The following is a 576,716-nucleotide window of genomic DNA, read 5'->3' as shown; positions in this document are numbered from 1 at the left end:
AATCTTGATATATCTGTCCTCTGCTGAAAATGAGTAACGCGGCTTCATGACAATTCAAGTGTCATCACACCATGTTAACAAGGCCTTTGTATCAGCATCAGGAGGAGATGTGTTGACACCTTGTTTACAACCATCCTCTGTGGACGTCAAGAACTGACTCTCCTTTCACTCACATCTACTTTACATTGGTGCAATTCCACTGGGTTTACAGGTACTTTTCCTTCATAGCCATCTGAGAAAATAATCAGATTTGGAATTTGCCAGTTCTTCTCATTCTGGAGTTGAAAGCTAGGTTAAGATCTCAGACTTGCATGATGTTTTGAATTATTTTCTGCAGAGTTGTTTTAAATGTAAAAGTGTAAACATAATAGTGTAGTTTTAAATGAAAGCAAAACAAATCAAAAACCTGCTTAAGTGTACAAGTGTAAGCATAGCAAAGCATATGCTTGATATTAATATGGACCAATTTTTTTCATCCCTGACTGCTTAAGGTTAACAATTTGGTCTGGCCTTCAAATATGGACTAGTTTTAAGTCCCTGATGTATCATTTTTAGACTGAGACTTGCAAGAAATTCAATTTTTTTCCTCAGTGTTAAAAATCTGTTCTGTTCTTAAAGTATTATCATATGGGTGAGGCACCTCTAGAAATAAGCAGCAAACATAGAGATTCGTCTGTATCTCTGATGTCACTGCCATCACAATCTCTGGCTTCAGAAGCTTCAGCACCCATCAAGACATCCCCACTACCTGATAACCACCTGCTTATGGTCTTTTACTCCTCAGCAGACTGGTGGTACTCAACTGCCTTAAATACCACTCCCACTCCAGCTTCTGGTGTTTCTTTCATTCCTCTTTCAGACATTGTGTTTTCCAGTCACAGAATCTATGAGTTCAATGCTGCAAGTGTCCTCCTCTCTCTCCTACACTGACGTTCCACTTTTCATAGAGGAATCATAGAATCATTTCAGTTGAAAGAGACCCTCAGGATCATCAAGTCCAACCATAACCTAACTCTAGCACTAAACCGTGTCCCTAAGAACCTCATCTAAACACCTTTTAAACACTTCCAGGGATGGTGACTCCACCACTTCCCTGGGCAGCCTGTTCCAATGCCTGACAACCCTTTCCATGAAGAATCTTTTTTGCTCCGCTCTTCTCACATATTCTCCATTCTTCTTTCACCAGGTCTGTTCATCTGTGCATCTTTTTTGCCTCCTCCTTTTTTACCACAGCCATCCATGTCATTGCTGCAGTATGGCTTTAGAGAGAAACTATAACACTCCCTGTTCCCTCACTCCTCCCCACAAGATTGTCTTGATTCTTTTAATGAAAAGAAATTAGAGGAAGGAAAGATGGGCAGCTGAACTGTAATCTCCACTAGTATGAGTTCATCGGCCTCATCTTTTCTGCACTGTAATGCCTCTATTATTCTCATCTGACTCATCTAAACTGTGCCTGCTAATATCTCCCACATCTTGCCAATCTCATCATCCCCTCGGTATGACCCCTGCTGTGGGTTTCCCTGCCCTTTCATTCCACCACAGAAAAACACTTTGATTTCATTGTCATCCCTCTCTTGCCTGTGTTTCAATTTGCCCCTTTTCTAATTGTTCTCCCCTTTCAGCATAGTAGAGAGGAAATGAAGTCTACTATCTCCTACTTTGGGAAAAAAAATGTGCCTTTCCACTTCTCCCTGCCCAGCCAGGAATGCCAAGTGAGGAATGTGCACAGCTCTTGCTGCAGCCTCCTACTCCTCTCCCGGCAGCTGCTGTACTGTGCTCAGCCCTTTCCCAGCTCCACTGCCAGCAGCCACTTTGCCAGGGACGGCTCCTCCGGCCCCTGGGACTGCCCGCTGCCCTCGGGCATCACAGCCGGCAATTCACTCTTGGCTCGGGGGACTGAAAAAATCTGCTTACCTATAAATATGTACACAGACACACGCTCACATATATAAACATGTGTATATATACTTCCATGTGTTCATATGTTTATCTATGTGTACACATATACACTTGTGCATGGAAACAACTGATACCCTTGTTCTCTCGTTTCCCTCCATAGAGCACGTTAGCACGTTTCTTTGATGTGCAGGCTTGGCACACCAGTTTTATCTGCCTGTTTCAAATCTTTACTGGAGGAAAAATATGTTTTTGTATGCAAATATGTACGTTTGCATCTTACAGACTTGGCTGTAGCTGATTTTTCCAAATCCTTTCCATGTCATGTGTCTCTCTCAGTCCTTACATTCTTTGAGGCAGGGCTTGGTTTTTCATACCTGTGGGCAGCCCAGAGAGGCTCCAAACCCTACTGGTGCTGGCAAAATATGTTTTGAAAATCAAATATTCCTAAAGGTATAGCCTTCAAGAAGAATTAATGCAGATGGCTTCTGGGGTCTAAGGCTTTTCAGAACATTCACTACTAGGTGGAAAGAAAAGCGCAGCTGAATATATTACAAGTGTGTTAAATGCAGCTTTAAAATTGTTGTGCTGTGGCCAACACACTGTAATTTTTCACAGGCGTTGGTTGCTGTGCTCTGGGAAAGAAGGAGGAGCACAGATGAGCATTTCTTTGTGCAGGAGGCTGGGTGTTTCTCTGCAGCTCTGTCCTCTAGGCTGCTCGCTCACAAGCTTGACTCCTTGCCTGAGGCTGGCAAGAGGCAATTCTCCTTCAGTTATGTTTCTTTCTTGCCTTTGCCCTCCCACATCTCTACAAATCCACTGAGGAGCCCCACCCCTGCATTCTCACCCTTCTTACTGTGACTATAAACAGCACCTTATTCTCTGCCAAATCAAGTTATCTGTGCAGGTCATTTTAACCTAACTTTTGTGCCAATCCCATTTTAATTCACCCAGAATACTGGCAACCTTTTCCTTTCCTTGGATTGCAGGAATGCTGCCCAAAAAGCATCTACTATTTCAGAAACAAGACATGAGTTAATGTTAGAAGCCACATCTCCGAAGGGGTGACTATGCTGGGGAAACTGCTTGTGTTTTTCCATTGGCTGCACAATCTTGAGCCTTGTTTCCACTGGATCTTAATCCACCAGCATCAAGTTTTCCATATAAAATCCCTTGTGTAGAAACAATTGGTATCAAGATCAGTATGCCTTTTCTTTGGCCAAAATCCCACAACAGACTAGGACTTGCCCAAGACAGCTTATTAGAAGCCTATACCAGGGGTCTTTAGCTACCAAAGCCAGAAGAAGAAGTAAACACCTATTTTAAAAAGACCAATTCAGCTCTCCTTGGTATAACCTAGAGCTTGCAGATATGACTCCATCATAACTGATGATTTCATGCATCTTCAAAAAAGCCCCACTGAATAAAATGACTCATTCCTGTTACCTCCATTGCAGCCTTGTCATCAGAAGAGGCATTCCCTTTTGGCAATGAAAGTCTACATGGTTGCAGTTTAATAACTGGGACATAGTTCTGCCCTCTTAAAACAGAACAAGTAGGGGAGCCCAGGGTAATAGGCAACTGTATAATTGACTTCCAAAGTAGCCCATGGAAGGCACAGAAATATGTATGTTTGAACATTTGCAGTTCAGGCTTGTACTGAATAGTGCACCTTGATCACACCATGGAGATGCTCTGCAGTTCTGCCCCTCTGTCCTTATCCATTCTTGTTCATCAGCAAGTTCATCCATTTGCATCTAACATCTCTATTTCAAATGGGCTGCCAGCCACGAGTGCCCTTTTGTTTGACTTTCCCTGCAAAGGTCCCCGTGACTCTGTTACAGCTGTCACACCACGAGCCCAAACCAGGTGGCTGCTAGCCTCTATTTTTTATATCCAGTCCACTGATGTAAATAATTAAAGGGAATCTGCTAATGAGAATCAGGGATAGTTCAAGCGAGCTTTCTGCCAATGCTTTTAAGGTTTCCAAACAATTAAGAGCCACACCTCGTGCCTATAGTTAACTTATACAATTAATTCTCCTTCGTCATTACCTACTCCACCTTTGTCACATGCTCCTCTTTTTTAAGGTCATTTTAAAGTCCTGAGGAAGGGAGAAAATGATAGCTTCTCACAGGTGTTTTTAGTAGCCAGTCTGGAGGAGGAGGTCCTGGTTATGAACAAGGCTTGTGGTCTTATAATGCAGGTCAGTCAGATAAAGCAGTACTGGTGATAATAAAGAACACTGTATCAGAGAGAGACAGTGGTGATATCTGGGTGATATTTTAGATGTTTCTGCTTTCAGGTTTCAGCAATCTTAAGGTCATAACATAAAGTCATGAAGGGAAATTGTGGTGAGAACTATAATAAAAGAATCTTTCCAGGATTCTTTATTGCATGGAGATTTCAAGGGTCAAAGAGGTGACACAGCCGTGCTTTGTACTGTGGACAGGAAAAACTGTATGTCCTCTGCAGAAAGCCCTTGCCATGGGGAAGGCCAGCAGAAACCATGCAGGTTGCCAGTGAAGAAGAAAAAGGGTTAGTTATGATAGCTGTACATTTGGATTTTTTCAGGCCTTAAATATGGAAAACCTTAGATGAGCTTTATTGTTGGACCTTGATAGGCTGCTTCAGATAGAAGCTGTCAGTCTGACTTCCTCTGAACTTGCTGCCTAGCCATATTGCACTCCATGAACTCTTGAAGTGTTTTATAGGTATATAATAAGTGGAGGAACCTCAGGTGTTATGTTTAGCTTCAGGACAGCTATCTGTGGCTCATAGTTCAAATGACTGATGCATGGTTATATTTCAGGTCTCAGCAACAAACAACAAAAAACTTAGCCACTGTTCAGATTAGAGGCCTGGGTATACTGTTGGATTACACTGCTACTGTTTTGGCAACATACTGAAGAAAGCAAAATTTAAGTGAAATTAAAAGACATTGCTTGTTCAACTAACTGATACAATTAACACTATTTGGAAAAATAAGGAACAGCAACTCACATTGGAATAGGAAAATGACAGGTTAGAAAGTACTTGGATGAATTAGATGTGATCAGATGGTGAAATCCACCCCAGAATAGTGAAGGAGTTGGCTGAGACAGCCTTAAAGCTGCTTTCAATTGTTCCAAAAGAATTGTGGAGGAGCAGCAAGCACCCACGAGATTGAAAGGGGGCAAGGCAAACACCCACTCAAAGGGGCAAGCAAGCTACTGAATTGTCAAGCTGGAAAAAATGAACAATCGGACTCTTTGTAACCATCTCAAAGAACACAAAGTGGTGAGTAGCAGCCGAGATGAATCGGAGCAAATCTGATCTAATCCAGTCCAAACAACCTAATTTCACATGAGGAAAAGAGGTCGGATTACTGCCGCTTCTCAAGCTGCTGTCAGCTGAGGCACGAAACATATGCTTGACTCACCCCATTTGCAAAGCACGCCTGTGTCTACAAGGAAATGTATTAATTGATATATTTTTCTTCACAATTTGTGGGAGGTAAAAAGGCACACAGAGAACATCTGTTCTGAATTTTTTTATTTACAGAACGGAAGATTTTCCATCACTTGCAGCACAGAGAAGAGGAACAACCCGATCTCCACATTCACTACTATAAAGAGAAGAATGGACAAGGAAATTCTCTTAATTTGCAATGAAGAAAAATCACATCATACAGAACAAAACTGCTTGATCTTAAAGGTAATTTAATGTCGGACTAGATTGTGCAATGGCCATCATCTGAGCTCTTTAAGAACTGATGAGACAAACACCTGCTAGGAATCATATGATTATTCCTCATCCTTCCTGTTTTACTTTCTGTGGTTTTCTGTGATTTAGAAGGACTTGTGGCCTCTTCTAGCACTGGTGAAACAAACAAACTTCCTCCATACGAGGACTAAAGTGCCTTGCAGTCTGAGAGAACTCTAACTACTGAAACAAACACAGCAGGCTATATATCCCAGCCCTCTTTCCTAGATTCAGCTCTGGTTCCAGCCAGTTTGACTTCTCAAGCTTTTTTGCTTTCACTTCTGTAGCATCTAAATCTGTGGCAACTGGCAGCCCCACACCATGCAGAACACTGTATTTAGGGCCATCCTCTGGTGTTTGTGTTACGATAAGGTAGAAGGAAGAGGGATTCAATGTGCTGGAACACCTGGGGGACGCAGCGCACCATCAGATAAGCACCAGCCTCTCTGGGTGCACCAGTATCCTCCATGCACATTCAGCAAACACTGCTTTGTAAAGCTCTCCCTGCCTGCTGTACAGGTGCTGCTGGCAGGACAGGGCAGCTCCCATTGGGCACCGAGCCCTGGGTGGAAGCTTGGTGTTCTCACCATGCACCTTCTGCATCAGCTTCTTTAGGTGTTTTGGTGGCCCAAGACAGCCAATAAACAACTGGTCCTGTAAAGAATATAGCCAAGACAGTTGCAGAGACCAAGTCAGCGATTTGTTTAGCCTGGTACTCATTCCCCTCCCCATTTATAAACTACTTCCCCCTCAAGGTTAGTGTATTTAGTGTTTTGGTTTTTATGGAGCAACAGGCTCAGCTGGAGGCAGGAACACAGGGGATGATACAAATCTCTGGGGGACAAGCATAACAGAGAAAAGTGTGTGGCAAAAAACTTGACCTTCTGTGTCTATCCTCTATGTTGCTGGGCAAATCTTTGTAAAATCAAATCCACTCTACAGTATTAGCTAGAAACAGTCTCTAGAGCTGAAGTGGTTGAGTGTCCCACAGGAAATTCCAGCTGAGAGCCATGCAACTTATTTCCTACTAATTTCAACTGGAAATCAGATTGTAAAACAAGTAATCCACTTAAAATTAGTCTTTTCAAATTGGTCTTTCAGCAGAAAATAATCGAAGCAAGAGTAATCCACAGAGACCAGCAAAGATTCCTGCAGAGCCCAGTGGAATTTCCATTAAAGAGATGACAACTGTCCTGAATTACCAGTCTCTGTCTTTGGCAGGGAGAAGCTCATTTTACCGGTACAGCCCTATCAATTACCAAACACATCGTTCAAAAATAGGGGTTAGTGACTGGTGTTTAGGTGAGAATTGGTGCTAAGGAAGCTGGATAGAAATGCTTTACAGAAGGGAAATTGAAAATACAGAACAGGTTGTGCCAAGGGGAAAACCTGACACAGGCAGTTCTGATCAGCAGCAGGCAGAAATAATGACTTGCAGAGAGGTGGGAGATGCTGAGGAGCACATTAATTTTCCATTGCTTGAAGTGTCCCTGCTAAAGGACAGCATTGATAACCCCTTCAGGCCCTTAGGTGTTCACAGGTAACAGTAAACTTTCTGAACTCATTCACTATCTTAAAGATCATCCTCTTCTTCTCTCTTTCTGTCTTTTAAATTGTTTTCAAAAGGTTTCCCTGAAGGGTGCTCAATCTATCAGTGTCATTTATGTTACCTACATGCAAAAACAGAGTGCAAACAGCTGCTTCCACTCGTGATATGTTCCTCTCTTCAGGCCTTCTGCTGGTGACCTCTACAGTACATGTGTTGAAATCTAAAATATTTATACACTGGGGTGACACGGTTCTTCTAATTAGTGCAAATGATGTTCCATGTCTCTCATAGCGTTTCCTCCGAGACAGCCTATGTGATCAGCTGTAGTAATAAATTTGTTCTCTCTCGCTTCTTCATTTTCTCTCTCCTCCTGCCATGCTTAAAGCTGGTTTTATTCTTGGCTGAAACCCCTTCCATTTAGCACTGTCACATTTCCTGAGTATCTTGGAGTAAAACTTGATCATGTTCCCTCCAGGGAACCAAGTAAGTGTCTTTATATTAAGAGTATGGCTAAAGTACAAGGAATAGTACACTACCCTGCAATCCTGTTAAGCTTGAAGCCATGCTATTAAGATTATTTAGGATGCCACACCTCAGATGTTGTTCCTCCAAATGATCTGTACAACAGTGTGTAGAACAGGTTGGAACTAAAAGCAACATAAACGATTGCATTAGGGCTCATGCTCTGGAAGAAACTCAAAGCTCTGCACCAATTAGGCATTTTGTGAGCTGGAGCTGGATCTTTCTCTCTGGCGGTGACTCAGAACCTGGCTGAACTCCATTGCTCCTGGCAGCCTGGAGATCTGCTCTACCTGGGCCCCTGCAAACTCTATGATCAACCCTTAATAAAATGAGAATTGGCTTAACACTGCCAGGTTTCACAGGTAATATTAAATTGTCATATAACTTTCCAGAAGGCCAAGAGAGAAAATAAGCAGATCTGAAATGGATGCCATTCCAGCTGCTCACTGAAAAGCGTTTAGTAACACTTTCCTTAACACTGTGTAAATATGAAAACCTTCTGCCAGTAACCCTTAGAGGGAGCTAAATATTATGCCCAGATGAGTAAATTGAGGCACAGAGGAGTGAGATCTCTGGAGGGGGCAATGCTGGAAGACAACTCAGCAGCCTTCCTCCAGCTACCTGCTCTGAGCACCCCATGTTCGTGGTTTACCCCCCAGGGGCCCTGCTGCGGCTTGGTGGGAGGGATGGGAGTGCCAGGTGGGATTTAGAGCAGCCTGATCCCCCAGACGCAACTTAGAACAGCTCTGTCACTATTTGTCCCCATGGCAGCAGCCTCTCGGTGCTGTGGACGGGCAGTGCTGGTGGCTGAGGTCTGTGGCAATGGGCTGGCATTGCACAGCTGTGAGACAGACGGGTTTTGCTGCTCCAGTTCAGCATCATAACAGCACAGAAGGTGCTGCTTTCTGCTTCTAGACCTTTCATTCTGCTGTGGAAGAGGCATATGGGTGATTTGGATGCTGATTTCTAAGCCAGACAACTTCAGCAAAGTCCGTTTTAAAGGCTGTAGTTGAACTGACTAGTTTTAGGTCAGCCAGAATTTTGTCTGTGGTCTCTTTTCTGTATGATTTGCCCAGGTTGAAGGTTTATCAGCAAATTCAGTCTTTTTTTTTGATCCTGTACTGGTATGTACCGATTGTGCCTTCATAAATTAGGACACATGCCATGTCAGGGTAGCAATGTATTTTTTCAGGACTAATGCATGGGCAATAATTAATCAGTTAGGTGGTATTAAAGTTTTCTTACAATTTTCTGTCTGCCTCATCTTTCCCATGGAGAGTTCTTCTGCTGTTCCTTTATTCCATTTTTTTCCCCACCACTTTACACATGTATCTTTCAACATTTGAATTTGGCCAGGCCAAGACGCGAGAGGGGGCACGGGGGTAGTGCCGCAGAGTCCCCCTCCACCCAGCCATACCAGGATGCTTCGCAGGGCACCAGCCAAGGTAAGACATCAGGGTCTGGCCGGGTCATCAGTGCTGCGGGTTTGCCCCGGAGCCCATCTGGCTGGTCCATCATCAGCCAGGCTAACACAGCTAATCCCCGTCAACTGCACCAGGGACAGCTGTCAGACGGTGGCAGCTTTTTGGTCACTGCCAGCTCAGGACAGATTTAAACTGGTGTCCTGTGGACAGCCTTGGATCTCGTCATAGCTCCTGTGAATGACTTTCCCTTTGTTCTGTTTTAATTTGGAGCTTATTCTGCTGGGTAGGTGGTACTGGTACTGGTTACAGCAAGGTCTCCTGAACCTGGAGAGCCAGGGAGGCTGAGCTAACCAGCCCCACGAGTTTTAATCAGAGTCCAGGGTTTGCACCAGTGCCTGTAAAATACAAACAAGAGGGTGTGTTCAGTAATTGCTCTGAACCACATCCCTGCTTATCGTAGTCCTGACTGCAAAGGTCACAAAGCATGCAGAAGAAGGCTACTTCTAATTATTATGCCAGTTAACAAAAAATCCCCTATGTGCAGTCATCCCCGCAGAAATGAAGGAAGGGAAATGTGCCTTGAAGAAAGCAGCAGCTTTGGGGGTTCATTTGACTTTGTGCACACATATATATGTGTCACATTTGGTGAAAAATGCTATTTCTTTCAGAATGGGTATTATTCACGAATATGGTTCCAGTTTAACTAGTTGCTCTCTACTAAAAAAAATGAAGGGAAATTTCCAGTAAGTCTAAGTACCTTACTTAGGCATCTTCAAAATGAAGAAAAGAAAAAAAAAAGAAAAAAGAAAAGTACTTAAGAGGAGGAATAAGAGACTGAAGAAAAAAGGAAGCAGCTGACCTAAAACTACTACATTTGTCAGATATTCTAAATTTGGCCCTCTGACTAAATGAATGCATCTTTCACACAGCCCCTTCTCATAGGAGGTGAAGTGTGATCTACCCATTCAGGGTGAATCTTTCACTTAAACCCCGCCTTATGCAGAAGTCTCTGCATTCCACAGGGATGAAAGTAGGCTAATCTTTGTCCTTTAGAGAGGCACTTGAAGCTATATCATTGAGGATTAAAATCTTCTGAGACTCTTGCCTCCAAGATGGACAGATGGCAACTCTGTGTAACAATAAAAACATCCTTACAAGATAAATGAAAGACAATTAGTCACCTCCTACGTATTGCAAGACCCTAATCCAGGCAGCAAGTGTTTGATGGGGATTTGAGAGTCATCATACAAGCTGCTTTTAAGCTAGACTTTTCTACTGCATATGGAGGGTAGAATTTAGGGCTGTGCAAATAACAGATTTTTTTTTTCGTTTTGCTTCTACAACTAAATGGCAAAATCAGAAATAAGAAATTACAATTTGGATCCAATTCTAGGTTTTCACTGAAACAAGACTAACAAAGCTAATTACAAATTCACAGCAGACCCCATGTATTTCATTTCACTTTCAGCCTTTCATGAAGCCACACCAATACATGGTCCCATTAAGAAAATACTGTTGATACTCCTCTCCTATTGCACCATTAGTGATTACAGTGTTAGCCCAGGATGCAGGATATCAATATTGAATTCCCTACTCTACCGAAGCAGTGCACTTTCTCTGGACAGGGCTCTTACTGTGCAGGTGTCCTGGAGCTTGCTCTGCTACTGTTAATCTATTTGTTTGTATTTCTAAGCAGATGCTGGAGTGTAGATGTCACCAAGCAGCCTTGCCAGGAGGATGGTCCTGGGGTGGCAAGGATGAGTGCTGGTCCCTCCTGAGGACAGGGCCACCAGGAACAGTGCCACATCCCTGAGAACAGAACAGAGTCCATGAAACCACAGCACCACAGCTGAGCACCTTCCAGCTCCGCTTGAGCTTTGAGCCAAAGCCTTCCTCTGAGGACAGGCTGAGAGAGTTGGGGTTGTTCAGCCTGGAGAAGAGAAGGCTCCGGAGAGATCTTATTGTGGCCTTTCGGTACTTAAAAGGGGCCTATAAGAAAGATGGGGACAGACTTTTTAGCAGGGCCTGTTGCGATAGGACAAGGGGTCATGGTTTTAGACCAAAAGAGGGGAGATTCAGGCTAGACATGAAGAAGAATAATGAGGGTGGTGAAACACTGTCCCAGGTTTCCCAGAGAGGTGGTAGATGCCCCATCCCTGGAAACATTCAAGGCCAGGCTGGAGGGAGCTCTGGGCAACCTGATCTAGTTGAAGATGTCCCTGGTCATTGCAGGGGGTTGGACTAGATGACCTTTGAAAGTCTCTTCCAACCTAAACAGTTCTATGATTCGATAATTCTATGATTCTACAACATAAGGAAATGCTGTCAGAAGTGCAGGGGCTTCTCCACCAGTGCACGTTTGCTTTCAGAGACAACATTATTCTGGCTGATATCTGCCTGAAAATGTAGCCTCTCACTCCACCAAGGGCCACTGTTTTGTTCCCCTGTAACATCCTCCCTTTGCCCTTCTTCAGCCCAGCCCGAAGCGCTGCTACCAAATTTGCTTCTGTTTCAAATTGCTCTGGCCACATCATACCTGTTAATTCCTTCAGACTGTCAGAGTCATCTGCATCAGGTTCATCAAGTCCCCATGATTTCTCTAACCCTCACTGCAGTTTACACCGCGCTTTTGTACCTGGTCCTCACAGCTCTAGTTCAGCCCCAAAAACCCTTCCTCGCTTTGCTCTTTGGGTTTTCTTTCATGCCACTCGCCAGGCCCTGCTCATGCTGCAGCTCCTGCTCACATCAGTCTTGTTCCCTTCCACAGTATGTGGCCTTGTTGCCTCCAGTATAGTCTCTCGGCACAGTTCAAGGGGCTTCTTCCACTGCTGCAGGAAGCCTTAAGACATTCATTCTCCAGAGGCTGATCCTTCTTGGGACTTGTCAGGTGCAGGGCAAGGCTGGCAGAAAAATTGCAATACGTGTTTCTTTCAGACCTCAACCCCATCTCACTGCATTCATCGGTGCAATGTTGTACTGACTCCTCATGCAAAATTAATGAGTGAGTGACTTCTCTCTGCATGTCTTCCCAGCTCCTGACTGTTCAGCCTGCAAACTGGCTGGGACTGGTGTTGTCTCCCATCATTTCTTAGCACAGAGCCTGGCACAAAGGGGCTCTGATCTCTGCAGATCTAAGCCCTGCTGTATCAATAGCTAATTAAAGTTTCTTCCATATTTAAGACCCTAATCATCCTTTTACTGACAGCACTGTGAAATCACAGTGACTGGAAATCAGACTCAATGATACTAAAAAATAACCGACCAGACTGAACGCATCAAACATTTTCTGACCTGTTTCGCTTTGTCTCCTTTATCTGAACTGCATGGGTGGAATTTAGCTCCTCTATTTTTAAACTGTTAACTCAGGCGTTGACCTCTTTACTGCAGTCACCCTAGGTTCCCTTTGCAGTCAAAGAAGAGATAGACACTTCTGGGGTGCAGCTTCCTTGGCCTACTTTTGGGGTCTACTTTAGGGCAAGATGAAAGGGACTGCAGAAATGCCTGTTTCTCTTCACTGACTGTAAAGGGAGTCTTGGTAGTTGTGCCATATGCCTACAATGTCAAACAAAACCAAACTTGAGTGCTCTGTGATGCCTTTTGTACACCACTGTGCACACGGTTAACTCTGAGTAAGTGTACTATTCATAGCATACATAAAATGTTATATGTTACATATGTTCTATATTTATATATATAAAATAGCAAGTCCATGCATTCATGTATGACTAGGAAGCTAATGAAACAGCTGTAGTTATCATTGCAACATTTTTCTTATGGTTTCCTAGTTGAGAACTCCACTTCAAACCAGTATTTATACCAGACTAGACTGTGCAGGGTATAGATTTGCCAGAACCTCAGCCTTGGTGATTCTTTGTATTTCTGACAGTGTCACTCCAGCACCAGCCACAAAGTCAGAGCTGCACCCCAGGGAGTCTGGCTTGGGATATTCCTTTAAGTCTTATCAGGGCTGCACAGCACCTTGCTGGGGTGGATGGTTGGAAATGGAACTACTGAGTACTTGTAGCGTATACCATGAAGTCATTCCTTACCTGGGCACAACTCACATTGAAACTTTTGGGTGTGAAGACTTCATGTGTCGTGTGAGAAGCCAGGCTGTCCCCACTCTTTGCCTTAGCTGACCAAAATGAGGTCTGGAAATTGGAATCTAAATGTGGGTCACTTGGTGCCAAGATTTGCAATATGTAAAGCCAATAACCCACCAGTGCCACTAGAGTTGTCTGATGGATGCTGTTAGCCACATGCTACACTACAGCCATCCAAAACTGGAATTGGCACTTACAGAAAAAGATGTTCTTAAAAAAGTACTAAAAATGGTACAGCCTCTGAACTAACCTTGCTTGTACATTTATTGCAGAAGAGGGTTTTTTGAGGGAGGCAGGCCACACACGCCTTCTTGTATATGCCTAAACAGTATCTCTGAAGAAAGATTTCATTTTCTGGTTCAAACCATTCTGGGAAGAAGAAATTATTTGACTTCTTTATTTTTTTACTTCAATGTGTACTTGAGAACTGGTAGCAGTCACAGTGGGGGACAGAGGATGATTGCTCAGATGAGGGGAGACATGCAGCTGTACATATAAACTAAATACATGTCCTAGGACCACATTCTGACATCACTAATTTGTTTAAGTTACCTACAAAATAATGTAAAGGAATGGAGAAGAATAAGCTGCTACTGCCACTTTTCAGCAGCAGTAAGTCATTCAGTCTTGAGCACAAATATTGCAGTAAAGCCTCTTGATACAAACACCATTTTGTGATAGACAATTCCGTTTATTTCCTTAAACTGGAATGCTAATTAAATCTGTCAGTGATTCTCCTGCCAAAGATCTGCTGCTACATCTGTGGGCAAAGCTGTACTTAAATACCCTTCAGAGCCAGCAGCATTTCATTGATTAGATTTATGAAGGGAATGAACCAGGAAAAATATATCCTGTTAGCTTCTCACCTAGGAAAACAGTTTGATAGGCAGATTCTTAAGTGGAACTGTCTTTTGATGATGGGTCTTACTTCCTGTATGGCAAATTAAAGTATTATGAATAATAATTTAATCTTTCCGTGTATCTCATTCCAATGATGCATGGCAAAATATTTTCCCTTTCTTCCTAAAAGGCATTGTAGCTGTTTTATGCTTGATGAAGCCTGCAGAAACTGCCCTGCTCTCCTTTATGTACTGCAATCCTGGCACTCTCATGGACCTTTAAAAGAAAATTGGCCCTGCTGTACTGCATTTCTTATAGAAAGTCGCAGAGCTCAGTGCTCTCTTAGAGCACTCACTGGAAATGAACCCAAACCATCCATCAATATCCCACTGCATTTAGGAAGAGGGGTGTTCTGCAGGAACAGAACTTTGTGGGTTTATCAGCATTTCCCCTTACGATACATCTGGCTTTATGTGTGGTCTGGGAAAGATGAATAGTCAGTACTTCTACCTGAATCATGGTGAAATACTGGACTGCAGCAGCGCCTGCGCTGAGGCAGTTCCCAGGCAGGTCTGTGGCTGGCTGAGCGCTGTCCTCAGCTGCACCGGCAGGTGCTGAGTAACCCTGCCTGCAGAGCTAATAACAAGAAGATATGTCACATCAGTGTCAGAGAATCATAGAAGCATAGAATGTCCAGAGTTGGAAGGGACCCACAAAGATTATTGAGTCCAACTCCTGTCCTCAACCTCGAAAAGCACACCATGTGTCTGAAGGCATTATCCAATTGCTTCTTGAACACTCTCAGACTTGGGGCCGTGACACTGCCCTGGGAAGCCTGTTTCAGTGCTCCACCACCCTCTGGGTAATGAACCTTTTCCTAATGTCCAACCTAAACCTCCCCCGGCACATCTTCCTGCCATTCCCTCGAGTCCTATCAGATAGATCCTTGGCCAAATGTGGATTTTAGCTCAAAAAGCCCTCAGTGAAAAACAGCGTGATAAATCTGATTTATAAGGATGGATATGTGCTAAGCATTATGTCTGTAAACAAGCAGGACCCAGATTAAACTGATTCAAGTCCATGGAAATTAGCAGAAATCTTTTCATGCAGTTCAGGGATGTGGAGTAGATCCTGTCTTCTCCCTGTGGCATCACACTGTGCCATGAAGCATCTTGCACAATGGCAAGGGACTGGGTAACTCCTCCCTGCCGTGCTGGATGAGAAAAGTGGCACAGGGCACCTGCACAAGGGCTCCTGTTCTGTGAACCAAACAGCTGCAGAAGCTTAAAGCAAGGCCTTCATCAGTGAGGATGTTGGACGTCCCAGCTGGTCTGGCCCCTGCTGGTATTGTGTAGGACCCCAGCATGTTCAAGAACGTGCTCGCTTTATAGTTACTGCACTAAGGCAGCATTTATGGGACTGGACTTGCATGTTCTCACTAAGCTATTTCTCTGTGTGTGTTTATAGACAGTTTACTCCCATCTGGGAGCTGGTTTAGTGGCATTACAGGGGCTTTCTGGCTTGCTCATGCACTGTCTGGCTTAAAACTGTGCAGGCAAAATACATACAACTGGAGACCAAGGCTGGCCAAGGCCCTGCAGTCAGCTTCTGTATTTAGGATCCCTGGGAAAATTGATATACCCTGGTAGTTCCCAGCACACCCAAGTGCCTGGCACACTCTGGCTGTCCTTCAGACCTGTCCTCCTGGGCCAGGCCCCCTCTCCCTGTGAGAGGGCAGTGGGGACTCCATGGCCACTGCAGTCCCCCTGTAGCCTCCAGTGTGGCTCAGGGAGCTGTGGGTGCTGCAGCTGATCTGGTGCTGGGGGAAGGCACATGAGCAGAAGCAAACCCAGCAATTCTGTGTGGCATCGTTTTGTCACTATTATAGCAGGCTGCGTGTTTGTATGTGAGCCCAGACAAGTGCTTCACAGAGCAGCGGGGAGGAGCGAGGCAATGTGGGGAGCTGGCTACTGCCAGCAGCCTGCCCTGAGAGATGGCTGATGCAGACACAAGCCCCCTGCTGCAACTTAAAAGGCTGTTGATATATAAATAAAAAGGTCTCATCTTTTAGGAGAACGAAGCATACTGTCAGGTCAAGCTATTTGGGACTCACAAGGAGGCAAAGCATCTCTACAGCAGCTCCAACTGATGCTCAGCTTCCTTGTCACTCTGGCTACTGAAGCATGGGGATTCCCAGCTATATTAGGTAAAATCCTCATGCTGAAAACCTATAGCAGGTGCTCTGAGGGCAGCTCTGGGGATTTCACACTGCACAAAGATCCTGACATCTTCCAGCATTAAGCCAGAATTATGGCCCCTTAATGACAGCTAAGGCAACACAGAATCTTCAGAGCAAAGATCTGCTTCAATAGCTGTTCTTTACCCAGCATCACATATGGGATCAATATGTGCCTGCCACAGCTCAATATTTTAAGAAGGACGAGATAGAGGCACAGAAGTTTGCATGTAATGTCTCCTCTCCCTGTACCATTCTTAGTCATAGGTTACTGGGTTATTCTAGCATCTGATGCATCCAGGGTAATCCACTGGAAATCAATTAGATCAGCTGGGAATGGGCATCCAGTGATGACAGATCGAGTTAATGGTCTTTATCGCTGGTTCAGTGACAAGGGTCTAATCCTGGTATTTTTGCACTGATGTGCAGAACGGAGCATGCATGTGAGAGCACAGAGACAGGCAAGGTAAGTGCAAACATGCTTTTAACTTCTCAAAGACCTGTACATATGAGTGGGCTGGTGCTGAAACAAATAACTTACCCTGTATTTCCAGTAGAAGGTCAGGACCCAGCAATCTATGTTTGTATCTTCCCCCACACCTCACTGATAATATTTCTGACTTACATATACCCATTTCCTCATCAGGGTACATACATTTTAATTATAGAGATATTCCAGCTTCAGTCTTGCCTCCAAATATATCAAGGCTTTTAACGTTATCACAAATATCTAAATACTGGTAACATCAGAGCTCAGTGCAGTCCTTCTCTGGGTTTTATGTTATTTAATGTTGTGTTAATTTAAATGTAATTTAAGCTAGATGTTTGGGTTTTTTTCTTCTTCAGCACTGCTATCTTTCTGAAGGTGATGCGCTAGAGAACTATAGTCTGTGTTTTCCCTTACAGCCTTCAAAGTCTGTTCCTCAAAGAGCAAGAGGTAAGTGTTTGAGTCATAACTGGGAATGTCTTGAATTTTGAATCTTTAATGGAAGTTAGGAAAAAGCTCCCAAAAACAGACATTCAAAGTCACAAGTCATCTTTTAACGACTTCATCATTTCCATGCCGCCTTACCTGTAATTTAACTTCACAGCTATTATCCATCCAAAAAATAGGCCTTTGCACATGAGTGTAAGAAATATCAGGAAGATTGCTGATATGGCAATGGCCATCAGGATCAGACCCTAATATTTCACATCAAATCCTATTAATATTGCGTTTATTAGGTCCCATATGCTCTGCTGATTCCAGCTTTATTTATAATATGTGGCTTATTTCTTAGGATTCGTTTTAGAACAGCAACTGGCTGCTCAACAAACAGTGCACTAAAGCAGCCCTGCCTTACAGCTAGAAGTGACGACTTCTGCTTGGATTGTGAAAAATATTTATCCAGCTCAATATCTAAGCAATTGAAGCTCTCCATGATGAAAGGTGTACTTCATAACAGGCCTCACGTATGCACAAAAGCATTTCCCGATCCACTGGTGCTAACCACTCCACAGCCACGGAGGAACCTGGGGTGGCAAAGATTGTCTGAAAGCGTTATCCAGTCTACTGCACTCACCAAAATATTTCTGCTCTGTGGGGCTTTTCGGCTGCAGTTGGGTGCATTTGGAAACCTCTTTCTGCCTTTTGCCATCTTTACCCCACAGCCGGGATGAGCCACAGCATCACACTGCGGTGGGTGTACAGCTCGGGTGGGAGCAGCCAGCACGTTGAGCCGGATGAGCAGGGAAGTGAGTGCATGAGGTTGCGAGCAGCCCCGGAGGGTGGTTTGGGCACAGGGGCCAGCTGTGGGGCCAAGGGCACCTCTGCCCCCCATGAAGAGCCCATGTGACCTCCTGCTGGACGCTGACACTGCACCCAGGTTGGCAGCATCCTTGCTTCAGTGCCCAGGGCCAGACCCCTCCCCAGTGACCCCTCCACGCTCCAAATCACATACTCATGAGCTATGTGCCCTCCAGCTCCCAGTTCTTTTTCTGAAGCCCTTGTAAAAGCCCATCCTAAAAATAAGTTGCCTGGCTTATGGATGCAGTGAGAAAGAGCGAGAACACAGTTATTAAACAAACACAGGCGAGGCATGAGAGCATACAAAGTGTTGGTTCATTTACACATCATCCAATTAGTGCATTTTGTCCTCTGCCATTTGCATCACAAGCCCAGGCAGCCGTTTAAATGCTGGAGTTTTTCCTTTATCTTTGTTGCTTCCAGGATAATTTTTCCTTCTGTTATCTGGTTGGACTCACTGTGGCTCTTCCGAGGTCAGGATGAGCGTGAACTGCTCGCGGTCCCATGACCGACTTTCTGCTCTGCCTGCAAGGTCCTGCAGCCAGCCCAGAGGGCTCCTGTCTGCACACCACACACGCTTCGGACTCATCTTTTCCTAAAATAGCTATCACCCTCATAAATAAGGATGCAGAAAATGCTAGAATCAAAATTAAGTCAGCCATGAAGCCACTGTTTCAAATAAAGTGAAATAAAATCAACTAGTTGGCATGACAAGGAGTGTCAGTTTGCAAGTCTATAAATTAATAAGAAATAATTTGAGTTGATCAAAAGATTTCTTGTTCTCTGTACATTGGGAATTCACAATACCCTTCTGCTTTAGCACAGAAATCAGCCCAAGAGGGCTCCCAGTCCAGCAGTTCCCTACCTGTATACACTTCTTCCTCCCCTTCATTCCCTAGCTTCTGCATCACTGGGTCTTTCTGTCTTCTGAGATTCCCTCTTTTTCCCTGCTATCTCCTTTTCTGTTTCTTCTTTTCAGAAACCATTTTCTCTTCCAAAGCACCTATGTGTTTTATTCCCAAGTCCAAATGCAGACATGTCCCAGAGACTGAGGATCATACCTGGAACGCCAATAGGTAAAATAATAGCAATAACCATAATATTAAGAAGAATAATTCTTATATTCAGTGAAAGATATTGAGAGCAAATGCCCAGGACAGTTGGCCAGTGAGGACCTTCAATACATGATGGAAGACCTGCAAGCACTGTGGCTTGTGGGCATCCCTGGGCATGGTGGGGTGATGTCCTGTGCATGTTTCTAGGGATGCAATGACAGAAGCACAGGAGGTAAATTGCTGTTGATTATATCTCCCACTGTCTGGCTTCAGCCAAAACAACATTCTTGCAGCAAAGCTGTAAAGTCATAGAGGTGAAGAAGGCAGGAAAGATCTTCTCAATCGCTCAGTCCCTGTCCTGGTGTGAGTACCAGGTTGCTTCTTGAGCCCACAGGTGAAGCCTCAATGAGTGGCTGCACGTGGTGCTCGCAGAGTGATGCTGCCCACCCGGCTGCTGCCCACCCAGCTGCTGCCCACCCAGCTGCTGCCCGCAGAGCTGCTGCCTGCACAGTTGCTGCCTGCCTGGCTGCTGCCCGCACAGTTGCTGCCTGCCTGAGCAGGCAGGCGCCCAGCACCGGCTCCAGCCGCACAGCGAAGCAGCTGCAGGGTTGAAGTGCAGCTGTCAAGTGTGGCTTTCTAGCAGGTGGCTCATTGCATTTCACCAACTGCTGAGCCTCGGGGATTTCCTAAAGCGGTTGTGCTGGGTGTCCGGGAGGGAGGGAGCTGAGCACCCCTTGCTACCTATGTAGGGTATCAAAATCTCTAATCTGCCATGGAAACACAAAGACTCCCAAAGGACTCCCTCTCTCCTGCCCTTAAAAAGCTTCATCTGTTGCTTGTTGTTTTTCTTAGGGTCCCAGCTAGACAACACAGGGCAAAATCCCAGCTGAAACTGGGCAAGTCTCTGGAAAAAAAATTCCCCAAATGACCCAAGGCAGGGGAAAAGTTGTACAAAGATGTGTTTCTTTTAAAATCTCATACTTTTTAAGGAAGGCTTATGGTTGTTTTTCAGGGGGAGTATTGCATGCATCTCAGTATGCTGAAGTAGACGTGTTCTTACAATATTGCCTTAAAGATGATGCTGAGACTCTTTTAAAGGTGTGTGTACCTACACATGGAAAGTTAAGTTTGACAGAATAACAAGAATGATAAATGAGGTGAATTTGCAAGTTTTCCTCCTTAATTCCCATTCCATTATCACCACTTTCTCCCTGTGCGGAGCTGCCTGTTTGGACTCTCACCTTAATTTGCAAGTGCAGTTTGAAAGACAACTGATTTCTGCATCAAACCTGTCAGGGACCTGTCGAGGCCTTATTGAAAGGGAATTGCTTGACACGGAGAGTGTATTTTCAAGTTTGACTTATTTACGGACTTCAAGGATTTAAAACAAAAATGATTAAAGTGTTCTATTACCATCTTGTTCAGGTGGTGACAAGGGAATTTAGAAAAGATTAAAATTGCACTAAGGGGTTTTATTATTTTACGCAAAGGACAGGCAAGTTAAATTGAATCACAAAGCACTGGTAGCTTAAAAAAAAAAAATAATAAATCAGCCTAATTTAAAAATCTTATAAATTATACATGTAATATGGTAATAGGGCCTAGTGAATCTGCTAACTTTTCATCCTCATAGAGCTAAAATGTTGATACACAAATGTTGCACAGAAAATCACATATTTGCAGTGGGATGTAACTGTGATTTAATTTACCAGCATTTTTTTTTCAATTATCTCTTTGCTTTCCTCCTCACAAGCCACAATGAACCTTTTCCCTTGCAGGGGGCTCCCCGCGGCAGGAGAGAGGCAGCATAGGGGGGAACTTGCTGGCACCTCACTGTCCTGCCAGCACCCAGGGCACTGTCTGTCATCTGTGAGGGACCACAAGCCTCACTACCTGATCCCATCCAGCCTCTTGCCTCACAGATGGTGGATTTGGTACCTTTTGGCACAGCTGCAAAGCACCCATGGGATGGCAGGCCTCCCACCCTCGTGGACTTCCTCAGGAGGGCTGCAACATCCAGAAACTTTGGTTCCTCCTGTTTCTCAAGTTGAATTGTCAAAAAATTCATTGCTGGAGTTGTGTGTATATGGAAACACGGGAGCTGACAAATGGAACCAAGAAAGAAACAGCAACAGGTTGCAATCCGAGGGAGGTGACATCTCCCTGTGCCACTGGGAGGTACTGAAAGGGGCTGAAAAGCAAGGGTGGTGGGTACACTGCCTGCATGGCTGATAGTCTCCACAGCTTTTAAAGGACTGCTTCTCATCCCCTTCCTTGCTGCCATTCCCTCTGGAGGCCAGGTGGCTTTACTAGATGAGCAGTCCCATGAGGGGTGAGGGTCTGGGGACACCCTGTACCAGGGGCTGGCAGCTTGGGGTGCGCTCTGGGGAGCTGTGCAGTGCCGCAGCCTGTGCCACAGCCTCGCTCATGTCAGGGGCATGAAAAGCAGTGTCTGTCCTATCCTGTCACCTTTCCTAAAACTCACACAATGCTAACAGCTGTGAGAGATCTCCCCACCCTCAAATTCAATTTAAACCAGTGGGAAGGTTAAAAAATTATTGTGGGGTGGGACTGAAGCACACTGGTGAAACATCACACAGCCAGTGTCCTTACAGAAGCCTGATTTCTTTAGGAAACTGGGCTAAAATTATAATTAACCAGGCAATGCTGCCAAGAGAGGCTGTGCCTGTGGGGCCTGGCCAGGCTGGATGCTGTCTGGAAGCCCTGAGGCTTTGTCATCACAGAGCTGACCCCTCCTTACACCCCTCCTCCCACAGTACACAGACACATGCGTGTGTGTGCACACAGTGCAGGGCCCGGTGTGGGGTGAGAGCAGCACCAGCTGCTGTGACACTGCTGTCACACGGCTGTCACAGTGCACTCACCTCCACGGGCTCAGGACTGGAGACATCACAGAGCTCCACAAACGGCAGCTTTTTGATGCATGGAAGGAACAAAAGAAAAAAGCAATTATAAAAGTGTGTTATGGTTTTCTTTGGGATTGTCCTTGTGGTGGAACAAATGCATTTCCCTTATCCAAAATGCAGTGGTTTATTTGTCGAGCACCCAGAAGGCAAATAGCTTGAGGGTGCAAAAAAGATGCAGCCCCTCCAGCCCAGTCAGAAGACCCTGTGCATTTTCTTACCTCTTGGAAAAAGATGTTGTCCCGCTGAAAGAGCAACTGTTTCCTGGGTGCAGAAAACCCTCAGAACACAAGTAACTATGAACCTGCATACTTTCCTTCTGGTCCTTCCATAGTATCTGCTTTGCAGCAGCCCTGCTCCGATGTGACCCCCCTGGGGGTGAGATGCCCATGGTGCTCCAGCCCACGGAAAGCATGGGCTCATCTGCTGCCCACACCAGTCTGCTAAAATGATCAGGCAGTGTCCCCAGGTTGTTGCTGTATTTTGTGTGACTTTGCTTTGCTTGTACAACAGAAATGGGTGCTGCAGTATGAAAGCACAAGCTGTTCCTCTCAGCTTCCCCCTCTCCTTTTTCTTTGATGTAAAGCAGTTTGCTCTTTGGAGCAGCCATGTTGTTGGGGAAAGGCTTCCTCCCGGTCTATCACCACTGGCACGTGGCATCTCCCTGGTGCAAACGAGATGCAGGTATAAATAGCAACAGTCTCCGTCAGCTGCCACACTGGGGGCTATCCCGAGGCTAAACCACTTCACAGCTGTCAGAATCCAACCCGTTGGCCGATGGTCCTTCTCTACAGACCTTTTTATTACCATTTTCACAGTTTCTTGCCTCTGCTCCCAGCAGGGTCTGCTCCAAACCTCCCCGTGAACCCCAGGGTGCCTGGACAAGGACTGGGCAGTGCTGGCACAAGAGCAAGGAGCTGTGAGCAGGTTGCTTCCCAAGCACACAGCCCACAGAAACCATTTGCAGTCTCAGCTGACCAGTATGGGACTGAGCTGATGATTATTGCGCTTGTCGAGGGGCTGATGAGCAGAGCAGATCGCAGGCGGGCAGCTTGAGTATTTACGCTTCATGACCCCATTGCCTATAAGCACAACTAGCCTCCTGAGGCTGATAGGCTAGATCTCTTTGTACCAAGCATTAATGAAAATATGTTTCATTACTATTGGAAAAGAAGGATTATGGATTTGCTAGGGCTTAATATCAGAAAGCTAAGGTTTAACTTTGCTCCCTTGACTAATATTTTATGCAGGAAAGCAAGCTATGACCTTGATACATAATGTCGCTGATACCTGAGGATCACAAAATCCCAAGGACAGTCACAGTGCAGGCATAAATATGTATATTGTATCAGCAGCAAGTGCAGATATTTTGATAAGACTTACAGGCTAAGGACTTCAATGTGGATTCCTGTGGCCAAAATTTAGACATGACAGACAGCTTCTGAGCCAGGAGCTCCAGGCCCCCTTCAAAATCAATGGGGAGAAGTGGGCACTTTTAGGGCACAATTCATCTGACTTGTATTAGACCTACTTTAGAATAACATGAGCCTGACAGGTGTCTGTTTGTCTGCTCTGACTGTAGAGGTGCTTTGGATAAATAGGCCAGCTACAGAGCCCACTGTAAATGTCTGACTTTGGTTACATTAATCCCATACCATGCGAACAAACAATTTGAGTCCTTATAGTCCAGGAGAGGAATGGAAGGCAGGAAGCAGGGTGAGATTCGTTAATGCTCCTCCAAGCTCTGCTGCTGTTAGTTTGTCCTGCTCAGGTTGGGTCAAGCACAAAAAGCTTGCAGTGCCCTTGAAAAGAGATGTTATCCAGCAGGAGGGAGAAAGAATGAGACATGCCATAAAGTCTCTGCCCTGTTTTTTGTCAACCCAAAATCCGCTCAGCCCAGGTAACTCTTCTGAGATTTCAAGTGCAGGCAGGAAAGTTGGGTCATGAACCTGGGTAGGTTCTTGCAGACTAACTTATGCCTTACTGTAGCAGCTGCTGTTCAAGGTCTTCCCACAGCTGGCTCCAGCACAGCCAGCATCCTTGGCTTTCTACAGCTCAGGCACGTCTTGAGCAATGATTATTTTCCCCCTTACACCCAGAGGCCTTATTCTTAAAATAGGCTTTTAAAAATAAATCTTTTTCTTGGTGTAACTGCTCCAGCCCAGCAGTTGTGGGCAGGTCTCGGCCCCCAGTCTCCCTATCTGAGGACAGATTCCCCCCTGCAGAATACCTGTAATTCAAGGATTTGATTTTTCCCAGTAGGGCATCATTTTTGTAAATGAAGTCTATTTGCGTAATGAAACATCAAGTAGTTCACACAGGGGTGCAGGGCAGTAATATAGGGAAAGAGCTCTCACATGAAATGCCATGCCAAGAAAGATTTAATTGTAGTTACTGTAAAATACAAAAAAAAGAGAAAAAAAAAAAAAAAGAAAACCTGAAGGAACAGTCTGTTTTCATTTCCCATCAATTTCACAACAGCAAGCCTACCTCAGTGCTCAATAAGATCCCGTTGGCACTAATTGGCACCCTTGCTGATGGGCCCGCATGGTGGAGATGAGATCTGAACAGCCTGCAGGGGCTGATCTGTTCCTGCACATCTGCGTGGGCAGGTGAGATGCAGGCAGCAAGATGAGGGCAGGTGAGACGCAGGCGGGCAAGATGCAGGCAGGTGAGACTCAGGCAGGCAAGATATAAGCAGGTGAAATGCAGGCAGGTGAGACACAGGCAGGCAAGATATAAGCAGGTGAGATGCGGGCAGGTGAGACACAGGCAGGCAAGATATAAGCAGGTGAGATGCGGGCAGGCGAGGCTCAGGCAGCCACTTGTGCCTGGTGCTTGGTGGCAGGCAATGGCCCCAGCCCCTGGCATCTTTCCAGACTTCTGCAAAAGAATTTCCTCAGATCTGAAGAAAACAAGTGTGTGCACAGCCATGCTGATATCAGATGAGGGATTCGCGCCAGGAATTTGACTGTAGTTAGCAATTCTAGTAGGTGTGCAGGGACACCTACTCCTTGGGTACAGCAAGCGTGTAGAGACCTGTATAGCTCGGAGCATACATTTCAGTGCTTTCTTCCATGGGGGTCTTAAGAAGCTTGTGAGTTCCTCCCTATTATTTTTACTAATAGCATCCAAGGTGATCACAGGCTTTTCCCATACTAACCTTTGTGCTGGTATTTTCCACATTTCTTACTTCCTATGAACCTCCCTTTCTCTCTTGCTGTTTGACACTGCATTTGCTTCTCTTGTCCCTAATGGAGTGTGGAGTTTTTCATGTGGAGGTCAAGTTTATTGCTGACTCTCAACTGAATCTTCAGCTAGGGCCACCCAGGTTCTTCACTTGGCCAGAGAACAAGCCAGTCCCTTCTCTATGCCATTTCTGTACCAAACGGCATCCTGTCCCAGGACGATGCCTAGTATGGATTCTTCACAAAGCAGCCATGGAATTTTAGGAAAAAATAACAAACTTATGAGATTTCCTATTTTATTTATTCTTATTTTTCAAACGGCACTTAACTGAGCAGAAGGGTCTGATACAACTTATACAGGCTTCCCCTATTACTTGTATTACATAGAAGCATGGGTTTCAGCTAGATGGCTCTCTGGCTGCAAGACTAGGGGCTGAGTTCGTACCTTAGACATTTAGATGTTCCCGTTCCCTTCAGTGGCAAGTACTTACTGTTTCTTGTGTATTTTGTCCATCCAAGGTATTTCCAGGGTGTTTTAAGATGCTTCCAGTAATCCACTAGGTACTGAGAGTAGACTAGATGTGTTTCCATTTGGTGTAGCAGCACTAGCTGCAAGTACTACACCAACACATAGCCCTCCAAGCCCAAATCCTAAAGGAGACTTCTCTGAAACTCACCAAGGGTTAAGACTGGGTTTTCTTCTCTTGACTTCTACAAGTTTTACATCATGCCCAGCTATATGGGTAATAAAACAGACTGAGCAGGATTTCAGTCCTACCATTAGCAGTGCAGCAGAAGTGGACAAGCAATGGCCAGGCTGCAGAGTCTTCCCTCTTGATTACTTTCTCAATTTTTTGTAGAGAATCAGCCACCTTTTGGACTATATCTCCCATTTCTGAGAAGATTTTTGAAGCTGGGGGATATATCTGTGAATGACAGAGAGCGAGATAAGGCTTGTATAAAGGAGTCACTGTTAAAGCTGAATGAAAACTTTCAGTCCAGGTTGACTTCCAACGGTAACCTCGGCTTTTGGAAGAAACAATATTATGCACATAGAAGCACTCTATCAGAAATGTAAAGCTGTTGCCAAATATTTCCCAGTCAAATCTAGGTTTAGTTTTGTCAAGAAAGAAAATGTTCCCATGGCTAAAAACTGTCTCTGCAGTAGCACTGTGCAATTGATGGAAATGCAGATTCATATATGAAGGATATCTTACAACAATACTGTAAGTAACTTTGTGAATGAGTCAGCAATAAAAATGCCCGAATTGTGACACAAGTTTCTTGCAGCAAGGCAGAGAGAGAAGAGCAAAATCTGATTGTCTACTGGTAAGTAAACATTTTATTTTTGTATGGAAATAAGCATTTCCATTCCTACTGACTATGTAAACAGAAGTGCTGATGACAGCTAGCTGGTTTCTACACTAAAGAGGCTTATTGGGAATGGACAGTTGGTAGAATAGGAAAATCACTTTTTATTCATTAATATTAGTCTGCAAGCTTAACATTTTAGGTGGTCAGAAGGGAAGAGCCCTTAGAAAGATGGCCTCAGCATCATAACAGTGAAAGACAGATTAAGAGGCAGACAATGAGATCTGATTTATTCTCTCTGTAGCTTAGTGTTAGCAACTCCTAACTAGTCTCAGCTCTGCCAGTGAGTTAGTTCATAGTCTTAAAAAGCCATTTCACTCCCAGGACTGGCAGAGGGCAGCCTGCATCCTGCTTGGCCACTTGGCAGGAGCTGGAGCATCCCAGATGTTTTCAGTGGCCTCAGAGAAAAGAAAGGAGCAGGCATGGGCCAGACCTTGGCTCTCCAATTCCCAGAGGACACTCAAGTCTTCAGCATTGGTGATGGCGTTTCCAGAGATGCCTCTCTCCCCTCTTCCCTCCCTTTGTATTTTCTCTTGGCAAGGTCTGCACTTGTTCCTGGCACAGGATGGGATGGAGCAAGAACGGATGTCCCTGCCCGAGCCCGGCCAGTGCAGCCCAGCACTGGCACTTGCTCCTGGGTCTCTTCCCAGCTCTGCTGCTCCATCCAGCTCCTCCACTCCCAGCCCTGCTCTGCAGTGGGAAGGTCTGTGCCATGTCCCCTCCTGAGCCTCAGAAACTGCTGGGAGTCCTCCGGGAGGTATCCATGCCCCCACATCAGATGCTGGTTCCCAGGAGATGGAGACTTGGTAAGGTTGTGGCCAAGGCTGGGTATTAAGTGCCTCTGAAAAGCTTTAACTTCCAATCTTTAGGCCTCCAGTTTTTTATACCTATGCTTTAGTTCAGGCATGGAGTGCTGGAAAAATATTAAATAAGCAATAATTGCTTCATAGGTATAATAGCCATGCTGGTAAATCACATTTTTCTTTAAAGTTGATAATAAACACATGAAATAAATAAAGGTAATCATGCATTACATGTCCCTGGCAGTAGATGATACCAAGCCTATTAAAACAGTATCAATCAGGCACTGAAAATGGTTTATATTTAGCACATCTCATTTTAGATTAAACAGACTCTGCTCTCAATTATCCAGTAATTACCTAGAGGCATGAAGGCATGTACACAAAGCTACAGCATAGTGACTGTGTGAGCACTGGCTTACTTTGCTGTTGGTAAACTTCATTTTGTCAGGATTAATTGGCGAGAACGCTGGTGATGAACACATGACAAGCACAACACTCAATAATGCTTTAATAAAGTGAGGGAAGCAAATGTTTTCCATCAAACCTCTTCAGCACAGGAAATGTGATTAATTAGGCACATTCATCTAATTACTGTATGAATTCTCAGGAGGTAAACCTACACTCCAAGGCAGATACACTGGATATGATTCCAGAGGCTAGATTCAATTTCTTTTTATGTGACTTTTTATGTAAACATTAAATAAGTTATTTTTTAAGGAGATACCTTAACCTTGATTGGTTTCCAGCACTGGATCAAAGCCGATCCTAATCACCAGTATTCATCAGACCTAACAACAGCTCTTCCTTCAGAATAACTGTGTGGGTTTTCTGTTATCTCCAGAGAGACTCGAGCGTTAGGAAAAATGCAACCACCAAAATGTTTGTTGGATGTTGGCTGCATCTTACAAGCCTTCAGCTTTCCTTTGCATTAGTAATGTTTGGGTCTGCAGGGCTGGAGCTGCTTTTTTAATTAGCATCAGCAAATAGAGGACACAAGGCTCCAAATTGTGTCAGTAAGACACTCGCTAGTGCCTGGGGATAAACCTTTTAAAAAATGTGAGCCATAATGTTGCTTCCCTTAATCTGGGCATGGCTACCTCCACCAGCAGCTGCAGGGGATGTTGAGCTCCCAGTGCTTTCCACAGCTGGTGAGGGAGCCCACGGGCAGGGCAGCTGCCGGAGCAGCGGTGGGTGCTGGTGGCATCCCCCCCATCCCGGCCACCACCGCCAGCCTGGCTCTGCCCTGGGGCTGCCTCCCAGCACTGCCCGCCAATGCTTCCAGCCTGCACCCAGCAAAACATGCTTCTGCAATGCAAATACTCATTTTGCCTGGGAGGGCAGAAGCCGCAACTGCAGGAACAGTTCAGCCAGGCGACCCAGGGGACTGTAACCTCTGACGAGACCTCCCCTTGTCCCAGCAGAGCAGAGAGCACATGTCCAGGGCCAAATTCCCTCCCCAGCTGCAGGGTACTCCCACCCGTGAGGTCACACAGAGGAAGGTTGAAGGGGCTGAGATGCACAGCACAGACAGGTACACAATCACAGCCGTGCCTTGTTGTGGATTTGTAAAGAAACACCACATATTTGGGGAAGTGAGGCTGGGGAGAGGGAGACCAAAGCTAACAGCAAGGGAAAATCCGTCTCAAACCCCCACCACTGCTATCAGCACCACTTCCGTTCCATCCCCCTCTCCCTTCCCCATGGGAAAACCCATGCCTGGTGCCTGTAAGCTTAAAAAGATCATTGCCGGGCTATAAATATCCAGCCATCAATTAACTGCATAAATTGCACAGTCCAGAGAGCTCTTCTTCTGCTCTGCTAAGGTAACCAGCATCAATATTGCTCAGCATTACAGGTCCTGCCATATTTGTCTTATTAAACCCAACAGCACCTTGATTTTTACCGATGTATTTGTTCTAGGGGTTTACAGCAGCCTAGTCCATAGTGCATTTAAAGTCAACAGAGAGACTCTTGCCTGACTTCTGTGGGCCTGGATCCCTTCCAAGGGAAATATTTTCCTACTTAAGTAACTCTGAAACAAGGCGATCACATTAAAAAAATATATATCCTACCCTGGAATGTTTCTTTTAAAAATATGTTGTCAACAACAGACAGCAAAGAAAGACTAGCACTGGGGATATATTTTTAATGTTGCTTCAATCAAATGCTTCAGAATAATGAAGTATTTGCAAAATAAACCTGTTTGCTTTCATGGCCTTTCTAGCTATGGCTGGACATGGAGGACGAGGACCACTGAGAAATTCTGGTCCAAAAGAAACAACTAAGGAAAGCAAGAGCTTTCTCAGGCTGGGGGAAGCCCCATGGTGTGATGCAGCCAGTACTTCTTACAGTCCTCTGTCACTGTATGAAGCATCTGCCGCATTGGTGTGGCCTAACTCATTGCAACACCAGCTCCCATCAAAGAGCTGGAGACCTTCCAGAGCATTTCAGTAAAGACATTGTATGCAGATGAATACAGGCAAGGAGGCATCCCCATGGCAGAAGGCAGGGCTCCACTTGGTCTTTTCTTGCTGACAGCAGCCCTGGGAGGCTACATTGCACCCAAAACAGCTCACTGTGGCGTTGCTAATGCACCACAGGTACAAAGAGCAGCAGCGCATGGATATACCTGTGGGTAGGTGGATATCTGAGAAGGCACCTGTAATCGTCCCTGCAATGTAATCAGAGCTCTGCCCTCTACTGAGTGTGTAATACCTCCTTGCATAATATTGGTGGGATAATTAGTGCCACTTCAGCAGGATGAGCCCAGACACACAGCACTGGAGCAGCTGGGTGACTCACCTGGGATGTCTTCTGGCTCCTGCTGGTGACAACCAGCCAGTGTGGTGGAGGAAACCCTTGCAGTGCTCACCAGGAGGGCAGGTCAAGCCCCAACTGAGGCACTAAGGGATGGACCAAGATTCAAGCAACATTGGTGAAACCTAAGACTACATAAGTATCACAAGATGATTAACTACTAGGATTATTGTTTGGGAAGACTATATGAGAGGTGCCACATGGGCACCGGAGAGCCTGCTATCATCTCTTGATTCTCAGGAAGAGGAGAAGTCTAGCATAAGCTTGCCCACCCTATTTCATAAATCAAACCTATATGCAGGTATTCCTCCAGTGTGGCTGACCTGGTGTCTGCCATCATTTTGTATGTTTGTTTTGGCTGTGACTTAGGAAACCAAAGTTCTGTGTGTCCTGCTGGGATATGCAAACCCACTGACATCTTTTGTCTAAAAATAAGCCAGAATTGCTGCTTACCTCTGTGTGCTATTTGCTGATTTTGGTTTCTAATCCGTGTCTGAAGGAGGTGGCATTTAATGCATGGCCAGGGCCTGCAAAGCAGTCTGACTGGACTTGTGCAATGTGATGCCTCAGATATAGATTAGAGTCAATTGTATGAGGCACCTGGAAGACAATTGTGAGGGAGGCAGCAATCAAATCCCCTCCAAAATGTACCTAAGGGACAGGTGAAGTTGTAGGACATGGCCTGCAAAGCCACATCTTTTTTTCCTAGGGTTTGAAAGGGCAATCCCAGAGTTCACCTTACTGACATACATTGATACACAAAGGGCCCACCTCTCCCAGCGTGCATTGATCAAGGTAACAGACCTGCTATTTTGAAAACCAGCACAGGAAAATAGTAATTTGTGATAGATCTTAGGCAGGCACCATCTGCCTAGGACACATCCCACATTCTTCCCCATCTTTCCAACCCTTCGTGGTCCCCAGGTGGGTACCTTGCTTACAAGAGCTGCCATTGAGTTAGGTCCTCATCATGGAAACCAAAGGAAAGATGGCATCACAGTCCAAGAAACTGGGTCTGTGTCCTGTTGAACACACGGGGGGGTGCAGCATGGAAATAATAGAACAAACACTGGAGGACTTGAAAACACCAGAAATAGTGGTTGCCCTTCCCAGCCCTGCCAGTCTCACTACAGGGGCATGAAGGAGATGCATGAGGAGATGCAGCCTTGGCTGCAGCCCTGGCAATATTTCTAAGGCAGGAGGTGACCTCCGAACTCAGCCAACAGAGAGCAATAGGTGTCCTGCAGCTGAGACCCAGAAAAAAAGTCTTTGGGAATGAAAGGAAAAGCCATGAGCAGGAACATGAGGATCTGCATAAAAAGTAAAAATGGAAGTTATCCACCCGGGTCCTGTTCCACTCTCCTTGCTCCTCCCTCATCTATATGGCTGAAAAGCCACATGTTGCTGGGAAGGGTGTGGGGCTGTGGTGGCAGGACATGGGCTAGATGTGGCAGCAGAAGGCTCCTTCCCTGGACTCCACTGAGCTCAGGTATGAGCAGAAAAAAGTCTGGAAAGCAGGCACTTCACATTCAAAACCCATCTTCACATTTATCCAACTTGCCTCATCTTCGCTATCTTCCCACATCTAATGGGACAGGTCAGTCCTTTACGCTGTAGAAAACATCCTACATGCAGTTGTGAAAGGATCCTCTCTTGTTTGTCCTTTTCCAGCTGTCACAGCTTCTGAAATAGACACCAGCATATGGGAAAATGCCATTTTGATGAGGGAGAATCATAGAGAGGAGAGCTGTGAACTGAAATCAAGTGTGGGATTTTGGAATAACTGGAATATCTGGACAAGGAAGGATTAGGAGATGCTTCTCATACCATTTCTAAGGTGACTAAAGCAGCAAGTTATTTCCACTGCATTGCTAAAGCATTACTTACAAAATATGTCCTATAATTTATATGCAGTGAGAAGTGGCTAGAAATGTGCATGTTTTCAGAGTGCTGGCCTGAATGAAAAATAAACAGTTTTTTGTTAAAAACAAGTCAGAGGTGTCTCACAATGTCTGAACCAGATTCATCCTAGAATTCACTGTGGGTGACCTAGGTTAGGGCGCACACCTGCTTTTTGTTCCCCTTTTGCATGATGCTGAGTACAACAGGCCCCAGCCCTGTGAGGGAAGATCTGAGCTACTGCAGGGGTATAAGAACTATATGGACCACAATTTGGCTAGATTTTGAAAAAGAAACCAGGGACACAATGCCTAAATCCAATGGCACTTTTGAGATCAATAGTCTATAACATTGACTCTTAAAGAATGAAAGTTAAAGGAAGGAGTTCATCTCAGCTGTAGTGCAAAGCTCACATTGCTTGAGGGGTCCTTTCCCAGTACAAAAAGTGAATAATCGTGTATTTCCCCATTATAGTCACACCGTGCATTTGTGGTTCAGGGGATCACAGATTTCTTCTCTAAATGTTGAACACTTCTCTCCCCAGGTTTTTGTCTGGGAGCATACACGCTACAAAACCCCTTCTTGTATCCATAATACTGATATAGAAGCGTGATTCAGGATACCAGGATCTGTGCAACATCCCACTCAGTAACAATAAAAAATGGATGCTGAATTAGAGAAGCTTGAAGTGGAAAAAGCATTTAATGGACATTAGGTAAAAACTGAACTCAGAGTAAGATGATAAGATGTACATAGGGTGAATTACTGTAAAATCCTGGGAATACTTCTGATCAAAAAGGAGACAACGATTTGTCAGGCTCCCTATACCCATACGTTCAGACGCGCAGTGATTCATTTCCAGTCCAGCAGTTCAAAGCCGAAGGTGTGCTAAGCTGGCTTCTTGACATTTGAGAACAGCAGCCGTCTTCAACACAGCGTGAGAAACAAGATTAGCCTTTCCAGATTAGAAGGAAAATATTAGTGAAGCACCAGAGGGTTCAGTGTGGGGTCTTTTTAATAGTGTCAGACTTGGACAATGATACTGAAAGCACAAGCTGCCAAGTCTAGAAGGCAGGATGGATGAAGTATTAATTTACTTACTGCTGTAGTGCCTCAGCTGATGGTGAAATACTGTTCAGGATAGACTGCTATAAAGGAAGGATTCTTGGAGCAAGGTTATAACACACAACAAGAGTACCTAAAAAAAGAAAAGAAGGATTTTAAATTGCCATATGGAAATTTCCAAAGCCTTCATCTCAGTACATGCAAGAAGAATAGGAAACATGGAACTGGGTGACTTGGCCAGAAGGAAAAAAGGGGACCTTAGTGCCTCACCAGGGACATACTACATAAGCAAAGAGTTTGATATCATTTGAAGACCTGCTAGTAATCAGAAGACAGATTTTCCTCATAGTTTGGGCATTTCCTACCGATTCAATATTTTTCTTTTTACCTACTGCCAAATCTTAGACTAAGTAAGGGCAGAATTCCTATGAGACCACAGAATTATGTGTGTGTATGAGTCACTAGCTCTGGAATTGCATTGATCTCTTCCTTTACTTTTTGCTTGAGTTATTTCATAAACAAAATCACCCAGCAGCAGATAGCTAGATAGCCTCCATGGTGTCATTTTAGGATATGTGCGTGGCCCAAGAATGGTGTTCTTATACTTTTCATCTAGTAATTTTAATTTGTTTGTTCAGCAGAGGATATCAGAAGCTGTAAGGTAGAGACTTAATCCAGAAAATGCTAATCCATCAGACCAGGGCCAAGCACTCTACACCATTTTGGTCTCAGGACTAGAGAGGGCTCAGTTTGAAAATCTGTGTTCCCAGCACTATTCACTGCATGAGGATATTACTGTCCCCACTCTGAGACATAGGCCTCCCCATGGAGAACCAGATCTCTATGTGGTGTGGATCAGCTGCGCTTCCTTCATTGTGATGGAGCTACACTATTTTAACATGAAATAAGAACATAGATTTGTACGTGACAATTCCATCTATTAAAGCTGAATTAGTAAACAAACAAAAAAAATCAAATACCTAAATACTTTTCATTTATTTGACTGTGGACATGAATAGCAATGCACAAGCTGCCTGGGAAGTCAGCTGTCCTCCCAGAAGATGAAGTAAATTGACATCATGCTGTGTCTTTGTGGTGTCTTCTTTGTTCAACCATATGGAAGGAGCACTTCTGGATTTGAAATAAGCTACAAGTAAGCTAAGCCCAAATGCTAACTAATCGCACACTGCCTCCGCACACCTATCTACAAACATTGACTGGTTTCGGGAAGCCACAGACCATGGTGCATACCAGTGGGCTCACAGGCCGCTGAAAGGGATGCTGAACACTGCCCATGCTCTGCGTGCCTTGTGCGGTCACTAACAGCGGACATGGGGTTCGCTATCTGAAATGTATTAATGAAAGGCAAAATAAGAGAAAAAAACCCCTCCTCTTGAGTGTTGCAATGAGAAACTGCTACCATCAGAAGCCAAAATAAGTCGTAGTGTGCAGGTATGTGCTGCATCCCTGAGCCCAAGTGAGCTGCCATCAATGTGTGCCTGCACAGAGCATGTCGCACAGCAGGTTCGGCTGGAGCTGACATCACCATTTCCCTCACAAACTGTCTTTCTGCAACTGCCTCATGCTGGGTTCTCCCGACTTGAAATCCAGGCTGCAAGAGGCAGTCAGTCCTTCTTGCCTGGCCGGGGTACGCAGACCCTGCGTGCTCAGGGACCGAGGGCATCAGCACCGGGCAGGGCAGGGGAACAGGTCTGAGGATATGTAGTTTTTCCTTTTTCTCCAGCTAGCAGAGCACTGGTGGTTCACACCATTGCAGCCTCTCTGGTTTTGTCCAGTTCCAGTTCCCATCGGCTCTGGGAGGTCAGGCTGCAGTGCTCTGGCTTCATCATGCCTGTAACTCATAGGAAACATAGATTTAATTGGTTTTGGCGAAATGACTCCAATATCAAGGCAGCTTTTGCAATCAGAGACTCCTTTCCCAGAATGCTTTCCAGCAATCAGTTTACAACAGCATCATTTATTGTCATCACTTAATGAAATATTAGCAAGGCTTTTGCCCCGGCAATAGGTCTGTCTGTACCAGCCCTCTCCTCCCCTGGGCAGCTGCCAGACACCACATTGCCTCGGCAGCTCTCCAGTTTCACTCCACTTGCTGCCGAGAGCTGCATCAGGTATTCAAGCCTCGCCTGCTGTGCTCACTTCTTAGGCTTTATACTTTGTGCTAGAGTGACTGACTGCTAAAATAAACCTGACAGAATTTTTTATTTTTATTTTTTTTCCCCCTGGAAGTGATTTCAGCAGAATTTCACCTATTGCCTCACAAATACAGTTAAATAAAAAAGCCTGGAGCCTTAATCCATCTGTTTGCTTTTTTGGCCAATATAGGCAGTAAAAGCAACTTCTTTTTTATTGTTATTTAGGTATCAAGATCAATTCTGATTTTTCTCTTTTAAAGATAAGTTTACATCCAAAATCCAAATAATCAAGTTACCTCCTGTTGTGGCAATAGTTGAGCTGCTCTGAATTTTTCTCTTCTCCCCAAACTTGGCTTTTTCCTTACTAGAGAATAACCCACGTGTCTCCTGGCCCCTGATAAGAAAGCAAGCTCTAAATCAACAGGTAGTAGTTAAGATAGGTGGCTCACTGATACCGTGACTTTCATGTTGTTTGTAATGACACTGACAGCCTTGACTTTCTGTGCTCTCCTCGCCAGGCCATAAAACAGCTGCAAGCCTGGAAAGCCAGGAGAGATAAGAGGCCAGTACAAACACAGCACCTGCCTGCAAGTTTCGATGGTGTCAGCTCTTGCAGTCATAGTCGTATTGCTCAAAGAAGTAGGAAAAAGCTGGGCAAAAACCTTCCTGACTATGTTTTCGCGTCTGGAAATATCCCTTGGTCATAACCACAATGTCCAAAAATGCCAATTCTGAATAAATTTCTTCTGAGAAGCAAACAAAAAAAAAAGCATTGCGATAACAGTACTGTGGGAACATAGCAGGCTGGAATATTTCAATCTGACATTTTCAAATACTTTGGAATTAAGAGGGCAACATATGGAAATCAATGCTATAATTGAAAAAGCTGCATTTCAGATTATATTGTACAATCCGGAACAATAAATACTCCCAAGTTTAATGTTACCAGAATCTCCAAAATTACTCTTTTATTACGGTTTTGATTTTAAAAATATATATATATATTGGAAAACAGCTCTAAAGCTGGTAGCCCATAACCTCTTTGCAAACAAACAAACAAAAAAACAAACAAACAAAAACCAACAACAACAAAAACTAGGAATACGTTTCTTTTTTATTACTTTTTATTAGTCTGCTTTCCCCTTGTATGTAAAATGTTATTATTTTCCATGCTCAAACAGCGCATTTAAAATGTGGGTTTTCACAAGGAAACTTAATTTTAGATGGAGACACAGTGTAAGAACAGGGGGGGTTTATCATTTTATTTACCTAGATTATTGAGCTAGAAAAATAAGGACACCTGAGGTAAAGGTACAGAATGAGAACATATTTGAAGTACAGCGGTTTCAAATCATCTCTAAATTACCTCCTCCTCATGGAATTTGCCTTTGTTTTCCAGTGCCTGGAGAAAAACCAAAATTCAATAACATGAATAAGTGGTAGAAAATAATAAAATGAACTCCAAAAAAAATGAACTACACTAACGTAACTTGTGTGTTAATAAATTTGTAGCCTGTCAAACCAAGAGTTTCATAGCAAAGCACCCTCCTCTGCATAAACTACCTTAGCCAGGGAGGGACACGTCTGCCTGTACCCCCAGGATGTCAGCACAGGCGCCTGCATTGATCCCAGCTGCAGCAGAACATCTGGGGAATAAAATCAGCATGCAGGAGCAAAACTGGTGCATAATCTTGTAATGGGGCTGAAAACTGATGAATGCCGCTGCATGTGACCAGGTCACCGATGGGGTGCTGTTACGCAGAAAGGGAGCCGTACTGCTTGCAAGTCCTGGTACAGAAGAGAATTTAGAAATTCTGGCATTTCTATGTCATTTTTCATCCCGCCTCCACCCCACCACTCCTCTGAGTTGCCACTCATGTGAGTTACCACTCGGTAAGGGAGGCAAGACAAAACACTGCACCTCCAGACGCACAGAAGGTCTGGCTGTCTGTGGGGCTATGCACCCCGGGATGCCTCAGTCTGCGTGTTCCCCCTTTTTAATGTCCTAACACAGCATAAATGGGGAAAACAAGACCCCTCTGGTTCTTATACACTGACAGCTCTTCCCTCCAAGACCCTCGTTCAGTGTTTTTCACTCATGGGAAGCAGGCAAGGAGGGAACCCAGCCTCTCTGGGCACCACTTGACACTAAAAAAGTACATTTGCAAATTTTCAAAATATTTCTGTACCAGAGCCCACCTCCATAACTAAAACCTAGTTGAAGAGATTTTATTCAAGATTCTAAGGGAACTAAAGCACTTACTTTTAGGCACAAAGCAATCCTGGGAAAATTCAGGTGACAGACCAAAAACCCCATGCAAACTTACAGTGACAAAATACAGGCTCTCTAATTTATCAGCCTGTACTCAAGTGGCTGCAGACAGCAAAAAATTACCTGCTTGCAGATGCTTCAGCAAGTAGGTAAGTGGCCACGTCAAGCCTTTACTGTGAAATGATCATCTAGAAAACCTGCTATCGTATCTATTTCTAGATCATACACAGTAAAAAAAAGTGTTAGAAAAAGAAAAAGCTGCAATGGTATTTCAACCTACCTCCATACAGTTAGGAAAATTACTAAATAAATGAGGGATTTATCAAATCTGCACCATCGGTCTGATCCCCCTGCCTGTGCTGCACACTCACTGTGACATTTTGGTCCACAATTGATCAGTTTTGCCTTATTGCTTAAGCACAGTTTTCTTGTCGCACGCTAACCTGTTATTTTCTCAGTAATTTCCTGTGTGTGGCTCAGTCACACTAAACCAAGCCGAAAGCAGACATTTGCTGCCACCACGGAGCACAAAGAGCATTTATGGCCACATGGAGGTCTTAGTGAGGTGGCTGTATCAGCGTAACAACTGAATAAGGCTTTTGAGGGGCAAAGTCTTGCAGAAAATCCTGCTGTGGTCTTCTTGAAGTTTTATCTTGTGAGGCTGTGGTTGCCCATGGTGGGTCTCCATGGGCGCTGCTGCAGGCCGTACTCCTCTCCACTCCACATGACACCCCTATGTGTGCTCCCACTTGCTGGTCTGGGCAACTGGGCTTCAGCTTTGGGGTGAACTACATTGACAGACATTGGTCGAAGCAATGTCAAAGCCAAGAGGTGGCCGTCTCAGTCCATTCTTGGAGCTAAAACCTTTTCTTCTTCTGTACAAGTGCTCATCACCATAACCCTTACAGATGCTTCCTCTGCACTTGGAAAATGGGATTGTTAGTGTGTTTGTGATGATCTACTTGCTAGTTTTGCTAGCAAAGCTCTCATCTTTTCTTCCCTTCAGATGATTCATCTTTCTTCTTTGCCAAGCATTAGCAACAGATTTTAACCTTCAAGGCCCTGCTAGCCAAGCTGCTGTGGAAGTTGTATGAACACCTATAGGCCATGACTCCTGCTGAAGTGAAGACACATCCTGGCATTCATTTCAGACACTTCCTAAGCAAAGGCTTCAAAGATGGCTTTCACAGTTAGTGGCTTTTCACAGTTAGGCTCCAAGGAGAAGGATGGAAATTCCCATTTCCACCCCCACTGCTGGCACATTCCATAATGTCTCCACTTCTCCTTGCAGCACCTGGGGACACTTGGAAAGTTGGCCACCTAAAAATAAACAGCATGAAATACCATGCTCCTTCTGGGCAACCAGATACTTAACACTGTTAAGGAACTTTATGTAAGAGCCCTCCCTTGGACTGATGTGCCAGAGCTGGCAATGGACTTCACATCCAGCAGTAGGTGATGGCAATGTGGACAGAAATAGTGGGCGGTCCAGGTTCAAGTCCCACACTCTTTCTGATGTGAAGTGGGGATCTGAACCACAGTTTCTCTGGGAAGTAGTCCAATAGCTCAGCCATTTGATTTTTATGAAGGATAGAATGTCCGTGGTAGTTGTTTCACTGCACATAAAAGAAATAATTCCATCTTAAGCTGTAAGCAAAGTTGAAAGGCTTTACAACTAGACATTTAATCCCCTCAGCTAGGATAGCACAGTGAAAGTCTTTGTCATCCTAGTTAGAAGTATGCACCACTAAATTGTCTGCGTATTTTGGAATGTGTGTAATCAACAAAAACAAGTCACTGCCATAATAAATAAATAAATAAATAAATAAATAAATAAATAAATGTGCAAAGATGTTAATAGGAAAATAAATAAATAAATGCAGTGCGTTTCCCCCTGTAAATTCAACATGAAAATGCTCTGTTGTTGCCAATGGCCAGCTAGAGCAATCCATCTGAGCATCATTTCAGCAGCCACATCTGAAATAGTCAGCAGCTCTGTGGAAGCCAAGAGGGACCATTCCGAAGATCTCAATGTTGTTTAGTGGTACTTCATTACTACAGTATTTGTTAGTAAATACGGTAAGGGGTAAAACTTGGAAAGTTCAAAAAACATGAATTTATTTGAATTACTCCCATAGATTATGTCCCTGCTTGTAGGACTCATTCTTCTCTGGTTTCAGCTGTCTATCAGAGGTGCCCAGGGACATCATTATGCCTTCCTTCTCAAAACAGCCTCTCTTAGGCTTATGGCAAAACCACTGCCCTTGACTTCTACTGCCAACGAGAGATCTCTGCCTGTCCCAGGTTAGACTCATGTTGTGCCTCCAGCAACACAGACTGGAAGGACTGATGCATGGTGGACTTCTGGAATGTGCAAAAAACACCCTACAGCCATTTTGGCCAGACTGGTTGGTTAATGAAGACTGATAGGCTGGAGAACCCAACTCACCTGCAAAGCCAGAGGAGGGGGCAGCAGGGGGGTGAAATATAGAATCATATTACAGAATGATAGAATGTCCTGAGTTGGAAGGGACCCACAAGAGTCGTTGAGTCCAACTCTTGTCCCTGCATAGGACAAGCCCAAAATTCACACCATATGTCTGAGGGTGTTGTCCAGTCTCTTCTTGAATACTCTCAGGCTTGGGGCCATGACCACATCCCTGGGGAGCCTGTTCCAGTGCTCCACCTCCCTCTGGGCAATATTGCCTTAGTGACTACTAGTGCCACCAAGGCAAATGCTGTTTCGAGTCCCCCAGTATTGCCCCTCCTGTTCCTAGACCAACCATAATCACAAGTCCCTTTGCAAAAAATAAACTTTAACAAGCAGTTATAGAAGCGTCGCAGCCTGAGTTAAAAGATGAGCAGTTTGTGTGTTGCTATTCCTGGCCAGGCGCATGATCATCTTGCAGACAGCTGGGCAGAGCTGGGCTCAACACCACTCAGCTTCTCAGCAGGGCCACCCCTGCCCTCTGCTCCCCGGCAGTGCAATGTTAGATATCCAGGCGTGCCACTTGTCATTTTGATGTCAGCCAGTTCAGCATTTCTTTCTAGCAATGTTAGCTTCTAGGGGAGAAGGATGGGGCAGGGAGAAACCTGCCTGTTTACCTTCAAATATGTCAGTCATTGCACATGAGCTGGAGTTTGCCAGCATGAATCATGTTCCCATATTCCTGGCAATATTAATGCAAATAAACATCTCAAAAGCAGAGCTTGAAAATAGGAGCAACGTTCAAAGTGCCTGTGTCGTGGGTTTGCTTGCTTCTTTTTCCCTTTTCTTTCTTTTTGATTTGAAAAACAAACAAAAACCCCCTGTATCTCTATAACTGATGTTCCCTAAAGGCAAAAGACACAGATAACCGTACCAGAAGGAATCTGCCTGCTGCAAGCCAGCGCGAGGCCTCCCCGACCATGAGCTGGTATTCACCATTGGCCCTCACAATTATTTTAGTTGCCTGTGCCCCCAGTGATGAGAGTTGGTGAAATTTTAAAAAGCAACACAGCAAATGTTTTCATTTAACCACATTTTTAATATCTCAGTGGAAAAGTTGTTTGTTTTGATAAGACCTAACATTTTTACCACACAAAACGTTAACAGTAAAACTGTTCAGACAATGTCCAGTTCTTCACAAAATATTTTTTCCAGTCCATAACTTTGGTTGGTTCTCCTGCAGTGGAAAGCAGTATATGTGTAAACAAAGCAGGTCAATAAGTTTGATCAAATCCTTTGTCCTTTATGGAAATAAGGATGGTCTATGGAAAACTACATCCTCCCAGTGGAAGGCATTTTTTGGCAGTCTGAAGCAGAAGACTGTGCCATAGAGAAATCACTGTCTGTTGGGAGACTGAGGAAATATTACAGAAGAAATAGCTAGGTGTTTTCCTCTCTGTACATGAAGATGTATCCCAGCATCACTGCTCCCAGCACCTGGGAACCACTGGTGAATATATCTTTGCTAGCCCAGCTGACATCCCATTACATGAGAAGAAATATTTTCAGAATCTGTTGGATTTGGTCCCACGGAAAATATTACCTATGTTTGAATGCACACTCATGTTTACTTATATATTTTAGGCAGCAAATTGTTCAAAGCTACAAAAGCAACTGTAGAAAACTCCTCAAGATGAAGTCTGGTACCAGACTCCATCATCCTAATCCTTTTTGAAGTCCTCCAAATACCTGTCACAAGATAAGTAGTAATGTTTCCACAGCCAATTTATAAATAACGTATTTTGAACTCCCAGGTGTAAGGTCTAACTCTGCAAACAGAGAAGGAGCCCAGGCTCCTTCCCTGCACGGTTACTAACAGCTCACAGTTTTGGACAGGGTACTCTCTGGAATGTCCTTTCCCCATGCTAACCTATGAATAATAACATTTACCTACCCTACAAGCATGGCGACAGAGTCAAGACAGGATTTATTAAGCATTTCAAGGTCCTCGGAGAACAGGAATTACAGAACAACATGCTGATATGGTATCAGGCAGAACATTTATGGGGTTTTTTTTAGGATAACAAAACAAGTTGCTCAGTCTTATGGCAAAATTAAGAACTCAGCCGAGATGCTCAAAGCATGAAATCCAGCACATTTCTCTCCTAACAGAAGTCCCTTCATCAAAGGATCATAAAAGGATGAATCGCTTTAACCAGTCTCTGCGATAAGGCAATTGTTATGGGCTAAGAGCTTAACTCAGAATTTCCTCGGATTTGTGGGTTTAAGTTGGAATTGGAAATGCTTTTGGATGTGCCTGTGCAGAAACATGTGCATACTGGAGAGAAAAAGAAAATTTAGAGGGAGCTGCCTGTATCTGGCTGACAACCCAGCACACAGGGTATGTTGGAACTGATTCAGAGTCTTGTGCATTGTTTGTTTTGGATTAAAAGAGGGCAGAAAATATAAACTCCACTGAGACTGTGTTATGAGAGTCCATGGACAAGGGCTTGACTTTTGATGTACATATATTTGGCAGTCAGCACTGGAGATTTGTTTACAGGGTGTCATTTGAGGTTTGCTCTGATATAGCCCGCAGGGTACCTACTAGGGTTATTTTGCTTGGGGCTTGCTCTTTCCAGCAGCCTTCTTTAACTTTCTTCAACCACTCAGGAAAGATGTCCTAAAGGCAACTTATTCCTACTTTACACTGGGCTTGAACACTTTTGCTGTCTGTCCCTCCACTGCTCCCTCTTAAACCTTGCCTGATTAAGCAAATAAACAGGAGGCTTAAATATGCTCTTATGTGCACACATGCCAAAGAAAATATACATTAATTCACCCAAGGTCACACTGCCTTGTTCCTGGAGGGCCTGCAGACCCTCCTGAGGGACTGTGAGCTTTCTTTTGTCAAAGGTCCCTCGATTACTGTAACATGTTCACACTGGAGGAGAGGTTACAGGTATTATGTGATACTCCAGATATGCCTCAGATGATGTAAGGCAGAAAGGTTTAACTTGTGTAAAAAGGTTTAACTTCTGTCAGGTAAGGATCTAACTCCAGAATACAACCTGATGGACAAGGAATTTGAAAGAAATCTCAGATCAGATTTCAGTGCTTGTTCTGAGTGGCTTAGTCCTTTGTCTCAGTGTGAATTATTTCACTATTTCCACCTACAGCTTGTTATTAAATCAGTGAGTTCAAAATCTGCTTGTATTACACATCTGATGAATGTTTCTCATGGAGTTACATTTGCAGTTGTGTAGCGTGTAAGAAATCAGTTGTACTCAGTGTGAGATTCCAGTAAGAGCCAGTTGGACACATAACATCCATCAAAAAATGTCTTTGATCTCTGCTTGCTGAATCAGTGTTATGAGCCTTAAGGGACTAGAAAGATCCTCTACCAACTGAGACTCTCAGAGTCACAAATCCTTTGTAAGTAAAAGCTAAGCACTGTGTGATGATGACACTGTTCATCTTTCAGCCCCAGCATAAGTACTGCATGGAAAAGTCATTGATGTGTGACAGTGATTCTGTGGCTTTCCCACTGGAGACAGTATGGCCAGGGCTGGCCTTACCACATCAGTCACTACAAATTCCCTCAGGTTAAAAGGACCACGTCTCATAATCTGATGTGGCCATGCGTGCTACACAAAGCCTATCCTGTGACTTGCAACAAGAGATCGCTGGCCATGGGGTGAGAGAGAAATGAAGGCAAAACTTGAACTACAGAACCCTGAGCTGCTGGAAAGATAAGCCGCTTCCCTCTGTTCTCTCTTTCTCCCTGGCACAGGCTGCTCTGAATCCTTTTGTCTCGCAGTGTGGCTGGGCACAGGGCCTGCCCAGGTGGGAAACACCTACCTGGGATGTCTGCACGTTGTGGCTGTCTCCTGGGTGAGCGCCTGGACGCCCTGCAGCACATGAGACATGGGGCAGGTAGAAGGAATGATGGCAATGGGGAGTAGGGAGGAGCAGTTTGACCCCAGAGCACACGCACAAGAACCAGCTTGAGTGGCAGGAAAACAGAACATGACCTTACAGATAAAGCCTGCAGCATAATGCACAGGGAATTCAAGTGCTACTGTGAGCTAGTCTCAGATTTTGCATTCCCAGCTCTTCAAGTATCACAATGCTTTTAACATAGCTTAAGAATATTCAACAGCATATATACTAAATCATTTTCTACAAACTTGCACGTGCAATTTTTTTAACCAGCTTCTTCTGAGTATTCTATTCAAGTGCACAAGTGATCATTTTTAACCAACTCCTCTGATGGTTCTAACAACAATTATTCACATTTCTACAGCCTTTTTCACTTGGGCATGTCACTACTCAGTCCACAAAAGAAGGTGAAGAGCACTCCTGCTTATCAGGTCATGATGCTCATCAGGGAAAATGTGCCTGAGCTGATCTCAGTTCGGCAGAGACAGATCTAAAATTTGAGCAGATCTTATATCTATAAAGCTTTCAGTTACTGACTGAGTGAGAGATCATTTATCCAATGGAAAAAGGGATTAATTTATATTGATTGGCCTTTCCCTTCCACCATACACATTGTGTAACATTAAGGTACACTTATTCCACATCAGTAAGTCCCAGCCCTGCTTTAGTCTAAGTGCTCTCCCATTTAATTATTCAGGATGTCAGGATGGGCAACCATCTTAAAAAGAAAACTCAGAATGATCTACAAAGAAATGAATGGGTTTTCCTTTCCCCCAGCCCCCCCCAAAAAAGGAACCTTGATGCTATTTTTATTTGTAAAGATCTAATTCTAGCAATAGTAGCTCAGTTATTTCACTAGATAGACGTCTATGAAAGGAATCAGTGTCATCAACGTATAGGCTAATGATATTTTTTTCTTTAGTAATCAGTCTCACTTGCTGTAACTGAGGTTAAAAACAGAAGTGTGAGCTACATGTTATTTAATGTGTGAGAACGGAAGCAAAGGATGAACTGGAACAATAAATTAGTTGCTTGCTTAAAAAAATAACAGGGGAGGGAGATCAATATCTTCATCTCCTGGTCACATAATCCAGTGGTTGATTTAAACAAATTAAAGCAGACTGCTTTCTTTCTGTGCATTCAAGTAAAACAGAGTTTTCAGCCAGCAGATATTCAATTTTCCTGGCTAGTTTTTGGATGCTGGCCATGTGTGATTAGTGACCCATTTTCACTGCAATGCGATCAGCTATGTTTGTAGGACCCTGAATCAGCATATTTGTCCTTATTCCTGGCTCTGCCTGCCAGAGCACCGAGCCAGGCCCATTCTCCAAGCGTGCCACCCTGCCATCTCCATATAGATCTGTAGGAAAGGGCACTTGATCATAAAGGAGCTGTGCTGGTCTCTGCCAGGCCCGGATCACTGGAACCCACGGTGTACAAGATGCTGATGCTGCTGAACTTGAAATTTTCTTTATCTAATTAATAGGGCCTTGAAACAGAAGAAAACTGTGCTGTTTGTGGGAATTATAATCCTTCCTGGACTATGTTAGGGGAAAAAAACCCAAACAGAAGGAACAGAAGGATCCTGGGGCCATAGCTTTAGACCTGAAGCAGTTCTGGTCACAGACACCCGTGACAGACCCTTGCTTGTGGAAAACATGCATCACATCCCACAATTTGCCAGTACTTCATTAGATATCATTTCCTAATGCAATTCTGAGAATACGTCCAAATCTGCTGCTGCTGTTTGCCGCCAAGGCCCAGCAGAGTGTCTGTGCAAGTTTGCTGGTGCTACTTGGACTGAGCCATACTGGACTGATTGAAGCCTCAGAGGAAAATTTAAGCTGGAACAGACCTGCAGAGGTCTTCAGTTCCAGCTCCCCACTAAGAGCAGGGATAGCTGAGACTGGGTTGCTCAGTGGCCTCTCAGTTGAGTTTTGGTGACTCAGAATGAAGTACATCATGCCCAGGATCTGTTCTTCTGGGATGAAGCGCATTTGGTTTAGTATATTTAAAGACAGATTTGAAAAAAACCATTCTACACACAGGGTTGCAATGGAGATCAGAAGTCTGACTCTAGTTCCTTTCTACTTCACCCTGTGGCCGTCGGTGCCGGCAGCACCAGGCACTCAGCATTCAGGGAGGAGAGGAGCTGGTAGAAACAGGCAGCGGTCAAAATATTTCCCCGGTGAGCAGCCAAGATCAAGGGAAGAGAAGGAAATAAAGAAGACAGGTTTCCCTCCTCGCAGCCAGGAAAAGGAAATAAACCAGCAATGGCTCACATCCTGCCTTCATTTACCTCTTATCCTGTGGCTGTTGGCACAAAGAGATGCTTCATCAGGATTAGGTTACTGTTTGTTTCTCCACATAAACCCAGTGGACCACCTCTGGGATTAAGTGATGTAAGAAGGGCTTATGGTCTCCAGTGAAAATTATTGCTGCGCATCACCTGAAATGTCCTCACAGTGCTCGAAGAGACTGCGTCATTACCAGTAGCACTGGGATTTTGCCCCACGTGGCTGTGTGACGAGGGCCTCCCTGGTGATGGAGCCTCCATCCAGACCTTTGAGGAGAAAATAATTTGCTCCATCGGCAGAAGTCAAAACCAGCTCTGGTGAGTGTTGTATGCCTGATAGCCTCTTACTGAGATCCCGTGGTGAGTGAAAACCACTTACTTCCGTGAATTCCACCCAAAAAGGCATATAATTTTGGGACACTCATCTGTCTAACATGTTGTCTTCTTTTATTCTCCTCTGCAGTTCAGACTACCGTACTTCCCTCCTAACCTTTCTTCTCCACTGCCACCCCTGTGTGATCCCAAAAGGCCATTAAAATGCCAAAGATATGAGTGTGAAATGAAGCGGGCCGATGTCTCTGCCAGTACGACTTCATGGACGCCCATTGCCCAGGGAATTGAGCTATGTGAGGGAAGAATTTAAGATTTTAAGTCCGAGCTGTGTCTGTCCCATTAGTGCCACAGCCATGCTCTTTTTTGCTTTCACAGTGAATGACAAGTTGAAATGCCTGCCCTCGGGCATGTGACAATAACATGGGACACTACAGAAAGCCAAGCTTCTTCTGAAACAACAGGAATGATTTCATTAAGTTAAAATCTCCAGGACTCACTGAGGCAGACACAGTAGGTCGAATGGCAAAAGCCATTACACAGGGGACGTGCTGCAGACAGAAAATACAGCCAGAGCTGGGCTGGCAGTGAATACAGCATGGGTTAAAGCCTTTGTCATCTCCTGTGTCAGGTCACCTTCCTGCTGCCACAGACCTGGAGGAATGTCCTAGAGCCTCTGTATGCATTCTACAAATAGCTTTGCAGTGACTGATGTGCTCTGGCTTTCCTTCTGGAGAGAGAGCATCAGTGCGTTTTAGCCTTTTCTTTGTTGTTTGCTGCCTCCAACAGGATTACTGAGACATTTTCCTTCATCAGTGACAAAAGACCTGCAAGAATAAAGGCAGCTTGCCTTTGATGCTCTCGGAGGAGGGCAGAATGGTTCTGAGAAAGAGCAAAAAATATGCAGAGGAGTCAAAAGAAGTAATCTAGAAATTAACACAAAACCAAATTGAAAAGTATCTCTCTTCATGGTTATTAATTATTAAGAATACTATTGTTTAAAGTTTTATAAATAACAACTATACCGTTAAAAAAAGAAAAATTGCTTTTTTGAAAATAAGATTATACTTTCATTTCTCCAAACTCATTCCTGGAGGTTTTATCTCTCCAAAAGGGCAGAGGAAATAGGAGGAGGTTGCTGCGGGGTACCTCTCGATCTGAAATTTCATGTGGTATCTAAGCTGTTTCCATATCCTTACACACCTGCTAGCACAAGATCTTTGAACCCTGAGTGCAAAGTCTTAGTCGTAAGGTTCGCTAGGACTAATGAAACCTGAGCTTGAATCCAAAGTTTCAAGAAAGGTCAACTAGATTGCCGGGTGCTAGAAAAATATAAGTGTGCTGCTCGACTTGGAGGAGGGCATCTGCCAAACATAAGCTCAAATGTGAATGGCTTAACAAGCGTGTGCACTTGCACATGTGTGCACACATTCACACACACACACACACACACACACACACACACACACATATGAAAGGGGGAGACAGAGGCAAAGACCCTGGGCAGGGACATGGGATACCCATCATTTTCCTTGCAAGAGACAAGGCAAAGAGATAAAATTAAAGGGGATTTCTCAGAAGTGGAATATGAGCACCAGTACAGAGTGGTGCCTGGATAGATGAGGCCAGCTGCAAGCCTCAGCCTGAACCACAGCCATCCCTACCTCCCAGCAACACAGTTTCTTGGCCCATGAGACCCATCAGTCACGGCAATTATTTTCTTTCCAAAAAAAGTGTTATGTGAAGAAAAACAAAATCAGCAAAGGAATATGAAAGGACTTCTTCATTTCTGCATTTAACTCTGATTTTTCCATTGTGTAAGCAAGCTTGAACCTCGGGAGACGTACTGATCTCAATATTAAGGTGCCTGAGAGCTGTGTGTTTATACGAAGCTGTATTTAGATTAAAACTTTATGACCTCTTAACATACACTAGTCTAAAAATAACACTAAGCACATGTTTTTTATCACAGTTAAAGCTATTGCAACAAACTCTTTTCCATCCAACATCACACCCAGCTGCTTGGTGTTATGTTGCATAGTAACAATATTCAGCAAAAACAAAACCACTTTTGGTCAAATGAGATGGGGAATGAAGATTTGATAGTAGCCCCAAAAGCTCCAAGAAGTCCTTGAAGAAGGATACACAGCTGACGCTGTGGCATTTACCCTGCTGAGGGAGACACAGGAAAGAGGCAGGTGCAAACAAGAGACCGAGCCTTGCACCCTGATGCCCAGTCTGAGAAGGGGATGGGAACATCCTGTCCTGAGGATCAGCAAACATTTTTTTGGTCCTTGGTGCAAAGGAAAGACACCACAAGTCTGCACCCTGGTCCAGTCTGCTCCACTCAGCTGATGGAGTGAGGTAAAGACAAGTGCAGCAAGTGCCCTCCAGCCTGGCTGTGCTCTGATCCATCTTGGTGGGAGCTGGGAACCAGCCCTTATTTCAGGTTGTGTGCATGGAAGAAGGAGAAGGACATTAGTGAAGAGCAGAAGGAACAGGAGCAGGTTCTACCTCCATGAGCACATCTTACACAACTGAAGTAGCATGAAATTACACCAGCGAAATGAAGAATCAGTCTCCAGACACAAAAGCATCAAACTCTTCGAAACAGCATGTTTATGACCAGCCCTGATGGCTGGCCTGTCTTTTCAGCATGGCCCATCTTGTGCCGCTGAGTCTGGTCACCTCCAAACTTTCAAACTCAAAGGGATTGACTCAGAAGTCAGACACTCCAAAATATTTCCAGTGATGTGAACTTCAGCATCTGACCTACTTATTTGAAAACAAACCAACACTTATCTTCAGTTAATAGGAGCAGAAAAACACTGTTCTTCATGTCTTCCTGTTCAGCTTAGAGGCAACAGCACATGCATTTGACACTTTGTGAGTCAAGCAATAAAAATAAGGAGTTTATAAAGAAAATGCTGACACAAATGCTGGCAGTGCTCCTAGGCATGCCTATAACGTGTAAAGATCATGACATGTTACTGCAATTGAACCCACTCCAATGCAGGCAAGGCTGTTTATGCCCACATGTAAGACACATTCGTGAAATCTTTGTGCTACTAACAGCTTTGGAAAGGCTGCTGGCAATACGTTTGATTGTAGTCTAACCTAAGTTAGAAGCTAAATAGAAGCAAGTAGCTAAATGTTTGTGAGAATGCTGCGAAGGCAAAACTTCCATCATTAAGTCATAGGTGGTTTTATACCTTTGCTGCATTTCTGAACATCATTGGTGCTGCTCACAGTCCTCAAATAACCAGTTAGAAACCAGCAGGTGAAAGTCAAGTAGCATCCTCCTAGTTAGCGAAGAATTCTCCCTGCTCTCTATCAACACCGAGCTAAAATGCAATCCTCGAGGCACACTGCCTAGCACCCACACTGGTGTGCTCCTGGGAGATGTCCTCATTTTCGTGACCTGCCTGTTGCAGAAGAGTAGCTACCAGCATTAAAATGCATGAGTTTTGAAGGCAATAAGTATTATTCAATCAGATATAGATGGAGCTGCTGTTCTACTAAGTTGAGTACCAGGCTGCTTTGTGTCCCTCCCTGTGTCAGTGCAGCCAGGGTAGCACCATGTTTGCTATAGAAACAGCAAACCTCTACCTACAGGGAAGTGGTCACCATGGCCTCTGCATCAACACAGCATAAAGGAAGGCTGCTGGAGGAAGGAACAGCCAAGGCAGGTGCACACAGAGAATTTGCTTCAATCCTCGCTGGGTTTTGTGCGTGCCACATTAGCTGGCTATTTGTTTCGTCCTTCCCTCAGCACCTCTTCATCTCAGCTCCACTTTCTTCCTGGGCCTTCAGCTTGCTCCTCTTTGCCTCCATTAGTTTTCTTCCCATATTGCATATCTCTTTTGTCTACCTTCACCTTCCCAGAAAAAGTCAGGGAAATATCGTAGCCTTTGCTGCTGTGCTATGATCCAACTCACTTGGCTGCATCTCCCCACTGCTGCTCACAGCTTGTTATTGCAAGGGCCACGGGACAGGAACTGTCTGCTGCTCTCTGCTTTTACAGCGGGGTACATGCCCAGCTGTTCCTATTGTCACGCACAGAATAGGTTTTTACCAGTATTGGTGCTGGATTAGTGGCTTTGAAAATGTCATTCGTGACAGTCAGCTATTTTAGTTATTTTTTCTTGTCTTCCGTAGGAATTCCAGCCCACCCACCAAAGATTCAGTTTGTTGCGCAGCTTCCCACACCGACCAAAGGCAGTCACCGATTCCTGGGCTGCATGGGTGGAAGATGTGCTGGAAATCACACTCTCTCTTTGCACCTGATTTTGGTTTTTCTGAACAAGAAACTGCAGCTTTTGATCATTTCTATATGCATACAGAGAGGGCAGCACAATTCAATGAAAGGCCTCAAAGACACTCAGAAATCAGCTGCACCTGCTTAGGAGCTATTTCCACTTATATCTGCAAAGCTTTTGGTGTGATTTGGTCCTGTGTGCCATCACCTCCCAAGGGCTGAGCAGGCCCCAGGGGAGCGGAGGAGCTGGGATTTATGGGCGCAGAAACTGATGAGAACAGCCCTGGGGCCGGCTGCTGCCAGGGCTGGGCAGTGGGTACTGCCCATCTCACGCAGAGGCCAAGACTCCTGCTTCAGGACTAGCTGAAGGCAGATCAGGCTGGCTATAGAAATCCTCATGACATTCATGTATTGGTTTATTATTTGTTTTTCTCTCTGTGAATTCAGCTTTTGTTTTCCTAGGGCAGTGCATGGTACTGTCTCTTCCCTCCTACCTCTGGAAGCAGGTAACACTAAATTATCCAGAATCCATGTAAAACACTACCCTGTGTGATACTTTGTGAAATCAGCTGGAAGGAACAACCCTGCTTTGTCCTGTACCAAAGGGGCTGATGATCCCACCTGGAGTACTGTGTGCAGCTCTGGAGCCCTCAGTACAGGAAAGACATGGGCCTGTTGGAGAGGGTCCAGAGGAGGCCACCAGGATGATCAGAGGGCTGGAACAGCTCTCCTGTGAGGACAGGTTGAGAGTTGGGGTTGTTCAGCCTGGAGAAGAGAAGGCTCCGGGGACACCTTATTGTGGCCTTTCAGTACTTAGATGGGGTTTATAAGAAAGACAGGGACAGACATTTTAGCAGGTTCTGTTGTGATAGGACAAGGAGTAATGGTTTTAAACAAAAGGAGGAGAGATTCAGGCTGGACATGAGGAAGAATTTTTTTACAATGAGGGTGGTGAAACACTGTCCCAGGTTTCCCAGAGAGGTGGTAGATGCCCCATCGCTCGAAACATTCAAGGCCAGGATGGAAGAAGCTCTGAGCAACCTGATCTAGTTGAAGATGTCCCTGCTCATTGCAGGGGGCTTGGACTAGATGACCTTTTGAAGGTCCCTTCCAACCCAAACTGTTCTGTGATTCTCTGGAGAGGTGTCTCATTTTCTGTGTGCTGTTGCCTCAGCACCTCCTAACCTGTTCGACACCTCTCAGTCTTCCACAGACATGAAATACACCCTTGGTTAGCCCACGGGAGGAAGATTCCCACTTCCAAAATGCATCTTTGGGTCTCCTTTGTGCTCCATGCCAGAGGACTATGAACTCAAGTCAGGGGATAGTACAGGGCAAGGACCCTGCTACGAACCCCATGGTCTGCAGGGACAAAGAGAGCGGGGGGGAAAGCAATCCACAGGGGAGGAGAACAGGACCTTCCTCTGTCTGCTGGGGTCACCCCAAGGTTTAAAGAGCAAAGAGTTGTGTGGAGATTGGATGAAACCGTGCTTTCTGGGGACTGTTAAAACTAAAACTCTCCTGCTCTTTGGGTTGTTTTTTCTTCTTTCTCTCTTACTGGTGACTCAGACCCCATTGGCCCCATCCCAGTGCCACCCCAGCACTGTTCGCCACAGCTCAGTGAGCACTGGGAGTCATGCAGTGCAGCAGAGACCAGAGGCACAGCCTGGGGGCTTTTCTTACTGCAAGGCTGGTGATGGAGCGAGGCCCTTCATGCCTCTGGCTCTACAGGGCTGCAGAGAGGTGCCGTGGTATGAATGGTTGTAACAAAGAGCTGCAGGGTGCCGTGGACCACCACAGGGAACAGGGTGTTGTTCCCATAAGGGGTTTCAGCTGTGTGGTCATGTGGTCCAGTTCTTGGCAAGCCCCATTTGCTGTCCCCCAGATCCACAGTGTGATGCAAGTGTACAGCCCAACACAGTGGGTAGACGCCCTTGCCTGTGACCATCACATAGCTTAAATGGAAAACCTCTCACTGATGTAGGAGAGCAGAAAAATAGGAAGGGCTCTGTGTATTTGCTGTAATCTCCTAGCACCTTTTGCTCTCTACAAGAGGTGGAAGAGTTTTCCCCACTGAAGTCCAGGCACTTGCCCTTAAGTCAAGCCAAGGCGGTCAAAACATGAGGCAGAGGCCTAGGTATTAGCTACCTCCCTGCTCTTTAAACATAACAAGTATCATCTGCATGTTGAACATGCTTTCAAAGCAAGAGAGAAATTTCTCCAGTGCTGTTTTCTCCCTGATACAAAATTTAACTAACAAGGCTAGAAATTGAGACTTTGTGTGTCTCCTGTATTCCCAGGGCTCCCACGCTGAGGCTACAACAACATTTGAGAGGAGAATGTCCAACCTCTTATGGCCTACAGCAGCACCAGTTCAGCAGGGGACTCCAAAGGACAGACCCAATGAGGATGCTCCTGATTCATGCACCTTTGCCATGGCCAGACTACTCTCAAAGCAAACTAGGAGCACCTTTACAGGACATCTGACAGGGCAATGCTCATCTCTCACATCAAGGAGGAACCTGGCAAGGTCTTCTCAGCCTGGCTAGGACACACCTCCACCTTGCACCATTCACAGGGAGGTGGGCACACACACCCTGCAGAGAAGGTGATCCTTCACACATTCCATGCTCTATTGGAAAACTGGGGAGGCAACTTAGGGCTAGATCTCAAAACTAGGATTTGTCTATGCTGTTGGTCCACTTAGGGCTCCTGTGTTCCCATAGCTCCCAGCCCATACCCAGCAAGAGGGTGAGCACCGTCCTTCACAGCCCCAAGGATGACATGGAAGACGACAGGGGTCTCCACTCTTCCCTAGTGCCAGGGCTGCTGCCATGCCCATGGCCTTCCTCCACACTCTCTTCTTGATGCCCTTCAGACCCTTGAAGTCTCACACACAAGGTATCTTTCTCACTCCCCATCTGCTTATAATATGGACTTTCCCAAATGTCCGCAGGGCAGTGTCACACTGTTCCCTTAGATCCACGACCCAATATCTCATGCACCGCTGTCCAGTCCCACCTGCAATTCACCAGCTTGCTGAACCAGGCATGTGGAGTCCCAAAATTGGAAAGAAGCTGTCAGACTTGGAAAGCAGGTTATTTTCTAATCCTAAAAATGCCCCTGCTCAGCAGTGCCCGTAGGACCAGCTGTCCTGTGACCTCGGAGGTCAGTGGGGTGTTAGTAGGTTCCCAACTCATATTAGCTTCCCATCTGCAGCATGGACACCTCCCTGCTGAGAATCTCAGCTATGCCCATCAGCTCCTTTCACACCAGCCACAAACAGTCCCCTGGGGGGCAGAGATTTGCCATCGCTTGACCTGGTTTCTAACCACTGGTCTGCTTTTGAAACACTCCATAGATTTTATTTCCTGTGGAAACAACACCAGTTCTACTTCGTAAGACAGTACATGGCAGTGCAGTACTGTACCTACTCCTTCTAATTAAGACACGTATTCAGAAAGGAATTGAAGTGAATGAGAACAATAATTAACTGAGAAACAACCTGAGCTGTTCTCTGAATTCCCTACACACTGGGCTGAAATTGTGTTCTGGCTTCCTACAAAATTACATGGACCACATCAAAAGTAAACACTTAATCTAATATTCTAATTGTGTTTTTAGATAAACATCATAGTTATAAATCATTTTAATGAGTATATGAAAAAGAAGCAAATACCACATTAACTTTTCATTACCTTTTTAACATCCCCCGTGGATAACGCAATTCATTTACGGTTATAACAGTCCCCTCTACTATATGCTGTGGATACACAGAGGGATGAAATAGTGTAGCTTTGGGAACGGTTAAGGTGTTTTAGGAGAAGAAATGGCTATGACTCGTTGAAGCACTGCTTGTAAAAATAAAGGTTATGTATTGTAACAAAGAAGACTGGGACAAAACATGGATAATTCAATCCATTAATTAAAAACAAGAGTTTTCTTAATTGCTGCCCCCATATGGAAAAGGTTCTTAATCAAAGGAAAGGTGAACACTAGAAAACTCCAAGGGGAATCAACTTTTCTTGACAAGCTGTTAATCTAAAGAGTCTCCTGCTACAGTCACATAATCAAAATACATCAAAAAAATCACTGTTAAGGCAAACTAAGCATCCCAATGGGTGGTAACTTCTTAAGCAATAGTAATTCAGCTACTTTCAGAAGTGTAGCCATATACTTCAGTAAACAACAGAAACATCTTGGGAAAAATCATGATGTTCTGTAACTCAGCAGAATTTCAACATTGACTTCAAACGTGGTCAGACTTTGGGTGGTGTTTTCAGTCCTCTTTTTTAGGGAAAAGTCCCTCTTTAGATCATTTAGTTCATAGTAATAGCTTAAAAACGTAAAATTTCAGTTATCTGAGCAAAAGAAGCATGAAGCTTCTGTTTCTTTGAAACAATGTAAGCAAATATCCCATGAAGCCTTCCTCAAACAGTACATCTATTGCTTCTGATCTTACATAATTTCATTGTGTTTCACTCTAAAATTTATGTTGTATTATTTGTACAGGCAATAGGATTTCACACAGGCTTTGTGGTAGCTGAATCAAATAATGGTAATGGTGAAGAAAATAAACTCTTTCACTGTAGCCTAATTTATTACGCTTGACTGAAATGCTTTAAAGCCATCTCTGAGCCACACAGCCAGTAATTCTCTGCTTCATGGACAAGACATATTTTCCGAGACGTAAACTAAATTATTTATATAATGCGTAGAGCATATGAACCATCCATTACCTGATACCTCTGAAACAATAGGGTGGAAAGCAGCCAGCATTAATTGATCATCCAACTGTCCAGTTATTCTGTGTGGGCAATTTATGTCAGATGCTATATAATCACACTTTGAAACATTTTCCAGAAATAAATCTTCCCTATGGAGGGAGGCAGTTGTCTTTGGAAAAACTATTTATGCTCAGGCATTTGCCAGCTACAGCACTTGAGTAGGACATGAGCCAAGCTCTCGTCCCCACCAAACAGCAGGGCTGGTGTTCGCGTACAAACACACCTGATGGAAGGGCTGAGTTTATAGGGCACTGCATTATTTTTCTAAGACAGGTTTCTGGGAGGTGTCAGAGGTGGTTTGGCCCAGCTCAGAGGAATCAGTTATTAAAATTACAGCTAGTTTCCAAACCAGCAGTTTAAAAACCACCTTCAATGGGCTTCCCCGCTGTAGTTCCTGGCTCAGCAGGGCTTGGCAGGCAGCATGGCTTGTTGATCTGCTCACCAGATCTGGTGGTCACCAGCCGAACCAGACACCCCAGGAGAGAAGCAACTCCTGCTCCAGGGCAGAGCTAGCTTGGCACAAAGCCCGGGCCAAACAAAAGAGCAAGGGCAGCACAAACCTATGCACCAGCTCACCCAGGCGCTGGCCCTTAACTGAGTCACACCAGCTAGTCCATGGGGATATCTCATGTGTGAATGTCACCCAGGGCTTCTGGGCAAAATCAGCTCCAGCAACATCAATGCATCACTTTCCTTTCCTGGGTCATCACAGGCTATTTTATCCCGTGCAAATACAGTGATTAATCAAATAATCAAGTAAGAAGTTATTTTGGTCAATGCAAATGTTGAAAAGCTTTTTTAATTCCTCTGGTTAAGCCACCAGTTCTGAGAAACTTTCTGCTCTATCAGTTTTCTTGCCTCCTTTCAACTACGTGTACCACATGAATGTTCGGGAAAGCTTTCATTCCTATAACTCAACTTTCTACTCCACGAAAGCAAACAGATTTACTTCAAAGACAAGCTACCTCTTAAGGCTGGAGCCTTCATCTCATTTTTTTTTCATCTCAGAAGAAATCTTCCTTTGGAAAAGTCAGCCTTGGAGCATTCTTCAACCTACCAGGTGATGAAATGCTCTGCACAATGCAAACTGGGGCAACAGATCAACATTGTATGTTTTAATGGACACTTACAACACATCCACAAAACGTTTATGTTTTATCTGCTAGGATTTTAAATGTAATATTTTTTTAGTGGATACGGAAGAATGCAGAAGAATCTAATTTGTTACAACCTCCGTGTAGATCTTCAGGTAGCCTCAGCAGGAGTGCCTGCGGGACATACAGAAATGCTGTAATACATGAAAAATAATTGCCTTTCTTCATCTTTTCCTTGCTACTCAGCAAGACCCTGATAACAGGTCACCTTGATAAGCTGAACAATTCACAGCTAGACATTTGCAATGACAAACTCACCTTTCCACATGTGCTGCTAATCCCGCTTTCCCCACAAGAGTGAGCCTGGGTGGCACAGGTTCCCAACACAGACCTTTTGGGATGCTCCACCACATCCTACAAGGGCAGAGCCAGCTGGTGTGCATGGGCCCTGCTGCCCTGGGAGGGATTTCTTTCACTACCGATGCCTCCCACAGTTTCTCTATCCCTTCCTTCCATTTTCAAACCAGTCCATCTTTTCCTTTTTTCCTGCCTCTCTTTTTTCCTGTTTTCCTAATTCTTTCTGTGGCTACAGTTTTCATCTATTTCTGCATCTAAACTTTCATTCTGTTCACTTATTGCTTTATCCTCCTAAAAACACTCTCTGCCATGCACTACTGATCACCAGGAGAGGAGCTGGTGGTGGTAAGACCATCTTGCTCCTCTAAGATCTCTCCTCCATGGATCCTTCTTCCCAGTAAAGGTCATTTAAATCCTACAGGAAATGAAGATTATGGAGCTTATTAGTAAAATACAACAGTATCCCTTCTCCCTGTATGTTAACTTAGACAGAGGCTTCAATTTAGTAGAGGTTTTACTAAAGTGCAGGAAGACATCTACTTTTTCTGGATTTTCCAAGTAGAAAAGATTGCAGTACAGAAAATTACAGTCCCACAGCTCCAATGATACACAACACTTTAATATGGTTGTTAATAAGAAATGCCACTCAAATCAGTGGCTGGGGTCTGAAGAGGTTTGCAGTGAACATGAGATCAGACCTGTCCACACAGACATGTCCAAACACTTGAGCTCCCTTCTCCTCCTTGGCACACCACCAAATGCTCAGATTTCCTTACGAATTCACTGTGCGTGGAGCTCACCCTGGTGGCAGCCAATATTCTAGAGTTAATTCACTTCCCCTCCTCCTACCAACTCCATGCCAAACTACTTGTCAAGTCTTCTGGTGATATTTAAAAACAGAGGTGAAATACATACAACTGGTGACCCAGTATTTTTTTAACAGAAGAGATCAGACTCTGGTCTGAATGCTAATGGCAAATCATCAATTCAGTTGGTGTTTTCTCTTGCTATTGAAATATAAGTTGAGGCTCATGTGGCAATGGTGTAGACCAAGGAAAACCACAACCTGAACCCTCCCGGTTTGCACGAACAAGAACTGCAGCCAGTTTCCCACTAAGCAAACCCGACCAGCAGCCACCCTGGAACAGGAATCCTTAGCAAAAGGACTCAGCTGTCTGCTGGGTGCAGGGATGTTGCAGGTACAAGCCCAGCTTGCCAGCCAGACCCAGCGATCTGCAAGCCACGTTCAACACATGCTCTCACCAGCCCCAGCTCTGATAGGACAAAGTGCAGAGCTCATTAAATTGATTCTACGTGAGAGAAATACTACCATTTTCCAAAACAGCCATTGAATAGGTGGTGATCTGGACATCTCTGGGATCTTCTAAGTGGTTTGGTCTTGCAAGTGATGAAAAGGCACAGAGGTTTCAACTGAAAGCCAGGTCCTGTCTGTACCCAAAAGCAGATTCTGCACTTGAATTGACCTGCAAACATGGCGAGACCCTTCAGTGTCAGTGAGGAGGAGGGATGTGGGGATCCCTCTGCCATGCCTCTTCCTGGACATGGAAGGCAGATTGTGCACCTCCCCTCTACTTCCACTGTTGATACTGTGCATCCTCCTCTTGTCAGGGGCATAGGCACAAACCCAGAAGGCTCCCAAAGAAGAAACCTAAGTGCGTGTTCACCACAGCAACAACAAGAAAGGGGAAGAAGGGTTTGCCTTGCATTTCATTCCTTTGCCTAGAGTTTTCTTTTGATGTCAACTCACATGGTTACAGAGAGCACCGGAAAATCACAGAAAGGAGATGCCTAACTACATAACCTACATTTGATTGAAGATTCTTTCTAAATGTTATTTTCTTCACACTCCTTTCTACAGCAGAGGAATTTTCATACTTTAACAGGGCCTCCTTATCTTTGCAGGAGAGACCAACTATCTAACTAGCTAAATCTAGGGCCATTACAAAACAGGAAAATAACTGCTTGACTGCTCATCTCAGTGATAATTTACTCTCTAACTAAAGAGGCATATAGCTGCAAGATGGGAATTTATTTACAGTTCATGCCTGACCTTTTTAATGTCTGGTAAAATCATGTTATGGAACTGTTTGAAAATTTATTGTCCCCATTTAGCTGTGCTGACATTTTGTGATTATTGGCTCTGGAAAATCTACTGGCTCTGTCAGGCAGATGAAGTTCAGAAATTGCTTCCAGGGAACAACAAAGCTCTGATTTTTAGAGTGTTGAACACTAACAGATCCTTTTTATTGCATATTTTTAATATCCATAAAAAAATTAAAACAAGCTGCAAAGCAAAGCTGAAAAAGGAAAGGAGAAAAATACCCTTGATTAAATGCAAATCGGAATGGGGCTTCACTCCCAGCTGGCTGAAGTCGATGATAAAAAGCATCATTACTTCAAAGCAAGGATGATCACGTCCAGGGATGCTTCAAGACCAGCTCTGTGCCAGCTGGGACTGGTGGCAGGTGGAAAATAGCTCAGAGCGGTCCAGCTGGCAGCGGAGCGGCCGCGTGTGAGCCCCAGGCTCGTGGGGTGGCTGCAGGCACAGAGCCCCAGCAATCAGAGCTTGTGAAACTTTGTGCTCAGGCCACACAAGCAGTCCGCACACTCTCATGAAGGGGTGAGGATGGCCCCATGGGGGTCTTTAAATTGCCAATGGCGAATTATGCTTTTTGTACATGGCCCAGTAGGTGTTCCTCAGCAGGTATGTAGCACATGGCATTGATGAGGTTGGGCCACTGCATAAGTAAGACCTCTACAAAATTGTCAGTAGGTAGTGACTTGACATGGTGCTCAGGATGGTATTGAGAAAACCTTTGCCAAGATAATTCACTTGTGTCCACATACAGCAGCAAAACATCACTGCTTCTGTACTGATCACTCACAGTCTTTGTTAGAAAGTGTCATTTTTTTCCTGATCTCTCATTTCTCAGTTTTGACCTTCCCTTTTCAAACATTACCAACCTTTCTTTGCAAAATTTTCCTCCTCCCCCTTAAATTTTTCCACCTAATGCTAGAAAAAAGTTGCATTATATTTGTAGAAGCCATAATTTTTTGTACACCAGTAAAAAAACCAACTGCTCTGTCAAAGTGTTTTTAAAATTCAGAGTGATATTGAGTCATAAAACCCTTTCCATTGACTAGATGAAGCAGCAGACCTCAGCTCTTGAAATGCATGTGTTTGTGATGCATCAGTGTTTCTGAAGGACTTAGCTATGCAGGCTTGCAGCTGCTAGGGGCAAATGCATAGTTACCTAACCAGTTTACCACTGGAGGATGTGGGTTTTCCAATACACTTAGCTTGCTATAAAAGTCTGTATTGAAACCAGATAAAAATTCTTTCAGAATTGCAGCTACAAAGAAAACCAAGACATAAAGATATTAACAGCATGTCAAAGATCCCATTTTCAGACCCAGTTTGCTATCACAGTTGCAAACAAAACAAGACGGTACAGCAGAGACCGTGGCAGTACGTGACATGAAATATATAAAACTCTACACGTGAAAATGCTGAAAATTATGCTTTGCATTGCTATGACAGTTCTTAAACACTGTTATTTACAGCCAGCTAAGCACTGCAGTGATTTCATTGAAGTATAATGGTCTGTACAACCATTCTTCTAAATGTAGTGACTGATCTAACAGAATTATTTTATAAAGTGTATGGAGTCATTGCAGGCCCAATGGCCTCAACTCAGTTGTGTATCCAGGCCATTTACAAGCTGCTATGTTTAAAGTCATATCTTTCTTTCTTCAGGTTTTGAGGAACTCTGAATGACTCTTTAGTTACTTCTAATTTGATGCTGCTATGTGGGATAAGACACTATGAATCTCCCCTCAGAGAAGGCTGCATTTGACTGCTGTGATTTTGGTATTTTAATGACATTTTAATCATTCTCGTTATCACTCCTGAGCTCATATGGATTAGTAGAATTATTTCAGCATTTTAAACAGATAAGCATTCTTTGATAGTCAAAGATTATCCAGATAAAGCATATGAGCATCTCCTTACAATATACTGTGTAGTAGAATTCATGTAGGGTCTCAGTTGATTCTGTGTCTGGTCAAGGTCTGAGTCCAACTAATGGAAATGAGAAAATTGCCTGAGTGATCTTGGTGTTAGATGTTAACACATCTCTGAGCACACCAGTACTTCAACTGGAAATTGCCACAGAGATTTCTGCTTTCCCTGGGTGGGGAAGGCTGTGTGATTCAGCTTGGTGGCACCACAACAGTTCAGCAAGAGACCAAGAATATGCCCAAGAGCCACTCTTCAGCATGTGCTAAATAACCCAAAGAGAGTTCCCACTGTACTGCTGAAATGAAATGCCTAGATTAACCGGCTGCAGTCACCCAGCACATTTTAGTCGTGTGGGGTTTTGGTTTTGTTGTTTTTTGTTTGGTTTTGGATTTTTTTTTTTTTTGGTATGGTTTGTTTTTTTGGTCCCTGTTACCAGTCACCAGAGGTGCTTTGCAGAAGGCAGGTTTTGGAGAATGGTTTTGGCTGTACCAGTCTTTCCTTTCTGTCACTTTTGAGATAGACGTGATCACCTTTATTGATCTTCTAAGTGGGATATGCTGCTAGTTCACACTAGCTCAACTTTTTGAAAGAAAAGAAACACTGAGTGCAAAAGCAAATTAAAATCAATTAAAATTGCCCTTACTAGTATGTAGTCACCTTAACAGGAAGTTTGCTGGCAAAGGATGTGAGGTGGAAGTAACCACAACCCCAGTTTTGCAGTAAATGGCTCAAAGCAATTGCCCAGGTATGACTAGGAAAGGGTGTTGGGGGTGCCCTGAGGTGTCCCAGCTGGCACCAGTGGGCTGACAGATGTGCCACTGGGTCAGCAGGAGGCCCAGGATGCTTTGAGGTGACCTAAGGCAACCCATCCTTTCCTGCTCCTGTACATCCAGCATCACATCCACCCCCCTGTGTGGGTGGCTCTGGTGACAGTCACACTCTGATCCCTCTTGACTGTGACACAACCTCAAAATCACACTCTGCTGAAGTGCACTGCGGGGATGTTTCCATAACACAGAAGCATCTACAGTCTTTAGCACTGTTTCTGCCTTTTTTCCCCCGATCCAGCAAGTTACTGCAAGAGCTGGTACCTTACACCACCAAGCAGATTTTATTTGCCTATAGAAAATAAAAAGGCAAAGGCCACCCTCTACTGTAACAGCCATGGCGTGATTGAATTAAAATGCAACAGCAGCTAAATAATTATCACTTTACTCCATTAGTCCACATTCATAAAGCAGAGTTATCAGCACTCAGTGACTTCCAACAATTATTTTAAATGCTTTTTAAATGTGGTAATGGGGAAAATTTATGAAGTGTTTTAGAAAGCATCTTGCTTCTGAAGGACTTATTCATCAACTGTTCATTTATCCCTGTATTAACATTTGCAAGTCAGCTTTTAAGGAAATTTTACATATTTCCACTCATAATAAACAACATTTTAAAATATGAACTGCTAATGACAAAATGGTGTTTAGAAGGGAGAAGCATTTTGGGTAGCGATTCGAGAAAAACGCCTGCGTCAAAGCAGAAAGTGCACTCCCTTTTTCAGAGAAAATAGTAAAAAGATTTGACTTTTTAATGCTAGGGATGGATTCAAACACAGGTGGCCATGGGCAAGCAGACTTCTGTCCATTTATTAATAGTTATTCTCAAAACACCAGAACAATAAGAGTTTCTGATCTCTATATCCACAGAATCATAGAATGTCCCGAGTTCACAAGGATCATTGTGTTCAACTCCTGTCCCTGCACATGACAACCCCCCAGTTCACACCGTGTGTCTGAGGATGTTGTCCAGTCTTTTCTTGAACTTGGGGCTTGGGGCTGTGACACCCCCCTGGGGAGCCTGTTCCAGTGCTCCACCACCCTCTGGCTGAAGAACCTTTTCCTAATGTCCAACCTAAACCTCCCCTGGCACATCTTCCTGCCATTCTCTCAGGTTCTGTTGCTGGTCACTAAAGAGAAGAGTTTGGCACCTGCCCTTCCTCCGCCCCTTGTGAGGAAGCTGTAGCCACCATGATGAGGTCTCCCCTCAGGCTCCTCTTCTCCAGGCTGAACAAACCAAGTGACTTTAGCCTTAAGAGCTATACTGTGTTATTGCTGCTTTTAAAAACATCCCTTCCAATAGTCTGCTACATGTTAAGAGTATTGCAGTGATAACCAGCCCATAGGAGACAGAGTAGTAGGTTCCCCAGTCCCACGCATGAACATGGGAAAAGAAATAGAGTTTAATAGGAGAGTAAGGTCTGAGGTTGCCTGTGATGCATTGCTTACTATTGCTGCTTCTGGGCCAAGAAAGATTGGTGACAGCATTATGGCTTCTCTCTGCTGACTAGGGCATTAGAGGCAGGTTCTGACTGTTCAGGAAGGACTTCAGAATACGTTCAATGCCCAAGTATCTGAAAGAGCACACGCTGTGTTATTTGCTTATTCTCTCTGGTGAATATCCCTAATGAACCAGTGAACTGTTCAGAAATGCCCATAAATGAGAATGCATTAGAATAATAGCAGTTTTCCAGGCAGCACGAGTGAGTAGAAGACTCATCTCCAGCCATGCAGGGAGGGTGGAAGAACAAACATGGCAATACTAACTTTTAAGTCAATTCTAAGAGATTGTTTGACCAGTTTTTTTCTTGAAAAAGGCCAAAAGGAGGTGATAACTAGCAACTATGTACTGTAAGAGAGCTAAAAATGAATGCACAGGAACATTTACAGGTCCAAGTGACAAGATAGATATTCTCTGGAGCAGCTGAAGTTTACACACACAAAATCTCTACACTTCTTCAAAACTATTATAAGATAAAGTAATTGCAATACATTTTTATTGTGTGTTCTGTGTTCTGAGCCAAAGAACTGCCTTAAACCTGTGTCATTTAAAGAAGCAACATCAGTGACATTCACACAATACACAGCACAGCACCAAAACATTCATGGGGACAGAGGCTTAAGAAAGCTTCCAACGGTGCCGTATTGTGCACCTTATAAGCCACAGCCCTGCTCTTCCTTCCTGATGCAAGAAGGACGTAACACTAGCCTGTGCCCCAAATCAGCGACTGTCAAATAGCTCTACTGCTGCCAAAACCTGGCATCCTGCTAACAGGGAGGGTCACAGGAAGACTTGCAGAAGGGTCAGAGACAGCTGGCCCCCATAGCAAACAGACAACAGCCCAGCAGAAAGGAAAGCGTTTCAAGGAAGGTGACAGAGATGGCCTTTCCTTTCAATTGAAATCCTCCCAAGAGAATGAATAATAAACATTTGCTGCCCCTTCATCACTCTCTCACAGTAAAAAACATCACAGGGCAGTTCTCCTTTTTGCCTTGCTGCTAACCTGATGTTACCTGTGCATTCCACACAGTAAAAGTACAGTTACTTGAAGAACCAGGAAAGAAAAACAAAACAAAACAAAACATAGAACTCACACAGAATCACAGAATGGTTGGGGCTCAAAGGGGTCTCGAGTTCATCTAGTCCAACCCACCTAGAGCAGTTTGCACAGGAATGTGTCCAGGCAGGTTTTGAATGTCTCCAGAGCAGGAAACTCCACAACCTCTCTGGGCAGCCTGTTCCAGTGTTCTGGCACCCTCAAAGTAAAGAAGTTTCTCTTCATACTCAGGTGGAACTTCCTCTGTTTCCCTTTGTGCCCATTGCCCCTCACCCTGCCATTGGGCACCACTGAAAAGAGTCTGGCCCCATTGTCTTGACACCCACCATTAAGATATTTATAAGCACTGGTAAGATCCCCACTCCATTATCTCTTCTCCAGGCTAAACAAACACAGCTCTCTCAGCCTTCCCTTGTAAGAAAGAGGTTCCAGTCTCCTAATCATCTTTGTATCTCTCCACTGCTCTCTCTACAGTAATTCCTTGTCCTTCTTAAACTAGAGATCCCAGAAGTGGACACAATACTCCAGATGTGGCCTCATCAGGGCAGAGTAGAGGGGGAGGAGAACCTCCCTCGACCTGCTGGTCACACTTTTCTTAATGCACCCCAGGATATCGTTGGCCTTCTTGGCCACAAGGGCATATTGTTGACTCACAGTCAACCTGTTGTCAACCAGAACTCCCAAGTCCTTCTCTGCAGTGCTGCTTTCCAGCAGGTCTGCCCCCAACCTGTACTGGGTGCCTGGGGTTATTCCGCCCCAGGTGCAGGACCCTGCACTTGCCCTTGTTGAACATCATTAGGTTCCTCCTCTGCTCAGCTCTCCAGCCTGTCCAGGTCTCACTGAATGGCAGCACAGCCTTCTGGTGTATTAAATTCAAACTAATATGGTGTGATTCTCGCGAGGTATTAAGCAGCTAATACTAAGCAAAATGTTATGCGTACACAGAGTCACTGAGGAGTTGTAAACAGGCAGAGTTGAAATTCCAGCTTCACAATCAAGCACGGTGTCACTTTACAAAGTTGATTCATTCTGCACTGCTCACCACAAAAATTCCTGATTTTTACTTAATGACAAGCATGCACAGGCAATATTTTCCTTCATTCATTCTGTACATTGCACTCCCTTTAATTAACCAGTGCATGGAATAATGAATACGTGCACTTTGATAGTATAAAAATTAACAGAAATGGTATTGGCCAAGTAGACACGACGATAACATTCCCTAGTGTATTTTGACCTGCTCATGTTTGAGGGGCCTGTTCTAAATCACAGTGTCACAAAATTCAGTCTGTTACTTTCTCCTTCCCATCTGCAAAGGAGAGAACTGATAGGGAGTTAGGAATTAAGGGCAGGTGCTCTTACCAGAGCTTGAGCCCTACCCCACCGGTGAAGGACTCAGGTGTGTCTCACCTTGAACTGCCTTCATCCTTTATGTGTTATCTGTCATCAAACTGTCCTCAGGCAGGTAGAGGGAAGCAATAGCCACTCTTCCTTCCTCAACAGACAGCATACAAACATGTTTTAAACATCTATTGCACTTTATTTGAGCAGCAAAGCTAAGATGACAGATTTAATAAACTTCCCCCCCTCCCCCACTTGGTATTTTCATTTCAGCCAATACATTCCAAGATTTTATTTCAAAAGTGACAGAGGAATTTTTTAATCCAACTTCTACTCTGAGAAAATAAGGGGATGCTGGTTTGGCAACTTCAAGTCTTGTTTGTTCAGATTTTCTGACTCACATGCTAGTTTAATTCTACAAGCCAACACATCTCTAGCTGGGTCAATATACACTGCAGTATTGCATTACTGTAAGGTCAATGGAAACAATTCAACTACTTTTCATAAAATACAAAATTTGCACTTTTGAAAAAAAAAAAAACCACACTTTAATACAAAACATACTGCAACTGTCCTTAAATATAGTAATATACCCAAATGAGTTTTTCTTTATTCACAGTACATTTATATCTATTCTTTCTCTACTCCTAATGCATCAAAACTATTGATCAAAATCTCACAATACAACACCCAGGAGAACTTTCAACTCAGCTACTCTGAAGGTCTGGGCTCCAACATGGACTATTACTTGTGCACTACTAGTGTTGTTCATATCACAGTAGAAAACTTCAATTATATTCAGCCATTCTGTACATCTGCTGCAGTGCAGGACCCCTATGGCTTTGCCTACACTTGAATAAGCATCACCAATAGCTTTTGACTGGATGCAACATCTCAAGAAGCTGCTCAGCACCTATTGAAATACAGCAGTTTGGTCTGGGTCCCACTGAAAGCATTTTTGTCACCATTTTTCAGCAGAGATAAAAGCTGCATTCTCTGGTGATATTTTTCATGGCACCAATGCTTCATTCTTTGTGCAAAATGCACATCTAAAAATTGATGGATCCATTATGAAGGACTGGAGGAATAATACACAGTAATAAATCACTTATTCACAGCATAGAAGCAATCGTAACAGGCTGAAACCCAGCTAGAGGAATGTGACTAACTTCTGTGTAACTGAAAATTTAGAGGTATGGTGTTTAGAAGAGTGACTGTTGTAAGAATGTATCCTGTTTTACGGTGGAAAGCGATATGGATTTGGGCCAGTCTACACTTTTCTTTATCTGGCTGTTGTCAGCCCCATGTGCAAGCAACACAGTGCAATGCCAGCGTGGCCTCTGTGCCTGGCTGGTAAGAGGAAAATGGGGCATTATTTTAAGTAAAATGTGATTAAATCCCTGAAGTTAATCCAGTGTAGAAGGAACACCCTTCTGGCCAAACACAAACAAGAGGGTTGGAAACGATGTAAGAGTTTGTTTCTGCGAAGACCCAGTGACTACTTCAGTATTCATGAAGTACTCGCATTGGTCTGTATGCTAGTTATTACTTAAAATACAATTAATGAAGTTGTTTTGTGTAGTAAAGCAGCTGGCAGCTACCAGGAGCACTGCCAGAGCGTGGAAAGCCCTTCGGTTCTGCTTCAGGAGCCAGGCGTGCCTCAGCCAGCATCCCCAAGGACGCACACTTGTCACTGCTTCATCGGTAGGGACACAGCAGCAGCGAGCAACAACAACTCTCAGTGCAACAGCAGGAAAGAAAAAATGAAAAGAAACTGCAACACAGTGCTACCTTTAAATGTAATAGGAAGAGGGACACTCAGGGTGACAGAGCCTACACCTTGAAGATCTATTTGCACTCAGTATAAATCACTGCGACAAAAAGAAATGCCCTGATAGTGAATGCTGGCCTCGCCTCAAAAGTAAAGACCTGGACGGCTTTTAGTGATGGCTATAGCAAAAGAAGAATACCAATCTTTTTTTTCTTATGTCCTGCATTTTCATAGCTGCTTCCAGTTTTGTACACAAATACTCAAACCTCAATGCCATTTACCCCTAATTCTAAATCTTCCTGGTTTTGAGCGTTGTGTGCAAGCACATAGGTAGGCACTGGATCTGCCACTAGCTGGTCAGCGGACTGCTGGGGCAGATATTGGACACAGCACAGCAGAGCTGTGGAGACCAGGGCCCGTATCTCTGCCAGGTTGCTGGCACCAGCTGCAGGGCTGCTAATGACACATCCCATCCCAGAGATGACATTCTGTAGATATGAGTCTGTATCTTATTCTGTTATTTGTCTCTCGCTCTTATCTATCTCTGTTTTGAACTGTTCTTCTGTCCAAGAGTAATGAATACTCACAGGATAAGAGAGAGATCGCCCCTTCTGTTGGGGCATTTGGAGACGAAAGTTTGAGTCCCAGCTCCACTATATATCTGGTATTTATTATCTAAATAAGAGAATTAAACAAAGCAGAATATCTCTAATAAGGTACCTTGAGGGAGGCTCACCACAGACTAGCCTACAGTCTCATGTTTAGGCCACTGAAACTTAATTTCCTGGTCTGAGTCAAGCAAAGAACATAACCAGACTCAAGCTCTACAGGATTAAGGTAATGTGCTCACTACAGCCTGCACCCTCTTTTTTGGAAGTTAATAGAAATGTGAAGTGCTGTGGAAACATTAAAAACATTGTTATAATGCATGAAAATGTATGAACCCATAGAAAATAATTAAGAGTTACATTTCATTTTCACTCCTGATCACTCTCTAGAACTTCCGATGATTATTCTGGATTTTTAGCATTTTCCAGCAGAAACACTAAGACAGAAAAAATGTTCTAGTATTCCAAGAATCTTTGTGCAATAAACAGGTTGCCCAGGGAGGCTGTGGGATCCCACCTTCAGAGATTCTCAAAATTCAACTGGACACAGCCCTAGGGAAGCTGCCCAAGCTAACCCTGCTTTGGATAGCAGGTTTCTTTCCACAGACCTTGCTTTGCATCAGAAAAGTAGCAACAATAGAGAAAAAGTCAAAATGGAAAAGAATAACAACAAAACCTAAATCAAACAACAAGCATATTTTTTTCCTTATTAGCAAAAGCATTTCTGGAATGGAGTACACAAACACAGTCTTATTAACACCATTGATTACATGGAACTCCAAAGCCATAGACCCATGGTGGGGCAAGGCCACCTAAGATGCTGGCACAGATTTGGGGGCTTGCTAGGAAACTCTCTACAGACTTGATACTCCACTGTGCCCAAGCTCAGATTGAGTGGCCCTTTTTGGGCCCTCCAGAGAGAGTTATTCTTGACATCCTATTCCCAAATGATTTTATATGACTGTCACCAGTAGGGGGTCACTTCTTTGCTGGTGTTTCATGGCTAGCTTGTAATCTAGATCAATCAGAGAACACCTCGTCTCGCAGCTTCCCACAGCCACGTACCTGTATTTATTAAAGCCCTGAAAGCCGTTATCTGCGGCTCCATAACAGCCTCACACAATCTCACTGTTTCTCCTTCAGCTGCCTCTCTTCTGACAGTAACCCATTCCCAAATTCAGGGTAGTTCCTCCTTCTTAAAAGATAATCTTTATCGTCAAGTCGGCACTGCAGAGTTGATAAAGCGGCCCAGATCGTTACGGCTGAGCCAGATAACCTCTGCAGGGACAGAAAGGGGAACAATATTTTTGTTTCTAGCTTTCTCAGCTCCTATGACTATTCTGAGGCTAAAGTAAATTATTTATAAAGTGTGAGATAATATCAAAATATGAGTCTCAGAAGTAACTGAAATGATGGAGTCACAGAGGATGCCAGGTCCTTTTGGTATCCATTAATACCCATCTTGGGTATTAAGGGCTTCTGTGGTCACAGCGGCATATAATTTGTTTGAAGACCCACCAAAGTTAAACCAAAATAGATATATTAATGCTTGTCAATGTAAAATGAAGCTTAAAAGATTATTAAAATGTAGGATTTTTTTCCTACCTAGAAAAATGAACAGGATTATGCACAAGGTAGATCAGAGCAAATATGTTCTCAGTTTTCCCTTAGAATAAATATCAGCAAGGAACTGGATCTGAAGGGTCAGCCTAATCCCTCATACCCAGGAAACCACAATTTAGGCTGTAAAATCTGCAAATAAAGGCCGATTTTGGTCACAATGATGCAACATAACCTTTTTGCCATTAGAGAAGTAAACTTCTTTCAATGCAGGTCCTGCCAGTGAGGGTAACCACCAAGCAGCCGGCTTTTCCCATCCATTAGAGCAATGGTGAAGTTCCTGAGCGAAAGGAGCAAAGAGTCTGTAAACATGTAATCAAACCAGCCTTTGTGTTTCTTTCAGTTCCTACTTACATTGCATTCAACTGTTGCCGCTGGTTACATCAGTACGAACTGTTTCAAAATGAATTTCAGTTATTAGAAAATAATTTAAACTTCAAATAGATTTTCTTCCCATTGCTTTTTAATATTACATGAACATAATGAGGTTTTTTTCCATTGTCAGCTAGACACAGGGTTTTTTAAAATGAACAATTTATGCATATTCTAATATTTACCATATCATATTGGATCCCCACAATAAGAAGATACATTTGCAGCCTGAAAAACGCTCCTTATTGCCTGTTTGTGTATCTAAAATTACCCATTCAGTTATTAATAGTTGAGAACACTCAAGCATGGCACATTTATGACATTCCCTGTAGCTCTATATGCTTTGGTTCTTCTAGAAATATCACACACACGCTAATAAATACAGAATTGGTCTATAACAAGTATTGACCAGTTAACTAGTGCATATTTAGAAACAAATCTCTCTTCCTCTTTGGAATTCCTGAAGCCTCAAGATGGTCCAGTTGGTCCTTTCCAGTTCAGGTGTGTCAGAAGTACAGAGATGGTTCCCCCTCTTGCCCTGGTCATCTTCTGACAACGGGATGTTATTTAGAGCACCACTTTATGATTAAGAAAGATATATTGTTGCCAAAGTGGGGTTTTTTGTGGGGTTTTTTTGTTGTTTTGTTTTGTTAACCAGTATGGTTTCAACACCATTTTAGTTAGTCTTTTACTCAATAAGCTGTTCATACAAAAAAAAAAAGTCACTATCTTAGTAAATTCATTGTGATTTTGATGCGGTAAATCCAAGTCATTTCTGTAATGCAAAACTTGTAGTTGAAACCAGATTCTGGCAAAAATGGCAAATTCTGATAGCAGCTCAAACAAAGTGAACATTAGCATGTCCAGGCAATAGGACAACTTAAGACTGCATTTGTAATTTTAGTTTTGAAATGTAAATGAGTGCAATTTTTATTTTCCTTCTTTTCTTAGGTACATACCAAGCTCTAACAAATGTAGGCAAAACTACCATTTCCTGCAGCAGTTCTTCAGCTATAACACTTGGCCAGATTAGCGCCATGTTTTTTTACATTTAGACCCCCAGCAAGCACACAGAGCCCAGTTTCCATAAGCACGTAAATAAAATCATTCTTAGGCAACACCATATTCAGCAAATAAATTCCATTTCAGTTTCCTTTGGAAGCTCTTTTCAAGGGAGAGAAGTTGCTCCCTGCATTGTACATGGCAGGAGAAACAACCCAGTGAATGAGTCTTGATTTAGGTGAAAAATCAGAAAAACAAGGTGGATCAGAGACACCCTATCAGACAAGAAAAGTCTATTGATCTGCCATTAAAGCCTGGATGCTGCATACCTTTGCTGTGGAACATGAACGTAAAGGGTGAGTGTCATGAGGATGGAGCCAGGCTCTTCTCCGTGACAACCAATGATAGGACAAGGGGTAATGGGTACAAACTGGAACACAAGAGGTTCCACTTAAATTTGAGAAGAAACTTCCTCTCAGTGAGGGTGCCAGAACACTGGAACAGGCTGCCCAGGGAGGTTGTGGAGTCTCCTTCTCTGGAGACATTCAGAACCCACCTGGACACATTCCTGTGTGGCCTCATCTAGGTGTTCCTGCTCCAGCAGGGGGATTGGATTCGACTGGATGATCTTTCGCAGTCCCTTCCAATCCCTTACATTCTGTGATCCTGTGATTGTAAAGGAATACTAGGGCAAAGCACCAGTTCTGGGCTCAAAGAGACTGAGCCAGCATAAGGATGGCAAATTTGGACCCCCACAGAGCAAAAAGATCCATCTGCAGGGGAACAGTGAAGTAGATCTTGTATGAACAATGTTCAACTGAGCAGGAGGCCCCAGAGAACCTCCAAAGGAGGACAATGCATGTGAAGGCTGCTCTGAGCACCATGGATGAAATTGTTGAGGAGTACAGGCTTAGGCAAACAGTCTAAAATAAATAGCGAGGAGAGCTGGATGAGTTAGAAAGTCAGAACCTACTTCAGCTCACCAGACTAGTGCTCTGGGATGACTCCTCTTCTAAACTAAGATCTCCTTGACGGAGAAGGAAGAAACTCCTTCAGGCCATTGGGAAGCTAATGATGAATCTGTATGGGAAATATTGAAGCAGGCTCAGGACCACAGCTAGGAGCAGGAGTTGCAGTGTGATACCTGATACCTGGTTCCAATTCTTGCTGCTCTGCGCTTTTCTTTTTTAATTAACAAGACCCTAAGACAACAGGCCTTTACAACTCCACTACAATGTAGTGTACGTTGTACTGTCCTAAGACAGAACATGCTCCTCCGTGAGTCAGTAAAGGCATCCAGGAGACTTTCTGAACTTTTTTTGGGCTGGTGCTCATATGAGCTGTGGGGAACAGCAGCATTTGGTCCCCAGTCAAGCGTCGTGCCACAGCCAGCGCTGAGGAGAGGTTAACGTCCATGGGTAGGGAAAAAGCCCCGTTCTGAGGGCACCTGAGGGCCAGGATAAAGGCTAAAATTAAAAAACAAACAAACCACAACCCCCTGCAAAACTGAAAATGTGAAACTGCTTACAAGTGAGACAAAACAAGCTTCAGCCAGATGTCCAAATGATGCCACCTCACACGGCAGTGACTGAAAAGGACGGCAGGCTCCAAGGGTGCGTTTTGGTCTGTTTGTGCCCGCACTGCACTCGGAGGCTTTCTGACCACCTCTCCTGCTGCCAGCGATGGAAAGAAAGCCTCCAGCTCCACCCATGGTAGCTCAGTCACTGTGGTATGGTTGGACAGATAATTCAGAGCACTAATCACTCAATTTTTAGTGTTCAACACCAAGTACAGAGATTTACTGGAATGGTCTGGGTTTGTGATCTTTTCTGTTTCTTTTTTTTTTAATAGCAATCCAAACATCTGTATAATGTAATTTATTACAAACAAAATTATTCTTTGCTCTGGATGCTGTTGAATCCTATCCCAAATAGCATCTGATACAGCAGCAGTGTTTATTTTGGTACTTGTAGTGCTGTGACACAAGCCTAGGCCCAGGCCAGCCAAAACCACCTCACCAAGCCTGTGAGCTCCTAGTGATTTACACACACATGTCCAGGGGCAACTGCTGGGCAATTACATTCCCCAGTCATTCTTATAGGTGTGGTGCAGGTTGTGGTTCACTAGAATTGCATACAGTTTCTTCTATATTATCACAGTTTTCCTCCTTTCAGTCAAAGTGTTTCCAGAATGGAACCCCCAGTTCTGCAGCCTAACAGAATATTGCTGTTGGCATTGGGGGCTTCTTGGGGTCTGTTGTTTCTTTTATAGTCAAACTCTAAACAAACAAACCAACCAACCAACCTATTAAGGTTTTGTTGGTTAGCCCATTTAAATTAAAAAAAAGCTCTCAGTAACCATAGCAACTTAGAAGAGAAATATAAATTAAAAATGCACTTTTTTTTTTTTTAAACTCTAGATTTGGAAAGCAAACCAGTGCATTGCTAGCCAAACACCTCAATTCTAACACTTTCTGGTAAGAAATTAATGCACTAATTCAGAGGAAGGTAAACTCTGCTGACACGTCAATCTGCTCACCAGAACCTGACACCTTGCTTTGTGTTAAGGGTCACCATTCTCATTACAGCTGCTCACTGAAAGCTTGGGAAAAGCAACATCATTAGCAATGTAGAAAGAAAATACAGAATTATGCTATGCAATCTGCTTCTTCAGCCATGTAACTCAGCCAGTGGGATATAGCGGTTTATACCACTCCTTGCAGCAGGGTCAAGCCATCCAGACCACACCACCACCAAACACCTGGATGGAGGAGGAATATTGCTGTGGTGAGCACCCACCTGCACGAACTTCATGGTGTGGGTGTGAAGTTTAGAAATTATTCCAATCAAAAGATTGAAAACGAACTTTGAAGTGAGCCAGTGATAACAGAAAGCTTCGGTATCTCGTCAAGAAAAACAAAATTACAAGATCCATTTCAAATCCATTGTTCCAATCCATGCAATTTCTTGTCTGTGATGAAACCTTGCTGTTTTGTCTACCCTCATTTCTCTGGTATTTGTTAATGAGGTTACAGCGCCATCTCCTGGAAATCAATAATTTGCTGGAATTGCTCCTGAAACTTAATTTTCATTTCACTCTGCTCATAGAGCCAGATAATACTCCAGATTCTGCCATGACAATGCAACCAGGCGAAGTAAACGGATGAACAAACCCGCTATTAACCTTTTTTTCTTAGTAGACATACTGTAAACAGCTATAATGAACACAGGATAAGAACGGAGAAGTTGATTTTAGCTATACACTGTTTGGGTGCAATCATTTATGCTCAATTTTTAAGAGGCAGCAGCAGGTTCACAATTATAGAACCAGCACTGGGAGAGTACAGACCTGCTCAAACAGATCTGACCATTCACTGATCCAAAGAGACATTAAAGGGCTCCTGGTTCAGGTCAGAGGGTATAAAACCAGAGGTCCAAAAGGCTAATACTAAGATGAAATAACACTACCATCAATACATTACACATCATATTTAAGTCTGATTTCCTTTCAAAAGGGCTGAGACATTTATAGTAGTAAAATCACTTTCACATAAAAAATGCCCTTGTCAGAATTAATTTTACATATTTAAAATAAAATATTGCTACATGGTTTTATTTAGCACTTAGCATTCGAAAAATAGCAAACGATTGTCTTTTTTCAGATGATTGAAACAATTTCAATGATTTGAAACGATACTGTTTACTTGCATCTAAGATAAACTGTAGCTTCAAAAAAATTAAAACATTGGAAGATTGAAAAAAATATAGAAACTCAGCCATTCTTAGATACATGTCTACACATACATGCTGATATCTACTGGAGATTTTAGTGTGTTAAATTAGCCATTTAAAAGAACACAAAATGCAGCTACAGTATGTTAATATTCTTAATACTGCAGCTATATATAACAATAATACTCTTAGGCACTTTGTTATATTTGTGGTGCATTCTGAAAATTTCATTGTGTGGCATAAAGAATGTATTTTTCTTATCTGTGGTTACTACTGAATTTCTCTTGAAGAAACAGTGGTTGTTGCAAGAGAATTCACATTATTTGTGTATTATCCTATTGAATGGGATCGTACTCAATGTTCTTGTTACCACATCCAACTGTAGAGTTGTCACAACAAAAAAATACAGTTAGAGGATTAAAATACTCAGTTACGTAAAACAGCTTATTTCATTAAAAGGTTTCAAGGCTTGATATTTAAGGATCTTTCTGAAAAAAAAAAAAAAGCAAAACTAGGGAAAATCATAGTTATTTTTATGATCTAATCAATGTTATATAATAGTCGGGGCATCATGTCTCTCTGGAAGAATCTGCAACCACCACTATTTTATATTCACAAACTCCTACCAGACGGGTCAGTTGAGGCTACAGGGATACCTTGCACACAATGCAGCATCCTGCTTTTGAGCACAAAAACAACCTTCAGCACTGCGCAACATATTTACCAACACGTGACAGTGTATTTACTGGGACAACCAGGCAGAAACATTTGGATTTTTCTTTAACAAAGGCCATTGATGAGCAATGAAGACAGATTTCACTGAGAATCGACTCTTCTTCAGCCACACCATCAACCAGCTGTAAGAACAGATTTATCAAAGATGCTTCGGATGCCATTCTCAGATACTGTACTTTTAATAAATCTATTTCCACTACTATGCCAAAGAAATATCTGGTCTGCGAAATGGAGCACATTAACTATGACATCTTCATAGTCAAACATACCATCCTGTATGCAGTCCGACATTTCCTAAGGCTTCTCTGTTTCTGTTAACATTGGCTTTGTCAGAAATGCATTCTGTTTTTATTGCTATGGGCTGAACTCTGGATAAAACTACAGAAAAGTACACAAGATCTAATGAAGGCAAGCAAGACTGGGTTTTGCAGTGACATAAAGCAAACAAACATTCACAATAAAAGATGTCATGTGTTTACAATCCTGAAGTGCATGTGTTGGAACATTTCTCTTGTAAAAACACCGTACAGCAGCACAGAAACAAAATGGTGACATTTAAGGCTAACTTGGCAAATAAATACTTAAATTTTATATTATATTCTTTGCCTTTTCAAATAAATATCCACAGAGATTGCTTCTTGAGATGTTAAAGAATTAGCTGCAGTCTACAACAGTAGCTGGTCACTTGCTGAGAAGTCGTCTCCTTCAAAGCTGATTTAAACAGGCTGGTAAATCAGTCTGCAAATACCTTTTTTTAAGAATACACATTCTTGGTTTCAAATCGATTTTATCCACTAGACCACGTTAAAGCTCGATTAAAGGAGATGAACAAACAGTACATGTGCTCCCACCTGCTCTTCACCACTTCCGAAGGCAGGAGAGAGAAGAAACATCTGACTCAATTCCCATTGAATGTTTTAGCTGATCCTGGGAACTGTGCGTTGTGGTTTTTTGCTTTACTTCATTAGTTGACATAGCAGCATTTTTAAGTTTCCTTTGTTGGAAATAAATTTCCTTTATTGGAATGATTAGAAGTATTTATTCACTCTTAGTTTCAGCTATGAAATGCTGTCAGAGGAATTATTTTAAATTGTATTACTAGAGGTGAATTCTCCAAAAGAAGACCAGTGAAGCAAGCCAATTTTTAGGATGAACATTCCCCTTGAAAAAGTAATTGTGTACTTATTAAAATTACAATTAAAAATATATGTCAAAAGAGCATTGCAACCTTACCAGCAAACTGGATAAACCTGCAAATAAGCTTAACTCCACTATCTCAAATAAAATAAGCCCACTTACATCTACTCACTTACCTGTTGCAATGTGAATTGGAGTTGACATGACCAGATTTTTTTCTGCACCGTATCGTTCCCATCTTGCAACAGCGTATTTTGCTAAGCATAACAAATCACATCTGTATTGAGATAGCAGCCACTGGGTTGCTCTAAAACAGGTCTTATTCTCTTTAGTAATTCCTATAGGTTTCAAAATAATGTTTGTTCTCTCAACTGGAAGATGTGATCCCACAGAAACACAGAATTTTACCAGGTCTATTTGTTTAGCCATACTAGATGTTTTTTTTGTCTCTCGTGTGTACCCCAGGATAGTGAACAAATACTTCAACCAAAGAAAATTTGCTCTAGTCTGCAGTGTTCTTCTTGACCTCCTTCTATAGAAGTGGCTAAACCTGCCAATGGACCCTCTTCTTTCCCATTCTTCTATACGTTAAAAGATAAATGGGAAACAAATGCACGCGGTCAGTTGCTCAACTGTTTTCTGCACTCTTCCCAAACCATCCGTCAAACTCACCCTCCCTTAATCAAAGAGAACTTGGATAACTAGTATTTTGTTGATAGCTAAGCTATGAAAAGTCTTGGAGCAATAAATGCCTGATGACACCAGTATTAAGAAAAAAGAGACCAAATATTAACCATTTGCCAGACTGTAATATCATGGAGATTCACATTTGTATGTGACAGCCTGCCCTTGCCTTCCTTTTGGCTTTACGTTTCCTGAACCAGTCATGTTCAGCTGCCCAACAGACATGAAATCACTCATGAACAATCACATATATTCAAGATTTCTCAAAATTCTTTGGCCTTACATACCCCTTGATAATATCCAACTGTTTCAACCTGAATCAATCTATTCAAATCATTGAGGAAAAAAAAAAAATCACTGTCTCCATAGGTAAGTAACCTCTTCATTTTTCTTACAAAACTCTACATAGAATGGCTGAATACACAATGCTGAAAGCCACTCAACCACATTTCAAATTTAGACTTGTTTTTTTTAATCAAAATATTTAGAAGGGAAAATAATAATTTAAAAAATATGCTGCAGGAATCAAGTACCAACACCACTACAAATTACAGAATCATGGTTTTTCTTATTTTAAAAAGCTGGGAGTAAAAGAGAACTGAAAAAAACTGTCAACTTCTTAGAAAATTATATGCATCTAATGCTGTTGTATCTACATACATAGTCTCCAAAAATCAAAGCAGAACAGTGTGTAATCTTCCATGTCAAACAACTTTTTAATCGTTCGTATCTGCTACTTAGAGATACGGGTATTCTACCATTTCATTACAGCTTAATTCAACCCACTGTATATATGCCAAAATTGGTACCACGTAAGAAAGCAGCACAGTTTAGTGTTCTACTTTGGCTGCCCCCTGCCGAGGTACTAAAATCAACCATCTTGTCCATCTGCAGCTTCAGTTCCACATTTCTCATGTTGCTGATATGTTTTTTGTAAACAAGTCACAATTCAAAACAGAGACAGGGGTTTTCAGCCTACTGTCTTAGGAAAAACAAGAACTCAGTTCAACTCAGCCACTTAAACTTAGTATCTTTCTCCTAATAAAGACTCATTGGATCATCTCTGAATTTAGAAAAAAATATCGGCAAGTTGTTTGACTTTGAAAATGAACCACGATTATGGGAAATTCAGTATTTTTTTTTTAAATACTGGTCAATTTTTACCCTTCTGTTAACTGTGGCTGATATTTCAAAGTTTGTTATCTGTGTGAAGATAAGTAGCTGTGGAGGGAAAAGAATCAAAGTAGCTCCTCCTGTATGTGCCATCAATATGACAGAATCACAGAATGTTTGGGATTGGAAGGGACCTTGAAAGATCATCCAGTCCAATCCCCCTGCCAGAGCAGGAACATCTAGATGAGGTTACACAGGAAGGTGTCCAGAGAAGGAGACTCCACAACTGCCCTGGGCAGCCTGTTCCAGTGCTCTATCAAATATGAGAAGAAACTTCTTCTCAGTGAGGGTAAGTGGAACCTCTTGTGTTCCAGTTTGCACCCACTGCCCCTTGTCCTGTCATTGGTTGTCACTGAGAAAAGCCTGGCTCCATCCTCGTGACACTCACCCTTTATATATTTTTAAACATAAATGAGGTCACTCCTCAGTCTCCTCTTCTCCAAGCTAAAGAGCCCCAGCTCCCTCAGCCTTTCCTCATACAGGAGATGATCCACTCCATCATCTTTGTGGCAGAACTTTGCTCTTACAACACAAACCTTCCACTGGCAAGCTGGTCTAGAGCTGCAGATCATCTAATACACTGCCAGCATTAAGAAATAAAGGGGCAAGAGAAAAATTTACATGAAGACATCCTATTAGCTGTACTGTGCATGAAACATCATTTTATTTTGTCCTTAGGCATGTTTTCACATAAGGAAATTGTGTTATTTTTTAAACACTGGAAATTCCAGTGCATTTTAGGTATACCACATTTTCATTGCAGAGGGGAGTGGCTGAACTATGAACTTCCTCAAAAATGGCATTCAAGGTTGCATTTAAGCACAGCATTTCTCTGAGAAACCCCTCCATAAAATGGATACTACATACAATTAATGAAAGAATTGTCTTCATGTCATAGATACGGGAGATAAACCTGAGCCTTCTAGCAAATAAGCTTAGTAAGGACTAGATGAAAAGCATTCTAGAGGACTCGAGATTACAACATCAGGAATCCCCAGGATGGGTGGCACCGAAGTAAGAGCGATGAGATGATTAAGAGTCCAGTCCTTGTTCAGTTGAAGAGAAGGAAGGCTGGGGGTTGAACGGAAACTGCAGTTACATGTGCACAATTTTTATCTTTAAAAGAACATTGGGAAAGAGCGAACTGGGAACTTTTTCTACTAGAGGAGTATCTTTACTGCACTGAACCAAGTGACACAGCTTATTTCCTAAAGTCTGCAGCAGCCGTGTTGAACTGACTCCAAATTGTCAGGTGGGAGAAATATAAAGAGAATTTCTTCAAATAACAGAAAATACAGCGAGAATATAATTTTAAAACTTTAAATCCCTCAGAATAAGAGCATTTTCAGAATTATTATGTATTTTTGTGAAAAATACCTCTGGTTGGATTTTTTTTTAGGGAAGCAGCAGGCAATAGAAAGGAAACATTCAAGTTCTGGGATCACAGAAGTTCACAGCTTGCTAATTACTGGCTGTTTTTTTTCCTTCTGTAATTCCCATTTTTCAAAAATATGATCAAAGGCAGAACACAAAAGAAAGGAGAATTATTTTCAGTGAAAACATTCTCTCTCTAAGATTTCATTTTTGCTTTCTCAGTGCTACATTTCAGGTAACATCTGTCTTCCAGCCAGAGTCTGTGCGGTTCTCAGAAACACTCTTATTTCTTCTCTGGTTCAGGGCTATGTTCTAAACCACAATATACAGACTAAAATCAACAGGAACCCTTCCGCTTGTTTGGGGTGGGAGGTGGAGGACCCTTCTGAAAGCAGTTTTCTCCTCATCGAAGATTATGTGGAAACATTAAAGCCTCATGGGCTGGAAACAAAGCTAAAAAGTCTAACTCCCTACCCAGACAAAATTTTGCCTGATCCTCAAAAAAGCACCTCTGGCAGAAAACTTCCCTGCTTCACCAACACTGGTCATGGAAGATTAATTCACTTTGTTATTCTCAAGAACTCTGGTTTCCTTCTCCTCCCCTAAATTCAGACGCAATGAGAAATTATAAATGGATATTGATGAAAAAGGTCAGTTTTAGTGTAAGAGCTATAACTCTATATTGAAAAGCTCAATGTCACAATGTCTGCCTGTTCGTGTTCAACAGTGCAGCACACACATCTTTCCATCTCATAGCAAGGAGGAAACAAGGACAAAAAGAAAATAATAAACAGAGAAGTACTTTTCATTTGCCCCAAATTCATTTTAAGAACAGAAACAACAACCAAAAAAGTACTTTTAATCTGAAGTTTGGAGCAGCAGGGAAATAAAACTCAGACGCTGCAGGCTTAACTGCTTGGTATTCAGCAGAAACAGGTGACAATTCAGTCAGAATCACGATTAACAAAACCAAAACACCTCACACACCTTCAAGGCCACATGTTACTTCGCTTTCGACTTCATCTGAAGGGGAGGCGAGGAAGGGTAAGTATCTGTAAATATGAGAACAGCTGCTGCAGCACCACTACTAACCAGTCCACCAGAGCAGGGTGAACTTGCTCCTGACATCATTACTGAGTATCTCTGTAAAGCCAAATACAATAGTAGCAAATATGAACTTTTAATTCATATATCTAACTTGAGTTGATGAAATGTTAAAATAATCCTTCATTTGAGAAAAGCAATGCTGCTTGCATGCATTATGTACTGCTTTGTTCACCTCATAAAACTACAATCTGGAAGTAGTTCAACTCTTTCTGTTTTGTCAACTGCTATATTAGATGTAAAATTCTGAAGGAAAATTAGAAAAAACATCAGTTTACATGACTGAAGTGCAGCATTAAAGTACTTCTAGTTTTCAATTTATAATTTTCAAAAATATCTCCCTTGCAAGCATGGCAAGATTTATCATGGAGCATTAAATACTTTTGAGACAGAAAAAATATTTAAAGGCAAGAATCTATAATGCAAAGACTAGCCAACCATTTCTATGTTTTGTGCAAGCTTATTAGTTGGTCACAATTGCCTGTGTGCAAAATGATGAAAAGCACAAAAGGAAGTCCTAATCATACCAAAAAGCTTTAAGCGCAGCCTTTCAGAATTCTGGTTTTGTTTTAGTAAGAGCAATTTAATACTTTAGTTTCAGATATTTAGCATGTGAAGAACAGCTACAGGTATTCCTGATATCATCCTGATATCACACAACTACCTGAACCTAATTGCACTAAAAGCATAAATACACCAGATTCATTCAAATACTTGGATATACAGTGCGGAAAACAAAACAAAAAAAAAAAATCAGGCAATTAAGTGAAAAATCAGTGGAATTTGAACAGCTAACCTGGTTAAGATTTTATAAAACTAATAAATAATTTCAGCAATTACAGTGCAGTCACCACCTTTATAAGCCTGTCTTCCTGTGTCACTAAAATAACTGCTACTTGGAGGGAACCACACTCTCAGAATTTCTGTAATTTACAGGGAAGACTTAGTTCTTATGTTCCCATCTGCTTCATCAGTGGTCAAAGTGAAAACTACTCTCTTGGAAGAAAGCATTCACTATGTAATATAGCTCATCCTTCTGTTCTTAAGGTTGCTCCACTGTAATGTACTGTAAAACAAAGTGAAAATTATTTGCATCCACCACATTAGGCTTTATGGAAGCACATAAAGACACAAATCTCTCAACTACGAATACAAGTGTTCTGTTTACTTACCGTTGTCACCTACTCCATTTACATATTTTAGCCTCATATTTCATGTTTCTCATACCATTCTCACACCTAGCTTTGGGGCTGTAAAACATTTTAATGCACGCTGAAAACTGAACACAAAAGTTCTAAGATTAGTTTGACAACTAATTAGCACAACAGATTCTTAATTAGGAGGCCTGTATATTGCTGTAATTGAAGTAGATGAGTTATACAGCAAGATAAAATGCAGATAATTCACAGTGCTTTTTCTACCATATGGTTTCTCTCTAGAGTCATCTCATTCTTTTTCATGACATTTAGATATGTTGGTACATTTAATCTCATTTATTTCTACTTCCAGAAGACAATTGTTACATTAGTATGAAGACTTTGGAGACAGAGAAAGCTACAATTTCAAAAAATTCTACAGCATTAAAGTTGTTACTACTGAATGAGTTCGTAAATCTCTTCGTTCAGGTCCTTTTATTAAAGTAAAATGCACCAATATCTCCCCTACTTTTCCCAAGCTGCAGGTGTGTAAGGTGAAAAATTTGCCCCTGAACCCAAATGCTCACAGGAAACTGTCTCTGAGGTCATAAAAGCGTATGTTTGTTTAGTCACATAGCAGCTTATGCCACGAATCCATGTAACAGGTTTCCAAAATATCAAACTATTTAAAAAATACCAGTTAACTAGAGAAAAATCAAATTCAGATCTGACTAAAAATGACAACTAAGCAACTGTATTAACCTAGTAATGACGAGGCTCAATTTGAGGCAGCGGTTCCCATCCTTTGCTATTAAATTTCCAAATCCAGTTCATTGCGGCACTGCCGGTTATCACCCTCTCGTCCACTTTTAGACTACTTCAGCATATTCACGGCAGATTTTTTTCGTTTCTCTGTCTGCTTTCTCTCTCTCTCTCCAGCCTTAAGGCCATTCCCTATTTCCTCTCTGCTGCAAGCTGAATGACACTTGCAGCACTGCAATCTAGTTGTGGTTCCACGTGCCAGAAAACATTTTGACAGGCACAAACAAAGGCCTGGCAATATTTGTCTCAGTAACACCATATATCAGTGCCTTAACAAAAGCTGTTAGATGAAGAATAGGAGGTAGAAGCCACTGAAGAAACCTCATTTTCTATGTTTATAACAAAGTTTGACTCCAAAGTTCTGCAGCCACTAAGCAGCTATTGCTGTTCTCTGCTTATTTTACCTCCATCTCATCCTATTTCCCTCCAATCTTCTGGTTTGTCCACCTCAGTTCCAGGGTATCCAGCCTTTGAGTATGAAAAACCATGAAAACTGCAGGAGTTGTCACTTTTGCTGTAAGAACATCTGCAGGGTCATACTACTGGCATTTAAAAAAGCCAGGTCAAGACAACCAGCTTCCATTCACCCCTTCCTGTATGAACAGTCTGTATGTCATAATACCTGCAAACTGCACTGATCCAGTAGAACTTATTTTAAGTTGCATTACGAATAAACTACACATGCTGGTTTACAGACAATATATATTTGTAAACTTGCTCATGCAAAATTAGTGTGCACAACAGGGATATTTGTTTTCTAATCCCCACACCTTTAAAAATGACATTAATGTCTGCTTTTTTTTTTGAACTGTGCCCAAACTCTCTCTTTAATATAATAAATCTTACACAGAATTCATCTGCCAGCCAAACCAATTTATGAAGCTGAAACAAAAAAGAATAAAAAGTTATACAAAAACATGGTGCACCTGGATGCTTGATTCCCACCTCCCTCCCTTTTTTGTTTAAAAGTAGAAAGAGTGAATAAAAGCAAAAAAAAAAAATCATGGTCACAAAATTTCGACATTTTAATCCTAAACATTACAGGGCAAATGGATGTTGGAACCTATTTCCATACACCATGCGTCAACTTTAATTCCCAAATGTGGCCAAATCCACTAAAATAAGAGTGGTTAACTAACTCTGGATTATGGAATTACATTTCTGGAATAAATGCTAGAAAAGCAACAATGGGAAAAGCCAACTGTCTCCATAAAGGTAAATAAAGTGGAACAATGTGTAGATTAGATAGTTTTCCTGTTTCTTACTCATAACCTGTCAATTCAGTGCATCATATGGTTCAACATAATGGTCCCCATTTTGGACAAACATCTAACTAGTGTCCATTGATTCCAAGTTAGTGGATGATGAATCTTTCTGGATACTTTCAAAGATGGCTGCCAGCTCAGGGTTAGAGCTTATCTGGGACTGAAATTCACTCATTAATGGACTCTTCTCTGCTTCTGGAATGGTTAGAAGCGCTGCTACTGCCCTCATAGCAGATCGTTTCAGTTCATCTTGCTTCTCAAACTCCTGTTTCACTGAGTTCGCCTTTACCTGGGGGAAGATAATGAAAATGTTTGCAACTTTTGCTTAACCCTTCCTCTACACCGACCTTAAAAATTTACAGCTTCCAAAGACCTGTTTCCTTCCACACTACCACTTTGCACAGCTTTCAAAATGGCCTAAGCTCTAAACTGAAAAAAAAATAGAAGTACAAAACCTCTCCAAACATCTACTTTTTAGCAGACTTTTTACCAGCAGCTTACAAGTAGGACTGAAACTTGAATACTGCATGGTAAGCAGAAAAAGGTTGTAAGCTCCCAAGTCAATTACCAAATCAAAACAATTATAACAGCCAGCCTCCAGCTAGTAAGGTCAGTAAACAACATTAAAATGATATTACCACAATACTTCCAGCTTCTAGAGAATAGAGATGTTTTAAAAGTTGACCTTCATTAGAATAACTGCTTATCCTTCTGTAATAATTCTCAAAGCTGTTTCAGTGATACAAACTAATTATCATTAAAAGCGGACAAATTTCTTGATGGGAAATACAACAGATTACAGTAATGGAAAAGGTAAATCAGGCATCGAATGCCTGTCAGAGCATGCAGGTGCATCAAGACAAGAGCAGGAATGGAAGAAGACTGTGCCAAGACTCAAGAATCCTTTAATATAAATTAAGAAAGGAAAACCAAAACCACCGCTTTACACTGACTCCATCCTTTGTCACCCAAATGTTTCTCTGCAACAACGTAATCATTAGAAGTCTGAAAAACTCCCAGTATTCCAGTTTCAGTATTTATAATGAAATGAGACAAGTTACCCAAGTGGCAGCTAGATTTTTAATGAACGAAAGAAATGCATCAAATAAACAGAGGATTTTTAAAAAGAAGCTAACAAGTCTACTCTTCCATTTGTAATTTAAAGAAATTTAACACATATAAGGGCCCACAAATTTATATTGCCCTATTGCAGCTTATGAACTATCAGTCAGGAAATGCTGCAGAAACACACTTAGAATCTCTGAAGAATTAATCACACATGAGTTCATTTATACTTCTACAAGACAACACAAAAGAATTAAACTTAAAACAATACCTTAGTTGTACATGTAGCACGTAAAGGTTCAACAAGCCTATCCAGTCTCTGCAGCACCGCACTCGGACAAAGGGTGGACAACCTCACCAACATTAAAAAGGTTAACATCTAGGTTGAGACAAATACAATTCAACAATCAGTTATGCTCAGCACATATATGGAGAGAGATTTCCTACAACACAGTATAACCTCTTGAACAGCCACACTTCAAAGAAAATGGCAAATACAGTGAAGTACATAAGCATATTAAGTAATATTTTTACCATTTCAGTCTATTCACTATTTAAAATATTTTTACTAAGTCACTGCTTACCCAGAGAAAAATGACAGCTAACCTTAATATCATAGTGATCCTTCAGGCCATCTTCAACATGGTTTAAGAATTCAAATATATCTAGTCTATCCAAACAGCTATCCAAAAGGGTATACATGCACTCAAAAGCTGCTTTCCTTATGTCCAACCCATCGTCAACTGTATGCTTAAATGGTCCCATTTCCACCTGTCAGCAAACAAAAAACAAAGTTCAAAAGCAATATACCTAGAAAAACAAAGAACCTACTTGTGTATTTAGCACTGTTTTTCTTAATTAACATACCTCTCTGATTAATTCCTTTCTGACTTTTGTTTCATTGTAAAGATGAGGAAGAACAGTATCTAAGAGGTCCCTTATTAGCGATGGTTTATTGTGAGCAGCTGAATTAAATGTCACTAGGGCTACTCTCCTGACATTGAGATCTGGGTCTTCCAATGTTTTCAGAAAATCACCTGCAATCATGTACAAAAATAAAAATCAATCTACGAAGACCTTTTTAATTTGCTACTTTAAAAGTATCTTTGCTTAGTTTTAACCTTTCAAAAGAATATATTTAGCGCAGGACTTGTTCTGATGTAACATACCTGCTATTTTCGCATGATTACACAAACAAATCTATTTAATTATAATCATATCAAAAGTATTATATAACTGAGATATATGGTATTTCAGATAATGAAACAGAAGTAGAAAAACCACCACCAAAATAAATGGCTATCACTTAATGATATTTCAACTGTTTTGTAAAGGTACAGCATGGAAATCAATAAAAATCATTTGTAACACAGTCTTTCCTTTTCTCCATTACAGATCCATTCACACCTCTTATGAAAACTATCAGTATATTGATTTTTAAACCTGAAATTGGCATATATTGAGAATTCCTAAATTACCAGAAGACAAACCCATTTGGTATATATTAATGTAGCAACACCTCCCTCACACCACCCCATCAAAAACCTGGGCATTTTCAATTTAGGATGTCTATCGTTCTATAAAACAGCCTTGCAAAAATAAAGATCTGCAGCAAGAAATCACAGTTTCCCCCAATGTTTGTGAAGTTTTACTAGCAACTTCCAAGAGAGTAATTTTTGAAAGGAGAAAAACAAGGGCGTGAACATCAACATTACCCAGGTGTTTGTCTTCTGTGTACAAGTAACAAAACTAAAGATGACTGAGATTTGTTAACAACTAGATTCTTTGACTGGATAATCAATAACTATTTCTAGAAACCGAAGAGGTAAGGCAGCCTCAGTGGGAGGACAGCAGGGGAAAAACCCACAAGCACAGTCAATTCTTTAACATATTATTAAAAAATTGAAGCTTAGTGACTGACACCACTGGTCCATAAATAAAAACCTTTCACTCTATAAAACTGGATGTTTTCAAATTTTTTTTTTGCCTTACTAGTTTAAGTAGCATGTGCTTTTTTAAACAGATCTTTAAACCTGTTGCTGAGCCACTATAAAACATTCACCATAGCATGTTAAACAAATCTATAACACTTTGTCATACAAACGAAAAAAGATCAAAAAACCACAGCATTGCAAAACTCTTCATCATACTGTCGCTATAGTGAAAGCTCTGATTACCTTATCCCTGTAAAAATATACACGCTTCCAATAACTTACAGATCCCAAAGCGTTATACAATCCTAAGGACCTAAATTTACAATTTGCCACCTGGTAATACTCAGAATTCACATGTGCATGCATAGTTTAAATGACTGAATGTTAAATATTTCCAAGACCACCATTCTGGGTAAAGAAAGTACCTTACTACATCAAACTGATATAATTTGACAAGAGCATGGGAAAGGAAACCAGCTTTTGGGTACTGCCTTCCTAAAAGCCTCCTTTTACTCTTTGCCCATCACAGCTACAATACAGATCATTCTTATCACACAAGTTTACTGACGAGAATTCAAACAAGCTAGAATTATTAGGAAGAGTTGGCTAGTACAGAAACATTTTAAAACCCTTCTGAAAGCTTCTGTTAGCAGTTAATTCTGGTACCTGCAAAATATTTTTTATCAAAACACAACATTAAGTGCAAATCTATGACTTGAAAACATAGAAGCTGTTACTCAAGTAGAGAACTTACCTATGCAGTTCTTCAAGAGTGGGTCTATGGGTTGTGGATGATCAGAAATAGTGAACTTGACAGCAGTAACCACCGAACTTCGTGCATAGGAGGACCCTAAGATAAAACAGAAGCATAAATACGTAACATTAAAACAATACAACCACAGAATTTAAAATCCTGTTCTATTCAATTCTTTTTAACTTCTAATACTGTTAAGAACACTAAAGAAGAAATGTTACTTGTTACTAGCAAAGAAATGTTTTCTCCATAAATGTACTTGTGTTACATTTTAAACAGGGGAGAAGAGACCATAACATTTTTAACAAACATTTAAAATTATCTGCTCCAGAAAATTCAAATAATGAGCTTATTAGGATAGATTTTCTTTATTTCACTACATAGGCCTACAAAGCACTCTCTTCTTTTAGGCAAATACACATGAAGAAAATATGTCAATATTTTTGATATGAAAGTGATTAACGAATTATTCAAAATGATACTTCCTAATCTTTAAATATTCCAGAATTCTATCTGAAAATTAGGAATGCTTTAATTTACATCAAAATGTCAACATATTGCAACTAGTTTGTAAAGTAGTGCTGCCCCCTTGTCACCCACGCTCCTTCCCCTTTAAGTCTGTAACTCTTAGGTAAACACATCATTAATTGAAGTGCCACAGTCTGAAAGAGGAACATAAAATTAATTCACGTTATGTATGACTAACTTCTAATAAAAATGGAAACATCTAAGCTTCACATTGTTGGGGTGGAAGGAAACTGAAGCTTCAAGAGTATCACAAAACTTAAGCAAATAATTTGCAAAACTAGGTCCATTTATTGATAGCATAAGGCCGTTTGTAACAATATGTACCTGAGGTACTACTACTCACCCGATGCCAAGTATCCCTTGAGCCGTGGAAGCAGAGTCTCTGGGTCTATTAACGTAAGCTTGCCCAAGCACTCAGCAACAACATTCCTTGTACCCTCTTCTGCACATTCACAGTGTTTCAGGAGTAAGGCCCAGATGTTCTCAACATATGGTTTGAGACCAATGACTGATGCAGAGCTAATTATTTCTTTCAAGGAATGAAGAAGGAGGTATTGCCTCTTCGGCTGACTGGTTATTTCTTGTAAGACAAATGGCAGATACTCAGGAAGATTGCCAACACTAATACTGCCTAATGCATAAGATGCTGCCGATTTGACTTCTTCACTAGGAGAAGAGAAAGCTTCTAGTATTACAGACTTCAGCTCAATTTGTCCACTTAAGTCAATGTGATGCCCAACTTCCCCAAGAGAAAGCAAAGCCAAAAGCCGAATGGAATCCGTGGACCTGGAGTTCTTGACATCTTGAATGAACTGACCTACAACAGCTGGTCCTTCCTTAGGGCAGGCTCGAGTAAGTGCAGCAACACATTTGGCAATGGAATAGTAAGACTGCTTGTGAGTAAGTGCTGTGCTCTGTGAGTACACTGGACCCGTCAACATGCGCAGTAAATCCATATATCCTAAATTATTTGTACCAGTCACAACCAAAGCTTGGAAAAATTCTAGCATGGCACTAAGTGCTCCACCCTGAAGTAGAGGCGATCTCACCAGCCCAATAAGTTCATTGAGAATGGACCCACTAATCTTTGACAGGGAGGAAGGATATACTTTAGCCAGCGTTGTCAGAAAACTGATGGCCATCTGTGATACATGCATATCACTTTCACTAATAAGAGGTGGAAGCTCATCCAGGACAGCATCAATCATGGCAGCTGTCAAGCTGTCACTGTAATTCTTAATTAAAATATCTAGAGCAGAAAGAGTGCCCAGTTTCAAAGCTCGTTGGTTCTTTCTCAAAAAAGAAGCAAGAATGGGAACTCCTTCCCCAAGGATTGGTCTCAAATCTATCTTCAAAGGAGAACCAGCAATCAATGTCATGGCCTTCACTGTAGTCAAACGAGTGATCTCGTTCTTCAGTCTCTCTAGGAAGATCTGAAGTGTACTAGGTAGGTCTGTGCCTAGGCTGTCACCAAGGCTACAAATTATTTGACCCATGCAAGATATTGCCCTTTCTTTCACCTCCTGATCAATGTCAGCAGCCTTTAATCTCTTGATTGTACAAGTAAACAAATCTTTGATGTAAGGAGAAGCATCAAAGGAAGAAGGCTGGTCTAAAGGACGAATGACTTTCACAAGTTGTTGGGTAACCAAAAGTGCCTCTGATGTTATCTTGTAAAACAGGTCTCCAACACAAGCTACAACAGGAGGTACCAATGCTTGAACATGAGGATGGAAGACCTGAGGAGAATGATTGCAGAGGATCACGTACAAACAGGACAAAGCATCTATCTTCAGATTAGAAGAACTTGATTTGTCATTCAGAGAAAAAATTATTCCTGGAAGAAAAAAAAAAAAAAACGTATTTTCAGGATAGGTATTTATACTCTGTTAGAACACTTCAAAATCTCTGAAGGAAAGCAGCTCTACTCAGTTTGTTTTCCTGCTTCCAGCCTTTCTTGAATGCTCTCAAGCCCCTTTCACCATTTTGTTAATCAGTTTTCAAACTTCCTCTACACAGAGGACATGGGCCTTTGGATGGTTTGCAATGTATTTTCTTAATTATAATAGGATTCTGAACCTTTAACTTTTCCAAACTTACTTTTCCTTTATACTTCAAAATGCTACATTTTAGGTCCCAAAAGCTAAAATATGGACAATATTTCACTCTGAGATGAGAAAGAAGGCAGTTTGATCTTGCAATTAAGAAGCAAATTAACTCTTTTTTTCTAGATATAGAGGAAAAAAAAAAAAATCTCAGAGCCAACCCTTGTTTTCAAGATTAATGTAAATACCTTACTAAAATATTTATATGGATCTACAGAGTAGCTGATGATTTTGCCAGTTTCTTTAAATAGAAGCAACACTTCAAAGCTTTTGCAAAAAGCACAGACAAGATTTAAAGATTTCAAAACTTCATATCCAATTTACTAATAAATGTTTAAGTTAATAATACGTTTCTCATACCTGGTACAAGTACAGGAACATGTTGTGTTAGGGCTCCAGGCAATACATTCACTAACTCAGTTAGCATGTTAAAGCAACACTGACGAGTCTTCACACTTTTCTCCTTCATCTGTTTGTGCAAGGCTTTAACTATGTTGGGGACCTGTAATCATCAGACATCTGTTAATTGATTCAGTAGCTGACATTTCTTTCATCTGTGATCACTGGGGAGGTTATAAAAAAAAATGTGTGTCCCCACCCTCTCTTTCTGATTTCTCTACAGAACTAGGGAAGTTATAAACACAGGGAAATGAAGATTCAAAAGAACTGCTATCCAAAAAAATAAATAGTAATTTAACTTTAAAAGGTGAAAAGAAACAAAACAAAACTAGATTTGTATTAATAAAACTGGAGAGAGCAACAATTGAAAAGTCATCCAAATAATTCACTTCCTAAGTTTTTCAGCGCTACCCTTTTTATTCTGCAAACAAAATCCATTGCAGCAAATCAAGTTTTATCTCGATCATTATAGATTACGTCTTGCATTACGGAATGCACAAAAGAACTATTTTACTTTGGTAGTTTAGCTAAGCCACATAGGACATGCAACTTTTACAGGTGACAGCAAACAACTAAAGTCAGATAAGAACATTTGCATGAGTTCATAATTTCAGTTTCTAAGACTGCTGCACTCTTCTGGGCCAGTTTACCTGGCTTGCTCTCTATCTTAGTACTACGGTAACAAATTGTAGTGTGTGTGAAGAAAGCATGATATAGCATATTTCAAGAACTATCATTATGAACAGGGCACAACTTCAGTGCGTCTTCTCAAAAATAACAAAAATCTTGACAAATAACCTGACTCTGAAGCATTGTCAAAGGTGTCTCTCCTTGTTCCATTGCATCAGGATCACAAAGCCAACTTTGCACAGGTCGAGTTTGTTTTAAAAGAGAAAGATACGCATGAAAAACATCTGCTTTAACATTCTCTTCACGTTCTTTGAATCTGGCTATTAATGCAGGAGATACAGTTTTGTAGAATTCTGGAAGCATTTCATGTCGCGTGCTAACCACAGCATCCAGACATTTAGCAGCTGCACGCCTCACTTTCCAGCTCATGTCATCATCGTCACTATATTCATCGTCACTCCCTTAAAAAATAAATTATGCATATGTTCAAGTAGTCTAGACAATCAAAGCATCAAGTTTTACTTTAAACAGTTATTAATAATAAAAACACACTTAGGTTCTTTGTGTAAGGCACACCAAAGAAATAGGTTCAGAAGTATGTTAAAAACCACACACAAAAAACCTTCTAAACTACCTAAATCGTAAGGTTAACTATTTTCTCTGCCAATTTTTTCATGCTAGTCTTACACAGGTATTAATTTAAAATGCAAAAGGGACAAGGCAGTTCCCAGCACATTTACAGCCTGACTACTGATTTAAAGCATATTGCTCTTTATTCACAACACAAACAACAATGCAACAACAATTACTAGCTGATCAAGATTCAACAAATTGTTTTGTTTCTTTCTAGAAGCAAATCAAGCCATATCCTGCCCCTCAAAATGACAACAAAAAATATACAATAAACAATACAACTTGACTTTCTAAGCACTAAAGCAACAACTATACAGCTCATTCATTTTTAAAGTAATGAGAATGTTACGCTTTGGGTTCAGCTAACTTGTGCACCCAAGTTTTCACAAGTCTCACACGTGACAAGATATTGCAATCATATTAACACCACCTTACAGCTTTCAGTCTAAAACAGTATTATTTTCGTAGGATAAAAAATGAGTGTTTTGCAATTTTCAATCTATTCTGATTTTATGCATCAGGTAACAATACATTACAGTGGAAAGTAGTGATAAACCTTTCCTGTGCTGAATATGTATTTTCAATTCACTAGTTTGTGTTCTTCTCACTTTATTTATATCATCCTACATGATTCTGCCTTCTTCCACCTTTCAAGTATTTTAAAATATTTGTTTTGTACTTATGTTGACCATTAGAATATTTCTCTCCAGCAACACCCTATAGTTTTATTCCAAGAAGTTCATAAGTAATGTTTAAAACCAGTAGAAAAATGAATACAAAAGCATACAAGTCATTCAAATGCTGGTATTTAGTAGCAATACCATCCATATCAATTTTCTCTGATGACTGCAGGTTCACAAGCTCTTCCTCTCCCTTAAATCAAGAGAATATACCTTGATCGTCATCATCACCACCATCGGCATCCATTGCATTTTCATCTTCATCTTCATCATCATAATTGTAGTTAGGATCATAGGTAAGATATTTAAGACAAATGTTTATAATAGTAGATACATGAGGATAAACTTCTTTAGGACATCTGCATAATACAAAAATACAATCAATGGCAAATTACCTGGAGGAATTAAAATCTTTCTAAAAGACTTCTTGCCACATACTGTACTCTGGCCAAACCATTACAGAAATTCAAAAAGGAAGTTCAGAAAGAGCAAAGCTACTATAATATCACAGAATCATTTTGGTTGGAAGAGACCCTCAAGATCATCACGTCCAACCCTAACCTAAATCTAGCACTAAACTGTGTCCCTAAAAACCTCATCTATGTGTCTTTTAAACACCTCCAGGGATGGTGACTCCACCAGTTCCCTGGGCAGCCTGTTCCAATGCCTGACAACCCCTTCCATGAAGAAATGGGTCCTAATATCCAATCTGAACCTTCCCTGGCACAACTTGAGGCCATTTCCTCTTGTCCTATCGCTTGCTACTCAGGAGAAGAAACCAAAATCCTCCATGCTACAATGTGAGTGGATCTGACAGACTGGAAGGATGCACAGGACCAAGACATGCCTTCAGATATCGATTTTTTTGTCTTCACTATTGGACAACAAATACTATCAGAGTACTTCTCCCCTCCTGTTTGCATATGTAGCAATGGCACAGTAGAAAGTTTCTGAAGTACAGACATGACACACAGCCTAACAGTTAAAGTTACAAAATAGAGTGATAGGAACAGTTCCAGCTCAAAGCTTGCAAAAATATACCAAGGAGACTCTCTCTTGACAGCTTACAACCAAATGGCACACTATTAGATCTTAAGAAAATCTGAAATAGGTACTCAAGAATAACTTACCTCCTAACAAAGGATTCAAAGGCTTGAATGCAATATTCTCTTAGTTCATCATCATCTACGTTACAAAACTTTACAACCAAAGGAATTATTTTCTCAAGATATTCACCTGGTAAGAGAAAAAAATTAGCAAAGTAATTACTCTCATCTAAAAACTTCTACAGTTATGGATAATTTATATATTGTTCTTACCTATTCTGTGACCTGCTTGCCTACTGATAGCAGCAATACATTGTATATAGGTCCTAGTTGTTGACATGGAATCATTTTTAGACAGCTCTGTCAACAGATGTTCAATGAGGTCAACAAAAACCATATTGCCACAACTCATAACCAGGTGACCGAGAGCAATGATGGTTCTTTTCCTCACAGCAAGTCTGGGGCTAGTCAGCTGGGGGAGCAGACAGGTCAGAATTGAAGGATGGAAGTTAACAAGCAGTCCTCCTTGCCTTAAAACAGACAAAACACAAACTCAAACCAATTGAATCTAGATAACTTTGTTCACATACTGCACAACAATTCCCTTAAATATTCCCAAACCATCACCAAGATTCCAATTAAGTCTTTAAGCTTTTGGAACTTATAAAAACAAGTAATGAGTTTAAAATACAACCTCACAGCAACAAACATTAAAATAAGCTTAAAAATACAGTTCTCAGAAGATTAGACAAAGCAACTGATATATCACTCAACTTATCTTCAATACATTCACTTTTTTTCTTAATATATGAAGTTTCACCTATACTTAATACCTTATCATGTTATTTCACATAACTTAATTGAAATTTAACATTTGGAAAATTAAAGTTCAAGCTTTAAGGAGTATTTATGAACATTCATCAGTGTTTTGGAAGCAGGATGTTTACCTGCTCAGCATATCAGCCATGATATCCAGTGCCTCCAGTTGAACAGACACATCTTCCTGCTTGGCTATAGCACTAGTAAGACGCCCTGTGATCTTTTTGCAAACGTTAGCTGCTAATGCAGAACCTGAAAGTACAACAAAACCTCAACATCTTCATAATTTCAAATATACAGTTTTTAACACCAGCTGTCATGTTTGTGACTGTGGAAAACAACCTGATCTCAACATAAAGCAGCTTTTCCCACCCAACAAAACAAGCTTGAACAGCCAGTTTATTTGCTAATGTAACATACATTCTCCATTAGAGCTGCAAGACTACCTATGTAGAAACATACTGAGAAGGAAGGCTTCTTAATTGTCCCATAAGGTATATACAACAGAAAGGACACTGCTTTTGGCAGGGCAAGCAATGGTAAATGAAAGCCAAGACAACTCTAGTGCAATAAACAGAAGGTCTATAGGTAAAAATAAAGGAATAACTAAAAATGTAAGGGGAAGCACAGAAGTAGCTAGAGTCACCTCTAAAGAGCAGCTGTATAACGAAACAGCAAAACAAAATTATTTTGCACAAGAAATTACTTAAATAATAAGCACCTGAAATGCTGCCTAAACATTTGAGAAAGGAGAAAAAGAGGTATACCCAAAGTATTTTAAAATTCAAATAAATTTCTTCATCACAACTCCATAGTTCCCTCTTCCCCCAACTGTCTAATGCTGTTCAGGGTAATTATAAGAAGAGAAGAAACTCATGTCATAGTAGGAGCTACCCAATGGCTAGTGCTCATCTTCATTTCTATTAAGTTTTTTTTTTAAGCACACTTTGGGGATTTTGATGTGAAATTAATAACATTGCAACCTATATTAAATATAGTTCACATATTTATGGCTTATTCTTAACTATATGACTAAAAATAAATATAACAATTAGACAGTCAAAGGAGTTACCACAGAGGCTAAGAAAAAAGACAACAATCTACGTTTGAGTTGAGAGCAAGAGATAACACCTAAGTTCCTTTTGTATCAGGAGTACTAATTATACTGAAAGATTTTGCTGGTTTTGTTTGAGCTCTACCTCCACCGCAAAAATCTCCTTTTTTCGTGTGTAGGCAAAGAAAATAATAAAAGCCTAAACTGATTTACTGATTTACTTATTTCAAGTTTGCACATCTCACTACTGCTTGATACAAGCAAGACTTACATACACACTTTCAATAAAGGATGTTAAAATCAGAGCTTTTTTTTTTATTTTAAGAAACCGCAGTCTCTAAAAACTGCACTTCCAAAGCCTTTTTAATCATTTCTTTATTCTCATTCACATACTACACTATGGTATCTGAAAAGCACTTGAATAAAAAATTAATTCATCATTACCATCTCTTCTGGAGGAAAGAGTACTTTCATTTAAAACTGCAGGTAAGCATTTCAGTAATTTAGCAGGCAATTGTTAGAAACACAACGTACTTCCCAAAACACTTAACCAGAAACTGAGCCAAGAAATCGGATCATTAAAGAAAAATACCCAAGTTATGATCAATTTTAAAGTATGCTATCAATCAAAAAGCAAAATGAGATTTAGCTATTACTACAACCTAGAAATGTTCCACCAGACAATTATTAAAATAGGAGCTTTTCCACTAAATTTGTTATACTGAAGTTCATATACTATAAATTTGTTTTTCGCATTAATGCAATGCTCCAATAAAAAAAAGTGTTTAAACTAATAAAACACGGAAATACAGTCAGAGAAGAAGAAACTAAAAGGATATTTGTGCCATATATTTCTCCTCTGATTGAAATTAGTTCCAATGTTAAATGAACTGAATCCTCCTCACTAAAAGACCCAGCTTTTGCCTTTTTTCGTTTAATTAGAAATGAAATTATAAAACTACAGAGTCTTGAGTACAAAATGCCTTACCACTGGAAGCTGGGGGGAGTTCTCCAATCACAGTTTTAAGGCCAATGCTTGAAATGTCACGTAACTGTTCTTTATCTGAAAGCATGTTTGTACAGAGGGTATCTACAATGGTCTCCACTTGATACTCCTTCACTTTACTCACCAAAGGGCCAAGGCTGTATAAACAGAAGAAAAGTATTAAATCCACAATGTTAAATAAAATGCCTCATTTTACTTCAGTATTTTGCATCCACATCACAAACTTAAGGTTGGTTTTGGTAGCAATACAAAACAGAATTTTAAAATCCGAAAACTTTCATCTGGTTGGGTTGATAACCTATCTCCATAAATCTAGTAACAAAATACTGGTTTAGGACAGTTTTTTATCTAGTGATGGAAATGGGTTTTGCATGACTGTTCTGCTTCAGCCTCAAAACCAGAGTCTCTCTTACACCTTACTTAACACCAAGATTTATAATAAAAATCACCTACCCAGAACCATCAGTTCATCTGCTTGACCATCAGTGCCAGCTTAGTTCACAGACACGTAAGCAACCTTCTTACTTACTGCATCTTTATTCTACACAAAGCTTGGGTTCAACTCAATTTACACTCAGATACATTCTATAGCTTAAAGTGCCTTCCTTAATATAATAGGAGGCAAATAGTAAAATAAAAACCAATGACATGGCATGCCCTCCTTCAGGCAGACTCCAAGCACCTCTATACACACAGCACATACTAAAATTTCCTTTCTTTCCTAGAAATGTTTTTGGCCATTTCAATGGTTTTGAGGATCGTAACAATCTTGTACTAGTCAAATGCTCTCATTTGTTTAAAATACTAAAACCATAGATGTCCCAATAAAGTCTAGTTCATTGCTATGAGCTACAGCATTGTTCAGTCTTCCTAGCCCTATGATCAACTTTCAGCATCTCTCCTTTGCTAATGTTCTGTTCCAAAAGGGAAGTTACACAAAAAAAAACAAGCCTTATATCTCTATTTCCTTCCATTTGTCTACGAAAAACCTCTGTAAGAACTCGGAGAACTCACTCTTTCTCCTACTAACCCTCCCACTTCTCTCTCCAAATGTGTTAATCTAGTTTCTCTCTATTTTTAAAACATCTGCTTTCAGACAAAGCATCTCAGAAATGGGAAATTAATTTTGAAAGACTTTAAATTACCAAATCTTTTAAATCTAATTCAACTCCCTCAAATATACTACATTAACAACGAACACATCAAATTCTGATAAATGAGTATTGTAAGCTGTGTTATAGGCATTTCTACCATGTTCCATCAAAAAACAGTACAGTCAGCCTACACATACAGTAACTACTCTGAAAGCCATAGCTCCCTTGTTTTGTCAGCTTCTGTTCTCTGCATGTTGATCTTGCCAACTACTCTCTTTAATTCTCTCTGGTGATACCCATAATATTACTTTCCAATCAAGAAAACTTGCTTACTAATGAGACATCAGCACTAGGGGTGAGATGCAACATGAAGCTGAAGTTCTACCAAGCTCAGGTTCTGCACCAACCCTGACAGAAGTGAAGGCAGGAGAACAAGGACCTGTGTGCAACAGCCCCTAAGAGAAAACACAATGGCTTGAGGCAAGAATGACTACAGCAGCAGTAAGGACCATCTACAGAAAATGTGAGAATCATGAACTAGAAGTGTTGCCAACAACAGAACTAACAGACACACAGATGTATCTCCAGGAAACTACTATTATTTTCTCGTCCTTCTGAATTAAAGGGGTGACGGGTAGCATCTCCTACTGCAACTGCAGAGCCAAGCATTATGGATCAGAAGCCATAGGTGTTGCTGTGGCTTACAAGGAAGGGTCCAAATCTTGTATCTGTCCTTCAGCATTGTACACAATGTACACAGACAACCTCTCTACAAATCAGAACTATAAAACCAAAATATGTGGAAATCAATGTATGAGCCAATACAAAATAAAAAAGAGCACCTGAAAGTCAATCACAAACTGATTATGTTAAGACTACATTAGAATGTAATGCCTCCGTATAAACTTTCGTTTCTTCCATACTGAACTTTAATTCTCTATACATCTGCTTTTCATTAAAATGGATTCTAGCAAAGCTACATGAGACTAAAAGGATCTCTGTAGGATTAGTAAAGACTAATTTTTGAGAGCTGAAGTCAAACTGAAACCCTAGAGGAAAAAAAAATTAATTCGTTATCAAAATAAGACTAAAATCAAGAAAGCAAAATTTAAATTTTCAAATATACACCACTATTCACTACAAGTATGTCAGACTTTCGAGACTGAAATGATTTAAGACTGTATGGTCATGATCTTATTGAAACATCAGAAGTTTTACAAGCAGCTTAGTGATTACAGTGCGGGAAAGAAATATTTTCGTTTTATCCCATAAGATTTTGAAAGTTATTCTGAATTAAGAGGAAGTTTCATATTAAAATAAGCACAGGCATTAAGTCAACTGCACAGAACTCAGGGGGAAGGGAACAGGTGGGAAATCACGTATAGGTAAGCAGAAATTCTGTCCAAGCTAGCACAATACTAAGCTCTCAATTAAGACTATTATTCTGAAATAAGATAGTCCAAAATCCAAATGAAGTTGCGCCACTCAGATAAAAACTTGCTTTACACTTTATTACTTAGATCATCTAATTCCCATATTACTGTATTACAGAAACCCACAAGTGTTTTTAGATAGAAAAACCACTCTTGAGTCTTCACAATCTAAAGGATCGTTCCTTTCTCAATTTATATGTACTGAGAGACAAGCACACAATGTACAAGATAACAAGCAAAACAGTTTTTCTTGTTTTACTGGAAATGGCTGTGGAGTTTAACTCTCCAAGAAAACAGCTGGATCCTGGGTTCACTACCAACTAATAAAACTGTCAGCCAGGCAGCTGCAAGGGAAGGAGAGGCTTGAGGCTTTGGCATCCAACATAGAGGCACTGAAGTTAGTTTGGCAGCTTAGTACTTACTGTATTTGCTAAGAATGACAGCAAGGCAGCCCCACTTTTACTACCTTGCTGGTACTGGTGGGGAAAAAGGCAAACTCCTCCATTGCTTTAGCAGTGAAGATCAGAGGATGTGGAGCTTAATTTCAAAGTGTTGTTAACACAGAAATGTTATCTTGTATTAATTTTACTTGTTGACCTACACTTGCTTTTTATTATCTCACTGTTTTTTAATGTGACTTGGCACCTTGGACCATATTGAATTAACTTCTGAATATATAGTCGACCTTGACAATAAATTTGTTCATTTTGAACTAGTTGCTTCTGGACAGAGCTATTGTCCTTTCAAGTGGGCATAGGGAAAAAAAGGACTAACAGTCTGATCAAACACAGTTTAGAAGCACCTACATGGTAAATCCAAACCCACATTTTTCAAGTTCCTCTGAAACGCTGTGTTCTGTCTCAGAGCATCAAGTCTTCCATTTCTCCTGCCACAAAGGCTACTAAACTAAATTCAAAAGTTCCCCACACCTTTCACACTTCCTGCCTTAGAAGTCCTCTCAGTCATTCCAAAACCACCCCTCTCTACCAAATAGCTCACACCACAGGATAACTGTAGACTCTCAACAATTATTGTTCCACACACTATGGTCACTCACTTTCCCTGCTCCTGAAAAAAGACAGACAAGAAAGACAGTGTTCCAACAGCTCCCCTACACACAGCTATTGGGAGGAAGCTATGCTGGAGGACTTGGCTCAGATTCAGAAGACTACAAGCCAGTAAACCAGCTGGACTCAAAGGACCTTCATTCTTGGACAGCTAGCAGACATGGCTCTATACAGTAGGACAAAACCAAAATACATCTTTCACCCCCAAACCTCTTGTAGGTACCCCACTGCTGCTATCCTTCTTTCCCAGGTCCAAGAACTCACAGTGGCAATAGCTAATTATCATAAAAAATGCGAAAGGCAGCAGGCAAGTGCAAACTGAAGGAGGACACAGAGAAAGGAGGTATATCTATTATATAATATAAAGCAAGCCCTTTGCATTCAATATGATAGTAACCAGAGTAATGTTCAAAGTTTTGGCAATAATGGTCTGTCACCATCTTGGGCAAATTTATGAGCCTCTCTTTCAACGCTATACTCACAATGCCTCACATCACAAATTCAGACCAGTGTTTGCACTTGAGGCACAGCGTTTAGACTCACACTCAGGAATATGCAATTCCAAAGACAAAAATATCTACTGCGTTCCATGCCTTCCTTCACAAACTGTAACCTGCTTGGTTTCCTTCTCTCCTTAACCACCACCACCCTACTCAGGTGATAAAACCTGCTGAAAATAATGGCAATTTGCAAAGAAAAAAAAAAAAAAAAAAGCAAAGACAAAACATATTTACCAAAACCATGCACTGAAGTATGACATACAACTCAGTTTTTTAATGCACAGAACTTGGAACTAATTTGACATCCATCAAATTATGCCACAGACATCTGAAATAGATGCATTATGATCACCATAATGCCACAAATTCAAGATTGCAATTTACTCATTTTGCACAGTATTTTACAGCAACACACAGATATCTTAAAAATAACTACACAAAAACAACTTTGGTACATTTCTAGAAGATACTGCATCCAGATGATCTCAAGAGAACTGTTAATTGAGATGCTGGCTGGTATCTGACAAAAGGCATAAAAAGAAGCCCTTTAAGTGCACAGAAACGAGACATAATGGAATAGTTTATCACTTGCTTCAGCAGATACACTTACTCCTGCAGAAATGAAGAACTCTGACAGAGCACCATTTCCTAAAATCAGACAAACCTCAGGCCCTAATCTGGCCTAACTCTTTAATGTAGGAAAAGAGCACTGTACTGGAATCTTTAGATTCCAGGAAACCACCTCCACATCTACTCAACCCTGAGAGCAGGGATTTAGAGGACCATATCCACAACCTAATCTGGTCGTTTTACTGCTTCAATCATGTTAAATGAATACTGCAATCTTATTAAAATAACTCTTGGACACTGATACTGGTAAAGAGCTTTTACCTCCAACAGATAAATTCCTAATGAATTTGTACACAAGCATCTGCCAACACACCAAGAAGTATCTCCCAGACTCAAATACATCAAGCCATCCATGACTGCATTCCTAGCAGTTGAAACATTTTCTCCAGTTGCACAAAAAGCTCACAGTTTTCTCCACAACTTGACTTCACTCTTCAGCCAAGCTTCACAATGTTTCATTGACACATCACTAGCTTCTCTTCAAATACACACCACTGCCAGTGAGCAGCTACCCACAGCATTGTTGCACTCTTCTACTCTTGGTGCATAATAAATTGTTTTGCAAGTGACACAAGCACAAACCACCTAGAACAGAAACATTAAGATAAACTGGTCACAAATTATTCGCTAAGGTCAAAAGCTCATGCAGCTGCCTATGGAAATAAACAGCAACTATAACACGGTCTCCTTCAAGTTACATACATCTGAAAATAAAAATAGTATATATAGCTCCTTATTAGGAAGAGGAACACCAACTCATAAGCAATTATAGTCTCAAACTGGCATATTTCAATGGATATCAAATAAGCACATTTACTTACAGGAAAGAGTTAAAATTCACAAATGGAAAAAAGAAAATTATTCAAATCACCAGTATACAGTGATGTGCAGCACTGTTATTACCACAGTATCCAAAAGGCTTTAAAGCTGCTGAACCGGATCTGCCACACAACAGCCAGTGTGTGCATCATCCTGTTCACACTAATGACTCACACTCCCAGCATAAAGTTGGGTTCCCTGTATTGAACTACTGCCCAGAGTAGTCACTGATAAATGCAGACAAACTACAGGATCACAAGGGAAGAATAACTGCAAGCACTTACTTTAATCCCCCTTTTTTCATATATATATATATATATATATGTGTGTGTGTGTATATATATGTGGATAGGGATGTGTGTGCGCACACGCATTTGGGTTTTTACAGGTTTCGGGAAACATTTCACAGCAGCAAACAAGACAAATTCCTAAGTATTGGTTTAAATGTCAGAGTATCAAACCATAGATAACTGCTCAAAATGAGCAGCAGTTCATCCTTAAACTGTAATACTGAACATACTGCTGAAAGAATTAGTGTGTAATTTGGGCCAGCAGAACAGTCCATTCAATACAACATCTATGCTTAGACAAACCACACTGCTTGTCTAATCCAGATGCACATACTCTTGGATAGAGCTACAGGCAGTACCACTATTATCACCATACAGTGCACAGGGTGCCACGCTGGACTACACGAACAGCCTTAAGCTACGAATATGCTGTAAGAAAATCCAACAGCATTTTCTACATTGGTTGACTGTAGAACAGTCTGTGACTATCAGAGCAAAAACCTCCTCCTCCAGAAAAAATGCATTCAACAAGAATACATTTAAAATTTTACATGCTCTGAAGAAAAAAAAGGTGAACAACCTGCAGCTACTGACCTAGTTTATATCTACTGCCTGAAATAACAGAAGCTTGACGAGCACAGTGACCTCAAGAATCAAATCTTGAAAGAGTGATTCTCCTTCAAGAGATTCTTACCTGCTTAAGGAGTGGTCACAGTTCACAGTTTGCTGTTCACAGTGTTTCCATTGATCTACCTGTAGAGGAAACTCCCCTAACAAACTGCAAATCTCTCCTCCCTTCCTCAAGGAAAGAACTGTCTCAAACACAGATTTAGAGGTACATAGGGTTGTCTTAAAACCTTTTTCTATGAGAGAGGGAATCTATACTTAAATGGGTCAAGTGCCAGTTCGATGAAAGTTCCTGCTGAAAGTTCACCAGAGCATTTAAATTAATAAAGAGATCTAAACACAGTGTACACTTTCCTCAGCTGAAAGTGCCAGCAAATCTGTAACACAAATACACAAGAACAGCACTACAAAATATTTAAAAACCAAAACATCAAGAAAAATATGCTGGCTGAATTTAACTTCCCAATGAATCAGGCTTACACCCAGTGCTGTAGTAGATGGAAGACTTCAAATCAGCTTGAACTGCCTCAGAAAAACTATCGCTTAATAGTGCTCGACCTCTCCCATCCTTCATCCCCACTACTGTTTCAACCGATGCTCACCTGACTGCAAGACAGCGCTAAGCCAGAAGAAAACCGAGAATCCAAACCAGTCTACAACAAAACCAGATGAGCAACAGTGCAAGGAAAGGGACAAGGACGGCAAGAACAGCAGCGCAGATGCTGGCAATATAGTGAGTGTAAAACTGCCTTAAGAAGACTCCTTTAGGGTGGAGGGGGCTTTTTTGTCCCCAAAGCACATCTGCAAGTGATTGGGATGCCAAAAATAACCTGATACATTAAAGAATGCATGCATTCAAGATTAATGTCCACAATTTCTCAGAAAACTTTTCAATTATGTTTCTTGTCCTGTTACAGTAAATTTAACACTGTTCTTCAATGTTATTTGGATTTCTCAAAAAGATTGCAAACTTTAAATAGATCCTGTAATTTTAATTAAATCCAAGAACTTTATCAGTATGTCAAAGTAAACTTTAAAAATAGAAGAATGGTTAGTAACAAAAGAACATGGCACATTCACATGTGCACGTACACAGGCAGCCATCTATTTTCTCATTCTCTTCCTCTTACAATCTTTCTTAGATGTTTTAATATACATAGCATGTAATTTAGGTCCAAAATTCTAACACTGTTTCAAAGAATGTGTTATATAAGCTGTGCCTATGTGCATAAATCTAAACTTCAGGATAACTTTAGGATGCACATTAAATATGAACACTGCTTGTACACTGCAACATAACTTTTCCACAAAATGCTACTTCATACAAAGAAAATTCTAAGCCTGAGCCAAGTTTTATAATAATCTACTGTTCTGATTGAGTACAAGTAATCTGTTTCAAAGCCATAAAACTTAACTGTACCACAAGGAACTCTGACATTTCAGAAGGTTGAATTAAAAAGAAACATGATGCTTTGTGTTGTTTGCTAAAAAAAAGGGGGGGGGAAGACATTTTAACAACACTGTAAGCCTGGTGAGAGCAATGAAAAAGTAGCGACAATTATATTACTATACTGTCAATATTGAAGTTTTGCTTGAAACTTGCTATTCCTACTCTAGTTTCTCTGTGCAAGGTTTTGGTTACTGTCACTCAAAATATCTCAGACACTGAAGCAAGCACTGCTTCTAAGTACATAAGAAGGTTTTAATTTTCTGCTTTGTTAGTCTGATAGGGCAAACTGTAAAGAATAACAAGCTGAAGCAAAGTGTCCCAAGCTCTTCTGTAGCAATGTTATTTCGATCCAGGTCTGACGGAACATTTACCATAGATGGAATATTTAAAGAAAAAAAACCCTGAGCTGATGAACAAGAAACACTGTCAGGAATACTAGAAGCTTCTTAACAGAGAGGCTCTCCTTCAAGGGCATAAAAGGATTCAGAAAGGCCAAGAACAACAAAAGAAAAAAGTAATAATAATATAGTTTCACTTCAAAGGGTGCTCTGGAAACAACACACTACCTGTGAAGTTAAATAGTGGAAGAGAGCGCACTGAATCAACAGAAGCCTCTAAAACACAAGTAACTGTACCCTGACCCCATAAAACATCTACAGTTCCTGTAAAGCACGTAAAACCATTAACACAGTATTTTGAATGTTAGTGAAGAAGTAAGTTACATATTTGGCAACTAAGAACATATATTTACCATTTCATGTTTTTATTTGTGCTTGAAAACTACTACAATATTACAATTCTTCCCCTGCACATCATCTGCCTTCTCACAGTCACATATGAATGAGGCAACTACCAATGAATTATAATCTTTTAAAATCTATTTAGCATTCAAGAATTACCACCAAAGAACAACCATGTCATTCATATATTTTAAGCAAGGACTGCATGCACTATTTGTCACGTGAAACCCCAAATGTTAATCCACAATGTCAACAGAAGATAGTTCTGTAAGAAACCACAATCAAGGCAGGTAACCTACAAGTACAACGGTTCCTTTGTGGACATAAATTTCACAATTATTTTGTGTAACAGGGGTCCTTTAAGTTTTTCAACACTGCTTTATATTAAGCCATTAAACAATTCTTTACACCATAGGAAAAGTATACCTACCATTTGACAGCTAAGTTTTGCACTTCACCATTTTTATCTTCCAGTAATTTCAAAATCATCTTCACCACCTTTCTTTCACTGTCATCATCCAGTTTGATTGAATCTTTCTGTAGTTCTGTCATCAAGTCATTAGTAGCCATAAACCTGACAAAAGATAATAATATAATTATTTCTAAAAGGATACAGGTTATTCACAGTGCTCAAGATTCAAGATCCTCAGTTTCCACCATTTGTTATCAAATGAATCATATTTACCTTTGGATTACCGTTACCTGTTTTGTGATGCAAGTAGCATTTATTTTAGTTGTTGAATAAAAAAGAGACAATTTGTATTTAAAAATAATCCTAACTTTTAGTTAGGGGATCATCCTTCCCTCATGAAGACAGCTACACGCTTGACTTCCATAGTTTACATTCTATTCCAAATGATCTCTACAAAGTAAAACTGACACTTACATGGATTTTAAGTAGTCCTTTCATCAGCTATGCTGATGTTGTAAAAAAACAAGATTTTTTTTTCAAAAAGTAATCCCTGCTCCGAGTTTATTTTAAAACAACTTTTAAACAAGAATAAGGATGTACAGTTTCTCAAACATTTTCCCACAAAATTAACAAAAGCTAATAATTAATGGAGAAACATAAGTGAAGCTACATTTTATGTTGTTTTCATTTACTTCCCCTGTACAGACTACTTTCTTTGTAGTCCAGACAACGGCCAACAAATTTATCTAGCCCTTAATCTGGCATGCCACATTAAAAACCAAGATTAATTATTGAGAGATCAAGCAAATAAAATCATCTTTCATGTCAATTAATTTATTGTTCAATAACAGTCGTATCCCCAATACAAGAACACACCGAGAAATTACTTTCCAAAAATATTGCTTTTATGCCTTTTGTTTCTTTTCCTTCTGAAGTCTGTTTTCCAATCTGTTCTTCTTTTGTAACAGTCCTCTCTTCTCAGAAGTAACACAGATGTATTACTCAATTACAAATCCCATGGGCTTCAGTCCCAGTGCCAACCCTCCTTCAAAGCCCCAGACAAAAATGGTTTGTAATTAAACAGTTAAGGTTGACATTAGGATTTCAGGCACATCAGCATTAAGCAGACATCACTTACGCTCAGGTCATACTTGGAAGGTTTTCTCTACAGCCTGACATGCTAGATACTTCTTTTATTGCAAATGAAAGCCAAGACCCTGCATAATCTTAATATGCATCACAAACACCAGATGCCTGCCCTCATATAATGGACCTCAACTTGTCCTGTCTTTTAATTCCACTCTAATAGTCTCAAGGTGTTTCTAAGATAGGACCTCACTCATTTTTCATTCACTCCAACAGTCCCACTCAAACAAGTCTGTAATCTGACAGGAACCAGAAGGGCATATAAACAGATGATGAATGAAAAGACCATCAGCTTTTAAGAAGAGCAAGGAAAAAAGCTACTTTAAGTAAGGTAATGGACAGATAGGATGGGAATAAGGATATATACAAAGCCATACAGTACCAGAACATTTAAAACTGTCTCCGTGTTACTGCTATATTTACCTCCTTTTCTTAAACCTTCTTAATAACCTCCCTTCACTTCCTCAGTCAATAGCTCCCACTTCCTAGCCTTACCAATTCACATGCACTCATCACCTACTTGTGACAAGCTCCTAAACTAAGCAGAGCTTATGCATCCTCAGTGCATCAGCAGCTTCTGCACTGAACTCCAACTGAGGAGTCCTCCTGACAGACTCCACCATTAATAAAAAAAACCAACCCAAACCCCATTATCACGTAGGGTGGCCTCCCAACTTCAGTTTCAAGTAGCTGGTACTTAGAAACATTGGTTTGAGTAGTTTAGATGTGGCCTTTAGTCACAACTGCTTCCTCCTCAGGCACATCAAAGGTTACTTGGTGCAAAACAGCAGCATGTCAGCAGCTCCTCATATCTTACACTCAGAGTAGTCATTCTCCTCCGCCAGTGAGAACACTACTTCTCCCACAGCCATATAGTAAACTGCCACCTTATATTACTGCCCACTTCAGAATTTAAGTCTGAATTTCCGGACGATAAATGCTACAAACATTTGCATCAGATAAGTCAGTTTATCCCTAAAAAGGAGGATTAAAATTTACAATAAAATGCATCCTTGAACTGTGGTTTATACTCAGCTTCCTGATATCAACAAATCATCTACACTGTACCTCTTCAAATATAAATGATCTAAGAATAAATGCACTTACAACTACTAGTACTAAATACTATTTTACCTATTATGCCAATACATGATACACGTAAAGTTCCGTAAAATCTGTTATTGCATAACAGCCAGTTTGTAAAGGTGTATCATGAATCATTTTTATTGTAATGTCAGATATTTACCCATCCAAAGATTTTTTTTTAATACTTGAGAATTTCAAAGTTGTTCAAAGCTCCCAGAACATGTAAATTCTAAAGAGTGCTCTCCTAAAGCAACTACAAAAAAAGTTTTAACTACATGTAGCTGGGGAAAAAAGTGTTTGCTACAACTGCATTTGACAGATGTGACCTTTCCTTTTCAGGCAGAAAGTTTTAAACTCATCAAAATCGATATTTAGTCTCAAATTCATGAGAATTTTTTGTAAGCCATCCTCCCCATAAGCGTAAAATGCAAAGTTCCCTCAATCACATAAACAAATTAGCATAATAAAAAATTAAAAATCTTCCATAACATTTAGAGGAAAAACGTTTGAACTGATTTTTAGTACAGTCTAAATAAATATGGCAATTCTGGACTGTCTCTTTTTAGACTAACCAATATTTTTTTCTACGCCAAAATTTCTAGCCTAAATTCTCAAGGTAATATCATGCTACCAAAATCTAAAAGAAATCAATATAAAAAACCCCCATAAATTTATCATATCTGTGTCCAGTGCTACAACTGTTTGTCAAAAGCAAACAAGATTATTCAAAATCGAACTCTATTGTTGCTTAATCATCACCTCTATTTTCCTTCAGATTTTTATATATTAACAAAACACCTGTTTGGAGGTCAATGTGTTCTTTAACTATAAACTAAGCACTGTAATGCTGCGGCAAAGCATCAAAACCTAAGGGTATTTTATGCCTTTTCCCTGTCTGTATTAATGTACCCTCTATGACAAATAAAGGCTTCTAAGGTGAATTTCTGGTGGGACACAATACAAAGCAATGTAATTATTTTTAACATAACACTTCGCTAGAACTACTGTGTAAGTGTATAACCTCTGCTGTTTTTTACTCGCTTACTTGTACCATTTCATTTTCTGACACCCAAATGTTTGCAATTTATCTGCTATTAATTTATCACAAAGCAAGCAAATATTCCAATAAAAAGTAGTGTTCTTGTGAGAGATCCTAAGCTCAAAATTACTTATACCTGTCCCTGTAAGACTTAACTGCACTTCTCTCTGGATGCACAGACGTTTAGAGGCAGTACCAAATTGTGCGAGGAGTACAAGTCTACGAGAGTCTACGAGATGCAGCATCCATGAAGCATGTGCATTTAGTACGCCCAAGCCCGCTGTGCTGGGTGGTCCTCCCTGCGCCCATTTGCAAAATCACAGGATCCCTATTTTTTTAAGGTTAGGCAGGAACCCCAGGAGGTCATCTGGTCTACATCCCCTGCTCGAAGCAGGGTCAGCTACCGCAGCTTGCTCAGGGCTCCGTCCATTCGGCTTCTGAGCATCTGGCGAGGACGGAAATTGAACCCTTAACCTCCTGCCCGGCCTAACCCCACGCGGTCCAGCAACCTGACGGCCGCTCGGCTCCTCCCGGTTGCCTGCGATCTCTGCCCAACGACGCGTGGAGGCCGCGGCTTTTCGGGCACTGCCGTGTCCCGTCCTTCCCAAGCGGCGAGAAGCGGCGCCCCCCTCCCGGGAACTCTGTGCCCCGGGGAACAGCAGATTCGCGCCCAGCCCCGCAAGGGCGGCCTCTCCCACCGCGAGAGGCACCGCGGCGGGCACGGGCCGGGCCCTGCTGGGCGCCGCAGGCCTCCCCGCCGCCAGGCACCTGCGGCCGCCCTGTCAGCCGCGGCGCCAGGCCCGGAGCCGGCGCGGAGGCGGCCGTGGGGGGCAGGGCGGCGCGGGGCCCGGGGCCGGCGAGAGCGGCGGGGGGGAGGGGGTGGCGGGGCGGCGGAGGGCGCGGGGGGAGTGGCCGCGGCTCCCACCTGAAGTCCTTGTCGCTGGATGTCATCTTCTCCAGAAGGTTGGAGATGTGGTACGAGGCGCTCGCCATGTTGACGGACCTGGCCGGGGGAGGGGAGGGAGAGGAGGAGTGAAGGAGGAGGCGGCGTCTTCCCGGCCTCGCCGGCTCCACTTCGCCCGCTGCTGGGGACGGCGCTCGGCGAGGCGAGCCGGAGCCGAGGGCGGCGGGGAAGGCGGGCGGGCGGTCGCTCCGCCGCCTCCTGCGGCTGACACGGCGGGAGGGGCGGGGAGGCGGGCGGGCAGCCGCTCGCGCTCGGCGCCGGGTCAAAGGTCGGGAGGGGCCCCCTCGCGCTGCCGGCGCTCCTGATTGGCTCTGCGAGCGGGCGAGAGGTACCCGCGGGCCTGTGACGCCAGAGCGTACGTGGCGCAGAGCGTGCGCGGGAAGTTTAGGCCGCCGTTGGAGAGTGGCGGGAGGAAGGGGGAGGCGGCGGGGAGGTTGACGAGGACCACGATTCCCAGCGTGCATCGCGCCCGCGTCGCGCCCGTCGCTATTGGCGGTGCACGCCGGGGCGTGTAGTTTACGGGGACGGCGGGGCCTCCGCGGCGCGGTGCCCGCTGGGTTGTGGAGCCTCGTTTTGGTGCCAGGCCGGAGCGCCAATGAGTGGGACGTGGTGACTGTTGGTGTCCCAGAGGGTGGGACGCGACTGCGTTCGGCTCATCTTGAGGGATAGCGAGCTGAAAGGGAGTCACATAACCACAGAATATTTGGGATTGGAAGGGACGGCGAAAGATCATCCAGTCCAATCCCCCTGTTGGTGCAGGAACACCTTGGTGAGGTTACACAGGAATGTGCCCAGAGAAGGAGACTCCACAACCTCCCTGGGCAGCCTGTTCCAGTGTTCTGTCACCCTCACTGAGAAAAAGTTTCTTCTCACATCTAAGTGGAACCTCCTGTATTGCAGTTTGTACTCATTGCCCTTTGTCCTATCATTGGTTGTCACGGAGAAGAGCCGGGCTCCGTCCCTGTGACATTCACCTTTTACATATTTATAAACATTAATGAGGTCACCTCTCAGTCTCTTCCAAGCTAAAGAAACCTAAGTCTTCAACAATGCTCCGAGTGTCTGTCCGTTCCCTGTGCAGGGCACAGAATATGGTGCTTTTTTATTTGCACCATGGCCATTACAAACCCATGACCTACCTTGGTGTTACAGGGGCTGCAGCTTCTGTTCCAGGCTCTGTCATGTGTGTGCAGTGGATCCCATCATGGCTGAGTGTCCTCTGAAAATGTCTGACGGAAGCCAAAAGTGGTGATGTGGAAGTTAACTTTCTTGGTAGATAACGGCATGTTTCTGTGGCTCATGGTTGCATAAAGGAGCTTGAAAATGTGGTGTGAGTGTTTTCAGAGGTCTTGGAAGCCAAAGAGCACATTTTAGAGTTTTGTTTGTTTGTTTGTTTTGCTAACTTCATTACTGTTAATGTCATTACATTTCTGAGCTCAACCCATGATCTGTAGATGCATGGGCAGATGGTATGAAGTGGTAGGTGAACTGAAAAAATACTTCCAGATGTTATAATCTCCTTAAGATTCATATTAAAACACGAGAACGTTAAGTAGCCTTAATCCTTCTCAGTTAGATGTGTGTACAGCAAAACTCCTAAAGAAATGCTTTTTGATCCATTTATGTATGTATTAAAAAAATGTGAACTAAAAATAAACTTTTGTCATTTATTAGATGCAGCTTGCAGGCAGCCTTGCACAGCAGCTGGCGGAAAGCATGTGCACTTAACTCAGTTGGTAGAGAGAAATCGTATCTCGCTGCTGTAGCCTGTCACCCAGCCACAGTGTACAAACAACTGTTTTGGAAGATACCCCTGCTGTTAGTTGTCTGGCTGCTGTGTTGGAAAGAGCTTAATATGTACTGATCTCACTCCCTAGGGCGGTTTGGTGGTGCAGCAAAATGATGGACGGCAACGTGGTGTTGGATTGGTGAGGCCTGGTGTAGGGATGGAATAAGGAAGATGGGAGTAGTCAGGAGGAGGGGGGTGGGTGTCCCAAGGAGAAATGAGGGAACATCAGTATGGGTGGAGAAAATGCTGTGAGAGGAAACACTCAGAGGAGAGCTGGCCCATTGCTGCCTGATTTTCAAGTAGGTCATTCACTCCTTTGATTTGGGAATACTTAATTTAGAGGTTACCTTTAGAGGGAAATTCCTTCCTCCATTTTGCGTGAATTCTTGTGTTGGATATTCAGGGAAGCCAGCTGGCACAATACAGGTGAAGGCAGACTCAGCCTTGACTTGGTTGTGATAGCTGAAAATGGTTTATGACATCTGAATTGTATACCACACACAGAAAAATTGTGTAGCTCCCCTTTGAAGTACTGAGACATAAAAAGTTGAAGTATCAATGTGTGACATTGGGCACATTGATTCATATTTTGCCATGTGAACTTCAGCACTGTTCTAAATTATTTTGGTGACCGTGACTTTTGAGCATCTTACAGTTCCCAGGAACAATTTGTTTCTGAAATGTCAGTGTCACATTATCAGTTATCGCATACTATGGGGAAACCTTGTCTTTATTTACATTAATTATTTTGGTACTAAATAGGGATTGGGTGGTTATGGGGCGGTAAAAAATCATCCGTTCCAAAAATATTCTGCCCAGGTGTTTACCATGATGCATTTTATTGGATAAGCATGTTAGACCAAACAGATGATAGAAAATTCTCTATGGTAGGTCAGGTCTTTATGTTGATTGCTGTTGTGGAGGAAATCATTGCCAGTGGTCCCTGTAAGCAGATCCACTCAAGCTGGGATTTCATTTTTTAAATCCTTATGTTTCCAGTTAGGCACTAAACCAAGCTATTTCTCACTTTGAGAATCCTACATACATTCACTTATCATAAGAGTGTGTGTGAGAGAAAAAAAAAAAAAGTCACTTATACAGAACAATTCTGTCCTGGTCTGCTATACAACCTTGAACACTTTAAGAATTATTTTAAAATAATTTACCATCATCCTTCCCATGCTCGTTCTGTACCTCAGCAAGCTTACCCTGCCACTGTTAAACCTGGTTTCCTGTTGCTACCAGAAACACCAGCCGTCATGGAGGAAGTCAAAGATTTTTTGTTCAAGTACATTTATTACAATGGGGGTTCAGCTCTAGTAGATGCAGTGTTCCAGAGGAAGTTAGACACAGAGAGAAGCTAATTGAGATGAGATTTTTTCCAGCTGATAGCAAAGAACTTCACAGATGGAGTGGTACTCCTCATCTGTTCCCTGTAGACACGCATATTAGATGCTCTCAGGTTCATTCACAAAGGTAGCTGAAAGTTTAATTAAATACTGGAACCTGAAAGGATTTATCTTGCTTCACACTTGCCAATGTATTTCCCAAATGCTGAAGATGAAAGAAGAGCTGAGTTCATTTAGAGATGCGTTCGCAGCACTAGAACTTGAACCCGCACCAGTTTGCCCTTTCACGGGAGCTGTGAGCCCACTGATCAACAGAGGACATGGGGAATGTGCTGCATCTTCATCTACCAGCGTGGAAAGAGTTATACCACACAGCTTTACTCAGCTTAGGGGGAATCCTTTAGGATGACAAGTTTATCATATTTTACAGCTGGGTTTGGGGAAATAAAAGGAAAATTGCTGTTCTAAGTCAAAAGCTGCTCACTGCTGCAAGCAGATATTTGAGCCAGAGAACCTTACAGTCATGGTTTATCACTTTGATACATGACTGACTTTGTACATCTGAAGTTTTAATTTTTAAAAAGACGCCTTGAAAGGAAGTATTTACAAATTTATTGGCTGATTATATTATATTAACAAACAACAGATGGTGTCAAAAAACTGATCTAGATTTAAATATGAATGAAACAAAAAGGAATGGTATGGCAGTCTTAAAGCAAACAAATTGAAAAATCAACATAAATCTAGGCTAGACCAGTCATACACGTAAATGTGTCTTTCAAGGCATTAAGGTTATCGCTGTATTGCATTGTATAAAATATTATGTTCCAAGAGATAAAGGTGAGTTAGCTGTAGAACTAAAACCTTGGCTTTGGCATCTTAATCATAGCAATGCTCTTAAGGGTGGGGGATTTTTCCCTTCTTTTCTGTTTTCCTTATTTTAAAAGTTAGATGACATTTCATAGCAAATGATAGCAATTCCCAAAGTAGGGCACGTTTGGAGCTAAAAAAATCATCAGCTGCCTTTCACCTCATAAGCCAAAGTTTTAGTTAAGTTTTTCTTTCTAAAGCTGAAAAAAATTTAACATGCAAGTCAAGTTAGAATCCCAAACCATCTTTCCAAAAGCAGTCAGTGCTGCTGGGCTGATTCTCACTTAAGATTGTTTCATTTCTGGACAATAGAAGATACTGTTGGTCTCTTTTAGGGGAGATTTCTACACACTTACCAAGAAGAAGAAATAATATCTACAGCTGTGAACTGTCAGGCCTTTCCTTCCTAACCGAGATTATCTGCTTCTGTAAAGCAAGGTAAAGTGAAGCAAACTCTTTGGGTGTCTGATTCCATTACCTTGAAAAAGAGAAAGATCAAGAAAACAGTGCTGAAAATAATATATACATCTGATTAAGTAATGGACTGAAGCAACTGTCAAACGGGCTGAAATTGCCTCTCTAAAAGAACAGAGCTCAAACAGCACCCTCATCAAAGATTAAGTTTCACAAAACACAACATCTCGAAGAAAAAAATATAACAATCTTTTGATTAAAAGAAGAAAAGTGCTAAGAGAAATCTCCCTTCTGGTTGCAAAGCACTGTACAGCTTGTTGCAGTGTCTGTGGTCAAAACTTTTCAAATACATGCCACAACCACCCAAAAATAAATAAATAAATAAATAAATAAATAAATAAATAAATAAATAAATAAATAAATAAAAGAGTCTTTCAAATAAAATCTGATTTGAAATATGAGCCAGAAATTTGGTTTCAAAGATTTTTATCATTGTATTATTCTCATGACAAATGAACTCAGTATACAGGACGAGAGATTTATTTCTTCCTTACTACTTCTTCTGAAAATCAGTCCTCGTTGTTTTTCTTTTTGCTTGTCCGTTTGCATTTCCATTCCTTACTACAACTCTAAATTTGTAATTCCTTCAGAGCCAATTATGTGTCCCTTTATGTCAGCACACCCAGCTTTCTTCATATAATGATCTCAGCAATGCTTGTACTAGACACACTTGTCTCCAGTAAACTTGCAAGCAATTGTTTAATTGGAACTTCTTATATTGAGCTATACTGTTTCTCGTTTAGAAGTCCTAAAATTACAAATTATTCGATGTGGTGGGACTATTTAGTCTCATTAGAACCAGAGGTATCTGTGCTATGGATTTTCTTTATTCTAGATCACACATTTCAGAAAAGCCTTGACCATACTGATAATTTAAAAATTTCAATGCTAGTACATTGGCTAATTACAATGTGAGTCAATGTTTGTCAAAGCAGGCATAAGGGCATATCTGTTTCATTTCTTAGCATTTTAAAGCACTGCTGTTGTTTTGTTGATTCTTGCTTAAGCGTGCTTCATTTCAACCCAATAGAATGTGCTATCTCCTTCATTTACGATATTGTCAATAACAGCAAAGATGAAAAAATACAAATGTAATTATTCTTCCATGAATCAAGGCGAATCGAGAGGGCTAGAAGTGAATTGGAATGAATGAATCTATGGAATAGAGTGTAACGTTGCAGAGTCTCATTTCTTGGAGCAAAACTGACTCATCCATAGGATCGTCCAAGGTGAAGTGACTCAGTGACTCTCCTCTTGGAGCAGATGATGCCCATTGCCAGCCTACATCACTAGAGCAACAAACATGGTCCATTGCCTGTCAAGATGTGACTCTCTTGACTGCTACAGACTGACTCATGTTTTGGACTTTCTCATGCTCTGTGGGCATTTCACTGAAGGGCTGAATTAGTCTTTAACTTGCTGGAGCTTCATGGGTTCTTAATATGTGATGTATTATTTTCTTTTACATTTTTCTACTTGAGAAATAATAGTAATGACTCATTCCATACTGTCATCCACATTTTTACAGCAAAAGAATATAAAAACGTCCCCTGACAACCATACGCGCTCTACAGGTGAGGCTTCTCTTGGCATCTTTACATAGTTGACTGCAGTTTGTAGACCTGGCATGTAATACCTGTACTGTTCAGATCCTCCTGAGCAGGAACAGACACTTGCTGGTCTTTGTTGGAGGCTCTTCTGAGACTGAGAAGCCTTATATTTGAACAGCTCGAAAGTTCTTTGATATTTTTAGTGAACTGAAGTCTATTTAACACATAGCAAGTGGTTATTATCCACAAAATGTTGTCAGAGGAGTTCTAAGTTCAAGTTCTGATTGGAGCCTGTTTGCGTAGTTTCCTCTTGTTACTTATTTCTGCAAAGAGGACAAGGCGTAGCATGGTAACAGACTGGAGAACTGCTGCAAGGTTGCTGTTGCTGTTTGCACCCACAGAACTGCCGCTTCTCCCTTCAAAATCTTTTGAGTGCTTAGAATTGAATCTTTTAAAAGGACAGAAGTCAAGGTCCAACCCCCAGAACATATGAATCTGCTAACGTGTGAGAAAGCTACATACCTCCTCGTCCTCATTAGGGTATTGCCCAAACTTTGTTAACTCAGCCAAGCTCATTTGCATCATGATCATTTCCACATTCCCCTTGAGACGGGGCTGCTGAAGGGACTGGGGTCTCCAGGGTCCTGCCGTTTTCAGGCTGTCCTACACACAGGTGGTGGTACCAAAGAAGAGACACTGACTGATCTCTTCAGCTCCACACTGAAGGGCTTTGTGGGCGCCAACAACCACTTCAACAGAAACAATAATTTATTTTAATTGCAAATGCTCTGACCGTAACTTATTGAACCTTGGGGCCTAGTGTCTTTCAACGTGATTTTGCTTTTTGATGTAATTCATTAACTACATGTTTTTGTGCTAAAATTAGTTAACACAGAGTCATAGGTGTGAAAGTTGTTTAAATACATATTATTAGGCTATTCATATCATTCTAGGAGTAGTATGCATGTATTATAATAGCAGGGTATAGTCTAAGTTGAGGAGATACACAGACAGTGTGTGTTTGAAGATGTCAGAGCCACCATTAGAATTTTTAAACCCTCCGGCTATGTCCAATGTCTGTTCTTTTCATGATGAATATGTATAAAATTGAGTAAGACTGCCAAGTATTGGTGGCTCATTTGTGAATTTATGTATATGAATGGCAAATACAAAACAAAGTATCAAAAGAAGCAGGAATGCTGGCCAGGAATCTTATATATCTCATATGCATTATTCAAGCAGGAAAAGGCTCTTAAAAGAAAACATCTGCAATTAGTTATAATGCTTTTGAATTCATTACATGCCAGTAAGAAAAACATGCATCAAAAAGAATGTTTAAATTTCAGAACAATCTTAAGAAATGCCTCCTGTTGTTTCATTATTTCTTGGAGGGTTAATGATGCCAGTAGCTCTTACTGAGAGTCTTCGCATTTTTTAATAACTTCTATCACAAAAATCAACCCACGCTGCTACAGTCTGATACAGAGGAATGCCATTTCCAAAACAAAAATAGTTCTCCAAAACTTCTTAGTCTTTTCATGCATTGAAATGTTGAGTCCTATTACTTACATTAGAAACAACATCTCCTGCCTGTCACAGTCAAGGTGACCTATATGATTTTTAATTTTTTTACCACTTTTGTGATACTGCCAGTTTAAGGGCATAATTTTATCTCTGTATTCAGCTATAACGGCACCAGATCAGGGATTTGTTCTGTTATCATCTTGTAGAGGCCAAAATTAGTCATTTTTTGTAAGATTTTTGCGTTACTAGCCCATGTGTCAGAGAGCCTGGAACAAATACATTGTAGAAGCAATGTCATTTGGAAGGATGAGATACAGAGAGACAATTGTCTGCTCACATATCACAAGGTAAAGATGATTTTGTCTCTCGGTGATTGGTAAGAATATCCTCAAAGTCCGTTCTTACAGTGTTCCTGGGGGCACTGCTTTCTCTAGCAACAGAAAGAAATAAGCTCATTTCTTTGTTTTCTTGTACCTGATGCTGTCATTTATGCCAGTGCATACTCAGTGTGTAAAAGCTGATCTGATGACATTTTTCAGTCACTTTGTAAATAGTGGCTCTGTCTGCAACTGCAGTGGGCACAGGCAGAAGGAAGATGCAGTTCCGCAGCCTTATCCTCCATTGGGAGGTCATCGAAGTGTGCTGCCCAAACAGAACCTCTGTGAGAGCAGGAACTGGTGTCCATCCACTCTCCCTCAAAACCTGTGCTGCCAAGGAGCAGAAGAATAGATGGAGAAGCACCTACTGTAACCTGTCAACCGTGTGCACAGCTAAATTTGTTGTCCTTTCAAGATACAGGATGTTTTCCTTTCCACGTTTGCCTTTGTGAATAAACCACAGAGGCTCACTGCTCTCAGGTCCTTTTCTTGCGTTGCTGCCGTTCTTTGCTCTCTCGTCTGCTCTGCTTTTCTATGTGGTGTTAACAAGGTGATTCTATGAACCCAGCAAAGGCCAAGAACAGTGTGAGGTTTGTATTATGTTAAATTTACGCAGCATCGGCAGCTGAGGCTGGAAGAGAATTTTCATTATCCCTTAGCAGGGTATCATCTGAGGCATCTAGCTGAGATGCTGTGATACCATCATGGAGGAGTAGTTTGTACATGCTTCAAGGTCAGTTTGTAAATATAGCTATTTTATTGCAATGGAAATATCCAATTTTAGTCAACATTCAGGACTAAGACATTGCTAGAAGGGCAGGAATACCTATGGGAGTAATTTTTTCTGTTCAGAAGTATTTGTCCTCAAACTGATGCGAAGAGTTTTTGTTTCAATAAGCTAACTCCAAAATTACATTTCCTTCAGGTGACTCATCCTGTAGTGCAGTAGTGCAGTACCTGCAGGACAGGCAAAGGAACTTGGCAGTGGTCCATGGTATTTCAGACTTCTGGGAGAATGGTGAATTGGGGAACATGGTTGGGTTGTATGAGCCATCTTGGTTGATTCAGGTCTGGCTTAAGTACAACAAAGCACTTGAGCACATTGCTTAATTTTAAACCAGTCGGAGTATTCTTATGGCTTCACGTTAAACGTATGCTTACACACTTTTCTGGAGAAAAATGTTATTGTGAATTGCAGGTGTATCTAGCAAGAAGAAAACCTGTGGCATTGTTCTCTACATAAGGTCTGAGGCTCAGATCTTTCCTTAATTAGTGTGTTTATCTTACATGCTTCAGAGGTCAGAGAAAAAACATCATTCTTCAGTTTCCTTAATGAGGGCCCAGTTCATCAAAGTTCCTAGCTCAAGCTAGCACTGTATGACTTAAATGCCATTTTCAGCATCCAGCAGGATAAAACTCTGACATATTTGCAAAACCAAACAAAGCCTGGCATGGTGAATACAGTTCCAGAACCGTGGGAACTGTTCAAATGCAGCATTAAATCCATTTGATTCTCTTATTAGCAACCACCTGGATGTCCAAATAGGTAATACAGAACAAATGTGTTCCTTTGAGTGATTAGAAACTGAACGGAATGAAAATCCATTTTCACATCAATTGCTAAACACTGACCAAAGGAGCAAATATTATGCTGAACCATGTTCTAGCTGGGCAAGGGGGATATATATATATGTATATATACATATATATATCTTCCAAGATAAAGCATTGGGTCATGTATGATCTGCTGCTGGAAGACAGAAGGAAAAAGAGCCGCATGTCACAATTACTCCTACATTTCCCACCAAGTAAAATGTCTCCTGTAAAATTGCTCTGTTTGTAGCTTCTGCCTCGAGATAACTTTTGCACCTGCTGCTCAAAGATTAAACTACATCTGTTGAAACGAAACTGCCACTTGGGGTCACATGTGTTATCAAATGACATTTTTTGTTTGTTTGTGCAGCTAGGGCTACTCAGTTAGGAATTCTTTCTCTTCATTTTGAGCTTTGCTGTGGATCTTCATCATAAAATAATTTTTTGGGCCAAATGAAAATGCTGAGACTTCTAAGTTTTATAAAAAGAAAAAAGAGGGCATAATTTTCTCCTAGATTTTTCTACAATAATATATCTGTATTATTATTACTTTAGTTACATAAGTAATTCTTTGTGCATCCAAAAAACACTTAGGTACCCCAAGAAGTTGTAAATTCGCATTGTTAAATACTTTATTCTTTCACTGTCATTTCTTTTAAGTACTTTACTCCCTGCCATCCTCACCCCTTTTAATGGTATTGTTGTTAAAGTAATCTTTATGTCAAGCACCAATTCAGCATCCTTCTTGATGTCTGTAGAATATAGCATAAGAGCAGTAAGAAAGTAAGAACAGCAGCTAGTCCTGAAAAATAAGGTTTATACATGGAGGTATTCCCCAACATATGTCTTTTAGAATATTTGCAGAAAGTTTATAATGTGGAGATTTTTAATGTAAAGAAATTTGATGACGGCTATGGCTCTTTAACTTTGTATGGGTCTTATTCTAGAATAATTCCTTTATGGAAATAAGCTCAGTAACAATAAACATTAGTAAACTGCAGAATTATTTACATTCACGGATTTTTTTAATATGAAAAAGCTGACTAATCAGAGCCCTTGACAAAAAGGCAAAGGAGGAATGGCTGAATATACTCCTCTGCTTTTAACAAACTGATATGAATCACTCAGTCTCACAGTGTTGTCTCCTTAGTGATACTTTCTGTTTTGACAAGATCATTTACGCAAGCTGTCTCTCTTTTGGCACATAGAGTTGGTGACATATAGAGTCAAGTAAGCCCCAGCTTTTCATCCTTTTTCCCATCAGGGAGTAAAATTTCTGTGTAAACAGAATCAGGTGATGATTCAAAATGGAAACTAGTAATTCAATTTTATATGTTGTTAGACCTCACAGTCAGGGTATACATTCAGAGTTACTTCCAACTGAAATCCATCAAACTTGTTATCTCACTCGTGTATTTGCTTTGTTTTACCAACAGTTCTCAAGAAAATTTAATGCAAGAGGTTTAAAATGTATTTTTCATAATTCATATCTCATCTTAAGAGCCATCATCATTTATGCTCAATATAAATACCTAAAGAATAGAGTACACTTCTAGGAATGAGAGCAAAATACGGCTTCAGTGAAAAAAAAAAAATCTCTGGTTGGGTCATCAAATAGTGTAAGATTTTCCAGGGTATTTCTAGTGATGAGGGAATGCACATTAAGAGCAAAAGAAATGGGTGTTGCCCCAAGTGCCTCCTTGTTCCAAAGAGCCACCTTTTACAGTAGAAGGAGAAAAATGTAGCAACCATAATCTATAACAGAATGATGGAAGATGCAGTGAGAGTCATATTCCATTACATTTCATATTTCATTTTTCACCAAAGATCAACAAGTTCAACAACAGCTGAAATCAGATTTTTATAGACGGTTATTGTTTCAGCTGCCATTACTTTTTCATTATTTGCCACCAATGAATATTTTCAAGAAGCAGATCCTGTCTAACTTAGTTGTGCTCAACTGGTGCACTAAGACACACTTAGAAAGGAAATGCTGGAAGCTTATTTAATAAACAGTGATTTAAATGTGGGGAAAAGTTAAAGGAAATAATCAAACCAGTGTGCACTGAATTGCAACAGGAAATAGTTTCTTTTTGCTAGTAGGGCCACATGAAAATAAAGACTCAAACCAATGGATGTGCCTTTTGTCAGATTGATGCTGACAGAACTAAGGTTGCCAATATGTAAGCTCGAGTCACACTGTCTGCCAGTTGTGGTAGTTTTTCTCTTATCCAGAAAAAAATCTTGTGATTCCAGTAATAAAAACAATTTCACTCAAATGCTGCAGCTTAATTATTATCCCTTCAAACCAAACCCAAGGAGCTGATGGCACAGAAGATACGGGAATTATATGTCGCATCAGTGCAGAATGATCTAATTTGCTCTGATGCACAAGTCCTGAAGAAATATGCTGCTGAGTCAATCCAATCAGCCAGGGTTTATTCTTTTCCTGTTCTAGTTTAGAAAGAAAAAAAAAAAAATCTGAAAACTAAAGCTATGCCGTCCAGGGAATTACTTTATCACAAAATCAGTCACGAATGGCATGCAGAAATCTTTCAGGGAAAACAGACATTGAATCCATCCTGGTGGTGTTATCTTCATTTTAGAGCTTTAGTAATGATACTTCAGAGGAATTAATAATGAACCCACAAAAAGGGAGAAGTCTGGAAGTTTCACTTTAATTTCATACATGAGTTACAACAACAGCTCCCAGACTGAGGCTATCCTCAGTAGTAAGCAAACTTATGCCTAAAGAACTATATCAAGAAAATCTTCCTAACATAAATAGAGTGTACCAGAAGGTCTTCAGAGTTCATTTGGCCAAATGCAAAGGTACTGAAGTGTGTTGTCTGTTTCTGCTACTAATAATACAACCAAGTTTGAAGATCTAGAAGGCTCAGTGTGCTCACGATTGGCCATGGCCTCTTTTGCATCTAGAGCAGCAATTCATATTAAGTCAATACAAACAACAGTGGCTGAATTCTGTTGCCACATCTGCTCTTGGTACATTGGTCTCAGAGTTCCTGGTAAACACATCCAAAATGTCTTGCCATAATTGTCACCCTCCTAATCCTTGGAAAAAGAAATAATGTAAGTGGAGCAGGAAAGAACAAGATTCTCATTAGTTCTGTAGGTTTTTCCCCTTTGAGCAACAGATTTACACTGACAAGTTGGTCCAGGAATAGCAAAAGAAAGCTTCTAACACTTTCCACCTACAGCCTTTAGTACCAGCCTATTGCTTAGCCAAACTTGGTCAATTTTGTTTCAGTATTCTTCATGAAAATTAGAAAGGCATTTTCAGGTCTACATAGAACCACTAAATGACAGCCAAAAAACCAGCAAATAAGAAAATTAAAGCAAGAAATCATTTTTTTCCTCTCAAGAAAATAATTTTCAGATTTGCATTCTACTCTTTCTCTCCCAGTAATAATTTATTCTTCAGTCTTGTGCAACAGGTCATTAACCTGCTTAACAACCCTAAATCTAGATGTTTTCCCTTTAGAGAAATGTAGTGAAAATCAAGTCAGTGAAATACCAAATCTTCCTTCCACTTCATTTTCTTTGATAGCTTAAGGGAACACATGAACTAGGATTTTTCTCTCACAGTGGCAAACAGTAGTTTAGCTATTAACTACACGGGATCCAGATTAGGGACCCTTACTTTGTCTATGCACAGTCTTATTATCTGCTGAGTCTGATTATATTCTGATCAATATTATCTAATGACTGTGACCACAGGTGGGACATTTCAAGGATATTTCAACTGCCATTGCCACTTGACAGTAGTAGGCAGACAGTATTGCTGCAAAGTTATTTGTCTGTCTTGGTCTTTTTTTCCTAATTAGAAACAAGAGAAAAATCCTTGAGAGGATAATTAATTTTCTTCATCTCCCATGTTTTACCTGCAGCATAAACCATGTGATTGTTTAAGAGACATATAAAGAAAGCGAAAGCTAGAGCTACGCCTAAAAATGTAGTGACAGTTCAAAACCCCTCCTACGTTTTGCTTGTCTCTCATTTGAATTGGTGCTTTATTAGAAGTTACTGTTCTTAAGACATATTAAGATTTTCTATGTTTCCCTTGATGTGTTCAGTCTTGTTCTCACCTATATCAATGCTCTTTTCAAAGTCATAACCTGGAGGCAAAGGCCAAAACTTTTCTAGCTGTCGAAGCAAATGTATTACTTGCTTTGCTTGAAGTATTATAAAAACCCATCTCTCTGCCAGAGATGTTCACTGAGAGAGACATCAGCCAATATGGTGTTCCAGCATTAATTAAAGAGTTTGTCTGCCAGACATTCTTTAAGTCTGCTTTTTCTCATTTTATTTTTACTTTTTGGCATGTAACAGTATTTCCATACTTATTAAATCCTCACTGATAATTACGTGCAAAAGAGCAATTAGCAGCAGACAATTTAGTGGCAAAGAATTTATAATTTGAACTGTTTACCATTCAGAGATGACTGGAAGTGGTGGCAACTTGTTTCTAGCCCATTGGACTTCTTAGCTGTGAGAGTGATGAGGCCCTATAAATAGATTCAAAACTGCACCAAATGAAACTTCATGTCAGTGATATTGTTCCAGTGGAGCTTCCAGCTGAGGTGGCCATTTTTAAATCTCTGTTTTTGCAGTCTATATTAATCATACCTGTACAGTAGACAGTTACCTAAATGGCATGCAGTGTATCAGGTGTTTCTTAAAATCAAAACCTAATTTCACTGCTCATCACTGTGTGCTGAGTGACCTGTCCGTGTGCGGCATCCTGTTCTTACTAAAAAATAGCCCAAGTGTCCTGAGTTAGCATAAACGGTATTTCTTAGTGAGAGAAACCCAGTGGTGACTGAGATCTGTGGAGGTTTTCTGTGCTTGTTTTCTATACTTTTTTTAGTAGAAACTTTGTTATCTGCCCGCAGGAGCATATTTTCTGTGTTTCAAAAATAATATTGCCATTTCAAGCACAGTCACTAGGCCAGCAAAGGCAGAACTCTCATCCATCGGTTCATACCTGAAAGAAGGAAAAGATTTTATAATGAATACAAAGAGCTCATCCTGAATAAGAATACCTGTTCAAACACTTGTTCAGGGCAAGTATTTGAACACCTCTCTGATCATGGACTCAGCAGCAATCAGTCTTACTTTTTGACAGCCCTTTGGGCTTGAAATGTTTCAGTCCATTTATGTATGAACAAGAATAAACACAGGCACTACTGGTTTTGTAAGAATAATTATCAACTTCCTTTGCTGTTTCTGATATGCATCTGAGAAAAGATTTGAAAGTGGTGCTGAATTACCAAAAGGAAGGAGAATGCCTGGAAAAGAGAAGGCACCACCCCCCCCCGGGTTTGAGCCTTGATTTCTTTCCAATACTTCAGTCTGTTGCTTTTTTGCCTTGTTTACATTGCAGTTAAGCAAGATGACTTCTCCTGTGTAAACCTTGCTACCAATTGTCACTTTTTATGGTCAGCCATCCCACCAAAAGCTGCACAGAAAACTCAGCACATTTAAATCTAGTCATCTCAAAGAAATTTGGTACTAGTTTGTATAGTAGCACTAGGAAAGAGAAGACTAAGATAAGGACCCAAGTTCATAGATCCCTCTAAGAAGGGTAGCAGAATATAGTCATGACAATATTAATCCTCTCACTCTTTTAAAAAGCCACATACATCTTAGCTGTCTATGTCAACTTGAAGACTTGCAGTGGCATAGTGCCCTTTCAAACACAGGTTTAAGGCTCATACAAAAGGGAGTCTGCTATCTACTGATGAATATTTCCTTTCTGATGCACCTGCTATGTCTTTCCAACCAAGTATTGACCTAATCAAAACCCATTTAGCTTATGAGATCTAATGTGACTACAGCCTGGCAGGTATGGTTTGGAATATTTCAGAACTCGGCAGAAGAAAACATGTCCCCTTTTTATTATAAACGTCCGACCCTGAGCATGCGTTTTGATTCACCGGGAACAAGTACACCGATGTTTTTAATAGGAAAGCAGAGAGGATCGGTTTTGAGGCTGTGGTATTTTCTAGATTTATTTGCATAGGTAAGTACTTTTTTGCTCTAACTGACATAACAGGAAACTCTTGTTTGCTTTACCGTTTAAGTGTAATGAAAAACATCCTCCAGCATTTATCATGTGACTCTGTAATGAGCTTTCAAGCCAAAATCAGGGATCCTGGGAAATCTTTTTTATGGCTGTACTTGTTGCATGGAAGCCCTATAGATCATTGCCTACATTGTTCTTAGCAACGGTTTTATAGCACCAGAAGAGGTTGTAGCATCCACACCTATGATCTATTGCAGAATTATAACTGTGGACACTTGATTTGATTCCTCTGAAATCAATGTTCACTTTTAATTTACTAACCCAAAGTCAAAACAGATAAATCCAGCAAACCATTCAGATTAGTTTGTTTTAAAGAGAAAGGGTGTGTTTCTTTAATAAAAAAAATGACAGACAACTATGCAATAAGACAGTTAAAATATTTACAACTACACAGAGGCTAGCAAAGCATAGATGGTCAATATTACTTATTTATATTGTAATACAGCCTCCTGCTCTACAGGTTGGAAAGTCCTTTCTGGAGGAGATCCCTACTGCCTCCCCCTCAAAAAAAAATTCAATCTATGTATACAAAAAAGGCACAAAACTCCTCAAAATAATAAAGGATCATTCGGGCATTGAGATGTTATGACTTCTCTGTCCTGGTCTGGAAGAAAAAATAGTCTTTATGATAGATTGCAGGAGTCCAGCTGGTGGTGGGAGGGAAGCTAACAATCCTTTCCCCCTTTAGTGGGGAGATGTCTGTCGTTCCACGGAGCCCGGCTGCCTGCGCATTAATAACAAGGAACAGAAACCATTCAGTGATTGATACCAGCTTATGCTAAACAATGTCCCCTCCTGTTTCCAATAAACATGGCTGTTCAAATAGATTATAGTGTCTCAGAGCATTCACTTCCCCCCCAGCCTGCCTTAGATGTCCTTTAGCTGCTCCTTTGTGATGGTAATGAAACTAAACAGCATTTCAAAGCGGGCTTTGATTAGCATGATAACCGTGTAGTGGCTTGATGGCCAGCATGGAATGATTATCTAGCCTTCCAGCACCAACAGCTTCGAAGAAAAATTATGCAACCTGTTAAAATGTGTGTATGTAGATATACGTAAATGTGTATATACATATGTATGTGTATGTGTTTGCATTCACATAGTACATACAGGTATAACTCAGGTATCAATAAAATCTGACAAGGTCCACGTATTGATATTCCTCGTTAGAGCAGTGTTTTCTTGATGCACAGGCTAATTGCACCAATTTGCCACAATTTGCCTGGGTGGTGCATATGCATTTAAATAGGGGACAGGAGGTGGAATTGTAGCAGGGCTCAGTAATTACTCATCATGTAGAGCATCACCACATGCTGCTAGTCAAGCCACTGGGCATGGCTGGAGACGGGACATCTGGAAATGGCGTACAGCAGGAAGACTGCAGAAAACTCAGTGTAACAGTGTCAGCATGCACACCCAGGGCTGAAACTAAAATGCCGTGGCACCGCTAATATAGTCTTCCAAATCAGATCATGTAGGGCGAGACCTTCACTGCAGCAAAGAGTCGCATCTCCATCCAAATCAACAAAGATGCCTGAGTTTATGCTGAGAGCATGCCCCTTTCTCCCTTGTAGTATTTATTCCTTCCTTCTGAAAAATAACTGTAAGACGAAAGTTTATTTCTGGACTGTATTTATTTGACATGGGTCATGCTTTTATAATAAGAGGTTATAACCACACAATGTGATGGGATGAGCAGTAGCCCATTGGCTATTTCACAATAGTTAGACTTTATGATACATGACTGACTCCTCTGGTTTCATTTCTTTTTTAGTTTCAACTTTCAGTTTCCCCTTTTTAAATATTTGGAGCACAAACATGAAAAATTGCCTTAATTGAAATAGTGTTTCCTCTGGATTTCTTTTTCATAATGTTTGTACATATTTTGGCAGCCCTTCAGGATACTGCGTGTTAAGCAAATGTACGACAAGTGACATCTTGGTAGTCTGCAAATACTTAAATGCCAGAACATGGAGAAGCTTCATCTATATTACCAGTTTATGTATCTGCAATCCAAGCAGAAATTAAGAGATGAGTAGGTACATTGCAGAGGCAACACCAGATGAATTCAGCATCATGAAGCTGATCACTATGATAAAAAGCAGTGTGTCATCTCTGTAAATGTACTCAGCACTGGGGGCTGTGGTTACTACAGAATATCAAAAAGCCTTACAAAGAGGTTTATCTACTTTATCCCTAGAAATAGAAACAGCATGAATCCAATACACACTTTGCAAATGGTTTTTTATTTATTTCTTGTGTGACTGTTTTTACGAAATTCAGTAGCTGGGCATTAAAATAGCAGATATAATTCTGTAGATAAGTGTAAGTCCGGGTTCTTTGGGAAAAACAGTCTTAATCTCACAAAGGAAACAGTGGGAGTTTTTAACTCAGGAGTTAAGTCTAGCAGCTGTAACATACATGGTTTTAGGCAAATATTAGCTAAATACTCAAAAAAAGCCAAGAAAATATAAGGAGTTATTTGGAATAGAGAAGGAAACAGAGAGTAGCCTGATGCTGCGGTGTAAATGATGGATGCGGAGGGCCCTGGGTTAACAGCCATATGAGTACAGGGGGACTGAGTGGCTGGGGAGCAGCTCTGCGGGAAAGGCCTGGGGCTCCTGGCTGAGAGCAGACTTCAAACACGAGTCACCTACGTGCCATGACAGTGGGGAAGGCCAAGAGCATGCTCAGCTGTGTCAGTAGGAGCACCATGGCCAAGAGATTATTCCCATTCACTTGGCACTCATTGGAACACAGCTGGAATGCTGCATCCAGTTTTGTGCCCTACAGTACCAGAAAGACATCAATAAACTGGAGTGAGTTAGGCGGAGGACCACCATGATGGTCAGAGCTGGGTCACTTGCCCTTAAAGGAGATACTGAGGGACTGGGGTGTCTTCAGCCTGGGAAGGGGATGGCTGTGGGGGAACCTAATAGCAGTACCTACTAACCATTACTAACTAACTAGTACCTACCAGCCAGTACCGGTGCCTATAGTTTAGGTTACTGAGAAGCCACAAACAGGCTCATCCTGGCAGTGCATGGCAGGAGAACAAAGGACAATGGCCATAGAGTAATACAGAGCTGAAGTGGCAGATCTGACTGGGTATAAAGGAAAATATTTTCCTCATGAGGCTAATGAAATATTGGAACAAGGAGGTTGTGCAGTCTCTGCCCATGGGGGTTTTCAAGACCCAATTGAATAAAGCCCTGAGCAACTTGATCTGACCTCGTAGCTGACCCTACTGTGAGCAGGAGGTTGGACTCGAGACCTCCTGAGGTCCCTTCCAATTGGAATTGTCCAGTGATCCCGTGTTCCACACAACACATAGCTAAGCTATACAACTCCACTACAGGATGCTGCAGACACTGTAGGTTTCAGAAGCTGGACATGATCACCAAAGGGAAATGCACTGATGTTGTGGGTCTGAACCCCAAACACATGGAAGCTGGGAAGAAGAAATATTACTGTAGATTTGCTATGATCTCATATCCTGCCTTGGGCAGCAGCTTATGGCCACTGTCAGAGGCGGGTTACTGGGCTAGATGGACTGGGTGTTCATCTCCCAAACCATTGCAGCTCTTTTTGTGTTCTTATTTCTATAAAATATGCCACCAGTGTGAGCTACTGTTTCAAACCTAAAATTCTGCAGAGCTTTTAATTACAGGGAAATGCAGTTTTTAGAATGTCATCCCTACCCTTGGAAGGAATAGTAAAATAATGAGGCTTTTCAGAATTTTTTTTTCAGTCAATTTTCATAATGACAGTATTTGGGGGGAAATGGAAGATCATAATTTATTACCACAAAGTACCAGAAATTTTGTAAAGAAATGTATTTTTATTTATTTTTTTACTTTTTCAAAAGTTCAACAAGTTCATTGCAAACTGCCTTTCAAGGTCATCCATCTGAATCAATGATCTTCTTAGCTCCACCAGTTCTGATTTTTTGAATAAAGTTGTAATTACCAGCCTTTTAAGCACCAGCTGTTCCATTGAAAGATGATACTGGTGGTGTACTCAGTCCTGGTGGAAAAATATCTGTGAGCTGCTCTTCACTGAAGCCTCCTAGCTGATTGCAAGAAGCATTACGGTCACAGAATTAAAGGGGCCACAAACAGTTTTTAAATTTGCATTCCTTTATGGATACAGTTTCCTCTGTCCTTTTTTGAATTACTCTGTTCAAACATCCATTTGAACCTCCGCTGTACTCATCCCTCATAAAATAAGAAAAAAAATGAAAGTACAATATAATACAGTATAAGATGTAAAGGAATAAGATCTGTTACCTCCTCCACATGATGAGCCACGTGATATCAGCACAAAGAAACATAAATACTTTTGGGAAATGTTTCTCTTGTTATTTAGCAGCACCCATCATTTAGCAGTGTGTACTGTCTTATTCAACAGGAGGCCAAGGTTAACATTTAAGGTGAAAGTTACAATCTACATAGGGTAGGATACAGTGCCAGAGAGGAAATCAGTGATGAAAAGAGATGTTGAAGAAGTTCGTTTTGTTGCAGGATTTGCAGGAGAATTGAAAGGCTGATTGGCACAGGAAGTGGCATGGGAAAATAAAAGCAAGAGGTAGAATTTGTCTTGGCAGGAAAGTGGTGTTCTACTATTAGAAATGCCTGCAGGCCAAGAAGAAAAAAAATCCTGTGCTGGGATTTAACACAGATTTTCCAACTGCTATAAAGCTCAGACCCTACACCACATATCTTCCTAAAGCACATACAGTTTTAGCTGTACAGAACTTTTCTGTCATGTTCAGAGAAGGCAGAGACCGGTGCTTATTTGTCCTCTCAAACTGGGATTGTGGCAGCATCTGGTGCAGATGGGTGGGATGAGAGGAACAGTCGAGCTCCGAGTACGCCTGCCAACTGCTGCAGCCCTGCCTCCCCTTCCTTCCCTTGAAAGATTTTTTATTTACATGTTATGTTACAGTGTATTTTCATTTTTTTCTTTCTATTTTTGTAAGAAATGAGAACAGTGGTAGGTTAGCAACGTCTGAACAGCAACTCCTGCCAGGTCAGGACTACCAGAGGGCACTCAGGCCTGAGGATGCAGGAGAGGGAACTTGCCGTGTCAGCCACAAAATCTGAAGCATTGCGGTAGTGCTGGCTGATTAGGCATTGCTATATTTTTCTCTATTAATTACATGGCTTTTTCTCTCTCCAAAGCCAGGAAAATGTCCACACTGTCAGAAGTCTTTACATGGAAGGACACTCATCCCTCTGCAGTGTGCTATCAGGAATTGCAATGTCTGGCAAGTCCCTGCTCTCTGTAAAACCTTCCCCTTACACAACGGACCTTAAGCGATCCTCCTGTATTCAGTGCTCCTGCCAGTCAGACATTAACTCATAAGGTCCCAGTTCAAGAAGGCCTTTATGCACATAATGTCGTATCTCTTTCTCTAGTCATTGCACTCAACATGCAATCACAGAATCAGAATAATTATCCCTAAACTTGGCCCGAAGAAGTCAGTCAGAGATAAGCAAGTACCTGGAGTTAAAAGGCAATACACAAGGAACAGTGAAGGAACGAGGTATTCTATTGTAATTTTTCTTCTTTTTTAAGCAGAAATGAATACAGGATAAAAGCGATCTGTGTATGTTTTGCTGGGAAATACTGGTGCAATTGAATGGAGCTAACGAGGTTATTTCTTTTGTGACACTCCTGTCTATCCCTGATTGCAGATATTTGCCATGGAAATTATATTTTGTTGCTTTTGTATACAGCACCTTTTGCCACAGTAGTTCTTGATCTTATGCAGGATCTTTAGGCATTCCTACAGGACAGGTAATAACAACTGGTAACAAGTACGGAGGACTCCTGTTACTCATCATTAAGGTATTTCTGAAAAGCACTGAGAGGAAATTCAGAATGACCACATGAATAAATAAAAGACATACAAGCTACAGAGCTCAAAGTATTTCATTTAAGATAATATAAAAGACTGAGACTACATCTTTCTTTTCAGATATACTAATTTTGTCACTTCTTTGTTAGTTCTCCTTGCTTCAGACTGTATCATTGGGGACTATATCATGATAACTGAGGTTGAATGGAGAGTCTCTTATTTTGAGATATGTAACTAGGGCCCCGCATCTCCAGAAAGAGCTGCTACAAATAGTCTGAGCACTTCCAGTTCCTGTTTCTGCTCTGTGCCTGGCTTCTGCTAGCCAACATGAGGTCAATTCATCTTAATATTTCATTGAATTGGGGTGCTAGCAATGCATCAAAGATGATGGCTTAATGAAATGCAACAGTGAGAAATAGTCATGGCATTTGAAGGCTATGAAATAAAAAATGAATGCTTACATGGAAAAGGAAGTCTGATATTTTTTCTTCTGAAAGTCGGAGGCTGCATCTCTCGAGTAGGCGAAATGCACAATATACATTTGGTGTTACATGAATTTTAGAGCTGGTGACAGACATGCAATCCCAGTCAGTTGGCAGGGACTCGCAGAGCAGGCAGAGGCTGCTGCAACCAAGTAAGCTTTCATATGCTGCCTTGCCTCAAAGCCAATCTGGAAGCGGGCAGAAAATACCATGGCAGATTCTTGACTTCACAGCCATGTTGGTGGGGTTTCCATCAAATATGGAATGCTGGCATTTTTTGTATGGACTCTGGGCTGAGACCACCCTACTCATCCCATATAGGTCACAAGGTGGTCTTTCAGGACTAGCAGTCCCTGAACACTAGTGACGAACACCTGGCGTTGGAAGCAGGGGGAGCTCAAGGTGAAGGATCTCTATATGCCACTATGTATGCTCTAGGCTATTCGTTTTTTTGTCAGAGCACAAAGGTACAGAAAAATAAAGATCCCAAATTGACAATGGATGTTCCATTAATTCCTGATAACAATGCTATATTTTTTCCTTATTAAGTTATGATTTGTTTGTTGGAGTACTTTTTTTATTTTTTCTTTTCCCTGTGACATTTTAATCTTAGAGAAACAAAAGCTGTTCTTCTTGCCTTTTATGACAAAAGGTGACTACAAGAGTACTAGATTTTAATTATTTTTCCTTGAACAGATTTCATACTTTTTCCCCCTCTGTTCTGTTGGTCATTTGATATCCAAGTGCATTTATCTCTGGAGGTAGCTCTCCCAGAGATCCTGAAGAACTCTTTTCCTCCAGGGTCTTAATTTATATATTACTTACAGATGCAATACACAAAGACCATTCTCAAATGCAATCTCTTAAGCCTGTGGAACGACTGATCAAGCTGTTGGCTCAATTTGCTATCTGATCATTTAGTTGATAAGGTGAATCTTGATTCAGTCAGATTTTCCATGGTGTATCGATCGTGATGGAAGCTGAATACTGTATTTTCTCACCCTGAGATAAACAGGGAAAGTATCAGCACCACTAGGCATCTATTTTGGTAGGGAGTTTAAGCTCTGAAGCTGGGTTTTTATCAGCTATTAATATCCATGAAAAATAACTGCATATCAGAATGACGGCATTTATACTCACTCTGCCATTGTGTAAATAGCTTTGTGAAGTGCACAGGAGCTATGAGTTAACTCCAGTGTGTCTCATACCAGTGACCCGCTAAGTCAGTGTGTTTTACTGGTAAATGATTTTTCATGAGATGATTGCCTACAAATGACTAACAAGTGAAACACTCGGAACTAATAATAGAAATGTGCAGTAGAACTGCAGAATCACATTTTGACTTCTTCCTTTTAAAATGAATTTGATTTCATCTGGACCAATTCATTCCTCATTAGTAAGAAGACAATAGGAAAATTACTTTAGAGGAACATAAAAGCAAAACAAAAAAAAAAAAGAGCAAAAGGGAGCTAAATATAAAATATATCCTTGGATAAGGTTATAGCTGATCTCTTAATAGGAAGGATGTGAGGCAATTTCTAAGTTCCCTTCAACTCATCAGAACTGAATGGTAATCAAATGAAAAATGGCTTCCATATTAATATACCATTATTCTCCCTTAATATACAATGTACCATCAATTACTGAAAATGCCATTGAAATTGTGCATTAAATACACTACTTGGCATGACTTTTGGAGAATATTTTTTGTCATACTTCCCTAGTTTACATATTATTCTTTCCCTTCTTGAAGAAGTTTACAAATGACCAGGAATCCTACAGAACACACACTCTTTGCTTAATTTTTCACATTTTATTAGAAAATATCAGGAAACATATGGTTCATTGCAGATCCAAGTTCCTTTTGAGAACAAAAATATTGTCCTTTTTTTAAAAAATAAAAAATACAACTTTCTGGAAGTTTTTTATTAATTGTAATAATTGAAAAACTAGTTCTGTTACTGTTGTAAAGATAAATAGAATTCTTTAATGGTAAAAGAAACAATGATTAATTTTAAATGTTCTCACTGAAAAATGAAAGAACCTAAACAAATATAGTATTCAATCCATTGGCGATGTGGATCCTAATAAAGTTTAGATGTAATCACCTTCTGCCATTTCCTCTTCTCCTACCTTCTACAAGTACGGCATTATAAAAATAAAAAACAAAGCAAAGCAAACAAACAAAACCCCCCCACAAAAAAAAGCCAGCTTGCCTTTTCCTATAGGTATCAACTTCAGGAAATCAAAGATGTGGTTATGCAGTCTGAATTTCCGGAAACTACTGACCACTCTAAAAACCTCTGACCTTCTTCCTTAGTAGATTTGGCATCTTCATTCTTTGTGACTTCTAATCTGAATGACTGTTATGTGCTATTAAATCTATCAAAGTTGGAATTGTTGCCCGTAGCTTTCCCGCACTGCGTCTCTAAGCTACCTAAAATGATGCTCCTGCCAACCTCATGCGTATTTGGTTTTGTATACCTAGGTGGCCAGTTTTCTTAGATGCATCTGTATTAAGAAATTCTTATTAATTTAAAGGAAGCCATAAAATGGCAAAACTCGGTTAAAGAGCTGTACTACTGTTTGAATGCAAAAAATATTATTTTGCCTTTCTTATATCCAGTCTTCTGGTGTGACTATGTTCCAGCAAAGCCTCACCCAAATCTACACAGGACTAGTAGTTTATATTTTGAGCTTTTTACTGCTGGGAATGTAAGAAAAATTATCCTCTGTTATCATTTTTAGACCTTTGTGGAGTTCTCTGTACCAAATGGAAGGGAAGTCTCTTATCTGCTCAGAGACTGATGTGAGAAAAAGCAATATTGCCTGTGAATATATTATCTGGATAAAATACCTGCTTTTCAATAACGTGAGAAAAGGATGATAGTAGCCATGATATCCACATGCCAGTAAAGCTCTGCATTTTGCTGATATCTTTATTTACATACCAAGCAAAAAGATGAATCTTCCAGTTTCTAACAAAAATGTTGCTCTGAAGTGGCTGAGAACTGGGTTTGGCACATTTTTTTCCAACAGGCTCTTAAATTAGTCCCCAAGTCTTATGCGTGCTGGTTAGACTTACAAATACAGACTGCTTCATTTTCTGCTCTGGCTGCTTTCCACAATATTGGCTGGCTTGGGGAAGAGGAAGGAGGATGCTGACAATGCCTGTATTTTCTGTGAATCTCTTTTACTTATTGTAGCCTTTAGTTCATATGAATTTCAGCTCTGAGGCATTTGATTGTACAGCCGTCACATCACCGACAGTTTCTCCATCTGCCCCAAATCCTTTCCAGCTTCAACTCTATTTTAAGGTCTTGGTTGGACCACATCTCCTGGGTGGAAAGAAACAAAAATAAGTGTTTATTCACCAATGTTTTCTGAATTTAAACCAACGTAGCAGCTAAACCCTGCAGTTATCTGCTGGGGAAATAGTTGCCATGTTTATTTAGTTCAGAAAAGTCAAGCACCTTTCCCGTAATGGGGGCTTTAAGTGTTTCATAAATACGTGGTTCAGGATTTGTGCACTTAATCATTTTTTGTGCAGAAACGACTGAGGCTATTATTCACTTCAGAAAGAAGAAAACAAAATGTACATACCTATATATGGATGTGAACACATGAGTACTTGTTACAGGCAGCAGAGATCTAGTCAATGTAGGCAGGCACCGCGGGAGCCTGGACACCATTTCAGCTGGACCACGCAGGGAGGCTTGAGTTACACCTCTACCTGAGGTGTAACTGAGGCATCCACACCATGATGGCAAACAGAAGGCAAGGACCAACAGGAGGCCCATGTCTTCCCACAGCAGCAGTGAAAGGCCAGAAGAAACGTGCTAGTGCACCTCAGATAGCACCTGTATGTAGCAGCTTCCTAGCGCTCTGCTCTGAAAGGAGCTGAATTTCCCTTTTGCAGGTCTCTGACTCCATGACTATCATGAGCTTAGGCACAAGGCTTACCTGTGGACACTTACATGTAGGCATCTACCCTAAGGTTTCATAACCTGGAGCTGAATTTCTCCATGAGATTCATCATGGGGCCATCACTTTTACCACTCTGTATCACACCAGGATTGCACCACCAGGCTCTGGAGAACTTCCAGAATAGCTGTCATAATAGGACACTACATTCAATAGGAAAACTAGAAATATGCAGTCAAGGAGTTTGGTTGTGAAATGTGCAGATTTAGAGCATCCTGAGCACATGTGTTTCAATACAGTTGGGCCTTAAGGCAGCCGAGTACACACAGGACATGGGCAAATGTACACAGACAGGGCACTGGCTGATGTAAGTTAGAGCCTCTCTAAGGCAAATTAGTCCTAAATGTCTGGTGGGACAGATTAACCACTTTTGACTTTGCAGGGCTGGATTCCATATCACTCCTTGGACCTTGCACCAAATACAGATTGCATGATCCAAGGACTGGACCATTGCTCTTGAGTGAACGTTATCTAGATAAAGGGCACACCGCTGCCTAACTTGTCCAATGATTAGGAAAACCATAAATTAAAATAAATTAAAAAATAAATTAAATTAAATAAATAAATTTAGAAATAAATTAAAAATAAACTCTGTCACCCGATATATTTAAAAGTGGATATCCTAAATTGAAAAGCATTTGAAAGTATACCTTCAATAACATTAAAAAATATATTTACATTTCCCTTTCACACAACTCACTGTTAGAGAAGTTGGTAAGAAATAGCAGCAAGGCTCATCTTGTAATAAGACTAAGACTTCTGGCCATATTTGCACCGTCACCCATAGACATCCAGACTGGCTTTGCTGGAGTTAACCTCGTGAAGAAATACAGAAGTCTGTTGTGCAGAAACACACGGAAGCCATTCAGATCTGGAAATGTGTAGCTGCATTGGCATGGCATTGCTCTGAGCTAATTTGCACTACAAACGCATCTGAACTGGCCTGAGAAATTTGGTCTTCACGTCTAAGCATAAAGAGATAGAGGCATTTCAGATGTGAGGCATCTCTCTTTTCTTCAGCTCATCTGAGTCAGACTCTGTTTAATAATACATATATTCAAGACAGACTTCATTGCTCTAGTGCCAAACTGTACAAACTTTAACATGCTCTCTAGTTGTTAAGGTCATTTTTAGACACAGATGTTTGCCCCTACTCTAATGTCTGGATATACAAAAGACTCATGAAATCACATTCACTCTTAACTATTTATTTCATTAGTGTTTTAAACAAAATTTCTTTGCCACATCCAGATTTCTTCTCCTATTGTTAACTGATACAGTGCTGTATTCAGGAGGGCTTTATCTCTTGACAAAGACATGCAGGTTTTAAAATTCCTTATGTTGTGTAGCAGACTTAACTGATGTGGTCCATTTATTCCCCCTCCAGCACATTATCTCCAGTATGTAAAATGAATTATTACCTCTTCTCCAGTGTAACAGCACATTATGCTTAACAGAATACCCAAGACTTTTAGTCTATGTTCCCACAAAATGTTCTTCCATGATGTCTGGGTGTCACTAATTATACTTACTTCACTAACTGGTCATTCGTATTGTTCTAACAGTATTAAAATTACATATTAACATAAAAACTTTATTGAATGGGTTCCCAAAGGGCATTACAATCTGAGGGTGAAACTCATTCCCATGCAGCTCATTTGCCAGCCAAGAGAATACAGATATTACGTGTGATTTATTGATGCATGCCCAGCTGTTCAGTGTCTGCTGAGGAGATTTTCATCCTGATTGCATAAACTGGGTAAAACCTTGCTGCTCTCTCACAGGAGTCCCATCAAATTTAAAAAGCACTAATTAAGTCTGTTAAGCATGTAAAGCTCATAGCATTTATGTGAGAATCACTTTGCCCAGCCCTAAAGTTGCAACCACTTCTGACATAAAATACAGCTGCTATTTAATATCTCAAAAATTCTATAGGAAGTTAAAGATGAGGTGTGAAAAATACCACATTCCTATGAAACTGCAGAGGTGTAGTAGACAAGAAGCATATAAATATCTGTTCTGAAATTAAGACTCTATTTTGCTAATTTGTAGCAAATCTATACAGGTCTCTTCTAAACACTTGCTGTGATCTGTTTCCCTAAGTGAGTCAGAAGGGAGACTCACGCCTACTGAATCATCAGCTGTGTTTCCAACAGCATATGGGATTTCCCCCTTAAGTACCAGTGCAGCCCAATCCTACTTAGGTTGTGATAGCTGATTATATCACAGCTTGAGGCTCACACAATAATTGCTATCAACTTAATTATTTTACCTTATAATAAACACACTACCACCTTTCCACTATCTCTCTCCCACTATTCAGTTCTTATCTTCCCAGTTAGATGTCAGAACCTTCCTAAAGCTACCCAGCACTGGAAAAAAAAGGCCATGAAACTCCCACTCTTGCCTATTCTTTCAGTTTTCCGGTTTTGAAGGAGACGAAGCAGTGTTGGTAAACACACGGCTACTGTTAGGTTAATACCCTTGTTTTGATGGTATTGCTAAAGTGGCTTAGAAGCACTTTTCCCAGTGTTTCCACTTAGTGCAGCTATCACCACAGCTATTGCTTATCTGTAAATATATTAATCACATAATTGCACCTATTCAATTAGCAGATTCATACATGTGTTTTGCAGAAGTCACTAAGTATTTGGAAAGGGTGGACCTTACCTGAACCACTTATAGCTATCCTTCTCTCTGCTTCATCTGCCTACCTGTCTGCTATGTAGTTCTTGATTTGTCTCTTTCTCCCATGCTCCTTTTTCCTTACCCCCTACCCACCAATGTTGTCCCAAATGGCAGGTCTTTTAGTGGCTTCTCTCTTTTAAACTAACAAAAACTCAAGGAAGAAAAGGTTGGAACAGGATTCTGTTTTCGGAGATACCTGGCAAACTGGAAACCATTAACAGTGCAAGGCACATTAAGCCTAAATTGCATGTTGAGATCCTGATTTTTGGTGGTGAGGCACTGGAACAGGCTGCCCAGAGAAACTGTGGATGCCCTATCCCTGGTAGTGTCCAAGATCAGGTTTGACAGGGCTTTGAGTACCCTGGTCTAGTTGAAGATATCCCTGCCCATGGCAGGGGGCTTGGACTAGATGATCTTGGAAGGTCTCTTCTGACCCAAAACATACTGTGATTCTCTGATTTGTGCAGCAGCACAGCACTGAATTTTACACTGACACTACTTGCTGAAAAAAAATACTTTATTTCCTTCAGTCTCACATACACATTTATAAATTCATAGTAGAAACTGAAAATGCTAGAAACTGAAAGCGATCACCTGCCCCTGCTATTTACTTGCACCATAGAGTAGCACTGGGATATCCTGACTATGGGGCTTAGAACTTCTTGAAGAGAAGAGCCACTGGCAGAGTCTGGGCAGTGGGATGTGTCCCTAAACTGCAGGAGCAGTGATCTGTAACGATGAGCCACATGTGGGAGCAGGAGCAGGCTTTCTCATTTCTACAAATGCCAAACTGTCAAGAAGGGTCCAGCTTTGCCCAGGGTAAGACCATCCCTTTTTCCACTTGCACTTATCCTACAGGCTTGGGGATGAATGGCAAACAAAGGCAGATAAGGGCCAGGGTAGGAGTATAGACAGTGAAGAATCATTTTACTCCTGTTGAAGACTTTTGCCACATTTACATTACAAGAGAAACTCCAGCTCTGGGCACATCTGCAATTGCTATGAGCTAGCATCCCACCTAGGTAAGTATTGGAGACCACACAGCAATTTTGATCTGGTTACCTTTTAAAGGCAGGGTATCATGGCAAGGTGGCCATTCTGGATATTTGGGATCTATCTTAAGACTTTTCTATCACTTGCCATTGAACGTTCCCTGTTTGCAGGACAGTGCAGCCATGTGCCCTATGAGTCTGTCCAGTTTCTCTCAGTAATTATGTCTGAAAATGTCAAGCATTCTTCTGAATACTTTCATCAGCAAAATTACTCAGGCTAAAAGTCACTTCATCTTTTGAATTATATGCACATATGTGCATATATGAAATCAGGAGGAAGACAGTGAGAGCCAAACTGTCTGCATTCAGATATTAATTTCTTCTATGCCTCCTTCTTATGGAATCCATTTTGCTAACCATGATCTACCCTTTTAAATCCACGCAGACTCTCATGAGTCACTTTGTACTTGTCAACATGTTCCATCTTGTTGCTGACCAGTGATACAAAACCTTCCTCCATATCAATGTCAGACAGAGAAAAAAATCCTCATTTTCATCCCTTGGATATCTGCATTTTTGAGAAGGATTTTATTAGCCCATTTTGGGTTCTTATTTTTACTCCTCTTTTAGACCATCATTTTGAACAATCTTGCCTTTTTAATGCTCATTCCAACGGAGTCGTATAAATATTTTATCTTAAATGTATTCCAGCAGAAGCAGAATGAACATTAACTGTCTATAAGGGTTAACCCATTAGTGAAAAGGATGCCTGATAAATTGAAAGTGTGGCTCTTAGCCAAGAGGGATCAGTATATTCTGAGCATTCATTTTCTGCCTTAGGAGTGGCAAATCATGTTGCCTGTATCAGATGTGATACAGCTCCTGAAAGAAGCAACCTCAGAGGCAAATTCATACTTTGCTATTCAGAGAACTATCCACTGACTGTATATGTGAATTAAGGGCATGCCTTACTTACAAAGTTATCTTGTATCTGAAATTGTAAATTGTAACTGGGAAACAAAAAGAAACCATAAACAACTTCAAAACAAGTCAGATTCCATTTTCAAAATATTATGTGGTATGCATATTAATGTAAATTTTTTAGGAGGTATTTATTCAGCTAACATATTAAGCACCCTTTGTCATATTTTAAACATTTTCAGCCATATTTTTGTTCTGAGTACTATTAATAGAATCAGTAATGAAGACAGTAGTCAGATGCCTTGATGGAGGTGTTAATCCAAAAGCATCTCTATAGCCTCAGTACACCTAAAAAAAGAACTGCAAATCAAGATATCTGGAAGTGAACCTGTCATAGAACAATATATATTTTAAGAATAACTAAACAGCAGTTAACCTTCCTGTTTTAAAAGAAATATTCTACACTTCTTGCTTTACAAACACATTTTTCTTTATAATCTCTCTTGCGTAATTCTCTACGTGCAAACTTTATTCTAATTTGGCAACACTGTATTTAATTTCCATTGTGTTTGATTTACATCGGTGTAAACACCTGCAAGGAAGAGAGAGCTGGGCTTTGACAAATCCAGGCTATACTGAGCCTATCATAAAATTCTTTCCAAAGAAAAGAATATGCAGAGCCCCAGTGCTAGTATTGCTTTGATGTACAGGAGTTCATGACAGATCATGCTGCTCGTGGGCTACAGCCACAGAGGGCTACGGAGAAGGTTCTGGGGGGTCTTTGTTTCCTTCTGGTGGATTATACAGAAAGCAAAACACACCTCCTGGGCATGGTGAACATCTGTGCACTTGCTGCACACTTCACCCAGTCACGTTGAATAAAACCTTCACCGAGTCCTGCACAATGTGGGGACCCATCACCAGTGCCTCCCATCCACCAGCATTGGTTTTAGCATCAGAGCCGGGCGTATGGGAAGAGAGGGGTTTGTGCACTAGGACTGGGAAGATTACAGTAGCCTTCCTCAACTTTCTCTGCCTCCTCCTCTTCCTCCATTCTCAGCTCACGAAGTGCCTTTTGCCAGCACCCAGGCAGCCGAGGGCTGTTAGCAACAAGGCGAAGGACACCCGTCCCTCCCTGGGGCAGGCGAGGCTGAAGGGGACAGACATGGCCAGAGGTGGGGAAGTGCATCCTTGGAGAGAAGAGTGGATGGAGAAGGGAGGATGAGAGGAAGGAAAAGGCAGAATTAGAGCATTATACTCCCGAATGCTCTTTGACACTTTAGCACTCCACAACAAGCCCCTTTTCACTTACTTTTTAAAGGTATATTCCATAATGATTGAGAGGTGATTCTTATTAACCACATGACTTTGTCTTTCATGATAAAAGACACCACATTTGTTTGGCGTGTTGAATTGCTTCAATTTTCTCTATAAAATTACTTTGCGTATTCAGGTATTGCAGGACAAGCTCACACATGAATCTAGCAGGCTCTGAAACATCTAAACTCTGCATTCCAGAAATGCAACCTATTGTTCATTAAGGAAAAACCCAATGTATTTGAAAGAACATGGAAAATTCATGCGTGCATACAGCTACGGGGGATGTATTCATTTATATGTCTTTCATATATTTAAATTATATTTGTAGAAGAGACCTATCGTAGAATATATTTGTTTTTAAATACATGACAGGAATATTGTCAGTATTAATTTTCAAGATTTTCTAGTGGGTATTTCCTATTGTTCAAGAAATGCAGGGGAAACACATTTGTTGCCATTTTGCAAAACACAATATAATTTCCCAGTGAGTGTTCTTTATTTGCTCTGTTTTCCTTAAATTTTCTGGCATTGAGAGAAGTGTGTCAACAGCTTATGAGGAGCACGCTAGTAAAATTTATTTTCCCCAGTGTGATTATGTGCTCTTGGTATTTCAGCAACCTATGAAGAAACATCCTGTCTGACTGTCTTAGGAAAATTATCATTCCTATTGGCTTCCAGCTGTTCAATGACATTATATACCTATCCACAAACAAATTGTAACCACTTTGGGCTTATAATTCATTCATTCATTAGAACTTTAATAAAAACTTCTTGTTTTTCTTTCTCAGAGACTAGACAAGCCTTGCAAGTTTGGCAAATAGAAGAAAATAGCATGAAAGAGACTGTGCCACAGTATGGAAATCAAACCTCCAGAACTAAAATCCCAGCAGCAACAATTTTCCAAGATGTTTTACATATAGATCTTATTTTCTAATTTACCTTATTTTTTCATGTATTCCAAGAGTTGGAGCATTTTCTGCAGAATTTCTGGGCACTTGTGTTTCCTTTGCTATTTAAAACAGGACCCCAAAGTGGCCAGAAGTCCAAGGTGAGTCGACCTTCATCTCCTCTTGAAAGAGAACATGCAAATCCGCAAAAATGGCCTTCAGCTTTTAAATGAAGCATTTTGTTTGAACAGAAGCTGCAGCTGTAAACTCTTTTTCAAATATCAAGCTGTTGGCTAAGACAAAATGTTGGTTCAAGGATTTGTAAACAGTTTCCCTGTTTCGCCTGCCAAGTGCATTTTTGCCATGTGAGATTTTTCCTTCAGGCCAACTCTCTGTCCAGCAGAGGCTTCCTAGGCTGTAAGAAATCCCACAAAACCTCCTCCGGACCCTAGAAGAAGTCTTTCCCTTTTTAACCTGTAAGGCCTGGATCCTCCAGGGCTTCCTGATCCCACAAAGTTTTGTCAGGACTGCAAGCTCCATCCTTGCTGGCTGCCCTGTACCTGCTCACCCTTGAAGCTCCCCCTTCTCTGAGCGCTTTGCTGTCTTTAGGAAAGGGGAAACTCTTCTCCCTGCAAAAGGAGCAGCACACCCCAAAACCAGTGCGCTGCTGGCAGGACACAGCAAGCAGAGGCCTTCCTTGTCACCCAGCCACACCATGTTAAAAGGAGACTGTGAAAAAAGAAAGACAAGTGCCATCCATCACACCTTGAAACAAGCACAACCATGGCAGGAGAACAATCCAAATTGCACACATACTAGACAGGCAATTACTTTTTCCAGCTGCCTTTTGTTCAAAACCTGAATTTGCAACCAGTATAAACTACCACAAAGAAAATATGATGCACTTAGCAAAGAAAAAGATGGAGTAAGATGTAATCTGAACCCTTACCATACTGAATGTGCTTTACCATGGTAGACTGTTTACTTCTTTTCCTTTTGTGCAGTTGCAGTTCCCGTGTGAATTAGCAACTGCAGCCAGTGCTTTTACAGCAGCACCCTAAAGTTTCATTGTTTCAGTCAGGGTAAAGCAAATACAAGAGCTTCAGCTTGGCAAACCTCTGAAAATTTATAGTGAGCTTGTGTGCTCTGTTTTTAAACACGGGCAGCAATATCCTTTGGAAACATTCTATATTTAAATGCAGACAGTGATTATTTACTCACTGACCACAAATGCTCCATAAATGTCTAGGTACAGTAGCTGGTGTGCAGGAGTTGGACTGAGATGCTCGTGTTTGAAAACCCATGTCCAAATATCCCTGTCAGAGATCCACTGGGGAGAGAGGCAGTGGAAACGGAGTAATTCCTTGATGTGCGGTGCATGCTTTTCTGTAGGTTTTGATCCTGTGTGGAGCAAATCTGTTCTACAAATCACTGTCAGATATTCCTGGTGCTAGCTGCCACTGCGAGGGATGGTCACTTCCCTTACAACCTGGGCTGGGTTTGGTGTCCTCAACACTTGCCCAATTCAATGGGGACTAGACACAGCCAGCAAGCACAGGGAAGTGCTTGACCTCCTACAGTAGCAGTGTTGCTGTTATCTCACACTTTTAACAATAACTTCCACTGATTCCCTCTTTTTTTCTCTCAGGAGTGTGAGGGAGCTCTAGGTTTTCTCTTTTCAGACCCTGAAAAAGCATCTCAGAGTCTCAGTGGGCTGCGAGGAACAAGAAGGTGACACATAAGCACAGCAGGATCCTCTGCTTGGTGGCTGCTTCTCGCTTCTCCCGTGAATTTCCTTTTTTAAAGCTAAGAGCATGGCAGGGGCAGAGCTTACATGAGTGCTCACGTGAGTACAGGCACAGGTCTGAGGTACCTGTATTTGTGCCATAGCAAGCACCCTGAGAGTGTCATCAGCAATTCTACTCAATATAATTTGAGTTAAAAGACTGCCGTGCAAGTAAAGAGCATGCACTACCTATATGTATTGGGAGGTGTCTTGGAACATATTACAGGCCTTGTCAGGCCAGTTTTAGCTAATAGTTGGGTGTGAAAGCAATGACCCTAGCAGCTACAGGCTGCAGCAGCCCCGGGAGATGGGTCAGGAGCGTCAGCGCCATGGCCCATCCTGGACCCCTGCCTGCTGGGACCTGCTTGCTGGAGGCACGGCCCGTGGACAGCGGGTCAGAAGGGTCAGCAGTGGTGAAGGGCTGGCAGAAATGCTCCCCCAGGTGATCCCCTCCCTCAGAAGCTGTCGAGGGTTAAGATTGCGGGGTGACAATAAAACCCTGGCAGATGTATTGTTAACCTCCTCTCCCCCCCCACTTCCCTTTTTTGCCCCTCCTTCTCCCCACTTTCCACTCAGGACAGGCGATCGGGAGGGAAAGAAGGACAGAGAGAAGAGAGTTGAAAAAATTAACAATGTTTTACTAATGCTACTAATAAGAATAGAGAAAATAATACAAAATATACAAAACCCATCTTGAAAGTCTCAGCGACTGCAGAGCCAGCACCCAAAGTCCTGGATTGGACTCTGCAGCCAACCGGAGCTGGATTCAGTCTCTCACTAGGCCTCAGTTCGCAGGGACGACTAGCAAGATCCTCTCCTAATGTCTGCCATAAGCAGAAGGGAAAAAAGGGAAAGGCAAAGGGACGAGATCCTTGTGATCTCCCACTTTTATATGAAGTATTCACGTGAATGGAATGTTATACACAGTTGGTCAGTTTCTTAGTCACTTGTTTCTCGTCGCCCCTCTCGCGAGATGTCCATTCGTGCTTATCAATAAGTTTGCATTCCATTGCTAGTTTTACCAAAACATGTGTCTGGTTCTCCAGGAAAATGCAGCTAATATGAAGGCTTTAGCTGACAGGCAAAACCACTAAAAGAGAAACTTGTTTTTAACAAAACCAGGACAGAAGCCTTGTATGGTGAAGTGTAACACTGGATTTCTTTCAGGGGCCTCAGAGGCTATTGTTTTGATAAATCAGAACTGAGGTGTTTTGGCCCAGAAAACATCCAATGTAAACATCCGTTACATGCCATTGGAGAAGATTAAAACAATGCATTTGAATTGCTTATAATAGCTAATTTGTTGATCTACGCAAAGAGTTAGCTGCAATTTCTGAGCTGGTTCTATTAGACTTTATTTAATGAGACACTTTATTGTATTATGAAACTGCAGACCTCCTTGTTTGTGCAGTTTCAATTTCTTTACTTCGTTACTGAGACATTACCATCACACAGTTCTGGTGTCTGTAATCTGTTCTATGGGTCATAAATGGGCATCAAAAGATTGGGGTTTTTTTTTGAGTCAGTCTTTGTTGTTGTAAAAGCTTTGAGAGAGTTTTATAGTACTTTTGTACAGGAGCCTTATAGGAGAGAAAACAATGAATAGGCTGGAAAATAAAAAGCTCTTTCCCAAATAGCATAATATTGTGCTACCCTCAGGTTGTATCACAGTGAAAATTACTAGCTAGGGAGTTTTATTAAAATATTATTTGATATCAATCTGCTTATTATATGAGAGAAAATTCAAAGTGATGTGTTTGTATTGGCTGCCATAGAGGCACCATTTTCTCTGGCAGGTGTATATTGATTATCATTATCCTGCATTTCTTCATTTTCTAGACCAACCCTATTCAGCACCAGGATGGGTTTTCCTCCTCCTGCCAGTTCTCCAAGGGAACTGGGACCACCTGGGTCCTTCCAGAACTCAGTTTCCATTGATAAACAATCAAGTAGTTTCCCAACAGTTCAAGTTTCTTAAAAACACACTGCTATTTTAATGTTGCTGGTATTTTTCCCCTTAAATATTTAGATTCTGTCATGGTAACAGCTACTTTTAGTTCTAAATTTGTTTTCCCATCTTTCATTTCAAAAAAATGACAAAGTTTAAATTTATTCCCTTTAAATGTGAAATTCACTATTTTTAACTTTTAGTAACTATAAACAGTTACACTACTGGTTTGTGAACTGTCTTGCATTTCCTACACAAATTTAAATTATTATACTGATTGCTAGAAAGATGATTGCGATAACAACTGATAGTATTAATTATAAAATAAGGAATGAAGAAGCACGTGAACGTTCAAAATAAAAGCAAATGTACAGTAAGTACAACATATGCTGTAAGCTTTTTAGCAGAGGGATGACAATAAGAGGGGAAGCTGCAAAATTAGCATTCTCAGTACATATTTGGAAATCAAGAGGTAAGCAAAAAATAATAATATCATAAATGTGTAACATTCTGTCCAGTTAACTTCAGTAGGTTTACGTGGGCACAAACCTGATTAAATAACTGAATGTACAAATTCTTTCTATTAACAATTGAACATTGGATTGTCCAAGCCAGGGCTAAAGGACATTTAAGACCCTTAAATGTAACCCAGAACAAATGTACAGCAATTAATTGTTACTATTATTATTATTATTATTATTACTACTACTACTACTACTACTAAATCTGAATAGCGCTGGAAGTAAAATGCAGTGGATTCAAAAACAGGTACTTCCCAAGTGCAATTGGATGATGACTTACTTTGGCCAAGCTAAGAAAAGACTTAATTTCGCCATTGAAATCCAACTTCCCTTTTTGAGTGGTCTGATCAGCAAATGAATTACAGTTAAACAAATTTAAGAAAAATAGTATGTACAAGTCTTTTGCCTATATAAGCAAAACGCAGGATCTTAATGGTTTTTTATTCAAGGTGCTCCTCTATTCAAGTTCTAACTACCAATTCATTTTTATAAATCTTTATACAACTTGCGTGTATTTGTAAAGAAACAGGACAATCAATGTACCTATACAAAATATTGTGATTATTTTATTTTGTAAAGGAAAGAAATAGTCTTGTGACCTTTTTTTGCACTTTCTAAGTCTGAAAAAAACCCAGCAGTAATACCTAGTAATATGGAGACTTCACAGTAAACTTGAAACATGCTGCTAGTTTTAGCCGTCAAGTGGTGCTGTTTATGCAGGATTGTTAAGACAAAATATGTACTGATATTAGAAATGGATTGTGTTTTATTATCAAGAAAATACACCTTGCCATGGTCCAAAGTAGAAGCACACATAATAAACACAGAAAACATAGATAATTCATATCTGTTTATTCCATACCACACCTTTCCTTTTTTTTTTTTTAAGTAAGAGTATGGATCTCTAAATGTCGCTGTGACTATTTGTCGAGGGTTTAGATAGCAGGGTGACAATAAAACCCTGGCAGATGTATTGTTAACCCCTCCTCCCCCCCCACTTCCCCCTTTTGCCCCTCCCTCTCCCCACTTCCCACTAAGGACAGGCGATCGGGAGGGAAAGAAGGACAGAGAGAAGAGAGTTGGAAAAAATGAAAGATGTTTTACTAATGCTACTAATAAGAATAGAGAAAATAATACAAAATATACAAAACCCATCTTGAAAGTCTCAGCAACTGCAGAGCCGGCACCCAAAGTCCTGGATTGGACTCTGCAGCCAACCGGAGCTGGATTCAGTCTCTCACTAGGCCTCAGTTCGCAGGGACGACTAGCAAGGTCCTCTCCTAATGTTGGCCATAAGCAAAAGGGAAAAGGAAAAGGGAAAGGGACGAGATCCTCGTGATCTCTCACTTTTATATGAAGTATTCACGTGAATGGAATGTTATACACAGTTGGTCAGTTTCTTGGTCACTTGTTTCTTGTCGCCCCTCTCGCAAGATGTCCATCCATGCTTATCAATAAGTTTGCATTCCATTGCTAGTTTTACCAAAACATGTGTCTGGTTCTCCAGGAAAATGCAGCTAATATGAAGGCTTTAGCTGACAGGCAAAACCACTAAAAGAGAAACTTGTTTTTAACAAAACCAGGACACTATTGCTTTACACAGAACCTGCTGGATTGCCTGATCCAGGAAGCTCTTTTCACTCAATTGGTGGAACTAACCATATCATTCAAGTTACGGTTTGGTGTACATCCTTGTCTGGATTGGGGCTGTTAGCACTGGAAGATAGTGGTAATTAATACTAAATAGTATGTCTTCTTTGTAGAAAATTCATTAGAAAATATTTACTATACCTCTCTAATCTTAATGTTCTTTGGATATTTTGAACAATTTATGTAACAGTCTCTGCTGATGTAAAATGTAATTGTGGAGTGACTTCCTTTTCTGGTGCAAGGATTACCAACATTCTGTAAGATCATTACATTATCTCAAATACCTTAAGAAAAGCTTCTCTCTGATCAGCTCAATGTTCTGTATATTGTAGGAGATGCAGAGAATAGTATAATTTACATAAATTTGCATTAATGATACTGAATTTCTTTGAAAGACTAAATTTGATCTACATTTTAAAGAACAAAAAAGTGTGACCAACATTTTTCTGGTAGACTTCCTAGCTGAGCACCAGCTTCATGGCTGTTTCTTAAAGTAGGTAAAAAATAAAAACTTTTATTTAAGATTTGGGGTAAAACTTAAACATTGTAAATGCATCTTAACAGTAGAGGTCTGCTTCTTGAAAGGCGCTTGGAGCACCTCTACATTGCTACCTGCATTCACATTCCAGCTCACCTGCTTCTGCTGGCAAAATGTCAGTCAGGTCTTTCACACCCCTAGTGCAGAGCCTGCTCATAGTTTTTGAAGGCTATTGCTCCCCCATGCTACAGTTCAAAGGTTTGGCCTTAGAGGTGCTGGGGCATGTAGTATCTCAAAACTTGCATCCATTTTAGAAAATATATATTGGATTATTGTCTAAAACCGAGCCCATTTTTTCTGTTCCTCTGAAGTGTCCATGGCTTTAACTCAGTTCAAGCCTTACTTGAGGCACTCACTTCTAAGACTGAACACTGGTTGTTTCCCTTCCCTCCATCCTGGTGCGGTTCATTCCAGCTGCTCTCTGTGCTGACCAAGAGCTCACACAACAGGCAGATGTTCTGTGAGATGCTGGATCCTGCACAGATTAGCTCTTTGGGTGTAAGGTGTATCCAGGAGAGGCAGGTTCACATCAGCATGGAGACCTGAGGTGGCAAACAGTGGCTCCAGATCTTCCATCCCGGGAGGCAGATGCATTTTGTGAGCTTGCCCTAAGCTTCCAGGAATGAGGCACTTATGCCCTGCAGCAGAAACAGTTGCCCTATAGAGCTGGTTACCCTGAATTGCTGTAAGCCCATGACTGGTTCAGTACTGGCAAGTCATTATTTCTGGGCAAGTGAGGAAGTGTGAGACAATTGGTTGTAAGGCTTGTGTGTGGATAATGGGTATAACTAATGTGCCTGAAATAGCAGCTGGCTTCCCAATAACGGGCTTCCCAAGGTGTGTTGAGTGTCATTAATAATATTCATGTCTGCAGGTTGCTTGCCAGAAAAAGTAAGTAAATAGAATTATCAGAATTCAACACAGACAAGCAGAAAAACAAAATCTGCAGGAAAGGCACATGAAGGAAGCGTATCCACCCCGGGAATTTCAGGGGCCAAATTTATTTTGCACGGGCTATTCTCTAATACTATGTCTTCTGGAGACACCAGAGCAAACACCGACAGGCTGCTGAACAAGGAGTACAGGAGACCTAAAAACACAACTGGCACCCTCTAAACCTCTGTGCCCCCACCCAGCCAGCATGCCAAGAACAGGCAAAACAAGTGCCCCAGGAAAAACACCTTTGTAATTCTTATTTTTTCAAGGAAAGATTCTCACTTAATGTCTGGTCTCCCTCTCTCTTGTTTCCACTGTCCTTCCATGGAATCTGCTTTGTATCATGGAAAACCAAGGAAGAAAGAGGAAATATGTGACTTGTCCCCAAAACTGAAGCAAAATCCCATTTCACTATATGCAGTATTGTTGACAATAACAATGTCATTGGTCATAGTGAAATCAGAAATCATTCTATATAATGCCTGCATCAGTAACCACAATGAATGGCAGTTACCAGAGTCTGGATTTGATTCCTGCAGGTCCAGGTCTTCTTCAGTCTTTTTGCTAAGCCATCCTCATCCTGGGATGCCTCACAGCCAATTCTTTTATGCAGGCTGATCCTGAGCTTTTAACTCCCTGCATTGTTCCCAAAACTGCATTCCTTTTCTGCTGCAGGCTTTATCTCCTCCCTGTAAAACTCAGCTTGACTGTGTTGACAGCGATGCCTTACATTGAAAGCCTTTCCTATGCTGACCACAGAAATTAAGTAGAATTCTGGTGCCTTCCTCCAGGCAGGTGGTAGAGCGCTGAGTGGTGGGTATCACCCAGCTTGGTGCACATGAGCTGAACTGTACAAGAGGGTTGTGACCACCAGCACCAAGTCCACCTGAGGACCAGTCACTAGTAGTGTAACTCAGGGTTTGATACTGGGACCAATAGTATTTAACATATATAATGGTCTGGATGATGGGACAAAGTGCACCCTCAGCATATTTGTTGATGACACAAAACTGGAAGGAGTGGTGGATACACCAGATGGTTGTGCTCCATTCAGAGAGACCTCAACAGGCTGAAGAAATGGGCCAACAGGAATCTCCTGAAATTCAGCAAAGGGAAATGCAAAGTCCTGCAGGTGGGGAAGAGTATGGTTGGACTCAATGATCCTGAGGGTCTCTTCCAACCAAAATGATTCTATGATTCTATATGCTGCAGGCTGACCAGCTGTAAAGTGGCTTGATAGAAAGGGACCTTGGAGTCCTCATGGACATCAAGTTGACCATGAGTCAGCAATGTGCCCTTGTGGCAAAGGCCAACAGCCTCCTGGGCTGGATCAGGCAGAGCGTTGCCAGCAGGTCCAGGCAGGTGATCTCTCACCTCTGCCCAGCACTGGTGAGACACACCTGGAGTGCTGGGTCCAGTCCTGGGCTCCCCAGTGGAAGAAAAACATGGACATGGTGGAGCAGGTCTGAAAAAAGGCCACAAAGATGATTATGGACTTGGAGCACCTCACATGAGAGTGACAAACCTGGGGCTGTTCAGCCTAGAGAAGAGAAGGCTCAGGGGGTAATGTCATCCATGATTGGCAGGAGTAAAGAAGACAGAGCCAAACTCTTCACAGTGGTATCCAGTCAAAGGCCAAGAGGCAATGGGCACAAACTGAAATGCAGGAAATTCAGTTTATGCAGAAGAAATAATCTTTTTTAGTGTGAGGGTGGTGGAACACTGGCACAGGTTGCCTGGACAGGCTGTAGAGTCTCCATCCCTGGAGATACTCAAAGCCCAACTGGGCATGGTCCTGAGCAATGTGGTCTGGTTGACCCTGCTCTGAGCTGCAGGTTTGGACTAGGTCATCTCCAGAGGTACCTTCCAGCCTCAACTATTGTGTGGCTGATTGCTTCTCCTGGAACAAGACATATGGAAAAGGTTAAATGCAAAGCAGGTTGGCAAGGCCAGAGCTTACAACATAACATATCCTTCATTCTCATTGCCAGAGGTGGGAGTGCTTGCAGATGTCTGTATGAGAGGTCATTCATGGATTTTTGGTATTGTCAGTAATTTAGGAACATCGGCACATAGATATATTGGTTAGGGACTTAAGTTACATCAAAAATCATTAGGTACTTTTAGATACTTTCAAATGTTTTTCCTTATATCTGTTTTAGCCGCTTACTTATGGAGACACATTTTGCAAAGACAGGTTTTGAGTAATTCCAATTTTTTAAGTCTTTTTTCTAGTTAATGCTCTAATTTTATTTATACTTCAATATCAGCACAAAAAGGCAGCAACAAGTCAGACTATTTAATATTTGCATAATTTGCTTTTTTCATTATGTTGGTAATTGTGTACCCCTTTGCAACTGATTTACAAAACCAATTTTTGTGCAAACAAAACAGTTATAAGCGCTAATTAGAGTATTTTATTTTAGCAGCACACAAAAAACCCCACGATTTTGAACTTGGGTACCCACAAACACAACCCATAAAACTCCCACCTTCTCTTTTGTTTATTTGGAAGGCTGTATCTACTGAAGTGCCTATCTGTAATCACTTAGGTACCTACATTTCTGATACTCAGCACGCATGGAATTGCTGCCAACTTGCCCTGACTAAGTGTGTTTGTGTTTTATCTGACTCCTAAACCTGTTTGGGACTGAGAGACCAGGTAACTTGAGTCTTAACTTCCTGAAGGGCCCATTTCCACAGGCAGGCTCAGACGTCCTCCTCTCCTGCTGAAGTCTGCCAAGCTGTCAACATGGGACATTGATGGTGTCATAACCAGAGAGAGCAAAAAGGACTGTGTCTTCTGCACTGTCCTAAGGGAGATGCTCCCCAGGGAGGCAGACAACAAATGGCTACTGGTGTGCAGCAGGATGTCCTTCTATTTTTTCTTAAAATTTGTTAAGAAACATGCTAAAATGCATATGAAAAAAAACAATTGTTGGTATACTTCTTGTGTTTCATCTATGAACTTTTGGATCCGATGCTTAGCAATGTGACAAACAGCTTTCAAGATAAGGCATCTTTTTAATAAAAGGAAAATAAAGAAAGAGAATATGCAGGAGTGGTGTGTAGGGAAGATAATGCACATAGTGCATCTCTGATTTGCTCAGTGCTTAGTTCTGGCAAGATTGGTATCACTTTTTTAGATTGGTGTCTCTTTTTTAATGAAATCACATTCCATTTTAGTGTGACTCGTACACATTTATGTAACCCTCAGTAGGAATACCTCATGCTCAGGCATGCATTGGTGACCGGTCCATCTAAAAGGATCAGAACCTGCCCTTCCTTCCTCCCAGATGGCACAGACAAATCCTACAGAGCCACCAAGAGCAATGTGGTAGGCTCAAGCATTTTCCATCTGTTCAGAATGATATGAAAGTTTCCAGGGCTTGAATGGCCAGAAACCTGTAAAAGTTGTAACATCTTACTATTATCAAAGTTATTTTAGGTCATTTTGGATTTTTATTTGCAGGAGATATTCTTCTTGACACCTTCTAAAGCTCCTTTTAATCACAAATGTGTGTGCAAACATGGATAGTGAGTGTAAGTCACTGAGCAATAAAAGCAAAATGTAAAGACCTAAAAGCTGAGGAAAGAAATTGTAACTCAGAGGTAATTGTTGGCACAAATCTGCAGTTACTGAGAAACATTCCAGTCTTCCAGAACTGAACCCTCAGCCCCACCATCTGCATATTTCCCCTACCTAGCTTTTAGGGAATAAATAAGAACAGATGTTTTGTTTTGTTTTAATTAAACTCCTCTTTAGAACACTCACAGAATAAAACCTTTCATTGGGAATATTATACTTCTTTTGCTTTTGATTATAGGGTGTTGTAAACATGCTTCAGATGACCTCCATGGTGCAGCATCAAGTAAGAAGAAAGGGTGCTTCCTTGAAAATCAAGATTTGATTAATTTAAAATTCTCTGAGGGAAAAGGCTATAGACAGAAAAGAACTGGTAGGAAGTTTATATGCTGCCAGTGTGATATATTCACCATCAAATGCACATCTAAATCAGGTGACCACTTTCTTCCTTTACTAGCATTGGGATACGCAGAAGCAGTTGTTCAGCATAAAACAGCTCATGGGAGTAAGAGGATGCAATTAAATTAACTTGAGGCAGGCACCCATGCAAGCTTTTCCTGTAGTGCAGAAATGCAGCATTACAGACTGTCATTGCCTAAAAGGATTTATTTGTAAAATCTTGCATAAGACAGAGAGAAGCATACATATTGCACTAAGTGACACAAACATTATCAGCTATTTAATATGTAGTATACTTATTTCTGAGAAGCCAGCGATATTTAGAAAAAATAGGACTTATCCCTCATTTTGAAACACATTTCTGGAGCAAATCCAAACCAGCAGCTGGGATTTTATGACTCCTGCAGGACCCTGAAAAATCCATCGCTGAGTACTAAGGAATTTTTACTCACATTCAAAGTGATGGCACAGTTAAAAAAAACAAGCTAGAAAATGGCTTATTGTGGACTGAAGAGTAGGGCAATCTACTACTACATTCCTCCGACCTGCAATTTTGCAGAACTCCAGTGCTGGCAAAAAGACGACAGGAGGATCAGAACTGCAGTGTCAATGCTCAATGTTTGTATTTTTTTCATTCATGATGGAAAGAGTAGGAGTAAAAGCTGGCCATCAGAGATAGTAGGTACGATTTAGGACATGGATGACACACAATCATCTTAAGTTTTATTTCACTCTATAACACTTGAAAGCCCAGGTTTCTTTTAAGGAATGGCAGAGGTTAGGAGAGTAAGTGCCAAAGTAATTTTTTAAAAGTAGCTATATGGCTTCTAAACCACTTCATTGCCTTGAAACCTGTTTCCTGGCTGTGTATTCTCCAGCAGCTCCTGGGACAGTTTTCAGTACCTGCTCCTTGTGTGGGTGCCTCTGGGTCTTGTCCTTCTCTGTTTCCTATGAACCTGCTTCTGGCAGTGGTGTTGCTCTGCCTGCATGCCCCAAGGGCATCTTCTGGAAGCTTTGCCCCTTGAGCAAAGAATCTGGCTGGAGATCTTTATTTTATAATGCACACTCACATTTTGCTTTAGAAATACCAATTTAAAAAAGCCCCAACATTATTTAAGTAAAGGGACTACGAAAGCAAGGAGAATTTTAATATAAACATGTCCCATCTTGAAGAAAGGACACAAAACTGTGGTTCAGTGATGCAGGAAATCCAAATTTAGGACCCTCAATAACGAGACAAAAATATCAGTGATTCAAACCTGACATAAAGCCAGTCTGACACCTCTAACTTGGTAAAATATTCTTGGTTTGTTAATATCAGGCTGTTGTTTTTTGTTATAGGTCAGATATCACCTGTCCTCTCACAGACATCAAGAGAGTTGGCGGCACAAGCAACTCTTTATTGTATACCCTTAATTCAGCAGAAATCCAGGATATGCCTACTCCTCTTTCAAATCACTGGTACTGCTCTGTGACCCTGCCATGTGTGACTGCAGTGTTACTGATGATGTGACCACGGCCCAGGTGCAGTCAAGGAAAAGCCAGTAGCTCCAGTTTCATCAATGGGATTTTAATAAAGGGGTATCAAGACATACACTCTGCTTTCTGCACTGGCACCAAGTCAACGCAGAAAAATGCTGTGTCAGGAAACTGTCATTATGCTTACAGCAGAAATTAAACCCAGGAAACCCTTCAAATCTTCATTGGGTTGAAGGGTTCACGTGTAGTTGTTTGATAATGTAAAATCACATAAATTCTATAAATATGAGGCAATGACAGACAATACAAAAAAATACACACAACATAACTGTTAGGTAGGATGATGCTCATATAGCAGTCCAACCCTAGAAGTGCCCTAGGGGAAAAAAAATCACTTATATTACTCTCGTTATTTTAAAATAACATTCAAACCTGCCACTTTGAATTTTTATAGTGGGGGATTTTTTTTCTATAAAAAATGAAAGGAATATTTAATCACCACGGCATTAGTCTCCTGTTAGGACATGGCTGTGTCAGGAACAATTTTAGTAGTGAGATCTGAGGTCTTTTGGTCAAAAGGTCGTAAGGAAACGGCTGCAATGCTGACAGAAATTCGACCTGTCACAACCGGGTCCTGGACTCCTTATGGTGCAAATTCGGTTTATCTGATCAAGTGGCTGTCAGTGCCGTTCTCTGGGAGCTTGCCTGTATTTTAACTCTTTATTTCCCCGCTTTCGCACATGCGGGCGCAGGCAAGCACGCCGGTCGACCATCGCGAAGGGGACGAACTCGTTTTAACGCTGCGTCCGTGAAGCCGGAGCTGCCGGGCGAGGCGAAGGGCCGGGCGGGACGGTCGCACACGGCAGCAAACGCCGTACCCCGCATACCGGCCGCCCGGAGGGACCAAAGCTCGCATCCTTCCACAAGTGAGGAGACGGCCACCCCGGGCCGCGCGTTTCACGTCCCCGCAGCCGCTAACACGCGTGTCACAGCTGCTCCCACAGCCCCCCGTCCCTCTGTGCCCGCGGCGCGGACACGCCGGGGCGCGGAGCGGCTCCCCGCGGCCTGCGCCCGGTGCGGCGACACCGCGCCAGCCCCCGACCCGCACCTGGCGGCCGAGCGGCGGCAGCTCCGTCCCGCCCCGCCCCACCTGGCCCCGCCGTGCCCGGGTTGGGGCCGCCCGCGGGCCCTCCATTGTGCAGCCTGCGGCTCGGGCGGTCCCACCTACCGGCGGCGGGGAGGGCCGGGACCGGGCGCCCCTCCGCGCCACCCCCTCCCGCGATCCCCGCGCCCACCCCCCTCCTGTCCCCGGCTGAACCGGGGCGAGTCCGCCCCGCGCCCTCCCTCCCTCCCGTCCCCCAGGCTGGTGGAGCTCCGCCGCCTCCCCTCCCCCCCGTCCTCCCTCCTTCCCTCCCTCCCACCGCGCGGCCGCCGCCCCTCCGCCGCTGCCCGCCGGAGCCGCCGACTTCCCCCTGAGCGCGGGTTGCCGCCGCCTCGCCCTGCCATGAGCCGCCCGCCGCTGCAGCAGCGCTGAGCGGGGAGAGCGGAGCCATGCCGGGCTGGAAGAAGAACATCCCCATCTGCCTGCAAGCCGAGCCGGAACGAGGTGAGCGCGGAGCACCGGGGGCGGCAGCCACCGCGAGGGAAGGAGGGAGCGCGGTGGGCTGCCGAGCCGCCGGCTGCTCCCTCTCCTGCCCGCCGTCTCCAGGGCACGGTGGCAACCGCCCCGCGGGGGTCCGGGCGGGCCGCCCCGCGCCTTCCATCTTGCTCAGCCGCCGCGCAGGAGCGGGGGGCGTGTGGGGCGGCGGCGGCAGGAGGCCGGTACCCAGAGGCCGGTACCCAGAGGCTGGTACCCGGGGGCCGGCCCGGGTGGTACATGAGGACGGCCCCGCTGCCTCCGCGCCAGCGGCAAGTAACTTTACTCCGCGGTGCCACCGCCCGCGCTCCCCCGGGCCGGGGTCCTAAAGACGGGGGAGGCGGGCTCCGAAGTGACTTCGCGAAACTTCCCTACATGAGGCTTAGCCCCGGGGCCGCCACTCGTGGTGGCGTGGGGCGAGGTTGGACCCGTCCCCCGGCGGGGGGCGCCGGCTCGGCGGAGCCGCGAACTCCCTTTGAGAACCGGCAGCGATCGCGCCTTGGCGCCGAGCAGTGCCCGGAGGAGCTGCCCCGCCGGCCCCGCCATCGGCCCAGGAGTCGCCTCGGGTCCCTAAACCTCGGAGTAGGGGTCGGTTCTGGCGGCAGGCAGATAGTTTCTGGTCACTTTTCAAAATAAACAGTCTATTTATTGTAATAAAAAGGTAGAGGGCTTCCGTCATGGGAGGCTGGCATGTCATCGCCCTGTTAGCAGTCAAAGGAGAAAAGGCTGGTTCACCATTTGCACTTGGGAACTTTCAGGTGTGCCTGTCGTCTTGTATCTTTGATTTACAGGTCGTTAATGCCATGGTAGTGTATGGAGTCCTGAAGTAGGACGTTTGGTTTTGGTTGCTGTTGTGTTGGATAGATAGCTGGACTGCTAGGGACAAAAGTGCCCTGAGTATGAAAAAGGAGGAGGTTTTCTCTGTGGAAGAAGTATTTAATCCTTGCCTTGGAGGTAGAAGTCTGCTGCAGAACTGCTGCTGTGCTTCTGACTAAGAAATCCTGTCCCTAATGGGAAGTTCATTGCAAACATTTGACATAAATGTAGTTGCTGAAACGGGAGCAGGTATTTCAGTTGTGAAAAGCTAGATTTTGTCTTTCCTCTGAGTACCATCATTGCTAAAATCTATGGTCATATTTCTTTCTGTCAGGAGTCTGTGTAGTTGAGGAATTGCAGAAATAGGATGGATGACAGTTGTCAAAATATATCAGATGCTTTTACAGATGAGGAAACTTTAGAAAGGGTCTGATGTGGCTACGTCAGAAACTGGAAAGATTTTCTTATTTCATTCTACATAAAGGTTGTGTCATGAGCTGTAGCATGCAGGCTTGTCTTGATTTGAAGTAAACAATGGTAATGGTTTTGCTCTGATGGGTTTAATGCCAGTTCGAATACTGGTTTGTTAACAGCTCTGGTTTATTTCTGTTTTCTGTTTTATCTCTTTAATCTTCATTACAAAGTTAGATAGATTTATATGTTAATAGTCTTATCACTGATGCTTTTCTTTATTGTATTTCCACTGTGTAAATAAAAAAGCTCTTCTGTGCTTAAAGTAAATTATTACCTTCTAAAGTATGCTTTATTGCATATTACTCAAGTTTAGCTACTATTTTAGCAGGATTCCAGTTACTGGAACTTTTCAGCTTTAGACTCAGAAAAATATGAAACGGTCAAAATAGTTAATCAGTGTTGAATTTAATGGTCCTTGAGTATGAAGAATTGATGAAATAAAGCTTTCAAACTAGCCAGAAAAATGGCCAGTGCAGTAATGAAATGAAGGTGCATCTTCAGCTAATGTTGGAGTTTAGTGTGGTATTGAGTTAAAAGGCAATTACAGATACAGTTAAATTCTGGTTCAAAGCCAGTTGTGGTAACATCCCCCTCTGCTGTTTCTAGAAAATATTTCCATTCAGTTACTCTGCAGAACATTTTATGTACATTATGCTATCGGAAGACTTCGGTGAATGTAATACTGTTATTTTAAACTAACATTGCAGCTGGTAATTTCCTATGATTTAGATATGGAGTAGTATTGGATGTGAAATATTTAGCGACATAAATTGTATTTATGTCACAATGAAGCACACTCATATATAGGATATAAAATACCCATTTATTCCTCCATCCCAAATGCACGTGTACATTGGATAATAATACTTACGCAGAATATAAGAAACAACCTGTAATCTAATTGCTTAAACTAGTGTTTTCTGCTAGTGAGAGGAACTAGTCTTTATTCAACCACACAAACACCAGCAGGACTGCCTGATAGAGATTTTCCTGTACAACAACACAGAACTGCTTTTAATTTTGTGCAAAGTTTCTTGGTGGTGGATACTCCCAAAGCAGACTAAGATGAAACAAACAAAAAAATACCCCAACCTCCTCCCCCCCCCACAACAACAACAACAAAACGCAGAACAAAACCAAAAAATACTTCACCAAATTAACCAGAAAAGAAACCCCATCCACAAAGCAAAGCAAACCTCCAAAAACAAGAGAGTAGCTAAATAATCCTGTTCACCCATGTGCCTCCAGCTGGCTTTCCCCTTCAGTCTCAGCTATATTGTATCCACGGTCTGTACACCCCTTCTCTGTCATAATAAACAGTTACTGTGCAGCTTTAATTTCAAGTCTAGTTGTAGCAGCAGGTTTGAACTGGAAAAGAAGAGGTCACTGGAGGTGCTGGGAGAACTGGGAAGGCAAAGTGTTGAGCCACAGGTGCTTTGTAGTGACCATCTTTCCCCACACTTCTCCCCCTCAAACCTCACAGGCTTCTCTTTAGCCTCTCCTGGGGAGCTCTGCATCCTAAATATGCACCTATAGAGAGCTGATCAGGTCCCTGTGTCCTCAGCTGCGGAAAGGAGACAAGTTGTGGATGCTAAGACGTGAAGCTTGGGGGGGATTTGTTAGAGAGGGTGTGTGGAAATCTCGCTGCATCCCTGAGGCAGCACAAAAGGTTCACTGGGTATTGATACCATTGTATCAATGTACCCATGCAGCCTTTCTTTGGGGAGTGCTTCAAATGGTGGTTTCTCTCCCCTGATGCTCAGTTCAGGTAGTGTGTCGGGAACTGGACAGGGGAGCTACTGCAGCAGCGTGTTTCTAGTGCGAGGGGTCAACTCAAAAAACTATTTGTGGAGCTTCGTTGTTTTGAGTGAGGAGCTGTCAGGATATTGCAAATTGTGATATCCGTGTGCAGACGCACTGGGTTTGCTCCAAGCAGGGTTATTTTAGCTTACCGGTATCCTTGTTTTGCCCCTTCCTTGCGTCAGAGCCCCCCTTCTATGTTGAGTGCCTGCCTCAAAAAGTCCTTAGCTCAGCCCATCTTTATTGTTCCTGTAAGTCATGTGCTGAAATGGAGGTTGTCCAAAAACTCACCAAAACCAGAATTTTGCTAATGGAAATTGGCTGTTCTTACTGAAATGAAGTAGCAGAGATGTGGTCAATGCTGTTGACTCACCTTGGCAATAACTGGTACCCAAAGTGAAGGAAATGTTTAAAGCATCCGAGCACACTTGTGCACGTACGGTTTAGCATTTGTGAGGGCGCTTTGTTGTGGAGAAGATTCTCTTCCAAGGGGTGGCAATCAGTGCTATTTCAACAGGTATTTTTAGACGTCTTCGCTGTGGAAATCATGTGGAATACTTACATCAACTAAAAAATGATATTGTGCTGGTTTTTTAGAGACTAAAACCATATTTAAAATATGAAGTGGAAAGCTGCTTTTTTTTTGTGCATACTGCAGCACAGTTACTGGGTTTCTCCTGCCTCCTCTGTAATCCAGCAGGACCCTGCAGTGGCTGTGCCACTTCTGGCTTCCAGCACCACGATTATCACAAGGAGTCCCCTCCTTTAGAGGACAGGAATTATCTGTCGTGTTGAGTGGAAGGACTATAGCGTATGCCTGATGCAGTAAACCCTGTCATTTCAAAAATGACATGTGAAGACTTACTGAAGGCAGAGTCATTAAAATTCAGGACACATTTTCCAACTCCCCGATTTTCTGCCTAAGATACTAAATCAAATCTTGTTATGAACAACCTAAAACACTTTTTGAGGTGACATCTGAACAAATACTTTGAGAAGAAAAATGTTCTTGGGTTTAATTTTGTTTGATATCCCTTCCAATCAAGTTAAATGAAGGCATTTTATGGAACTCATGTTTCAGATTTATAGCTGATAAAATTTGACAGGAGTACAAAGAATAGTATTTGTATATCTTGTGTATTCACTATGGGACTGCTTGAGATGCATTAATGTAAATGGCTATTAAGAGTGCATCTAAGTATACTTTGGTCTTGATTTTATTTTTTTTTAAAGGTATTATGCCTTCCACAGTTGTTCTGCCTCTATGCTTAACACGGTAGGCCAGTTATGTGGAAGGAGAGACTGTATTTTGATTTTTGGTTCTTCCATCTGTTGTCACAGTTCTTGACAGTCACAGGGAATTAGGTGAACTTCAGGAAGCATTTTAAAGGAAACATTAGGAAATGTTACAAAACTCAGGACTCAAGGATTAAAAAAAATTAAGTATTTTGTGAATCCCACTTCAAATACATAACTAGCATGTTCTCATGGAAGATGTTCTAACAACAAGCATCTATCCCTGAGGTTACTGCCGCATGAGCTTGTCTGCTCATCTCAAGCTGGGACAGAATCAGTTTCTCAGACAAGAAGGAGATAGGGTGTATTGAACTTAGTGGGGTTATTGTGGTTTAGCAATTTACATCTGATCAAATGAGGCCACTTTAACAGAGGATGCACTTCATACTCTTTCCAGGTGCATTTTAAGAAATCAGCTTGTATTTTCCACGCAAAAGGCTGAGGATAATTCTTCATTGTCTTTAATCTCTACCCTAATAAGGCAGGAGGAATCTCTTCCCTGATTTTAAGTGGGTCCTTGGAAACTGAGGAAAGTAAGAGCTAGAGACCTAGTGCTTGCATTTAGCTTACTGATTTGTAAACTTTGGGATGTCAGGAAAGCTGGGGATTTGAAATCTTGTGCAAAGGCTTTCTGTTTTCTCACTAGTGTCACATGCCTCCTGAAAAGTTAAAGTATAAACCAAACGGCAGAAAACCTTTGAGGAGAGGATGTGTTTACAGTGGCAGCGCTAGGAACCAGGACTGGGTGTTGGGGGAGAACATATGGAATGGTGCTTGGAAGGTTATCTCTGCCCTAGTGAAAACATTGCCTAGACTTAGTGTGGAGTCCAGACAGATACCTGGTGAGTGAACAACAGGACATTTGGTCACTTACGCCATGCAAAACATGCTATAGTTGCTTAGTGAAGAAGTCATGAATAACAGCAGTAAGGACAACAATGGAAGGAAGAAGCGTCACCATATCTTAACTGCTGATGTAACACAAGAAGCTCATTTAACTAGCTGCCTTCTGGCCCTCCAGTGGCATCTACAAATATATGTAAAACTCAAACTGGAAATCTCTTAATAATAAAAGATACATTAATAGCAAAATACAAATTACAAATGGTATGTATTTTGTCCTTGTCAGGGCTTCTGCCTCTTTTCTCCTCGGTGTGACCGAACTGCATCTTGGTCCATTGGTCCTTCTCGATTTGCTAACCTGAACGCTGGTGAAGATGATTTGCTGGGTGGGATAAGATGACACTGTAAAGCTGGTTTTCATCAGCATGCAAAGGACACAGGCACTGTCTCAGTTTTTTCATTCTTTCTCTTAAAACCATTTGGGACCAGGAGGACTCTTAACATAGGGATGGAAAGGAGGCAACAATTGCTCCCTAGTGTCCTTTTAGCATGAAAGGAATTAAGAATAAGCAAAAAGCATCTACATCTCTTCCGATCTGCATAACCAAGTTAACAGCATTTTATGACCTGCAGTATTAAAATAATTCGATAAATGTTGCAGAACCTTCATGAAGATATGGTCTTCACTGATTGCTGGGAGATGATAGTCTACTGTGTTTGGGTCATGACAAAGGGTTTTTTCCCATATAGAAGGAAAATGTGGGATACTCGGTGGAAATAAACCGTTTCTGTTTTTGCAGACATAAACCAGTTTCCGCTATTGGTTGTCAAAAATTAAGTTAGATTTGCCAGCAATAAGAGATAACTTATTGATATGGCAACAAACACTGTAGTGTCCCTCAAAGAACAACAACACATAGAATTTGAAGCACTAAGGATATTTGTCACTGATGGGCACAGTTGCTTTTGCGGGTATCTGAGAGCTGTGAAGTGTATATAAGTTCTAAACACAAATTCTTGATCAGAGTTTCCTGTGCACTGAAACATTAGAGACTGACATAACCTGAAACACAGAAGCTTCATTGTTAGAGCCTTCAGTAATTTAGATGTAGACTACTTTTCTTGAATCTCAACACATGCCTATATCCCTTCTGTGGGTTGTTTTTAATGTGATTCAAAATGACCTGGGCTGCAGCTGCTCAAGGTTCTCCATGAAAAGCTGTCAAGACCCATGTTGTGCTCAAGTGGCTGCAGTAGGCAAGGCTTGATGGTGCATCTTCTCCACATTGCTCACGTCTGAGCCCTCTTTAATCACGCTGGTGTTTATGAAAAACGATGCACTAAGTCAGCAATTGTTTGTAAGGGTCTTATGATTTCAGCTGTGTAATTCTGTGTCATTTGAATGTTTTTTCTAAGCTGTTTGAATTTGTGCATGTTGAAATGTCAGAGTGCTGTCCGTCCTGGCTTACGCAGATAAATGTTAATGAGATGTGTCAGCATCCTATGTGGGTGGGGACAGGGTGATCACCTGCTCAGCCTTCCAATCTGGCAAAATTTAGTGTAAAATAGTAACATTTCTGTTGGATACAAGAAATCTTGACTCCTATATCACCCTGCTGATGCTTTCCTTGCTCTCCCTGCTGGCACAGGCTGTGCTGGGTGGCTGGGCAGCACAGACCAATCTGGCATGTCCTGTGGTACTGGGTGGCCAGGTTTTACAGTTCTTAATGAGGCTGATGATCTAACACTTTTTTTTGTTTGTTTTAAGTCATTATGAGTGCTAATTCTTCTTCCCACTGATTCTGCATCACAAGGTAGAAGCAATGTTGTTTGCCTTCTGTTGAAATATTTTAAAGAGAACACTAAGGAAAAAACAGGTAAGCAAGGGCTGACAACTTTGATACCAATACATATTTCACATGGAATTTTGTTGTCTTTTCTCTTTGGAAATTACCACAGGCATCAAGAAAGACAGGTGTGACTGACACAATCTCGATCTTTTTTCTGTGCCGTATTTAATTTATTGTTATCAGTGAAAATCGCCATTGAGAAGATTCTGCAACTGTTCAGGGAAACCTGCATAGAATATTTTAATAGTTTTACTGTCATTTTTATGTACTGGGATGCCAGACATTTAGCGTGTTCCATAGTAGTCTCACTTAAGTTTGACTTTTTTTTCTTCCTCAATATAACATAATATCCTTATTCCTTGAAATATAGTTAAAAATAGAAGTATAATGATTGCAGTTTAAAAAATAACTGTCAATGAAACTTACTCTTTTTTTTAACCAGTGGGATGAGACTGAATTTTTAATGCCACCACTTTGTTGGGTGCTAATTGAATATTGCATAACTGAATACAAACGTTTCCTTATTAGCAGACAGTATTTTGAACATTGTAAAGTATTGCCAGAATGTGCCTTCCCAGTAACTCTCTTTCCTAAGAAGGCAGGCACTGCATAAAATGGTTAGTTTTGCTTTGTGAGCCACACCGTGTAGTGCAGCACTTTGTTCCTGAAGCAGCTTCATGGTAGGTGAACGTACAGTGAGATGTGATCTTTCTGTACCACCATGTAAAGTGAATTAAAACCAACACGTTTGCATTTTACAAACAAAATGAAGAATGTGTCGGTGACTGGAGCATGTGTTTAACCGAGTCAGATCCAAGACAATTCCTCATGTTTCAAGCTTTTTGTTTTTATGGACCTCAATTAGCAAGATGTAGAAGTGATGCCAGCTTTTCTACAGCTGCCTGTGATGGAGAGCAGGTGTTCCACAGTCCAATGCTTGTTTGGCAGTTTAGCTCCTTCTACAAAAGGACAGTATTTGTAAGAACAAATGAAGAACAATAACTTGTGCTTTCTTTTTTTGGGGGTCAGGTATAATAATGGCTAATGTTGTGCCAGATCCTTTACCAAGGTCAAAAATGTCTGTGGGATAAATGTGTTCTGTGTAGGCAGCAACAAAGAAATGTTCATTGGGTCCTTTGGGTAGGGACTGCCAGTGGTTCAGAGCAACGGTGTTTGCGGGTGGGAGGCCTTATTGAAAGTTGCTATTAAACCAGGAGTAACACACCTGTGGACTATTTGGATTGTATTTCTTTTTTTCTGTTTGGATTATCATATCTGTGGATCAGACACTGTGTCCTTTGTAATGCTGTGGCAAAGAGGAGCTTCCCATGCTTCATTTTTCACTGCGATTAGGAGCTTCTCTTATATAAGCTCAGTAACGAGCTGGTGCTCGCAGGTGCTGCCTCTCACCTGAGAAGTTTTTTTGGCATCTGAGCAAAGCCAGGATAGTTCCAACGAGTGAATTGTGTCCATCTCCCTGCTGTACTCAGCATTCTCAAAATCTCTTCAAAGCACTGGTCACTGGCAGGATTTTGTCCTCGCTTGTGCCCACGCTCCTCATGACAGGGTTGGGACCTGAGACTGAGATGAGGCTGTTGTGGACTAAATGCACCATTTTACTACTCTGACAAAAATTTAATTTCAGGGGCATTTTCAGTGAAGTATTTGGGTTGTTTTTGTGTTAGGAATGGGTTATTTACACAGCAGCTGGGCAGAAAGTAGAGCTGTAGTCACACAGGAAATACTCTGGAGAGTGAAATTCACTGCCTGGTAAATGAATGCAGCTCTGCTGGATTCTGGAGGTTAATTCACTTGTGCCAGCAAATTTACTGAGCCCTTGTAACTGTTATTGGAGGCCGTTTCTTAGTCTTAAGATCTGAAAAGCTGGAGAAAACTATTGCCCCCAAAATACGTTGCCTCCTTCACATGTATCTGCCAGTTTTATTCTTTTGTATTTTTACATTTTCTAGTGGTTTTGTAAATATCACAATGCTTTTGAATGCGGTGAGAAGATTTGAGCCTGAGCCTTTCCAAAATACTTGATTTATTTGATAAAACTTCAAATTTTGTGAGGAATATACATGTAAATTACTTGGCTCTTTTTTGTAATACTAACCTTTCCCAAACCAAACAGATGGTATATAAGATGTAGACTTTGAGTAAACTGTGGTGTAAAAGGTTCTCTGTACATCATGATTCAGCAGGACCAAGGGCCTGTGTCTCCTCTCTTACAGAATCGTGTTTTGAAATTATAATTTGTGGTGCTTTTAACTTCACCTCTTTCTAGGACTGTTTGCGAAATGTGCAGGAGCCAGATAAACTTGCAGGATTTGCATGTCAAAAGTGAAGCAGTTTATTAAATGCTTTCAGGTGGGGTGTGGGCATCTGTATGGAGAGGGGAGAGAGAGAATGAAATGGATAATGTATAAGATAATTCAGTAGCTTTATACTTGTAGCTCTTGTGAGTCAATAACTTAATTCAAGAATGTTAGTAGTAGCCAAAAAAACCCAACACCCCTCTTACACCTCAAGCACCAACTGTTAAAACACGACTGGTGATTTTTGTGTGCTCACATTTACGTATTGGACAGACACATCTTGTAACTTAAATTTCACATTGTCTTGATGTGAATATTTCAAGGCTTTAGTATTCCAAAACTTTCCTGTCATTACACCTGCTGACAAAAACGATGCCCTAGCTCAGGCTTTTTGTGTGGTCTTGTATTTCATGTGTCTGTCCTGAGTCTGTCAGCCCAAAAGTTTTTGAAATTTCTTGTCTGCCTAAGATGTTGCTTTCACATGTCCACAGATGCAGGCGTGCACTGGTACCTATATTTATGTGTTTGTTTAAAAAAAAAAAATCATGAATGCTGCGTATTGTATTAGTACATCATTCTGCTTACACACATTTTAGTCATATTCATTGCTAAGTGTTTAAATATTTAGTGTGAACTGATTCTTGCTTTTCAGAACGCCTTAATATGAAAAGAGCCTTAATTTTCAGATGACTTGCCCTCTGTCATTAAATATAAATTTTTAAAACCAAAGAAAAAGAGGAAGGTTCAGCTGCTGGCTCTATATTCTATTTTGTGCTTTCATCAAAGGTCTGGGTAGTAGGTATGTAGTGCCTGAAGCCATATTGCTACACATATGTTTCTTTGCTGTAAAGTAATTCAAGTAATTTTAAAAAACACAACTTCTGAGAATTTTATGATGACCTCCTCAGGTAAGTGGCTTAAATACTAGAAACATCCTTGTAGCTGAGTTATGGAGTCCCAGGTCATCTGAAAAACTTGTCCTAATACTTTTCTTTCCCAGCTTATAATATACATCAGGCCAGTTTTGGTGTTTCTTTCCTCTTCTATCACTCCTTTCTTTATGAACTTCTCATGGTTGGCAGCATTTTTTCTGACCCTTTTTTGTAACTAGGCATATTTAGTTTATTTTTTTAACTGCAGAGAAAGAAGTTAGCATTAAAAAACCCCAACAGAATGACTGGCCTGTTCATTGAAACTGAGCTTCGTTGTGTAGGCTGATATTCTGAATGAAAGTGTTGAAAAGTAGCATTTAATTGACTTGTTTCAAGAGCAGCCATGTGGTGCTTAGATGCTGGCTGAGGTTAAACCACGACAGTTGCTTATCATTTCCTTAGTGCTAACTGCCTGTAATAATTACATGAAGTGTCTTTTTGTAATTCGTACAGTTTTGCTTTCAGTTATTAAAAAGAAATTCAGTATGTTTATGCAGAATTTCTAAATGTTCTAGTCGGCAAATTCTTGATTTTATGCAGTTATATGAACATAATTTTCTGGGGAGTTTATACTGAATCGTAGATTATTCCTATACAATTAGGATGCACAGGGTTGTAGTTACACACATTTAAGGGTTTGCAAGGTTAAAGGTAAGCATTTTCATGTTATTTAAAATATACCTTTCGTGGCATTCCATACTAGTAAAGTACAGTACACAGGGAGCACAAATGAAGGTCAGTTCCTGGAATTGTTCTGCTGTCATGGTTTGGGGCAGTATTCTTTAGACAGGACAATTTTTAGCATATTGCAATGAATCTGGGTGTTCAAGTTCAAACACATAAATTAACTTATTTACACCTAGTTTCCAGTTGATAATCAAATATTTATCATTTTGCCTCAATTGATGACACACTGAGGATTAAAAGAAAAATGAAAACTTGTAATGAACAGATATGTCAAAAAGGTCTATTTATCAGCAGAATGTGCACATGTAAGGCTTGAACCAGCAAACTGTCCTGCATGGAGTCTCTAATCCAGCAAAGCACTTAAAAATATGCACTTTTTTTGGATCAGATCATGACACTCAGTAGACTGTTAGGCTCTAACCATATGAATGAATAACGCACATAGGCCCAGTTCATTTGATACTTATCTTAAAAACATACCTAAGTCCAGACCACTGAAACCGTTGCTGCTTATGTACACAGATATTTGGGAATGAAAAATCCTTTTGAAGTCTGTATGCTTAAATTTAGGCTTATAACTTATATGCTTAAGTGGATCAAAGGATTATTCTAAAAATACACTGTTTGTTTTCTTTAATTAAAGATAATTCTTGTAATATCTGTGCTGATATCTGTTTTGTGGGGGAAAGAGCCAGTAAAAGTGGTTTAAAATATAATAAATTTTCTCGCTTTCTTTTTATTAAAAACCCTTTTTTCCCAGATAGCATGGAAAATATATTTTTCTTTGGTGGTATTATTTTGCTTATTCCTCACATTCTTTGTTGGAAGATAAGTTAAATGTATTTAACTGCAGGATGCTTTATATTCTTTTTTTTCTGGTGGAAAAACATTTTCATTTCCGCTCGTAGAAAAATGTCGCATCATGAATGAAAGTAATGCGCAAAAAACGTATACTGGGAGCTGGCAGTTTTATCACCAAAAGTGACACGTACCATTTACCCAAACAGGTCTGAGATCCCAGTGTGTTCTGAGTTGCCTGATTCATGATCACAAGAAGGCTGTTATGTATCATAGCAGGAGGAAAAATGTTTGCCGGAGTGAAGACATTGAGAATTACTTTTTTCCAAACTTATCTTTCATGTGGATCCTAAGAACCTCAAGCTTTTCCCCACTGCACATTTAACTGTAATAGCCCTAAAAATAGAAGTTATCACTGTACAAAATACGGCAGCATCTTGGTTGAAATCAATGAGAGTTTTCTGTTGAGGTTGTTGAAAACAGGATTTCATGTGGTTATCTGTGCTGTTGTCATTTGGGACAGCTGATATGTTGTCATTATTCTTTTGGAAAGTGGTATACTGCATTGGATGCAATGAGAGGATCACCTGTTGAGGAAGAGGGATTTAAACACAGTGGGGCTGTTACTGTGACTTGGCACTGAAAGGTGTTTGGAGGAAAAATAGCAGCAATGCTGTTTTTCTGCTTTGTATTTTAATTCCCAGGCAGTTGAAAATACATATACTTCTGGATAATCCTTACTACTTTGATTTTGTATTCCAGTCTCTCTCTTTTTGTGAACTTCCGATACATCTGTGCTTTGAAAATGCTTTGCAACCTGGCAGGTATTACTGAAATCTAAGCAATAATAGAAATATTAACATTTCCAAACAAAGTCATAAAATGCTCCCAGACAAATTTTAATGTTTTCTGCTTTGTCCAGCAGAAGAGAGAACTTTGATTTCATTAGTACTTTTCATCTTCAGCAGTGGTTTATAAACCTTAGCCTGCCACCTTTACTCTGAAGTACATATTAATTTGTGAAAAAGTTGAGACAGAGGTGTGGCTGGTGCAAGATCTCAGTACGTGTCTGCTTTGCAATTTGAACTCTTTCATGTCTGTTTTTTCAGTCAGTGGAACACCGTGCTCTGTAGTCTTTCCTGTGTGCAGGAACTGTACAAGATTTCTCTTCAATTGGTTAGAAAATATGACAAGGAGAAAAAGAGACACTTTTTTTTTTTTTCTGGGGCAAAAAGCTGTGGTTGTGTGAGTAAAGTGCATCAGATGAATTGCAAGTCTGCTTTCTCATCCTTAGAAGCAGGAAGCCAGTGTCAAATGGCAGCTCCATTTCTATGCTGTCATACGTGGAGTAAGCTGAATAATAATTAAAAAAATCTGAACAAAAACAATATGATTCTGCAATATGACACTGCTGTTAATCTCTTCTAGTGCTCTGTAGCTTTCCAGTCTGTTAAAAAAATAAAAATCCGTTAACAGAAAATGCTCATGTGTTTGCCTCTAAACAGATTTCAGTATTGCAATGGTAAGGAACACTGGTGTATAAGTCATTAAACTATGTGAATATTAATTTGCCTGTGCTAGTTTCCTGCTCTGCTGGTGCATCTCAATGTGTTTATTGAAGGTTTCCCTGAAAAAAAAAGTCCTTAAGGAAGATCTTTTGAACATTAATGTCCCGTCAGGGGAGAGAAGCATTATTTTCATAATGAAAATATCATTTTTCTCCTTCAAGTGAGGTGCTGCATAAAAGGTAGACAAGAATAAAAGCACTTTTGCTTATTTGATCTTCCAGGAGCAAGTTTATGATCTGCCGTTGCAGGGTTTGGGGGCTGGATAGTCTATGAGCCCAGCTGCACAGAAGAGAGAAGACAATTTTTTCCTTTGCATGTAAAACCAAGAATTTACATGTAATCTTGTAAAAAATCTACTCAGCTAACACTAAGATGTGAACACCAAAGTAAACAAGCATGTACAGAAGAACAGTACCAAGTTGGACTTGTCAGTGTTAGGTTTATGGTTGGACTCAATGATCTTAAGAGTTTTAGAGTCACAGAATTGTTTGGGTTGGAAAGGACCTTAAAGATTATCTAGTCCTAATCCCCCTGCCATGGGCAGGGACACCTTCCACTAGACCAGGTTGTTCAAAGCCCCATCCAACCTGGCCTTGAACACTACCAGGGATGGGACATCTGCAGCTTCTCTGGGCAGCCTGTTCCAGTGCCTCACTGCCCTCATGGTGAAGAATTTCTTCCTTCTATCCAAACTAAATCTACCCTTTTTCAGTTTAAAGCCGTTACCCCTTGTCCTGTCACTACATACCCTTGTAAAAAGTCCCTTTCCGGCTTCCTTGTAGGTCCCCTTTAGGTACTGGAAGGCTGCTATAAGGTCTCCCTGGAGCCTTCTCCTCTCCAGGCTGAACAAACCCAGCTCTCTCAGCCTGTCCTCATAGGGGATGTGCTCCAGCCCTCTGGAGCACATCTACGTGGCCTCCTCTGGACTTGCTCCAAGAGGTCCACATCCTTCTTATGTTGGGGGCCCCAGAGCTGGACATTCCAGGTGGGGCGTCATGAGAGCAGAGGGGGAGAAACAGCTCCCTTGGCCTGCTGGCCACGCTTCTTTGCATGCAGCGTAAGTTACGGTTGGCTTTCTGGACTACAAGTGCACATTGCTGGGTCATTTTGGGCTTTTCCAACCTAAATGATTCTGTGATTCTAAGTTCATCTTTAAGAGACCAATTTAGCTGGTAATCTTCACCCTTCCTCCTGATGTCCCAGTAATTTGGACTACAACAGAGAGAGTTTCTGAGATTGGTCTCCGGCACATTTATTTTTATGGCTGATTTTTTTTTTTCTTTCACCCCACCCCCCAAGACTCACACTTTCCTGAGCTTCTAGGGTTGTCTTTTTGATGGTGATGGACTTAAATACCGTGGCTGCTTCCCCAGTACTGTGTGACACAGAGCATTTACCATTGGTTTTCTGTCTGACATGAGCAGGTACTGCTCACTTTCCACATAACCACCTTTCCTTAAGCTATGGGCGTCATCTGGGACAGTAAAGAGAATAGTTTTTACATTAGCTTCTGCATTCAGCTATCAGCATCATGTTCTGCTTCTTACTAAACCTGGGTTTGGAATGTAGTTTTAATATGAGCGATCCTTTTTGTCGTATTTCAAGGTTGCAATGAATTAGGGAAGTTATGGAAAGAATTTGGATCTTCAAGGCAAAGACCCAGTGAAAAACACAGATAGGCAAACAGATAGAATATGTTTCCATGGAAGCCTTATTAAGTTGGCAATGGTGAGAACTCTGGACTGATTAATGTTTCGTCTTAAGATGTTTTAATATACAAAAAAAAAAAAAAATCAAAAAGACTAAAAATTCCAAGATGTTATACAGTAAATAGGGATTGTGCAATGGTGTTCTGACGTGTGAGCTAATATTTGCCCATTGAAGGAAATACTAACAAAATGTCACTTGACTAAAGAAAAGAACAGTTGAAAGGTCTAGTGGTTCCTTCATCTGCTTCTTTACATACAGTATAGGCTGTGTAAGCATCATTTGAAGTTCAAAACATGATTTGTTTTGAAAAAGTTTCTAATTTTTATTCATTAAAAGTCAAATTAGGATGTTTAAACTTACGAATAAGCAAAACTTCATGGGGTGAAATTGTTTGAAACTGTTTTAATTATGTCTCATGTCATTCTGCAAATGTTTTAATGTCTTTTATGGTGACGTGTTTAATAATCATAATCAAAATGTGTTTCTATATTTTATGATTTCTAGTTATAATAAAATTAAGTATTTCTTAAAAGGAAAAACAACAACAAAAGTTGTTTTTTTCCAGTGACCTAAGTAACATTGACTAAGCCTCCAGTATATCTAATATTTTGCATTTCCATTTGTCATATTAACCTTGATGTCTTCATGTTATTAGTCTTTTTTGAATAATTTCATAACAGTTTGTTGTTTCCTTTAACAGTTAATCATCAGCTATTTCAATGCTTTTTAAAAATTTTGATTGACTTTTTTTAACAGGAAAAAAAAAGAGTGAGAAAACAATGTTCAAACAGGAACACTCTGTCTTCCATGTTCATTGGGGCAGAGGTCCTTCTTGTCTGCTTTGCCTGCAACCACATCTATTGTTTCCTGATTTCACTGGATTTCACTGTAGCAGTGAAATGCAGGGTAACCTTCCTATTGTGGATGTTGGTTAGAAATTTATTATTGTCCTGAAATTTGAGAATTTGTATTACATTTGAAGCTTCTGTTTATATTTTATTGCTTACTATTATAAAGTGAGTATGCCTGTCATCTCTATAAATGCCTGATTTAATCCCGTAATCTGTTGTCTGAGTAGTATTGCATGGAAATGAAATTCACAGTCTAATTTTGCATTGTGTGAAGAGAGCCTTTATGTTATTGCTTGCTAATGCTGATGGATATTCTGGTTTTCTCAAATGGGAAAACAGAAGTTATCCACTGGGGTATGTCCTCAGCTTTATTTGTCTTTGTCACCGCTGTCCATGTTCTTTGTTGGAGAGGCCTGCTCTACTTAGGCTGCATGTTTAGCCTGGAGAAAAGGAAGCTGAGGGGAGAGGTTGTAGCATGGAGGGTGTTGGTCTCTTCTCCCAAGTAGCAAGTGATAGGACAAGAGGAAATGGCCTCATGTTGTACAAGGGGAGGTTTAGATTGGATATTAAGGAAAAAATTCTTCATGGAAAAGGTTGTCAGGCATTGGAACAGGCTGCCTGGGGAAGTGGTGGAGTCACCATCCCTGGAGGTGTTTGAAAGGCATTTAGGTTCTTAGGGACATGGTTTAGTGATAGAGTTAGGTTAGATTATGGTTGGACTCGATGATCCTGAGAGTCTCTTCCAACTGAAATGATTCTATGATTCTATGCTGGTCTCTCCTTCACACCTGCCTAGATGGTTGGTGTCTCTTCTGAAGTCAGGAGACTGGAGACTGGAGCCCAAGACTGAGGTCCAGGTCCAGGTGTACCTTTGCTGTGTACTTGCAGTTCTTGTTCCCTTTATTCACAAATCCATCCTTCTTGAATTTGGAGCCACTGTAGTTCCTTGAGGAGGGCTCCTCAATGGATTGTCCTTCGGTCTTCTGGCATTCTATTGCCCTTCTCTTTATTTTCCCCAAGTACCCTGACATTGCTCATGGTCTGCCCTTCTTTTGATTATCTTTTAATAATTCTTATGTGATCAGCAGACATTTTAAATCTTATCAGTCATCCCTCTTTCATGTTGGTCTTCAATGTCTTTCTGTATTTTTCTTTTTTTGGAAGATTACTTTTTCCTAGTTTAAGTACATTTCTAGTCTTTCCTGGTTCATATGAACTGGACATGGAGTTAAGGAGAGTCAGATCTTGTTCATGAACATTTTTTTAAATTCCATAAAGCACTGATAAGACTGATAATCTCTTTTTCTTTACCTCCCTACTGAGTTGCATATGTGTGAACCTTTTATAATAACTTATCTTCAAGATGAATGCTGTATTTTGGCCACTTAAGATTTTTCTTATTCTTTGGGCTAAATGTTTGATATTGCTTTCTGTGGGATGAAAAAAAATATATTAAAATATATTAATCACAGTCAGTTAACTTGACTTTTGAGAAGATGGTTTAGAAAAGGAGGTAGGAGAAGAGGGAAGCATTTCTGCCCGTGTATCAGAGAGCCTGGAAAACCTGGGGACCTCTGACTGAGACTGAGGGCTCTCTGCTTCCAGATTCTTTGCTGTTGAGTTGGAAGTTATTCCAGATAGAGCTACAACTCAACATCGGAATGACCAGATCCATATATAGTTTTTTCTGCAACGCTTTCTATATGTTGAAGTTTTATGGCTTTCTGTTTGTTTTTATTGAAACATTTCATTTTTGACTAATCAGTAATTTGTTGGAAAAATTTAAACTCTGATTTTAAGGATCAGTAATAAATAAAGTTAATATAACTGGCAAGATGTGGACTCACTGTTTGAACCCAGAAATGTAAGTTCAGCAGCACTGTAGAGAGACTGTAATGAAAAATACCATGTGATTGTATCGGAAAAGTATACATCATTAATGATAAGAGAGGTAACTTCTAGGAAGAAGACCAAGTATAAAAGGCCATTACTACTCTAGAAGCTGGAACAGTTGGTATTCTCACCTTGGTATTATCTGTGGTCATCTCGGTGGAGGTGATAGGTGATTTGACGTGTCTTGGAGTGACTTCTGGAGGAAGAGTGTGAACTGATCTGGTCGTCACGCTTTAAGCCAATCTGCATGTGTTGTGAGTGGTGGCAGCAAAAGTGTGTGCAGCTTTGACAATGCCAGTTTTTGTCTTGTCTTTAATGGGAGGACAACTGCTATGAAGAAGGCATGTGTTCAGTAGTGGACAGAACTGAGCTGCTCTGGCAGGGTTCCTGGTCCATGCGCTATTTTGGAGCAGCAGGGTTGGGAGTACTGTGGCAGCCATGGTATTAAAAGTTAAAAAAAAATATGAGTAATTATTTATGAAAATGAATAATAAATTGATATAGTAGCTTGTGTGTATTTTGATTGTACTCTGCAGCTGGCTTTCTCTCTGCCCTGGTTTGTAGCATGAAGGATCATGCTGGGCAGCGCTAGGCAGCAAGTTCTCTGGTTCAGCAACTTAATGGGCACCGATAGTTGTAGTTAGCACGCAGCAACAGGACTGATTTTCAGCGATAGCTACAAGCTTCCTGAACAATTTCAGCTGTTGATTTACTTGAGATGTCAGAAAGGTTTTTCCACTTGAGATTCTGGGCATGTGGTTTGTTATCCCAGGGTCTTCCCCTGGTTTCTCTGTCCTGCTTCCTAATAGCAAAGGGTCTTTGAATCGCTCCCGCTTTTCCATCTCACCTATGCTTTTTTTTTTCTTTCCCTGTCCCTCTTATCTTTTTTTCCATTTTCTGCTGTCTTTTATCCCTGTTTCTACAAGTCTTCTTTCTTACTGAATTACCTCTTAAGACATGCATTATAAATAAGTTGGACTGTAATGATGGTGAAGACAAGCTAAATAAGATGTATGTTTGGTGTTATCTGGGCATAACTTGCTATGTTTTCCTTCATCAGTAAAACATTAAATGAGTGTATGGGCAAACTCTTGCATCTACATAAAATAGAGCAAAAATGCTGAAGAGGAACTGAAAAGGTCAGTTTGTCTAGCATTATTCAGCCTGCAGTTCATGAATCACTGCTGGTCCATAAATTGCTATGAAATGGTCCTTGAAACAATTATAGAATGCCCCAGGCATGCACAGATGCTCCCACACGCTCAGCAGGGTTGTGTCCTAGTAAGTGGGCAGGCGTAGTTGGCAGTTGGCTCCCAGCTGCTGTCCAAACCTCATTAAAATGTTTATTGCTGTCCAGTTCTGAACTTAACAAAATTCTGTTGTTTTACCCAAATATTAGGTAACCCTGTTCTCAGCTTCCTATTATGCTGGTACAATAGTTAAACCTCGAGCTTTCTTGCTTGAGGAAGCCACTCTCTCTGCCTTGCAGTCCAGATCTCCTCCTGCACTGAGTTAGAGGCTGTTTATTGTGCCTGTCTGCTTGTAGAATAGCTTCACATTCCCTAGTCCCATAATCTCAGATTTTACAGTTTTCCTTTGTAGCCTTATACTTCATTTCAATCCATGCCTGGCTAATCATTTTTTCTTACCCGGTCTGACAATTGTTCTGTATTTGTTTGCTGTCAAGCTGCTGTTGGTGGTCATAATGATCACAGTATTGTGTGTGTTCTGACATCTACCTTCCCTATCTGAGTGTAAAGCTTTTGGCAGTAATCCTTAGAGGAAAAGTCCAGTTACGTCCTTCTAGCCTTGGAATACAGCATGCTTAATGAGATCAGGGCTAATACATTCTTAGTACCGTGCATTAGAAATCTGAGAAGTTAACATGCTAAATTATTTCTGAGCACATCCAAATACCTTGTTTTGTGATTGATTTTTGTACTGTGGTTAAATTTGGGTAATTTTCTGTGACACATCTGTGATGCAAATTTGAAGTCCTTACCCTAAAGAATGTGAATGGAAGGATGCATTAAAGAAAAGGCATTGGATATTTTGGAAAATATTAGTACTTCAGGTATATTCACGTGTATTTCAAGTATCATAAAATCTTTCAAACTATCTGACCCATTTGGTTGAAACAAGAACAGTAGGAGCAACAATCACCCAGAGGCAAATAATTAGCACAGATTTCAGTCCAGTTAAGATCTGGCAAAGAAACAGATACCTACAGAAGGTCTATTTTGTAAGTAGCAACTGTAATAATAGGTAGTAGTAATAATGAAAGAGTTGCAGGATAAAGTAGTTCCTGTAGAGTGGCTAGAAGCCGATTTTCGTTGTACTGAAGGAATATCATACAGAATGAGGTCAACTGGTACAAATCGACTGTCTATGCATTTTTTTTTTCCCTACATGATAAGGAATAGAAGTCAATCCCTCTCTTCCAAAAAGAGGAGGAATTCAACAGTATTAAAAAAGAAAACTGCCATGAACAAATCCAGGTATTCTTGCTGTTATCCTTTTGAGGAGAAAGACTTACCTAATGCAAAAAAACCCTTTCTGATAAAGGTCAAAAATGTATTTAAAATTTTTGATATCCAAAATGAGCAGGAGCTGATAAAGGGCCGTTCTAGTAAATATTTCCCCTTAGGACCCGCAAAGGAACCTGTCATTACTCTCCACTCTGCTTTGGGAGGAGATAATTAAAGTAGAATCGCAGAATGGAGCTTCTGAATAAAACAGGCAATGCGTGAAACATTACAGGTTTGAAGGAGAAAATCCATTGCATATTCATTTCCCCAAAGTACATGGAGCAGAGGCTTTGCTCACAAAAGAAACTGTAACATCAACTGCATGAACAGGGAAATTTGTTCTAGGAAATAAATAGATAAATAGTAGATCTCAGGAGAAATCACGTGGTATTAGCTACGATCCAGGTGTCCTTAGATTCTACGTGTTTTTTTTTCAGGGCTCTGAGCCTGAAAAGCACAGTCATGATGTACCAGAATTAACGCGTCTCAGTAGTAAGGGTATCATTCCACTGGGTTTTACAAATTGGTGCTTTGTAAATGTCTGTGCTTTTGGAGTTGTGTTTTCATGAGTGCTCTTGGACGTGTCAAGGTCACAGAAGGACTGGATTTTATGTCTTGGTCCCAGCAAGTAGCAGTGTCCACTGGCAGTGAACTTGCATCACCATGCGGGTTGGATCTTGGTATTGGCTTGACTGGGAAGTAAAACTTCTAACACCTTCAGCCTGTATTCAACAATGATTTGGGAGAGAGGTGGCAACCTAGTAGAGACTTTCTGACAGATTTCATACATATGGGAGGCTGAGTAGAGCAGAAAGGCACAAATTAATACATCTTTAAGGTAGTCGTTAAAATACTATATTTTATTTGACAGGCTGACACCTGGCGTGTGTGGGCTAGCAGTCAGCATGTACACAGCTCTGAACTGGCCTCAGCATGCACTACCTTGCTCTGTGGGGATGTTAAAAGGGACATGGAGATGAGCTTTAGGTGTTACAGGGCAGAAATGTGTCAGTAGTTGGGCAAGGAGCAGAGGGGAGCGTGTGAGATTTGAGGAAAGCATGGCTTCAGTGGGGTGGCGAACTCCTCTGGGAGTTTATCACAGGTCTCTGGTAGGAAAACGTCCTTCCTGTTTCAGTTTTGGTCTCTTTTCTTCTCTAAATTGTTTTTTAATTTAGCTGCTATGTAGAAACAAGGGGTGAATTCAGACCATTGTGTTGTAGTTATTGTGCATGCAAAATTTTACAAAGGGAGTAAAGTCAAACTTGCCTTGCAAAAAGGCAGTAGTCAGACTGCACTGAGTGCATGTGGTACAAACATTCCTCAGTTACTGTGTATATGTGGAGTATATATTACTGTTTATAGCCCGCTCCCTGCCCTGGTAGTCAGTGCAAAGATGAATAGTGATTGCATCCTGAGCAGTTAGTTAATGTCTTTTCTTCCAGTTGTTCAGGATGTGGCCAGTGCCTCTTTATTTAAATATTCTTCTCCAAATTCAGAATTACTAGTAGATTCTGTGGCCCTCAGTGCTGTGCTATCTGACTGCGTAGCAATGTTTTATGAGGCTAAGTAAAACTCTGATAATCCGCATTGTATTTGTGGCAAACCAAGGAACCGACAGCTTAAAATCAAAATTATCTGCTAATGTTTGCGGCCATTGCTAAGGCAATCTTCCACACTGCTTATCAGATGGCAGCATGAGGAAGAAGTTTGATTCACTGCTCCCCTTGGCCTCAGTTCCAGCTGCTTCCAGGCTTTGGCAGAGTGCAGGGAGTCCCTGGGCGTAGCTGGTTTCAGGCTTTGGGAAAAAGAGATGGAGATTTGATAGGACAGGGTCAGTCTTGCTTGAAACTGGGGTGCAGGGATTTTTTTGGGGGAAAATGAAGGGTTACCCTGAAAGTTGTGGTGCAGGATGACAGGGGGACCAGCATGTGGATACTCACTCTGGAGTCTTGCATCCTGTAGCCTTCAATCCTCTCCTTAGGGATGTTTGTGGTTTATACTGTCTCCTCTTCCAGCAGTTCCCATTCTGTGTGACAAGAGCATGTTCTTAATTTTGTTTTCTCACTGTAGCTCCTAACTAGCTCTCTTGTTTTTTTTTGTGTTTGTGGTGTGTGCTTTTTTTTTTTCTTCTTTCTCCACATTTCTCACCTAATTTGTTTGGCAGTTGGTTCCCAGTTTTCTGAGCTTCTGCTGCTGCAGCACTCTTGGACACCTTGTTCCATTCTGGGTGTTTTGGTTTTGTAGAGCACCTCTTGTCACATGGACAGAACAGGATCCACCATGACACTTTTTAGGTCCTCATCTGTTACCCCTGCTGAAGAACACATTTTCTGTCTTTATCCCTGTAGTCCCAGGCTGACAGGAATGGGTGGCCCATGCCAGGCTTGGTTTCCTTTGCCAGATTTATCTATGGTTGGTGGGTCCGTGGACAAGCTTCCCGAAAGCATCAACAAAATGGATGGACCCTGCAAAAATACTAGTTTTTAAACTCCATTAGAACTTTAATGTACCTATGCAAATCAAGAGCTGTGAGAGGTCTGTCTGATGTATCAGTCATTGCTGTGTAGGGTTTCTGAGGTTTCTGGAAAGTCTACCCAGTCTGTAGTTCAGAGATCTATCTGCTGGGCTTTAAGTCCCTGAACTAAAAAAGAAGCATCTAAAATTTTCAAAAGAAAACGTTGAAAAGAAATTTAAGGTCATATAAAGTGTTCCGTTTCCTTCAGAATGTCTATAAACAAATAAGAATACAAGGAATTTGTCATTTAAGTCTGAGTATGAAATCATGAAAAATTTCAGCTCACCAGTTGAAGTCCAGCAAAGCAAGAGGCACATAAAGGCAGTGTCAGTTTTAATCATTGTCACTGGTATCAACTAGAACAAATACAAATATAAATGTTCCAAGTGGAAAAGTTTTAGTCCCTAGCTAAGAGTTGGCTTTTCCTGCCACCCGAGGAGCTGATACTCACGACATCAGTTCTGGTTCCCAGAGGGAGAAATGAGGTTAAGAGTTGATGTGTCATTCCTCAGAAAATAAATGAGCAAGTAGGGTATTTCTTTTTAACGGAACTTGCAGAATGCTGGTTGCATAGGTCTTAGTGCGCTTGACAATATTTAGTATGAATTAAGTTCAAAGCTAGTGTACCTATTTGTTTTAAATAGTGCTTTTTTGGAAAATGATTCTTCGGGTTCTCTGGAAACTTATGGGTCTGTTGGGAAGTTGAAATAAAGAGCTTGGAAACTGATGAAACTTGGGGTAATGAAAATATTCATTTTTTTTTTCTGTAGTAGCCTTTTTCATCCTACCTATTATTTGAGCAAGTGAAAGTATTTGAGAATATAGCAAAGAAAAACTTTCCATGGTGCTCTTTACATGCACTGCTCTGATGCAGGGTGCTAAGGCAATCTCACCTCATGGAGGAAAAAACACACAGTGTGTAAGATTCTTCAGAAAAACTTGTTCGTTGTATTTATGTTTTGGATTCTAAACTCCGTATGAGGTGGCACATTTATTTCTCTTGGTTATTGCTTATTTTGTGCAACACATCATTTGATGAATAGATTTCTTTCAAAACTAGCATTCAGAAATTGGAGGAGTTGCAAAAAGAAAAGAGCTTCTTTTATAACTCTCACCTGTTTTTTGAAAAGCTGTAATTTTACCAAATTATTAGATGAACAAAACTAACAAATATAAAGAGACCATGCTGCTGTAAAAAACTGGTTTAGTGTTTATGAAAAGTGTAGTTACAAATATTTAGAAAGCCAAGCACTTTGAAAAACAGGGATGCCTGATGTCAGCCATGCACTGCTTTTGAAACATTGAAAACTAAAAGGTATAGTGGGTCAAAGGCTCAGCAGACGTTGTCTTAATTTCCTAATGATTTTTAAGCAATTTAAGCAATTTAATTTTAAGCATGTACTATGTGCTTAAATAAGAAACACTGTAAGCCTTGTCTGTCTTAAATTTTCTCTGAGTATTTTAAATGCGTTGTTCCACCTGCTGATATTGAGCACTATTACAATCCTGGGGGATAGCGCTGCTCTGGAATACAGCTAATTTAGACCATTGACAGGTATTTTTATGTGAGAGCTGGCTGCTGGCTTTAGCGTTTTGGCTGCCATCCTTGCTTACTGCTGGTAGTTTGAGACTAGACAAGCTGCAAACTCAGCTGGACTTGGGTTTGCATGTATAGACTGCAACTGGACTGCTGTAGTTTTAGAATGGCAGCCAACTGTTCAGCTTGTGCAGAGTTTTCAGAGCAAGTTGCTTGGCTGCATTAGGTTTTATTTTTGTAGTGGCTAAATGACAGATTCTGTTTCTAGCATTTAGATCTCTCCTTTGGGCAGGCTTTTTTCTATCATCCTCTTCCAAATCTTTGTATCTGTGCTTCTGCTGGGCTTGCCTGTCAGTCTCTGCTTCTGCTAGGATCTGCTTCTAAAATCAAAATTTTAATTCTTTACTTTTCCTTCAGGAAAAATAGATTTAATGAAATTAATATTTTTAACCAACTTTAAGTTTTGTAATTTCCGTTGTGCTATTAAAGACAATACCCTGCAATAATATCTTCCTAATTCTTCCCTGTCTATTGTAGTTTTTCCTCTTGCAATAAGGGAAAGACTAATAAAGTTGCTTCTCTGGTGGCTTTCATTTTAAGCAATTAAAGATAATCTGTATGTTGCTTAAAAAGAAAAATACAGATCTCAAGCTTCTAAACACAATTGTGCTCAGGTGGGTTTACTTCCAGTCATGCTTCTTTGTGACTGGTTTCAACTGCTAGCATGTGGCAAAAGTTTATTCAAAATATTTTGTAGAAATGAGAAGCAGAAACATCTAATTAATAGATGGTACCTTTAGATTTTAATCTGGGTACTGACTGGGTATGCTGAATTGGTTTTAGTTGTGGCCATGTAAATCACATTGTTGCTTTTACATATTGCTCTCTCACATAAAGAGAATGCATCTTCAGGTGACCTGGAAATAAGAGGTTTTGGTGGTATCTGCAAGAAGTGATGCCATTCTCCTGCTTTGCACGTAGGGTTCATCAGGAGCCCCATCTGAGAGTAAGATCTTATTAAAACACTCACTAGTGCTATACGCTGATAAGACTTATTCTTACATATTCTGAAATCAACTGCTTAGCATTTATGGAGACTGACCTAATCTCAGGGATAGAATGGTTCATTAATTCCTAGTTATTCCTATCATCACGGTTAATGCTGGAGACTGCAAAGGAAATATTTTAGTCTTTTAACACCACGGGTAGATTTCCCACTTCTGGACAATGCTTGGTCATTTTGTGTGTCTGGTTTTTATTGGTTGTTTATTTTTATTAAACTCATAATTCTGTTATTAAGTAAACTGTCAAGAATACAACTGGTTGAAGTTTTTATGCCAAAACTGCAAAATAAAATGGCATTTTGACTATGTAGACAAATATGTGTATGTGTGTGTAAAAATTATTAGCAAAAAAGAGCTGCTTCCCAGTTGCATTTTTTAGGTTGTTTTTTAAGCTGGAAACAAAATTCAATTGGAAATTCAGTCTCAGCAAGCTGTATCTGCATTTTAGGATGATATGACCATGCTGTGTCCTAAAGGAAGAACATTGTGCCAAGGCTTTCAGTGAGGTTTACTAGCTGAGTCTCAGAGCTATTTCCAGGGCTTCCTGTGCTCTGCTTTGGCCTTATGATTCCCACTTCTCTCCTATCCCCACCATGTATGTTGTAAAGCAGTGAGTATCTTCACTGCTCGTTTGGATTGAGTACACACTTCGTTGCCCACAGCCACCTGCAACAAAAATTTCTATTTTTCTCATGTCTCTTATTTTAACTTTTACAGATTACCGACTGTTTTTAACCGTCTGAGAAGAAAGTGCAGGTCTAGACAAGGGTGGGGTAAAGAGCACCTAAACCAGGTGGAATGTTGTTGAGACTCTTACATACTCCTTTTTCATGCTGAAAGTCCAATTTGTCCCTGCAGAAGAGTTACAGATTACCTGATCCTGGGTTTCTGTATGTCTGCAGTAGCGCACACTAATTCTGTTTCTCTGTCATCTGTGTTTATACTGGAGAGCTTTGGAAGACGGTTTGTCCCAGGGGTAGACTCAAAGTTTATGCACATAAAGAATCCTGCTTCTGTGGAGCTCTGGAAGATCTGGGCCTGTTCTTCAAGGTAATTTCTTACAGTCGTTCATCAGATCCTAAGCACGGTGAGCGTCCGTTTGTATCAGAGGGCTTATTTTCAGTTGGGATTTAGACAGAGTGTTTTGTTCTGCTTTTCTTTAAAAATCAATAAATAAATCAGATTTGGTTGGAATTTTATGCAGAGTATCCGTGTTTATCTTTTGTATTTTAGGTATATCTTAATGCTATTTTGTCTTTAGCTTTTGGAAGTGGGAATGGATTACATTTATTGAGGTCTCTTATTACGTATGCTCATTGCCTTCTCATGCACTAGAGCTCTTACGTGACCAGACTTGATGTCTTTTAATTGACAACTGTTGTCAATCAGTAGCCATTGTCTTGCAGGTTTGTTCTTTGAAATATTGTCATTACTGGCAGTGAGTTTGTGAGTGCATGTTTACTGATACTTTTTTTTTCCTTTATTGCTTATTTACTTCCAGGCATTTGAATTGTCTGACTTCACTGAACTTGAATTTGGGGTTGCTGATTCTGTGTCTTTGGTCTAGACTCTGTCCTTTTAAATAACAGTAACAAAGTGCTGTTGGTGATGAATGGGTTTCTGTCTCCAGTGTGGCTGAATAGTCTCTGCTGCTTCTGAAAGCTTTACCTGAAGTCGCTCAGTATAACTGTAAATTTTTAGATAATTGTTTGAAGTTTATATTTTGCTTTTTCCCTACACTGGAAACTGTTTAAAAATCAGCTGAATGAAATTCCATCTCTGCCTTCTCTGACATTGTGGTGCATGATTGGGATTTTAGGTGGTTCTTGGAAGAGATAGTTTGTGTCATCATGCTTGACTAAGGTGGATATGTTGTATGGGAAAAAGGAGCTGTGTCTCCCATAAGCATGTGTATGGTAGGAGGCACAGACTGGATTTCTGCTGTCACACAGGAGGTGAGGTTCAGGTGAGGCAGATGTTTTGGTGGAATTAATTTATCATGATTTTTGGTTTCACTGTCAGAGTCAGCTGCTATTCATTGAGCCATTTATAGAGTTAATTTTTACCTTGCTGTCCTGTAGAAGTTGTACTGCAAGGACTGCAGGCAACACTGAGGTTGAAAATCTGTCACTGGAGAACTCTAAGCTATTGCACATGTGATTGCTACTAAAGGGCTATAGGAGGACCCTCTGCTATGGGTGGGTGCAGGAGGATTCCCATGCATCCTTTCTTTGCTCTTCTTTATCAGCTAAACGTGTATAGCTAGACAAGGGGTGCTTTGGCTCCATGCTGCTCTTCCATCAACAGCAGCTCTGTCTAAACTGGCGTCCTTTTCCCATTTCTCATTTCTCAAGCTGCCTCTTTCCATTTCCCCAGAAAGGATGTTGGTTTCTCCTTGGTGTGGCAGTTCATGGGTTGGCCCTTTCTCCAGCCTTGGTCTCTGAAATGATCCAGGTAAAAAAAGGAACTGCTGCAGAACAATAAAATAGAAGAAGCTTCAAACAAATCTGTCTAGAGTATCCGCACTATGTGGATCTGTCCTCTGTATTATTAGTGTTTTTTATTTAAAAAAAAAAAAAAAAGAAGAAGAAAAAGAACAATGTAGGAATTTCTCATACTGAGTCAGACCTGGTGTCCATCTAACCCCACATCCTTTCTGACAGTGGTCAAAAGTGATGGGCTGGAGAAGACTGCCAGCAATAAGGTAATGAACCCCCGTCACTTCTTTCCCACCCTTCAGTGGTATGTGACTCAGGATATATTCCTGATACAGGGGTGATCTCTGGGTGGTCATTAACCCTTACTGCATTTTGCTTCCATAAATCTGTTGGGCCTTTCCCTTCAAGGCCGTAGGATTTTAGTGTCTGCAATATCTTGTGGTAGAGTCCCACGACTGAAATGCAGGCTGTGTGGAGAAGACTTTGATGTGCTTGTTTGGAACATGCTACTGTTTGCTCCCTAGCTCTTGTGCTACAAGAGGTATGACTGATTTCTCTTCGCCCCAGGCATGCCAAATGTGAATTTTATTGGCTACTGTCAGATCCTAGCTCCTTTGTCCGCTTTCCAGGTAGTGGGGTTTGACCTGTTTAATCATTTATTGTGTGGGGAAAGGAGCAGAACTGTAGACACTACTGAAGGTGCAGGCCCACAGTGGGTTTATTGTCAGTGTTAAGCTTGTCTCTATTGTTCTCTCCTCTGCATAACTCCTAATAACCTGCTGGTTTGTTTTGACTGCTAAGCATTTAGCTGATGGTTGCCTGAAAACATGTATTTTATGTTGGAGGAAAATAAATCATGCCAGGCCCGACAGCCCGAGAGAGGCGAGGCAGCTGCCGCTCCATGCCCCCAGGTCCAGCTGGTGGTGAGGCCGAAATGGATCCCCAGCAGGCATGGGTACGCACCACTTCTGCATACGGCCAGCAGGATAACGCAGGCAGATACAGCACTCAGCCATAGACATGTCTGAGCAGGTCTGTGAGTGAGAATAAGTGTATACATATGTATGAAGAGGATCATTCCAGCAGTTCAGGTGATGAGAGCTGCTCACCACCACTCATCTTGCTGGGCTCCACAGCTGGACGTTGGGGCTGAGGCTCTCCTGGGACAGATGGAGCGTTCCTCAGCAGGAGCCTTTGGTTTGGGGTCCCTCCTGCTGCTGTGCCTCTGCTCTAGGGGCTTTGTAGATGTGGGCTTTTGATGGGCCTGGAAGTAAACTGGATTCTTGTTTGTGCAGACAAAACAGGATTATAATTCTGAAATTATATGCCAAGTAGTAGTGGTCAGATCAGAGCCCATAATTTCACCTATGACAGTAGAATTTATTTTTTTCCCATGTGCGTGACCTTTCATAAATGTAACCTTTTTTCTTTCTGCAATCTGCCCATAGTTTTACTTTCCTGACTAATTTAAATGTTGTCAACGAATCTTGCACCTCACTATTCACCTTTTTTTAATCCTAGTTCTATTAAGAATATATTGAGTGGCATAGGTCTTAACACAGATCTGCAGAATTGCTGATGAGTTTCCTCTCAGAGCTGATCACTGCCCATTATTTCATATTTTTAAAAATTATGGTAAATTAGGTACTGTTTCAATTTATCAAGCACAGAAATTGTATATCTTTATTTTCGGGATTTTTGTCTGGCATAGTTTTAGGCTTGTCATTGGCAATGATACTTCTCTTATTTTCTTTTGGAACTCTCATACCTTTTTTGTCAAAATTTATGCATTTGACAGTTTTATTCCATCATTCATCATAATTTTGCCAACCCTTGTAATTTCCTGAGTTAGTCCTGTCTTCCCCTTAATGTAATGAGGTTCTTATGCACCTCTGTTAAGCAGTTGAAATATACTCAGCTTTTCTGACTTTTTTTAATAAATTCAATGCTTCTTTCCCTTTTCATGTCTTTTAAGACTCCTCTATAGGATCCAGCAGAATTAAGCATTTTGTTCCATCTCTATTCTTTTTCATTTGTAAGAAATACATTTCAAGTCAGTATTAACACAATTTCCCACTTGTTTTTGGCAAGTCTGAGGCTCCTCATTTGGTAAACTTTGAGTGTTGTTAATATTGTCTTTGATATTGGCCTTTGTTTTACTTAGGGACAAACCCACTGGTGTGGTACACTAACTGCAAGAAGGCATTGCTTTCTTTATTAGAAAGTTCTTATAGTAAGCTTCATAGCCATATGAACAAGTGAGTGATGTATTCTTCCTTATTTTCCTTAACCACAGTAATTTTTACCAAGTTTTTTCCTTTCTGTCAGTTTCTACAAGTATCTTTCTTGAGAAAAGCGAATGTAAAATGATTTTCAGTGCATTGTAATTTTCTCCTTTATAAGCATATCTGATTCTGACCTTTTTGCTGAATTATTTTTGCAAAGCTTGTTTTCTATTAAAGGTCTATTAAACTTTGCCTCCCTTGATCATTCCATATCACATGCATATCTCCAGTCGCTCCATTCCAACTGTTCCATCTCATTTTTCTTCACAGAATATTCACTATCAGTGTTTTTGCATTTCTATGTCTCTATCTGTGGCTTCTTTTCTTCCTGAAGTCCTGCAAACTCCGCTTTGGGAACAGCAGCAAGGCCATGAGTCGCCTCATGGGCTGATGCGCTACTGCAGGGGTTGGCACCAAACGCTTCGCTGGGTTAAAGTCCTTTGGACAAATAAACATTCCTATGGGAGATTTTTCTTTTTTCCTAACCCTGGGCTACTACCGATCAGTTCCTGCCTAGAGTTTTTGTTGTTGGGGATGGTGCTAGCATCGAGCTGGGGAGTTAACATGTTCTGGTATCGGGATCCTATAAAATTGTGCCCAGGGCTTTGGAAATAATTGCTGATTAAATTTAGTTTAGTGGTTCTATGAGGGTGGCTGAGTATCCGTCATTTTGTTCTGCTGACAAAAGCTTTGTAGCCCTCCGAATTTGGTTACTGAAGTTGCAGCGTGTGTCACTGAGGTGCTGCAACCGTGTGCTGGTTCACTTATTTCTAGCTGAGAGAGAAAAGTATGTACCCTGATGTGCTGTGCCTTTTTCTCCTTTTTTTTTCCTTTTCTTTTTTGGTAAGTCAAAATGTTTTTCAGAAGTGGATTGATTCGGATAAGCTCCTACAGAACTGGATGTACATTTACTACAGGCTCTCACAGGTGACTTCATGGGCACCTTTTTCCACCTTGCAGCTCATTCTGTAGGTAGTGTAGATTCTGTGAGTGAGCGTGGGGCTAAAGGGTCCTGATCTTCTGTCTCCTTATGTATTTAGTTAGAAACATGTGCTAGCATGACAGTTATTGCTTGGAAGCTTTAAGCAAGACCAGGCTCTCGCTGTGCTGAGCAGTGTCATACGTGCAAAAAGAGCCTGTTCTTACAGAGCAGGTTGAGAGTAAGCAAGAAGATTATTTACTCTTCCCTTTTTAAAGATAGATGATTGAAGCCAAGGGTGACTTCACACTATGTAACTTTAGACTGGGAGCCTGTGGGAGGGGAGAGAATTAAACTCAAGGATTCAACATAGAAGAGCAGGACCTAATTGTAAGCCCAAACTTACGTATTACTCCATTATTGGAAAAAAAATGTAAATAGTTAGAATAAGCTTTAAATGAAAGTTGAAGGTGTTAGTGAAATGTAAAAAGCAACAAAATACTAGATTTCATGCATCTCATTTCAGAAGTATCTTGAGTAGAATTAGCTGCAGCCATACTAAACATGTTCACCAAGCACGAACTCTTGTTATAGGCCAGCTTAGAGCTTGAGGTGATGTTTTCCGTCTCCAGGCTTGGTAGATGAACTCTGCTTTATTCACAGGGCAGTAAGACTGCAGCTGTGCAGGATACGGTATGATCTGTCTTGGGAAATTAGTCCACTCATCTCATCAGGAATTGATTCTGGCAAGTGACTGGTAAATGTTACGACACATTATTGTCTAATATATTCTCTCTCTCTCACTGTCTCTTGATATGTATGCGTGTAAAATACGCATGGTGATTTGTGTTTCTAAACATTCTGCAAGCTATTGGTATAATTCACAAAAAACAAACGAGCATCGGTTATCAAATTGAACTGATCCTTGCAGCAGTAAGTATTTAAGGAGGCAGCAACAATATGAATCACTTAACTGGAAAAAAAGAAAATATCTAGATGCAAATGGCATTTGGCAAATGAGTGGAAGTATAGCAATCTGAGCACAGTATAGACCAAGAACCAGCTCTTTTATTATTTTTAAAGTGTCTTGAGTTGTTCAGCTGCCACTCTCTTCTAAGATTTCGGAACATCCTAAATACTTAAATTTGTATTCACTGTTTTAGGATGTTGCCAAAAGCATTAAAAGAATTGGTGTCCTAAATTAATTAACTTTTGTTTGTTGAATCTTTAGTATGGAACACAAATGTCAGTTTTATTCAGACAGAAGGGAAAATTCATCTCCAGGCTATAACTGATTTTTACCCTGGCTTAACGAGTCATATATTTCCACTTGACCTGAAAGAGAATCTTTTTTTAAATGATTGCTTCAGGCCACATGTAACCTCATCATTTGCAGCTGTGCAATTTAATGGATTTAATGTAAACTACTTGAAGCTGTTTGATATGTTTGACCTAACCACAGGGGGAAAAAAAAAATAAAATTGCCTGGCCTTCAGTTAAAGTAAAATATGCAATAGAAGTCTGCAGATACGAAATAGTTTTAAATGGCAAAATCTGCCTTCCTTGCTACACGGCTGCCCCTTCTCTTGCTTTGAGCCCATCCTTGCCCACCCTCCTGCCTGGTGGCATCTTCCCTAAGGCAGAGCAGGGGAGCTGTGGGGCTGGTCCCGTGCCCGGCAGCCCCGCGGGGCTGAGCACACGCGCCCTGTCCCCCCAGAAACTCGTCATCAGGAGCACGCTCGCTGACACAGAATCACTGTCTTGGCTTTGCATTGTTTTTTTAAAGCATTGTGTAATCTTTAGCCATAGGGACGAAGCATGTCAAAAGTGAGAAGGCTGGGATTTGCTGTTCTTCTTGCTAGTTTTATTTCTTCCCTAGCAGCATCTCTGTCCAATCTGCTGACCTTGTTGGGTTTCCTTACGCCAGGTGGGGCTGCTTTGTAGGAGCTGGTGGAAGCCAGCACTGCTCTTGCCTGCCCTCATACCTGTGTTTTCCAACACTGATATTCTCAAATTAAGTCAACATATACACATAATTGGGTCACGTAACAGATTTATAGACTATTAGAAGGGGCTTTGTGAACACACAAGGTTTCAGGCAGACCCCAAATATTTAATAGTTGTTACCTATTGTCATTCAAAACCATAATAGTGACCTCAGCATTGTGAAAGCAGGCTAATTCTCAAAATAAATGGGTTTTGAACAATGGAATGTTTTGTTGAGATGAGGAAATATCAAGTCTTCATTAAGGTCTTGTAAATGGACGGAGTGGATTGATTCAGGGGTGCACTGGGGATTGATTGCCTTTGGGGCACGGTAGCTTCAGTACTTTGAATGTGTCCAATAAAATGCCACCACCATGCCTTCAAATCGTTGTGTACATGCTTTATAGGATATAGAGGGAGTGCCATAATGGAACTTAATGGCAGTGAGATGGAAATGGGAAGAGAAGAATGAGAGGTGGAGACAGCTCTGTATATTTGGCCTGAAGAATCACGCGATGAGTGTTGGGCTAGTCGTGTGCTTATTCGTCATGCAGCTTTGAATGTCTCATATACCCTGCTCATTATTCTGTCTCTCTGTCTTCATCCTTCTCTAGTATCTTTGGAATATCAGTCTGGAAGTGAAATGTTCTCCTCCACTGCCTGTGAAATTTTTCTCCAAAATCCATAACTCTGCTAGTGTGTTTTGTTTTGTTTTTTGCTGGACAGGCTTTTTTGCCTGTTGTTGTTTTTTTGTTTGTTTGTTTTGCGGATCTGGCGTCTTGTGATCTTAAATGCAAAAACCTATCATTTTATATCTTAGGAAAGGCTGTACTCAGAAGATTCCAAATCTTGGATTTAAAATACCGTAGCTTTTGTTTTCAGAAAAGCTGTTTTAGTCTCTTTTTAGAGGTTTAAAAAAGGTATTAGTTGCAATTTTTCTTTTATTGTGAATCCCGTAGTGTTGAACATATAGTAGAATGAAGTGCTGTACTTTACAGGTGGAAAGAGAAAATAAACAGCCCTGATAAAATATTGAAAGCTCTCTAAACCATTGCTCAAGTAGTTTTTCAGTAGAAGTATGTGAACCTCTAATCAGGACTCAGGTGAGATGAACTGCATATCTCATGTGAACACTGAGGTCACACCATCTCAGAAATGTCTGTGCTTGGTACCTCAGCACTTCAGCATTCATTCTCTGTGCTTTCTGAATCTGTAATTTTATAAAATATTTTCATTTTGTCCTGTAAGGATGATTCATTCTGCAGGAGTGAGTTGTACATATATATTATTCATTACTTTAAAGTGTTTGTTTAAATATTTTATTTTGTTAATAGTGCAACATGCTGAACTTGGAATTCTGTGCTTAGCTGCTGTCCTTCATGGGCTGAGCACCAGCAATGGAAGTTGTGGTACTTACTGCTGTGGGTTGGTTTTGATGAACTTTTAAGACTTTTGTGCGTTGCTTGGTTCCTTATCAGCTGGCAAGATTTCTAACCTTTTAAGCTGCTTTAGGAGAAGTCTGGATGATTTACATGTTGGAGCACTTGGGTTTTAATATTGCTATGGGAGCAATGAAACCCTAAACTGCTGAGTCAATATCCCCTTGCCAGAAAGGAGTATGGGTTGTGTAATGTAGAAATGTCATACATTTCTTCATATCTTATAATGTGAAGGAATGGAACGGTGTACTAACACAATTAATTTTCCTGCTTTATTTAGTACAGATTTTTGAGGAGTTAAAAATCCTGGATTTTTTTATTATTAAGAAATATCATTTAAAAAAATGGCAGCAACAATGCAGCAAAATATCCAAAGAAGGCATATCTTGTGTCACGATTCTCTTGCTTTCTTTCCTGTGTTTGCTTTCTCATTAATGGATTCACAGAAACTCAGTTTATTTGGATGAACTTTACCTTGTGTGATTTGAGATCCCTTTTTACTTGTAAGTAATTAAAATAAAACCTCAAACTGGAAGTCTGCAATACAGTGTCTCATCACGAAAGCCAACTAACTGTAAAAGCCAATAATGTTTGGAAAGTACGTTAAGCTCCCTGGGTTAAAGGTACCACAGAAATGCAAAGTATTAAGCCAGTAGTTTAATTATAAGATAAGAAATAATTGAAATTTGCCAACATGGTTGCATGTAAAAGAGAGTCTGGTGATTTGCTTTATAATATTTAGGTCAGTGAATTGAGATGTTTTTTCTAAATCTTTTATGAATATTCTGGCATTTAAGTGCATAGCTCGAAGGTGTCTACCTTTATTTGGCTGGCTGATACTACAGTTTAAAAATACCACATTTCAAGTAGGCAGAGAAGTACTGTATAGAAATCTTTGAAATAATCAACCTTCATCCTTCAAAATGACAGTTATTGTGCTATAGTAATTACAGAAGTACTGACTTTGCTTCAATTGATTTTTTTAATAGTATACTGCTTATTTAATACACACTGCCTCCAGAATTTTATTCTCCATTTGCTTTTGTGATTTACAATTTGTTGCAGATTTCTCTTGAGATATTTTTCCTTGCCTTGTGTATATCTATAGAAAACCCAAACTTTTATCGGGAGCACTAAATCCCACTTTATGGTACTTACTCCGTTGTCAGAATGATTCCTAATTTGAAATCAGTACTTTTATATGATGTTATATCCTGAAAACTTCTGTACTACTTCAATTTAAAAAAAAAAAAAAAGAAAAAAAAAGAAAAAAAAAAAAAGAGTAACCTGTAACAATTGAGTCATATTTTGCACTTTGAAATGTCAAAGATGGATGGCAATTCAATATTGTGGTAATTCCCTACCCAGCACACCAGTTTTGACTACAGGAACATGTATCTGGGCAGGAACAACCCCAGGTTCCAGTTTAAGTTGGGGAATGGCCTATTAGAGAGCAGTGAAGGGGAAAGGGACCTGGGGTCCTGGTGGACAGCAGGATGACCATGAGCCAGCACTGTGCCCTTGTGGCCAGGAAGGCCAATGGCATCCTGGGGTGTATTAGAAGGGGGGTGGTTAGTAGGTTGAGAGAGGTCCTCCTTCCCCTCTACTCTGCCCTGGTGAGACCACACCTGGAATATTGTGTCCATTTCTGGGCCCCTCAGTTCAAGAAGGACAGGGAACTGCTGGAGAGAGTCTGGTGCAGGGCTACAAAGATGATTAAGGGAGTGGAGCGCCTCCCGTGTGAGGAAAGGCTGAGGGAGCTGGGGCTCTTTAGCTTGGAGGAGACTAAGGGGTGACCTCATTAATGTTTATAAATATATAAAGGGTGAGTGTCACAAAGATGGAACCAGGCTCTTCTCCGTGACAACCAATTATAAGACAAGGGGCAGTGGGTAAAAACTGGAACACAGGAGGTTCCATTTAAATTTGAGAAGAAACTTCTTCGCAGTAAGGGTGACAGAGCACTGGAACAGCTGCCCAGAGAGGCTGTGGAGTCTCCTTCTCTGGAGATATTCAAACCTGCCTGGACACTTTCCTGTGTAGCCTCATCTAGGTGTTCCTGCTCCGGCAGGGGATTGGACTAGATGATCTTTTGAAATCTCTTCCATTCCCTAACATTCTGTGATGTCAGCTGGGTGCAGCTGGAGCATCCCAGCATTTTTTCCCAAGCTGCCGCCGTGGTCAGTAACGCTGTGAGGTGGAGGTGATGGTGGGGGACAGAAGGAGGGACTGGAGGCTGCAGTGTGTGCTCAGACACTCAGAGGGAATTCCCTCCCTGGCCCCCTGCGGCTTTTCTCCTCTTGCAGTCATGGCAACACTGTAGGACCAGCAAGCAGCTGTGTTTCCAGCCTGGAACTGTCTTCTGTGACTCTATCGATGAGAGTTAAAAACTAAATGGAGGCTCTGCCGCATTCTGCGTGCAGTGGGTCAGCATTTTAGTTGTGTTAATTAGTCCTTGCTAGAAGAAAGTGATAAAAGCTTTGAAATATTATTACCTCTTTTTTTTTTTTTTTTGTTCTTTCCACACAATAATTTTTTTTTTTTTTTTTTCCTGAAGAAGGAAATATCTTCCTTCTTCGCCTTCTCGTGTGATTTTTTTGTTGTTGTTGTTTTTCCCCTGAGCTGTTGTGGAGGAAGAGCCTTGTCCTGTGGGACACGGGCTGTGTCTCTTGCTGCAGCACTCAGTGTTTGCGAAGCTGTGCTGCATAAGCGTGGCTTCAAAAGGTGCCTTTGCCAGAAAGCTGCCAAGTCAAGAAGAGATACTATTCTCGGGCAGTATTTCCTCCTGCGATAAAAGCTGATCTCTAAAATTTTACAACCTTGAGCTCATAGGACGCAAAATTTTAGGCGGGACCTGAATTTGGCAAAAATGCTTCCTAGAAGTAAAAGACTTTCGTAATTAGTTACAGTAAGAGTTCCCTCGTTTAAAATTACAACCTGGACAGGAGATCCTAAATCCTAAAATTTCAATTTGAGAACCTGGAGGAGTTTTACTGTTTGAAAGATTTGCCTGTACAGCTGCAAGGATTGAAAGATAAATTTAATTTTGAAAAGGAGTATCCTTAAATCTTTGGAGTTTTGAGGAATTAAACAGATTTGCTGTGTTTTTCGGAATGTGAAAGCCTAGGACTGAAGGTCGCAATGTTGTTCAGTATCTTTGTAGCAAAAGGCTGTGGCTCCATTTTCACCAGTCATACTCTCATGTGGTTGTGCTGGGGACCATATGCCGCAAAGCCTTACAGACCTGTTGCAGTTCAGTGCCTCTCTTTTGGAGTAGAATGGCTAAAAGGACCATTAATTTTCTAAATTATGGTCTGCAGTGCAGGGTGTCCTCTGAGGGATGTGGAACAATTTGCCTCTGGCATCACACTACTTGTCCTGAGCTCTGGCTCTGAGCACTGATCACAGGTGTGCAATCCTGTCACTTCTTAATGAAATTTCTGCTGTGAAGTTAGGGGAAAGTCTGGATGTCCTTGGAAGGAGAAAGCCTTCCCAAAGAGAGCCAGCTCAGTTTGCTCCTGGCATCCCAGGAAGCCCCCGTAGCAGCACTGTTTCTTCTGTTCGTTTCTTATCACTCCGGCTTGGTCTTTTTTCTCAGCAACCCGTCCCCTTATCCTGTGTTTCATCCTGAATCCCAGAGGAAAAAAGAGCACTGCAGCCACCCTGCTTCTGTCCACACAAGCCCATTGCATTTATCAACCCCGTCCCCTCCCGTTCATTTCTGTGGCCTTCCGTCCCGTTCCTGCTGTACTGCAAAGCCCCTCCCCAGGGCAGAGGTGGTGGTTCGAGGCAGTGGTTCATGCCGGCAGCCAGATTTTCCGGCAGGGGTGCACAGGGATGCGGTAACACCATGAAAATTAAACCCTGCGACTCTTTAGCAAGGTGCATGGGAGCAGTCACCTGCGGCCAGGCAGCATAGGAGGTAAGGAGAAGAGGACACGGTATGTGTAATTCCTGAATACGGTGTCTATCAGTGGTTTGGTTTTTCCCTTATGTAATGGATTGAAAGTTTATCACAACCTAATCCTGCAAATTATTTCACTTTTCAGGTAGAGTCGAATGTAAGGATGTGGCTGAGGCCTACACTTCCAAGAGGAAATATACCAAACCTTAAAGTTCAAGATTTAGTCATGGTCAAAGTGTGAGTTGACAGTGAAGGCTTTTTTTAAGTGAACACAGTAACATTGCTTTGACTGTCTTCTGATTTCATTGTCACTCTCATGTTTTGCTTTGAATGACAAATCTTCCTTTTTTGTCTATGCATTTGAATTATCTGCTTAAATACTTGTTTTTTTCTTTAATTTTGAGGTGGCCCTGTGTCAGCTGGAATTCAGGTAGGAGCTCAGATTTTATTGCCTGCATATACAAATGAATACTATCATGCTTCATGGACCATGAAGTTTGGATTGTATCTAGTAAATGAGCAAATGGTTTTTATAAATAATTAGTCCTCTGCTTAATTACAGGACTAGGTTTTCCAGCACATTTGTCATGTGGTCTGCGTATATGGTGATTCTGTTTTTAATTGAATGTGGGAAATAATCAGCTTGCTTAAAAACTTTTGAGTCGATACTGCCGTATCAAACTGTAGCTGATGGATTTAATTTGCTCTTTACTGAATTATTGATTAAATGACTGAGAATTCCTTGAGAGAGAGGTAGTTACCTGGAAACTTACACTGCTGCTCTTCTTGAATGCACTGGTGAAAACGGATCTCTAAATATTACTGTTGTTTAATAGTTCACTTAGACGTAATAAACCCAGTTTAAATTTAATGTAACATGGTATTTCACTGTTTGTAATAGACACACTCTCTTTTGACTTTATGTTCAATTTACTTGCAAAGTAGTTTCTGCTTTTTTCAGAGTAGTGGAAAGCTAAAATGTAATGTGTTCGCTTATAGACGTTTCATCTCAAGTTTTTACATAATAAAAAAGGGCTTTTTTTCCACAAGATTTCATTAGGAGTTTTTGCTGAAAGACCTATAGACTAGCAAATGGCTCAGTCTCTTAAATACATTAGCATTTGTATAGATTTGCAGTGGTGTGTGTGTATGGCTAAAAAAGCAGAATTCAAGACCTTTCTTCCTTGAGGAAAGTTGCTGGTGCTGCCTGTGGCATCTGCTGTATATAAAACCTGCCATAAGTCCTCTTGCATCCCTCCGGAGGGAACCTGCAGGAATCGCTTTTTCACACCTTTCCCATCCTTCTCTGGTGCCGCTTACCACTACCACTCACCTTCTCCTGTCTTTTCTAAGTGATTGAGTGTAACTGTTACATCCCTTGTATGTATTTCACTCTCTCTTGTAATAATTTTTTTGTCTTTTGGATGATGGAGTCTTCTGGATATCTCTTTACATAAACCGGCTAAATCAAACCTTTAAAATTAGAATTAATAACTACATCTCCACCTGTTGTAATAAGCACTAAGATAGAGCTTTATTTTTCTTACAAGGCTCTGATCTCACTTAAAAGTGTGCTTTAAGAAGAAAATATTTTTTGCATGTCTTACTAGAATAAAAAAAATAAAAATGTAGTGCTGTTTTGTTAGTTAGTATTTCAGGTTTGGGTTTTTGCCCTCTACTGGTATTTTTGAAATTTGCTTTGGTAAAATTTGTCTGTATTCAGAAAATAAGCATATATGTACTTTTGTGAATTGGAACCCTAGTAAAGAAAAATGAAAATCACAAAAATGAAGTTAATATTTTGCATATGTATTGTTTGGATGAACTTGTGTTCTGATACTGATCTGGGTATCTCCCCCCACCCTTTTTTTTTTTTTCCTTTTATGAAAAATATTTATTAAAAGTACCTCCTTATATTTTTACCTCGTTGCAGTACTACTGTGGGGGTGTATATATATTTGTTTGCCAGATGTGTTACTGGTCTAATGTGCATTTGATCAAAAGGAAAAGAAAAACAGTTTCCCTGGAGGTGCTTTTCCCAGCAGTGATTTTACAGTTCACTTTCAACCTCTTTAGTCCTGAGTCTGCAGTTAGGTTGATGTGGTGATTTTGTGGGGACTGTTACCAAATCCTCAGAAATCACCACTTGAGGAGAGTGAGTTACAGCTCCTGTGGCTCTGGCCTGGGCTGGAAGGGAAGGAAAGGCCACGGTCCCTCTCCCCTGAATCACACAGAATCACAGAATGTTTAGGATTGGAAGGGACCTCGAAAGATCATCTAGTCCAATCCCCCTGCCAGAGCAGGAACACCTAGATGAGGTTACACAGGAATGTGTCCAGGTGGGTTCTGAATGTCTCCAGAGAAGGAGACTCCACAACCTCCCTGGGCAGCCTGTTCCAGTGTTCTGTTACCCTCATTGTGAAGAAGTTTCTTCTCAAATTTAAGTGGAACCTCCTGTGTTCCAGTTTGCACCCATTGCTCCTTGTCCTACCGTTGGTTGTCACTGAGAAGAGCCTGGCTCCATCCTTGTGACACTCACCATTTATATATTTGTAAACATTAATAAGGTCGTCCCTCAGTCTCCTCCAAGCTAAAGAGCCCCAGCTCCCTCAGCCTTTCCTCATAAGGGAGATGGTCCACTCCCTTAATCATCTTTGTGGCCCTGCACTGGACTCTCTCTAGCAGTTCCCTGTCCTTCTTGGCCTGAGAGGCCTCCCTGCTGCTGTGTCAGCCTCCCCTGTGCAAAACCTAATTGTTGTCACCACCCTTTTGGTAGATCCATGTGATTCTAGCAGATATCAGAAGGTACTGCCAGTTTTGGCTCTGCAAAGGTGCCTACTGTCGTTTGTTCCTCCTTTTTTAAACTTTCTTTTTTTACTTTCTCCAGTTCTTGGCTTCTGATAAATCGCTCTATTTCTACGACTAAGTCTGGCACTCTTTGACTGATTGCTTTCATCTTCAGTTTGTATCTCTGAGGAATGAATTTTGCTGGTCCATGCAGAGCTGGGGACAGTTCTCCAGGTGCTGGGATGTCTTTGTTGCCTTACAGAGCCTTCCTGCTGTTTGGGCTGTATCTTATCTTTCTTTATCTCCTTCACAGCGTTTTCCTTTTGGCATAAATTTTTTGAGTTGGGAAGAATATAAATAAACTGAAGTGCATATGGCATTTGTAAAAACAACACACTTGACCTCTTTTATTGTCTTGAAGCCTGGTGCAGTGTATGCTTTGAGGCAGCTAGTCCTTGGAGAGTGTCAAAAATACACCTTTAAGAATGAGACTTTTCCTTCATCTGTTTAGATGTTGTATTAAATCAAAGAAAGAAATCCCTCAGCAAATTTAGATTTTTTTTCTTTTTTAATTTAAATTTTACAGGCGCTCATTTTCTTCTCATCCAACCATGACCTTTTTCAGAAACTATATGATGAGCTATCATCACCCTGTTATTAAAATGCTGCATTAATGAAAATACAGGCAACAAAATAAAATAAAAAAGAGCAAGACAGCCTTCTGTTTTGTGGAATGTCTTGCAGCATGGAGTTGTTTGAGGACCCTAGGTTAGCGGTGTCCTGGCAGAAGTGTGGGTGGCCTCTTTTGTGCTCTATAACATGATGGCACTGGTGAAAAGCAGCCTGTGTTCTCTTGGCGAATCTGGGTAAGATGAGAATTAGGCTGCAGTACTCAGCTGTGACTGGAAAAGTGCTTCTGGTTCAGATTACATGGAATATTTTTTTCTTTCCTTGGTGCCATCCTTAGTACAAAGCTTCTCCCTATTACTTCCTGAGTACTGTCCATGTGCCACAGGCCCTTCTCCAGGACCAGTGATGGACTTTGACATTTCTGTGTGTGATTTTTCAAATATTTCAAGCATATGAGTCCTTGGACTTAATTTTTACCTGGTAGGTAAAGCTGATAAATGCATAGAAGCTGTTCCTGGCCTTACATATTATTCACTTTGTGAAAAAATGTACTATTTCCAGAAAAAAAGAATGTGGTGTCTTTACAGCTTTTATTCCATTTTTCTATGTGTCAGGTTTCTTAGAATTCTAGATCAAATTTCTTGTTTGCCTGCAAATTTAATGTGGCTTTTCTATATTAAGTGTGCTTCCCTCTCTACTCCACTACCCAAGATTAGTTTCTCTGTCTTCTTCACATCTTTTGGGAAAAGGAAAGCTAAGGCCTCCTTAGAATTCAACCTGGTGAGAGGGGTCAAGGACAACAGGAAGAGCTTTTTCAAATATATGGCAGATAAAACTAAGACCAGAGGCAATGTAGACCCACTGATGAACGAGGTGGCTGCCCTGATGACAGAAGATACGGAGAAGGCAGAGTTACTGAATGCCTTCTTTGTCTCTGTCTACTCTGCCGGAGGCTGTCCTGAGGAGCCCCGTACAGCTGAGGCCCCAGAGGAAGTCAGGACAATGGAGGAGTTTGCCTTGGTTGATGAGGACTGGGTTAGGGAGCAATTAAGCAAACTGGACATCAATAAATCCATGGGTCCGGATGGGGTGCACCCGCGGGTGCTGAGGGAGCTGGCTGACGTCATTGCTGGACCACTCTCCATCATCTTTGCCAAGTCTTGGGAAATGGGAGAGGTGCCTGAGGACTGGAGGAAAGCAAATGTCACTCCAGTCTTCAAAAAGGGCAAGAAGGAGGACACAGGTGACTATAGACCGGTCAGCCTCACCTCCATCCCTGGTGAAGTGATGAAACAATTTATTCTTGGTGCTGTCTCAGGGAATATCAAGGACAAGAGGGTCATTAGGGGCGGTCAACATGGCTTCACCAAGGGGAAGTCATGCTTGACCAACCTCATCGCCTTTTATGAGGACATAACGAGGTGGATAGATGATGGCAGAGCGGTGGATGTGGTCTACCTTGACTTCAGTAAAACATTTGACACAGTCTCCCACAGCATCCTTACAGCTAAACTGAGGGAGTGCGGTCTGGATGATCAGGTAGTGAGGTGGACTGTGAACTGACCAAAGGAGAGAAGCCAGAGAGTCATGGTCAATGGGTCAGAGTCCAGTTGGAGGTCTGTATCTAGTGGAGTACCTCAGGGGTCAGTACTGGGGCCGGTATTATTCAATATATTCATCAGTGATTTAGATGAGGGACTAGAGTGTACTATCAGCAAATTTGCTGATGACATCAAACTGGGAGGAGTGGCTCACATGCCACAAGGCTGTGCTGCCATCCAGCAGGACCTGGACAGGCTGGAGAGTTGGGCGGGGAGAAATTTAATGAAATGTAACAAGGGCAAGTGTAGAGTCCTGCATCTGGGTAGGAACAACCCCAAGTTCCAGTATAAGTTGGGGAATGACCTGTTGGAGAGCAGTGTAGGGGAAAGGGACCTGGGGATCCTGGTGGACAGCAGGACGACCATGAGCCACCACTGGGCCCTTGTGGCCAGGAAGGCCAGTGGCATCCTGGGGTGTATTAGAAGGGGGTGGTTAGTAGGTTGAGACAGGTTCTCCTCCCCCTCTACTCTGCCCTGGTGAGACCACATCTGGAATATTGTGTCCATTTCTGGGCCCCTCAGTTCAAGAAGGACAGTGAACTGTTGGAGAGAGTCCAGCACAGGGCATCAAAGATGGTTAAGGAAGTGGACCATCTCCCTTATGAGGAAGGGCTGAGGGAGCTTGATCTCTTTAGCTTGGAGGAGACTGAGGGGTGACCTTATTAATGTTTACAAATATATAAATGGTGAGTGTCATGAGGATGGAGCCAGGCTCTTCTCAGTGACAACCAGTGATAGGACAAGGGGTAATGGGTTCAAACTGGAACACAGTAGGTTCCATTTAAATTTGAGAAGAAACTTCTTCTCAGTGAGGGTGACAGAGCACTGGAAAATGCTGCCCAGGGAGGTTGTGGAGTCTCCTTCTCTGGAGACATTCAAAACCCACCTGGATGCCTTCCCATGTAACCTCATGTAGGTGTTCCTGCTCCGGCAGGGAGATTGGTCTAGATGATCTTTCGAGGTCCCTTCCAATCCCTAACTTTCTGTGATTCTGTGATTTTGTACATGTGCATCTTAACACCGTCAAGCAAATCTTGGCTTTGCTTCTGAGAGATTTCCAGTGCACTCTGTTTTGCCAGCTGCTGGAAACATTGGGGAAGAAACCTTGTCTCTATCTCATCACCCCATTTTTCAGTGCAGGATGAGGTTTTTAAGCCTGTCAAAATCTGTATGTAAGGACTTACTAACTGCCTCTTTCAATGATCCTGTCTATTAATGGCTAAAGGGCTCTTTAGTGAAAAAGCAAATGCACACGAGGTAAATGTAATAGCAATCATAAGGTATAACAGTTGAGTTTCTGAGCATCAAAAGTAATGAAGCTTGACTTCATTAATTGTCTGCTGGCTTGTGTGTTGCCCCTTGGTGACATCCTGTCTGGAGCAGAGCAAAAACTCCTCCCAGCCACATACTTAAAGCCTGTCCCTTGTACCAGAGGTGGCAGGCACAGCAACTGGTGACGCTGCCTTGTAGCTGGCAGCTGCCAAGCAGGGCTTAACAAGAGGTGCTGCAGGTCCTCCTTTGCTCTGTGGAGGCATTACTGAGTGATGCTTCCCAGCAACTGATTTTTGTTAAATTTGTAGGAGCATAATGATTTTGAAGGGTTTTCATCCCTCTTAAAATTTGGCTAGAATCAGCCAAGAGACTTAAAGAGTGAACAGGCAGATAATGGGATAAAATAAGCTGAATTTCCTTAGGAAAACATATGGATAATTTAAAAAGTTTTTTACATGAAGTTCTTAAATTGAGTAACTCAACTTACGCCAGTGACAGGAAAAGTTTGTAGTACTTGGAGATCCTAATTGTGGCTGTGGTGAAAAATAGTCCCTGACATGAATGTTCTACCTCCTAAGCAGGTATGATTTCATCCTTCTTGGTGGTTTTGTTGCTGGCCTAGAATAGCCAGTTATATGACTACTAGTGGGAATGCCCTACAATATGAGGGTAGAAAATTAGGTTACCTTTAATGGATGATGTATCGTAAAACAATCTGTATCCAGCCAAATATCATCTATCCTGTCAGTAAGAGGACATTGCTAATTTGTAGCATATCCCTGTGGCTAGTGTGTATTTGGGAGGTTTAACTGTACTTCATAATTAGATGGAAAACTTAACATTGGATGCATACATCAAACCTGATCAGCAGAGCTTTGGAAAGCATCAGAAACAGGCTGGAGTGGAAACCTTGAAGATTTGTGCAACTCAGGCTTCAGAGGGAGAGAAAGTCTTCCTGTAACATTTCTGTACTCTGTCTGATAGCCTGATAGAAAATGACATAACCTTCCTTTCATCAGCTAAAAGAAGTCAACCACAATGAAAATGTTTCCCTAGTGGAAGTTGTTTTGTGAAAACAGACTGACAATAAAAAAAATTACTTTCATGTATATTTATCCTCTACAATATCCTTGGTGTCCTGATTTGTTCAGTTCAGTAATCACAAGAATTGTTCTTTCTACTTTGGTACTCAGGGTCAAGTTACTTTACAAATATAAATTGCTTAGTTTCCGTATAGCTATTTTCTTACCTCTCTGCTAGGACATAGACTCATACCCCCCAAAAAATCCCCTGAACCGACCATCAAACCCAACCCTTGTATTAAGTAGCTGCATATTATTTAAAAGTTGTGGCATACAGATCTGTATCAGTCACTTTGCTTATTGAGGACTTTTGCATGTGATTTTATTTCCAAGCCCAAAATTTAATTTCCAAGCTCATGCCAGTTCACTCTTCTCAGCTAAAGATATGGCTACACAAGTAACTTCCCTTGGTGGATGCTACCCATGGCTTTATGGTATGTTAACTATACCTGTGTGAATAGATTTGTCCCATCTGGTAAATGCGGGGTAACCATCGTACTTCCCAGTGTAGTCTGTTAATACATATCATAGGTTGCAAATCATGCCCGAGTTTGTTCATACCAGGTTGTTTTCATAGCTGTAGCATCAGTATATTTTGGAGTGCCCATGCCCTGAGATGTGCGTGGTCTGTAGGTGCTCTGACAGTGTGGACAGGCTGCCATGTGAAGCCTGGCTTTTTGTTGAAGACTGCAGCTAGTATATGACACTTCATTCTGACCTTATATGCCTGTTGGGCAAGTCAGCCTCACTTGTTATTGCTTTCTTCCTTGAGGGCAAAGCAGTTTTCATCTCTTGGGACATGAAGTCAGCTTCTGGAGGCTTATGTTAACAGCCAAATTTGAATTACAGTTGAACAAAATAATGTGTTTATGAACTACAGAGAACAAATATAAAGGAAAAGCATTTTAAACTCAAAGCGCTTCTATCTTCTGGTTGGATAAAGTCACCATAGCAGTGTTGACGTACAAGCTTAGCATTCATTGACTTATAAGAATACTGGTTCATGTAGGATATGGTGTAAACTTAAGGTGCACTAGCTGTGTTAGCTACCTACACTAGCTTTTTTGGGTGTCCATCGTTGTACTGTGAGCGAAGGCTATGGATACTTACTTAAGGCAACAATGAAAGACAGAGCTGGAACAGTTAATGCTGTGCCAGCTGTACACAGATATTTGGACCATGACTTTTCAAACATCAGAAACAACGAGGCTGCTTATTGAAAGGATAGTGCTTGACAGAGAACATGAGAAAATTGCTCCTCATTTGCCTAAGGATAATTTCCTATGTTACTTGGGAACTATTTCTAGCTTTTTCAAGTGGTTGGCTGTGCAGCAGTTAAGCTGCTTGTGTCCATGCCACAGCACACTTGTCCCTGTTCCAGAGTGTCTGCCCACACTGGTCTGAATTAGCAGCTTCAAGAATATTTTTTTTTATGGGGAGAAGGGTATGATTTTGTTGTCATTGTTTGGTTTAGGTTTGTGTTTTGTTTTGTTTTTCTGGTATTGTTTAGCAGTAACATTGGATGACACTTGTATCACAGTATCACAGTATGTTTGGGATTGGAAGGGACCTCAAAAGATCATCTAGTCCAATCCCCCTGGTGGAGCAGGAACACCTAGGTGAGGTCGCACAGGAACATGTCCAGGCGGGTTTTGAATGTCTCCAGAGAAGGAGACTCCACAACTTCCCTGGGCAGCCTGTTCCATTGCTCTGTCACCCTTACTGAGAAGAAGTTTCTTCTCAAATTTAAGTGGAACCTCTTGTGTTCCAGCTTGATCCCATTACCCCTTGTCCTATCATTGTTTGCCACCGAGAAGAGCCTGGCTCCATCCCCATGGCACTCACCCTTTATATATTTATAAACATTAATAAGGTCCCCCCTTAGTCTCCTCTTCTCCAAACTAAAGAGACCCAGCTCCCTCAGCCTTTCTTCATAAGGCTTCTGTTTGTGCACAGTATCTCAGTTGTCATCTAATTCACCTATTTGTAGCTAGGGCATTTCAGAGAGGTCTGCCTTGCTTCAAACTTTATTTTCCATTTGGGTTGGGAGAAAGCTGTGGTTTATCATTTGGTTGGGCTTTAGGACACTGTGGAGCTTCGAGTTTGGCTGTGCCCTCAACCACAGGTGGAGTTCTGCAACGTCTCGCTGGGGCCATATGCACTTTGCCCTTTTGTAAAGCACACGCTGGTAGCTGGAAAGCATCTGTGGGCTCCTGCACCTCTCCTATAAGGCATTTAGTGCCCCAAGGTGTCGCTTGTGGAACTGCAAAAATAGACTGAAAAAATAAAGCCAAGTGTTTTGAGGAGTAGTTCACCTGCAGAATTTGTATTTTCATAGTTTTCTCCACCTGTGGTCTTACACTAAGCCATGTGTGATTTTGAAAATGTTAATCATATTAACTTTAAATAAATAGAAGCATAAGAGACTGTTTTTAAAACTTTTTTTTTTTTTTTCTGTATCTCAGAAATACAATTCTGATTGTTTTTGTAAAACTCTCAACAACATTTGATGAAGCAATTTCTTTAGGTTTGGGAAGTCTGAAGCAGTTTAAGGACAGTTAGTGATGAGCCAACAGCCATTCTGTGATTCTGTGATCTCTGTGTGGCCTTTCAGGTCACTTGGGCTGGAGATACAGCCCATGGATCTCAGTGTTTGGTCTGATGGTCTGGTAGCAGAACCACTTTTAGAAAGCTTTTACAAAATGACATAATTATAGGGAGATGTGGAGCTCCTCTGTATTGCATTCAGATGAGAGCTATTTGTTTGCAATATGCTGAAAGTAAAGAACAACGCTCGTTTTCTCACTGAGTAACGTGTACCCAGAGAAGAGGGGTGGGGGAGCATGAGAGCAGACTGTGGGATGGTATAAATTATCGTTCAGTTCTCCTTTGATGCTTTTTTATTAGTATTATTTCTGCATGTCATATATTAAATATATGGTAATTACATATTTGGAGATGAAATGTGTTTTAATATCCTGTTTGATGTTCTCTCTGAAAAAAAGAAAGAAGGTAATATTGTTAGTGTTTTGCTGATTTGGTTTCAGATCTAGGAGTTAGGGATATTGCTGTAGAATCAAAGGTAATAAATAGTGTAGACAACAATGAAACAAAATATTCAGGATTTTCATATAATCGCTTTCCTCTGGATGCTCCTTTTATTCAATAAAGCTGAACAGAAATGAAAAGGAGCCTAAAACTTGATTAGCTACTGCAACACTGTGGAGTCTAAGTTTATTATGGTATTTAAGGCTGTATCTCTGTTCAAGCATGTGAATGCAATGACACCACTTGGTGTTTGTAGTAGAGACGTAACATTTTGTTCAGTATTTTTGTTTTATTTTAAACAAGGTTTAATTTTCCATTAGATTATCTAATTTTCCCTTAGGCACAACTTTAGGGTGTGTTCAAAATTATTTCGAACTGAAAGAAACCCTGCTTTCCTGTGAACTTCAGAGGGATGAAGGTAGGATAACATGTCACATTTCGCAAAGTCGTTGCTTGTTTTATGACATCCAGGGACAATACATCTTCCCTGCTCTTCTGTTGTGCTTTACTGTGGTGCATACAGGCTCACACGTGGGGTCGGGCGTTTCTGGTGGTGTGACTGGCAAAGTCACTGATGCTCTGGCCGTGGGCAGGCTGGTCGCTGCACAGCTGGGCATCCATCCGCCGTCCCTGGGGAACGTGAAGCTTCTTCCTACCAGCTGCAGTGCAGAACTGCAGCTCAGCAGCTTTCTTTAGATAAATAAATAAACCCAAAATTTTCCTTCAGCCTCACCAAGATAGTATTTTCATGTTTCTAAGTGCAGCCTTAGAAGTTTTGGGAAAACCAGACATATGGGAGATGTAGCTATGCCTTCTGCATCTGCAAGGGGAGATGTAATTATTGCCAGCATCCCTGCATTGATGAGTGCCTAGGAACTTCTTACAATAAGTAATCTTGCCGAAGTTTGCAAGTTCTCCCTCTGTCTTTTTGTTTTCCTCTTAAAGTCTAATCACCATAAACACTTCTTTTTTTAATCTAAACTGTGCTCTCTTGTCAGGTGTATGTATAAATGTAAGGAGTGGGAACTTGTAAAGGGTTAGATATTTGTACCCCACTCAGTATTTTCCAGGATTCTTTCTCTGTTTTAAGACCTTTTGCTACTCTTTCTCTCAAAACCGTGCCTCTTTTCCCCTCATGTGTGCTTGGATCCTTTTTAAACTTAGTAGCGCTCTTTTTGCCATTTAACACGTTAATTGTTTGTGTATAGTAAGTGTGCCTGACTTCATTAGTCTTGTCTTTCTCCTGCAGTCTAGTACATAATTTTCAGTTTCACTGTCCCAATTATCACCTAAACTGGACAGGAAAATCCCTGCATTTCAGTGTTGTTGAGGCAGACCTGCGCTGGCCTGTTAAGTCTTGCATTACTGAAGACTGCATTCAGTTTTCTGTCTTAATGGTCGGAAAGCATCAGATGGCCTTACAGTAGTTCATTATTCTTTATAATACAGTAGCAAATATTTAGCTTCACTGAGAGGGCAAATGCTGGAATTAGTCAGATTTGAATACTATGCTTACAAACCTTAGTGAAGGTGAGATTTTTTTCTTACTTGTAATAAGGTGAGTGCAATTGTCAGATTTTTCACATCTAACTGTTTCGCTTTGTTTGTGTAGGTTTAATTTATGACCATGATGAGAGATACTTTGTGTTAAGTGAACAGTTAATAGTTAGTAAGTAAGTAGAAGAACATATAATAATTTGGGGAAAAATCAGTGTTTCAGTAGTAGTGAGCCTTGCATATAATCATTTACTGAATTGCACATATGTACAAGAGGTAAATATGTATCTAAATTCTTATCGCCTTGGGTAGGCAGGCACTAGAGAGCCCTCCTCAGAGTTTGGAGGGGGAGAAATACTGAATGCTGTTGATCAAAAATATTGATGCACTGCCTAAAATGGTCCTTTTGATGACTGGCTCAATAGTTCAGTGTTACAGTAGAGTATTTATCTGAAGGCAATTGAGAGCCTTTAGGTGATGCACCAGAGCTGCCAAGTGCATATGCGTCTCTTGTTTTCTCTCTGGAGTGGTAAAATATCAAAGACCAAAAAAACCCCAACACCTTTTTGCTCAAACAAACAAACAAAAACAAACAAACAAAATCCCACCAGAAAAAAACAAAAACCAACCATACAAAACCACCACCACCTCCACCACAACAAGATAATTCCATAGCTTTAAATGTAAATACTGGTTCTGTGTTGAAAAGTTAATTGACACTGTGTTTGCCTGGTGCTGAAAATTATCTTCCACAGATAAATGTAGAGTTACTGGTGTACATACAAAACCCTGAGTTAATCATTTTGGCAGACTTGTGTGTGCTGTGGTGTGTAAGAATAAAAAAGGCGGAGAAAACCAGAACTGAAATTCCTGCAGAAACTGCGTCTTCAGGTCTGGCCTGTGGCTGCTCTCACTTCTCACCATCTCCAACCCAGTGTCTGATCCATGTCCTGGGTTATTGGGTCAGCTTGGGGGCAGATTTCCCTCCTGCTGCTTTCTGTGCTTTGCTGGAAGGGCTTTACTCTAGAAGAGGGAAGCTCAGAGGCTTCCTTTTTTCAAGCGGACCTGGTGACTGCTGTCAGTCCCTGCTTGTGCTGCCTGGGAAGACGCACCGTCCTGCCTATGCCACTACCCATGGGGGGGCCTCCTGCTCCTGTCCAGAGACACCCTCCGCTGTTTGAAACCCCACCGGTGCTTGTGTTGCTTTGCCACCCCTGCTTCATAGTCCTCCGAATGAGGAGGAGGGAAGAGCCTGGGAAGTGACTCCCAGGTGGGCTGGTTGGAAGAGGGGACTTTACTGCAAATCCTCCCGGGGCATCTGAACAGCTGAGCCTGGGAGCTGTCCCTCTGTCTCCTGAGGCTCCCCAAAATAATAGTAGAGGGCTGTGCTACCCCAAGGGTTGCTGACAGAATTTGTTAGGCGAGCACAGGTCATCCAAGGGAGGAGGGAAAAGACTTTTGCTGTCTGTGGTGCAGGTTAGCAACTGGGCTCGAAAAAAGAAAGCCAGACATGGCCAGTGTAGTTCTATATATCTTCAGTTTTTCAAAGCTGATACTAACTACAGACAATCCTTTTACCATTATTTGCATATTTTAATATAGGAGCTTTGTTTATCTATGCTATTCTCTCTCCTATATTTTCCTCAAAGTTCTTGGCCAAACACCTCACCTCACACATAAAGAAATATGTGCTGAGAACAAGATTGGCATCTGTAAGACAGAGGGTATGCAAAAGTCTTGTGAGGCTCATCCAACCCTGGATTACACCATTTTGGTTTTGCAGATTGTTTTCTTGGCAATTTCTTATGAAGGGTCTTTTGTATTTGGTTTGTGCATAATTCTCATTAGTGGCAATGCAAGTGAAACGTGGGAGTGGACAGGAAACTGGTTCTCTGAACGAAGGAAGTCTATATACTTATGAGTACAGAAAGAAGTTAATGTGCTCAGCTTCATAATAATATACACAATGTATGTAAAGTATATGGATTTTTTTTTTTTTACGTTGGAGAAAAGCATTCTAAGTGAATAAAATATGCGTATTTGTCTCTGATAGTAAATTTCTTCAGATGACTTCTTTTTCTCTGAACTGAACTACAGTAGTTGATATCATTTGTTACCAAGTAATATGTTCTCCCTTGGTAGAAATCATATAATAAAATCTCAGATTGGGATAATTTGATACAAGTGAACCAGAAATAAATTAAACCTGACAAATCTGTCATAAACTGTAAGTTTTAATACAAGCTTAATCTAAGCTTTCATGACTTTGTCAAAACCAATAATGTATTCAGTGGCTCGCTCTGAAACTGGCTGTATCATGCTGCAGGACTGCAAAGGTTAACGGGTTTTTAAGACCCAGCTGTGAAGTTGCGTAAGTCTTAAAATGTCTTTAGCAGAAGGCATGTTTTTGATTGATTAACGAAAATGTGCTGTTTGTTTATTTTTGTTTGAAAATAATCCTCTTTTATCACTAATTTAATAATTCCTTTATTGAAATATGCTATTGAATATGTCAGTGATGACTGGATAGAATTTGGGCATGAAGCAAGTAACAACTGTATTCTGTTTCTGTCCCTCAGCTGTCTGTTGCACTCATTTCAATGTGTGGTGTGTTTTGTGCCTTGTATTTGAGTGGTCTTGCTAAAAGGTGGTAATCATCATACAGGTTTGGGAGCCCAAATGAATTCCCAAGATTTTCGTCAATCTTCGTTGATTTTTTGTCCCTACACGTGCTACTGTCAACTGTCTCCTCAGCGGCAGCACCATTGCTTTCTTCTCCCTGTGCACCTGTAAAAGTTATTTCTAATGAAATAAATTCAGTGTTGGTGCACCCTCCTAATAGATAAGGCAGAAACACATAATTTTTGCAGAATGAGACTTTCAACGTTGCACCAGAATTCTTGTTTCATAGATGGCATGCATACAGAATCAAAGGCATTTGTGACTTGACAGCATATAGGGACGCTGGGGTTATCACAGCTTTGTAGTAACCAGATTAACAGAACTATTTCTGTTAAAATAATGTTGTAGAATTGTAAAAGCGCTTCATAAGAACCTTTCTTCCTTAATACAATCTACTTGACTTCAGAGCGGATTGAGTGTAAAGAATAAACTGACCCAGTAAACAATTTTCTGGGTTTTTAAAATGAATTAATTTAGTCTTTTTACACTCTGAGCCACCTCAAAGCAGAAAAACGTTTTCCAAAGAGACCAAACAAGAAAAAGTCATGTCTCTTCATTACACAAGAACAATTATTTGCAGGACTACATGGGGGTGGTGGGCTGGTGGTAGTAATGGAATTTTTGCACCAGTCTAAGTAGATTTTATACAATTGTCTAATCACCATGAAAGTAGTGTTGGTACTTGGCTCTTTTACATGGGAAGAGTTTTTAAGGGAACTATGACTTAAATTCACAAGTTTTTTGTTTGTTTTATGAATGATGTCCAACTGCTAGCATGTTTGCATTAATATTAAAAAAGGTAAAAAAAATTGAAGCAGTAAAAATTAAACTTTTCTGCTAAAGTAGAAGGAAAGAAACACTCCAACTTTTCTTTTCATACTAAGAAAACTCTTGTGTGCCAGAGGCAGCAGTGTTCATTCATTTTTTTAAACAGCTTAACTTTCTAAACATTGAAGCAGCATGAAATTGGTAAATGTGCTTATAGTACACAGTGGTAATTATATCCTGTTGTCTTTGTGATGTAGCACTAACAATGGCCATCATGGTTCCAAAATGAGGCTGTTCTCCTTTGGAAAGCAACTCATATTATACAACTTTGAGATTTATCCATGGATATCGAGTAGATGCATGTTTTATAAGAAGACCGTAAGAGTTTTTCTCTGTCTCGCCCCCAATCATTCTGAAAAGTTTCACTTGTTAACAGTGATCCATTTGCTGAAAGTAAATCTGTAGCAGATGTAGCTACCTCTCTTTGCAAAGGTCACTTCAGCTCTGAGTAAGGTAGGTATATTTTTTCCCACAGTTTATATTTGACCTGAATCCATAATGTTTACTTTTTAAAAAACAAACAAAATCTGAAGATCCTCTTCCAAAATATTACTCCTAGCATATTAAAACAGTTACATACAATGCTTTTCTGGAGGTAACCATGACTTAGAGGTAGTATGACAAAGTGTAATTCCTTATTGATAGTGATAAAAATAAGTCCTTATTTAAAACAAAACCAGAAACCTTAAATGTGTTTTTCTTTTTCCTCTCTTTAAAGAAAAAAAATGCATATTAGAACCTTTGGTTGTAATCTCTGTCCTCTTTGTCTTGCTGCCTTCCACTTTGAGTGGGCCAAGCCCAACTGTACCTTCCTAGTTTAAGAGAGTTTTGATAGTTAGAGATGCGTCAATTTTCAAAAGAATTTTTTTGTGTGTCTGTTCTGCAGGACCAGGGATAAATTCTGGACTGTCTAGGGGGAAATTAAATTCTGATGGCCTTAAACACCTTTGTGTGCTTCTGTTTTAGGAGAAGGAGGATGTCAAGAGCAGTTGTGCCTGGGGGTTCAGTTCAAGTTTCCTGGGGTTGTCTGTCACCGTGCTTGAAGACTGTGTGCTCTGGCCCTGGATCAAGGATGCCTCCTAGCAGATTTTTGAGCACCTTTTTGTAAGATAGCCAGCATATGGTTGTTGAGTACAATATTCATGCTGGTTCACTCCTTGTACAATGGGTAAAGGGTCTGCCAGGATGTCATTACATTGTATTAGCTCAGTTGCTGGTGTGAAGGCTGAAACCAGCATGCAGGTCGCTCCTGACAGGTAGTATTTGTTGAAGTATCTTTTATGAAATCTTAAATGAGAATACTTCAGCTTGATAAATCTGCATATTTCTGGGTTGCTTGGTAGCTCAAAAAATATGAATGGTTGTATTTAATGTATTAATATATTCCATATGTGTTATATTTCATAACTGTTATTAATAGGGCATTGAGCTTGGGGAGCCCTGCTTATGTGTGCTCTTGTTGTGGATACTTCAATATTATATTATGTCATTTTGCTCATGTATTTCAGTCATGTGCCATGTGGGAGCTGCTGTAAAATATTTCACCCAAATTTGATGCACTGGTAGGGAATCAGGCAGGGCAGAGCTCTCTGGTCTGTGGGGCTTTGGCCACTTGAGGCTATGGAGAAAGGAAAGGTCTTGAGGCAAAGATGAGCAAGACCCTGAGGTTCTTTGGAAATGCTCTGCACTTCTTGAAATGTATTTCTTTGCTCAGCTATGAAACAACAAGAGCTTAAAGGGTTTAGGCTGGAATTTTTTTTGACCAAGACACTGTCTTCTTGGGCAGATGGAATCAAACCATTACAGCTGTAGGTTGTTTTTATTATTTTTTTTTTAATGCCAACCAGTCGTTCTTGGATAACATGAAGTCTTAGAGAAGCTTGTTTCAGAGTTAACTTGTGTGATGTCCTTTGCACCTCCCAGATCTCATCCTGTTTACCTCCCCATTTCCCTTCCCTCCTTGGCCATCTCTCCCCTACCTGCAGCCTGTCTTACTGTGGAAAGGTTGACTTGGAGCTGGTTGGGAGCTGCACGTTTGCTATGTGGTAGGACCAAAAGTAGTGTTACAGGAGAACCCAAGGACGGCTCCTTGAGCACTATGGGTATACTTTATGTTCACTAGGTGAGCAAAGACCTTAATCAAAATTTATTTACTATTTTTAAATTAGTGAAACTGATATATTAGTTTACATTAGCTGTTGACTTGACCAGCATCTTTTTTCTGAGGTGGAAAACACACTGTGACTGAAATCAAGAAACAGTGATGGAGGCAACAAGGCTGTAGCAATGAGGTTATGCAGAGCCTAAGACACAGTTTTGAGATTCATGAGGATAACCTGATAGCTGGTAACATTTTGTTGGTGTTTGTTTTTTTATCGTGAAACATAAAGTGAAACATGTCCTCCCTGCATGTTGAGGAGGAAAGGATGATATGGCATGGTATGTACCTGGTTTGGTTATTTTACTGCAGCCAGTGGAAAAAGTCCAGCGCTGAGAGTTTTAGAGGTAAGCTGCGTCTTTCTATGTATAAAAGAGCAGTGTGACACCTACTTGCTTTAAAAATGCAGACGCCAGTCCCAGTGTCAGTTTAAGAATAAAAAGCAGGACAGATGTTGCTTTTGGAATAAATTTGTAATAATTTTTTCTTAAGCACATAAATTTAGTCAGATTATTTGTGAAACAAACTGTAAAATTGATGTTTGTCAGACATCTGGCTTATGTTTAACTTTCAGTTTGCAGTTGGTATTTTATGCATGACAGAAAATAGGTGATCGTGATTGAGAGTCTTTCAAAAACATCAGCAAAAATTACATGTTTCTGAAACTCTAATGGTAAGGGGATGACTTATTTATCGTAATTGATGTCTTCTCCAACTCTTTAATTATCATCATTTCTAACACTTATTTTATGTTTTATTTCAGGCTTGTAAATCCGGTAATTCTAAGGTAGAAAGTTAAAATACTGAAGTGGAAGGAGATGGGAGTGGCAGTAGACTGCTTGATATTTGTCTTGTTTACCTGTCTGAGAGCTTGTGAAATTCAGTGAAAATGTTGCAGACATTAATTTTGTCACCTGCTTTGATTACAGAAGGTTTAATCAAATTCTTTCCAGTGTCTGTGTGCTTGCTGGCTGGCCTTGTGCTGGCCTCTTGAGGGGCTTGAGGTGATGGGTTCACTCTTGGTGTTTAACACTGTCAGCATGAATCATGGCAGCGGCAGCCCGTTACATTTCCTTAGCTGATGGTAGGGCTTTTTTTTTAATATAGATGAGGTTATACAGGTTGCTTATATAGTGTAGTGATTGGAATGTTTGTTCTGAAAGAAGGAACTCTCCTTCTTTCAGAACAAGCATTCGAATCGCTACAACTTCTGTCCAGCTCTGGACCCCTCAGTACAGGAAAGACATGGACCTGTTGGAGAGGGTCCAGAGGAGACCACAAAGATGATCAGTGGGCTGGAACAGCTCTGCTGTGAGGACAGGCTGAGAGGGTTGGGGTTGTTCAGCCTGGAGAAGGCTTCAGAGAGACATTATTGTTGCCTTTTGGTACTTGAAAGGGACCTGTAAGAAAGATGGGGATAGACTTTTTAGCAGGGCCTGTTGCAATAGGACAGGAGGTGATGGTTTTAAACTAAAAGAAGGGACATTCAGGCTAGACATAAGGAAGAATTTTTTTGTGATGAGGGTGGTAAAATACTGGCCCAGGTTGCCCAGAGGGGTGGTAGATGCCCCATCCCTGGAAACATTCAAGGCCAGGCTGGATGGGGCTCTGAGCAACCTGATCTAGTTGAAGATGTCCCTGCTCATTGCAGGGGGTTGGACTAGATGACCTTTGAAAGTCCCTTCGAACCCAAACTATTCTGTATTTTATGAACTTTGATTCAGTGACTTTGTCTACCCAAGGGGCTCACAAAAGAGTTTTTACACTAAAGTGAGGGGCTCAGTGGTAGCATGGTCATTCTTATCTCCCCATAGTAAAGCTGAGCAGGAAAAACTTACTCAAGATTCACAGAGCTGTAGAAAACGTGTGGAAGAGTGTAACTGGTCTAATCTAGTGTTTTAGAGAATTCTGCTGAAGGAGAATTGTCTTCAGGACTTCATTTATTTAAGTGGCAGTTGGGTGAATTGTGTAAAGAGTTTTGGGAATTGTGTCTCAGCCCCTCTTCATCACAGCGCTCCTATCACTAAGCTACAAATCACACCCTTTGTATTGTATCTTTGTGGCTCCATAAATCCTGTGTTCTTCAAAGTGGATCTGGAAGTGTGACACATGCCTCATCCTTGGTCTTCTTCTTTAGGCTTTTCTCCTTCCTGCCTGCTGCCTGCCCTCCCTCCCTCCCTCTGTAACTTGGTGGGCTCTCTTCTGGAACGCTTCTTTAATGAGTAGGGGATTGACCCATCACTTAGGAAGTGCTCTAATCCTTACACTGTTAAGAAAATGTATTTAAACATTTTAAATGTATTTAAAACAAAAACAGAATTTAAAAGAAAAGGAAAAAATAAAAGGGAAAAAAAAAAAGCCCAAGCCCCCAAAAGAGATTTGAGCACTTGACATCAGGAAAAATGTGGATTCCTGAGTCCCAGGTGTGTGTAGATGTCAGACCGAAGGTTGCAGGGAGACCATGTACCAGGGCACCCAACTCCTCTTGTACGCTGCTTGGGGAGCCTCAGCACGCACTGCAGGGCTGCAGATTTGCTGCTCCTGGAGCCAGGTTCTCAAATGTTTTAGACCTTCACAGTGTGTGGATCCAGTCCTCTAAGTCCTCTGTCATTAAATGGGAGCGGTCCCATTTCTTTCATTAGGTTTTTAAACAGGCTTGAGAGAGTCAGGTCTGATGAATGCCTTGACTTACCACAGCACGGCTGCACATGTATCTTTCCGGAAAGCTCACTCTGGAGAGTGAAGCAATCAATGCTCTTTAGAAGTTAATTATGGTCTGTCTTTATTCTGGTAAACCAGGATGTGAGGGTGATTGGCAGTTGGTTTTAATATTTTAGTAGAACCAACCCCTCAATTATCGAAGTTAACCACTGAATGGACTAATGCATGTGCTGTGTTTACATATTAATGCTTACACTAAAATTGTCACAGGTTTTCATTTTCATCTAACACCGCCCCCAAAAAAACAACCCAACCCAAAACAAACAAACAAAACCAAAACAAAACAAGAACACAAACAAAACATCACACACACACAAACCCCCAAACAAACAAAACAACTAACCAAAGAAGACAAACAAACAAACCCAGAAAACTTTGACGGTCGAATTTCTTTGGAAGGTTTTCTCTGATTTTAATGTCTGCTCTACTTGTATCTGCTGACAAGTGTCCCCAGGAAAAGAAGAGTGTTAGGAAATGTCTAACTGTGATGTTTCCACGATGTGACAAGAAATCAGAACCTATATGGACAGGGAGCCTCAGTGCAGCATGGGAGTCAAACAGACAGACACTAGAATCAGCTTTAGCACTGATGGAAAAGCAAAGAGTAAACTGTACACACCCACAAAAAAGAATATGGGCCAACCCTTTTTGCGTAACCTGTGGGGGATAGGAGCGGTCACTGTCCGAATATAATTTCATTGGACTTTCAGTCTCTTGGCTACTTGGCTCAGTGTGATTCTCAGCCAGTCTGAGAAAATTAATGTGAAATAGATGTCTGTAATCAGGGTGGCTTTGGTTGGATAGTCTGTTTCTTCATGCTTTGCCCATTATATGTGAAGGAACTTTTTAATTTTTTTTTTTTTTTTTAATTTTTAAAACTTTCCCCCTGGTCTCCTAGGTTAAGAAAGCAAATAATAGAATAAGCTCTTGGGTCCTTTACAACCCACAGCTTTAGACACCTTATTGCCTTCTCTGGAGTGACTTCCATGGCCAGTTACGTGATTTGGGTGGCTCTTGGGAAATCCAAAGTGGAATGTAGAAAGTAAAAATAATTGTTTCTGGATGATACATTGTAAATGCAAGCTAAACTCTACATTTGGGCAATAGTCATGATGCTTACCTGTCTTCATGTAAATTGTACTAATTCTAGTAATTGAAGTGGAATTTAGTCTTACAGCTAGGTCAGTTGTGTTGATAATGCATATCACAGCAACATCCATCAGTTTTGGCTCAAAATGAGAGTGCTGCTCTACTAATCAGAGTAAAAACATTCCCATTGCTGATTACAGGAGAAAACAGCTGACTGTGCAGAGGGCAAAACTGATGAAACAAGGATTTTATTTTTATTTTTATTTTTTTTTCATGAACAACCAGCTCTCTGTTCCCATGCCGGGCTGGCCTGGGTGGAGCACGAATGTGTCTTTACCCCAGAGTTGCACGTTGCCCTGTGCCACGCTGCTGCTTCGCTCTTCTCCCTGCTGCCTAAAGCTGTCCCATGTTTTCAGAAACTCCTGTTACTGTGCTTTGTTAAGGATGAAAACATGCTCTTACAGCACAGCTTGCATCATTCTGTATCGGTCTTACATAGGTTATTCCTTGCATTTTGGTTAATGTTGTGCTCAGTAGAGCAGGGTAGGCTGCCATCACATCTCAAAGCGATGATGTTTCCTGCTAGCTCTACTGCGAAAAACAAGAAAGGTCTTTGGGGAGCTAGGATTTAGCTTGTCTCGTCTTAGTCAGAAGATGCTAGTGGGTTATCAGTAATTCAAATGCCTTTTTTTCCACGCTGGTGTCTGACAGGATTGAAAATAGAAACTGTCAGCCTCCCGATTGTCAGATTATGTAAAACCATGAGCAAAACCAAAACAAAACAGGTATGATAGGATTATGTATGTGCATATATTTTGCTTGTGGATATTTTTGTAAGTTTTATGAAGGAAGAAGTTCGCTTTCAGCTTTAGTTCTTAGTGTTTTGGAGACTGAGCAGGGCAAATACCAACAGTCTTCCAAATGTAAACTTTTATTTTTGACGCCGTCACAGGTTAAAATAGTAATTTTTGAGACTGATCAATATACTTAATTAAATGCTTTTTAATTAAAATAAAATAGAGACCTTTGGCAAAATTGTTTGATTTACAAAGCAGGAAGATTTCCAGCCTGTTGCCCAAGTGAAAACTAGAAAAAATGTCTTCGGTTATCCCCTACTGGAAGAGTTTTTGGTTTTGGATCAACTCAGGTCTGTCTATACAAAATGTGTGTTAAAAGCAGTTCATCTTCTTAGAGTTCATCTTCTTTCCTATCTTAAAGATAGGAAGGTACAAATCCCTAGCACTGTTGCTACCCTTGGAAGGCTGGGGTTTCCAGGTTCCAGTCTAACAGAATGAAGAAATTTTTATGAAGCCTACAGGTCACTGCTATATGTGGTATTAATATACATCTGAACAACAACTCACTCTTTTTATAACTATCGGCTATCAGCCAGCAATACTTTCGTACTTGCAGCTTTGCTTTTGCTCTCAGGGACTCTGTTTAGAGTGATGAGTGATTTCCGTAGTGTACAAACCTGCTATTTCATCAGGCTTAAAATTCTTCCATTTCTATGTAGAAGGAGGTTTTATAAAGAAAAAAGATACAATGTTACTTTTCAGTGATTTATGTGTTGTCTTAAAACATACCTTCATATTAAAAACAATAGCTTTTTGAAAGTGAACTACAGTAAATAAAGTACATTTAAATACCACTTGTGAGTGTTATCAAAATGAAAGACTAAAAACAATCTGTGGGGTCCATTTCAAGTGTTAAAGTTGTACTTTGCTTACTTAAAAATACAAGCGACTGTTTTCTTGTTCACTCATCCATAAAACTGGGCAACCCTGTAACAAAAGTACACGTTAATAAACCCAGGTCACTACTTGGTATGCACTGTGTTATTGCCACTGATTTGGTGACAGATCTGATTTAGAAGTCTATTTTCCCATAGACTCTATTTTAGTAAATTTTATGGAAAAGAAAAAACTTTACACTTTGGGGACAAAATAGTTTTCACCAACAGTGAGCAGGTTTTCCTGGGAATAGGTGATGAAAATGAAAGCCTATGTGAATGAGTTTTATGTGGGAGCCCTACAGAGCTGAGCTGGCCAGTAATTCCATCCGAGACCCTGTCAGGCCCTGGAGCTGCATCGCAACCATCCTTTGCAGGTTTATATTCTTGCCTTAGAGACTGGACAGGCAGCCTTTATCTCCAGGGCCATCTGCAGCAAAAAGACACTCGACATCAACTTATCAAGAGGGTTTGTTTCTGAAGGCTATGCCTGAATGACAGACCAGGATGCCAGATTAATGCCAGCTGGGTTTCCCTGTGCTACTCTGGAAAGTGATTTCTGTTATAATTACATTTTGTCAGCGTGACTGAATAATTCCCCAAAGTTCATACCGATTTTGGCCTTAAAACTTGGAATTGTCTAATCAAAAGTTGTCATTCAAATACATTGGTAAAAGAAATAATCAGCTTGGTGTACTGAAATTGTTCTGGGGAGTTGATGTTTTTCTCTTAAAAAAAAAAATGAAAGCAAAACCAAGACAAACAAAAAATGACCAAACAAAAAAACCCCAAACAAAACCACCAAGAAACACAACCAAAAAAACCCCAAACAAAATGAAAAATGCTAAACTCAAAACCAACCCTCTGGTGTGTTAACAGAGATTTGATTTCTTTAGGTTTGATCATGGGGATTGTAATTTTTTTTTTTTCCCTTAGCAGTCCTCTTTCAAGCTAACAGATTTCAGTAGATAATATTGTGTGCAGTGAAGAATCATAAATCTTCCGCTTTGACTCTTTTATAACATCCTTGAGTAAGGGCTTATTAAGAGGAAAGAATCAAAGCAGTAGCTCAGCTCATGCAAATACAAGTTCCCTGAAAATGCTGTGTTGTCTCCCAAAGTTTTTTCTGTTCTTTATATAAACTCTTAATGTGTGTTTCCTGCTGCAGTTGCTAATGATCTGAACAGAATTAGTTGGCTATATCTCCCTTAATTTCAGTAGGGAGAAACGGATCATATAGGAGAAAAGGGGAAAAACAAAATACAGAATAAAAAGCAGATCTTGTGATTATCCTGTTTTTCTTTTCCCTCCCCCAAAGAACCAAGGAAGTTTCACATGAGAACCTCAAAAAATCATAATTCAGCTGTTGTTATGTCATGCAAGCTGAAGAGTTTTGGGGGATGTTTTGCAGTCATGCCTGAGTGGAAACAGTTATCACATAAGGTGCCATCTGAAACTGCTTGAGAGTTTTGCATTTATTATTAGTCTGCTCGCTGAATGAATGATGGAGATGTGGGATTAACCTACTGTGCAAAGGATCTGAGAAATGAACTTTCTAAATATACTGCCAACAGCAGATTCCTCTATTGCTTGAATTCAAGAAGTAATGTTGTTTCTTGATACCAGTGGTTAATTATTACATAGAAGCCACTAAGGAGGACAATTCAGATTGCTGAATTAATGTGTTACTTTTAGATGAATCTGTATTACAGGTTTTGCAGCGGTCACGCTATATAAGTGTGATTTTTCACAGTTTTAGAGTAGAGAGATTTTTGGCAAGTCAAGTTATTGATTGAAATAAATGGCTTTTTGCAAGAGCTTGGGAGGCAGGATGACCTGTTCATGCCCAAACCCCACTAGGGCTCAAGTAATCTTACAAGACCAACTACGCTCGGTTCTGTTTTCCTGTGAAAATGAGTGGGAACACAGAAGTAAAAACGAGGCTAAGAGAGAACATATATGAACTTTGCTGTTAAGGAATCGGTATTTATCACCTTCACCTTTGAAACTCTTATAAACTGACCTTGGCTGAAAGGAGGGGTGAGAGCAGCCGTCAGCTGAGCAGAATGTCGTGTACAGGGGATTTTTGTCTCTTGCCCGTGGGTGCTCTGCTGCAGCTGGGGGCTTTGGAGAAAGGTGGGGGGAAATCAGAGCCTGGAGAGTCACCTGTGAGTAATATATCTGTAACTATATTAGATAAATAAGAGTGATAGAAATAGGACATCATTATTATTATTTTAATCAAAACAGGGTTTTAACTAACAGAAACTTTGTATTCCGGGTAGAAACAGTAATGCTTTCTCAACAGATTTACTTAAGAAGTTGTCTTCTTAAATGAACTAAGATATATCAATTTATATATTTATTTTACAAAATCAGTTTAATTTTCAGATCATGCTTCTGAGGCCCAAAGGAGATATCAGGGCACAACTTTGTAAGTATATCTTCACTCTTCATTGTTTGCATTTATAGTTTGTTCTTTTTAGAGCACAGGAAGTACTCTGCATTTTCTGGAGTAGTAGTAGTTTCTGGTTGTCTTCAAAACTGGGACTTGTTTCCTGTTGTGGTTGACAATTGCCTGTGTAACTTCTGTGGATGCTGCCTGGAAAGAAGCATGGAACCTTTGCTTAGTGCTGAGACAATGTAAATTAAGACTTTCAAGACTTAACTGTGATGTTTTTTTCATCAGAATAATTTAGATTTATCTATTTTCCTTGTTTAACTCACAAATTAGCTATTTGAAATGTTTTGCTGCTCTAAAATTCTCTATATAGAGAACATTAATTTGCAAGCAGCATCAGTAATTTAGCAGAATACATTTCACGGTTGGCACGGCTGGTATGATTCCAGAGGAATATTTTTACCCTTCTATAGTTATTTCTCTGCATGTTCATTTTGTAATCGATGAAAATATCACAGCGGGCAAAACAGATACATTTCATATGATGGCAGCATCTTTTATCACTTCTGAATCTTTTTTTCCATGCTTGCTGCTATTGCTGTGTAGACTGGAGAACTCCAGGTTCCTTCTCCTTCCAAAAGGAGATGAGACTGGATGCAGTTGTTATTGCTGAGATAGTCAAGAGAGTTCAGCTGCAGTGTTATTAACCATCTGCAGCATTGTCTAACCCAAGCATTTGAAAAATCACAATGTAAAATTAATTTCATTGCTATTTGGAGTTTACCTTCCAGTTTCTGAGCATACTGTTCTCTGGCATTTTTGTGACCTGGGGCTGTAATGAGGCACTGTGTTAAAAACCTGGCTCTGTTTCCTTGGCTCTTAGCAGGAGTAAGTCATGGGGAGAGAGGTTTAGAAGTATTGTGAGACCTCAGGTACTTGTAATTTGTGCTTATACGAGTAAGTGACACCTAGAGGGTGTTTTTTTTCCTGTATTAGCAGCTCTTGCTAGCTAATCTTGTGGTCTCTCTAGCGGCAAAGGCTGAATTAATACATCTGTTCTCTAGGCTGAAGTGAACTTTTTAGCGACGTGAAAGGCAAGTCCGTTTAGGGTCTCCAAGGAAAGGTAAAATTCTCATTGGAAAAGGAGGGGAGACCTTGAGAGTCTGATTTGTTTGATAAGGGAAGGGCAGAGTAGGAATATCTACAGATAAGGCATCTCACTACATTAGTCATTTCAGTGCAAACTCTGATGAAGTAATTATGCTGAGATACATTATCCTGAAGATTTACTGTCAACATTTTGTTGGCTGTCTCCAACAATACACTTTTTTTCCCCCTTCCTATTTTACACTAAAATATAGATAAAATAATTGTAGAATCATAGAATTGTTTGGGTTGGAAGGGACCTTCAAAGGTCATCTAGTCCAACCCCCCTGCAATGAGCAGGGACATCTTCAACTAGATCAGGTTGCTCAGAGCCCCGTCCAGCCTGGCCTGGAATGTCTCCATGAATGGGGCATCTACCACCTCTCTGGGCAACCTGTGCCAGTGTTTTACTATCATTGTAAAAAATTTATTCTGTATATCTAGTCTAAATCTCCCTTTTTCAGTTTAAAACCATTATCATCAGGTGTTTATGATGGACATTGTAAGCTGGAACAAAGTGAATGCTGAAAATTGGCAGCTTTCTTACAGTCTGTGGAATCATTTTTGCTAATGAGGGAGTGCAGTTAAAAATGCATATTAATATTTAATTGAAGAAGATTCATGTAAACCACAGCTGTGACCATAAAAATAGTCTTTTTTTCTGAGAGAAGTAAAAGCAGTGGTTCCCTATGGTCTCATTTGATTTCTTTATTCAGCAGCCACCCATATGTTAGCATACATCTGTGTAGCCTTTTGTGTACTTGCAGAATAGAACATGCAGTGCTCAATCTTATTTTTGTATGAAATGCTAGCGACAAAATTTTATGTTGTAGAACTGCTTATGTTCAAAGTTTTTAAATAACCATCATGAGGTTTTCTTTTGTCATTTTGGTGGTTGGAAGAATTGTACACCAACAATTGTACAGCAGATGGCACTATGCTGTAACCGTAGAATGAGAGGTTGGGCAGAAAAAACCTGTTCAGTTAGAGTTGTGTACGGAATTCATATTTTCTTGTAAACCGTGATAAAAGATTAGGAGGCCAAAATGTTTTAAAGCAGAATTCTGCAAGCTTGTGTAGCATACGTGTCAAGTAAAGCTTTGGTTGTTCTTAAGTAATGGTGTTCAGTGCTGTTTCCAATGATCTTCTCAGCTTTCAATGAGGCTCTACTGCTAAATGCCCAAGAGCTCAGGTGTTACTGAAACAGAGTGAAACTGAAGTAAAGCAACACACACAGCTTTCTTCCACTGTACCACAACAGATCAAAGTGCATAGAAATTTAAACAAGAAAATTTCCCCAGGAGCTTCTTCCGCTGGGTAGGAATTGCCAGGACACAGCATCGAAAACTTACTGTAAATGTTAAAAACTACCTTTATTGTGCAGTTCTGAACTTTAGATTTTCTTTCCCTTCAACTGGTAAAAACAACCACAAAGATCACTTTGTAACATCCCCAGGTAACCCAATAGTATATACATCTATGTATTAATATTAGTTGTTGAAATACCCTACAACAATTTGTCAAATTTAACATAATGAGGATGTACACTATTTCGTTGCCTTGGGGTGTGACACCCGATAGGGCTAGACCATAATTTTTGCAGTAATTGTGACAGACTTACTAAAAATGTTTTCCATGTATTTTTTTTAAAAAAAAGACATTCAGTGAATGAAACTCATACAGAGAAAGGAATAATCTGAGCCGTGGCAAATTTTCAGATAATGGAATGGGCTGTGCCAGACCAGCCAAGGGAAAATAATAATACCATAATACCATTATCTGCTGAGAATCCCACTCCCTGTCTAATTCCCTTTGGTCTAAGAACTGTCCTAACAATATGTGGAAGAGAAATATCATCTTGTATGCCTCAAATCAGGTGAAAACTTCAATACCTCCTGAGAGAATTCAGAAAGGATTAAGAAGCCTGTAAAGACAACTCACTTGCTCCCCCTTACATATATCTATTGAAGAGGCTTGATAAACCTGGTTGCTTTTCACTGAGAGTAGTGAGAAATTACTCAGTGTCCCTGTGATTCTGTCACCTGATTGGAATTTGCCCCTTTAACTAAATGTATCCTTGACTACCTCTTGTAGTGAGTTGAGTTAATGGTGTTTTGTGATCCGTAGTGCTGGATGACTTGTGAAGGATCTGGAAGGCTTAGTGGCTGCAAGTTTTGTCATTCGTGCCTGAAAATTGGGAAAATTGGGTTACTGTTGTGTGCATCCAATACAAAAAGCAGAAATTAAAGTGTTTGGACATCTTAGGATGATTTCAATTTGATGCCATCTCAGTGTCTTTTCTCAAAGTAGAGTGTCTCTGCCAGCTTTGAGCTGTAGCCAGTGACCTCCTTGGAGCCAGGCTCTTCTTGGTGACAACCAATGATAGGACAAGGGGCAGTGGGTACAAACTGGAACACAGGAGGTTCCACTTAAATATGAGAGGAAACTTCTTTACTTTGAGAGTGACAGAGCACTGGAACAGGCTGCCCAGGGAGGTTGTGGAGTCTCCTTCTCTGCAGACATTCAAAACCTGCCTGGACACTTTCCTGTGTGACCTCATGTAGGTGTTCCTGCTATGGCAGGGGGATTGGACTGGATGATCCTTTGAGGTCACTTCCAATCCCTAACATTCTGTGATTCTGTGATTCTTCTGCTTCCTGAGGAGTCTAGGGCCAAGTAATGAACAGGTCTGGTCTTGGCAGGTAAAATTTGAAATGCGGATGAAGGTGTCACTGGCCTCCTCAGAACCCCAAGGAGAAATAGTCCGCCAGTTTGAACTCTGGTAAATTTACCAGTTCTTGTCCTTTTGGTTGGTCAGGAACATGCCTCATGGCTGTATCTCTGATTTAGGAGATGTGGAGGACTAAAATCCTTAGTGTACTTCATCGTGTCCTAGGTGGCTGTACTTCTTGAATTCACCTTAAAGTAGCATTTCTGACATTTTCATGTTTTTTATCAACCTTATTTAGCATTATAGGCAGAACTTTAAGTCAGTGGAAAGTGTTTGATTCTTGTATATTTAAATATATAGGAGCTAAAAAAGATACTTAAAGACCTGTTTGCTTTTGCCTTACTGTTATCAGAAGCAGAAATGTGTAGTGGGAATATGGCCAAGAATGTGGTGAATGTGAGGAATTAACTGTTTGTTATCAGTAATCATGGACTGGTGCAGATAAGGTTCTCTAAGCATGGCAAGTATTGTTTAAGAATGTTTTCTTGTATACATGTTAGTGTGCTGCTAAAGAGATTAAATCAGGCTGTATTTGCAGTGAGTTTAATGGTCTTCCTTGTTTAACTAAAGTGGTGTGTGATGTTAATCATGAAGCACTTCTGAGAACCCTCCATTAAAAACTGACAGCAATATACTTGGGTAACTTCTTATGTGTAAATCTATTAGTAAATTAATCAACTGCATGATCCTGAGAAAGGACACTAAAATGCTTTATTGGTTTGCTGTTCATTGCATTGATTATTTGGGGCTCTTCTGAATATATTTCTCTAATGTCTGCTGCTTGCCAATTCGTCATGGCAATAGTTAAATGACGTTTTCCTAGCTCAGCATTCTTGTCCAGACTGGATTTGTTGCCATAACTGAAGGTGATTCCTTTTACAAAGTGTACATAATTCTCTAGAGAAGAGAATGTACTGCTAGCACTGATGGTCTGCAGTATTTTAATAGTGAACTTACCTTCACTTATAATTACTTCTGGTTTAAAATATTGAATTAATTAACTTTTTAAACAAAAACATCATCTATATTAATCTAAACTTTAAGTTTTATTGATGATTAAGCAAACCATTGCAAACTGAAATCAGGTGGGTTTTGTATTCATTTGTACTTGGTATGTATTTTGGTTATAGCAGTAAGAACTTTGCAATAAGTAAAGAATTTTGAAGAAAAACTTTTTTCAGTTCTTTTTCATGTCTTAAAAAGAAGGACAGGGGAGAAAACTTGAAAATTCATTAAATGTTCCAGATAAAAGATACTTAATTGACTTTTTTCCCCATTTGAATCCAGAGAAGTTCTGATAGAGGAAAACCGAATCTTTGTCCCATGATGAGATTCTAGTCATACTATTTTTATTATTCGTGTCTGGTCTCCATAGGGTAAATGATAGGATGATGCTCTTGTCCTCTAGTAGTATTGAAATTGATTCATTGGATGTAAAGTAGTATTGATTTTGCCTTTGAATGTCCTAGATTATTTAAATAGAGGCTCTTTAGTGCATGTTTATGTATATGAGTAACAAAATATTTTTCAGCATTTTTTCTTAAAGATGTGCATTTGCGCTGCTGAATTGGTATCCAGAAACCCTGCCCTCAGCAAGTGCTGCACTTCTTTAGCCGGGGAGGCTGGTAACATGTAGAAGTTTGCACTGTATGAGATCTTTGGGTAACGGAAATTACTTGGGGAAAAGAAAAAGAGAATAAAAATTGAGGGTGGGGGGGGAAAGTACCTGTCAGCTGTCACTTGTTCAGCGGTTTTCTTCTAAGCCTCACAACATGTTTTCCTGAGGAACTAAATGGCGTGATTTTTGTAATTCCTCACAAGTCTGATGTAACTGTGCTGTACAAGGGTGCGAGACCCAGCTGTGGGGCATTAAAGGGTTTTGAGCAGCTGACCGTGACCTCTTGTGGGTCCCAAGGGCTCCCTGGATTTGTGGGAATCTCTGAAATGCAGAGTCGAGTCTCAGAGAAGGTGGCTTTCTTACAAGCCCTCTTCTGCATGCAATGTGTGAGGAGACAACTTCAACTGTTATTTTATTAATTACCTGAATTTCATTAAGAGTAGAGTTATTTTTTTCACACAAAGCAATCGATATTGAATGTCAAGTTAAAAATAGTAAATGTAATCACTTCTCTTAACCATTTAATAGAGACAGATCATTTATACTGATGTAACTTTTGTTTCTTTGTTCAGGGCTGTTCCTCTTTTGAAGTAGCAGTGATACATAATAAATTAGGTCAGTCACATAATTAATCGTCTGTGAACCAAGGCATAATTTTTTCAAGCAGGAAAACCATGCTGAAGGACTGACAACATCTCCTGCTTGGTCTGAGTAAAAAAAAAATAACAATATTTTAGTGAAGTCTCATTTTAAAAACTCCAAAGCCTTCTTGATTCCCCAATGTTGTGTTTTTCCCCCCAAAGATCTCAGTAAAACTTCAGTAGACATTTCAAAATAAAATGACTGTTCGGATGGAAGCTTTAGAGATGAAGTATATATTCTAGCACATAGTATGTAATGTATTATTTGAAATTATGGAGTGATTCAAACAAGTCTGGCTTACAACATCAGAACAGTTCTCTCTCCCACCTTCATTTTCTTTGTGACTTGAATTCAGGTTTTTGTGATTTGCATGACATTGATCCTTTCCTTGGGCAATGCACAATTTCATAATTCAAGTGTGACAGATGCTGTAACCATCACGCCAGCTGTCCCTGCAGATGCTCAAAAATCTACAGCTTCTCAAAGATGTGTGCATGTCCCTGGGGTAAACCATTTTTCCAAGAGGTAATGTATGAAGTATCTTAAAAGGGTCACTATGCTGGCAGTTCTGAGTGTGTAGAGCATGTAAAGCTGCTTTTCTTGACTAAAAGCACTTCTGTGTTTCACCCTATATGGCCCATAGCAAAAAAAAAAAAAAAAAAAGCTTTCAAATTCCCGGCAAAATAAAAAAACCTCTCATATCCATCTGTTATTAACTAAAGGAATGACGCTCTTAATAAATAAATAAATAAGGTGGCAAAATTTGCCAAGCAGGGCAGAAACTTCTGTTGAAAGCAGATGCTTACAGATTTGGTTTCCCTGTTCGTCAGCCTGCACAGCATTTACTTCATGTAGAAGAGATCCTGGATGAACTCTTCTGTCTGCCTGATGAAGGCTCGTCCCTGCCTGGATGTTTAATGGGACAACCTCTAAGCTCCACTGCAGTTCAGTTGGTGAAGTTTCCAGTTGAGCCTTGTGAGTTCAGATCATCTCTTTGGGCGGGTTTGGTGCTCATTCGTGATCCCGACCAAGGCGCGGGCACACTGAGCACCACGCTGTGTGCAGATTCTGCCATCTGACTGCATCTCCATCGCTGGGTGAATAAGGTGGGGTCTTGGCCCACGGAGGGTCTCCATTTCCACCCTTGCACCAAGGGCTTTGCCCACTCTCTGGGCTGCAGTGCTTGGAGCCTTTGAGGCAGAGCTGTTGCATCGTTGGTTGTTGGGAGCTCCTTGAGCAATTCATGGTTTATTAAAGAGGGCAAAAGACTTTTCAGTATATTGAAGAACACTTTGCATTTAGACTAGGTCTAATGACCTAATGGGCCTATGTTAATTGAACTGATTATTTTGTATGTACTCAACAAATGGTCTCCTTACCTTAAATCAACAATATCCAAAAAATGAGGAAGGCTTTAAAGCATTTGTTCTGTCATTAAACAATAACTTGATAAGTAATAGGCACCCTAAACTAGGAAGACAGGAATGCTAAACATCTGAATCCATAAACCGCACATTTACTGCTTCTCGTTCACGACAAAGACAGTGTCAGTCATAGGAATCAATTAATAAGGAATGCCTCTGGAGACTGAGGTTCCTCAGAACAAAGAATTGGAATAATTCATAGCTAGAATGATCCTTTTTTTCTCCTATACCCCTTCTTACTGTGAGGTTGAAAAGAAGTAAATACAAATTGTATCTAAATTGGTCCTATCTGAAGTGAAGATAATCACCATGGTTGAGGCTAAGCCTGTGTTGGTATGGCATCCCTTTCTGTGACTTAAGTTTCCTGGATCCCACTACTTCTCCTAGTAACTTGATCTTGCTATTGGCTCTTCTTGGTATATCCACTTTACTTCTGAGATCCTGTGAACAGCCAGAGGTCATATGTTCTGCTGTCTGCCATCCCTGTGGTATGGTGAATGTGGAAATTGGGGAGGTGATTTTACAGTCTGAGTAACTATCTGCCTGGAAACGCAAATGGAGAGAAAAGAGAGTTTATTTCTAACCAGCCCCAAAATTATAAAAAGGATTATTTTGGAGCCATAATTAGAAAATTAATTGCTTTTATGTTTTTCAAAGTGCCATGCATATTCCCAGCTATCTGTGCTTTACAAATGTAGAATTTTCATTTGGTCATTCTTGTAGCTGAAAAAAATTTATTAATCTAGGGGACAGTTAAAGGCACTGGTTATCAAAATCTGCTTCTCCTTCAAAAGCGTTTCTGGGTGATTAATTTCTTCAGGAAGACAGGTTTTCATTTTTTTTTCTCCTTGAGTGAATTCAGAATTCCAAAGGGGAGACAACACATGATGAAACTCATAGTTTAATGAGACTTAATGAACAGATTATAAAATATATGTATTTATGTGGAATGGGGGCAAAACTTGCCAGCGCCAGAGCATGGTCTTTAATAAGTAGGCCTTGGATGTTCTTTTGTACTTTATTAGTAAGCTATAGCTGTCAGGTGAATTTTTGCTCGTTATGTCAGGAGTAGACATTGATTCTAAATTTAGAAACAATTTCTTAAGAGTAGAAAAAAAAAAATTAGCTGATGAACAAAGGTTAAATTAAGAGCAATAAGTCACATCCTCTGAATGCCTTTCATCTTGAGACCAAGACAGATTAAAGTACTATTTTGAAAGATCATTGTGCCATAAGATAATAATTTTATTAATCGGACTTTGTACTTGTATTGGTTCTGCGGTTGGTGGTGAAAGCGAAGTAAAGTGAAGGTAGAAAAGGTATTTCCAAAAGAAAATACAATATAAAGAAAATGTTGTGTGAACCTGTAAATAGCTTGTGGCAAGAATGCTAAGACCCAAATCTAAGTCCCCAAAAGCCATGCTCTTTAGCATTTCATTCTGATGCATATAGACCAAAGGCCCACACCATGAAGTTTGCTTAGCTTAGTGGACCCATATTTTCCCTGAAGTTTTGTGTATGCTCTTATCAAAGGTGAACTTTAAAAATATATTTCAAATTATATAGTTCTTCCTGGAAAAAAGCAGTGTTTCATTGTAAATGGATACGAAATAAGCAGCTTTTGCGAATAAACACCTCAAATTTGCTTCAGTTGTTGCTAGTTCGGAGCAGCTGTTTGTGTGTCTAGGCAAAATCATTAAGATAATTCACCTTGATTTCCTGTACAACACATATTTTTTGGAGTTAGAGCATTTGATTCCATCATTACCATAGGACTTAATATATCTGCAATGATACACATCCACCATATGCTCTGAGCTGTGATCTACGGGCCTACGACCTTCTTGCTCCCTGTACTCATGGCTTCATAACACCGGGACTTGTGCTGCTGAGTTCAGGTAGAGGGTTGTTTTCTGTCCCAGGTGCTGGGCTGGAGGAAAAGAGGATTTGGAATCAGAGTAGAGCTGATGTTTGATCAAACGTGACCTGGGGTCCTGGTGGATGTCTGTCTGTTGTCGTAGCTGTGCTAATGAGGGGTGTCTTTTTGCAAATCAGATCTGCAAGTGGACTCTTTTGTCTCTGCTTACCTTCTCCATTAGGCTCAGCAGACAGGCTAAAGGCATTGAGTACCTCTGCAGTCAAACTAAGGACTTCTGAGTCCCTGCTCATTACCAGAGGTCAGGATATTCACCTTTTTGTGACCATTGCATTTCCTTGTTTTCACAGAATTCAGTGGTGTTCAAATAAAACATGGTGCAGTTGTGGTTTTTGGTTTGTGGGTTTTGGTTTTTGTTTTTGTTTGCTTTTGAGGTGCCTCCAGAAGCCATTGAACTAGCATCTCAGATGCAGTTGCCAGCACCACTGGTGTCAGTCGGCCACAGGAGAGGTGTAAGGTGGATTGAATTTACTTTTGCTGTATGAGACAAAGTTAGTCCTTTCAAAGACTGCCCTGAGCACCACTTCCAAAGGCCCCACATGTACCATATGCAGCATAACTGCCCAATTTCCAGGCTGCTACGGGTGAGGTAGCACCCATCTCCTCTACAACATCAAACCTACTTTCTCTCTAATAATAGATCTTACTTGCTTATTACTGGTGTTTATCAATTCCTGCTTGCTCAAAGAGCAAACTGGCAACAGATGTTGCTATTGAGAGTTAGATTTGTAGGAGAGAGTTTATTACTGATTAATATGATGTCTGTCTAATGGAGGAGCTTCTTGGTTGTAGTAAGTTTCTTTTCATGGTTTACTTTCATAATATAGGATCGTATTTCTGCACTAATCTTTATCTCATTACTGGAGTGTTGATGTTTGCTTGAATAATGGCTCATAAAGCATTAAAAATGTTTCTTAAGTCTTCTCTTTTGCTTTGCTCTGGGTACTTGTTCTATGACTGTAGCTAACCTTTAAATATATATTTAAGGTGGTGGGCAAGAAGTCAGCTTTCTTATTATTGCCACAGGAATAGAGAAAAAGCCCTTTGATTCCTCACTTGAATTCTGTGTGAAGGAAGAGAAGTGAAAAAAAAGACCAAACCAGGGCTGAACCTGTAAAGAGAAATGTATGTTTCTGTGTGTTTGACCTTTATGTCATGCAGTGGGCAATGGAAGTGATGTAATTGGGTTCCTTTAAAAATTCATAACATCACCTCCTGCAGCAGTAGTTTGTCAACTTCTCAAACCAATATGCCTTTTCTTATAAGCAGTCTTTGTGCCTCCTCATGAAACAAAAGCGATGCTTCAGGGAGGAGATACGTGGTCCATCTCTGAGGGCTTCCCTGTTTGAGGAGTCCTGCAGAGGCTGAACGTACAACTAAAATCAGGTTTTTGACAAACTGGTAACCTAGTGTCATGCCGCGTCTGTGTCATGTCCTTCAACTTGGATCCTCATCCTGGAGTTCTGAGTGTTTGTTAAGCAGATACCTGGTAACACTTCGCTCCCCACTAGATGGAAAGCACAGAGGAAAGCATTGTCCTGGGACACTACAGCAGGCTTCTGGCTGTCTTCAGGGAAAAAGCTGCTGCTGATCTGCTGAGAATCCTGCCAACAAAGCTGCATAATGCTTTCAACGTTAATTATATGAAGGCGGTACGTCTCAGAGGTTCAGTTCCATCACTGCTTTCCATGGCTTTCACCAAGGAGCCACCTCTGTATTTGCTGTTACTTCACTGCTGCCTTGGCGTTATTTACTTGCAAAATTTTCACTGGGATTTAAGACGTCAGTGCTCTGCATTCTCCTGTAAGCATGAGGGTGGCTTCTGCCCCCATATCTTTTGCATCTTTTAATTTAATTTGGCCAGTTCCTATGCTTTCCCCAAATGCACCTTCTTTCCTCCCTGCACGGGCAGCTCCCTCCAGTCCCTGAGCAGATGTACATTCTTCATCCTGGCTGGCAACCTGCCTCTGGACGTGGACATGTTCTTCCCCTTCCCTCTTTACCTTCCCTGTTTTATTTTTTTCCCTGCTCTCTGCTGATGATACGAGTGAAGAAAGTGCCTGAGTCCAGAAGGGCAGCAAGGGCCAGCCAAGCACCAGCTCCTGTCTGCTTGCAAAGGGCTTTTGCAGTGACGGGGCTTCTATTTATATTATTTGAGCCAGATGCTGCGACTTGCCCTGATGCCACACTTGCTTTTGGCAAGTGCAGGCCAGAGACGAAGAGGGTACAAACTGCTGAATGCTGATGGGCGAGGCGGCAGCAGGCCCCCAGAAATGCTCCAAATGACGATTCCTGTGACGGGGAAGATAAAGAAGACAATGAGTCGCACAAGCCCCTGCCTCCCCCACCACTGTCCACCACAGTGGGGTTGCAGGCGCGGTGTTGGTGGCGCCGTGTGGCTCCTCAGGCCTCGTGACTTCCCAGCGCTGACAAAATGGAACTTGGCAATCAGCTACTGATGATACTTGTGTCAGGTTCCTCACACGCGGTGTGTTTTACTGTTCCGAAGACACACCAGAGCGCACAGCTGGATCTCAAGGGGTGAATGGAGTTAAATTAGTAGGAAGAATGTGTTTGTTATACGGTGGTTTTGCTTATATGTAAGCAGAGGGCATGACACAGAATGCAATTAATGTGATGAAGGCAAGGCTGTCATTTTAATGACAGTCTGTGCTGCTTACAGATCCGTCCCCACCATCCCAGCCCCGTCTGCCATCTTTTCTGCATTCCTGAAGACCTCTGCTGGGCTCTGACCCTGGTTTTGGCGTAATCTCTGACTTACTTCTCGCATCTCTGTTGGTGTCTGGTTACCTTGAAAATTCATGTGATCCCCAGTAACATCTCCCAGTCAAACTGGCCAACAAAACACTTGAGGCTTATCTAGTAAGAACGCCACCAAAGCCAAGAAGACTTAAGACACAACTTGCTAAACCAGAGCAGGCCCAGGGAATCACTGCGTAGGTGACAGAAGGAAGATCTGAACCAAGCAGTGAGAAGCCCTGTCTTCAACTGTGTGGGTGCTATTTTGATGCATCATTGGATTTTTTCTGTGTATTTACAGGAAAGCAAATGTTTGCACATGTACTGGTGGAGTTTAAAGCTGTTGCGTTTATACCAAAACGAAATAACACCAGACATTCCAGTTAATTTATGTTTAATGAATTGTAACTGAACATTTGGGATTTAGGTGCAACCAGTAATGCTGTAATTTCCTTCTTAATAAAACTGTAGAAATATAGCATGTCCCCACTTTCTCAGAGGCTTTTAGAAACTAGATTTCTACCCAGAAGTCACCTTTTTTCATTTTAACTGCACGTTTCTTGGATCACTTTGAGCTGCAATTTTTTTCCATTTGGTTCTGGAGGTCATCACACTTGCACCCTTGGTATCTATAAAGGAATGAGGCTGGCATTATTAAAAACATGTTAGGGGGCTATGTAATTGTTAGCTGGTTTAGGTATCATCTTCCAAGACAATAATAGTAAGTGACAAGGCTATTTTCTTGCTAGAGCAAGTTCTTTCATGCTGTTAGGTGTGTCTTGTCCTTTTTTCCCTATTTCTTGAATGGTTCTCTTAGATTTTCCTTGTATCCTGTGTAAACTCAAAGGATTTATCAGAACGTTGTCTTTCAGATCAGAAAAAAACAGAGTTTCTACAAAATTTGAAAGCGTCTCCCATTACATATATATATATATATATATATATATATATTTTCATTATTTTTCCATGAGGTTGTTTGTTTGTTTGTTTTGCAGGGAGAGACTAGCATTGAGCTACTGAGTACCAGAAGATCAGTTATCAATATTGAAATGCTTATTTTGGGGCCCGGTGAACTTGAACAGAATCTGCTGGGACTGATGCAGTGTCCTGTGGGACTTCTCATTCAGAGACTTGGTGATCTGTTTCTTTATAGCTGGACTCACCTCTTGGCTTGAATAGACCTCCCTTGTGTTGTACGGTTTTGTGTTCAGTGTCATAACAAGCAATGATACTGATGTTATAATGGGAAATACTGTCGAAGGAATGAGGGGATGTGAAGCATTCAAACCGCAGCTCCCCATCTGTCTGCGACCATGATGTGTGGGTGCTCTTCAGTATTGAATTAAACTGAAGGAAAACACTTTGTTTAGAGAAGGAGGTAAAGACTGATGAATGCAAGATGAGTTTCTGCCTGTGGTCAGTGGAGGAAGACAGAGCGGTCTTGGTTCAGAGCAGACAAGGGGAAGCTCAGTGATGGAGCTGTTGCCTTTTATAAGTCTACGCAGAGGACACTAAATAACTGAAGTTACTCCTGCTAAATAAAGTTATTGTTTGTAAATATCGCCTAAATCTCACAGAATTAAACATTGTATTATTGGGAAAAAAAAAAATTGATGTGCAGTCTTGATTTCAAATGTTAAAATTAAATTTTTTATTGGATATTCTTTCTGATTTTTTTGTTTATTGGTCAGCTCTGATTTTTCTGTTTTGTACTCTCTCTTTCCCAAAAAGATGGGCTTTGTCTAAGTATCAGTATCTAAGGTAGTGTTCTATAGAGTGCAACAATCTAGTAGTTCGTTTTGAAGTCACTGCTTTGTAGTATTAATATTAACTCTGTATTTATTTTTAAGTCCAGAGTCCCGTTTACTAAAAAATGAACCTCCAGTGTGTATTTTTAGCTAATACATTCATGGATTCCACCTAAACAAGATGATGGTTAGAAGCTTTAGCTCTGTAAGAGAAACTGTGATTGGAATTTGTACAGTACTTTTTGCTTTTGGGAGTGAGTCTCCCCAACAGTGACAGAGACAGTAGCTTCTTGATCAAATACACATCTGAAATAGAGATTGCTGATTTTAAATTTGCTGAGATTGCTGTTTTAAATTTTTTGTCCGCTTCGTATGACTACTGATAGAGTGAGAAGATGTTTTAATTTACAGCCTGTATTTATTTTGACAGTAATTTAGGAAAGCACCTTTTAGTGGCTGTTGGTTTTGTTTTTAGTGTCTGATCTACTGGAGGTGACTCCATCAGCCAATTCGTTTAGTGCAAACCAACTCCAAACACTTAACTTAGGACATCATTTTGCATCTGTACATTGTTTTTCTTAAATTATTCCCTCTCATAATCAAACTGATTATTCTCTCATAATCAAATCTTTTGTCTTGATAATTGGGGTTGTATGTGGCCTTGCTGGCTGTGGGGCGATTGTAGTAGCCGCAGGCTCTGAAACCTGGACTGTAATTCTGTTTTTCAGGTCATCACATCTTCAGCTATTGCTTCAGACAGACATCTTTGCTATATACAGATTCCTAACCTGAAACTTCTGTCCCAAAATTCAAGATGCTTTTAATATAATCCTTTGCCTGTTCTTAGCCATCAAGAAAGTTGCAAAGAATCCCATTTTTTTAATCTCTTCTATTTTGGGGGCGTTGTTATATAAGCATCAAGGACAGGATGGATGTGCCCATGCAATAGAATTACAGTTAACAAGATGAAAAACATCGAATCATGCCTGAAAGCTTGAAATAGTCTGTGCAAAGATGAAAAATAGCAGTATAACTTTCAAACAAATATTTTTTCCTATACTATACCCTCTTTTCGCTGACAAGTTAATTCTTTCTGACAGACTTGGCAAGTGAGCAAGTATCTCCAAGGCAGACACTGAAGCTGCTTCATGAATTCATGTTATAGTTTCTCTGATATTGTTCTGCTCTGCTCAAATGGTATTTGTAGCTTTATTCACACCTTGTTTTAACATTTTTGTGAGTATCATTTTGTTACCTGGTCTAGACCAAGTCATGGGGTAGTGTTTCTCTTCATTATTGTTGTCACTTTGTCCTTGAAGAAATGCTTGCAGGACTTGGGCTCCCTGGCTTTGGGAATACTTAGCCAAGAATCTTACGCCAAAATTCAACCCTCTCACATTGCAATTTGATGATTAAAACAAACAAAAAAAAAATCAATACTTTATTTAGAGATGTGTAAAATATTCAGATTCCTAATAGTAAAAATACTGTGTTTCATTCTGTATTTACTTGGTTGATATTTATTTAGACTGTTTTGGCACACGGCTTTGCTCACAGAGTATGGTATTTGACTGAAAGTTTTAAATTGAAAGAGGTCAGATCCTTCACTGACCTCTGCCTGTGTTCACTTCTACCTTGTGCATCGTACCATTAAAGAGCTCTGGTCTGGGAGGGTGTTCAGCAGCAAAGCTAAAAGCGCAGGAATAATCTGTGCAAGATGCAAGTTCAGAACCTTTTTATCCAGTGCTGGTAGCACAGCATTATGTTTCCCATAGACAGCGTCATTGTGGGCATGCTAGTCCCCAGCTTCCCACCACCCCAGTGTTTCCATCCTCACCATCCTCTGAGAAGCCCTGCAGCCGATAAACAGGCGCAGTAACAGTGCAGCAGAGAATCATCGCCCTTTTCCTGACATAGCAGGGGACATAAATGTTCTCCTGGGGTGTATTAGACATGAAAAGCAGGACAAAAATGTAAGCAGGTAGGAGATGGAGAGAAAGTCTCAGTGATGGAGATTCCACCTTTCAAATTCCTTTTAGGTGTTTGTCACTCAGATCCTTTTCAAAGCCAAATAATTAAAAAACGTTCCAAGTACCTGTCTCAGCAGTGCATCCAGTTGGAAAGTTAAGCACGCCTGTATCACTCTGAGATGTGTTCAAAAGCGACATGTGCCTGAAAATGATTATTGAATAGTCAATCCTGGACTGAGGAAGCTCAGGCAGATTTAGTAACAGCCGCTCTTGTGTTAGGATCCCAGTCCTTCCCTCTGGGTGCTGCCTCCCTCCCCTGGTGTAGCTCAGCAGAGGTGCAGCTCTCCTGCCCCCTTGGCTCATGGTGGTCAGCACTGCTCCTGGTGACGCTGCGTTTACTCGTGTGAACGCCCTGCCGGTTTTACCACGAGTTGTTCTTATGGAGCAAGAGCTGGGGAAGAAAACAAAATTAATCTGCTTCAACGATGACAGTGAAAGCAACTTGAGAGATGTGCATTGGGCAGCCTTTACAGAGTTTTAGGAAGAAACAAGTCTACTCGAGAGGATGTGGAAATGGAGAATTTTGGGTCCTTTTTGCAAAGAGTAGGTTGAATTGCATATGTCAGCTGCAGTGGCAATGGAGAAAAAGAAGAAAAGATTAATTTAATATTGTAGGTTTCCTTCCAAAATAAGTACAGTCTAATGATGAAGAATGTAGTTTCAAGTGGCAGATGGCGACATTAAAGCTACAGCTGTGCCACCATTTCAGAATTTCTATAAGGCACACAAGAGGAGGAGACGGCTGCCATATAGCGTGGGTGCTAGACGCTTTGAGGAAAGCTTATTTTTAACCTGTATTTATTCCCTGACCTTGTTGACTGCGATGTCCTGGACAGATCTCCCTGCTCAGAAAGGCAGAGGCACAGAGGTGATGGGACAGGAGCCACCGAGGTGGGGTGGCAAGAGGGAGGGCAGAGCTGGGGCTGCTTGTCCTTGACCTCAGCACTGGCAGAAGCATCTCTGGAGTCAGGGAACCTGGTTTGGCAGGACTCAGGAGCTGCTGTCTTGTGCCGAGGTGAGATGGGATGCTCAGCAGCATCTCCCAGCTCCTGATGGGTTTTTATCAGCATGCTTAACCTTTAACTTGAAAAACAAAAGCACAGCTGCCTGTCACCCTGTTCTGAAAGTTTGCTGGCCTCAGCACTGAAGGAATCAGAAGACTCCGAGCTGGAGATGCAGTTTTCTTGGGCTTAAAACAACCACGATTACTATTTCAGAACCAATGTTCTCTTCTAATGAGTACATTTATTGCAATATCTGGAATATTTACCCAGGAATTAAAGTCTGACTGTGTAAATTTTGCTAGCTCATAAGAAAAATAAGCTTAGTTTGTGCTTCTTGAGTATGATCTACCATGATTCTTCTTGAGAGAAAAATACATGCAAAAATAAAGTTAAGGTAATTCGTAAAGGAGTGGGTTTATCTTTTTATTAAGATGTATGTCAATACACAGATGTGTGTGTGTGTGTATGTGTGTTTAAAATCTGAATATTTGGGTTAGGGAAAAACACTTGTATGGGATATGGTAGAAAGCAGAAATGCGAGGCAGTGGAGAGCTATAGGGAGGCAGCAGCACAACAGAAAGAGATGGGGGAGCTGGGGTGAGGTGAGCAGGGAGGAGGGGCAGGTGCTGAAGGAGGTGGCTGAGATGCTGTTTGGCTGGAAGAGTCTTCAGCTTCTTTCTTGCATAGAGGCAATGCGAGATGTTCAGCAGCTCTTCTCGGTTCCTGCTGTGTTCCTAGTGGCACGTTTAACCTCTCAGTGGGAAGAAAAGCAGTGGGCTATATGGTCATTGGAAACAGCATGTGCAACTACAAGAGTAAAACTGATTTTGGAACAGAAGAAAGATTGTTGAAGAATAAGGAAAAGGTAAGGATGGTTGAGGAAGTCTGGAGAATTGGAGAAATAAAAAAGGCAAGACCACAGGAGAGGTCATCTGTAGTCAAGTGAAAGACAGATGGGATGAACAGCACCCAGAAGCACAAACAGACCAATTTCATGCATGAAATGTTAAACAAAATTATTGGAATGGAGACTAGAAAGACAACTGGAGACTGACAATTCACATGATTGTTTCTAAACATTACAAACCCACATCTTTCAACACATACTTACTGTTCATATTCGAGTGTGTTTGTAACTAGTAGGGTTAACTTCTAATGCTTTATTTTTTAGCCTCTTGGCTCTTTTCCTTTTGAACACGCAGAATAGGTAGGCATTTATTTTGATGTTATTCAGAGCCTTTTATTGTTTTCCATGCAAAAGAATTTGATACTTTCTAGGTTGTTTAAAAGATACTGTTGAATGATTTTGAAGTAGCAAGTGTTTGAAGTCATTAGAATAGCACCGCAGACTATAAAAAATGATAGATCAAGATTCTTATGTCTGAGAAATGAGAACAACAATAACAAACCCTCTGATGTGTTTCTTGCCTCTGCATTGCAGAGCTCGCCACAAAGCAGCTCTGTCTGATGACACTTCTGGTTTTACATTTTGAGTATCTAGTAAGTGATCCAGGCAGTTTCGGGGATTTTCTAGGTGTAAGTAATCCACCCAAGTTTTACAGCTGTTAATTTAATCCCACTACTGTTTTCATGCCTCTCCTTGTCTAGTAACAAGTTTATCCCAGACAGGAGAACTCATGAATTAACAAAGATATATAACTGAAGTGTGTTAAATGTGGTGTTCAGAGGCAAAGTGGTATTAGCTTAATCCCGTTCCTAAGTCCGTGAATCAGAATCCTCTCTTGCATGTCTCTTAAATACTGTGTTTTATGAAATCAGGTTACACCATTTTTTCCAGCAGCAATTATTTTGAGTTTCTTGTTTGCTAAATTAATCTAGTCATTGGTATTACCCATTTGCCATATTCTGGAGAGCAAACTGGTTTCATTAGAATGAATAACATTAAAAATGAGGTTTTCTTTTTGTCAGATGCACAATAGTTTATTAATGTATAAAAATATATATATATATATAAAACCTCAACCAAACCCAACCACAAACAAACAAAAAACCCACAAAAACACAACAAAAACCCCAAACCAACAACAACAAACCAAACAAAAACCAAACCCACCCAAACAGCATTTATGTGAGAAGTATCATTATTGACAAAGACTGCTGTCTGATTGCGTGCATTGTTCTGTCAGTAACTAAATGTCATGTTCAGATAGCGCACAACAATGTTGTGACAATTTCTTCTTTTCACAGGAGATCTATAGTACAAAGAAAATCACCTCTGGAACTCTACACTTGCAAATAGTAGGTTCCCCTGTAAACTGAAGCATAAATTCCTTTTCTTGCAGGGAACCATTCATGCCAGAGAGAACCTCTGCCAAAATCTTGGTACTTATCCCAATTTGTCATGTTGGGAATAATTTCTTTTGTTCTCTGTGAACTTCTGAGGGTTATGTTGTTCTCTTGTACTGTTAGTTTAAATTATTTTAACAAGATGCCAGTTGGTTTTGAAGAGTAAAACTTTCGGTAATGATTGCTGAAAAAAGTATAATAAATGTAAAATAATAAAATGCTTCCCCCACCCCCTACTATTTAGGAATCTTAACACTTCTTTTTTTTACTTTTTTTTAATTGAGGTAATGAATTCATTGTTTATAGCAATGATGAAATCTTTGACTCAGATGTAGGGAAGCGAGAGGAAAATGACTCATTTTTAGTATATGTAGTTTCATTGAAGGCTTTTGAATTTTTATTCACATTGCACATGCATTTGTTCTTGTTTCCTAGGTAACATGTTTTACAAAAGCAAATTTTTAGCATGGTAGAAGTAAGAAAAGTTAATCTCAGATAAGTATGGAACTATCAAAATCTTACTAAATCTTAAGCTAGATTGTGTGTTTCAATCAATGGACTTTGCATGTCTTTAGACAAATATATGTATATAGGTTCTGGAGTATATAGGTATGTATATTTGTATATATGCATAATTGATAATTTCATTTAAATTGTACATACACACTTCTAAGTTTAACGATCGTACCAGTTTCTGCCTCTGTTCTCTGCGGGTGATATGTAAGGATGCATTTTATAAAGCTGAATCACCAGAAATAATGAGAATTACTGTAAAAAGATATATAGATATAGATATAGATATAGATAAAATAGATGTTTATATGCAGGTTGAGATTTCAGGCTTCTCAGAAGATGAGCATTCTATTTTTTCCTAGATATGTGAAAATAATATTTTTTGCCTGCCTATGAGGTGAACCTTCACAGTTTGGGAACTGTGCTGGAGTATTCAATTTAAATGGAATGGGAATATTGCAAGGCTTTTATAGGTTTAGTTGGGGGAAGGGCAATACTGCCTTTTATGAGAGTTACAAGAAAAAGTCTCAAAATAAAAAGAGACTGCTGGCCAGTATTTCACCTGGGAGTTATGTGTGTGGTTTTTTTTTTTTTCCTTAGACAAAATATGACAAAATATGACAAAATCTATGGACCTTGCAAGAAATATTAATTCTTTTAAGCTGACAAAATCAGTCACATTGAGTAACTGATATTTCTGTGGTCTCCCCTGCCACTAATGGATTAAATGTAAGTGGTTCCAAGCTCTTTCATTAGTATTTTCATGACACATTCGTGAAACAGCTTATTTGTAGTGAGGACAACGCATAACATCTGCACCTTAAAGGAAATCAGTGTTTGTTTTAAGTTTAAAGAAGTGTTTTTATTTTGCCTCTGAACATTCAAAACAATATAGAGATACAAAATAGGATGTGACAGAATTTTCTGACTTCGTAATGTCTTAAATTCTTTTGTTAGAAGGTATTAGCTTAAGGTTTAGTTCTCCTCCATGGACTGCATACATTGCCAGTAGCCACTAGACCCTGTGAGATACAGGAAATAGTTTTAGAAATTAGTTTTAGAAAGCTTATAGGTGATCAGCTGAAAGGTTTTTATTCCCTCCTTGAATCTTTTTGGAAGATGCATAGGTAAATTCCCAATGTGATATAACCAATCTCCCTTTATCTTTTGTGCCTCGAAGGCCTTGGAAGTTAAAAAGGGATTTCAAAGTTGCTTGGGATGACTGTGGACCGTGTATTCCTCTGTCACTACACACTGTCAGCCCCGTATTCAGCGGAGGTTCCAGCGTTGGCCCTGAGCAAAGTGCCTGTGAGCCTCTCTGGGAAATGCAGAGGGGATAAGGAAGTATTTGAAAATGTTATTTTATATGCTGACCATGGTAACCTTCTCCACTGTCATTTTTTTCCGCTTGTTCTTCCTGCAGTCTGGTATCTAAAATTAATTTTTGAGTTTATCAATATTAAATTTCTAAGTACGCAATATTGTATATTTATTCATGGTTATAACCTGTTAGCTAAAATAGATGAGGTAGTGTTCATGCAAAAAGGAGTAAACGCATGCGCGTATGTATGTATTTAGTGCCTTTTAGTCTTCAGGGTTGCAGAAACAAGAAAGCTGGAATGAACCTCTGGAGACTGTACAGTCAGTCTCTTAGCCTGAGGCACTATCTTTGTCATTCCTCCCAGACACTGTATCACAAAGAATTATAGAATATTTTAGGTAGCAAGGAACTTCTGGAGGTCATCTGGTCCAGCCCACTGTTCAAGGCAGGGCCACCTTTAAATTTGAGTCAGGTCGCTCAGGGCCTCTCTTCAGCTGAATTTTGAATAACTCTAAGGATGATAAGTTTCTCTGAGCAACATGCTCCAATGTTTTACCACCCTTATTATGAGTTTCCCCCACCTCCCTCTTCTATCTAATTGGAATAATTAGAGTTTCCCTTTCTGCAACTTATGTGTCCTTGCATGGTGAAGCTCTGAGAAGAGCCTGGCTCTCTCTTCGCCATAATCTTGAAAACAGCACTTAGATTCTCCCTTAATCGTTTTTCTAAAGATTAGAAACTAAACAAACTGAAGCCCCTCAGCCTCTCTCCATACATTGCATGCTCCATCCCTTGATCCTTGTGGTGGCCCTCCACCACGCTGGCTTCGATATATTTATCTTTTTCTCCACTGAGGAGCTCCAGATGGGATGAAACAAGTGCTGTATTGTGCTGATCACTTTTTCTGCTGCCTGTGCTTTTACTGATTCAGCCCAGTATGGAGTTGGTCTTCATTTCTACAAAGGTGCACTGCAGGCTAATGTTCAACATGATGTCCACCAGGACCCCCTGGTCCTTTTCTGAGCTGCTTCCCTTTCCAGCTGGTGCCTGTTGCGTGCGATTTCTCCATCTCAACTGCAGGACTTGGTATTTGCTTTAGTTGAATTACTTGGGGTTTGTGGCAGACCATCCCACACTTCACTGCCCTTATCTGCTGGATATTTTTACATTATGTTCAACATGAAGCTTCCAGACATCTCTGTAGATAGTGGAAAATAGATTTTCTTTCTTTTTCATGGCCTTTGACATTTCCGTACTGTTTATTCTATTTCCACCTCAGTCTTTTCTGCTTTTTGTTTCCTTTTTCTTTTTTTTTTTCAGGTTACATTTCACAGATCTTTAATCCATGCACACATTTTTTTTTTGGAACCGTAACATCTTAACTGTGGACAGAAACATCCAGTTAAGACCTTGCCACTGTAGAGGAGAGCAGAGAAACAACTTTTTTGTGTGATAAATATCTTCCTTCTGTATAAAGATCTTCTTTTCCATCCCTGTCTGTGCCTTCTTTTTTTTAAAGACTGAAGTTGACTTTTTCTGGTTGTCTCACATCTCCATGAGTTCTCAAAGATGACTGCTAATAGCTTTGAGACTTTTGAATTACCACAAGCCAAGCCATAGCTTCTGTAGTTGCAATACTGAGGAAAATCTACCTACACGCAAGTGTAGTGGAAGCAGTTACTGAGATTTTGTCCAGGACATCGGCAGTGGTCACTGATCTTACATGAAGGTACCATGGACTCTTTTAACGACCACAAATGACTGGTCCTTAGTTTTAGGTCCAGTTTTTAACTGATGGAAGAGTCTCAGTCATATTAACCATAATTGTGACTAGGCAAAATAAATTACTTCTGCTTGTGGTTAATGAATGTTGATGTGTCCGTTAAAAATAAATACACATAAGTTTGGAAGAAGGCCTGCATGTGGCTTGAATATTGAATTTTTTCACTTGCAGACAAGCCATTAACATAATTTAAACATTGCTCTGCATAAATTTTTAAGCAAATGTACAGAGGCATTAGCATAAACCCATTTCTAGAGAGCCCCCTGCAACTCTGTACTACCAATTTAATATTGTTTCAAATAATGTGACTTCATCTGCTGGAACATTCACTACGTACTAACTTGCTGAGAGTGTAAAAAACAAAAACAAAAAACCACCACCACCTTTAAAATGTTTTCCCTTGATGAATTTGTCAGTCCATGTTAACTCTTGATGTTGGTGATGCTGTAATATTTGGCTCTTTGAGCTCAGACTCTCCATCTAGGGGCAAAAGAGGGTGGATGAGTAAGAAGCGGAAAGAATTTGGCAGGATGAGGCAGTGGTTAAGCCATATACACCATTTCATATTTTCAAGGCGCTGCTATACTTGTTGCGACCCCATGAAGCACTGCAAAGCTTCGCTCAAAGTCAGTGGCACTCTACCCAGTGTGAAAACCATAGTTCAGCTCTAACATCTCAGTCCTGAGCTCATTTCTCACAGAAATATGGAATGTTTTTTCACCTCATATTAATATGTTGTGAATGGGTATGTATTTTTGTTTTCTTTTGTGTGGGTTTTTTTTTTTTCGCCCTCTGTTTAGAAATTCGGATTATGTGGGAAGGTAGCCCGCTCCATAGGTTTGCTTCCCATTGCTCAAAGGCTGTAGGACTCTGAACTCCAAATAGTTACTTGATGAACTGCACAGTATTGCCAGTGTAGGACTTTAGAATATTGTAGAAGGGGGAAAAATGGGAGAGGGTAAGTGCAAAGAGCTAGTAAGGGAGGGTCTGGCATTATTTGGAATTCAGTTGTGGACTTGAAGAATGTCTTTAGATTATCTAGTTTTCAAGATTTTCTCCTAAATTTTATATGCTTTGAACTTGTACTTGAACTTGAAATTCTCATTTACTTCTCGTTTACTTTAGTCCGGGAGGTGGTGTTAAAGCAGCTTATCAAATATTAGTAGGCACACAATGCCTTCAACAAGGTAGCTGTTGGCAAAATTTAGCCAAGTTAATATTCAGTGTTTTCCCTGTCACCTCTTGGATGTGGCATCAGAAGGGATTCTGGGAAAACTGGCTCCGTCGATAGACAGGAGACATCTTATTAAATCAAATTTAAATCCTCATTTAATAAAATTAATTGCAACTCATAATTTTTTATCTTTCCCTCAAGAGGTTATTAAATATACTACGTAAAATAAAAGACAGATTGCTCATAAATCATTAATGCATGAATTAGTATAGGATTTGATTTTAGCTCAACTATCATGCATGCTATTAAGGAGTATAGACTCGGCTTCCCAAACCAGACGATCAGTCTTTTTTCTAAAATTGGTGACAGAAATTCTTCCATTCTTATGTTCTTGTTAAAAAAAAATGGCACCATGACAGTCATCAGTTCTGTAATGCAGATACACTGTATTAAAGAGATGGTAACTTTCTAAAGGCCAGATCTGCAAGTGATTTTTCTCCCCCAGCTCTTTCAGGATTTATTTTTGCCATTACCTGCCAAGTCTTGGCTTATAAACTCCGGGCTCATGTGTAATTGTTGATGTCATCAAGAACATAAGAAGCAAAATAAAGGGTCTTCCCTCTCCCCCCTTGCATACATGCCATTTCCTTTAGGTTGTTGTAAAGGAACCCCTAAAGCTTGAATGCAGAATCTGACAAAAAACTCCTTGAAAGTGGATGAAAGTTTTTTTTCCACTGACTTCAGTAGATGATAGTGTTCCAAGAACTGATTTTTATAGGTAAGAGTAACCAAAAGAAAAAATGTGAACATATTGACCAAGAAAGCATCCGGTCCAAATATTGTACGTTTTATGTCTCAAACGAAACTACGGACAACTTAGATGGAAGCTATGACTGTGGGAATAAAAGGCACTATGAGTCAGTGTGGTGGGCAGCAATCTTACTCCGTTCCAATGAGCTTTTCTACTTGGGAACAGAGGCAGGAGGAGAACAAAGTGTGAGAGAGACTGTTCCCAGACATGGACGGGATGGCGCTTAATTTTATTGTCTGAAGATTCTGATTTCAGAATAGCTACATGAAATATGGGGAATCAGTTACTGGGATACAGGTTGGTGGGGTGGAGATGGCGGGTCTTTTAGAAGGGGATAATTTGGGACAAAAAAGAACACTCTTAGAAGCAACCAAGCAGTACTTCAAATTAACTTCTGTATGCTTTTTGATTTCTTTTTTTCTTGGAAGATGCAAAATGCTTAGTTTTCAACTTGCTTGTTTGTTTACAGTGGTTTACAACTCATTAAGAGATCCCAAGCCCTTTTCAGAGTTTTGCAATTCTTATTTGATTCATCTTTTTTTGGCAATTAGACTGAAATGAATTTTGTTATTTGAAAAAAAAAAATGACTTAATGTATTCACTGAGGTTTGAAGTGATAATGAGTTATGATGTCTTGTAATTGAATAGTATTTTTTAGCTAACTAAGTCATTAAAAACGTAGCAGTTATATATATTTGGTTATTTGTTTTGTATGGTGACTCTGGTGTAGTACATCAAATACAGCAGGCGTATCGGAAAATAATAGCTATTCCTTGAGTAAACAGCGTTGGAATTTTTCCTTTAATTTTCCCTTTAAAATACAGATCAGTGTAGACACAGATTATGTTAAAAAGACTGATGAACACAATTTTACATCTGCACACTAACAGTTCGTCATCCCTTCACACAAGGCAGTATATTTCTGCTGACTTCATAAAAAGAAAACTTACAGTAGCTTTGTCAATGTATTAGAATCTCCACAAAAATAGTGTATGGTTTACATTTTATATTTTGGCACTAAAAGTAATTCTGGGAGTACTAAAGAATGTTATCTTTATCTTCTATATTATCTCATCATTTTTAATTTAAAAAATCAGTTTTTCATGAAAGTTCAGACACATAGTTCATTAACGCACTTTTAGTGACTCTTACTGATGATGCAGTTTGTAAAGTTATTGTAAAGTGGTATTAGAGTAAATGTGACCTAACTGTGCAGTTCTGCAAAATCTGTAACAAAGTGACTAGCAAATTAAGCAACTTCATCCATCTGTGAAATATTTCAAGGTCAAACCTTTATTGGCTACAAGATTTCTAACTAAAAAGACAGAGGATGACAGTACGTACAGTTTGGTAATATTTGCTTACTGAGCGTGAAATGAAATTTAACAGTGCGGCATGTCTGCATTTGTAAATTTATTGTGGTTGTTTAGACTTCTTGGAAAATGAAATGTCAAACTATCACCCTCAGCTTCCAGAATGTGATCTTTAGGTCCAATGAAAAAGTTCACTTTTTTTTTTTCTTCTTTAAACCAGTGTGAGATTGTTTGCATTTCGCTTACATTTTTATTGAGTAAAGCAAAACTTGTGGCACAACTATGTCCGAAGTTGGGAAGTGGCAATACCAGTGCAGCTGTGAGCTTCTGATGTGGCAACTGTCATAGCGCTCACAGCCGCTGGGCAGCGTGGTCAGCTCAGTGGGACCGTGTGTGAAGTTTTGTTGATGGAGATCCTATATTATATAAGTACAAAAAGGCTGTGATCTCCACCTGAGTAGGCAGTGCATGGAATAATCCACAGGCAAGCCAATTCCAAGAGTAGAGGGTAAGACGGTGTCCTGGTTTTGTTAAAAAACAAGTTTCTCTTTTAGTGAATTTTGCCTGTCAGCTAAAGCCTTCATATTAGCTGCATTTTCCTGGAGAACCAGATACATGTTTTGGTAAACATAGCAATGGAATGCAAAGTTATTGATAAGCATGGATGGACATCTCGTGAGAGGCGCAACGAGAAACAGGTGACCAAGAAACTGACCAACTCTGTATAACATTCCATTCACGTGAATACTTCATATAAAAGTGGGAGATCATGAGGATCTCATCCCTTTTTTGCCCTTCTTCTTCTTTTTCCCTTTTGCTTATGGCTGACATTAGGGGAGGACCTTGCTAGTCGTCCCTGCGAACCGAGGCCTAGTGAGAGACTGAATCCAGCTCCGGTTGGCTGCAGAGTCCAATCCAGGACTTTGGGTGCCGGCTCTGCAGTTGCTGAGACTTTCAAGATTGGTTTTGTATATTTTGTATTATTTTATGTATTCTCTATAGAGTTGCTTTAGCACTTCTGAGCAAAATTTTAATGGTTGAGTAATAAAAACACCAGTATCTAACAAGTCAACTTGTAAAATATACATCCAGTCTGAATTTTCATCGTTTAGAATGAATGTTGTCTATAGTTATATACTGACCATCTAAAACAGTGAAATTTCTTCTCAGCTGGAATATATGCAATAAGTTATAAAACTCTTTTGGATTGTAAAGTTACTTCTGTCAGTTTTATTCACTGACTGATAATAATTTATCCAGTCTTATGTAAAAGTTCCTTAATTTTTTTCCTTTATCCTTTATTTAGTGTTGGCAAAACCCGCAGTCTTTGAGTCTCTTGGTCTCTTGAATCTTGAGGTGATTAATTATGAGCTGGGTCACTTCATGCACACGTTAGGAAATACAGAATTTACTCTTTGAGGAGTGTATTCATCTTCTGCAGCTTTCATAATTTAACCAACAGGAATGCTATGTGTTTCTTGATACACGCATTTTTTACTCAGGTGTCCAAATACATCATAGGGAGCAAAAACTCCAATAGCTGCAGTAGCAGATTCCTGGAACACAATCTGTAGGCCAAGAAAGAAACAACACCTGAAGATACAACTCTGGTTGAAGAGAACAGAGAAGAGAGAGTGAGGATGAAAATGTATTTTAAAAGGTGTGTTGAATGGATGTGTTAGGAGTGACTTCCTGAGAACACCTTGACAAGCATTTGTATTTACCAATGACAAAGAGGGCCACAAGACAGGAAAGAAGTAAATCCTGAAGTACAAAGCATCGTCACAGGGGAGTTTGAAAATTTAGGCTATTTTGTCTGTGCTAAGTGCTACAGAATATAAGTTCCAAATAATATTTTGTTCAGGAGCTACCAACTTCCAAAGAGGAGAAACTTCAATAATCCTATCTCTTCTGAAATATATGCAGAAGTCAATGATCTCATAGTCTTACAAACAAAAATATAAGTATTTGTTCTATCCTGTATCACTACCTTGTGAAAGGTGCAACAGTGAACAAAGCATCACTTTATATTTAGTCCCACAATTGTATATGGCAAAGCTGTTATTGTAAGAGTGTATTTCCAGCAGAAAATGGCAAAACTTGTGGCAGAAGTGGATGAGTTTCACAAGCCCCAGATGTAATGCATTCTTATCCCTGTGGTTTGCCACTTAACATTCAAACCCAGGAACACCTATCTCATGGAGGAGAACAGAGCAAACAATTTTGAAGTCTCTATATTTGCTTAATCTATATTTTCATTGTTAACTGTTTAGCAGCAGCGTGAAGCAGATTTTTTTCTTTTTTTCCTGGATGGAAGAAGGTGGACTTGCACTAGGAAACAAGTTACATTCTGAACTGCAGAACTTGCTCCATGCCCTTGGGATGGGGACAGAAGTCAAACCTCATCCATAAAGAGGTGTCAGCAGCTTTCATTTCCCAAACTGCTGTTTGGCATGAGGGAGATGAAATACCACACTAATGTTCAATGGGCCTTGCTATTGTACCGAGGGCTTGTGGATGGAGACTGTGACCCTTCAGTTCTATGGACATGTAATACTCGGGCCTCATTAACATGAGGTTAGATGTGAGGTTGTCCTTTTGCCTTTCAAGTCTATGTTGCTTTTACGTGGTATGCTTTGTATTTTCTGATTGTGTAAGGACAACGGGAATTACTTAAAACTCAGGATTTAAAAAGAAGGGACCAACTAGATGTGGAAGGTATTTAGAGAGAAGGAGAAGGGTTAATCCATCTGAACAACTGGATTCTTCATTGCCATCATGCTGGCCTGTGCCTCTAGGGCAGGGGACTCCAGATGGATGGTTTAATTTGCATATATATTTACATAGTCTTTAATCATAAATTCACATAATCACCATGGAGAATTTGTCTGTAGTTGTCTTTTCTTGACTATTGAGCAGAATTTTATTCTTGTCAGAGCTCACCTGCAATGAAATCTTTCTATTTACCACCGTATCTTGACCCTGATAAAACATACGAGGCTCAGGATACAAATCACTTTCTGTATGCCCGTGTTTCTTCCCAGAGGGACTTTTTCATTGCTCCAGTTTCCTAGTTGCAGTCTTCTCTGTCCCATTTCTTTCTTGTTGCCCATCTTTTATTATTTCTAACCACTCCTTCAATTTATTAAACAAATTACAAAAGTTTCTTTTTGCAATATTCTTTGATCAGAGAAATGCATAGTACATGACTGGTGGATGTTTTCAGTAATGAAACAGAACAAGGTTTTCACTGCTCCCAGATGGCTACTTCTATGAAGTATTAGTACAAAAGAGGTAGAGCACCCATGATGGTGCTGCTGGGGAGTACAGACATACCTCTGCACCAAAGAGTTTGTAATTCTGAATCTTTCATATGATATCTCTACAGAGATTGCATGTGGAGGTTGCATCCTTTGTGTTTTAAGATTAAACCTCTCTACACCCATGGAACTAGAGTGGGATAATCTATGGGAATACCTGTGTGTGTCTATACTTAGAGCTCATGGCTCAATGAGGCCATGGCCACAGGTGATGGTGAACTCTCAGCAAGTAGAGCAGGATGGATCTGTGGGAAGATGATCAGGAGGTTCTTCCACAACCATTTTTGCTAATCTCATGAGGTAAAAGAAACTAAATCCATTTAATGTCACATAATAAAAAGTCACTTGCATGAACTTTTACATGGAGAGATGATCAGTGATAGTTTCTCCCATAGCCTACCATAAATCTCACACAGTGCTTTCAGGTCTTCCACTCTCAATTAACTGTGAAATCACACCTACCTCAACATTGTTTGATGGCACCCTATACTTCATGTAGCCTATGGTATGCAGCCTAAGAAAATATTTTGATGCTTTTGTGTAAGAAATTCATTTAATGTATTTGCTAGGTATTTTTGTTCTGTTGAGCTGTAATTTAATTAATTATTAATCTTTCTTTCCAGTGCTCTGCATGCATTTTAATTATGGTTAGAATTGAAATGTGCATTTTTTGAAGACTCAAAAATTAGGGAAATATGTTTTTCTCTCAGTGAGGAGTAAAAACCATATCCATATTCCAAATGACTTCTCCATATGTATTTCATAGTTGATTTGAGTTATACTTTCTGCATAAAACAGACACAGTATGCAAAATCTTGGTAGCGTTCCCTCTAGCAATTTGCTACGTTTCTTTAGAAAGATGAAAACACCTTTAATTCAGACCTCTCAAAGAATTATGTTCTAGTTTTAGTATTGTAAAAATACTAGTCTATTGCTTCAGCCCTTGAGGGGTTTAAAATATGGTTAGAGTAGTACTCTGGTTAGCTTTTCTTGTAGAATGATTACTGGTGTCAAAAAACGTTAAGCAAACTCAAACTTTTTTTGTACGTATTTTACCTAAGCTGTATTTCCTTGGTGGTGGTCAAGTTAACATTTGTTTCTGCATATTTTTGTATTCTAATTAGTCACTTACTTAAAACCAAATAGGCTAGAAAGAGAAGAAGAAAAATAGTATGCATGCAAACTGTTTCAGCTGAATTGAAGGGAGAAGAGAAAAAAAAAAAAGCTTCTTTTCCCTGAAGCATACATTCTGCATGAAATTCAACTTGACAAGTGACCCTTTCAGAACAGTGCTACAAAGATTTCTGAGCATTCTCTATATACAAGAGGCAGCGCTCTTGTATTAAACCCACAAGCAGCCCTCCAGTTCTCTCTAAATGAATGTAGCCTCTTCCTCTATCCTTTGTGTTCTGCTTTATCCTCATTCGTTGCATTGGTGTTCACAGTTTTATGTGCGCACTTATATGAGAGAAAATACTGCAAAAAGCAAAACGATTGGGAATATTAATACAAAATTATATATATATCTGATAAAATACAATAAAGAAGTCCTCCAAGTATTTGCTGGCAGTTGCAAGACTGTCTTGAAAATGCCTATGTTCATTTGCAAAAAAAAAAAAGCCAGTTAGTTTACAACTAGGTGATAGAAAAGCCGAACTCCAGCTCTTAAGTCTTGCATTCTTTAATTCAGGAGCAGGAGGAAACAATGGTCTATGATTGTATGTGAGCAAAGATTAACAAGAATATTTGAATGACTTGTGAAACTGAGTGTAATGCATTAAAGTCAGAGCAAACTGATAATTTAACAATATATAAAAAGTATCAGGTCTTAAAAAGAACAGTAGTGGATAAGCAGTATCTTGTCACCATCCAGTTCTTATGCAGCAATATTCCAGAGAGAATGCACTGGTTATTCTACTTATTTTTTTCTTATTGCCAAATGAGAGGGATGTGCAGTGTAATATTTATTATGTCCCATGGTTTCGATGGTGTCTGCAGAAGTCTTTAAGAAGAGCACAGGGCTTGTGTTCAGAAGTGTTTCAGGCCAAGGGCTTTCAGATGGGAATGTGGTACCTCAGGGCGGTGATGGGCTCCTAGTTTCTCCTCACACAGTATTGACTTCGTACACGACACTGCTTCTGCATATATGGACCATGTGTTCTTGCAGTGCTTAATGGTTTGCAGATTACAGGCACTGGATAATTTTTAAATAGATAAGCTCACATTTTACACCAAGGTTTTTAGGGCAAATTTTGAGTGGAAAACTGCAGCCTTAACATGAGCAACTGTGGCATGTATACAAACATCTGCTCCTGGAAAACTAGGAGGTCAGGCAAGATGTTACTGTAACAGGAGTAACGGGAATAATTCCTTCATGTGTTACTGCTGGCTTCCAGAAATGACGACAGCAGTTTATCAAATAATCTCCCCCCAGTGAAAGACAGCCAGAGAAAACATGGTCTGCTCTTTCCTTTCAAGGTGTGCGTTATCTTTATGGTTATAGGGTCTTGAGGGAGGCAGGGAAAGAACTATTGTCTGCATTCACCCAACTTCCAAGAACTGTTTATGCTCATCTTAGTTTTTATATTGTGCCTTTAGAATTGTGTGTGGGTTTTTTCCCAAGAGAGTAACCTGAAGCAGGTAGGTCTCTGTGGCTGCTCTTGTGCACTCTCTTGCAAGGTGTTCTCCTTGTCCCAGCAGAAGTCTTTTATGGGCTGCCCAGAGATGCAGAGAGAGACACAGGAGGCTTTTTGCATCTGAAATGTTTTTATTTTAAACACTGAACCATGTTGATGAACAGGGTGCAAAATACCTGGTTAGAACTGTTAATATTTGGGGCCTGTTCCATTCTGTATTTATGGTACAAAACGTTATAGAGGTTTGCTGCATGCACAGGCTCTGGTTTCAAAGCATCATGTTTGCAAGCCCACTCAATTGGAAATCCTTGTTAAATATTTACTACCTTAGCGACTTATCCTTGGATACCAAAATGTTTTTCCTGCTGCTTTCCCCAAATACTGGAAAAAGTGCCGTAGAAAATAGATGTGTCCCCTGTGAAAGTTTACCTAGATAACTGCATAGCTAATTTTGTGCAAGTAAAATGTTAAATACAGATATTTTTCCTGATGAGAGACCTAATCTTTGTTATGGGTACAAAGGCAAGTTAAAGCTGAAATGCTGATATCTGTCTTCTAGATAATTATCCATGGCTGCAAAAGCATTTATGCTTCAGCTTAACTGTTTGAAAAGGACGGTGTCTTAACGGTGTATTTGTTTTATTGCCACAATGAAGTCTTTTGCAAGAAGTCACTGCCCTGACACAGATCCAGTTTGATGGAGCTTCTTCTCAACTTAAACAAATTAGTTATCAGAACAGAGAATGTAAATATGATCTAATTGGTGTCACTCGGCAAAATTTTTGTTATGCAAATCGTGCTGGAGACTGTGTGACAATCCTTGCTTCTTCTAAGGAAGCCACCTTGGAGATAGCAATAGAGAACTTGTTTTGATTGGAGTAGGCTTGTTCAGGGAGAAGGGATGAGCCAAAGAGCTTGAGACATATTTACATTGTGACTTCGGTTGTGGTGTTATAACACCAGAAAATTGATTCTTCAAATTCTAGTTCAGAGAGAGCTTCAGAATATCAACTGACACCTAATTTTATGCCCTCTGAGCATAATTATCCTATTCTCTTTGTCATTAAGGGATGAAGCTCACTGCCATCCCTGATGTTTTGCATTTTAAAAATTTGAAAGCCAATGTTTGTTTGTTTCTCCGCTCCTCCCATAAAATCAATATGCCTTCCTGGAACGGTGGTATGTGTCTATTATGTTTCTGCTTTTTTAATTCCTTTTCAAGCAGAAGGTTCCAAGAGCTGTGTTCATTTCCATGAAGGAATGAGTTGTTCACTGCAAAAAGCTGCAGAGGGGTCAATCCTGAGGAAGGAGGAAAGCAGTAGTGAGCATTTGGATTGGTTTTGTTTTCTTTTGTTTTGTTTTTTAACTACAGTATACTGTGTTTGTGAAACTGAATTCTCTGCTTATACCTTTGAAAGTAGGACTATGATAAAATATTTACAGGTATGGCATGAGGAGTAGCTAATGAATGTCTCTGGCGTTCTCAGGAAAGCAGTAGAGATAGCATGTAATGCATATGAAACCTAAGTTTTGTTCAGAAGTCTTTACTCTGACTGGTATTAATATGTAACAACATTGCCCTCAGTTAAGGTATTTCCTTCATTTTAAATTGCCCCAATACCTAAATATTTTAGGGAGGGCAAGATCCTATCAAAAGCTCAACATGTTGTTGCTTTAAAAAAATATATTAAAAAATGCTGAAATTGTTTGTCTCTGCTGTTTACATTAATGCAAAAGGAAACAGGTGTATAATTTCCATGCTGGCAAGATTGTCAGCTTGTGCGTTAGAAACTGTGGACAGCACCTGCTTCTGCATCTTTCACACCTTCGGTGTGGGAGACAGAGCCTGTCTTTGTAGACAGTAGTAGTTGGTGGGATACAGTGAAGAGCAGCAGAACCTGAACCCCCTGTGCTTATCTGACTTCTAGTGCCCTCTCCCCCCCAACCTCTGCTTACTTTACATATGGGATGGGTGAGAGGTGATACCTTGAGCACTGATCAATAACAGCATTTTGTGCAATTTTTTTTCTGCTTTACTACATTAGCTGTATATTTATGTGATACGTTGGGGCAATGCACTTCATGAGCGTGAGGAAGAGAAGGGAAGGTCCATTGCGCAAGGTGATGACGTGCTTTCCGAAGCTCATCATTCATGCAACTTTAGATCAGTTGTCCCTAGAAAGTGGTGAGGCAGTCGGTGTGCTACACCTGGTGCTTAATGTGCTAGGTGAGATCACCTGGTTACTCCCTTGTCTGCTGCTTTGTTGTGTTGGTCTTGTTATGGAAAGGACCAAAGCGTCCCTGGGCTGTGCTGAGGACCATGGAAGCCGCTTCTCCAGCAGAAGCCTCTGCTGCTGCAGCGGGGCTGGAGGAGGGCGATTGTACTTGATGAAAGCCAAATGTCTGCTTGATTTCAATTTTTCAGCTCTCATTTAGATGGCAGTTTAAAAGTGAGAAAGTCGTAACTTCTCTCTGTTTAAAAAGTTCAGTTTTGAATTGAACTTTATAATTTAACTTCAGGGAATGGTGATGGCTGAAAGACTTCAGTCTTCAAGATGAATGTTTCTGACACCTGCAGATAACTTTTTTCTCTACTTTGGGGAGAATGCTCTACAGGAGCAATTACAACATCAAACCAACGTTTTCCTCTCTGAAAAGAGAGGATGCTGCCTCTGCTGTGGGCTAAGTCTTTGTCTGGCTTTCATGTTTCATGATACTCATGTAATGTTTTTGCTGCTTGGTGGAAGAGCGCAGAAAAGACACATGAATTGAAACCTTCAGAACATACAGTGATCCGTTCTTAAAGATCCATGTAAAAAGTTTTATTGGCTTTTTAATTTTTGGTAATATGCTTGTAATATTCCCCTAAGGTCTTTACCCTTTGAAAGTTGAAAGCTGTGTGATAAAAAGAGACTTGTAATAAAACCCAACCTCCTTATAGAAGTTCCACTAAAAATATTTCTGGTAGTGCCCTCGGGGTGTTCATCAGCCAGTAACAGTGGCTGCATTTTCACAGTGGAAAAGCAAGGGCTGGTAAGGTCAAGGAGGATGAATCTGTATTCCTGTGAGGAGCTTGGTAGGTGCCTCAAGGGTTTTTTAAGCTTTTATGGATAAAATGGGTGTAGTTTTGTGACAATGTTGTTTTAAAATACCTGGGAAGCTGGAACTAGCCTAGAAGAGTTCCAGTGCCTGCTTTCAGCATGTATATCTTTTAAGACCCTCAGATCTAGCTGACCTCTGCTAGCAACTTTTACATGTTTCAAAACTAGAAAATCCCAGCTCAATTCTGGTCAATCTCTGCATACTTCTGTTGATAAAATGATGAATTGGACTCCTGGCTTTTCTGGCTTTTTTTTTTTTTTTTTTTACTTCTTTGATGCTTTTAAAAAAGGCTGCCCTGGTTTGCTCTTTGCAAAATGACTCACCAAAGTGTCTACATCACCAGAAACTAATCCCACCTCTGCCCGCTCTTCATTTTCCAGATGATGATCCTGTAAAATCTGCTTTACAGGAAGACCCTCTGACTTCCTTGTACTCATAGGTGCAAAATAGTATCTGCAAGCACAGGTGCAGGTGACCGTGTTCAGTGCATGGTCTGACTGAGGCAACTGATTGATCCCCGACTTGTGCCAGCGGATGGGAGAGGTCCTGCTGGACTAGAGACCTCACTCGGCTCGCAGGAGAACCCCACAGCCCTGTGATTGATGTCAAGGTGATAGGATCCAAGCTCGCACTGCTTTTGTTCTTGTGCGGGAGGGAAACTTCATCAGAAACACGGATGAAATTCCAGCCTTATCTTAGGGAATGCATGTTGGATTTGGGCATGCAGCAAGAGAAGAGGGCCAGCACCCTTCCAGGCTTTTTGCTCCTGTCATCCTGTGCAAAGTATAGTCTGCCATACCTTAAAGTTTTTAACACTGCTGGGATTTTAAATGAGTATTGGCGTGGCGTGCTCCTGATGTCGCTTCCTTTGTTTGCCTATTGCCATCAAGTCTGGCCAGCTCTATAGGAGACCTGTCTGTGGAGTGCCTTTAATGTTTAGATCTAGCAGTGATTAGAATACATTAATGCCCAGTGGGTATATGTGTCATTTTTTAACAGCTGCCGAGCTTTCTCCCTGCTGCTCCAATTAACACATTCAGCACACACTTGCCGGTGAGTGGGCTGTGTGTATGGATTAAACCACTTTGCTATTTATTCATCCAGCATATGTGATGCCAGAAATGGATCAGCGTGTTTCCTCTTCGTACAACAAATGAAATCAAACTGGCTCCTGAGCCTGTGCGTGGGTGAATATGAGGGCAGCGTTTAACTGGCGAATGAAAACCTGTTTTGCTTTGAGATGTGGTTCAGTCCATTGATTAACGACTATCCCCGCCTCCCAGCCCCTCTTCAAATGATGGAGACACAGGACAGGGGCTCTCACTGCTGGGCTTCCCCTCGCTGGCAGGCAGGTCTCTTCAACTTTGTCCTCTGCTCTTTAAAAACCACTTGAAATCCTGACTTTCTCCTTTCCTTCAATATTTTCCTCCTTTGTCTGTTTTCATGTTGAAATATTCCAGTCAGTAGATTTGTTAAAGTGTCCCCCCCACCCCCTTTTAAAATTTATTTTTTAAGGCCAAACAACATGCTTTCTAGTCACAGCTGAGATAAGGGAGGGGTTTTTTAACGGTGCTAGAGCGGCTGGTCAGAGGCTGCAGCTTTGCTCTGGTGCTGGCGGTTGATTCATGCTGGGACAGCTCTTTGTGAAGCTGAGAGCGAAGGGGGCTGCCGGCTGGTGCTGCTGAGCAAGGAGATGGAGCGCTTCTTGGGCTTCGTCAAGCAGATAAGACGATCGAGAAGAAGAAAAGGCAAAAAGTACCGGCCAGAGGAGGATTACCATGAGGGCTATGAGGATGTCTACTATTACGCTTCAGAGCATTTTCGAAGTAAGTGTTTTGCATAACCTCATTTTTCTTTGACTGTGATAAATGCTATGCTTTTAAGATAAAAAAACCCCAAACAACCTATTCCCCCTCCCTCATATGCAAACAATGTTGCTTGCTAGAATCTGAGCCTCATGCAGGTATTAAAACATCAGTTTCTGTTAGGGCTTTATCTGGCTGTGACTGCTTGATGAACAATACAAAGCAGCTGAAGTGGCACAGCCACTCTCAGAGTGAGCAGGGTCTGGCTGCAAACCCGGGTAAGATTTCAGGTGCAGCTGATTGTGTCTGACTGCTGGAAACCTTTTGTGAAAACACTCTGTGTTGAGAAGCGATAGGGTGGCCGTAGCCCTTGTATAATGCTTTTGGAAAGCTGCGTGGTGGATATTTTCAAAGCGCAGTGATCGCTCATTTGTAAGTTGGAGTTGATGGTTAATGTTTGTTGTGAGGCGGACTGTCCTAGTCCTCTGAGCTTCTGCTGTGACCCGCTCGTTTGAGTAGCAAGTAACTCAGGTGGGCTTCCTCCTTGCTGCAGGTCCAGGACCTCTGGTGAAGAATTAAGTGATGGGGTTTGTTTGCTTGCGCTCACGTGACAGCAGCAGCTCGCCCAAAACCAAAATAAGCCACCTGCTCGGAAGTCCCTGTGCAGACTGTGCTCTGTTCCCTGCAGCTGGTTGGGGTTTATCCTCTGTACCTGTCGGGTTTCGGAGGTGTGTGTCTGCCTTGGGCACCTCCAGGAGGGAGGAGGGGACATGCCCAGCGGTGCCAGTGGGGCTGGTGGGAGGGAAGCCACGCTCAGCTCCTGCCCCCGGGGTATCGTGCAGCGCTGTCAGGGTGAGGTGTTGGCAGGAGAACCAGTCATGCACAAAAATGACTTTTTAAAAAGGTCTCTGCTGTTCTGGCTGGTGGTTTGGGAGCTTTGGAGTGAAGTTGTGCCTTTTGTTGAGCAGTTGAAGTTTGATGCACTTTTTTTGTTGTTCTGTACGGTGCGAGTTGCTGTCAGTATCTTTTTGTGTCATTTGGCTTCATTTCCGTTTCGCTGAAATAAATTACAAGAACCTTACATTTGTTTTAAGACAAAGCAATGAATGTGATTGCGCTTTACAGCACCAGAGTGCTGCTGTCCTGTGGGAAATTAGGAAGCAGGAGATTTTTCCTGTTCGTTTTCTCCCAGTGCACCATGCTTGCCTGTCTCCAAAAATAAACTAATGCAGAGTGTTTGGTTGTTTACTGTTTTTTTCCTTAATACAGTTTTGGTTTCTTTCAATGTTAAAGAAAATTTACTATACTGATAATCTCATAATTCATCTGTGATGTTAAGACTGAGTTTTTGTAAGAAAAGACCTATTTGGGGGGCGGCAATGCAGTTGTAACAGGTGACATATTGCCATAAAGTTTTCTACACAAGAAATAGAAATTTTAAATCTGCTTAGGACTGAAAAATGCGCAAAATATATGTTAGTGAAAGCACGTAACTTTTTCTTGCTTTAATATGTAAATCAAAGGAATGTGTCAAAGCAGTATGTCAAAATATTTCCCTAGCTGATGGTTGTTGAAGGTTTTTTTTTGAATAAGAAAGCAAAACCCCACCAAAACTGTCACATGTAGTAAGGATTTCTCGAATGCTGATTAATAAATTATTAACTTTTGACTTAATGTGAGGCACTAAGATTGAGCCAAATATCTAATAGGTTTTTCCTTTTATTCTACTTGGAAAATGAAAGGATAGTACACACTTCAGCCTGTGGAGGTCATAAGTCTTTCAGGGTGGATGACTGTGTGCCAGATTTTGAAGTGGTGCTTAACAGCACTGATCAGAATACTCAGATTGAATGGTCAAAACAGTGCACAGTGCTGCGGAATTACATGTACAAGGAGTTTGCAGCTTCTTGCAGTTACTTAAACAAAACATGTCACAGGAGATTGAAGCAAAGGAGTGTTTATAGAGAAAGCACAAACACAGTTGCTCCTCAAGTGTTTCTTTTGCCTGGTCTTTACACGTGCTATATGTGTCAGTGTTTGGTTGGGTAGCTGTGGTAGCTACTTAAAGCAAAGTACAAAATGTGAGAAGATGCTGCTGGTGTTACTATAAATGCTTTCCTGAAATTGAATTTCATGTAATGGGGACAATGAAATGTTTCATATTTAATTTCATTATGATCTGGTGTTCTGCTGTTTACAGTGCAAATCAGGAGTAATTGCAGAGCCTTTAATAGCCATTCCTTCTGCATTTGTATGCTTAGAAGAATGCGTGCTTGAGAATAAGATGATATTTATTGGTTTGATTTTCACGGTATCAGAGCTAATGAAATCAAAGACACGTTGTTCATTTTACTGAACGGAGTTGGAGCTTTTTTATATTTAGTTTCCTCTCCCTGCATTGTTATCCACCCCTCCTCCATCGTCATTTATGAGTTATATATCCAATTAGCCAGTGCATTTGAAGATTGTCTGAGCCTATCACTTTATGAGCTTGTTACTCTCTCCCCCCCGCCTTGTAATATTGCTTAGAGTGTTGTATAGAGGCAGAATTAATAGGAAAAATGCAGAAACTACATTAGAACAACCAAACGATCAAACAGAAAGAAAACAAAGTTAAAAATAGAATAGGCCTGTGGGAATCACAGGAAAAAGGTGACTTTAGTTTGTCCTCAGCCCAGCTGTGCCTGGATGTTGGGATACTGTAGCTCCTGCTGTCAGGTATACTGCCTTCACTCCTTTGAAGCTTTGTCATGGAAGACCATGTTAGCTGTGATATTGGGACACAGCTACATGAAAGGAAGGTGCAGTAGTGCCTGAAGCTCCCTGGGTAAAAAAAAACCACCCCAGCTCCCGAGTCAGACATCTTTTGGCTTGGACATTTAATCCATTTGGATTCAGTTAAACGGATATCCTTTTTTTGACAGGCAACATCAGCTCTTTTATCTTTCTGGAGGGTCTCTTTCTGTGCTATGTAATGCTAGAATAACTGAAATATTAATTTTTGTACACAAACACATACTGACATTAGTAGTGCAGGCATCATACTCATTTTGTTGAGAGTTTGCAGTGTTGACCTAATGGATGATGAAATTGCTACCCAACCTACTCAGACAAGTTGGTGCTTATTGCACGAAAGTGCTTTAAAGAACATTATCTTGCACAGCTTTACGGCACTGCCATTGAACCTGTTCCTTTTAATAAGACTTTCCATGAAAAAGGCCTGTGTTATGCAGGGTGTTTTGAAAATATGGACCTGATTTGAAATCATTGTATCTCTGCAAGCACAGACTGCCCAGGAATGAAATTCTTACAGTCTGCACATTTACAAAAAGGTTACTAAAACTTGATAACTCATTAAACCTTTTGTAAATTTTTGTGCAATTGCAACATGTTGGGTCCATCTTTTTGAAACACCCCGTATTTTTGCCAAGACGGATGGTGAACATCAGGAATGCTGCGTGGCAGAACTGCCTGGAATGCTCCCCAAAATGATATAAGTCCTTTTGCTGAAGTCAAGGTGTTTTGCCAAGACCTTCAAGTTTCAGCCTTATCTTGAGTAGGAAGGTGTTTTTGGGATCCAGCCTGATTTGGTCACCTCTGACCAAAACAAACACAACCCTCCTCTTCCCCGAACCCCAATCTGATTTCAGTACTAAGTCTCTTATTTTGCAAAACACTTGGAAGGATTTGGGTTTGTTCCAACTGATTTTGGAACCTTGCAGGTTGTGTGAAATGTGGTTGTCATGATGTGCCCACACAAGTCCAGAGGGCATTGCTGTGAACACCCACTGTTAATTTTTGACATACTTATGTTACTTCTGGTTTCTGTCACCCATCCCATATTAAAAGAGATTCTGTTTTCATTGGTTCTTCTTATTCTATCGTTCCTCCCAATGTGATGTCAGCAGCATAGTCCATCGGCATCAAGATTTAATCTTCTTTGTTGATGCAATGAAAACGTTAAAGATTGATCCCAAAAAACATTGTTTAAAGAATTCTGCTAGTAAACTCCCACGAACCTGAGAAGTCCCATTTTTTTTAGCTCTGACTTTAAAATGTTCCATTTAGTCACACAGAGTCCCACAAATAATTTTCTTCTATACTTTGTGAAGTATTTGTTGTTTGACAAGACCGTTGATATTTTAGACAAAATAGTCTGCCATAGTGTATCTGCAGTAAAATCACGTATTGGTTTTCTTTCTGATGCCTTTTATTAATTCTTTCACGATTCTTTTGTGAGAGTCATCTAGTTCCTCAGTTTCAGCACATCAGCCTCTTTAAATTTGCCTCTAAAATACATGTGATGATCTTTCCATTCTTTCAATTGATTATCTCTCCTTCCCTATGTCATCATTGCAAAGTGAAGGTATTTGACTCCCAGCCTAACAAATAAGGCAGAAAGGAAAACCTGAAAGTTTTATATAAGTCCAAGTTGAAGATGTCCTCTTTGTTGACTGAAATCTGGCAATAATTAGTTAAAATGAATATATGAAATTCTGTTTGGGATGATGTCAGCAGAAAAACTCTGTTTGGGTGTTATTCTCCAACAAAAGTCAATGTTATGGTACAGAAACTCCCTCAGCTCCCAAAATCTTGCTGATAAATGTCTTTGCATTTCATAGCCTGGGTGGCTTTAAAGCTGTATTAAATATTGATAGAAGAAACTTGCTACTGAAATAGCACTAAGACAAAACACTGAGGAAAGTGATGTGCCTATGGCTTCTTAATGCTGCGGTCAAAAGCAGCATTGCTCTTGTCAAGATTTTCTCCATTTCATAAATTGGTACAAAGAGTTCTTGTTTGCTGCAGTCTCATATATTTGATTGGGGTTGTAAAAGAGTTAATGGTTTTATGAGTAATGTGGTGACAAGGGCATTGAATATCTCTAGCTTAGGTTGCAGAGATGTTAATTCATCTTAAGGGTGAGGAATGCAGGACAAGCGCTTTTCATTTTACAAGCAGTGTGTGTTGCCAGTCTCCAGTTTAAATGGATAGGTGGGTGGGGGGGGGGTGGGGTGTATTTCTCCTCCCATCCCAGATCTTATCAGTCAGTCCAGTAAAATCTCAGCTTTCATTGAAACTAAAGGTAATACGTTTGTTGCAGGCTACAATGAAAAAAGGCTTGGTAACCTGAGCAGAGAATATGGCAGGCCTTGAAAAGACAATGGTAATAATCTTTTTTTTTTAAAAACTAAAATTTATTAAAACTTCTTATTTCCTTCTCCTTAGAGACTGTCTCATGATTGTCAGACCCTGAAGGTTTTCATTAATGTATTAAAGTTCTTCAGTATTTCTATCTGTTTTCCATAAATAACTTTTTTTTTTTTTTCTGATGTCTGGATAACCCCAGCACCACAAGTCCAGAAAGAAAGGGATGTGATGCCCGTGGCCAGGGAGACTCTATTGTCATGGGGCCACCGTCCAATGTTGATTTGCAAGCCAGGCATGGTGACAAACAAGGTGATTGTATTTGAGCTTTACTGAGGGGACAGACAGTATCAACTTTCCCATTCAGAGATTTCTGAAGGAAACAAAAGTGGTAGCAAGTGACTGTCTCTGAATCCACTTCCAGGATAAAATTCCCCTGTGCGGGTGCCAATTATAATGTTTTCCATTTTGGAAAAAAATCAGGAACTCATTAGATAAAAGTGTTGTACGCTCATGCTGTTTTGGTTGCTTTTGTATTTTCATGTGTGTTAGATTCTGGATTTTTTTTTTTAAACAGTTGGTCATTGTATCAAGTGCAGGTTCGTATTTCTTGACAACCATCCACTTGCAGAGGGTCGCTTGACTTCTGATAAGAGCTGTGTGTGTTTTGGAGATGACCCCATTTATTTACATCTTGTTTGTTATGGTTGTTAGTGAATGTATCCTTTCGAGAAGAACCCAAAAACTGGAGAAATATTACATATTATTCTCATTTTACATATAGCAAACTAGTAGAAATGGGTTAGCTAGCAGCTCTTGAGCTTCCCATGAAATTATTTAGGCTTTCCCAGCCCGTAAGAAATATGCATATATTAAAATCTTATTTTACTCCTGTCTTGTTTTATCTTAGTTAAAAGCCTGTAAGTCTTGGGATGGGGCTTGTGTTTGCAAATGCTTAAGCTGTTTTGGATAGTGGCTTTGCCCACATTATATTGTTTACAAGATAATTAAAATGATGTTGTTATATGTGTACTAGCATGATACCCAGCATGACACCTGAGGCTGTGGGGTTCCCCATAGGAGCGGAGCAATGTTGTTCTTCTAGGCAGGTGTGCATGAGTTTTGGTGAGATGTTTTTGTAATCCATGAAACAGGCCACAGAATTTTATTTATTCCCCCCACCAGTGGTGCAATAGCTAATTTAAATTTGTTAGCAGGAGGTTTACTTTTTTAAATGACCCTTTGTAGCTCTTCTACAAGTGGCCCTTAGGCTCCTGGGGCAGCACACAGCACGGATGGTAAAACATTGTTTTAGAGTTACTGGAGGGAAACCTGCTAATTTATTTTAAGTCACTGAAACAATGAGACCTGAGTTATGTAATTCTTTGCATGAAGGATAAACACTTCTCTCTGGTAGCAATTATGAATGTACAATTGCTGTGCTACTTTTCTTTCATTTACTTTCTGGTCGTATTCTTTACTGTTTAATTAAAGATCTTGATTGTCTTTGCTCAAGAAATGGATTTCTTATAGGTCTCCATCCTCTTATAGTGGCTGCTGGTATGAGGTTGTACTTCCAGCGTATTAGAGTTTGACACCCTTTATATTTTAGGATGTCTAGAATAGATGATATTCAGGTTCAAACAATTAAGTTTAGAGAGACCTGGACTTTCTACTTCCTGAAATTATGTGTAAGTTCATGTTTTTAATCATGACTTTGCCAAGTGACATCATGAACATGTAGTGATGAGATTATTTTTTTTCCCCTTGGATATTGTGAAGTGAGTGAAACATCAGGATTTATGAACCTAAGGTTAGAGAGGTAAAAGAAGCTACTGAGGTGTTAGTTTTAATGTTGGACTCCAGTTCCAATGGAAAACTTAAAGCAATTAGTGGAATGAAGAAGAAAACAACAATATAAGTCCCTTGCTGATGAGATTATAAACATTTATTGACGGATTGCCGTGTTTTTTCAGTAGGGCTTGCCAGCAGCTGTAATTAATCATCAGCATGAATATAAACACCTGTTTACCACAGATAGTATTTTGTATAAGGCAGATTTGATAGTCTTCATCATGTGTGCAGAATTTACTAGGCAACTTTGTTTAATGTTTTTCAGTAGAAAAGAGCAGGGGTAGTGCTGTGGCTGGGCACAGGAGTCTGTGACGAGCAGACTGCTGATGACCTGGAACACTAACTATTTTTTTCAGAGGATTTTCTATAATAGTTTCCCTCTGAAACCCATGAAATTATACACAAACCAACATGCAAGACTATTGCAGTTTTAAGGGCATCTACCCATCTAGCATATTGTGTCCAGTTCTGGGCCCCTCAGTTCCAGAAGGACAGGGAACTGCTGGAGAGGGTCCAGCGTAGGGCAACAAAGATGATTAAGGGAGTGGAGCACCTCCCTTATGAAGAAAGGCTGAGGGAGCTGGGTCTCTTTAGTTTGGAGAAGAGGAGACTGAGGGGTGACCTTATTAATGTTTATAAATATATAAATGGTGAGTGCCATAAGGATGGAGCCAGGCGCTTCTCGGTGGCAAACAATGATAGGACAAGGGGTAATGGGATCAAGCTGGAACACAAGAGGTTCCACTTAAATTTGAGAAAAAACTTCTTCTCAGTGAGGGTGACAAAGCACTGGAACAGGCTGCCCAGGGAGGTTGTGGAGTCTCCTTCTCTGGAGACATTCAAAACCCTCCTGGACATGTTCCTGTGTGACCTCACCTAGGCGTTCCTGCTCCAGCAGGGGGATTGGACTAGATGATCTTTTGAGGTCCCTTCCAATCCCTAACATACTGTGATACTCAAAATTTAAAAGGAAGTAAAACTAACAGTGCCTGTAGAACCTCAGTGTGGCCTCTCTTTAATGAGTCCTTTATGAAGGACTGTTGTTCATTTTTGTGTGGCACTTGTGACAGTTTCAGCACGTGGCAGAGACTGCGCCGAGTCCTGGTGCAGCGTTGTGCCTGGACTTCCCACCAACCTTCCCCTCGGGGCTCAGCCCTCGATTCCCTGGCTTGAGAGCTTGAATTTGCAGATATCTGTCACAAGCTGCTGTAGCATGCCAGGGGAAGTATGGTATATGTGTGTGTGTGTGTATATATATATATATATATATATATATATATATATAAATGTTATATAAGCCTAACTAGTCTGAAAAACCAGCTGTAAGGCATCTCAGGCTGGAACCTTTAAATTGTTGCATACTTTTGATGATAATCTCTCTGTGCTCTAGTTCTCCACCTATGAAATGAGGTTAATGGTACCTCTCCTTCACTGTTACGCTATGAAAGTAAATGAGTGTTTGCTAAGCTGTCAAATGCTTTGGTGATGAGCACCATGGAAGAGCTCAGGAAGAAATTAATGCCTGTCCGGAGAGAAGGGCTTGAATGGTGTGTGGAAACTAAGGCATGGAATTACACTTTGAGCAATGAGGGGGGAAAAAAGGTCTTGAATAATTTTTTTTATTAGTTAAAATCATTTATTCTGGACAGTAAATGAGACAAGGTCTTGTGAAAAAGTAGGAGATCAGGTAATTAAAGATTGCATTATAATACATATGCGAAAGGAGGCCAAATTGAGACTTGCTAGGGATTCTTAAATCAGGCACTTGCAGCTTCCAGTTTGGTTTTTTTTTTTTAGTGGTGGGGGATGCGGTTTGCACGTAGTAGAGAATATGGAGCAGCAATTCCTTGGGTTTTAGCATGCAGTGGAAATTCTGTAACTGCAGGTTATTGGGATAATACTTGATATAAATGAACTGAAGTTGTCTTGTTATTAAAATGGTAGAAGTAAATTTTGGTGAGTGGCTACAAGACCTGATCGCACACGTGGCACTTCAGTGGATTTTCTAATATAGTCTGGGAACACTATGGGCAGCTGTGGAACAGAGGAGGGACAAATTGAATTTATTTTTCTGCTGTCCATGTGAAGTTTGAACAGATGATGAGAGACATTCAAGGAGAACTATCCTTGGAAAGGTGGCCAAGGGAAGAGCCAAACTGAAGAGGAGCATCAGAGTGCTAGAGAAGGTGTGAGATGTCACCACCCTGCAGGAGTCTATGGGGTCTGGAAGACCTGCTGGAGCAAGGAGTGAACCCTTCAGGTTTGCCCAACCTATTCTGTACTTGCTAAACATGAGCCTTACTGTAAGGCACATGGACACCACATCTTCTGCCTAAGCTTGACACTGGAGATAAACCAACAGAGACGATTTTCCAGGTGTTCAAAATCAGGCTTGTGTGTGTAGCCCTGGTGCTTGCAAAACCTGTGTGTATGTGCTTGGGTGTGGAGTTGAAGAGGGCAAAGAAGGTGGAAGAGAAGATACTTAGGGAACGGTGAGAAATTTCTTTGGAGATACACAAAACAGGACAAGACTGCAAACATCTTGATCTACCTATTGAAGTTAGATCAAACATCAAAGCTGGCTGTGCTCTGAGCAGGGGACTGGGGATAGAGGACTTCCAGAGAGCCCTTCCAACCTCAAATATTCCGTGATTTTATGAAAGGGAACGTTGGTTGGAGAAGAAAGGAGGACTACAGAAGGCAGAAAGGAGAAAAGGGTGATAAAAGACAGCTATGGGGGCAATACTTTTGAATGAAACTATGAAAGTGAAACCAAAAGTACACAAATACCATGTGAAGTATTAAATCAGTAAATTGTGTTTTCAAATTTATTCACAAATGCTTCCTTTGGGTATGTTTAACAAACTCTGTGGCTGCTCAGATCTGTTATTTTGATAACACTGTCCTGCTCCCAGAGGAGGAAACTCCTCGCTCAACAAATACACCTTGTTGCTATTCTGCCAGCTGGTAGCATTGCTATTAAAAAAAGAAAGGGGGGGAAAAAAAAGTATGCACAATGTATTACAAATAAATGCAGTAAAAAATGAATAGTACACAAATACATATTTTAAATACAGAATTATATTAGCTTTTACCCTTGCTTTCTGCAGGTTGGAGTAGAAAATGATGTAATGCTCTGGTGAGCTGTTACCTGTGCCCCATGTGTAGGAGCCCAGCTGAAGTTGTGTAGCCAACAGGGCCCTCTCAGAGATGAGTCACGGCAGGAGCTGCGGTGCCGGCTGGATTAGCACTGAGTGCTCAGAAATCAAAAGGGATGTTTGCCACGCTGTCTGATAGGGATGTCACATCTGACAGCCTGTTTTAGGGGAAACGAGAAGATGCCTGTGAAGTGAAGTTGGGAGGGAGCCTGAATCTCTGACAGAGTGCTGCCAGCAGCAGTGCTGGGGTCAGTTGTCAGTAAATACAAATACGTCTGGTGGCATTTACAGTTTTGGAAGCAGGAACACGGATTTTCTGTTGGGTGTTGGTAGAATTTTGCGTGGCTTGTCATGAAAATGCGATGTTGCCTCTCATTGCTAAAAGGAAACAGGAGTGACTTCTGTGAGCTCTCCAGGCCAGTGCTTATAACTGCCCATCAATAATTAAATGAAGTGGAGTGCAGCAAGACAGTGGAACCACCGGCTTTGTGAAATCCCTATGAATTTAGTGATGCTTTGGTTATCTCTGAAATGCTTCCTCTGTAACTTGACCCATGTTTCACCTGGACTCCCCAGAAGTTTTCCAGAGGAGTCATGCAGGAGTCCTCAGCACTTAGAAATCTGTTGCTCTTCACTTATGCCATAACCTGCCTGAAAAAAAGAAAGAAGTCTTCTTGAGCTTAGGGCATTAATGATCTGCTTACATTTTTCTTGGTATACTCTAAACATAATTACCAAAACAGAAGTATATTTAAACATGTGGTGGGTGTCGATAATGTTCCTCTGCTCCTCAGTCATCATGTACATCTTTGCTGGCTCACTCAGGCTGGGAGTAGCCAGCAGTGGCGGAGAGCACGAGGAAGAGGTTTGTGTACTGGAAAGAGTATGGCCCTCCCCTAAAATACTGCCGCTCCTGAGTGTGTCATGAGGGATGGAGAAAGCACTGAAAATTACCATTTTGTAACCAGGACTTGATTGGTGTGCTGCAATTCAGTGTTTGTGTTTTGTTCTTGGGTGGATAGAAAACAGTGCTCCTTTATAGTTTCTTTTTTTCTCTCCCTTCCCACCGCCCCACTTCTCTGAACTTGGACTCTGACAACGGGTCAGAACGGCTGTGGATTTTGTAGGGCAGATTGCGCAATGCAAATTGTTTCCAGAGACTGAACAAAACTGTTGAAGGCCATTCTAGTTGCAGCACAGAGTTGGTGGTTCTTTGTGCTGTAGAGATAATGGGGCTTTTTACAACCACATGTCCATTCACAGGAGGTTGTTTTCCTCCTCGTAGATAATGACAAAAGTTTATTAGCTGTTGGTTTAAGTGTCTTGCAAAAATGTAGTGCTGGTGGCATAATTACTCGAGAGTTACATGAGTGTGAGTAGAGAAGGCAGCCAAGGGAACACACTGCTCCATTGTATGAAAATAGCTTTAATATATGGAAAATGCTCAAACCTTATACATTTCTCAAAGTATTTCATCAAGGCAATTTTTTAAATTATGTGAAAGTATTTGCTTGGAACTAATTATCACATAGCTTCAGTGTGTTGGTATTTTACACACTGGTGGACTGTCAGTGGATCTACAGGTAAAGAAAATGTAGTTTTGGTCGGTGATCTCTTATTTTTTTTTTAACATGTCCTTTAAGTCTTGATGACTTGGTAAGTATGTCTTATGTGATCAATGGATGATAAGTAGCAGCAGCTGTATAGCTTACAGATATATATATATATATATACATATACACACACACACACTACCACTAAGTGATATGGGGACATGTATAAATAAGGAGAAAAATTTAACTTGATTTTGAGTAACCTACAGAAGGTAATTATTAAAACACTTATGATCACTTCTGCTCATTTTAACTGCTTCTCTAAACAGTTAAAATTGTTCCTGTAGTTACTGTTCATGTTTTCTTAGTAACAATTTATATCTTTTAAATACAGAACTAAATTAACCTTAAAAAAGAATCTGAGAAACCAGGAATATTTTAAAAATCTGTAATAGTTTAATAGGTGAATTGTCCTGATTTTTTAAAAATAATAATAATTATTATTATTTATTATTTATTATTATAGTAGTGATTGGAAATGATCAGTTGTCCTGGTTTTGTGATGGTGACATCGGTGCTTCCCAGAAGATCACTGGATGGTTTATCTGGTTTTAGGCTCCTAATTTCAGTGGTGGAATCTGGAAATTTTGTCTGTCTTTGAAGTCCAGTCTAATATAGTAACAAGTACCACAGCATGGAGGGAGAGGTTAGGTGATAATATCTAAATGAGAGAACACACATTTTGGTATTTCAGTATTACATTCAGCATACTGTGTACTGTGGCTTTTTTTTTTTTTCCTTTACTGATGTATATAGTTCTTTAATTCTTCAACGGGGCTTTGGGCAATTAAGTAACCCTGTTTTCTGCGTTGGATTGTTTTCCCAAAGTTGAAATTTCATTAATTTTCTGCATTACAAACCTGGAACCCTTTTCACATATCTCGAAGTCCTTTAAAATACTTTAAAAATGCAATTATGGTACACATGACCCCCTCAATTTGCAATCTAAGAAATATTTTTCTTGCAGTTCTGTCATAAAATCAAATAATATCACGAAGGGGAGGAAGGTAGCACATCCCATCTGCAGTCATTTACGCCCTCATGCAAGCGAGGGCTTTCTGGTCACATTCAGATTAGAAAGGATGGACACATGGGTGTGTGTCTTTATTAATAAAAAGCAGAAAGCTCCTGCATGTCTACAGCATGTGCTTTTCTTTTAAAAACCACAAATACTAGTATTTTGACTGACAGCTGCTCTTTCTACTAATTTATTTAAACAGAATTGTATGTGCTGCTCAGCAAACCAGGAGCATGGTTGGTTTTGATGTGACAGCATAGTCTGCAGCTCAAGATGTATATGACCTGCCTTTAGGCGTGACCTAAGGCCACTAGGGATGCCTTAACTTAAGACTAGGTCAAAAAAAAAAGTGCATAGGAAGCTGTCTGGGGAGGAAGCAGAGGAAGTGAAGTTCAAATAGCCTTTGTATCTGCAAATTCAGCTGTTCTATGCAGAGATTGTGGACTTGGGTTCTAATGGTTTTTTTTCCATGCATCTAAAAATGCATGGGGAGTATCAGTCTGCAGTGATTGCATTTTTCCTGGTCGGTGTTTATTTTATCAAGCAGATTTGTAGAGTTGACAGTGAGGTTTTTGTGAGGTGTTTTGTTTTTAGTTGTCTTGGCTGTGCCTTGCTGTGGGCCAGCCAAAGATTTGGTCCTGCAAATGCTGGGAATGTAGCTCCATTAGTGTGAGTAATCCCACTGGCGGAGGTTGGATATAAGGGTCTGTAGCAGTGAACACTAAAGAAGATAGTGTGTATGGATAGAATAAAAAAGTAATTCTAACAGTTTCTTCCAAATGATTGTTGTTTGTGTTGTGTTTCTGTACTCTGTTCCACTCACTGGAAGAGAGAAAAAGATATTTTGAGTGAGAGATCAGCATCCTCAGATTGTTTCCTCTAAGACAATTTATAAGCATGCGCAGTTTTATTTCATTTTGGTTCATGAGTGAAATTGTTCAGACTTCAGAAACAAAGCCAGTTGATTAGTTCTGCATTATTTCATTTCAATGCATGATTTCAACCTTGTTCATTAAAGCTGAAGTGGAAAACGTGGGTCTGAAGGACCGCTGTTGACAGGAACCACTAGCCTGGAGCACAGAATTCAATAATAATTGATTAATACAGTTTACTGCTGATTTATTTTCTTTGACAAAGCCAATTATTCTTGCCAATATCTTTTATACATGAGCCTTCACTTAGAATTGAAAATTTTAACCTGTAATAATAATATTTAAACGGTAATGCTGCTGGGAGGGAGGAGAGGAAAGGGGGGGGGGGGTGGAAGTGAGGCTTATTTAACACTGACCCTCAAATACTCTTCACTGAGCAAAAACTGAAGTAGATGGTTGTATTGTAGTAAATACTAAATGTGTTAAATTGCCTGTCAAGTACAGTGATATTTATTTATTTATGTTAATTGTTTTATTTATTGGAGGAAAATGGTTTCAGGTGTAGCTTTAGGGAAGACCTGACTGCTGCTGTTTACTGTATGAAATCCAATTACTTATTACACAATCCAGGCAAACAAATTTGCGCTTCCTTTGGTGTGGAGGGCAGCGGGGATGCTGAAGTTGTAGACTGAGTTTTGGACAGGAGATGAGCTTGTCTGTACACGTACATAGGAAATGCATGTGTGGGTAAGTGGCAGCTTGAGGTTTTTTTGGTAGGGTGTAAAAGACTGGAAGTGGCAAAAGGTTATCTCTGTGTTTGTATTGACTTCTCTGCTAGAGCAGCTCAGTGTTGTTTCTTCATATGTGTGAAAAGACAGACGTGAAAAACTTGTGACGAAGCAGACTTCTGAGGTGCAGTCACTGTGGAATAAATCATTTAAGTCTGGAGCTTTGGGTCACAGTGCAGAGAACAAAGATACAAAGCTTTGGTGTCTGTATCTGCAGCTAAGACTTGGGTTTAATGCAGAACTGAATGGCTGCCCTTACTATGTGAAGGTATTTGTGGTGTTTGGAGGGGCATGGGCACTCGTTCCTCTGGGCTCCTCCTTTGAGAGCAATTATTATGGAAAAAAAGAAGTTGATGTTGAAATTTCGACTCAAATGTGTGTGTGTATATGACTCGGGAATAATTACTTTTGAGCAGGAAATTCCTTCAAGAACAGCATGTACAAAATCCCCTTATGCTGCTTCTCAAGTGTAGATAAGCTGCATTTCCACGCAATGAGCCTGTTTGAATTGTTGAGGGGAAAAAAGTGGGCAACCTCTGTAACAGCCAGTTTTCCTGTATCCTCAAGGGCTACGACCACTTCAAAGATCTTTGGGTTTCTATCAGTAAGTTATTTCCCCAGCTCTGTATTTTTGCCATAGGGAATAAGAAAATAAATATTTAATGAACGTGAGGACATTCTTCTGTATTGCGTGTGTTGGGGACATGTCCCTCCCAGGCCTGTCCACCAGCAGGCTGCCAGTCTGTCCCCTTGGGCAGGTACTTCTGTGCTGCTTGTGATCTGATGGACAGCACTTGACATGTGGGGACACCGGCAATTTCTTTTACTAATGTTTGCTAATCGGTGGTGAATAGTAAAGCAAATCTTATCCTGTCATTCCTTGAAGAATGATTGAAGTGTAGGAGGACTTTTTTTAAAAATATTGATTTTATTTTAACCCTTTTTTGATTGCTTTTTTACTTTATCGACAGTCTATGTGTTACTGCTGTGGGAATGGGGAGCAGAGGTACTGGGTGAGGAGGTGACAGAGACAGGACAGTGTCCTTGCCCATTCCAGGACTATCTCGGCCCATTAGCAGGCATAAGTACTGTTTTCCTAGATGTACCTTAGCACCAAATCCGGCCTCAGGCCTTCTCCTTGGGTACATCAGATATAGACCTACTGAAGGCAAAATATTTTGTGTTTTCTGTGTGTGCTTTGGTTTATCTTGACATGCTGATGAATCTGAAGGCTAAGAACAGCTTTGTCTACATTGGATTTTATGTAGTGTGCAAATGGATGCAATAGATGGGCTTCTTCCCCCCCTCTGTGTATTGTTTTCTGTACAGAACAGTGTGTGTCAATCTCAAGATTGTGAGTCTGCTCTGGGGAAAAGGTTTCTGACTCTTGGATAACCTTTAACTCCGGGAGCCACCCAGAGATGCAGAATTAAAAAATTGTTTTTCAAGTATTCTAAGACCTAAAGCTGCCTAAAACCAACATGTCAGCATTTTTGTGTTGGAAAACTTGTTTTTATTAAGCCACCAGTGGAGCCAGCACTGTTACAGAAAATGAAGATTTGATGTCGCTTCCTCACTTTATTTAGTTTGAAACCAAGACGTCAAAAAATGTAGGGGAATGAGAGTTGTTTTACAAAAATTAAACTAACTGGCCCATGTACACCCTCAAGTAAGACTGATGAATGGTATAAAATTAAATAGCAGGTTTGTAGCACTACTGTAGCAGATATAAACAGTGTCCAGCAGAAGGCCAGAGCTTTCTTCTGATATCTCAGCCACATGCCATCTTGGTCTACTGAGGGACTGTGTTGGGCCAAGAATTAAACCTGAGCTTGAAGCTCAATATCCACATATATTGGTGTCACACTGATCTGCTGTGGTTCAGGTGGTGGTAGGGACTGGTGGGGCTTCTTGGCCTTGCTCCCAAAGAGGAGGCTGAAGGTTGTGTCCCAGCTGCTGTGGTGGCTGTGGGCCGGGGCCTGTCCTGCACTGACATGGCTTTATCTGCCCCTGCACAGCCCCAGTTCTCCTTTGTGTCCTCTCCCAAAAGCACCATTAACAAGTGGGCGTCAGTAATGAAGCAGTTCCTATTTTTAGCTTTTTTGGGTCAAATCAGGTCCTGCACTTACTGACCTAATCAGTACTTTCATGAGAACTAGGGAAGAGTGATTTTTAAAATGTTTGTACGCAAAATAAAGATTCTCTTTTTGTCAGCAAGATGTATTTACTCTTCGTTTACAGTTGTAAAATGCTCCTAGCTGTGAGTTTTTTCTTGTCTAATTAATGCTGGTTAGATATTGACTATTTGTATGAAATTACCTTTTTTTTTTTTTTTTTTTTTTTTTTTTTTTTTTTTTTTTAAGAGACACCTACTGAATTAAGGGAAACAAAAAGCTTTGCAATTATTGTTTTTTTACCTTAGGTATATTTGGTGGTTTGATTCACTAGCTTTTCCTGTACTGACCAATTGACTATCCTGAATTGTCTTTTCGAGCAAACTTCATGCTTCTTACTTTCAACTTTGAAAATGTCTGTACATACTGGATGAACTTAAATGTAGGTTCAGTGACTGCAAAGATGCTATTTTTGAAAATTTAAGGTCAGGCTATGTAGGCAATATAAAAAAAAAAGTGAATCCGTTGAGCAGGGAATGACTCTATTAGTTTTGGGGAAGCCAGTCTGGGGGTTAGTGGAATAAATGAAGTGTGTTTAGATGTCTTAAATAATGTAATTGTTTCCAGGCAACTAATGCCAACTGTTGAGAGTAAAGTTAATTTGCTAATGGGAACACTGGACCCTTTGAAAAGCCATTTCAAGCACCAAGTTCATTTCAGAGATTTAATAATTAATCAAAGTGACTATATTAAATGTCAGTGAATATATCCATGCATTGCTATCATACTTCTCTCTCAACATGAGTTTCCAGGCTCTTAATGATTAAAACAGTGAGATCTGTAATGTAATAATAATGCTGGTGCACTGGAAAGTGAGGTACCTCTTGAACATTCTTGCTGAAAAATTTTCAGTTTGGACTTGGTTATGAGTAGTGGTTATGAGGAGTCCTTTAAACAGGTTAACCTGTGCCCATGTCTTGCTTGGAGATTGCTTTTCTTCTTTTTAGAGTGGAACCCAAACATATAGGGCCAGATCTTCAGCTCTCATTGTCACTCCCCCATGGCTTCCCTTTGCCAGGCTAATGGAAGAGCAGGTGTTGCAAGGAAGATATCTGGGTTGTAGAGAGCTGCGTTTAGCATAGTGAGGTTGGCTGATAGAATTTGGCTTGGTGGTTTCTATGTGTTTCTTGCATATTAGCTGCATGGTTTCATGAGGTTGTTCAAGCTATGCTTGTGCTCTGGAAGAGCATGAAAATGATAAAAATTATTTTATTTATACACATGTCACAAGTGTGTGTTGATTGTTTGAGGCCTCAGACATGGTAATGCAAGAAATTTCTGATAGCTGCATCTGATACAAATAACCTTAACTTGGAGCCTGTAGCATGTCTTTCCATGACTGTGGTCATGGAGAAGAAGCAAATCTTTTGCACTGAGGTCTCTCTGTAGTTGTTTACTGTTGGTGGTAATCTTGTACTGCAGTCAATTACTCTGTGTGTGGGTGTACACATGCACACACTTGAGATATTTTAAGAAAAGTCTTCCAGCCTTCTGGGAAGAAAGAAATCACTCATTTCCTAAAAATCCACTTACATGCAGGACAGCGTGCTGTCTAGAGTCACTTGCAAGTGCTCTCTAGAGCAGCATTAAATCACTGAATGTTTGTTCCAGCTTCTTCATAAAACCCTGTGTTTGAGAGAGGCACACACTTGATGTGTTACGATAAAGCAATCGTGTTAGTAGTGAATATTTGCGTAATGCAGCTGGCTTATAGTCATGGAGTAGGCAGGTCAGAAAGGGCTCCGGAACATAGGGTTTGGTTGTGGGCTTCCTGCAAGCTTGTGGCTCACCCTGGTGCTTGACAGAAGATGTTCTGGGCAGCAAGGTTACGGTCTTGAGAGGATCCGTGTCGTAATGGGCTAAAGAAGGCTACTAACACTCTCAGTCAGTAGACAGCGTTGTTACCTTGAGCAACTCGAGCCCTTAAGGAAAGCTGCCAGGTTGTATTCATGTGTTATTTCCCATAGTTTCTCATGTCAGAGATGGCAGTTGCATCACACAGCTTGAAAAGTCAGAGGAGGGGGGGAGCGGGGGAAGAAAAAAAGAAACCAAAGTTCCAAATGATCAAAATTATCAGAAGTCCAGCATCAAAGAGACAATGGCCTTAAAAAAGCACATTATAATGCAGTAGGATACGTGGTGGCTGTGATTGTTTTCTGAGCTATGTTTTGGTATCTCAGAAGCTGTATGAAGTAGGTAAGAGGGGTTGTACTTACTTCTGCAAAGATCGTAGTTAAACCAATTAGTCAATATACTGAAGTAATGAAGTAATTCCTTTTACTGTACAGCTGGGTGTCTCTCATCTCCCTGTGAGTTTTGTTCATAATGTTGTTTTTTTGGGGCTTCACATAATTGCTATTTAAATCTAATATAATTACACGTTATATATATTTTTAGACATAGTTCAAATACAGAGGTGTGTTTTGTTCTGACTGTAGCACTGATCTCACCTTTCCCCCTTCTGAGGGAGCCAGTAGCTGCTCTTCCATCCCACGTGTGCTCAGCATCTGCTGGTAGATGGGCATGGACCACAGCTGGGCTGCTGTTGGCGAGCAGGATGAGCTTTGCCCAGGAGGCCCCTGGAGAAGGGGGCAGCTGGGACACAGCACCTGGTTGGATGTATACTCCTGGTGAGCCATGGATTCAGCATCCTTGTGCTACTTGAATGTATGGCAGGGCTCTGACAGTGTGCCCACTGTGAAGAACTATTTTATGGCCCAAGAAGTATGGAGAAACAGCACTCTTAAAGGTCAAAAACCTCACCACCAAACCAAAGCGAAACGTGGGGATTTATATTCAGATGCAGTGAAGTAACAGCGCTTTTCCTTGCATTCTCTGTGAAGTTCAACTCTTAAATACCTTGGGTCATAGTGATGGACACTGTAAGCAGGTTTGCAGAAATCAAAGCTTTTGGTGATAATGAGGAAATCTTGCTAGTTGGAGAGCTAATTTAACGAAAATTATTCAATAAAAGAGTAAAAAAAACCCAGGAAGTTGGTGTGTGTATATATCTCTCTAATTAAAAGGAGACTCTGGAGAGGTTTATTAAAATACAAACAATGCAGAGGGTGCTTGTAATGTCAGTGGGCAAGAATTAATAGAGTACAGTAGAGGCAGTTGTATGCTACGAAACCGTATTGTTTTATCACTGGAACTGCACTGTCACTTGAGGCTTTGAAAGTGCTTTGTGACTGTGGGAAATATTTTTCTTTACTGAGAAATGTCTCACCTCTGGATGTAGCAAGAAAGTGTATTAAAAAGATGCAATTAAAATGTTACAATGTGACTGTTTAACAAACCTAAAATGGAAATTACTGTGCTTTTTTTTTTTTTTTTTTAAAGCCTTACTCTGCTACAATTTCCCATAATGCTTAGACTCTCAAAATCTTTTTTCATTTTGTTCTGCTGAAATCTGGTGATAACATCCATGTTTGTACACATTTTTATGTTTGCACAAGGTTTTCAGAGTGGTAAAGCGGGGATTAAAATATCAAAGGTCATTGTTTAGTTCTGTTTTCTCTCATAATATTGACTTTATGTAGTTTTCTTTTATAAATACTTAATTAGTTGTCCTTTTTTTGGTCAACTTTTGCTGTAAAATTAGGAGTGAGTTAATACTGTTAAAAATAGAGAGAGGGGGGGAAAAAAAAAAAGTGGTTACATCCATTACAGCAGATGTAGGGGAGCAGGGTGAGCTTGGGTCTGTTTGCTCTTATTCACACAGCTGTACCCGGGTTTCCCTTGAAGTCTGACTCTTTCTTGCTACTTTTCCTTCTTACATGCATAAGGATATGCATTTTATGTATCTAGATATTATCAACACACATGTATATAAAATATATTAAAAGCATAAATACCTAAAAAAGCAGCATGTCCCTTTTCTCTCTGCGGAGAGGGAGCAGAAAGCACTGTGTTCTACTGAAGCGTGAAGCATCACGGAGGCATCGCTTGAGCCGTGAGTGCCAGGCTTGACAGTGGTTTTGCCTCGAGAACATGTCAGAGCGCCTTGAAACTCTTCTGTCAGGAAATCCTCTGGGATTGATTTCATTTCCTTGGGGCATTTTTTAACTTTGAGTCACCTTTGTCCCTGCTTCCCAAATTTCAGGTGTAGGAACCAAGAGGGGTTAATCAACCAGAGTTGATTAAGCTGCAGGAGAGCACAGAATTAACTTGTGGTCTTGAAAGAGCTTCATCCCCACAGCACATGGGAGCAGCCCCAGCTCCACGGGTCATGTTCTGCATTTGCCAGGTCAAACTGTGCAGTAAACCTGCAAACCAAAGTAAATTCCTACCCTGCTGCCCTTTTCTACTGACCGTAAGAAACTGACAGGCATCCTTTTTCTTCTCATCTCCTGAAAGATCTTCCTAAATGTTTACCTGATTTCATTCCAGCCCTGCTGAGCAGCAGTTTTAGAAATGGTCCGTATGGGAAAGATGTTTCCAGAGGGGGTTATTCCTTTGTGGTCTGTGCTTCTGGAAGCATAGCTGCTGTGGCCCAAAACTGCCTTTATGGGGAAGAAACCTGTCCCTACAAGTAAGTGGTGTGGATATGAGATGGATGTATGCACACAGGTGTACGCATGCAATGTTGGCATGTAAATATGAAACTGATTTTCAGTTCCCTAGACAGTTAAAATTGTTTTCCAAGTATGCCCCATAAAAGTTAGACACTGTGTTACTCTATCTTTGCTTTCAAGATTTTACCTCAGTCATGTATCCCAGTTGAAGCATAGCACTGGGTTCATATTGATCAGTGAATTGTTTTATAGGTTGTAGAGAGCAGTCTGATTTGGAGAACCAGTTCTTGTCAAAAGGCACATGCTTTTATTAGTTAAATTAGGAATAGTGGCACTGAACTTGTGTGATTGTAAAATGTAAATGCAGTTAGTGGAGACTAACACAGATAAATTCCTCTGCAGCTACAAGGTTTTTCTTGGTTTTTTTTTGTTTGCTTTCCCCACACCAAAGTCTTCAGATGTCACATCTGCCAAAGCCCCCATTTGTGCATGCTTGGAAGAACTGGATTCCCCCTTGAACATCCTTCTTCACTTTCAGAAACCTTTTCTTGTACTTGACCTGCTTTTCAGTGCTTTCCCCATCAGTAACAAACATCCTCCCAAACTTGCCAGCCTATGAGGAACAGCTAAATGACCATGACCACCCACTTTCAGACAGTCCATAGCTGGATATTGCAGAAAGTACCTCCCAGTAGTTCTTGCTGAATAATAAGTCTGTCTCTAAAAGTAGCAGTCATTTCCTATAGAAGTTGGTTTTAACAGTAGCACTTACAAAGGAAATGACTACAGTTGTCTTCAGACGGGGAGCTGTCGATAAGCTGCACGCTCAGCTCTGCTATTGAAGATGGTAAGATTTTGTAAGGGGAAAAGGTGAGGAAACTATCAGCTGAAATCTTTGTAACTTTTATTTTTGGGAAGTATTGCAATCCAGTGCTTTGACAAGATTTTGTGAGAAAAAGCTCAAATAGCTGTGGACTCTAAATCAAAATGAATTTTGACATTTTGAGTTGACACCAAGAAACAGAACAAATAGTATTGTAAACCAGACGCAAATGTCAAAGCATTTCCCAGGTATATTTTTGAAAGAACCTTATAATGTATTCACCTCCTAGTGTGATTGTTGGCCTGGAAACAGGGCTGGATCCTTTGCCCAGTTGAAGTTTGCCTGGTTTGTTAGCACAGGAAAGCTTCTTAAACAGAGCTCTCATCTAGTCTGTTGAAATGACCTTCATACTCTAGGTATATATGGGACTCCAGATGTTTTCATGCCATTTAACATTTGGTTAGCCAAATGGTGGATTAGTATGTGCTTGAAATCAGGAGATTTTGATTGAAATAGATGATCCCCAAACAAGAGTCTAATGGATGTTGTATGTTCCAGGATGCAGGAATGAGCCTGTGCTTTCCCTGTCACCTTCCTGTTTGAGGCTAAAAATGCACTGCAATGAGTCTGATATTGTCAAATGAAACTCCTTCTGGTTTGCTGTCCATGCACATTAAATTTCAGGACAATGCTATTGCAACCTAGTGGAATTTCAGCTTTTAAATTAATCCAGTAGAAAAAAAAATCCTCAAGGTATCCCCAGTAGAACTGTCTTAGCTGAATCCAAGCAACAAAGAAAGGTAAGATTATATGTAAACTTTAGGAGATAGTCAGTGTGATGTGACACTTAAGGTTATCTGTCAAAGACACCATAAAAATTATTATTGTGATAGAGCTGAAGTATGAAAGCATGTAAGCTTTTATCCAGTTGTAGCAGGACCCTTTTTAGTCAAAATATTCATTTGCTCGTGTGCTCTGAACCTTGCCTGCAAAGGTGGAGCGTCATGTGGGCTTCTACTCTGATGATTCCAGCTGGTGTGCTCATTCTAGTCATTGGGTGCAGTAGTGTTATATTGAAGAAATGTAGTCTACAGTCAGTTGGCAAATGATGAGATGTGGCAAGTTACATTGAAATCCACAGGGTTTCCGGTGTCGTATCCAAGCCTGTCCTAAAAAAGCATGAGCAATTTATGCTCTCTTCTATCTTTCCTAACAGTTAAGAAGGTCAGAGTGTTATGAGTATTTTTGGTGAGAAAGGGTCCAAACCTGTTTGTAAGCATCTCTGTCCAAAAGCCTGCCTTGGAAAAGGGGAATGTCCATGTACAGGTATTTTCTGCTCTGTTATCTTGGGTCATTTGAGCTAAAGCTGCAGGTGGAGAGAGGCCCTTGTCAGGACTCTGCCAGGCATCTCAGTGGTGGCTCACCAACTTCTCACAAACACTGCACCAAGAACATGACTCAGAAATGTTAAGCTGGAGAAGAAAATATCAGGAATGGAAATGCTCACTAAAACAAAAATGGTCTGTTTGAAATGCAGAGCAAAACATTTTTTCCTCATTCCCTTTAGACCAGTCATCCCTAGATAGTGTCTTGTAGTGTGTTGCCCATAATATCTAAATGTGTTACTTAAAAGAAAAAGGGTAGTAAATACTGAAAAATGAGGCTGATGAAGAAATACAACTATGATTTTGTGTATAGGATGTCACTTGTAACTTGTTGCTCAAAGGCGAGTGATAACAGGCAATATCAACCTTAGGGTACAGAATGTCTTATTTGTGATACAAATTAAAATCTGCTCTTCTGACTTTCACAGAAGGAGAAATGGGAAATAATTGGAACACCTGTTGATTCAGCTGCTGGAGCTACTTGCCAGTTCCCCAAAATGTTAAGTCCGGTTAGTACTTATTGCCTTGTATTTTTCTGAGAAGGAGGTCAAGCTACACCTGTCTTTATTTAACCGTATCCAGTTCTCACACGGTGCTGAAGCAATATCATGGCCCATTGTAGGTATTGGCTATGATTTGATTATGAATACTGAAGCATCTACCAGCATCACAAGGGTACTTTAAAAAATCACCAATTTAGCAAGTACTCCAAATGAAATATGTTTGGGATTAGTTTATCACTGGAGAAATTGCTTTATGCAGTTACAATGGCTATAGGCTGGGAAGGTGAGGAGAGGCTGTTGCTTTTCATGTGAGAGAGCAGCAGGGATGCGTGGAGCTCTGCCTTCAGAGAGATGATCAAACAGCTGAAAGCTTATGGATCAGTAGAGCACAGACCAATGTGGCTGACATTGTTATGGTTGTCTGCTACTGACTGCCCCATCAGGAAGAATCTGTGCGTGATGCCTTCTTCAAGCCTCATGTTTGCAGGACATGGTCATCAGGGGGACTTTAAACACCTTGATATCTACTGGAAGAGCAATACAGCACTGCACAAGTATAATCCAGGAGGTTTCTGGAGTGCACTGATGATCATTTCCTAACACAGGTGATCAATAATCTGATGAGAGGAGGTGCTTTCTTGGACCTCATGCTTACAAACAAGGAAGCACTGGCAAGGGCTGTGAAGGCTGGGGCAGTCTTGGATGCACTTTCCATGATCTGGTGGAATTCAGGATCCTGCAAGGAGGGAACAGGACAGATAGCTCGATCACAGCCCTGAACATCAGGAAAGCAGACTTGTTCCGGGATCTGCTTGGAAGAGTTCCTTGAAATGTGGTCCTGGAGAGAAGAGAGATAGTAGATTTTCAAGGATTACTTCCTCCAAGCTCAAGCATGGTCCATTGTGATGTGCAGGAAACCAAGGAAAGGTGATGGTAGGCCTACATGGATGAACAAGGGGCTAATGAGTAGGAGGATCCAGGAAACTACAGGCTGGTTAGCCTCACCTCAGTCAATGCAGCAAATAATCCTGGAGAGCATTTCCAAACATCTGATGAACAAGAAGGTGATTAGGGGCAGTCTGCATGGATTTAAGAAGCGGAAATCATGCCAGAGCAAGCTTGATAGCTTTCTACAATGACATGACAGCTGTATGGATGAGTGGAAAGCAGTGGATGTTCCTTATCTTGACTTCTGATGCTGTCCTCCATATCATACCCTCAGAGAAGCTATTGAACTATGGACTAGATAAACAGACTGTGAGCCGGACTGAAAATTGGCTGAACTGTTAGGTTTGGGGGATTGTAATCAGCAACACAGAGTCTAGCTGACGGCCAGTCACTAGTAGTGTACCCCAGGATTGATACTGGGACCAACACCCTTGAACATCTTTAATGACCTGAGCCGTGGGACAAAGTGCACCTTCAGCAAGTTTGCTGGTTATACAAAACTGGGAGGAGTGGTGAATACACCAGGTGGTTGTGTTCCATTCAGGGGGACTTTGGCAGGCTGGAGAAATGGGCAAACAGTAATCTCCTGAAGGTCAGCAAAGGTGTTCTAGTCTTGGTTGGGATAGAGTTAATTTTCTTTGTGGTAGCTAGTATGGGCTGTGTTTTGGATTTGTGCTGGAAACGTTGGTAACACAGGGATGTCTCAGTTAACTGCTGAGCAGTGCTTGCACAGAGTCAAGGCCTTTTCTGCTCCTCACCTCACCTGTGAGTAGGCTGGGGGTAGGCAAGAAGTCAAGAGGAGACGGAGCCAGGATACCTGACCCCAACTGACAGAAGAGATATTCCATCCCATATGACATCATGCTCAGAAATAAAATTAGAGGGAAAGTTGGCAGGGCGGCTGCTGCTCTGGGATGGGTGGGCATTGGTGGGTTGGTGATGAGCATTGTTTTCATTTGCATCACTTGTCTTTCTTGGGTTTTATTTCTCTCTTTGTTATTTTCCTTTTAATTACAATTTCTTAGTATTATTACTATTGTAATTTTTAATTTATTTCCATTATTAAACTGCTCTTATCTCAATCCGTGAGTTTTCTCACTTTTACCCTTCCAATTCCCACATTCTGCTGTGGGGAGAATGATGGAGTGGCTGTGTGGTGCTTATTTGCTGGCTGGGGTTAAACCATGACAAAAAGGAAATGGAAAGTCCCGCATGCATGAAGGAGTAACTGCATGCACCATTATATGCTGGGGACTGACCAGCTGGAAAGCAAAAAAGTCCTCTGGAAGTCCTGTTGGGCACCAAGTTGACCATGAGGCAGCAATATGCCCTTGTTGCAAAGGCCAACAACAGCCTCCTGGGCTGGATCAGGCAGAGCGTTGCCAGCAGGTCCAGGCAGGTGATCCTGGAGCGCTGGGTCCGGTCCTGGGATCCCCAGTGCACGAGAGACATGGACATAGTGGAGCAGGTCAAGCAAAGGGCTACTAAGATTGTGAAGGGGATGGAGCATCTCTCCTATGAGGAAAGGCAGAGAGAGCTGGGACCGTTCATCCTGGAGAAGAGAAGACTCAAGGTGATCTTATCAATTTATATAAATACCTGATAAAAGTGAATAAAGAAGATGGCTGGTCTCAGTGATGCCCAGTGGCAGAACAAAGGGCAATGGGAACAAATATGAGAAATTCCACTTAAAAATAAGAAAAATGTTTCACAAGTATAAAATGAGAGATTGCCACAATAAAATATTAACAAATACATAGTAAGTAGACGCCTTGACGGTATTGCTGAGTACCATTGTGCCTGTAACAATTTATAGAGTGCCTTGTCAAGGACAAGGAAGTTATTAATCATTGTAAGTAGCAAATTGATCTTGGTTTTACAGACCAACTGAAAATAAATGTTCAGCAGAAAATGAGTTGAAATTTTTTTTCATTTTGCTGTTGTGCCAGTTTCTGCTAAGAATGCTGTCATGATTTTGGCAGTGTTTGTCAAAAAAGAAATGATTACATCCTAAGTACTGTCTGGAAGAATATAAAATTCAGCAGTCTTGTGAGTGAAGTAAATGAAAGTATCTTGTGCTTGTGCGTGTTGCTAGCAGAAAAGGCATTCTAACATCCAGCCAAAAGTATTATTTTCAGTAGGCTTGTCTAATAAATGTCACATATTTACCTGCTATACCCTAATTATTATTTAGTTTTTATTTGTGGTGGTTATTTTTGTTTAACATGCTCCTTTTTATTAAATGGCATACATGTACTTTAAAATTATGATCGTGCCATAATATAGGTAGGAAGGTTGTAATATTTATGGGAAAGAGGAAATAATTCATAGCTCACGTGCAATAAAATGTAAAGAAGAAAGATTAATGTACCTCCATACCTACAGACTAAAAAGATTATTGTAGCAGTTTCTAAGCAAAGATGTACAGGAGTCCATGTCGTAAAGTGGTCTGTCATTTTCTAGTGTCTCAACTGCTTAATGCAAACTGTTATTGTGTCCATTCAGTAATAAAATCTTGTCTTGTCCAGCTGACAGTTTGGATGCAGATGAAAAACTCCTGGATATAGTATAAAATCAGTGAAAGTTAACATTTCTTGATGCTCTATTTTCCTGTATTGTGTTAGGTCTCGTCTTCGTGATACTAGATTTTTAATTATATTGCTTTGGTATATAGCTAATTTAGAAGCTTGTCTTCAGTTTTATCCTCAGGGTATGAACTCAAGTGAAAAGAATGAGAGTAAAAGAAGTTATTAGTTCAAAAAGTGTGTGATTGTAGTTCTTGATCTTATATTCCATCTTTGGAAGATAGATGAAATAGTGATGATAAAAATGACAAGTAATGCAATCAGAAGAATATAACCAAAGCAGGATTTTATATGCCACACTCTTCTTGGCTGAGATTGGGAGGGCATGACTTGTTTATTTCTTGAATGTGACTGCCCTATGTTTGAATCATAGTACAACATCAGGGGCTAGAGCATGCATAAATGCCAGCCTTAAGACCCTGTGGTGCACTGTTAGTAAATGCTTCAGAAAATGAAAACTGGGCATTTGTTGCAGTTTATAACCGGTTTCTGTGTTGTGACTCAGAAAAGCCATTTTCTGTTACCAGCCTCCGCTGCACATCTGCACCTTCATCTTGGCACAATGGGTATTTAGAGCTGAACGCAGCAGCTACCCGATGGCGCCGGAATTTGTCTTCCTAGGGAATGCAAGTGCCTGCTCCGCTACTTTATAATTTATGTCACTTGAATAGAAAGGGAAGACTTAGCAAGTTTTAGAGAAAAAATGGAAAACAAACCCTTTGGTAATCTGAGAGAATAATGTGTGCTTAGCAGCTGGCAATGTCATTTTTGATTTGTATGTAATTATTACTCATTTTTAGGTGGTGCTTATGTTCCTTGCTCCTGATGAGAAGATTCATTTGTACGCATCATTATTATCTCTTTTGACATGTGCATTAGTGACATTAATCTGTGTTTTATTTTCTGCAGCGGTAATAATGGGGTTGTCTTTCTCTAGCTTTATTATGTTGTCATGCTTTCCAAAGTTGTCCTGATAACACAAAGGAAAAGTATAGCGTAGGGATCCAGTGGGAACCAAGTAACGTTTAGCGTGGGGTGAGGCAGCTCCTCTCATCTTTCCTGCTTCCTCCTTGCCAAATTGTGATTTGCTTTCCTCACTGGTGGGCAGGCAGGCAAACACTCCTTTTTCAAGCTGTGCAATTGAAAAATACTTTATTAAATCTCTCCAGAAAGAGTGCAGCAATAGAAGGTTTATGTTCTTGATGGGAACATTTCAATCCTTTTTGGATTCTATTCTAGAAATGCACAAGATTGTTGGGGGCAGTTGAAGATTTATTCACTTTTAGCTGGGCTAAAATAGACTCATTACTTTCAAAATATGAGCTGATAGAATGACTTGCTCATCTGAAATCATCCAAATGGTGTTTTTTGGCAGTCTTATGATACTCTTTGCCTTATTACAAGATGCTAATTGGTCTTGTCAGGCTGCTGAGGAACCTTTGGGTCCCCTGGGCTGTGACAGATCCTGGCTAGCCCAGTGATGGGCATGTACTGTTTTCTTCTGTTGTCATCTTAGTTTCCTGCTTTTTCCTACACATGCTATACTTTGTGTATTGAGATCTTTCCTCTCTCTAGTCAGAAGTTATTTGGGGAATTTCTGTGAATAAATAATATGCAAACTTACACATCTGATTGTAATATTAATATAACAAAACCGATGAGGTGAAATGAAAATGAAGGATTGAAGTTTCGCCTGAGTATTTCTACTTCTCTGTTCATGTTCTTCATCCTCCTCCTGTTTTGATTAAATACTGTATTTGAGGAAGATGTTGCAGTATATGCACAGTAGCCATATAGCATAGATGCATCCATATTAAAAGATGAAGGATTAAAATTAGGGTTTTTTCTGTGCATTTCTAGCCTGCTTAGTATCTTTTCATTTTCCTTTTTGCCTCCATTGTAATACTTGGAATTTATTCCCCACCATATGAAGTCTCCATCTTTACACATTACTGAGTAGGAGTAATGGATATTTTGTGAGAAAATAAGAAATATTTTTCATGTTCTTTGCGATGTTGCTGGAAATTACCTATTGCCTACTGGAACTTAAAAAATGATGGCTCAAAGGCTGTGACTCTAAACTCTCATTGAGGTCTGAATGTTTTCCCTTTGTTTTAACAGCTAGAAGTCCATGGGTAGGGCTGAAGCAGGGAGGGAGAATCTGGCTCATACATGGTCTTAGATCATATTTTCGTCTCCTTTAAGAAAGGAAAGCCACACAATGGTGTTACTCTTGGTCTGCTCATTAGTATTTTCACATGACCTGGCAAGGAAAAGATGTTGCAGTTAGAATGTGATATACCTCTTTAGAATGTGATGTATTCTCCTTTTCACTGAAGAAATGGAAAATTTAAGTGATGTGTCAGTTTTCCCAGAGTTAAGTGACTCCTGAAAATACAGTCCAGTAGGCTATCTTTCTTGTTTTGACAAACTGCTTTTTGTTGTTCTCTAGTAAGGTTCCAAAAATCCTCCAGGCATGGCTATACTGAAAATTAAAGCATAATCTCATTGTTCTTTATTTGTTGCAGCATAGAGTGCAAATGTGAGAACACAGTTTCTTTTTTCTTTTCGTTTTCCCTTTTCTCAGACTGAACAAAAGCCTTTTATTTTGCAGGCATTTAATCTGCAAACAAATAAGTCTAATTACTTGTTCATCAATGTGTTAAACTATGCAGCACTCTTTAATGTGTCTGCAGTTCTGAATTTACATGACTGTTTTAAAGTTTTGGTAAACACCTCTTTAAGCTGTGACTGCTTAGAGTGGAGACACTGGGCTATATCCATTACAGAAAAACCCTATTGACACAGTAGTGGTATCTCCTTATGTTACTGTATAACCTCAGTTACTGGTGTCTTTGCTTGACAAAACTTATTACAGTCATCACTACCTTTACGTACACTTTATTGTTAAGTGTTTTGCTTTACTGGAACAATAACTGGATTTCTTGGAGGCATATGCAGTTTATGTTTAGTGGAATAACAGCTGTTTCTAAAAAAACTACTTCGTAGCTTTGTAGTGTGTGAAAGAATATACCATTGTCATTGTATAGAATGGATCCATCAAAACCTTCCCCTGCAAAAAACCTTTGACAACCAACTGCAAAGAAGAGCAGTAAGGCTCTGTGCTGTACGGAGAATTACAGATTATGACCTAAAATGCAGAAAATAATTTTATGTCCTCCAGATGAAAATATGGGGTTTGGTATGTGTACCTGGAAAGCTATTTTAAGCAATTGCTGTAAAGATCATTCCACGTGTGGGGTTTTTTGGTGTTGGGGTGTTTTGTTGTTGTTTTTTGTCTGTGTGTTTTTATGTTATTTTTTATATACAATGTGCTTTAATACTTTACAGAATCAATCATTCATCTCTCTGGGTTTTTTTGGGGGATTTTGGTAGGAAAAATGCTGTTGTTGTCAAAGATGACAGCAGACCATAATTATTTACCGTCATTGTCGGTGTGTACAAGCACTCAGGTACTGAAAACATGGTCAGAAATAAGAGATTATACTGGGGGGTTTTCTTCCTGAAAAGTAAAATGTATCAGTATACTGTCATGTGAGTGCAAGTAAAGCAATAAAAAAGAGAGTCATGTTGGGTAGCAAATAAAAACCAGGCAAAACACAAGTCAAAAACTCTCCTCTGAGGAAGAAGAAGGCGGGAAGTCTTGCAAGATAAATTTTCTATGGCCTAAAAGAATGTATGTAAGATCCTCAGGGAGAGGCCCTGTGCAGTTGGTCAACTGCTTGGAGAAGAGTGGTTGGGTGCATGTGTTGCATGGAGCTGGGTTGATGTGCACCCATGTGGGATGACTGCACAGTCCTGAGTGTGCTCAACATGTCACCTTAGACTGTATGTTGATGTGCAGGTATGTGTGTGAGAAAGCCTGGTCAGAAATACAGGTGGACATTGTTGTCTTTCCTTTTTCTGGTATGTTTCAGAGGAGGATGTATGTCCCAACAAGGCAAGGGCCCTCCAGCAATAAGCCCTGTGTATGTATTTAAAAGACAATTGCTGTGCTGAAGAGATCCTTAATATAGCCTGTGGCACAGGTGGTAAAAAACAAAAAGTGGATGACAAAGACCCACTCTTCTGATGGAGCTGTATGGTCTAAGGTTTTCAACTGTGCCTCTGGTACAATTCACAGATAACTGGTTTTGTGGTGAGGGGTGAATTTCCAACCATCACTGTGTGTTTTCATGAGGACAGACTGCAGATCTTATTATAGAACTGCTGTTGAAGGCTGTCCATGAACTCATCTATCATTAGCTATTATTGTACTGACTATCAATCTTTATAAAAATCTATTTTTATAGGAAAACTGTTGAACAAATTCTGGTAAAACCACTCAGGTATTCTGAGATTTCCATGACTAAGAGATTTGATGGGAGACAGAAGTCTAACTGATACAGTTTATGAACTAACTCTTCATAATGGTAATAGGAAATATGTCCTTTTTTTGATAAATATTTTATCCTAAGCAGTGTCTCTCCTTGCTGTAAAATCTACTGCCCAGCCCCTCAGCCTTCCCCAAGCATCATGAGAATCAGCGTTAACCAAAGATTCTCTGTGTCTTTGAAATTCAAGTCATGTGGGTTTTGGCAACTAGATTTAACATCACAGTTTTAGTCACTCAAAAGTAATAACCTGGACAGTATTTCTTCACCCAGATTTCTGCCTCCCTCTGTCTTTTGAATAAATACTTGTGAATAGTAACAATATTTTAATTATGTACCAATAATAAAGTAGAACCTCTCCTTGACACAGTATTCCCCTGTGCCCTATTTCTCCCATTGTTTATAATGAATGGCTGCCTCTTCCTCTCCGCCCTTGCTGACTAAGCTGTTGGCTCTGCTGTGCCTCTAATGGATTGCTTCTGCTGAAGGGCACGCTTCCCCCAGATGTCTCACAGGGGAGAATAAAGGGGTTGTTGTTGATAAGATAAACTTCCATGTGGTCAGTGATTCCTTTGTATGCACACACCTTCAGTTGTGCAACCCATAGGTGGCCCAAGTGGATCTGTGGACTCAATCTGGTTCATGAGGCAGTATCAGCCCATGATAATACAAGGTGACCAAGCCAAACAGCCATCGGGTAGTGTGAGCAGTGGCATAAGGGATGATCCAGCAGGTTCATGAAACATCCAGTGTTGCCCACTTTTCTGGCTATGTTACTTGTCTGAGCATACAGACTGAGTGGGAAAAGAGGGGGTGGGCAAGACTGGGGCTGACAGGAAAGCTCCTTTGAGAGGGGTGATCCAGCCTACGGGCAGAGAGCACCGTCTGGCCTTGGTTGGGTTCGCACCATGGGGAAAGCTGAAGAGTTTGAAGATGTGTATTAGAGTAGTTTCTCTGGTGGGAATTCATGCTGAAGTGAGGACATAGAGACCAGGGTGAAGGGCTGTGCCACTTTGGTGGAGGTTTGCAGTGCACTTTGACTGCTGTATCAGGATCTGGAGATGTGTGACTGGCCTGTTTTGGATCTGTGTTTGAGTTGAGAATCACCGTCACTCTCCAGCAGTCTGGGTGAGAGAAATATCTCCTGCATTAGGGAGCGCCAAGACACTATGGCTATGGTGTGTCTGAGGCATTGTCCAAGAAGACAATATGCAAGGCAAGGAAGGCACCATGACCTCCAGAAAAATTAAGGGGATATTTGAAAGACTGGGAGTTGTGTCTGTAAAAATAGCCCTGGTGTCTTAACTGCCCTGTCTCTACTTGTAAGCAGATGCCTATGGAGTAGCAAGAACAGTATACAAGCATAGGCAATACTCTGCTTTCCCAGTGTCAATTATTTTTTCTGCTTTAGAACCTCTGAAGAAGTGGATTTGTACTTAGTAAGCATCAACATATCTTTGTTTTACGGTCTCATCCATTCTTCTCTTGAAAAACTTTAAGTAACTACAGTGTCCTTTGGCAATGAGTTCCACAGATCTGCTGCTCGCTGGGTGAAAAGCTGCCCCCTGTTCTCCTTTTCTTTTTATTCTGCCTGTTTTGCTGTAGGTGGGGAAGGGTTTATACAGAGCATGAACCTGACTCTTGTTCTGTGTTGAGATCTCTCTAGAAGGTCAGTGGCCAGTCTGACCAGCTCTCAGCAGCTGGCTTTGATCCATCACTGATCCAGACCTAATAAACAAACTCCAGTGAATGTAGACTGGCTCTTTGCAGCCAAGCATTTCTTCACTGCATATCTTACCAGTGGTTTGTAGTATACAGAACTTTGCACTCTTCTAGACCTCCCATTACTTCAAATTAAAGACATCTTGATATGTTTGTTCGTCTGGCTGCAGACAAAAAAAAAAGGCTGATGCAGTTTCTATAGTTTCCCTTATGGTCCTGTAAAATTAATGATTTTTATAGAAAATACAAGGACGTAGCGTGGATGTTGCATTTAATGCTATCTTCAGACTTTTGGTAAATTTTAATGCACCTATATCCTCCTGCACAATTAATTTTTAGAACAAAATACACTAGTTGGTTGGGTGTTTCTAAAGATGAAATGGGGAGCAGTAGTTAAAAGGAAAGATCGCATTGATGGAGAAAGAAAATACTGAGCATGGGAAACCTCTCACTCTTTTGGCTAACTGGTCTCCTGGCTTAGAAGAGTCATCGTAGGGCTCTGCTGTGCATACAGCCAAGTTAGACATGGCTTTAACACAAGGCTTATTTTCCTGAAGCAGTTATAAAAAGCCCACAGTGATAAGGCATTTTCTTTTTTATTTTTTGTTTTTCAGCACAGTAGAAAGTCATTTAATCTAAGCAACTGAAAACAATTTTAGGCTTAGCAACATGTTGAGGCAAATGATAAAGTATTTAAAAGCCTCATTGTACTAAAGAATAACCATTCATAACAATTAAAGATACTAAAAAAAGCTTTCAGAGAGGCATAACAGAAGTTTAGCTTACAAAATTGATCATAAGTTGTGATTTTTTGGTTATATATAGTTTTACGCTGATGGTCTCACTGAAACTTCAAAAATACAAGGAAGATCAGATAATATTGAAGATGTTGGCACGTTTTTTTCTGGTTTGTTTTATTACTGCTCCTTTTCTAGCCTGGCATTTCAAGTACGAATTATACTGTGGTGTGTCTGTTCTTTGTTGTTTTCCACACTCACTATGATATAGACATCATAGGTTATTTTAGGTTTGAATAGCTCGTAACTCTTAATATAGTGTTCATGTTATTTGTTTATCCAAGATTAAAAAAACCAAAACAAAACAAAACAAAAACACCAACGGAAAATAACGTGATTCATTGAGTTCTGTAGCCACCAAATTCAGATTTGAAATACATGCGTTTGTTTTTATAGTTATGACAAGTGTCACGTTCATTGCACCAGGCCTGTGCTTGGCCCTGTAGCTTGCTTTTTGTACTACTTGATATCTCACTGTGCCAAAATGTGTTTATAAGTATTTTTACTGTTGTCTTAGATATCTATTTGTATACATATACTTTTATATTTGAAGGAATTCCCTGGTTTGGGGTCACCCCACAGCCATTGGCTAAGCTGTTCTGATTCATAATTGATGCTGTCTGGAAAAGCTCTCATGGTACATTGTTGTGTCCAGATAATAGCTTCTCTGCCTTGGCAAGTAAAAATACATGGAAATGCCCACATTTCAGAAAATAACTTAAGAAAACAAATATAAATCTTAGCATGTTTTATTCTGTACGTTTCTTCCATTTTTTGCTGTGTTTTCCACAGCATCTCTCCAATTCATGGTTTTTCTTGGTCCTATAGTGAACAGAAGCTTTTCCAGATCCTCCTTTTGGCATTGCTTATGCTTGCTAATTAAAGGTTCTGTTGCATGTTTTTTATTCATAGCAAGTAATCTTTATTAGCAGGCCAAAAGCTGGCATACATTTCACGATGACTGCTTTATCTCTGTAGCTGGTGAGTCCTTTCCGTGTGTCAATTCAGCCCAAGTTAAACTTGAGGTCACCCCAAGTTTTCATCTTTTTTCCCTTCCTTCCATTTTAAAGGGTTTGTTTAGTTTGAACAGATACTGCTTCAGTACAAATGGCATAAATGTACACTATATGTTTGTATATGATTTTTATATAAGACTATCCTGTAATATTAATAAAACTGTACATTTTCATAGTCTGATGTAATAATTCACAAAAATTTGATTGCTGTTCCAACCCCTTTTCTTCCTCAACCTCCCTTCATCTGGACTCTTACACACTTTGCTATTTTTTTTCATTTTATATGTCTGATTTTTTTAAACAACTTTTTAATTCAAGTTTGTGGTTTTCATTATTTTAAGGCTTGCAGTTTCCATAAATAGTTACAAAATGTTCCCAGTTACACTTACTGAACTCATACAGATTGCGACTTTACTTAGATTTATGATAATACATATTCACAGTTTTGAGGTTTTGATCCATTTTAATGGAATTATTAAAAAAGAATTGTTCTTGTTTACTCTTCACATAATGTGGCCCTTTCCCCCTCTTCTCTCACAGTTCCTTGCCATGTATTTGCTTTATTCAAAACTCATCTTCTTTTCCAGATATTCTGGTCACCTTGATGAGATTATTAAATTGAATTTTTTTCATATCCTGTCAGCTGAAAAAAAAAATAGTATTTTACTGGTTTTTATTTCGCTATCAGATTGGGAAAACTAACTAGGCATATTATGGTGGTTTTCAACACTCTAAAATTAGGGTTTTCATAGCAGACACTGCTGGAGATGGAATTCTATCTGTTTCTTCTTCAAGCCATCTAGTTTGGGGTTTTTTGGTATACCTGCATGTGTCTAAATTCTGCATCAGTTTTTCTGAGTGCTTGTTCTTTGTAAATAAAGCTTTAATTGAGTTTTTGTCTCCTCTCTTTTTTTTCAGAAGAGAACGTCCTTGATTTTTGCATCTTAACTTTAGGAAGCCACAGGGAGGAAAAAAAAAAAAGTATACAAACCAGATCCCCTAAAGAAATGGGTATTTGGTTAAGTTAGTTACACTCAATTACAAAAGTATGGAAACCTTAAATTTCTTTTAAAAAATATTTGCTGACTAATACACAAATTATTTAAAAAATGTGAGAAGATAACACTGGGTATATTCTTACAGGGATGTAGAAAGCTGGGAAAGTCTGCAGATAGAAATGTATGCCATCCAGAGCTCTAGAATAGTTTTTTCAATTGCATTTATTATTTCACTCACCAAATGCTTAAATTATTTATCTGCTTCTTGTTAGGAGGAAAAAAAAAAAAAGAAAGGTAGGAATGCAATATAAAGCCTTATTGTATTTAATTTCTGTACAGCAGTATCCATGATGTGATGGTTTGGCTGTCAATGAGGTTTTTTTGGTGTATTTGGGCCATGGACGAGCTCACACCAGAACTGTTTGATCATTTCCTCGTCCTTTTCTGCCCTTCTCTGTGTACCCATTTGCTGCCTCCTGTCTTGCCCAGTACTGTAGGCTCTTGGGGACATACCCCCCCACACTCTCTATGCTACACTGTTTTCTCAGTGTAATAGTTTTTGAAACATAATTTGGTTTCTTAGCTATTGTGGTTTGCAATCATCAGTGATTTGAAATGGTGGTAGGAGTATAGATCCATCAGGTGTACTCAGCTTCTAGGTGTGGCTTCCCAGAACTGACCATCATACGAATCCCATCGCTCTTTTCTGGGAAGTGATTTGGCAGAGCTCAGGGTACCCTGGATTGTGTGGGTCAGGCTGGGCGTCCGCTACCAGAACCTGCCCTTGCAGGTTGGTGAGGACCTCCTGACACTGTGGGCAAAGAGCCCACCAGAAATGCAGCTGCCGCGAGTGGGCCATGTCATTTTTCTAGACATAGTGTATCATTATGTCTTAGAGCTCTTCCTAAGTGATTTGCTAAGGGTCACACAGCTGAAGTGGATGCAGGAAGGGAGCTCAGCTCTGTATCAGCTGGGGAATCTTAGTCATTTGCCTTTAGCATACAGAAATAAGAGAAAATTAAAACAAACTTCAGGAATTGGAGAGAGGAGGATGAAACAAATCTAGGCTGATTGGTATAGAAGCAGTACATCTTGAGAGAAGAAATGCAGAAAGGATGTAAAAGATGCATAAGTGAGTGATGAGGATGTGACACACATTGCAGAGTCAGAATAGGCACAAAGTGAGAGAGCTTAGAGACCACACTGGCTGGGGCAGTCAGGGTTGTTTGAATTGCACCTCAGAAGCTCAGTATCTTTCTGCAGGGAGGGCAGTGCATTAGTAAAATCATAAAAAATGAAGAATAAACACACATTTTGTGTGTGCTGTAAGAACCCTTCATTTCAGGTGGCACTGTGCTATCTCCAGAGTCACATGAAAGCTGCTGTGCACCAGATTCTGAGCTGGATGATGACAATAAATACAGGCTAACTAAGATTTCGAAGTATATCCACAATCTGCATATTTCAGCAAATGTATGACTGGAGGAAAAATACTGTTTTTTCCTAAGATCTTACAGTATGAGAAGTTTTTCTTTATGATATGTGGCAATAGTTTCAATCTACGTGTTACTGGAATGGATCAGAGTGTATCCACCAAGTGTGCAAGGAAGCTGAAATAGACGGTGTGCTATGACTGTCAGGAATATGACAGGTAGCTGACCTGTTCTGGGACATTACGCCTAAGAATTATGTTTTCTTGTGTGTTTTGTGGTTATGTTTTGGGTGGTGGTTTATTGTTGTTGTTTTGTGAGGTTTGTTTGTTTTGTTAAGTAAAACAAACTAGACGATTTGTTTCTATAATCAATCCTTAGTGCTTAAAAATTAAATATTCAGCTGTTTGGTTATTTTAAGGTTGGCATAGACTTTCAGGTGAGCTCTGACCAACCTCTTCCATCATTCCTATGAGGGGATGCTATAAGAGTTGCGTTTCTACATCCTAACACTGCTAAGTTTTCCAAAAGAGAATTAAAAGTGGAACATGCCCAAAGAAAAGAAATGCTGACTTACAGGTGCAACATTTGCATTAATAATTGTTTAGTATTTTATAATGCAGTAGTGTCTAAAGCCGTGAACAGTTGGAGATCTCTGAGGCTTAGGAGCTTTACTGAGCTGAAACACTGGGGGCATTTAGCCTGCAGAAAAGGAGGGTGAGAGGAGACCTTAGGACTCTCTACAACTAGAGTAGCATGCTACTAAGTTGTAGCATAGAGGATAAGTAGCAAGTGACAGGACAAGAGCAAATGGCCTCAAGCTGCACCAGGGGAGGTTCACACTGGATATTAGGAAACATTTCTTTACGGAAAGGGTTGTCAGGCATTAGAACAGGCTGCCCAGGTTCTTAGTATCATGGTTTAGTGCCAGTGTTACATTAGTGGTTGGACTTGATGATCTTGAGGGTCTCTTCCAACCAAAATGATTCTATGATTCTATGCTGGGCTCAGTGACAGGGCTACTGCAACCTTTGCAGTGCTTTTTGTCCTCCATCCTCTCTGTGTTTCAAGAGAGATGGAGGGGAGCAACTCCTTTCCAATGGCTGCAGTAGAAGATACTTCCTTCTTGCCATTAATGCTCCAAGGGCTATTTTTGCCTCTGCATGCTGGTTTTCATTTGGCCATCATTACGAATGGGGAAGCATAGGATAGATTTAGGGAACAGGTCTGTGCAGTGTGAGATAGGATGGATTGAGAGAGAAAAACAGATGGGGAAAGAGAGTGTATATCAAAGGTAAGTGAACATGATGGAGAGAAGGGGAAAGAAACAAAATGAGAAATGCTTGCTGAATTTTCACAGGAAAAAATGTGGCATGAAAAGAAAGCAAGTGTGTAAAGGAATAATAATAAAATGTTAGATATGTTTTGTTACAAAAAGAAGAATTAAATCAGTTGCTGGTAAGAGTAACAGTAGCACACTACACTTAAATATAAGGCCTTGAACAGAGAAAATATGGGTTAAGTGTTCTAATTTTGTCATTTTTTATTATTACTATTTTGTTCAGACAAATAAATTATTTGACAGAAATGAAAAGCTTCTTTCAGGCTGAGACTTGTCTGCCAGTTTTTACCACAAACACATTTTTAGAGTTGGGTTATAAACTCCTGGAAATAGATAAAAATGAAAATACTGATACAACCTACAGTGTGGTAATGAGACTATGTCTCAAAAATAAATGAGAGGTTTTATTGCATTACATCTTAGGATCTTAGCCTATCATCCTTGGTTGTTGAATAATAATTTGCCATTCATATCAGTTCTATTCTTCCCTCCTCTTCCTCTTTTTTTCCCACCCTTCCTCCCAGCTCGAGAGGGCTTAACCAGCACTGCAAGCTTCTATTTTCTATGAGCATCCTTCAGTGCTCTTCATTATAATGGTGAAAGTGCTACAGTTCCCAGGCTAATTGCTCTTGAGCTGGCATGTAGGTCATCACCTCATCATTCTCTTTGTCTTCTGTCCAAAGAGCTGAAAACTGCACTTTGCTGTGCTGTGGCTTTCCAATGGCTGTTGAAGGTTTGTCACAAATCAGTGTCGACTTTGTGCACCTGCAGCATGGCTTTTTGCTCTTTGCCAGGCATTAAGTACCAGGTGGTCCCCTTGTAGGAATATTTTATGTAAGCAAAGCTTTTCTGTGTTTAGCTCTTTGCCTGCCTCATAAATTCAAGTTCAGGCAATAGGCAGCAGCTCCTGTAGCCCATCTGCTGGGAAGGGTCCTCAGAAATGCACCTTGGTGAAAGTGCTGAAGAGTTAAAATCATTGCTTAGATCAAATGAAAAAGATATTTGTATATGTTGTGCACTACAGCTCAGCTGAATCAGGGCATGTATAATTGAATATATATATTTTTTCTTCTATTTCAACTGCGTTCTCTCTTGCTTGAGAGGAAGCTGCATCTCTCTTCCCTCATTCAAGAGTCTGAGCATTCCGATGTCCCACACTTCTCAATGAATGAACTGAAACAATACAAAATTTCCTATTTGAACTGGCTTTTAACAGGTCAGTAATGTTATACTGACGTTTATTTGCTCTCCTACCACTAGAAGGGATTCGCAGGATGAGGTTTTCTTTGCCGCAGCGGTGTGATGCTGAGGCTGCGTGCAGGGTCTGTGCGTGCGAGGCTGCTGGGTCAGTTCTCCAGTCGTTTACACCAATTTCACGCAGCTCTAGCTCCACTCACCACATTTTCCCTGACTCTCACTGCCATCTGCAGAAAGACTATTAAGTTGGTTTTCTCATGATCTTGATACTGATTTAACAACAAAGATAGCACTGTGCTCAACCTATAACATTGCTTTTAAAATGTGAATGTTGTTTCTGTTTGGTGCCTGGTTTGTGCAGGCAGGGCCCTTCCAGGAGCACAGAGACATCAGCTGAAGTGCCTGGTTGGGGAGGTGGATGACGTGCTGATTCGGAGCCTACAGCTGCCTGTCCCCTCCCCACGGGAGGGCAGTGGCATTGCCACCACTGCCCTTCCCCAGGGAGGAATTGCTCCCACTCTGGAGCGGCTGGGTCCAGCTCCAGAGAAAATGAGCATCTCTCAGCCTCCCTGCCCACTGAGGTGTCTTTGTGGCATTGCCACAAAATGTCTTCATGATTTAGGAAGACAGAGTGCATAAGCAGCTGTGCCCAGTTGTAACGTGTTGGGCTTTTATTTTGGTTTACTTTAAACAACCGGAGTTTATGGTAAGACACAATCTACTACCATTAAAAACGTTTTTACATGACAAAAAGGGCTATTGGTGTGGGAAGGAGAGAAATGGAAGAGAGGAGCTTAGGTGGTCAGTGCTCAGGGCTTTCTAGGAAGGCAACCAAAGGTGTGGGCAAGAATGAAGAAAAAGCTAAAGGTGTAGGTGCTTTCAAGTCAGGAGCATCTGTTGGAATTTACTTCAGAGTACATAAGGAATTAGCTAAAGTGAATTTTGAATCATTACTGCTTTATTTTTAAGAGCTCGAGGAGAGACAGGGAGAAGGTCTGAGAGAAGTAGGAAGAGGCAGAGGTGGATGTGGTCTCTAACTGGGAAAGAGAAGTTAATGATAATTATAGACGAGGTGTTAAAAAAAAAAGGAATAAATTATTAAATATTTTTTCAGGTACTTAGAAAGTATCAAGGGAATATCCAAATGGATTTGTCAAGCTACTCCATTTTCCAATGTTGACAGAGTAACTGGGGTGCATCAAAATAAGTATGAGGGAGTTGGTTCTCCCCCTCTACTCTGCTCTCCTGAGGCCCCACCTGGAGTCCTACATCCAGCTCTGGGGCTCCCAACGTAAGAGGGTCATGAACCTGTTGGAGCAAGTCCAGAGGAGTCCATGAAGATGATCAGAGGGCTGGAGCACCTCTCCTAAGCAGACAGGCTGAGACAGTTGGGGTTGTTCTGCCCAGAGAAGGCTCCGGGGAGACCTTATAGCAGCCTTCCAGTACCTAAAGGGGACCTACAAGAAAGCTGGAGAGGGACTTTTTACAAAGGTATGTAGTGATGGGACAAGGAGTAATGGCTTTAAACTGTAAGCGGGTAGATGTAGTTTTGATAGAAGGAAGAAATTCTTCACCATGAGGGTGGTGGGATACTGGAACAGGCTGCCCTCAGAAGCTCTGGATGCCACATACCTGGTAGTGTTCAAGGCCAGGTTGGATGGGGCTCTGAACAACCTGGTCTAGTGTCCCTGCCAATGGCGGGGGGATTGAGACTAGATAATCTTAGAAGCCCCTTCCAACGCAAACCATTCTGTGATTCTATAACTGGCAGAAAGGCTGAGGATGAAGTATTAGATGTGATCCATTCTGACTTCAGTAAGGCTTTTGACACTATTTCACTTGACATTGTACTATGTAAATCAGGGAAGTACTCTAAATGAGATCTCTATAAAATGACTTCTGCAATGGTTGAAAGGCTGCAGAAAAGGTTTGGCTTACAATTACTTGATAGTCAAAGTGGTGGGTGTCAGTTTTCTGAAGGGCTCTGCCATGTGCTCTGTTCTCATCAATATTTCTTTTATGACTTGCATAATGAATTTGAAAATACTTATGAAAACTGTGGATGATACTCAACTGAAAGGGATTATGAACATTTTGAAGATGGGACGGGTTCACACTTTAAAATATTCTGGATAAATTAGGATAAGGGTCTGAAATTAGTAAGATTGTGTTCAGTTAAGTGTGGAAGCCACAGCTGGGAAGGAAAAATCAAATGTACAAATGTAAAACAGGAAATAATAATAAGCTAAGCAGCTGTGCTGCAGAACAGAATCCGTGTTCGTTTTTAGTGGATGACGAATTAAACAGCTTAGTGGTGTGATGCCATCGCAAAGAGCATGGGTCTTGCTGAGTTTTATAAAGACTGTATGCCCCAGGTAAAGACATTGTGATTGTTGTCTGTGGTATTTGGGTACCACACTAGGAAAGAAGTAGGCAAACTGAACACAGGAGCAGGAAGGAGGATTGTTTCAGAAAACATGATGTGAGACAGAGCTGAAAGAATTACAATTTTTACTTGAATTTAGGATTTTTTTTTTTCCCGGACTTATCAGTTCACCAAACATTCCACTCCTCCAATCAAATAATATGGCATTTGCAGATCCACTGGACTAGATCCAAGCAGTAGCAGAATTAACACCATCTGAAATTACATACTATGAAGCTGAACAAAACAAAAAAGTACTTCAAAGACCTGTACAGTTCATGGGAAAACTTTGGAGAGATTTGGGGTTTGACTGTTTAAATTCGTAATTCAACCCTGCTACTCCTACTACTTCTCCCCCACTGGAATTAATAGCACTGCACATAACCTTACTATTTAAACAACCCCTAATTAGGATGTCAGCTAGTGTTTGCCTTCCAGGCTCTCCCACAAGTTGATGCAGTGCTGCCTTTTCCACTTCTTGCAGGGGGGCTGGTCCCGGCCTTTGCCTTGCCAGTTATACTCCCTGCAGACACCTATTTCTTTCCAACTCCTCTTTTGGTATTTTTTCCCTCTTTTTAATAGGAAAACTTCCTAACTCAGATTCCCCAAAGCTGCCATCTTTTTCGTGTTCCTTAGAACAACATAGTCAGTGAGCAGTTCTCTACCAGGGATGCTCTTAGGTTGCCCTTGATGCACTTTCTTGGGCAACAGCGTTGCTTCTGTTCACTCTCTGGTTTGCTTTGGAAGACTTGGGCAACATCCACCAGAGCCATGGGCCACAGCTATGAGTGTAAGGTCAGCAAACTGCTTAATTGCTGATCAGCCTGTCAGATCAGCTCTGTTGCTACATAGACTATGGTGCCAGTGGAAAGTGTCCAGCTAACGTGTGCTTTTGATCCCATCTGCAATTCTGTGCCTTGCAGAGCAGCGTGGCAAGCACAGCAGCTTTGCACACCTCAGTTCTACTATGAGATGCATGGAAAACTGTCATCTGATAATTGTTGAGCCTTTGATGATTTTAATTGGCTACGGATTATGTAGCTTCCTGGGGGTTTTAATTCTGTTGGGTCTTGTGTCTCAGAAGATCTTCCTTTCTGAAACTGGAATGATGGTTTATCACTCGTAGAAACTTCTATATGGCATTAAAATGCATTGCAGTAGTTATTAATAAAGTGAAGAATGTACAGTGAAAAAAAGCTATAAATGCATCTAGCAAGAAAGAACTGGAGTGACTAGTGATTTAAAAATACAGGAGGAGAATTTATGTATCGTATAGTATCCAAGGAGCTTTTCCCTCAGTATTCCATATAAAATCTGTTCCATCAGAACTTACTCTTATTTGCAGAATTTCTGTTCCAAGCAATGCCTTGCTGTGTATGAAATACCTGTGGCACATTTTCTAGTCCTTAGTTGACTACAAACTAGTTGCAAACTATAGTAACAGTTATGTTCTGCAACAGAGCATAAGGCTGAATATTTTAAGTATCTTTTCCCTGGTGAAGTGCTTCTGAACCAGGTGTGACTGAAGTCACTGCAACTGTGCTTTCCAAAAAATAAGCATCCCTGTCATCTGCCAGAGCATTATGGTTTGGTTCAAAAACATGTTGATGCTGCTGATTCACACAGTCACACAGCAGTAAGAAATCTCCCGATACTGGGAGGGATGGAAGCCAAGAGTTCTCTCTTGCTCTGTGTAGTGTGCATGAGAGGTGAGGAGAAACCATATGGAAGACTTTTTTTTTTTATTATTATTTTTTTAATTTGCTTTAAGCAGCCCCTTTAACAGCACACAGCTTAGTTCTCTTTGTAATCTCTGGGCTGGTGGCAGGCTGCAGTTGCAGGGTGTGTTGTTGTTGGTGATGGGAGCAAGGTCCCACAGGAGCACCTGTACTCTGTGGGCGAGACTGGTTTGATGCTGCTTTCCTGGTAATGATGGCAGCTCATTTTGGGAGGTCAGCAGAGTTAGCAAGGAGGGGGAGCCAGGATCAACGGATGGTTGTCAAGCAGGGACTGTTGCGCTTTTCATGCAGGTGGCATTTGGCCACACACAAAACGAAAGCGGCAGGTGAGTTCCCTCACACAGCAGGTCTGCCTGCCAGGCTGTATAGTTCCCCTTGTTTTCACTCAGAAAAAAGGTTGTTTTCTTTTGAAGTGAACTTCTTGCAAATATTGGTAAACCAATGCTACATGCTGACAGTGTTGTTCACTCCAAGCCAGGGAGAGCTGTGCAGGAGAGCCCTCCACCTGCAGAGGGGTTAAGCATCCTTTCTCGTGCCCTGGAGAGTCTTGCTACAAACTGCGTAGGACAGGAGGGAGGGGGAAAGCCTGATGCCCACACCTAGAAAACAAAGGAACGTGATGGTATTTGAGACAAAAATGGAGAAATAATAAACACAGGTTCCCTGTGGTGCCATTTCGTGGTCCATTTCTGAATACAAGCTTATATTAAGTATCATTTGACCAATATATTCTGCTGCTTAAGCTGCCCTTGAGATGCTCGCTGTTTACCCATATAGTTTATTATAGCTAATGGCAATGCAGGTGTTTTTCTTAAAAACAAACAAAACAAAGCAAGCATGGCACATTGAGGATCTGATTTCTTCAGATTATCCTGTGCAAAGCTGAAGTCCCATTTTTGTATGAAGTAATTGCCTGAATCTGAGTCTTTATCCCAAATATTTAACTGAGAAGAATCTGTCCTTCAGCATCATAGCACAGGAACAGCTGAAGGTGTTGTAGATGAGGGTTGTCCACTGTACAGAACAAATACTTAGTGTTATAGCATTTCTTGGCATTCTTTGATGCAGGAGCCAAGTCAAGCACAGGCCTTGCTGAAGATCTTGCTGGTTTAGGACTGCTGTCTTTTAATCTTAAGGTTGAGACGAATATGCAGATTCTCCCCTTAGAAATCTCCTTCTTCTCTCTTCTGGCAGGCAGCCAGTCAGCTGCTCTTTGCTCCTCCAGAGGATGTATTAGTATTCTTTAAAGGTGAGTGACTTTGGTGTGATCACCTCTGGCTTTCTGTGCATCCCCTGGGAGAGGCCGTGGCTGCGAATGCAGCTGAGCAGAATCTCGGTGGAGATGCTGAACTTTTCCTGCTGGGGCTGTTCCAGTGCCAGCCGATGTGAAATGTGAAGCTTGAACTTTCAGACTCCAGTTCCTAGGGAGTACTTGTGCTGGGAAGGTCAAGCTGATGGACTGTCAGCTTTAGTCAGTCCCACAGGGAATGGCGTGGCCTGAAATGTTGAAAGTTCACTCCATACTGCCTTTGCACGACTTTGCTTTTTAATGCCAGAGTTTCATGCTGCATATAGCCAACTGTTTGAAAAGATAAACGAACTTGTTTTAAGGCCTCGTGGCCAAGTTGGCTACATCCCAGGGATTGCCTTGAGGTGTTTGTGGGGAGTGTCGTCAGCCGAATGTTTCATGTCAGCATCTCTTAAATTTACTCTTGGACTTTGACTCTTGGTTGTAGTCTCCTGGTGTTGCTTTCAAGGCTAATCCTTGCATACTGGTGAAAGATGACAGCTTTTGCCCTTTGTGTTTTTAAATTATTGGCATCTAATAATATAACCGAGTATAGTTTTTACTTACTAAATTACCTCCTTGAACTAAACTTAGATTAGGGATATTTCTTGGATTCAGATAACCTTGCCTCCACCTTCAGTCTCCCTCCCATTTGTCCCACTCCCCATGTTGCCTTTCTCTGATCATTAACAATCTTCCCTCTGCTCGGGGATGCTCGGAGCCCTCGGATATTTCAGTGCTGATGGGTCAAAATAAAAAGGGTTTATCTCCTTTGTGAGCAAGTGGACTTGTCAAATCCTGGGTAAAGCTATGTGAGAAACCATTTTGTACCATTAGTAAACAGAGCAAAGCATGGGTAATAATTCCATTTTCATTAGAGAGGATGGATTTCCTATGCTCTTTAACATGAGTAGAAAGAGGAAGGGAATTTTGGTATACTGTACTATTCTCCTGATTTTCAAATCAATGTTTGCATCTCTCCTCTCCCCCCCCAAACTACTCAGACTTAATTACATTCTTCGATTAGGAACATAGGATTTATTTGTGTTATCAGTTATAATTAAAATAAACTCCATGGTAATTACTGCCTGATATGCATTATCATTACATGTAAGTGTCAAACTCTTGCAGACAGCCTTACAGAGTCAATTAAAAATGATCTGCCTAAGATTAAATTCTTCAGACTTTTTCGTTTCCACAAATATGAATCATTTTGGCGCTATATTTCTTGCATGTAAAAGATAGCTGAGCTTGATGAGACAAGTTGTCATTTGTAATGTATGTTCTGTTTTGCCCACACTTTGTTTTTCATCACTCCTGTGTGTTCCTTACGCAAAGCTGCAGTGACATTTTGGAGCAGAGTTTTCATTGACTTTAGAAGATTAACATTTACTAGGCCACCTGTATTAAAAAATCACGTTTTTGAAATAGTAAACATATATGTAGTCAGTTTCTTTTTTTTTAAACTGCTAAGTATCCTCAGGTTTCAGAGTCACCATTACCCAATGATGTTCTCATCCTAGAGAGTGAGATGTTAATTGAAACGGCAGCACTGAGACAGTGCGGATGGCTGGAGGATGCTGCCCTCTGCCTACAGAATTTAGAAGTGTATTTTGCTCCTCTATGTTCAGCATTTAACCTGTATCTGTGCAAAAGTTGCATGCAGTTACCTTGGTATATCTTAGGAATTCCCTCCCATTATGAAATTTTCTTTGCAACATGTTTTAAAATCCCTCCTTTTAAAATTATTTGGATTGCTGCTGTATTGCTAAGACCGTAATGAAATATTACAGACAGGTTTTCTATGAGGAGAACCATCTTTGGTTACGATAAATCAGAGTTCCCCTTACACACCTGCGGTGTCTCTGTGTGTAGAAATTCAGGAGCACTTTATACTTTCTAAAAGAAATTTGCAAATAATCTCAGCATTGTAGCCAATACTCCCTTTCTCTCAAAAAAAGCACATTTGTGCCTGTAGAAGCCATTATGGATCATGCAGTGTGTGTCATGTTTGGCTAAATAATCACAATGTCAGCGCTTCTGCTTTTTATCTTTATATATAGACTTCTGGATAATAGGCATTGTATAAAATAAATTTCTTCTCTAATTTTTCTGATAAAGGCCTTTATGAAGAAGCATGTAGTGGTCAGAGAGTTTCTGGAACTAAAGTAGTAATCAAGCAAAAAACCCAAGACACTTAATCTTTTTTATCATTATTTAAATGGCGGTTGTAATGTCAGGCTTATGATTTGAAGAAGTTTCTAATATTCGCATCCACATGCTATTTTTATTGTGTGTGCAGATCATCAAGTGTACAGATAAATATTTGTGTGTTTAGGTATGTCAAACTAGTAGTTTGTTCTGTGTTTGTAATGATACTAGAGGGTTGTGGAGTTGTGTCAAGTGTATAATTATAGGGTGTTTCAAAAAGGTGGACCCAACATACTACTATTACAATTTTCAATCCTCTCTGCAAAAATGAAATAGCCCACATCCTCGTATGGTCAAACCAACATGTACAACATGTTGGGAGATGTCGCTCTGTTTAATGTACTTTGCAATGCAAATTTGCAATTTTTGGTAAATTTTTATCAGATTTGACCCCTGAGATGAAGTGTCTTTGGAACTATGGTTTAATGGCTGTGCTTGTGGGAACACCTGTCCCTGATAAAGTTTCTCACATGTTTACATCCCCACACATGCACAAACAGCTTCTTGGGCCCACTCTCACCTTGTTTGAAGCATAGAGAGGCTGCACTCCTTTGACTGTGGAAGTTTGATTGATTTTTCATTCAATAAACTTATGGGATCCTCTCTTTTTCATGCATTTGTCTTGAAGCAGCCAGGTACTGCATAGGAGTGCAAAGAGGGTTGGGAGTTGCAGGGCAGCTCCTCAAACAGCAGTAGCTCATAGCAACCTACCCTGAAGGCTCCCTGTCCTTTGTGGTTTCTGGCTGCTGTTTTGTGCCACTTCCCCTGTAGTGCTGTTGACACAACGGGTTGTTGTGTTTCTGGAGACCACGACAGGGCACCTGAGCAACCAGGTCTCCTATTGCCTGCATGCTGTGACTTGCGGTGCTAGAGGCTGAGTGCAGGGGGCAAGAGGGGATGGGAAACATTAAAAGAGGCTTTTATGCATGTAGTTTGCTTGTTCAACTTCCCTCCCCAAATTTTTCTAAATTTGCCTATAATGGGGCTTTGTTGGATGTTCATGTTTATGGAAGTAGTGTGAGCATTATTTTAGAGCAATATGACATTTCCACGAACTGTTGTGATGTCAGCCACAAAAAAACCCCAATAGATCAACAACTCACAGGTTTGAAATGAGAGGCAGGTTGCAAGATTTTTTTTGTTAGACAGTGAAGGCAAAGTAAGTAATAGACCTGTCTCTGTACTTCATCTAGTCAAAAGCATAGCAGGCTGATCGACCTCTCTCAGCTGGTTTTGGCTGGTCCCTCACATCCAAGGGCAAGTAGAGGCAGATTGTCAGGCTGGGGCGGCTTTGCAGCCCTTCAGGCTCACTCGTGCACATCCAGCCTCTTGCCTTTCAAGTTTTGGAGTAAAATGCAAGTTGTGATTTTCTTTTTTTAGATAATTCCATAAATATTTCAAGTGAAATGCAATGTACTATTTCATGAATCTTACATGATTTATTTTAAGGCTGGCTTTAATAAGAAAATCTGAAAGTTTGTATGGAGCAAAGAGTCCAGTTTAATTTCCATGAATGTTACTGTACAAACTACAATTAAAATGAAATCTGGATACTTATTCTAGGCTTGTCTGGATTTTGCTAGGAGCTGCTTAGTTTCTAAGTTACCTTGGTTGCAAATGTGCACTGGTCACAAGCACTGGGTAAGATTTGGCTCAATGTGCTGAGGTGCTCATGTTCTGGATTGTCTTTTGGAGCAATTTACTGCTTTTATGTCTTACCACCTTCCCCTGCCTTTCAAAGTGGCCTAATGAGCCTAAGACTCTCATTTTGTGCCCTGGTTAAAAGTTAGAAAGCCAGCAAAAGTGTATTTTTTAGGAGAGGAAAAGTGGCAGCTCTTGCCAGTAGAGGGAGTCGATGGACGCTGATCTGGGACTCCTGATCAGTGCCCAGGGAGTGCTTGTGTTTGTGTCTGGGTCCAGAGGTTTGTGGGCTCCACATGTGCCTATATACTCATACTTCCCTCATGCTGCAGAAATGTGTTTTCTATTCAGAAAATCCTGATAGGGATGTGTGCTTATGGATTTAAAAAAAAAAAAAAATAAAAAGCATCAGCGTTACCACGTTTCACTTTTAAATAAGGGGAGGCGAGTGTTTGAATAATTATCACCTTGTTGCAGATACATCAGGTAAGATGACTGTTTTCACCATTTTGCTGTAATGTTGATAATATCTAAGGATTTAACAAAATAAATAGTTTTTTAAACCATGCAAAAAACTCGAATTAAAAAAGAAAAGAAATCGTACCGGTTATGTTCTTTAAAAGCACATTGTCACAGTGAGCCTTGATGCCAAACTCCTGGTCCTTATAACTGCCTTTTCTAACAATTGTGCTAATTTTCTTTTCCCTAGTATTATTTGTGAATTTACTGGGCAGCCATTATTAATTACTGTTTTACAAGTATAAATGCTTGTAGTTCTGCCAGTTAAAATGACCTCTCTTGGTGTCACCATAGGTAAGGCAGATCAGCAGGTCATGACATTTAAGGGCAACAGCTTGTTCTTGCCATTGCCGCTGAGTTTGATGGTCTGTAGAGCAGCGGAGAAGCTGGTGCTGCAGCGCCAAGGAGGACCCAGAGTTTCGGCTGGGGGAGTGGAGGGTGGCAGTGGGCTGGAGGGGAGGGGTAGGGCCACAGTATGGGGTGGCCAGCTCTTAGTAATCCACCCTAGGGACTTCAGTGGGAAGATGACGGGGGTGGCAGTGAGGTGTCGCTATGATTCACATTCTGTGATTCTGTGACTTCAAATCTAGCAGTGCTGTCACAGGGAACACCATGTCCTAGGCTTACGGGAGGTAAGGCATGGCCCTGTCACAGGCCTTTGAGCCTGGGTGGGGAATCCATCCTGTGGAGTTGGTGGCCCAGTCCGCAGCAGGAGAGAAGCAAGGAGCTGGCTATGGCAGAGCCACCAAGGCGGTTTTGAGAGCCAGTTCACACCCAGAGAGGATTTGAAACATTTCCAGCCTTCTCTGTTTCCTTTTTCAAGCATGGAGCGATCTTGGGTTTTCAGTCTTGCCTTCTCAACAAACACGTGGCACAGAAGCCTCCAGACAGTTTTCCTCTGGTTCTCCTTCAACAAACTGAAAGTGAGGAGGAGGGAGAGACTTGGTGGAGGAGGAAAGCTGCATTTGAGCAACATCCAAAAGACACTGAGAAAAGAGCACTGTAAGAACCCCACTAACCAAACAAGTAGATGTTGCCCCAAAGTTGTTTGTGATGCGTGAAATAAAATACAGCTTCCATCCCTGAACGCTTGTTTCTTGCACCCTGCATGGAGTGAAGGAAGCTTCTGCATCGTCAGGGATTTCCATTTGTGGCAGGCTCACCGATGCTTTTATGTTGAGTGTATATACTGTAGCACATTGATAGCTAAAGGTATGAAGGGAAGCTTCTTTTTAATCTCTTACAAAATCAAATCCTTCTTTATGATAGTTGTTTAATAATCTAGAATAGCAGAGGAGTATGGGAAACAGCTCTTAACCTTGAAAATCAACCTGGAAAAAATGCTGTAAAGAGGATTTATATGGTGACAAATTTAACAATCCACTGAATCGCTTTTTCTCCTGAGATGTGAACTGTTATAGCTTTCCAATAGAGACATGGTGTAAAATACCAAAAATAGTATGTAGAAAAAACTTTCTTTGTGGTAAGTTTAAAAAGTAGTGGGAGACTTATTTTTGGTATAGTAAAGTTTTACAAGAGCGACTTTTACATAACTGTTTTTTGAGTTTCTCATTGGGTCTTCCTGAGTTGTTGTGTGTTGCTTTTTGTTTGGTCGTTTTTTTAAAGCTGGTTCATTATTGACTTAGCTCACGTGTTCTTCTCGCTCATGAATGAAACACCAAATGGTTCCCAAGCAGCTGGAGAAAGGAAAGATGGAGCTGTAGATTTTGTCACCCATGCCAGGAAGATGTTTTAAATATTATGTGAGGAATGGAATAAAAAGAGCAATTTTCTAAAACACAATAGCCTTTTGTGAAGTGTATATATTATGGGCCTTCTGTTTAATTCTTGGATGCCATTGATCAATGACATGGCCTTTCCTTGTTAACTAAATCATTTATTAGGTTTTTCAGAAGATGATTTCCTGTATCTAATGCTGCTCTGTGCTGAGATTTCAAGCAGGCTATTAATGTGCATCCTATTTCATATTTCCTTGCATTGTTATTGTAAGTTTTAATTGAAGCTGTCTTTTTTTTTTTTTTTTACACTAGTTCTTTCTGCTATTTTGCTGTAACTCATTTCCTTGCAATTAGATATATCCCATCCCCAAAATGCAATTTTCGTTTTTTTTTTTTTTTTTTTGGTAAATGCACTTCACAAATTTTACATGAGTCCTTTCATGGCACTTCTGCATTCAGTTATAAATAAGGATCAGAAAGCCATGCCCTCAAGGTGGGATTTTGCAGTGCTTGAAGCACTCAAGCAAGTACACTGTGGCTGGGACAGAGCTGGCATGGATTAAAAACAGGAGAACATTCTCCACAAGAGACTGAGGGTGAGTTGTGGGCCTCTGTCGTTCCTACTCATTGCTCACCATGAGAGCAGTGAAACTCAATAAGAAGAGGCGGAGGAAAAGCCTTTTTCTCTTTTGACAGTGTCCTTCTGTTTCTTGAATGTGACTGAAATGAGCTTGTTGGTGTGAGCACATTAAGTGGAAAGGGGTGTGGTACGAACCATCATTCAAATCCACAGCTAATGGCAGAGTGAGCTGCACCCTGGCTGTAGCTCTGCACCTTCTTGTGGGACTTTGTCCTTGGTCCTGCTTAGTGTGTGACTGTGCTTATCAGGCTGGGCTGATGAACTTGAAAAGGAGCCTGTCCACAAAACCCACTATTTTAAATGAAAGGCGAACACTTCAACGCTGACAGTATTTTTGAGTGAACAGAAAGTGGCTTTTTGTTAGTCAGGCATCATATAACTATACTAAATGTACCACTCTAGTAAAAACATAATGGGTATTGAAGGATGCGCTATGATATAACTGTTGGGCTGTTATTTATTTCCATGCTGAAGCTATTTAGTTCAGTTGTGATTTGTTTCTGATATCTGGGCATAAGTTTCCAAGCAGCCTTACTCAAAGGGTGTTGAGTTGCCTCTTAATTAGTATTGAACCTTCTGGGAAAGGACTGCTGACTCACTATATAACTCACTCTGCAACTGCTTTGTCATTTATCATACTCCACTAAGCAACTCTTAGATATTAGAAACCATCCATCAGTACCTCCCTCAGCTGGATCCAAACTGACAGCTTACGAATGAAAGCCTCCCAAAATCAAAGTCAATCTTCTGAGCTATTCAGTCCCTTGAAACAAATGTTTCACAAGGAATAAACTGAATATTAATGACTGTGATAAGAAAATAAACCTTTATAGTCCTCTCTGCCATTTTATCCTCTGTTTCTGTTCAGCCTGAGTGGGTAGTCTTCTCTTGGCTTGCAGCTCTCCATGGGCTTGAACTCCAGATTCCATGCAGCTATTTCAATATGGTCCTACCCTTCTTCTAGCTCCTTTTTAGCTTAAAGAGCGAAAACAGAGAATGAAGGCCTTTGGGCTCTGGATCCCACCAAGAACTACGAATTCTGGATGAGACATCTGTTGTACTTGTGCCATCTCAACACTGGGACCTATTGCATTACAGCTTTGCTTCTTAAACTCAGCTCTTTAAGGGAAAATATCTGTGAATGTTTATTCATACAGGCTTCCAAGTGTTATGTCAAAGAGCAGGGCCAGTAATTCTTACAAGAGCAAGTGGCAAGAGGAACTTGAGTTTACCTCTGTTTAGATCTTAAAGTGATAACTATCAATGTAGGATTTGTATCCAGACTTTATTAAAAAAAAAGTACGGTATTGATAGGGGACCCAAATGCTTTATTTAAAGGATTTTGTATTTTGCAGCTGAGGTTTATATGTGTGTTTATCAGAGCAAGTGAAAACTGATTAGGAAAGAACAGACAACATGAATATAAACAACAAACTTCAAAATTTGTGCAAGTTGTTTAGTTTTCTTCTCTGTTTTTGGTGATAAGATCTTGAAGTAGTAAATTCAATATTTCCAGCATTCCAAGTAGTCCTAATATCTGCCCCATCTTTGTGCAAAAGGCAGGGAAAAGATTTGTCTACACCTCACGTGCAGGCGCATCCCAAGTCTGTCAATTTAAAATGCCCAGGCAGAGGCCAGTGGGAAGAGCAGCCCCACGCACCCAGCAAAACGCTGTTACACGGGCACCACTCGGAGATGTCCCGAGTGAAGAATCCTTGGTCGTCACCTTTCCATAGATTAACAGACTTAAAATGCACAGCCTGAGATGAACAGGTCAGTGGAAAACCTGCTACCACTATGTGGGGGCAAGTGTGTAAATGTAGATGTCCCATCCCTGGGAGTGTTCAAGGCCAGGCTGGATGGGGCTTTGAGCAACCTGATCTAGTGGAAGGTGTCCCTGCCTATGGCAGGGGGTCGGAACTAGATGATCTTTAAGGTGCCTTCCAACCTAAACCATTATATGATTATTATTTTTAGGTGTTTCAAGTTTTGGTATTGTTGGGTTTTGGGTTTTTTTTCTCAGTTGTTTTGGAGAAAATTTAGCATGCTCACTGAAGCCTCATCTGAAAACGACATCAGTAGCCGTAGGCTTGTCTTCATGTCAATAAGACATGATTGGGCATAAAAAACCCATCTCTTTTGGGAGAATGCTGTGCTTCTAATTAAAAGAAAAAAATCAAGACAAGTTGTTATGGGAGGGAGTGCAGTGGGTACCTGAGTTAAGGAAGATGCTTTCTTTTTTGGAGGCTTTTCATGTCCAAGTGAATCCAAGCAGAGATCTCCTATTTATATATTTTTATGGTGTTTCTTTATAATAATACTGGCATTGTGCATCTCACCATCCTGCAGCCTCCCCTGTTTCCTCCCGTGTGCATTTGGTAGTACTGCAGGAGCCAACATCCCTGTTGCCGGAGCGCATTACCAGCAGAGCTCCTCAGACCTGGGACTCAAGCAGTGACAGCAATCGCTCCCTAAACATGGACTGCCTCTGTTGCATTTGCTCTGGGTAGAGCTTATCCCTTGCAAAAACCAACTTTTCTACTCACCAAACTCCCACTGGCTGAGTTCTTTATCCAACAGTCTGCACCATTAGGGGTTTTTCTCCATGACCTGGAAGGTGAGCCTCAGGTGTGGTAGGAAGATGTTGACATAAGCAGGTTTGAAGCCCCAGTTCTGGCCAAGTAAAGGATGAATCTTTAATGCCTTCTGCTTGAGCTGCATTGCGTTTTCATGCATCACGGAAAGTACTGCATTCAATCTTTATTTAGGTTTTCTTATCAGGTATGAAATGAGCTGATGGCAAAATCTGCAGTTACTTCAGATTTTTAAATGATGGAGATAGATGGCTGTAATCTTCTGTCATTTGACATGATTTTTACCCCTGCATTTTTGTGCCCTAGCAGAAATGATAGGAATTCAGATGGTAATGAGGTGGCATCCAGATGCACGGCACACACACGCGTACGCACAAAATATTGATTTAAATATATCCTGACAAGCTGGTCAGGCAGCAATCTGAAGGAAAGGGAACTTCTGAAGTGAAAGAGAAATAATGACAATAATGAAGAGGCAGAACATTGATTTTAATACGTAGCAGCAGTATGAAGATCTGAGGCTGATGAATCAGAAGAGGGAAGCTGGCACAGGAGCTGGCTGTGATTTGTTGCATACATCTGTTTCCATTTTTATCCATTAACAGCACTGTGAGCGTTCGGATGCAGCCGGGAGATCGGGAATAGGGAGCAGGGGGAGGGGAACTTGGGCTGTTAAAGCTTTGATAGGTGGTGAATTTATATCAGCTAGCTTTCTAATTTCCTGTTAAAACACCGCAGCCGCTTTCTCCTCGCCTTATTTTTAAAATAAATAAATAAATGGCACAGTTACCATCCCGTTTCCGCATTCCAGGCAGCAGCTTGGGAGCATTTCTATGACCTGAACAGTTTTATGGACCTTTCTGGTAAGGCAGCCGGTCTTGGAGGTTGGTGCAGTAGCATTAGCATATGCCTCTGTAAAATATTTCATCCTTTTGTGACTCCCTTTTGATCAATTAAGTTTATGTAGTTCTTTCCAAGTAAGTTCATAGAGAGAATCTGTACACAGCCTTCTCTTTGTGGTACCAAGTTTATTTTCATTGCCAAAGTGCAGCAGCTGGTGTGATGCAAACCTACACGTATGCTGGGGGGAAAAAAAAGTAATTATTTTAGAGCAATTGCTGTATGAGCTGATTTTCATAAAGCCTGTGGCACATGAAAAAATAAATTTAAGCATACAGTGTTGCAAACTTTCTGTCTTTGGCTGTGAACACACCAGTCTCTGGTATCTATAGATGCTGCCTGTTTGTGCTCGTCCAGGTAGAGTTTGAACTTAGATTTGAATGGAAAGCTAGTGACATGCTATGAAGATATGTTAATATGTGTACTTTTAAAAGAGGAAAAGGGGAAAAAAATGAAAAAAATAAGTACCTTTGGCCAGTGTCTTTGATTTAGCACCTCTTTCTATGAAATTTCAGTAATGAAATAAATATTGAATAAGCATTAAAGAGGGAGAGGGATTTCAGGCTTTGAAGGTAACGCAGCCGTAGTTAATAAGCAGTACAGATTTGTAAATAATAGTCTGCTGCAGTTTGGAGTATAACACAAAGTTAATGGAAGAAATCCTAGTGCTTGATGCAATCCTTCAGGATGTTTGTGGCTGTTTTTAAGTGTTTGGTGAATGTTAAATGCTCGTGATCTAATAGGGAAAGTACCTCAAAATGAGAGAGAACCTCTAGGAGTTGAGTCAATGATAACAAAGGCAGCAGTGACTTTACAACCTCGTTAACTGTTGATAAAATTAGCAGATGAAAGTAGATCAGGAGACTTATATAGTAATAAGAATGGAGGTGTGTTTAACTAATCTTTAAAACAATCAGCAATGTGTAGCATGCAGAAGAATACCGTATGAGTTGGCAAGTTAATGAATCTGTGGGGAAATAGTCCGGGCAATGATGATGTACTGTGACTGGAAAGCTGGGAAAGCAGTGTTACATAGAGGGACCAGCACATGTAGACAAATGGCTGTGGAGTTTGCTGTATTGCAACAGCCCTAACACCTGCAAGAAAGAGTTGCTAATACTGTCCTAAGAAAGGTCATGTCACAGGCACAGGGAAGTAACTGCTCCTACTTAAATCTCTGTTGGGCTACACCAAGACTCCTAAATTAAATTACGGCTGCTTCCTTTCTTGAAACATAAATGCAAACAGAAAGGGTTCAGTAAAAAGGAGCAGATGGATTTCAGGCCTGGGTTATGACAAAAGATAAAATTTTATGTATGTAGTGTATTTGTATCCAGTGGATAATTAGTAGAAAACCCCAGATACCTATGAAGAGAGGGGCAGCCCATCTGCCTCCCCTCCGAGCCCACGTTGCTTGTTCGGGGGTGATCGGACTGGCCCAGGCTGTAACTCCTCTCAAGCCCCTGAACCTCGCCCTAAAGCTTTTAACTCATCGGGAATTCAAGGTGACTTTGCTGTTTAAAAATATATGCAAATTCCAGGCAAAATTGCTAGTTGGTTACTGGAAATGTAATACAGAACTTGAAGTTTGATGTCTGGTGATAAGCTAATAATTCACACCTGACAATGCAAAAGAAATGTGTGAGGGAGTGTTTGTATGAAAAAGTCGGCGTATTAGAAAAATAATATTTATTACTAGTAATTGATAGTTTACAAGTTCTAGGTTTACAATCATATGGGAAGAATTTTTTCTTTGGAGCAAGTTACCCAGTCCTTTGTGGGGTTTTTTTTTTCAGTTACCATTTTAATTTTCTGAGAGAACCATTTTTTTGCTGACTGATGTATTTTAGTTTTCTATTGGGCTGTTCTTGAATACATTGTTTTGCCTCTGTATTTAGCTACTTCCAGTTTGTTATTGATTATTATTGTACATGATGTCCTGTTTACCTTACGAGATTGTAGGCTTTCTCTGTTTTGTTTTTCTTTTCTTTTTTTTTTTTTTTTTTGGGGGGGGGGGAGGGAAGAAGGAAAAACTCTGACAAATATCTATACAGACCTTTTAAGTGTTAATGTTATCTGACCAAGCTTTGAGCTTTTTTGAAGAGTATTTTACAAGGAGCTATTACAAGTGTGATGAATAGTAGCGGGACACCACTAAAGCACTAATGATCCATGGAGGAATGACACTAAAACAAGCTTCAAGTTATCAAGCTTGCCTAGGAATCTTTTCTTCATTTGTTTTGTTAACTGTTTCCTGACAGCAAAACATGATAGATCATTTCCTTTGAGTAATACATACTGTAGATGTTCTCTTTTCCTGATGTAGGTAACATGCGTTATGCTACTTTGCACCTGCAATTTTGTCATCTGTTGCTGTGGTTCCTGTCCTTTCTTTATAGCAGAAGGGAAGGGACGTGGGGGGGTGAGAACAGTGCACAAAAGCGTTTCCCTGCTCATGGAGTGTTGGCACTTCTATAATGTGGAGCATTTTTGGAGCATAATGAGGCAGTTTTTCTGACACATTAGGAATTATGATTGTAAAAAAAGATTTTTATATAAGCGTTAATAACATATTTGATAAAATGTGCTCTGTAGGTAGTCCCATCTTCTAATAACATTTGATTTGTATAAATGTCACAGTTATGCAAACCTGATTAGTATTTTAAGGATGAAAATAGCCTGAAGACTCTTCCAGTCCATTTTTCTATGGTGTCTATTTCTGTTATTCAGAGCAGTTGCTTAAAGTAGATACAGGCAGCAGGAGCCCATCACAGTCTCATCTTTTGCTTTGTATACTTTCTAAGGCAAGACAAGACAGATAGGATGTTTGGTTACCCCCTACGTAAGCAGGATGAGGCATCCAGCCTGTTATTGTTATAGCAAGTGCAATAATTGATGATTTGCTAAAACGCATATTCCAGAAGGGCACGCAGGCAGTGGCTCTTCAGGGAACCTATTTTATCCATCAGTAGATCATCATAACAGAAGGTGGTGATTAGTTTGAATTTTCCTGACTTTGACCATTAGTTCTTTTCTGTGCAGCTTTTCTTTTGCCTCCCTTGTCCATCAAGTGATGGAGAATCTCTTCAGCACTCAACAGGTCCTTCCTTTGATTGCTCTTACACACTGGGTAATCAAGTCTAAATTCTTCCAGTGAGATATTATGCTTGCTGAGTCTTTCACAACATGAGGTGTTTTTATTCCTCAAATCACTCTTGATACTCTTCTCTGCACCCTGTCCAGTTTTTCAACCTTTTTAAAACAAGTAAACAATGCAAAAAACGCAATGATAATTTCTTCTTGCGGAGATCAGCAAACTGGAAACTGCAAGGTTTGTACTACAAGCCTATGTTGGCACCAGGGTCTCATCACACCCTTCCTGTTACAGAATTGTCAACTTCATCCACAGCTTGCTCAGTCCCAACCTGGCTGCTTCCACTGTGGTACCCCCTCGTATGCCTGGTGTTACCATGTGGCATGGCTTGGATAGGGATAGGACAGCACTGTGCAAATTCAGGGAACAGAGCAGATTGTGAACATCCTAACATGTTAAATTAATAGCTCTATCCAACAATGTCATAATCAGGAGGGTCAGCTCCTGTTCAAACTGGAATGATTTTTTTTTTTCTTCTTTTCCCCTGTCCTGTATATTGCATTGTGTTTTTTTTCTCTAGATTTTCCATTATCTTTGCTTTTCGGGCTCACCAGTTCTCCCTCTGGGATGGAGTAGTCAGTGTGGCTTGGGAAGGTGCTGTGGTTTGCACTGGTTGGCTGGCTGTTCTTGAGTCGCAGGCAAGTGTACAATATGCGGCCCAATTTCAGTGTTAGAAACCTGCTCTGCTTTGGAAAAGCAGCTGCTGCCATGTTTTCCTGCTGCTTGCACACAGGTAGGAACACAACTGTATCAGGGAATCAGCGTTTCCCTTTGTCTTGTAAAGACTTGGAGTTATTGCCTGTTGAAACTCTGCTTGTACCATCCCTTGGTTTCTGCTGCATCTCTAGAGCTATAATCTTCCATTGCCATCCTTTTTTGATGGTAGCTTGAATATAAAGGCTTGCACAAGAAAACCTACTGAGTTAATTCCTAAAAATCTCCTGCAGGAGATTAAATGACCTTATGTTATGTTCTTCTCTCATCCCTCCAAATACACATTTTATTTTCTAGTGTGATATTCCGATTTCATGGATGCTAAATATGGAAACAAAGCAGTATAGCTAGAGAAGAGGTATAATTATTCCACTTCTATTCAAGTGGTTTCAGTGGAATCATAATCTTTGTTTTTAAATTAGAGTAAAAACAGCTGTTTTCTGCTAAGTGTAAGAGGTTGTCCCTGCTTCCAGTGTGGTAATTTTGAGGAAACGCTTAGCTTTGTTTTGTTAAAGACTCATGTAGCAATAGGAAGGTCATCATTTTGACTAATTGAAAAAAGCCTCTACAAAGTACAAAGCCTCACAGAAATTGTAATTACAGGAGTCTTTAACCATGTACTGCAGCATGTGGAAGCTACTTGTAAGACAGAGTCATCCTTTGGTTTTGAGATTACATTAAATCCCAGAGCCTGTAATTACATGCGTGTTGCTGGCAGGAGCCCACACGGCTGATGGTGCTCATTGAGCAGAGTCGTTACGTGTTGTTTCTCCCCATGAGATGCGCCAGCATCCTGGAAGGTGCGGGGCAGTTCGTGGTACCCGCTCCTTTCACTGCTGCTTGTACTGGGAGGGCAGATGGACTGCCCTGGTTGTGGTTTTATTTCGTCATGTTTTGAAAAATTACAGCTTCTTTACTAGTTGCTGGTTCAGAAGATACAAGGACAAGTTATTAGTAAGGGTTCTGGTAGAAAGCACTCTTCTCTGTGATTGTAAATAAACCAGAGAAAGGCTACAGACACATGTACATGCTAGAAACAGGGCAATATCCAAAATGGTTCATAAGCTTTTGGTTTCATGAAGAAACTTACTTCTGAATTAAATCTCAACTAGTTGTGGCTATGCTTGAAATTACCTTTGAGAGACCGCAATGTACTTGTGCTACTAAAAGTTTCTAAGTTTTGTAGTATTGTGATATCTTCATGTTTTGTAATTCTCTGAAGTCCCTAATTATTTTTAAACAACAATTTGCAGCTTGGAAACCTCGCGTAAAGCTGAACAACAACTGAAATTAGGTTAGGAATGAAAAGTCAGAGTTGTGCTACTTATCTCAAAGGTCTTTTGAGGACAGTTTCTCCACTAAGAAATATCTCTCAAACTTTCTATATCAATGTAGTTCACTGAAAAGGATACTTTTAATTTTTGCCAGTAATTCGTGTGGATTGAAATAAAGCATTTTTGTGGAGCTCTGGTGTGGGATTGCTGTGAAGGATAATGTGGGGAATGCTGTTCCTTACGTTATGGTAGAGGGTAGTGTGTATTGGGCAGTTCTTTTCACAAAGAAAACGTGTATGTATTCTGTTTCCTTTAATACTGCATTGTAAACTTCAAAAAACATCTGTCACAAAATCAGGCTTTTTTATTTTTTCTTTAATTAATTAAAATGTGATTCATTTGCTCTTCTGTAAAACATTTTAAGAAAAAGCTACCTTAGAGTGTAGCAATATTGACTGATTTTGCCACCAGTTATTTAATACCTTCTGATTCAAAAAGACTAACATTGCTTGGACCCAATAAATTAAGATATTTTCTTTCTATCCAGAAAGTCCCTGAATTATTTTTTACTCATCTCTTCTTAGGCAATGAAACTATAATATTTGTACAGTGCCACAGCAATCATGTTTTGGCATCCACTCAGATCTTTAACAGATTTATTCTCATCATCCTTTAAAACTTTGAGCACTCTCATATCCGTGATTTCCAACATGCCGCACCTTCTATGTGGAATGTTATTAAGCAATGGTCCTGGGAAGCCACCACACCTCTTAATGATTTTAATGACCTGTGAAACCTTCTGCTGCAAGGTCTGTGTGAAATGGTCTCATAGAGTTGCAAAGGTGGTTGATATAGCTAGAAAATAGGTGCTGTAGTTGATTTAATAAAAATGTAAATGTACAAAGACCTCCAAATTATGCAAAGCTGGCAAGTTGTCTGTGTTGATAATCTCAGCACTGGGGAACAACAGGGTGGTTTTATTGCACTTTCCTTTTTATTCTCTCTCCCTGTAGTGAAGGGGAATCTTTGTAATAAAACAGGATCCATTGCAAAATGCTGGTTTGCTTGAGCCTACTGCTGCATCAGAACAGAGCTCTTCTCTTTGGGATGAAAAATGTTCAAATTTTGGTTTGTTAAGATTGAGATTCTTGGTTTTATTGCTAGTTCTTGATTGATATAAGGACATACCAAATACAGTAGTAGAAATGCTTCCACTTTCACAACAGAAGTATCCATATGATCGTTTATTATTTTCAGAGCTAAATTAATTCTCTTTTTGCTCAAAAATCTGACTTTTGATTTGAATAATGTGGTAGGTACCAGCGGTATCTTTTTAAAAAGATGGAATGAAATATTCAGTTGTACAAAATCTTAACACATTCAGAGTTAATAATATTTCACTTCAGTTTTCGTACTTGGATGGATCTGCTAGATATCATTGTGTCTTCCTGACACATTAAACATTTTATATCTCTGTGTCTTTCTGATTGCCTCAATCTTTTATTGAGGCTGTAGTTTGAGTATGTTGCCGTCGTCATGGAACCCCATAGGTTGGCTTTCTTTCAAGGTCTAGGTCTTCGGTGTACACCGCTTTGAGCAAGTGAATAGTCTGTGGTGTATCCCCTTCATAGCGGTGACACAAAATTTGACCCATAAAGAAAAATAGGAGCATGCGACATCAAAAAAACAATTATAGTAGCTCACGTGGACAAATCTCCTGGTTGGTAAATGAGGGGAGAGAGGTGTACCTGGTCAGTGTGTGAAAGGAAATGTTTGATGCAGCATGTCAGTGGAATTTAACCAAGAAGTATCTTCTGAGTGTATATATTACTATGAAATGGAAGAGTGTGAATATTAGAGTTATGTTTTCTGGATTTAAAAATGTGTTTTTTGCAAACTTTCTATTTTTCCTCAGACACAATTTGATATTTTGCAGAATTTGTTTTCTTCATTGAACACTGCATTTTCACAGAAATTTCCTGATCATCATATCTAAATGTTACAGTGTATAAAGGTTATAACCTTCAATTTAATTTAGAGAAATTTCATTACATATTTTTTTTATCCTGTAGAGAAGTGTAATAGATCTTAACATTTTTGATTCATTTATTTCAGCTAATATGATCTGGTAAGATTAAGCAGAAGCTGGTGTTTAAAGAGGATACATATATTATACTGCTTGTCTTATCATATGGAAATATGAGCTTCTTTCATCTAGTGACCTTCTACTGAGTATTTATGAATATAAATTCAGTTGAGAAAATATTTGTGTGTTATATATATCGCAGAGTTTATAAATAACCTTTCAGACTCCTGAAGTAAAGAATGACTGCAGCAATAAAAGTGATACAAATACATGCTGCTGTCCAAAAGAATCAAAATGAAAAAGGAGATTTTTATAGATAAGCCCGGAGAAAATAGCAATAAAATATGTAGCTCTGTTAATTAATAAGGAATCAATGTAATTAGTAAAGACTTTAACCTGTGTTATATAGAATATAAATAAGCTTTTAGTATGTCTCACAGTTTTGGTCTCCTAATATTGCATTACCTAGTCTTCCCCTCAGCCTCCTTCCTTTATTTTTTGCCTCCTCTCCCATTTTTTCTCCTGAACAACCAGTTGAGTCCTGCAGAACTGAATAACTGATACCTCAGAAAACACTGGTTGGCTTTTGGGAAAGTTGAGACATTTAATAATAACAAATCACAAAATTTGTATTTTGAACAGTTAAGAATACCTGAGGTGTACTTAGATTGATTTCACAAGCAGGACTTTGGGTAAGAACAGTTCTGGAAATCCTGGTAATTGCTGCCCCGCAAGAAAAACAAACAAAAACCACACACAACACATGGGCATCATGAGTCAATATATTAGATTAGTTCCAATAACTGGATGACTTGAACTACCAAAAAAATAGGAAAAAATCTTGCAGTAAATACAATATATCATTACATTCAGTGCTGCACTTGAAGTATAAAGTCTTTGTCTTACTAGATCTTCTTGAGTAATTCAAATCTGCAGATGATCTCCTTTGACAAGGACAGAAAAATTGTCTGAAGAAACATAAGCAAAAAATAATCCTATTGATTTGGTTGGAAGAGGCTATAGCTGTGCTTCAGAGGCTGTTTATCATATGCATCAGTTATCTAGAAGAAGTAGTAAACAATACAATAAGCTTTTTGGTTTAAGGACCACCTCTTTTCCCTATTAGTAAAGCCTTATCTGACCAGGTGTTCAGCTATTTCCACACATATATATCACAGTTTCTGTATTGCTATTACAGTTTTATGCATTTATATATATTCTTATATAATCACATTGGGGCTCAGCACGTCCTTACAGAAAGGCTTTATTTTTCTCCTGTGTCTGAGCTCTATTTTTCACGACCTTCTAGCTCCATAAGCGTGCTTTCTTTTGCCTCCTCTACCACGGAGGCTGAACCAGGGTAAGCCATGGAGTCAGATCACAGAGACAAGTAGAAAACCATTTTTTCTCATGGTGTGGATGCAACTTCTTGCCGTTCTGCGCACAGCAGAAGTCCTTAAGGATGTCAAAATTGTGCTCTGAAAGAGAGAGCACAAAAGAAGACTCTCGAGTTGAGAGCTGCTCACCAGAAACATCTTCTTTCAAAGGGCAGGAGGAGAACTGCAGGCTATATGGCTCTGATGCTGCAGGGGATGGCAAGGTGTGTCTCCAAAGAGTTGGGAGTGGAGACCTGTCTGCCTGGTGTAGACAGAGCTGACCCCACACTGTGCAGTCTTGCTTGTCTGTATTGGCTTGGAAGAATCAAAGAACAAATATTACGGCAGCTAAAGATCATCTTGCAGAGTCTTATGGTTACCTTTGAGGTAAGGGGAGGTGTTCAGATGGGTGTCTCTGGACACGACAAGATGTGCAGCATCAAGGACAGGCATGTGGCAGACAAAACGACAGTAAGATGGATTCTGGATGCTGGTCTGCAGGAAGGGAGCAGCAAGTTCAGGGCGACTTTGGCATCTCAAACCTGAAAGAGCAGTGAGTGGCGGCTGAGTGCTGAAGCTGTAGCCTTCTGATAGTCTCTGGAACAGCTTTTCCAGTGCAGCACAGAGAAAGGAAATGGGATACAGGGTGGTATTTATTTGTGTTGTTGATGTCAAGTCTTGTTACCTGAGCAGGAGGTGACAAGAAAGAATGGTGGCAAATTTTCTCCTCAAGCACGTTGGCAGACAGACAGCTACTTACTCTTTTCTTGGTTTCATGTTTTTTTTTGCGGGACAAGAATACACACCTCCTCTCCCCCTCTGTGATAGTCCATGATTCTTCCATTTCCTTTCTGGACCACTGAATTACACTGGCTTAAACTTTCACATTCTTCCCCTGCTTTAACCCCTCGTTGCACACCCTGTCCATCCCTGCGTGGAGACCTGCAGTTATGGGGCTGGAGTGATCAGTCCAGGTGCATCTGCTTTTCTGCTGGTTGGATTTTACAGCCACTTGGAACAAGAGCAGCTACAAGAAGCGATAACAAGGTTGGTGAATAGATGACTTGATTACCCCTATCTGGTTTTAATGAAAATGAAATAAAATCAATTTTCACCAGGCATCTCTGGGCAATTGCAGTTGTGCTGATGGAACGTTTCACCTTGGCCTTGGAAACAGAGCTGTTGCTATAACCAATAAAACAAAAATAAGAAAAACAATTACTGTAATAGTGAGTTGGAATATGGGAAGTACGGAGCTGCTGATGCAGCGGGAGAGAGAAATGGCTCCAAGTGTGAAAGCTGCCTATACCTCCTCCTGGCTTTTGGTAGCTGACAGTGGAAGATGTGCACCCTAATGCTGGCCCATAACATTAAATACAGTGATGGATATAAGGTAGTAGAAAATAAACTGAGCAATTTTGTAATTGAAGCAAGTGAACGGGACAGAGTACATGAAGACAGTTTTAAATCTTATCACCCAAGTGAAGCGGAAGTCTTGACAAAGCATTATCTGCTGTTTTTAAAGGAGAGTATTTGATGCAGTGCTTGGTTTCTGTGCATTAATCTGACTTGACAAACTTTAGCTTAGTTTTGTTTGGTTTTTAGAATGGGTGTGGAGTTTTGTCTTTTTGTAAATTTTCAGGTCCATAGAGGTGGGCTGGAGCTCTCACTTAAGTGGTGTGCTCCACTTCATCTTTTTCTGAATGAATTGTCAAGGCAGGTACATTTTCTGTCTCAATAGCCATAAGAGGATGTAAAACTACTGGTGGGCTGAAGAAATCTTACAAATAGTGCAACGTTTGGTGAAATAAGTTCTCAGGGGCGCTAGAAGCTGCTCTCTTCTCTAGTGAGTGGAGAAAACCAGATTCACTGTATTTTCTATGCAGCATCATTTTATGTATTTTGGCATGATCAAGTGCTCGGTGGTCCTGCCCACACACAACAATCCATCACTTCCCTCCGACTCTCGCCCTCCCCTTGTGGTCTGTGCTTTAACAGCTGTAATATACTTGCCTGCAATTGTCAAAAAGCTTTCCTGGTGATAAAATCAGGCTTTTTCTTTTATTTTTTTTTTTTTTTCCTACAGATCCGTAAAATTAATTCTTTAATATGCTTTGATTAGAATATTTTCCATTTGGAACAGGCTCCTCCTCCCCCAGAAGTAGGATTCCTAGTATTTTTGCCCTATTTATCCAGAGGGAACTGTAAGGGAAAAGAAAGATGCGAGGGAACAGAGAGGAGAAAAATCGCGCCATGTGTTGAAACGTGGGGCCCTTTGCCTGGCACAGCAACCAGGGACTGTGAGCGGCTGGGAACGGCTCCCTCTAATATCTGCGTGTGCAGCTGGAGGCTTTCTAGCTTTTAAAGAAATCCTGCTTTTTAAGCCTTGCATCTCCCCGTGCAGGTGGTGGCGGTGGTGGTAGTGAATGACACAGCTGTGCTGGATGACACGGAGCTGATCTCTGCATCAGCCAAGAGGAATTGAGCTTTGTCACTCCCCGCCGGGGCTACCTTTCGCCTGGTATGTGCGGGAGGAGGAATTCAGAGGCTGCTGCTGCATTCACCCGAGCAGAGCCCTGAGCGCGCTGTGCCAGGGCAGGCAGGCAGCGAGAATGATAGCTGTCTCTTTTAAATGCCGCTGTCAAATCCTGAGGAGACTTGCTAAAGGTAACGTGCTTTCCTATTTATTCGTTCAGGGACTCCGTTGCAGCCTGATGTTTTTACTTTTAAATACAACTGTCCTTCCAATTTACTGTCAGGCAACAAAGAACTATGAATACAGCAAGGTGTAGGGGCTCTTTCAGTTAAAATCCTTACGTGTCCCATGCTGTGCTCCTGCTAGGAAAAAAGGTTCCTGTTTGGTTTTTTTGGGTTTTTTTTTTTTTTTTTGGTTTTTTTTTTTTTTAACGCTAGAAGGAGGATGTTTTTCTAAGTCAAGTGCTGAAGTTATTGTGAGATGTAATTGTTTTGTATTTCTGCTAACCACTCAGAGTCGTCCCTCCTGGGTCAGTGCATGCTCTGCCTTACTGGGAACAACTGACAGGGATATTCAGAACCTATATCCAGGATGAGTTTCTGTTGTTTAATGCCTTTTGTAAGCTATTTCTATCAATGCTTTGGATGCCAAAGACTCTTATGTGATAAAGGACAGATAGCAGCGTGTGTTTTTTCAGGGCTGCACTCAGATCTCGTGCTTGTGAAGTTAATTTGCCTGTTACGGCAATGTGCATTTTACGTACTGTAAATCTTTGTGGTCTTCGGTTTTATCATTCAGAACTTTAAAATACTACTTGCATCTCACTCTGAGTCCTGTGTGATTATTAAAACAGCTGTGTGGAAACCTGTCTGGGTAAGACACCTTTCCTCTTCAGAAATAAATATGTCTTAGTTTAAAAAACCCTTAATTTTAAAAAATTCTGTTACATAGAGAACGAAAAAATATCAAATGTAAAAAGGGGTGGTTGGGGATTTTGTAGTGGTTTTTGGTAGAAACTTCCAACATTATAGTAGCGTTATGTGACTGCAAATAAAGCTGCTTTTAGCTTGACTACTGTGAAACAGTTCATGGCCATTACTATGCAGCTGAAAACACATCCATATGTAAATGAAACTATTTGTATTAGCCAAGCTTGAAAAATCAGAAATATTTTATTAATCAGTATAGCTTCAAATCAGTTAGTGTTTTATTTTGTGAAGCATGAAAGAGTAAGATGCTAATACAATGAGGTCAGTAGTGCAAAAAGAGAAGAATATCACAATCAAACTTATATAATGCATTTTCCTGTTCTGTAGATTGCTTTATGAGGCTACGTTGTTCAAAACATATGCATTCAAATATTAATATTTATTAATCATCCCTTCCTCTGTAGATTTGCTTCTCTTTCTAATCTGTGCTGGGTAATGCCCGTTTTTCTTGTATGTGTAAAATGCTTCTATTTCGGTAGCTTTATTACACATCAGGTTGGAAGTTAACATTTTCTCTTTTCCTGGTTTTGAGTAGAAGAATCTTTTTGTCTGCTGATGTCTTTATAAGGCAGATCTGGGTGCTAATTTAGTTTCTCACTGATGAGAGTTGTTGCTCTACTTACATACAGTTTCCCTGGGAATAATCAATATTCTTATACATCATAGCCACCTTAATTCTTTCACACTTCTGTCATTCAACAGAACTCAGACTGGTGGGTTTTGTTTTTTTTTTTCCTTTGAAATAATCTTAGCTTCCTTTGAGACTACTCACTCCACCCTCTCCCTCCCAATAGGAACTGGCATGATACTATTGATTTTTTGCATTGGAGGAGTGTGCCTTATGCTTGTTTTACTATTAACAGTTCATAAAAAAATAAAAATAAACCAGTCTAGAGGTATATTCATATATTCTTTTGCAAACCTTACATGTGCCAGACCAGAGTTGCTGTCCTAATTGACAGGCTCCTGGATTTTCACCATTTAAAGTAAAACCATTGTTATTTTAACTAACTCTACTGTGTTCTTTGGTCTTGGCTTTTGCATCTCAGACACCAGTAATGGATTGCTCAACACAGTCAGACTAGCTGAGGTCAGGGTTGGACCTTGACGTTGTTAGTGTGAAGAGGACTCTTGCCACCAGCTGACAGTCTCCTGCTGCTGCATCAGCTGGGAGATCCCCTTCTCTCCTGGCTTGCGAGTCCCAGCATTTGGTGCTTTCATTGAATTCCTTTGCTCCAAAAGCAATTTTCCTTGCTGTAGTGCTTTCCCCCAGCCTGTCTCCACTAGGGTCTTTTCCTTCTGGGTTAATCCTGTACCTTTGTGCGGTTCCCCAAAACAATTTCTTTGCTATCTTTCAGGCCCTGCCATGGTGAAAGGAAATGAATATGCTGCACACTTGATTAGTGTCTTGTGTTTTTAATAAATGATACACATGCAGTTAATTGTACATGAAAAAGGGGAAATATCTGCTTTCCTTTATTTGTGAATGTCCTTTTTCATGCCTGTCTTGACAAAGTAAGCTTGTAACTTCATTTTTTGTTCTTTCAGATAAGGATGTAAGTGGAAATGTCTCATCTGGGCAGCTGGAGAATCTCCAAAAGCAATTCTCCCCAACAGGGAGATGTTCAGGCAATATTATGGTTTACAACAATTACACTCCCCTCTTCCTGTACTTCATCTTAATCTTTCAAAGCAAAAAGCAGGGCTGTGTCTCTTTGGATTGCTACACATGCTTAGTTTGTCATTTAAAAATCTCTGGCAGGAGAATCTTCAAGCATTGTGAGTGAATTTAAAGGCAAATATACCATGAAGTTGTGGGCATGCTCTCCAAAATGTGGTCAATGACCCACTGTTTCTCTTTCTTACCATATCTATGAGTTAGAGCCATCATTGTGGCAACCCATACTTCTGTCCTCAGCTCCAGGGCCAGCTCCAGATGGGAACGTTGGTTTCCATCTCTGGCGTTTGCCGTCAAATTTACACCAGTCATAGGACACAGGCACAATCATAGAATCGCAGAATGATTTGGCTTGGAAGGGACCTTCAAAGATCATCTAGTCCAACCTCTCTACCCCCTGGTCCTCCTTCACCACTGCCCCTGGCTCATGCACTCTTTCCGTACTATTCTGCTTCTCTGGGTGCAAGGGTCGCTGCGTCTGCCAAGGCTGCTGTACACCAAGTCTTCTTCCGTATTCCCACTGTAGCAACTACCCCCTCTTAGGTCAAAATGTGTAGCAAGCAGGAAGTGCACAATAATTATTCATGCAGGAAATTTGAAATACTATGACATTAATTCCCTTAATGTGTATTACACTTTATTTTGGAGGTCATTACATTTTCAGTAATTAAATTCCATGTTACCAAGCTTAGGTGAAGCTCCATACTTGTGTCTCTTAACAAGCAACCATGGAAGAAAAGTTTTACTTTATTTGATGATGCAGTTTGCAAGAAGTGGGCTGTGTGAGATTGTGCTGGCTTGATTGAACCGAGGTAATTTTCTATGAGGTTAGTTAATTTTCTTGTTGATAGTTAGCATGGTCTTTGTTTTGAATGTGGTTCAAGAATAAGATGGCATCCTGGGATAGAGTTGATATTTTTCTTCCAGTAAGTCTCCAGTGTTTGGGACTTAGCATGAAAGAATGTAAGGACGCTATGATGATGGTACTTACTTTGATAGAGAAGCCAATGTTGTCCCTCAGTTTCTCATATTCTGCAAGTAAGCAGGGAGGAGCAGATCCAGGACAGCTGGCTCAAGTAGGCCAACAGAAGTATTCCGTAGCATGAACATCGCATTCCATGTTTAAGTGGGGAGTTGCTCGGAACAGCCCTTTTTCCTCAATGGCTGCCATCCCTGTGGGGTTCCTGCTCCTGGGACCTGGTTCCAGAACCTTCCCTGTGCCCGGCTGTTGCTCTCCACACCTTTGCTGAACTCGCTGTACTCACAGTGTCTCCTTGCTGGGAGCACACATTCTAGTGGCTAAGTATTTGCTTTGTATCATTTTCTTTTTATTATTATTTTATTAAACCTGTTTTGTTTCAACCCAGGAGTCTTTCCTTCTCTTTCCCTTCCTTCTCTCCAGAGAAGGAAAGGTGAGGGAGCAACTGTTTTGCTGTTTAGCTGCCAGCCCAGCGCTGAATGGCAACGGAGACCATTGTCTCGTACGTGCTGAGACATGGTTTGAATTTAGATCTAGTCTATCTAGTGAAGAAACAAAAAGCCGTTCCTGTTTTCTACACCAGCGTGTTGTTTCCACGCTCTTTTTCAGTTACAAGTTCTTTTAATAGCAGTTAAAATGTTTATGGTGGATGGGAGTTGGTGATGTATGTACATGATTTTCTTCATGCATAAATCTCTCATGCTTTTACCTTGGAGCTGAAATATTGCTGGCTCAGTCTCTTTTTAGTTGTGATTATCTATATGTATTTCAGAGAGAGATACATATATGTATGTATATATATTTTAAGCAATGTTGAAGCAGTTCTGAAGAGATATTAGCTATCTTCCCTACCATATTAGCTACTAAAATTTGCCCTGAGAAGAGGTTTTTTAAATTTTTTATCTCTTTCCTATCCCAAAAGAGCAAGGTAAGCCAAAAGCTATATTAAGAATCTGAAGTAGTAGCCATTTTTATAGATCTCCCTGTGAGAAGTACTGGGCTCAGAGAGAATGGTAACTTATATTTGGATCAGTTAAATATAAGGAAATGCCGCATTTCAAGTTGTAAGCACAACCACAAATCTGCTCTTCATACAGCTACTTTCATTGTAGAGTGGTTTTTTTGTGCAGTGGAGAAACACTAGGATTTTTTTTTTCCCCAAAATCTATTTCTGTAAGACCTTGGGCACTGTGCAGTATGCTGTGCATACCAAAGAGTCTGTGGTAATCACTTACATTGAATGTACATGCTAAATCAAAATTGCATGATTTACAATAATTATGTTAAGTATAACAGTGTAGTCCAATCGCAAAGACTTGCTGAAATGTGTAAGCTGGTCAGGTTTACAGCTAAATTAACCACTTTATAGTTTAAAAATTGCCTTTCAAGCAGTGCGTTACAGAGCCTATGCTGTGGTTAATTTATGTATGGACATGTTCGTTTTTTTCCTTTATTAGCCCCAAGAATGGGTCCTTTACGAAGCTGTATCTACTGCATAAAGTTGCTTACAGAAATGTGTCTCTTTGTTAGAGGTAGGAATGCATTTTTTTAACATACCCAGGTCGGTGAAGTTATTCTGGATATTATTATAATGGAAACAGAATAAGAGCACTCTGATAAAGATGTCAAATGTTGCTACATAGCGCATAGCATAAGGAGCTGAGTGGCCTGCCTTTCACCCATCAAAGCTTTATAGTGGATTTTCAAGATAATTTATCACCTACTACACATACGGATCCTTTCTGCACACATAGATTTTTATGCTCCTGAGATGTTTCCAATACAGTGAGATAAAACAAGCCTAAAAAGCAGGATGGTGCACTCCAATTTACAAGATGATCAGTTATCTAAAAATTGGTTTGGAGCCTAAAGCATCAAAGGATGAATTCCGAATGTAGCTGCATGTAGGTTATGCTTTGCTTTGTACACAAGCAACTACAACAAGAGCAAACCTGGATTCTTTTTTTTTTTTTAAGTGTGAATTAAAAATGGTGTTAAGGACTTGACAACAAGGCTGTATACTATCTTATTACAAACATTGCAGTGTTCCACAGAATCAGGATTCCCTGGTTGTGACAGCAAGTTACCAGCCTGTACATTGTTTTAATAGTAATTTTAACCATGTGGTCTCTTTTTATCACTCAATTGCTTATAAACTTACTAGTTTCTAGTAATAGAACCAAGTCAACAGCTTGCTTTGAATGAAGTAAAACTCACAAGTAACGATATCTGTTGGGAATTTTGAGCATAGATAAGTTTCCCGTCTTCCTTAAACTACTTCTGAATATTCAGTAAACTCCCAGAAGTGCTGGCAAGTTCTGTAAATAGGCAGTCAGTGTGGATTTGCTGGCTTTGTGCATTTGATTGGGGTTTTGGAATTGTGCTTGGAGGTTTTTCGTACTCAACATGTATTTATCCAAGTTGTCCATGTCTCTAATTATTTTCCATTCTATTTCTAAAAGTTACTTCTGCGTTTCTTCTGACTTACTAAACAGACTGCACTGAAAGAATAAGGAGTGGAAGCAAAATCTGTAAAATCTCTTTTCTGGTATCATGTGGGAACTTCAAGGCCACCTCCAGCGCTGCAGCCCTTCCTCAACAACAGCCATTAGGACATACTTCATGAGAAGGCAGGAGAGAGAGACCACAGGGGAGAGCTGTAGACAAGTCTGTCACTAAAGGAAGTTTCGTGTTTGACATCACTCTTAGGATTCGTAATAAAGTGTAAAAAACAAAACAAAAGTATAAATTCCTGTTCCTTGGCACTTGGATTTTTGTTTGTTTGGGGTTTTTTTTGTGGGGGGTCGGAGAGAGAAAGTCTGGGCTACAGCCCTAGCATGTTTACTCCTTTTTCTGCATCATTGATTAACAGCAGTTACTGGAGTTGGCAGAGACTGTGGAGAGCAGAGCATAACCTTTTACCTTCTAGATTTTTCACCCATCCTGTCTCTTTTATTTCCACTTAAGAGCACCTTTAGCCAGGATTATTTCAAGATTGCTTTGAGATAGTGAGTGCATGAAGGAGAGGGAGAGAGATTAATTTTTGTTAAGAAGATGCTCCCTCTGTAATTGCTGTTTATGCTTTCCACCGTAGTGTATATGCGGAACTAAAGAAGCAGATTTATTATATTTGATGAGTATTAGTCATTTGCAATATTGTCTTTCTGTTCAAAAGATTTCTTTGAACGTATTGTTGTAAGAAGTAATGAAGGGAGGAGAAAAGGTTTTTCGCTTCTGCAGCAAGCCGATCACAGTTCACAAGTTCAGGCAATATTTCTTCACCGCTAATATATTCAGGAACTGGCAAACTGTTTATTAATTATTCAGGATGATCTAAAGTACAGCAGCATACTAACCAATCTGTGTGAAACTTTGATAGAAAAGAAAGACATAAAAGCACTTCCCAAATCAAGCGCGTACTATGTAAAGTAAGAGTGCTGCTGCAGCCCTTGATTGTCTGAGGATGAGCATGTGGCTGGAGTTCTGCAGAGAAATTATCTCTTTTTTAGATAAGGTGATGTGATTGCATGCAGGCTCCTGTAAGGTTTGCAGGAAAAACCACAAGCAGTCAAATAAAGAGACAGTAAGTGTCCATTAGCTATCTGATATCTATCAGATATTAGTAGCTGATATGGCAGCTCTGATATCTGCTGCACATGTAAGATGGAGCAAGTGTTTTTCCCAGCATGTTTGAATTTGCAGGAGCTGGGCGTGTTACAGAAGTTCTTGGCTAGTTCTTGCCGAACTTCTTGCACAGGAATTCAGCAAGTGTCTTGGACTTTGTGCCTTGTCCCGTGCTGCGTGGTAGGGATTGCACTACTTCTCTCAAAAGTATTGTGAGGAAAATTTTTAAAAAGTTAATTGTGTGGCTCTCTAAATATTAAAGCTTAATTGAAATTATGTAGAAAAAGTCTATTGGTAAGTGGTGCCAGTTTTAATATGAACGCAGGTGAGACATCTGAGCTGTAAATAATGAAATCCTTGGCTGGCTCATGGATGGGGCTTTGCACAAACGTCTTTCTGAGTGTCAGCATTGCTGCAGGATAGAAGAACATTGCAAATGTTTTATGAGTTCATTTTAAATGTCATTGTTCTTTCAGATAGTTCTGGCAGACATCAGGGGACAGAGACTCAAAAATACTGCAGCATTTTGTTCCTGTCAGAAACTCAGTCTGGATGAGTGTCCCAGAGCGCACGGAAGGGGTGAGACAGGCTGGAGCAGAGTGGGATAGGTCTGGGAGATTTTGCCAGTGTGCAAAACCATGCATCCATCCTTGTGCTCTCATGAGAGTGCTGGGTTTCCTTTTGCAACCAAATTAGCGCTCTATCTGTGCAAATCTGGTGCCTACCAGGAGTTTTTATTACTTGGAGTGAGGGATATCCATAGAGTTACATAAATGGAGGTGAAGCCTGATGAAACATAGAAAGTAGAAGAGTGGCGTGGAGTAGGAGAAAAGAGGTGGTAGTTGTTGGAGGCCTTTGTTTTGCAGTCAGCTGGTGGGACCCATGGCCCCAAGCACACTGGGGAGCTGTGAGTGCTCTGGTGGAGAGTGAAGGGAGCTGAGCTGCCATCAGGGGAATGGGTGGCAGGAATGGGAGATGTGGCACTGCCTAGAGCTCTGCAGAGCAAACGGAAAGGGGAGACTGGGTGAAAGAAAAGCAGTGAGGGGGATGTGAGAGAAGTTGGAGGTGAAGCAGATATGGCTTGTGGTGAGGGCACAGCCTTTGCTGCTGGAAAGGTGCGTGTGATGTGAGGAGAAACATAGTGCTGAGCTGCTGAGGGTTAAAACAGTAGGGATTAAAACCTGGTCATTGTATGACAATGTTCTATGCCATTGTCGAGGGTTAAGATTGCGGGGTGACAATAAAACCCTGGCAGATGTATTGTTAACCCCCTCTCTCCCCCCACTTCCCCCTTTTTGCCCCTCCCTCTCCCCCCTTCCCACTCAGGCCAGGCGATCGGGAGGGAAAGAAGGACAGAGAGAAGAGAGTTGGAAAAATTAAAGATGTTTTACTAATGCTACTAATAAGAATAGAGAAAATAATACAAAATATACAAAACCAATCTTGAAAGTCTCAGCAACTGCAGAGCCGGCCACCAAAGTCCTGGATTAGACTCTGCAACCAAGCGGAGCTGGATTCAGTCTCTCACTAGGCCTCAGTTCTCAGGGATGAATAGCGAGATCCTCTCCTAATGTCAGCCATGAGGAAAAAGGGACGAGATCCTCGTGATCTCCCACTTTTATATGAAGTATTCACGTGAATGGAATGTTATACACAGTTGGTCAGTTTCTTGGTCACTTGTTTCTCGTCGCCCCTCTCGCGAGATGTCCATCCATGCTTATCAATATGTTTGCATTCCATTGCTAGGTTTACCAAAACATGGGTCTGGTTCTCCAGGAAAATGCAGTTAATATGAAGGCTTTAGCTGACAGGCAAAATTCACTGAAAGAGAAACTTGTTTTTAGCAAAACCAGGACAGCCATATAAAGTTAAAGTTTACAGTTATTAATTAGTACTTGCCTAGAAATTTTAGAAACATACTGCAAGGTGAGGCGTCAGGTGGAAATGGGCTCTGGTTCCTCATGTGGCCAAGTGTGCTAGGGAAGGATGGCTTCACTCTCTCATGTGCTTTATAAATACTTAGTTTTGGTATCTCCTAAATCAGAGATACTCTGTGGAATAGAGATAAGTGCACATATGCGGTTTTAGGCAGATTTCTGCATTTTTACAGCTTAATCTGCCTCCCAGCATGACTCCAGGGAGTAGTGTCCCATCTGCATTTCAGTCTCTGCCACTGCAGGGATGCTGACATGTTCTTGCTGCTGGAGTCCTGCTGCAGGCACTGTGTCTGAGTGGGCAGGTCTCTCTGTCAGCATGGGCTACAGCACTTCTCCAAACAGCTGGAAGTAAATTGACAAAAGGTAACCTCATTTCTGCTGCTCTACCAGCGTTCCCTGTGGAAGTTTTGGCAGCCCGGGGGGAGGGCTGCTTGGCGACAGGCGAGAGGGGCCCATCCTGGCTGAAAACTATCCTGAAGGCCTGAGTTCATGTTTGTTGTATGCAAAAAGAAACTTTTTCATATCATTTTGTTTTTTTCCTCAAGGGAAAATCTAGTTGTTAACTTTGGAAATAATTAAAATATTTATTTTAAAATCTTATTCTTAGGAATATAAATGGATGAGGCCTTCTGCATCCTCTAATTGAGTTACCACGGTGTTACCACAGGCACCATGTTATTCCCTCACTCTTGTGAGTGTATGAAGTTTTAAAGATGCTCCTCCTTTTTGTCTTCATTCTTCTTTGGGGGGTTTGCTTTATAGCATCACTCCTCTAATATTTAGGGACGTTTTAAGACTCTGTCTTCAGCATATTCAGCCCTGGGTGAAGGTTAAAAGAAAGCTTCAGCCCAGAAAGTTGTTATTACAGAGGAAGGGGCAGTATTATATATGTTTCCAGTGCATCCTCTATATCTTATCTCTTGAACTGCTCATGTGTGGTTTTTATTAATGCTGTTAGGAATTATGTTTTCAGGAGAAAAGGAGGCTTCCATGAAAGTGTGTCGGGGCAGAAAAATTACTCCAGATTCGACTGATTATGAAGAGGCAAACACTAGGCATAATTTTGTAGGGAAAAACAGTGTTAGTGGAAATAGCATCTCATCTAACAGGCTTACTCTTCCTTAGCTTCTCAGTGGTGAATAGAGGAAGATGTGACTGAATTACCACAGTGCATTTGTAAATGTCACCAATAAAATACAGTTTAAATCCCCAGTACTCTCAAGGAAACATTTATGCTTTTAATGAACTGGAATTTGACAGCCTTGTCTGGCAGAAGAAATTGTCTCCAGCATTTGGATCTCTTTTTTGGGATTTCAGCATGTGTTGTGACGTGTCAGAGACCAGTGCAGCTTAGCGAAGATGGGCATGTTGTTCTCAGCTGTAGCACAAGCCAGTCATGAATAACAAAGATGAAATTTCCTGCCATGTTACGAGGCTTAAGATGATATATCATTGCCTTCTCCTCAGCAGTCAAAAGGAGGGCACCTTTTGAGTACCTAAGTTTTCCAGTGCCAGGGTGAATATTCTTTTTCCTTTAGTGGCATGCTTATATACATGTAGATAAATTTCTGTAGACCTAAGATATTTTGATATTGTGGCATCTGTGGGTCAGGACTCCATTTTACTGAACCTAGGCATAAAATTAGCACCGTTCTTACTCCATTAAGCTAAAAGCAGTTAGTAAGTGAGAGGAAGCATGACAACCTGAGCAAGTATGTAGTATGAGCAGTTCTTTTTTACTAGACATAAACAAAACCCTTGATAGTAAAAAGAAATTGCATACTTCAAAAAGAAACATAAACTTTGTAATTAATAGCTGTTTTCTCAAAGAATGAGAAGGAACAGATCAAAAATTGACTCTGTGTTAGGTTTCATTTTACTCCTTAAAAAAAAAAATGCAGAGAAGTAGAGTGTTGGTGAGAGAGTTCCTTGGGAAATTTAGCAGTCCAGAAGATTGTCTAGTTGCATCTCATCTCCATTTTCACTCTGGAGCTGTGTAACACAGTGATAAATGTGCCTGACAGCCACTTTTGTTATGGAGCTTCCAAGTCAGCAGGAGTCCTTCCAAATGCCAGCAGGAGCAAGTGGGAGGCAGGTTACGCCTTAGGAAGTGCTTGGGCTCCCTTTGTAGAAGAAGTCAGTTTGCTCTTCAATGCTGCTATTATGGACCATGTCAGGACGGTTCAGGCGAGGCCACCAAACCACCAGCAGCAGGAGTTCCTGCAAACACGAGCCCGAGAGCCACTTCTTATGCGCATATGCTATGTAATATTGAAGAGCAGCTGCTCTATGTTGGCTGACAGCTGCATTGAGGTAGTAACTTTAACCCCAGGGAGTAAGACTGACTTCTCTTTTGTTGCATCTGTGGCAGTAGCACACTGCAGAGATCTCTTTTGTTCAGCGTAACAGAAAATCTTCATCCAATTTTCACTTAGTCCCTACAGAAATGTAATTTTTCTGATCACAGTGTAAACTCTGCCTTTATTCTTCATGGGGTTCGCATCCTCACAGTTTACCCACATTGAGAGCTTGGAGTGGTTGGGCTGAGATGTGGTGCACTCAGTACTGAGCTTTGCAGCTGTCTTCAACATTTCAGATCTCAGTTTAGCTGCAAGTCATATGGTAGTTAACAGTTCTAGCCAAGTCAGTTTGACTTTCAATGTGTATTTCAGACCTGCTGGGTTGTTCCACACTACCATGTGTTCTGGTAGTGTGTTGTGTTGTTTTTTTTTTTGTTTCCCAGTTGTCAAAAGAAGTGCCTCTGTTTTTGCAGACAAATAACAGGGTAAAGGAGGTCACAAAGGCAGTGATGAATCCAGGCTGTTTCTTCTTCATGATTCCCCAACAGATTAGAAAGCTGACTTCCAAACTTTTCCTAATTTCTGCCATTGGACAGCAAGGGATGTTGGACCTTCTTGACTGGGCATTAGTCACACTGGCCACTTACCATTTGGAAGTGGTTTGCATGTTGTGTCTGTAGATGTGTTGCAGTTGCAGAACTCCAGCTCAGTGTGCTGAGGCACTAGTTCGATTTGTCGATGGTTCAAGTCATTTTGCTGCCCTGGGTAGCAAAAGAAAGGTGACTTAAGTGCATCTGTGGGACACCAAGTGTGTATAGGTAACTTTGAAGTTACTGTGACAGTGTCTTCTTTCTGCTACACTTACTTTAAAAATAGAGAATTTTATACTTGGTTATGTCAAGAAGAAAGAACTAGAAAAAAAAACAGGTATGTAAAAAGGAAAAATATATTAATACTTTTTTTTTTTTTGGGGGGGGGGTTTGTTTGTTTGGGGTTGGGTTTTGGTGGATTGGTTTGTTTGTTTGTTTTTTGGTGATTTTATGTTTGTTGAAACTATGGAGCCTGATAGCTACATGCTCAGTACCAATCAAAGAGCCTGGTCTCTGTGTGTGAATTTTTACTTCTTGCAATTTTAAATGTGGGTGGTGTGATGCTGATGGATAACTGCCTAATAAGAATTGAGGGCCAAAATTAACATTTCCAGTGTGTTGTCCCACTGAAGGTAGCACTCAACACTGCCATGTGTCCACTCACATGCTCATTCACTGCATGAGAAGTTTCTCTGCTTCGAGTATTACTCAGGAATTACTTGTGAGCCAAAAAACTACTGTCATGAGCTCCCCTCTCCATCCATTTAATCATAGTTAGTCATAGAGTAATGAAGTGACATTTCCTCTGATCTTTTCACAGCAAATGCTACTGTGTTACTGTAAAAAGGAAATAGCAGAGGGATGATATTGGAAAGAGGGAAGCTGGCTTGTATTTAGGGTGATTCCTCTTAATTTCCCTAGTCTGTCCCACGGTAACATTTTTGTGTACACATACCAAAAGAGATGAAGCTCGGTAACGTGTTTTTTAAATATTGTGATTTGGGGCATTTGAGTGATTTATGGTTAGCTGAAAGAATTTTCTGATTTTCTTTGTTGATGTGGTTTTCTACTTATTTTCTCAAGCTACACAATAATTATATCTTCAGTTGTTTTGTTGATTAAGATTTCACTACATGCCTGAGTTTGAGAATCAGAATATGATTTAATTTTACTGCTTTTACTGTGTTAGCATTTGATGATCATTGTGATTCATTGTGAAGAAAGAGGAAAAATGGTAATTTGAACTAAACCCATTATGTTACCTAACTGCTAACAAGATATCTTTCTATCTAATGTTTCGTATATCTACACCATTTGTCTTTGAGACATCTACTGCCATGATATCTGGAGGTTATGCCTTAACAGGTGGGAGACAGTAGAATATTCGATGATGTCAAAATATTTTGGTGAATAGCAAAAGAATAAAGGTAAATATTATTTTGAAGCAAACTTTACAATTAGCAAATATAGGTAAAAGTTGACTACAAAGCTGAAGGCATCATACCAAGTGACTCGCAAAGTTATCATCAACAGTTGATAAACCCTGATTGAAAATCTGTATATAATTCCACCAAAACTTAATGATGCAATGGCTAGTGACAGCAGGAAAATTATTTGCATGAGGTGAATGAGGTGAAAAAGGTCAGCTTTGGAAAGCTGCAGTAACTTAGGAAACTAAATCTAGAGTTAGAGATCTGAACAGTTTAACTGAGTTACACTATTTTGAGTTAAAATAGTTTATCCAAGGTCTATACAGAAATAATGTTAATCAGTGTGTGGCTTATGGACTGTTCATAGTCCATGCACTACTTTTGAGGGATTTGTGAATGAACTCAAGAAAAGCAAACTTCAGGTCAGCATTTCATTTTCACTGTTGTGGAAAATATCAAAGCATCTGAAAAACAGAAAAAATATAGAAAAAATAGAGTATATGTGTTTACATAAACATATATGTGTCTGTATATGCATGTATGTGGCCGCAGACATACAAAAGCTGTCATGTTACTGAAACCAGAGATAATAGCTAATGCAATAGTTCAAATCCCAGATAATTACAATAAAAGATGTGCACAATATAGGAAGGAATAATTCTAAATGTTTTTTTCCTTAAAAGAGTAGGATAAATTGAAAATCTAGACCAGTTGTGTTCTCTGCAACCAGTCACACTTGGATTATTTCATATCCGTATGCAAAAATTTTTAATGAATTTTTAATACCTAGATTTATCTATAGTTTATAAAAAGTTGTCATGTGAGGAAGAGTGTAGCAGGACACTTGAGCAATCAGTCTCACATTCGTTATTTTTCTTTGAGATCTCATGTTAGGAGAGTAAGGAAACAATGACCGTTCTTCTCATTTGGATTATATTAATAAAAAAAGCGTAGTAATAATTTAGAAGGTAACTTTACAATATGTAGCAAAAGATGAATAAAGTTGTGTTCATTCTATGAACATCTTAAGCACTTGGAAGATGATAGCTAATGTTCTTTCTTCAAGAGAATATTCTGGAAAACATCGCCACTACATATTTTATGAAGTGGATGTCTAAATTATGTATCTGGAAAATGCAGTCATTTATAAGAAAGAATCTCAGAATCTCATCTCTTCCTGAAAGTGTATGTGCGTGTGTATGCACCGTCAAGGGGTTTTTTATAAATTAGATTCTAAGATAAACAAAATCAGACTTACTATTTTGTTATCAACTGTGTCTTAAACAGGAAGAATGGCGAACAGGGATTGTGTGACTGAGAGAGAACGTGGCCACATTAAAGCATCTTCATCCTTGTTTGTGATCAGGGTGTCATCAAGATATTCAGGAACATTCTCGTGCAGGGAGCATGAAACTCATACCCACGTTATTATCTGTGCAGCTGAAATACAATGAACTTATGGTAATTTATTCTCTCTGCTGGTTTTCATTACAAGGGTTTTTATTCTTGGTAAGCCTTTCCTGCAGAAGGGAATAGTATTCCTGTAAATGTAGGTTTTGTGACATAAATCCATGGGGACTGTCTGTCTGATTTGGAGTTGCTAATGGATTCGGCGTATTACGGGAGCATTTGCTCATCTAATACCATCTCCTTGAATGGTGAACTACATTAAGGTTTTGTTCTTGGCCTCCTCTTCAGCTGCTCCTTTTGCAGTGTCTGTGCCAACAAGCACATGCAAATCTATTCCTCTTTCTGTTGCAGAACTTGATTTTGAAAGCATTCTGTGTAGTTTAAAAAAAAAAAAAAAAAAATTGGAGAACCGAAATTGTAGGTCCAAATGCTAGATACATTCCAGCCTCAGATACCAGATATAAGAAGAAGGAGATCGTGTGCCAAATCCTTTTAGTAAGGAAAAGCTGTCAAGCGTCTGATGGTGAAGCTTTTCCAGTGCTAGAGGTGTATGTATGCGATTATTATATTATATATGTGCTATCTGGAGCTACTCCATATTTGATCAGCAGCATGGCTCTGCTAGTTCCAGGACTGCTGGCTAATCTGAACCACTGCTTTTGAGAGGAAACAATGAAGTGCGGTGTCATGAGATGGGGGTCACTGGATTCAACTGGGGAGGAGCTCTCTGCACCACCGAAACCTCCTCTGCACTTACGGAGCTGAACCCTTGGGATGCTGTCAGTGTTCCCACTTTCCTCAGTCTCCCAACACAGGCGGTGCCCATGTGGGGGGTGTCTGTTCTCCTTGTGAGGGTTTTATTTATACGTGAGTACACCCATATAGGTGGGTCATCTCTGATACAAAGACTTGTTTTGATGGTTTAGGTAGTTGAAGCTACTGACTGCAGGTGCAAATTGTTTTCATGGTTGGGAATCCTAGCTTTGTTTCAGGGTTTTAGTTTTTCCCCTGGGATGGTGTTAGCATGGGACCTCTAGACAAAACCAGAATCATGTAATACTTATCTGTTGCCCATGGAATAGCATTTTACTATAATAGAAATCTCCGTGATTTAAACACTATGGCTTTTCAGGCCAAAACAGTAGTCCACTTGAAAAGGACAATAAGGCTCAAAGTAATTCAGTACTTACATGATCAGTGGTTGTTTCCTGCATTGGTTTTTAAATCCATCTCCTTTTTAGATGCCTCTCAACACTTTTATGTCTGTAGCGTTCTTTGCCAAAGCTGCCATCATAATGAAGGGGTTAAAGAAGAGAGACAAGCTCATCTGGCCCTGCTCTGCTACCTCTAAAGGGGCTGGTGAGGCTGAGAAATAGGTCTGAAGAGGACAAAAGCTGAGAGCACAATTGGTCTAAACCACCTGCCTCACTTGAAGCTCAGGAACCTGTACCTGGGTGTGGAAACTTGGGATGGGATGGCTTGTGAGGAAGGCAGATAAAGGCAAAGCCTGGTGGGATGAAAGCTTTTATCTGAAAGGGAGCTCAAACTCTTCTGCGGTGACTTGACAGAGGCAATTATATATGCCAGTGCAAATATATGCTGAAAACCGTGGTGGGAAACTTGGGGTGGAGTGACAGGACAAGCCATGAAACATATGAGAGAATAAAGTATCAACTGGAAGAGATAATCTGGGTGCAGAGAGAATAAGAAGAAATTCTCTGTAAACTGCAGGAGCACCTGAAATAGCTGGAAAATAAAGAAACAGTCCTTGCAGCATTGCAAAAAATAGAAAAAGGTCAAGGGACCATTGGAAGGCTACCTTTGAGGAGGTTGCTGTGGATGTGAGTGTACTAGCTTTGTACAAGTCCTCTTCAGGAGACGCTCAAATATCATATGAGACTACAACAAATAAACATAAATGACCTCCTGCATCACCAGAAGGGAAGCTGATTTGATACTAGAATACAAATGCTAAGAGTTTAAGCAAAACTGTTTTCCTGAGACACAGGTCTGGGCAAAGTTGACTGAAAGTTACAGGTCCAGAATGTGGAGAAAACCATGGACCAAATGTGCCCTGCAAGATCCTCTGACGGAAGTCTTGATCTGGGTCTGGATTGACTGAAACAGGAGAAAGAGCAGTGGGATTTCCAGTGGGCAGAGGGGCCAGGTGAGATTTGGAAGAGATTTTGAGTTGGTGATTTTCACCTGAAATGGAGCTGAACTTCATGAATGGGTTGACTGGAGAACCGTATCATTATTTGCAATGGAGACACAGACTGAGGATCGAGCAGCTACCTGACAGGTAATGTTGGGAGAGCATTTCTGCAGCTCCTGTCAAATCTGTCGCACTTGGGATAGGTCACAAATCATAGCTTGGAGTCTCGAAGAGTGGTCGTTGCTTGAGTATTTCTCTGGACGATCCCTAGATCTTTTCCAGCTGTAATGCTGCAGGAGCAGAATAATATAGACATGATGATTTATCACAGAGTCTTAGCTGGAGAAATGCATCGGCTTTTGTATAGTGTTCAGTAGTCTTAATTCTTTAAGTGATTATTGGTCACCTAAAGACCTTGTCCTAACGTCCTTATCCCAAGGACTAAAAAGCCTTTGGTCTTTTAATGCTTCTCTCTAGCATGTCATGTTATTGATAGTCACATCTATATCCAGGTGTGATTTATTAAGGCTTAATAAATTACTAGTGGATATTTTAACAAGTTTTCAATACAGAGGTACATTGATCAAGTGTCAGAAAAGTTCATTATAACAATAGTTTATAATGCTTTAAAACACTATTTTACTGATGTGCCAGGTATCTGTCAAATAGTTGTACTACTTTGCTGTTTTAGAAACTTAGTTAAAATGTTAATGACTTCAAAAACTACTGTAATTTGGTTTCTGCATTTATATTCTGGCAAATGATGGGTTGTTTCAGCCATTTCTCAAGTAATCATCTTAATACCACTGTAGGTACAGTATTCTCAGGAGTAGAAGGCACTGTGAAACAAATGCCATTCACACTTCTGCTGCCTCAGTGGGAAAATATTTTTATATCTATATATTTGTATAGATATATTTATATAAATTTTTTACTCTGTACAGATCAAGTGCTTTTCTGACTGAACTCTTAAACCATCAGTCTCCAAACCTTAGCAGTTATACTGTTTCATATATTTTTATTCAGAACATCTTCTAGCACTTCTAGGTAGCTGTATTTTGGGTTGTTAATGTTTTTACAAGGTGGTAGTTTGGGCTACCATTGAGAATTCATAGTCATTGCTTCATGCATTCAAGTTGTACAGAGTTCATCCTTCTGTTATGATCAGGTTTTTGGCTGAAGTCATACATTTTTGACTGCAAGTCTCTGATTAGAGAAAATTGGTAATTTCAGTTTTTGGACAGATCCATAGCTGTAGTTGTGATTTGCTACTGAGTTGACTGTGTTTTCTTTTCAAACTAGATTTTACAGATCCCTTGGTGGGGGGGAAGTTTTAATCAGTGTTACATCCTGTAATATGGTTTTTGGTTCGTTCCTGTTTTTAACAGTATTTTTAATTATGCCAAATATTGCTTGTTGCTGCACTCTACCCCACGTCAGTCATTTGACAGAGATCTGCCAGCATTTTGTAAGCTTTTAAACTTGGCACTTGTTTCCCTGTCTCTTCTCTGTGTCTGAGATCATCTCTGTCTAGTTTTGTAGGAGTTTTTTGGAGATTACCTGCTCTTTTATTACTTGAGGGAATCTTTTCAGAGTAAAATGTGTCCTGTAACTTATTTCGCAAACCCTAAAGTAATGTAATGGCAGTAATTAATTTATAATAGGAGTTTACTTTGATTTTTGTGTAGATGCCAGCATGTACAAAGGCCAGCATTTTGTCTCCTAGTTTGCTGTGCCGAAGATAACTCAAATTAGCAGACACTATTTTTATAGTGTAAAACTGGTTGGTATTTGTCCCCTAAGGCAAATGTGGTTTTGTATTGAAGAAGTTAAAAGGTGACAACTTCTCTGTACACCTCGTACTCATTTCTTCTCTATAGTAATTTTCTCCTTCTCAGAACAATCCTGACTTAAAGAGCAGGAGTGGCTCCTGTTTGCATATGCAAACTTTGAAGCCTTGTGTTTTGCACAAAATACAAGGAAAACATGATTAACAGCTGCAGTCTGGCCAAGTCCTCACTTCATCGTCAGCAGTTCCCATGGGCTCTGAGTGAATTTCCAGTCCCTTCTCATCCTCTCTCTAGGGATATTAGACAAACATAGGGATGCAACCCCAGCCTAGGGCAGGATCTGGTGAAAATCATTTGATGCTTATCCTTCTTATATTTTTTTTTTGTTAGAGCCTTATAAAGGCTAGGGTAGAAATATTACCATGCTTTGTGGTAGCTTTATTTTAAGCATGGGTGCTGCAATTTCACCTCAGGGCTTGAGTGTGAGGCTTCTGCCCATGGATTTACGTGCTCATAGGAAAGGAAGAATCTAATGAGGATGAGCAGCCTCGTGTTGCCTGACCCCACTGCTTGGGGGCCAAAAAAGGGTAAATAACCCCTGACCTTGCATCTGGGTCCTGGTGTTTCTCTAAGTGCGAGTAACCAAATGAGCTCCGCAGCAGCAGCGATAAGGAGAGAGACTTTGAGGGACAGATGTTCACTGAGAACACATCAGCATCCCCAGACTCCGGACTTTTGGTGAACCACTAGGAATTATGTCTTTATGCAGAAGTATATTTATCACTGAACTTGGTTTTGACCTCCTTTAAGTTGTGTCTTTTTGCTAGATATCTTATTTGTGGAAGATAAATTAAAAGTTTCAGGAATTAAAGTGTTGCTTCAGTTGTGAATAGCCATTCAATATGCATACGTTACACAGTATAAAATAATGTCATTTTCAAAATAATTCATGTTACATATATGAATTTCCAAGTTCCATGTTGACCTATATCATTCAGTAGAAGAGTGTTTCAAGTTGTATCTTTTCCCAAGCAGAGGATAGACCCAAAGTAATATTTAAAACTATTAATGCAGTGTTTTCCTAAATGCATTGTTAAGTGCTGGTTTGGTTGTCCAGTGCTTTTAGTCAAATTGTGATATAAGTGAACAGTTCTATTAAGCATTCAAATAATAGGTAATAGCTTTACATTACTGGGGGATATATGCAGTTGTTCTTGTGTTACCCCAAAACTTTAAACTCTGCGTTTCATTAATTTACTACCTGCTAAGTCTCTGCTCAGTGCATGGTTCCTATCATATGCTAATATTGTGAGATGTATGGTGTACTTAAGCCAAGAGTTGCAAGAACAGTGACTACAACTAAGAAATTATTGCAGTTATCTTTTTAAGGACAGACACGAAAAGGAACATAACTGAAAATCAGAATTATGGAAAATAAGTGCATTAAATTACACCATGTTAATGGTTTTACCATTTCTAAAAGGACATGTATGCAACTGTATCAGCTTAATAGAGCAGTGAAACAGTGCAATAGTTCCCTCTCCCTTTTGTACCTGTCACGTTGTGGTGCTACGATGGCTTCTCTCAGTTTGTCCATTTGTCTTTCATTTTTGTTTTTTTTTAATATAGTCAGAATGTGCAGCAAGTTCCTTCTTCAAAAGAACAAAGCTTTTATTTTTTTCTAGTTTTGAAGTAAGCTCAGCTTTTTTTATATGGTCTGATCCATAATATACAGAGGGGAAATACATCTGATGGATTATTCTTAAAGATGCATCCTGTCAAAGTGAAACACAAAATGTAGTACTGTGAACTGCTAGGACTCCTTTCTTTGAAATAGAAATAAATGAAAGCAATTGAAAAATAATGCCATATATATGTTTTGTGTACTTTTGTAAATAACTTCATAAAAAGAAGCAATTGTTCAGTAGTTTAAAACCTGCAAAATTACTTTCTTGGTGGAAAAACAACCTGATGGATGCTGGGTATGCTATTGCACTTTCTTCATGTACACATGAAAATGTATATTTTCACCTTGGATTGTATAGGAAACCTTTTCCTAGAGTTAAATTAGGTGTGAGAGCTGGTCATGATTAATCACCAGTTACTCACTGAAATAGTTTTGTTTCTTAGTGTTGAAAAACAGGATTCTGCAAGGAATCATACATAATGGGAAACATCAAGCACATTTTTATGAAATCTGAAAGACAGGAAGCATGTCACGTTAATGGATGCTTCAGTATTTTATTTAGAGGTTACAATGACCTTTCTTTCATTACCTTAAAAACAGGTAGTGAGGTGGAGAGAGAATCATAGAAGAATTTTGGTTGAAAGATGACTGGCAAGTCAAACTACCCAGAAAGTACCATGTCTGTGAGAGTTTTTAATGGACTCTCCCATCATTGTGTCGTGTAGATACCAAGTGTAAAGGAGAAATAATAAGCTGGGTGCAGGTGTAGTTTGATACCGGCTTCTATGAAAGGAACTGTTGTGTGTTTCTTAGCACCCTGAGAGCTATAAAATTTGTTAAAGGCAAAATGAGTCCCAAGAGCCATGAAAGAACCTTGAAAAACATATTTTATGCCCCCCTCAGCTTTAGCTTCAGAATGAACAACATAGTAGGTGAAGCACTAAGTGGATCAGTCTCTCTACCAGCCTGGATCTTGTAATAGAAATTGGCACTGGAAGACATTCCCTACTTCTGTGACTCCCAAGTTTGCAAGGACTCAATAAAAAAGTTACAAATATTCATTGTTTCTGTAGATGCACAAGTAGTGTGTGGGCACAGATTAAATACTGCATTCATTTTGAATTAAGTTATTAAACCATAAAATATAAAATTGTGATGTTTTGCTTGCTAATAGGTTTTACACCGGAATTTTTAATATGCCACAGATGGAGGAATGCTGTATGTAAGGCATTCAGGTGAAATTCTAATTGGGGGTTAAATAATTCCCAGCCTTATAAAGAAGCTAAATTCCTTGGGATGAGGAAAAAAATCAAAGATGGAGATGAAAGATTTAAAGCAAGACCACATTCTGTTTTATAGCTGGTTCTTAATGAGTTTTGCTTCATAAGTCTATGTTTTAATTATCTTCTGTATATTAGCATGAGCCATCCAGTATGTTTGCATGTGTTAATTCTTTCAAAAGTTGTTTTGATACAAATAATTTCACCTGAATTTGTGCACATTAATTAGCCTTGTAGGGTTTGATTCCCCAAGTATCTACATAATTCTTTGAAAAAACATAACCCAGTGAAAATACTGCCTCAACTTGCATCTTAATATAGATAGTAAAACTCATTGGAAAAATATCACATTAAAATGACTATTGAGAATGTTATTATTAAAGGATAAATTTCAGTTTTGTTTTGTTTTCAGATAAAGCATTTTGCTGTCATTCCCACTTTGTTTCTTTGGAATTATGGTGATAGTGTGACTCTGATAGCTGTGTTAACAACTGTGAAATGCAGGTCATTACGGAGATTAGGCTGGTAACCAGTTGCATCGTCATTGCCTGTCAGCCTTATGTGCTTGGTAAATTATGAAGTACTTCAAGAGAGGTAGCTGTATGTTTTAATATTTCTTGAAGACTTCTCAAGGAAATTGTAATAAGCTAAAGCTAACGTTTCTAATGCTGCAGTAGGGTTAGCAATTGGATAGAATATGTAACCATACAACTGTGGATTTCCATCGCCAGAAATGATAAATTATAGCAGTTGGAGTAGTTCTCATGCAAATGTAATTACTGGCAAGAAAAAGAAGCACTTCGTTATGCATTCTGCTGTTGTCTTTTCAATGGCTTTGCAGTATTATGCTTACACACTAATGTGACCATCTCTTGTATTTGTTAACGTGTGTACCATATTTATGTGGGTATTAAGACAGTGAACATGTACTTGCAGGCGAGACATTTGGATGGATATACACATACAAACACACAATGGTGTGCACATACATACTGCTTTGTGTTTCTGTGCATCCTGAGAGACAGGAAACTTGTTAAAGGCAAAATCGGTCCCCAGAGAATCAAATTATAGTGAAAGAACCTTGAAAAAATGTATTTTAGGATGCCTGTTATGCTCTGAGTTGCTGTTACAGAAGAATGTGCTGAGCTCTAGACCAGCGTTTGACATATGGCAAGTGTCTTATTTGTCAGCCCTCATCAATCCCTTTCCTACATCTGAGTATGTGCATCCAATCCAACTGCAGTAGCTCAGGCACTACTACATCTTTGGGTTCCTCCAGTAGAAAAAATACTAACGTATATAGATCATAGCAAGATTTGGCAAAAGTATTTAGTTTGAAATTGAGTAAATTCCTAATTAGGGGCTTTTGTAAATCATCCTTCAACTTGTTTTTAGCTTTCCCACTTTCTTGAAGCAAACTCCTTTTGAAACAGAATAGTAGGAATTTCACTCTACGTTTTATGAATTCAGGAGTTCTTTCCAGTAGAAGGTTCTGAAAACAAGTTTTGCACATCTCTTTCTTCTGCAGAACTTCAGGAGGATAGGATGTGACACACATCAGATTTTTTTTTCTTTTGTTTGAGATTGATGGTTCTCTGAATGCAAAAACAAGCGGTGGCATGTCCTATTTTAACAACATTGTAGTTTCTTCATCTATTGATTTTCAAGTCCCGTATAAGAATCTTCACATTTTTTTCTGGAGATTCAGAGTGCTCTAAAGGTTGGCTTCTAGGGAGAAATCTTCTTAGCAAGAACTATAGACCTTTGAGCCTGTGCTCTAAGTCTTTTTTACTGCAACTCTCTGGAAATTCTAGTGATAAAGGAAATGACAGTGATGAAACTTTTTCCATATTCTGTAGTATGTTTAATTAATAAATTCATTTTAACAGCTTTTAGGTATTTACTCGTACTTGAAGGAGTAACCTGAGGTATCTTTCCCTTCCTTATAAAATAATTTGGACTGAAAAATGTATATAGTAGGAATCCACAGCATGCGTAAGATTTAGAGATGCAACTGCTATTGTTTAATTAGCAGCTGTACATCTAAAATTTCTGAACAGTCTTTTAAAAATTTTCTTTCTGAAGGAACTACTGAAGCAAATATGATAAATGCTAGAGAAGATTTCTTAAACCATGAATACTACTACTTTTAATAAGAAGTATATGAAAGCCGGCAGGTGTAGTCTAACAGGGTTTTTCACTATTTAGAGGCATAAGTGGCCACAATACCTTTGATGTTACTTCTCTAATTTAGGGTTAGATCTGCACTTCAATACCGAGAAAGTAGGTGCATCTCTGCTATGCTTGACCCTGAATGAGAACACAGGCCTTATGTTATAATAGATTCCCGTATTCCCTACACAGCGTATGAGGAGAATTGACCGTCACAAGGTGAGATCTCAGCTGGACAAGGAACCACGAGCTTATCTGTTGTTCTCACACCGCTTGCATCTACCTTGAGTTAGCCAGTAGGTAATGCCAACAGTGAGGTGGGTCGGATGATTCTCTTGGGTCTGCAGGAATATGGTCTTTTCCACCTCAGCTCTATAGTCCATGTGTTCCTCTTTTGAAGGCACATGCCCATAACCTTTCTTTAAAAATTTGGGTGGAACAGGGAATGGAAGAAATCACTCTTTTTAAAAAAAATCTCTCTCTGCATGCCCCTGTGTGATAGTCCATTTTGCAAGTGTGTGGGGACTTAGGTTCCACTCTTTAGTAGTAGCAGATTCAAGCCTATACCTTCCACCTCCACATCACAAAAGAAGTCCCTGCGACACGCCGTTGCAAGCTTGGCTGTGACAGTACAGACTCTTTTTCTTCTCCCTGTGCACTGTGTACTGACAAAGTATTGGACAAACATGAGAGAAAGCAGAAGAGAAATTGTACCCTTGCAGCTTGCAGAAACTTGCCTTGCAGGGGAAGGTTTTATTTTGGCTTCTTGGCTTCTCCTTCTGGGAGTATTTCACTGTTCCACATGAAAGAGATTGCAGATAAAACCAAATTTGTGTCCTGTCTCTTGAGACACTGCCCTAAGAGCGGGTCAGGTTTTCTGTAGCATGCAGTTTGTCCAATCAATGACAAATGTTTTTTCTTAAAAGATCTACTTTAATTAAATTTCCAGGCAGGAAAAAAAAAATCCCTGAGTAAGCCCAAAGATACGGTAGACTTACTTAGCTAGAGAGATGCCCAGTTTCTGAGTTCTGATCAAATGCCTCCAGCATATTCATCTTATCAAAGAACAAGAGGCAGAAACTGTCCTTTTCAGGTATTCCTGGCCATCTCTTGACATGGAAGTTGTGGTTTGCTCTCTCTATGCAGTTTGTCATACATTTAGATGTAGGTGGCGACTGAGCAAGGAGTTTCAGGATCACATTATGAGAATCTGGAGACCTAAAGGCTGTTATGAAGTCTTGGTGTAGGCATTGTCACTCAGTCTATCCCTTAGGCTGTTTTCAATCTTATTGCTGATATTTCATGTTCTGTGGTACAATAAAAGTGAATGTGGTTTCTGTCGGCATTTGTCATTATAGGACATGGCAGGTGCAAACTGCATCTCTCAGAGGTTTGAAGTTTGTTGTTGTTTTTCTTCTTTCTAAATGTTGTGTGGAAATTTAGCTGCCAACATTCAGCTGTCTGGGATAAGGTATAATGGAAACTGTATCCTTGCCAATTTAAGAATCCCTGCAAGGCATTTCTGAGTATATATTTGCATAATGAAGCATAGAGATATTTCTAGGGAATGTTTTTGAAATAATTTTGCTGTAACGTAATACAGTTAATATTTATATACTGAATTTAAACCTTCCCTCTGCTACTCAGGATAGCATTTAAGTATATAAAACTTAACTTCATAGGCTTGCTTAAATTTCCCTGACTTGGGTATGTCTAAGTTTTCTTTGGAAATAATATCTATGTTGTTATACTTTTATGGTTCTGGTAGATTTTGAGATATTTCAGTGGAAAGGGGAACCTAGCTTTGTAGAAGCTTCTGTACCCTCTTTGCTCCACTACTTCTTAAGTGTTGGCCACTTAAGTTATGCTTAAACAGTTATAATTTTCACCATGCTATATTCTATTAATGCACAGTAATCTTAAGAGAAGTAAAACTCAAGTGTTCTGCCTCAGGAAAAAAAATAGTATTAAATTATATACCCTAACAATCAGAACTTTTCAATGGATGTGTTCCTGGGTGCGAAATTGTCTCATTGAATTCTTAGTATCCACAAACAGATGGAACAGTCAAAGACCATTAGAACAATCTTCTGAGTATTATTGGAAGAGCTGCTGGATGAATTCCCCAATGTAGGTGGGTCACCATAGGAGTCACAGAATCCAAAATGTGAATGTGTCACCTGGCTTTCCATTTTTAATGCAGAACCATTTACTGTGTGGACATTTCTGACCACGACTGTAATGGTGAATAGGAATAAGGTCAAAATACTGTAGTAAGCTCAAATCAGTGAAAAAGAAATATATGTATGCTTTATAAATTTATTTATTAAATACTTTTTTTAGTTAAAAAAATGTAGCTATCAGTTTTACAGCAATGCCAAATCAACAGAAGTTTTCTAAGGAACAGTAGTACTTTTGCATCTTTCAGAGTTAGCAAATGTCCTTCTTGTTGGATATAAATAAACTCTCAATTTCTGAAAGTATTAATCAGCCTATCCTTACACGTTTGCAAAGGCACTGAGTGCTTGCAGCTCATTTTATTGGGCATCACTGATACTTGGCATTTATGAAAAACAGCACCTTTGATGCACAAATTAGTAGCAGTCATTTCAAATTAGCCATCTGGGTATAACTACAGATGGTGAAAAATACCAACTTAGCCAACTATGGCATTTAAATGGTTGAGGTCAGATTCCTTGAAAACAGACATAGATGACAAACACCACTCACCTACTCATGTCACCCGTAGTAGCATCGGGCAGGATGTCACACTGACTCAGATTTGTAATGGGGTTGCAGGATATGGACTTTATGTTTTTTGGTGAAAAAAAAGGTATTTTGTTCTTTGTTCTCCAGTAGTTCATGTGTCGTGTGATTTCTTTGTTTCACTTAGGTTGAGAAAGGGATTATATCACTACTGAAAGTGATGCTCTAATAATCGTTTACAATACACTGGAATAATTGTAAGAGTTGTGCAAACTGCTTTGTACCTCTTCTAATTCCCACCGGCTTGATTAGCAACACATTCACTCCTGTATCAGTTGAAAAAGTGATAATTACCTCCGACTTCATGAATAAAGCCGGGAAAATTCTTTCTTGACAAGTCGTAAATTTGCTGAGAAGCAGAGTTAGATAAGGATCAGAAATATTTGCATTTTCAAGGATGATTATTGCCAGTAGTTTTGACTGAAGAAGAAAGATGATTTCCCCAGATGCTGCAGTGTCTTGTTTCAGCATTTTCAAAACTAGATCTTTACTCTTTTTTTCAAAGTATTTTGGAGCTTTTAATTTAAAAATTGATTTTTCCTTAAAGAAATAATATTTTTAAGATTTGAAGAGCTTGAAAATAAAAGGTAGCATTTTATTTTGGATTGAAGATGACATTTCTGGTTGACTCAGAATTAGGTTTATTATTCCTATTATTATTGCATTATTTTGCAGCAATATCTGTTTTATTTAAATTCAAACCCTCCCCTTTTAAAACTTTTTCCTTGGTTACTTTGAGTCTTCAAATCTGTCAACAGCCCAGCTCTCATCTAGAGTTTGTATGAAAAATCACTTGAAAGTTTCCAGCAAAATGCATATAATTTATGATTCACAATATGTACAATATCTCCACATAAAACAGACAATCCTGTCAGAATATTTTATGGGAATATTAAGTTTTACCAAACAGCTGGTTTATGTTGGCAGCTTTACAAACATGTTCTATTAAAGTCAGAACTGAGAGAAGATTCATCGCTTCCTCCAGTTTCCTGGAGGGAGCTGCAAACTCAGAACTGGTGGTCCCCATTGAAGTCCACTTTTTCAGAAGGTGTAGGCTCAGCCTTATGAGATTTGTTCCTTTTTCCCGCTGCATGATGGGCAGCTGAGCCAGTCCTGGGTTCAAGTGAAGTCTCTTGGTCTCTACAGTGTCATGGAAAATGAGAATCAGCCACATCCATTGTGAGTGAAAGCTGAAGTAATTACTCTGATCTGCTACAGATCAGTCTGTATCCATTCGGTCGAGTATTAATTCTGAAGGTTAAAGTGATTGCATTGAATATCAGTCTCAATTGTATCCCTTCTTATCAGAGAGCCTTTGAAAGAAATGGGACGGTTGGTTTAAACAGGTCCATGCAAGGGCCTGTGGGTGTAACTTCATGGTGGTGTTGAGCGGGTTTTCGATGCGGAGATGCTGAAGTGGTGCTGCCTGCTCTGCCCTCGGCGGAGCTTTTCCCGCCTGCCAGGGGATCCTCAGAGCCTCTGTGTGTGAGGCAGGGACAGCTTGCCTTGCTTCATCTCTGCACCGTTCCCACTGAAATTACCAGGCTTTATTCCATCTGTTCGATAAGGTGGACACAGTTTCTCTTCTGATAAGTAGAGGTGGTTGTGTACCTAGACAGCTCACGCAAAATGCTTCTAACCATGCTATATTAACTTTCCAATAAATAATTTTCTGTTTAACAGCCTCTGCACACAAAAGAGTTCAGATCTCTCTGGGGAACAGGCAAATGAAGCTGTTACAGGGTACAGTTCAGATATATTTTCCTGTGTATTCTATTTTTCTGTTGTCTCACATAACCATTTGTGCCTGCGTGTGCTTATCAGGGCAAGTATTCTGCAGCTGAGAACACATGAAAATCTTTAATTAAAAGAAAAAAGGTGCCATAGCATATCAATTGTGTATCTGCTGAATGACTGTGTGCCAGCTGTATGTGTTTAGGGAATGCTGCTGAGTGAGGTTGTGGGCAACACGATTTGTGTTCTTGCCCGTTTGTACTTTTCATCTGCCAGTTCACATCCCAGGATGCAAAACCCATGCTTCACATTCCAGATTCTCATTATTAATTTCAAGGTATGACTAGAAGGTAGTGCATCCTTGGGAAGTAACATGGATTGCTTACTTTTTGCAGTAAAGAGAAATGAAATGTAGTATTAATATTTTGTGATGTTCCTACAAGCACCAGGAAATTCCTACCCACCTACAGAAATAAATTTCCTGAAATAGAAATTGTTGTGCATCAAGCTTTAATGCACAGGCTTTCTCTACATGCTTCTTCCATGTATCTTTGTTGTGCATGGCTGGAGTTGGGTAACTTCAGACCACTTAATGCTGCTAGAAATTGAAATGGCTGAGAAACTCATTGTGCTGTGGCCTCTCCAAGAGCTGCACTTCGAAGCAGTTGTACCAGCAGTTGTTCAGTTCTATAGTGCAAGATAAATGTGCTCCTGCATACACAGCGGGTTGTGTTTGTATAACCATTAGTCATTTCCAAGCACTGGAGAAAGATGGAGCTTCTGCCTTGCCCTGCCTCTTCCTGAAGGCTGCAGGAGATGTTCACCTCCCTCCGCGTTGAGGGCAGGCTGAGGGAAATGGGTAGCACTGTATTTTCCCAGGGAACAAGAAAGTGTTCACTTGCATTTCCTGTTGACTAGACCCATGCTTTGTCCCTCCTCCCCAGGGATAATGGCCACTTCCCAGCTTGGCTTCTTACACCCCACTTCCCAGAGGTGAGACCTGCTTCTTCCAACCTCTCTCTGTCTGAGTTGGTCTTGGTCTCTTACTGTGGTCCTGGTTCTCCCTCCCCTATTTGTGGATTCATAGGGAAAGATGCTGGCAATTCATTAATGTATTATACAAGAATTACGCAGGCACTCATTCATGTCTCACAGCAGGCTGGCATAGCCTTGTGTCTGCCTGTACAGAGGTAAGCATGGCATGGGTAGTAAAATACAGCACCTATTTCTTTATCATCTCTGCCTTCCAGGACAGGCTGGAATGACTTTTGTGGTGGTAAAGGTCCTGTCCTTAATATGAACTGCTTTAGCATGGGTTTTCTCCCATCATTAGTTTGGAATTTTCTAAGGGTTTCTGGAGGGGCTTTGCAGAATCTCTGTCTGTGGTACTCTTTGTGCACCTAGTACTAGTTGTCTTTGCTCATTTGCGCTGCCCTTGAGTAGTGATGGTTACTTTTGTGTGCCTTTTGATTTCATGGGTCATACACAATGCGTATTGCTGGAACTGGCCACCTGATGCCAGTTCATCTTGCTGTTTGTCACTGTTTTCTGTGGTCATCTTCAATATACCAAAGACTTGGGGGGAAAAAAAAAGAATCTGCAGTGATCCTGTGATATGACTTGTGTCACACAAGCTTCTGATTTCCCTAAGCTAAGGAATTAATCCTAGTTAAATTTGAGCAGCCTGTAGATAAATATTGATCTTAATTTTTAAAAATGTTTAGTAATGGAAAACTGACATTCTTACAAAAATGTTATTGAAAATCAATATTAATGATCCAGAGACTTTTTTTGGCTTAGCTGTTGAATCAAAGTCATCCAGACCTGCTGATACTGGACTGCCTATGTTGCTAGCATTGTTTAACATAGTTATTGTTGGACTAGAAATAAACTGTTAGCATTATCATGATGTATTATGTTATCCAGCATTTTCTCAACTATAGAACATAAATATTATATTTACTACTCTTTTTTTTTTTTTTTTTTGCATTATACTTGGTCAGCCATATGACAATTGTGATTCTTTATCCTAAAATACTGCAGAGAGTTTTTTTTTTAAATTCTGCTTATAGGAGACCTTTTCTTGAATCATTTAAACTCTTACAGTAGTTCTCTATAGCTGATAGTTTGTGGTTTCAGTGCATCACCATCTACTTCCACTTTCTCCATATCAATGAAATAGAAGTGGCTCATAAACTAGTAACAGCATTTCTAGATGGTGATCCTGTGATCTCTTGGTGATCTCTTAACCTTCTCTCATTCACACATTCTTTCCAACAATATTTAATTACTCATTTTAATTACTTAATCATGCTTTTCTTCCCACCCCAATATTTTTTTTTTTATTATTATTATCAGCATCTACCACCCCTAACGCCCAGGTGTCTAGTCCTGATGCAGACATAATATCTTATCTTCCTGCTTTTAGGAATTTCAAATAAATTTGTTTCCCAAATCTTTATTTTTTTATTTTTTTTTCGTAGATTAATATTCTTTTGTTCTCTTAGCCATTCTCCTTTTTGGTATTAGTTTTATCATGCTACTATCATCCTGATTGACCTGTTTCTTGTAAGGTTGGTTCCCTTTCTGCTGAGTTGGAGGGCATCTGGGTTATCAGCCTTTCTCCTTAAGAAGACAAGCAATAGTCCTGCACAGGCAAACCCTTCTGCCTTTGAGGGTTGCTAACACATCTGTTCACTGGGTTAATCTTGGACCAAAGGGAAGCCTAATAACGTTTCAAGATCGATGGCTATTTGGGAGGATGTGCAATAGGGAACAGATGTTGCATTTGGATATTCTTCCCAGTGCTTCCCTGTGCAGCCGACATTTCCAGTTTATCCGAGTTGGGCCCACACCAGCTGGCTTTTGTCCAGATGTCAGTCATTTGTCTGTACAGGGGATGGAACCACTGGGCAATGATGAGAGGGGACATATCACAGCAGAGGTGGGAGTGGTGCTGGGAGGAAGCAGCTGGGTACAGGCACCTTGTCTTTGGCCATTGCTCTGTGGGCCTCAGTGGCCTCAATAATTTCATTCTAGTCAAAGACACAAATCTGCATGAACTGCAAACTTGAGAATATCTAGAAAAATCAGAGGTCAAATGCTACTTGAAATGGCTGACCACTGCATTTTGGACTCAGTGTACCCAGAATAGGCAGGCTGGAGCTCAGCTGTTAACTTTAGAAGCTTTGTTTTACACAAAACATGTTTGCTTCTGTAGCACAATTTTTTGAATGAAAGCAATAAGCACTGCTATGGAGGTCTGCATTGCTTGTCACTGGGCAGTAATTTCCAGCTGCCGTGAATTTTTATTGTAATTGCCTGATTGCTATAAATTCTGTGGCTCCACTTGCCATTGAGTGGTTTGTGAACTCTGTTAAAGAGAACCCCCACCAAAAGCATCTTAAGTCTGCCAGGCTTTCTTATCAAGCGAATAGTACTAGCAAATAATGCATTTCCATTTTCAATTTCAAGAAAATCTGCACTTTGTGCCGTTGACTGTGTAATACACCGATGAGATACCTCTCTGCTCGCTCTGAGCTGGTGAGGGCCTGAGTGTGGTGGGAGGTATGGCCTGCACCACAGGGTACAGACCCAGCCAGCTTGCTGCAAAGTTTGCTGTGCATTTCTTCACGGTCATGTTGTTTCCTCTCAGGTCTGAATTAACATTGGCTCTGGCAGCCTCTGGGCATTCACCATAGGCTGGAGCCTGCATCTCAAAAGAACATTGTGGTGTTTTAATTTCTTTGTGCTTCAGAGAAGGCAATCTGAATGACTTAATTTTTTTCATTTATACCAGTCTTTGCCTGCTGTATTCTGTAATAGGCCTTCCTTGCTTTAATTGTGAAGATCTGATGCTCCCTGAGGCTAAGGATCAGTACAGCCTTTGGGAACACACGTGTTGGCAATCCTCCTGTCAGCTTGAGGACTAAGTCTAGAGCAGGGGTGTCAAACTCATTTTCACTGGGGGCTACAGTTATACAGTCCTAAAATTGTATTTGGCTTTTTGAAGGCAACCGTGAGGCTGATGTGGCCCCCAGTGAAAGAGTTCGACACACCTGCTCTAGAGAGTGGCCACCTCCCTGGCAGGGAACTAAGTTGGATGACCCCAAGCCCTGTGGCTGGGGGACCAAGGAGGTGACCTGTGTCTGTATTTGCAACTTTACAGCACATGAAAAGACTGAATCTGCAGCTGTGGTGCTTGGGCTTGTGTTTTAAGTGCTGTATAGGACAAAGGGGCAGAGGAAGCCAAAAAAAGCATGAAGAGACTGTCTGTAACAGTGTGAGTAGCTGTAGGCTTCTCTTTCAATGTAGTTCAAGCTCTTGACGCCCTTCTGGGAGGACACACATAATTGCCTGCAGGATCGTTTCTCCTTTTTGCTGACTGTTCCCAGCAGCTGTGTCTGACAGCGGGGAAATGCTCCATGACAAGCAGAGCTGGGCCAGTGCTGGCCATCAGGCTGTGGTGGATTGAACCTTGATTAACTGAAGTTGTTCCTACAGGTTGCATTTCGTGAAGATTTCCACACAAGATTTAATTTCTCCATAGTAGCTTTCCCTCTATAAGTTCTTGATAAAGTCAGATTACTTGATAAATAGTTGATTAACTCAAATGAAAAAAATATTTATTTTACAGAACTCAGACTATTTTCCTTGCTCAATGATGTTGAAGAAAAAAGAAAATAAAAAGAAATGGTGGTGTTTTGTAAAACTCTAGTGACATATGCTATTTTGGGAGCATTTCTGAGGCCAACTAAAGTGAAGAGGTATTTTACCCAGGGACTTTATTGCTTCCACTACAAGTGTAGTGTCTCATAGCTCGAATTAACTCTGTAGTCCTTTCTTAGAGAAAAATGTGGATTTGAGCTGTGAGCATAGCTGTAGACTTTTTTAATTGCTAAAATGTGTTGGTTTCTTGTTTATTTGGCTTTTACTCCAGTACTGATACCACATTTTATTTCCTGAGTGTAGCCAGTTCATATAGAATGTTTTTTAAAAAGCTAAATCCCCAAAACCACAAATCTTACTGTTCACCGAGTAGCTAATATGAATGTTTTTTGTTTAGGTATAAGCTCACTGAATTTATATTGTAATGTTAGAGGTGATCTTAAGCAAAATCCTGTAGCTAGAACTTCAGAGAAGCAGCTGCTACGTTTAAAATAAGCACATGAAGCGTCATTAAAATAATGATAGTGGTTCACAGAGTTGCATTCTAAGTGCTAATCATCCTATCTTGTGGATGGGTTGACTGCTGTGCTTTACGCTATGGTGCTTCGTGGAGTTGGACGATTGGCCTAAATTAATCCGTAAAAGGCTGGAGGTGATAGAAATAGGAGCACAGATGTGGGTAATGTCTCACATCTGCCAAATATCTGCCTGCTGAACCCATCAGCTAAATTATAATTTCTTTTTCCATCCTTGATCTTTGCCAGTGTCACTGTTAGGTGTAAAGTATTATACTCTGTGGCGTGTCCTGAGGATTTTCAGTGTACTGGCTTGGATTGGCAGGGGAAGAAAAAATTACAATGGACTAGGGCTATTATAAGTCGTATGCGAAGCTAGAAAACTACCAGGCCTGGGGTTTTTTTTGGCAAGCTAAAATAGCAACATGAAGAAATGATGATTGACTAAGATTGTCCAGGGGAGCTGCAATTATAATTATAATCCATGATGGCTCTTCTCTGTTCATTTAGTCGAGATTTCATAAACAGACTCAGTCAAATGAGCACCCATACCTTTACAAATATGCACTACTCTTTATTGCTTATCCTCTCGCAAATTCATTGTTTTCCATAGTACACCAGAAAAGGCCAAAATTTGTGTGAGACTGAAGATTAATTGCGAAGAATGCATTAATAGTTAGGAACTCTTTAAATGTTAGAGTGAATTAGGGCAGAGAAGGGAAATTAAGGAAATGGAGGGTTTTTTAAATGGAAGTCCACTACAATAGTGGTATTTGTCTGTAGGTCACTCTTTATCTGCATGAACGGATTGCAGCCTCTCCTCTTCCAGGACTTTGATGCACTTTAATAGACCTCAGTCTATTTTAAAATGCATGTGAGCACACATCAGATAAAATCTTCAAAGAAAAGGATGGTAGCCCACGCATCTGGGAATTTAAAAATAGATAGTGTGTTTATACCAAAATGCTACGTGATCTTTCATGACCTTTCTATATTAAAGTGCTGTTATTTTGAAATTGGTATTGTTTTGTATCATAAATCTTTATGTTGAGAGTATTTATTTTTGTGAGCTTTATGAGAATAAATGTTACAGTATTTTTTTTTTTTAAATGAGACTAAAATGACGGATGTATGACTTTCAGTATCCATTTTTTGATTCTTACGTAGAAATTGTGTTTCAGACTTTTCACACAGCCATGTTTGCTGCAATCTGCCAGTGTAATCAGTGGGAACCCACTACAATAGTGGCCTGTTTTGTCATAGCTGTCTTTAGGAGCTTCTTATTGAGTTCCAAGTTTAGAAATGTGTTTAGAAATGACAGGGTATGATTCATGGTGGATTTTTGCATGCTTTTCCTTACATTATAAAACATGATACCACAGAGCCCCACAGAAAAATCTATTAATGGTGAGTACATGTCTTGATTTTTCACAGTGCACTTTGAGATCAAAAAGCCGTGCAAGTGCCTGAATAGCTGTAAAACCAGGGCATGTAATCCTACTTCAGGAAAGCAGCCCAAATCAGAAGAGCATCCAACTCATGTTTGAATTGAAAGCATCCTACTAATTTTAAAATCCCACTGCCTTTTTGTTGAGTTTTGATAGACATAAATGATCCCTTAAATTGACATGAGTTTCAGTGCAGGGGCTTAAATCGCTTTTACTATTGGTACAGTAGCCAATCTGACTGAACTGAAAATATCATTCTGGCAGTGTCAGTGAACAGAGTAATCCTTTTGTGTTTAACTTACTTGTTTTAACTTCTGATTTATGTTGAATAAATATTAGGCAATAGATTTAAATATCTATTAGGAAAGGATAATTGGAACATTTTATTCTTCATCATCATTTTTATTGAAAAGAGCATCATGAATTAACTTACATTGTTTGTATGAAACATTACATGTATATGGATCTTGGCATGAACTTGGGGAATAGACATTGTTTGATCTCTGTAGTCACTTTATTCAACTTTTAGTTAACTTTGTACATGCAAGTCTCAATAGACTTGTATTTTATATTGGAAGTGATGAGAGCAATACTGTCACTAATCCAGTCCCTGAAAATTCATGCCAGAAAGGAAAAATTGTACAGAACAGCGGTGGTTAAAGAAATAATTTCTGTATGGAGACTTTATGTTCAGTTTGTTTTCTCTTTTGGTTGTCATTGACCCTTTTATATTCTTTTTCTATCTATAAAATGCTACCAGTAACACTGTCATTGCTATCTGTGCTTCTCTGCTAAGTGGAATATTAAAGTATCTGAACCAAAAATTCTTACATGGTTGAAAAAGTATTAAGGATTTTGTTTCCTGAACTTCATACATTGTTTTCAGTTCCCACTCAGGTTCTTTGAGATGGTGATAAAAAATATATACAGCTTTTGCTAACTCCATTATTCATTTGCCTCTCACAGGAAGGAGCATTAGCCCAGAGGCAGAGGAGACAGCTCGGGAGGGGAAAGCAGCAAAGTATTAATTCCTGCTGTGATACTGATGTCCTGGTGTCTCTTCTCAAATCAGCTTCTCCAGTGTTTTCTAATTTGACCTATTGCGGTTTGGAGTAGAAACTCAAAGCTGAAGACTTCTGCATGATTTCAAATCAGGCTGCATCAGTTCTACTGTGTAATTAGCACAGGAGATAAAGTGTGTTAGAGGAGCTTGGGAGGGGATTGAGAAGGAGTTGGGAAGTGGGATTAGTCTCATCCTATTCATCCCTCCATACTGTTCCTTCCTTTCTTTTCCCTCTGCAACCTGATTAATCAGGTTTTCCTTTTCTCTCCCTCGTCTGACACACAGCATCCTATGCCTTGCATATATTTATTTTCTGTTATGTCTTCTGTCAGACTTCATCTCCTTTTTTTATTCCTTCTGTTCTGCATATGCTGTTACAATGTGATGCACCTAAAAAGGGGAGGAGTGTGGACACAAGCAGGCAGAATGAATACTGCTGTGGAAAATGCAAAAGCACAGATTTTACATCACTTGCCTGTAGTCTGACCAGTTACAGGAGTATGAGGCATGGGAACTGCTTTCACAGAGCTCTTCAGTGGAAGCCTCATTTGACAAAAAGAACAACGTTTTTATGATATGCTCAGAAATAGTATGGGTTCAGAAAGCCTCAGCTCAATACCACCAGCTCAGCTGCCCTACAACTCCCTCAAGGATAAGTCTCCTTTGGTTTATACATTGCATGGAAATGGCAGGTGACTGGCAGCTTTGAACACCCATAAACCTCGTACACAATGAGCTTATTATTATTTATTATCTTAAGGCAAGAAGACAAGAATAACAATGGAATTTTTGTGGAGCATAGTAGACAAGAGGGAAGTGTTAGCAAGATGTTTTATAAGCCTCACAAAGAATAATTTAAGTGACTCCTGTAATGTGTAGTGAAAGGCAGTTCTTTCTGCTGGAAGACCTCTTTTTGTGTGTTTTAATGCATTTATTTTTCAAAATGACTGGTGGGAATCCAGGTTATTTTTAAAATAAATCTGCCTAGACCTTTAACTTACAATAAGAAGTTTCCTCTCCCCCCCCCCTCCCCCCCCCCCAAGCAAGACTTTTGGACTAAATGGGTTCTATTTATTAATGTATTCATTTATTTATTGCAAGCTTTGCAGGGGCTTCTTGGATCCCCAGGAAGTCATCCTTCTATTCAGTGCTCGTGCAGCACGTTTATCACTGATTGTTGTTGTCAGCCTTTGCTTTCTGCTCTCTTCCGTCCACTACACCCTACCTTGCTGATGCTTCCATCCCCCAAGGTGCTGATGCACTCCCATGGGAGAAGCCAGGCCCCCTTCCCCTAGGGGTCTGCACCCCATCCCCATGCCCTCTTCTCAATGGGTGCACCAGGGAAGATGAAAGCACATGGGACAGGCATTGTCTGTCAGTGGAGTTAACAATATTTGTTCTGCAGTCAGCGGTTGTTGGCCTAACTCCTGTTAGGAATTGTTTCCAGAAGCATTTACATTTCTAGACAGCCAAAACCGGTGCTTATCTTCGAGCCTTTATGAGCCCTGGAAGGCAGAATGTGTTGGCTGTGAAGTGCAGAAATTCGCTTTTTCTTCAGCTGTCGGGGCAGCTGACTGTGCCTGTTAGTCTTAACGGCTCCATTATTTTTTGCTTAGATACTTAGTAGTGTTGTCCACTTTGACAGATTCCATAATTAGATTCCTGTGCAGAATAAAGGTGTCTTTTTTTTCTTAGGGACTTTTGAAGAGATGTGGTCTTTGGTCTTTCAGGGCTTGACAGACAACAGGTTAAAAGCCACTACATTAACCAGCAATCCTTATGGGTCTCAGTGGCTTGCTCTGCTGTTTTTGCGGTCTTAATGTGTTCAACTCTTTGACTTTACAGCCAAGTGCTTGTTCTGTGTAATACAGAAATCATAGCTTGGAATCATTGGCGTTTTTCTTTAGTTACCAGTTATGTCTTGAAATACCTTTAAGATCAAACTTCTGCTGTTATCTATCAGACATCCTGCCCTGGTTATTGATATACATCCTATACCCTGTGTTTTCTTGTTGATTTGGTCAATAAAATTCCAGCTGTGCATGCAGTTGTATCATCTGGTTGATAGGGGTGTTGATGCTGGCTATACGGATTCTTCCTGACATAGTTAATAAGATATTGTTGTCTTCTGGATTTAAAAACCTCAGCAAGTAGTTGAAAGCAGTTTGCTCAGTTGTTGCTTCAGAATTGCAGTTTTAGTATTTTGTAATTTCTTATCTTGAATGTTTCTCCCTTCCTTCCCAATGGCAGTTTACATTAATGTGTACTTTATTCTGCCCCAAGCTTACCTTTTAGGCACTTCATAAAATGAAGTGAAATAATGGTTTGCCCTGTTTGGCTTTGTTTTGTTTTGTTTTCAGGAGCTTAGTACAGATGTATTTCAGTGGCTGCATAGTGTGAAGATGTTCATATATTTAGCACTTGCCTGGGTGTAAAGTCTTGTACACTGCGTCTTATTAATTGCCGATATTCTATTCTGGCTCCTAAAATCAGCTTCGTTTCCCTCAGTCCTTCATTATAAAAACGTGGACAGGGCACAGACTGGCCATGATGGAGTGATCGGGACTCTGGCATTCGTCATGCTGTTGGTCTGCCAAAACCGGGTCTTGTTTGACCTTCAACATGGCAAGTCCGTGCAGTTTGTTTGAGCTTCTGCCTTAAATGTCATACTTCTGCAGAGTCTGTTATCTGATACTATGTCAGGTTGGTTCAAGCTATTTTAAATGTGTGAGATTTCCTTTTATTTTTAATTGCTTCCTACTGTCTGTTTTGAAATTATTTTACAAATTGAATAAACCTGTCATTAAAATTTAACACATGCATACAACACGCAGATTATTATGATGGATCTGAGCACGCTGGCAATGCACTGGTAATACAGAGAAAGATTTAGTAATTGCCTTACCATTACTGTAGCGTTTGGACAAAAATTCTAAGTAGAGTTTTCACACTATGGAAAAAAAAAAAAATCCATGTTTGTTCTTCCCACTGTTGTTGTCGGCAACTGTGCAGGTTGATACTGTCATCGTTTCTAGGGGCTTTAGAGCCAAAGACGTTGTAAATGTGCAGCTGCAAATTCCTAAAGGAGAAGGAGTCCTGGTTAAAAAGCCTGGGGAATTGGTGCATGGAAAGATTAAAAATTACTTGCCTGTCTACTTGGAGGTTATAGGAATGTAATTTTTATGAATGTCACACATACATCTGCATATGTTTCTTTGTTGTGTTTTCCATGGGATTACAAAAAGCTGATTCAGATGTGGCTAAGTTGCATGTACGCAAAGATGTGGGCAACAGTTCTAATAATTGCCATTTTTCAAAATTTGAAGAATGCTGCAGATTATCAATTGCTTGCCCTAAATAAGCTCTGAGATTTAGTACGACTTGGGAGGCAGGGAGGCACTGGCAAATAAAGAGCATTTGACAGGTTAAAAGGCTTGCTGTAAAGAACCAGGTGCACAGATGCTGTCTGGAGCACAGAAGGTGGCTTAGGCTTTATGTAAGCTTTAAGTAAAACAAATATGTATATATTGCTTGGCAACTTGACATCCCTTTTGTTCCTGTGCTTTGTTCCCACTGCTAAAAGTATGCAGCACTTTATTTCAAAAGACTTTTACGCTGCACTGTGTTCAAATTTGTCACAGCTTCCAAAAACAGTGAAGCTTTGCTGACAACTGAATTTAGTCAAACTTATTGCACGGTCTTTGTGGATATATAGAGTAAACTCTTCCAGGGTAGGGGCTGAAAGTAGGAGAGTATTTCACGAGGGCATGAGGAAGGTGACAGGTTTATAGCCTGACTCTTGCAAGAAGTGCATTCTGAAAGATCAGTTTTTTGCTAAGCCTGAGTTGTGCCAATTTGGACTAATGTGTGTCATTTGGACTATAAATAATCCGGGGCAATCCCACTGGCACGCCAATATAAATCCACTGGTACTGGTGTAACATTTATGCAGCTCCTAGTGGCAATGTTAGAATTGTTTTATGAATCAAATAGAGCTTGTTAGTGGGATTAAAAAGGATAACTATAATACTGTAAATTTATACAACATATTACTAACATGCAAAAGTATGCTTTAATCTTAATGTTCTCCACACCAGAGTTGCACTTGTGAAAATTTTTGGTTTGAAGAAATAATTTCACTCTTTATCAAGTGGATAACCCAGTACAAGATTACCGTATGTACCACCATGCTTCAGTGACAAATCAGTCAGTCCTTGTGGTAAGTCATGCCCAGGAAGAACTGGTAGGAACCTACCTTAAGGCAGTAAACACAGTAATCTGTGTGGTTTCTGGAATGAGCAGTACATGTGAGATGGTGTTTTTGTAAGATCTTCTGAAGAGAGGAAGAATGTTAATAGGAGTAATGGAGTGACAGTTAAAGCAAGGAAAGAAAATTGGAGACTGATGGAGGAAACTATTTTCCAGCTGTGAGATCTGATGCATCCTGTGGAGCAGCCTCCGAAGGAAAGCGATGGAGATGTCATCACTAGAGACACTTACAGACACAAGTAGGCTGAAAAATACATTATGTAATTCACTGCAAATAGCATTAGTACAGCAATGGAATGAAGGCAGGATAAATAACCTCATGAAAAAAATACCGTTCCTAACTTCTTTGAATGTAGTGTTGTGACTTGGCTTATTTTTCCTGAAGCAAACTGAACTCCTGTTTTCTAAACAGTTTAACATATTTTACTTGCTTTTTATGCAACTTGAGCGATGGTCTCACTGTCTCAGCTATTACCACTGTCATTGCTTTCCCTCAGCACATACACAACTGCTGCTTTCCCTGGCACGCAGTAGAGAAGATCTTGGTTGACACCCTCTCTTGCCCCAATCCCTGTCAACTGCAGTGACAGCAGCCTGGGCAAATGTTCCTGATCTGCTTTGTCTGCACAGGTAGAAGGTGGAAGGTGTCTACCCCATGGGTACTCCTAGAAGATCATTATCCATATACATATACTGATGGGAAGGGGAAATAGAGAATTTGATTTCCCCCAATAGAAAAATCAGAACTCTTTAAGATAATCTAACAGCAGTTTTAAACATCACTTCTACTTTTTAAGTTTCAGGCAGTTAGACTGAGGGGAAAACTTTTGCTAAGGTTGGGCTAAGAAATCACAGCAGTTTCCATGCAGAAAAAAGTTGCTGTTAACATCTGATACATTGGAGGTGCCCTGTAGGATATGGACAGCTCCAATGACCAGTATATGTATCTCCCTGTTGCATTTTATCCACAAATGTAATAGCAGATCATACCATATGCCATGTTTTGTTAATATACACTGAAATACTGCCCACTGGAAGCTGGTTGCCTTTTGTCCCAAGGAGACAGAGTGATGGGCAGCCCTGGCAGCGGGGAACAGATGGTGGTGCTTGAGGGCATTGTCCAGGAGCCATGGGTTATAGCGTGGCCCCTTTTCCCCCTAATCAGCTATTGCTCTCTTCCCAGCCCAGCAAAGTCCCATCTGGAAGGGCTAGCTGAACCACATTAAGGTAATTGTATTATTAAAGTAAACATGTATCCATAAAAGTGCTTTTCCATGAGGTGTGGAGTTAATGCCATCTGGTTTTCTGGCCCTCAGCTGCTGCCTTCACTCAGGTCTCACTCCTTTGCTCAGCTCCCTTCTCCAGGAGCCTTGTTGGAACTTCTGTTGTCTTCTTGACATTGGTCTTCCTCTGTCAAGTTTGGCTCAAATATTCATGAGGGATGCTGATTTAGCATTTAAACAATGTAACTGAATCTCTTCATTATTAGAACTTCATAAAGAGAAACAGTTTTCCATTTTTTTTTTTTCCAAAAAACCTTATGTATGGCCACATCACATAATGCCAGCATGCAGCAGTACATCAGAGCGATGTGATGTTCCTAAGCACACATTCAGGGAGGACAACAAAACCTTCCTGTGGACCAAGATGCAGCTTCTAATAAACCATGGATGTTCAGAACAAAACGTGTCACTTGAATATCTGGAAATGTTTCCTGTCAGTGAGGTCTGTGTCACTTAGGAGTTTCCCATCTTCTAGAATGAGGTTTTCTGCAGATGTTATGTGTACAGAAAAATCCCAAGCTGTCTCATAGAGGAAAACAGTTTACATCTTTAGTTTCTTTGAGCTGTTTCCCAGCTTCTTCAGTTTCTAGCTACTCTGGTTAAGCCTCACATGTTTCACTGAAGTGATGCCTGTGTTATTTCCAGAAATAATAAACAGAAGCTCAAGACAACAGAGTGAAACTCACTTTGAATCCTAAAATTATGTAATGATTCTGGTTTATGGCATTCGAGTTTAATCCCTTAACAAATCTTAGATGCTGTATAAACAAAAAGACATTTATCAGGTTTGAAGTAGTTTGTGGTTGGGTTATTATGTAAATAGGATTATTTCTTTATTAGATAATCCACTGAAGTGAACTTCACCATATGCTAATATCTCTCAGGACATGTTTTTAGCTTTCTGCAGATCCTGCATGTTTTATATCATCTTGGAAAGTTCTGAATTTTCCTGACCAAAATAGCTTTGGGAGTGGATCAGCATATTTAGCAATTTAGGAAACCAAGCATTTCCATTCAGATGCCTAAGCACAGGCTTAGCAAACTTGGAGGAAATTCAGATCATTTTGCAAATGGTCAAGCTTGCTGAAATATTGTAAATATCAATAGGACATGGATTCATGGTTATGCATAATTACAGTACCCTACTTCTCTTGCTTCTAGATTAAAACTGAGCTGCTACTGCAGTAAGTAACCGTATAATTCAGGAAAAAAAAAAAATTACATAAAGTATAATAAAATCAAGTAAATTTTCACTTTAGAGTGACGACATAGAGACAACATAGTTATTAATTAGGTGCTATACCTGTTAAAATTAAGTTTCTAAGAGGACAGTCTGCTAAATGTGGGAAAGGAAATCACTGGAGAAGCTATTCTAACTCATTCTTCTCCTGTTTTCTCCATGTCACACACAACAACAGATGTTACTTATGGAAGCATTTGAAACCCTGTTTTTTCAACAAAGACTGCTGGAGAGCACTGAACGCAGAGCTTCATAAGAAAGGATTAAGATTAAATACATTCATATTTGTCCTGCTTGGGAACCCACTTCATTAATGACTGCTTTACATGCAGCTCTTAGGAAATTTTAGAAATGTCTTAAGTGTTATTTTGAAGAGCAGCATTGCCATTTCAAAAATGAAATCTCATTGGAAGTGATTGAAGTCAGAGCCCCTAAAGGAACTAAAAAAACTGTTATTCCTCTGCACTGGTAGGAGAAATTAATGCTTCCTTTCATGGCTGGAGTTCCCCTAACAAGTCAGAAAGGGCGAGCATATGGGCAAAGCAAATTGTTGACATTTTGTTGTTTCGTGAAGCATATACATTCAAAATCTGTACATTATACATCTGCTGAAAGAACTTAGCCAATTTTATATCTTTTTCAACTGTTTATGGTCCATTACTCTCTTACGCAGCTGTGGTGACACTGTGGTAACCGTGAATGTTCCAGTATGTTAATTTTTCTATAGACTTTTGCAGTGTTTAAAAGCAGCTATTTTTAAAACATCATCCTTTCCTGGGAAAAATAGATTCTCTGAGATACTTTTCCACTACTGTTGTTTAATTACTAAGGATAAAAGTTACACAAGGCTAAAAACATTTCTGCCAAATCTTCCATCAACAGCCAAAGTAAAATTCCTACTGTTCTCTGCTTCCCAGCAAATTTCTTTGTAGTTATAAACTCAAGTGTATTCAATAATTGCATTTATTGTAAAACTTATCAGAGTTTCAGAACTTCCAGTGGCCTTTCTAACCTTCAGCTTTAAAAAAAGGTCAGAGTAGAAGTATTCTTGCTATGATTCAGTTATAGCTGTTGTAACTGTTAGAGCTATAAGTTGTGTTGGTATCTATCTACTGATCGTGACTGCTACTGGTTGCATTCATTGGACTATTGCATAAATATTCAAAGTTATTTAGTCAGTTCTTTTTCAGAATTACTTGGTCCTTAAGTTTAGGGAAAAGATTTGTCCGCTGTCTTTAATAGAAGTACTGTCAGCTGCAAGCTGTTGGGCAGTGTGATAACCAAGGTTCAACTCCCTTCTCAGTGTTTTTTCCATTCCCATTGCTGTAGATCAACCTGAAAATCACATTTTCCAGAATTTGCAACAGTTCAGAGAAAATGTTTGTGTGTTTTTACCAGAAACAAAGAACCAAAATTGAGGAGATGAGCTTATGTAGGGATCACAGACATTTTTCTAGGGTGGTCCTGATGACTTTGTAGTGGCTGGACTGCTGATGGTGTACAGAGGGGATCTTGAGTTCAGATTCCTTCTTTCTGATCCAGGGCAGGGCTTGGAACTGATTGTAGAGGAGGTAGCTTTAACCTGTTTTACTTTGCCTGACATACCTAAAACATTGATCAGTGTGAGCAAGAAAGACCGAAGGATTGTGTAGCTGGGAATTCGGGCACTTATCTATGAATGCGAGACCAGGGTTTGAGTCCGTGCTCCAGTAAACATTTCAGCTTTCTTACAGGAGAGAATGGAACATCTTTAACAGAAGTGTCTGAGTTCAGAAGAGAATAAGTTGCTACAGGGATGGTCTTAAAAGCTATACTGAGACTCTGTGTAAGCCTTCCTCAGCTTCAGAGCTGCTGTAAACCACAGACATCCCTGTGGAAGCCTCCAGCTGCAAGCTGGGGGAATAACCATGAATGCTATAGCTCAGAATTTACCAACTGTTGCCAGTCTGATGCTGTGCCAAAAATTATGCTTTTAGATAATACTATACTTTCTACCATTTAAAGTTAAGTTTCAGGGTATGGGAAGTATGAGAACCTATGGTGTTTGGTGCTTTACTAGCAGGATTCATGAAAGTTGGTTGCTTTTAGTGACAAATATTCGTCATTGTAAGATTCAAGGATGGTAATGTTCAGTAAATGGGATATTACAGATCCAGGAACAATACCTGTGACCTGATGCTTTTAATTTTTGAGAAACTATTGTTGTTGGGGATGTTCTTCTTTTAGCTGTAATCATCCTCTTGACAACACAGTGTACAGGTATATGATGCTCTGCTAGTCTGAGGTGTATGCTACCCCAAATGGTGTAAGCAACAACATGTGCAGTCATACTCTTCCCATATACTGAGACAGCTAGAGGCATAATGTGCCTCCTTGTAGAGTCTTGGGATTCACATTAGTTGGAAATCCTTCACAGTGAGAAACTTCGGAGGAATACCTCAGGTTTCACTTGCTTGGGTTCTGAATTCTACTTAGGAGCTACATGGTTAAACTTTTAAAAGGTTTAAATTCAGTTCTCCTTTGGCCAAAGAATGGCCTATCCTGTCACAAGATGTAATTAAGCTGTTGAAGAATGAGAATGGAAAACTGAAAGATGGAAATTTGCTGTTCTCTCTCATAATTCTTCCACATCCACTGTTGAAAAAATTTAATATATCTCACAAGCTCCTCTATATTAAAAAAAAAAAAAGTCCCTGTGTTTGAAATTCCTCAATTACAAATTTGATGCTACGTTATTTCCCCTGCTCCTGGAGGAATCAGGCTGTGCAGAAGAGAAGCAGGTACGAGTGGTGACATTGAGCTGAGAAGGAGCTGTTGTATGAGAGGGATAAGATATGACTGAAGGATCTTCGCTTGTCCTCTCCATGATGGAGGGCCAAAGGTGCAGCTGCTGACTTGTTCAGTAGCTGTTCTCAGTGGGACAAGAAGAGGCTTCCCCTTTGTATCTGACACGACACAGCTGTGCTTAGTCACCCTCTGGGGCCATTTGAGGCTGCACAGGTTTGGACACATTTACTGGGTTCAGCAGTTATCGCCTGGACATGCGGCAGCAGCGGTGAAGGAAATGTCCTCTAACCGGTCGTGGAGACTTGAAGCAGGGAGTGCTCTTAGGCTTCACCACATCTGTGAGCAAATCCATGTGTAAATAGATTTCACATCCACCTCAAGACAAACGCAAATGGTTCAGCAGCCATAAACCGCCTGATACATTGAATGCTTGGACTTGAGGAAATATCTTTAGGCTTTTCTTGTATTCGCCTCTTATGTGTCCCCAGTTGGTATTCTTCAAAGGATATTAAATTGAATATAGCAAATATCTAAAGACTTCATATGCTCATTTTGCTTGCACAGTACCAAGCACTTGATATATATCTGTACACATCGTGCAGTGTATCATCTTTGTAGGGTTACATTACTGTAGGGTTTTTTACAGTGTAAAGAGCCCTTAGTCTTGGACAGAGCGCCCCTGTGTAGTAAGAGCAACACACAATGGTGTAAATGGGTCACAGCATGGTCCCTAACTCGAAGAGTGAATAATTCAGTTACAGGATAAAGATGCCAGCAGGTTAAAAATAAGCAAGGAAGTGCAAAAAGCTGTTTATCTGCCTCACAGTCAATAGCTAAAGGCAATAAGCCTACAGTAATAGCTGTAAGCAGGAGTACTTGAATGGCCACTTGATCATTATCTTTGCAGTCTTTAATTAGAAGAGTCATGTGCAGAGCTTTGAAAGGATGTTGTGTGAGCTACTGTTACCAGTATTTAGGGCTGTCCCATGAGGACAAGTAAGAAGAGAAAACAGGAAGATCTTTTTGCTTTCCTGGTTAAGAATCTCAGTAATGTGCAAGATGTCACCTGTGAGATAATCACCATGTTCTGCCAGGAACAAGGTGAATTAACACACAGTGGGCATCTTGTTCACTGTTGCACATTCACAACTGCAAGAAACAAGCAGAGTGTGAATTTGGGGAGGAATGACCCCCACTTGTTAACAGTATAAGAGGATTCTTTTCTTGTAGTCAGTGAGTGAAGAGAGCTGCTGGCATAGCAGTCACCAGTATAAGACTTAATTGCTAGAAATTGTTTACCCTGGGCTGTCTAATCTCTTAGCCAGAGGAAATCAGAGGAAATAAAAAAAGCCAGTGATGTAATTAATGCAGCTGTAGGACCATATCCACAAGGCCATGCCGGTCCTGCTGTCCTGTGACTCCCCCAGCAGCGGCAGGAGATGCTGCACCCAACAGCGGGGTTGGCAGCACGTGTTGGCATCTTCTAGGTGAAGATGTGTCCATACTCAGGAATGGCACCATTTGGACTCTGAATTCTTTATGGACTGTGACTCATTCCCCACTGATGATGTGTTAATGTCAGGGACGTATCTAGGTGGGATTTATGCTTCTGAATATAGCCTGTTTCTCTCTCTGCGTTGTCTGTGTGGCTTCTTAAACACATCACATCTTTTCCTGCTTTTGAGCTGTTGTCTCCTATTGGGAAGAATGCTTCACACCCTTTTGCTCCTTTGCTTTCTCACGGTGTTGGCTTGCTGGGTTGGGTTTAATCTTCAAAAAGTCCGTCTGTGCTGTAGAGGAGGAAGCTGGTCATGCAAAACACTTAGACAAATCCTTCTAGGTAGTGCTATTGTGAGACATTTCTGCATGTTTTAACACCCTCCCTGCTAACTACAGAGTGAATAAGGACATCAGTAAATTATAACTTGATAATAAATTCTTGTGGCCACACATAACAAATTTACTAATACAAACAAACAGTTTTTTCCCTTTTTGACAGCATGAGTAGTGTCTGGCGTTTCAGGGCTATGAGGGATTCCTTGAGTCTGAAGAACAGTTGCTCTCTTCTTTAGCATGGCATCTATTTCTGCATCTGTCTCTTCTGTATATTACTTTTCAGTCTCAAATAAGCATCTCACTAAGGCTGTTAGCATTCTTTCTTGAGTTGGTTATATTTGTTTTCCTTTGCTTCTGGAAATCCTTTACCTTGATTTCTAGTTATGTTGCAGTGTGATTTTATTGTTAAATGGGCATTTAAAGATAATTCCTTCCTGTCCTGGGAACAGCTTCCCAATCCACCAATGATACAACAGCTCATTGTTCTTTCCCAATAATAATAGAGTGTATTTTGCATTAACAGGTTCAAAAGTTTATGAAGGAACCTTTTGTGCCTCTTTTTTGCTGTGAAAGTCTGTAGGCAGATTAAGAAATTTAACACGGTTACGTTCCTACAGTATCTAACCTGTATCAATATCTGATGAGTTTTTAATGCTAATATGCTTAAATTAAAATACTGGCTTACTTACATATGCAGCCTCAATTACCTTTCATATTTGCCAGTTGTTGTGTAGAAAATACTAGATTTTTTTTCCTCAGGTTCTCTTGTAAGTTGTTCAAACATAAACTACCCTTCTCTCGTTGGTGCCATTGATAAGAAAGGTTTGCAGGCTTGTCCTTTCTCCTGAACCTCAGGAAAACTGCAAGTACTCGCAGTGCAGTGCGATACTGGGGAAACCCTATTCCAGCAAGAGATCATAGCTGATTTACTCATTTGCTCAGTTACAAAGATTCAGTGAAAAGGGTCTGGTTGTAGAAATTCTTCTTTCCTTTTTGCCCTCTCCCTCTGATCGGATGAAAAGAATTCATATGTAATAAGTCTGACAAAGCAAGGACTGGTTTGTTCTGTAAATTGATAGATTTTTCATAGGTAGGGCTTACGTTAAATAGGACCCAAAAGTCATCACCATCCATCAGCTCCTGAGAAATCGTATTATGTTTCCTGCTGACTTTTTAATAGAAAAATGCGTGTCTCACACTATCTACTGTCATGTTCAGCACCTACAAACAAGTAATAACAGATGGGACGTGTAAGCCACATGTTATTGATGAGCTCTGGTTTTATGGTATTGGTATGAGTTAGCAAGGCTGTTGGGGGAGCCTTGTCCTGAGTTCAAGCTCAGTGGTGCCTCTTCTGTGAAAGTAAAAAGATAATTCTACTTCCTTCAGAAACTCTAGTTCACTTTTTTTTTCTTTTATTAGAGGATGTTTATCCTGCATATGCAACAATATTAGCTTTTTCACTTTCCTCAAATAGAAGAATAAAGGTTTACATGTCTACCTTTTTCTTAAATCACGTAGCTGGTTCTGTGTTAATATTTCTTCATGCTTCTGTATTTCCTGTAGCTGACAGCTTTATTTTCTAGGAGTTTGTACTAGCATACAGTATAGTCAAGCCTGTTATCTTTCTCCTTGTAACGATGTAGTCCTAAAGCAATGTGAGTTCATTTCACTGTAGAAAAAACAATTATGTTGGCTCTTGAGGTATTGTACCAATATATGTTCTTCATTACTTGCTGTGTTTTCATCAAGGTGCTTGGCTATACAGCAATCTTTTTTTTTTTAGTTTATTTAGTTTTTTGTTGCTACATCCACCTAACATCCACCTAACAGTAGCAGAGTTCATTGCAGAGGTTCTGGTTTTAAAAGCCAACCAGCTCTTCTATTCACTTCTTTCTGAGACCTGGTTTTAAATTAAATTATGCTGACCAAACTCTAAGCTCACTTGAATAAAAACAGACTGTTGTCTTTGATGCAGGTGTATAAAGGAGTTTGAGACTTTGCAAGACGTAAATAGCGTAATCAGCAAAGAAGACTTACAATGTTGAGAGTGTTAGCTGAAAAGAAAAACTGAATCTCCAAAAAATGTTCATATGGTTCTACTTGATCTGAGGATGCTATACTAGATAACATGGTCTTTGATTCCTTTACTCATTGATCTGTATCTAAGCACGTATTCATGCACGTACTGTAAATGCATTGGTCCTTTGCAACCTGAAGGAAAATATGCAAATTCAGTAATACTTTCAAGCATCTGAACACTCGATTAAATGATAAGCAAGACAGAAGCTTAATTTCTTCTGATTCCTTTCTTTTGATTGAAATAATAAAATGCATTCAATTATTTCTTATATTTTATTCACATTTCTTTCTTGACCTTGTAGCTTGTCCTTTTTAAAGCTACAATATAGTTGATTTTTTTTCCCTGCCGTCGTTCTGCTCTTACGGGGGATGTGGGAGTGACTCACTTTTTGCCTAATGCTGCCTTAATTGATGACTCATCTGCTCCTCTCACCATTCGTGGTCTCTTATGCACCGAGGCTGATCAGTAGGTGTTCCACGTAGCCTCCTATTTAGACACAGACTGTCACAGTGCCGTTCTTCAGGCATAAATGTGCCTGGCCTATTTGGCAACAGCTTTCTGATGTTTTCCCCAATCAATCATTATGACAGAAAAGGAACCACCCACTGGCAGATCCCAAAGGAAAAGGTGTTCATCTTTACAGCCAGAATATTCAAAAGCTTCTGGAAGCCTTTTACTCCTGAACAGGCTGGTACCTCTCTCGCTCCAGTCTTCGACATGTGAAGCTTCTTGACATGAGGAAAAGGAAAGTTTCTATGACTGTTAAAACCGAACAGGCCTTTGTATATCAAACCTGGCAGAAACTAAGCGTTAATCTCTAATTTGAGTTTTACCCCATTCTTTTCAGCTCTGCTGTTCAGAGTCTTTGTCATCAAATCTAAATGTGACATTGAACATTGAGTGAGCATTCAGAAATACCCATCCTTGTCTAGCTCATAGCACCTCTTGTGCTCTGCATTAATAGTTCACACAGTATTTGGGTTAAAATTATCTTGGTTTTAATATTATATTTAACAGTAACTGGAAGTATTGCTTGTTTCTGTTTAGATGAGAGTCCTTACACAAAATCTGCAAACCAGGCAAAGCCACCTGATGGAGCACTGTCTATGAGGAGACAGAGTATTCCAGGTAAGACTTGCTTTGCTTTTTATAACACCGAACTTGTTTGTGAACAGCAAGGTGATACTAATAAAAATTAAACTAGTTATAAAAAGCAAATGAATTACAGTTACTACCAAGCAGCTTTATAAGGAAGGTACCATGGGAGCCATAAGCACTTCCCATGGTTAGGTTACCTTGTGCTTTTGCTATGAAGAACATCCCTCTGTCTTTTGCGGCATATTTCAGACATTGCTCACAAGAACCTTTTCATCAGAGGCTTGTGTGTTTTCAGCCCCATGAAATCTGTTCTTTGATATCTGGTGTCGATGGTGTAAGGAGATTGGCTCATATTTTCCACTGCTGATCAGACAGGCTCAGAAATATTAATAACAGAGCAACACTCCGTCAGGGTTCTCATCTTCACGTGATTTTCTGCCATGCGTATGCACATCCTTGTCTTCTCTGTCATCCCGTCACACAAACCTGGACCAATGGTTAACATGTGATCTTCAAACCGATGTGTCTTTTAATTACTTCAAACAAGTCTGCAAAATGTGCCTGTGAAAAGAAAGGTTTAGATACATTATGCAGCTCTCTAACAGGATTTTCACCTCAAGTAGAATTTGAGGGATCTTTTAACGAAAACAAATGAATACTGACAAAGGTTGTACACAGGCAGAATAACTGATGTTGCCATTTTCACCTCAAGCATAGTAACCTCCGATTCAAAGGGAAGACTTATTGCAGTAGAAATCAGAAACTGTAAGGTCATGTCACCCACCTTCTAATGACTAATGTTAATATTCTCTGCACTCCATGGCCTTATTATTGAACAAAGTCACACATTCCACAGAAGGCTATGGGTACAGAGGATGGAGCTCAGACCTTTACCACTGCCAGGCTCAGATCTCATCCTAGTAACTGGTGTTTCTGAACAGACAAAGTACTTGCTTTGTGGATGTTTTAGATACATGTTGGTATGAGAGAGTTGGATTACTTACTCTTGTTCATAATGAACATTTTTGTCTGTTTAAAGCATCGTAGTGATTTACAGATCGTTATTTTTATGGTAGAATCATAAAGATCATAACCACTGTGAAATGACATGACTACAGTGTCCAGTGTGCAGTTATTGTTATGAGAAAGTCTTTAATTATACAAACACCAACCAGATTTATTTTTTTAAGTCAATACAAATCAAGAATCATTGTTCTTCAAAGTGAATTAAGACTTCTGTACGGGAACCTCTTTGGGTAATACTTTAGGTCATAGGTCACTAATATTTAGTGTACTAAATATCTACTTCGGAAAAAAGTATTTTGTATTTTTTCACTGTGAACTTAGTAGTTGTCATTTATGTTGTAGTTACTGTATATACAAAACACTTATGCCAAAGTCCTAATACAGACTGAAGTTCATGTTTTCAAATGACATTTTGTGAACTCTTGATGACTTTCAGTTTTGTTCTTTAAAGAGATGGTTTGATAGAAGTTGAAGCAGTGCAATTTTTCTTTAGATCATTTGATAAGATTAGGAATTTCAAGTGCTGAATAGTTGTCATGACCGTTTATTTTGAATTACAGAAAAAGTTGCTGCATATTCTGGAGTTTTTGAGATCATTGCAGATAAATCTTTCCTGTGTTTTGTGCTTGAGTCACAGTTTGTTCAGAGAGATAATACTGAGAAGTGTTTGGTGAGATGTACTCTGTTTCATTTCAGGTGTTCTGAAAAAACTGATCTAAGCTTATGTTCTTCGGTGTTCAGTGTAGTGAAGACATCTATCTTAACACATTGTTGCATCCCTAGAATTTAGGAGCCCCCAAAGATAAATGAGATTGAGCTGGTTTGATATTAAAAAAAAAAAAATTAAAACTTGTTCGTGTCCTGACAAATTCACATTCTAGCACAGTGGATATTGTAAATTTAGATACATAGACACCTTTGTAAAAGTAGGCAGTGTTTTGAGGAGTAACCTGAACATTTAGGAGTTGACTGAGATTTCTGAAAATAACCCGTAAACTTTTGTATCACTTGGACACTTAAAAAATTTGACTCCACATTTCCTGTGTAAGCTATAATAGCACCTTCTAAATAGCAGCTATTCTTACTTGTCTGTGGACAGTTTGTCCACATGATGGTTTAGTCTTGAGGTAGATGCAGACACATTCCAGCTAGTCAGCTTGGCAGTTGGGGTATACTCGTAGTATTAACCAGTAGCATTAACTGGTTTGAGACTGGAAGTAGTACAGCCACTTTTGCCTGGGGGCAGGATCTGGCTTCTGACAGTGTGTAGGTCAGCTCCAAATTGCTTTTGAATTGGAATATGCGATACAACGAACCTGGTAAATTCTTCTAGACCTTGATGGAGAGATGTCAGCTGGAGCTGCTGTCAGTCATCCTCACATAGAGAGCATACGCTGTATGGATAGTGTTCATTTCTATTCCCCCCAGACAGTATGGCTCATAAAACATCACATTCCTGAAGTGCTGTCTTTTCAAGCCTGATGCATGGCTGTGCCTTTGACAGTATAGCTGTCTCATCCGCTTGACGCTCAGTCGTTCTTGAGACACGGACGGCAGATGTCCTATTCCCAAGGAATGCTCTGGCCATTGAATCAGCCAAGAGCAAACTTCTGCTTTTTAGAAATTTAAATGATCTTATACTGAGCTTTGCACAGGTTCGAACAGTCTGTGGAAAAATATATATCCAGGATGCGTGATGTAAATCTTCCAGCGTGCTGTGGGATAGTGTCATTTCCCTGTGCCTGTTGAAAGTTCTTTTTCATGCCATTTGAATTCACTTTGAAGGATTCCAGTGCTCCTACATTTGGCCAGATATCAAAAAGAGGATATTTTGTTGCTGTGAGACCTGAAACTACTATACCAACTGTAAATCCCAAGAGGTTGTTTTTATCCTTCCATGTGAAACTGTATTGAAAGTGCAGTATTGACGAGCGATGACTGAATGCACACAAAAGTAATCTAATTCTATAGAGGTTACATGAAGCTCAGGCTTGGTTTATTTTACAGGAAAAAAAGTTGAAATAATCATTTTATAATTAAAGTCAAATGAGCACATACTGTGAAATCAGTGCACTGAGTTTAATTCCTTTCATCCCCAGAAGCAGGGAATGGATTAAGCATCTCTCTGGAGCAGAACTCGCTTGCTTAAGATGCAGAATGTATTATTCATGGGATGAGACTACATGTCATATTTATCATGTCTTCACATAGCATAAAATCAACAGGCAACCGATCCTTTCAAAGGGGTTTGCAGAATTGCTGAAATCATAGTTAATTCAAATTATATACATTAATATAATTACAGTTTGAAACCTGGACTTTATTTTGCAGATGCGTAGGTTCTATGTGCATGATTCTTAGAAACATTATTTAGCTTTACAGTTGGAACTTCTTAAATATAAATAGAGTTTAAAAGTCTGTCATTTAAAAATACTGTATTTGATACTCATTTGTTAGCTCCCCCCTTGAATCCCTAGGTTTTGATGGCTGTGTTTCCCATTGAGTTCCTGGGCTGAGGTTTTCTCCTGGCTTGCCGAGGCTCCGAAGCAAGGGGGAGCATTAGGTCAATAGTACTTGAGTCAAAAGTGTCATTCCTGTTGTTCCGTATTCCTACAGAAGCATTAAAAAAGGCATCAAATATTCCAGCAGTACTGATACAGCATTAAGAGCTGATGATGCTGTTGAAGAGGCACTTTGAAATCAAGGAGACTTTAACATACGCTTAAATGTTCTCAGTGCTGTCCTGAATAGGGATGTGCTGCATAGCTGCTCCCATGCTTTCCAGACTAAAAACCAATGACCTCTTATCTGTTTTAACAACATGGGGAAATCTGTCGATGCTAATACCATGCAAATAGTTCATTTATTTATTTGTCTATTTTCAATTCAGTCACTGAAAACTGGGGCAATAAAAGGGGTAACAAATGACCTGGCACAAGCATAAAAATAAATCGTCCCTGAAACAAACAAAAATAAGACACCCTAGCTTTGGGACTGATTAAAATACTTCATATATGTTGCAACAAAAATTTCATTTTTGTTTTACTCCAACTTTGTAAGTGCTTTTTATTGGTCTTAAAAGTTGTATCAACTCTCATTAAAAAAATAAGAGTAGACAAAACTGCCACAGATTTTGAAGAGCAGAAATGTTTCTGCTTCTTAATATTTTATTTTTGTTGGGAGAAATCATTAGTAAGTTTCAGTTAAATTCTGCAGATAGTTTTGGTTGGCTTGAAAGTCTTTTTTTTTTTTTTTTTTTTGAGGGAAAGACTAATTTGTACCTGATCTATTTGACATTTTAAAAAATCCATACTTTTTACTTCTTGCATCTACTGACTCAGACACCTACACTATGGGAGACTTCTAGAAATGTGAAATTTTATTGCCCAAAGGTAGTCTAGGGCTTAAAAAAACCTATAATGCAAACTGCAGTCTGGGACGGCTATTTGAATCATCAGAGATTTACTTTATCTGGGAGGATTGCAGCCATGTAGCTGTCGTTCTCCTAAGTAAATTCTCATTCAAAAAACCAGCGCCAAATATAAAGGAGACATAGTGGGAATAACTCCTCAAACAGAGGAATTTTCCTCTTCTCTGGGGCAGAACAATAACACTGACATGTGCGTTCTGCCCTGCTCAATACGACTAGCAAAGGGTACTTGCAGTCTTGTCCTTCATCATGTTGCCTTCAATCCACTGTTGGTTTACCCCCCACATAACCCTTGTGCTCCAGCTGTGCAGGTCCCTGGGACCCACAGGAGCCCTTACAGCTTCCCAAATCTCATTCCAGCCACCTTCAACTCCTCGGTGATACCTGATCTGCCGAATAGGCAAATTGTTGGTATTTATGGTGAGAGCAGATCCAAACCTGTATGGAGGAGAGCAGGAAAGACCAAAACTAGATGTTATAAACCATTCCCTTGACATTTTCTCCACCATAGGGAGCCTGTTGTTCTCTCTAACCATTATTATTATTATTTGTCATTTGCACGTTTTGTATGCCATTTCAGGGATGTACTAGCAGGTCAGTTGTGAAAATAGGTCACTCTGCTCTGAAGGAAAATTGTCAAGACTTTGAAGTCTGAAATTAAAGTGACCAGATTTTTCAGCTCCTTTGTACATGCATGAATACTTCAGTTTCTTTTCACACTACCTGATTCTTTGAAGCCTGCTATAATACAGGTTTCCTATTTCAGCGCGGTGTTTGATCTCAAAAACAGGGCTAGCCCGTCAAAGTGGAGGGAAAACAGAGTCAATGTACAGCCCTGAGCGCATCCTCTGCAGTGGCTCCAGCTCTGGTATTGCTGTCATTAGCAGTTTTACAGCCTCGTTTTGGGGAAGTTTGGTAACAGAATTTTAATGCAAAAATGAAATGTTAGACATAATTTTAGGGTAGGCTGAATTTCGAACTACTGAGCTAGGAGGGAGCACACGCAAATCAAAGAACCTTAAAATGCCTTGCAAGGATAATATTTACAGAGCTGACACTAAAAAAATAATTACCGTATGATGTAGTATCCTTAGTAATTGCTTAGGACACAAAATATACCTATGAGAAGTTATGAAATACCAAATTATTGTAATAAAAACAATAATTAATGTCCTAGGAATTTCCAGGCTCTGAAGTGTTTAAATACACAATGTACGTGTCACTACATAGCAGTTAAGGCAGTTTTCTTCTGATCATTGGCTCTGAACACATACAGGTGCTATTTAGCTGTTTACAAAAATGAAAAAGTACACTTCTTTTCCCCCTTCTTGACCCACAGCCTGCTGTGCAGCAAATGTTTGTATTCTGTCTCAGGCTGCACCAAATGTGGCTTTCCTGAGGGGTTTGTCTGCTGCCCACAACTAATGAATTTGAATGTAGGTCAGCTGGAAGCTGAAGAATTTTAAAGGCCGCTCTACTTTCTTCACTATGATTTTGGTTTTTTTTTGTAACATGCAAAAATGTTTATTTAATCCTGAAAACAAAAAGATATTGCTGTATGAAAACAAGCAAAAATTTTGAAGAAATAAGAAAATAACGGAGAGTTTAAAAATGTACATTATTCCAGGATCCAGTATAGGTTACAGTTAGAGACAGAACACGTGATCCAGTCACAATGTACTTGAGTTGCCGATATAAAATCATGTTAGCTGAATTTAACATTTGTGTGTGCTGCGCTACAGTTTGACTGAGGAAAAGGTGTGTATGGCATGCTATAATACTAGACTAGATAGAGTGCATTATTTTTCTTTTACAAGATGGTCTCAGAAATAAGGGAGAAATATAGAAAATAATATGGAGAGATAGGAGGCATTGAAAAAATCCACATGGATTAGAAAAATATATATACTTCTGAGGTGATTCAAGGATACAAGCTTCATTAAATGACACTGCTTAGGAAGGAAGGCGGCTCTCAGGTTACTGTTGTTGTAGCTCAGCTGTTAACATCTGAGCCAGGTTCACAGTGACTGACAGACGTGACAGACAGATGATCCATCCCTGGTGGGCAGATGTTTACCTATGTGCAAACACACCTCCAGAGCCAGTTTTGTTTTCCTTTGTGATTAATATGGCATTGGCAAGACAGTGAGTGTTGAAAACAGCTGTTCTCATGCTTGTGGTTGACTTGGTCCAGTTCCTTCAGACTCCTGTGTCAAGTAAAACCACAGAAGATGTAAACGGTCCGGTTATTTTTTGGCAGAGTGCTGCTAACTGCTGCAGCCCCCTTTGCATCATTCGCTACAGGGCAGCCACCTTTTCAAGGGGTGCTGCTTAGCTTGTGCAGCCTTGAGTCACCTTTTCCAGCCTCATCAAAAGAAACCTGCCTTGCCTTTGGCTTCAGCCTCCCTTAGGTTTTGTAAGCGCTCTGTTTGCACAGATGCTCTGCTTTTTTGCCATAATCCTTCATTCCCTACCAAAATATGAAATCATCTTCACTGGCTAACTGGTTTTGCAGATTAAGAGCATGATTTGCCCAAGGAAACCTGTCACAAAATCATCCTCTGCCTCTTTCATAGTTCTCATTGTGGAAAAAAGAATTCATTGCAGAAGTAAAACCTGAAAATAATATGTATGTCAGCAAATGCTGGGTTAGGAAGTTGAAGTGCGCTTCTACAAAAGCCCTTTTTCCCTCGATTTGCATTTGTCTCACAGACAGTTACTTTTACTGTGTACTTTTTAAATTCAGCACAAAATGCTCAGATTTGCCACTGAAGAGATTTTTAACATTTAGAAATCCATTAGCAATAACCTCTGCAGTCACAGTTATTGTGGTATCTATCTTGGGTGATTTCCTAGCAGAAGCAAGTGTTTTGACCTGTGAAATATAGATCACAGGCTAGTAAGCTTTTCTACACTTGAAATGTTTATTATATCTGCAAAGTCATTTGCTGATTTTCATGTTTGATGAGAAGCTGCAGTTGCCGTATCATTTACAGTCTTCCCTGTGTGTTTGTTTAACCTGCTGGAGGTTTATCAAATGGTCTGTGAAGCGTCTGCAGAGCTACATGTCTTTTCCTTCCCATCAACACTAGATATTCCTGAATTTGCTTTTACATATTTAGTACTGAAAGAAGTAAGATTTCTTCCTTGCTCTCCCTCGCTTCCACCAAAATAACTTTGTTGGAATGACTTCACGTATGTCATTCATGTAAACATTTCATACACAGATAAACCAAAAAGAAATTTGGCTCTTGTAGAAAATAAAAAAAGCCCATTAAGTTCTTACCTAAATGAGATTGCTGATGATGTATTTATACATTTTCTTTACAGATCTGCTACCATGCTAGTGTTTTTTAATACTGAAGAGGATTAAAATAGAGAATAATCTAATTTAATTCCTTTTATCATAAATGAGAAAGAAAATGCATTGAAGGCAATACTGTACATTAGGAACATGCACTTTTCAAATATCTGACGGATATGAGGTCCAAAAAGTTAAATATCTTTAAACCATTTTCACTTCTATATGAAAGCTGATTATGGGCACAGCCAATAGCAGGATTTGTTGCTGATAGTACCAAACGCCTTCATCTATGGGTATCTGGATTTAGTTGCATATAATTTTACCAAACTTCAGCCCTTCAAAATACAATGTATTAAATTATTCCAGCTGCAGATTTTACCAGCAAAATCAGTTATATGTAGTATGATGAGGGTGAAACCCCATGTAGTAAATATAACATCATTTCAAAAAAAGTCTCAGCTATTTAGCCCTTGCACACACATATTTTGGAGCAGAGATGGCAATTTTGAGTGAATTGTTCTGAATTCAGCAAATGTGCTTGCAGTGTGTATATGTGCATGTACTCCATTGGCCATTGGTTATTTTGAAGCACAGGTCCCTCATGCCTGCCTTTGCTGTCACTGGGACACCACAGGGTTTCTCAGTGGTGCTTAGAACCTGAAATAGGCTGCGAAGCATCAGTGAATCTCCTTGGGTTGCAAGTCCCATCTCCTGGTTGTTTTCCTGCACACCTTTGGCATGCTCTCTGAACTCCACAAAGGGAAGAACATCCCTGTGCTGGCTGGTTTCATTCATTTTAATCAAAGCGTTGGTGATGTGTGTTGAAAAATTTATTCTCCTTTAAAGGCTTCAGTTAGAAGAGGGAGCAGGCTGTAGAGGCCATGTGAGGAGAGAGAAACTAGGAAAAAGCGAACAAAGATGGTCGATAGTCAGCTTGAGAAGTATGGAGACCTAGTCTCTAAAAGAGAAGATGGACAGGCTGGGTGAATTTGGAAGAGGGAAGAAAGCCATATGCTCTTTAAAGTCATGGCAAGAAGTGACAAGCACAGGGAGGTCTGTAACCCTGTGAGTGTACCTGATCACAGTGCGTTCCTGGCTGAACACAAGACTCATCAATCCAAATAATCTCTGCTGACCACAAGAAGTTGTAAAACTCTTCTTTTGTGAAACTGGACTTTGACTGTCCCTTGTGGGGCAGAACAACCCTTTAAAGCTACCAGAGGTTCTTTGTTGTCTTAGGTAACTGTGAAGCTAAAGCTTGATATTGAGTTCTTGAAATCCACTGCCTTTCCATAGGATAGCACAGCTGGGTTTTGAGAGGGGAGGAAGGGGGGTGTCTTCAGAGAAATGGAAATTACATGAGAAGAAGATTCATGAGGATGCTCAGGTTCTCCAGTCTGTTCAGAATTGAGGAAATGTATTTAAAAAATTTCAAGCAATATCTTTTTCTCTTGGGTGGAAACCTGTTTGACAGTCTTATCTATACTGTCCTGTATTGGAGCAAAAATAACTGATTTCTTCATCATTCAATCAGACAATCCTCCATAATCCAGTATCACCAGAGAGGAGGAGTAAACAGTAAATGTGTAGATTCAGACTGAGTCAGTGGATTCAGAAAGGACTAAATGAATTAATTGGCAAGACATTAATATGTAAATATTACAAAGACTGGGGAGCGTGGTACCCTCTAATGTGACAGTACTGGACTTGACAAAGCAGGCAGGTTCTAGTTCTCTCCCTAAACAGGACCTCATTTTCTTACTTTCCAAGGGAGAGCAGGACTAGAAGGAGCATTAATCTGACCCAGCAGGGCATTGCTGTCTTTGAAATGTCCCACAGTGCTGTAGGCAGAAGCATACAAATAATACAGCAAAAGAAATCCAAGCATGTTCCTTTAAGGTCTGAGTAATTTGCTAACCTGAGAAGTTGAGGATAATTTTTTATCATTTGCCTACTTGGGTCTTTTTGCAGTTGATAGATTCTTTTTATTTTACAGCTATACATAATTAACTTTATTTTTTTAAATGAAGTTTCTGATATATTTTCCAACACCTCTTTAAAGGAATTATATGTATACCTTCCTTTTTTTTTTTTTTTTAATCTGCCATTCAGTTTCTGCAGTGATTTTAAATTCAGGGCATAGGAAATAATATATCATTTACCAAGAGAACAGCACACCAAAATATGCTATCCCAGATCTGGATAATATCTTGGCTCTTCTTTTCAGCTGTATCAGTGGGTCAAAGATACTAGTTCTGACTGTAAACCTTGACTTTCACATCAAAATCTATTTTTTTCTCTTTTTACAAAATTGCATTTCCATTTTGCCAATATAAAGTGGTATAAAGTGTTTCATGTGGATAAAGGGTTGTTTCTTTACTTGTTTGTTTAATAGCTTCTTTCATGCTGGTTAGAATCAAAAAGAGGGAAAGAGACTTCAGTTCTTGTGCGTGTTCCTCATCGCGTTCCTGGTATGTGGGCAGACAGATGCAAATTCTTGCTTCGTAGTATAGAAAAAAAGAGTTAGATATGACTGTTTTGTATAGGAGCTGTAAGACCACAAGTTAATTATAGCATCATTACAAACTAGTCGTTTGGTGTGGTAAGAAGAAAGAGCTCATCTTTTCAGGGTTTGCTGTTTTTATTGTGAATTTACATGGAGTTCATGGGCCAGAAGAGTCCTTGGTGTCCATCTAAACTAAACGTACAACTTCCCTGAATTTACTGATGTTTCAACTTGTATTTGAATTGTATTTCAGAGGGGCATTCAATCTATTTAAGGTTGCCAGTGATACAAAAACTATTGCAGCCTTTTTGTGGTTAATTAGCCTCACCGCTTTTATTTCTAGCCTGAGCAGTTGTGGTTTCAGCTTCATCTTATTTATGATGAAGAGTTGCTTTTCATAAAAATTCTCTTTGTCCCTTATAGGTACTTCATTACGAAATCACCATTTAATCCTCCCTTTTTTTAAAGCAAATTGTGCTTCTGGGGTCTTTTGCTCCCAGGTGTGTTTCTTTAACTTTTCTGTAAGCTCTTTTCTGACTCTCCTGCCCTCCGTTTGGTTAGTTATAATCTTGTTGAATTGTGTCACAAGAATAAGATAAAGTATCCAAGAGACGGTCACTACTTCACTAAATATAAATGTGTACTAAGTATTGTTGTGTAAAACTGCCATGTTTATGTATTCACGATTTGTATTAATTATTCTGACTAGTGAGGGTTTTGATCACCTGCCAGATTCTCAAATCCTTTTCTATCCAAATGAATTTCATAATTAATTTACTAGACACCTGTTGGTTTTGTTTGGTTGGTTGGTTGGTTTTTTGATATGTAGGTGCATACATCCGTTCATACCTCTTACATTAATGGAGCAAGAGACTTTATTTTTGTGGGTGATTTACAGGCTAGTAGAATGTAGATGCTTATCTTTTTTGTTTGTTGTCCTTGTCCAAACTGCAGATATCATTCTCATTTTGTGTCTGTGTGGTCTTCGGAATCCACTAATGTGTGATTAAGTGCATAAAGAAGGCTTTTCAGTAAAGTCTCACTTATTAACAACATGAAAAGAGTACAAAAAGCAAAGCAAGGAGAATTTTAATAGGTTAAAATAGCAACGAGGCCAAAATTGAGGTATCTCAATGTTGTATTCACAGAAAACATTGGCAGGACACTGTGAATATCAATCCAAGCAGGAATAAGTGCCGATCTTCAATGCTAATTGATTTTATCAGTGAAGCAAAACAAGCCCAACCTAACAGTTAATTCTGAGACAAGATCCTGTCAAGACCTTCTTCCCATATTAGATGACATTGTGACCCCAAATAGAAAAGGAGCATTGACCTCTGTGGTATTAAAAACCTAATGTCATAGAAAAATGAGGGACACAAGCTGCAGCTGAATTTTAGACATCACTGGCAAACTATGAGTGATCGTACCTGATAAGACAGTGTGAATATTGATCCCCAAAATATTGCTGCTCTAAACAAAAGTTAGAAGTAAAAATTGATAGAGATCGTATAGGGAAATCTTGCCAATAGACTAAGAGTGCAGCAAAATGGACCAAATCTATCAAGAATAATTAACACTGCAGTACAGTCAAAAATTAATAATAATTTCTAAATAAATTGCATGGAATATGTTTACATAGGAGTAAATGCATGTGCTTTTCCAAAAAGTTTTCAGATTGAGTTCTGGCTGAAAGATACATCATTAGTTTTGGAATGGAAAATTTAGGAAGTGTATTTGAAAGTCGTTACCAACTTGTAGCTACAAAACCAGATGCCTAGTGAGGAATTTCTGCAATTTTATGGTACCAAACTCTAATGAGACCGTTAAAATCTAAGAGCTTTATTCCTTACCCACTAACAAAAGGTAATGGTGCAATAGAGAGCATAAAGTGGATGGGAACATAATAAAAATCATGTAGCTCGGCTTACTTAATCCCACACCATACAAAATAATAGACAGGCTGTTTTAGTCAGTTTAGCTGAAGTGCTGGCCAGCTGGGATGATAGCTGGACATGACTGTAGTGTATGGTAAGATGAGCTTTTCATCATCTGAATTAAGGGTGTTGGGAGTCTCAGAGTAATTTTGACAAGTTATGGATACATTTTATAGTCCCAATTTTGTCTATGTACGAAGTTGGAGTACAGTCTAGAACACTTCATATGCTGATCCAGTGCACATTTTGATATATCCACTACCCTATAAAAATACTCATGGATCAGTAGTCAATACATGGCAAAGATGAGGAGATATCAGGGCATCATCTTGTATTTTTCTAATGCATTTATGATTTTAAATTAAACACTATAAATGCAAAACCATACCAAATATTCTTATCAGGTGGTAGCAGTTAGCATTAGGCTGGTACCTCTATCTCCATCATAAGTGCTGAGTCTTCCCTGGGGAAAAGCATGAATGCACAGACCTGTTATGGCCTGAAGATCACTTGCTCCAGACTTTGCTAAACCAAGAAGGGAAGGAAAATCCAGAGCACAGACTCTTCTTACAGGCATTCTGTAAGACGGATAAACTAGATGTTTCCTGGAAAATATTGCTGGTGAACCCGGGTTGGTTGGAAGTATGAATTTTGCAGTATTTTTAAATGAGCAAAACTTCAGGGTAGGCAAAGTGACGTCAGCACAAAAGTACTGTCCCTTTACTTTTGCTTGACAAATGGTCTAAATTTTATTGGCTTCTTTTTTTCCCCCATTATGACTTCATCTCTGTTGAGAGGGTTTGACATTATATCCACACTTACATAGTCATGTTGGGGACATTTTGTTAATGTAAATCTGCCCTTAGCAGAAAAGGGGTTTTGGGATGTGACTTGCAAGACATTTATGCAGAGCGAGCTTAGAAGAAAAAACCATTAAATAGTTGACCATGTTTTATAAATGCTGAGAAGAAATTAGGGCAAATGTGTTTTTTTGATAGTTTTGTTCAGCCAGAAATCACCTTTCCCATATATTTTCAGTCAAAAAAAAACTTGGAGGGGGTGACCTTCAGAATAAGCTAAATTTTGGAAATTAAGATTCTGTCTAGAAACATTTGCTGTTAGTGATTCTTCTGAATTTTCCAGGTTAGGTAAATAGCTCTGTGCAGTATTAGATACCATCAGCAGCCTCAGCTGATCTCCTTAGGAAATTCTAAATTGTGCCTGTGGATGGTGCTAATCTTTCTGGCCATTTTGATGAACTGTTTGTTGTGTACTTAGGAATAAAAGCAGATCTTACCATGCCAGATGTTCTTTGCTAGTGTAAATCTTAGCTCCATAAGGTACGTTCAAGCTGTACGATACAGTCTCATTAACAGTGCTAAGGTAAGTGATGTTATAAAAATGTCAGAAATTATAAACACATCTGCATGTCTGGCATATGCTGTTCTTTATATGTATGCCCAAACTATAGGACAGGCTGTAAGTTAGGAAAATATCAAGATGTTAAATTTGAGTATGTGATACAAGTTAAGGACTGGAGTGACATCCTTAGAAATCTCAGAGGTTACAGCTGCCAAATTTGAGTCTGTATTAATCATTAGATCTCTGGTCAGTTTATTTGCCAGGAATTAATGGATTAAAAGGAAGCACATGAAATAGTTTGTTGTTACTGTCAAAGTGTTAATCTGACATAGAAAAACAAAGGAGGGGATTAGGTTTTTATATTTCTAAGGTCTAAATGACAGTGTTCTTTTGTATTAAAGCGTCTGAAAATGGGAGTTAAGGAATCCAACTATTTCAGGTTGATGCATTTGGTGTCGTACTTGGGACAGGCAATGTATGATTTGTGCTGTTGTGATTGGTTTTGTCACGTGAGTAAGCCTATCACAATTTTTCAAAGCAATTTAACACCATAGTGATACAAAGAAAAAGAAGATTTGAGCACCGGTCTTTTCAGATGAAATGAATGCCAATTGCTGATGCTCGGTGCCTGATCTAGATGGAAATTTCCCAGTGACGCAGACCTTGGCTGAAAAGCATTGATTTATTAAACCTGGGATAGTTTATAAATGTAGTGACAAAGGAGAACTGAACTGCACATGAACCACTCTGCCCTGGGGTCTCCAGCCTTTCCAGGCTTCTGGGCACAGGGCACGATGTGCAGCTGGGAACAGCCCAGCGTAAGCAGCAGTGAAGCAAAAAGATACAGTTCACAGGGAGCAGAAGTTTTATTTCATTTCAAAACCACCACATGTTGGTATATCTAGAAAAAAAAAGTTTCAGAAGTTTTTATACCCAACTGGAACTATATTAAATGTAAAAAGATAATTTTCCCGTAGTTTTTCCTCTAGTTCTGGTTAGCAAATTGTACTGTAAATGATAATAGAATATCTCTGTGCTGAGGCCTCTGTATTGAGAGGTTCTTTAGCTGATTTTGTAAACTTAAAATTATTTAGAATTAAAATATTTCCTTAAAAACATGCCATATTTCCTTTAACAGCAGAGGAGAGGAGAAACAGGGACAGGCACATCTTGTGAGTTGTTTGTGAGGAGTCAGCAACCTGAAGAAGTGCTCACAAGCAGGCAGTTTATTTCTGTTTAAGAACAGCCTTGATTAAGTGACAGCTCTTTTTCACAGATAATCTTACTTTAAGTAAGCATTTTCAACAGGTGTGCTTTGAGTCGTGTTAGCAGTTTCCTCTGTTAGCATCCTTGTTGAGATTCTGTACATCGCATTTTGCTTGAAGTGAAAGATGTCATTGAAGCCTCTAGGTAGTACTGTTTAGCTGAATCTTTATTGGTTTCAGTCCATTTGAAGTTTTTAGCTATTTCTTCAATTCATAGAGATACTTACCTGTCTGTCTATGTCTTAACCTGGTCACTGAAAGGAGAGAAAGCCGTTGCAGTGAACATGATGAATGAGATGTGTGTTTGAAATAGACAAGTACCAGAATATATAGCTAACGTGTCTTCATATTTTTGGAGAGGCAGGCACGTGTAATCATCTTTGTTCTTTTTCACCTGAAGTTTCTGAAGGATAAGAGGAAATGTTGAAAGAAAAGCCAAAAAATTTTCCTATAAAACATGCATCACATGTTTGAGTTTGACAGAGGAAAGTCATTTTTTTCTTGAGGAAGGTAATAATGAGACAACTCCAGGATAATATAAGCCTCTTACATTGATGTCACATTCAGATTTTTGCTGAGAACTGCATGCAGCTTCTTGAAGTGACCTGAAGATGGAAAATGTTCCCGTTGTCTCACAGACTAATGCGTGCAATGTTACTAGGCGCTAATGTGATGCCATTTCAGTTTCTGTGCTAATTCTGTGGCATATGCTGGCAATTGAGATGACAAAAGAAATCACATAGGTATATTCTTGCAGTTGTGCATTTTACTGTTTTGCTGCAGTGATTTGCTCAGCAAGCTTGACTATCTAATAAGTTAGTTGATGCAAATGAATGCATCTGTCTTCATTCCTCTTTGCTATTAGTTCATTATGCATACATGAAACCTGAGGGAATAAGTACAGAGATTGATTAGAGAGTTATGGAGCACAGGTTAGCAGCTGAGAAATGCCTGAATTGTTCCTTTTCTTTTTTTTTCATTTATTATTTTTCCTGTTGGCAAACTTCTTTTACAGAAATAGTAAATCCTTGTGGATTTTAAAAGTTTATTGACAGCTAAAGGCATCACTGTTCCTGTGATTTTGCAAACTTTAATATAAGCCAATACTTTATTTTGTAGTTCTTTAACCCTGCTTTTCCTTTGTCTTTAACTCTATTTTTTCTTCATCCTGAATATTGAGTAAGTTAATGGTCCTTTTGTCACAGGTGTGGGGTTTTTTTTCTACTATAAACATCTAATAAAAACTTAAGTGCATCCTATTTGTCAGGTGTGGTTGCATATTAAATTGTCCCCTAAGCCATCCTTTTAACTTTAGTTTTACATGACTGAAGTATAGAAAAACAATGAGTCATTATCAGATCAGTTTTTAAAACATTCATAGCTATGCGTTCTTTCAGCCTATTTTTGGACTACCGTCTTCTAGATGTGGACGTTTCTGGTTTGTAGTTTCCTGCAAAGGTAGAGAGTAAGGAAACCATAAAGGTATCAGTGATCACTAAGCACAAAGGACAAAAAGTAAAACCTGTAGAAAGTATTCACTCTCGTTTCTCATTTTTTCCAATTCATTTTTTTCATTCATTTCCCATTTTTTCCAAGGATTGTCTAATCTTCCCCACAGAGACTTTGATAATAAACCCTTTTGTCATAGCAAATCTCCCTCATTACTACCAAGTAGAAAGATGGGGTGTACATATCACTCAGCTTTGTGTTCTACAAACAAAGAGGTATATGACCCCTGAAAATATAAAATATCTGCTCCTTAATCCAAGTACTAGGAAAAGTTCTACTGACTGTTACTATATTATTTTCTGATCCTTACTGCTTCAATTTTGCCATAATACTAGTCATAAAAAGGAAAACGGATATTTTGTATTAACTAAAATGTTAAATTGTATAGTAACTGTGGACCATGCCAGGCAACTCAAAGTATGTTTAGTAAAGATAAATGACAGCTCAAATGGAGAAATGGAAACTAATGGCACTATTGCTAAAATTTACCTGGTAGCTATAGGATGTTGAAACATCGGAAAGAGCTGCAAAACCTAAGCAATTCAGGCAGTTCTTAATCTAAAATGGAAAGAAGATTAAGAGGTGATTTGATCAGAGGTTACAGTTATGTATCTGCAGGGAGATCCTGAGTGTAATGGTGGTAGTATAATGAGATCTTGGGCTTGAAGCCTTGTCTACTCCAATTCAGATAGAAATTACCTGTGCATGTAGGAGATTTTCCATCACATGATGCTTTCAGAGCCGCGTTGGATATCTTTCTAAAAGCTAATCTGTAGCTGCAGATATCACTATATCATGTTTCTCTGCTTGTGTCACTCAGGAGATCGGGAAGAGAATTGTTCACGGTGATTCCTTCCTGCCTTGAAATGCACAGCCACAATCAGTCCTGTAATCAATCCTGCCCGATCCATTTTTGTAACTGTAGAAAGCAGAGAAACTGGAACTGTCAGGCCTCATTTCTGTGTCACCTCAGTACAAATAAGCACTAATTAGCAGGAGTTCTTCTGGTGCTAATTTCTCAGTAATGGAAATAGAGAGGAAGTTGGAAGTTAAACCATGAGAATGATGGGAAGAAGTTTTATAAATCAAAATACCACGTCAGTGTCAAAGCTCTGTGCTGTTCTGCGGAGCAGGGCTTCCACTAGCAAGGGAGGTGGGTTACCGAAGCCTTCATCCAGTTCAGGCAGAAATCTAGATAAGACTAATGTTGTCCTGGAGCTCTGTCCATTCGTCATTGGTAGTGCCTAACAGACATTTAGGGAAGCGCAGCTGGTGCACAGGCCATTTCTGAGTTTGACTTGGTTGCTTATAGCACAAAGCAAAATTTTCAAAAGGAGACACTTATTTTATGTGGGAGATACAAATTTGAGGTAACTATAGATGCTCTATAGAAGCTGTAACTCAAAAGTACCTTCTACCCATTCCCCATCCAAGCAATAAACTGACATTGTGTGGAAGCAAAGAGGTTTGAGGTCAGGAAAGCACCATATTGTCTGTTGAAATGGTTGTGAAGGTTGAGACTATGGAGTTGTTTCATCATTGTACTTATTTTGCTGTACCCTCCAATGTTGTTGCTTTAGAAAGCTCCACCTTGGCAGTTCAGTGAGCTCCTTTGGCCTTCACAAATGTTCAGAAATTTAACTACCACCATAGATAATGTGGAAGCAGAAAAATGTTTGAACCTGCTGAAACTGCTTAGAAGTGCCTCAAGGTGGAATGGGTCCTTATCCCAAGATAAGTAAGTTGATTATTCCAAATCCTCAAGGACACAGGTAGCGATCAATGGATAGGGTAGATACTCCCCGAAAAAATCCAAGGCCATCAGCTTCACAACTAGCTCAAGGAATAAATGTGCTTTAGCTACCCTACATCACTGAGTTTGTGATTCATACCACAACGTTATTCCAACCATGTGGAACCATATTCCAACAGTGGTATGTCAGGGATAAAATATCTTTTCTTTGTAGATGACAGTGAAAAAAAAAGTTTTGTTATTACGTTTCCACTAAATATGCATCTTCTTATTAAAGTATTCCTATTTACTGAAGCTAGATGTTTTAATGTGTTATAATTTTATTAATAATTTTTCATCTAATTGAATTTCTCTGCCAAGATTTGCTCAGGGACTACGAATAGTAATTATGTTATTTTTGACACTCAAACTTGAAATGTATCTTCCTTTCTAAAATCATTTTAATTAAAATATGTTGATTGTTCTTCAATATACTTGTAAGAATTCAAGCTCATAATTCGATTCTTTACCTCTAATGGGGATTATAAACCTGCAATGTTGTATGTTTTTAACTTCCTTCTAAACAGTTGTTCTGAATTGACCTTTATTGAGAAAAAATGAAGCATATGAGTGAAAAATGACAGATACCTTAAAGTAAGAACCCCTCTTAAACATTTCTCAGTGGCTGTGATATTTCCCTTCCCCAGCACTGGGCTCTCGCACACCGTCCAAAACTAGGTAGAATGGAAAAAAATGTTTTCACACATATCATCTTTCTTTTTGCATTAATTTTATTCCTTCGTGAGCCTTGCCACCAGCTGTCTCAAGAAGATATAGAGAGGCCTGATACTTTCAGTCCTTGATGTAGAGTGAAAAACAAACTACAGAGAGGAGAATTCAGAAGTGCTCACTGACAAAAAATCCCAGTAGTCCCAGCTGTTAGAAAAATTAGATGCCATCATCTATATTGAGATAACTCAAGTTGCTCTCATTGAATGCACAGTATCTATCAAAGTAACATTACAGGCAATTTCAGGCTGCTCATACTTGAGTATTGACATGCATTCTTGATTTTCTGTTTTTTTTTTGCATAATTGTGCCACCCAATTGTGGGCAAAAGCCAACTGAAAAAAAAAAATATTGAAAACTATATTTCATTCTGGAATTTCTGCAAGCAGGACTATCCTGAGGACCAAAAAAAATCTGTTATTCCCTTACTAGCACTTGTGTTACTTGGAGAAGCTTCTAGCCATGTGGCCATCCAGCTCCTACCTTAGCTTGCACATCTGCCACAGTTAGACTGGAGGAATCTCTCTGCTTCTTATACCACTGCTTCCATGGGCCGCTTTTCCCTCTCAGTTAAAGCAGCATTTTTGCATCCTCATACAGCACCGTCCCTTGTAAGACTGCTGTGCAGAAACCATTCTTATCACTGCTGTGTGAAGCTGCTTCTCTGTGAAAACTGATTTTATGCCATGCAATGCCGTTTTTGCGTTTTCTGACAAATGTTTTCTACGACTCCTGTCTGCGAGGGGTGGATTCAGACATGAGCGGGACGCTGGCTCTTGCACATGTGCCATTGCTGGCGTGGCTGTGCTGCCAATGGAACAGCACTGGGACAGTTTGTCAGAACTCCACTGTGGGATTGAAATGTTGCACCTTCGGAAGGTAATCATGGTTGAACTCTGGTCACCATGAAAAGTGAAACGCAGTTCTCCAAAAGCTGATTGTGAGTTTGTCGCACTCGCAAAGAATAGTTGTTTTTGTAGAAAGGGTCTTACTTGTATAGTCCTGCTAAACTTTTCACACCTGAAATGTAATTACTGAAGTTACTGTGGTGTGATTCAATAACTGTATCATATATCACATTTCTTCCAATACACTTCTGCTAAGTTGAAGTTATTAAGGATTAAGAGGCATTTTTTTGTCTGTTACTGGCTTTCAGTTGATGGTTATTTTATTTCAGTTTGGGATATTTATCTTTATTTCTAACCTTTTAGTGTATAAACAGAGTTTCAAATGTAATTCTTATGTTTGATGCTAAATTGAAGACCACTCCTGTTTTATGCCTCAGTTTTGATGTAGAGACAGTTGGCTGCCACGGTATCCATTTCTGTGCCTTAGAATATGAAAAATGTACCCAAAACCAAATAGCACAAGAACTAAGCTCTTGTTAGGTGAGAAACGAACCAACCCAGATGTGAGCTGTACTGCTGTTTTCAGTGAGTTATGTGATCACGTCCTATGTCTTGTGGCCTGTGGTTCACCATAAAATACCATTATTTGCTTTCCTATGTCATGCCTAGGCCAGGCAACAGTCGGACTTTTTCAAGTTTATAAGCGCTGGTTGAAGGTATTTATTTTTTTAGATAGTGTTTCTGCAATAGCAGAATCATCTTGTAGATGCTTTTATAGCTGGAAAGAGAAAAAAAAGGGTTATCTCATGCTGTGCACACCATCAGAATAGTTGTTGATGTAAACTGAATCTATTTTAGGCAGATGTTTGCAAGTGCCTGAACCTTACCCATCTCCCTTGCTTTCACTAGAAACGGTAAAACATTTCACCTGTGTATCATTATCCAAGTTATTAGAGTTATATCAGTCTAGCCAGCAACCCAAGGGAACCTGCATTGGCGTTGTTTTAAATTTACAGTCCATTTGGTAACTGCAGCGTGTTGTGTCTTGTGGATGTGCTGTGGTGCACCTCATACCAGTTTGACTTCTGTTGTGGGTGCTGAACTAGGACTGGGTTTGAGGATTGTCCCTCCACAGGCCGGAGGAGACAGCACAGAGTAGGTTAAGGTCAGCTCCATGTTTCCAGATCCTCTTCACCAATGTGTTTTTGTTTGCTTGTTTTTAATAAAAATGTAAGTGTTTTAGGAGTTAGTGACAGCCAGTCACAAAAAGGCAACGGTGAATGGAACATTGATCATCTCTTGACGTCCCTCTTGTCACACCCAGAGAAATACACCTACCCGCAGGACTTGGAACATTGAGTAGATGCAATCTCCCTGGTATAACAAACTGCTATCTGTTTCTTAAGAATTGACTTTATCTTTATGTGATTTCTTATTAAGCCCTGAGATGCCTACTGAAATGCAAAGCAAAATGTTTCCTCTGCAGAATTTTTGCTGACATACAGGGGAAATCCATATGAGAACAGCACTGATCGTATTATCAACAGACTTACCAATTACTTATTGATTATGTATGTCTTTTGGTCGGAAAAAATAACAGAAAGGGGTTTTTTACTTTTAGGTTAAGTTCTATTTACGCTCTGTCCCAACTGCACCAAACAAGCTCGTTCACTAGGTGGAGGATACAAGAACTTAACCTGATTGTGTAGATTTTAGTAATTTTCTTGGATTTTAAAATTAGATTTTCACAAAAGGGACGGAAAAATTCCCACTCAATATCTGGAATGAAGGCAAATATTTCTCAGTTTTACTTTAATATGTAAATTAAGGTATAAAATTGCAGGAATATAGGAAATAGATGATAAAACTTTTTATGAAGAGTTCTCTCAGCTTTCAAATGTTGTTCTGTGAAAAAATACCTTCTGTAGCTGAGTATTTCATTTTATTTTTGAAGAAGGGAATATATTCCACATTTAGAAATCTCATGAGTCAATTTATTTTCTATGCTTTTTATTCATTAAAGCATATTATTTACATTCATCAAAAAGCAGGAAATTATAAAAAGCCTGATCGTGTATAAAATTCTAGCAGCGTTATCGTGATACTACTTTCCTTGCAGAAAAATTAATTTGACATGGTGTTTCTTGAATTTTACTTTCCTGCAAGTTGTTCTGTTTATTCATTTTCTTACAGTAAGGTTTACCCAGTTTTGTGTTTGAGCACCTGCTTATCTTAGAAGTTTTCTTGTCCCATGTTATTATCCTTGTTGGCTGCCAGGTTGCAAGGCAGATCATAGTCTTGTTACACCAACTGATCCTGCTGCAAGTCAGGCACACACCACTACAATATTGCAGCAGTGGCCCTAAGAGGAGCATCCAGACCAGGAATTAAGAAAAAAACAACAGCGTAATGTTTTATTCCGAGTTCAGCTGTTCTGTGTGCTCCACCTTACAGAACCAGAGAGCTAAACTTTGGAGCAGAACCGTTCTTTTTCATCTCATGTGCGTGCACAAAGACATGTGTTTGCACTCCCCTTGCCAAGCCCATCTCCAGTATTCACCATGATCCCTGAGACTTGTGCTGGAGGTAGGTGGATCCCAGCAAAGCTGTCAAGCAGCTGGTGCAGCATGGACAAACCTGCCCAGGATGGTCTATCCCTGCAGCAGCAGGATGCAATGATGGTCCTGGGTGCAGATCCCACCGCCCAGAGCCCTCCCCAGTCTGAGGGAAGGCAGGACCTGTGGGAGCTGCATTTCACTGAGTGCAGCTGAGTGGTTAATGGTGGGAGGGGAAGAGGTTCTCAATCTGTTTCTCCAAGTGAAGTGTAAAATGGTATTGATTTGGGCTTTTTATAGACTTGAAACCATCTTTTCTCTCTACACAGTTTCATTTTAGAATAATTCATTTGGTTCATATCACAGAGCTGCACTGCAAGAGTGGTATTCTGATATTTGGTACTTCATAAACTGTTATGGAGTACGAAGATGTTTCTTAAGCTCGTGTTCTATATTCAGTTTACCACTAAGCAAAAGATTGTAAATTCAATTCCTGGTTTACTCATAAATTATAAGAAATCTGGAAATAACTTGCTTGCCTTCCCTTCTGATGCCAGCTATGCTAATGTTGTTAGCAATGTGGGAGTTCATGTAGGAAAGAGCAGGCCTCAGAGACTTCTCAATAATTAGGAGTTTGCTGGTTGGCCTAACTAATGAATTATGAGTGGTGATACTTTAAGAAGTTTGATTTTTAACCCACAAAGAGTAGTGTAGCTTTATGTTAACTAGAGAATAGAGACTGACCTTGCATTAGTTAGGGAAAGTGTGTACAGATGCAGTTGCTTGTTGGATTGGAAATGAATCATAGAATCATAGAATAGTTAGGGTTGGAAGGGACATTTAAACTGGGGTTGTTCAGATATTGGGCATTTTGATAGTACTCCATTGGGTTTATTCTGTAATAATAATGTCAAAACAGTGCAGATCAGTAAATAGGTAACGTATAGCATTATAAGAACAGTAATCATGTGTGATTTAAGAAGGCAAAGACGTAAAATGGAGAGACTGAGGTATCAAATGGGCCTGATTCAGAGCACTTCCAGTGATAACAGCCTCTTAGAAGCAAAACCAGCTTAAGTAGTTTCATTTCTTCCTGCTATGATTATTTTTTTTTTTAAAAAAAGGCTGCAAAATCTTTAAGAGGGACAGACCTAATGAAACTGTTGTGTACTCCTAGGTCACCTTAGTCAGCAATGAGCATTTCATACCAGAACTCCTTTTACAGCATTGGTGCCTATTTCCCTCCCACGTACCAAGGAGGAGTATTCAGAGGTCCCTGTTCTGTTGTCAGAGCCATATGGAAACTTGTCAGAGTAGATGGTAAGGAGGAGTGAGCCTAGTCATTAACTTCCATGGCAGTAGTTGCAGGGAACTATATAATCATTAGATAGCTCAAAGCACTGCATGGGTCATCTGTTCTACATGTCACTTCAGGCAACAGAGTATTTCCCAGCATTGGACTGCTAACTCAGAACCTATATAAAAGATCAAAACATGTTATGCTAAGGCAAAAGATTAGGCATGCACAGGGCATTGTTGATCCCCTGTATACACGTTCTAGCAAAGTATTTGTCAGGAAAAAAAATCTTAGATGGTTCTGAGAACCCAGTTGTACTCCTGAGAAGTACAAGGGAAGGATTCAGTTTGGGAGGTGGGAGAGAGGGGGGAGTTTTCCTTTCGACTCCAGATCTCAGAATCGAGTAAACCCTGAATAAACAAGTGTAACACATCAGCCAAGAACCTGAGGTTGCATCATGGGTGCAAAAGTACAGCATTTTTGGTTGCAGCAAGTACCATGACTAACTCTTGTAATCATTATGAGTAACTGCAGGTTTTTGTAAAACTGAAAGCAGCATTTTGTTCTCCTACAGCTATGCAACATGTCTTCATGCAGGTAATCACATCTGTTCTTTCTGAACTGTCAAAAAGGCCAGATGCGAGCAAACTTGTACAAGCTCAATAGCTTCCAAATGATGCCAAATGATGGTTTGATGTCAACCAGGTTGGAGAATGCATCAGGTAGCTGTGCTACTATCTGCTTTTGACTGCACAGAGGCACATTTTGAATAGTCCCACAGTCTCTTGTAATCTTATATTTTTACAAATACACCTTCCACTTCTTAAATACTCATTTCAACAACGCATGCTGCTGGCTGAATATACTGCAGAATTTTGTCTTACTAGAAGCTTTGTAAGCATAGGAGAATTCTTGCCCAAGCACTTAAGTCGTGCTCTATAACAGCAAAAACGTGAATAATTGTCGTGAGGTCATCATCAGCCAGAATGGAAAGAAGAGCCTGTCAGCCACCTAGAAAGGAGGAGGAACATTGCATAGGATGATGCTATGTCTGCGAAAGATTCAGCAGTTAACCCTATTAGAAGTGCTGCCAAGGTTTAGAGGATACTCCACCAGGGCTAGAGACAACCACTACCTCTGTGCTGCTCAGGTTTGGCAATTCTCATTCAGGGCAGTTGTTCTTCATCCTGAGGTCAAAATGTATCAGGTCATCTTCTCAGTCGTATGGAAATGACCAGAGAGATGGATGATCCTTCCAGGATGTCATCATTTTCTGGGTGGATCTTACAAGACTTTGTGTGTTTTTCCAGAATATATCAACGGCTGGTGGTTTTAATAGGTCTTCTCTGACTGGAAACACTGGACATGATGTATGGTTGCCTCGTGGCTTTCCAAACAGCTGCAGCCGTGCTGGAACTGTACATATGTCCATTGCTTTGTCCAGCTATGTGCAATAAGGACATCTCTTTTTGAGAGCTCAGGGCTTTCTGTTGCAGGTGACCTGCATTTGTTGAGGTCTGTGAGATTAGCTTGGCATTTTCCAATAATGCTAAATGGGCATACTCCAGGAGAGGGTGTCCCAGCCCAGGCAACATGGGAGGGAAATTTTATATACAACTATAACTATGAAAGCCCTTCACTTCCTTTATACCTGTTCTGCAGAGATTTCACAGAGTTACAGTGGAGATCTATTTGTGTAAGAATAAGGAATAAAGCTGTTAAGACCTGGTACATTCAATCTCCATCTGGATACTTGTTGTGTTCAATTGTTTTGATTAAATCTGACACCTACTAGTGGCCTCAAAGTGAGTTTGGATCTAAAATTTTCTAGTACCATCATATCATTGTGTCTTTTACCTTTCCATTTAGTTAATCAGTTGAAGTACTTTCTAAAATGTAGGGTTCAGAGGGAGAAAGCAGAAAATGTGAAAATACTCGTTTCTAAAAATGTGAAACAACTACCCTTAGTTGTAAGTGTTGCCAGACTTCGTATTTATTTGGTCTGTATAGTATACTAGCACATTGGTGTTGTTTTTAATAGCCTTTTACAGAACATATGTCTCAGGTTTATCTATATGCAGAGCCTTGCGGACAGAACTTGTGAATTGTAACATAAAGAATCTCCAGATGTACACGTTATTAACATACACAATGATTTTCTTGGGAAGTAGATGACATTTTAGAAAGGCAACATCTGTGTTATTGCTTAAATTTTAATAATGCAAATAATTTTCTTTCAACAGAGGAATTCAAGGGTTCAACAATAGTTGAACTAATGAAAAAAGAAGGCACCACCCTAGGGCTTACAGTATCGGGTGGAATCGACAAGGATGGGAAACCAAGAGTATCTAACCTTCGTCAAGGAGGAATCGCTGCTAGGTAACCACATCTCAAGCTACACAATGTGTTATAAGATGTGATTGCTTCAGGAATACGTATGGCATCAGAAAGGTCACTAACAAATATGTGACTAGATGGATCTATAATGGCAGCCCATCAGACCAGAGAGCTCAGAGAGAAACAGCAACAGCTGGTTTCCTGCTTCCCCCAAGGCTACTTTGACAAAAACTAGAAATACCAATGAGATATTTGAAAGTCATCCTACGATTAATTAAATTTCTTCTAAATCGTATCAATTTTATTTCTCTTTTTTTGTGTCCCTGAACAAAACCTTGAGAGAAACAGCATAAAATACTGAGGGGAAAAAGTAAAATTTAAAACATAACCATAATACTACCATAATTTAATTCAAAAAACACCCCTGTTCCTCAACTGGTTTTAAGATCAAAAAGAAGTCTAAAGTCATAGCTACCTTGCTTACTACTACAGTGAAAACCAAAAAGCTGTTATTCATGAGTGAAACGGGTCAAAAAATAAAAGTTAAGCTAAATCGTTTAAAGTAACTGAGCAGAACATACACTTTTGGGCTGTGGCCTATCCCCTGTAGCTGTGGTGTCAGCTGTGAAGGCAACTGTTTTCAAAAAAAATCAGTTTGGGATGCTTCCCAAAAAAAGAGAGAAAGAGACACAAAGAAGACGTTTGCCCAGTTCCTGTGCCCAGACCAGTCAAATCATCCAACTCCTTTATTGTACAGCTCTTTTTGTATCAGAAATTAATAATGTTACAATGTTATTTTTAATAAATTAGACTAGATTGAGATCTTAAAATGCCACTTTCTATTTCAAAGGTCAACTTGTTTTAATCTAGAGGAATGGAAAAACATTTCTTACCAGCACTATACAGTAATTTGAAGGATTCAGTTAGCCTGGGCCAGCAGATCTGTCTTTACAAAAGGAATATGTATTTTTTTCCTAGGAGTGACCAGCTGGATGTAGGTGACTACATAAAATCTGTGAATGGAATCAACCTGACCAAATTTCGCCATGATGAGATCATCAGCCTGCTCAAGAACGTTGGCGAGAGGGTTGTTTTAGAAGTGGAGTATGAGCTGCCTCCAGTCTGTAAGTAATAGAGCAACCTGAAACCCATGCAGAATAGCCAATGTGTTGTCAGCAGTGAGGTGGGTAAGCTTGGTGATCCGCATTTTGGGTAGTGGTTGGGTTTGGTTTTGTTTTGTTTTTTTCCTCTGGCTTATCATAGAATGTGGCAGCAGTGTGAAAGAACTGGCAGTACAGGGAGATGCTCTCAGAGATGCTCAGGTGTTTTAGGAGCATAAATCCAGCCAAGAGCAGAGCAGAGTTGTCAACCTCCTCTATTTTTTCATTTGTCTGTTTACAGTTTTGAATACTGGGAGTTAGATTACATAGATTCCAGGGCAAGAGAATCCTTCATGTTATAGTAGGACCTTCTGAGATAAGACCAGTGCCACTGCCTTGCCTTTCCTTCCCTTCCTGCTCTCCCAGATAAACGATTTACTTTAAGACTTTTCCATCTTTTCTTACATCACTTTTAGGCAACATCTCCTTTTTAGAGCAGATGACACAGTGGGGTGGGCTGTGGGATTACAGAAACCTGCAAGAATTGTGTGACTGAAACAAGGGCTTCTCACTGTCTTCAAAATACAAATTTATGTTGACACTGAAGTCACAGAGTGCTACTGAACGTTTTCCTCACCTCTCCTTTCGTCTTTCTTTTTGCGCTTATGCCTGTGACTGTGTGTCTGTAGGAAAAATTCTGTGGGAATTGAGGCTCTCAGATGTGAAGTGAAAGCCAGAGTAATGGTGAGGTAGAAACCTGGGACCTAAAGAGAAGGAGTGAGCAGCAAGTGGCTGCACCAGCCACACCTTTCAAAGAGTGTGTGCTCCTTCATGCTGCTTACTGGAGGGGAGAAGATATGGTTTGCTGGTGTTTGGGCAGAAAAACCTGCGGAGCCAGCTAGAAAGCTCTTGATTCCTTAAATAAAGACTTTCATTGCAATAGAAGCCAAAAAATCCATCACTCTCTTAGGTGCTCAGAAGGGGATGAACTCCCCACTGCTTTCTAGCAACTGGGGAGTTAGTCTAATCGCATATTCGGTTGCTTTTGTGACCTCCTCACAAACACCTCAATGTGTTTTGAATGTTCTCTGTTGATTAGTGTTCACTTGTGGTAAGAGAACTTCATGTTCACAAATGCAGTATTTCAGTTAATGAAGTCAGTGAGTTCAGAGTTATTTTGCTGGAGATGTAGGTGTTTCATGAGCATTAGTTGTTTTGCACTTATTCAAATTATTCAAATTATTATTTGTTTGGCACTTAATTTGCACTTCTGTTTTACCCACTTTCGGAATATGTGCCACTCTTGTTCACATGTCAAATTATAGTAGCAATCATATTTTTTTCTTTTAGTCCTTGGCATTCCTGACCCCTTCATAGAAGCATAGCTAATAAAACTGGAGATAATGAGCAGTCTGGTTGTTCCAATTAACTTCTAGTGAACAAGCTGGACACAGTGCCTTCACTATACACATAAGTTTTCCAGTAGGTCCTGTGGTGAAGTCCTGGCACCTCCTTCCCTGCCCCCATAATGAAATGCGACTGTTGTTCTCACAGTTGCCCCCTCAGAGAGACCCCTATAATGGTTTTGGAGTAGGGAAATGTCAGTACTTTAATAATGATGGATTAAATCTGGCTGAGCACTAGGAATCCCACTCTCCCTTCTGCTTCCTTCCCTGCCTGGCAGTACTCACAGCAGGAGTGTCCAGCTGCTGCTTTCAGCATGAGCCACCTCAACGTTTCAAATGGGAGTTTTGGTAGGAATGAAGGCAAGAGTTGTCTTCTCTTTCCCATAACTCAGTCCTTCTCAGGCAGTAAAACATTTCTAGCTGAAAAGGAACCAACCACGTGGACTTCAGTAACACAGTCCTGACGTTCAAGCTGTAGCAGGAATTATTGCCATGTAAACTAATGTTTTGGAGAGGGCGATCTTTCACCTGTTTTCCTAAGGAAATTACATTTATGTGATTTCACTGGGTTGTTCTGGTTCCCTGCAGTAACTTTTTTAACAGGGAATTGAAAAAACAAACAAAACCAGTACATTACAGCATGTTTCATGGAGAGTTTTTTTCCCCCTGTTTCGGTTTGGTTTGGGGTGGTGGGTTTTTGTTGTGGGGCTTTTTTGGTGTTTTTTGTTGGTTTGGTTTGGTTTTTGTTGGTTTGGTTTGGTTTTGGTTTGTCTGGGTTTTTTTGGGGTGTTTTGTTTTTTAATCTTTAGGTGTGTTGTGCTGTTTTCAGTATCTTACTGGAAGCTGGGAAGTGTGTGCACTCATAATTTTGCCCAGTGTCCTTTTCCCATTGGAAAGGGAGTTCTTACACCCTGCTGAAGTTTTGTCCTGCCAATGCTAAGAGTAAACTGGCTGTTGGTCTCCTAACAACAGTAGTTTCAAATTCTGTAAAGTGGATTATCATACCCAGATGCATTGGTTTGTGCATTGGGTTTCTCATTTCCAAACCCAGCTGTGCACCACTCCTCTAGGGCTCACAGAGGAAACACTGACTTGACTAGGAATCAAAGACTTTTTTACTTGCCAATGATGAGGAGACGTGTTACGTTTTGAAAAAGGAAAAAAATATTGTTATACAAAATACTTTTTTCATCTTAATCTAGCAATCTGAGATCAGAGATACACCCTAAAAATCTTGACTGTCTTGACTTCAAGCAACACAAATAGGTTATGTTGCTTACCCAACTCCATAGGTAGCTTTAAGAATTTGATGTGTCATTTTTGTGTCTTACAGTGTATTTCTATCTTTTCCGGCTCTCTTCTGTAGCTGTAAGAAAAGCAAAATTATACCACAATTTAACAGTAGGGCTCAAATTCCTCTTCTGTTAGATGAATCTTTTTCCAAACCATCAGCAATCTGCAAAAGATCTGGCCCAAAATTTTCTCAAAAGAGGATGAGTCTTATTTAATTACAGGTCTTTAGTCTTAGTGTTCTGTAATGCAATCTTTCCAGTTGTATGACCAGAAACATAATAGCTATCTTAAAGTGGAAAATATGCAAATCTGTGTGTATAATTAGAGAAATAATAGTAATTAAGTTTTGGAATTCTTTTCTTTTAGCTGTGCAAGGATCAGGTCTCATCTTTCGAACCGTGGAAGTTACTTTACATAAAGAGGGGAACACTTTTGGATTTGTAATAAGAGGTGAGTAATCATTAAATGTGAACCAACTATGCCAAGAACATGACAAACTTCATTTCACATAAAACCAGATTCTGTTACCACTGAGATCAGCAAGAAGATTGTAGGTCTTAAAAAAGATTCACGTACAGTATTTGTGTAAGTATGAAATCTGATTAAACATGCTGATCATCTGAATTGTACAACAAAAGTATTATCACTGACTTAGAGAACAGAAGAAAACATGCAGCGGTTAACTAATATACCCCAATAATGAATTATTAATTTCTTCAGGGAAAGCTGTTGTGTTTTGGGGTTTTTTATTTACTATACAAATTCCTTTGTGGCCACTCATTATTCTGAGTATATCTGAAGTATGTTGGTTTTTTTCCACATTGAGATGAGATTTGCAGAGTAGAGGTTCTAAGAAAATAATATACATTTATTAAAAATCACTCTGTAGCAATATAATAAATGTAGAAGTCTCATCTATACCATGCTGTAGGTTGATTTTATTTAAAGTAAAATTTAGTGGATGTTCACATTAATGGCCTGGTAATTTTTTGATCGTTTTAGTCCATCTGTAAGTGTGCACACTGCAAGATTTAGACTTCCATCTTGGAAATGAAAGAATAAAATGAAGTTGTGTTTTCTCTCACTTTTCCTTTTCTAGGTGGGGCACACGATGACAGAAATAAATCTCGTCCTGTTGTAATAACATGTGTTAGACCTGGAGGGCCTGCTGACAGGTACAATTCATCGTTCTCTGGAGTGCATGTGAAAGAGAAATGGCGAAAGGTGAATTATTTAGGATAGAAGTTAGGATTTGGCGTGAAGTAGATATATTCAAACCTTTTCCTTTGAAATTCATGGTTTATGCATTTAATTATAATAATAATAATAACAATAATAGGCAACCACAGAGGCTTAGCATATCACGGGGCATGTGAACTTTAATTTAGTAAGTTGTGTGTTTCAAGATCTTGCCATTAAACACTTCCAAAAATCAACTTAAAATAATTAGAATACATTAGAGCACATTTCTTTGCAGCCTTCAGGCAACTAGTGTAGTTCTTAATTATGCTTTTTATACTCTTAACACCACAGTCTTTTTCTCTTGCACATCAGAAAAATACTGTCATGTGTTTGGGTGTTGTTGTATTATTATTTTAAGATGTTTGTACATAACTGGTGTGTGTTCACAAGTAGCTTCACCTCAACAGCTTCTGAGTACAGATTTATGTTTTGGCCCAATGAACATATTTGCATGAAATACTATCTTGTATCTATATAAATAAAGAATATTAACTTTATTTATATTTATTAATTATATTTTCAAAAATGGCATTTGTGTCCTTAAATCATTCAAGAAACTTAAGGGGCAATTTATTTAAAGCAGGCTGATTTTCTGTAGCTTATATTGTTGTTTTTGACCTTGGAAACATGAATTCAAAAGCTAACATTTCAAGTGAGCTTTTGTTTTTTGTCTCGCCCTTTTTTCCCACCCTCATCCTCCTTGCTGCCTTGTTTTTCTCCTCAGTACTTGAGCTGACAACATTAGTATTTAATTTTCTATTATAACTCTGAGTGCGTTATGAGATACGCCTGGGAGGCAGTGTACATTTATAGCCAAATTATTTTTAGGTACAAAGAAAAATGCAATTACCTGAGTAAAGTATATTTTTGAAGAAGGTCTTTAAATGGACATTTATATTTTGCAATCTGTCTCTTCACCCATGTGTTTGCACCTTTTAAGAAAATATCGTGGGAGGAGGTGTTTATGTATGTATGAAAGAGGAGTTGTGTGGACAAGGCAGAAAGAAAGCATATGTTGAAGCAGAAGCTATGCTTAGTTGCAATTTAACATGACTTGATTATTTAGCTATGTGTTAAGCTGTTTTCCAGTCACTGAATTTCCAATTAAAGCCGTTTCCTTTCCTCTGTGCCCTCTGAACATTCTCACTGTCAAAGTAAACATTAAGTGTTAAGGCAAGAAGGATAGGTGTCAGAGAGGGTGTGAGAGAATTGCTTTGCATAAAAATGGCATTATCTCCAGATCAGTTTATCTTACATTAATAGAGATCATTCCTTTAATCTCCCTTCAGAGAGGGCACGATCAAACCCGGGGACAGGCTGCTGAGTGTTGATGGGATCCGGCTGCTGGGAACGACACACGCTGAAGCCATGGGCATTCTCAAACAATGCGGACAGGAGGCGACTCTGCTGGTGGAATACGATGTCTCGGTGATGGGTAGGTTGAGAAGCGGGGGCTTCAGTTCTGGGAACCGCCTGTGATGTTTTGCTGCCTGTTCTTGATGAGCTATTTCAGAAGTGATCGTGACCTGTTACGCTCCTACTAGCACTGCTATTCCCTTCCGCACCGTGTCATTAATCTTGGGTTCATAAGGAGGTGAGCGGTATTTTACTGTAATTTAGCATTCTGACATTTCATGGTTTGTAGAGTGAAACCGTAGTGTGGATTCTAGCAAAGTAACTTTTCCAGTGACTAGCTTGTAGTAAAGGTTAATGAAGTGTAAGCATTTCTCTGTCACTTGAAAGAGGGGTTTTACTTGCTCTTACAGGAATTCTTTTGCCTTTTGCCAGTACTGCTAGGTGGCCAAGACATTATTAAAAAGTCACAAAACTGCCACATAGAAAACAATGGTAAAGAGAAAATTTGTTAAGAAATGAAGAGGTGGCAAATTATGGTTTGAAAAATGAGCTTACGCTTTATACAAACTTCGATTGAACTCACTGAAGGGAGGTTTTTTGGGAAGTCAAGGAGAGCAGCTAATTTTTCATAACAGATTTGGAATTGAGTTATTTCCATTTGTTTTGGAAGGTGTCATCTCCCCTCCATTTTTTGCAAGATACAGAAAATTCATGGCAGCAAGAAATAGCAATACTCACCAGTCAGACTGAAATATTTCTTTTCTGTTTGGGGATCTTTCTGTTCTTTTCCTCCTTAGTTCTACAGTCAGATTTCTAGCCTGGCAGTACAGCAGCCCCATAGGAATTTGTGAAATAGCACTGTCAAACTTCAAAGCCTTGGGAAAGATTAATACTTAGAAGAATAATGTTAGATATTTGTTTGTTCTGGAACAGCCCTCATAGTTCTTCTCTGAGATACAGATTTTTCTATTTTTTTATTATAATATATATCTTTATTTACTTAACTGTCAAGAATGGAGTGGCAGGTTTGCATGGCATCTGGCAGGCCTGCTGGACTGGACATTCATGCAAGGTTCACATCCAGAAAGGTGGAGACAGCTCAGCATCTGGGCAGGAACCTCCCATGTAGAAAATGGAAATGCAGGTGATCTTGTCACCTGAAAAGGGCTACAAGGCTACAATTTAGTTGTTCTAATTTCTTTTTTTTTTTTTTTTTTTTTTGGAAGATGATGGATGACAAAACCCTATCTATCATCAAACCCAGATTCTTTATGCTCCACTTTGTCTAAGAGCAAGATCTCATTGAAAAAAAGAACCCCTGGCTTTAGACAGACAAAGTTCCAAGTGAAGCTTTCATTTCAGACAAAACTCCCATCCCCATTCTTCTGTGTAGCCCAGGGAGGGAATCAGCTGCAATTTCACTGAGAATCTTTTAGAAATCTTTGCAGGCTTGCGTGAGGACAAAACCACATGATGAGAAGCCTTGTTGTGCTCTAAATTGCAAGTTGTTCAAGGCAGGAACATTCTTTTCAGTGTTATCCGGATAGAGCTCATTGCAGGAGGATACAGATCATAGCTGGGAACTGCAGGGTCGTAACTGCACAGGCAGTACCTGCCTGTCTGTCTCCTCATGTCATTCTCTCTCTGAATAAACTCTGCTATCTCCCTTTTTTCCTCAGTAACAAATCCGGATTTATTGTTCCTGCCTTCCTGGCAATGAATGTGTTATCCTGGGGAAACTTAAGGAGGCAGAAGAACCTCAGACTTGTGTAGTCAGAAGGAAGGAAGGAAAAGGGAATTAACCAGTGGGAAAAGTCTGGAATGGCAGTCCTGCAGTGTCTGCGAGAAAAAAATAAGGAGGGATCCAGTAGGCTTTCTTTCTAATACATTATGATTTTGTGAGATCTTATCTAACCCTCAGTAGGTTTTGATTTTTTTCCAGTTTGCACACCCTGCATAGTTGTCTGGCTGTGGTGTGAAAAATTTTTGTTGGGAAGATTCCTTTGCATTTTGCAGTTATATTACAATCATGGCACAAAGGCTGAAAATCACTCATCCTAGAATCATTCAATAGCATCATAGAATCATCCTAATCCATTGATTCCTGTCCCAGGAAAACAGTGCTGATTTTTATCTTCAATTCTGCTCAGGAGCGGTGGAGTCAAAGTTGATAGTAACATGAAAGGGAGGATATGAGCCATGAAGAGAAATTTAAGAATTACAGAAATGTTACTCTGTTCCCCGACTTCTGTGTTACCCACAAGACAAGCTATTTGTAATGCCACCTCAGGGTTGATGTGAATATGAAAATAGGCTAAAACCAGAGGTAGAGCATTGGGTAAGTTTGCTTATCAATAACTGATGCTTGACACTAGTTTAGTAGTTTAGCCACCTGAGAGGAGGCAACATACCAAAAGTTATTTAGAAGTCTGGTACATTCTATAGGGTCCTCTCCCTGTATAAACTTTCAGTAGAATACTCCTAGAGATATAATTGTACCAGTACTTTCTTTAATATCTTCTCTTCTGTTAGCAGATTATTATGTCCTGTAAAGTGGCGTTCCATGTGGCCAGAACTGGAAAGAGCCATAAAATATATTCTGATAGCATGAAATTGGAACTTAATTTGAAAAGGTTACACTGGATGAAGAAAATAATCCTGAACTATTTTTCAGTTACAGTCTGTAGTGTGTAACTGACTTTTGGTACTCGTGCAAGCATAAGCTGTTTCAAAGGTGCTATATTTCTTAAACTTTAGTTCCTTCACCTGAAATGTTCAAGAGGTCATTTGAGAAGCTTGTACATTTTATTGGTTCTGGAACCTACACAAACTGAAGTAAAAAACAGCACCAGGGGGTTCTGTGCAGGGTGATCAAGTGTGTATGTGACGCAGGAGATGCGGCTAGTCCCACTGACCTCTCTGGGGTTACACTTGTGCTTTTGCATAAATATATGTCCTGAAGTATCCTGCTTAGCTGGGTCCTGGGAAATAAACTTGTCAATTCAGCTTGAAAGAGATGTTGTTAGCTTGTTGGTCTTTTGTTTGTTTGTTTCCTGCTGAAAATGTTTCCAGGTTGGTGTGTGGAGTGTTCTGCTGTATAGTTTGAAAGAGAATTTGAAGTAGTAGCAGTTTGGAAATACTAAAATAATCCCTGAAGAAAATAGGAAAACCTAATTTCTGAGAAAATATTTTATAACCTGGTAAAAGTTACATTTGAGATTGTAGAGGTAACGGTCTTCCAAATGTTGTTCTATTTCCAAAACACCTCCTCTATCATGAAGCAATGTGTTTGCTTATGCTACTTGTTGATTTTAATTGCATTTTTTTAATTTTGTGAGGCTTTAATAATGATGCACTTCAGAGTTTGCAGAGGAAATGCGTATGGTGACTTGCCCTACACACCGTGTGGAAGTAACATAAACATTGTGGGCTTTATCACTGGTCTTTCTAATCCTTACACCCGAAGTATTCAACCTTTATGATCATGTGGATCACGTATTTTCATCCCGTGGCGGGAGAGGTCTGAGTATTGCAGCTCCATATGTGCTATATGACTAAACCCGTGTCCCTCATGATGTGCAAGGGAAGGAGCAGAGGCGGGGTGGTAGCTGGCAGTGACTTGCTGACACCACCAAGATAATGTTGCAGCCTGAATCTTTTCCTGTGGCAACCAAACAGCAAGTATCAATTCCAAGCTATAAACTTAGGTTGGGAAAGCTAAAGTTCTCACTGTTTGTCAGAGGTTATGGGCTGGGCGAAGTGCCCTAACAAGCTGCTCACAGCTTAAACCCCATAGGTCAGGCATCCACAGGGTGAGAATGAGAATTAGAATGCAACACTAATAACAAGCTGCAAGCAGAGATTTACGCTGCCTCTGTCTAAAACAAGAAATAAAAGTTTATCACTACATTTATTTGGAAGCAGAGCAGATGCACTTTCCCTTCAGGTTTTCCAAAATCTGCCATGATGCTACTGGAGTCTCAGTAATTTGGGTTGCACCTGCTTGGGCAATCTTCCATATTTACTCCGAAGGGGAGCATACTGAACAGTTCAAAGGTAACGACTGCTTCGAGTTTAAATTCTGGCCCGTAATATTTTTATGTAACACTAGCTCATAAATTGCTTCTGTTGGGCTTTTGAGCAATCTTTTTATATCTTGGATGTTGTTGCTGGGGTAACCTTTGAATCAAGGATACTGTCGTTAAATAAAACTATCAGCTATTGCCAGGACTTTGGCACAAAAGTAAGCTTTTGTTAGCTATTTGTACCTGAGAGACACGACATACTTCTCTCTCATCTCTTCACTGGAAGTTTCTTTGTTCAAATCACTCTGTGGTCTTCAGGAATGAAGGAACATATTGCACATTCAAATTCCATATGTTTCTCTGGCTTCTTTAACAGTTCTGGCACTTATTTGAGCCAGAATACATTTGCTGGAATGTGGCACCCTGTAATTTTTCTCTGCAAAATAGATATGGCTAGCTTGTTTTTTAGTCCCAAACTACCAGAGTCACCCTGACATAGAACCAGTCAACTTTAGCTAGAGCAACACCCTTGGTTTTCTGAATTCGACATTTACCACGGATACAGCTTTCTAGAAAGGGAATTATTCATGCAATCATTTGCTAGTAAATCTGACAGCAGTTTAACAAGCACTGTCCAAGCCTTTTGCCTCTTTAAGCTCACCATTAAAAAGAAAAAAAGGCAGTAACAATTTTACGATAGTGAGTGCATGTAAAGAGATCTGCCTCACCCTTCAGTAATTCCGCCTGACAGAAAGAACACTGGGGAGAGAATGCTTGCATAGTTTAAACGTCAGGTGAAGTAATCTGTGATCCAGTGTAGACTCAGATATTTGTGCAAGACAAGAAATATAGGAGAGAAAAGAACTTATGGGCCGCCCTTAAGTTTCATAAAGCAGTATCACTCAAGCATATCCAGAGCTGTGGAGACCTTTAAGAGCTATCGAGTTTTACAAGACCAGGGAACAGGAGCTCCAGAGACTCCAAGGACAGACTCAAGATCCTCATAAACCTTATAAATGTCGCAAGACCTTCAAAGCTGAATCGAAGTCAGGAAACCTGTAGGATTCCACACTGCCTTTTTCTTGCTCTTTCTTTATAAACTTAAAATTAACATTTCCTTTGTCTTTTACAAGTCTTTGACAGACCAGATGGGTAGTCTACTCTAGCATTTGTCTGCAACTGCAGGTCTCCTGGCTGTCACAGAGCAACAGACTTAGATCCCTTGAAATTCTAAATGTGAACTAGTTACTTAAACCTTTAAAGAATGCTACGTCTCTTATGTTGCTTCAGAGGCAGATTGAATGAAAATTCATGTGCAAAGCAAAGGTCACAATAGCTGTTTTAGTTGAAGTATTACTCCAAGTACTGCTACACAAACACATACACAAATTATGCTAGAAGACAGTGTTGAAAGTCAAAAAGTTGAGTATGCCAGTTGGGAAATGTCAGGTTTGAGATTGTCTGCTCAGCCTCTGTCCAGCTAGGTGTGCATGTGAGACAGTCACAAGACCCACAGGAGAGATAATAACCTTTTCATGCAGCTCTTCATTTTGAATTTTCTTTCTGCCTTTGGTATGTGACCACAGGCTTACCAAAGGCACTGCCCAGATCCTTGTCTGAATGCTAAGTTATTAACTTCCTGGTGTTTTTTTTTTTCCTGAGGGCCTAATCCTGCCACAGTTTGAGTGCTTCAGGCAATATGCAGATCTCAAGCAGAGAACCTCAGTCTCCCAAGGTCATTCCAAATGTACTGACTCTCTCTTAGGCAGGAGATGACACAAACGCATCTCTCTCTAACTGTTCAAGAAATATCCACTCCCAGATGTGTCACTGGGTAAAATACGTGGAATTTTTTCTCTCCTGGAGGCCAGTGCACAATTCATGTCCGTGTTGTACAAACTGCACAGATATTTACATGTACATGCAAGAGCACGTTAGTCTCTCATCTCACTGTGCAAGTTCCTTGTCTATAAAAACCACTATCTGTGCTTTCTGCTGTCTGTGCCCAGCTGCCTGCATCAGGACATTTGGACAAACTGACAGTCAAGTGTGGTTGTGTACAATAAATAAGTTCTCCGTCTCTTGTGCTAGCTTGTTAGGATTTCATTTAGCAAAACACAGATGTGTTGGGATGCGACTTATCCTTGGCACCAAAAGATGCTTTTTCCTTCAGAGAAGCCTGAGTCTTGTGATGTTTTCTGCTGTCAGGTTTTCTGGCTTTCTGGACTGCTTTTTTACAATGGCAAGGGGGAGTTTATTCCTTTTAACCTTTCATCTCTCATGCTGCTATTAAATATGACATGCTGACTTCACTGAATCTCATCATGAGCCTATAAGGTGACTGATACCTACCAGCCAGGCATCAGTTCATGCTTGCTTATTTGCTTTAATCCACTCTATTTACCTGGCTTAAAAGGAAGACAATACCTGTTTAACACCTCTTGAGATAAAGGGGTAGCATGGAAACCTAAAGTAAATAGGCATTATGGTTAAAAATAAAATCCGTAATTTGGGACTGACAAATTTAAAACCCAGTTCTTGATCTATCAGTACTTTGTGTGATCAACAGGTACTGCTGCTGACTATTGACAGTGGAACAAGAAGATGCTTGCAAATAGTGACCAATGCAGTTTAAGTGTCCTTTTCAGCCTTTACAGAAATATGATCTGGTACTTCAAAGCAGCACTTGGGTGTCTCCTCCATGTTACGTGACCTTCTCTTTTTTGCAGTTCCCTATTCACACCTCACATGCCTGTCACATTCACTGCCAGCTCCCTCAAAACTTAGAGTGCTTTGTCCTATGATCAGGACACCTGTTTCACTATGAGGACTTCTGAGTAGTGAAAGAGGTGTGGAATGGGGCCTTGTAAGAAAATAGTATTTCCTTATGTAATGAATGGCATCGTTGTGTTGCATAAGCAGCTGTCAGTTTGTCATTTCTCAATATTTGTATGAGATTACATCCTTAACAGCATTGATGCATTCTTATGTACCATTACCTAGGTTTCACTGTGGGAAGAACTTTATATCTGACATTAAATCTGTACCCAAATAGTTCCTGAAAAGAGTGAGAACCATTAAGCCCACCAGTCTGCTCCCTGTGAGCTGGGTTATCAGACCACCTGTCCAGCACAGTACATACGTGCTTCCTGGGGACCAGAAAAGATTTGACAGACACATGTGACATTTGCTGACAGTGGAGAACTGTAAACTTTTAGTATCCCATGTTCCTTCCTGTCTGTTTCATGTAAGCATGATGCTTTTTTCCTCTGTTGGTTCTGATCCTGGTTCCTAGCTGTATTTTCTTTTTTTTCCCAGCAGCTGCTTGAATTTGCCTTTCCTTACTGACCTAGTTTGAGTCTTCTTTTCTAGAAGGTCCTAAATCCCCAACATGCTATTCCCTCCCCTTACAGCCCAGTTTTTACTTCTGCCAAGTAAGGTTTAGGTAATTAGGCTTAGATAATTTTCCAACACATTTTTCTCACACTGCTGATTTCCATCCATAAAGACTTTTTATAGTTTTCATGCTTGTCCTTCTTTAGCCCTTTGTCCTGTCCATGTCTCTTAGCAAGCCATTCCCAAGTTTCGTGTACTGCAGCCTCTTTTCAGATCAATCACCATCTCACTTCAGCTCCTTCCCTGAGTTCCTCCACTTCTTGCCCAAGAAGGTCCTACTCTGCCCTCCTGGCCCTTCTCTTGATTCTCTGTGGCAAGATCTGACAGATATTAAAGACACACAGGAAACATAAATTCTTAGTGTAAAGCCTACAGAATTTTCTGTGTGGGGTCAAAACAGTATGGTTTTGCCTAATGATGCTCTCAGACACAGCTGACCTGTTTCAGCTGAAATAACTAAGGGAGGGAAACAAATACAGCCCAAGAGAGGTAACCATCATAAAAACCAAAAAAAATCACACCAAGTGTTTGAACTGTGGCCAAGTTGTAAATTGTAAGCAATTAAAATCAAGATGTTTTAATGAGAAAAGTCTATGATTCCCAAGTATAGTTTGCCCTATAGATTTTTTTTTTTAACTTTATTTTCTCTGCCTAGTTATGATTTGTTGTTACATTCTGATAGCCATGTTGCTAGTAGATAATTACAGAATAGAGGAGTTGTCGTGTATTACAAGGATGTAATAAATCTTACAGATATTTATTTCTTTACAAACTTCTTGATCATCCCTAAAGAGATATAAGTGGAGTTTAGCTGAACCATATGAGTTACAAATGACTCTTCCAGGTCCAATTAACATTTCTCTCTAATGCCTTTGAAACCATGGCCTCATTAAAAGCAGCTTAATAAATATTGCTTTGTATATGAGAAAAAAACTGTAAAGGTGAAATGAGATGTCCCTGTAATAGAAAACTAAAAATACAATTTCATTGTCATAAATAACTGGAGAGGGTCGTGGGGGTTATTATCTTCCAAGTTCCCCTTCTCATATGAAAATATTCTATGTTTTACTTACCGGGTACCAAGAGTAATGGATGAATTTGTCTTCAAAGACTTGGCAGGAAAGTGAAACCTATACTTGTATGCAGCTAGACTACATAGTGTACAATTAAAAAAAATCAGCCTGAAATATCTAATGTATTTGATGATGGGCATTCATTAAAGTAGAGCCTTCCTAATCTATCTTCCTATCTCCTCACAAAGCATCTAGTCTGAATTTACTGGATGCTAATTCAAGGGTTTGGATCCTCAAATGGGGCAGCCTCCACCTATTAAAAATATGCTATTGTGCTTCTTTTAGTAAGTATTTAAAAACAAATGATGGAGGGAGGAGATGGCTGTAATAACTTCTGTCTGCCATCCAGGCTCCAAGCAGGTGGGGGGAAGGAGCAAATAACCCTCATATATATTTAGTAAAAGATGGGAAAAAAAGGTTGATCAAATCTTTGCACTTTGCATGAGGGCTATCCAGATGCAGAGTGAAAGAGAATGGCAATCTCTGCTACATGCTAATCCCTTTGGTCAGCTGGAAGTTAGTCAAGAGGTCTTTCAGTAAGTTGATTTAACTGCTGCTTGGGTTGCTGGTCAACAGCAGACTAACAAGGATAATGAAGTATGCTGATTTGTGCTGATCTGAAAAGAAAAGCAGGTGGCTGAAGTACTTAAATTCAGAGTGCAGGTGTGAAAGTATTACAAAGACGATGATAATTAAACTTCTTGGAGATTAAAGGATCTTCTGCATGTGCCATGCAATTCAATGCAAGAGAAACTCTATAATCAGAAAAAAATCCAATTAAAAAAGTCAGCCTTGGATTTGGTTTAGTGGCATTGCAGTCATCCAAGAGACTAAGAAATAAGGGACAGATTCGATTTTCTTTATATTACAGAGAACTTGGGCTGTAACCCCAGAAGCTGTCTTTAAAAGGCCCTATCTCTGAGGAAATAACAGCAGCAGCAAAGGCTCCGTTCCTGCCTCCGTTCCAGGGAGAGGAAAAGACTAAACGTCTCCCATGACTTTCCCCGAGGGAGGTGTTTAAAAAATCCAGAATGGAACTATTCCACCCACCTCACTTTTTTCATGGACATAACACACCCAAACTGCACCTGATGGGCTCGGCCAAGGGGAGAAAATCTGAGAATCCCTCAGATCATTTCCTGGAACACCTGTACTGGGTATAAACTAAGAGGTTAAATTGGGTTGCAGCAGGGCAGATTGTCGTCCTTTTATGCTGAAGTTCATTCATCATTTTACAGAACACTTTTACTGGAAAAGGATGTATTTTAAAACATGAATATTTGTTGCCTAAATCTGAACTGTCTCAGTTAATGGTGTTCTGGTGCAACACTGGTGTGAATGAGATCTGCAGCAGATGCTGCACCATCTAGTATTCATCACATAGGAGATGTGTACTGATCAGAGAAGACAGTACTATTCACAGTTCCTGTGAGCTGGAAAAGTACATAGGGGAAAAAAAATCAACATCTAAGCTGAACGAGTTTATCTTGAAATCAACAGTTACTCAAAGATAATTGCACCAGTGCCATGTGTTGAAACATGATTTTGTTACACAGTATTATACTTCCCATGGTGTTACTCAGCTATACAATGAGTGAAATGTTGTGTTCTCTATGCATTTGCTATTCAAACCACATTCCCGTACCGTAATTTAAAAAACTCATAATAACCTGTCTTTGTATATTTTTCCTAAATGTATGGTTACCATGCTTTGTTCATTTAAAGAGGTCATTTCATAGTGTATGAACTCAATATTTATCAGAGAGTTTTAGGAAGACAGTATTGATAAAAATTGCTCTGTGTGTTAGTCTATGTTCAGCCAAAAAAAAATCATTGGATTTTTCTTTTTTTAATCAATTAATTGGTGACTCACATTAGTAATGTTTGACCTTCTGTGAGTCTCATGATTTTAATTTGTAAGGAAACTGGCCGGAATATTCTGACAGCTGTTATGGATTAGCCTTGTTGGTATTTCAGTGTAGGTGCTGGAAGACCCCAACAAAATGACGTTTCTGTTATAATTGAACATGCATTCTAAATAAACCGAAGGCAAGCACCTGACTGCAGGTTTTATTTAAATCTCACCTGTTTTCATCTTGAGGGAGGAGAAGGGGGTAGGAGTGATTTTATGAAGAGTACTTATCTAGGCCAGTCACCAGTTTCATCTTCAGTTGCAATTCTGATGCCAGCAGAAAAGCCATGCCTCACTGCAGCCAAAAAAATGGTGCTGAGCCCCCGAAGAGATGAGTAATGAAGGATGTGACAGCTTCCCAAGGTTGCAGGTAAAGCTGTGGCAAACTGAGGTTTCTTCCTTTCTCTCATGTGCCTGCGGACATTTCTTCCCTGGCTGATAAAATTGCATTTTTAAATGCAGAACCCACACCAGTATAAAAGCATTTTCTTATAAACGAATCGTGTGGTGACCCAGGCCCTCAGGTTACCTGCATGAAATTGGAAGCAGAGTGGGGCTTTGCCAGTAGGAAAAATTGGCTGTAGGGCATCAGGGGCAATGAGGCTCTGGGGAGAACAGAGACAGGTGATGGGGGAACAGAGATGGGGATGCTAACGAGGAAGGAAGGACTTTCTAGGGTACAGTTTCCTATTGTATTACACACAAGCATATATAACCCATATTGCCTCTGAATTACAGAGTTGGTTTCACTTTTTATTCCTGGCAGATAATCCAAAGGTTATATACATGAAAAGATGATAATATGTACACCTTAAGGGAGAGCTTTGGGACTTGTTTCATGTTACTTAGGAAGTCCCTCAACACTTTCTTTAAGAAGTCGTAGTTGAGGGGTTTTTTTATCCTTTATTTTATATCCAAAAGCTATTGCTGATTCAGGTAATCCTGCCTGAGTTCTTAACTGAAATCTAAAGGCTTCAAGCAGCTTAAATTTAAAAAATAAAAATAAAAATAAACCCTGAACTGCAGACACACTGAGCCTGTTGTTTCCCCTCTGTCATTAGTATGACTTTGGCACAACATCCCCTGTATAGCTGCAAATAAAATCTAAACCAAACTCTCCCTGCAATTTCTCCTGCCATTTTTCAGCTCAGGGAGGCCAACAACTTATAACTAGCTGTTGTTACTCACATTTAACTTCCTCATTTTAAAACAAATTCTTAATTCAGGTGTCAAGTGCCCTGGAATTTATATTTACAGTTAACTGTATAGTTTTGTCTTGATTGTTGCATATGCTTTACTAGGTGATTCTCTCCATAGGATTTAGTAGTTTTTGCACATAGACGGAGCTGCACATAATCCCCAGCCACAGCGGCGCTGCAGTGCGCTGTCATCACAAGTGTTGAGGACGAGAACAAGAACTATTGATCCCTAGGTCAGCCATCAGGTGCTTTTCATGAAGTTAGCCAAGGCCTGGTCCAGGATGGTTTGACTCACTAGGAAAACTCTCATGAACTTCAGCTGGGATTTAAAGTAGGACCCAAATGAGAAAAATCTAGCTCTTGTCCTACCTTTAAAGAGCTTTGCCTGTAGGGACATAAACAGCAGAGCTGTGCTTCTTTGTCCCCCTCCTCAGTTCTCCCCAAATGGCCACCTTATTTATACCAACAAAATACATTCTGCCAGCATAGAAGTCTTCTAGTTTAAACACTGTTTGCACTGCTAAATCAATGTTTTATTTCATTGTTGGTGTTAGAGCATCTACTTTAGAGATTCAACAGCTAACTCAACTCTGAAGTGTAGAAAAGACCTGTATTACAAGGACCTAACTCTAAGCACATTATTTTTAAATAATAATGCTGTTTACAGTGTTTAATTGCATCCAGTTACCACTCAGTTCTCTCCTGTCTACTAATGAGAAAAGAACATAGTACCACAGAATTTAGGTTGGAAAACACCCTTAAGATCGTTGAGTTCAACTGTAAGCATGTCAGGCGCATTTTCTCTTCACCCCTTTGTGAAAATATTTCTTTTCTTGTACTTCAGCATTAGCATGGGGAAACGGTGTACATGAAATGTATTAAATTACCAGTTTTGTGATAAGTTTTATAGGTTATTCCTGTTTGGATCTAGATCACAGCAAAAGTCTCCACCCTCAACCATACTAGAGAAACTCCTAGGTGAGCACCCACCATGTATTTAATCTGATTTACTTTTTGGCTTTCACATAACAGACCAGATTTCAAATGTTAGCATTTGATGCTATAAGTCATGGTGAGACATTGGTGCTACTGGTCTGTCTCAGTGCATTCTGCCATTCTGTAGCTGGACAAGGAAATGTTGGAGAACTATCAGCTGCTGTGTTTAAACTAGAAAACAGCTGTGAAGAAGAAGCAAAGAGGAAAGGATGTGTTCTTTCTGTGATTCTTTGTGATTCCCTTGCAGGAGGAATGTCTTTCTTGAGACTTCTGTGAAGTGTCTTACAGTTAAACCCATGATTTTAAGAGCAGTGAAAACTTTAGCACTTTACAGTAAGGTTTTTCTTGTGACCCCCTTTGACCTTCCCCCAGGAACTGCCGAAGTCTGCATTTTTAAAACTTTTTTTTAAGCTTTTTCAGGCAAAATTGTTCTGCCGTTTCCAGGAATGTGTTTAGAGAAAGTTGTTTTGCCTATGGTGAAAAAGTTGGAGAATCTTTTCTTTGTGAATATGTGTCATTTTGAAGCACTGGAACAGAGACATGCAGTTCATTAGGTACTGGTTGAAGAAGAGAAAGTCCTTTTGAGGAAAGTCTCTTCTGCTTATTCCAGTGAAAATCCACCTAGGCTTGGCTCCGATATGGAAGTCTTTGAAAGGATCCAGCTCAGTGTGCTCAGGAGAAGCAACATTTTGCGACATCCTTTCCAAAAGCTTTTGTGTATATTGGGGAATGTTTTTTCTTATCTTTGCAAAGTTCCTTTCAGTTCAGCTCTTGAGGGATGGGTGATGCAAAAATTAAAGATGTCCATGCAGCCTTACTCAGATGGCTTGGAACATATGTGTTATGATATAGATTTTAATTGGTATGATTGCATATGAGTTTCTTTCATCAATGACCTGCTTTGTGGTGCTAAGGGATCTGGAAAACAGTCAAGTGAGAGAAATATTCCAAAAAATACCTTGTCTCATCTTGATGAAGATGCCTAAAATAGGGCAGGTGAAACACATTTTTAAATACCAGTTTTCTCTGTTGGTTGTAGAGAGAGTTTAAGCCTCCAGCTCAGGTGTAGCTACCCCAGGTCTGCTCTATGGATGCCTGCGTTTTGAACAAGTGATTCCCAGCACAGGTATCTCAGATCAGCTTCTCCAGTATAATGGATGCTTTCCACCTTCATTTCTTTGATCCTCATTTGTTTATCTATACAGTGGGGAAAATGCCACGCTTTTGCTCTAAAGGGTGGTTATAAGATAAAATCATTAATAAACATGTGCTGTAATGAATATTCAGGGCCTGCACCATACAATAGCTCTCCCTCACCACATATGCTCAGAGAAAGATGAGAACACTGTTTAGTAATTAGGCATGGGAAAAAAAGGGGAAAAGTGTTGCTAATCGTTAAATAGTCGTTGTCTACCTTGCACTTGAGGATCTTGAAGAAAGAAGAGTATGTGATTAATTAAAGAAGGGAGGTAAAAATAAGTTCATCCAGGCAATATTCATTCTGAGGCTCATAAAGTATGAAGTGCTTTGTGCCCACATGGTGACCATAATATTTTCCTTTTAACATCATTCTGTTTGTAAACAGACACTTCTGAGACGTTTTTTATGTGCATGTGTTTTTATAATGATTTGTATTGATTTTCTGCTGATTTTAATCAACTCTTAATTCACTTGGGTTTTTACAATTTGCATAAACACAGTCTTTCTGTTACAGTCAGCAGCGTTGAAAGGAATAGCCGCCTTCCGAGCACCATGACCTCTAATTTTTCAAGGGTTTTACAGCTTAGGTAAATTTGGGTGTATTTGCACTGGTAAAAAAAAAAAAAAAAAAAAAAAAACACCATGGAAAAGGCTTTACCACCATTTCTCCTTTACACAAATTCAGTAATTATTGAATTACAAAGCTTTGTACGTTATGAACACTGGAACATCTTCAAAAGGAAAAGAGTCATCAGACAGGGGCATGAGAGGACCTGGACCTGGAGTCCCTCCGAGCCTGGCAGCAGGAGCTGCTCTGGCAGGAGGTCAATGGCTTGTCCAGCGGCAAGAGAGGAGCCGCACAGGAGCCTTGCCAAGGGCGACCCTGGCCATGGGCTGCCTGCTGGGGCAGCAGATGAAAGGGTGTGCTTCACATCCCTGGGACTCCGTCAGCCATGGGGTGCTTGGGTTTCCAGAGGTTACTGCTTGGTTGGGATTTGGGGAGAAGAAACATGGGGAATTGTTTTTGCTGGAAATGTGTGCTGCAGAGGCGAAGGGATATTGAGACCTTCTTTAAATATGTGAATAGTCCCAGTAGTCCTGTTTCTGTATGTCTTTGAACAAGCACTGGGAAGGGAAAAGCTGGAAATGTATAGGCAACAGGTAAGCAATCCTGGATTATTTTTGCAGTGAGGGATCAAAGAGCTTATAGCTCTGTGTGACTTCTGTGTTGGGTTTGACAGCAATTTACCTAAATTGCTTTCTCTGTTTCTTTCAAATGTTTTTGCTGAACTGCTGCTCAGGCAATACCAAAGCAGAAAGAGAGGGCAGTTAATAAAATTGTTTCCTGACTCATTCTATGGAAGTTTTGTTTCATGAGTGGTTGGCACTGAAGGGCGAAATGTCCCGTGCAACCCCTGAGAGCTGCAAAACTCCCATTCCGCTACTCAGTGCATAAATATCAAGGTCAGATCTCAGCTTTGGCCTTTTGCACGGTAGCATTTTATAACATGGCTGTGCCAATGCACCAATTATTTATAAGGCAGCTGTGCTAGAGCACAGATTATTAAAAAGAGACCAAAGTTGTTTTGGGAAAAATGTGGTACTCATGGTATGAACTTGTAGTGTCAGAAATTCATATTATCTGTTGTGGACAGCAATGTAGAGTTTAATTTTTCTTCCGGTTTATACTCACCTAGTAGGCTTTGCAGACTAGTGTTTTCAGTTAGTCTGAAACCTCCTGCCTGTTCAACCAGACCAAGTCTATTGATTTCAACGTTAGCAGAAGCACACCCAAAGTCAGCTTTCCAAGGCAGATACTGCACTTAGCTTGTGTGCAGAGGTCTCTAACACATGCAAATAATAAATAATCATGAATGTATGAAACAGTATAGCTCAGTACAGAGGACCCTTGAGCAAGGTCTAGTCTTGCACCTCAAGTACACCAAGCAGCCCAGCCACGCCAAAGTGGGGCTGCGTTTGGGTCAGCCACGCTGGGGAGAACAGACGTGGCTGTCACAGACCTGTCACCTCACTCATGCGGCTCTGCTGCTTCCAGGGCTTCAGCTCCCACCGCTGTGGCGGGGAGTCAGGGACAGCTCAGGTGTCTCACTGCCACAGCGTTGATGTGTCCTTATCTGCCTTGATTGTGTCCACATCAGCACGTACCAAGATATCCAAACTGTCCAGGGCACACTTGCTCTGAAGATTTTGGGATTATCCAACGTGTCATTATTCTGGTAGAACTCTACGCAGCTGGGAACTGTCAGCTCGACACAAAGTTTGGGTGTTCACAGTGTTTGTTCCCATCTGACAAGTGCTGGCAGTGAGGGGCTTTGTGCTCTGTGGGCTTTTGAAGAGAATCCAGTCCCACTCTAATTGTTGGTGTTCCCATTAGATGGAAACTTAGGGTCGTTATGGCAAATAGGCATAATTTATGGGTACTGCAGTACTTTATATTCTCTATAGTAATGTGTGCTTACAGACATGCTTTTGAGACTGGCAGATGTAAAATTGGACACACCAGCTGTGCCTTAGTTTGCAGGCAGAGATGCAGATTGTCCTTATTTGTTCTATTTGTTGCGATTAGTCAGATGCAGAATGGTGCAAGGGCTGGAGTGTTTTGAAGAAATCAAGGTTCTTGTGTATTTTACTTCCTGTCCTACTTGCAAGAAAAAATATGTATCAGAAGCTCTTTTGTACATATGTATGTATCTGTCAGGTTGCCCAGAGAAGTTATGGATGCCTCATATTTGAAAGTGTTCAAGGTTTTAGATTGGATGGGGCTCTGAGCAGCCTGATCTAGTTGAAGATGTCCCTGCTCATTGCAGGGGGAATTGTACTAAGATGACCTTCAAAGGTCCCTTCCAACCCAAACTGTTCTATGATTCGATGTTTCTGTGATTCTACCTATGTTTTGTGCAATAGGGAAATAGTGTTTTGTTTTGCACAGTCTCAGAAAGAGGAGTTTCCATATTATTTGCGCTTTCTAATTTTGAGACATGGTTTTAAAAAATAATTATTTGTGAGTTATACCCAGTGTTATCTGAGTTTTCTATGTAGTATTCATTTCTCAGATAACAAAGGAAAGAAATTGCGGAGCCTAGACTTATTTAAAATGCATTCAGACTACCTTCAGAGAGGCAGAACCAGGATCTGCTCCATCCACTATGTCCCCTGTCTATTGTAAATTTAGCAACAGAGAAATCATGTTTTAAAATGACAGGGCACACAAAAATAAAGGTACGGATGAATGAAGAGATTGGGGTTTAATATAGCTTTTGAGGATGGGAGCGAACTTGTGAAAACGAAAGACGTCTGAGCATGAAACAGAGTTACTAGGAGGAAGGAGTGACCCAAGAATTGGGGAAAGTCTTTTAAGGTCTGAACATGAGAGAAAATCTGAGAAAGAAAGTCCACAAGTAGATTTTGAGTACATCCCCACCCATACTGGTGTGATCACTTTGAAGGTGGGGTGGTTCTTCAGCTGGTTACCAGGCGTTTCTGAGCTGAGAAGGATGCTGGGGCTAAGGCTGCAAAGTGTGAAATTAGGTAAAAGCAGCTCCTCAGCTTTCGATTTGAAGAACTTGGCATATAAATGAACTGAAGGAATTAGGCAAGAAGATGGAAATCAAAAGTCTCTGACAGTCAGTTGACAAGAATGTCAAATTGCTTGTGTATAGGAGAGGAGATAGGCGGCACATTAGTTTAGAAAATAATGTCTCCATTTTCCATTCTGAGGTTGAGAGGTCCCTCTGATTTCACTATCACTCATTCTGCTGGCATCCTCTTGAAATTATTCCTATTTTTCATTTTTGAAATGTGATCATTCTAAAGGTGAGAGGGTGTAAAATGCCATTGGTAGCTTTTTCTTTTTTTCCTTAGCAGCAATTTTGGAGTTTTCTGTCGACTCTGTGAGCTTTATTTCAATTAGTAGCCCAGCAGATCTAGTGCCATTCTCTTGCTGACAATAAGGGAAAAACGGCTACTTTTTTTTCAGTAATGTACTTGCCCCTCTAATTCTAGCTGAGCCGGGTAAAATTAGAACAATTGTTGCTCACTCTACAGCCTGCCTGAAACGCACAGATACGCCATAATCAAGCGAACACTAGAACCACGCATTTTATGGTAGGTTATAAGTTGTGCCTTGGAGGCTGCCACTGAGCCTTTGAATAAGAAAAATATTCAATTTTTAGGTAGTTGTTTTATTGTTAAAGAAACTACCACCCTCTCTTCCCGAATATTGCTTGCAAAGTATAATGCCAGCTTACTCCCTTCCAAAATATATTTTAGGGTAACCTCTCACATGTCATTAAGCTTATTAATATTTTCTGTATTCCAGCACTCAGGGGAGAATTAGAAACACTGTCAATGAGTTTTTGCTTTTCAGCCATCATTATCAGACCTTGCTAGCTGGCACTGATTCTGGTTTTCCCGTAAGATCTGATATAAAAAAGGTTACTCTGCTAAATGAAGCATGAACAAAGCCAGTGTGCAAACATTATCCAGTATTAGTAGAGCAGAATACCAAAGCCAGTGTCGTGCATCACCACCCTGTGTGTGGTTTATTTATGACCTTTACAGTCACAAAAGTATGAGAAATCAAATAATATTGCTCAGGCTGTGGGATAATGGCACTACCCAGCTGTAGGACATCTTAAATGTTGTTCCTGTGCCCTTTAGAGTCTGTAGAAATCTTATTCTTGCCTCTCTTCCTTGCTGCTGCTTTCCCTCTTGAAAACATTGACCCATGATCCCAATCTCAATTTCTTAATTGGATCATTTAAAAAAAATGTAATTAATATTATTTTTTTTCCCAAGGTGGAGATTAGGCATTTGTTGAGATTAAATTATCTTTGGAATACAACAAAAGGGTATTACATAAATAAGTGCCCCTCCTCTCTCCCACAAAACAAACAAACAAACAAAACAAAAAACAACCTATTAGTCAGCTCTCTGTGTCTGTAAGGGAGACTTAGCTAATCATCTAGTTGATGTTAAATGTGATTGAATGAAAATGCCCCTACAAATGAAATTTACAGTGTTAGCAAGATAGCCTAAAGAATATTCTAGGATGTGTCTGAAAAACAATGCCAAAAGTGGCTTTCTTCATCTCTCTGAAACTGTGATCTGGTGAACTACAAACCTGGGGAAAGAAAAGGAGGGGTGTTTGCGGAGGGGCACAGAGAGGAAGGAGAAAGGAGGAGAAAAGCTCCCCCATTCCCAGCAGACCTTTCTCTTGCACAGTAAAGTGCCATTTCTGGTTTTGGCTCATTTTGCTGGAGACAATGGCAAAGGCAGACAGTTTGGGGAGGCCGACCACCTATCGCTGGGGCAGTCTCAGGGAATCGTGAGCAGGGGAATAGTGGGGCCATGGTACAACAGAGGATTATAAGTCTCCCTGTCGCAGAGGGGGATACGATCTTGCCACTGGGCTGTGAGGACTTGGGACAACTTTATCAGTCTTGGCGGGCATTTTAATAGACACAAAGAATGTTTTTTCTGGGTTGGTCTTCATTTACAAAAAATAATCCTTAGGAATACAATAAGCAAACCACATGGAAGATGACAAGATTCATTAAGTGCAGTTTAAGATACTTTATGACAGTAATGAATAGTCTGTCGGTTAATGAAGAAAAGTGGACGTGAATGCACACAGAATCCCTGAGTGCTTTTCTGTTGCTCCACTGTTGACTGAGAAGTGCTGTAAAGGACCTTGCAAAATGGTCTGTATGGAAAGCATCACTGCTAAAGCCACAGGTCTTAGAAGCAAAATTCATCCAGCCTGTTAGAAGTTCTGCCTGGTCTTTTTATTGGTTACCTCAGCTCAGATTTGTGCAACTGGACATGGATTTTAAGTTCCCTGTAGGAAATGTACTAACTCTGATTTTTGCATTTCAGCAATCTAGCTTTTGAAAGAAATAGCAAATACTCAAAGCTTATGGTGATAAACCTATGGTATGTTTGACATCTGAAATTCTGAGCCATTTCTGTGAGGAAAAAAAAAAAAGGCTTTTAATGTTTCATCTTCTGCTACTTAATACAGAAAACGTGCTAATCCCTAATGCACTGATTGTGATTGGACTGACACAACTACACCTGCTGTGCATTCACCACCATCAGTTATTTAGTAAATACTCCCTTGAGACAGATATGGCAAATAAAGGCCCAGGTTTGGCTGCAGATGCTGGAACTGTTGTCATCCCGTTCTGTGCCTTACACACCAGACTCACCACTGCGGTTTCTATGTACCTTCCACTGGTGCATTGAGTGCTGACAGTGACGAGTTGGCTGTCTCAGCCTTTCAAGAGTATGAACTGACTGCAGTAGAGTGTTTTATTGAACCCTGTCTGTCACTTGCACTGGCTCATATACAATGAATATACACATCTCCCTGCATTCTGCTGTATTTTTGTTAAAGAAAGCAAGTTCAAGGAAATGATGGTGCATTTCTGCTTTTAAGGACTTGTGAGGGTCGTTCTATGAGAGCTTACTCACCAGGTTCTTGGGGGAACAATCAGTGACTGTCCCACTTACATGAGAGCTGTAGCATGTGTGATTGTTGAGCGGGTGCTGGAAAAGAATAATTGATTTTTGTTAATTTAAAAAAGAGCCCAGAGAGAATAGAGGAAACCAAGAGTAAAGTATAGGGTGTTGGAGAGTGATCAGGGCATTCAGACTGATTTCTTCAAAGTGATTTGTTGTATATGTTCTAACTTTTTGCTATGAAAGCAGTGTCAGAGCTTTTGTTTTTTTTCCAGTTCTTAACAATCTAACTTAACTTCACTACAATGCACCTTTGATCCAGCCAGCTACTGGTCTAGTCTTTGAATATTGGTACCAGAAATTGCGCTTTAGGGTTAAAAGAAGTTTTTCCTTTTAGGAGGATTATAGAAAGACGTCCAGGTGTCATATGACCGGAGCTTAATGAGGCTTGCTGCTCTGCAAATATAATCTGGGTGTCCCGTTTTTCTAATTAACATTATGCTTTCTCGACTAGTCTGACTATGAGGTGCATGGGTAGTGGGTATTAAAATTAGGGTTACAGAAAAAGATAGAGAGGGCAAAGAATGGGGTGTACTGAGAACTGAATGGACAAAAGAAAGCTCCTACCTGAGGGAGAGGTTGTTCTACTTGCTATCTGTAGGCTGCAAAGATTTTGTATGAAGGCAACAAAGAAAGACGTGAGGAGCAGGAGAACATGCTTTTTTGACCAAGAAAAATAATTTATGTGAAATCCTGCCTTCTAGTTTGGCAGAAGTGAGACACATTTATATCTGTGAATGCATTGCTACAGAAGTATTAAAACTTTTCATTTGGATAAAGGCAAGATTTGAGGAACTATGCATTTATTTACTGATCTGAACCAGCGCAGACTTGCTATATTCTTTTTTTCTTTTACTGCTTTCAGTCAGAGAATCACAACCCCAGAGAAGGCTACATGGATCTGCTATATACAATTTTGAGGTGAAAAAAATGTTAGCCTGTGGACACCTAATAGGGAAGAAGCTTTGCAAGAGGGAAGTTAGAGTGAGATAGAAAGGTATCCACTTGTTTGTCACTCAGATCGTTGCTAGAAGATACAGCAGCCTCCAGGCAAGATCAATAGCAGTCTTGTGGAGCTGTGTGTTTCAGCTGGTTTGGCTGGTTCTTTAAGGTCAAAATCTGTTTTGTAATCCTTCCTCCTTGTCTGGCTCTTTGAAGCTGCTCAGAGAAACCTATTTGTACCTTGTGTTGCCATGACTTCTGAAAAAAACATAAGAAAGCACCCAAAACCTTCCAGTTAGAGAAATGAGAAGATTCAGAGCACGAATAGTAGCAACAGAACTCAGTGTTCCTACAGGAACAAGCCCACAGTACAGCAGCACTTCCCAGCTTTAAGTACAAGAAGGCTTTGGGAAGCAAAAAAAAAAAATGCATCATAAACAGCTAAAGTTTGGTTTCCTGCGAATTTAGCAACATTATTGATTGGATGCTGTGACTCAATCTTTTCCCTCTTTAGGGCATTTATAGATACTGTGTCACATGTAGATCCTCTGCTGCCTAATTAGATCAGCTCGCTTTTTAGCTTCCCCACTGTGGGAATCCTAAAGAGGTTTTCTGTCCTCCACTGCTCACCAGTGGTTGAACTGGTCTCAACAAGCCATGAGGATAGGTAAGGTTTAGCAGATACATTCATTTACAAGGACATAAAGAAACACGTGTAAGGTGATCACTTTATCAGGCTAAAAAAAGTATTTTTTGAACTTGAAAAATCATTTGTGATCATCTTTTGACGTGAAGGAGGGTGGTGACACGGCTTATTTTATCCAAAACTTTTTATGTATCATATAGTATGTTTACACATCGTAAAAGCATGTTCAGAATAAACCCCCTTGTTGCCAGTGATTTAAGCTGTCAAATAAAAAAGGTATGCTGCTATCTAGCTGAAGAAATGTATTAGCATGCAGAGAGCAATGCTGCTTCCTCTGGGAGGTTTTAATCAAGCCTCTTGTACTGATTGAGATGTAGTGCTCAAAAGTGAGAAAAATGATTAACAAAATCAAAAATCTAAAGCATTTTTCACGCGAACATTCATCAGTATATCTCATGTAATTACCTAGCCAATAAATCAAGATAGTGTGTAAGTGCTTCAGTCACGGTGTAAATATCTTAATGACTGAAACATCTTCAAACATGAATAATTTATACCTGTATGATTCATTTTTCATATCCATCCTTTACTTCAACATGATAAACTAATCCTTCTCTGTGAGGGAATGTGTGCTTGATCATTGCCTTCTGATTTCCTTATGTTTATTTTCCACAGTTAGACACACTCCATTTCTTCTCTTCTGGTTCTGCTAATGTAGTTATCTTATTTATTCATCCTGTCTGCCTTGGTTTGCCTTCCCTGTGCATTTCAGCAGGCACCTGGGAAATAATGCCAGGGCATAAGCTGATCGTGCATTTCTCAAATAACTCTGGAGCAGCATCTTGAAAGATTTACTCATTCTCAACAGATACTTGCATTTAGTTTCCTCTCCTCAAGGCAATTGTTGCAGAAAGAACTTCCAATAGGCCAATAACAAGTTGAGCTTTACCATTTTCTGGATCGATGTGAGTTCAAACCTTTGTCACAGTACTGATGACAAATGTTGTTGGGAGTCTTTTTCCCATATGTTTGTAAATGTGAGCTTGTTTATAGTTCCAGACGCTACTGGAATATTCAATAAGAAAATAATTGTTTCTCAGCACAGGAATGGTAATTGGGAATTCCTGAATTCTGTTCCGCCCCACATGCTTGTTTGGCTGTATGCAAGTCATCGAATGCATCCTGCTTAGGCCCTTAACCAAGGCATCTAAGACAGGAATTTGATTGTCATAACCTCCTTCTTCAGTTACTAGAGAAAGACAGGTAGCTGCTGAGAATAGTTCATCCAACTTTAAAGCTATTTAGTGCCTGAAGCTCCAGGCAGAACTGCTTCTGGGTGAACTCTCTTCCTTTGGATCACAGTTTAAAGTTCAAATTTATGGAGCAGCTTATTTTGGTAGTGCCTGTGGAAATTCAGCCTTTAAAAAGTCAGTCCCAGTCAGGCAGAAAAATGAATCACCCAGAATTCACAGGCACTTTGAAAACTACCAGATCTCCCCTTCAAACTCTCAGGTTTCTAACTGGAAAAAAGACAACAGGAATATAAAAGTTGTTTCAAGTGGGGGTGGGCTGGAAAAGGAGTTCTATGATAATTAATTGATGCTTTACTGGTATTGTATGTTATTCCATCCAAGCATCTCTTTTCACTCCATATATTATAGGTTTCTAGATTCAGTTGACCTCTATTGCACTTAAGGAAGAGCACCTGAGCTGAGTGTTAGTTAATCAAGCTCTCATTCCGTTTCTTGTATCATCGTATATAGCTTGTTAGTTTTGTATGATAATACTCTCTTTCATAGTCTTTCTCTTCTGTATCACAATTACATTTTTTGACTAATTTTCTGGATTTAAGACTAAATGGAATATCTTGACATATGTCTTTTTTCCTCTGTAGTTTGAAGCCCAGCTGCACTTCTTTTACAGCTGTAGTCTTAGGGACTTCTGAGAGCCATCACAGTTGGACATATTCTTAGTATTCTTACAGCAGGTTTGAATACTCTGTGAACACAAATCTCTCCTCTTTGCTAACAGGACATTTGGTAACTTTACTCCAGTATGTCTTTGCTTATTCATTTTTCCTTATTCTGATTGTAAGCACCTCCAAAGGCTTCTGGTATCACTTTCCTTGTCTCTATCTTTTTATGTCCTTAAAGGACACCTTCACTTACTGTATCTTACTCCACTGAGATCAGTTGTTGACTGATGGTTATCAGTTATTAAGAATTCTCAGGCGGTCTCCAGAATGTACTTCACCCTTATGACTGCCTGCTTTGTTTTGGCATTTAGCAAGCAGCCTGCTGTCTTTTTTCCTTTGTTGCGTCTAGCACTTGTCTCTCCTGGGCATAGTTCCTCGCCACTGTCATCAGTCCTGGCTGTTGCTGCCTCCTGTTTTTCTGCTTTCTTCTTTCAGTGTTGGTCATTTACTGTCTGTGCCCTGTTGCAAGTCAGTACTTTATCCAGTGACAGGAAATTACAAGAATCTTCTGATCCTCCTCATATGCATTTTGCTTTAACTGCTACTATTTCTAGCTGTCATGCCTCCTGCACTTTCTCCATTTTCTCCTAATTTGTCCTTTCTTTTTTGTGAGGGATTTCTGGTAGACCCTTCCTTCACCTTCTTCATTTAATTATTGCAGCTCTTGTCCACAGACCTTCCTCTTCTTTTCTGAAAATTCATTTACCATACTTCTCTATCTTATTCACTTCAATTTATATTTTTTCAGAGGATTTTCTACTTTTTTATACATTCCGTTTCTTCAGCATACCTGTTTTAGATTCCAGGTGATTTTTAGCTTAGTTGTTGAAGACAGTGATTCACTAACACATTCTGGTTTCCTAGTCTTGTCCATCTCTGATTCTGACACACTCAGAAGCTTCGTGACATCCCGGATTCACAAACCTCCTCTTGCTTTTATGGGTTTCAACAATAAGAGCTGATTCTTGACACCTAGACTGATGCTATACCAGAATTTCTTTATGTGGCATGTTTTCTGGTTAGAGAAATAGAATAGCCATGGAGATTTTATGTGGGAAAATGTGGAAATGGCATAAGTACCACGCTGGTATAATACTGATCTTTTGTTGTCTGATTTTAACAGATTCAGTAGCAACAGCGTCTGGACCGCTGCTAGTTGAAGTTGCCAAAACTCCTGGTGCTGCTCTTGGGGTTGCACTATCTACCTCGATGTGCTGCAACAAGCAGGTCATTGTCATAGACAAAATCAAATCTGCGAGTATTGCAGACAGGTGAGTGTGACAGAGGGCTGGCACTGCAGGTTCATACATCCATTTTATTTCTACTTTTGTTTGGTTTGATTTAAGGAAACCCTTCCATTTTTGACGAATTTGACTGAACCAGATGCTCTCAAGGTTGCTAGGTCTTAAAATTAGCACTTTGTCAGATCGTTGTTCCATACTGCTGAGTTTAAGACTTCTAGGGCACCATTTACTTTAGTTTATTCACATTGTATTCAATGACGTAAGCCAGCCCTCCATGTAATGTGTGACTGTCTGCTTGCACTATGCAACACAGAAGCTTAGAGGTCTGCTCTGGCTATTAAATGCTGCAGCAGAGATTAGTATTTTAAAAAAAATAAATAACCCACTGGAATTCTTAAAGTAAGCATACAATATGGAACAGCTGTCAAGGGAAGTAAATTTCAGGGCTTTGCAACCTTGGAGTGTTCTTTTATTCTTGTGGCACAGGGAAATGGAACTCCTTATGTCTAGATTTTTTTTATTGATATTTTAGAATACGACCGAGGTATTAGGAAGACTGGCTTCTGTATTTTGGAGTTATTTTGCAGTAATTTTTCCACTTCACTTAATCCTTTAATTGAAACCATTGAAACCATTTAAACAAACACAAAAAAGAAAAAGATAGATATTTGACCCCAATGATCTAAGCCTCTGTTAACAGAGCTGTGGGATCTTTTCTGGGGTGCGTGCGTATGTGTGTGTATGTGTTTATACATATACAGTATATTTCTATATACATATCTCTATCTAAAAAATCCTTGAATATTACGTTTTGGCAGCAAATTCCTCCTGCATGTCCCCAGTCACCCTGCTTTGTAACCCCTCTCTGACAATGGTGCTTTTGGTAGCACCCACTTGTAGCAGTGAGTCTACAGCTCCTCTGTGGGCTTTTCCCTACAGTAGAAACTTTGAGAGTGACGGCCATTGATCCAGGGGTGTTCTCCAGTTCAATGGTGCAGGATGCTTTAATTTTCTCCCTCTGTTTTTTCCCATTTCGCAGGGGGTAACCAATTAAAGGAGCTGTCCACTTGACTGGTACGTCGGGATGCTGACTGCTGTGTTTGCATTTCTCCACTCATCCAGTAGCCAGTCTCTTGAGTGCAGCGAGATTTAGCAGATAGCCCCTTCCCCACCCCACTCCTCAAGTCACCATGCTAGCCCTGGTTTCATTATTTGTTTGACTACTGCATAATTTCATCATCATTTACAGCTTTTGTACTAATAAATGTTTGACCTATTAACTCAAAAAATGATGAACTGGGCGCTTGTGTGAGGGATACGTGACCAAGTTGAGTCTCCTTAAGCTCTTCTCATTTTATTCTGCTGCCATTCACACATATTTTTATAGTCAACTACCCCATTCCAGTTCTGTGAGTGATGTCTTGGCATATACTGTATTAACTGAATTGTTTTTAAGGTTTGTATTAATAGACGTAAAGTCTGACCAGTGACAATGCCTACAAAACACAAATCTCTCTCTCTCTCAAAAAAAAAAGAACACGCTCATAGTTTTCATGACCTGTTTGAAGGCAGTAAAACTCATGTTCCAACCAAAGAGCATACCTGATCATACCGAGTTTTTCCTCTTTTATGTAGATGTGGTGCATTACATGTGGGAGACCATATTCTGTCCATTGACGGCACCAGCATGGAGTACTGTACGCTGGCAGAAGCAACGCAATTTTTGGCTAATGCGGCAGATAATGTGAAACTTGAGATCCTTCCTCACCACCAGACACGACTAGCACTGAAAGGCCCAGAGCATGGTAAGAGAATCTGTAGCACCAAATACCCTTTTATTTTTCTGTCTTTTACTTTGCCTGCCCTTGCTGAGTGGTCAAGAAAGCTATTGCGGCAGTTATGTCTGTAAATGTTGTTTCAGCTCCCCAGGTTATGCTTCTGCAATTCTGAGAAGCTCTGTGTTTTCTCCACCTTAATGTACCCTCTGAGATTCCTATGGAGAGAGAGGGAAATGTTTAACTGAGAAATGGCTCTGCACACTTGTAGATGTACATAAAGACACCTGTTGACTCTACTGTTGCAGTCATTTCGGGGGGCAATAGGTGCTTCAGTAAATGAATCTCTGAATTGCTTCTTGAATTTAGAGGGGGGAGGAATGATGACAGTCAACTTGTTTTCAGCATATTGACTTGATAGTCTGTAATGACCACTTCACTAATAACACCTGTTTTCCCCTAAAATACCTCAAAAAAACCCCACGTGTTTCCTCTTGTTAATGGCTTTATTATTTATTGCCATCATCTTTTAATGTACTTCTGAGATTACTTCATGGGTTCATTGTCAGTGCTTATGAAAAAGGTTTGTTTGAAAACAGTTCCCTAGATCCTAGCCCTTTTTCACTGTGATATTTATTTCATGCCAACATGCTTGAAGAGAATGGCTTTCCATTTTCAAATCAAATTTATATGTAATGTCTTAGTATTTGAAGATGGGAGCTGCCTGTCTTGTCTTCTAACTAATCCCGAGAAAGTGACTAATTCACAGTATTCATAAATTCAGTCTAAAATACCACATATTGATGGACATCAAAGTAGTAATAAGGGTTATCAGATATACAGAGAACAGATACCTGTGTTGCAGCATGAACCAGTAGTACCATTTTCTGAGCCTGTGGTACTGTGCTTCTGCCTTCTTTAGACCAAGACAAGATTTCTGAAGCCTAAAAGTATCAGTGATGGTAAATGTTCTTGGACATCTCTAAAATCCAGGCTGTCCCTGGATAAGCAGTAATCTAGTCATTTTGTCAGAGTGGTGAATATTGAACTGGTAGCTGAGGAGACACTAGTTTCTTCTAGAACAAGGTGAATAAAAAGTAACCCTTGTGATACCGTGTTCTTCCATATTCAGCTGCACCTCTTGCCCCTTTCTACTTAAGCTGGTTATAGGGGCGAGGGAGCAGGGAGTGATACTACAGAAGCAGAATGAGATGAAGACCAAATTTTGCAATGTATTTCCATTCTTTTCAGTTATGACAGTATGTTGCAAAGAGACCTGTCATTAGTTTTGAAGCAAAGATGTCCAACAACCAATTTCTGGAACCTTTGAAGAGTGTTTCTTTTGGGAAGATGAGTACCAGGGACAAAGATTTGTGTAGATGATTGTATTAGTTGAAGCAGTCGGTTTCTTAACTAACATTTAAAATAAATTGATGCTGTTAATGTGCTGGTCACCGTGACCCAGTGTAAATGCTTAGAAAAAAGCAGTGCTCTTGCCATGCCAGGGTTAAGAAGTAGACATTACAAAATCATACCAAGGGGATCTACAAAAGCTATGTAAGAGCACCTTTTGGGGAGGAATCTCCCTAAGGTAATAAAGTTGCTTTCTTAAGTAAGGCGGAATAACTAGGATGTTTACAGCCCTTCCCATCCCCTCACCAGGTTGTGCTACTCAAATATCACAACCAATTCAAAATATAACATGCTTCAGGGAAGCCTGTTCCCTTGTGGAAACAACCTTTCATCAGGTGTGATATGCCCTGGATGCTGCAGAGTTTGAAAAGCTCCCTTTATGTGCCTGGGATAAGCTGAGTCATTAGGGCTGTATCCGTTGAGCTCAGTTACTGGTCTTATGGGAACGTGTTATGAATTTAAAATGGGCAGGAAAGTCAGTATATAAAATAAATTGAAATTTTAGCCCTAAAATAAAATGGAGAGCACTATTAAAAACCAGATTTTTTTTTTCAGGTATCTTTTCCTCTGTACTGTACTGGTAACATCCGTTTCTCTTGCTGCCCCATTAGTTTTATGTTCACTGTACACAACCCTGGTTGGAATAGCTCAAATTACCGCTAAATTACTATGGTTACACACAATAGGATTTTCTTTTACAGAACTTTTGTTGAATTGGGATTATCCTTCTACAAGCTGAGCAAACTGAATTTGTGTACGTTCCCACTTTGTAGGACATTTTTATCTCTACTCTCAGCTTGAAAATAAAACATTTTAAAAAAATCAAAGACTGCCGCATAATTCCCTGCTGGAAGCAGTCTTTTTGATTAAACAAGGCTTACAGCAACTTGGGAAAAAAAAAGAAAATCCACCTGGTCACATTGTTCTTAGAGATTTTAATTTTTACACCATAGTTGCAGTTTGGAAGTCTTGCTGTCTGTGTGCGTAATCGAGAGGCAGTTTCATCTGGGAAGATATGATGAGTCTGTAAGACACATATGGCCATACCAGACTACTGCTGCCATTTCTGGGACTTCTCTGGCTGACAGGAGAGTTTCCAAAGCCTCTGAAGTCGCTGGCCCTGGTGCCAGTGCATGAGCTACCCCGAGTGCTTCCCCTGGTGCTGGTGTCGCACCCCAGCCTCACTTCTGTTATCTTTTGGGAGCAGGGAGGGACAACACAGATTATTTTGATTCAAACATACGGCATGGCACAGCAGGGGTGCTCTCAGTGAGGGACACGGGCCCAAGGCACCCCGATTGAAGGCACAGGGTCAGGCCTGGCAGTGCCAGGGCCTCAAAGTCCCGACCACCGCACAAGGTTGCAGGGACATGGTGGACCTCTGTACCCTCCTTTTCCTTTCCCTGGTGTATACTGCTTGCTGTAGTGACAGACATTGCTTTTGAGTCAGAGGAGTGTTAATATATTCAGACAATTAACAGATCATTTCTCATGTAATGTGAAGTGAAACAGAAGGATAGTTTTTCTTCTGGCACTGCGCAGTGCTTGCTGCAGTGGCGACCCTTTTCCTTCTTGTTTTGTCTCGTGTGGCTAGAGGTGAACTCAAGGTGTGGGTCCAACCTAAACAGTCAATGTCTTTGGCTACTGTTAAAATTCAACATGGGGTTGAATGTGTCTGCAGCTATTATAGCTATAGCAGGTAGGAGAGAGACACAGGTAACAGCTCATGGGCCAGAGACCGTGACTTAAGTTCCATCGTACACATGAATCCCTCAGTGTTTTTAAGACAAAAATTCAGTGAATACTTCCCAGTTTGAAATGTTCAGCAAAGACACAGCTATGCTGAATTTAAAGATGGACTGTGTTTAATGAAGGGTGACTTCAATCATTTTCCTTTAATATTTGACACATTAACTGAAATGCTTCCCGTTCTCTTGGTAACTGCCCTTCACTTTCGGCATATCCCAGACTCTCCATACATAGAATCAGCAATCAAATGTGGTCTCAAATTTCATCCAGGAAAGGATCCTTTTAAAGTTTTGACGATCAAGTTAAAAAACAAACAAACAAAAATAAATCCCCAAAAAAACCAAACAAACAAAAAGGTCAAAAAACCACACACACACACACACAAAACTAAACAAAAGAACAAGCAAACCCCCACAAACGTTAAATTGCACATCCAAGTAATTAATAACAACTTTATTAACCAGGCTTCAGGATAGGATTTTTCTACTGCTGGCCCAGGGAGGTTGTTTACTGCACAGAATAGCATAATGCCAACAATAGATGGTGGCAAAATTAAAATATCAATGCAGTAAATCGAAATGACTGGCAAGGACACATCTCCATTCTAGGCAGTGCTATGTGTAGTATCTGGTTGGTCTTTTTGTATAGAGAATGCAAGCAGAAACTTATTAACCTGCAGTTAGTAGTCATATGTAATACCTTAGGATTTTCTAAGAAAGTCTGGAATCTTAACTGCTAAAGCCAGAGTGAGATTAGAAATTGATTCAGTACTAATCTTTTTAAAAACAAATACAAGAAAAGAAAAAAACCCCATCAGAAACATTTATTCTGAGAAAAAATACTCTTTCTGTTCTTCAAGTTAGCATCCCCCTGGTTAGAAGACAAGATCAGATTATTTATTATTTCACTTTATTTTATTTTATTTTCAATTTGTTTTTCATTTTTGGGCTTCTTTTTTTTTTTGTTTGTGCAATTCAGTTACTTTTCCCTCTTCTCTGGTCCTTTTGTTTTCTGATTTTCCATCATCCCTTCATGCGGGCAGTGAACGTTCAAAGAAGCAACAGGCAACTTACCTGGGATTCGTGTGCCAACAGCCACAGCAGCCTCCTCACCTACCACCATTATAACACCTATCACCCTGACCATTGCAGGATGCCAGCCCTGAAATTCCAGAAAGCGCCTCCTCAAAAAAGCCTTCGTAATGTTCCACGCTTTTTCCTGCTGACATATTCTCTTATCTTCTTTTTCTCCTCCTCCCTTCCCTCTTCTTTCACTCATACTTTTCCCATTTCAGGCACTAAAACCTTTTCAGTTTTATGGATGCTACACTTTTTCATAGCTCTGCCAAGGTTATTTCTGACATTTTACGCCTTTTCCATAACAAGGCAACCTTTGGAGACAGGAAAAGGCCCGAAAATTCTGAATGAATCAGCTCTTCTGCTGTATGAGTAGACCATTAGATTTGAGTAGTGTATATAAAGCATGATTTTTTAATGCAAAGTATTGCTTACAAATCTTTTGTCAGAAATTACCTACTACAAAAAGGCTTTTCTAAAATCAGTGTATCTAAACGTATTGATCTGCATTGGTTCATGCATATGTGTTCAAAAATTTAATTTAACATGCTTCACCTAAAATAAGTTGTATACTATGAATGTACTTTTTGTATCTGCAGTATCTTTGTTAGCTTCCAGCAGGTATTTTCATGAGATGCTGGGTATACTTTTACCTAGGGTCACCTGTGTGGTTTAATGTCTTTGTTATTGGAAGTGCACAAACCATTCCTGTGCATCATACACATTGTTTGATTCTTTGATGAGTTTACAGGCATGTGCCGCACTCTTCCATGAAGACTGAGTGCTGTATGCCAAGTGTTTGATTTCTTACAGCAGCTCTGGTGTCTTCATCCTTCTCTCCTACCTCCATGAGTGCATACAGCCTGAGTTCCCTCAACATGGGGACCTTACCTCGCAGCCTCTACTCCACCAGCCCACGTGGGACAATGATGAGGCGGAGGATGAAAAAGAAGGACTTCAAAAGCTCCTGTAGGTGGTAACAGCATTTGCTCAAAATGTGCAGTGAATGGGTGGAGGAGGGGGAAGATACTGAAAAAAGGTACAAAGTACCTCAATTGACATATACACTATATCTACACTAGGAAGAAGAGAGAACAATTGGAGTTTCTGTTAGATGTAGGGAAACATCTGCATAAAAACATTTGTCCAATGCTAAAATGAGATGAGTAGAGACCATGCAGATTAACTGTCTCATCTGAAATATATAAAGCAATCTCTTCTTCAGACAATTCTGGAAGTTTGTTATACCATTACAGAAGTGATTTCCAAATTCCTTCTTCAGCTCTTCCCATTTCCATCAGAGAATAGAATTCATAGCTGAATAGTCAAAAACAGATTGCTGGTAAGATCAACTATCCATCACATTACAGAAAGATAAAAGCTTGCCACTACCTCCTAGGTAGTTTTAATGTTTACATCTGCACCATAACCTGTACAGTCATTTTTGTGAGGAAGAGCAACAAATAATGGTGAAGTCTAAATAGCTGTGTTTCTGACCACTCTCTGGGATTCAAAGCATGGATTTCCCCAGCAGGGGTGTATGTATTTCAGGCTGTTCCACTTTGCATATTGCTAAGTAGTCACTGGACCAGAGAGAGTGTAGCTGTATCAGCACATTGTTTCCCAGACTCCCTGTAAGTGCTGCCTCTCCTTTTGGATTTTCCATCTTCATGTGATTCTCGGCAGCTCAAGTTCCTCCAGAACAGGGAAGTGAGAACTGCACTGTAAATCATCTGCTCAGGCTAATGATGTTTCACAGATGCGCTCTAGAAAAGCTGAGCTACTGTGCGTTGCAGTGCTGCTGCCCTGTGTTAAAGATTTCCCGTAGTCATAGCAAAATCAGAGCAAACCAGTCACCTCCAAATAAGGCCAGTCGCCACAGAATTGTGAAGAAAGATTTGAGAGAGGAACTGAGAGGTTTTGCTTTCTTGCAGTTTTTGTTGTGCTTGCTTGTTCTTATTTCTTTCATAAAGCAAATATTATTGCATAATGTTTACCTATAAGTGCATTTTTGTTTTTTAATCCCATCAGCCATTTTTCACAACTCATGTGTTGACATGTTAGCTTCTAATGCATTAGTTTGCGTTACAGGGAGATAGTGTGTCTGGCCATGCTATGGTATCAGTAGAGGTCCAGCTTTTACACATCCTCATATGCACATGAGAAACAGTAGTAATATTGCACTAATAATAGTTAGTTTGACCAGTAAAATAATGCTGGATGCAAAAAGTAGTTTTTCGATTGTGCTATATTATAGTAGTTCCATCCAACATAGGACTGTTAATCCCGAAAACTAATCCTATTATGGATCTTGGAGACAGCTGTTACTTGTGTTGTTATATTTTTCAGATATTTTTCCTTCAAGGAAGCCTTGCCCTGCAATTTGCTATTCTGAAAAGGCTCAAGCCCAGCCCAGTGACATTAGATATAAGTGGGACAGTCACATAAGCACTGCAGCCCACCTGAAAGGCTCCTCAAGTCAGAAGGCCCTGAGGGAGACAGGCTGTTATGAATTAGCAAATCTTTAGCTAGGCAGGATTAGGATGAGGCTTTGTTCTGGGGTAGTTTATTTTGCATTTGCACTGTGAGGTGTAGCTACAGAGCGTTACAAAATACGTAGAACTGGCCCCATTACTGAGTGAGTCTGTGCCTCACTACGAGCAGAGACTGCATCAGCAACCCTGAATCAGAGCTGGTTTGGAGGCACTAGCTGGCCAGCCCTGTTTGTGAGCTGGCTTTTCAGCCCAAGCAGAGTTCCTTACCCCCTCTACTAGACTTATACCCATACTTGTGAAAGCAGTAACAGCCAATTTAACAGGCCCACACTGGACTGAATGTGCTACAAGTGATGATTATAGAGCAGGACTGGTCCTGTACCCCTCCACCATCCACTAACAGTCCCTGGAAAACCTTGCCCCTCTCCCTCCGTGGGAGACTCGTGAGACCCAGGTAGCATTGACCGCTGTCTTTTTCATAGAAAAGGAACAGCATGTTCTCTTAATTTTAGTGGGATATTTTTTTCTTTAGCCCGATTGGATTATTTGACGGCTTTATTAATGTAACTTTTAATAGATCTTTTAGGATGCCATTTGGGAAGAAAAGAATGTATCAGTGAAGGGTGCTATGAAATTTACATTGCCAATTGTTTAGGAAAACCTGCATAACAATGTGATTACGCCAAAATTCATGATGGTGAATCATGATGGTACAGGGGGTTACAAGACTTTAATGGTCATGATTTTAAGATCATTCCATTAGTTACACAGATCTTTCCAAAGATATGGTGGTAAAAGTTGAAGGCATGCTCTGCTGTTACATGCTTTATTTATACCACTTGTTTTCAATTTTTATTCTTCCTCTGCTTGTTTTGGTTTTAAAGTATGGCATTCGTTGTGGAAACACTTAGTTTATTAGTTGGTTTTAGTTTAAATCCTGAAGTATTTTGTAATAGGTCCATATTAGTACTCGAAAGCAAAATACAATTTTATATCAAATTACATAGTAGTTACTAGGTAGAAATTAAGCAAGTGCCATAGACATGCATGGGTGCAGTTTTCTCAGCACATCCAAGTTATCTGCTACCAGGAGGAATAGTGAATGTTTTGCAGTTTCTCAAGGGTCAGAGCAGGAAACTGCAAGCATAATAATCTGTATGTGTACCTTTAAATACATCTTGCTCTGCTTCTCATATGGCTGCAGGAATCAAAGTAGCAACTACAGAATCTTCAAATTCAAGATTGTTACTTACATAACTGCAGAGATTATGTTAATTGTAAACAGGCCCCCAGGACTGTTGCTGAGAGTTTAATGAAAACTATATGAGTATGCTACCATGTACCTCTAGAAGGCAGCAACCAGGGTTTGCTCGAGCTACATATACATCCATGCCCCCTTTTTAAATCAATAAGGCTGCTTCCTGGCCTGTAAATCGATTGAATCCTTAAGTAGCCAAAAAATGGCAGTGTTTGTGGCTGCAATGAGTTACAAACCCCAGTGTGCTCCAAGTCATGTGTTGGATACCTGTGGCATTCCATGGAGACTTAGCAGATAGCTGTTGTCACATGATTTGGAAAGGGTATTTTCATCTCTGCTTTTTTTTGTTCTCTTTCTGTTTTGTTTCCTTTGGGGTGGGAGGAATTCCTAATTGTCATTTTTAAGTGTCCACATCATCAAAATATTTATCAGGGTGAGTTTTAAATCCCACAAACATTAACTTAATTTCCCATTGTGAATGTAAACCTTAGCTGTCCTAAAAGTTGAAATAATTGTTGTAAGACCCTTAGCTTCCTGGTAGGGTATTAGAAGTAAGTGAAGGGAAGCAATGACAGAGCTAACAGGTAATTGTTGTATGACCTTAAAGAAAGGGAGAAGGAAACTTTTCTGAGCTTGGATGCCCTATATTTAGATATTTCTGGAACGTGCATTAGGGGATCCATTATTATATTAACTCTGAATTTATGTGGTTTAGTCATATTTTAGCCTTTGCAGCACAGAGACATGGAGAAACCTGTTTCTCACATGCAGTAAATGCTAAAGCTGGTGGCCATTTCTAAGAGGAGATTATTAGTATTTGCATTTGGGCATAAGTATGTCTTACTGAGTGCAAGTGAAAGAAACTGTAAGAAAGAAGCTATTGCATAAGTGGAATAATACACAGTTCTTACAAAGGAAAATGAAAACAAGTTATGAGTGAGAATTCGCAGTAATTTAGAAAAGACGATTTCAAAGTTGAAAGGAGCTTTGCTAAGAGAGTCTCATGAGTTTTTTGGCAACTGAAACTTTTGCAACAGAATTGTCATTGCCGACTGTGCCACTTAATCAGATTTTATACTATTTCAGAGCAAAAGTAATGTTTGTAGCCCCAAGGTGCAGGGAATACTTATAAAAACTCTAACAACTTTGTACGGCTGTGCGATTATCTATAATGTAAAAACAATAACTAGGTTTTTTTCCACATCTAAGAAGAAAAATCCATAGATCAGGAATCCCTCAGATAAACCACAAACATGAATCTTGAACTTTTATCTAATTCTTAGTAGCTACTGCAGGCAGAAAGGGGTTGTGAAGGAAATTAGAGGTGGAGAGGTAATAGTGTAGGTTAAAACATAAAAACATTCAGAATCCTCCTTGTTGGAGGATTATCATTATAGTACCTTACCCTTACTTTACTGGTCTGAACAGGAATTGAAAAAGCTAGTTTTCTGTGTGTGACATAATGAAAGGCAGTATCCTATCACGAGGGGAAGTCAGTGCATGATACAATAGGACTTTAGGTAGAGATCAAATAAGCTAAGGTGCAGCCTCTTCCTTTTCAAAGGTAGTTGCATCAAATCTCAATGTTATTTTTATCTTGATCTGTTCTGTAATGTAGCCTATTCAGAACAAAAGAGAATAGAGGGAGTAGTAAATCAGGAGTACAGAAGTAGCTGCCTGTGTTCCTCACAGAAGGGTTCCCCAGTTCCTTTGAGAGACCCCAAAGAACTTTTTATTTCTCACTATCTCTTTAGATATACTGGTTGCTGAAACAGAGGGATTTGTTCTTATACTCTACCCTGTTAGCCTGGCAAATTGCTGATGTGTAGTAAACACGTACAGGAGGAAGGCATCCTTATTTCATGCAAGCAAGCCTGGGCCATATGCTTCGTTACTAACAACAATTCAGTGCCGTGAGATGTTCAGAAGAGCTCGTGGGAATCAGCCTTGAATAACAGCTGGGCTTGTGCCTCCTGTTCCCTTAGCTCCCATGAAAATTGTGCTCATCCACGCCTTAAACCTAACACAAACAGAATTCAAGGGTGTTCTGATATTTTTGGGTTAGGGCTGTCAAACACATTTATTTTACTTGGTACAAGAACTGTTTTTTTCCATTATACTGTACAACCAGATGTCTTCTGTTCTCTTATGTGTCTTAACTGTTTATACATAATTTATAAACTTTAGCCTAAATTTGCTTTAAAAGAGATGTTTTGTTGACTAGGTTTATCATACAGATCAATTTTCTCAAAGAGCAATGAAATTTCTGCTGTGTGTGAATGTCTTTCCTCCTGGTCTGCTCTGTTTTATAGTGTCTTTAGCCTCTAGCACTGTTGGTTTGGCTGGGCAGGTCGTCCACACAGAAACCACAGAAGTAGTGCTGACAGCTGACCCCATAGTGGGGTTTGGGATACAGCTCCAGGGTAGCGTGTTTGCTACCGAGACCTTGTCTTCTCCACCTCTCATTTCCTATATTGAGGCTGACAGCCCGGCAGAAAGGTGAGGTTCTTTCAGTTGACTGTTAAATACGTTTTGGTGAGCATTCCTGGGGGTACTTGGGGCTCGTTGCTTTCCATTTGTGATAAATTGCAGGGCCTTGCTCAATGGACGTGTGGCAAGTAATAAACTGTCTGTTCTGACAATGATATTCCATATGCTTGATCAGCTGTAAAAAGTTTGACAAGCACCAGTGTTTTTATCATCCAGATTCCTCCAGTAAGAGACTGGAAGCTATATTTGTGCAAAAGGGAAACAAAAAATATCAGACACCTCGCTGAAGTCAAGATAGTAATAATTCAGTGGGCCATGAGGGGAGGCCATATCCAGCTTTGGTCAGCTTTGATACAGAACGAGCTCTCAGGGAGTACCAGAGTTTTTACTTACTAATGATTTCATTGCAGCATTTTGATTGCATTTTTACGCTCATGTCTGTCTTTAATCATGGCATGAGAACACTAGCAGCTGCACAGGCAAGTCCTTGCTGCCCTTGCAGAGCCACACCACCTGTAGCCCACGGTCAGAGGTGGTGTTCCCAGGTGGGGTGGAGGCATGAGGGCTGTGCCCCTCTTCCTAGGTCCCAGCACCTTGAGAGCATGACCTAGGGAGCTTGATAGATTCTTGGTGCAGAGGGGCGACAGCAGCTTCCGTCCCCCTGTGTGCCTGGGCAGACTGCTGAGCTCCAGTGCCACACTGGTCCTTCAAGGTCAGGTTGAATGTGTTTGACATTGCTGGTTCTGGTAACGTGCACCTCTGATGGTTGTTTTGTTTCATGGTTTATCAAGGTGTGGCGTGCTACAAATAGGAGATAGAATAGTGGCAATAAACGGTATCCCGACGGAAGACAGCACGTTTGATGAGGCCAATCAACTGCTCAGAGACTCTTCTATCACCAACAAGGTCACTTTGGAAATAGAATTTGATGTTGCAGGTATGAATGCACTGTTATTCTGTCTCGCAAGAAAAGTGAAGAAATAAATCCCAAGTACATTGTGAGCGTTAGGCACACAAGGTGGAGACTTTCTTCTCACATAAACGCCATTCAGTTTTCAAGTGACCTGTTTGAAACGGGTGTCTTTTTGTACAGCTTTCCCATTTCACATAGCCCTGCAGCATTCGTCAGAACACAAGAAGAAATTACAAGTCCTGTAGTAAGATCTGGTGACAGTCCCTCCTCTAAGTTATTTCCAGACATTTTTCTGCCCTGAGATAGAAATATTCTGCTGAGCTGAGTAAAATCCTCTACAGGCCAGCTAATGAAACGTTTTACTAGAGAGAAAAGTATTGTAAAAGGGTGGATAAGCAGAAAACTCTGAAGAGTTTCACTTACAGTATCTCAAACCAACAATCTAAACAAAATAATAGAAACAATTAATAAAAGCCAGAAAAATCATTGTTCATGTTGCTGGTGAGTCTTTATTGCTACTAATGGCTTTCCTTTCTTCTGTAAGGTGTTTAAACATACAGAATACACCTATAAAATCACAAATTGTGTAAATCAAACAAGTACACATTATGTCTGTGTACTACCCCACTATGTGAATAGTAAAAGCTTTTAAGACTTCTGTGTTCCTCTGACAGTAGCTCCTTTGAAGTCATGACGATGTTGGATGTGCTGCATTTTGCATAGTGTTATTATTGTTACTGATATTCTAACTCATTATTTCAAAAGCAGGCTAAAGGTTCCTACAGTAATTCTGTATAATCTTTTAATATGCACGTGCCTATTAAACAGACAACAGACTCATACTCATGATTAGGCTCCTCTGCCACATGTATGTTTATATTTCCATAACTGAAATTTCAGAGGCCCAAATATTTGCTAGCAGTGATGGCAAAAGTCAGGATTCAAATACAGTGCTGTGTGTTCAAGTGTTTTTTGCGTCGGTCGGCTCCAGGTGCTTCTCCATTAGTGATGTCTTGATTTCTTTTCTTCCCAGTAGATGTAAAATCTGTGGCAGTTATCTTAGCAGACAGTTTAAAATGTGTTAGGCCTACAGCAACAAAGGTCTGAAATCCTTAAGTCTTGATCTCCTGTCCTTTTAATTAAAAGTTACCTGCCAGCACTAAAATTTTCACTTGTGCTCACCTAACTTGCATATGAGCTAAAAACCTGCAGTCTCAGCTGGCTGCTGGCCTGTGCAATCTCCATAAATTCAGTTAAACCTTAAAAAAAAATTGAGTTACCGTGAAATTACCTGTAGAGGTATAAATCATACTTTGTATGTCCTGCTCCCTTCACTGCAGGACCTGTGTTTCATCCGTGGCTTGTGATGCTGTTGTGGTTTAATCAATTTACACGTATAGTTTCATGTACTTGGAATTGCTGTGCCTTATAAATTATCTAACATTTTAATTTTTTTTTTTAATAGAATCAGTTATACCAAGCAGTGGAACATTTCATGTAAAACTACCAAAGAAGCATAATGTGGAACTTGGCATCACCATAAGTTGTAAGTGAAAGTGCTTATTTTAAGATCATGTTTATGGGATAATATGTGGATAGCAGGTCCTGTAGCTATATTTTTGATTTGGTATAAACTTCCTTTTCCTTTGCCTAGACAGGGGCAATTTAGCAGTGCTCTCTCTGATGAAACACCATTCTGTAACAGATTTGTGTTCCTCTTCTAGTAGTTAAAGAAGCCAGAAGTTTGCCAGACCTAAAGTTTGACCTATTCCTTTATGCGTAACACGTATTTAACACCCATTAAAATTGTTAAAAAAAAAAAAAAAATCATCATCAGTAGTATTGGGCTCATGCCAAAGTATTTCCATAGCTGGGAATTTTAAAGCAAGGTCTGTCATGGTCTCTCACAGGCTCTTGGACAACCCCACTGAACTCTGGGCTTCTCTCTGGCATGAGGATCCACATTCATGGGGTTATCTTTTGCTGCAGAAGCCAAAGTCTGAAGATACATCCACAACCTGTAAAACTAGCAGGCAATCCTAAATGTGCAGGTCACATAGCACAATCCGCTTTCACTAGGGATTTCAGAGATGGCTAAAAAAGATAACAAGACTGTGTGTTGGTCTGTTTCTCAAAAAGTATTACTGTTGTTTGAAATCAAAGTGCTTCTATACTTACTTATTTTTGGAGCAGACTGTAAATGCTGTATTAGGACTGGCTTTTAACTACAGAAATTCCACTATACTGAGTTCAGCTCTTGATGGAAGGAAGAACAATCTATATCAGTGTTAATGGGCTTGTGTTTAATGTACAGAATCTGGTCTCACCAGAATTAACATTCCCTTACGGTTGTGGCCTTCCTTAGACTATTAGTCTTTCTTTGAAATTATTCATTTGTCTTGGAGGAAGATTGTGCTTTGACTTATATTCTCACAGCTTTTACCAGCACAATGGAATAAGGTTAATCAAAAGTAAAGCAGGGAACTCGGGGCTAAGAGCTATATCTGAGGAGCAAATGAGAGACACTGCAGGCCTGTTTGCTTGCGTTGCACAATTGGATGAGTAATTGTTAGTCTCTGTAAGACGTGATGTGATGCTTGAAGCAAAATTGTAGGTCTATATATATTTGTGCAAATGAAAATATTGAGAAATGAGAAAACCTGGAGAGAGGCTGTTCTATTTAAATGTTCTTCTTAGGATTGGTTAGAGTTTGTAGGATTACTGTAAAAATGCAGTTTTCCTAGTAATTTGATTTGTGCCGCTTTTTGGAATTGATGCATCTTGCATTTTTTTTGCTGTCTGTAGGAGTAAACTTTGAATGGAAAGCTAATGTTCTTGGGATTTGTGTTTAGCACTTCTCTTCTAAATTTCATATACCTTCTTGACTTGGAACTGAATTCCAAAAGTTAGTGCTTTATAAAATTAGTGCTTTATATAATCAGAGTGACACCTGGTGCATCTTAGCTCTGCTCTGCTGAGTATAGTGCAGTATCTTTAATATATGAATTAAATTATCTGTTCTATATATTAATACCACTTATTAATAGTATTTAATGGATATGAAGTGTGTCTAGGATTAATTATTTATTTGATTTTAAAGGATTTATACTAATAACTGAAAGTTTGTAAATTTGCTTGGTGGAAGTCTTGACTTGCTGCATTTCATGCTTGCTTTTCAGCGCTTCACTCTGTTCTGCCTAATTAACTCCTAAATGAGGCAGCATGATTTGAAGAATATGAGTGTTTTATATTCATTTTGTCAAATCTTTATCAAGGCACTTTATCACATTAGCATGCCATTTACTACTGATATTGTCGAAAAGCAAAATGATTTATTTTAAAAAACAGATACTAAGGGGAACTTGGCAGAATTGATATGAACAGACTTAAGCAGGGTGATAGAGAAGATCAAGTGTATCCACTTTTGAGCTTGATCTGTTTAAGTGCTAGAGACCTGTTTAATTCTCTCTCATCTCAAGGTAGTAGAGTTAATGGTGAATGAAGAAGTTCTGTCTCTATAAGAACATTACAGAGAAACGCCTGTCTTGCTTTCCGTATAGAATCAGAGAATCATTTTGGTTGGAAAAGACCTTTAAGATCATGGAGTCCAACTGTTAACCTGGCACTGCCAAGTTTATGTTGGGATTTGGAGGAGAAAGTCAGGAAATGACCTGACCTGACCTCACCTGACAGACAAGACAGACATTTTTTGTCAGAAGGGAAATGTAAGCCTCACCTCAGGCTGGCACCTGAACTTGTGCCTATTTTTAAGTCTAAGAGTTCTTCTAAGTCAGCTGGTAGGAGGCAGACGTTCTGCAAGAGGAATTTATTTTTCTTTCTTTGTGTTGTTTTCCTTGGTAGTAAACACCAAGTGTCCCTGCATGGAATTACTGCCGGCTGCTTGAAGGCATATCTGAGGTGACACGCAACACTAAAGACAGTTATGCTAGTTCATCGTCTTTGAAAAACATGACCTGTAACAAAGGAAGAAAATAAGCTTCTCGGAGTCTCAGATTAATAAATGCAAGGAAAAAAAAACTAATTAAAAAAAAAAGTTAAAATCCCGTTAGATAGCAGAAATCCTTAGAAAGTAAGACAGAAGAAGGTTTCATGAGCATCATTGTTGATGTTAATCCAGGGCACTGAGTTTTGGATAATTCATGTCAGTTACCTCGCAGTACGCTGACCTTGTCCATTGCTGCCTTCACACACATTCTGGGCTTCTGTCATCCTGTCATCTTTCCCTTATCCCATCAATATGTGTCTAATCTTCCCATTAATAGCTACTTATGCTCAATCAAGAGTGTGTTTCATAGTTTGCAAAAACAAGTGACTATATAATTCATGCTTCAAGTACCATCATTTTCGCACCCACTTACCTAGTTGGAGCAATTAGAATGTCTCAGTTCTTAAAATTATGTCATCAAAATAAAGCATGACACAGCAGTGTCCATGTGTGCGTGATTATGCTTTTATTACAGAGCCTTTCCCAAGAAGAAGGGTAGCTTTCAAGTAGATGTGGTAGTGTTCAAATCTGTTTCAGTTTATTTGCCAGTGACATTGATTTTGGACCATGTAATGGAATATAGATTTTTTTTTTTTTTTAAGATAAAATTTTGCACCACTGGCTACTTTATCATAGACTAATATTTTTTAAATATATTGAATGACATCCAAGAAAATTACATACCAGTCTGGTAATTGTAGTTAACAGCTCTTTCTTTCTTTCTTTTTAAAGTAAGATTCTGATATCCTTACTGGTAATGAACTGCAGCACCTTGCTTCATAAATAATTTATTTGAAGCTAATGGGACTACTCAAGGAATAAGAAGCTGCAAAGCTGGTAAGAATATCAGAATCTCACCCAAACTAGCATCAGCTTTTCTAAGTCATTTTGACTAGCAGCTATACTATAGTCTACTTTATTGCTTTCTTATTTCGTCAGAAACAAGCTTTGTAAATATCTACAGACATTTAGCATTGACTATGAGAATTTACTCTCCTAAGAATATTTCTGGGATTTCACCTATGAAAATCAACTTCATTTTGCAATGTTACATATAATTATTTTCAAGACAGAGTCTGAAGAATCAGCAGGTTTTTTAGCTGCTCCACATGACCAGTACTTAAGGAACAAAAGAACTACATCAGTCTAATTTTGAAAAAGCTCTTTCATCTATTTAATAACCACATTATTTTTAAAAAGTCTAGTAGCTGTTAGCCAGTATTGTGCATAAGTGGACTCACTTTGTATGAAAAATGTTTTTCTGTCCCCTGAGCATTTTTCTCTACTGGTTCAGTTTGTTCAGAGTTTGATCAAACTCCAGAACTTGAAGCGAGACTGAGACTCATGAGCTTTGGTGGGGTGGTAGGTGAGATGTCCACCCCAAAATCTGTTTGAGTCACATTGTCTGGTTGTTTCATTTTCTTTGGGTTAGCAGTGAAATAAGAAAGGAGAGTTGTCTGAGGTGGTTTTTAACCTAATGGAAGAGCTGATCTACAAAACTGACACCACCTCACTGACCTTGTTCTCAAGTGGAGGGGAATAGGCAGGAGATATGTATCTTTACTAGTAGAAGTAGGGTAGAGGCCTGTGATGGAGACCTAGGATCATGGAGTAATTTAAAGAGAGAGAAGAAACAACTTGCTGAAGATCAGCCTTCCAGCTGCAACACTAAATTTAGTATCTGTACAGCTTTATGCATTCTTCAGTCCACTTGTAGTGCATCATACAGACTGTGTAAGGTCTCTACAAAAGCTCAACAGCAGGTAGACTAACAGCTGGAGCAAAGAGGAGAAAACATGAGATCTTCAGTGGACAAGCAGAATGGTACAAGGAGAGAAAATGAGTGGAAAGCCGTAACAGGGAGATGGCAGATGAGGGAAGAGGCTGAGGTGTGATCGGGGGTAGGGGAAGTTGGGACTTGAACAAGAAGAAGGCTGGACATGGGTGAGTGGTAAGGAGGTTTGGTTTTAATTGTTTCTTAAAACCAAAAATAATTCTGAAATGAAAGAGAAGAATGGAGACTTAAAGCTGTAGAGTGTCACTTCAAACTTGTGTTAATTCATGAGGATATCTCTTTTAATTAAGTGGTCAAATACTGCTTTCTCACTGAGACTCTTGCTTCTCTGCTCTCTGGGGAGAGATGAAACAGTGGTGTGTATGAAAGGGGATGGAGGCTGCATAATGAATGAGGTGGAGGATTGCAGAAAGAAAAAAGAGGTGATCTCATGGTCAAGATGGTTTAATGCTACCCTGGAGAAATTAAGGGTTTTTTTTCCTTTTCTCTGCAATAGAGTTGTGCTGAGACAAGTCATTTCACAGAGCTGGGGAGCGGGAGATATTCCACAACTGTCTGCTTGATTTTCTGTGGAAACCATTGAGATCCTGGGGTCACACTTGCTGAAATGCTGAGCATCTGCAGCTGTTGCTGAAAATTGCAGTGGTTGTGCTTTGGACATAGAAGCTGTTATATACTACAAACTACTGTGAGAAATAAAGGCATGGATATCTCAAATTGCTCACAGAAAATTTTCATACTTTGACCTAAATTTTCCTATGTTTCCTTTCCTCATCTGTAAAATCAGGATAATAGTACTCAATCTTCTTGCTGGGGACAGCATCTGTTCACTAGTGTTTGGGAGACAATCTTAGGCTGCAGCGATGAGCAGTACAAAAGTTCAGAAGGAAATTAATGATTTTATCTCTGCAGCACAACTTGAATAGTTTGTAGTATGTATGTCATGAACATTGAACAAAAATAGAACAAAGTGTGGTGTAGCTGCTTATTAAGGATTTGTCAGCATGGGGGGATTCATTTTACACTGAGCTGTGTTTGCTGCCTACAAAAAGGCTTTCATCCACCAGACACAATTAATAGCCCAACTGACAAAATACCACTGGTTCACACTTACTCATTTTGAAGCTGTGATAACTTTGCAGTATCATACCCCTTGCATCCAGGTGTATTCTGTGGCTTTGCACTTGGAGCTGTGCTCTTTCCCCCATCTTGGTTCCTTCTCCCTTCTTTTTGGAACAATAATGGGCCGTTTTCTTTAATACTGGTAATTTTTATAAAGCAGTTTCATAAGAACTATCTCAATACTCAGATCTCAAGCTACAGGCATTGTACAGTGGGTGGCATATAACCTCAGAGATTTATAAGGCAACCCAGATAGTAAAAGCATAGAATTAAAAAGAAATAAAAAAAGAAGTGAACCAAAGCGATACTTTAAAATTGTAAGAAGATACTAATTGGTGAAATAAACCCAAAGAATTCAAGGAAATCATTGAACTGTCATGTAAAATATAGTTGACCTATAGTGTGAAAGTATGAGAAACAAGCTATGAAAATTACACATTTTGCAAAAAAAAGTTAGTTGCTGTTCTTTAAATTGCAACATAGGCATTTCCTGAAAGTGTGGTGTTTCAGACAAGTTTCTAAAAATTCTTAAAAGCTCTTGTACATCTGTCTTCTGAACTCTCAAGACACTGCATTTGAAATACAGCTATTTAGCAGTTCTTAAACAGTTCCTTCGAGCATTCAAAGGATTTCTTAGCCAGGGTAACCAAGGTTAACAAGATCTGTTAGAATATTGTGTTGGAAATGTCATTATTAATATACCTTGTGGATGCTGTAGGTGAAGATCTGTCATGTTCCATCAAAGAGAAAAATCATGAGCAGCTAAAGTAACTGACATCAGGATTTTGTAGGTGATCTTCCAATATGGGTAGCCTAATGGAAAAGTACCTTCTGTGAGTGCACACGGAGGCCTTAGTACCCAGGGCAGAAGTGGCTCAGGGCAATTGAAGATCCCTACATGTACAAAAACCATTAGGACTTTTCAGAACTGGGAGCCTTATACCACGTGGCAATGTTTTAATATTACCACACCCTTTGTTAACAACAGGCCCAAAAGTCAGTCCTTTTAACCATCATGGACAGAAAGTTATATCAGATACCTCCAAGAAGAGACAAGTTAGGTGGGCAAGGAAAGGACTGGCGGGGATTTTACTAATTTGACCATTGCAGGGTTTCTAGTAGATATCTCCAGTACAAAATGGGGAGAGGTCCACAATGCTTAAGGCCCAGCAGCAGTATAGAGGAGCAAGGTTACTCGTCAGAAGAGGCACATGTTTACTTCAGAGGAAGCAGCGAGTCATAGTCAAGCAAGTGATATAAGTGATGTAAGCTACGTATGTGCAGATGTAATAACTGTGTATCAGCCCAATGGTATATGTGGCCACTACCCACAGCGTCCCATTTATTGTGAAGTAAATCTTTCCTTCTCACCCAGGAAACATTATCTTCATACCTGTGCCTTCAGCACTGAGTGGGACCAGAGTGGATATTTTGCCAGAGCAGGTCTGTTGGTCAGGGGTATAATACAACGTGATATATGACTGACAGAAATATTCTGGCAAAAGATCAATGTTAATGGTTGTGGTGAAAGGTTCTGCTAACAGCAAGCCTTCCTTACGTCTTGTAGCTACACCACATTCTGTGATAGATCACTGGAGCTGTACTGTGGTATTTTTGTATGGTTCAGTCCCAGCCTAACCCAGACTTCAGATATATCAGGTTAAATTCACTTTGCACTAATCACCTTAATTCTGGCATTTTCTAATTTTTGAGAAATATGCAGTCTTACTAATCTGCTGATGATGACCGTTTGTATTCATGTACATATAATTTAGGGGAAGGGGAGGAATATAATACAGGTTAATAATGTGTGTGAAGTATTGATTTATGGACAGAATAAGCCCATCTGCATATCTAGTAATAAAACCAGATACTTATATTTGTACTTTATTACAGCTCCATCCAGTAGAAAACCAGGGGACCCTCTGGTTATTTCTGATATCAAGAAAGGAAGTGTTGCTCACAGGTAAGATGTTCAAGCTCCCAGTAAATATCTGTTTCCATTGTATAGCCATCTAGTTACACAGAGGAAGCTTGTAAGTCGCTGCGCCCAAAGTGTAGCATTTTAAGAAGTAATTGTTTTAAAAATCCATCTAGTTTCTATAAAAATGTTCATATCTTCTAAGATACCTTTCTTTAATGTTACTAGAATTTCATCTAAGCTTATTTTATTGTTCACAGAACTGGGACACTTGAATTGGGTGATAAGTTGCTTGCAATAGATAACATTCGACTTGACAATTGCTCAATGGAAGATGCTGTCCAGATCCTTCAGCACTGTGAGGACCTTGTAAAGTTAAAGATCCGCAAAGATGAAGATAATTCCGGTATTAGCAATGAGCCTATTGCAGATTCTTGTATATTTTCAGAATTTTTAGAATATAGGATTATTCTTTTGCATTTAAATTTTAGCGATTTTTTTTTTCTAAACGTGGCTGATTTATGCTAATGCTAATCAGAAAATCTAACACTAAAAAGAATTTGAATGGTATATAAAGTTTTGAATTTTCTCAGTGACTGTATTGCCAGCTTGAGCTGCACTGCAAAATGAGGTCTTTGGTTTTCTGGAAATGCAGTTTTCCCTCAGGTGCAGTCATATGAGGTTGATCTTTTTTTTAATCAGCGTACTGAGATTTTCTCTACTTTTAAGATTGGAATCACGGTTAGCAAAGCATGGATCCATAGGTCTCAGTTCTCCAGCAGAGTGGTGAAGTGCATGCTTTATCCATAAACTTATGAACTTGACTTCAGTATGACTGTTCACATGCTTAAGATAAGTAGCACTTTACGCGCTGTGCTTGGATGGCTGATGGAGGAGCCAGGTCTGATCAGTCCAGTGAAAGTAATGCAGCTGCCATCATTTTGCACACCTACCTCTATTAATATTCCTAGATCTTCCTCATTAGGGATTCCATAAGAGTACAATTTCTACCTGGAGATAATAAAGCAACTTCTGTTATGCATTCTAGTGGCAAAAGAAGTTAGACGATTATAACTACCATCACCGGTGGGATTTATATTATAGTGTTAAACAAAAGCATGAACTGTAGAATCACTTGTCTTAAGCTTTATGCAATCTTACAGTAAGAAGGCACAGCCAACCACACTACATTATTTAAAATCAAGTACGAGTGTTGAAATGGTGTTTAGAATTGCATAGAATGCTCTTTTCCTTTAATTGCTTTTGAAAGCAAACCAAGTGTCTTCTTAGTATGATCAGTACAAAACAAAGGTGGATGCATTTAGTACCTTGTACAAACTGGCTTTCAGAAGTAAATTTTGATCCAGCAAGGTGAATGGCCACTGCTCAGTGTGATATTGTGGTTAAATCCCCACAGGTGGTGAGGTGGGATTTACTACACATAGTTGGTCCATCTTGGACTGTTAAAGAGGTTTCTTCACCCTAGGCTTCCCAAAGCAGAGTCTGAGGTGATAAATTCCACTAAGTAATTTATTTGAATGGTACAATAGCAGAAAGGTCAGCTTGAGCTTGGTACCTCCAGGGAGGGACCCCGACTCCAAATCATGCCTCTCATTTATACCCACACCACCCATCACCCGATCTCCAAGTTCAGCCCCAAGTCCTGTCACTTAATTTTGGTTGGTGATCTCTTGATTTCTTCCTGGTTTTCACTGTTGCTGGGCTGGCCTTGGTTCTTCTCTTTTTCATTCTGCTTGTATTTGCTGAATTCAATGAGTTCTTTGTTAGCAGCATTAGTTATATCAAAAGTTTAAGCTTAGTCAGCTCTTGTGGCCTAAGGCTGCAGCAATTTTAGTTACTAGTGCTAAGTAAGTTATGCCAAGCAAGTTCTATACCAGCAATATATCAACTCGCACAATAGTCCAGCCCTATTGTGCTTCTGCAAGCCTCTTGATTTCACAAGCACAATATGGGGTGTTTCAAAAAGATGGACCCAACGTGTTACAATTACACAAAAATTTACAAATGGTTTAATGGGTTAGGAAGTTCTAGTAACCTTTTTATAAATGCCCTATGTTCCCTCCACCTGCTGTACAGACTGTAAGAATTTCATTCATGCGTGGTTCGTGATTGCAGAGATACAGTGATTTCAAACTGGGTCGATCTTTTTGAAACACCCTGTAGTTCAATTATAGTCCACTCCTACTGTTAAGAAAATTAGTTCAGGCCTAGACGTAGGCTAGGACAGCTAATATTTCCTAACGTGGACAGAGGCTGGGCAAACTGGCCATGGGCTGTACATCCAAAGGGACACTTGACTGACAGGTGCTTTGCAAAACTGAGCAAACCAGGTGTGTTATGAAGAGCAAATTGCAACTGCACTTGGCAGCAAATTGGCAAGAAAAATGCCTGTAGAAGGAATTTTGAGTATTCTGCTGCACAAGAGAGGAGTCTACCTTTTAAGTGCTCATGGCACATATGATCCTTCCTTCGCCTTTTTTCCCTCCAACAGACAATAAAAGGGTGTGAGTTACAGCCATACAGAAGAAGAAATAAGTTCTCCTACACTTTTAAACACCTGTGGGTTTGTCCCGTGCGTGTCATGTCATCCCCCCACTCCCACTCAACTTATAGACTTGATCTCTTTCTAGGTCAGCTTCCATTTACATTGAGTTTGGTGCACAATTTCTATTGCCATCACTGAAATGTGGATTTCAGTCCCCACCCATGTAAAATAACATCTTTGCCCTCTTAGATATTGCACACCATGGTAGCTGGTACAGATTTTTGCGAGTGGGATTCGTTTTCCATGGTTCTGTTTTACACTTTTACATTGCTTATTTTACAGTTAAATTATGTATCTGTAACAAGATTCTCACACAACTGTGGTGTCTTATCTGGACATGATTGGTGTAACTGAACAGATTCAAATGTAGATAGACAGCTACTTAGAGACCTACTGGACAAAACTCTCTATACAAATGGTTCTTGTAACAGTTGACTAAGTGTCAAAGTGTAATTGATTTCAGGCACTTTGAAATCTAAAATGAACATATGTCTCCTGAAATGCTAAAGAAAAAAAAATATGTTTAAAAACAGTAGCAAAGGTGTAGCGAAAACTGCACCTCAATTAAAATCAAGTTTGTTTTTTTCCATTAGGTTGTTAATGAACATCTGTTTTTCTTACAAAGGGAGGAAATGCATTTCCTAAACTCAACAGAAAAAAAATAATTCCCCGAGAAAAGAAAAGCCTGGCATGCTTTTGAGGAGGGGAAGGCAGGGGGCAGGGGTTCTTCCTCCTGAAGTTCTCACTTCCTTGCTGCCTTTCTAACTCTTTATATTCATTTTTAAGTGTTCCTAGCTTCCAGCTCTTCTTCTGCCTTCTGTTTTTCCTTCCTCTGCTGTCTCTCCAAGTCCTCCAGACACTTGTATGTGTCTCAGAGCCAGCCATGCAGGTGAGGCCAGCAGTGGGGTTGTATATCATGTGCTCCCCCAGACCGTGCTCTTCTTTGCCCTTTGGTCTGTATTGATCAGATGTTACTCTGAAGGTCAAGAGAGTAGCGGACAGAGCAAAGGCGCTGCAGCGCAGGAGGTCTGCTTTCATTGAATGTGGTTTCCAAGATCTATCCACATGTGTGTCACAAGAAGAGAAAGAAGGGAAAAATCTCAAAAACGTGAGAACTGAAGACATGATAGTTTGATTATATTTCCTCCCCAGATGGACGTATGTTTTCAGCAATTTTTCTGTTTTCTTCGGTTTTTCTGTCAGCTTCTCAAACTGAGAACAGTTTTATCTCCTTATTAACCTAATGGTTGCCACCCATTTTTGAATATCAGAATTCTTTGTTTTCATGGCAAAACTGACCTTCATCATGAGTTTGTGCCACATGCGTGCCATGTTCTTGGATAGCTGACATTTCTGCTGCCTGGAAAGACCACTGAAGAGAACAGTGTAGCGATTTGGCATTTGTTGCGTGCTGTCTTTAATTTTCTTAACTAGGGCAAACCAGAAGACAGACAAAATGGACTAGTCTCCTTTCCAGTCATTCACTAAGACGTATAACCTTCCAGCTCTCGCGTGGCAGGGCTGCTGTATGATTAAACAACTTTTTATTCACTTACTGTTGATAGCAGAGGAACATCAGTGTTGTGTCAACCCTTAGCAAATACCAGCTATTGCATTTTCAATTAGCTTGGAGGATTAGTTTCCATCCTTCAGCTGCAGTCTTGTGCTGTGTCAGTGCCGCACCTGTGTAAGCGTTGCCAGCGTTGGATCCCAGAGGATTTGTCGTTGTTCCATAAATGCTCCAGCAAGCAAGCAAGAGCTGCCACTCTCCTGCCGTGCAGCGGCAGCTGATGTGCCAGCCCACTGTGTGCTGGCCAGAGGCTTCCAGTGGGTCTTGGGAGTTGGGTGGTTCTGGAAAGAGCAGGTCAGGTACAGCCCAGCTGATGTGAACTGAGACAGAATACTGAGGATAATGCCCCAAGTAGGAATCCAAGGCCAACACTAGGCATGAAAATCGCAGTATTCTTTGCCAAATAAACACCACTAATTCTTCCCTCCTTTAGTTCTATATATGTTCCTCTTTCTTTATGCAAGGGGGAAACAGGGGGGAGCTGGGCTGGGGGAAGCTAAAGGCCTAAATTTTCTGCAAACTTGCAAGAAGCAAATTAGCTCCAAAGGTGTTAGTGTTTCTCCAGCTCTGCTTAGGTACCATATTCAGCATTAGAAGAAAGCAACTCTTTGGAACTTTGGATCTTTTTTCCTTTTCAAGTTTTTCTGTCTATAGGGACTGAAATGGGAACATTTGAATTTTCTAGCTTGTCTCAGGTTAGTTCTAGTAACATTTACAGAATGTGCATCCTAGACATTTTCCACACTCGCTGAGCCATGTGAAATGTCATTACCCACAGATCTAGGAAAAGGTGCCCGCCAGGCCAGACATCCTGGCTGAATACCAATACTGTAAGATGGGCAAGGGAGCACTTATTATTTTGATCTGAGGAGAAATCTGGCATTTTATATTTCAAAATCTGCCTTCACAACTCAAAGATACCACAGTTGATTGCTCTCCTGCTGGGATATACTTTTTATAATATGTAGAAAGCATGCACTGTATAAATACAAGAGCCTTTCTTGTTGCCACAGCACCTGTTGGGTATTGTTTAAGGAAAATACATTTTATTTAAGTTTACTCAGTGATGAATTGTTCTCCATTTTTGATTATTGTTTGGTGAGACCAGAATTTCAAAATAATGCAAGTGACCTCATGTGACATAATGAAATCAAATCTAATGGAGTTATTATTCAACTTAGTTGATAATCCAGAAGCTATTTTTTATTGTGTTACAAAAGCATAAAACTTGTCCATCAAAAACATGGACTATATTTCATGTTCTCTTAGTAAGACAGCTGCTTACCTTATCTTTTGACTTTTCCCACAATTCTTTTAAGGAAATTTGGTTTTAAAACTTTTGATTTCTCTTTGATTCTGAATACATTCCATTAAGTTCAAGGAACAGATGAGTACCAGTATTTATACAATAGTAGTAACTTGTATTTTCTCTAATAACGTGCCCATGCAGCAAAGAAGGCGAAAGGCCTTCTGGGCTGCATCATGCAGAGCGTTGCCAGCAAGTGAAGGGAAGTGATCGTGATCCTTCCCCTCTGCCCAGCACTGGTGAGACACACATGGAGTGCTGGATCCAGTCCTGGGCTCCCCAGTGCACGAGAGACATGGACATAGTGGAGCAGGTCAAGCAAAGGGCTACTAAGATGATGAAGGAGCTGGAGCATCTCTCCTATGAGGAATGGCTGAGAGAGCTGGTACCGTTCAGCCTGGGGAAGTCTCAGGGCAGTCTTATAAATGTATATAAATACTTGAAGGGAAGGTGTAAAGCAGACAAAACCAGGCTCTTCTCAGTGGCTCCCAGCAACAGGACCAGAGGCAGTGGACATAAACCGAAACATGGGAGGTTCTTCCTGAACATCAGAAAACACGTTTTTACGGTGAGGGTGACAGAGCACTGGCACAGGTTGCCCAGAGAGGTTGTGGAGTCTCCATCCTTGGAGATACTAGAAAGTCATCTGGACACAGTCCTGGGCAACCTGATCCTGATGGCTCTGCTTGGGCAGATGGGTTGGACATTGTGACCTCCAGAGGTCCCTCCCAACCTCAACCATCCTGTGATTCTGTAACAAAATAGCCTGAAGTTACCTTTTAATAGGAAAGAAGATATAAAGACTTTAAACAGAGTAAAATTTAGTCTTAATAGAATGAGGGGAGTTTTTCTATTGACTTCAATAAAATCAGATTTTGGCAATAGAAATTGCACAAGATTTTTTTTTTTCTAAATAATCCAGTAAAGTACGATTAAGAAGTGTATCTGAAATGTAATCCTTTGAAAATGTTGTTTGATTACCAGTCACTAGACTGAATGTGCTATTTTTTTTCATTCCCTCTTTCATAAGAAATCAATTGCATCCCCTTGGCATTTATTGCAGATGAACAGGAGAGCTCTGGAGCAATTATTTATACTGTTGAGCTCAAGCGCTATGGTGGGCCTCTTGGAATTACAATCTCTGGTACTGAAGAGCCCTTTGATCCCATAATAATTTCCAGCCTTACAAAAGGAGGATTAGCTGAAAGGTAAATTGGAAAGCAAATTATTTTTAAATGTGCTTTTTGTCAAGATAAAGATTTATGTTGTTTACCTCAAGCTGATAATTTTCATGGTTTAGCAATTTATTTTTTTATAATTCTCCAAATCCGAGTTTATAACCTTTTTGCTGTTGTTTTTTGATCACTGGCAATTTTAGGAGCATGGGTAAAATTTTAACAGGATGTTTTTGCACATATTATACAAGACAGAGCAGAGGATTGTGGCCCTTATTATAAATCACCTAGGAAAGAGTAGTCAATCAAACTGCTTAGTCACAGGAACAATTAACCAGCCTTTTAAAATCAATAGCCTTGTATAGTACAATAGGTAAGGAAAGCACTTCATGTGGCTAAGTTTATCCGAACTTACCATATACTTATCTGCTACTTATCATATACACGCATTGCATCTGTATGTGCAGTTCCATATGCCGTAGCCCTCATTATCCCAGGAGCAGAAATGGTCCTCATGGTAAGTAATGGATAGAGAAGAATGAAAATGCTGAGGTTTTCTATCACCTGTTATTCCTAAGATAGGTAGAGTCATTGAAACTGGTACTTTGGTGGTGTTTTCAGAGAGAATGTACAACACACAGAACATGATGCTGTGCGCTTGCATTTACACAATGAGAATTTATTTTCTTCTCTTGATATGATCCATCCTGAAAGCCACATTGGTGAAATAGCTGGTTACTCGCTCACACTGCCATTATCTGTTATGTTGTGAGACTTCTAGAAACTTGACTCATCTCAGAACTTACTGAGCAGTCTGAGGATGACTCTTGCACAGGTGGGCTGCAATGATTATCATCCACAGGTGATAAACTCAGCTGCTGCAGTGACACAGAAATCCACATCTCCGTGCCTCAGTTCTGCTATTGTCACTACAACAAAGGTGACTTGCTTCAAGCATTTCTAACAAAAGAATTACTCTGTAACACAGCTATAAAAGTGAAATGAAAGAAAGGGAGATTAGACTTTCATGCTCAAAATATGCAAAGAAATTGCCTTTGTTGCTTTTTACACTCTATTCTTAATGTTTTACTTTCCTCTCTTATTGTAGGACTGGGGCAATTCACATAGGAGACAGAATCCTAGCAATAAATAGCAGCAGTCTGAAAGGAAAACCTTTGAGCGAAGCCATTCATTTGTTACAGATGGCAGGAGAAACTGTCACCTTGAAAATCAAGAAGCAGACAGATGGTGAGTATAGCCAAGGGTAGCATCAGTGGTCTTTAATGCGTATGTTGTTACTGATTACCAAGCATTTAGTCCATCCCTGGAAAAAAACGTATTATCAGTAGTAAAAAGTGTATTCTTAGAATTGCAGTAAAGCAATGAAAAACACATTTTGTTTTTGTTGTTTTCTTTTGTTTTTTAATAATCCTGTTCAGCTACCAGTCCCAAGAAATTTTCTGTCCCTGTGGGCCACATAAGTGAACTGAGTGATGCTGAAGATGAAACCTCTGCTGCACAGAGATCTGGCAAACTCTCAGACGTCTATTCCACTACAGTCCCAAGTGTTGACAGCGCAGTAGAGTCGTGGGATGGCTCTGGTATCGATACCAGCTTTGGAAATCAAGGTATGCTTAAGAATGCGATCCACATTTAAAGTAGAAATTATCACCTTTGTGGTTGACCTTCATTTGCCTTAAAGAGAACTTGATCTGTACCAACTTTAAACCTTGTACTTCGTAATGTGCCAGTGTCTCATTATGACCACACACCTCACCAGGAAGCATGATTTCTTACACTTGGCTGGCCTCAGATTCATTCTTTTATGACAAGGTGATGTGTTATGAAGCATTTATCAATACAGGAACAGGCTTTTGTTAGCTTTACTGACATCTGAATAGACCACTCCATAGCTCATCCACAACTAAATTAGTTTATCCTTCAAATACAGATCAATTCTAGGTATGGAAAACACTGAAGATGATCATGAATTTGATGCCTGTATGCAGTAATTTTTAACTGACATCAGATTTATTATAAACTGCTGAAGGGGGACGTTAGGCATTGCTAATGATTTGTAAATCTTTTGCTTCTTCCTCATTCCTGCATCATTAACATCTAACTTGCAGCTCTCAAAAACAATCATTCTATTTAAAGACATGTTTTTCCTTAATGCTAAATTTCTACTTCTGTTTGACTATTATTTTATATAGGATTTTCAGATAATCTAATTTTTATTTGTAAGACTCATATATTTAGGTGGTGAGGGATAGAGACATTCTAGATGACGAGATAAATAACAAGAAAAATAACTTCCACACAGCTTTACTGTTTATTTCCATAGCAAAGCAGGTATTCCTGCTACCTGGCAGGTATTTTGACAGGTAGATCCTTACCTCAAGTAATTTTTTCTCCCTCACTCTGGTTGCACACATTCTTTCAATTTTATTCCTCTGTTTCTTTCTGTTACTTTCTGGGAACCTGGGTAGTGGTTCACGGGCAGCTCTTTTGTATCCTCATACAGAGAACCAAAACTGAGCTCTGCCCAGCGGATCTCCTACGGAGATTGAAGTTCTGTGCTGGTTACTTTCTGTGTTAATCTCTAATGTGCCTGCTCAGTGATAACACTGGTGGTTTCTTCTGGAAAGCAGAACTTTTCCTTTGAAACTTGCTGAGCTACTTGAGATCAAGAAGTAGCTCATGTCACTACTAGTGGCTGGTTATTTTTCTGTTATTTAATTTTTAAATATTTTTTAGCTTTGCTCCATATATTTGGCATCAACTTACTTTAAACAAGACAGTCTCAATACATTTAATTATAACTCCTGTTTTCCACATTTTGCTTGTAATTTACTGTTACATATAATATTTTATTTATTATAGTACTCCAAGTATTGGGCTACATTCCTCCTTTATGATTTGTATTTCACTGGAGTTGGGATGAATTTGTCCCCTTTTCTATTTTTAACTGTTTTGGTCAGTTTATCAAAATAAATCATGTTAGATTTTCTTCTGTTATTTTTAAGTTTGGAGGAGAAGTATTGCTGAGTAAGTGCCAAAAAGATAGTTCTCATTTCCTGAGTGAATTGATATTTGGAGCAAATTGTTCAGCTGTGGAAAGGATTGAGGCCTGGACTGCTTTCCGAAGTCCTGATGGTTCAGATGCCATGCCAAAACTAAACCAATATCTCAAAGCAGATGTTTTTTCTAACTTCCTTGAAAAAAATCAGCCCAGGCTTGGCTGGATACATGGCGCTTCTGCCCAACAGCCTGCGTGTAATCAGATTTGCACCTTATCCCTTGCTGTGGTACTAATGTGACCCACATTTCTATTAAAGTTCATTCTGTCTTGACGTGTCCAGTTGAGTTTGGCTACTCTCCAAACCTTTCTTGGCATAAGCACAGGGTAAGCAAATTGAGGAGTTTGGGGAATGTTTCTGGAGCACCAGATAATGCCTTATCCTATTAGTGACTAATTTAATGCTGGTGAGCAGTCTTTTCTCTCCTCGAATTAATACCCCATTTTGTACCTTTGTCTAATGTGTCTGCCTTACTAATCCGGAGCCTTCCCCACACAGCGGTCACAACCAAAACCCTTCCTAGAATGTGGGAGTATGCTAATGTCTGCCAATTAGCTGGAAAATGCACACAACTCTGTAGTTACATGGGATTTGAGGGAGACAGGTCCAGACTGATTGATGGGAGCAAATTGCCCTCTTTTGAGAGGTGACAGCCGTGATATTTGTTAGTCATCAACAAAACAGAACTTCCTAATCCAATATGCACATCAGAAAACGCCAGCTATAGAGCTAGAAAATAAATATGTCAAGATGAAATATATATATAGCATCTCTACCATAACGGATTTTGCTTACCAGATCAGCATCAGCTTGAGACAAGTCGATCCATGTGTTCGCCTTGATACATCACTTGGAAGCCAGAATGTCTGCTTCCTACTTGGAATTCAAATTACGCTTAATTCAGTTAAAGAAATACTATTGGACTAATAACAGCATTTCTTGTATGATAAAAGCACCCAGAACTAAACTCTTAAGATACAAAGGCTGTCTCATGCCACTTACACAGCCTTCAGATATTTGGAAATGGCTGATAGAGGAATCTCTTTCTGCAGTGTGAGCTTTCCAAGGGTCCTGGACAGGTGTGCCCATTGTAGGACAAGCCTTTTCTTACCTCTGGGAGCTCTGGCAAAAAGCAGTAGGTCTGCTAAGTGTAAGTCCTCCTTCCACATGGGTACATCTCCTTTGTGCAGGGCTGTGCCCCAGCGGTGCTGAGACAGCCGCCCTCCGGCCTCTTCTGGCATTACTCCAGTTACTGGTCACTCAAGAGCCCCTGCACCATGCCAACTTTTGCATCTAGGTAGCCATTCTACGGATCGGTAATATTGTGCATAATTGACACTAATACGTCACTAAGTTTTGGCTGTGTTTCTTCCAAATTTGAGAAAGTTACCAGGAGGAGGAAAAAACTTTCTTGCTAATCATCTGAAAAGTCAAGTTGATGGGGTTTTTAATGGGTCCTTGTAAACTCTTTTTTTCAATAGGTCTGAGGCATGGTTTTCTTAATAGCTTAGGTTTAATTTTGGGCATATTGCACATGACCACATTAACACATATTTAACACATTCATGACACGTGGTTTGTTCACTAGTATTCAATGTATGGTGTCAAACTGGAAACTGATAAATTGTGAAGGTGACTAGAACTAAACATCAGAAGTAGCTGAGGCCTAAATAGTAGAAGAACAGTGTTAGGTATATTTAAGATTTTGCTTTCAGTGGACTTTAACAGGAGAAGCTCTAGAGCACACAAAATTCCAGGCATAATTTAGGTCATAAATGATCTGACTACTACTGCAAAAAAAAAAGTCACAATCATGAGTCCACATCCAAGTTCTAGAGAACCCAGGTTCAGAGATGTGCTTTTCTGTCATTACAACATATACAGTGACATAAATATATAATTCATCTTTTCAGGACACAGCTATCAGGCTTCAGGATACAACTTCAATACCTATGAATGGAGGAGTCCTAAACAGACTAGCTTATCCCCTCCAAGCAAACCACGAAACCACCCATTTCATGATACAGGGCTGAGTGATGACGAATGGGACCGACCTGCAGCAAGTAGGTAAGTTCCCGTATGAGTTTCTTTTTTCTGATTTGCATCTGCAGCAGTGCCTCAAAAATGCACACTTACTGTCTGGGATGAAATTATGTTTTTCTAATGCAGCTGTTACAGCTCTTCCTTTCAATATGAGATATAGTATTTATACTTCATGCAACTTATTATGGTAGATTAGTGACATTTATGGAAGATTATTATATGTTTGTTTTGAGTTACTTCAGATGGGTAATTCCTGCCAAAGAACATTTCTTCCTCAGACAAAGGAAGACAGACATCTCTTTGTACCCATTATCAGGACCTGAGACGTGCATTCCTTCATTAGAAATGCAGTTTCTTGGTGTAGCAGCGCAATGAGCCTGAAATCCCAGTCTGTGAGAAATTCAGGTTCAGTACTAAAGAAAACCTTTCTGGTTACTGGTTACTGTATAAACAAATGCGTAAGGTCCAGTTACCTTTGAAGTACAAATCAAAGCAAAGCTTAGATGCCAACACTGCTTTTTGGAATCTGAATGACAAATCCCTTGGTACAGCAGATTGCCTAGTGACATTTTGTCTGGAGATAAGTCTGGCAAGATGATGGCTCAGATCTGGGGAAGCGTGAACTCTCACTCCATATCCAGCTCCTTTGGTCCCTACTGGAAGCATAGTAGAAGTTTTCACAGGCTTGTAGTAGACAATATTTATTAAGGGAAATGACCATAGTTTTTATCATTCCTCCCATTCTTGGTTGAAGTTAATATTTATAATTTAATAGCAGCATCTTTCTTGACAGTTAAATCCCACCTTTTGTTTCTCATGAGGTGCAGCCATCGATTCCAGAACACTTACTGTTCTGCAGTCACTTCAGTAATAGACTGAAAAAGTCGATGAGCAGTGAACCGGGAAGCTGGATTGTGAAATACATGATCTTTTAAATGAAGAGCATGTATTCTACTACTATTTTAAAGTACTACTCAACCGAAAGTATGCACAATAAAGAATCTTGTTCTACTTGTCAATGTGACTTACACCTGGCATGTATAACACAGATTAAAATAATTATTGTTTTAACCTAGCATCTGTAAAATGGATTATGTCACACCTGATGGTGTTGCTATACCAAGTGCTGGAGCATTTGAGAAGGGCATGTCTGTTCTTCCAGATTGTTAGAGGGATCCCCAGAAAACCACTCCTTCTCTGTCTCTAGCTAAGCATCTTATCTTCTTCTCTAACACTATAAAGTCTTTTTTTCTTACCTTTATTTTGTGTAGCACAGCTTCCAAGAACATGTGGCAACAAAAAGAGACTGAGACATTGGGACAGAATCAAGAAAACCTTTTGAAGCAAACTTCCATAGAAAGATCCGGGGGGGAGAGCATCAGGAGCGTGAAGAAAGAGGGCAAGCTGTGGAAAGGTGCCTCTAGTGGGCAGAGGAAAGGTGGGGCACAGCTGGAGGAGTGGAATACTTCCAGGTAGGAGACCAAGGAGTGCACAGGAGGGAGATCCAGCTGGGCTGCGGTGGGGTGGGGGGAAGGGAGAAGAAAGGAAAAACAGTTGAAATGGGAAAAAGGAGAAAAACTGTAAGAGCAGAGAACACATCATTAACATGCTGTTGAGTGACAATCAAATTTCAGTTGGCAAGCGAATGAAACCAGAGAACTTAAACTGCTCTGTAGCCTGGTGTCTACATATCACTGGCAGGTAGGGCAAGTCTGTTATAGTTCCTGCTCCAGGGAAAATTTTTCACTCTTTAAAACAATAGCTACAGGAATGAGTTTGCCAGATCCTAGAACACCCTATCACCTCCTGATTTTTTTTTTAAAGGACTTTTTCTCTTATATGGCAATAAGAACCAAATCATAGGCATCTATCTTCATATCTGTCCCACTACCTCTCCTTCAGCATTTTTGTGCATCTAAAATTCTGATGACCCTTTGAATAAGCATCAGAAAACCCAATATATTTTATATAGGTCAAACAGTTTTTTCACATGATATAAAACCAGTCTCTCAGGTTTCAGGAAAAAAAAAAAAAAGCCATCTAGATGAGAAATTATTTTGGTACCTTTCTTTTGGTGCAGTAGCACACCTACAAATCAGTTTATTCATGTGGCTGTAATGGAGTTGCGAAAGTCAAGCATCTCACACCGCAGGAGACAACACTCATAGAAAAGGCAAAAGATGAGGTGAGAGCAGAAAAAGGGATTGCTTCAGGTAAACAGAGGTCCAAATATATAGGAAACATGATTTCAGATTTCACAGAAGCCAGAGAAGAAATGGCCCTCTTGTTCTAGGGAATCCAGTCTTTGCTGTCACAGACAGTTGCCTCAAATATACCTGTTCATTAACTCAAGTTCCTTTTTATATTATAGTATTAGTATGCAACATAAAGAAAGTTATTGTAATGGATAAATTAGTCTGTGTTCAACATTGGCTATTAAAGTAACTACCTACGTTTATTGGAAGAGCTAATTTCTGAAGTCAAGGATCTTTCTAAAATAATGTTTTAAATACTTTCTTATTTTGCCTGGGAGGAATTGCATCTATGATCCGAGTAGGTATTCTCACCATTGCTCTATCCATTGCAATAGCTTAGAAGACACACTGATGCTAGATGGAGAATCATTGCAATAAGAGACTAAAATGGCTGACCATTGTCTGCTTGACCGATCATAACTGTAAGAAAGCATCTCCAAGGCAGAGTATCGTGTGTGAAGCATTCGAGTGTCGTCCACTGTACTTGGGCAATTCTCCTGTTTAAAATAGCTGTTCTGCTAAAAGTGTTACATTCACGCTATTCTCAGTAATACATTGTCAAGCAAGGCCTCAGATGCTTCCATAATAGTGTTTGCTCTGGTTTTGTGCTGTTAAACAACACTAGCTGCTCCGAAGTAACAGCTTGCTGCCACCAAAAGGGCAAATACTCATTTTTTCCTTCCTCATCCTTCCCCTTTGCCCTTCACATAATCAGCCCCCACCCTTGCAGCAGCTTTGATGCTTGTGTGAGCCTGCATTGAGCTGATTCGCCTTGCTAAGACAGCAAAAACCTCCCGCTCCCTCTCCACACACATGCGCTGCCATGGTGTTGCTTTGGGCTGTGTTGCTGCAGTGCAGAGTTGGCACTTTTTATCAGACCTCTCCTGCTGGGCCACTTCCCTAAGCATCCCTGTCACCAACATCTTGCTCAAGGTTCTAGTAATATGGCTTCGGTGCATTTACGAAACACCAGAGACCTAAGTCTCCGTGCAGAACAGTTGCACCCCTGAAAGTTTCTTTGTGTTTGTGTATGAAATGGCAGGAGCAGTTTATATATAGGCGGCAGTCAGGTGGGCTTAAGTTGAGAATGATAAACGCAGCTTAGGCTGGAGTTGTGTAAAAAAAATGCGTAAAAAGCACCGTCCCTCTGTTGTAAATTGCTGTTTTCAAAAACAAGGACTCTTTTTGTATTCCCTGGGAAAAGTCTGTAAGGTTGAAAGGTTTTGTTGCAAACATGCATTGCACGGAGCAGCTCTGCACACACTTAGTGGTTGATTCATTAATTTTCATAGGGAGGTCCCAGTTTTAATCCAGTAAAAATGTTTATTGAATTGTTCTTGGAATCTGTTTGTCTCCTTACTGAATAACTCGCTGCTCAGATCCTGCCAGCTGTTAGCGACTGCCAGGTTATGAGAAGACTTGTCTGTCATGTGCTCTGCATGTCCATCCAGCCTCTCCTGATCAGTGACTTCCCCGCTCTCCTGCCTACCTACAGTAACCTTCTGTCATTCAAGTTGCAATCTGTGGCAAGACACATGTGTAAAATATATTTTTTTAAGAAAAGTCCGCATTTTTTAACCTCTCATTGTAAATCTAGCTTCGCAGGTACCCATGATAACACCGAGGCTGACCAGGAGGAAAATTTCTGGTCTCAGGCTCTGGAGGATTTAGAGACCTGTGGCCAGTCAGGAATTCTGAGGGAACTAGAGGTAGAACAATCTTAAACCTTTCTTTCCAATTATGGAGAAATATAATGGTTTTGATTTGGTTTACATTCATTTTACTTTCTCCTTTTTTTTTTTTTTTTTTCTTTTAAGTTGCACTAATCACACCAATTCATTTAAAAGCTTTAACCCCTCTCCACAGGACAAGGCTGACAGGCGTCTGTGTTTGAGAAACATGACTCTCTTGGTACCTACCCTTTACATTTATATTTTCGCTTGTGCAGCTGCCTCCCCCACCCCTAACCAGAGCTGTTTTCTTTTGTACAATGCAACCGAAATTCTATAAACATGTTCACCCCAGAGCTTTTGACTTGCAGCTTCTGCTGTGCATAACCATTGATGCTGTCTGCACAGGCAGCAAATGGCGCAAAATTTCTTCAGTGGGCATAACCTTCCTGCAGCAATGCATCCCATTCTCTGACAGACGCTTTGTGCAGCTTTTCTTAGCATGTTGTAGGTTGTCTTTGAAATTGCAACTTAATATGATTAAGACGAACATAAAAGAAAATCATCTTTCCAAAATGCTTACTTGTAACCTTACCACTCTGCAAAAAAAAAAGCTGCCAATGTGAGAAATGTTTGTTATACAGCAGTTTCTTCACTACATAACAAATTTCTACATTTCATCCTGAAGTGAATTGCAAATCTAGCCATGTTTCGTGTTAGATTGTGAGAGGGGTAGAGGGGGAAGGGTACACAGAATAACTTTGAGTCTTTATTTTTTTAATCACCTTTTCTCTAAGTTGTCTAATCGAAACAGTTAAGATTATACTGCCACTTAAAGCTGTGGAATGAAAGGTCCTAAAATATTTTCTTTTATGTTCTTTTAAATTCCTGGAGCTGCAAAACTGGCAGAATCTCATTTTCATTTTTATGTTACATAAAGTCCTTTAGCAGCCAGGAGGAATGTGAATGGCATAACTGGGTGAAAGTTTTTCAGTTCAGATTAATTTACTTCCTCAGATTTATGGCTTTTGTATTGCATGTATGGGTATCAAAATGTGATTCTCATGTATTTGTTATTGCAAACCAGAAAATGTAGGAGAAAATGTTATACTGGTTTAATTCCCTAGTTAGATATGGTTTGGTACCGGAGGCTTCTCTTGCAAGTTTCAATATTCAGAGCACAATAAAAGGGTATGGAAATAGACAATTACAAAATGGAAATAGATCATTCAGGCTGACCAGAATTCAGTTACTTCAACACACTGAATTTTCTTCAGCCTTTCACAAAAGTAAAATTCAGAACTGTAGATATTGTATCACTTACAGCTGCGCCTTGTTGCACAACCACAGCTCTGAAAAGAAAGGCTCTTTCAGTGTGGCACGATGCTGAGAATGGCGATGCCTCTATTTTATGAAGTGCCATTGCGTAGTCAAGGACTCCTTCTCATTTTTCATTTCAAGGTCTTCAGCCAAAGGGCAAAGAAAACTGTTGTTTGCCAAGTCCTCTGGCTGCTTTTGCTCCATCAGGAAGTAATATCAGTCATCACTGAGCACAAGAGAGGCTGTTAAGGGTACAATATATTACCTCAGAGTGAAAGTAGTGCTGGAGCTGAGAGAAAGAAGGATGACAGACGTGCTCACCAGAGTCAGAAGCAAACATTTATTTGCCTGTTTTCCCCGTATTTTTCCCCCTTCATTTTTACTTTTCATTTTCGAGCAGGCTGCCTGCATCCTGACCCAGTCAGAGTTCAGTTTATGGCCTTCTAATTTCCCTTTTTACTTACCCACCAGCACCAGGGGGAATGAATAGGAAATTCAGGGTACCCTGTCCCCAACAGTGGCACTTCCATAGGGTGGCTGCACCAAAGTGCATTTGCCTCCTGTTCCCCAGAGCAGAAAGTCTCTCACAAGGGAGGCAGCTCCTTGCTGGGCACGGGCTCTTTTCTTGTCAGCCCATTCCACCCCGTGGATGAGGTGACTGCTGTCACCTGCTTTCAAGATTTCACCCTCAGTGTATTTTTGCATCTAACATAAAAGCCTAGCTTTTAATGAGATTAAAACCAGCAGTGAGACAGGAGCTTGTATCTCTGGAGCATCAGTGCTGAGCTAAGGCAGTTACTCCTGCAATAATGGGTGTTATGCAGAGTTTCTTTCCCAGCAGTGAGGTTACCCGCACTGAGCTTTCTCTGGCCGGGGCTGGTACCCGGACACACGCTCTGCCCGTGCTGACTCTAGAGCTGCCTACAGATTCTGCTGACTCACATTTTTGTACCTTGCACGCACAGTCTGAATTGTAAATGCCTTCCTATAGCTCCGATTCCAACAAATGCAATTATGCCGCAACTTGAAACTCATTTTATTTATACGTAAAATATTTTTAAGATAAGCATTTATACCACACACTCTTCAGTCTGCCAGGGGACTGGCTTACAAACATAGTTGTTCTAGTGCTCAGTATTTTAGTTTGAAATGCCATCTGAAAACTTTTGCCTGGAGGGTTCTGTTATTGTTGTTGTGTTTTGTTGTGGTCCTTTATTTTATAGTGACTTGCAAGCAGATTGAACATCTATCCTCTTGCCTTTTGCTGTGCCCTGAGTGATTGTGTTTTAACAAAGAATAGAGACTTTTTCCTACTGCTATGAGTTAACCACTTACTTAACCTACATTCTGTGTTAAAAATTAACCTGTTCGTTAATGCTCTAGGCCACAATTATGTCAGGAAGTACAATGAGTTTGAATCATGAAAACCCACAACCTCGTAGCCAGCTGGGAAGACAAGCCAGCTTCCAGGAAAGAAGTACTGTAAGGCCACATTACAGTCAAGCTACTCGTAGCAACACATTGCCGTCAGATGTGGGGAGAAAGTCCATGGTTATGAGAAAGATTAAGCAAGAAATGAAAGAAATCATGTCACCAACTCCTGTGGAGTTACACAAGGTCTGTAATTTTTCTTCTGACAGTTTTGAAATAATATATTCAGCATAGGGAATCTAATTATGTGGCAATACGGTAAGCACTTTTTATAATGATTCCACAGATGTAATTTGGGGGCCATGCATATTAGTTCTTACAAACACATTAATGATATATCCTTGTGGGGGAAACAAACAAATAAGCTGCATCCTTGTCTACTGTTTCCTTTTACAATAAATCTTCAAAAGGGACTGCTCTTTTGCAAGGAGGATCCAATTGTAATTTGAGTTGACAATACCAATAACTCATCTCTGCAAAATGTGTTCATTAAGAAACCAGAGTTTAATTTCTAGAAAATACATTTCTTTAGGAAATTACTCAGGAGGGTTTGGGGCTCCCATTGGTCTTTTTTCAAATTAACACTAATTTTGAATCAAATACATGAGACTCAATGTACATAATAGAGAACGTTATTTCAAATTAGCTGTTGCTTCTCTTTATAATTCCTTTGCTCTAAAAAGGATAAATAATCTTCAGTCTATGCAACTTTTCAATTCTTAAGACTGTTGAAATTACATGGTGATATTAACGTGGCTCTGCACCCCAAGGAAATAATGGATGAAGTATCTTTAGGTATGCACAGCAAACGCCCTGCAGGTTTAAGCTTCAATTCCAGTGAGGCCATAACAGCAACCAGTTTCAGAAACTTTGGGGGACATTGTAATGCTGTTTTCCTGGATGAGAATGAGCATCCCATCTCCTGCACCCATCTTCCTCATAAAGGTCCAAGATCTTCCCAGAGAGGAGGCACAGAGAAATTTCACTAAGTGGTTACACGTTGTCATTCTCAACAGAGTTGGTTTGGATTCTAGTCCCTGAGGGTTTGACTGAGCTTAGTTTGTAGTTCCTTCAGTTTAGTTCAGCGAGGTCAGGACTCGCTGAGTATGGGATAAATGAATGTTTGTAGAAGGTAGTCCAGAGTGGATCTTATATATGGAAAAGGAATCTATTTCCAGTGTAAACTATCAATAGGATGCATTGTGATAGTTTTAAGCTATAGGTATTTCCAACTTTATGTGAAGTAATTAATGGAGCCTAGTTAGTGCGCTCTGTTTTCCTGAGTGACGAGTAAACGTCAGATATAACACGAGACCAGGGCAGTAGGCATTTCATGGTGTGCTCGCATTCAGCAAAGGCACAGCTTTCTTGTATGGGTTATAAAACCAGCCGTTCATGATTGATAAAATGAATCCTTTTCTGGAAAGGAGGAGTCAGATTTCTAATAATAAGTCAGTATTCTATGATAGCTGCTAGCTCTTAGAATCCTGGGCAGTAAAAAGTACCGTCCTTAACCTTTCATTGTCTTCAGTTGTCTATTTTTTAAGATTGTTGTGACCTTCCATTTTAGTAATTTCCAGTTTTTGTTCAGACAGTAACACCCACTTTTCCACTGTCTGCTGAAGTGATGTTGAGTTTGCTTATACTGTCTTGTTCTGTCATCCAGAAAAGAGTCATTTCCTTTCTAAAAATCTGTAAGTTGAACCTACACCAAGGATTTTCCAAATCCTTACAGTCGTTTAAGAAAAACAGCAACCAGTGACTGGATCTTAGAGTCTGATTCACCAAAGTGTGTTTGTAGCCCTATGATGACACATGCAGGTCAACCCAAGCATCATGGGCTGCTTTTGTATTCATGCCCATCATGGCGAGTTATCTGTTAGTTTTCTCACTGGTTCTTGCGTAGCAACGTGCCTGTTACTTTCTCTCTTCTCCTTCATTTTTGTATTAGACCTCTGGTTTAATAACCTGTTTGGTTGCTATTTCACCTGGACAGCTTGTCCAATGACAGTTTTCCAAAAGACCTGCAATGCCACAGGAGCGACTTCACTGTCAGAGAAATGCCTTGATTTCAGTATTTTTTGTAACAGGTCTTAATGGCAAATGCGCTCTGCCCTCTGCAGGCAAATGTCTTAATCAGCTGAGCCACGGATGGGACAACAAGTGAAATAAGAACAATTTTGGGAAACTGTGATGGTATAAACAGTCTTTGAAATCAAGCTAAGACAAAGCTTGCCTAAGGCTTACCTTAGTGAGACTTTCAAGCATGTACTTGTCTGTGTGCTGCTGAGCTTTCCCAGTTTTTTCAGCAGGACAGGTCAGGTACCTCTTTACTGCCTGTTGGGTCAGGGCCTATGTGCCCTATAGATCAGAGTTCATACCTTAAGTTTGATTGCAGAAAATGGGCCAGCTAAGGTCAATGTTTCACTGGCTTTTCATAATCTAATTGTGAGAGAGCAAGAATACATGATTCTACCAAAGAAAAAGCCATGCATTAAAGTGAAATGCGTGAATAGCCAGTGCAACTGTGTAGGGCAAGAGAGAATAAGACTGGATAAAAAACTGCTCAGGCTACAAATACAAATGAGTGTAAGGGAACAGCAAGGTGAGCAGATTATATCACCAACTTGTCTTTCTCAGGTATACACCTGTCAGAAAGATAACACAGCCCTGAGGATTATTTTGCTGAATGCTGCAAACTTTGCACCAAGTTAACCTGAATCCTTCCATGCTATTTCTGTTTCACTGCAATGCATCCACCAAACGTGTACTTGAACTATCTTGGTCCTTAGGAAGCTATGATTGAGATAAGTGTCATACAAATCTCTTCAAACATCTGTACTAGATGGTTTAATAAGTAACATTTAATTTAAGGGGCTGGCATATTGCTGTATCAGTACTCAAATTTAATTAATGCCTTTAATTGCTTTTATCTACCTAGGTAAGCATATAGATTAATATTTTTCTAAAAACCGTAGCAGACCATTTTTTAAAAGTTGCACAGCACACGCATTCCTCTGAGAGCAGAAATACTCACTAGACATCAGATAATTTTTCAATATTATTATTGCAAGTAGTCGTTAACCTAAAATTGCAGTCAGTTAAAATACCTCAATAGCTGATCTGTGCAAGATGTATGAATTTAAATTAAGCATTTTCCCATAGATTTGGAAGGGAGGAGAGGCATAGAAACAGACTCAAAATTTGTAAGCCTCTGTTTAAAATTTGTAACTATTTAATTGCTTATGAAATATGAATTAAATTTCCATTTAAGCTTGCTTTTTCCCTTAGGCTCATGATGTAAATTTAAAAGTCTAACAAATTGCCCATAATGGAGATTTTGCTGTTGAGATCAAACCTTCCAAACAGTTGTGATCAGAAGTACAGATGAACCAGCATGATTTAGGTGCTGCATGATTTGCCCGCAATCTCACACCTTTGGGACAGGGTTGCGCTACTGGCAAGTGAAGATGAGAAACCTGTGTGGCCGGGCTTTGCCTATACCCGTTGTTAGATAAAAATCTGGGTATTTCAGATAGCAGGGTTTTTACTCTGAGATTCCCTTTGAAGAATGCGTGCTCCCCTAAAAAGAAGTAGCCCCAAAATTATAGCTTATAATACAAAAGGAAGTTCTCTGCAGATGACTTGCACCTAAATATGTGGCAACTGTCAAGCATGCAACAAAGTTAAATTGCAACCTTATCCCTTAAGTGAATAAGTATCTTTAATTTCAAAGCTCCTCTTAAATAAACCAAAAGTCAAGAGAAGATAACCATAAGGGAAACAGCTTTAAAAAATATTCTAGGATCAGTAGATCTGAAGGACCAGAGAAATGAGAAAATATTTTGGTACGTAAAAGTTGTGAGTGCAGGGTAGTGAGTAATTCCCTTCCAAGAGTGCTCCGTCCACATAGATCAGGAAAGTCCAACCTGAACAAGTGGAGGGGAAATAAAAGACTTTGGATGATCATTCTCAGGTTCTGCCTCCCCCCCACTGCAGTACCTACCACTGCCCCTCGACAGCAAAACTCCACTTTCATGCCTGGTATCATTTGCAGTGATACCCTTTTTTTGACTCACAAGCTGGGCATGAAGTAGCATGTGCATTATTGTAGACACAATGCAAACTGAGGTGAGCTAATGTGAACTGGCAAATTGTACAGATCTGTAGAGCAGAATCTGTATGTATTTTGTGTACCAACAGACCACTCACTAAAATACAGGAAAAAGGCAATGCTCTCCCAGACCATATGAAGGAGACCACCCTCTGTAGCACATGCAGAATCATTCTCCACTCCAGCTTGGCTTTGATAAGGTCTTGACTGTAATAGAGTGTCCATTTTGGCATCTGAAGATTAAAGAAGGATGTTAACCTACTGAACAGAGTCGAGACAAAAGCCGTCCTTGTTTCACGTCACTGCAGAGGAGGAGATCTTGTTCTCCATGGATAGCAGCAGGCTGACCTCTCGGCAAGTTCAGACCCAAGAAAAACCTCTCAGGCACTGGCAGGGATTACTTTAATAGGCTATGGAGTCTCCATCACTGGAGATTTTAAAAAGTAGGCCGAATACATGTCTCTCAGAAATGGGTTAGATGCAGTTGATAATGCCTTAGGGAAAGAACCCAGTCTAGATGACTTCAGAGAGTCCCCTATTTTTTAGGCTTCTGTAGTTCGTCTGAGGTTGGATCCAGCTCCACTTTAGTGCCTGAAGGAAGAGGAATGGGAAAAGAAAAAGACAATGTGGAAAAGGGAAGTTCCTTTTAAAAGTTGTGCCATCTGTGCTAGAACAGTGTGTAGTATTTTATGTAAATTATCTCCTCTTAGGCACTGTATCACATTTTTACATTTACTTTTCAAGGCTTCTTTAAGAAGTAGTTAACATGAAGCACTCCTGTCCTTTGTGATGGTGTGAAAAAGAAGTTATTATCTCATTTGAGGAGAATTTTTGTCTTGGTCCAGTGCTAATTATTTTTCATTCTTGCCAGGAAATGCACACAAATCTGTCAACATAATATATCTCCCTCTTATTTTTTTAGTCTTGTGGAATGTTGGTCTTGGAGCACTTTCATAGGTGCTCCAAACATACTTCAGATCAAAGCCATGTTAGACATGCTACAATATCACAAACAAAAGCATTTGTTGATAACAAATTAGAGTCTTGCTGGTACAGTAGCTGTTGATACAAATTAAAATCATTCAAAGATTAATTATTTTGAACTTGCAGGTAGGTTTGTCAGTAGCTGAAATGCCCTTTTGACTCCTAAAATTCATGCTGAGATGGAGGGAAGTATGACACGTTCAGCAGCAAGTTACTTTGGGGGAAGATGGGAGAAAAGACAATGAAGAGTGTAAACACATCAGCCACTGGAAACTTTAAAGTGACAGATCATACCCAAAAAAGCGAGTCTGTGAGTGGCAGGGAGAAAACCTTTAGCTGGTTCGTGGTACTTCAGGTGTGGCTTTCTGCTTTGCTGGGCTGCACAGAGGGAGAAAATCAAGGGAAGAGGAGGAGCTGGTGTAAAGTATGGGCCGAATGCCCTGTGTGCGTTTGTGCTCACCATGGCATGAGACACAAATGTTTTCACAGCAGCTCAGCAATGCACCATCCACATCAGTAACTAAAACAGTGCTAATGCTGCAGTAGCTGGCATTGTATCTAAGTCCTCTCAACTGTTGCGCAGGATTGCTACCAAACTCATAAGTGAGTCTGCTTTCCTTCTGGTTAACACACTGTTGCTAAACCACTAAAGCCAAGTAAATTCAGGAACTGCAGACGGCAGGAAAAAAAGCTCACGCAGCTATCATCTGTGCTCTTTGTTGATCCGACCAAATCCTTCACTCCTGTTTTGAGGCAACCTTGTCTGTCCTTGCTTACTTTCTCACAATGGCAGCTAAAGCAGGATCTCAGAAGCTTTCTGAAGGCAGCATTAGACATCGTGGGGCCCCAGCACTGCTGTCCTTGGCATTCTGCTGTGAAGTACTGACCGAGTCCTTGGCAGCCCGATCTGAGCTCGGTCTTGGCCCTGCCTTGAGCGGGAGGTTGGACTGGAGACTTCTTGAAGTTTCCTCCACTTTGAATGAATCTGTGATTCAGAAACACCAGAAAGGAATTCAGCAGCTGGCACACACGAGGATGCAGCACATGGAGCATTACTGGTACCAAGCCACTATAAATTTACAGAGTGCTCTTAATGTTATCATTTTATCAGCTAAGGTACATTTTGAACCAGTAATTTGAAGCCAAAGTGACATAGGCTATAGCAGTAAAAGCACAGTTTGACTGTGTGACTGTATCTGCACACACACTTCGTGCCAGCATCAGTGTGCCAGCCACATGTCACACCTTTGACTTGCACAATTTAATTGTATAGATCTGCACTCCTGGTATGAGAAGCAAGAAAAAAACACCCAAACTCACAGAAATAACAATCTAAGCATACCACATACCTACAGCACATACCTCATGCCTACAGGACACACCTCATACCTACAAAGAAGTCACTGAATCCTTTTGTATCAAATAACTGAGTTCACAGAACTACCTGCAAGGACTTGTTCTCTGAACACCTGAAAAACCTTCTCTTAACACACAGTTTTATTAACTTCTATTTCCTGCTTTTCAATGACCATCTCTTGGTGATGTGACTGTAAGACCACTGCCTGCAAGCTCTTTCGGAAGGAGCCTTATTTGTACTTACTTAAAATATTGTATTATATTAATAACTCATACTGGATTGCATTATAACTCTTATACTGAGCACTTCTGAGATTAGACCTTACAGGATGGACTATTGCCCAGCCTAAACCAGGCCGGTCTAGGGCTTACGATGCTGGTGTCATTCATGCCCTGTGGAAGTTTTGGAAGACCTAACACTGATTGTTTGGTTGAGGCCAAGTCTTCATCCCTGAAGCAAAACTAAAACTAACTGGATGACCAAGCTTAATGCTTTTACTCAGATCATGGCAACCAGAGACCAGGGTAGCTATAAACTAAGACTCAAAAAGGTGGGATTATAAACAAAAAAAAAACCAACACACACACAAATTTCCAGGAGACAAGTAGAAGTGAAAAGGTCTGCTTATTACTGAAGAATAAGGGATCTTCTGAGAATACTAATGTAATGTCAAAATGGGACAACTCTCATCTAATACAGTAAGTACCAAACAGTAGGTGAGTGATCTCTCTAATGATTTCTCTAAAAAGAAAAAAAAACAAAACAAAAAAAACACCACAAAACCCACCACACAAAAAACCCACACCACCTCCAAACCAGAAACCCAAACATCTATGAAGAAAGCCTTGCCTGGTGCTTTTAGAAATGTGGACAAACAGTTTATTCTTTTCTTATCATCATGTCAAATCACCTCCACAGGTAACTTTATACAAGGACTCCGATGGAGAAGATTTCGGGTTCAGCGTCTCAGATGGTTTATTGGAAAAAGGAGTGTACGTTAAAAATATTCGACCAGCTGGCCCTGGCGATCTGGGAGGTTTAAAACCCTACGACAGACTTTTACAGGTAACGTTTCTGGCACCACACAGGTTTAGCATGAAGGGACATGGCAGAGATTATGTTGTAAAAATATTTGTGGCCATGCTGGCAGGCTGTTTGTGTATCATCTAAACTGATGTAAACTTAGAAAACTACACAAAGCATTTACATCGCTCATTGGAACAACCTTACTATCTAAATTGTTTATTATAGTTTAAACGATGATGTATTTCTGCTGGGAAAGGATGTGTGTAGGGGGATGGGAAAGACTAATGATCAAATCTGCGCTGCGCCACAGGCCGAGTAAATCTCTTAAAGCCTCGGTAAGAAGAGGCAGCAATTCATGGTGAGTTCGGCTTTGATGCAGTGGTACCAGGGCTAGATTTTTCTATGAACTCATATAAACTAATTACTTCAAAATGTTAGGTATTTCAGAACTCCAAAGAAGACATGCTAACACTCACCAGGAAGTTGGAATTTCTCAGGTGTTTTCCAGACAGATTTGTAATTTTTGCTGTTCTTGATATAGACTTCAGAGTTATTTCTGTGTTTAATCCAAGTTGTTGATTGACATAGTTGTAATCACGTAATTCTCACTGAATGCCACACTTCCCACAGCACCAAGTTGAATCGTGATGGAAAAACTGAATTTTTTTGTCAACTAGCCCAATAAAGTACTTCACATATTAATTAAAACCAGAGAAGGACTGAATTTAAATTTTAGATGTGTTCTATTGCATTTAAATTTAGAAATGCAGTGAAAGAAAAATAAGTAAGTGCTGTTAAATGTCATTTATGGAGTGGGCATTGTGACAGCTGCCAACAGCTACCCTGTTTCCCCGAAAACAAGACCTACACCAAAAATAAGCCCTAGTAGGATTTTTCAGGATGCTTGAAATAGAAGCCCTACTCCAAAAAGAAGCCCTAGTTTACAGTTCATTAAAAAAGTCAATTTAAATAGTGTCCAGGCATCTATACATGTAAAAAAGTAGTAAGTTTTGGAAGAAAAATTAATATAAGACCCTGTCTTATTTGGGGGGAAACAGCGCACCACCAGTGCATATGTGCCCACTTTAGCTGCATTCTGGTAAAGGGTGAGTAGAAAATTTGGTGTCTTCAGAGCAGATGCTGTGGTGAAATAGGCTCGTATTGGGTGAGTCTCTACCTGGGATATTTAAATCAGGTTCCATAGTCTCAGGGATAAATGTGTTTCTCTTGTGATCTCATTTCTTTTTCCTAAAACGGTAACAAGAATCAATCTTCTAACCGTTCAGGTAAACCACGTTCGCACCAGAGACTTTGACTGCTGCCTGGTTGTGCCCCTCATCGCCGAGTCTGGCAATAAGCTGGAACTGGTGATTAGCAGAAACCCGCTGGCATCCCAGAAAGGAAGCTCAGAGCAACAGGCTCCCACGGGGGGGGAGTGGAGCGATCAGAACGACGCCTTCCTGCCACAGAGCGGCCACGCCAGCGTTAACGCGGAGATGCGGGATCCTACAAACACCTTATAGCAGAAGATCATTGCGGTGGGACGTTTGGTAACGGAAGACAATTAATGGTGCTAAATCCCTTTAAGATTTCTCGGAGATGGAGGCTCAGATGCTACATAGCAGGAAAAAGCACAGGAGGTCAGTCTGTCTGTCTGTCTCAAGGCTTATATTAATTCATGGTTACTTTTGAAAAAGTTTACTTCTCCGTTGAGTCAACTCATTCCATTCTGAACAACCTACCACTACCAACAGTACAAAAAAATCATAAGGGCCTTTTTTTTTTTTTCCCCTGAATAAGAAACTGGAGAGATGTTTAAAACACGATTTAAATGTTCCCCTCCCTTCGGCAGCAGCTGCTGTTTGGGGGAAAAGCACGGAGTTAGTTAACCTCTGCTAACAGCGGTGTCCAGGTGACATGGTTTTTAAGAACTTTTTGTCAGAAAGGTGCTGTCTGCTGGACAAGGAAGAGCGGTGTGTACACGCTGCACCGGGTCTTCTGGTTAAATGGCCAGATCCCTCATTTTGGAGACCTTTATTCTGCTGGCAGGAAGGGTGCAGCTCTTCAGACAAAGCACCTTTGAGATGTTTTAACAAAATGCTTGTAGGAAGCTGTGGTGTGCAGTGAACGGTGCTCCCCCACATTGGTAAATTCTGTTAGAAGGTATGTTATTCCCTATGCAATGAAATATTTAATGGTATGTCTTGCAAGCCCTGGGGATTTTTAAGCAGAGACTTTTTTAGTGGGATAAAACCTCCGGAGGAGGATTACTGACAAAACTGAAATGAATTCAAACAAATTAGAAAGGTTTTAAAAGAGAATGGCTTTTTTTTAAACTATGTCAGCAGAAGATTGATACAAAAGCTCTTTAATGATCCATAAACCTGTAAATTTGTACTGTCACAGATGAGCTTTTTAAGTCAATTTACTGAAAGGACAAAAGTCCTATTTAATATGCTTTGGTTTCAGCTTTCTTTATGATAAACATTTCCCCCTGCAACACATTTTTAGAATTTAAAATTGTAAATATATTTTACAAACACATCACACAAATTCTCTCCCCTCTCCCCCCAAGCAATAAAATACTGCCAGTTGCTTTATACGCTCACCAGCAGCTGCTTTGGTTTATTCCGGTATTGAAGTTGTTATTGGTAATTATTGTTATTGGTGAATATAAAGATACTGGATTTGTACATTTGTAGAGTCTCCATATTCTAAGCAATCACTTTACAGAGTTGTTTCTGGTCAATTTAACCTGTTTAACTGTAACCCCGTTGCTGTTTCCAATCCATGAACAAGCTTACCTGCCCCCACACACAAAAATCTCTGATTTCTATTTCAGCACTGCCAGGAAAGGCCAGAATGACATTCGATGCTGAACCATGTAAAAAAAATATGTTCATGAGTCACTTAAATATGTATTTTTATTTGTAACAAATAAGTATTAAACTGTAAAGTATTTTTGTACAAATTTAATACTTTAATAGCATGATATTTATCGTCTATGTTATGTTTTTTGAAATTCAAACTGTTGCAAATATTTGTATGGAAAAACTGTATAAATTGAAATAAACAGTGATTTAAAGACATTAAAAATGTGGTAGTATTCTTCTACTTGGGAAAAAATATGTAGAAAAAAATACACACTTTTAGCAAAAATCCCATGTTTATCTTTGTGGTACACTTGTTCCTGCCATATGCATTAAAAATGTTAAAAGTAAGCTGTCCACATTTTAGCACAATTTGTCTGAAGATTGAACAAACATTCATCTTAATAATCTCAGAAATTACAATGCAGCAAGTCACATAGTACACAAAAAAAGGGTGAAAACGGGATGTGATTTGAACTCGGAATTTTGCTTTTCTTATGAAGAGCATTATTGGCATCTATGAGGTGGAGAAGTGATGCCAAGTTTTACATCTCTTTCAAGTACAAAGTGGAAAAAAATTGTGTCACTGATTGATTGCAACTTTCTCGTTCTGTTTATAACAAGATTAAAATCCATAATCCATCAAAGCTTCATGCCCATAATTCTGCCACATTAGAAAAATGTGAAGTCTCCTTTGTAAACTATTTTTTTGACTCAAGAGCAAACTGAAATTTTGGCGCATCAGTAAGGGCTTCTTATCAGTGCTGTAGCGTGAGGAGATGCGTACGTGCATCTTGGTATGGATGGCTGGAGTCTTCAATCCAAGAAATCCCCACGTGTTTTCCAAGGGAGCTTCTAGATCCTATAAAATCTGTAAGTGCGTTCTTCACCAGAACAAAACAATCAATACAGTTTTTGAAGACTAACACACCATAGAATCTCTTACTAAAAACAGATCACAGAAAATAGACGTGGTTCACTTTAAAACAAGCTGTTCTTCATAGAACGTGCAACTGCAGAAAAGCCTTTGAAAATCACCTGCATACCCAGCTTCTCACTTCCAAAAATCTTGAGCGAACCAGGTATGTTTGTAACAGAGTCAGTTAATTGTTTTTTAGCTTTTGAAAAGCTTCCTGGGAGCTGACTGTCCCAAAGTTAGATTCTTAAGTCTGGAAGACCCAAGTGGGGAATCTTCTACTGTTTCCTGTCAAAACAAAAACAAGTTACCAGAGTTCGAAGCAAAACTAAAATACAGTAACATCGTTGTCAAAAAAACAAGCTGTTTCCCCATGACAGAGCTCAGAAATGAGATATAATGAAAAAAAACACAACCCATAAACATGCTTTACAGATAAAAATGTATCTACTTCAATGATGAAATTATATGTAAATCTTTCACATCAGGTCAGCTGCTAAAAATTGACTTCTGTGCACAAACAATAAGGTCATACAGGCTATGCCAGCCAGCAGATCACTCCAGTGAGTAATAAAGATGTATACATTTACTTCTACTGACAGTATAACTTCTTTTTCCCTATTGGTCGTATATTATTTTGGGAAAATATCTGCCAAACTTGACTACTGCACCAATTCATTCACCAATTCTTCACCTGGTCATCTTGAAAATTGTTAAATAGAAATAAAAGAGTCATAAGAGTATCCGGACTACTTGGGAGTGGTGAGAGTGCAAAAATTTGTTTGGTCAGGAGATGATACTTACAGAAGGTTTTTCCACAGCATCCTCAGAGTTCCCTGCAAGACTGTGCTGTCTCTTACACGGACTTTGCTGGAAATGGCCCAACAGCCCTTTATTGAGAACTGCTGACCCTTCCTGCTTCACCAAGTCAGCCAGAGGTTCAGGGGGGTCAGGAGCGCCTTGAGCCACAGCAGCAGACCCCGTCTCAAGCTCTTGGTTTTGCTGGCTCTTTGTCAGCGGAGAGGAAGTTTGGCTGGGACAGTTGCTTGTTTCCGCGATTGCCTCTCTCAAAAACCTCTGTAAGCGAGTTTTCCTGGGCATGTTCTTGTTGGTGACCGCTCTCTTGAGGTGCCTCTCTTCAGCTACAACGTAGACGCGGCAGCGTCCTCTGGTCACGGCTGTGTACACGTGCTGCCAGTGCTGGCGGCCAGGATTGCCGACCACGTAGACAACAGTGTTTTCCTCAGAACCCTGAAAAATGTTTAAGGACACCTTGTCAAAGGAAACCTCCAGTAAGCAGGTTAAAAATAAAGGACAAGAACAAGGAAGTTGGAGAAAACTGCGGACACTCTCAAGAATATTTCTATTCAAGGAATTTTAGTTTCAAGAGAGCTTCTGACCCTTTTACGTGACAGGATGGTGCATTAGCAAGATAAAGCCATGAGAACATTTTCTCAGCTCGTAGCTTCTTTATTTTTACCTGAAACGTGTGAATAGTTCTGGCCCATGCGTGTTTGATATGACACAGCTTCTTCAGGGCCTTATACCGCACAGTGAACGTGGAGCCATATGTGCTGCTGATGGTCAGCAAACGTTGTTTATCAATTTCTACATCCTAAAGAAATAATATCAGAAGAACACTCAGCAGTAGCTCCTGTCAGCAGTCTGATGGATGCCTATACATCTGCATGTGTCCATATGCCAGTTTTCCCTGAAATTACAATAGCTGCAATGTCAGCCGAGTGAAATACTTTCAGAAGATGCTAAACCTCTTTCACTGACCACATCTTCAAGGAAAATAGTTTGACTGTACAGGGCTACCCTTACACCTTCCGTTTAGCAAGAAAAATGCTGAGAAAGACCGTTTTAACCCCCAGAAAACTTTAATTAGCGTAGGGTACAGTGACACGTACCAGTGAGGCTGCTGAACGATTTGTCGCCACAGCCGGAGAAGAGCCTACTCTGCGCCGCCAACCCTGGGTGGTTCCTATTTCCCAAGCACAAATACTGATACTTTCACCCAACCCTTTGCCGAGTCAACTCACTGAACCCCGCAAAAACAATACAGAGGTTTTTTGTTGCTGTATTTTTCGGTCAGCTTAGTTTTCTGCCAGGGGAGAGCTCAAGCTGTAACATTAGCTCTATTCTTTATTTAAGACTAAATTTCTCCCTATATCCAAAACATTATGCATTTAAATGACAATACACATGAGTATTTACAGAGTTCATTTACATTGGACACGAGCAGACCAATTGGAACACATTTTACAAAAAAGCCCAGAGATTTTTCAATTCTCTACTTCGAGTCTGCTTCTTTCCTGCCTTTCCCATGGTAGTTTAGCAGAAGAACTAAGTATATATGAATATTCTGACTAAAATTTTAAAGTGTGAATTGTTTTGCTCTGGGGATTCAATAAGGACTGAATCAGTTACCACTGATTTTTGTGCAAGTCCTTGCAGCAAGGACTCACCTCTGTTATGAAAAATATATCTCCATTGCACAGTCGTTTGCCCTCGTCAGCAGCCTGTGTAGTCAGGGTGGTTTCCCCACTGTTGCATTCACAGTGATTGGGATCCTTTCCGAAACCCGGGTCTGGCAAGAGATCCTTGAGATATGTGTTCCGTGTGCAGGAAATCTTGTCACCAATTTGAAATAAAAGGCGTTTTTTATGGTCTCTAGGCCAGAGAAGGAAAAAAGGGATAAATGTATTTACAAAGTACGCATTTACTATCTCGCTTTCCCCTCCTGATACTTGGGGTGGATTAAAAACCTTAATAATGTTCAAAACAGTTAAGACAACGCACATCTAAAAGATGTTTCTTGAACTTTTGTAAAACCTTGTGGTAAAAGAGTAATACAGAGTAGCACCAAAATCCTGCTTCCAAAAATATGGCAGAATCTATTTAGAAATCATACAGTTGCAAAAAACAATCAACACCTTGAGGTTTTTTTAAGTTGCTTTTATGTCAATTTTGAATATTCAACAGTAACTCAAAATATTGAAATTCACACAATGACAATTTAAAGGAAAGGCAAACAGTTTCTGTTCTATCTCTTCATAAACTGGGTTGAGATTAACCCATCAAAGAAAGACTATTATATGAATTATTTCTAATGTAAATAATCAGATCTAGATGAAACATTAAAAGTTTTACTATCATATTTTAGGTTGCTGGCCTGGCTGTGACACTTTCAAAACCAAAGTAAGATCGTTCACAAGAAAAAATTGCAAAACACTGGCTTACCTGGTTAGATGATCTGAATAGTGTTGGCAACAAAGTTCATTTATTAGATCGCAATCTTGCCTAAGCCACACAAAACAAGAACATGAACAAAATCACGATGTACAAAACATACAATTATGTGTAATGTCACATTAGCATTAATTTATAAACAATGGAAAGGGCCTGCTTTAGATATGATGATCTTCCACCAACAATTAAAACCAATCGCTGATTCAGAGTTTAGAAGACAGAGCAGTAAAGGAACAGTTTTGCCTAAATACCACAGAAAGTGAGGCAAGGGTGTTTGCAATGCATATCTAGATTAACTAGATTTGGTTTTAAGATGAAGAAAACTAAACAAAAAATAAAGCCTGGATTATATTATTTTCTGTCTGTGGATGTATTAAAAATAGTCAGAAGACTTATTTGCCTTTTAAAGACCTGGTATTTTAAATGCAGATTAAGTACCCTTTTGTGCAGGAGTGTAAGTTTAGGGGGTACTGGTACTACTGGACATCCCATTTATCCCTTCAGTGCTTCTGCAAGGCAATCCACGCTATTCCCACTCCTGTGACGGTTCCCATTATAAGGTGATCACCAGCCTTGCCAATCTTTCCTCAAAGTGCATCAGAGCCCTACACCCCACCCTTCCTAAATGACAAGTCTTGTGCTTCCAAACACCCAAACTGTATGCATTCACCACTGCTCATCAGATTATATGGCTAAATCTGGTTCTCATCACATGATCAAAATGCAAGTATCTTCTGTAATTTGGTTAGTGTCCCCCTGTCACAGAAGCGTGCATGAACAGCAGGTTGTATGTTCCATCACACACCCCGGAATTCACATCTGCCACGATGGGACACATTCAAATATAGAAGTGTCTTTGTATTTTGTGGGTTTCCCCTGCAATTAAGCCCTCATCCTTCATTCCTGAAGAACACTGCACTGTTAGCAAACACCAGAGCAAAGGCTCTCAGAATCTGCTACAAAAACTGACCACTTATGTTCATCCTTTGCTTCTTTAATATAAACAGTACAGATGAACACAAGGGCAGAAATCATGATGCAAAATAACGTTAAGTTTATAGAAAAATGAAGCGACTCTCCATGGATTGACTGGGGGCAACCAGAAGGTACAGGAAAAGACACCCGGCCTGTTGTTCTCTCTAGCAGTTTTACGGTATTGCCACCAGTCTTTCAAACTCAACACATTCAGCTATTTTGAGATTGTGGCTGCTGGTGAGGATTTTTTCAATGTCCGCCTGCACGCCCCGTTACCTTCTGAACGCAATGAACTGCGACTGTTTGGCATCCTGCAATCCCGGTCCTTTTTTAAGTAAAGTCTTTATGGCAGTTTGCAAATCTGTTTTAGAAGACATAAAAGGCATAAAAATATACAGAACAATTTAACAAAAAAAAACACCATAATTCAATATGAAATTGTTTTTGCTTATTTCTTGCTTCAATGGCATTTCAGCTTGTTTACAACAATAACAAAAACCAAACACATCCCCTTCCAAAAAAACCACACCACTAAACACCCACATATATACTTGCCCAAAAAAGTATCTGACTACTTAAAATCTGAGAGACAAGAGTGATTCAGGAGAAAAACTTTTATGTCTCAGTGTTAAACAGCTGCATAGAGCATATTTCAGGCAAAATAAAGTTTTGCTATAGCACATTAAATAGGTAAAGATAGAGCATTTTAAGCCACAGACTTATACATTTAGATTTCACTGAAGAAATCAGTTTTTAATATTCTGTTCACTGAGTAAGTTCCTACAGTAAAATGATCATATTTGCACTACTTTTTTTTTTTCAACATCCCCCTTGAAGATTTTTCATGCATATAAAGCAGGGGCCACTCAATCTACTTATCTGACAAAGGTAAAAAAAACCCTAAACCAATGTCCTGACCCTGATCCCAAAACATTCTGAAAGAAATTCTCGTGTCTCCTCTTCTTCCATTTTCCTAACTTGATTCAAGAGTTGGGAGTGCATTGCTGTCCCGTCACACCATCCCGTTAAAGATGCCGTTTACTCAAATGATTCACCACTGAAAAACTTAATCTTTTAAGGCTTGAGAGCTCCGGCTACAACATAAAAAGATGATCACATTTGATTACACTGGTGGAAGCTGCATCGTCCCCATTTCAAAACACAACTGGTGAGGTGGAGCTCTACAGCATCTCCTTTGCACTAATGGGTCTGGCTGTGTGTGTGTACACGAGGCAAAAGGTAAACCATGGATCTAGCATTTAAATTCATACTACAAACAAAGCCAGACTAAAATCTTCCAAAATGTTAGTTCCAGCCAGTGTATGCTTTGCCAAAGGGAAACTCAAGATTACAAACTGGCTGGACACACGTACCGTCACAACCCCCGCCAGTGGGCAAAGCGATAAGAATGAATTTCTTCTCTGGGCTTGGCATTGTCAGTTCCTCATTCCAGCTAGAGACTTTCAGCACCTCATCAAATTCAGGAAGCTTCCGGTGAGAGATTCTTGACCGGAGTGAAAGGAAAACAGAGAACAAAAATGATTTCCAGTTAAAAGACTCCAGTGTTATCATCTGCATCAGCCTTAAGTTCAACATCTATGAATTTTTGGTCATCTACACGACACACACCAAAAACTTTCTTCTGAGCATAACTTAATTTCACCATGACTTAGTTTAAAAATTGGTAATTTATTCCATAAACACTTGAGCACTGCAGTACATACTTAGTGTTACCTATACAGTTCTTCACATGGGAGCAGACTGAAGTAGCACGGAAGTGTTACTCCCCGCCCCCCCCCCCCAAAAAAAAAGCAAGGATGTTTATAAAACACTTCATAGTTCTGAACAGTTTGCAAATGTTGAGAGTACTCTCAAATTCTAACCAACATCAAAAGGCCTTGGACACTTAAGACCTAGATTTTGTTGTTTGAGGTTTAAAAATAAATAATTCATTGAGTAACTGGATTACTACCAGACCAGAAGTAATGCAAATGTTGGAAACACTTACAGGTTCTAGGTATTAATACAGCAAAATATAAAAAGAAACGATGATTTAATGGCCCTTGACATGTAAACTCTCAATGTAATTCAGCCTTTCTTAGCTGTTGCCACACTTACCAGCAAGGTCTTTAAGATTTCCTTTTTAGAGAAGCAATTCTAAGTAATTTCGGACAGCAAAAAAAGTAATTTGTGCATGCACAAGTGATTTGGAAACAGCAGAGGGCATTTGATAGCGAACTACAACCCACAAAATTCGGGAGTATTCCAGCACACACATTTTGTTGTACAACACATATACTCCTGGAAAGATTTGTGAGCTTCGTTGTTGTTTTGGTGGTTGGATTGTTTGTTTTTAAAAACAGTGTTACTGATTTTGAATAAGAAACTGTAACAGAAGCAGTACTATAGAGTCAAATCTGGACACATCACTGTTTTACAGGTACATGACCAGGTCTACTACTAGGATGCTTCTTATATACACAAGGAAATCCTACCTTGAGGCATTATCTACAATCAGCTGCGATTCAGCTCTGTGATTAGTTCGCAGTTCCACAGAAAAGCCTCTTGATTTCAGACCCTCAAAGATATCAGCTAACATGTTTCCTGGGTCTATGCTTGGTAGCTGCCTAGTGTCACCTGAACAGAAAGCACATCAGTATTTGTGAGAAGCAACAACACAACATCTGTGAAAAACTGTCTTGAAAAAAGCCCAGTGGAATTAACAAACATTCAAATCTCCACACAGTAACATGCTTCCTCAATACAATTCACATGAAATGAAGCTGTCAATAATCCAAGAAACTTTGTTTGGGGAATCAGACTATAATGTAGTCTAAATTTTTCATATTCCTGTCTCAGTAATGCCTTACTAGCACATTCAAACCAATCTGTATGATGAACACCAACAGTGATCACATCTTATTCAAACACATTTTGAAAGTTACGTATTTAAGAATTAATGCCATAAGTGGCAAGCCAAAAAGCAAACCTCTGAAAAAGCAGAAAATTTTGATTTTACACTTCCTTATTTTCCTCTCTGAATTAAAAGATGATTCTAGCATTAAACAACATGAAACCTCCCTTCCAGCATCTGAAGAATATGCTAACACTAGTTTCTATCCAGCTGCAAGATGTAATAAGCTACAACACAAAAGTCATAATACTTTCAGAATCAGACAAAACATTGCTAAGCAGATACTGACACTTCCATGCTGACAGTTGAGATGGAAAACTGTTGAACAGCCCAGTCTTTCTCATCTGACCTTATGAATAAGCACAAATATCCAAGTACAGAACAATGGCACATTCTGCACTATTTAAGACACTCAGTGAGACCAGTGGCAGTTCTGATACTTACACTGTATATTGTGTATTATTACACATTGTATAATACTAACTTTTTTTGTTTCACTTACCTAGAATAATAAGTTTGGCAAGCTGAGCATGCTCACACAAGAGTTTTAAAACTAAACTGAGAATGTGTACAGACACCAAACTTCCTTCATCCACAATCAGAACCGTCACAGTAGCAAACTTCCATGGCTGTACTTGTTCGGTCCGCCTCCATGATTTAAAACTGTAGATGATCTAGAAACAAAACAAAATAAATCAATCTCTGACAATAATAAACTGTCTTACAAAGGTAGTCAGAGTGTGCTATCTTCTAATGCTGTATTTAGAGCTATTATCTGAAATTCTGAACTTCAACCTGTAAAGACTCTTTGGTGAATACATTTCAGGCTGAGACTATCAACACCTACTTACATAAAAGCACAGAAATGTATCCTTTTTTTTTGTTCTGCAGGGACCCTAAAGGATATAAGGTCAGCCATGAGGTTGCTCAGTATTAGAAACCTCCTACTACAACTTGCAGACAGTAATCCATTCCCAACACTGCAGGGGGAAGGGGAACAGGCAGCGATCCTGTCCCCAAAGACAAGACAAGTCCACAGTATTTTTTTATGTTATGATTTTCATTTATACAAGTTATTCCACAGTTCCAACATCTTCTTGTCACCTTCCACTACCTGGGACAGTATAGACTTAACCTAAGTTTATTAACAAAGAGTTTGCTTCCTACTTTTTTTCTAAAAACAACTGAACAATATTTAATAATAATTAAGAAAACACTGTGTGAATGGAATTTATCTCATTATTCAATCCCACACTACTGATCTCTTCCTATATGTGCATAAGTATGGGGAAAAAAAAAAAAGGCAAGGCAAGTAATGTATTTCAAAGTATTGATTTATGATCCCCCATAATGTAACACTGACCTTCAAATGCTGACAAGCTGTACCTAAGCATTACCATTAATAGTTACAAATTTTATAATAGAAGTTCAATAACAAGCTTTTTTTTTTTTCAAGACAAGAATGGACAGTGCCAAAAGGTCTTTCAGAACACCATTTTTAAAAAAATACATAAAAAATATAATTCCTTACCTGATGCAGTGTATATGCAGGAAGCTTAGTTTTTTCACTCAAAAGGCTCGCTGCCCTCCCTGTAGGTGCAGTAAATAGCACATTCAAATTTTTTTTTGTGTACATATTCTCTGGCTCATAATGATGATCAAAGGTATTCCATTCCTCAGATGCATCCAGGTCTTCTTCAAAGTCCTTAGAAGCTGCTTCCACTTCTTTTTCCATCTGCTTTAAGTGCCGAAAAAGGCAGCTAACTATTGTACTCTTCCCACAGCCTCCTTTTCCACTTATGATTGTGACAGGATTGGAACAAATCCTTTGCACAGCAATCACCTGATCCAAGTCTACCTCTGCTTTACTCTGGGTGTCAGGTGCACACTCCGCCTCCTTTTCAGGAAAATTATTTTCAGAGTTATGATTGTCCAGACTATTTTCCTTCAGATGTTCTATTTCATGATCCTGGGTACCATTCATTTTGTTATCTGCTGTTTCTCTTGATGTCTCAGAAATGTTAAGTATCTTTCCCACATCAACATCCAGTTGCCATGAGCTGTTTGACAGAAGGTCACCTATACACCTTGCAATGTCTTTTTCAGATTTGTAGAGATGAGGCAGAAACACCATTTTTTTCTCCCTAATCACTATGTTCTGATCTTTCAAAAACTCAAGAGATTGCCAAGCATGCTCAATGGACATATCTTTAGATACAAAATGAGCTAATTCATCTTGATCTTCGTAAGTGTGTCCCATTTCTCTACACTTTCTCTTGAGTTGATCATACAGAATTAATGCATTTTTCTGCAAGTCAGGAATCTTCCAGAGGAGATGCTCACACTGGCAGAAGGTGGCCCATGTTGCCTCACAGTAAGAAAGCTTCAGTTCCCTATAAGTAATCTTCTCCCCAAAAAGAACAAAAGCAAACATATATTTATTTCAGAAGATGTTAGCCTCTTGCAGAATAACAATCCTCCCAGTAAACACTAATTGCAATTCAGAGGGTGGAAGTCTACACATATGTATGTATATTTCATAATGTATGAAGTTATAATGCTTCTCAAGCAATATGAAAGCAAGATATTTAAAAGTAAGATGGAATGATAATTTCTCTTGGTTACTTTTCTATACAAAGCAGAAACTTTAAAAATCAATGGCCTGGCACAGAAATTGGGTATTAGGGAGAATTTGTGCACACCTAGTTACCACAATTTTAAGTAAAGGCACAAACAACTGTAAAAGCAGAGCACAGGAAAGACATTAGCCAAAATACTGCACCAAATTCTGCCCATGCTACTTCGAGAAATACACAACCTTTACAGAGACTACTGCAAAACAGTGAAAGACTGAGATGTGCAAAAAAAAAGATAACTATTGAGGGAAAGAAGAATTAATTTGCCTTGCTAAGCCTTAAGAGAAAAAGCTAAAGAGAGTCTTCAAGCAGTAAAAATCTGCAGTGAGAATGCAGGTCCTTGGTACAAGAAATAAGAGAGCAACAAGTCCAGATTGCATCAAGGAATAGTCAAACTGGACATCAGGAAAAGCTTTTTAAAGGAAAGGATGTGAAATACCTGGCTAGACTGCTGAATCTCTGAAATTGGAGGTCTTAAAGACAAGTCAGAACATCTGGAGGCTGAAGCAGAGGGATGAACTCATCACCTTTCTCAGCTATTAAGCGCTGGCTCCCACGTGGGCCACAGGAGCGCCCAGGTGAGGGGCAGCAGCAAAGCTGCACAGCCAAGCGGAACAAAGGGAAACAAGGTCAGGAGCAGTGACCGCAAACCCCAGTGTAAAAGCGAGGAAGAACCAGACCAGTTATCAATTGCAGAGTAACTTATCTACCTTACTGTGAAAGTGTAGATACTGTTTTATGTATTAAGAACATAAAATCTCCTTTGCTGGTATAAAGCTGAACCAAACAATCGTGGGTTTTAAATTTGCTTTCTTAGTTTTGGCCTAATTACCTCAAGTATTTAATTTTCTGTTCCTTGTAGAACAGACTAAACAAATGATTGTAATAAAATCACCTTTAAAATCTTCTGAGACTGATTTATTGTAGATAAACTGAATAAAAACCCAAACAAAACAAACCCCCACAACTTTGCTAAAACTAAGTTCAGTAAATCATCCATTTCCAAATGAACCAAGCTTAACTTCTACTAATGCCCAGTTAATCTGAGACAGCACTGTGTTCTAACAAAGATCAAACATAAACACATTTTTTATCCTGCTTAACACTACTTACCCTGCTGAATCCAAGCTTCCACGGCTCATTCTTTAATATCTCATCCAATTTTGTTAACATTGGGTCTTGAAAACATAGTTCCTCACCATCCATGCCATTGTCTTCTTCAGTCTTTCCTTGCAATTGCACCATATCCAACAGAGAGCAAAAATGGCGTGGCAGAAGAATTGGCAAGAATTCCAGTATCATTGGAAAAGTCAGAGCTACCAACACTGCCTTTCCTGCAACTGTATGAACAATAAGCCAAGGAAGTTTTAAGCAATACACAAGCGTATTTGTAAAGGTAATTAAAGCTGACTCTGGCTATTATCCTTCTGCCTCCTCTAGATCCAAAAAAATCCCTTATTTCTTTTAGGTTCTTATTCTTTGTAATCCTTTTCCAATTTTTTTAAAGTCTGTTTTCCCTGAACTGCCTTGGGAAAAAATAATGTAAACAGAACCGCAATTAAATGTACTAATTTGGAAAATATGTATTATATGTTCAGTTTACACTGCATACTCAATAGCATTTTGTCAAAAGTCAGTTCAGATCTCACCACACCTGCCTCTTACCAAAAGATAATTTTCATACAGATAGACAGAGGCACGGTTAAAATCCAAAACAAGAAGTTTCTAAATTTGTATTATCAGATCAGTAGAAGAACGTAGGAAACAGTGCTCTCCACTGGCTTTCTCAATGACCCCAAACTTAAGCTATGACTTTCCCTTTTTGTATCAGTTTTGGGATCTGCAAAAGGGGGATAATGAAACTGCTTGGCTCTAAAAAACGTTTTTTGGAAGAAAGTGAGACAAATTTCAGAAGAAAGAGAAACTTTTATCTCTTGGCAAGAAAAAAATAATGCCATTTTAAATTAAGTGTTAAGGAAACTTCATAGTTCCAAATCTAAAACACTATTTTTTCTCAGTTAAGTACTTTTTATGATCACTGTCTTACCTACAGAAAGGCAAAGATAAAACCTTTTCCCTTTATAGCAAGTATTTAATTTACACCTGGAGAATCAACACAATTTTCACAGAAAAATATCATGAAGGCTTGAGGAACAAACTGCTTGAGCTCACAACACTTAACACCAACCAAAAAAAAAGTCAATAGTAATAGTAGCAACATGACATACAGGTGGGTGGGTTGTTGTTTCTATTGCCCAACAATAAAGAAAAAAGAAAGCTTAATTTGTAGCAAAATAATTTCAGTTAGATAACAGGAAACATGCACCAGCTACAAGAGTGAACAGGATACCCAGGCATACTGTCTGGTCTTCAACCCTAAAGATTCACGAACACACTGGACAAGCTTCAATCAAAAGTGATACGTATATCCTATTAAAACTCACACAGCTAATTAGATTGAGTTTCTACCAGTATAGATTCCCATCCCTTTGTGGTCATGAAAAGATCTGAAGTCTGTAAGCAGGGATTAAGAACTTTTCTACCATTACTAAAACAGAAAAAAAAGTCTGAAAGTCCATAGAACTGTGAAAATATTCCTCTCCTTGCACATGTGATTTGGAGTAAAGTAAGCTCAAGTCTAGCTGAAGCTCTCAACTTTCAAGTTAGACATGATTCGACTTCCTCAACAGTCACCTTCATCTGGTGACCTGACCCTGCCCAGTAAACAGGGACTGGAAGACTTTACACCCAACCTGTCTGCACAGATTTATGCACCAAAACAGATCACAGGAGCAAAACAAGAGAGCTAGTGCTTGAGACACCACTCAGACATCTGGACTTTCTGTATTTGGGAGTTTTGCTTTAGATCAGCTATAGTCTGGTCCCACAGACTCAATGCCAATTCAGGGCTGGAGTACCTCAGGTGTGCAACTGGAACACACCATTTCATCTGGCAGGAATACAGGCACGTAGTCACGCCAACATAGTCCACAACAGGACCCTCAGCAGCCCTGAACTATCTCCATGTGGGGACACTCCAGCATTTCCACACTCTGCTCCCCAGCCTGCTTAAGACAGCCTAGTTAGCACAGCTGCTTTGGACTATGCTTAATTCATTCCCGGTTCCTCTGCACTACAAAGAAGTTGCTATACTATTTCTGAGCATGTATTTGTCCTAAAAAGCCATACCACCACGTTTAAGCAGTGCTGAACCCATTTTTTAATAAGACTCATTTTGTCTGAATAAACTATAAAATGTGCCTAACATAGACAATTCTACTTAGTGAGCCTACAGAATTCAGGGATCTCCTTACGTATTTCTAACTGTACACCTATCTTTAATTGGTCAGCTGTCCCACTGTCCTCACATTTAAAAATAAGAAGAATCTTTGCATGTTAAAAACTTATTTGAATATAGACTTATTTTGAAGACATCTTAGCTTGAACACAGTATCTGAGATAGAACTCATTAGTGTATAAAACAAAATAGCACAGGATATACCTACATGATTTCAAAACATAGTAGAAGATATCGTAATCCTTGGTTTCTCCTTGTTTCTGCCCTGTCTGTAAATGTGAAGCTTGGAATTCTTTTAGTTTTTCTTCAAGATTTCTAAAACTCAGCATAGACTCCGTAGGAAGCCACGTAAAAAATGTGCGTATAAAATACTCAGGAACGGCACATTCCTTAAGAAAGAGTGAAAAGACTTGTCGATTGTTTTCTTCTATATCAGTCCGCAAAAAATATGACGGATATCCTTGCACAAAGTACTTCGATCCCACTTTTTTAACTTTAACATTGACTCTCCACCAAGGGGCAACTAAGGGGAAACGTCCAACTACTTCATACTCCTTTTTGGAGTTCTCTTCTTGTATAACAACTGCATCATCAAAAGAAAAACAAAACTTTTGTTAATTGATAGTCATAAAGGTTATTTTGTTTGTTCAAAGCTTATTTTGGTCTTGTGTGTAAGTTGCAGCAGTAAAGCCAGGGTTTTCATAGACTTCCTGATGTCAGGCCTTCCAGTAATATTTAAAAACAAAAGCAAATCCAACCTCAGAAACAAGCTTCTCTAAGTGTCAGAAGTACAAAATTAAACTTGTGTATGAATATTTATTGAGCCAATTAAACAGTGGCATATGGTTTAATATTACAACAGTTATGCCAAATTTGTAATTCAATTTTAAACAGTTCTGCCACAAAGTATTGCATCACAGTGCCTGTATGCTCTTCAGATACATTTGTACACCAAATACTTCCTGCAAATGAAACCACCAAAATTATGAACTATTAATACAACGAAGTCTTAACATTTCGTATGACCTGGTTTGCCTCCTCTTTCCATCCTCTTACCCTTACAAAAATTAACACACCATTTCCCGACCCATGCTTGGGGACTAAACTCTACCACCAGGACAAAGCAGGTACCCTACATTTAGCAGGAACCTGTTTCTCACCAGAGCAGAGTACCAGCAGATCTCAGGTCTATTATGACTTCCCTACTTGTTTTCCCCCTTGTTACGTAGCCCAGTTTTGCTGTTTTTAAAACAATTTTGGGATAAGATATTTTTGATAAGCAGAAGTTGCTCTACTGTTGCCAGCTTTTCTAAGTCCTGAAAAGAAAGTAAGGAACCACTGATGTCAAGTTATCAACACCCTTACATGCCGTAAAAGAAATAAACCGGAAAAACTTTGAGTTCTTACTGCTGGAATACATGACTATATGAACGGGCAAAGCATATCTGTGCAGGAACCAGGAATTAGATCTCACTTTCAATTTCATTTATTTTATAGCATTCTACAGGGTGGTTCAAAAAGATGGGCCCAATTTGAAGTCACTATATCTCTGCAACCACGAACTATCAACCACCGTCCCCATGCTGTCTGTAGAGCAGGTGGAGAGCACACAGAGCATTTACAAAAAGGTTACTAAAAGCTGATAACTCTAAGGAACGTTTAACAAGAACGTTTAACTCTAAGGAACGTTTAACTCTAAGGAACGTTTAACTCTAAGGAACGTTTAACAAAGAACTTTTTCAAATACATAGCAGATAAAACTAACACCAGAGGCAATGTAGGCCCACTGATGAATGGGGTGGGTGCCCTGGTGGCAGAAGATACAGAGAAGGCAGAATTACTGAATGCCTTCTTTGTCTCTGTCTACTCTGCCGGAGGCTGTCCTGGGGAGCCCTGTACCCCTGAGACCCCGGATGAAGCCAGGTCAATGGAGGAGTTTGCTTTAGTCGATGAGGACTGGGTTAGGGAGCAATTAAATAGTCTGGACATTCATAAATCCATGGGTCCAGATGGGATGCATCCGCGGGTGCTGAGGGAGCTGGCTGAAGTCATTGCTGGACCGCTCTCCATCATCTTTGCCAAGTCTTGGGAAACGGGAGAGGTGCCCGAGGATTGGAGGAAAGCAAATGTCACTCCAGTCTTCAAAAAGGGCAAGAAGGAGGACCCGGGTAATTATAGACCGGTCAGCCTCACCTCTGTCCCTGGGAAAGTAATGGAACAGCTTGTCCTTGGTGCCATCTCAAGGCATATCAAGGATAAGAGGGTTATTAGGGGCAGTCAGCATGGCTTTACCAAGGGTAGGTCATGCTTGACCAACCTCATAGCCTTTTATGAGAATGTAACAAGGTGGATGGATGGTGGCAGAGCGGTGGATGTTGTCTACCTTGACTTCAGTAAAGCCTTTGACACAGTCTCCCACAGCATCCTCACAGCTAAGTTGAGGAGGTGTGGTCTAGACAATAGAGTAGTGAGGTGGGTTGCAAACTGGCTTAGGGAGAGAAGCCAGAGAGTGGTAGTCAATGGTGCGGAGTCTAGTTGGAGGCCAGTATCTAGTGGAGTGCCCCAAGGGTCAGTGCTGGGGCCAATATTATTCAATATATTCATTAACGACTTGGACGAGGGAATTGAGTGTACTATCAGCAAGTTTGCTGATGACACCAAGCTAGGAGGAGTGGCTGACACGCCGGAGGGCTGTGCTGCCATCCAGCGGGACCTGGACAGGCTGGAGAGCTGGGCAGGGAATAACCTGATGAAATTTAACAAGGACAAGTGTAGAGTCCTGCATCTGGGCAGGAACAACCCCAGGTTCCAGTATAGGTTGGGAGATTACATATTAGAGAGCAGTGTAGGGGAAAGGGACCTGGGGGTCCTGGTGGACAACAGGATGACCATGAGCCAGCACTGTGCCCTTGTGGCCAGGAAGGCCAATGGCATCCTGGGGTGTATTAGAAGGGGGGTGGTTAGTAGATCGAGAGAGGTCCTCCTTCCCCTCTACTCTGCCCTGGTGAGACCACATCTGGAATATTGTGTCCAGTTCTGGGCCCCTCAGTTCAAGAAGGACAGGGAACTGCTGGAGAGGGTCCAGCGTAGGGCAACCAAGATGATTAAGGGAGTGGAGCACCTCCCTTATGAAGAAAGGCTGAGGGAGCTGGGTCTCTTTAGTTTGGAGAAGAGGAGACTAAGGGGGGACCTTATTAATGTTTATAAATATATAAAGGGTGAGTGCCATGAGGATGGAGCCAGACTCTTCTCAGTGGCAAACAATGATAAGACAAGGGGTAATGGGATCAAGCTGGAACACAAGAGGTTCCACTTAAATTTGAGAAGAAACTTCTTCTCAGTGAGGGTGACAGAGCACTGGAACAGGCTGCCCAGGGAGGTTGTGGAGTCTCCTTCTCTGGAGACGTTCAAAACCCGCCTGGACATGTTCCTGTGCGACCTCACCTAGGTGTTCCTGCTCCAGCAGGGGGATTGGACTAGATGATCTTTTGAGGTCCCTTCCAATCCCAAACATACTGTGATACTGTGATACTGTGATACAAAGAACTGTTGTTTTCACATAACAGAGGACCTGCTGCCTGACCCCAGCAGGGGGGAAGGACCGAGAGACACTGGACTGTGAATCCTTAATGTAAAACATGGTCTCTTTCCAGAATATATACTGATACCTGTATGCATACTGATACCTGTATTTACAAGTTAATTTAGGGGGAAGTGTAGCCAAAGTACCAGGAATCCATATCTTCAATAGACTGATAAGGGGAAGGGTATTGTAAACTGAGGCAGGCGTTTGGTAGTCTGTAAACCCTGATGCACCCAACCAATGGGGAACATGGGAGGGAAATTGCAGCTGGGATTTTGGGGGGATATAAGCAGGGGCTTTTTGCCCTATTATGTGTGCCTACCTTTAGGTAGGACACCTGGTGTTGCAATATCTTTATTAAAAAAATTGCTTTGCTGAAAGATCCTACCTGAGCCTATTATATTTGCAAAATAATTGCTTCCTGCAATATGAAAGGGCAAAGTATATCTGTGCAGGAACCAGGAATTCTATTTCAGTTTCGGTTTCGTTTACTTTTAAAGCATTCTACAGGGTGGTTCAAAAAGATGGGCCCAATTTGAAGTCACTATATCTCTGCAACCACGAACTATCAACCACCGTCCCCATGCTGTCTGCAGAGCAGGTGGAGAGCACACAGAGCATTTACAAAAAGGTTACTAAAAGCTGATAACTCTTTAAACCACTTGTAAATGTCTGTGTCACCGCAACACGCTGGGTCCATCGTTCTGAAACACGCAGCCCCTCAGGAGGCTGCAGGGCCCGCCACCGCGCCCTCTGCGCACCGCGGGCACCCGCGGGGCCGGGCCCGACGCCGCCGGCTGCAGCGCCCGTGACCGAGGCAGCGCCACAACCCGCCCCCGCGGGAGGAGGACACGGGGCTGCCCGCCCACCCGCCGCCCCTCACCGGCTCGGCGCGGGGGCAGAGCGGCCTGCAGCTCCGTCCCGGAAGCGTCCAGGAGTGCGGCCTCCTCCAAGTGCGGCTCCTCCTCGGCCTCCTCCTCGCTCTCCTCCTCCTCGCCCGCCGCCGCCAGCCGCGGGGGCAGCAGCACCCCCCAGAGCTCCGCCGCCAGCCCCCGCTGCCTGCCGGCCCCCGCCATGTCCGGGAACTACAGCACCGCACCCGCCCGCGGGATCCCTCCGCCCGCCCCGCGCGGAAGGAGACGTGGGGTGCAATAGCGAGTCGGAGGGTAACGAGATGATAACGGGACGAAGGGTAACGAGATAACAGGATCAGCGATCGTCATGTGTTGTCGCCCGCAGGGCCCCGGGGTGGTGTCCGTGGTGGCCGCGGCCCCGCTGTCCTCCTGGCGGTGGCGGGGCAGGCTGAGGTGCAGGCCGTGCTGGGGGATGGAGCCCCGCCGGTGAGTTGCGGTAAAGTGATGGGTAACGCACAAAATTGGTGCCTGTGCAGCGGGGGACAGGGAATGTGGCCTCAAGAGTGGCAGAAACACGCGCTGGACGCGGGCAGGGCTGAGCCTGACTCACAGCTCTCACCCCGCCATGGTTTGTACTCATGCATAGCTACCCCACTGCAGAAACAGTGCGGTTTTGTCATAAATCAGGTGATAATGCTGCGTCTTGACATGACTCCAATCACAAAACCATCAAATCATAAAAGCAGATGGCCAGTATATTGTGTTATATCACCCAGCTGTCCCTCCAAAGGAGTATAACATGTATAACGCAAATCGCCATCCAGGTGGACCCTGTTTAAAATAACTTGCGCTTCCCTGGATTGGAAGTTGGGCCATTCACATCAGCTGCTTAGTTTTCTTTTTTGTTCACCATGGCAGATCTTTGTCTATTTTGAAACTATCAAAAAGTAGCTTCATGTTTTCTTGCATCTCATTAATGAAAATACCAGGCTGTATCTTGTTTAGTATTGATGTCCTGAAGTCCACCAGAAATTCTGCTGTTCGGTGATGAAAGCAAATATTTCTAGGGTTTGTTTTAAACTGATTTTCACTGGCCAGTAGGTAACAGTTTAATATTTGCCATGTTATTTTGCAGCACTATTTTTTTAAATGAAATGTCACATCTGACAAAATGGCAGATATACATACACAAAATGTATATCTGCATGTTCACCCTATCATCTAGTATATGTTTTCATCAAAGAATTAAGTTAATTTGATAAGGTTTCTTTTCAAAAAATAAAATTCATTTTGCCAAGACGTGTTTTCATTTGCCCCCTCTTAAATTTTTCATCTGTGTTTTCTTCCAGTTTCTTCTTTGTTTTGCCTTGGACTGATGTCATGCAATCCGCTGCAGGTGTCCTGTGCTGGCACACCAGTCAGAGGAGAGGCAAGAGCAGTAGCTGTTGGTGCAAAGACGAGTGAATTCTCCTGTTTGGAGCTAAGTAACTGGGTGGTTTGGCACCCCAAACCGAAGTGCAACATGGAAATGCCTGATATTACACCAAATAATGTATCAGTCCAGCCACAGCAGCAGATAGCTTCTCGGAAGCTGGGCAGACTGTCAGCAGCATAGGCATACCCTTCAAAACGGTAGCAAAAGTTGTTTGTACAGATGTTCAGAAAAAGATATATATAATAAAACATATGGATATACAACATTCCCATTTGGTCTAAGCTAAAAGACTTTTTCACATTGTTTCATGACTCCTTCGCATGCGTGATCCAGGAGCCTCTCCATCCACAGGACTACCCTGCAAAGAATGACCCACTCTTTGCCACCTTCCTCCTTACAAAACTGAGGGGCCTTCAGCTCTGTCAGACACAGGAGCATGGATGGTACCTCTGTCCTGCTCTCTGCCACTTCGCCATTTCTGGGAATACCTATGTTATTGTGTCAACTAATACCTATAAAAAGACAGAGACGTAAATACAACTTTTATGATTTTTAAAACCAGTTGCAAGTCTCATGCAAACATAGAGCCTTGAAATGGTTGTTTTCAGTTCTTATGTGAGTTAACTTTAAATAACTATATTCTTTCTCCTGCCTGATTCACAGATAATGATATAACTCCGTTTCATGGCAGGCTGAAAATACATGGCCTATAAAAAGAAGGCAGGAAAGGGGACAGAGACATTCACGTTAATTTAAAAATGTAAAGCATTAGCTTACTGAAGTGCTTAACAGTGTTATGCAGTGATACATTTGAATCAGTGCTTTAAGATACTTTTTTCTTATGAAACATCATTCCACATTTAACTGTGTATTTGTGTAAGTGAAACTGGATGTCTGAGTGCCCCAGTCTATTCTGAAAATACAAACTCAATAATGTATTCAGCAAGCCTGACTGGAATTTCCTTGTCTTTCTATGGTCTGTACTAGACATGCTGAACTCCTCTTTGTCGTTTCATTAAGGAAATACCCTGTTTCCTAAAGACTGAGGAACAGATACTGAGGGTTAGATGCATCCTCATTATGAATGCCTTTCTGTGTGCCCTGCTTTAAATGGCTAAGCCTTGATTTTCAAAAACATGACTATTTGCTGCTCAGGTGAAGTAAGATTGGTTTACTAGAGCTAGATGGTCAAGCACTGAGAAGATCCTTTTGAAAGTTTGGGACTAAATTATTTGCTCATATCCACAGCATAGCTGAGTTTGAGCTCCCCATCTGCTTGGTTCGCTTTCTTCCCCACATTCGATGCTGCTACCCATGCAACTGGAGAATAGAAGCTAAAGTACGTCTTTGATTTTATGACGTCAATGGTAAAACTGTTAACTCTTATACAAGAAGGATTTCACCCATGAAAGTCATGTTATAAGTGTGGAAAATATAAAAATAAATGAGCAGTTGTATAGATTTAGAAATTTACAACACATATGTGCAATAAAAAATTGTTAAGCATTAAAAAGCAGGTGAACCCAAGGCTAGGAGTTTCTGTCAAAAATTACTCTGTCATGAAGGTTTTAAATCATAGCTTGAAAAATACTTTGAAATCTTATATCAGCTTTGGGGACTGGCTTTTTCTCCATCATGTCTCACTTTAAATGCCACCCCAAAAGCCAAGGAAGTACTGTAAAAGGAAAACTCACTTTGACAACCCTATGATTTTACCTCCTAATGCATTGTAATATCACTGCCATGGTAATTCATGTCTCTTGGAGTATAATCTGACGTGACACTAAAGGAGTTATTACTCTTCTGTCCATGGGGAAAAATCTATTTATAAATTTGAACTCAATATTGCTACATTCAGTGAGAAAAAAACCCAAAGCCCTAAAAAGCAAATAATCACAATGAAAAAGGAGAGATCATTTGCGCTGTCTCTTACTGCTTTGTGTCTTGACACACAATAACAAGTTTTCACTTAATAAAAACTATGCACATATAAATCTCCATCTTTTAAATGGGTATTCGAAATCCTACTCTGAAAACAATTTTCGGAACATTCTGGCAGGTACCATTTATACACTGAAGGGTTATACTAATGCCAGCCCCCAGAATTAAACAAGATTTACTACCAGTGTTGTCCCATGACATTCATCTCCTTAAAAGGGTTGAGTAGCAGCTCATCTTTGAGTCTGACCAGGATTGGGGGGATCTCTGTCTCAGATTCATTTGGATATTTGTTGTTCCGAGATTCTCTGTTGGGATGTCTGCTGAATTCCAAAAGTAAGTCTGGGTTTGTCATGCAGAACCATCAACAGGAAGCCCTCGGAACATAAAAGTAGGTGATGTCTATACCACGTCAGGAGGCAGAAGTAGCAGAGAGGTTAAACTTTCATTCCTCTTGAGATGGCAGGGTTTTGCTTTTCCCTATGGTTTTTCAGGGTGCTGTAGAGGAAACATCTCCACAGCAATACTTTTGAGGTAGGGAAATTATAGACAACAGCAAACTACCCTATCTGCCTCTTGAGATGCTAAATTCAAGTGCTGGACCCCAAGGACAGTGAGCTATCCTTACTGCTGGTGATGAGCTTCCTGGAAGACAACACGAGGCCCAGAAATTGTCAGCTACCATCAGCATGATTTAATACTAGATGATGGTGATTTTGGAGGTCCAAGGATACCATAAACAGATGCCAACATAGAGAAGCTTATGGAGAGTGGTGGCTAGTGAAGAGGGGCTGTGAATTGACTGCAGATAAATTGAAATTGTCACTTACTGGAGTTTTTGTGAAATCTCTTCACAGCTGTATGAAGGATTGGACATGACCTGGCAATGTACACTTGCAACCCAGAAGGCAAATCATATCTTGGGCTGCATCAAAAGAAGCATGGCCAGCATGTCAAGGGAGGTGATTCTGCCCCTCTGCTCTGCTCTGGTGAGACCCCGCTTGGAGTCCTGTGTCCAGCTCTGGACCCCTCAGTACAGGAAAGACATGGACCTGTTGGAGGGGGTCCAGAGGAGCCACAGAAATGATCAGAGGCTGGAACAGCTCTGCTGTGGGAACAGGCTGAGAGAGGTGGGGTTGCTCAGCCTGGAGAAGAGAGGCTCTAGGGAGACCTTATTGTGGCCTTTCAGTACTTAAATGGGGCCTATAAGAAAGATGAAGACAGACTTCAGCAGGGCCTGTTGCGAGAGGACAAGGGGCAATGGTTTTAAACTAATAGAAGGGAGATTTAGGCTGGACATGAGGAAGAAATTTTTTATAATGAGGGTGGTGAAACACTGGCCCAGGTTGCCCAGAGAGGTGGTAGATGCCCCATCCCTGGAGACATTCAAGGCCAGGCTGGACAGGGCTCTGAGCAACCTGATCTAGTTGAAGATGTGCCTGCTTATTGCAGGGGGTTGGACTAGATGACCTTTGAAGGTCCCTTCCAACCCAAACTATTCTGTGATTCTATTATATTTCTATAGATAAGGAAGAAAGTGATAATTCCACAGACATTGCTTTTTCCCCAGACAATGAATTTCAGAAGATATCAAACATGCCGTGAATGAGATATATATGTCTCACAGGCTTTATTAGGTATTAAACTAGCAGAGCTTGAGATGTATGTAAACATTGGGGAAAAACAGAAAGGTGACAGTTGTTATAAGAACATCATATTACAGTGTACCTAATCATTGTCTAGAAGATGAGCTTCCTAAAAACTTGAGGGTTGTAGGATAGGTCCCCCTGGTCAGGACAGCTGGAGTGATTTGACTTGGAACTCTGCCAATATAAACCATGGCATTAGCAATAATGTTGAACTATGCTTGGAAAACATGCTTGGCATTATCAGAGCTTTAGGAAGCAAGACAAGTTCTTTGCATTTAATTCCAAGTTCTGACACAGGAGTGCTCCCTATTAAAGACTTCAGAGGAATGTAAAAACCAACATATCCTTTTCATCATCCAAAAAAACCCTGATGAAGACTTGACGTAGTGTGCAGAGCAAATGCTTTGAAATAGATGTCAAAATACTCTACTTTAAAAGACCTGTAGAGGTCTTTTAAAGGTAGAGGAGAAGCAAACATGTTCAGTAATGTCATAAAGTTTATAGTCCTCTATACAGCTCATATTGTCCTCTATTTAGCCCTCTATAATGAAATGCCTTTTTTAAAAAGTTCAGTTATTACTTTTTTTGTGCCTTAGCTGCTGGTTCTTATTTCAAAGCTTTGTGTAGAGTCTCAGCATCCTCTTTCTTTTGTCTGTAAGAATCATAATACAGAAGCTGTTTCAGCATTCCCTCAGGGCACATGGTATTTAACATAGAAACCAGAATTCTGTGTCAAACAGCAAATGCCCAACTATTATTGGATATAATCAAAGCCTTAATGTGTACGTTTCCACTCTTCACATGCTCGGGCTTGTTACACTAATGCAGGGCACAGTCTAAGGCCACCTGTCTTGTTCCTTGGTATTAATACAGCCATCCCAAATTTCCTCAGGCTATCTAAAAGGGCTTTGCCAGTATGTCACCCTGACATCAGCTTGTACCGCATCAAACTACAAAGTTCAGCGTGTTGGACAGACAATAGCATTATCTCTTGATCAGACGCAAGAGAGACAAATTTGATTCAAAGGCCTAAGAATATTAAGTAGGACTGGTATTCCTAGGAGTATTTAATCAGCGTGTTACTTTTGCAGTGAGTGTGCTGAGATTAGGTACATTGCTGAGAATGTTCTTCTTTAGCCCAAGAGCTTGGAAACTTGTAATTATAGACATGTTAGGCTTACTTTTAAAAATCAGTAATTTTCTAGTCTCAAGGTTTTCAAGAAAGCTGATACTAAGTATGCTCTGACAAACCCTTACCTTCCTTTCTTATAGGCAGAGCTCTTTATGGCCATTTATTTGCTATTCAAAGGCATGATACATTAATTTTTAAAAGCAAATTCAAAAATGCATTCTTTGATGTTGCAAGGCTAATTTCCCCCAAAAAACTGGTAGGAGGAAGACTGGTCTCATTCTTCTTTCTTCCCACAAAATGTTTGCAGCATCTGGCATGTAATTTCCCCTTACAGAATAGTGATCTCATCTGTAGGATCAGGGTCGCTTTAACTCAACCAGACAGTTGCAGAGCATAAAAAAAAAAATCACGTTACATGTTTCTTTTCTATGTCTGAGGGAAGAAAAAGGGTTAGGATTAGGGTTAAGTTAGGGTTAGAGTTAGGTTTAGGCTTAGGTTAGGGTTAGGGTTAAGTAGGGGAAGAAAGAAGAATGAGACCAGTCTTCCTCCTACCAGTTTTTTGGGGGAAATTAGCCTTGCAACATCAAAAAAAATTCCTGGATACAATGACTGTTGCTACAGACTTAAAAAAGATATAACTTTTTATAATTCAATATATCTGTACAGACTTCTGCTTGAATATATACATTCATTCACCAGGCTCGATGTCATGCTTACAGGTTTGTATCTCTCAGGAGAGAAATCCAGAACTGCTATATAATTCTCCAGGAACAGAGAAAACTTCCCATAACAGTGTTTTGTTGTGGATAATACTTTACAATGCTGTTTCTGAAACAGTCTACATCTTGGTGGCTTATAAAAAAAAGGCTGCATTATCCCAATGTGTTCCATTAATGAAAAGGCTATGGAAAACAGAAAAAAAAAAAACCACAAACCAGCCTTCCTGTGAAATTCCTGAAATACCCTAGTGCTATTTGTAATTACATTTGTAATTAAATTTTGGGTAACTATAATGACCATGTGATAATATGTTGGTTTCTTTTTTTTTTTCTTTTCTTTTTTTTATCTCCAGTATCCTGTCACATTTAATTGCTTGAAGGAGAAATAGAAATAGCTGGTGAATTGTAGAAGTCTGCATTTTCACAGGAGAATCCAAGACTGTTCATTTATGTTTATAATTTATAGAGCGATGTTGTTCTGTAATGGTGTGATCTCTACATTCCTGGTGAACCAAACAGCAAAGATCTAGTTAATAAACTCAAAATGTAAAAACAGGGTCTCAGTAAAGGAAAATTCTCTGTCTTTTGAGACTATCAAACAAAAGGATATTAGTAAACATGTTTTAAGTAATGTGTTATACTTGTTCATCTTTGCTTCTGAGATTATTTGGGAGGAATAAACAAAGGGTATGTTTCTCTCGGGATTTGAATGAAGACTTTAGTATGTTCTGCACTGAATTATTTTTTTTTAAATTTTATTTTCTGAAGCAGCATGTCACTCTGCTACCAGTGGTATAATACTGTGTGGCTGGCGGGATGTGATTCTGGGCCCCAAACAGGGGCTGAAGCAGAAGCTGAAATCTCACTGTACTGAGGCCACTCGGGCACATTTTGGCCTGTACCAACAAGCATCATCCCAGAAGATGCCTGTGCCCTGAGTGCATTTATCTCCCTTCTCACAGTTCAACTTCAGGACCAAAGAACAGATCTGGCGGTTTTCTGGTCCAGAGGCAGCCGCTAAAACTTCCCAAGTTTTTTACCTACGTACAGTTCTACTTTCCATCTGTTTGCCACCAGAGGCCACTGCTCACATCAGCTGTATAAAGCCTTGCCTGATACTCAGATCTGGAAAATATTTATAGCCACTTTCTCCCTGTTTAATTTTTAACTGGAGCTTTACTTGAATGAGGACTAAATAAAAATGACTAAGGACTTTCACAGTCTGAGGTTCGAGCCTGTTTCCAGAGGGTCCTTTGAGAGCCTTTCCAATTATTTGCCTTCAGCTGGGCTCCTGAGTTTACCTATTAATCTTTCTTCATAAATAAATCACTAACCCTTTTTTGTTACTGGTCCTCCAATTTTTCTATACTTCCCTGGTAATGAATTTAATGCAATATTCTTCATGTGGTGTTACAAGCATAATGAGCAGATGGAATTGCTAGGATTACAGCTGAAACAGCTTAAATGCAACTGTTCATCTTCTTTTGTAACAACAGAATTAATGAACACAAAGATTAACTTCTCACTAATTTTCATTCTGCTCTTTTTCTTCAAACAGCCATTCCCAATGGGTTATTCTGTTGGAAAAGCAAGGGTTCCAAGGAGGATTTACAGAGAAGGGATGAGGTGGGAGCAAATGAGAGACACTAACGGAGCCCATTCATCCCAACTGCTTCCAGGTCTGGATAGATAATAAGAGACTGTAAACCCTGACTTTTGGGTTTGTGTAAGGCACTCTGATACAAAGGGCTTGTGAATAATAGACAAACTGAGAAGAGTGGTGAGATCTTGTTGATTGATGCTGTCACGCAGCAATGGGCATAGAAGTCAGGAGGATTTTAAATCCATTGGGTTTTAATGACACTATGGCCTTTTCTCTGTGACTAGCTTCCATCCTTTATAAAGCATCTGGAGAATGGAAGTAGTTCTGACAAGAGGGATATGGCAGCTCTGAACTTAATAAAAAGTTAAAATACTCACTTTACACTGTGCTGGGTCACACATCTAGTATGGGTCAGAAGATACTCATGGAAAATGAGTGCACGATAAGAGCCAAATTGCTCAAACCATGGGATTTCCTTAGACATATGAGAGAGAGTAAAATAAAGAAAAAAGCTCCCTTTGGGGTCCTTGCACAGAGTGAAAATTAAGTTTTTCAGATTGAAATGCCAGAGACCTTATGGACTGGTAGAAATGTGCTGTGGTTCTGGATTGATACAGTGCTGCAGCTCCTTAGGAAATGTGTTAGACCTTCAGCAATCGCTGCAGGCCAGGACTTTGTCATTATCTGAGAAATAAAATTATAGGATGCTTTTTCAAAACTTAGAGGATTTTTCACTCTTGATTGCATGCAGCAATTCTTTTGTGACCCTGAAACCAGAACCAGTTTTCTTTATCGACATGTTTGCTCCCCTTTTGTTGATACACAACAATCTTTACAGGTAGTGAGTTGTGTGCTCTTGTTTTTGTAGGGCTACTTCCTAGATTTTGGTTGCTGTAGTTTTTGCAATGAACTTTTTATTTCTTCTGAAGCATAATATTTGACATGATGTATAGCAAATAGAGTGAGATAAAGTAGAAGGGCTGGAGCGCTAACATTTGCAACTTAGCTGAGATTTCTCTCATAAGTGATGGAAGAGTTTGGGCTGGTGACCGCCATGTGTAGGGTTCTCCTCCCAGCATCTCCAGTCACACAGCGCTCTGGGGCAGCCCCAACAGAGCAGGCAGAGCTGGAGGTATGAAGGGCAACACAGGCAAATCTGGGTGCTACCTTGAACTGGAAGCTGAAAAATTTTAGAAGATGCCAAATTACAGAGGAATGGGGGAAGATATGTGAGCACTGAAAAGAAAAATAGGTCCTTTCTTTCTGGGGATGCAGGAAGAAACCGTATAAAATGCATCTAAAGCAAAGTGAAGGAAGGCAGACTTTCCATAGCAGTTTTTTAAGTTAAAAAAAACCCCAGCACTTGAAATTTCCGCTCTTAATAAGCAACGCTGTCTCATATGAGCTCATTTAGAAAGCAGCTGCTGGCTAGAGTTTTGATTAGTAATTATGGGCAAGTTTCCTTTCCACTACAGCTTTCCAGGGAGAAAGGCAAAACACTGATTGAATCCACTAGTAAATCCCACACCTTATGAAGCTAGTAATGAATCATGATTTCTATTTTATTGTATTACCGCTACTTGCACAGTGCTCATAATGCCTCAAATGGTAATGATGCACATATTCTACACAGTGAGATCTTTGGAACCAGAAGTATTTATTCAATAATAATATGGTTTGAGAAAAACTTGTTTTTAAGATAGAAAACAGAGAGACTTCTTTATTGGTATGTTGCAAAGCTTTTCTAACAAATAAAGAAATAATTTTACACTTTCCTGCTCCTTTGTGTATGAGTCTGTTCATGTAACAGCTATTCAGAGAATAACACAAATTTGTTTACATTGATGTGATAGATTTTAAAATCTCAAGCTCTTCTCACATATTTAGTTTTAATTTAAGGGAGCTGTTCCCATGGGGCACACTTGCTTGGTGACATACTTGTGGTTTTGGTTCTAATAAAGGATGGAGTTTGATGCATTCTGATTTGTTTTGCTCACAGGTGAAAGTGCTTACAGGAGAGCCCCTGGATTCTTCAACACAATAGCAACAGACACTTATATTCGGACTGTCTTTCTAGTTACAAATGAAGGTATAGTCAGCGATTTCAGAGCCCAGTTAGGATTTTATGATTGTTGATTGGAATAAATATTTGAATTTGTCATTTATTGAATCTGATATTGAATTAATGAAAGACAATATGCATGCAAACATACCAGGTCATTCTTCCACAATAAGTTTCACAGTAGAACTCAAATTTCACCTCTGTGTTTTGAACTGTGCCAATGTATTTCACTGCTACTAATTTTGAAAGAAGAAGGTGTTTATGAAAAAGGATTTTTCAGTGGTTGTAAAACCAACCCAGTGGGATTCAGGATGTTTACCCTCCAACATAGTACTGATCAGGAACAAAACAGGAATTTTCTTCTTTCCTCGTGATCATGTTTCCTTTTTAGTTATTGCCATTAAGACCTTGATATGTTGATATATGACCTATATTGCTATTCTGCCTCTTGATGAACCACATTAGGTTGGAGCTGAGACTACAGACTATGGTCAGATGGGCCAAATGTTATCGCAGCCAATTTGTGCCTCTGTCAACCTTCACCTACGTGAAGCTGGACACCCAGCTGTCCAAACGCTCATCCGCTGCTGTGCAAAGTCAGTTTAGTTTAGCAGCTTTCAGCAGCAGTTTAGGCTAAATTGCCCGTTTTTGCAATGACACAGATGAAGTGTGTTCATCTGAAATATTGTGAGGCAAGCAGACAGAACAGTTTGGATATGATACCTTCCTAAATTCTTTCACCTTAAAGAGAATTTCTGATCAGTTACCTATGCTCAGGGCATTTTGGCTCTCTTTCTGACTTGTCACAGGACTTAAGGGAGAAATCCAGATTCATTTGAAACATCTATGAGAACAGCAGTTTTAAAAGAGGTATTGAATATACTGTATTTATACCTTCTGTTATGCAAGCATTATTTTCCTTCATTCTGATATCAGAGGTGAAAACTATCTTCAGAGAATGAAATACCACCTGAAGGTAAATTACACAACTTCTTATTAATGCTGCTCTATCAGGGCATCCAAATCACTGCTAAGCAATCTAGTAAGTGGAGGAAATGGTGAGTCATTATTAAATTTATGAGAAGCTGGTTCATAAATCCTATATAATCACTTTTTCTGAGCTGACTTGGGAAAATCCTTTAAAGCTGCCTCATTCTATTTGGCATCCCCAGCAGCCCAGTGTGACAAGAAAGATTTACCTTTCCCCAGACAACTTCCCAGAGCCCTTGCTTTTCAGCTGACAGTCAGGAAAGAGCTTGTAGCAGTGCATTTCAAATTAGAGTCAGATTTAAAGTATTCGAAGGCACCTGAATTTAAGCAGAGATTAGGCACATAAAACCAAAATTACAACTCGTACTCCCTCTGTAATTCCCTTATTCTTGAATTATTGAAACACCCTGGGTGCCTAGTTTATTTATTTCAAAGCTTTCCATGTCTATGCACATGGACCTGATCTGAGCAGCCCAAAGCCCAGTGAGGATGAAGAGCTGCTGTGTTTTTCCTGACTTCCCCATGGTATCTGCTTCAGCAGCCCTCCTAGTTACCTAATCCCCTAGTAAGATTAAAGATTCATAGGTGGAAAGTAAAAGTAAAGGAGCAAGACCAAAGCCTGACGTTGCAGGCTGGTCCAGGGCAGTGAGGTCCCAGGGCCTCAGTGAACATCTTCTCTGATGGCTTCTTCAAGCCAGACCACCTCCTCAAGCCTCCCTACTGAGCTGCAGGCTCCAAGCTGGTGTGTGCACCCATCTCCAAAGAGGAGAAGGGTTTCGGACCACGGGTGGCCCGTAAAGAGTCCTGTGGGTGCTCCTCGCCAGCCGCCTCCTCAGGCTCTTGGCGTCACATGTGGCCTGGCTTCAATTCCTGGTGGCAGCATCTGCCTCAAAACAAGGGCAGGGCTCCGGGTTCAGTTTCAATGCCCCAAATACAGGGTGCCGGAGCCTGGATCCAGCTTGAGCTCTCAGCCGTCAGGTCTCTGGAGCAGGAGCGGGGTCTGGGACTCGCAGAGCCTCACATCTGCGACTGAGTTTCTCCTGAGTTGAAACCAAAGTCTGGGAAGCCAGAAGCTGTAGAAGTGTGCCAAGAGGCAATTATTTTATGTCATCCTTTTGAAAGATTAAGATGTATTTTTCATCTTAGAATTGCTGAATGAGAGGTACATCTTTGACTTCCCATAGCTTTGAAATTTTTCCCAGTTTCAGGCCAGAATTCATTACCTTGTGAATTTTGGGTGTTTCGACATTTTTGATGACCATGCCTCATGTTTTTCCTAAGACCCTTAGCTAATCAGCAGACCTACCAGGGTATGCACCTGAATTATACTGTACTTGTATTTTATATCAGTGATGACTGGTGCAGAATCAAAAAAGCCTAATTGGGATTAAATATTGATATAAAATAGAGAACAGAGTAAACAACAGAAGCCTAAATATGTTGGAATGACTGTGTTACCTAACCCACATTAGTTCTGTGTTAGTGTACTGTGAAAACCATGGTAACACTTATCCCTAATACTGACTTGTTCCTGCTTGGCTGCCTTCGCAGTATCTGTGTGTCCCTCTTTTACTCCATTCTCATCCTTGACTTTATGGATTCCTCCTTGTCACTGAGTTTATATATAAGGGTTTTCCTTCCTCTTTGATTTAAAATAGTGGTTATAAGAGCTCAGCAGCTGCCAGGGTTTTTCTTTTATTTAAGTCGTCAGACTCACTTTGTTATATTAATAAATGAGAGACAGTTTTCTTCAAAATACTTCCCTCAGACTTCTGCTAGCTCAGAGACGATTTCTTCCAAAATTTGCAAGGATTGTGAAGATGAACAAAACTCATAATTGCTCAGTTCTCTGTAAGTATACCAGATCTCTGCTTGAAACCTGATGACCAGCTAAACCATACATTTAATGCAGAGCAGATTTTATTTGAAGGTGCTTCTTATAGATTTCATTACCCTCTGCTACAGTATTATTAGAGAATAAGGTCTGGCTTATTATTGTCTTCCAAAAGAAGAATTTATTACTGGAGGTTTTTCTTGTTTTCATTGACATAACCAAGTAATAACTAGCAATTGATGCCTGAGAAGAAAGTTACTAATGCAGGAATTTTACAAATAACAGATCAAAAGCAATTTAGGAATAAGTTATGCAAAACTACTCCCGAAGTTTTGGGGTTGTTTTGTGTAGTTTGTTTGTTTGGGGGTGGATGTGTGTTTGTTTTCCTTGATTATTATTGAAAATAGTATCCTATATTTCTTCTTATTCAGCTTTCATTCTGTTTGGATTGCTTTTGTAGCATGTTGATTTCATTTTTCAACTTTTTTTTTTAATTTCCTTTGCAGGAACTCTGAAGAGTTCATCCTTTAAAACAGCTGACACGACAGAACACCAGCAGTGTGCACATATAGATTATTAGGACCTTAAATAACTTCCATGTTGAGTTCAGTGATCTGAATTTTTATCCCGCAAATGTAAATGCCATGTTCAATTTTATTTTCTGCTACTGCAATGCAAATATGAATATTGCCATTATCTGTAAATCAAAAAAGATCTGGCAAGACAACACTGCTCCTGGGCTTGACAGTGATGGCAGTGTTTCAGCTTCCATTAAACAAATGGGAAAAGACTTTAAAAATTAAAGACCAAGTTGAATATTTCATGGTGACTTTGCTAAATGGGACTGGTCTCTCTCTTCCAGAGAGCTGTACAGAAAGTGACCTCTCGTGGAAGGCAGAGATGTGCTGCGTGCGGGATGTTGGTCTGCAGGTGCGCAGGGACTGCAGTGCTGCTCAGGCAAGGCTGGGGGAGTGCAGCCCTGAAGATCTGAAACCCAGACCTCGGAAAGGACAAGCACCATAAAAAGACTGGAAAAGCGCTGCTGCTCCTCAGCACCTGGCCTTGTTTTCGTGCAACTGCAAGGAAATCTTCAGATATCCTCCACTTCCCTCCCTAGACCTTGAGAAGCTGACCTGTGCATGGGTTTAGGTACAAATTGAGAAAATTAACAGATAATGCCAGGATTTTTTGTTCCATTCCCATGATAAATAAAGATTCCCAGTTTTCAGGTGCCTCTTCGTAATTTCTTCCCCGCATTGGGGGGCATTAACTGTTTGATGCCCAGTTCTCTGATGCAATGAGCTCGTGTGGTACTTTGGGGGTGTCTGAAAGGTGAAGGGGTGGCTGTGGATTGCAGGTGTCTGGGGCCTAGCAGCACACGCTGTGCTTTGCTTAGCACTGGGGAAGACAAATAATGATAAAAAGAAGTCAGAGCTGCAGATGCACCTGTACAGTCAGTCTGCCAAGTGGAGGATGTGTCAGTGGTTGATGAGACCTGGAAACAGAGATGTTGCTTGTTCAAGAAAGCTGAGGGGAGCCCAGTGAGGAACAAGGTGATGCTGTTCAGCCCATGATCCCTCCTGGGCCACTCCACAGTGCAGAGGACACTGGATGAACTGAGGCATCTCTGCTTTGTAAACCTAAGTAGCCATAGTAAAGCAGTTGCTGTGCCTTATATCCCATTTTGCTTTCCGTGTGGACTGTAGAAGCTCCATCACAAAATAAATAGCCCAGCAAAAATCTTCCGGAAGGCTAAGTGTTAATGGCGTTTTGAGGATGTTCACATTTTTTTCTTTCTTATGCACTTTCATATGTATGCAAGCTTGTACTGGAACTGATCCCCTAGAAAAGGGCTTATTGCTAAAACATTCTACGTAATATTTGGTAAAATTTTATAAAATGCAGCTCATAAAGTGCTGCAGAATGTCTTATATGATACAAAGCTGTGAAGTGCAGCTCATAAAATACCCTGAAACCTGTATCTTGAAGCAGAGGATAGATCAAATGCTGCAGCAAATGAATTTGTATGACACCTGGCTTTCACAGTGATGGGTTTATTATTGGAATCTGCTGTGCTGGTAGAGACATGAGGAGGGAGGGGAAGGCAGGGGGAAGGGAAACATGGATTGCCATCTTGTATGATAAGCCAGCCTTAGTCAGGGAATATTTATATATACACAGGAACAGTGTTACTAGATATGATTCCCCACCACCTCTCCCAGCACAATCACCATTCTGAGCAAGAAGCAAAGCCTTAGAAATGCCTCTCAACTGGGCAAAGCTGAATAGCCATCAGCTCCTTGGAACATGGCAAACACTATGTCTGTCTTCCAGACTCTTATTAATACATCCGCATGTTTGTCTCGGTCTGTGTAGGATGCCACATGAAAGAAACTGGCTCCAGGTCCTTCCTTGGTGCTGTCAGGATGAGTGGATGCCAGCCATCATGTTCATGCAGGGCTTTTGCTAGAGGAATGATGTTGTATGAGCAAGGTCTGCACTTCACAGCACCACAGATCCTGGTATCTGCCTGATTTCTGTGGCCCTAGCTGCTGCCCACAGTAATACTCAGTTTAGTCAGTGCTGACCTACCGGCTCAGAATCCTATCTATAGGATTACTCTTATAAGAAAGGTACATTCACAGAGGTCTGATTTGTGATATTTGTGATCCTGGCAGTGTTATCAAATCCTTAGTCTCTCTCCTGTATTGCTAGTGTTTCGCATGTGATTTCCCACTCAGCCACTGCCTTGGCAGAAACCTTGAGTCAGCTCTTGTTTCAGTGACCCAAGAAACATCTGCCAAAAACCAAACCAAAGCAACCACAACAAGCAAACAAAACCCCAACAAACAAACAAACAAACAAATAAAACCAACAAAACCAAGGAAGCCAAACCTCTCACTGAACAGGGGTGTCCCGCCTGTTTCATCCTTCACGTGTTTGTCTCCCTTTCACCACACACACCCTTGTTTGCGTTTCTCTGTCCTCTCTATCATACAAGTTGTACTGAAAACCGGAGTCAGCTTCAGACATCCTGCCACTTCACTGTTTTTCTCAAAATCCTTTGCCTTTTACAGATGAATGTTGTGTCCTTGGATCTGCACTGGGAAGCACCTGCAACAAGCACCGTAATTTCCCCACATGCAACACCAAAGGCTTTTTGCCTGACAAGCTTTTGCTTCCAGACCCAAGATCCCAGCATGGCCAGCTACCTGGGTCTGCTGGCCAGCAGGATCCTGCACACAAAAGCCACAGCGCTGTGCTGCAGAAAAGCAGAGATCTGCCTCGAAGGGGCCCTCCCGGATGCTGGCAAGTTACCACAGCCCTCTCCAGTCACTTGCCCTGAGCCCTTGCCTGGAGATCACAGGGATTGGTGACATGGGGCACCATGCAGGGAGGTGATATGGCCACAGATCACTCGGGGAAGAGGTGCATGAATTCTTAACCTTTGCTGCTGTCAAATTCATCTATAGAGTGATGTTTTATTTCCATGGTGTTTTATTAAGGAGATCTCTGCAATGTCATCCTGTAATGAGACTCCGCTCCCACACACCTTACAAAGAAAAGTAATTTTTTAACCTGCTTCAAATCTAATCTAGAAACTTACAACCATGAAAGCCAGTACCATGTGAGAGTTGCGTGGTGCTACATTCACCAATTATGACCAGAACATGACTACCCTTAGTCAATAACCAGTATGTCAACAATGCATTAAAATGTCGTAGTAGAAATTCAGAACCCTTGTGTAGGACCTTCTGCATGCTAATTTCTCATGATAAATCTGGTGTTCTTGGGGAAAGCTGGATACTACCTCCCTACAGTTCTTTAATACAGTCTATTATCGAGGCTGTTATAGGCATTTAAAGGTAACGACAGGATATTAATCTATGATACAATACTTCAGAAAAAAAAAGCATAAAATATCCATGAGGAGAAAATATTAACATGTAAATGGATTTCATTTTGACCAAGGTGCTGTCAAAGGGAAGGTAATTTATATATAGCTGGATACAAGGCAGGTTTTAAATTCAGCTGTGTACCACAGGCAACAGAAGGGGAAAATAACTGCAATTTTGAAATTCTCCTTTCAATACAGTAGCTATTGTCCTAGGCAGAAAGGGTAGAAATTAACATCCTACTGAGATCCTACACGTGCACAATAATATTTAGAGTGGATATTCAGAAGCACTAGTCAGCTGTTATCTGACTCCATGACTAATGTGGTAGTGTAAGGGTCTGGTATCTCATTCAAAATGAAAATAGAGAGATTGTGCTGGACTCCTGATACCTACATCAAGGACTGACAGCAGTTCCCCAAGAAGATGAGCTGCTGTGATGCACCATGACTGACACATGGAAGCCACGGGAAGCAAATATCTCCCATGAGTACTGGTGTGGGTGCGTATCCGGAATGCGGTGGGGGACAGGGAGCTGGGAAGGTTGGAGCATTTTGCCTCAATATTAGGCTCAAGGGCACATGTGAGGGAAACCCTCAGCCATGCACGGAGAGTGTGTGAATCACAGCCTCTCCCAAACTCATCTGATTTATTGATTTTTTAGACTCCTTACACACCATTTCTGGCTGCTATTTGGGTACTAGGGACTGCAAATGAATGTTTTCTCAGTCTCTTGCCACACTGCTACTACATTTCTTGAAGGATTATTTTAGCTTTTATTTCTTTTTCTTTCTTTCTTTCTTGGTCCCATTCTTCAGCTGGAATGAATCTTTTTTTCACACCTGAAGGCTGCCTGTTTTCGCTTCCAGCATTTGATGGAAAGTCTTTACTTTGAATAGGTTTGGAATGGAGTTGGCACTCCTTCTATCATCTTTTCTGAATTTTTGCCTAATACTGTGTCTGAGTTCTACCTGAATTCTTCTTCTTAAACTGTACACATCCTGAGCTGTAGTGCACATCTATTTGTTTCTAAGTGTCTTCTTCCCTTCCTGGGATGACACCCTTCTGCTAAACAACCTTCTTGTTCCTTATTCTCTGAACTGATTTGCATTTCTACTTTCCTGCCTATCTGAAAGCTGTCTATTTCACTCATAATGTTGGTAGGTAAAATTTGATGCTGTTTATTTTGGATTTATAAAAATATTTTTGCCTGTTCTAATAAAATTATTTCCTTTTAATACTTTAGCTGTTGAAAGAACTTGCTGAAGTCCAGTGTCAGAGAAGGCTGAAAGAGGAGCATAGTTGGGCTAAACATCATGCAGAACATCCTCCATGTCCTCCTAGTGGGATCCCACATGCTTTTGTCAATTCAACTGCTTTGTCTTGATACAGTTTCTGTAATCAAACAAATTCAGGAGCAGCTCTTGAGTTGGAAATTATGGCGCTTTGGGTAAAATCTTTCTAAGCCTTACTTCCCTTTGTGCAAAGAGGGGGTAGTGCACATGTTAAGACAAATGCAGCCCCACAGCACCCCAAAACAGGGAGCATGCACTGGGACAGGGCATGTATTTGTGCCTGCAAAGTCACCCTCAGTGGGGATTTCCTTTGTTATGCCTAAAGCTACAGAAACTGGAATGTTCAGCTTGCACTGCAGCCACGTGTGGAAGAAGGTTAGATGGTCCTGACACCCCAGCTGTCTGGTGATTTCTTTAGTGAAGTTAGCACTGAGACTCCACTGTGTAACTTCAAAACTCCATTTTATGATGAAGTTGAATGAAGCAGAATTTTTTTCTGTGTTGAAAAATATGCTCAGCAAATGTTTTGCAAAGCTGTTGTGTGTCCATGCACCTACACAGTAGCTCTCAGAGAGGATTTTGTTGACCATTCCCAAACTTGCAGAGATATGCACGTGGTAACTTTGGCTGAGCAAAACCAGAACAAATAGCAGAAATCCACAAGGACCTTTCCAATAATGGCTGGTTTTTTCTGTTTCCCGGCATACAACAATTAGATCTTCTCATCTTGTTAGTGTTATCTTGATAATAAATAATCTATAATATTTTTACTTTATAAGATACGGTCCTCTTAAACCTCCATTGCATTATAAGACAGACATTCAGGCACACACATCTTCATTTACAGAATTGGTGTATCTGTCAAACCTATGTATTAAATGACACATTTTTTAGCACAGGATATTCCTCTGCAGTTTCTTGTCCATTTATATTCAAAACCATAACCCAATGTTACTAGGCAGCTTTAATTGCACCTATATGATGTGATGTGTTGCGCTTTGAACTGTGATTTTACATTGCCACTTTGACTGTTTGGAAAGTTTGTATTTTTCCCAAAACTTTTTTGTAGCTGTCCTATGGTGGCTCTCCTCTCTCTTATGATTTGTGCTAGCATACAGTGATCTCTGTGTTGTACTAATTTCGTGCTATTTTGGTTTTTCCTTATGTCTTTCCTATCACTGTATCCTCTCCTACCTTATTTAAAATCCTGATTTGCAAAAAACGTATCTGCCGTCCCACTGAAATCAGTGAAGTTCTGCACTGATTCCACCTTCTCATTGTGGGCTCTAGATCACAGCCTGTCTTGACTTTTGACTGACTCATTTATTTTTCTGTGCTGCATTTCCGTGACTTTGCTGTTTCTCTGTATGCGTATAAAAATTAAGTGTAACTATTGACATAGAAAAAAAGTGCATGTATACATGTGTGCACCGATTATCACTGATTTGAATAATTAGTAAAATGTGGACTATAAACCCATGTCTGTCTGGAGAAAGATGCTCCCCCTTCCTCCAGGGAAGAGATGGCAAAACAGAGACTATTAAAGCATTTGGCCATTCTGCCACCTCTGTCACAAATCAGTCATGCATGAGATGTCAAGTTGTCACAGTTTTGTGACATTGGCCTGCACTTAAAGCATGTTTGAAATACCAAGCATTTGAGAAGTCTTGCTGAAGTCGGAGAGAGTAATTTTGTATCTGAAACTGCCTGTTTGGTTCCTTGGGCCATACTGGCCTACAGGTGCATTTGCACCATGGCTGCTGATTTAAACACATGCTGGCCATACACGAAACTCCTGGCAGCTCCTTCAGTGTCTCAAAGGCCGGTGCTCTCCTCAGCAGACAGCAGCAATTTGCTCTGATTTTTGTCTTTTCGAGCTCCCAGGGCTGCAACTTGCCGGTGGAGCTCCACTGCAGAGCAGGCCGAATGTGGTTGCTGGGACATGGGGACCTGGTCTGGACAGATTTCCGTGACACCTTGTAAAAGCGGCTGAAGCCTGTCTGCAGTAGTGTTTGCTGCATGTTAAGCACCAATGCCATTTCCACATTGCTGTTAATAAAACAGCTCTAAAGCTTCCCACTGCAGAGAAGGCCCGAGACATTGGGCTTCCTCAGCTGTCTTTGCTATTGCTCATTGCAAGGAAACAACCTTTGCCTGAAGCTCATATTTTTACACTCGTTTGTGACTCTGTAGTCCTCTCACGGCAACACAAAAAACCCTGCCAGACCCAATTTTAGTCACTTTGTGCACTCCAGATTTATCCAAATACTTCTCCTTTCTATTTCATCATCAGTTTAGCTTTCTTATTGAGAATTAAATCTTTCCCTCACTCCCTGAATCCCCAAGCATCTGTAAAATGGCTCATATTTTAGCGTTCTAATTGATGTTTTATAGAAACTTTCCCTCACCAAACGCAAGAACAAGATACAGTGTGTGAGAGCACAAACCACCTTGCAAGAGCCCCAAATTAAATAAAAGTGACAATTCATGTGTAATGGATGCATGCAATTCTGGAAGATTCACAGTTACTTCTTCCGAAAGTGGAAGAAGTTATGCAAGCTTAAAACAGCAGACAATCATTTTATGCAAAATATCTGTTTGGCTGCCCAGGGAAATCTCACAATTCTTCTTGCAAATATAAATAAAACCAACATTTATACATTAATATAAACCCTGTGCCGAAGTCAACTCACAATTTAAGATGCTGTGCTTTGTAATAATAAAACTTGAAGAAATATAGGTAAATAGGTATTTAATAGACCAGCAATTGTATTTTAATTAGGCTGTGCATTTGTAAAATGATATAAAATCATCTCCAGTGAATTTTAAAAGAGCTATTAATATGTATGCTACTTAGAAATAACTCTGAAGTTTTTAGGAGGCTGTTACTATGGGAGGAAATGCTACTATGAGGTTCTTTTACTCTTCAGCTTGTTGTTTCCAGTATTGAAACAACTGGAGCCTTATACACTTCACTTGTGATGCGAAATCACTACTGTCTTGCCCAAATAAAATGTTTATTATACACCAGAATTGGGGGTTCAGGTGAGAAGGCCCTGGAGTGAGTGCCGGGGTGCTGTGGGAGGGTGGGCTCAGCAGATGGCACTGGAGTTAGACCTCTGCTCCACTCAGCAGCGCTGGTCTGGGAGACCCATCGGGTTTTGTGGCTGTGGTCAGCTGTGCCACAGCCTCAGTAGCCCTGCTGATGGCTGTGGAACCTCTCACAGGCCAGAACCTGGATGATCTGAGCAACAGGGACTCATGGAGGATGTGCTCAGGTATGACATCGATCTAGATGGAGCATGAGAATGTGCCTCTACTTCTGCTGAGCAAGTGAAAGCACCCACTGCAGTGTTTAGGGTGGTTTGCTCCATGGGCATCCCTTGCACCTCACAGTGCCATCTGAGACATCTGGCCTTGCTCACCTACCTGGCCTTGCTCACCTACAGCAAGACTGTCCCTTTCTCAGACCTTCAGTCACTTTACACCTGTGCGCTTCACCTGCCTGCTGACCTGGACGACCAACCTACTGAGATCACCCATCACTCTGAAAAAAATCCACACCATCTTTAAGTTGCCACCAGCATCTTTCTTAACACTCTATCCTAATTTCTCTGCTTCCTGGACACATTCTGCAAACTGTGCCGACCAGCGGCATCACCCATACTTGGCAGCAGCCTCTAAAACAGCAACGCCAATGCATGCAGCCTACCATCCCTTTCTTCCCATCTTGAATCCATGCAGCAAGAGATGGCACATGTGGATGTAAAACTACTCCCCTGTTTCTCATCCTGGTCCTGAGCAGAGAGGGAACAGCAAGGACTGTAGCTCTCCTCCACTCCACCTGCTAGTGCTGCTCTGATGCATAAAGTAGCGTCAGGAGCAAGACTGTCCCTTTCTCAGACCTTCAGTCACCTTACACCTGTGCGCTTCTCCAAGTAGCGGCTTCACCTGTGTCTAAACCAGGCCAAGGTGACATGAAGAGATGGACACTGCAGCCTCAGACACTCCTGTAATCGCTATCAAATGTAGCAGAGGCACCAAATCATAATCCATTAAAACTGAATAAATTTACAGTTTTCATTATTTTCCAGTGCAGAAGGAGCTGATGTCATTTGGTGTCCATTCTTCAGTCCTACAAGACCATGACAACCTTGTTCCAGTGCTGCAATCAAGTAAAAGAAGGTTGCAAGCTCTTATGGGTATCAGGAAGCACAGTCTTTCAGGACTAGGTTGGAGAAATTGGGTGTTGCCAGTCCCCATTCAGTGACAATTCTGTTAGTTAGTGATGGGCTCTGCTGATCTTAACGTGTTTTCTTTTTCTGTCCAGTTGCAGGAATGTGACTTTAAAAGCACTATGCTCAAGAGGAATATTCTTTGCTCACTTGTCTGTTTTGGGAAGAGAACAGAAGGTTTTGGTGCTTATTGTTTTCTATAGGTATCCTTTAATTGCAGGAGCCTGAAAGAGGAAACAATGTAAAAGACTTCACAGTCTTCACAGTGCCTGACTGGCAGTGAAACTCAAAGTGTGGAGAAAATTTGCTAGTGTCTAGTGCCTAGAGAAACCCAATTAGATGGAGAGACAGAGTCATTGCAAGTGAGAATAGCAAGAAATTCCAAAGCTGATTTATGTGACACTGTATCTTGAAACAGTGCAAGGGAACTACAGGTGTTCAAGAGCCCTGAAAATGGAGCTGTAAGAAATAACTCCTATTCCAACCAGGCTTGAGCTTTTTTCCTCCCTTGTGCATTCTCCGTCTGATTTCCTACATATCTCGCCATGTTTCCATTTAACTTTTTGTTGCTTCTTCTACTCCCAAATTCCTCCCTTCTGGATTCCCTACTGCTCTTTTAACTGATCCTTTGAACACCTTTCTCCCTCCTTTTCAGTCACATCTTGTCACATAGAAAAATCAGAAAGAGGATGTCTATCTAACTTAAAGGAAACACAAGATCTTTCAGAGATAGCTCCAAGAGGTTTAATTCAGCTCAAACACATTATCAACCCCAAGTAAGTAGCTACTATCATCTCAAGTTCCCATCAAGAGCCAGTAGTTATATGCATTCATCTGACATGAATATATACAAATACACATCGTTTGCATGAATATATAAAACATGGGTATAGAAGGACTTCCAAATGAGATCTGCACATCGCTAAATCAGCCAGGAAAGAACACTTTCACTCTTCGATAGGCTGATGATTCGCTAATAATGTTAAGCACAAGGGCCCCTCGTTAACAAGTGCTAATGGCTGAAAGAATTGCACGAAGATCAGGACTGGTTACAAAAGCTATGATGCTGCTGCCACCTGAGGTTTTATTCTGGAAATACAACCCTTGTGTGGAAGTGACTGCACAAAAATCAGGATATAGATGGAAAAGGGAACCCGAGGCTCATTAGTGCCAGAAGAGCCTTGACAAAGCAAGAAGAGATGGTCCTCATGGTCAGCCCCAAGCTGACACTTTTTCCAACTCTGCACAAGAGCTGTACAAGCTGTTCTCAGTGCACGCTGCTGCCAGCAAGGGCAGTTCTGCCCTTGCCAGCCTGGGCTTCCTCCTTGCCTTGTGCAGGCACCAGGGCTTTTGCAGCCTCCGGCTGAGACAGTGATCCAACTAAAATAAAATGTTTTTTAGGCTGCATGTAGAATGATCAAGCACTGGAACAGGCTGCCCAGGGAAGTGGTTGAGTCAACATCCTTGGAGGTATTTAAAAGATATGCAGATGTGGCGCTTAGGGACGTGCTTTAGTGGTGGATTCAGCAGTGTTAGGTTTATGGTTGGACTCAATGATCTGAAAGGTCTTTTCCAACCTAGATGATTCTGTGATTCTATACTGCTCTCAGATTTAGGTCCTCCAATACAAGGAGATACTAATGAATTGCAGTAAGTTTAGCAGAGGCACCATGATGGTCAGGACAGGAACACTTGTCCCATGAGAAGAGGCTAAGGGAGCAGGGCTTCTCCAGCCTGGGAAGGAGATGGTTTCAGGAGGACGTTATAGCAGCTTGCCAGTACCTGTGAGGAGGTTATCAAGAAGGCAGAAGCAGACCTTCCTCTGCAGTGCACAGTGAAAGGACAAGAGACAAGGCGCATAAGTTAAAGAAGAGATTCAGTCTAGCTATGTGGAGAACCTTTTAGATGATGAGAACAGTCAGGCAAGGTTACAGGTTGCCCAGATAGTTTGCACAGTTGCCATCCTTGGTGGTTTTCAAAACCAGTCTAGGCAAAGCCCTGAGCAACCTGATCTGATCTAAGAGCTAAGCCTGCTTTGAACAGGAGGTAGGATGAGAGACCTCCTGAGGTCCCTGCCAGCCCGAATGACCCTGCAATCCTAGGATCTTTAAGCAAGGTGTGTCTTGATAGATCTTTGTAGCTGTGTGATCTGTTTCAACTTTATACACAAAAATATTTCTAGCTGCTTCTACCTTGACCTAACTTAAATTAAGGATCACAAAGTAACCAGATCAAGTGAAGGCATTCCACCATTACCATGCTGGCAACCTTTGAAACCAGAACACTGGAGAACTCTCACATAGGCTGTGGTCCACACGTGCTGCTCCAGAGTACGTACAGCATGGCAAGGAGCTCTTCCCACTCCACACACAGGCATTGGTATCGAGCACCATGTTAGCAATACTGGTGCCTGAATCCACATGGTGACATAGCATATGACAGAGAGGCAGTTGGGGAAAGTGAATGGAGCTTTTGAAAAGACCAGTAAATATTAAAAATATATATATTTAATTACATATATTTAATCATTTCCCCATCTTCTGTTGTTGATATCTGCTTGTAATTGGTAGAGACCGTGCTGTCATTTGTGCCCAGCTTTCGATCCTGTTCTTGGCTTTCTCCTCATGTTGTAAAATATTATTTTTATCATAAAAATTATCACCTCATACAAACTTCTCCCACTGTGGATCTCAGCTTTTCACATGATGTACATTGACATAGCAGACCAAGCATTTGCAAGGCATGAATCAAAGCTACTCTTCTCCATCACATTCATCTTTCTGGCTAGAAAAAGTATAAACTAGTTATATTAAAAAAAAAAAAAATAGGAACATGTTATGCCTTTTTGAACTATGAGTCTCACCAACAGAGTGTTTTGGACTCTTTATCTCTGTTTCAAAACCTGTTAGAACTTCCATTATACCCTAAAATAGTTACAAACAAAGTTAGGCTATTTTAAGATAATAAAATATTAATTAACTATGAATAACCAACTATAGCTGTTAAATATCTTTTAATAGTTACCTTTTTAGCAAATTATTTTATTCTTTATTGCTTACATTCCTTATAACAGTAGAATCATCGCACAATATTTAACATTAAATCAAATAGTGCTAAAAGATCAAGATCATCCCCTCTTCCAAACAGATAATTCAGGAAAAAGATCTGTTTATTGGCTTATGGAAGTTGATACTTGCTATTCCAAACCTCTAGACATAATTTTACAGAGGATTTGGCCCACTTTAATAACTTCTCTGGCATGTATCTCCAGAAATTACTGGTATCCACACTTCCAGTGCAAATCTGAAGTATCACATTGGATCTCAGATGGGACAGAACAGAATCTGATAATTTTTATTGACTATGGTAATCCAAAAGTATGTTTGTGCAGGAATTATATCTAGATCTATATCTATAGGCTACATATGAGAAATGGGAGGGAGAGTGAAAAATCAGGCAAAGGAAATTCACTCCTTACATTTTCTTAATGCATCAAATTCTTACTGTTGATTATATTAATATTTTGTTATGCATTATAGCTCCAGTAAAGCAATCCCATTTATGTACATGCTGGATGAACAAGCTGGAAAAGTCTATCACTTTCAGCGAGATTCCTTGAATTTTTTCAAGTTGAGCAGATGCTTAAAATAAGCTTACATTGGGTCAGTGCCTAACCACACTGTTTCATATTTATTAGTAGTAGTGTGTGGCTAATGTAATAGTTGCTTCCATTCTAAATTCTCTCTTCAGCTGTTCATAACTTCCAAACCCAAATTCCTTTTTGACCTTAAATTCCAAATACTTGTCCTCATGCAAAAAGACAATCTTGGCATATTAGTTCCTGTGAAATCCAGCCGAATTCACATTATGTGGAGGAAACAGAAGTGATTACCATTAAGCCTAGCTCATTCTTTTCATTCATATAACTGAGAATAGCCATGAAGCTTCAACCATAGTCAAAATGGAAAAATTCAGCCTCTTGTTTTGAAACACATGTTCTGCAAGCGCAGCATGACTCCCACTCACAGGTTCACCGAACTCCACAAAAATCAGGGAGGATCAAGGTTTCACCTTTATGATGTTTAGGGAAGGACTGAGCACACACGGTCACTGCAGGTCAGGGTCTGGGTCATCAGGGATGAGGCAGGCAGGGATGGGACAGGGCTGGGGACAGGGTCACCTGCACCATGGCTGGAGCAGGGACTGGCAGCCCTGGGCCAAGCTGGAACAGGGTCCAGCACCAAGTAATTTTAACGCCTTTCATTGTGCTAAGAGCCCTTCACAAAACTAGGCAACTGGGCAACACTAAGTAAATTATTGATTACCCAAACGCTTGAAAACTAATCAGTTTTGACAGAATTAAACTGTTACACTCCATAGAGCAGCTGCTTTCAAATACATGTCATACCATGTTGGTTTCTACTACATTGTCATGTATGTGTACTACACAGCACGTATGAAAATGTAATTTCTATGACATACACACATAACAGCGCAGACCTGGATAGTATGCAAATACCAAAAAGCTTCAGCCATTCCTATTAATATATTCAGACATGTTTGCTAGGATAGAGACTGTCACTATAAAAACAGAGGCACTAAGTTGACACTCTGTATAATACAAAATTTCCACTTCAAAAAGCCCAACAGTAGATGAAAATCTTAAAAAAAAACCTAAATCCACCGTAATCACTACTCTTCTGGTTTTTAATATAGACTGGATATTCACTGAAGGGCTTTGAGATCAAGTCTACTCTACATTCCCTCCACCTGACTGGTCTAATTTGTTTTTCTTCACTAAATGACACACAGTTGAGTTTTGTCATAAAAATTAAGAAATAACCTTGCAACAGTTTCAGAGGTGCTGAAGTTCATATTACTCTTTTCAGTACAAAATAATCTCACTACTGCTGAAGAAGTGCAAATGTATTTGCAATACCGAGATTCTCAACACCTTATTTTCTTATCTTTACAAAAAATAAATGCTTAAAACAGACATTGAAGAGATTAGGTTGGTATGAACACTAGCGGTAACAGAGGATGTTTTACATTGAGTTGTACTGGAGGCTTTCAAAGTCCATTTAATCTTAGGAAAAATCTATTGCTATTGCAGGTTTCAATTATTGGCAACAAGGGTTTCTCAACTAACGTTGACAGGGCAAATCCATTTTCAGTGCAGTTATAAAAGGATTGACAGAGACATGGGAGATTATGCACCATCACTTGTCTTGAAAGGGTGCTGAAAATGGTTTTGTTCTATACATGGCAGGATTAAAGAACTTTTTGCCTCTCTACCCCCTGCTGTTCCTCTTACACCACAGTAATTAGGATAAATGATCTCCCATTTGATCCTTTTCAATGCCTGCAGTGCATAAACCCAGCCTATAAGATAACACAGGTGCTACACTTAATCCCTAGTTCAGCAAAGCACTTAAATGTATTATTTTGAAACCAGATTTAAAGTTATGTTTAAAAAGAAACAGTTATTAATGGCACTGATGAATTAGGGCCTTAACAGACTTCCATGGTCATTGCTCAAGGCAAACCTGAGTTAATGTAAATCTTTGGAGAGCAGCACTTCTTCCACGCCTCATGCCAGTGACACCGCTGTATTGACCAGCACATTCTGCCCCTGGACTCTTTACACCCAGGTATTGCTCTGTGAGGGTCTCTGCTCAATCACACCTGAGTGTCCCTCCTTTCTCCACCTTCCAGGTCTCTTCAGGAGCACCACTTGCTGATAGCTTCCAAAAACCAAATTACATGGATCTTGCCCAGAGTGGAAGTAAAGGGACAGGTGCAGAACAGCCCTGGTATCCCACAGCATGGCAAGATGTACAGAGCACTGTACATGGAAACAGAAAATCCCAAATGCGAATCCAAATGAAATTTTCAGACCAAAAGTACTCTCCAGCAAACATCTTTCTTTGTGAATAATGTAGTCGACAACAGGATACCTCGTATAGTATATGCAAATATTCTGATCAAATCTAACACAAAATGGAATCACTGGTATTTATTTGTAACTTACAACTTCCACATTATTTTTTCTTAATATAAAGCAGAACGGCCCATTTTCTGAGAAATATCCTTCTAGTTCAAGTAAGCTTTGACAGAGAAACCTAGGCATAAAGTAGATTTTGAATCCTTGATCACTCAGTAGAAAGAGAAGGACCAGTATTTTATATATGCCAGTGTGGTCTCAGGAAAATTTCACAGACAATAGTTACAAGAACAGAAAAGCATTAAATAAACAGTCATCTTAGTTAAATGCGTTATGAATTTGAATGTAACATTGTCTGGTGACAATACAGAAAAAATAGGACTATAAATGAAAACTTAACTTCAAATGTAATGGCTTTGAACTTTTTCTACAATGTTCCAAGTGCCAATTGTTTTTTTAGCATAAATAAAGCCTGTAAGATATGCTGGCAAAGATGCACGGATACAGCTATAAATATGTGGGAAAAACTAATAGTTCAAATTTACTCCAAAGGTCATCTGGAGTATAAATGTATTCTCAGAAAAATTATGCAGAAATTTTATCATTCTCTTCTTCACATGGGCTGAGATTGCAGGAAATAAGTAAGTCCTCACAAAATATAATGACAGGAAGAGAAAAATGCCTGTGCTATGACTGAATCCAGCTTCTTCTAACAAATTATTATGTGTTCTGTGACATAAATTCCAGCCATTAACCACTTCCATAGGCATGAAGCCAGAAAAATCGCACTGTTAAGACCCATTTCAGCTAACCCCTGGAATGTTTTACTCTTGAAAAGGTCACATTTTCTAGACAAAGGAGGTTTACATGCAGCTTGGCAAGAAGTTAATGTGAAAAGGAAAAGCTAAAGCATAAAATCAGCTCACAACTGCTAAGCTTCAGTTTCTGAATGAAAGAGTTTCCACTGTTTCTTCATATGTTTTGTCTATATATTAGCCAGGAAAGATATATAATCAGTATGTGAGTTACAGTGCACAGATGTTCTTAAGACTTGTTAATGTAGGATGCAACTCTTCTATCACAAAGGGAAAATGCAAAGTCATTTGCCTCGCTTACATCCAATATTTGGGCCACAGGGGAATGCACAAGAAGTGATGTGTTTGCCAGAATAAAGGCAAGAACAAACATATGCCAGGGAAGATACCAAAAACTTTTACTTTTCCTTTGTTTGTAGATAGACGTAAGGTCCCAGGAGCACTCTTGCATTGGGAATGTTTCCAGGATGGCTGTAGAAGATCCAGTTCACACTCTTGTCCATAATGAATGGGAATAGGCTACACTTCATGGGAACACATATATGCTAATTAGTATAATTTCTTCTGCAATTATATTTTAATTGCAGAGTCTTTAACAGAATACAAGCAAGTCCTCCCAAGAACAAGGACACAAACCACCTGTGCCAACAGACAGCACCACATAGCAAAACCCAAGACAATTATTACAGTATTTCTATATGTATATAAATTAAATAAAACCATGTACAGATACTTTCTATAACCTCTGATGTCTCAATACCGATAGCCAACGAGTTATTTGTAATATCATTGTCAGCAAAAGGCAAGTTAACTTTCCCTTCTTCTTTTGTTCTATTCTAAACATTTATACCAGAGAGTAGAATTTAAAGTCATTTAGTTAAAATTTTTCTCCTATTAAAATCACCCAGCAGCCTTCAAAACCCTACACCAAAATAAACATAGATAAAATTAACACTTACAAGAGTCAGATCACATGCAGCACCTCCTGGCTGGCCTGCAACTGCTGGCAAATACAAGCTCAAAGAGGTGGCCGCGACCCTCACGCAAAGACTCCACACACAGCCGGTGGAATATGAGGATATGTCTACTCATTCCTGCTTTGTTATCTCAGCCACCATCAGTACAGAGTAGGTTCAAAGTCCCGTTACTGATTTGTGTTTGTTGCTAAGGATACTCCCCCCAAATTTCAGAAAACTTGTATTATTTAATGTTGCACGGTTCATGTTTCTCTTCAGCCAGACCTTCAGGAAAACTATTATTATTTAAAGCATATTGAAATCAAACCTCAATATGATCGGGAAGTTTGAAACAGTAGAGCTGAAACATGCACTGTTTCCAAGATGTTCAAGCTGTTCCTTAACATACTTTGAATTAGAAGCAAGCTCAGTCTGTACACTTGTGTACCCGTAAGTGCTCGCAAATAAAGCTAGAAAAAAAACACATTTCTCGAATGGAAGTATACAAAAAACCAATGTTTTGAACATGACAGAGGAGTACCCATTATTAAATCATGCAACTATCAATATTAAACCAAAGCCCGCCTTATTTGAAAGTAATTTCTTGTTTATATTTATATTTTTCACACACTCTGGACTACTTTGCCATAACCCACTGTTAGATCCAGACCGACATTTCCATGTGATATTTTTGAAAATCGCACAGGTAGTAGTCTTGGAACTAGTACAGAGCAAATCCATTGCCAGAAGCAACAGAACATATAATTAATGTTTCCAGCACTTTTCTTTGGAAGCCCTGGCTTATTCGTGTGCAATAGACATTGCCTGAGAAAGTTAAGGCTCTTTCAACTAAGAACATAAAGAATTATTGGGCAAGATCTTAGTAAGACAGCAATCTCATTATTTTTAGCCTACACTTGCTTCAAAAAAAATAACAGCATATGTTTGTATCTGTATGTATCTGCTTTGTGGACTTCAAATAGCTTTTTCCTCTCCAACCAGCAACTTTTCACTGAAATTTTCTGTTGCACCTCTGATGTGTTTAAGTTGATACGGGGATGTTTTTCATACAAACTGAGCATTATTTATCAACCATTTACAGAATTAAAAGATCTTCACAATTCTTTTATCCTTTTTATCACTACTATTACACTCTTTTCACTGCTGTGTCCACAGAATTAACACTAATAATTGAAAAGAGAGTGGTGCAAGGACGCTGAAGCCGGTCTGTGGAACTATGAAGCAGGGAGAAAGGTGAGATTCTCTTGCAGGGGATTTTCTCTCTCCCAAAATACCGCAGTTCAGAGCAGCGATGCCGTGATCCAGAACCAGCACTGGGGATTCACCACCCGCACCTGTGCCGAAGGCAGGAACACAGCTGGAGACATTTGGGAAAACTTCAAGCCTCTTTTGTATTCTTCACTTTTTGGAGCTCTTCAGTCTCCCCATTTCTTCAGTCTTGCCAAAGAGCAAAACCAGGTTTACAACAAAAGCAAATAACAATAATAATGAAGTGGTATGGATTTTCAGAAAGAACCAAATGCTAAGTAACAAAGCAATGCAAACAAAATAGCATTATTGCTGTTCATTTTTTTATGTTGCCAGGGGTACAGTGGAGGATTTTCCGTCCTTGGGGTGTGGATCCATGATACTCATAAAGACTTATATTAGCCTACTTTTTCACCTGTGTCATAAGAGTCATGTTGCTGAGTTGGTAACAGTAATTTAAAAACATTTTACATTTGAAAGTAATACATATTTTGATACATAACCCCACCTTCCCCATTGTCAGAAGCCAAATTGGGGTTTTGTTAATCTGGAGCTTTTCACATAAAAGACACTTCTGTCATGGAAAAACACAGTCCCACTGTTAATTTTTACTAATGAAAGTAGAAGCTTTATCCTTTGTTACTTCAGGATAGTGGTATCAGTGGGATGGGACGCAGTGGTACACATCTAGTCCTTAGGCTGACGTAACCTAAAAGATGAAGCTACTGTTTCATAGCCAAAATAAAACTGTGCTAAAGTTAGCCTGTATTTAGAAATACCATCAATGATACCATAAATGGTATCTACATATTGCTAGATTGTTGATGAATAAAAACATCTATAAAATTACAAAACTGTAGCAGTTTTATATTTGTTTTCTGTTCTGTGTAGAAGTAAAAAACTTCATAGATGCAGAATGACAGTAAGCCTCAGAAGGAAAAATCTACATTTGTATTCTGAGAACTAGGAGTCACTTAACATGAGTTTTGTAATTTATTGCCACCATGGGAAACATAAATTTCAGGAAAGCATGTTAACTTCTCAAACTATATTCCCAGCATCAACCTATTTACAGAAAGAATTTCAATGAGAATAATAATTACATGTGGGTCTGACGAAAAACATCTTTTCCCACATCGGTGCTGCTAGAAACTGTCAATCAAAGCATATTTAAGTATTTTTTCATCCTAATGGCAAGATTCAGGGATGCATGCTACACTAATTGTCTCCTAAAAGAAAAAAGAGAAATAACTGGATTCTATGTATTTTTATCAGCACATAGTTAGAATTTTGTAGTTTACCTTAGCATATTAATTCCTCAACAAAATTCAGCTTAGCATGGCCAGTTAAAAACATTAGTTAAAAAAAAAGGCATATGTGGCAAATTGGCCTCTGGAAAGTTCCTGTCTACAAGCAGCCAGCTCATCATAACCACCGCTACAACTGGTCCCCCAAACAGAACCCAAACATGCCCAAAGCTCTGCTTCTACACATCTCTCTGAAAAAGGCTGCAGAATATTTGGGGTGGGTTATACAGTTTCTATTTTTCTAGAGTGCCTAGTAGACAAAAGAACATTCCCTAATATAGCCCTAAAATGCTATTAAGGCAAACTTATATTAGATGAGTGATGCCCTCAGCTTCCCGGAAGACAGGATGCAAAGAATGTTTAAGCAACATTTTCCAGCACTGCAAAATTTACTCTTTTTTTTTTTTGGTATTATAAAGACAAAAAAGGAGTCAGAAACTTTTGTTCTTCAAAACTTTAGCTCTTCATTAAAATCATATCCATTTGAAAATGTTCCAGATGTGTATTTTAGATGGAGAAGGAGCTCTGCATTGGGATTTCTTCCCCAAAATTAGTCACTAACAGGACTGACACCTTCAGCCGCCTCCTAAGTGCTTCCCAAGTGTAACCACAGCAGTGCGTGGTTACCACCTCGGCTACACGTAATTTTAGAGGAACTCAAAGAGAAAAGTAACACAATTTTGGAGAAAGTTTAAGGAAGTGTTCACTATCCAGACAACACCTGATTTCTGTCGTCCATTCACGCAGGACATAGATGCAGACATGGAAATTTTCAAAGTGAGGTTGCATGTGCGAAAATCCTAAGCAGCTCAACACGAAATACCAGCCACAACTTACTAAAAGTACAACATGTATTTCTGAGACTGGCAAAGCAATATTCAAACTGTTGGCACCACAGCATGGCTGGGAAACAGCTGGTTCTGCCATGTACCTTGAGCCAAACACCTTGACACTGGTACCTGTTGTGCACTGGAGCTCCAGTCCTGCTGCATGGGAAATGTTATTTTCTCTGATGCTGTGTCAAGCCTAAACTCTACTGATTTTTTTCGGTCCGAGTAGCATTTGAATGTGGTAGGCACAAAGGAAATAGTTGGGCCAAGTATTAACTAAAATTGTGAGTTTATAATTAGTTTAAGCTGCTGGAACGCAGGCTGCCACCCAAAAAGGGAATACCCTCTCCCTGCCACCAAGCCCTGTGTGCGCATCACCTCCTCCTGTGAGCACAAACAGCAGCCCCCATGCAGGTCAGCTCATACTGATCATGATCTGCACATTAAGTTATTCAGTACAAAGTTATACCAAAATATGCTTGTCTGTTAAAATTTGTCTTTGGAAATGTCCGCTCCTGAAGTTCTTCAGGAAGAGCAGCTGCACTTCCCATCTGCATTTGTTCTAACCCCAGCTGATGTGCAGTTGTAAACAAATGATTGTATAAAAATCAAACAAGTGAACCAGTTTAGGAGGCAGTAAAGTCATAAGCCAGTCCCAAATCCCTGCAAACTCTGCTAAAATTGCTACTTAATGTTGGTGATCAAAGGCTTTTTTAAGTGGGACTGTAAATCCCACCTTTCCAGGATGTATTTCTGGCTCAAGCAATCTCAAACTACAACTCTATTCCAAACCTTCATAAAGGTACACAGATCTTCAAAACAATACGTGTAGTCACGTGTCTTGCAAAGCGCTTCAGAACCTCAGCAGTTTAACTATAAGGCAGGGTCAGACCTACCAGTGGAGGTGCAATTCCCCTGCTCCAATGCAGGGAGAACACGCAGTAGGCAAGGAAGTACCAGGCACCCTCCGCTGACCTGGGAAATCCAGCATCTGCTTGGGCAGCCCTGGGAGTTAAAGTCCATATTGTGTGATTTGTTTGTGGAGAGTCTGCTAGTAAAGGAATTAACCCAGAAGCAGGTAGAGCCCAATTTTTTGGGAAGTTAATTTTTTAATAAAAGTTTTATTTTTAACTTGCCAGAGGAGCCTATGCTCAGTTTGTGGCCTTTTATTTTTGACTTTTTGCTTGGAATGACTTGGGTCATAGCCATGTAAAATCAGATATTTCATTCTTGGCATATATTAGAGCACAGGAGTCTTCAGATTGAGATGCAGTACTTGGAATTGACACTTTGGAAGCCAGTGGACAGATTACTCTCACCTGTTACAAAGATGATTAAGCAGCATCCTGCCCCAGTGGTGATTTTCAGTTAAAGGAAAAGTGGTTGCAGCTACAACATGGCTGCTAACTTTGGGCATAGTACGTTAAAGTAATCGCACAACAGTTGTGAACAATTATTTCTTTTTGCCAGGAATAAAAAAGCACCATTAAAAAGGCTCACTTGCAATTACAATTATTTTGTTGGCAAGTATTAATGAATCTGTTTAATATTTTAGCAGAGATATTAGAGTTCTAATTAGATTAGATGTCTAACACTAAGTACTAGATTTAATGAATCAATCACTTTAATGGCTCACTCATTAAGATATAGAGACAATCATCTTCTAAAATAATTCAAAAATCTATTTTTCTCAGGCAAGGATCTCTAAAAACCAAAAGCAGTACTGGATAACTGGATTACAATGTAATGAAATGCAGATGAGCTTCAAACAATGCATGCTTACAGAATGGTCAGTAAGATTGCACACAGATGACCTGAGACCAAGTTTAGGGATTTACCTGGATCACTCAACTTCTTAGCACAACTGCCACTACAGTATCATTCTGGCCGCTTTTCTGTGTGCTCAGTCAGCATCAACCACTTCTGAAACAGACTTAAAACCAAACATTGCTGTCAAAAATATCTTATCTTAAATTAAATGAGTATACTTGACCTATCAATTTGATATGGTTGTGCTTTCCTGGAAAGCAAAAGACATATAGAGTATGTCTCAACGTGGGCTTGCCCCTTCCCCTTGTTTGCATAACTCAGATGCCTCGCTTTTAGGAGGGAAGAGCTCGAGCACAGCTGGTGTCTTAGCAGAGGACCTTGTTGCATGACCAAAAAAGGACCTACATGTTGTAGCCCACTCAACCAGCAGACATTCTAAAGTTATCTATTATTAAGCACAGTGTGGACATTTTGATCCCAAGTAGTAGTGGGTTGATAGCCACCATGGAGATTACAGATCTGCTGAATATAAATCAACAGATTTACACTAGCCTGCTGACCTCTTAGTAGAGACAACCTTCTGGAGAAGGCAGTACTGTGGATTTTTTACTGAACTGGACAACACATGTTTTGCAGAGGTAACACCACTAATAGCAGTCCCTATAGGCAAAACCTGCAGCATTGGACATGGAGTGAAAGACATAATTTATTACTTCTAAATTAACAGGGGCTGCTGAGCTGCTTCATTGCTGCAGAAGTGATGCTTGTGCTTTTTAAGTCACAGCGTCAACATTTGGCACTAATACATCTCAGTCCTGACTGATGAACCACTGTTCTTCCTGCTAGTATCTGAGAACATCAAGATTACATGAGGCTCACTAAAGTTCTTAAAAATGGTATTTAAATATTATTTAACACTAGGAAACAGGTGAGAGACCTGTCTTCAACTCTTTTCTCCCCTGCTGCAACGGAGTGGACCAAGCATGGTGTTCAGGGATTTGTATCATTCTTTTCTGACTGCTGTTCCAGAAGGGCGGCTTGATGCAACGTGGAAGTACTTTGCATGTCTGGAGCCATGAGCTTTGTTTCTGTCTCATGCAAAATGAGCAGCAACTACCTATCTATCACACATATCCTGAGACTTAACACTGCTCTGCTTCACACAACTAAATAACTAACCTTGTGAATAAGTAAAGGATTTGCCATTGACCCACTTCCCAAAGAGCCTGCGTGAGGCTGCCAACAGTCTTGTTCCACCAGCACCAGAAGAAACCTCTCACACCACTTTTGTCCTTCCCTCCATATCTCCCAGTGCTCTAGCAAGTGTCTTGAAAACCACTCAGCTGTGGAAAAAAAAAGGTGGGAAAACTAAGGGCACAAGGCTGTCCTTAGGCAAAGGACAGGACAGGACAGGACCACCCCTTCAACAGGAGTAAAGCTACACCTTCTATGACTTGAAGACACGTATTCCACTGTAACTGGGTTTTTTTGGTTTAATTTTTGTTGTTGTTGTGGTGTTGTTTGTTTGTTTTTAAATTGAAGCAGGTTCTATCCATTTCTGACTAACTAATGGAGGACAGAGGCCCTGGAGCTCCCCATCCCCACCTGCAGGTCTCAGGTGTCCACACTTCTGAAGCGGCAGGCAAACCTGTGTGCAGCTGTCGTTCTCTGCAGTTATGTGACACACATTTCTCCCTGAGGCCACCCATGTCTCCACCCTCAGCCCACCACTTCTTTGCCCACACCCTCCCTGCTCTCTCTGCTGGACCCTGGAAGAAGAGAAGGAGGAGCAGGAGGAGTAGGAGGGGGGCTGCTCAATGGGTAACAGCACCTCATGATCCAAAGTCCCCTTGGTGCCCTCAGCATTTTTACCTGAAGATGCTGAAAGGCACTGAACATTTTACATTTCTTTTCCCATAGCTTGTTGAGGGCATTGCAGGAGCCACAAGGAGCCTCTGCATATTGGGGTCGACTTGCATGTGAAGGCAGCTTGAGGAGATGAGGAGACTCAAGGGATGCCTTGTGCCTCATAGACCCCTAGTGCAGGCAGTGCCCAAGGGCGAGCTGTGTCCCCCCGCTCCTCCCAGCATTCCCACCACACACACAGCCAGAACTGGGGGGCCACACTCCATGTGGGTCCTCCTGCACTGAAAAAGCTGTCCTAGCAGAGACAGGGTCTGCATCTCCATCAGCAGAGGTTTGCTTGCCTGGTTTTATGGGTGCACCTCCAGCAACAGGCCTGCTCTTTCACAGAAATAACTATTGCCTTCATGTTTTTTGCTGGCTCCTGCTTCTCCTTTTCTGCCCTTGCCATGCCCCCATGACATAGTGAGCTGAAGCAGTCCTACATAGGTCAGACTGCCTCACGATGCCCTTCTGTCCCCAGACAACACTAACCATCCAGCGCCCCCCAACTGCGGCAATGTTTACGTTTAACTATACCGGTGTAATTTTCTACATATTCAGGGTGCCATTGCTTAAGCATTGGCACCCAGTGCATTTTAGGATGCTCCAGGGTATCCAAGGCATTTGTGTGGCTTTGCAGATACAACAGGATTTACAGAAGCCTGGTGACTTTCCGGAGGAGCAAATTAAATTGAGGTTGATACCCTGAGGGCCATAAAATGGCTCTGGACACTTATGTTTCGGCTTCTGAACACCACCCCTGTTTTCATTAGCCATGATGTTTACTTAGGCACTTAGCACACATGTAGATACCTATTTATAGACACCTAAATGCAGTTGTTTTCATCTGGAGCTGAATCCTGCTTTTCAGTCTCTGCAGAGCAGACCTGACCAACAACTGCAAAGCCATTGCTATTTTAATTGCAGGATTTTTTTCCCTGTAAAAGCATACAATTACTGTTGCTACACCTGAGGGTTCTTATCAGGGTCTGATTGCACTAGACAGTCAAGCAGAAATAAGCAAATCTGACCTCATCTTTTCAAAATGCAAGGGGAAAAAAAAGGTTCAGAAAGAAAAGTGTTCATGACAAAATAAGCTCAAAGGTTTGGATAAACTAATTTACATGAGTACACTGTGGTTTTACATGACAGAATGACTAGCCATTACAGGTGATGTAGGCAGTCCAGTGACAGTTTAAGCACATTGGAATTTGTATAGGAAGAGCAGTTAAGTGTTTTATAAACAGACTCCATATGGCACTCCCAAAATTCAAGCAGCTCTTACTGCTAAATTGAAACTGAACAAAATAATATAAAACTCAAACTGTAGGTATGTTTTGGTGTTTCATTCAGAGAACCAAATTCTATTTCACAAGGCAGTTCAGCTACTAAATTGGTTTAGTTTGTAACATTACCTCCATAATAAAGAAAAAAAAAGGAAAACCTACCTCTAACTGGGCTGTCAGTATAGCACTCTATATTTCCCCAGGATTCAGTCTTACACATGGAATAAAATGGTAATGCTCTTTTTTCAACTCCAGCAGTTACTAAAATAACAAAGGTGGGTTTATAAGCAAAGACAGCTTTCAGCTTGATCCTGACCTTAAAACATAAAACACTTCAGTTTGTCAAAATAAGATTTCACCCTTGAAAGATATGAGACATGCATAAATGTGCAAACACCTCGGAAGAAGACTTTTAATGTTAGGATTAATTTATTAACTACCAGCACTACTCAATTATCTGCAGAAATATACTGATTCTGAAGTCCTGTTTTCAAAAGGAAACATACCCACCCTGACCCCATTCAAAATGTCTCACCAAATCGCATCAGTCAAACCAACATGTCTGTTCAAGAGCTGTTCACAATCCTTAAAATAAAGGTCCAGGCAGTTGCCGTGAAAGTTACCCTGGCAGGTAAGCTCATACACCCCACATTGATGGACTAGTGCCACCAGACAGCTCTGTTCTTAGCCCCAACCCATTTCTTGCATCTGCATTGATTGCATCTGAGACCTCCAGTGAGTCCAAGACCCAAAACTAATCTGGAATGTCTTATCAACAATGCATGGGGAAAAAAAATAAAGGAGCCAATCAAGTTAAAATATGGTGAGGTGTAATGAAAAAATATATAGTGCAGATGGGTTTTAATAGGAAAAATAATATACATATCATTAGGCAAAGATAAGAGCTCTAGGAAGCTGAAAGAACATTGAGATAAGTTTTTCATTCTGTAATAATGAAAAGTCAGCTTGGCGAGCTGCTTGTTGAAGAGTAGAGTCTTTCTCATGAAACTGTATGCACTAAAGAAGATAAACTCTCTTCCCTTCATCAGTGGATTTGGAAATTCACCATCAGGGATTTTAGAGCAACAGATGGCACATCTGTCCCTGAATTTCTTTGTTGTTTTTCTGCCCTTTAAGAACATCATGACGGTTTTGCAGCTACGTACTGTATGTTTTGAAATATGATTTGGAAGAACTTTGCAACTATGAGATTGTCTCCACTTCTCCAGGAGAACTTTATATTTTGTGTGTGAAGATAATTTCACAGTAACTCACGTTTCTTCAAATTAAGATTCCTCAGAGTCACACAATAAAATGATCCCTCTAACTTAACTAGGCAGCTTTTTTTGAAATTAAGAGAACAAAGTTCACCTGGGGATAAATTAATGGTTAACAGCCATGCAGATGCACCTTTATAATCAAACTTCTCTGTTTTCCCACATAGCATTGTGTCTGAACTGCATGCACTGTTCGGAACACAAATTGCCTGGATGTCACCTCCTTGCTGAAAGGCTGGCAGGCAGCCACGGGGCCCCCGTGTGACTACGTACTGCTGGAACCGCACAGCCTGCGCTTTTACAGCAGTCGTGTCTCATGCATTCATACGGAGCCCTGCAAAAGTCATGGCCTTTGCAATCTGGGAAGAGGAGACCACTTAGTCCTGCCTCAGCAGCAGCTGTGATGACATGAAGATACACAGATGTATATCAAAGCGATGCTGAGAGGGGTCACTCTGGGAACACTGCTCAAAGCTGCAGCAAAGGAAGGGGCTTTGGCACAATGATTTAAAAACAAACCTCTGGAAAGAAGCAGAATCCTGGCGATGCTCCACGTACCTTTCCCATCTACCTCCAAGTGCCAGATGGACTTTTTCCAGCAAAGCCACCAATTATGTATAATGCAGACAAAAGGCACAGAGGAGTCCATGGTCCTTAAGCAGGGCTCTAGTGAGAGCGAGCTTCCTTTCCCCATTCCGGAGTCCAAACCAGGACCCGGAGAACAGAAAGCTCTTTCACCCCTGCACACACGCAGGCAGAGTGGAAGCGTCTGGCCAGTCCTAAGCAAGTCACGCTGGGACTGCTGCAGCTTCAAATAAAAACAGTGTGATGGGAGGTATGTTTATGGAAACATCAAATATAGAAAAGAAAAGCAATGTAAAACATCCTTTCTTTTTATAAGGCATATTATAAGCATTTTATAAGGTATACTTTCCCAAGTGAGGAATGGAAAATTGCAAAGACACTGAAAGCACTCAGTCAGGCTCAGTGCTAGCAAACCTGGGTTCAGTACAGTCACTCCAAAGCTCACAGCACATGCATACTGTCTGTGCCTCCAAGTAACAGAAAAAGATCTTAAGACATGAATGATGCTCTCTTTTGGCATGAAAATGGCAAGCTTTATCAGTTTTGCAGATGTAAATAATTTTCCCTTCCCTTCTGCGGCAACCCTGGCAGACTGTGCTCGTGAGTAGCACCACTACATCATTTGCTGCTTTGTCTCCTGCCTTTTTGAATAAACCTGTTACTGCTTTTTGCTGGCCAACATCAGACTAACATCTTTCACACAGGAGGTGGGTGTGCGAAAGTGCAAAGTGCACATGCCTGTTTCCTGCAACCTCCTAGCCTGTGCCTAAACCCCAGGCTAACTATTCCACAGCTTTACACTGCTTTCTCTTAAGAAAAGTCCTCAACTTTTCACCCTGAACCTTAATGCAGTTTAAGCCACAGTACCTCTTATGTGATACTTTCTCCTTGACTGAAGAACTGCCTTGTATAAAGTATTTGAAAACTACTATTATGTCTCTCTTTTAGTCTTCTCTAGGCTCAAACTATTTCCAGAAGCAGACTCTGCAGCAATGCTCTGAAATTTTCTGTTTCTCACACAGAAGAGAGGCCATGTCTAAGAAGCACTTTAAAGAAAATTGCACTGCACTTATTAGGAGAAGGGAACACCAGACGCTTGTTCAGAACTCTAAATGATGTTCTGGGAGAACATCAATGGTGTTCTTCTGCAGAGGCATGCGCAAGAAATCAGGCAGCATAGTTATTTCAAAACAATTACTATTCAGCAACGCAAAACAATGCATAAATCTCCAAATTCAGAATTAAAGCTGAAAGATGCTGCTCTGCAGCAACTGAAATGCAAAATGACATTAGGAAAACCATAAATACTTCCGAGAATATAAAGTCATGTTCATAAATTTTGTATCTGCAACGGAAATGTAGTATCTTAAGTCAAATCGGTAGAAGAACTTTGCTCAAAATTATTTCATCACAGAAATCATAAAATTTATTTACTTCTCCCTTGAGAATCTGAATACAGTAGAGTTCACTATTTTCCAGTTTTTAAAAGCACTTTATTTTCGTCTAATCTATTACATACTTCTCTAAAGTGTCTATTGCTTCAGTTTCTTAGCATGCTTTAGATAATATTCACAAGTTAAAGAATAACATGTTGCACTCCCTAACCCACATACAAAAATCTTAGCTTTTGTGGAGTACTAAATGTGTGCTTAGCACCTTGGGTAGCTTTTGGGATGCAATTCCATGAATACTAAGTCTAACTGTACTAAGCACTAAATGCTGCTTGAGAAACGTTGAGCATCTTTGTGTTCTATTGAATTAAACTGAGTTTACTTTTCAGGATAGGACACAAAACTAGGAGAAAGCCTGAATAAAATTCTACTTTGCATTAAAGGTTTATAGAAGTGAAGCTCACCTCTAGTGAGATATATACAGATACTGAGGACTAATGCCCAAAGTCTCTTTCATCAGGTATTGTTGAACGTGTCCACAGCCACGGACAGCCCCGGCTTGCTGGGGAACTCTTTCTGCATAGCAGGCAGAGGTGAAGCAAAGCTGAAAACCGGTTAAAAAGCCGATTTTTCAGCCACTAGAACTTCCTTTCCAGACTTAAAATAGACACTGGAAACGGTGTTTAAGATAAACACAACCACAACAGTTCCTCGAGCCATCCCAGGGCAGGCCCGGGCGGTTAAACACCAGATCACTGGAGAGATCTCCATAGAAACCCCGTCCCGGTGGCCTCACGCAAACGCCGTGTCCGAGCGCTGCGGGCAGCGGGTGCCGCCCCCTCCACCGCCCCGCCGGGCACGGCCGCCCCCTCCACCGCCCCCTGGGAAGGCGGGCAGCCGCGCAGCCGCCATCGATGAGCTCGGCCGCTCGGCGGAGAGGCCTGCTCGGCGGTGCGGAGTGCGGCTGGCGCGGCCGTTGTTGCCGTTCCGGGGGAGGCGGCGGTGATGGCGGCGGAGCAGCTGTACCCGCGGAACTCCATTGAAGATGACTTCAACTACGGCAGCAACGTGGCTTCGGCCAGCGTGCACATCCGCATGGGTAGGGGCTGCAGTGGGGGATGAGTAAGGCCGCCCCCGAACGAGTTTTCCACCTTGCGGAGCGGCCCCTGCTGCCTCCCGGCCCAAGGGGGTGTCGTACCCCGGTGCTCCCAACAAGCTCCTCTCTGTTAACCCCATCGCCTGTCGCGTTTAGCTCAGCTCAGTTTCTGCGCAATATTTTAACTTTCTGGGTGAAGGCTGTGAGTGGGAAGCCAGGGCGGTAGTCCAGGGTAAGCTCCGAATGATGAGGGGCCGGTGAGAGGTTGGATTCCATCCCTTCAGTGTATGGGCGGCACGTCTTGTATCACGGGGATTAAACCCGTGTGGATCCAGGCTTGATTTTCCCCAGAGTGATGCAAGCCCAGACATGCTACATAAGATGTATAAAAGCTGAAATGTGTAGTTTACGGTAGTTTAACCAGGACACTGAGGGATTTGAGTTTCTTCTGTGTGGTGTTTGTCTCTTCTGTGTCAGTGTTTGTGTGCTGTAAGGTCATATTAGCGTGAAATGCTGCTTTGCTGTTAACATGCATGTTTCAAATGCATTAAATACTTTTGCAGAAGGTTTCTAATCAGTAATCGTTGCTGAAATAGTGATTTTTTCCCCCTTATTCTAGCTTTTCTGCGGAAAGTCTACAGCATTCTTTCCATCCAAGTTCTTTTGACCACAGTCACGTCTGCAATTTTTCTGTACTCTACTGGAGTGCAGGCATTTGTTCATGAAAGGTAAATACCAAAATGAAATGGAGCTGTTTATTGTGTGTTAAGTATAGTTTATGTGGTTTGTTGCTCTGGAACACTTCAGTGTTCCTTATCATTTTGAATCCTTGTGTTTTGGTTCTATAATGTTGTAACCTGATTGGGAAATAACTTTTCTGTCATTTTTCTCCATAATTTATTATTAAATTTTTGTTTAATTGTGATTAAAGTTTATTTTAATCAATACTTTATTTTTATGCTATAGAAATCTATACATCAGTTGCAGAACATCTCAGTTATTGACATTTATTGTTTTATGGTCTACGTATCTGCTTTTAGAATCTCTTTGTGATGCTGTTGTTTATAGGTACCTGTTCCAAAAAGCTGAATCATGTCTTATTCCTCTCCCTCCTTCCCCATCTCCTTCTTTCTTTTTTTTTTTTTTTTTCCTGAAAACTAGTCTGCTAAAATTCTCGGGGGCTTGCTTCTCTTTCCTTCTCAGATTTTCATGAAAAAAAAAATCTCAAAACCCAAAGTGGTGAGCAGGCAGAGAAAAGAAGAACTGAGGAAAGGAGAAAAGGACCATGTCCAGTTGATTTTTTCACCCAAGTGCACTTGCAGACTTTGTTTTTACTTTCACTTCAAAGCTCAGATAAAAAAGGAGTATCAAACACTATATGAAAGTTTCTGTATAAGCTGTAGTGTATACAACAGAGGTTGTAAAACTACAGTTGTCTACTGAAATCTGACAATTTAAAATCATCCTGATCACTTAGAACTGTTGAGATTCTATGTTTCATTTTGGTCTAGTTTTTGCTTGGAGGGCTGCTTGAATTATTTAATTACAGCAATATATACTGATCAGTACTAGTTTTCTTTGGTACAGTTATTAACCGTGTTAGTTGCATTCAGGTGTTTAGACAAAACAGTTCCCTGAATACGGATTTCTTAATAAGCAAAGTACTACATATCCTGTAATACTGTTCATTTAGTACAGATGTATTTTCCTTTTCATACATGTCATCTCCAGGTGATGGATTTCTGGGCAATCTTCAGCTTCAGTATGAAAAAATTGTCCTTACTTGTGACTCTTCTATTTTTAACTGATTATCTGTGGCAGCATGTTTTAGAGCAGTTTTATTGTAAAACTTGGTTTACATTTACTTTGAATGTACAGAGCAGTATCTTTATCTAGGTGATCACTTAAAAACTAGGTCTTATATAAACTGGTTTTTAGTCTTCCAGATATTTTATATTAATTTTGATTACTTTTTTGTTTGAAACTTTACAGGCCTGCCTTGCTTTTGATATCTGGGCTTGGATCTTTGGCTATAATTGTGGCACTGACCCTCTACAGACACCAGCATCCTGTTAATTTATACTTGCTTTTTGGATTTGTAAGTATTTATATAAATTCAATTTTAGTATCTTTCTTTGTGATGAACTCTTTGAAGCAATCTAATGGTGCCTATACACTTAAAAAGTTCTGAGTTTTTCTGGTGGTTCTGTCCACAGTTTGTTCCTAGATAGCCTCTATTTTGGGTTTCCTCCAGTATCTTTTTATGAATAGTGTTAGAACTTGGAATCTGGTTGAGCAAGTTGGTTTTTTTGTTGTTTTTGTTTTGTTTTGCTTTGTTGGTTTTTGTTTGGTTGGTTGGTTGATTTGGTTTTTTTGCCTATGTGTATCTGTCTATCTGCTCTTATTGTTTTGTTGATGTCAGTGATTTTTCGGTGAAACCGCTCACTAGGAAAGGAGACATCTCTGTTACCTTATTTGTTTAATAGACAACCTTCAGCAGAGATCCAAATGCAACTAGTCATATGCCTTTATTTCATTAGTTGTTTACTTTTTGATGCTAAATTCTGAGCATGTGTCCAGCACAGGCAGGTGCTGTCCTCAAATTTCACTTTCCTGCCTGATGTTGCAAATTTTAGATACGGGCGAGCTGTTGCTCTTGGATATTTTGGATTATGTAGCAAACCTGTCTTCTGAAAAGCAGTCACAGTAGCACCGGTGGAATTTGATGCATTAGGAGTTACCTAGATTGTATTTGTGATATAAAAGGATGACAGCTTTGCTGTGCATGTAAATAGGCTGTTTACATTATAATGCAGTTATATGCTTCCTGACTTTGGAGCTCTTGCAGGAGAGTAAAATATTTTAAAACTTTTAACAAATGCAACTGTAACAAGGGGTGATGTAATAGTTTGGGCAAATGTGGTGTGGGAGTTTGTGGTATGACAGTTCAAGTATTACATTGCGTAAGAATAGAAAGATTCAAATCTGTGTGTAGTAAATTGATTTATACAAAATATGGGTTACATGTTCTGTTATTTCTGACCTCTTGGTCAGATACTCTTCTCATCTTTTGTTGTAATGAAACTGAATTTGAAAATTACCTTTTAGAAAAACTCAGGGCCCCTGCTAGCCTTCAGCCCAGACATCAATAATTTCTCTGATTTTAAGTTAGCTGTTTCAAAACAAGGACAACTGGGAAAAAGAAATTGAAGCAGAGGTTTAGCTAATGAGGTATTAAGAGTGTTGGATGAAAGTATTTCAAATATTGGAAAGTATGCAAAAAAACGTTTTGTTCATTTCTAATAGCAGGTTAGAGAAAATTTATAGGCCCTTGCATAGTTTATAAGAAGTGTGATAAGAATGCTGTGTGCTTTGAGTAGAAAAACGTAAATGTCATTTTTCTGTAGGGGCTGTCTTATTTATTTATTTATATAGACACGCACCATCTATGTGGCCAGATGGGATCCACCCAAGGGTACTGAGGGAGCTGGTAGAGGTGCTCATCAAGCCACTTTCAATTATTTAATCAGCAGTCTTGGCTAACTGGGAAGGTCCCAGCTGACTGGAAGTTGGCAAACATGACACCCATTTACAAGAATGGCTGGAAGGAAGATCTGGGGCCTGCCAGTCTGACCTTGGTGCTAGGGAAGGTCATGGAACAGATCATCCTGAGTGTCATCATAGAGGAGTGCACATAGAGGACAACCAGGCAATTAGGCTGGGTTTATGAAAGGCAGGTCCTGCTTGACTAACCTGGTCTCCTTCAAGGTGACCTACTTAGTAGATGAGGGAAAGACTGTGGATGTCGTGTACTTAGACTTCAGTAAAGCCTTTGATACCGTATCCCACTGCATTCTCCTGGCAGCTGGATGGGTGTACTCTGTGATGGATAAAGAACTGGCTGGATGGCCTGGCCCAAAGAGTTGTGGTGAACTGAGCCAAATCCAGTTGGCATCTGGTCACGAGTGGTGTTCCCCAGGGCTCAGTATTGTGGCCAGTTCTGTTTAATCTCTTGATCTGTGATCTGGACAAGGGGATCGAGTGCACTTTCAGTAAGTTTGCAGATGACACGTAGTTGGATGGAAGTGTTGATCTGCTGGAGGGTAGAAAGGCCATACAGACAGATCTGGACTGGCTGAATCATTGGGCTGAGGCCAATTTTATGAGGTTTATCAAGGCCAAGTGCCGGATCCTGCACTTGGATCACAACAACCCCAGGCAGCACTACAGGCTCAGGGAAGAGTGGCTGGAAAGCTGCCTGGCAGAGAGGGAACTGGGGCTGTTGGTCGACAGCTGGCTGAATATGAGCCAGCAGTGTGCCCAGGTGGCCAAAAAGGCCAACAGCATCTTGGCTTGTATCAGGAATAGTGTGGCCAGCAGGGCTAGAGAAGTGATCATTTCACTGTCCTCGGTGCTGGTGAGGCCCTACCTCGAATCCTGTGTTCAGTTTTGGGCTCCTCACTACAAGAAAGACATTGAGGTGCTGGAGTGTGTCCAAAGGAGGACAGCAAAGCTGATGAAGGATCTGGAGTACGAATCTGATGAGGAACGGCTGAGGGAACTGGGGCTGTTTAGCCTGGAGAAAAGGAGGCTGAGGGGAGACCTTATCACTCTCTACAACTACCTGAAAGGAGGTTGTAGCATCTCCCAAGCATCAAATTATAGGATGAGAGGAAATGGCCTCAAGTTGCACCAGAGGAGGTTTAGATTGGATATTAGGAAAAATTTCTTTACCTAAAGGGTTGTCAGGCATTGGAACAGGCTGCCCACGGAAGTGGTGGAGTCACCATCCCTGGAGGTGTTTAAGGGACACATAGGTCAGGTTCTTAGGAACATGGTTTAGTGCCAGAGTTAGGTTAATGGTTGGACTCAATGATCTCGAGGGTCTCTTCCAACCAAAATCATTCTATTATTTCAGTTTATGTTGTATTATTTTTATGTAACACAACAACTTCCAGCACAGTAAAACAGTATGATTGCCATTTTCTTGTTTGTATACAAAGTTTTAATAGGAGACCTAATGTAATGCATGCTGGGATTATGTGGCAGAACGGAGTTCATTGCATGTGAAGGCTCCGTGTGTTTTGTGGAGTTTTTTGTCCTTGTAACTCTTTTTTTTTTTGTTTGTTTTTTTAAACCTTTTTAGACCCTGCTGGAAGCATTGACAGTTGCCATTGCAGGTAAATGGTATCCATCCTGTTGTCTAATTTCTGAAATGGGAAAAGGAATCCAATATGTTGTACTAATTGCAATCTGAGATTCCTAGACATGTCTAATAATAAATCCCCTGTTTGAACATTTTAGTGACAGTGATCTGAGCTTGGGAAAAAACATTCTGGCAGTGCTCTTTCCTATAAGGCAGCTCTCAGCAGAGTTGATCTGCAAGTGAAATAACTTTATCTTCACCCTCAGTTTCCTCTGAGGGAATTCCTTTGAGTTTAGAGAGTTCTGTAGTTTGTTGTCAGGGTTGACATGGGGCAGTATTCAGGCAAGTCATGGCATCACCTTGCATTATGGCTTTTAGCAGAAGTTGTCACCTCTTCATTATGGTTCATGGTCTCCTGGAAAAAAAAAAAAAGTAATTTGCAGAAAAGAAGAAGAAAGAGAGAGAGAAAGAGTTCTGCTCATTTCTCTTATCTTCCCCTTACTACCCCAAACTAAAACTTTCATGAGCCTTTACAGAGGGCTTGTTGTCTTGTGATGTTTTTGTTTTGTTTTGTTTTGTTTTTTCTTGTTTCAGTATCCTGAAAATTTCAGGTAGCTTTTCCCTTAAGATTTCACATATCTGGGCTTAAAAATATTTTTTATTTTATTTTTTTTTTATTTTTTATTGTAAGTACGAAAGATCTTTTATCTCAGTTTAAGAAGCTACAGCTGTACTATAACTGTCAAACTTAGCTAGTGCAAGGGTCCCTGAGTCCTATGATCATGATTGTGACCTGCAAAGACAAATTCAGGCATAATTTACTTTTTTTTGTTCACAGTTAAGATTTTTTCCCCTGTCTGTGAAAGTTTAAACTTCTGTTTTCCTCAAAAGATAACTTAGCAAATACATAGTGTACTGTTCTTTAAATGACAGTTTACTTCTGTTTATAGTGAGTTTCTATGATGTGTCCATCATCTTGCAAGCCTTTATTCTTACTACTGCTGTATTTCTTGGACTGACTGCATATACCTTGCAGTCAAAGAGAGACTTCGGCAAACTTGGAGCAGGGTATGTGGTTGGGTTTTGTTGTTTGTTTGTTTGTTTGTTTGTTTTTAAGCTAGTTTTTCCTTTTTTAAAGCAAGAGTTGCAGATATGATAATGAACATAGCTCAATGAAACCTACTTCAAGAGAATGTTGAGCATGTTATTTATCTTAAATTATTAATTTTATGCAGTTCTGCATTCTTGGTAAGAAATTATTGTCTGTGATTATCATTCTGAAAACTGTAGTATTACACTAGAAAACAAGTTCACCTGGATTTTTCACTGAGACAGAAGGCAGCTGCTTCAAATTTTTTTAGAAAGTAAAGGTAGGACATAACTTTTGACAGCTTTATAAAACCAAGTTTTACTGCTGATACCAATGAACAGTTGCCATCTAAGAATTATGGCCATTTATATACCAAATAAATTGTGAAGAGGTTTTATAGGAAGAGGAGATACTTTAAGTAAAATGTAAAAGAAAAAATGCTGTTGCTCACAATTGTTTTTTTGGGTTTTTTTCAGCCTCTTCACTTGTTTGTGGATTTTAATCCTCTCGGGTTTCTTGAGGGTAAGATACCTTGTGTTCAAGGTTAAAAAAAAAAACTTTAACGTAAATCTTTTATTAACTTCTACTATAACAAAAGGTTTTGGGCAGTCCAATATGACTTAATGAAAGAAAATTCCTAACCAGGCCCATTGCTGTTGTGGGTCATGCTAGTAAACTTGTAACCATTTATTTCCAGTTTGGATTTTTGTTGTATGCTGTTCTTGCTAACATAAAAGTGATATTTGCATTGATTGACAAAATTTGTCAGTCAAGATCCACTGCTTGATTGAGAGGATGGGAAGGAGATTTGGGTTTACTTATGTTTTGTTTTTCTAATTTTTCTGCTTTTGTTAATATTATGGAGAGCAGAGCTTCCTCTCTCTTAAGTGGAGGCACTTTTACTCAGTTAAAGAGATTGTGTAACAGGGTATTATGTGAAAGAACAACATTGAAATGTCATAATAATATTGTATTTGTGTGTACATAACAGCAAAAAGACAATGTGTGTCCTTGTTTTAAGTGTGGCATATCGTTATGCAGGGATTTTAATATTAAAAAAAAAGAAATTTACAAATTTCATGTTTCATTTGCCTCCAGCTGTTTTTCTACAGTGAGACAATAGAGCTGGTGTTTGCTGCTGCCGGAGCTCTTCTGTTCTGTGGATTTATTATTTATGACACTCATTTGCTGATGCACAAATTATCCCCTGAAGAGTACATACTGGCTGCAATCAATCTCTATTTGGACATAATCAATCTGTTCTTACACCTGCTGCGTTTACTGGAAGCATTTAATAAAAAATAGTCAAAAGCAGCATGGTTTGACTATAGCATACATAAAGTTAAGTACCTAGATAGTATTTGGATGATCTACAAATTGTGTAGTTCTGTCTTCTAGAGACTGAATCTTTATTACTTTTTCATTCCATGAATAGTGATCCATCCGTAGGAAAAAGAGAAAGCTTTTTATTTAGCTACAGTTCTCTAGAAATGTATATTTTATGTAGTTAACACGCTGTCTTCATTTTGGTCTCTTTTTTAATCACTTAATTTGCACTTGATGTGATTAACAATTAAAACATTTGCCAACTTCCAATTGCTCCAAAGGAAGCCTCTCTCTGCTGTTCTGTAGCTGCTGGAAGTGTTTCCTTTGGGATTGTAAGTGTGTACTGCATAAAGGTACCCTGAGTTTATCCTTGTGCAATGTTATACTAAGCTAATTTTTTTCTAGTTTTTATTTGGTAAAATGGATCACTGTCTCTAACAGATACTTTGTTTGTGTTAAGGGCTGTCAGATGATTATGTAAGCTGGGAGGGTATTAATTAAAGGGAATGTTCTTTGTTAAAACATTATTTATTGCCTGTCTTTCAGTGTTCTGAAAAATCATTTGGAGATTCTGTTATTTTATCAGCTTGTGTATATTAAGGTTAATTGATTGTCTGTCAATAAAAACTGGAAGACCTTTAGTCTGTTTTTGTGGTTGAGATGGGAGAACTTGGGCGCAGAGAGCCCTGGCACAACACGGAGAGGTACAGCCACAGCTGCTGCTTCCCAAGCTGCTGAAATCCTGGGTAAAAACAATTGTGAAAGGATTTCTTACTTCATATTCAGTGTTTATGCCCAAGTGTTGTTACCGCTCGCCTGCCCTGTTAGCAAAAGGTGGCACGGTACTTGGGACACATGTCCTGCCACAAGTGGTGGCATTGTACACATTTCCACGCTGGACGTTGAGCGAGGCTATTGAAGTATGACTGCAAATTGTTCTGAGAAGGGGTGATAATTTCTCTCTTCTGTCTTAGAGTTTCATTAAACGTGTGGCAGTAGCTAAAAATAAAACTTGTCATTTTTCCTGGTGGTGAAATAGCGCGTTTATTTTTTCATCCATCCCCACAGAGCCCGCAGTGGTGGCTGGACATAATTTCACTCTCGCAGCACACAGCTCGGTGCTCGTAGCTGGCCCATAGAGCAAGCAGGAGGGTTAGGCGGCGAGGCGGGTCTCGCCTTCTCCGTGTGCTGGCGGAGGGGAGCCGGGGTGTGGGAGCCCGGGAGCCGGGGCGGCGCGCTGGCTCGGAGAATTACGGTAAAACCTGGAGCAGCTCGGGGAAGAGCTGTGGGGCGGGGCCTAAGGCGTCAGCGGGTGCGTCCATGCGCATGCGCGGACAGCGGAGCGCGAGGGAGGACGGCGGGCCTCGTGCGCGGCCGGGGTGAGCGGGGGGGAGGGGCGGCCCGTGTCCGTTGGGGGGCGGCAGCTGAGGCGGTGGCGCCCGTGCCGCCCTAACGGCCCCTTTGCCGTTCGGTCGCCTCGTCATCACGGTTTCCCTCTTCCCTCCCCTCAGGACATGGCGAAGAGTCTGAGGAGCAAATGGAAGAGGAAGATGCGGGCGGAGAAGAGGAAGAAGAACGCGCCCAAGGAGCTGGAGAGGCTGAAAAAAATCCTGAGCACCAACGCGGATGTCGTCATGGAGGAGGTCAAGGAGGTGGCGACCGTGCTGCCCCCCAAGAAAGTCCTCGAGCAGGGGGGTGAGTTCGGCTCTCGCTGGGCGGCGCTGGGTTTATGGGAGGGCCCCGCTGGCAAACCGGGACCAGGCCCCGAGGGTCCGGGGTGCCCGCGACGGGTGCGGGGCGGCCCTGGGCTGCCCGAGACCTGCCCGTGAGTGCCCGGCTGTAATTTCCTACCCTGTTCCTCCCCCCTCACTCCACCAGTCACGTTTCTAGCGTGTTATTCACTACACCAGTTTTTCTTTTGGAACCACCCAAGTGCAGGGACGACCTGCACTATTGTTTATTATTTTTTCTGTGACTTCCACTATCATGATCAGAATTATGATTATTTCAGGTAGAGATTAGTGAGTTAAGAAAACAGATATTTAGCTTTTAAAGGTAAAAGATGCTATTAAATCATTGAATCTGGTCGTCTCACAACATTAGTTTCTGTTTTGCATCTGGTCACTTGTGGAACAAGCTTATTAATATTTGATTTCAAGTATGTAGTATCTTATAGAGAGACATGTCTTTGTGAAGACATCAGGTGAGTGAAGATTCATCATTTAGCAGTCGTTACAGTCACAGCATTACATTGGCTGTTAAACTGGAAACAGGATATAACTTCCCTCCCAGTTTAAGGAGGATGCTAAGCATATAGAAGTTAGACTAAATATGAAGTAATTTTATAGAGATTTTATCAAGATTGAGTGATTTTCACTTTTAAATGTGCAGTCTCAGAGTAGGGATAGTAGGAATCCTGTTTTTGTATGCTAATTAATGCTGTGTTGCACATGGTTGGGAAGTGGATGGCATTAGGTCTCTACAAATAATGCCATTTTCGTCTCTGTTCCTTGAAAAAGGAATGTAATAGGATGTAATCAGTAAAGCAGGTAACCAAGAAAGTGGAAACAAAGGTTTTAAATAGCTGTGTATTGGACAGGAGTTACTAAGATACCTTCTCTTTCAAAAACTTCAGGCTAATGAAATTACACTCCTTTTTTCTTCACCGATTTATGCCACTTAAGTTGTTATGATAATGCTCACGTGAGCTTGCTATGTGGCATCTAGAAGTCTCTTGAGACACCACAGTGGGGATAGAGAATAATGCCAGTAATTACTATCAGTCATGCATCTGGTTTTGTCAGTGTCCCAGGTATTAGGAAAGACAGGGATGTGTTGTGAGGTAGAATACAGAGCCTGTAAACTATATTGGCAATGGAAATAGAACGCTATGTAAAAATGCTTGCCCAATTAAGGGTAGCGTAGAGTATAATTTGTAATTTTATCTGTGGTTCTGTTTTGTCCCATAAACCAGATGTAAAAGTTGTTTGGGATTGTTAGGACTGAATTTCCAAAACGTTTTGGAATACTGTCAGCCTTCTGATGCTGATTCTGAAGCTGGAGGAAACACTGTTGTCTTAAACCTGGTTTCTGAAGCATATGCCTGGCTGTCATTCCTGCAGTCCCTTAAAGTGAACTGGCAACTTTTCTACAAGTAGCTAGTTTCACTCGGTCTTTGTAGAGATAGTATCCTCAGAAATGCCTAAATATATATGAATTTCACAAAACAAATGAAAGTTTTATGAAAATAATGCTGTCTCCTCTGAGAGGACTCTTAAGCACTGTTTGTGGACACAAGTGTTACATCACCAAATGTTATAAGGGCTGAAATAGATGAAGGCTTCATCTAGTATATGCACTTTCCATAGATAGGTGAATAATTTTCCAGCCTAAGAAAGCATGTAGGTGTGTTAGGGAATTTTCCTGTGTTACCTAAAGGTATTTTTCACAACACACTGTGTTGTGTTTTTATGTTTGTTTGTTTGTTTGTTTCTTCAGTGTTGTTGTTAGGAAAAAAAACAGTGGAAGCTCTGGCTAGCCTTTGGTCAAAATGGCTTTGTAACTACTTTTAAAACTGTTCGGGCATGTGCATGTTTTTATCAAGATTACCATATCCATTGAGTCTACTCAATTAACCTAGTTTTATGGCTTTTTTTTCTTGGTCCTTTTCTCTTAGTCTTTAACCCCTTTGATAGATTTTCTTTATGTGCCTGGACCTCTTCTGTTCAGTAGGTTTCTTCCTGTTTGTGATTCCTACAGCATCCTTGAGATTGTAGAGTATGATGAAAATATTGGGCTATGTGAACAGCTGCTATTTTTTGTTCAGGAGTATTCCTTCACTTGTTAATGTTGCAGCTGACTCTTGTTGAGGATGTGCTTTTTTTCCAGTCAAAATTCGTGTAACAGATTAGCCTCAATCATGATAGGTATTGGAGAAGAAGCTTATGTAGAGGTGGTTTTCTTGGGGTGTTAGATTTTTCATGTTTTGTTGTTTGGGATCATCTCTCCTTATATGACATTTGAAAACAGGGCTGTGAAGAAGGCTTCATGTTGTGTTTCTCTGGTGTCTAAGGAGGTTTCTGGAGCTGAGGCTTTTTTTTTTTAATCTGCCTCTCCTTTGCTGGATCAGTGTTTGGTTGTGCCAGCAGGCAGTACGCCCCTGTGCTGATTCTCTGCTGGCTGCAGGTATTCATATACCAACTTCAAGGCTCCCTAAGCACATCTCTGTGGTGCAGGTTCCTGCAGACTATCGGCATGCTTCAACTATTGAAGCAGCACGTTCGCCTTTTCCTCATGAGCTTTATCTCCCAACATCAGACAGGCACAACATAAAAAAAAGGTATTTTTTCCTCTCTGTAAAAACTGTTGATAAAGTTTTTAGAGTTGCACATGGATGGTTTGGAAACAAGGTTGAAATTACATAGTAGGGCACAGTTCAAATCTGCATTTAACAAGATGTTTCCCTTGTAGCCTTGTTGTCTCACTGAGACTTAATGTTCATGTGGTGTTAGCGAACTGGGAATGCTGTTTTGGGGAGTGACAATGTTAGAGGCGGTCTTCCTAATCCTACAGATTAATCCTCTCTTTCTTTCTCTAAGTATATTAGACTTGACCTCATACTCACTTTTTGGGGCAAATGTACTATCACTGGCCCATGCATTGTGCCATCACTGTGTTTTAGGTTTTTTCTTCATTCTTCTCTTTATCTGCCTTCATCTTCATTAATTTCTTTAGAACAGATCTTAAACGTTACGTCATAAAAGGTATTTAATTCTGCATAAATATAAGCCTATGGCTTCCTGTATGGTTGCAAATTTTGGTGGACACCACTTACAATGTTTTTAAACATTTAAGTATTGGAACAGACGGCAGGGTCAAGAATAAGGTGCTTTGCCCAGATATGGACCTTTAGGGAGAATTCTGCGTATTTACTATCATCTGTTGAAATTCTTGGGTTGCAGTTGTGTTGGTTTGGAAAGCACTTTCAGTGTATAAAGCCCCCAGCTCTCTGTGTACAAATACTGTTGTGTCTAGGGATATTTTTACTTAGTAACAAAATAGCTTCTATGAAGCTGATTAATATATTTTACTCATTATAAATACCTTTCTTTTTCAGATGACGTCAAAATGGACATAGATAATAAACGAAACAAAAAAACTCTTCTAGACCAGCATGGACAGTACCCAATATGGATGAATTCCAGGCAGAGAAAGAAGCTTAAGGCACAGCGTGTTAAAGGGAAAAAAAAATCAAAATTGGCCAAAGGCCTAGTCTGGTAAAATCAGAGTTTTGTAAGATCATGTATATTTTACTTGCAAAATAAATATCCCAGATAAGTACGTGATATTCTTGTGCTTGGCCACCAAGTATAATTTATTGTGTTGCTTGAATTTTTGAAGAGACTGTTAGACCATCAAATCATGAAAGTAATATCAACTTATGTCTGCCAAACTTTAAAAAAAAATACAAAAAGCAAGCTGAGTGCCTTTGAATAGACTAAGTTTCTGTGATTATCTGTTTTCTTGAGGGGGTGGGTCTTAATCTTTTATATTGTGAACACTGAAAATGCTGATGGAAATCCTAAAAATAAGAAAACTCTAACTGGGTTTTGTACTGTGGTCTTTGCCAATGTAAGTTGTCCTTTAGTAAATTTAACCAAAGGATTCTGTAAAGTCACCATATCCTTTAAATTCTTCTGTAAAATTACTTTTGTTGCACCAATTTGTGTTGCTTTTAACGTATGGTAATTAGTGAAAACAGGCTTTTAACATGTAACTTAAAAAGATTATGCACTGAAATCCTCACCAACGTTTCATGAAACTTCTGTAATTAAAAAGGCATAGTGTCGGTCTGGCTTTAATATGCAAAGAGAAAGCTGTTGGAACAAAGAAGTATTTCACTGCTGTCTGCAACTGAAATATTGTAGGAACTAAGTAACTGAAACTAAAACCGATTCTTTTATTACTAATATGAGAGAATGCAAATGCACAGACTGGAAATAAAATAGTTTTGTTTACGACCTTTTCCAAGTTTTAGTAAAGTAAATGAGAATTTTCTTTTCCATATGTATTTTCTGTAGCCTTTTATTCCTCTTAAAATGGTACTCATGATCGTGCTTTACAATGTGGGCATAGGATAAAATATTGCATGATTGTGTAACAGATGCCATTTATATGTGATTTGCTACAGTTGGTTGCATATTACTTGGCAGTAACATGTGATGACAGATGCAAGAATTAGTTCCCCGGAAAGCTTGTGTTTTTAAAATGTCTCTGATTTCAAGGATGGAAATAATTACAGTACTAGTCCTGCAGTGTGTTGCATGTCAAAGTACCATTCATCGATTTGGAGCATAACCTTTGCCCAGCTTTATCCAGGATGGGATCCACATTCTGTAGTTTCCCACAAGTGATACGGGTCAGTTGTGATAACTTGGACATAGGAGATAGGATTTATTCTTTTGAAAGTAATTACACTGGCTTATACTGTGGTAAAATCCACTAAGAAGAAATCAACCTGATAGAAAATTTAGTTTTTCTGGTAAAATACAGTAGACGTTTTATTATTGTTACGAGGAGAAGTATTCTATTGCTCAAATAAAGAACTACGAAGGTGTTGGAAGAAATGCCAGTGCATCTTCTGTTTTTGCATACATTGACTACTAATGAGACTTCGTAATATGTATAGATGAAAGTTTCCCAAATTATATGCCATTAATAACTTTAAAAATATTTCCATTAAGTTGATAATACCCCTGCTAAAAAACAGGTGCCGCTCTCAAATTTTTTTTTATTAGATAAATGGGTGTAGATTTGAGTATCAAATATGTTAGCATTTAGATAAGTACTATGAAGCTGATTAATATGGAGGGAAGTGCTCTTTAAGGTTCATAATTATGTTTATCCAGAAATGGAATGGAATGAGCTGTCAGTTTGTATTTCTTAACTGTTTTAATGACATAGGCTGTGTTTTTCTTCATGTGTGCTTTGGGGAGTTGTGGAGGGGAGCTTCTTGGCTTTAAGTGGTAACAGTTTGGTTTTCTTCTGTAGAGTAAGCACAGTGCTATTTTTGATGTGCTTGTTTGTAAATCAGATTACTTTCAAGCAGCTGCTGCTGGGAAGGCAGACTGCTTTTCCTGAGTGAAGATATTCAAACTGGCAAAATACTCCCATTTAAACATACGGCTTCAGAGTCAGGTTATTTTCATTCTTCAGGTGTGCAGTCGTACTCCGTCTCATCTTAATCAAGGCTGCCACCACTGTCCTTGCCTTACCTTCTCCTCTCTGGAGTTGTTCCAATTCAGCTTCTGCTCCTTCCTCTCTATGAGAAAGTGATCTGCACAACTGAATACTCCTTCTTAATTTCTGCTTTTAAGACCTATCCCTGAGCTTTGTTGCACGAATTTATTAGACTACTGCTTTTGTGACCAGACTAGGGATTTGAATCTCAAATGAGAGACAGCAGATGCTGTGCTGATCTATTTAGCAGTTACTTCCTACCAGCTGAAGCCTGGCTGTGTGAGTTATTACCTTCGTGGTGTCCAGGATAAAGTCAAACAGGTTCACGTAAACTACAGATATTTTAAGATATCCTGTTTGATTTTTGAGCTGAAACAGAGAGTAAGACAGGAATAAACCCCAGTGTTTACTGGAAGGTAGTTCTTAGTTAAGTACCAATGTCCTTCTGTGTAGAGCATTGCAGCTCGCTGGGGTGAGGCCTCTGTGGGCCAGGAAGGATTTTGAGAGATGGGATCTGTGATGCATGCTGAAGGCTGACTCATGGACAGCAGGAACCTGGCGAAATGTGCAGCATGGGTGCAACCTCAGAGGTGGAGTCCGAGATGCTCTGGGAAATTTTACCTTCTAGGATTTCAGCATGTACTATATATGGACATTGTAATTTTGCATTTGGAATTTGCTTTAGATCTGCTTTGAACAGATATATTTTTGAACGTGGACGCTGAATTTTTGGTTGTCATTGAATGTGTGATTTACATTGCTGAATACAAAACACATTCTGTTTTGATCAGTTGATGAAAAACATAATTTTTGTTTCTTTGTAATAGAAAATTAATTTAAACTTACTAGGTTTTCACTAAAATATATTTTTTAAAGCCCATAGAGGGATTTTCGAAGAAGTAAACTATCTGCTTCTTAACAACTTTCTAATTATATAACAATTTGTTGATTTTTATTTAAAAAAAAAAAGGTTGTGATTGAAGGAGAAAAGGTTGCAGTTCATTAAGCAAACTGATGAAGTCTGTGTAACTGTGAAATAGCATTGTCAGAGATTTGGGTTTTGTTGTTTGGTTTGGTTTGGTTTTTTGTTTGGTTTTCGGGTTTCTGTTTTGGGGGGTTTTGGTTTTGGGGGCTTTTTGTGTGTGTGTAACTATACTTATTATGAAACTGCTTTGTTAACACTTCCTACCACCTACCTGCAAAGTGGTGTGGCAGCTGTATCTCACAGCCCTACGAAAGGCAGAGGAAATAAGGTAGGCAGTTTTGAACTACAGGCATAAATGCCAGAAGTGAAATAATTAAATATTGTTATTTTATGGAAATATTTATTTGTATGAAATGTATGAGTACAGTATAAAAACTGCATCAGCAAACTGCTAAATGTCCTGCAGATTGTTGGGAGATTTCTGACAAGATGGCAGCATCTACCCTTCTTTGACACACTTTGGAAGCCTCTCACTGTGGTGGTGGTGGTGGTAGTGGTAGTATTAGTAGTGCTGTTCCTGAGCTTCCCTGGTCACTCATTCCTGCTCCGGGATGCCACCTTTTCTACTTTGTGTAGTCAAGTGGGTTGGGGAACTAATCTAGCTGAGGTACACTGAAAATATTCCTCTTTTTGCCACTTTTTTTTGCCCAGCTGGATCACTTTGGTGCAGTACTCTACAGAAAGCTTTGTCAGTCAGAGGCAGTGAAGCCTGGGAACACATAGCTGGTGGCAGCGGGGCTGTGTGAGACAGTATTCGTGGCAGGACATGCTGTTGAGGTGCCAGAGACAGTATTCGTGGCAGGACACGCTGTTGAGGTGCCATCCATTCTTCTATGGCACTAGTGGCTCCTCTTCAGGCAGCCACCATGCAGTGCAGTGGTTTGAAGAGGGGGAGAGGTTCTGGAGATGACGTGAAGGAAATGCACTGAGTAGCAGTTTTGCAAGTTTTAGTCAATGGAGGGTACAGTATTAGAATAATTGAGGTCAGTGTTCTCTCCTACAGCTGCCATTATGTTTTGCTGTAACACTCATAGTGTAGGCTCCCCTGGTGTGTGTGCTCAGCTGTGAGCTTTTACAGAATCCTCCAGTTTGCTTTATCTTTGGCTTTATCTGCAGCTGACACTGCTTATGAACTAAATCTGGTGTGGGGATGTCTGGTAGGGGAAGAAGAATGTCATGGCAATATCACATGATGCAAAGTGTCCCATGGTCACAACTCTTTTTTTCTTTTTTTTTTTTTTTTAATTAAAAAGAAGTAGCCCTCTTATCTATGCAAAGGCTTTACACTGTGTCTGTTTCTACTGTGCTACCTTTTCCTCCCGCAGCCTAAGAGTCTCAAAGGTTTTAGTGAATTTGGTGGAAGCTGGATGTCTCATTGGTAGCAGATTTGTAGTGTGAATTCGTTTGGTATTAAAGATTTTAGGACTACAGCCTTAGCATTGCAGAAATCCGGGAGGTGCAAAGCAATCTGTTCCTCTGGGTGGCATGGTCTTTGTGGAGCTATGGCGCTGGTGTGGCGACTGGAGTCTGAAATAACAGCTATGAGTTGCTCTCTTTGGGCCACAGTTTTGCCATCAATATTAACATGTCTGAGGCCGAGTTTTCAGAGGACTGAGCCATCCAATAGCCCATTGCTGGAAGAAAAATCTCTTTTCAACTTTTCCCAGTCCCTTCTCCAGCCACACCGCCCAATTCATAATCTACCACTTCACAAGAAACAGATACTGGGATTTTTTTTTTCTTCTGAGCTACAAGTGAGAGAGAACTGACAACTTATTTATGTTTAATAAACACTACACAGTTGTGACAATCTCCCCATTCCCACCATCCTTTTTTTTTTTGTTCCTGCAGTCCTTTGGTATTCTGATTTCAACTTACCCTTGTCAATCGCACCACTATTCAAAGGAAATACAGAATGGGAAGAGAAGGATTTTTGTGCTGCCCTCTCTCTTACCGATCACTTTGATGTCACTCTCTGAGGTCTCTAATTTTTCTGATGCACATATATCAATATAAAATGTCTGAAATGCTAGAATTAGTATGTGGTGTGATGGCAGAGGGTTGTGGGTCAAGGGTCCTACACAAGGTAGAACGAGGACTGCTTTGAGAAAACAATCAATGACTTGTTTCCCTCCCATTTCTCTCTACGCAACTGTTCAGGAGACTGTGAAGGTTATTAGTTATATTCTGGTTTGGTAAACTATTATTTAGCATCTTTTCTCTCTAATTGCAGTTAATTTTCTTGCAAGACTTCTGAAGTCTGGATGTAGATTTTTATAGCGTTTTTAAACTTTTACCTTTAACCAGAAATTGGGTTTGTGGACAGTATTTCAGAAAACAAAGATGCATTTGTTGTTTTAGTACTGCTCATCCAACTCAGTCCAGCTGATCCATTCATACCTGTCGCTGTTAAAGTGAAACATGTACAATGATCTTTTTTTAAAAGCTACCAAAATCATAATGTATAGGTGCAACAGCTATTCCATGCCACAGCTTCCTACCTTGAGTCTTTGAATTACTTTCACAACAGATATCAGGTTATGTGTGGAACTGAAGGTGGAGCTGCAGACTGGCCCGTCTGAACCCCAGCCTGGTGCGTCAACACTCTGATTATTTTTTTCCCTCCTAAATGTTCTTGAGGCTTCCTGAGTTCATGTAAAAATGACACAAGGTTACCCCACGCTTGTTCTGGAGCAACTGCAGCCAGAGTGTGATCCATATCCTGGCAGTTGCCTGGGTTGATTGTCATAGCCCTGGCTGTTACTGTGTCGAAGAGAAAAATTTTAGTTCCCTAAGTGTAAGACCAGCATGTAAGATCATCCATGGGAAGGATTACAGGTTGGTCTCTGGATGCAGTAACTTCAGAAACCACTGTTCCAATATAAGGTATGGTGTGTTGATATACAGACACCTACGTTTTTATCCATCCCTTTTAAAGTGGTAACTAAGTACATGTCAAGCACTAAGCCTTCTCTTTCTCTCTCTTGAGGGAGGAAACCATGTGTGGATTTCTTGTTGTTTTGCTTATTATTGTTATAAAACTTAAAAAAAAAAAAAAAAAAAAAAGAAGCAATTCTCTTTCCTTAGCCAACTAGTAAGATGCTGACAGCCAATGCATGTCCTTAACACATGCTATCAAAGCTGATCTCCAGAATTTAATCCCCTCCTAATTGTAGAGAGATTGGAACTTGAGGGAGTAATCTTTTTTAAAATTTTTCCCTTATGGAAAAGCAGCTTTTTGTGTAGCGCCCTGTCAAGCTCATGACAGATAGTCCCAGCAGTGGGAACTGAATTTTTTCTTCCATGGCTGGTGCTTGCCCTGTAACAGTGATAGAAGGAAGCAAAAAGTACACCTGGCAATGTATTTCCCCAGTTGCCATCTCACCATTTCACTGTTCAGAATGGTATCATCCTAATTCACCAGTAAGACAGACTGGGTCATCTGTAGTGCTCAATGGCATCACCTTCTAAATGAGAGATTCAAATTGCCCAGGGACACGAAGTTAGTGCCTTCACTCTGTTTCCTATCATAGGATGGTTTGGGTTTGGAGGGACTTTCAAAGGTCATCTAGTCCAACCCCCTGCAATGAGCAGGGACATCTTCAACTGGATCAGGTTGCTCAGAGCCTTGTCCAGCCTGGCCTTGAATGTTTCCAGGGATGGGGCATCTACCACCTCTCTGGGCAACCTGGGACAGTGTTTCACCACCCTCGCTTCTTTTAGTTTAAAACCATTGCCTCTTGTTCTGTCATAACGTGCCTTTCTAAAGAGCCTGTCCCCATCTTTCTTATAGCCCCTTTTAAGTGCTGAAAGGCTGCAATAAGGTCTCTCTGGAGCCTTCTCTTCTCCAGGCTGAACAACCCCAACTCTCTCAGCCTGTCGTCACAGCAGAGCTGTTCCTCCTAAACGGCATCACTAACCGACCATCTCTATTTTGAGAATGACGCTGCCAAGAACGAGCCTTCCCCCAGGGAGCATCTGAAAGCCCGGCCTTTCCTGCGGGGCCGCTGCCCGGTAGGTGGCACCAGCGTCGGCGGGAGGCGGCGGCCCCGGCGCGGCCCCGCAGCCGGGGGGAGCCGGACCGGCCTTCCAGCGGGTCCCGGCTCAAGGACCGCTGTGAGAAACCACATCTCCGACACCCTGCACAACACCTTTCGTTTAAGAAATTACATTAGTGACCGCTCGGGGCGTGTGTTAATTGCAAGAAAGCGCTCGGCGCGGTGTGCGTTGCAGAATGCTGCGATCTGCTGCAACAGCCGGATGGGGGTGCGGGATTTCTGTGGGTGTTTCTAGCACTTTTAGGTTCACCATTTTCCAAACTGTCATAAAACCTGCCAGAATTATAGTCAGATATCTTGTCCCAATAAGGAGTGATATTTAAATGCGTAAAACCACTTCATATTTTTACTCATTTCAGTTATTCTCTAAAAATATTCTAAAAATGCTATTGATGTGAATGCTTCCCAATCTATATTTTTTTCTCCTTAAACATGTCATTTTTCCAGAAAAAGACAAAAAGGGATCCACTACTTCTTCTGATATACAGTGTTTTGTTTTTAGAAGAAAGGCTCTTGAAAAACCTGTTAACAAACAACTGAAACGTTTTAATGAGAATTTCAGAAACTCGGTGGAAAAAGAGCTGGTTTATATTTATATTTGTTTTTGTTTTGTTTTGTTTTGTTTTATAATTCGGATTTTAAAATCTCCACGTGGTGATTTCAACTCAGGTACTTTGTCAGGGAAACCCAGAAGTGAAGCTGACCAGAGACAAGTAAAAATGCCTGTGTTGTTTTCATTGTCCAAACGTAATGATGTGCAATAATTTAAACCAGCAGTTTCACATGGTTAAAACTGAATCGGATTTTTTTAAATTCCGAAAGTAACCTCAGAAACACCAAAAAGGATAACAGTTTGTATTAGGATAGAATTAGTTTTGAAACTACAAAAACTGTTTTCTATGCATTCATTTAAAAAAGAAAGTGGTTTTATTTTTAGGAATGTATAGGAAAAAAAGTTGTTCTTATACCAACAAACACTGTTACAACAAATGCATCCGTTCCTGCAACTATAATTGAAGCTGAGAAGAATAAACTCTTTTTAGCATTTCAGGAGTAAGATACAAGCAAGATAATATAAAATTAGAGACAGAGAGAAAAACCAACCAACCAAACAAAATTCACTCTTAAATAAAGGCTTCAAAAGCAAGAGGAGGTTGTCTGAAAAGTAATCTACTAAACAAATATTTAGTAATACAGCTGAACTAATTTATGGATTAATATTTCAAACTGAAAAATATTTTTAAGTTAAGAAAAGTTCCTTAAGTTGGAGAAGTAAATTCATACATGAAAAAAGAAGTTAGAGATATATTTAATTTGCATAAATTTATACAAATAAATTAAATTTATGTTGTAGCTAAACTTGCCAGTTTCAGTGAATGGGAATTGTGCTGTTAGTTTGCCTGGAAACAAATATTAAAGCTTAAAAAAACCAAGAGAAGCCGAAGCTCCAGCTTTCACTAAAGAACAACAAATTAAAATAAAGTGTGCAAAAAAGTTTTTACAAACCTTTTTCAAATGTAAATTAAACTTCTAAATATTTTTGAAACATTTTATTGTTTTTATTGTTGCATCCTCTTTCATTTACACTCTCTAGATTTTACCATCCGATTTCTGTCAGAAACCTCACTAACAGGAAAATGTAAACCAACGAATGCAGCTTCTGTTCTGCCCTGATCTATTTAGAGATTGTTTCGTGAGAAGCAGAGGACCCACAGCTTTCATTCACTTTTAGATGTAATGTGAGTTTGCTGTGGAAGGAAACGGAATAATTTCCAAAATCATCTTTCCCAAGTATCTTTTTGTGTTAAATAGGGTTTGGATTCAGCAGCTCCTAATGAATTTGGATATGTTAACAGTGACTGGATCATATCCAAATATAACTTGATGGGAAAGCCATTAGTTTTCTTCCCTGAGGTTACACTGGGATCCCATCTGGTGATTGCTAATAAATGTGGATACATTCTGAAAAAAGAGCTTGTATTGGATTCCAGTATGGATAACTGGGAGTGCTGTTTCTTGAAGTTTCATTCATGCACTTCAGGGAAGATGAGTTTCTACTACCTTAAAACTTGACCGAAAGAACACGTTGCTCACATGGTTTGGTTTTGTTCTATTGTAATTGTTTTTGCAATAGAACTGTGTTTGCGATCAGAAAAAAAAATTGTTATTATGTAAAAACACTTATGAGAAAATCAAAAGCAAAACCAATCAATAAAAACAAATTTTATGTTTGATTATAGCTACCATGTGCTTACCCTAAAATAAAAAGTTTAATTATCAAGTGAGTGCCTGACCAGCCTTCCTCCTTAATGGGAAGAAATCTAAATCCTATTTATCTTTCCTCTGAGCCATGCAGAGCACTTAAGCAAGTCGTTTCATTTTTATATGCAGCTTTAGGGAGAAAATCTTTGGAGGAACAGAAACATATGTTTGTCTCAACAAGGAGGAAATGCTCATCTGTTTTCAAAATTCTTGGAAAATACAGCAGTATATTTAAAATAGTAAGGTTAATTGTTATATGCAATGTATGTTAATTGTGCACACCACAACTATTAATTACAGATAGGGAGAGATTACATTTCTTAAATAAAGAAAAAATTCTGTTGTTCACTTTTTTTTCTTGACAAACCAATTATTAGCCAAGGCAAATTGACCTTGGTTTTGATCAAAGGAGCAATTCTTCTTTTCCTGCAAGCCCTGCCGACGAACAGCTATCTGTTGTTACAGAATGTGCGGGTCGCCTTCGGCTGCCGACCCCTGGCAGGCATGAAAAAAGGGAGTGAGGAAAACCTTTAAAGCCCAAAATAAAACTCTAGATTCTTCTGGTTCTTGTCAGGTTCATTTACAGTGGGACAGAAACAGCAGTAAATTCAGAGGCTCTATCAGATCAAAACAGCTCCGTTATAAATACCATTCATATAAACCATGTGGGTGAGAGAGAAACTGTCAGAAGAAGGGAAGTGAAAATAGGTCTTCTGCACTTCAATAAATTATATGATGTTTTTATGGATTATAACATAAAAAATTAAAACTTAACATATGTATGCCCGAACATGTGTGAATGCATGTATGTGTGCATACCCACACGGTAGTATTAACTTCAACATTCAAATGTTATAAATCCAAATATTTTACTTTAATAAAATACAGAGATTTCAGTGACTGTAGATAAAATTAGAGTGTGATATAAATCTAAGAGAACAAGAGCTTTGAGGAAGCATTTAACGTTTTCTTTGGGACTTGACTCAATGACTTGAAGTGCTTCTGACGGGATGAACAGCATAGTCCTGCTTGGCTTTGCAGCTGGTGAGTAACTCAGAGGGTTGTGATAGTTGAAGGCGATGACCTTTAAAGGTGATGGGGAGGTGATGATCAAAGCCCTTGTTTACCTTCACAGTTGATAGAACAGCATTGTTTCCTATGTCTCCCTGCTGTAAATGAAATTATCAGTCAGGATCTTAATGACACACAAATTTGCCACACTCTCTGGGTTTGATGGTCATGTATTTGCATTTTTTACTTTTGAGATCCCTTGACTCTATTGTTGGAGTACAATTAACAATTCATTTATATGAAATATCTAGAAGTTCCCAGATGATAATGCATTTTCCCTCATTTCCAAGCTCAGGTAGATCTACAGCAGTGTCTTACCTACCAGCGTTCATTAACTAGTGAGAGGTTAATATGTATATGTGTCGGTTCAGTGAAGCATAAATGAAAGAGAACACGCTAGCAAAGCCATTAACATTGCAATGACTGCAGCTATATAATAAGGGAATAGGAATACATTAAAAGGATGGGAATTTACTAAGTCTTTTAACAAGGGAATTAGCTTTGTTCATGAGAAGTGGAGCTATGCACAGATTACACACCATCTACCATAATGGGTAAAGCTGTTTCTTCTTAAAAATTGTCGTGCTTTTGGGCACAACACTAACTTTGAGCTTTAATTTTAAAAAAACAAAACAAAACAAAACATTTTTCAGCTGTTTGTGTCCATTTCTTGCCCAGGGATGCAGAGGTTGTTGACTTCTACTGTCAATGCCGTGTGTTTGCTGGTTTAGGTCCCAAGCCAGCTGAACACACAGATACTTGGTTAACTTCAAAGGGGTTCAAGACAAGGTGGATATTTATCTGCTCAGGGTAGGCTGCTCACTGCCCCACACATCAGTCCTTGATGACCACAGGGAGTAAAGCCAGAGCCAAAAAAAAAAAAAAAAGAGGTTCAGTGGAAACCAGGAACACAGAGGAAAAAAATGTACAGAAATGGGAGCCCTAACTTCAAAACTGTGAAGAAAATACCCACTATCTGCTACCAAAGCTTCCTCCCTTCTTCTCTGTTGGGTTTTCTTGTTCACTTGGTGCCTGCAGTTGTGTCTCTAGTCGTGTCCAAAACTACTGCAGACTGATAGCACATCCGTCAGCACGGCTGGGAAACCAGAGCAGCATTCATTTCCTCCAGCTTCAGATTCCTTATGTGAGACACTTTCATCAGAGCTGGTTAGCCTTAGCTCCCTTTTCGATCAGTGGAGGAAATAAGGGACAGCTCAAGGGGATATTGAATCCAATTTCTGTTGACTACTTCTGCCTCTACTGATTTGTTGTCCTCTGCCTGCTTCTGTCCACTAACTACAGTGAAAGCCTTGGGTGAGTGACTTAGGTTAGACCTTTAGCATTGGGATGCCTAATGTCTTTCTCCCAAAGTTTCCTCTTTCCCTTCCACACTCCCTCCCCAACCAGCAGAGCCCACAACCTGGTAGCTGAAGCCACAGGGTGACAGGATGGAAGGGCTTGACTCCTTGCAAGCAGAATTTATGCCTTGCATTAACCTTGAAACTATTGCATCATGGGCTGTATCTGAAAAGACAAGATGCTTAAGCTTTAGGGGAGGAAGGATGTAAGTAGCAGCCAGCCCTCTGGAGAGATTCTGAGGCAGTGAATTACAGGTGAGCAGACATCTCCTGTTAGTCCTGGATGTTGCATTTCCAGGGAGGGACAAGATTCAGGATACATGTTGAAGTGGATAAGATTGATTTTAGGCAGCTGCCTGTTCAACAGACTGTGACTCGTTTGCAGAGCCACGTATTGCTCCCAGTTAATTGTAAAGACTCATTAGACATCGAAGCCTAAAGATTTCTGTCAAAGTCTGTGATCCCGAAGCACTGAGCACTTCTCTTTTTTGGAGTTTATGTCTTTTGTTGAGTGTTGCTGTGAGGGCTCAAGTCAGAAACTTTTGCACATGCAGGTGTGTATAAAGTCTCAGGAGTCTGAGAGGTTCTGGCGTAGAGGAGACGGATAACAGTACTGGGCTCTGAAGCTGCTGCTAATGCACTGGCAGGCCAGACCTAGCACACGTGCATTTGTGCTACCGAAGAACACAAAAAACTATAGCTCTTGTGTTTTAAAACTGAAGGAAAAGTTTGGCAATACTTTCGATGGAGTCACCATTCTGGTGACCTCCCTACTGCTAGGATATCAGAAACACCTCCTCTCCCCGGGAGTTATCCTTCCTGCTCTGCCATATGTTGGCTTGGAGGGGGCAGGATTATCAGTAGCACAGCCAGAAATAGTGGGGTGGCCGTTTATCCAGAGGTGAATCAGAGTGCGCGCACTGGGCCAGCATTGTCTGTGGAAAGGATATGCTGAGTATTGCTGATGTCTGAATGTACAGACCCCCTTTGTAAGGTAAGTTTCTGTGGCTCTTCTTGACTACAGATGATGAATGATATTTTTCTATTATATAATTTCATTTTCTGCTGTAGCTGCTGTTCAACCTTCTAAAGTAAAAGTCTATAAGCTACTGCTATAAGTCACTAGGTGGAAGCATCTACCTTAAGACTAGTAGCATAACTCCTCATTAGAGAGGTGAAATTTTCAGTTCCTTTCTAATCTTTATTTTCTGTGTCACATTACAATTATCAATTGCTATGAATTGTAGTCTTGCTATTGTCTGGTTCAGCAAAGTACTTCAGCACAAGCTCAAGTCCATCCTAGGCTCTGATCTGGTAAAGTTTGGGAATGCACTTCATTTTGTACAGTGACTAGTACTTGCAGGGTTGGGACTTAATTCAGTGAGACATGTGAGCGTGTGTTTAAATAGGAGCAAATGCTTGAGTGGCTGAGCTGGGACTAACACGAGTCCTTCTGCCTTGCAAGCACCTTTAGCAAAAATCCTGTAAGATGCCCTCACAGAAGGGCTTTCTTTCTGTACCAGTACCATCTCCGATTTTCTCCACACCACGGTTTCTCTTTGCTCTTTCCTCTCTCCACTCAAAAGAATTGTTTGGCTGGGAGAGAAGTCAGGGTGCCAGTTAGCTGTGAGCTAGGCAGTCTTGAGAGTGGCATTGTTATGATGGAAAACACCGCTAATTTGAGTGATAGGTCTTCTTCAGCATAATAGCTCTGTTAACTAGGTGGCCATGATCCACATGCCCTTCTTTCTCCAAGATTTGGTTTCCTGATTCTTCTCCAAATCTGTTCCAGCCTGGAATTTTCACTCATGTTCTGGAACTGGCCAGGCAGGGGGGCAGTGATGTTATATGGATAAGAAGGCAAGTGGAGATGGGCCATCCAGCTCAGTGTTACGTTCTGGCATGCCAGAGGCTAAGGCTGCAGGCTGATGATTTCTAGGTCTCTCTGTGCCTGCCAAAAAAGCTTCCCTCCTCTGACTGCTCCCTGCTAGTTGTTTCTGGCTGGAGAAATGATGTAAGTATCTCCTAATCTACTTTAGGCAACAGCAGCAGGGCTAATTCAGTTTAAACCATCTAAGCTAACCTGGTAGATTTTGCATGAAAGTGGATTAGCGAGTGCTGAAACCACCAGTATGTCAGCAGAGCTCTGTAGATGATAACCTCATGCAAAGGGACTGTAAGCAACCGTCAGGGGTTGGCAGTATGGAGGCCATACCGTCCTGGCAGCGTTTTACCCCACAGCAGGAGGGCAAACCAGCCAGATCCTAATCTAGTTCTTCCTCCACCACTGGATTCTCCCCCAAATGCCAATCTTCATTGTGGGTGACACGTGAATAGGAAAGCACCGAGTTTGCTTCTCATGCTGCAGACTACAACGCTGAGAAATAAACAAAAAGAAATCTGGTTTTTACTTGTTAACTGAGCAGTTTTGATTTGAAAATCACTGACAGACGTCAAACATGGGACCCCACAATGAAATGTTTACAGTGCCATTTCAGAGAGGGACTCCACTTTGAAATTAAGTGAAAGTATGTGGGAAGTTTGCAGAGCAGAGCATGTGTAGGGGTAGAAAATTAAAGCACGATGGAGCCATCAGCATTCAGGGGTTAGGGAAAAAACTGGTATTCATATTCCTCATGTTTCTTCTCAATTGACAAGATGATCCCTTCCATTTGTGGTTATTGGGCTAGCTTTTGTCTTGATTTCCCTGTATTTTCAATTTACCAGCTTTGGCTCTGTGTTACTTTCCTTAATAAATAGTACTAGTGAACTGTGGAGCTCTGCACAATTTATTGTGAAATGGGTAAAGAAAACAATTTCTTTGTGTTTTGCTTCTGTTTGCTTTTCTAGTGTGAACATGTGCAACGTGTTTCATGCAAATTGACATGTTATTTAGCACTGACTCTGCAATGGTATTTTAATTTGATGGATAACTGCTTAACACTCTTGACATTCTTCTTTCTACTTCATTTTCTGTTGGAACAGTAGATACTGCTTTCTATAACATACATGAAGAAGGCTAACTTCTACAATTTGACACTTGGAATGGCTTTATTAACAGAATCTATTTGATTTGTTTACTGTTAGCAAACCCCAAATATTCCTCCAAAGAGGAAGTCACTCTGTTAGGCTTGCCATTATATATATTATACTCATACCTCGTGTTTTACCTATATAAGGCCCATTTGCTTCCCAGTTCACTGTTACAGAGGCTGGAGAAAACAGTTACAAGGCAACTTGCTTTTTAATTTAAAAGGTAAAAGTTACAAGCTATACTGAGTTGGAAAAACCCGATTAACTCTATGGGGTAGAAATAATCCAAAGCACATTACATTGGCTGTGAAAGTACAGAAAACAGGACCATCAATAGACACTTTGTGGCAGTAAATGAGATGTGAATCCCTTGTGCCTTCTGATGGCAAAGCTCCCTTTGTGATTTGGGTTTGTGTCTCCAGAGGCAGCATTCAGATGAGGGGAGGCAGTAACTCTTCCCTTGTACAATCACACCTGCAATATCTCTTTTGTACTCCAGACCAGTGATTAACAAAAAGTATCATACAAACTGGAGAATTGCTTAGAGAACACTGGAATGGGGACAGCTGGGGGAAAGGGATTCTCATTCATGTAGTGGAGGGGTACACAGGGGGTGGTTTTGGGGCCACACTAGCAGCAAACATGGTCTGTGCACCATGGAGCAAGGGGGGCTATAGTGATAGGCAAAACTGAGGGAAAAACCTCACAATAAATAGATATTAGAGTGCAAAACGGAAAGAGACATATGAAGAGGGAAGATATGGCCTGAAGAAAATGAGGAGAAGCCTTCCTGTGTGTCAGCGGTATGAACTCACTGACTGCTCTCCCTGGGGAACTGGCAGAAACCTCATTCCTGGGAGCATGTGAAACTAGCCTGAGCAAGACCATAATAAATGGTTGCTGGAGAACAGTCCTGTGCTGGCAGGGAGTGCTGGGTGACCTAACGGGTCTTTTCCATCTATAGAGTCTGTAAATAACAACAGACATGAAAAAAAAAAAAAAAGTGTGAAATTTGCGAAATTTTATCAAGCATTTGTCAGAAAGCAAATTGCTTTCCTAAAACAGAGAAAACACTATCTGAATTAACCCAAAGACATTTATTGACCCTTGCCTAAGTCTGTTTTTACAAAATGAGTTAGTAATTTACAGGCGGGGTGAAACCTTGGGCTGATGGACATCCAGTGGAGTCCTACCACTGACTTCAGCGAGGCCAGGGTTTCACCACGAGGAAGGTTGCGTTGCTCTCCAGAGAGGATCTCCCCTCTGCACCTTGGCGGTGGGGAAGGCCACGGCACCACGGCAGCACCATGAGCGTGTTGCTTCAGGACCTACCTGTGTGGTTTCCCTGAGGGCAGAGCCACGTGGGTGCTTTGTGAGCAGCAGAGGTGACCACCCCGTCCCCTCACTGCCCTGGCTCCAAGGTAGCAGCAACCTGCTCCTTGCTCTGTGAACGTTAACTGACTTGTGCTGACTGGTGGAGGGGCGATGACAAATGGTGGGATGTGGTGCGGGGGAGACTGTCTTCTCCACTGGCATGGCTGGACCCAGAGGAGATGTTTGTTCACTACCTCACGGCGGGTGCGACAGCATCCACCTGAGGATCCAGCTCTGCTTGGCCCAGCTTTTCCATCTTGTCGTGTCCAAGCACAGTGTACAGCTCTGCAGCTCGATGGATAACTGTCCTGGGGCAAGGGGGAGCACTTCCAACCACGGGGATCCTGATGTCTCTCCATCCATATCCTGAGGCAGGTGAGGGCTTTGGCACACTGGTTGCGGCAATTGAGGAACCAGGTTGTTTGGTGCATTTTATCAACCAGAACTGAGAAATAAGCTTAGGCACAGCCCCGGCTCAAAGCACTTTTTTGTCTCATTTGCCACCAAAAGAGAAAGAAGAAGAAAAAAGGGGCCACAGCTATTTCGAACTCATCTAATGAAAGAGCAGATAAGAGCATTGCACTTGCAGACTTGCTCTTCCCCTCTCACAAGCCTGTCTCTTCCCCTTGCCTGTCGCAGTAATCCCGCAGGACTGTTTTGTTTGGTTTGCTTGTTTTGTTTTGATTGGAAAATTCCCATTAGTTGTAGCTCAAAAATTGTGGCAGGAAAACTAGAAAGTGAAACCAGCCAGATACATGAATAAAAATGAATGGCCTGCTTTCATTATTTTTCCCTCAATTTCAGACAGAGCAGATGTTCTCTCTTTTCTACTTGTCCCAGAGCCAACGTTCTTTGCTCAGGCTTTGTCCTCGTGGTCCTTTGGGGATGCTCTGCCCTTGCTGGGCTTTTGGCTCTGCCTACCTTCTCTTTTGCTGTGATGCTCCTGAGGTTTGACAACATGAGAATGATGGTGAGGAGAAGTGGGAAGACAACTGGTGCAAAGCAGGAGGGCTGTACCTCTGTCGTGGGCCAGCTGGGTGGGCAGGGGGACAGGATTGGGACAGCAGCTGCTCCCTGTGCTGAGCCCAAGCTGCCTCAGCTCAGTGGGACTCCACAACTCCCCAGCACCTTTTTCTGCCTGTTTCCCCCACCAGCTCGCTGCACTTGATGGCCTGGCCTCACAGTGATCCCCCTTCCTGGGGGATTTCTGTGACCCAGGGCTGCCCACTCTTGGTCCCCTTCACTGGGGCATGAGAGGAGGGGACTGGTCCCGGCCCCCAGC

General features: G+C 40.4%; 5 protein-coding genes across 6 annotated transcripts; 3 read left to right on the top strand and 2 right to left on the bottom strand.

The window, feature by feature from the left end:
- Positions 1 to 84,183: 84,183 nt before the first annotated feature.
- On the bottom strand, positions 84,184 to 110,637 carry CAND1 (cullin associated and neddylation dissociated 1). The gene is made up of 15 exons (XM_082047473.1): positions 110,359 to 110,637; positions 106,181 to 106,324; positions 97,083 to 97,237; positions 95,169 to 95,292; positions 94,495 to 94,751; positions 94,306 to 94,411; positions 93,389 to 93,534; positions 92,031 to 92,323; positions 91,194 to 91,335; positions 89,072 to 90,565; positions 88,201 to 88,296; positions 86,380 to 86,549; positions 86,119 to 86,283; positions 85,784 to 85,891; positions 84,184 to 84,736 (listed from the first exon to the last, which is right to left on the bottom strand). The coding sequence occupies exons 1-15, from the start codon at positions 110,424 to 110,426 to the stop codon at positions 84,512 to 84,514; spliced, it is 3,693 nt and encodes a 1,230-aa protein (XP_081903599.1). The 5' UTR covers positions 110,427 to 110,637; the 3' UTR covers positions 84,184 to 84,511.
- A 147,999-nt stretch (positions 110,638 to 258,636) lies between these two features.
- Positions 258,637 to 483,495, top strand: GRIP1 (glutamate receptor interacting protein 1; the record flags this gene model as incomplete). Its single annotated transcript, XM_082060197.1, has 26 exons — positions 258,637 to 258,769; positions 376,567 to 376,647; positions 402,421 to 402,556; positions 403,493 to 403,638; positions 406,680 to 406,763; positions 407,413 to 407,488; positions 408,845 to 408,990; positions 433,942 to 434,089; positions 435,698 to 435,867; positions 440,042 to 440,197; positions 440,889 to 441,044; positions 446,141 to 446,327; positions 447,110 to 447,255; positions 448,697 to 448,777; positions 456,051 to 456,120; positions 456,336 to 456,481; positions 462,581 to 462,725; positions 463,801 to 463,940; positions 464,132 to 464,320; positions 467,686 to 467,839; positions 469,087 to 469,287; positions 471,668 to 471,779; positions 471,937 to 471,981; positions 474,444 to 474,677; positions 481,865 to 482,011; positions 483,259 to 483,495. The coding sequence occupies 26 exons, from the start codon at positions 258,637 to 258,639 to the stop codon at positions 483,493 to 483,495; spliced, it is 3,666 nt and encodes a 1,221-aa protein (XP_081916323.1).
- A 1,383-nt stretch (positions 483,496 to 484,878) lies between these two features.
- HELB (DNA helicase B) lies at positions 484,879 to 503,566 on the bottom strand. Of its 2 annotated transcripts, XM_082048057.1 has the most exons (13): positions 503,303 to 503,566; positions 499,045 to 499,419; positions 496,652 to 496,878; positions 494,434 to 495,306; positions 493,405 to 493,576; positions 492,484 to 492,625; positions 491,362 to 491,492; positions 490,265 to 490,349; positions 489,005 to 489,064; positions 488,230 to 488,434; positions 487,239 to 487,373; positions 486,563 to 487,009; positions 484,879 to 486,046 (listed from the first exon to the last, which is right to left on the bottom strand). In XM_082048057.1, the coding sequence occupies exons 1-13, from the start codon at positions 503,493 to 503,495 to the stop codon at positions 485,957 to 485,959; spliced, it is 3,135 nt and encodes a 1,044-aa protein (XP_081904183.1). In that variant the 5' UTR covers positions 503,496 to 503,566; the 3' UTR covers positions 484,879 to 485,956. The 2 variants fall into 2 exon arrangements, with proteins under 2 accessions (XP_081904183.1, XP_081904184.1); XM_082048058.1 differs by lacking the exon at positions 499,045 to 499,419.
- Positions 503,567 to 546,342: 42,776 nt separating this feature from the next.
- Positions 546,343 to 554,695, top strand: TMBIM4 (transmembrane BAX inhibitor motif containing 4). Its single transcript, XM_082050929.1, has 7 exons — positions 546,343 to 546,495; positions 547,112 to 547,220; positions 548,485 to 548,590; positions 551,639 to 551,672; positions 552,589 to 552,706; positions 553,205 to 553,250; positions 553,827 to 554,695. The coding sequence occupies exons 1-7, from the start codon at positions 546,402 to 546,404 to the stop codon at positions 554,031 to 554,033; spliced, it is 714 nt and encodes a 237-aa protein (XP_081907055.1). The 5' UTR covers positions 546,343 to 546,401; the 3' UTR covers positions 554,034 to 554,695.
- Positions 554,696 to 555,337: 642 nt separating this feature from the next.
- On the top strand, positions 555,338 to 560,122 carry LLPH (LLP homolog, long-term synaptic facilitation factor). Its single transcript, XM_082050943.1, has 3 exons — positions 555,338 to 555,433; positions 555,566 to 555,749; positions 559,171 to 560,122. Exons 2-3 carry the CDS (start codon positions 555,569 to 555,571, stop codon positions 559,332 to 559,334), a joined length of 345 nt encoding a protein of 114 aa, XP_081907069.1. The 5' UTR covers positions 555,338 to 555,433; positions 555,566 to 555,568; the 3' UTR covers positions 559,335 to 560,122.
- The last annotated feature ends 16,594 nt before the right edge of the window (positions 560,123 to 576,716 follow it).

The sequence above is a fragment of the Streptopelia decaocto genome (genome assembly GCF_964273445.1).
Source record: "Streptopelia decaocto genome assembly, chromosome: 1".
Taxonomy (NCBI): Eukaryota; Metazoa; Chordata; class Aves; order Columbiformes; family Columbidae; genus Streptopelia; species Streptopelia decaocto.
The sequence above is the reverse complement of the archived record's forward strand: the minus strand, read 5'-3'. Positions and strand labels throughout refer to the sequence as shown.

Excerpts from the sequence above, each read along its gene's own strand:
- LLPH (XM_082050943.1), top strand. The coding sequence starts at position 555,569 with ATGGCGAAGAGTCTGAGGAGCAAATGGAAGAGGAAGATGCGGGCGGAG. Across the intron at positions 555,750-559,170 it reads GAAAGTCCTCGAGCAGGGGG|ATGACGTCAAAATGGACATA; the intron begins GTGAGTTCGGCT and ends TTTCTTTTTCAG.
- TMBIM4 (XM_082050929.1), top strand. The coding sequence starts at position 546,402 with ATGGCGGCGGAGCAGCTGTACCCGCGGAACTCCATTGAAGATGACTTC. Across the intron at positions 546,496-547,111 it reads CAGCGTGCACATCCGCATGG|CTTTTCTGCGGAAAGTCTAC; the intron begins GTAGGGGCTGCA and ends CCCTTATTCTAG. Across the intron at positions 552,707-553,204 it reads TTCGGCAAACTTGGAGCAGG|CCTCTTCACTTGTTTGTGGA; the intron begins GTATGTGGTTGG and ends GGTTTTTTTCAG.
- CAND1 (XM_082047473.1), bottom strand. The coding sequence starts at position 110,426 with ATGGCGAGCGCCTCGTACCACATCTCCAACCTTCTGGAGAAGATGACA. Across the intron at positions 93,535-94,305 it reads TTTGAATCCTTTGTTAGGAG|ATGTCCTAAAGAAGTTTATC; the intron begins GTAAGTTATTCT and ends TGTATTATGCAG. Across the intron at positions 84,737-85,783 it reads GTGCTACATGTACAACTAAG|GTAAAGGCGAACTCAGTGAA; the intron begins GTATTGTTTTAA and ends ATCTTCCCCCAG.
- HELB (XM_082048057.1), bottom strand. The coding sequence starts at position 503,495 with ATGGCGGGGGCCGGCAGGCAGCGGGGGCTGGCGGCGGAGCTCTGGGGG. Across the intron at positions 493,577-494,433 it reads CTGCATATACACTGCATCAG|ATCATCTACAGTTTTAAATC; the intron begins GTAAGGAATTAT and ends TTTTGTTTCTAG. Across the intron at positions 490,350-491,361 it reads CACTGGCGGGGGTTGTGACG|ATTTGCAAACTGCCATAAAG; the intron begins GTACGTGTGTCC and ends CTTCTAAAACAG.